Below are 576,716 nucleotides of genomic sequence, written 5' to 3' on the forward strand. Positions count from 1 at the left end.
CACATTATTTTTCTAGTCCTACCTATGAAACTACAGTTAAAACAGGTCTTTTTCGTATTTTTCTGCCTGTTTTAAATAGAATTTCTCCAGTCGAACAGAATTAATTGTCCAAGTGAAATAATTTTAAATTAGATTTAAAACTTGCTTTGCTACCTATCAGACATGGGCGCACGATCAAAAAATTTTGTTGCTGCACACTGAACTCTTTTTCTGAGCCACTGATAGCTTTAATAACAGGTAGTAAAGGTCGTTTTTCCCTCTTCTGTTGTAGGCACGGACATCACTGTTCTTCTCAAATTGTGATGGATTATTTACGACGAATTTCATTAGCGAATGTTTGTAGACATACACAGAAGTAACTGTGAACTTCGAATTACAAATTACTCCTGATATAAAAGAAAATGCATGTTATGCAGAACTGTAACTCCAGAATGAAACATTGCTCAACATTCTATATAAGTCGTCAATACGTCAATGTTTCACACACTTAATAAGCAATAGTGGTAAAGCGTAACAAAAATAAAGAAACTTGTATTGTAACCTGAGGTACGCAACATCATAATCTTCAACATTGGCATCGGTACTTGCGATATAGCTATGCAAACTACGAGCATGGATGAAAAGCATTACTTAGCAAAACGTCATTTTTCTACGATGAAGACCGTCCCATAGGAAGGGTGACTGATTTTGTATTTGCGTAACTAGTAATGCCATACCGCACGCCGCCAAGAAAAGTGACACAAGTCAAAAATCATAATTTTTAAAAAATTTTAGTTTAGTCACTGAAAAGTACTTATGAAATGCTCCAATGTGCCCAAAAACTATAATTTGAATTTACTGCCAAGAATACTTCTTGAAATATAAAGGAAGCTTACATATACTATTTCGATATAAGTTTTACAGAATTTATTCTTTAAGTCGTGATTCCTCACTTGCCGCATTTTTGAACTGTTACTATTTGTTGCCGATATCGACATGTGAACGGGTGCTTGAGTTAACTGGCTTGATATGTCGACTACCTTCCGTTTTACCTTTAACTGCGCTGGGGCCACAGGCTGTTGTACTAACCGAAACTTCAACAATATGTTTTCAGCTTCGGTCGTGAAAGGAGCAACGGAGCAACATGCGAACATTAAGTTTTGTTTGAAATTGGGTAAAAGTGCCACAGATACTTTTGAAATGATACGAACTGTTTATGGTAGTGAAGCAGTGAGACATAAGAAAGTTTTAGAATGGTACTGAAACGCAAGGTTTTAGTAGAGAAGATGATCCTCGTGTAGCAGCATCATCGACAGGTCGCGTTGACGAAAATCTTCAAAGACTCGCAGAAATCCTTCGAAATGATCACTGTGCATCTATGAGGTTGACTGAGGACCTCTCCGGAATTCCTGAAACCACTGTGCATCGAATTCCAAATGAAAATTCGGACACAAGGAATATCTACTTTCGCTTTGTGTCCCCCACCCTCAGTGAAGATCAAAAAGATTGCAGAGTGGAGCACTGCAGAGACCTGAAAAGATCAACCAGTGAGGAGGCAGACTTCATGTCTTGCATCTTAAGACACGATGAAACACAGTATTGTCGATACGAGCCACTTAGAATGGAAAGGTTCAGAATCGGCGAGAGCGGAAAGAATGCGTATGCATTAAAGCCGTGTCAAGACACTGCTCACTGTTTTCTTTGGTTAAAAGGCAGTTATCCGTAAAGAATTCACTCCAGAAGATCAAATGGTGAATTCAGATGACTATTTATGAGTTTTATATCGTTTGTGGGCGAGAAATGCTCGGCTTCGATCTGAATATGGAATCAAGGAATATGGTGTTTAGAAATGGAGAAAAGAATAGCAATCGAACGCGAAATCCGTCATTTTATTACTGTAGATCTAGATTTCAACTATTACATAGTCATCTTTAGTGTGCACTGAGAATGGTTTCCAAGAATTTTTCCTACACTTGTAGTTGTGTTTCGATTCATAAGGAGCCTTTTTTGAATAAAAAGCCATCTTAACTAAAATAACCACATCTTGTATTTTGTTTCGTAACAATCACCTTTCCTATGGGACGGACTGTGGAAGCCTTTATTTACCACCGATTTCGATCTTCAGATCATCTGCAGGTAGTGTAAAGTTATCAGTAACATATTACATGGCACTAACATAAAACACCATCCTACGTCACTGCCGTCGATAACAAAATACATTACGCAGCCAATTGTACAACATACAAACACTCTTAATACTCAGGGTAGGTAGAAAGTCTCCACACAAAAAGGTGGAACCAGATTGTAACTGCAGACGAGGAATAACAGTGTCAGTACATTTTACAGTTGGCTATGTTGTGTATTTTGCTATCGACGGCAGTGGCGCAGTATGCTTTTATGTTATTTGACATCATAGTTTTAATATTGCCATGTATGCAGTTATAAATAACTTCAAGATACTTGTAGATGATCCAAATATCCATAGCGCTTATAAATAAAGAATTATTTCTTAACAGCTCTTGGTGGTTTTGAAATATGACGATTTCAAATGCGTATGAGCTGTATGGTAGCGCCTATGCAAAATATAAAAGCATTATTGTTTCACCACCTTGTTCACCAAACAACTTCCCACAAATACAGTTATTCCGATTGATGGACACTACAAAACAAGTTGACGATGTAGCAAGAAATAGTGGTTATAACGATAAAAATTATGATAAATACCGAAAACTGTATTGTATTTACTCGCAGCCTTTCACGCAGTAACTATATTACGACAACTTATACTCGTAAACAAGAACATAATCACGAAAACGTAAAAAGGAAGGACAACATGTCTGAAATCCTGTATCTTCACTATGTTATGTAAGTTTTTAAGAAACGTAGTTGACCTTCTGCGAAGTAAGATTGCGTGACTGCTATTGCAGCTTACTGAAAAAAGCTACTTTTTTTTAACTGCACCAAAATACTACAGCACAAGTAAACTAGAAAAACCTGTATCCTCGCTCAGTTAAGTCCGTCCTGGTCGAAACACGTAATATGAATACATAATCGAGTACTCAGTAAAAAATCTTAATCTTCCATACTACGTAAGAAATGCGATTAATATGAACTGAATATTATCTTTCGCCCTAAGGAAAGAGTATGCATCGATCATATACAAATACATAACATTTTAAACATGTAAATTACGTTTTCACTGTGTTCTTCTTATAAAAGCTTTCATTTATTTAGTAAGGTCACTATGTTAACACACCAGTGAATTACGTGTTCCGACAGCATAAATTGCCGTCTTCAGAATTATAAAAGAAAAAATGCCGAGGTTCAGGCTTAAAGTAATGTAAAACACAGTAGGGCATACACAAAAACATACAATGAAACAAAATTACGTACTCATAAAACCAGGCAGTGGTAGTTAGTTACACCGTCGAATAATTTAAACCACTCTGTCACAAGAAGAACATACGTTTCGAATATGGAAAAATGGGCGCCACCGAGAAATACGATGAGAATGCTATGAATTTTAGTACACTAAAACATTATGACATAACTGATGAATTTAACTTTTTCGCTAACAAATATGCATCTGTAATAATTAATAAAGTAGTAACGTATGTATATAGAATTAATGTAAGAATGGAAAGGCTAACATTGGATGATAGAGCAAATAAGAAAATCTTTGAAGACCAAGGAGCTTTGAAAAAATTGCGTATAGCGTGTACCAATAAAATAGGTCCATTTAGTCTGAGACCCGAACGTTCATCTGGCGTTCCTTGGCGTAAGTACACTAGAAAGAATCGATTCAAGTTTGTAACCTATTCCAAGCCGGAGACAAGTGCAGACATTTCGAAAGTTAAATCATGGACCGATTTGGAGAATCAATGTCGTGCAAAAAATAAGATATTTCAACGTGTGAATCCGTTTTATATTGGTTTGCAAATTGCTGGAGATGAACCGGCGAAGAATGATGTGGTACAAAGTGAAGTGAAATATTTAACGTTTGTTATTAGAAATAGAGTGTATATGACCTTTTGTAAACGCAAGGGAACAGTAACATTCTGAATAAAGATTGTTGTTTACAGCTAATGTCTGCGTTGGCGTTTTTTTTATGGCAACTGGGACCATATAAGAAATTTCCCGGACGACCTACGCCTGGCCTTCCTTGTTCCTACCAGTCAAGAAAGAATTCTGTTCATATGTACGAATGAAGTCCTAAATCAAAACATAATAATAAGTTGGGAATATATCTTTAGACATACTCTCTATGGCCAAAAACGTCATAACGTGGTGAGTGTGAAGCTAAGCTACTCATTTGGTGATATGAAGAAGACACCTTGGCGAATTCAAACAAAACATAATACAATGGGGAATCAAATGAATGAGACAGATGGAGGAAAAATAAGAAAACCTCTAATTATTACAAAAGTTATCGCTATATTTGGTAACGTGTTAGAAACATAAAAGCAAAATTACCATTGTTTTACCAAAATAAAAAGTGAACGGTATGTCATTGTAATGCATATGAAACAATATCATTTGATGTAGGGAATATGTAAATGGAATCAGATATTCTCCTGGTAATATTTCTGGAAAAATCATTTTTGTTTTCATATTAATATCTTAAATGATTTACCTTAGTTAGTATATCTTCTCCGTGTAGCCATTTTCTGTCTTAAACGGGGTATTGTGATCTCTTGTCTCGATCGAGATCGTTCATTTACTTCAATAGAGTGTTTATGTTTTGATATCGGATTTGATGTCTGTAGATCATGCAAGTTGTCCATCGGAAAATACATTACTTCACTGCGAATAAAAGGTGGATCTGATTATCGGTTAGTTTTAGTAGTGTTAGGCACAACTTCAAAATAGGGAACCTAAACGTCATGCCATAAGATGACAGCTGACAAAGTAAGTGTATGTAAAATTATTGATATGCAAAGAAGGTAGAAATTTAAAGAAATATTGTGTTGTACTGTAAAGTGTATGAACAGAACGAACTTTTAATAGGTGAAAATTTAGATTAGAGAACTTGTGACGTTTTAGTCAGAAACAGCTGATCAGATATCGTTCGAGTGCTTGTTTCGATGATTGAATTCTAAGAACGGCTGATTTATGAGAATTATGTCACAACCCGTCGCGATGGCAGGAAATTGGGTGGAGGTGGGATATTGGTCTGCATGTATTTCTCTTTGTTTTGGCTTGGACCATTATATTTGATCAATTACGTAGAGAATTTAAGTGCGTATGAAAACATTTGAGGCAATGGTGTGCTTCTCAACCTGCGATACACTGGACTCGTTTTCGTAGGAGTTGGTTTCGTGAAGGATGGGAACAAATTCTGCCTTCATTGTGTTACAGCCTAGCGGAAAGTCTCGCTATCATGGCGAAGTTTATGTAGTATTCACAGCGGATAAAATGTTTTGAAGGTCTATATTATGGAAGTCGCAAATTCTTGCACTTTGCAGATATTCTTTTGTGTTAATTCCAACTCGAAAGTCATAAAGCCATACTTTTACAGTAAAGTGATTCTGTAAGAGTGTGCACAAAGTAAAACTAATAAGCTACTTGTTTCATTAGTGCGACGTATAGTGGGATTTGCATGTTTTCCACAAACTGTGTCAGTTGTCTAATGTGTATATATCTTCTACGTTGGTCATTTCCATTAATCGAAAGAGGAAAGTCATTTCCATTAATCGAAAGAGGGAAACCTGTTTGAGTTTGACCAAGGTATAAATATATATTTTTTATTTTGTTTTGCAGCTTTAGGTCATACAAATGTTACCACAACCTGTGTCGAATTCCTAACAAGTCATTATCAAAGGATTTGAATAGTGTGTTACACAGTAACTCGTCAAAGTACAATAAAAGAATTTCGTTTAGAAGACAAGTCTATGGAGAAATATACTTGTGCTTGTACGAGGAACATTAGTAATACTTTATCGGATTTTGAGTTCTGGAACTCTGTAAAATATATGATAATGAAGAGATAAGCTTAAATGTGAAGCATAAAGGGATTAATGAGACTGCGTGTTTACTTCGAGTAGTAATGTTCCTGGTATATTTCTACACGGACTTTGATGAACAAACGAAATTCTTTTATTGTACTTTGACCTATAAACCAAGACAGATAGGTCAATATCTATAAATTAATGTGCCGGACTTTACAGCTTAAGAAGAATTCCAAACTATCATTCAACACGGCATTTTCACTTTGTGAGAAACAAAAATCATAAATTCGGAGTGATGGTCGTATATCAACTTGGTTCTAATGTCAGATGTATGCTTTAATATCCTAACACTTCACCAACAGGCTTATAAATATGTTTTGCCCCATTCACAGCTGTAAATGTTTTGTACAATTTGAAAGGCGGAGAAAGAATTTTTGTAACTTTTCCGTTTTTAATAAGCGTTATATTCACCGTAACGCAATGGATTCCGCTTAAATCTGATTTTTTTCTCCCTTACTGGCTACCTTTTGACGACAGTGACGTTAGTAAGTAGTAATAATCAACTCAGCTAACAAAGAAGGGAATCAGAAATAGGTTGTCGATTTATAGAAGAAACTATCTGGGCATTTGCCTGAGTGGTTAGTGGAAACCTGAGAAGCTTCAGATAAAACGGCTGAAATCTGAAATTGGAAATCATTGGATTGACGTGGACTTAATCTCGGGTTCGGGTTCCGGTCGGCACCAAGTTTTAATCTGCCTGGAAGTTTCATTGCCTGTACACTATAGTGGACAAATATTTTGCCTTGCTTTTTTTTGGATGAAAACGGGCCCTATTTACCGAGGAACACAGACACATAAGTCACTGTACTTTTCCTGTGCTCATTTTCTAGAAGTGTGGCAAAATTTATGTCAGCTACACAAAAAGCAGTTATACAACTGAGCGCCCTACAATTTGTAGCCACTGAAAACTATGCAGCCACAAACAAACAGTTCTATCACGATAGCATCTGACTTGGGTTCACAGCCTCGATGAATTTTTTGAGTGACTAAACTTTCGCCTTTGACTTCACACGTTTACTGCAACTTCTGCAATTATTGTAATTTCTACTTTAAGCGATTATCAAGTGGTTTAGATTCTGAGCTACAGAAACTATGTACCTGAGTAAAGAAAAAAAAAGAATAAAATAAAATAGACTTTAACATGTGTGGCTTTTGGCTGCTTATCGCTGAGATTCAATAACTATAAATTTGGATAAAAGAAATAAAATTGATGTAGCAAGAATGACTCTTGTCGAAATTCTTACATCCACTTTATTTCTTTTGCCCATGTTGAAGATTGCCGAGTCTGAGAATCTAAACCACTCGTTAGTCACTTAAAGTTGAAATTGCAGTTGTGGCACTAATAAACGTATGCAGTCAGTGCCGAACAAGCTGTCATAAAAATATTTATGATCGTCACATTTAGGTGACTGGTTATTCTATCATATAATGTTTTATAACTGATTATTTGTTCATGTCACAGTTAGGACTTAATGTAGGCTATTTCCGATTGCGGCCATCATACGCCGTCTTTTCAAATTAGTTACAGTGTAACAGAACTTCGTCACCGTATGTTGTTGCCTCAGCATTAATATGTTTAAAAATTTCGATATTGAGACATCTAAAAAAGTTACGAACTGGTGCGGTATAATGTGACTAGTCTGAAAGGATCCGAAGATGGCATATGACGACTGAAATCAGAAACCGCCTAAATTAAATCGCGACTGTGACTAATAAATAATTTTTTATATTTTTGGAGTAGCTACTGCGCATAGACATTATGTTAGCAGTCCTAAAACAACTTGTAGATGTTAGAGAGAAAACAAAACATTGAAAATGTTTCTTTTGTAGTAATGGATTTTTGCGGAGTGGACCTTTGTTTCGCCGAGTGCCTGAGTTCCCGTCATCGCGGTGGCGACCGGTCGGTGTCGAGCGGTTGACTCACGGGTCCCTAGAAGAGCACTGCGCCAGCTTGTTACGGGCTGTTTGCCGTCGGAAAGTCTCCCGGCTGGTCAGCAGTCAAAGTGCCTGCGGGATGCGTTATCGCCCCCAGATCATCAGCCTTTGTGCTTCCGCTCCTGGGGACTTTCCACGAGCCTCAGGCAAGCATTTCGCCACCTCTGGTTCTGTTCGTTCTCAGTCATTCTTCTGCCGTTCTTAGAATAACGAAATCCGCTGGAACGTGCTTATCGCTGTTCCACGTCGCTAAACAGAGCGTAATCTTCAACGTGGCGCGCTTGTGCAGTCTAAGCAATTTTTCTCATCGTTACTGCCCTTCTCGAAGCTTTGCTGCTCATAACTGTTACCGCTGCTAGGCTGCGACCATTATCTCACACGTAGGAGTGATGTGTGAATCCAGGCCTTTCTAGGACCCGGAACTTTTCAGAATACCACATTTTGTGTGAAGTACTTCACATTCGTCACTGACACGTTGAACAACTCAAAATCCTATGATTTTGAATCGAGTCATCTAAATATTCTAATTCGTATTGTGATTGAGTTTATTTCGCTTTTAGTGTTTCCTGTTTTGTTGCCTCATTTGCTATGAAACCAATGCAAAACGAATGAAGCTCGTTCTTGATCTCAAAAAAAGAAATCATAATATTTTTCGTCAGTTTCATATTCGCTCAGCACCTGTTGTCTGCATTTTAATCATTAAATACAAAAATTCTAACAGAATGTATACCTTCCTCTGTTTTCGTAACCAAAACTTATAAACGTTCAGTATTTTTCCAGTCAAATATTTTTCTTCTATTCTGTACACTAGCCCCTGCAACTTGCGGCAGTTACATCGTTTTCTAATGCTATCGCTGACAAACGTCGCACTCTACAAGACGCGTGCGTGTAAAATTGGATAAATATGACAAAATATGACGTGCAACCGGTCTCTGTGAATCCACGTCATCTTACGAAGCCCGAATGAAATGAGACGAAGGTGCAACGAAAGGCGCAACTGGACAATAACACTGTTTACCCTGCTTTCTGTAAGAGTCATTTATTTCGAATTCTGTGATACCACAGACCAGGAGGAAGGCAGAGTTGAAAATATGTATATACTCATATTTCAGTCACTGTAGAAAGGCGAAACGCGGATAGGACAAAACATAAATGGCTTTTTTTCAGTAGGACTCAAACATAAAATAATTATATTAAGGATTATTTAACTTTTAATTCCTTTTGTGAATGGAATAAGACTCTATCCCAAGCAAACTGCCCATACCATGGAATGCTAGTAAGTCTCCTCTACTTTTGGCCGGATCCGCTCGGTTGTCAGTAATCTGTAGCATTCGTAAGTGTCACCCCCTTCTTCCCCACCCCTTCACACTTCCCACCCAACGAAACTGTAATTCTGTCTCGGTCCTGACAGGCTATTTTTTATGGTCTATGATGTAAAAATGTATATTAAATAGTAATTGTGGTACTGCGTTCAAGCCAATGGCAGGTACATAGCTACTCGATTTCTGGGCTACTGACTTGTCTTCAACACGAATTAAAAACTGAAATTGGGTGCACAACCTGCACTCGAACCTCTACATTTTCAGACTGAGTGCACGGCTCATGGAAGGACAGCGTAACAAGAGCGTTGGCCGCAGAAGTCAGCGATCCGGGTTCGAGTCTCGGTCTAGCCCACAGATTTAACATGTCTCAGATCTTCAAAACTGTGTAAATTTCCCTGTATAGAATTTCAAACACTTCGAGTGAGATTGGTAAAAGAACCTTCTAAAGGTAATCACGAATATGGTTTCCATTCATATTCAGCTCAACAGAGGGACACATCGCTAAAGGTAGCAACATCTCTGGTCTATTTTGGAGGAATCAAAGGGAATAGCGTAAATATAAAATTACTATCATTTATGATGTTAAAGGCAACTGCTTTGAGTAGTATTTACAGAAAGAACGAAAAATTGTGCTGCTAAATGATTCAGATGTCACGAAGGAAGAGAAAATGTTATTGACAAGTTTGAAATCACAAACTGAATTTCACAGGGTCCATTTTTGAGTCCATATAATTATGTGAAAGAGCTTCTACGTAACCTCCATCAGGAATAGTTGGTACTAGTTTGCAGAGGACATAAGTGTTATACAGTGAAGCGCCAAAGAAACTGGTGTAGACAATCTACTCAAAAACAAAGATATATAAACAGGCAGAATGCAGCGCTGCGGTCGGCAACGCATATATAAGACTAGTGTCTGGCGCAGTTGTTAAATCGGTTACTGCTGCTACAATGGCAGGTTATCAAGATTTAAGTGAATTTAAACGTGGTGTTTTAGTCAGCGCACGAGCGATGTGACACAGCATCTCCGAGGTAGCGGTGAAGTGGGGATTTTCCCGCACGGCCATCTCATGAGTGTACCGTGAATATCAGGAATCCAGTAAAAAGATCAAATCTCCGACATCGCTGCGGCCAGAAAAATAAACGGAACCAACGATGACTCAAGAGAATCGTTCAACGTGACAGAAGTGCAACCGTTTCCAAATTGCTGCAAATTTCAATTCTGGTCCATCACTAAGTGTCAGCGTGCGAACCATTCAATGAAACATCATCGATATGGGCTTTCAGAGCCGAAGGATCACTCGTGTACCGTTTAAGACTGCACGACACAAAGCTTTACGCCTCGCCAACACCGACATTGAACTGTTGATGACTGGAAACATATTGTCTGGTCCTACGAGTCTCGTTTCAAATTTTTACCGAGCGGATGGACGTGTACGGGTATGGAGACAACCTCATGAATCCATGGGCTCTGCATGTCAGCAGGGGACTCGTCAAGCTGGCGGAGGCTCTGTAATGGTGTGGGGCATGTGCAGTCAGAGTGACATGGACCCCTGATACGTCTAGACACGACTCTGACAGGTGACATGTACGTAAGCGTCCTTTCTGATCACCTGCATCCATTCACTTCTATTGTGCATTGCGACGGACTTGGGGAATTACAGCAGGACAATCGACGCCCCAAGATTTGCTACAGAGTGGCTCCAGGAACACTCTTCTGAGATTAAACACTTCCGCTGGCCATCAGACTCCCCCAACATGAACATTATTAAGCATTTCTGGGATGCCTTGCAACGTGTTGTTCGGAAGAAATCCTCCCCCCCCCCCCCCCCCCCCCCCCCCCCCGATACTCTTATGTATTTATGGACAACCCCGTAGGATTCATGGTGTCAGTTCCTTCCAGCTCTACTCCAGACATTAGTCGAGGCCATGCCACGTCGTGTTGCGGCACTTCTGCGTGTTCGTGGGTCCCCTACACGGCAGGTGTACCAGTTTATTTGGCTCTTTAGTGTAAATAATTCGGAACAGAATAATTTGTTAAAATATTGTTCATAGAATTATTAAGAGGCCATCTGAAAATCTGAACTGTAGCGAACATTACAAAACAGCGAAATTGCGAGGGTGTTTAATATCTTTTCACTCGTTAACGTCTCTTGGCAAAATTTTTCTGAAGTAATTCATTACGTAGGAAGAATGTACTTATTGAAAAAAAGCGAGCAGTGAGAGTAAAATGTGGTATTCTTGAAGGAAGCCTATTCAAGGACTTCGAATTCTAATTTCACCTTCACCATACTTATACTTGCTAATGATATTCGTCATAAATAATCCACCGCATTTTGAAAGCAATAGATATGTCTGTAATTATAACGATAGAAAAAAATAACCTTCGTTGTTCATTACTAAATCTGCCTTTGACTCAGCAAGGAGTTCAGTATGGAAACACAACAATCATTAATCATTTGTCCAGTAGCCTAAAACATGATAAGTAGTAAAGCCATTTTGAACGTGTTCTGAAGTTATTTATTACGGGGACCTGCTAATCTATATACTGATATTTAATTATACGTCTATATCATGTGCATTGTAGTAGACAAAATGAGCTTAACTCTTTTTCCAAAGTGTATTTCACTTGTCAAATGGGTAGTTACATATATTCATTTTTATTAGACGTAAAGCACTGTGCTACATTGTTATCAGTGAATGACCAACACCCAGCCATACATAAAAACAAACCTTGCATGCGTAAGTTCGTTCCACATCATTTCGATAACAGTCCTGCAAATTATCTACGGGATATGTAACAAAGTTACCGAATTACCATGCTAAGATACATTTTCTGTGTGAGGTTACAGCTACTCTCACTTCTTTGCTAACAGATTACTTTCATTCCTTCCAGTCGGGAACGTTTTATAATATGACCTTTGGAAACAATAGATGATAATGCTAATGCATCACCTTCTTTTACTGAATGGTTCAAATGGCTCTGAGCACTATGGAACTTAACACCTGAGGTCATCATCCCCTAGAACTTAGAACTACTTAAACCTAACTAACCTAAGGACATCACACACATCCATGCCCGAGGCAGGATTCGAAGCTGCGACCGTAGCGGTCGCTCGGTTCCGGACTGAAACACCTAGACCCACTCGGCCACACCGGCCGGCTTTTATGAATGACGTTGCCCGAGGCAGGATTCGAACCTGCGACCGTAGCGGCCGCTCGGTTCCAGTCTGAAGCACCTAGACACGCTCGGCCACACTGGCCGGCTTTTACTGAATGACGTCGCCTAAAACGACAGCAGAGTGATAGAAGTTTGAGGTTAGCCTAGTACATTAGTCCGCAAAATTGCATTGTTTCCCAAGAAGTCGGCTTATCGTCAAACCACTTTGTTATATATGATGAATGGATAGAGTCGTGGAAAGTACCTAAGCCAACTGCATTCGTTGTTCTCAGGCGTCTACTTACTGGGTTCGACGTTAATTAACTTCGGTGAATGGGCGAGGACCTGTGTACCTAACATGGCAAGGCCATTGGCATCGATGAACTTACTTGTCCGATTCGATGACGCTACATCACAAATTTAAAGAATGTACAACAGTCTGCAAAACTCTCGAAAAGTATGAGATAAATTATTTCATATAGAAGATTTGTGCAGAACTATCTGATAATTCAAATGTCGGAGCGTTGCCTTCGAAAGAAACTGATTTGAACTCCGCTCCATCACTTATTATACATCTGTTGAGCAAGGTTCAGTGCGGTTTATACTCTAGTGGGAAGTGAACCAAAATTCTTCCCGGAAGTTAGCTTTATTCAAATCATTTTCTAGTTAGAACATTTGAAGCATGGTAATATCTCCAAATGGTCAAATTTTAGACTGTAACGGAACACGCCTTAACACATAAGGGCTTAAAAATGTTGATCCTCATAGTAGAGGGTAAAGAGGGAATTTGTTGCACACAGTAAACAATAAAAGAGCGTTCCCATCAGGAAGTATTATGAAGAATTAAATGGATATCCACAAAATCGATAAGGAAAGGAATATGTGGAAAACACGCTGCAAGAAGAGAAATGGTAAGACACGTATTTAGATACCAGGAAATAAGTTCCATGGTAATAGAGGAAGCCGTGTGGGAAGTCAGAACTGGAATATATCTATCAAATAATTGAGGCTGTTGGCTGAATGTGCTGCTCTGAGCTCAGGAGGAAGTCGTGACGGAGCACATCAAACCAATCAGAAGACCGATGACGGAAAAAAGAAAGAAACAGAAGCTTTCATGTCGAACATTTTCACCGCAAAATGGCGGCGATCGTAAGTAGCAGTTTCAAACCGCTCTGTACTAACTCTTGAGTATTATAGATAACAATCAGCTAGTGATCCTAAATTATCGGAATTGTGAAACACAATAACACAAAAAGTCTCACTGATAAGTGGTGGTGTAGCAGTTCCATATCTGCTTTGCGTTTTTATTCCGACAGAAATGCTGGTTGTGGCCGTTGATGTGGACGTGAGTGTGAATGCTGTAAATAAGTCAGACGTTACAGAGAGGAACGTAATAGTCTGTTGTAGGAAACATAAAGTTACTGCATTTGACATTTATCAGTAAAGTTAAACATTCCGTTATGATGAAAGTATGTTATCTTTGCGCGATAAATTTCTACTTCTGAACGCGCATTATCAGAACGTCGACTGTGTAAACGTAGCTTTCACCGCTTGTTGTTAAAAGCAAAGTATTATAAAAACATGGAATAAAGGCATTCGGCCTCGTTACCTTCAGTTACACCGAGCAAAGTGTAGGTTTTGTACATATACTTGTAACTACCGGCGAAATGTCAAGTTACTCATTTCACGGAACGTAAAAATGCAATAACCTTTACCTACACAATTGCTGAGATAAAACTAGAGTAAATCGCTTCCTACAAAAACCTGGAAGAACAAATGTTTGGGGATATGAACTGGAACTGTCGTATAAAGTGTGTCATAGGTAAAGCAAACGTAAGACTTTTAGTTACTGGTAGGATGCCGCGAAACTGCAGTTTGATCGCGAAAGATATCGCTTACACATTTACGCTCCTCACTGGAATATTGCTCAAGTTTGTTGGTTACATATCACTGTGGCCTAACAGAGAACAATGAATGTAAAAACGAAAAAGAAGTAACAGTGGAAATGGTCATAGGCTTGTTTGGTGAATGAGTAAAAACAGTGCTGCAATGTCTGTCGGCATCCACTCCGAGGAAGATGCTGTAGAAATCGCGAAAACTGCTTAGAAATTTCCTAAAAGTTAGTTGTCATTACTTAAACTACTAATTTTTTTCAACAATTTGCAAACTCATGCATGCATTCCAATAAGAGCTCCAAAAGAGGCATATAGGACTTCTCAAGCTACCACTGCCAATAACACAAGAGGGAACAATAAGTAACCCCTAGCACTCACTTTAAAACGACTTGATTTCCGGGGAGGGTACAAATCGGAAAAATGGATAACATCGGCCAATTTTGCAACGCGAAAAAAATCAGTAGAGAAACACCAGGATTCTGTTGCATGAATGGAAAAATTCGATTACCACCACTGGAAACACCTCCGAAGGGATTTTTACATTACGTGACTGGGGAAACTCCAGAATCAAAACACTTTCTTCAGAATATAAGAGCGTACAACGCTTGCTTCCAAAAGACTTCTTTCAGTTCACCTCGATCAACACCAACAGAGATGAACCATTATGTTTTTTCCATCCAAAGACAAAGTTTCACAACATGGGGACATTATTACCACTACCCAACGAAGAAGACCATGACTGCAAGCATATTTTATCGGAAATGAAGAAACAGTAATTGATCAACGATGCACAAATACTAGTGTATTGAGACTAGAAGTAGTCCAAGGTGTACAGATGATCTTACACACATACAATCAATTGATTCCGCTATTCAAAACAGCACTGACCCTAATGATTTCTGATGACTATAAAGTTATAATTCGAGCCGACAAAAGACCACCTGGAGAACACGAACGTCGATTTCATTCACCTCAGCTAGACGAAGTCGCTATCTTAAATGTGAACAACAAAAACACAAGCCGTGACATAACTGTACAACGAAGAAGAGAAGGACTACAACGCATCGCAGAGACACACCGTTCACATGATGCCCTCCAATTTCCATTAAAGTGTCCTCGCGGAGAAGACGGATATCATTTTAATGTAAAACAAATCCAACCTGAAAGAGGCGTAAAAAACAAACAAAAGTCGCTTCCAAGGAGTTCTGTGCTTACCGCTTAATGATCAGAGGCAATGATTCATAGGACAGCCACATTTCCAACACTCTCCGTTTATTCCAACAATTCCTGGTATATATATATATATATATAAAATAGAAGCGTAACGGATGCTTTACATAAGGCTGAATTAGAACTAACTACGCACGGAAGAATACATCCACCTTCGAGACATAGTCATAAATGACGGAAGCATTGGCGACATTGGAAGAATGGTAATCTTAGCACTATCGTACATAGAAAGTCCGAGACACTTGCACGAATCCACTCGGGATCCCGTGACCTACGTAAGAAAATATGGAGGACCCGACCTCTTCATAACCTTCAGACACAACTCGTGACCAGAAATCAAAGAACAACTAAGATACGGACAAGCCCCCATGCATAGGCCTGGCATAATATCCCGAGTTTTCCGACAAACTTCAGGCGCTCAGTCCGGAACCGCGCGACTGCTACGGTCGCAGGTTCGAATCCTGCCTCGGGCATGGATGTGTGTGATGTCCTTAGGTTAGTAAGGTTTAAGTAGTTCTAAGTTCTAGGGGACTGATGACCACAGATGTTAAGTCCCATAGTGCTCAGAACCATTTGAACCATTTCCGACAAAAACAAGTAAGATTTATTGAAGTCATCACAAAATACTACATCTTTGGAACCGTTAGGTGCTGTATGTACACAATCGAATGGCAAAAACGAGGACTGCTTCACTCACACGATCTCATATGGCTGTACGACAGAGTTCATCCGACGGATGTCGAAAAAATCGTCCAAGCTGAATTTCCCAATTCACAATAAGATCCGGAACTGTACGATATAGTAGTGAAAAAACGTGATTCACGGACCATGCGGGCCATTAAACTCCCGTTCCCCATGTGTGAGTGATGGATAATGTAAAAAAAATGCCTAAAACAAACCGGAGCTGATAGCTATCCCAAATACAGAAGACGATCACCCAACAATGGTGGGTTCACAGTAAAAATACGAATACGGGGAGCAACGAACTGGAATGGACAGTACCATATCCCATACTACTTTCCAAAATATTCCAAGCGCACATAAACGTAGAATACTGCAATTTAATGGAATCCATCAAATATGTTTGTAAGCATGTGAACAATGGCAGTATTCTAAACAGCCAAAGACAGCGAACAACAAAACAGAAACGACGAGATCTTCATGTACCAAATGGGAACCTGAACCTACATCAACAGTAACAAAGCAGCGTGGCCGATTTTCGGGTTTCCCATACACGAACCACCTGTGCAACATCTAGCAGTACATTTGGAGAATGGACAGACAGTTTAGTTCACTAAAAAAACCGCCAGAAAAATTTGAAGCGAACCACCTCAGAACACAACATTAATAGCTTTCACCAGCTGTGCTAAACGGTTCCATTCGCGAAAACATTACCGTATGTCGACGTCCTACCTACTACGCGTGGAACACAACAAGAAAAAGGTTTTAGCGACGAAAATAAGGAATTCCAGCAATACATCATCCAGGAATCATGAAAACTGGCGCACTAGACCGAGTATATATACACCGTGCATCCGAACAACGCTGAATGTTTCGATCTCCTGATGTTGCTACGGGAAATACGGGGACCAAGAAGTTCCACAGTCTCAAGACTGTTGACTGCTACCTATGCTAGATGTACAGAGAAGCAAGCCAACGCTTAGGACTACTGGTAAACGACAACCACTGGGAATTAACACTACAAGAATACACACTCACAGCCTAAGCTGAACAAATGAGAGTCTTATTCGCCATAATTCTAACAACATGAACCCATCGAATCCAAAACAGCTATGGGACTCCTTCAAAGAGAGTTGAGTAATGACATACTGTACCAAATCCGACAAGCTCACCCTGAACTGACTATCGAATTCAACGACATCTTCAATGAAACACTCATTCGCCTAGAAGGTAAATGTTTAGCAATAAATAACCAGACCTTTGTACAACTTGGGATGCAAGCACTACGAAAAGCTGCTGTCATTGTACCAAACTTCGAAATTACAAAGGAAAAAACTACAACATCAACGAGCTTCTCCAAAATAGTCCAGTGCTCACAACAGACCACTCGTCATTGGCAATCAAAAAGAAATTTACAACGTTATCATGGACCAGATCGACAACAACACTGGTGGGATTATTTACTTGGATTCACCAGGCGGCACCGGGAAAACGTTTTTAAGAAACCTATTGCTGACGGAAATACGTGCTAAACAACACATCGCACTTTCATTGGCATCAGATGGCTCTGAGCACTATGGGACTTAACTTCTAAGGTCATCAGTCCCCTAGAACTTAGAACTACTTGAACCAAACTAACCTAAGGACATCATACACATCCATGCCCGAGGCAGGAATGTGAATGTTACACTTTATTTTTTCTGTTGGAAGGTTACATTTGGTGACCCTGCCAGGATTCCCATTCACTGTAATCTCCCAACAGTTTACTTCTGTAATCTCGCAATATAAATGTGACTAACCTCCCAATAAAAATGTGACTCATATATAACCTTTCAATAATTAACTGACTGTGAATATAAAATCGTAAATTTGGACGTCAGCAGTGCTGCGTCATGGCCACGAAAGATCATTCTGAATAAATTAAAAATTCTTACCTCAATGAAGACGCCAAATAATGCATATATATCTGCTCCTATAAGAAATTTTTCTAGCATAGCCCGGTGCAATGCTGGCCGCTAGGTTTGTCATCTATAGAAAGAAACAACTGATAATCGGGATGACCATGGATTGCAGAAATTAGTAAATTCTTTAAATTCAGATGAATGATTGTCAAAAAGTTAATTATATAAAAAATTATTATTAAAAGATTTTTTTTGAAAGATATACATGGGACTCAATATAACAATAGTACAAATTTTGTTGTAACAAACTACACATGCGCGCAGCTGCTTTTATTTTATACTACATCGCTCAGGCACTGTGATCGCTCCACACGACCGGCCCAGCCAACTCCGTACACCCGACTGCTAGCTACTACTTACTTCTACTACTGCTCTTACTGCAGCCAACACTGATCTCTGGTCTGAGATTCTCTTATAGCTTACATATCGCAGGCAGCGCGTGAGCAATCCATCGAAATTACATATGCTCGAATGCGCTGGCAATAAATTCCTTAGTCATGGACCTGTTACAACATTTACACTTGCACCAACACCGGCCTCTATATAACAGGGGACTTCAAAAGATAAGATACACGTTATTATCGCAGATCAAGTAACTTTTACTGAATGCTGCATTGCACTTCATAGTGACATTGATAAATTTCAGCATAGCTACCAGTTCTCTGTAAAGAACAGGTGGAAAGGACTAGTAATCTGTTCAGTTTCTCTACGACACAAATCGGCTCTCCGTCAAGGATCCATTCGGGAACCACTTTGTGAACTTCCTCATCACTGGAAAATCTCTTTCCCCCTGAGATGTTCTTTCAGCTTGCCGAATAGATGGAAATCGCATGGATGAGATCTGGACTTCACTACCAACATTACCCGCGTCTGTTCGGGCTTGGTCAGATTTTACTGCGGTTGAATGCAAGATTGCATTTGGTCCATATACTGCTAGAATTTCATGGTGAATCTGAAATGTAGACGTTTTGCCCACAAGATTCGCAATGTCCTGCATGCTAAACATTGCAGTAAGTTTCCAGTTGCCATGCCATTTCACTCGCTCCCTTAAGACAGAGTTTTATTTATACCAATATTAGCGATTTTTTGTCTTTTTTCAATTCCTGTTCTACCGTATCTTCCTTCGCCGTCGGCGTTGTCGTGGTTACCGTGAGACACCGTTATACCAAGAGGAAAGGCGCGTCGATCTTAGAGCATGAGATATGATGACCTTAAGCCATTGACAACACACAACGGTCACGGTAGCACCTGATTCCAGAATAGCTGCAGTAGTTAAGATCTACGAACTATCCCCTGTTGACCAGGTCCCCAAAACTTAACTCGTAACGAGATCCCTTCAAAGCAAATTGTCATAACGATCATCTATAAAGGCTTCGTACAACGAGAATAAATGTTACGGTTTATGGAATAATAACAGATACGACCAAACTGTCTTGTCTCTTCTGCTTTATTTAACATAACTTCGTTCACAGTTTCATTTCGCATTCACCACTCATTCACCGAAACCCTTTGATGAACAGTTTTGGTTGCTTAACACCAACAGTCAATGATAATGATACAGCTTTTCTCCTTTTTATATATTGAAGCCCGCTCTCCGTGATATAATAAAAAAAAACCGGGTCAATACCGCGTCCCTCGTGAGATGCGAATAGACTTATCCCGGAATTGACCGCCCTGTAGGTGTACTCAATTTAATGACCACATTTCACTGTCCGCTATTTCGCGTAACTGAATGTCCATTTGTTAGTCTGATTATACACTGTAGCTATTTAAAATTCGCCCCTATATTTTTCACAACGCACAATTAGCACTTCGTTACTTTTTTTTTTTTTTTTTTTTTTTTCTAAGAGTAAACGGAAAAAAAAGACGCCGTATCATCGGCTTAGTCGATATAAAGCAAAACACCTTAATATGCCCAATTCTACCTCTTCTTATAGGATCGGCTACCTTACTCATTAATTTATTTCATATTATTTCCAATAACGCTAAACAGGTATCGCCGTTATATTTTAATTGTATTCGAAAGCATGTTACTACTATTATGACCGATCAAATCGTAACAAATCGCGTGGCGTGCGTTTTTAACGATAACTTTACGCTATTCAAGTTCCGTTACAGCTGTCTTGACTCGTAATGTTACACTGTATTATACTGTATATATACCTTTCTACGCGTCCTAATCTCTCTCATTTTAATCTCATGATCCCTACCCGCGTTATACGATAGCATCAGCGGAGTGGTTGCACGTCTTCCTCGAATTCAAATTTTTCTGAATTTACGTAACATTGTTTCGCGAGAAGTATTTCGTCCTTCTTGAAGGCTTCCCATTTAAGTTCCCCAATCATATGTGATACATTTCATACAAGCCATATTGTCATGTTACGATCTTAACAGCGTATCTCCTAGTCTACTTCTTTGATAAGGACTCCAAACAATAGAATAATTCTCTCGAATTGGTCGCACTAGCTTCTTCTACGCAATTTTCCTTGTAGACGGACTGCGCTTCCCATAACCCTCCCAGAAAACCTGTGTTTCCCATTCGTTTTCTCTTTTCACACCACATCATTACCTGTAGTTGCATAATCAGCGAGAAAGGATCCAGAAGCTCAGCACTGATCTTTTAGGACGGTAAACTCTAATGCTTTTTACTAATCTTATAATCACATAATTTCGGCATATGTCTCCACGTTATGGGTGTCATCTTGCCTTATGTTGTATATGAAAAAACTACCATAGAGTGCCGAGAGGAAATATTATCCAAGTAGTTTTGCCTTCTGCTATTATGATCCAACGACGATACTTTTGTTATGCTTCACAGGTAAACAAGTGGACCTGTTTCTGAACTCTGAGCAAAGCATTCCAAGTACAACACATCAGCATGCGCATTTAGATGTATATTGTACCAATATGATGTGTCTTCTTTCTTATTCTATTAGCCTACTGTGCGAGGAAGAAATAACTATTCTCTCCTGTACGCACCCTAATCTCTCTTACCTTATTTCATGATCCCTACGCGAAACATTAGACGAGGCAGCGTTATGGTTGTATTGTCTTCTTTGAATATAGAGTCCCTAAACTTAGCCAACACGTTTTCGCGAAAACTACGCCATCCTTTTTCTTCCAAGGATTGCTATTTATGTTTTCCGGACATTTCCGGAACAGCTCTTTGAAAGTGATAGCACAAGCATCTCGTATGCAATTTCCATAGAAAGCTTCCAGCCATGGTTGCATTGATAAAATTCATCAGCTGGTATGTTTGGCAGTTACGTGCTATTACTTGAAAGTCGAGAGTACCAATAAATCTATTTTTTGCCAAAAAGCTTGCAGCCTGCTGCCGTAGTTTTAATGCTTAACACGCTCAAAGTGGCTATGGAACCTGACGTAAAGAAGGTGATTGACCACTAACTACAGTAATTTTGTTATTGGAAATGAAGTCCCATGCTGCTTGACAGAGCGTAGGGGAATGATACGGGAAACCCGCCTTACTAGGCAAGGTACTAATGGAGGTGGTTTGCCGTTGCCTTCCTCCGACCGTAGTGGGGATGAGTGATGATGATTAAGACGACACAACAACATCCAGTCATCTTTTTTTTTTTTTTGCAATCATACATACTTATTCAAATTATTAATAACGATACGTTTTTAAACATTTCTGTCTATTAAGCCATTATATTCCTACAGTTGGTTAACATTACTATCGTTTTATAGGTTTTCGTTTGTATATTCTTTTCTTTTGCATTTTTCTCTTATTGTTGTTCCTCGAATTCTTTCCATTTCTATTTGTCGTCTTTTTTGTGGATAAACCATTGCAGGACAGACATAATAATTTATATCTCGCGTCCACACATTGATTATGAGTTCAAATTTATGTATGTGATGCACTTTGTGATGCCACAGGCACATTGTGTATGCTGATTTGATGTCTTCCTCTAGTTAGCACTGTTAGGTGGGACAGCAGAGAGAAAAAATCAGCATGACAGATGGAGCAGAATTGGAGGAAATTTTTACATATACTAAAAATTATACATAAATTGAAGAAGAAAGAAAAATTATGTCATATTATATAAGAGAAGCAGAGAGGAAAGTGTGAGTAAACAATATAAATTTTATAAAGCACATAGTAATGGAAAACATTCAAAAAAATTATGAGAAGTTGGCAATTTTCACTAAGTAATGCTTGTATCCTAGACAATATAGTACAAGTAATGAAAAACACTGGTAGTACTATTGGGCATACTTTTGACTCTGATTTGGCTGTGAGCATGACAGATTTTTAGTGAGAAGCACTTTGTAGGACTGATTTCACTAAGGGAAACACTTCAGAATTCTATACTTCACTATTTGAGGCGAGAGGAGAAATACTTTATCTTTTTTGTTGCACTTATTCACTTTCACGGCGCACTTTCTTCTTGTGGTGAGTGTGGTGAGGTGGCTAGTGGCGATGCTGAGGGACACAGACTGGGGAGGACTCGGGCGATTGCTGTCTGCAGTGGAATCTGCAGGAAGTTTTTGAAGCTCTCTCGGTAGCGCATTTGCTGCTGGGCCATCTTGTTTTCCTCCCAGAGGTCCATCAGGAAGGTTGGTCTGCCTCCTCCCTACGATGGCGTGTGACGTCATGGCGAGGATCCAGAGAGTCGTCAGTCGCTTGGCTCGTGGAAATGGGTTGGAGTCTGGGGCGGTGATTGCTTCCACTGTGATGCTTCCCGGTGCCGTTCTGTCGATGTGGGCCACCATCTGCTGGCACGCTTCCCATATGTTGGTGGCATTCCCGCAGGTGAAATGGTGCTCGAGGGTGTCGGTCATGGCACATACGTCACACTTGTCACTTGCGACGACTTTTATCTTCGCCAGTCTTTCGTTATTTAGTACCATTCTGTTCACGATTTTGTACCATGCCTCCTTTGCATCTTTAGACAACACATTTTCCGAGACATTTACCCATATTTGTTTCCAGTTGTACACCGGAGTTCGTTTTCAATTTTGTTTTTCGCCGGCTTCCCCCTGAGGGCCCTGTATATTCTCTTGGCTGTTCTGTGGCCAGGGCTCGCCACGGCGTCCAGAGCGTAACTTTTGTTAACGTAGTGCAGCCTGACGTGTCGCATTCTGTAGGGGATGTGCCTCGTGTCGACCGACGCTTCTTCTGATGCGAGCTTGTATCCTGCAATCATCGTGGCTGTGACGCTGTCAGAGCTCTTGTCCTGGATGGCGAGCGTTCGTTTTAATAGAAGTGCTGCACATTTGGTCTTTATTCAACTAGACCTAGTCCCTACTCCTTCGTTGGCAGCGAGCATGTTGCTTGCGCCACTTTGAATATATTTCGACGCCACGGCAGGTAGTACACTACGCTCGTATGCGCTCGCGCTATTTCGGTCGGGATGCTTAGGATTTGCGCCAGGTGCCATGCTTTCGACAGGATCGTCGTGTTTATCAAGTCTATTTTCTGGTGGATTGTTAGTTTCCGGTTCGCTTGCTGTCTGGAGAATCCTCTTATGGTGTGTAGCACATCTCTCCAGTTTTATGCGGCTATTCTAAGTGGACAGGACTGTATAAATATTCCAAGAAGTATATGGCTTTCTGCTATTTTGTACCACTGCCTGTCTGGTTTGAGTCGTTGATTCCCTATCGGCAGTAGTACTGTTTTTCTGGGGTTGGTTTGGGCGCCTGACGCTTTTTGGAATAAGTTCATGATGGTTTCTACTCGCCCAGTACCTTCCTGATCTTCAGTAAAGATGCCTAGATCGTCAGCGTAGGCTATACATGCTACTGCTTTGTCTCCTACGGAGAATCCTCTGATGTCGTTTGTGAGTTTCCGCAGCAGCGGGTCCAGTGCTGTAGCGAAGAGAGCCATTGACAATGGACAGTCTTGCTTCACGGATCCGTCCAGTTTTATCTGTTGTTTTTTTTTTCAACTATTAACTGTCACTGTCAATCTCGCAGTACTTAGTATCTTCTGTACCATTGTGATAAACTTTGCCCAAGCCTGAGTCTGTTTAGTGTCTCTACGAGGTATCTGTGATCGACCCTATCGAAAGCCTTGTTTAGTCCACCGAAATTATGGCACCTGCGCTTCTGGTCGTGGCTGCCTGTGCTATTATGTCCCTGTAGGTGCATGTGGCGTCAAATATATTTTTCCTTGGTACCGCACACGTTTGCTACGGACTGATGACTTTCCTCATCGCCGATTTCAGGTTATTTGCGATGCATTTCGCTATTATTTTATAGTCGCCGTTGAGGAGCGTAATTGGGCGAAACTCTTCAATGCGGCGGGCGGCTTTCTTCTTAGGGATGAGGGTTATTGTCCCTTCTGTCCCCCCAGGTGGAATTTTCGCCCCATTGAGTATCTCGTTCACCATCTCCGTGAATTGCACTCCTGGTACGTCCCAGTACGCGAGGTAGAACTCGAGCGGGATGCCGTTGGCACCCGGTGCTCTTCCTCCAGCGCTGGTCTTCAGCTTTTATTTGACGTCATCCTCGTCGACATTTTCTGTCAGCAGCGCCCTGTCTGCGTCTGTCAGCACGCTTCTCGTCTGCTGCAGAATTTCAGCAGTTGCCGCGTCGTCTGTCGCTTCTCGACCGAACATGTCTCAGAAATGGTCTTCGATGTGTTTTGTTAATTCCGTTTTAGTCGTAAGCGCCTTTCCCTGCTTGTCCTGTAACTCACTTACGCACTTTCCTGCGGGTCTCTCCCTTTCCCTGTTTAGAAGGTGCATGGTGAGTGGCTCTTCTTCCACCTCGCCGTGTGTTTTGCTTCTGGTGAAGACATCTTTTGATGTTTTTTTTTATTTGCAGGAGTTTGGGCTTGGTTCTCCTTACTCGGGGCAGGTATTGCTGGTATTATGCTGGTGCGTCGAGTGCGTCTTTCAGGCACTGCTGATAGGACTCGGACGTGGTTCGCCTCCAGAATGACTTTTCCGCGCTGTATCTTATCAACAGGCTGCGCATTGTCGGTTTCGCTCGTGCCAGCCCCTACTCGGTCGTGCTGCTGTAGTGTGCGCGCTGCGCCAGACATTCTTGCCACGATTTCGCTATTTGCTTGCGCAGTTCCGCGTCCTGCAGATGTTCCGTATTTAGCGTCCACGTGCTTCCTGTGCCCACGGTCTTCCCTTTCTGGAGATGAAAGCTGCATTCGTAGCTGTAGTGGTCCGAAAAGATGACAGAATAGACTTCGGCGTGCGCTATATTTCCAGTTCCTGCTCTGCTGACATATATACGGTCCAGTCTGCTTTTACCATTTTTATGGTGGTATGTAAATTCGGTGTGCGTTGGATGGAGAAGGCGCCACAAATCTTCTATTTTCAGTCGTCGGTTTAGTTCTTGCAGTTCTGGGCATATGTTTGGTACGGGCGTTTGGTCTTCAGCTGCGGCGAGACAGTTAAAACATCCTCCAATGAGGATGCTGTTATTGTTCTGTATCGGCAGTTCGGCTATTCTTTCATTATAGAAGGTGCTTCTTGCTCGCTTGTTGTATGTGCCAGACGGTGCGTGTATGTTGATAAAGAGCGTCTCTTCTATGTTTAGCGCTATTCCTCGGCCGCTTGACAACATTTTAGTCCCGCCAAAGTCGATCCCGTTCCGTACAATTATTGTCGTTGCGCATTGGGATTCTTGGTCTATGTTTGTGATTGTCGCATATCCTAGTATTTGGTTTATTTTAGTCGTAACCACTTCTTGCAATAGTGCAACGTCCGTTCTTCTCTGGCGTCCCTGAGCTCACCGAGAATCGAAACCGGGTCCCCGTGCTCGGGACGGGAGAACGCTACCGCAAGACCACGAGCGCGGACAATTTTGTTGTTATTTCAGAAAATCTCATATCCTCTTGCTGAGTTTTGCGAAGCTGCGCGAACCTACTGGCAATACTTTTAGAATGACTAACATATCATTTATTATGTTACCTTCATATCAGTGTTTTGTTCGATGAAATTCTCGATGAAACAGGGTCAACTTTCGATAGCATAATTATCATATCTCTTGTAGCAGTAACATTAATAAATGGGACGATTATAAGGACAGTGCAGTCCAGTTATTTTCTAAGTGTTATGATTGTCACATATCTCTGTGCAATACCAATTCATTTTTTGGCTATCATTTTGCGACCATATTTTTGAGCACTGGAAATGGGTGGAAAGAAACCTTTGCGCCCTCCTAGCGGTGCAGATGGGCCATGGCGGAGTCTCGGGTCTCCTTTGTCGACAGAGAGCAGTCTGTGTATCTCATTAGGCCAATCACGTCTCCCTGATGTGTTGAACAACACTTGAGGGATCCAGGCTTTTGTGTGAACACTACCGGCACCAGTCCACATACTGCACAGCGAACACTGAACCTACCTTGCCATACTCTCGGAGTAAATTGAGCTGGCATTTTTGCCTCTCTGTATTAACTGCAAAGGTCTAGACACCGCGGGACATCTCAGCGTAGTGTAGGTGCGTCGATTCCCATTTGATCCAAAAATTTGCTTTTTGCTGTAAAATTGTGCTGTACCACATAAACATGATGCGCATGGGCTGAGCAGTCAAGGTAACACTGCTTCAGTCCAGTTCCAATCTCGTTACGGTAAAACGTGCGTCTTGTCCGTAAAAAGTGGGAAGCTGGCTGTCCTTCCCCAGAGTTTTCGAAAATTTTGTTACATTTCTCATCTCCCACATTGCCGATAGCTTGGAGTTGTCCCTCCAAGTTGAATTTTTGAATGGTTGGTAGTTGGGCAGGAGAAACAAAATTTGCGACATTTGGGGATGGACCGTTGGAGGAGTCAGAAGCTGACCACCATCTGGGACTCTCTGTCACACTTTGTTGATATGGAGGAGATGTAGGTTTTCATAATTCATAGTAATGCGGTCTGTAATCTGAGCAGCTCGCTTCTCATAGGTTTGGGTACGCAACCTGAGTTGTTGGTTTGATTCCAGTTTGTATTTTGTTGCTTTAATCTTGAATCTGTGAGCTATACAAATAAAGTTATCTTGGTACATCATTCTCCATGCAGTCTTCCTTTTATTTTGTACATCCTACAATTTTAGCATCACTTTTGTTGACATAATTTTGTAGCTCGATTATTCTTGTTCATCGATAACTTCTGATAAACCTTCGTGGAACTTGCGAATAATTAAAATTCTGTTAAAGGTTAGATCTGATATCTGTTTGGCGTTCGTTACCTTGTTCTGCAACTTCTGTGGTTAGACGATCAATTACAAAATAAAGGTAACCTAGTGTAAGACCAAGTTGTACTTTGCTGTGTCAGTGTTGCCGTTTGCTTACAGTGGTGAAGTTAAAAAATAGGTTATTGATTAATTCATGTTGTGATACCAACGACTATTGCACTCCACTCCAATACGCCACATGATGAGGACTCTTCAGGACGACCCTGCCTATTTTTGGTCTCTCTTAGAATCTTGACGTTGTGATGGCACAGTGAGACACACCTCTTGGGGTGAAAATAGTTATAGGGATTTTTTGTTCTATCTTGTACGTGAATGGGCATTGACCAGCAGCAGTAATACATGCTAGTGCCGTGCATGGGTATTGTGTGTTTTACACTAATCGTTTGTTGTGTGTACCCGCATTTTGTGTGAGATCTTTTTGTATTGTGTGCCACTAGAGGAAGTGATGGGACTGGGCTGGCAATGAGTGGTCTGTTGCCTTTAAAATTTTTTATTCGAAAGATTCTCAAAATTAATTTTACAACAAGTATATAGCAAATTTATATGGTTCAGTGTAAATTTGCATTATACATCGTAATGAATTTCACAGTTCAATTCTGAGGGGAGCCACAATTAAATGTCACAATTTAAAAAATAGTAATACACCACTGTTGTTGTTGTGGTCTTCAGTCCTAAGACTGGTTTGAAGCAGCTGTCCATGCTACTACATCCTGTGCAAGCTGCTTCATCTCCTAGTACGTACTGCAGCCTACATCCTTCTGAATCTGCTTAGTGTATTCATCTCTTGGTCTCCCTCAACGATTTTTACCCTCCACGCTGCCCTCCAATACTAAACTGGTGATTTCTTGATGCCTCAGAACGTGTCCTATCAACCGATCCCTTCTTCTAGTCAAGTTGTGCCACAAACTTCTCTTCTCCCCAATCCTATTCAATACTTCGTCATTCGTTATGTGATCTACCCATCTAATCTTCAGCATTCTTCTGTAGCACCACATTTCGAAAGCTTCTATTCTCTTCTTGTTCAAACTATTTATCGTCCATGTTTCACTTCCATACATGGCTACACTCCATACAAATACTTTCAGAAACGACTTTCTGACACTTAAATCTATACTCGATGTTAACAAATTTCTCTTCTTCAGAAACGCTTTCCTTGCCATTGCCAGTCAACATTTTATATCCTCTCTACTTCGACCACCATCAGTTATTTTGCTCCCAAAATAGCAAAACTCCTTTACTACTTTAAGTGTCTCATTTCCTAATCTAATTCCCGCAGCATCACCCGACTTAATTCGACTACATTCCATCATCCTCCTTTTGCTTTTGTTGATGTTCATCTTATATCCACCTTTCAAGACACTTTCCATTCCGTTCAACTGCTCTTCCAAGTCCTTTGCTGTCTCTGACAGAATTACAATGTCATCGGCGAACCTCAAAGTTTTTATTTCTTCCCCATGGATTTTAATACCTACTCCGAATTTTTCTTTTGTTTCCCTTGCTGATTGCTCAATATACAGATTGAATAACATTGGGGAGAGGCTACAACCCTGTCTCACTCCCTTCCCAACCACTGCTTCCCTTTCACGTCCCTCGACTCTTATAACTCCCATCTGGTTTCTGTAGAAATTGTAAATAGCCTTTCGCTTCCTGTTTTTTACCCGTGCCACCTTCAGAATTTGAAAGAGAGTGTTCCATTCAACATGGTCAAAAGCTTTCTCTAAGTCTACAAATGCTAGAAACGTAGGTTTGCCTTTTCTTAACCTAGCTTCTAAGATAAGTCGTAGGGTCAGTATTGCCTCGCGTGTTCCAATATTTCTACGAAATCCAAACTGATCTTCCCCGTGGTCGACTTCTACCAGTTTTCCCATTCGTCTGCAAAGAATTCGCGTTACTATTTGACAGCCGTGACTTATTAAACCGATAATTCGGTAATTTTCACATCTGTCAACACCTGCTTTCTTTGGGATTGGAATTATTACATTCTTCTTGAAGTCTGAGGGTATTTCGCCTGTCTCATACATTTTGCTCACCAGATGGTAGAGTTTTGTCAGGACTGGCTCTCCCAAGGCTGTCAGTAGTTCTAATGGAATGTTGTCTACACCGGGGGCCTTGTTTCGTCTTAGGTCTTTCAGTTCTTAATAACACACCACTGGTATGCCAAAATAATCTTAAGACACAAAAACAACAAATTCCATCAATAATTCCTCAAGTTCTTGAATTGTGAAAATTGCCCAACGGCAGCCAGGAAAAATAGCCGTACTAAAAACAGTTTGAAGTACATTTAAAGTATAAATGTGCAAGGAGCACAGGGCTGAACACAACGATGTTGTTGTTGTTGTGGTCTTCAGTCCTGAGACTGGTTTGATGCAGCTCTCCATGCTACTCTATCCTGTGCAAGCTTTTTCATCTCCCAGTACCTATTGCAACCTACATCCTTCTCAATCTGCTTAGTGTATTCATCTCTTGGTCTCCCTCTACGATTTTTACCCTCCACGCTGCCCTCCAATACTAAATTGGTGATCCCTTGATGCCTCAGAACATGTCCTACCAACCGATCCCTTCTTCTGGTCAAGTTGTGCCACAAACTTCTCTTCTCCCCAATTCTATTCAATACTTCCTCATTAGTTATGTGTTCTACCCATCTAATCTTCAGCATTCTTCTGTAGCACCACATTTCAAAAGCTTCTATTCTCTTCTTGTCCAAACTATTTATCGTCCATGTTTCACTTCCATACATGGCTACACTCCATACGAATACTTTCAGAAATGACTTCCTGACACTTAAATCTATACTCGATGTTACCAAATTTCTCTTCTTCAGAAACGCTTTCCTTGCCATTGCCAGCCTACATTTTATATCCTCTCTACTTCGACCATCATCAGTTATTTTGCTCCCCAAATAGCAAAACTCCTTTACTACTTTAAGTGCCTCATTTCCTAATCTAATTCCCTCAGCATCACCCGACATAATTAGACTACATTCCATTATCCTTGTTTTGCTTTTGTTGATGTTCATCTTATATCCTCCTTTCAAGACACTGTCCATTCCATTCAACTGCTCTTCCAAGTCCTTTGCTGTCTCTGACAGAATTACAATGTCATCGGCGAACCTCAAAGTTTTTATTTCTTCTCCATGAATTCTAATACCTACTCCGAATTTTTCTTTTGTTTCCTTTACTGCTTGCTCAATATACAGATTGAACAACATCGGGGAGAGGCTACAACCCTGTCTTACTCCCTTCCCAACCACTGCTTCCCTTTCATGTCCCTCGACTCTTATAACTGCCATCTGGTTTCTGTACAAATTGTAAATAGTCTTTCGCTCCCTGTATTTTACCCCTGCCACCTTTAGAATTTGAAAGAGAGTATTCCAGTCAACATTGTCAAAAGCTTTCTCTAAGTCTACAAATGCTAGAAACGTAGGTTTGCCTTTCCTTAATCTTTCTTCTAAGATAAGTCGTAAGGTCAGTATTGCCTCACGTGTTCCAGTGTTTCTACGGAATCCAAACTGATCTTCCCCGAGGTTGGCTTCTACTAGTTTTTCCATTCGTCTGTAAAGAATTCGTGTTAGTATTTTGCAGCTGTGACTTATTAAGCTGATAGTTCGGTAATTTTCACATCTGTCAACACCTGCTTTCTTTGGGATTGGAATTATTATATTCTTCTTGAAGTCTGAGGGTATTTCGCCTGTTTCATACGTCTTGCTCACCAGATGGTAGAGTTTTGTCAGGACTGGCTCTCCCAAGGCCGTCAGTAGTTCCAATGGAATATTGTCTACTCCGGGGGCCTTGTTTCGACTCAGGTCTTTCAGTGCTCTGTCAAACTCTTCACGCAGTATCATATCTCCCATTTCATCTTCATCTACATCCTCTTCCATTTCCATAATATTGTCCTCAAGTACATCGCCCTTGTATAGACCCTCTATATACTCCTTCCACCTTTCTGCTTTCCCTTCTTTGCTTAGAACTGGGTTTCCATCTGTGCTCTTGATATTCATACAAGTCGTTCTCTTATCTCCAAAGGCCTCTTTAATTTTCCTGTAGGCGGTATCTATCTTACCCCTAGTGAGATAGGCCTCTACATCCTTACATTTGTCCTCTAGCCATCCCTGCTTAGCCATTTTGCACTTCCTGTCGATCTCATTTTTGAGACGTTTGTATTCCTTTTTGCCTGTTTCACTTACTGCATTTTTATATTTTCTCCTTTCATCAATTAAATTCAGTATTTCTTCTGTTACCCAAGGACTTCTACTAGCCCTCGTCTTTTTACCTACTTGATGCTCTGCTGCCTTCACTACTTCATCCCTCAAAGCTACCCATTCTTCTTCTACTGTATTTATTTCCCCCATTCCTGTCAATTGCTCCCTTATGCTCTCCCTGAATCTCTGTACAACCTCTGGTTCTTTTAGTTTATCCAGGTCCCATCTCCTTAAATTCCCACCTTTTTGCAGTTTCTTCAGTTTTAATCTACAGGTCATAACCAATAGATTGTGGTCAGAGTCCACATCTGCCCCTGGAAATGTCTTACAATTTAAAACCTGGTTCCTAAATCTCTGTCTTACCATTATATAATCTATCTGATACCTTTTAGTATCTCCAGGGTTCTTCCATGTATACAACCTTCTTTCATGATTCTTAAACCAAGTGTTAGTTATGATTATGTTGTGCTCTGTGCAAAATTCTACAAGGCGGCTTCCTCTTTCATTTCTGTCCCCCAATCCATATTCACCTACTATGTTTCCTTCTCTCCCTTTTCCTACACTCGAATTCCAGTCACCCATGACTATTAAATTTTCGTCTCCCTTCACAATCTGAATAATTTCTTTTATTTCATCATACATTTCTTCAATTTCTTCGTCATCTGCAGAGCTAGTTGGCATATAAACTTGTACTACTGTAGTAGGTGTGGGCTTCGTATCTATCTTGGCCACAATAATGCGTTCACTATGCTGTTTGTAGTAGCTTACCCGCATTCCTATTTTCCTATTCATTATTAAACCTACTCCTGCATTACCCCTATTTGATTTTGTGTTTATAACCCTGTAGTCACCTGACCAGAAGTCTTGTTCCTCCTGCCACCGAACTTCACTAATTCCCACTATATCTAACTTCAACCTATCCATTTCCCTTTTTAAATTTTCTAACCTACCTGCCCGATTAAGGGATCTGACATTCCACGCTCCGATCCGTAGAACGCCAGTTTTCTTTCTCAACACAACGATATTTAACAATAATTCTAATTACTCTTACATGGAACTTAATTCAGAAATTGTGCACATGTCTGGCCACTCAAGTAATTTAAATCAACAGATCATCTGACAAGATGCACCAGATATTAGAACACCTCCTGGTACCACAAAAGGCCAATAAATTTTGAAACTCATTACATAACTTAAAATTTATATTCAGAGTGGGTTTAATGGAACACATTAATAAAAAGAAACAACGGTGCGACACAGTTAAATAAGAAGGAACCCGATCAAGACAGGCAGATTACGAAACAAAAATGCGATGTGGTGGTAACAAATGAAAATGAAAACTTCACAAGCCAAGATAGCTAAAAAAAGCACTTTATTGGATGACAGAGCTAAGCTGTCATCGTCGGATGTTATGCTTTAAAATTTTTACAACATACTGTCTCAGTTTTAAAGCATAAGATCCGATGACGAAAACATAGGTCTGTCGAAACAGGTCATCCAATAAATTGTTTTTTTAGCGATTTTGGCTGTTGAAGTTTTCTTCAGCTGTCATTCACACCAGATTGATAAGCAGCGCTTATGAAAGAAATTTAAACTGATATTTTGTGTTGGGAATGGTGTTTTGCAACACTGCTTCTGTAGTGGTTGAGTAACCAATTGCTGAAGCTGCTTCAGAGTTAGGGAAGAGTTATTTGGGGAAACAGATGGGACTGTAAAAACAACTATACATCTTTGATGAAGCCAGTTCTTGGGATAGTTCATAATAAAAAAGCAAAAAAATCTCAAGTTTAAATGTAATTCTTGAACAAAGTATAGTTTATATTAAGTACATAGTCTGTGGGTAGTATTTTTACTCATACTATACGACTGCAAAAGATTAGGGTAAAACTGTTTATCCATAATGATTTTAATTAGGGATGAGTCAAGTGCCGATTCCAATTCCATGAGTCCAAGAATCGCCGATTCTCTAGGAATCGACTAGTATCGGTATCGAACGAGTTCAGCGTCACGGGCATCAATTCTTTGTTGTTAAATCTTTATAATAGTGTTTTTCATTTTATCTTCACAGCAGTGCAGTCATACGAAAGTAGGTAAAGAAAGGAGCAGAATAGAAAACTATAGTCTGTCTCAGATGTCCTTACGTCTGACAATAAAGCATTTTTTCCACTGTAAAGAGTTTAACATTTAAGAACTCATTTATTATCAAGAAACACATGCCACCTGTTTAATACATTCAGTAACAATTTTATTTTCAGTAATCTTTCCTTAGGAATATTCAGAAATTTGACACGGTTACATTACAAAGCGATTACCTGAGGACAGTGTTTTTTTATACCGGCTTATCGCTACACAGCTATTCAACATGGTGTGTATATGTGTGTGTGTGTATGTATGTATGTATGTGTGTGTGTGTGTGTGTGTGTGTGTGTGTGTGTGTGATAGAGAGAGAGAGAGAGAGAATGAGTGGATGGGTAAGTGGGCAGAGAGAGAGAGAGAGAGAGAGAGAGAGAGAGAGAGAGAGAGTGAAGAGTGGAGCTGGTAAAACTGAAAACGACATTGTAAACGTTAAGCAGCTGTTAGTAACACGCGCCCTTCATTGGTACAGCAATTTGGAATGCTAGTAAAAAAAGGCGTCTCTCTCCTTTCCTTCCTTTCTTAGTAAAAAAGGCACTGAGTGACATACGTACGTTTAAATGTAATAATTTACTAGCTTCTAATATAGGGAGTTTCGTCCCATTCCCCATTTTACTTGGTTAATTGTACATTCTAGAAGTAAAAACTTTAAGGGGAGATTCAGGCAATTTTTATGCCTATTCCGCCAATGCTATTTTACCCCTTGAATAGGTACACTTTTCAAAAGAACTATAAGTGATAAAACAATGAAATTTTTGCAGCATACATATAATATATATGCCTCAGATTACAAGTAAAATGAACATAATACCTCTTATGGTTTTGTAGAAAAAATTTTATTCTTTCACTAGTAAAATTTAACTTTTTTTGTACATTAATTATTATAAAACAGTTTCTGATTGTTTGGTGGTTTTCAGTTTACTTGTAATAACTTATTACCATCTCCAGAACAAATTGACCGAATTTCACGTTTCTAACTCCATTAGTTTATCAAATAATGGTACCTGAAAGTAAAAAATGTAGTTTTGAGAAAAATCCATTTAAAGCTTAATACTGCAATTCTAATACAGCTATTGATGAGAAGTACTAACCACTAATATTTTCAAGCACCATATTGAGCATCATCTGAATGATACTGATCTTCTTTTCTTCTCTTGGACATTACACAAATGCCGTTCGTGGTCAAATATAACAGCGCAACGTGCAAGCTTGGCTAGCATTTGCGTTTATGTTCAAACATGAATCTATCGCGGTGTTTCCATGTATCGCGTAGTGGCCACGAACCCTAAAATCAAAGCAGTTGAGGCTCATACAGAAGGACACAGTTTTTCTTCCCACGTACCATTTGCGAATGGAAGCGGAAGATGGGAAATGATACTGGTACCCCGGAGCTCAGATACAGATGTAGGTGCATCAGCTGAAGCTTTCGGTGGCTCTGAAAGACTGGGCAATCACTGTTTCAGACGATTCTTTTTTTCAGAGCCTATACTGAATCTGACCGGAATCCAAAGAAGTATACACACGAGAGCAAAATGCAAGTTTAACAATTCTGCAGGAAACTGGCATCAGTCGTATTTGTCTTGAAACGTTGTGTGCGAATTAAATCATATTTAATTGTGTCCAGGTATGGTGCACACATCGTTGTTACTTACGTAGTTATAATTGTATTGTTTTGTGTTGTGTGTGACACATCAACATTAAATTTTGTTGCATCCATTGCTCCGTCGTTCAACAAAAAACACTATACAGAAAATTGCATTACCCATCCGCAATAAACATTTTGACAGAATAAGCAGGTTTTTGTCAGATTCTTCCACCTTTAGTGTTGTTGCTGGTGGCTGGAAATTTCTGTTTAGAGAATTTTTTTTGCGTTATAACGTTTTAAGTTGGACCTTAACATCACTGTTATGAATATCGACTGAAATACACAAATAACTGTAACTAGTCGCTTTTATTGCTCTATCATTACGATTTTCGGGCGATTTACCTCCGTCATCAGATGGTTTTATTTAAGTTAACGAGGCATGGACGATTTGTATATTTTCTGGGCAACCTGGTGCACTGTCTGGCAGCAAGAACAAAAAGCAATGTTAATACGTGGTTCGAAGACATGGGAACGCCTTAATTTTAAAGGTGAGTAGTAATACAGTCTTTTTACATAACACACACTTTTTATAAACTGAAATGATATAAATTTGTGTGGTACGAGCCAACGAGTGCAAATTAAATGCTCTTCTATATAACATAAATACAAGTCGTAAAATAGGTGGAGATCACTGATACATACTACCAACCAACCAACTGTGGCCACTAAACGGTATTTTTCTTTTTAGGCATGGACTGAAACAGTTTTTGTTCTCCGCAGCCAGGCAATGCAACTAGTTTCCCTGAAACAGAATTATGTGCAAATCGCGTATGTTCTGTCAATTCATATATCCACTTGATAGAGGTATAATTCATGGAAATGCGTAGTGGGAAGTTCAATAAAAGTAGCTCGTCACAAATATTTGTGTATTTCAAGCGATATTTTTCTAATGAGTCAGGTGTGGCACGTTCTGTTCGTTTCAAACATATGACCTCCAATGGCTAATGCAAATAGTGTACTTTTCTTAGTAGAATACATTCGCAGTGGTACACAATAATTTACGTTTCGTCGAGGTTAGGGAGTGTAGGCTTAATAGATACCGTATCGAAAACTCTTTTAGTTCCATCTTATTTGAAATACGCTATTTTTGCCTATTCATCTTCAGGGCAATGATTGCGTTATTCAGTTATTAGTGTAAGAATGTCTCTGGATTAAATATTAGTCTTTTTGACTTTTCTAACCTCTGTGGATTGTATCCGCTACTCAGTTTTTCTTTACAGGTAATTTTTCCGTGTTTCTATAGTGCAGCAAACTTAAAAACAATAAATTTAATGCAAACTGAGAAAAGGTTTCATGTATTGGACAACGTTTTATGTCCTGATACGACCGTCTGAATTCGTAAGTACCTCTGCTTCAGAAAATTTTCCTTATACTGCGATTGCTATTACGAATAGTTTAGCAGAATTCTAATCTTGTAGATCCAATGTCTGCAAACTAAACTTACAAATGTGTATATTTGTAATTAGTTATAGCATTATGACTGAAACTCCTGATACTGATACGTTGACGCTACAGTAAAAGAGAACGGATCGCGATGATAAACGAGGTTGTTGGTGAGTTATTGTGCAAAGAATCACTGCGGAGAGTGAGCCAGCTACTTCGGAACAGAACGTTATCAGCATCAAGTTTCCGGTACGCGAGAGCCGGTAATTTTCCGCAGAATCGTTTCCTGTCCTCTTAGTCAGGATGCAGGAGAACGTAAGCGCACTGTGGCGAAACTGCTTGGCGCAGAGCGCTGATAAAGTCGAGATGTTTGCTCCTTACTCATACAGCGAAAATTTCAAATCGTTGTAAGCAACTGTTTCAGCGAGGAAATAGTTATTCCTTATTCTTAAATACAGTTTTTTGTCCAGTGGGAACCGTTTGCATTTTTACGTGGGTATGCGTAGTAATACTTTACACTTACTCAGTGAAAGGATTTTCTTTCGCACTATACTCGTACATCGTATTACTTTTGGTGAAACTCGGTTTGAGGCGCCATGTCACGGATTGCGCGGCCCCTTCCTCCGGAGGTGCGAGTCTTCCCTCGGGGATGAGTGTGTTGTTCTTAGCATAAGTTAGTTTAAGTAGCGTATAAGTATAGGGACCGATGACCTCAGCAGTTTGGTCCCTTAGGAATTCACATACATCTGAACATTTTTGAAACTGTCCTCACTTTTCATATGGTATGAAACATTTGTTATATAAGTCCGTATTATGTTTGAATCCAATTAAATGCTTTCAATAATATGCGAATATGTTAAATTTCCCTGCGTGGCTGGAAACTGATTGTTCACGGTAATCGATGTTGTTTTAGTAGTTCAACCCGAAAACGAAGTACACTCCTGGAAATTGAAATACGAACACCGTGAATTCATTGTCCCAGGAAGGGGAAACTTTATTGACACATTCCTGGGGTCAGATACATCACATGATCACACTGACAGAACCACAGGCACATAGACACAGGCAACAGAGCATGCACAATGTCGGCACTAGTACAGTGTATATCCACCTTTCGCAGCAATGCAGGCTGCTATTCTCCCATGGAGACGATCGTAGAGATGCTGGATGTAGTCCTGTGGAACGGCTTGCCATGCCATTTCCACCTGGCGCCTCAGTTGGACCAGCGTTCGTGCTGGACGTGCAGACCGCGTGAGACGACGCTTCATCCAGTCCCAAACATGCTCAATGGGGGACAGATCCGGAGATCTTGCTGGCCAGGGTTGTTGACTTACACCTTCTAGAGCACGTTGGGTGGCACGGGATACATGCGGACGTGCATCGTCCTGTTGGAACAGCAAGTTCCCTTGCCGGTCTAGGAATGGTAGAACGTTGGGTTCGATGACGGTTTGGATGTACCGTGCACTATTCAGTGCCCCTCGACGATCACCAGTGGTGTACGGCCAGTGTAGGAGATCGCTCCCCACACCATGATGCCGGGTGTTGGCCCTGTGTGCCTCGGTCGTATGCAGTCCTGATTGTGGCGCTCACCTGCACGGCGCCAAACACGCATACGACCATCATTGGCACCAAGGCAGAAGCGACTCTCATCACTGTAGACGACACGTCTCCATTCGTCCCTCCATTCACGCCTGTCGCGACACCACTGGAGGCGGGCTGCACGATGTTGGGGCGTGAGCGGAAGACGGCCTAACGGTGTGCGGGACCGTAGCCCAGCTTCATGGAGACGGTTGCGAATGGTCCTCGCCGATACCCCAGGAGCAACAGTGTCCCTAATTTGCTGGGAAGTGGCGGTGCGGTCCTTACGGCACTGCGTAGGATCCTACGGTCTTGGCGTGCATCCGTGCGTCGCTGCGGTCCGGTCCCAGGTCGACGGGCACGTGCACCTTCCGCCGACCACTGGCGACAACATCGATGTACTGTGGAGACCTCACGCCCCACGTGTTGAGCAATTCGGCGGTACGTCCACCCGGCCTCCCGCATGCCCACTATACGCCCTCGCTCAAAGTCCGTCAACTGCACATACGGTTCACGTCCACGCTGTCGCGGCACGCTACCAGTGTTAAAGACTGCGATGGAGCTCCGTATGCCACGGCAAACTGGCTGACACTGACGGCGGCGGTGCACAAATGCTGCTCAGCTAGCGCCATTCGACGGCCAACACCGCGGTTCCTGGTGTGTCCGCTGTGCCGTGCGTGTGATCACTGCTTGTACAGCCCTCTCGCAGTGTCCGGAGCAAGTATGGTGGGTCTGACACACCGGTGTCAATGTGTTCTTTTTTCCATTTCCAGGAGTGTATTTCTGTCGGTTCTCCGTGTAAGAAACGCGTCCTATCTCCACAGATACTGGTCATGACTCTTTTTCCTTTATGTATGCTCCTCATTCGAGATACTCGAAAATAGATTGATATGTCCTTATTGCGACTCATATATTCGAAGACGTGGTCTTGAGCTGTCTTTCGGAGAGGAGTAGAATAAATTATTTGTGTCTTTGTATTGAAAAAATAGAGCAAACACACTCTGGTTTATATTTGAACATTTTCTGATTCTAAAGTGTTCAAACAAGGCAGAAAGAGTAAACAACATTCCTTCATAATTTCTAAAATCTTTGCGAGAAGTGGAGTCGCACCCAAGCGATTACTGAAGTTAATGTTTAGGCTGTATGAAGCTGGGAACATACCATCACATTTTCGGAAAAATATCTTCCATACAGTCACAAAGGTAGCGAGGACAGATAAATTTGAAAACTATCGCTAATAGGCTTAAAAGTTCATGCATCGATATTAGTGACAAGAATAATGTACAGCCGTTTGGAAAAGAAAACTGAAGGTCTCTCGGATGAGGAGCAGTTTGCCTTCGAAAACATAAAGACACCAGAGAGCCACTCCTGACATTGACCTTGATATTAGAAGCAACACTTAAGAAAAATCAGGGCACTTCCGCAAGATTTGTCTACCCAGAAAAAGCGTTCGGCTACGTAAAATGGTGTAAGATGTTTGCAATTCGTAGAAAAGTAGTTCTAAGGTGTAGGGTGAGACGGACAATATGTGCAGAAAGCAAGTAGGAACTATAAGAATGGGAGAGAGAAGTTCTCAGGTTAAAAAGGACGTAAGGTACGGATGCATTCTTTCTCCTCTGCAGTTTAAACTCTACATTGAGAAGGCAATGTTGTAAGTAAAAGAAAGGTTCAGGAGTGGGATTATAATTCAGGGTGAAAGGATATCAACGATAAGATTCACTGATGAAATAGCTGTCCTCAGTGAACGTGAGAAAGGTTACAGGTTCTACTGTCTGGTATTGGATATTGAGTGCAAAACAGGGATTCAGCGTAAACCGAAAAAAGACAAAACTTGTGAGGAGCAGCAGAAACGAAATCAGTGACGAACTTACAATAAAATTGAAGTAGAAGTAATTTAGGAATTCTGCTACCTTAGATGCAAAATAAGGCATGACGGAGGAAGCAAGGAGGATACAAAGCAGAAATAGCCTTCTAGTATCAAATATCGGCTTTAATCTGAGGAAGGAATTTCTGAAAATGAACGTTTGGCGCACAGTATAGCATGGGAGTAAATCATGGACTATGGGAAAATAAGGAAAGAAAAGAATCTAAGCGTTTGAGACATGTCAAGGGAAGATACTGAAAATTAAGTGAACTGATAAAAAAAAAATGGATTCTCGGCAGAATCGGTGAGTTATATATGTGAAAGAATAATCAGAAGACAACGTTGATCGTGTAGCACGTCCAGCACCCTCCTGTATGACCTAATGTTCTGTACCTTCCAGAAAAGGCATCTCTTCCGAAGAATAACTTGACCATAAAAATACCGGCGAGAGTACTACTGGTCGTCAAAGCACCGATAATTATAATGCACAAAAATGATCGAAAACAAACTGCGTAATCAAGTTAATCGCTTATATGTAGTTAGTCAATCTTGAAATTAATCAATCAATTAATTAATTTCCCTAAATATTAATTATTGAACGACAATATACGGTCGCCAGCACGTGTTTGAGCAAAAGGTATGAATTTTGGTACGTTTGTTTGAAACTGATATTACGTAAACATTACTGACATGTGTTTAGGCGACGACAGTGATTGCACACGTGGAAGCTCAAATGAAAGCTCCACGCTAGTGACATGAATGAAATTTAAATATCACTGCTGAACACTTCAGAACCAGTGACAACCAATTCTGATTAGCTACTCTCAATGTGTAACGCGGTATAGACTGAGCAACGTTATTCACAATAATGTTGACTGTCATCAGATGTTGCTAAGCTATATTTACTGTTCCGTAACAGATTTTGTAACAGTTAAGTTCAACATGATTTCACAAGATAGCAGGAATCAATTTAGGTTAATGCCGCAATTACAAGAGTCAACATCACACAATTTATTTTTAGTAGACATAAAATATAATCACTTCTATTAACCATAATGCCCTGCTCTGCATCAGCGAGACATCCGCGTTTTTGCACTCTCCTAAAGATAAGTTATTTAGATTGTAATAAAAATTACTTTAGTACAAATTACTCATTAAATACATGTATCAGTGCGTTTTTTAAGCCTTCTATTAAAGGTACCACTTTCTTTTCTGTATTAGTCCAGAAGAGACGAAACAATTGTAAGGTTGAGTTGTAGTGGGACATTTGTTTACGTTTTGGCACAGAATCACGCTTAATTGTTCTGTTTTGCTTTCCACAATTCAATTTGAGCATGTCCATTCACTGTTAAGTTCATATTTCCGGAAAATAGCGTAAATATTAATTTGTTTGATTTAAAATCTTTCGCACTAGTCTGTTGTTTACGTGCAGTTTGCGTCCAATAAAGATACATGCAATTGTGATTAACGTGGCCAGTGTGGCCGAGCAGTTCTAGGCGCTACAGTCTGGAACCGCGCGATCGCTACGGTCGCAGGTTCGAATCCTGACTCGGGCATGGATGTGTGTGATATCCTTAGGTTAGTTAGGTTTAAGTAGTTCTAAGTTCTAGGGGACTGATGACCTCAGATGTTAAGGTCCATAGTGCTCAGAGCCATTTGAACCATATTGTGATTAAGATAATTTAATGGATACTGCAGTTGAGTGAGTGCTAAGTTCTTATTGTAAGCGGAAATGAATATCTTTGTACGTTATATCATACACCTAAAGCACTAACCTGTTGCCCTAATTCGTGCCGCGCACGAATAATGAAAATTCGTGTGGTGCGAAGTGCGTTAAGTGATTTAATCCTATTTCCAAGCATGTACTCTGTCTTGCAATACGTGGTTAGTGTGGATGTTGCCGCAGGATAGTCAAAGAAGGAGTGGTATGTGTAGACTTTGGGTTGGAATTTCATTGGGGTGACTGTTGTAGGGAACTGAACCTGGAACTCAGCGACGGTCTTCCTTGAAACTGTAGGCTTTTTAAACAAGACAAGGGAATCACTGAGTAGGAGGAAAGATTTGTGCCCTTCCGGCTGAAATAGATCTGTCGAAATTTGAACTAGACAGATTGAAGGGGGAAAAAGATATTGAGAACCGCGTGAAGGTAACAAGTAATCTACATTTGAGCTACCAATAACGAATAAATTTGACTTGTTACCTGAAATAGGGGGGAGGAGCCTCATTCAGCTGCAGGTCACGGTAGGGTGCCGCAGACTTCTAGCAAAGAAACTCAATGTAGGTCGGTAGTGAAAGAGTGTAGGAAGAAAAGAGTCTTGCTGCCAGATAGTAGTCACAAGAGGGGTGTAGGCGGGATGGTGCAGGACACATTAGGGACAGGGTACCAGATCACACCTACTGTGAAGCCAAGTGCTAACTTCAGCCAGGTGGCAGAGGACATAGGGAATTTGTGCAAAGGTTTTGGCACCGGGGATCACATTATTATAGCTGACGGAACAGGGATCAGCCTGACTAAGAACAGTAATTACAACATGAGGGATGACCTGGATGAAATAGGAGAAGCAACTACACACGCTAATGTGAGTTTTGTGGAGGTGATTACTGGTGTCAGACGGACACTTTTTTTTAGTTTAGAATCAGGATTCAGGCACCCTGGTTTGAAAGAAGTGAAAATAACAGAAGAATCCCACAGAATGCTTAATCATCCACAGAAAAGTGAGGTTAGCTTATTTCATCAAAATGTTGGAGGGTTGGGTAATAAGGTAGAAGAGCATCTTGTCTGTCTGGAAAATAGAGCTCTGAAAGGATAAACATCCTGTTCCTGTCTGTGCACCACATAATCACAGGATTGGATACACTGTTGCAGCTTACACATGCGAAAATAACATAGGAAAAGAAGAAGTTGTTACTCACATTAAGACAGAGCACAAGTTCAAAAAAAAAATGAGGCAAGTAGATATTCTAGGGATCAGTAGATAGAAGCGTGTACTTGTGAATTAATTTTGAAAAATAGTTCACTTTCAACTGTAACTGTATATAGATTCCCACTAGGAAATTTTGAACTGTTTATGAGGAAAGTGGATTCCTTAGTGTGGTGTCTGTCAGACAGCTGCAAGCAGTTAATAATCTTTGGTGACTTCAATTTAAATTTTCTACATGATTCTGATAGGAAACAATTTTCCATGTGGCCTCGCTATCATTACGGTTCTTCATTAACTATCATCTGCTCTAGGAACATGACAGACTGACTACTTAACTGCAGCAGAGCAGATTGATTATCCGCGATAACTCCCCATTTATTTTCAGTTTAGTGATGAGATCGACAAGTATCTGCTAAGCTCAACGGCAGTCATAGATGTCATTGAAGCCAATACGGCAGCGGCACACGCTGTATGAAAGGCCAGAAAGTTGAGAGTGGAGTGACGTCAGGTAATCACAATGTCATATACTGTATCAGAAAATTTAAGACACTGCGGAAAACGTGCACATAAGACTCAAATATAACTTCAAGTAGGCTAACTGGGGAAAAAACCTGAGAAGGGTGTTTAATTGTCTAGGAGTTCTTTGCTGGGTGATTAACTTAACATAAAGCACATGAAGTGACAGTAATCATACGTATAGCAATGGAAGCGTCGATACCTATCACGGAAGATGTACGTTGTATCTGGACCGGAGTGCTGCGGAAATTAAGATGTGGAACAAGAAGAACCAAGAAGCTATACCAGTAGAGCATGACCAAGGAAGAAGTAATCTGAAAGGTCCATAGGAGAACGTTTTAAGGAAGAGCTATAGAAAACAAAAATGGAACGACAGAGACATCGTGGAGACTAACTTAGACATCTATTTATTTATACGAACAATCTTGTCTACGCTAAAAAAAATAAAATCATAGAGGTTACGAAAAATGTAATGAGAAGGCTATACAAACAATAAGGTTGTGTACCCATTTGCACAAGAAGAAATTAGAGAATAATTTTAGGACTGAAAAGGAAAACATCTCGAGGACCGGATGCGATCCCTGCCTTAGTAGTAAAAGCTAAAAGCCTTATGTGATCAATTCATATCTACCAGCGTGAACTGTAAAATGATGTCTCTTGTAAGGAAGGTCCCTTACACCGTGGAAGAACGCTGATTTGGTGAACATGGTGATTATTAGTTTAAAGGGCAAATCAATGATCCGATGATACCCAAATCCAACAGACCAGTTTGCCTTCTGAACCTTCTCGGAAAGATATTTGATAAACTATTATGCAAAAGAAAATATCATAGACTGCTACAGGGGATGTGCCTTCCCCAGTACAGTTTTATAAGAAGCAAGTCAACCGAAGACATACTTCATTAGGCGATCTCGCTAGCAACAGAGACATTCATTCTACATACACACCAGCGATGTTGACAGATATTACTGGCACTTTCAATAACCAATGGTGGTCGTCTTTCTTTGGTCGCTTAGGGCGTTGGTGTATCCAGAGGCGCTATACAGCAGCCTGAGAAACTATTGCCACGAGAGATCAACATCGTCAGCATGTCCAGGGTAGGAAATGACGAAGACCAAGCTAAAAGTCTGTCAACAGGGATCAGTGTGGGTTCCAGACTTTTCAGATATACGGGGGCGAGCTGAAAAGCAATGCCTCCGAACTTTTTATGTGAAAACTTTTAAAGTTTTTAAAATAAAAAGCGTTGTTAACATTCTACATATTTATTCTTCATGTCTACATATTTTATTTCTCAACATAGTCGCCCTGACGACGTACACATTTCCCCACCGAGAGACCAGTTTGTTGATACCCTTACTGTAGAATGATTGACTTTGTTGACTGAGCCACAACTTCATCTCTGATTGCACCGCGTCATCATTATCAAAGTGAAGTCTTCGAAAGTATTATTTAAGTTTTGAAAACAGATGAAAATCGGATGGGGGTAAGTCTGGACTGTATGGAGTATGATAGACGTCGGTGAACCTAAGGCGTTGAAATTTTTGCCACTCCGTCAGGCTGACTGGTACAGCAACCATATAAAGATTATTTTCAAGAAAAACAGTCTTGCTTCCAATAATTATTATTTTTAAGACATCATCAGATTTTCTACAAACAGAGAAGAAAGGGAAAAAATAGGAAACCAAGAGAATGGTTCTATCATGCGCAGCTCGAAATAAAAGTCTCCAACGAGCGTCTAGGATCCATTAGAAAGGAAACTTACGTTTGATGTTATGTTGTAAAATAGCGTACGTCAAGATCGCACTAAATGTTGGATTGTTGCAGATGTCGCAGCACTTGTGTGCGGTCTGGCATTGTGATGCTGAAGAAGAGGGCTCTCCGTGGGCGGAGATACTCTTCTGCTGTTAGAAATCCGATTACAGCATGCTGTTTCTCACGTATCGACATAGTTACGTCACACAATATCGTGTTACACGCCATAATTCGGAGCTGTCTAACAGAAAACGGTTGCAACTTGTCCAGCGAAACGTAAAAGTCGACCGATTAATATATGTGACATGTAATACCTGAACATTTAACAGATATTGAGAACTGAATAAAAAATTCAGGGGCATTACTTTTCAGCAGACTCCCGTAGAATTTGAGTGCGTACTATTGAACTTACGTGACAGCGGTAACGTAAGCGGACTGTTAGTAGTTGCAGTTAACATGTTGTTCGTCGTAAGCGCACTGTTAATATTTGCGGTTAACATATTGTTCGTCGTAAGCGGTGACTCTTGAAGAACTGTAGAAGACAAATTTAATGTAGTGCTGCGTGAGAAGGATGATGTCATGGTGTCGAAATGTCAAAGAGCACAAAACTACGTACCTCCTGCTGAAAGTGAACCTCGCAAGAAGTATTAAAATAACATTAAACGATGTAACGATTAGAAGAAGCGTAGAAAGGAGATATCTAGGGGTATTCCTTGATTAATGTCTTAATTTTGTACATCAGATAGCTGAGGTAGGCAGAAAAGTCACAAAAGTGATGCAGAAAATTGTAACTAACGAAAATAGGCAATTTTGACTTCACTTGAAAACAGTATATTACCAATCTATATTAGAGCTGTTGTTGGGCATGAGCGAGCGCTTTGGGTTCATAGACTCCAGCTTATGAAGCCAGCTTCATTAGTGAGAAGCGTTTAACGAGGAGTGCTACTAATATTAACGGGCGCCTACTGTACGCCACAAGCGATACACTGTTTGTAATTCTAGGAATATGCCCATTGCACTTGACGGTCAGTAAAAGGGGAGCCCTTTATCGGGTAAAGAGAGGCAATCAAATGCAAGTGCGCAGGACACTTGGAACTGAGGCCGACACAAAAAAGTAATATACGAGTAAGATAGCACATTACATTTCTGGCAAAATGAAAGTGGAATACACGAATTTCCCTGTATCATGAGGGAGTGACTATAAAAATGAGGTTTCTTCTCCTGTCGAGCGGACTGATACATTGAATGGCCGGTCAGGTCCCGTATGCTACGCATCTATACAAAATCAAAATGCAGATGAATGACAGTTGCGCCTGCGGCAGTTTGGGCCCTTCAAAGCACATGTTGTGGGAGTGTGCACTCTACGAAGACGCAGACAGTAATGGTCGTGAGCATTAAGAATGATGGAGTCCAAAGCAGCGCTTGAAGAACGAGTTAAACTGGCACGTCTTGGACGATACTGCAGCTGCAGTATGCAGGAAGTTCAAGAACGACTTCACGAGGCTTTCAGCTACACGTCAGCATGCTTCCGTCGCAGTGAGACACTATACTTTGTACGAAAGGCAACTGAGACCGTGATCATTCTATGAACAGCTTTCAAGACTTTCTATCGCGTTGATACAAGTGATGTTCAAATGTTCAAATGTGTGTGAAATCTTATGGGACTTAACTGCTAAGGTCATCAGTCCCTAAGCTTACACACTACTTAACCTAAATTATCCTAAGGACAAACACACACACCCATGCCCGAGGGAGGACTCGAACCTCCGCCGGGACCAGCCGATGTAAGTGATCACGGAAGTGTGGATTCTATGACGTTACGGTGGTGCGGAGTCGCTTGTTACAATGAAAACGCTGCTGACGTGCTGCCCTTTGTCCTAGGAATCCAGCAGACAATGGCTGTTGACCGGGATAGTATGAGAGCGGATCCAGTAGGCCTACCATCCACAGTTTATCTGCATTCTAATAAATGAACATCAGCATAATTTAATCTGTAGTACGAACAGTAGTATTAGTAGTAAGGTTAACGGGTTTATAGTAGTTTTGCAGTGGCAGAAACTAGTTGTATTAGCATTTTCGTAGTATTAGCGTTTTTATTTTTTATTGTAATGTTTATAAGTACCAGGAGTAAATAATTAACTTATCATTTTTATGACTACCACAAAAGTGTGAGTTGTATGACCGATGTTTCTTCGGAGATAGTAGGCTGTAAATGATAAGGAAAGTATGTGGCGCAAGTCCGTGACCCGGCTACTTGGCTGGCAAGAGTTTTTAGCTTACTTCCTGTTCCTAGCAGATACGTTCCCAGGTATCCAGCCACACCATTTTCTTGTGCATTATTTCGACTACAGACCTATTCCTCTTCGTCAGTTATTGCGTTCGATGACCACTGCCTGTAGTGGAACCAGAAAATGTTGTCCAAAGTGGTGATAGAACCTTTAAAAGTTGTGTTACCCAAATACCATGACGCAGTCCTGCAAAATGGGACTGTATCATTCGTTTCATTAGATTGAATACATATTTTATTTTTGATTCCTTTCTTTATTGCTCTATTCCTTTTAAGTTTAATTTTCTCTTGTATGTATCCACAACCTAGTGTAATATAAATTTTTAGTGCTCGGAAATTCTTTTTAAACGTATCTGTCAGAAGTGAAACGTGGACGATAAACTCTTCAGAGAAGAAGAAAGTAGAAACTTTCGAAATGTGTTGCTACAGAAGAAGACTGAAAATCAGACCGTTAGATCGGATAACTAATGAAGCAGTAGTGAATCGAATATTGGGAAATAGAAATTTATGGCTCAAATGGCTCTGAGCACTATGGGACTTAACATCTGAGGTCATCAGTCCCCTAGAACTTAGAACTACTTAAACCTAACTAACCTAAGGATATCACACACATCCATGCCCGAGGCAGGATTCGAACCTGCGACCGTAGCGGTCACGCGGTTCCAGACTGAAGCGCCTAGAACCGCACGGCCACACCGGCCGGCTAGAAATTTATGGCACAACTTGACTAAAAGAAGGAATTGGTTGATAGAACACGTCCTGACGCATCAAGGAATTGTCAGTTTAGTAATAGAGAGTAATTTGGGGGTAAAAAGTGTACTGGGAGACCAAGCATTTACTACAGTAATCAGGTTAAAATAGGTAGAGCCTGTTACAGTTACGTATAGGTGAAGAGGATAGACTAGCGAACGGAACTGCATCAGACCAATCTTCGTACCGTACACCACTAGAACAACGACGACGACGACAGCAAAACAGCTACTCTGACGGAGAAAAAAATCGCAACACCGAGAAGGAGTTGCGCGATATAAACCCGAAAGTTGGCGGGCGTGTTTCGACATCTGAAGAATGATTTCTTTTCAAATGTCGCAACAGTGGCACTAGTAGCGTCACAACGAGAATGCAGATCACGCCGTCACGGTCATGAGCGTTCGTTATCTTTGAGATATGACGGGGTGAGTTGATGTTAGGAAAGAGTGCCTTTTGGCGAAAAAGTCGCAGTTATCATTACCTCACTGAGTGTGAACGAGGTCGTATAATAGGGCTACGAGAAGCTGGATGTTGCTTCTGCGATACTGCAAAAGACTTTGCAGGAATATAGCCACTGTACATGATTTCTGGCAGCGGTGGTCACGAGAATGTACGTTAGCAAGATGACTGGGCTGTGGATAACCGTGTCGCATTACCAAGAGGGGCCGGCCGCGGTGGTCTAGCGGTTCTAGGTGCTTTAGTCCGGAACCGCGCGACTGCTACGGTCGCAGGTTCGAATCCTCCCTCGGGCATGGATGTGTGTGATGTCCTTAGGTTAGTTAGGTTTAAGTAGTTCTAAGATCTAGGGGATTGATGACCACAGATGTTAAGTCCCATAGTGCTCAGAGCCATTTACCAAGAGGGAAGTGTGGTAGGTCCGCTGTTGTTTTCTATCTACATAAATGATCTTTTGGATAGGATGGATAGCAATGTGCGGCTGTTTGCTGATGATGCTGTGTTGTACGGGAAGGTGTCGTCGTTGAGTGACTGTAGGAGGATACAAGATGACTTGGACAGGATTTGTGATTGGTGTAAAAAATGGCAGCTAACTCTACGTATAGATAAATGAAAAATTAATGCAGATGAATAGGAAAAAGAATCCCGTAATGTTTGAATACTCCATTAGTAGTGTAGCGCTTGACACAGTCACGTCGATTAAATATTTGCGCGTAACATTGCAGAGTGATATGAAGTGGGACAAGCATGTAATGTCAGTTGTGGGGAAGGCGGATAGTCGTCTTCGGTTCATTGGTAGAATTTTGGGAAGATTTGGTTCATCTGTAAAGAAGACCGCTTATAAAACACTAATACGACCTATTCTTGAGTACTGCTCGAGCGTTTGGGATCCCTATCAGGTCGGATTGAGGGAGGACATAGAAGCAATTCAGAGGCGGGCTGCTAGATTTGTTACTGGTAGGTTTTATCATGACGCGAGTGTTACGGAAATGCTTCAGGAACTCGGGTGGGAGTCTCTAGAGGAAAGGAGACGTTCTTTTCGTGAATCGCTACTCAGGAAATTTAGAGAACCAGCATTTGAGACTGACTGCAGTACAATTTTACTGCCGCCAACTTACGCGTACATTTCGCGGAAAGACCACAAAGATAAGAAAGATTAGGGCTCGTACAAAGGCATATAGGCAGTCATTTTTCTCTCGTTCTGTTTGGGAGTGGAACAGGGAGAGAAGATGCTAGTTGTGGTACGAGGTACCCTTCTCCACGCACCGTATGGTGGAATGCGGAGTATGTATGTAGATGTAGACCATCGTGTTCGGCGTATGACTCTCGCGCATCGTACTGCATCTTCAACAGCAATCCCAACAATAGTCGGCACCACAGTGACACAACGAACTGTTGCAAATCGATTAGTTCAAGGACAGCTCCGAGCCAGGTGCCCTGTAACGTGCATTCCACTGACCCCAAACGACCGCCATTTGCGACTTTAGTGGTGTCAAGTGAGAGCTGATTGGAGGGAAGGGTGTAGGTCTGTTGTGTTTTCTGACGAAAGCTGGTTCTGCCTCGGTGACAGTGATGGCCGTGTACTGTTTAGAAGGAGGCCACTCGATGCCTGTAACTAACATGCCTGCGTGCTAGACACACAGGACCTATGCCTGGAGTTATGGTCTGAGGTGCAGTTTAATATGACAGCAGGAGCATTCTTGTGGTTATCCTACGCGCCCTGAATGAACATTTGTGCGTTAGTGTGGTGCTTAGACATATTGTGCTGCCATTCATGGGGATGTTTTTCCATAGAATAACGCCTGCCCACATACCGCTGTTGGAACCAAACACGCTCAACTGAGTATCGACATGTTGGCTTGACCTGCTCGATCATCAGATCAGTCTCCAGTTGAGCACATGTGGGTCATCATCGGACGACAACTGCAGCGTTATCCACTACCTGCATTATTCGTCCCCTTATTGACCGACCAAATGTAACAGGCACGGAACTCGATCCCACATACTGACATCCGACAGCTATAGAATACAATGCATGCACGTCTGCATGCTTGCAATCAACATTCTGACAATTACACCGGTTATTAATGTCGAGCATTTACACATTTGCAATGGCTTACCTCGCGCTTACATTAACATTTGATCTTGCAGTGCTAATCACTTCAATATGTTACCTAGACAAACGTATTCCCGAAATTTCGTTACTCTACATTAATTAATTAGGTGTCACAATTTTTCCCGTCAGTGTATAAGGTACGGTTTCATTAAAAGAGCTCTTAGGGAACTGGAAGATGCAGTTTATTGTCTCATGGTTGGTTATTGCTAGCCGAAGAACGAATTTTTAATGAGAGGAAGAATGGACCGAAGGAAAGGAAAGGAAAAGTTTCAAATGTGAATCCCGTTGAACACTCAGGAGAACATCGCAAATTTCTATTTTTCCATGGATACTAATGTTCAGTTGGATATTTCGTTGTACGCTCAGGGTGCTTGGCTGATACGTCTTACGTAACTGATCAGCCAGACACAGTATCCAGACTTACTAATTTCGCCTCTGCTATATTTGTAGACGTAATTTAATACTACAAGTATCAGCAACTTCCTGGCAGATTAAAGATATGCACACACATATTCAAAGCACTTTCGCACCTTCTACGGCCTGCCTCGATAGCTCAGTTGCTAAGATTATTGCACGTGATCAGCAGTGTCGTGGTTTCTACTCCCGATCCAGAATATACTTTTAATCTGCCAGATAGTTTCGTTCTGTACATACTAGCTGATTTAGGATCTAGAAGGGGAGGGGGATGTTCTTCGTGTGAGAATGACTGGGAGATAGTGGACCTCTATCGAAGATTTTTATGGTATCTATTTTAAAGATTGTACCCATATTTACTTTGGAACATGCTAGTGATGAAGCTAATAACGCCACAGCTGAGCTCTTGAAATCCATGATCATTGTTCAAAATGAATACTTTCAGGCAAAGAAATACATTTCTTAAATACTTCTATCTACATCTGTGCAGGGCGAAATGGGTTGGTGATTGACGAAAGGCTAATAATTATAGCTATCAGGAGTATGATTTTAGGATGCCAACAGCAAGCCATAATGTTTGTTTTCCTCTGAGCAGCAGGTCATGTGTTTAAATGTGGACGCGTGGACGCAAAACGGTTAATCTATACTGGAAGACGTATTCCATGCAATGATGCAGTTACAACTGTGCAGAAAACATCAGGTCCTAAAGTTTGTGACATGTTTGTGGGAACACACTTCGACGAGGAGAGAAAACAACTAACACTCTGCTATGTGTACAATTTACGTACCACATACAAAAATATCAGCACTTACACCCGTTACAGCCTATATTTTGCAAACAACGGTGTATGGTGGACGGTTCTTTATGTACCACTGTAATTCTCCTGCTTTCGTGTTTCATTCGCGACTGCTGTGCGTGAAGAAAGACTGTCGGCAATACTCCTTACGAGCTAGAATTTCTCTGATGATACTGTCATGATTATTTCTCGAAGTACATACTATACGATTAAAAGTATCGGACACCTCTATGTTACATGGAACTGGCCACTAGTCATGAGAGGTTCAGTATAAAAAGAGGCAGTGAATACAGGGGATTCGAAATAAATTGAACAAAAAGGAAGTATTCCTGTAACTACAGAAATAACTTTATTTTAGAAATACACATATCTACTGAATGGTTAACACCCACAGATACTCAGTGTGGCCTCCATTTATGATACGGTAGATGTCTATCCGGTACAGCATTTCCAGCCGAATGCGTTCCAACGTTAACGTGCGGTTAACCACGCTGACAACCAAGTGGCTTAACTGCTGTAAGTCCTGCGGAAATGGGTTACGTAAACCATGCCCTTCACACGTCACCAAAAGAAAAAAAAAATGTTCGTGTAAGGTGAGGCGGCCTAGGGGGGCCACAACGTAAACAGCACATGATTTCACGACCAGTACAGCGGTGCAGAAGATGTTCACTGAGGTGACTACGTTCGGGGCTATGTGCTACTGCAAAATGTCAACTGAGGCAACAACCAGTTAGGTAGCATTCCAAGATGTGTTATGCCTGTGACGACAAATTCTGCGAAGAAGAAAGAACCAAAGGATCTGTGGTCCGTTATGGCTCGTAAAACATTAAGTTTCAGAGAATCACGTTCATGTTTCAGAGAGTCACGCGGGTTTTGTTACTTCTATTCTCAAATTATGCTTGTTCACTTTTCCGCTTACGTGAAATGGGGATTCGTCAAAAAACACATATTTCTGTTCAAAACCACCCGCCTCTATCCGTGCTTTAAATTGAATGGATAATTGTCTCCGTTTTGGTTTATCGGCTGATTTTAGCGCCTATATCATTTGAATTCTTTAAGTGTCGAATTGCGCACGCCACACCGTCGACTGCGACACATTCACTTCTCTGCTGGCACGGCGCGTGGATTTTCTGAGACTCTTTCGTAGATAGTACGAATATTTTCCACCATTTCATTTTCGATGGATACCGTCCTGTAGTTTTCTTCCTGCATATGCATCCTGTCTTCTCGAACTGCTTTTCCCATCTAGCAATGTTGCGATGGCGTGGTGCCGACGTTTTCATCGTATTCTATGACACAATACGCCTTTTCTTCCTCGGATGCCACCATTTTGAAAACAGCGACGACTTTCCATTGTTTCATTGTTGCCAATCTAAACTGTGGGAGTTACCCATTTAGTCTATTTGCGTATTTCTGAAATATAGCCATTAATGTAGTCACAGGAATGCTTTCTTTTTGCCCCTTCATTTTGTATACCTTGTACTGTATTGCCAGTAGAGAAGCAGTAAGAGCAGAATAGATCGGTCAGGGGAGTTTAATGACTTCGACGGTGGACTTATCGTTGGGTGTCACATGAGTAACAAATCCATCAGGGACATTTAAACTATTTTAAAATTGGCCAAGTCGACTGCTGGTAATATTAATGTGAAGTGGAAACGCGAAGGAACAACCAGAACTAAACCATGACCAGGCAGACATCGTATACTGACGGACAGGGACGATAGAGCATTGCGAGAGGTGGTTGTAAAAAATCGCGTGAAATCAACGGAAGGAATCATTCGTGAGCTCAAGAGTTCTACCAGCAGTCCAGCTAGCACATTGGCTGTGATTATGATTATTATTATTATTATTATTATTATTATTATGTAGTATTCTGCCTAGTGGCAGGTCCATGTCTTCGTACGGAGAATTTCTGATTCCACTGTTCCCTGTCTTCAGCTTCTTTCTTCAGTCTGTTGTATCTCCTTCCATCTTTCATGTCGTCCAGATGTTAAATTCTTCTTCTTCCTCTGAGTTTCCCTTCGATGACATCATGCAGGAGTCCCTCGTGTCTAAGTACATGTCCAATCCAGTCGGCCTTCCTCTGAAGAATTGTACGCAGAATACTTCTCTTCTCTCCTACTCTTCGAAGTACATCGTCATTTTTTATGCGATCTGTCCACTTGATCTTTTCCATTCTCCTCCAGCACCACTTTTCAAAGCTCTCTAAATATTTTTTCTCCTTCTTTCTCATGGTCCATGTCTCTGCTCCGTACAGTGCAATGCTCCAAATGTAGCACATTATCAGTTTTTTCCTCAATGTCAAACTCAACTTGCTGGTCAGCAGAGTCCTCTTCTTGTTGAAAGCAGCTTTGGCCATGGCGATTCTTGCTCGGATTTCGCTGGCTGTGCTTAGGGAGTTAAAAAGGATGGAGTACAGTGATCGAGCACGTCCATATAAGCCAGTCATTTCCGTAGCCAGTGCTAAGCGACACTTGAAAAGGAGCGAGGCCAGTGGGCGGTCGATGACTGATAACGAGTGATTTGGTTTGGCGAATCACGCTGTGCGCTGTGGCAGTCGGATGAAAGAATTTGGGTTTGGCGAATACATGGAGAACACTACCCGCCATCTTGTGTAGTACTAACAGTGAAGTACGGAGGAGACGGTGTGATGGTAGAGGGGTGTTTATCATATTTAGGGTGTGGTCCCTTTAGGGCGCCTAAGAAAACGATAAATACGAAAGGATATGAACAAATTTTACAGCCTTATGTTCTGCGTAGAGTAGAGAAATAGCGCGGAAACGATGATTGTATTAGCGCGAGAATGCACCCTATCATAAAGCATCACCTATGAGACAATGGTCCGTGGACAACAACATTCCTGAAATGGACTGACCTGTCCAGAGTCCCGACCTGAAACTAATGGAACACCTTTTGGATGAGTGGGAATGTTGTCCTCGCTCCAGACCTCTCATCCAGCAGAAAGTATTTTCCTCAAAAAAATGGTTCAAATGGCTCTGAGCACTATGGGACTTAACTTCTGAGGACATCAGTCCCCTAGAACTTAGAACTAGTTAAACCAAACTAACCAAAGGACATCACACACATCCATGCCCGAGGCAGGATTGGAACCTGCGACCGTAGCGGTCGCGTGGTTCCAGACTGTAGCGCCTAGAACCGCTCGTCCGCTCAGGCCGGCCGTATTTGCCTCAATAGCCACTCAGACGCCTCGTTGATGCTGTCCTCAGCAGAGTTCAAGCCTTCATAGAGGTTGCAAATGCTACCTGAGATGAGGAGTTTGGCACAGGAGAGGAACTCGTGGCTGGCCGCATCAAACCAGTCAGTAGACTGATGACATTTTTGTTTAATTTCACGTCCAGAATACGTTTGCCCTCATCGAGTTAGGCTCTTCAACAAATCTGAGGAGCTGCTTGCTCAAAGAAAGTCAGACGTAAAGAAATTCAACAGTCTTTTCCGATGCATGTAAACAGCGAGCACTAATCTGTGATGAATGATACTGACAATATGTGTGCGCGGGAAAAACTCCATACTGTATTTTGTATACTGGGCGGAATAATTACATGCGTTCTGCAGGAGAGCGTCTTGGTTTCGTGTTAACACCCGCTGTCACCTGTTACTGTGGTGAAGTAGTTTGTCGTGTTCATTACGTATTCTTCCGTGAAGGTAATTAGACACAGGTGACACAAACTGGCTTCTCTGCATTTCATTTTGATTTTATCTCTTTCTGCGTGTATAACGCGGAACGTTCTGCCTGTAAAACGCGGGAGAACGTTGAGCAATCCATTTGACATAAACCTGTTGTCTGCTATCGTATTTCTCCCCACTTGCGAAAGCTGACATTACAGGGCCACAACAGCGGTGTGCAACCATATGCTCATCCAGTATCTCCGTCCTGTGGGCTTGGGTAAGGAGAGCACTGCACGGACTCCGTAGCGCTATTGATATTAGTTTGTGATGTAATTTCAATGATCTGCGGACTTTCAGGCTATTGCTTGTGCAATTTCGACAAATGACTTGTGTTGAATGGAATTTCTTTAACTCATACCTTAGACCTGAATAATATTTCAGCAGAATTTCTATTTAACATAACATATACTTGTGAAAACTTCGTAACTTTGCTCATTTTCTGATTTGTTTCATACCACACTCACTAAACACTTGTGTGGATGTCTGTAGGCGAATCCAAGATACATATCCAATTCTCTGTCTCGTGGCACACGCCAAATAACTGTCTTGCATGTATTGGAAGGAAGGAGTACACATATTTCACAATAACATAATAGTCTACATAGGCGTCATTAAAGTGATCTGTCGGTGCTGATAAATAATTTAAGTAAGCCGTACTGCATAATTTTGATTACATCATAGTGATTATGCTATTGTAGGCGATAAACTCCGTCAAACTATCTCAATATAGGCGGTTACATGGACATAAAATGTTATATTTAATTTCATACGTGAAGAGTAAGTTGCCGCTGTTCACACTAGGCTGATTTTTTGCCATAAATGACTTTGTAATTTACGTTTTCGCAACCCATGGTGATTTCCGAAGGGAAGTTGCATTTCTCACGTCCCTGGGATGGTAACTGAGTGACTCAGCGTTGTCGCTGCAGTTTAACCCTGACTATAAGACGGACTGCGTGGAAAATTCCTTCGGCCCTTTCACCCCCCTTAACCGGTATCTCTTTTCGTCTGGCAGCAACAGCATTCTATTTGTCATCAATATTTGTCCTACCACGCAGATGTCTACGATGAGTTCTTCTCTCGTCCCACTGTGTAGATAAAACTATCGAGTCTGCAGTTTATTTCCACTTCGTTTCCCTCGTTGAGAATTTCGATTCCTTAAGGGTGATTTTGTGGGAACGCTATGTAATTGCAAATTACGTTGCTATGATAAACAGAAGTATTACGAAAGCTGATGCATAAGACTGAAATGTTTACTAGAGAAAAAGAAGAAGGAAACGAAGTTTGTTTTCGCGAAATCATTGTTATTACAGGCGGGTCACTATCACAGACTGGATTGAGGTGGGGAAGAAAATCGTCTTCAGCTTTGTCGAAGATATGGAACCGAAAGAAAGTGGTCTGCGGAAGCGACGATAAAATCTTAAGCATGGCTGGTGGTCGAGGATTAGAGCTTGACTCGTTCCAAATACAAGTACAGAGTTTTAAGCGCTGTGCCACTTCGCTTTCTGCGTGGCGCGGAAAATAATTTACCTTTAAAATGAACAAAGGACATTCACCAGAAAGCGGTAAATAACAAAATAAATCTTGGGAACGGATAAATTTGTAAATAAAATTAAAACGAATATTTCAGCAGTACACTTTTTATTCTTTTTCTATGCACTAGGACAGCCTGTCGTCCGTCGAAGCAGCCTTCAGTCCCTTGTCTGTTGGATGTACATTATTTTCGGAATACAGGTATGGTCCATCCTGTCAAAATGTTCAAATGTGTGTTAAATCTTATGGGACTTAACTGCTAAGGTCATCAGTCCCTAAGCTTACACACTACTTAACCTAAATTATCCGAAGGACAAACACACACACCCATGCCCGAGGGAGGACTCGAACCTCCGCCGGGACCAGCCGCACAGTCCACGACTGCCGCGCCTCAGACCGCTCGGCTAATCCCGCGCGGCCATGTCAAAATGATTTAGCCATTTTGATCTATAGTCCTGGATGCGATCGCGTTGTATTTGTAACTCTGCCCTCATATCTCTGTTTTTTTTTTAATTTTTTACTATCTTTTCTTATGTAACATGCGTTCTTCTTAAAGACCTAGTTTCTACCGTTTGCAGGCTTCTTTGCATTTGTTTTGTTAGAATCCGTACCTCATTGGCATACAGAAAATTGTGAATGCCCATGATTTTATAGTATTTCATCACAGTCTCTCTTCTCACATTACTTTTTTTCGCTCTTCTGCATAATGTGCAGTTCATTTAATAAAATCTTCCTATTTTATTCCCGATGTCCATTAAATGAAGTAACCCATTCTGCTGATTTATTAACAATATTGCAGAACATGTAATAGGTTCTAATCCTTTCAATGGTGTGGCTTTATTCTTGCTAGTCGAGATAATAATATTACGCACATTAGATGCAATTGGTGTAATTTATCAGTAGCTTTTGTAGGAATTTCCCACAGTCAGCAAATGAAGTGGACACTACATATTCATCATGATATAAGTTGTGTGCATAATTGCTAATTTATTCGATCAGTTTCCATAACACGAAATCTATATATAAATTAAAATTTATAGGATTATACTGCACCCTAGTTCTACAGCTAAATCCATTGTCACCTGTAAATCTTTCTATCCAGCAACGTGTTTTCCTGTGTTTCTGTAGATTCTTTTAATTGCCATTGTCAGTTGTGCCAATAGGTCTCTTTTTTCCAGAATGAGACATAATTTTTCTCGACTAATTTTATATTACACGCTTTACTGTAATCTGTGAATAGAAATTGGGTTTATCTTTAATAGCCTCGATATTATTCGATTATTTGGGTAAGAGTAAAGGCGGTATCTTTTCATGATTTTCCTGTGAGCAGCAAAGGCAAAACTATTTCATCTGGTGTGCAAAATGTATGACAGAGGAAAAATACCTTCAGACTTCAAGAAGTATGTAATAATTACAGTTTCAAAGAAAGCAGTTACTGACAGGTGTGAATGTTACCGAATTATCAGTTTAATCAGTCATGCTTGCAAAATACTAAGACGAATCATTTGTAGAAGAATGGGAAATCCGGTAAAAGCCGACCTCGGGGAAGAACAATTTGGATTCCACACGAGGCAATATTGACCCTACGACTTGTCTGAAGATTATGGAAAGGCAGACTAACGTTTATAGCATTTGTAGTCTTTGGGAACGCTTTTGACAATGTTAACATAAATACACTCTTTGAAATTCTGAAGTAGCAAGGGTAAAATTTGGGGAGAAAAATGCTGCTTACAACTGATACAGAAACAATACGGCAGTTATAAGAGTCGAGGGGTATGAAAGTGAAATGGCAGTTGAGAAGAGAGTGAGACAGGGTTGTAGCCAGTCCCCTATGTTATTCAATCTGTGTATTGAGCAAGCAGTACAGAAAACTAAAGGAAGATTTGGAGGAGGAATTAAAACTCAGGGAGAAGAAATAATAACTTTGAAGTTTGCCAATTACATTGTCATTCTTTCAGAGACAGCAAAGTAACTTGAAAGGACGACACAAGATGGACATTAACAAAAGTAAAACAACTGTAATAAAATGTAGCTGCATTAAATGAGGCGTTGCTGAGGGCGTTATGTTAGGAAACGTGACGCTGAAAGTAGTAGGTAAGCTTTGGTAATTGTGGGGTAAGAAGAAGAACGGTTGTAAAGTGTTGACTGGCAATGGCAAGAAAAGCGTTCCTGAAGAAGAGAAATTTGTTAGCAACGAATATAGATCTAAGTGTTAGGAACTATTTTACGGAGATATTTGAAGCGTATCCTTGTACGGAAGGGAAACATGGATGATAAACAGATTAGACAAGAAGAGAAAAGAAGTTTTTGAAATTCTGTGCTACGAGAGAATGCTGAAGATCAGATGGATAGATCATGTAACGAATGAGTAAATACTGAATAGAATTGGGGAGCAGAGAAATTTGTGGCACAACCTAACCAAAAAAGGGGATCGGTTGATAGGGCACAGTCCGAGACATCAAGAGATAACCAATATGCTATTGGAGGGAAGCGTATGTGAGTGTGTGTGTGTGTGTGTGTGTGTGTGTGTCGGAGACCAACAGGTGAATACAGCAAGCAGGTTCAGAGAGATGAAGGATGAAGAGGCTTGCATGGAGAGCTGTATCAAACCAGCCAGCTGCATCAAACCATTCTTTGGCCTGCAGACCACAACAATAACAGTGTTAAAATAAGTTAATTCCATCACAGTCCAAGCAAAGGCAAAGATTAGCAAAAGCTAATTATTCCACGTTCGCAGCAGCACGAACAACGGAGTTTGCTTATGAAAATTATACCAAATTCTTGCTAGGGGAGGCTACACCAGACGACTCACTGACGTTGATGCTCTTCAACGGCTGATTGGAGACGCCACGAAAGTAACTATTATAAAAGAATTCAGATCACTGAGTCTTATTTTTCGAAAAAAATGAATGATTGTTTCGTGTTATCGTTCAGACAGTCTCTTGCTGAATTTCGTCTTGGCAGTGCTTCGGTTGATAAATGTCATAAAATCACTCGAAACATGGAAATCTTCTGCATCATGCATAATGAATAAGGCACGCTTTGGCACGTTCACATTTCTTTCCTTATAGTCGCCGGAAAAGAATCTTGGATTATACTCATGAAACCGTGTCTGCGTGTAATTAGTTAATGCTAAGAAGCTGCATGAATGATAATACGCAGTGAACTGTGTTATGATTATCTATGACCGCATACTGTATTATTATTACCTATTAACCTGTAATTATTTCGCAAAGCAATATTAATCTTGTTTTATTGAATCCTTTCCATTACCCACGTGGAAAATAAAAAAGAATAAATGCTGGGATTTTAATCCACATCTCCTGTTCGTTAAGCAATCGCTCTGTCAACTCTTAAGTTGAAAGTAGTGAAGCGCTCATACGTGATGGCTACTGACATCGATTTTTTTTTCGAAGACTAGTATCTAGTGAGCTAACCTCCATATAAACGCGTTTAAAGTAATTGAACTTCATAATTTCTATGTAAGATCACCGTACCCGAATGGGAAGTCACTCCAGTATAAATTATCACATTGGATATCCCCAAATGTGGTGGCAGTATCGTACTGCAATGACTGTCAGTCTTACGTGGCGCGTTATGTCGTCGAACCGCTCATTCTGTAACAACTAATGGCAGTACACGATTCAAGGTCAGGCACCTGAACCACCTCGTTCTGGGTATCTTATCTGTGAACCATTAGTCATCGTCAAAAAAATTTTGTGACCGCGACATTGCATTTGTGGAGGAAGGAAATTTGAAGGCGTGGGAGACTTGGGCACGAAATGAGCGCACTGTTGAACAACGGATAAAACGATATCGTGATACTCTGTAGCTTTCAATGGGGGTATGGGAGCTAACGATGGCGGATAACAACACCAGTGCCCGATACTGGACTTGCAAACACATCACAGCTTTATACTTTTTTAAACACGGTGCAGCTGAAACATGCTAGTATTTCCTGTGTTGGTTGATATGGTTCGGCGCCGGCTTTGAGAGGCTTCACTACAAAGCAACCGTGTGGCCATCAGGGGGAAGCTCTGCGATTATCATCTACTCTACCGAGTAACATTTGCGAGGAAAACAGTGTCTTGATTGACGGAATTCAATATTTTCCAACAAATCAGTGTTTTCCCCGGCGAATGTCTATCGTATCTTGGGGCTGGTTGTGTTCTCATTGATAGAGATGGATGGCCGACTTGATGCTGCCCAGTATACTCGAATTATATGGAAAATATTTTGGTGTCATTAATGTGCTAAGTACTGAGGGATTAATCTGTTTCCATAAGTATCTTAGCCACCATTAAAAACGTAATGGACGAAACCGACCATCCGAGAAAAATGGCCTGAACATGCGCCAAAGATTCTAGATGACTTTTGAAACGTCTTTCTGACTGCTAGGGAGGAGATGGCAGAAAATGAGAGATTTATTACTCATTTTGGGCAGGGATCAGATGATAATTGACGCGAAAAAAATTTGGATGGGCTATTTAGAATAAGTAAACCACTTGCTGTACCTTCTGTGGACCGAAACAGTCTTTTCAAGAACCATTAACAATATGTTCTGTTAATTTCGCGTTTTCATTAGATTGTACAATAAGTTAATGCATTAAAAGAACAAAAAAATTTTTGGAAGTGGTATTCCACCCGAATCTTGCTGTCGTGCAGTTGCTTATCATTCTGGTGAAAATGTCACCGAGCTACGAAGTGCTGCGATGTTGTTCTATCTTAAACTCCACTTCAGACTTCAAGTGCCATTTCTACGCCAGAAATCATAGGAATAACCCGTAGCTGATTGTCTTGTACCTTTGTCGAATGGGCGTGCTTTGTTCTGAGTATCACATAACTTTCTCGGTTACACACGTAGTTACGACCTTAACTTTTATGAACAGTGCTATACATCCTGTTACGCAGTTGGCTCTGCATAACGGGGCGGGCAATTAAAATTTCAGCCACTACCAGATTTTTTGGTCTCAAGTGTACATCGTATGTCCTCTAACGTTTCCCACTGCTGTTGGGGATTTCAGTAAACAAACCAGTGACGAATTGTCAACTGCTTTGAAAATTTGTGCCGGCCGGTGTAGCCGAGAGGTTCTATGCGTTTGTCTGGATCCGTGCGACCGCCACAGTCGCAGGTTCGAAACCTGCCTCGGGGATGGGTGTGTGTGATGTCCTTAGGTTAGTTAGGTTTAAGTAGTTCTAAGTTCTAGGGGACTGATGACCTCAGCTGTTAAGTCCCATAGTGCTCAGAGCCATTTGAACCATTTTTTGAAAATTTGTCCCTCTTCCATTAGTTGAACTGGTAAGAGTCCGAGGCCGACGAAGAACACGAAATATTTGGTCAAAATAGGCCTTCGTGCGTGAATTATACTTCTGCAAGATTCTTCCAATAAATCTGAGCGTAGCTTCTGGCTTTCCCACGGCTAGATTTAAAGCCTTAAATAGTTCCAGGTAGAAACTCCAACATACCTGAGCATTCTGTCTGATTGAAGTGACTGATCACAGATCGCGTATCAAAATTTATCGACAAAAGAGGTACGTTACAAAACGCACTTTCGTTCGATACCTAAGTATTGCTCCTATCTGAGACTTACTAGGTAAGACTGATTAGAGGAAACTGAGAAGATACAAAAAGGAACAGAGCTTTTCGCCACGGATTAGTGTAGTAAGGGCGAGACCGTTACGGAGATGCTCGACAACCTTCAGTGAAAAACGCTACATTAGAAGCGTTGTGTGTTACGAAGTTGTTTAATGTTAAAATTCATAGAGTATTCTTCCCAAGGAAAGTTAGTAACACCCTGCTTTCTTCCACATATATTTCGCGGAAACGACTGCGGCGGGAATGGAAGAGGCGAGGGTGAGGGCAGGGATGGGGGAATCGAATGTACCGTCTGCTGCACCCCGTTTCGTGCCTCTGAGTGTAGCTGTAGCCGTCCAAACATTACTGTACCTGCTGTGGTTAGAGAGCCTGAGATATCCTCTGCATTCTAGCATACACTGTCTCGTTGACGAGGTGTATTTTCCATCGTACGTGGAGGCAAGTTCAGAGAGATAGTGTTGTGTTCACTGGTGAGTCGCGATCATGCCTGGAAACTGCTTCTCACCGTCATTTTATCAGTGCCGACCTTGGGATTCGCTGCAACACTCCCCAATATTTTGGAATGAACTGATTGGTGGCCCCATTGTGCTCGTCCGGTTCGGCATTGTTTTGAGAGCATACGCCACTGCGCATGTTTCCCAGACGATCTGTGATGGCTGCGGTCTCTATTTACGACTGCACGCAATTATATGCACGTCTATCGCGTGGAGACTATGGGCCTGAGTTCCGTGTTACGCACAATAATGCCAGACACAAAAGCTGTCTCAAACATTAGAATATCATGTGTGTAGAGTGGGCAGGCATCTTAGATTGTCAAATGATTGCATTACACCCCGTGTTGAAGTTCTGCGTGGCACAAGTGGTGGGAAACCTCATGTATTAAGTGCTTCCTATATATGGTTGCCCGACATCGGTGTAACTTTCAGGTACGAAAATATTCCCAGGCCATGTTTCAGGACACGCATTGTCCCTGTGATTCATGTTGATTCATATATCTCGAAATTCTCTTAACTACGCAAGAGTGTTACGGAGGTGAATGGCAGCTCATGGAGATAGACGCAATACAATGCCCATAATAAAGAGAATGAAACCGCTAGTACCCAAATCAGGTTTTACTGTTTAACATCTGGAGCACGTCAAAGAGTTTAAATATTTTGGGATAATACGTAGAAGCGCTACGAGATGGGGGATCACGTAAAATCTGTAGTAAGAAAGGGAATTTAAATTTGTTGGAGGGGTTGTGGGTAAGTGCAATGCGTATACAGGGTGTTGCAAAAAGGTACGGACAAACTTTAAGGAAACATTCCTCACACACAAAGAAAGAAAATATGTTATGTGGACATGTGTCCGGAAACGCTTACTTTCCATGTTAGAGCTCATTTTATTACTTCTCTTCAAATCACATTAATCATGGAATGGAAACACACAGCAACAGAACGTACCAGCGTGACTACAAACACTTTGTTACAGGAATTGTTCAAAATGTCCTCCGTTAGCAAGGATACATGCATCCACCCTCCGTCGCATGGAATCCCTGATGCGCTGATGCAGCCCTGGAGAATGGCGTATTGTATCACAGCCGTCCACAATACGAGCACGAAGAGTCTCTACATTTGGTATCGGGGTTGCGTAGACAAGAACTTTGTAATGCCCCCATAAATGAAAGTCAAGAGGGTTGAGGTCAGGAGAGCGTGGAGGCCATGGAATTGGTCCGCCTCTACCAATCCATCGGTCACCGAATATGTTGTTGCGAAGCGTACGAACACTTCGACTGAAATGTGCAGGAGCTCCATCGTGCATGAACCACATGTTGTGTCGTACTTGTAAAGGCACATGTTCTAGCAGCACAGGTAGAGTATCCCGTATGAAATCATGATAACGTGCTCCATTGAGCGTAGATGGACGAAACTAAATTGACCTCTAACATGGAAATTAAGCGTTTCTGGACACATGTCCACCTAACATCTTTTCTTTATTTGTGTGTGAGGAATGTTTCCTGAAAGTTTGGCCGTACTTTTTTGTTACGCCCTGTATAAAGGAAATCAAACATAAGATGTGCATTTTCAACTTCTGTAATGAATAGTCCATTAAATTTCGGGCATGGAGCAAATAAAATTTTCTCCAATGATATTTCGGCCGCGTATCGCCCGGCCATCCCCAGAGTGAGTCACAAGACTGACAACAAGATGCCAAGCGCGGCCTTATATGGTCCACCGTGGCGATACTGCGCATACGGGTCACAGATGCTGGTCGGCGGCAAAAAAATACGCTTACACATGCGCCTTGTCGTCGAAGTCTTCCATGAATAAATTAGCTACCAGAGGGGAGAGAGGGCTTCGAAGACAAGACGCTGGACTCATCAAGTTTTAAACCAACGGTCTTCTGGAGTACGTGGACGACATATTTGTGGTGTGGCCGCACGGGATGGATGAATTACATCGCTTTCTTGAGCATTTGATTTCTATCCATGCTAGTATCAATAAATTTATTATAGAAATAGAAAAAGACGGCTGCCTCCTCTTTTTGGATGTTGTCGTTCGCCGTAAAGTTGATGGAACATTAGGACATGCCGTACATCGGAAACGAACACACACAAATCTATATCTTCATGTCAGTAGCTGCCATCACCCTTCACAGACCATTGGTGTCCTTAAGACCTTAGTGCATAGAGTGCGCTGTATATCTGATAAAGATAATTTAAAGGTAGAGCTCACATACCTCAAGAGCATTTTTAAATCGAATAGATTTTCTCCGCAACAAATTCGTAGAGAATTCAATGCAAAACCTAGAATGTAGGTATGTGATCGGGCAGAAGATAGTAATTCCTTCAGATCTAGTGGGTTTTTGCCCTATGTGGGTGCTCTTTCCTCGAAGATAGGCCGTATTCTTGAGAAACACTGTGTTTAGGTGATCTTCCGGCCCCCCACGAAGATTGCAGCTTTACTCGGCTCTGTCAAGGACAATTTACAGCTTCTTAAAGCGGGTGTGTATCAGATTCCTTGCGGAAATTGTGAGAAGTCGTACAAAGGTCAAACAACACGCACCGTCCATGGGAGATGTGTCGAGCGTTGAAGATACACACGCTTATTACAGCCAGACAAGTTAGCTGTGGCCGAAGATTGTATTGATACAGGGCATTCCATGAATTACAGTGATGTGAAGATTTTAACATCCACCTCTTCCTTTTGGGAATCTGTCTTCAAGGAAGGTACAGAGATTGGATTAGCTAATAATTTAATAAACAGAGATAATACTTTTAATTTGGAAAAAGCATGGAATCCGGCTCTTAGGGTAATTAAACTGCAGAGAAGTCGTCATGGTGTCACCGCCGCCGATAATACATCGATGAGCGAATCGAATGTCTGTACGCCTTCGCCACAGGCGGCCCATGTGTAAGCGTATTTCTTTGCCGCCGACCAGTATCTGTGATCCGCATGCGCAGTACCGCCGCGGTGGCGCATATAAGGTCGCGCTTGGCATCTTGTCGTCAATCTTGTGACTCACTCTGAGGATGGCCGAACGATACGCGGCCGAAATATCAGTGGAGGAAATTTTATTTGCATGGCTGCATGCCCGAAATTTAATGGACCAAACATAAGGTGCTAATGCGACGAATTCTTAAGTACTGTTCCAGTGTTAGTTTCTGTCAGGAAACGAGAACAGGATCACGCTGGTAGTATAACAGGATATCGGTATAGATGATGAGAAAGTGTAACATATGCTAGAGGAGCTTAAGTGGAAATCTTTTAAAGAAATACGACGTTATTCTCGCCAAACGTTGTTAAGGAAGGATTGAAGGATGTTATTCGAGGGAAGTTATGCCACCATTGTGAATCTCCCTTAGCAGTCATGAAAATAAGATAAGAGAGTTTAGGCTTTAAACACAGTGTTCCTTCCTCTGTCACTGTGAACGGAATAGAACGGAAAACCTCTCTCCTGTTGGTACGAAATACCCTCCACAGTGCACGATACTGTGATTTTAGGAGTAGGCCTCCAACCGTAGATGTAGGCTAAAAAATTGCACGCTGCCAAGGAGCACGAGACTAACAAGTTCTTGGACAGGGTTCTCTTCATAGATGAGTGTGTTTAAGATCAAATTTTGGCTACTCACTAGAAGAGGGAAAAATGGATGAGCCATTGTTGAGGCGCCAGTGTGTTTCTTTGCCGGCGCATATGGACCTATGGTGTAGTGTTACTAGATATCATAAATGCATGACTCAACCGTTTCGCGTTAATGAGGATACTGGAAGAGTCAAGGGCTGACTAACTGAAGAATATTTCAACTGTCAGTAGGACATGGAACTAATTATCTTCCTATGTCTCCTGTATCACACTGCATAAGCTCACAAAATCCTCCATCGGGTGTTTGTGGATAAAATGGACAGGCAAAGGAGAATCACATAACTGAAGGAAGTACTTTAAAAATGTAGTAATTTGGTATTGACATGAAAAGCTTCGGTGTTTTCCATGCCAAGAGAGTAAAAATAAATTGCATACCAATGGAGAAACAAACAAAGATTTTGGGATTACTGTGTCCGTACGTGAATACAGTATCTATATTGTGGCAAAATGCTTACAAGGCCAATATTTTCTGTAACTCGTATTTTAAGCAGTATTTCTATTGGAACACGTTGCTTGTGTCTCTCGAAGACTATGTTTAAAATTTCATGTGATACAAGGGGCCGATGTTTGGGAAATATAGAAAAATTAGAAAGAATAGAAAGTGAATACCTCTCATGTGCCAACCTTTTCGTCTGAGAGAAGCATTTGCACCCACCGTCATCAATGGTTGATTGGATGTATTCCAGCCTCTGCGTCCCCCGTCAGTTTTTACTCTTGGTAGCTCCTCATGTTCCGTGAAAGTCCAGTTATTATTGGTTTTTGTGACTTGAGCTTACTGCAATTAAAGAGTATTTTTCACCAGACGTGCTTAGCTTCTGTTTGTAAAGCTCTTCTATGGAATTTCTGAAATATGGTACAGTGGACGCAGAGTGCCTCCACCTTTTATTTATTTTATTTATTTATTTATTTATTTATTTAACCTGGTAAGATTAGGGCCATCAGGCCCTCTCTTACATCTAACCAGGCATTCTACTTATTTTAGATTCATACGTTTTAGTAGGCATGTTAAACTACATCTAGTACAAAAAGTGAAATAAACAATTAGAAAGGTACACCTGGAAAAATACATACATATAGAGTTTATATTCGTAGATCATAAGTACCGTTATAATTAGACATTATTGAAGAGACAAATTTTAGATAGGAGTGCTGGCAGCAGGGAGTATGAGGGAGACTCATGGTGAAGGGAGGAGAAGAATAGACATGATGAAACATAATTAAGGAAATATAAAGGAAAAGAAGATTGCCTGGCCAATAGAGATAGATGAAGGGGAAGGCATCTCAGGAGCAAGATAGGAGACGCTAGCTTTGCTATTTGACAGATTTGGTATAAACAAATTAAGAACAATGTATCTTTATAAAATTGGCGCGCAGTTCACTAAAGTGTTTTTCCTCTTGTTACATCCCTTAGAGTCCTGTTCTCATTCCTTCGTTTTTCGCTTTTGTGAATTTGCAAGCACGTATTTATTTCTACCTGCACTAAGAACGAAAAAAAGCACAGGACTGCAGAACATTTAACAGGAGGCAAGAACACTATAAGTAAATAGCGCGCTAAGTCTTTAAAGATATAGAGTAAATCGGGCGGAGATGCCTACCGGGGTGAGATGCCTAAAGCTGGCATTTCCGCCGCCTCTCAACAGATCGCAACACCAACCTGCACGGCAATCGCTAGCTGTGTGTAGTATGGGGCGAGCTCCTTGTATCGCTATGGTAATTGTTTTTCCGCTTTGGAAGCAACAAATACTATAGTGCACAGCTATTTTCAAGAACGTACAAGCGTCTGAATAATGCAGTAGAGCCAAATGCTGCACATGTTGAGCGTAGAGGATACTTTGTGGTTTAAGTTGCCATCCGCCGTTGCCACACATCGGCCATGTTGTGCCAGTCACGGTAAGTGGCATCTCAGCCCGATAATCGGGAGAGACGCTACTGTTTTCTAGGGGTAAGATGCCGAATCGTATCCCTCAGGTACACAGACTTCCTTTTCGTAGGAAATGCCTCGCACGTACGTTAGAACATCAAACAGGGGTCAGTGGTTTGAAGAATCCCTACAAATGACTATGGCACATGTAAGGACTGGTGGAATGAGTTGTTTTAGAGCTTCCCAAGAATATGGGATCTCATATAGAACTCTGAAATGACGTCTGGTGAAGAAAGATGAAAGGAAGCATGGCATTAGCTCACAAAGTAAGCAGTATTCTATTAATTATAATGTTTTCTTTGATTACGGAGCAAAATGAGAATAATTTCTAACTGAAATATTAATTCACCTAAAAATTAATGATTGAATTATACTCTTTTAATTCATCAAACTTTTCTCAGTGATGAATAACTATCACGTTATAATTATTGTTATTATTTATAGTTAGCCTTGGTGAAGGGAATGAGAAACAATTGCTCACTTACATAAGACAGTTGCAAATGTGTGGATTTCCACCAACTGGAGAAACTCTTCCTAGGCTGGTATTCCAGTTTGCGGAAAGAAATGGAATTCCTCATAGATTTTCTAAAGAAAATCAAATGGCAGGTTGGTACTGGTTACAGTCCTTTCGGTAACGTTAGCTGGTAGCTATGAAGAAGCTACACGGTCTCTCTATTGATAGGGCTATGGGAATGAATAGAGAAGCTATTGCAGCATATTTTTCTTTAGTTCTGGATGTCTTAACAGCAAATTCTTTACTGGATAAGCCTGCGCGCCTGCACAGCACGGACGAAACTGGGTTTCAGATGAATCCTAGGCCAGACAAAGTGACAACAGAAAAAGGTTCTCCTTCTGTGTATCATGTAACTTCCCAAGAAAAAGCGGAAACCACGACGGTAATCATTGCTGCAATGCTGAAGGCAACTTCATCCCTCCAGCGTGCGTTTTCAGAGGTAAAAGAAAGAAGTCTGAATGGATGGACTTCCTAATGGTTCGATTGAATGTATGAATGAGAGATCAGGGTATGTCAACTCTGATGTACTCATTAATTGGATGAAAGACCACTTTATTCTCAGAAAACAACAAGGAAAAGTAGTTCTGCTTCTCGATGGGCACACCTCACATTCTACTGATCCAGATGTGCTTTATTTTGTAATAGAAAATGATGTGATCATGATCTGTTCAGCTCCGCATCCAACACACTACCTTCAGCCTCTTGACAGGTGTGTTTTCAAATAATTTAAACAAGCTTTTTACAGGGCAGTGCGAAACTGGACATTGTGTCGTCCTGGGCGTAGCACAGTTCCCAGTCTTCTTCAGCGAAGCCTGGAAGAAAGCTGCAGTTCCATCCAATGCTCAATCTGGATTTGAAGCTTCTGGCTTGTACTCATACAACCCGGAAAGAATTGCAGAGGAGGCATTTCAAATTTCTAATCTGGTTGCCACTGGTTTGGCAGACAAGAATAAAGGATATAACACTGACTGTAGAGGATGTGCTCTGGATGTTCTCCCACAGAAAGGCAATAGAAGACTTAAAGTTCAGGTTGTTAATGAGCCGATGAAAGGAACATCGTTTGAAGAAATTACTCCTATGCCTATCATGGATCCATAACCATCTAAGCACAGAAAGAAAACCGCTGAAGTTCTCACATAAGGGAGTCGAAAAGAAGCAGCAAGAGCTAGATCATAGCGAATTAAAAGCAAAAGATCAACTCCAGGTCGGTCTAAGTTTAGCAAAGCAAGTAACTCAGCAAATGACAGTGATAATTGTGCTAAGTGTGCCAAGAATTGCTATGATTAAAATGGACCACAGGTGGATTGGATTCAGTGTGTCATTTGCAATAAGAGGTTGCATGAAACCTGTACAGAGGAAGAAAACATGTGCAATAACTGTGCAAATGAATTCTGATTTCATTTGGATGCTTTCTTGTCATTTGCTTTTTCTTAAATGTATTTTTATATTTGTTTTGTATTCTATTCCTTGCAAACGTAATAAATTTGCTTTCGGAATTACTTATGTAGCTATGTTGTATCACAAATGCACAAAACTAGTGCTGAAATCTCCTTGCAATATAAGTGTCATCTCACCTCGATGCCTGGGGTGAGATGCCTAAACGACACCGTTCATAAAAAAATTAAATACGCATATAATTACTAATGGTTTCGTAACGCCAACTGGCCTTACATAGAAAAATCTCGTCAGTGAACAATATTTCAGTGCTGATCCTAAATCTCCAATTCTAACTCGCCTTTTGATCCTCCAAACCATAAGTATGGCATTTTCTCCCGATCTACTATATGGTTTCTAATTTGTAAAAAAAAAAAATCAAGAAGACAGTCATACGAGGGGCGTTCAGTAAGTAATTCAACACGATTTTTCCTGGTCAAATTTCGCTAAAAAATGCGAAATTCGTTGTGCCACATCGCGGAGTATTTCCGCTTCAGTCACCATAGTTTCATGAAATCCCGGTAGATGGCGACGCTCAGGCGAGTTCCAAACAGAAAGCTGTCATTGAGTTTCTTTTGGTGGAAGACCAGAGCATCGTAGATAGTCACAGCCGCTTGCAGAATGTCTACGGAGACATAGCAACGAACAAAAGCCTAGTGAGTCGTTAGGCGAGGCGTCTGTCATGATCGCAGCAAGGTCGCGCAAACCTATCCGATCACCCACATGCTGGGCGGCTGCCCACAGCTGTGACTTCTGCAAAGTTGGAACGTGCGGACACTCTCATTCGAGATGATCGACGGATCACAATCAAACACCTCGCTGTACAACTGGATGTTTGTTGGTAGTGGTACAATAGGTACAATACTCGTACACTAGTTGTGACGCTGTGTTCGTTGCCGCCTGACAGAAGACCATAAACAGCAACGAAGGACCATCTGTTCGATAATTACTTGCACGTTATGGGGAAGGTTATTGATGCAGCAACACATAGGCTGCGACACAGACCACTAGAGTGATACCACGCGCGCATGCAGGCCCTCCCAGTAAGCAGGCGTAAGGCCGTCGCCTTGAACGGAGATGATATTGAAAAATAGAGTTTTGTAGCCGAGAGAGTGGGGAATAATATGGTGTATTGGAATCCTGAATAAAACCAACTTGCTTTCAGACAACAAGAGTTGCACTACTTAATGAACAGCCCTCGTATAATGTATCCATATTGCCAGAATGACCAAAGAAGATGCTTTATGAATAAAACCGAAACAACACTGGTGAGAAACAATCTCTAGATGCAGTAAACTTAAGATGGAAAAACCAGTAATAATTGATTATAATAACTGCTGCGGAAGTTTACCATGCAAACAAACTTACGCATGGAAGTTATTCCTTGACTCTTCACATATCCCATCATCCTCTCCATTCTTCTTGTCAATTATTGCGTAAGACCACCTCATTTCTTATCTTATCAGACCGCCTAGTTTTCAACAGCCTTCTATACTTACGATTCTCTTCACGTCTGGTATTTCCACAGTCCACAATTCAACTCCATGCAATGGTGTGCTACAAATGCACATTGTCAGCAGTTTCCTCAAATTAAGGTCTATGTTTGCTACTAGTACAACTGTCGTGGCCTGGAATGCCCTTTTTGCGTGTACCAGTTTGCTTTTTTGTCCTCCGTTCTTCGTTCGTCATGTGTTATTCTGGTTCGAAGGTAGCAGAATTCCTTCACTTCGTCTACCTGGAGTTCACCAATTTTGATGATAAGTTTATCCATTTCTCATTTCTTCTTTCTTCGGTTTACTCTCAGTCCATAGCTCATTAGACTGATCGTTCCAGTCAACAGGTCCTGCAATTCTTCCTCGCTTTCAATGAAGACCGTAATTCACCAGTGAATCTTGACAGTGAGTTTCCCCGTCGCGCTGTTGCCGAATAAAAGCGAAACTGTCTTACACTGATCCGCGGTATTAAGAACTAGTGTGTTATTTATGTTTTCGATTTATATCATCTTTCCCATTTATTTAGCGCAGACCCTGTCGTTCGAGTGGTTTGATGCTGTCGTCAGTCATTTCCTAATTCGTCCCAATCTTTCAGTTTCTACGTCACTGCTACACCCTGTCCTAATCTTTTTATTTCCATGTAACTGCTACATCCAACGTCCTCTACAATCTATTTTCATATTCTAGGCTGTACGTACTCCTAATATTGACCCTCTGTACCTCTTCTTTCGGCACCAAGTTAACTACTGTTGGGTACCGTAGCATATGGCATATTAACTTGTCTTTTCTTCTGAAGTCTTCCTCAGACATCTTTCCTTACATTTTCCCTCCAGTACTTCATTATTGTACGTATTATCTGCTCTCTCAATTTTTAACATTCTTCGTTAGCACCACTTATAAATGCTTCTAGTTCCTTCTGCACCGGATTTCGAAAGGTTTACTTCACTTTCATACAATTCCATGCTCCAGGAGCACACTTTCAGGAACTTCCTCCTCATTTCCATATCAATATCTGGTTCCAATAGAGATCTATGACTGAAGAAAAGCAGGCCGGGGTGGCCGAGCGGTTCTAGTCGCTACACTCTGGAACCGCGCGACCGCCACGGTCGCAGGTTCGAATCCTGCCTCGGGCATGGATGTGTGTGATGTCCTTAGGTTAGTTAGGTTTAAGTAGTTCTAGGGGACTGATGACCTCAGAAGTTAAGTCCCATAGTGCTCAGAGCCATTTGAACTGAAGTAAACCTCCTTTCCGTGTGCCTTTTCATCATTTTTTTACTTCTTTCTTACTTTGGGCTTCTTGTACAATATTACTTTCCAGATCGAATAATCCTTTTATTTCTTCCCTTAATCTGTCGTTCTGAATTTTGGTGTTAAGCAACTCATTATCCTCCTTCATCACCTTCGTGTCTGCTTCGTCCTTCAGCGACATTCTGTGCTGAGTATGCTGTCGATCACTTTCACCAGGTCTCATATGCTTCCTTACCTGTACCCAGAAGAGCTATGTCGTTTGCTAATTTTAACATTCTTATCTGTTCTCTCTTCACTTTTATTCCTCTTCCGAAAATTTTTATCACTCTATCCTTCGCTTTTTCCGATGTATAAATTGTAAAATTGGACAACAGTCATGATAAGTTGCGGCTACGCTTTACAATTTTTTGAACATGAACTTGTCTTTCTTCACCTTCCACTGTAATCACGCTTATTCGTAGATGTAAATTTTTCGTCTGCCTCTGTACTGAAGCCCCAATCTTATAAGGCTTTTGAACATCTTACCTTATACAACTTTGTGAAACTTCATTGTAGATGGCGCAGGGTTTCTCTAGGTCCACAAGCTGATTCTTAATCATCCGTTTCACACATTTTTGACACCAGTTCAAATAACATTTTAGTTCCTACATCTCCCACAGAATTCAGCAAATAAAAAGTATATCATGTTTCCTATAACCCTATACTGCTCGATATCTTTACAAGGTTCTCCTATCCAGTTTGATTTAGCTGTTAACTTCATTTCCAAACAACTTATACTACCGCATCCTCACCTCATTCTTAAGTTTCTTACTTCTTCTTCTTCCTTGCACCAGCTCGAGTAATTCCTGAATCATTCATCTCTGTGTCTTCTGTGTCCTGTCTTTCCTTAATTACTTTCTTCTTAATTTCATTGCACTGTTCTTCTTCTAGTGAATTACTGTGTAAACTTTTACTTACACGATTGGTCACTGCCCCTGAGAATTTCCGCTCCCCCGTACTTTGTCCTCAATTTTAAATTTTTTGTTCATCGTGTCTTCCTTTTTCTTTAGTTCTCGATTTTCACCTAGTTTAATCTCTATTTGGTTAATTGACTAGTCCATACTCGCACCCGGATATTCTATGTCATTCTGAATTTTATTTCCAAAATCTTTCTTTAACTATAATATAGTCATGTCGGTATCTTTTTGTGAGTTCTGATGTTATGCAAGTAAGCCTTCATCACTTGTGATTTTGGGTGTTTGCTGCAACAACCTGGAACCTGTGACACAACTCTAGAAGCTTCTTTTCCCTATCAGTAATATGCCCCTAGTCCATGTCATCTTCTCACCCTACCTTCCATACCCTCCCGTCTCCTCGAGTTGCTTACAACTTTCAGATCTGGACCCCTATGCATACTTAGGCAGTCAGTGTATACCTTTAATCTCTCTAGTACCTCATCATCAGCTCTCGGTATTGCCACGTACAATGGTAGTTGATGATGACTTCGTTACAACCCATATGAGAGTAATTCGGTCGGCATGTTGCTCGTAATAGCTCTTCTTTTGTGGACAAGACAGTTGGCAGATTAAGGGCGAGTCCTTATTGTTGTGTCGGTAGCTGGGCCGACACCGTGAAGTTTAGATGGCTGAAAATGAACTCTAGACTAACGCTGTAGCCGATAGGGCACGCACGGCTAAAGCAGACGGGCGTGAAGTCTGGAACATGAGAACTTTTAAATGAATAAGAAGAAAAGTATGTAGATGCTTATTACTTATCTTTTTATTAGTCCTTGGAATACATCTCTCTTGAATACTCGTAAGCTATAGGCACTGATACAAATGGCGCCTTGCTAGTTCGTAGCCATTAACTTAGCTGATGGCTATTCTGTCTCTCGGCTAATGAGAGAGAAAGGCTTCGTACATCTGGTCGGTAGCTAGGTGCTCGTACAACTGGGCGGTAGCTAGGTTCTCGGACAACTGGGGCGAGTGCTCTCTCGTATCACGAGACCTGCCTTGGTGGTGGCGCTAGGTCTGCGATTACACAGTGGCGACACGCGGGTCCGACATGTACTAAATGGACCGCGGCCGATTTAAGCTACCACCTAGCAAGTGTGGTGTCTGGCGGTGACACCACATTCCTCCCCCGCAAATCGGCGAACGGTCGTGTGATAAGGCTTCCGCCCGCCGTGGGGAGGACCACATGTTGACGTATGCGATGAGGTGGGGAGCCTAACAACAGGCGAGGCTGTGCCACCCGCACCCGGCCATTCGGTCCGAGGGGAGCTAGGAAACGCCTGAAAAACTAGTCCAGGGTGCCCGTCAACATGCGGTGTATGCGCCCGTAAAGAGACAGGAGGGACCGAAGGATCAACCTCCATTGCGTCGGGGTAGCCGACGCGCGATGACGTCATGTGGTCCGGAGCGGGCGGGAGTTCCATGGCGGAGGACAGCTGGTCACGGGAAGCGATCGGCGGCGCGTGACCCTGGGAGGCGCTTGGCGGCTGCAACGAAGCGTCGAATGCGGGCGGCGCCGGCGGGAGAACAAGCGGCGGCAGCGGCGGCGGCTGCTGCTGCTGCAGCGGCGGCGGCGCGTCGCCATGGGGCAAAATGGAAGGCATCGTCGGTAACACCTGGGGATGAGGCGAGCCAGTAGATGGGTCCCCAGGGCGCTGACCGGACGGCACCGTCGCTGAAAGCAGACGGGGAGCGGCAGAACCCGAGCGACGACAGAGGCGCAGCTGATTGAGATGCCGACGCACCTCACCAGAGGCCCCCAAAACCAAATACATCGCGCGGCCGAGGCAGCGAAGAATGCGCCCTGCGAGCCAACGCCGTGAACCTCGATAGTGGCGATAAAATACAACGTCGCCTGGAGCAAAAGCAGGAGTCTGCCGCTGCACAGGAACCTGATGCGGCGGATGCAGCAAAGACATCAAGGTGCGATGAGGACGACCGTGGAGCAACTCAGCCGGCGAGCGACCATCTCGGGGCTGAGAGCGATACGAAGACAAAAAGAGCAACAATGCGTCCTCCCGAGAATGCGACTCTTTCAATTTCAACATCTGTGACTTGAAAGTCCGGACCAATCGTTCAGCGGCACCGTTGGACTGAGGCGAAAACGGCGCGGATGTCAGATGTTGAATACCATTGGCCTGGCAGAATGACTGAAATTCTGCGGACATGAATTGTGGGCCATTGTCGGAAACAATAGTCTGCGGAAGACCTTCAATGCAAAAGATAGCAGACAACGCTTGGATGGTGGCGGAGGACGTCGTGGAAGACATCCGGACAACAAAAGGAAAATTACTGAAGGCGTCGACCAGAACCAACCATCGAGCATTCCAGAATGGACCAGCAAAATCAATGTGCAAGCGTTGCCAAGGGGAAGTGGCTTTTGGCCACGCAAAGACTTTCCGCGGCGGTGCGGACTGTTGTTCGGCACACGCCGGGCACGAAGAACACATATTCGTAATCGCAGCATCGATTCCGAACCAAGTACAGTGCTGACGAGCAAGTTGTTTCGTTCGCACTATACCCCAATGTCCTTGGTGAAGAAGCCGTAAAACAGAGGACTGTAACGAACGTGGGACCACGACTCTGGACTGATCATTATCAGAACGCAACAACAAAACACCACGTCGAACAAAAAGTCTCTCCTTGTGAACAAAAAATCGGCGAACCAACGGATCCTCGATCCGAGACTTTGCCAAAGGCCATTGCGTAGCAACAAAACGTAAAACAGTAGCAAGGACAGGGTCAGCAGCTGTGGCTGTAGCGACACGACGAAAATCAATCGGAAACGATTCGACCACTTCATCGGTTTCCGAATCAATGAACATGCAAGCAAGTTCGGAAGAATCGAATGCTTTATCCTCAGCAACAGGCAAACGGGACAACGCATCGGCGTTTCCGTGCTTAGCAGTGGACCGATACAAGATATCGTAGCGGTACTGCGAGAGGAAAATAGACCAGCGAATGAATTTCTGCGCTGTACGTGGAGGTACAGGCTTGGTCGGATGAAAAAGCGATGTCAAAGGTTTGTGGTCTGTGATGATGGTAAAGTGACGACCATACAAGAAATCATGGAACTTAGTAACACCAAACACGAGAGCCAAAGCTTCTTTCTCTATCTGTGAATAATTTCGTTGCGCAGACGAGAGCAATTTGGACGCAAAGGCAATAGGGCGATCATGGGAGCCAACTTTGTGCGCAAGCACAGCACCGATCCCGAAATCCGATGCATCTACCATCAACAAAAGGGGTTTCTGGGGATCGTATGGCGTAAGGCAAGTATTAGAAAGCAACGCCGATTTCAACTGGCGAAAGGCGCGTTCGCATTCCGTCGTCCAGACGAACGGAACACCTTTACGGCGTAAGCGATGAAGCGGAGCTGAAATGGAAGAGGCATTGCGCACATATTTATTGTAATAATTAATTTTACCCAACACACTCTGTAGCTGTTTCACATTTTGAGGGGAAGGCAATTCTTGTATGGCACGGAGGTGCTCTGGACTCGGATGTATGCCTTGGGCATTAATGACATGTCCCAGGTATGGTAAGTCACGAGCAAAAAACACACATTTGTCCTTCCTCAAGCGAAGACCATTTTGCCGCAAGACCTGAAATAATGTTCGTAAATTCGCAAGATGATCTTCTTCTGTCTGTCCGGAGATCACTATATCGTCCAGATAGTTTGCTGCAGTAGGGACCGACGCACAAATAGTTTGTAAATATTGCTGAAACAAGGCAGGGGCGGATGCACACCCGAATGGCAGTCTTTTGAAGCGGTACAATCCAAGATGCGTGTTAACCACCAATACGCTCTGGGATTCGTCGTCCACCGGTATTTGCAAGTACGCATCGGCTAGGTCCAACTTTGAAAAATATTTTCCGGGGCACAGTTTAGCAAAAAGATCTTCCGGGCGGGGCAAAGGAAAAGTAGCAGTCACTAGCTGTGGATTCACTGTGGCCTTGAAGTCCACGCAAAGTCTCAATTTTCCGGAATGTTTTGGCAAAATTACGAAGGGTGAGGCCCAGAGAGAAGCTTGCACACGTTCAATTACACCCTGTGATTCGAGATCGTGTAACGTTCTTGCGACCTCATCACGCAATGCGTGGGGAACATTGCGCGCCCTGAAAAATTTCGGTTGCGCGTTTACCTTCAGTTCTAAATGTGCTTCATAGTTTTTAGCGCAACCGAAGCCCGGTGCAAAAATGTCTGCAAATTCGTCACACAGCCGAGAAACACTGTCTGTAGGCACAGTCTGATTCACTGATAGGACCTGATTTACAATAGACATGTTAAACAACTGAAATAAATCTAGACCAAACAAGTTCACTGGCGTAGAAGAACGAAGAACGTAAAATGACACAAGTTTTGTTTGTCCCTTGTATGTTGCAAGAAGGCTGCACTGTCCTAACACAGGAATTTTCTGTCCGGAATACGTAGTTAACTTAACATTTGCGGAACGCAACGGAGGTTTGCCCAGTTGTTTGTACGTGTCGTGATTGAGCAATGAAACTGCAGCTCCGGTATCGAGCTGGAATGGTATCACTTTGCCTTCAAAGTCTAAGTCCACAAAAAGTTTATTGTCCTGCTGACGACAAGAGCGACTGTTTTGTGCAATTTGAATAGACACTGGTACAGAATCACTTGCTAATTGACGTGATTTCCGGCGACGTCGACGCACAGTTTTTGTGGGACGAACACAGTTACTGTTAGAGAAAGTGTCACTGGACGAAGTGGAATTAACGACATGAATGTCCATAGGCGAAGGTCCACGAGCCTGAGTGTCCTGGGTTCGATTCCGGCGCGAAGCAAAGGGCCGGGAATGATTGTGATTGTCTGATCTGAGCTTGTTCTGGCAAACACTTTGAACATGTCCTTTCTTATTGCAGAAAAAGCAAATAGCTTGGCGTGACGGGCAATGTTCACGCGAATGTCTAGTAGCACACCGCGGGCATGATTTCACTGCATTTGTGTGCTGGCGCGGCACACCTGGCTTAGCACGCGGCGGTCGCTGTGTCGACGTGCGCAAGGCCCGGTTACCGGGCCGCGCAGCGCGTCCAGCGGGCCGGTTAATGTTACACACGGCTGGCGAAGTTTCAAAAGATTCCTGAGCACAGTCAAGTGTGTCCTGTCTATCCAATATGTCTATCACTTGTTGAAGGGAGGGATTAACTAGTTGCAAAATTTGCTCCCGTATGCGAACATCAGAAACGTTCTGTGCAATTGCATCACGCACCATTGTATCTGAATAAGAAAGACCACAGTCACATTCAAAGGCACAGTCCCTAGTAAGTCCTTGCAATGTTGCTACCCACTCCCTATTAGATTGACCGGCCGTACGTTTTGTACGAAAGAACGTATACCGTTTTGCAACCACATTAACTGTTTCTTTGAAATAGGCATCTAATGCAGACAAAATTTCCTCGTAGGACAAAGTTGCTACGTCGCATCGGGGAAACAATTTCACTATCACACAGTATGTGGACACACCGACACAAGAAAGCAAAAACGGCTGCCGCTCATTACCTTGAATTCTGTAGGCAGCAAGGTGGAAGTTGAACTGGCGAGACCACTCTTGCCACGTCTCATCGGCTGCCACGTATGGTCGAAAGGGAGGTGCAACAGCGTTTAGTGGCAGCGGTAGCGAAGAAGCGGCGGCGGCCGCATCGGTTTGAATGGTACGTTGACCCTGGACGAGCTGTCCAAGGGCATCCAGTAACGCCTGCGTCTGCTGATTCTGCAAGCGATAAAATTCGGACAGTACATCTGGAGAATGTGGCGAAGCCATGACACAATTAAATGTAAGCAATCAGAAAGAACACTTTAAATCGTCGCCAATGTTGCAAACGAATTAATACAAACTCTTTTGCTCGTCGCCAATAAATGTTGTGTCGGTAGCTGGGCCGACACCGTGAAGTTTAGATGGCTGAAAATGATCTCTAGACTAACGCTGTAGCCGATAGGGCACGCACGGCTAAAGCAGACGGGCGTGAAGTCTGGAACATGAGAACTTTTAAATGAATAAGAAGAAAAGTATGTAGATGCTTATTACTTATCTTTTTATTAGTCCTTGGAATACATCTCTCTTGAATACTCGTAAGCTATAGGCACTGATACAAATGGCGCCTTGCTAGTTCGTAGCCATTAACTTAGCTGATGGCTATTCTGTCTCTCGGCTAATGAGAGAGAAAGGCTTCGTACATCTGGTCGGTAGCTAGGTGCTCGTACAACTGGGCGGTAGCTAGGTTCTCGGACAACTGGGGCGAGTGCTCTCTCGTATCACGAGACCTGCCTTGGTGGTGGCGCTAGGTCTGCGATTACACAGTGGCGACACGCGGGTCCGACATGTACTAAATGGACCGCGGCCGATTTAAGCTACCACCTAGCAAGTGTGGTGTCTGGCGGTGACACCACACTTATATCAGAAGTCTTCGTGCACCATAGCAAATGGACTTCATCTAAAAGCTAAGCACTGGTTGGGTTCGAAATGGATGTCCAGGGTTAGTAGTGAAAAACTTCCCCATTAAACCACGGAACACATTGCAGACGAGTTCCTTTTCATCGTGTGTGAAAACTCGCCATTGTGGTGATATATCCTTCCAGAGAAGTTAATTGCCTCGCTGCTTACCACCGGTGTGTACTGACGTGCAACACGACCAACGTTTCTTCGAGTAACATGTGGCTGTGCTGCCGCGTGTGTCGTGGGATCTCCAGTGACATTCCGCTTCTGACGGTTATGTAATTGTTCACGTGACCTGCCCAGCACTGCGCTGAGTGAGTCATTTTCTGTACCGCGGTAACCTCATCATAATGAAGTTTGGTTCATAGGGTTCATGACTAGGCACTTGATTCTGCCAGGGGTTTTAACACTGTGTTTTAGTTCTCCTGTTTTATTCTGGATCACATGGTGGAATAGTGAACATACCTGCGATTGCAGTAGTTTTTAGACGGTTTCACACGCACGTTAAGGAAAATGCTAGGCTGATTCCCTCTCTTAGAAAATACGAAATACAAACAACTGAAATACGATAACTTCCAGAAGAAAATTTACGCGGTGGCGTGCACGACTTCCTTTGACAACCGTGACTACAGAAAGGGATCTGCTACAAAGTTAAAAATAAAAATTAAATAAATTTTCGAACTAATTAAAGCGGCAGACCCTAGATGACTGAATAATCGCTAGAAAAATCTTGCAAAAAACTCTTAATATTACTTTAATTACAAGAATTGTTTTGATATTATAACACCAATTATGAATTTATTATGGTACATGCGGAAATAACTGCCGAGTTTGCGATGGAGGACTGCTTAAGAGACATTATTTTATCAGCGACTGGTGACTGATCAGCTGCAAATATTTCAGGAAAGTGCCAAGTGCTTCTGCAAGTAGTTCAATGTGTTTGTCATTGCTATTTCTTGCAAACGACGCATACTGTTTACAAACAAAAGCACTTTTTGAAATCATATTCAAAACAGACCCTTATCAATGAAAAAAGAATACCTTCCTTACATCTCTTACTCAGAGCTTTGTCAGTGTCACGCGAAGTCCTGCTCGCGGCCGAAGACAGAACCCACGCGCTCTTTACGTTGTGTGGCGCTGTAGACAAATGTATCCGACATATTGCTCCACATACTTAGCTGGAAACGTCTCTTGGTGACCTGGCTTAATTCTCTGCATTACTGCACTATTAAATCAGTGTAAGTAAGGATCGCCAATCTCGCTTTGACTTTCGAGATAGCACGAGCATTGTTGTGATTTGTATGCCATTAATGTCCCATACCAATCTAACTACTTACAGAAAGAGAACCTCAACCGGAAACTACACTGCACAACACAATTAAAATATCGCTTTTTCGAAACCCCGTAATTGTCTCCCCCTGGGACGCAGAAGTGTGTAATTTGGTGCAAAGGTGCCTACGACCTTTCTGTGCAGTAGGGCAAAAGCGTGGTGCCCTGAACCGTTTCCATCGGACTCGGCGACGCTTCAGACAGAAAGGTGTCGACACATGCGACAAAAGGCCAGACCTCAGAAGCTCACGTGAGGTGTAAGGTGGGTTAATTATGTCATCCTGGCACCGAATTGCATCACAATACTACCCACCGCCACTGTGGACCGGTCACTCTGTGGGAAGGCCGTCACACCCCTCCCCCCCCCTCCCCACATTTCACCCCTTATTTTGACGTTTCTACGACAGAGGTCAGAGGTCAGAACCACGACACTCAGCGTTGAAATCACGTGGTTTTCTTATGAGTGGCCAAGGAAAACATTTCAGACATATCTCGCTATCGACACGAAAAGATCCAAGGAGGTTGCTCAAAGGGCGTCAGTGAAACCACCTCTCTTCCATGTGGTATTGATTCCCACACGTTTCACAGTCGAAAACGACAATTCGCAATGAGCAACAGGGAGATGTTCGTGATATCCTTTAACACAGCTGATATTGGACAATATGAAGATGCATCCCCACTGAACGTGATCACACCCCTTTGAAGTGTAGACCGACCACAATTTTGCTCTTATATACAGGGTGTTACAAAAAGGTACGGCCAAACGTTCAGGAAACATTCCTCACATACAAATAAAGAAAAGATGTTATGTGGACATGTGGCCGGAAACGCTTAATTTCCATGTTAGAGCTCATTTTAATTTCGTCAGTATGTACTGTACTTTCTCGATTCACCGCCAGTTGGTCCAATTGAAGGAAGGTAATGTCGACTTCGGTGCTTGTGTTGACATGCGACTCATTGCTCTACAGTACTAGCATCAAGCACATCAGTACGTAGCATCAACAGGTTAGTGTTCATCACGAACGTGGTTTTGCAGTCAGTGCAATGTTTACAAATGCAGAGTTGGCAGATGCCCATTTGATGTATGGATTAGCACGGGGCAATAGCCGTGGCGCGGTACGTTTGTATCGAGACAGATTTCCAGAACGAAGGTGTCCCGACAGGAAGACGTTCGAATCAATTGATCGGCGTCTTAGGGAGCACGGAACATTCCAGCCTATGACTCGCGCCTGGGGAAGACCTAGAACGACGAGGACACCTGCAATGGACGAGGTAATTCTTCGTGCAGTTGACGATAACCCTAATGTCAGCGTCAGAGAAGTTGCTGCTGTACAAGGTAACGTTGACCACGTCACTGTATGGAGAATGCTACGGGAGAACCAGTTGCTTCCGTACCATGTATAGCGTGTGCAGGCACTATCAGCAGCTGATTGGCCTCCACGGGTACACTTCTGCGAATCGTTCATCCAACAATGTGTCAATCCTCATTTCAGTGCAGATGTTTTCTTTACGGACGAGGCTTCATTCCAACGTGATCAAATTGTAAATTTTCACAATGAACATGTGTGGGCTGACGAGAATCCGCACGCAGTTGTGCAATCACGTCATCAACACAGATTTTCTCTGAACGTTTGGGCAGGCATTGTTGGTGATGTCTTGATTGGGCCCCACGTTCTTCCACCTACGCTCAATGGAGCACGTTATCATGATTTCATACGGGATACTCTACCTGTGCTGCTAGAACATGTGCCTTTACAAGTACGACACATGTGGTTCATGCACGATGGAGCTCCTGCACATTTCAGTCGAAGTGTTCGTATGCTTCTCAACACCAGATTCGGTGACCGATGGATTGGTAGAGGCGGACCAATTCCATGGCCTCCACGCTCTCCTGACATCAACCCTTTTGACTTTCATTTATGGGGGCATTTGAAAGCTGTTGTCCACGCAATCCCGGTACCAAATGTAGAGACTCTTCGTGCTCGTATTGTGGACGGCTGTGATACAATACGCCATTCTCCAGGGCTGCATCAGCGCATCAGGGATTCCATGCGATGGAGGGTGGATGCATGTATCCTCGCTAACGGAGGACATTTTGAACATTTCCTGTAACAAAGTGCCGGCCGATGTGGCCGTGCAGTTCTAGGTGCTTCAGTCTGGAACCGCAAGACCGCTACGGTCGCAGGTTCTAATCCTGCCTCGGGCATGGATGTGTGTGATGTCCCTAGGTTAGTTAGGTTTAAGTAGTTCTAAGTTCTAAGGGACTGATGACCACAGCTGTTAAGTCCCATAGTGCTCAAAGCCATTTGAGCTATTTTTTTTTGTAACTAAGTGTTTGAAGTCACGCTGGTACGTTCTGTTGCTGTGTGTTTCCATTCCATGATTAATGTGATTTGAAGAGAAGTAAGAAAATGAGCTCTAACATGGAAAGTAAGCGTTCCTGGACACATGTCCACATAACATATTTTCTTTTTTTTGTGTGTGAGGAATGTTTCCTGAAAGTTTGGCCGTACCTTTTTGTAACACTCTGCATAGGGTGGAAACACTAGGAACTCATTTGGCGAAATGTAAAGGTGATCCGAAGCAGCATAGGATGTTTATGCTTCTTAATCTCCTCCTGTTTCACACTATCATGCGACGTGATGACAGGGAGGTGGGGGCGGGGGTGGGATTTGGTGTGCGACATTGACGCATGCGTGAAAAAACCGGCAAAGTGTCCCTCTAAGATCCTCCAGTTCGGCAACCACATCTGGTATACAGGGTGGAACCACTAGGATCGTTTCAAAGCCATTCAACGAAATTTGAATTTGGTACCTGTTTCATGCCATCCTGTGACGAGATGTTGGGGAGGGGTGCGATGGTGGGTGGTTGGCATGCGACAGTGACACATGAGTGAGTAAAACGCAAAGGGTCCCTCTAAGACCCTCCAGTTTGGCAATGCCATTGGTGTCACTAGTGAACCTTTGTTGGGCACTTTAAAAATTCCCCTGTACAGCTGTACAGAGATAGTCTTTTACTGACTGCTAGGTGCTGGTGTGACAGACAGCCGTTTCGACACACTTCAGCTGAGTGGGACCATGTTGCTGAACCAGCGCCTGCTGGCAGTGGGGGGACAAGGCTGTTTATGTTGCATTCTGTTAGTGCAGGTTGCCTACATCAGGGGCAGGTATGCACTCAGGGGCATACCTATTGTTCTACTTTGATTGGCAGATCATTAACCTATTATTCTCCTTTGATTGGCAGGTCTTTAACCTATTGTTCTGCTAAAAGGCTCCTTGCTTTTGATTGACAGGTCATGAACCCATTGTTCCCCCATTCCCCCCCCCCCTTCCGCCCTTAGGAAACCACCAACCTGATCTCTCCCCCTCACTGCTACAGGTACATTTTCAGGTCTGAGTTATTGGAATCGCCCTCTCACTCTTATCAATTTGATTGACTACTTAATTAAATTGATCAATTAATGAACCTCTCCTATCCTTGTAAACCCCTTCCCCTACCACCCTCCCTCCTGGAAATTGGTGGGAAAAAGACTCAGTTGATCAATCATTTGGAGGGCATTGCATTGCAGTGTATGGAATACGGTTTAAACAACTTAGAAAATGTATAGGTTATTGTTTAATTATTTATGGCGGTGTGTGGAATATAGTTCGTTTTTTAGTTAAATAATATGTCTGGAAATCGATTGCAGTGTATGGAATATTGATTAAACAATTTAGGCAATTTGTGGAAAGACTTGGTTCCAAATCATGGGCAGCATTTCTGCCAGAAAGCGTAGCACTAGAGATCTGAAAAGCTAGTGGCACTGAGACAGAATGTGTTACAAATACTGGAGAAATATCTCACAGCTGCATGATGGAATTGCAAATACTGTCTTCATACTGCATTCCTTAGCTGAATCACTTTTTAAATTCACTGATGTTATTGCGAAGTAAAACCTGTGTAACCGCACTGTTGGTCTGATAATATACACTCCAGCGATAACCGTCTATATTCACTGTCACGGTATTTGTCTGGAAAACCCACTTCATTGAGAGTTATTGCCATACCTTGATTTATAAGGCTTGTGTAGTTTTTGACATGGATATTGTTGTGGATTGGCAAGAGAGCCAACCCACTATGAGAGGAAGCCGAAAGGCACGCGTTTTAGCTCACGCAGGCTGGCGTGAGGTCTGGAACAGGACAAGGAGGTTAGACTTTAGCAAAAAAGGACGTAGCTATTGGAATACTTAACTTTAATCCGTAAATGGCGAACATCGCTCTTGACGGTACATGTTTTACAGCATCAATAGTAACTGGTAATGGCGCTTTGCTAGGTCGTAGCAAATGACGTAGCTGAAGGCAATGCTAACTATCGTCTCGGCAAATGAGAGCGTATTTTGTCAGTGAACCATCGCTAGCAAAGTCGGCTGTACAACTGGGGCGAGTGCTAGGAAGTCTCTCTAGACCTGCCGTGTGGCGGCGCTCGGTCTGCAATCACTGATAGTGGCGACACGCGGGTCCGACGTATACTAACGGACCGCGGCCGATTTAAAGGCTACCACCTAGCAAGTGTGGTGTCTGGCGGTGACACCAAAGATGTCGTTACCGGTACTAATGAGCGCCTGTAGAACCAAGACTGCTTGTGAGAGTAACGTAGTCATTGTGATCGTCTTTTCAACATCTGGCGGCTTGTAAGATGGTTACGTTTCTCTTTCTAAGACACTGTGGTACCACTCGCAAGAGATACTTATGAGACATGTCCACTCATCACTGATTTTCGGTCAGTAGTGTTTTGTATTGTCAGCAATCAGTTACTGGCGAAGTACTATAATTAGTAGTAGGGGATTCGTGATAGGTTCACCTTGAACATCAGGCTTATAAGGTGTGTGTGTGTGTGTGTGTGTGTGTGTGTGTGTGTGTGTGTGTGTGTGTGTGTGTGCTTCGACATGTGCAAAGAAAATGGGGTCTTAAGGGAAGGTATGGACTTGACGAATACTGTGATAGCAAAGAGAATGTAAGATTTCTTTTACTAGGAAAAGTATGCCCAGTCATAAAAATGGTACAGATATTTCCAGAGCCAGAGCTGTGAGGAGGGAGTATTTCCGATACTTTTCTCATTGTCTAATGTCGTTCTATTGAGATCACGATTGTAGTATTTGGTTAGAAGTACAGTGACAAAATGGTTTCCTAGGACGTTTCTGTCTAAGGGTGCGTGGCGCGCGGCGGTGGTGGCCTGTGTGGGAATGATTCACGTTCCCCGCTAACGGCAGGAGCTGTCCAAATGGACAGACCGGTTGGAGTACAGGAATGTAGCTGACATAACAGTGTCGTCCTCTAGATGGCTGAATAGCGAACTAACACTCATTATGTGTTAGACAGTCTTCGTGATCGCATGTCTTCTCCATGGAAATTTGAGAAGATTCGATATGGACGTGTGTTGGCGCTCGACCATTATTCCCTCCCATGTAAATTGTCCGATTGACTGTTTCTGCACATTTCCCACCTTTATTTGGTTGAGAGGTCATCGACTGTTGTGTGCGTATCTAGCAAGTGAAAGACGGGTGGAAGACATGTTTGCTGGTTCTCTAGACATGAGAAACACCTTAGTTGACTTCGTAAATTATAAGAATGATTTGGAATCTGTTATATCACCGACATCGGTATTCTTGAGTGGAAATATCAGTTTCTTCTATTTTTTTCGAGTTTTCACGTAAAGATCTTCACAGACGGGATAAGTTTCTAGTTACTTGCTTGCTGAGTTGCTTTTGGGGAAGGAGACCAGACAGCGAGGTCATCGGTCTCATCGCATTAGGGAAGGATGGGGAAGTAAGTCGGCCGTGCCCTTTCAAAGGAACCATCCCGGCATTTGCTTGGAGCGATTTAGGGAAATCACGGAAAACCTAAATCAGGATGGCCGGACGCGGGATTGAACCGTCGTCCTCCCGAATGCGAGTCCAGTGTCTAACCACTGCGCCACCTCGCTCGGTTTCTAGTTACTCAGTGGTTTAAAGCACGCTGCACTTCGCTAAAGTTTCGGGTTTCTTGAGAAATAATTTCCAGTCTATATCTTCGGAATTATATTGTGCAAACGATATTGCTATGCAGCCGATATTTCTATGTGCTTAATTTCGAGAAGTATCACGTAAATGGTATAATATTATGGCAAACCATGTGAAAATACATATGTTCTTGTAATCCAACAGTCAGGAGATGGGAGTAGAAATCAAGCAAGCAGCTCGGGGCCAGAAACAGTGATGCCTTTGTGCCAAGGGGAACTGAACCAACCTTTGTACAATAGTCTTTGTGGTATATGTACGAGTGTCTTGTGGTCGCTACTGTTTGTCCTATCGTGAGGGACGTGTAGATTCAGCACATTGATAGCTGTAAGGGGAATGAAAGATTTTTTTACGTGGCAAATTATGAGCGCTACAGATATTGAGATTCGTTCTAGAACCACAGCTGTCAAGAGCAGAATTTCCAGTACATTGCTTGGTATCAGACTGGGGCAGCAACCCTCTATGCCTGGTTCCCAATATTCTTGTGAGCCTGGAGACGGCCGTAGAAAGCACAGCAGCGAGCACCCAGGTTGGGGTGGGAAACAGCATCTCAGTGGACACCTTTCTTCCGAGCTGCAGCTTGCCCATTATTTGTACACTGGTTCAGAGAGTCCAAGAAAGCTGCTGGCTTGTGACGATTTGGCTTGCGACTCCCCCTCGATGGGTGAATAGTGATCTAAAACCAAGTTCGTGATGGGTCGACATAGAGACTATGTATGCCATGTGTATAATCTGTGGAAATTTGAGAAGATTATATATGACGAGTGTCTGTGCTGAAAGTACAGGGCTATTACAAATGATTGAAGCGATTTCATAAATTCACTGTAGCTCCATTCATTGACATATGGTCACGACACACTACAGATACATAGAAAAACTCACAAAGTTTTGTTCGGCTGAAGCCGCACTTATGGTTTCTGCCGCCAGAGCGCTCGAGAGCGCAGTGAGACAAAATGGCGAAAGGAGCCGAGAAAGCGTATGTCGTGCTTGAAATGCACTCACATCAGTCAGTCATAACAGTGCAGCGACACTTCAGGACGAAGTTCAACAAAGATCCAGCAACTGCTAACTCCATTCGGCGATGGTATGCGCAGTTTAAAGCTTCTGGATGCCTCTGTAAGGGGAAATCAACGGGTCGGCCTACAGTGAGCGAAGAAACGGTTGAACGCGTGCGGGCAAGTTTCACGCATAGCCCGCGGAAGTCGACGAATAAAGCAAGCAGGGAGTTAAACGTACCACAGGATGGTGCTCCACCGCACTTCCATCATGATGTTCGGCATTTCTTAAACAGGAGATTGGAAAACCGATGGATCGGTCGTGGTGGAGATCATGATCAGCAATTCATGTCATGGCCTCCACGCTCTCCCGACTTAACCCCATCCGATTTCTTTCTGTGGGGTTATGTGAAAGATTCAGTGTTTAAACCTCCTCTACCAAGAAACGTGCCAGAACTGCGAGCTCGCATCAATGATGCTTTCGAACTCATTGATGAGGACATGCTGCGCCGAGTGTGGGAGGAACTTGATTATCGGCTTGATGTCTGCCGAATCACTAAAGGGGCACATATCGAACATTTGTGAATGCCTAAAAGAACTTTTTGAGTTTTTGTATGTGTGTGCAAAGCATTGTGAAAATATCTCAAATAATAAAGTTATTGTAGAGCTGTGAAATCGCTTCAATCATTTGTAATAACCCTATATTGATAGCGTTCAAACTCCTACCACTCAGGTACTCGTGGGGTGTGGGGTCGTCCATGGCTGGCTGGCCTCTCTCTGGCTGACATGCTCTTCTGTAGCTGTGGTCATGGACTGTGTTTACGGTGGCAGTTTCCTCCGTTGGCACTGCAGAGCAGCACAGTAAGTGCGTGGGATGTATTTGACCATCTGTAGACCACTTTTACGGGGTTTAACTGTCAGTGCAATAGGGCGATCTGTACAAAAGTTCTTCTGTTGCTGAAAGTCTCGTTTGCAGAAAAAAGTGGCGGACAGTGTTCCCACACCAGCAGCATCAGTAATTTGGTGGGTATATTCAGTAAGAGCCAATCAGAATACTCCATTCATTCACAAGACGTCCTTTGTGCTAGGGCATAGGAGCCTCTACAATCTGGTTCAAGCCGGCCGGTGTGGCGAAGCGGTTCTGGGTGCTACAGTCTGGAACCGCGCGACCGCTACGGTCGCAGGTTCGAATCCTGCCTCGGGCATGGATGTGTGTGATGTCCTTAGTTAGTTAGGTTTAAGTAGTTCTAGGGGACTGATGACCTCAGATGTTAAGTCCCATAGTGCTCAGAGCCATTTGAACCAACCAAAGTGCTTCAAACAAGATGGAGGGAAGGTATCTACGGAAAGTGCTGAGAAAGTAAGTGTTCTAAGAGAAGTTGAAGCAGACCATCTATCTCTGGTGGGGATTCTGTCACTCATCTGCCACTGTGGCATTAAGGCATCTCTAGACCAGTAGCTGTAGGATAATGAAAATTCCCGCCATTTTTCTCTTCTGTAGGACAATGCTTCGAAATCTGTTTGCATAGCTGTTCTGATTTCCCCTGTCTGTGCTTAGACAGTGCTCTCTTTCCAAACAACAAGAATGCTTTTATGATTAAGGGCCTTTTCACGAGCATGCACAGAGATGAAGGTCTTTTGTGGTGAGGACGTTTACCGTTTCTGAGATGTATGTTGATAGCCTGACGCCACGATTTCCACGAAGGGAACACATGATGCCTCGTTAGGACTGCAGGAAGTATGCAATTGGTGTTATTCTGGGCTATTTTAGTAAACAGATCCTGTTAACGAGAATTTAAATGCAGACAAGCTGAGAGAACACGAAAGCTCCTACAACAACGACAAAAGCGACCATTAACTATTTCTGTGACACTTTAAGATTTCTGGGAAGGGACTGAAATGTAATGGATGGGCTGTCCCATTAGGATCGCTAGGAAGAATGCGTCATGCGTTATTCTGGGGAGCATTGCAAAAGATTTCTATAGCGCACCCAAGACTTGGCTGTTATTTACATAGACGTGTGACGTCAATATAACACTGACAACCTTTTAGCTGTGCCTGCGAGGGTGAACTACTAAGCAAACATCTCGGTGGACCACAGGTAAAAAGGCTATGCGTCATCACGCCAGCAATGGTGTCTAGGTAGACACGTGTTTCGACATGTATTTCTGAGATGTTAAGTATGAAAGGCATGATGCCACCTCATGCTCATGGGACCCAAACTGACACCCGCGCGTGATTCGACAGCTGACAGCCGCATCGCGACGTCGCTCTGGGGGGCTGCGGTGCTTCCTGACACCTGGGAGCATGTGCGGTGCGGTTCTGAGCGGTCCAGTGGAGGGGGGACGGCAGGTGGTGCCTATAGATAGATATTCAACTGTGTAATTACGGGTGGTGTGTATTTCATGAAGGTATTCCTTGCGTGACTGGAATAAAAAGAAAGGCGATCGATTTAATTACGCCTCACAAGACCTTCATCTTTCCAAGCAGCAGAGTATGATGAGTAAGAGAAATCCAACCCCTGCAAACTAATTCTTTTTATAAATAAACGATTTACCCTTGAATTTTCCTTCGTGAGATCCTTTCTCTCCACCACAGAGCCGGCAATATCCAGGTAGAGGAGAGGAGGGGAGTGGAGAGGGGGAGAGGGAGGGGACAGAGTGGCAGGGGGGGGGGTACGGGATCCATTTCCTGAAAAATTCTTTAAATAAATGAATAAACTATATTCCATACACTGCCTTGAATCCCATAAATTGCTTAAATAAGCAATACTCCACACATTGCCTAAATTGCTTAAACAATATTTCATACACTGCAATCAATATCCGGACAAGTTCTTTAACTAAACAAATAAACTATATTCCATACACTGCCATAAATAATTAAACATTTCTATACATTGTCTTAATTGCTTAAATAATATTGCATACACTGCAATCGAATTCCCTCCAAATGACCAATCAACAGAGTCTTTTTCCCGCAAATTTCTGGGAGGGAGGGTGGAAGGGGAGGGAGTTTACCAGACTGAGAGAGGTTAATTAATTGATCAATTTAATTAAGTAGTGAATCAAATTGGTAAGAGTGAGAAGGCTATTCCAATAACTCAGACCTAAACGTATACCTGTAGCAGCGAGGGGGAGGAGGTGGGTTGGTGGTTTCCTGAGAGGTGGGGGGGACAGGACGGGAAAACAATAGGTTAAGGACCTGTCAATCAAAAGGAAGGATCCTTTTAGTGGAACAATAGGTTAAGGATCTGCCAATCAAAGGAGAACAATAGTTTTCCACCTGAGTGCATAGTTGCCCCTGATGTAGACAACCTGCACTAACAAAATACAGCAAAAATGTCCTTGTCCCCACACTCCTAAGCGGGGTTGAAAGTGATGTCTGTCACGCCTGTGTCTAGGCGTCAGCGAATGACTGTCACTGTACTGAAACCTTTTTAAAGTACCCAGGAAAAATGTGTGGTTAGGGTGTTGCCAGGTTAGTGGGGGGGGGGGGGGGGGAGGGCGGTCTTAGATCCTTTGCTGCTTTATTCATGCACATGCGAATGTTGTCACCTTCCTTGCCCCTGTGAATGCATCTCAGGAAAATGTGAAACAAGGGGCTGGAAAAGCAGAAACACCCTTCACTGATTCAGATTACGTTCAGATTTTGTCGAATATGTTTGAAAACTTCCTAGAACTAGAATGTGTCAGGAAGATCTGTGATTGATGAAGTCCCCTTCCTCCGGATAAAAGAAACCTACTTTGGCATCCACTTGTGCAACCAGGCATTAAGTGTTACATAGCCTCAAGATGCAGGTTTTTCCAGCAATCAGTGAACCTGTGTAATCTACCCCCTCCCTATTACTTGCAGCTATTGTTCAAAATAACCAAAGTCTTTTAAGAAAAGACTGTGACGAGCGATGACTACAATAAACTTTTTAGTTTATTTGGCTTTGCCATGCTGAGTTGACTCCATTTCTTCTTGCCTTGGGGTTTGATTCTTGAAGCTTCAATTCTCACATTTTAGGTCCTCATCGTTGAACTGAACTAAATAAATTTGAATATTGTTGTTGCAGAATTTTTGTTTTTCCGTAAGTATGTTTTGTCACATTTTAGTATATCATACAGTTTTTGATTTTTCACGTTAACAAAGCCGAAATTACATTGTTCGCACAAAAAATACAAAAGTACGTCAGATCACATCAGAGGCATGATTACGACTCTCTCACTCTGCGGAAATAAAATTATTCCAAAGTGTTTACAAGTTTTCTTTCAAATCAATTTTTACTACTTTGGTTCAAATGGCTCTGAGCACTATGGGACTTAACATCTGTGGTCATCAGTCCCCTAGAACTTAGAACTACTTAAACCTAACTAACCTAAGGACATCACACACATCCATGCCCGACGCAGGATTCGAACCTGCGACCGTAACGGTCGCGCGTTTCCAGACTGAAGCCATCCAAGTATCCGGACCGATCGCCGGATAGTTACGTTATTTAAGGAAACAGGAAGTGTTCAGCCACATGTGAAACGTCAACCACGACCTGCAACAAATGATGATGCCCAAGTTGGTGTTTTAGCTGCTGTCGCGGCTAATCCGCACATCAGTAGCAGACAAATTGCACGAGAATCAGGAATCTCAAAAACGTCGGTGTTGAGAATGCACTAGGAATTGCATGGCGACGACTTTGAACGTCGTGTACAGTTCTGCCACTGGGCACAAGAGAAATTACGTTACGGTGACAGGTTTTTTGCACGCGTTCTATTTAGCGACGAAGCGTCATTCAACAGCAGCGGTAACGTAAACTGGCATAATATGCAGTATTGGCCAACGGAAAATTCTCGATGGCTGCGACAAGTGGAACATCAGTGACCTTGGCGGGTTAATGTATGGTGCGGCATTATGGGAGGAAGGATAATTGGGCCCTATTTTATCGATGGCAATCTAAATGGTGCAATGTATGCTGATTTCCTACGTAATGTTCTACCGATCTTACTACAAGATGTTTCACTGCGTGACAGAATGGCGATGCACTTCCAACATGATGGATGTCCGGCACATAGCTCGCGTGCGGTTGAAGCGGTATTGAATAGCACATTTCATGACAGGTGGATGAAGCACCATGGCCCGCTCGTTCACCGGATATGACTTCCCCGGATTTCTTTCTGACAACATGCGTCAGCGCATTGTCAATGCATGTGCGAACATTACGGAAGGCGAATTACTCCCTGTTGAGAGGAATGTCGTTACATGTACTGCCCAATGCATTGAGGTTGACGGACATCATTCTGTGCATTTATTGCATTAATGTGGTATTTACAGGTAATCACGCTGTAACAGCATGCGTTATCGGAAATGATAAGTTCACTAAGGTACACGTATCACATTGGAACAACAGAAATAAAATGTTCAAACGTACCTAAGTTCTGTATTTTAATTTAAAAAACGTACCTCTTACCAACTGTTCGTCCAAAATTGTGAGCTATATGTTTGTGACTATTACAGCGCCATCTATCACAAAGCGAAAGAAGTGGTCCAACCAAAACATTCATATTTCTTTACGTACTACACGAATATGTAATAAAAATGGGAGTTCCTATTTAAAAAAACGCCGTTGATATCCGTTTGACCTATGGCAGCGCCATCTAGCGGGCCAACCATAGCGCCATCTGGTTTCCCCCTTGAAGCTAGATAAGTTTCGGTGTTTGTAGTTTTTTCGTTTGACGCTTATTTCGTGAGATATTTGGCCCGGTCACGATCAATGGACCACGCTATATACCTCCGTATGAACCCTAATTTCTCGTACCTTATATTTGTCGTCCTTATGTGCAATGTATGCTGGAGGCATTAGAACCGTTCTGCAGTCAGCTTCAAATGCCAGGTCTCACGGGTCTTTAAATTTTCTCACTAGTGTTCCTTGAAAGGAGTGTCGCCTTCTGTAAACGGATTCCCGTTTGAGTTACCGAAGCAAGTCCATAACATTTATCTGTTGTTCGAACCTACCGATAGCAAATCTAGCAGCCCGCCTATAAACTGGTTCGGTGTCTTCCTTTAATCCGACCTTGCTGAAGATCCTAAATATTCGAGCAGTACTCAAAAATAGGTCGAACTAGCGTCCTGTATGCGGTGTCCTTTACAGATGAACCACACTGTCCTAGAATTTTTCCAATAAACCGAAGTCGACCATTCATCTTTCCTACCGCAGTCATCACGTGTTCGTTCCATTTCATATCGGTTTGCGCCTAGATATTTAAACGTTGTGACTGTGCCAAGCAGGACACTACTAATGATGTATTCGAACATTGAGGGTTGTAACACCCCAAGAAACCCGAAAACCCAAATAAGAATGTCATGATAATTTAAAGCAGAGAACAGTGTTATCCTGACAGTTACGACTACTTAGACAATAATATAACACCTTAAACTTTTGATGAACACCAATTTCAATAATTACTGAGTATGTCATGATATAAAACTAGAAAGGTTATTTTTAATTAGCTATCAAACATCTCAGTAATAACTGCAAATCAGTAGGACGAAAGTTAAGTCCCAAGTAATATGTCGGTCAGAGATAACATTTATTATGAAATAGAATTGTAAACGCGGCGAAAAGGAAAGTCGATAGAGAACACCGTTTGTTATAGTACTACAAACAGAACGCTGACACCAGGCAGGCGACTTTGAAGTAAAATGTGTTTCCTGTACTGGAATGTACATGATGGATTACGAATATAGGTTATAGACACATGGTTGGCAATATATGGAAGTTTGGGTCTGGCGGTGAGTCGTACTCGGTATCCAATTAGTGAGGCGATCGCACGCGTTAAGTGGGAAATTCGGGTTCGAGTCCCGGTCCATCACAAATTTACATAGTAATCATTCCATTATGCAGCTGGTGGTTGTCAATATTCGCAATGGCGAATACATTTCATATAACTAGAAATTTTGTCTGAGTCATTTTGTATCCTCCTAAAGTCTCTCAACTTTGACGCCTTCGCGTTCATGACAGCATTACCAGCAATCAAGACTGCTGCCCACCCTGTTCACCAAATCATTTATTTATACAGAGAATAATAGCGGTCCTATCACACTTCCATAGGGCACTCCTGACGAAACCTTTGTCTCTGATGAACACTCACTGTCGGTGACAACATACTGTGCTGTATACCCTAAGAAGTCTTCGTGTCACTCACATTTCTGTGAACTATTCCATACGCTCGTACGTTCTTTAACAGCCTGCAGTGGGGCACCGAGTCAACGCTTTTCAAAAATCTGGAAATATGAAATCTGGCAGTTGCCCTTCATCCATAGTTCGCAGTATATCATGCGAGAAAAGGGAAAGCTGAGTTTCGCACGATCGATGCTATGTAAAACCATTCTGATTCGTAGACGTAAGATTCTCGGTCTCAAGAAAATTTATTATATTCGAACTGAGAATGTGCTCAAGGATTCTGCAGCAAACCGACGTCAGGGATATTGGTCAGTAATTTTGCGGGTCCGTTCTTTTGCCCTTCTTATAAGCAGTAGTCATCTGCGCTTTTTCTAGTCGCTTGGGATTAGGCCCTGGGCGGGAGATTCGTGATAAATGTAAGATAAGTAAGGGGTGAACTAGTTTGATTCCATCCGGACCTGGTGACTTTTTTGTTTTATCTCTTTCAGTAATGCTTTAGAGTACTCTTTGCAAAACCGAATTGGGATTCTATAGAGACCTTATTACTTATTTGTTTCAACTGTTTCAGCTGTTTCTCTACGCCAGGGACTCTCATTCCTATGTAGTCCATACGGGATTCTGTTCGATGCCTAACCCTTAGCCTCTAGAGCAGTCACGACGCTGAATGTGCGTCGAATTTTCGGACAGGCACATTTGTAACGTGCTCGACGAAGGTGCGCTGGTGTCAATAAGGTTGTTGCCTAACTGGTAGTTTTATTTCATGGACGTCTTAATGTTGCACACTCCCCCCCCCTTAATCACGCCGTACGACGGCGCGAAAGAGGAGTGATGAAAAAGCGTTTGATCCCTTTGCTGCTTCGGATCACGTTCAGATTTCCTCGAATGCTTTTAACAGCCCGTAGTGATTCCAATTGTAAAGCAGTGCAAAAATTGCGGTCGTTGTACACTGCATAGGGGTCAGATCACGTTCAATGGGGTAGCAGCGCCACGATGTTCTTAGAAAAGGTTTGAACGCGCAGGGGGTAGCAACAAAATCGAAAGTTGTCAAGAACTTGTCCTGTTGCTGATCGCACTGCGAACTACGGTTTTCGACAGCAAAATATGATGGAATCAACGTTCCAAGGAAAGAGATCGTTTCATTGACGCCATTTATGGCGTCACTTGAGGCCTTTTCGTGTCCATCCTGAGCGACGGTGTGTCTGAAATGTTTCCCTCGGCCACCCCTAAGAAAACCGCGTCATTTCAGCACTAGGTGTCGTCGTTCTGACCTCCATAACACAGGCGTCAAAAGATGGGGGGGCCGGCCGCGGTGGCCGTGCGGTTCTAGGCGCTGCAGTCCGGAACCGCAGGACTGCTACGGTCGCAGGTTTGAATCCTGCCTCGGGCATGGATGTGTGTGATGTCCTTAGGTTATTTAGGTTTAAGTAGTTCTAAGTTCTAGGGGACTGATGACCTAAGATGTTAAGTCCCATAGTGCTCAGACCCATTTTTTTGAAAAGATGGGGTGAAATGGGGGTAAGAGGGGGTGTGAAGACTTTCCTGCTGTGTGACACGTGCAAGGTACCAATTTTACGTTGTTAGCCACCTTACAGCTCACATGAACGTCTGAGCTCGGCCCTTTTTTTTTTCGCGTGTGTCGACACCTTACTGATTGATGCGTCACCGAGCCATAGTGTGAAGTAGCAGGGCGCCAAGCGTTTGAAACATCATAGAGAAAAGTTGCAGACATCTTTGAACCAAATTTCACATTTCTGCGTCGGGATTACAGAAAATTACGGGATTTCGAAAAAAGTGATCCTTTAATTTTGTTGCGCAGTGTATTTCGGAAGTGAGATGGGGCAAGATGAAATGCAGAACTCTTCCAGCCCCTACGATCTGGCCACCAATGAATGCGTTGTCCATACGTAATTTGTCAGGTCTGGCCACAACAGTCTTAAATCTCTCGTCAAGTTGAACAATTCTTTTCGATAATGTGATAACACAACTCCTTTCGATAGTACGCTAATAGAGCTATATATCCATCATGATGCCTGTCTGCGGCTCAGATGCTTATTGCTGTACAACTGGATTGCAATTTAGCATCACATGTTACGTTCCTAGGGACACCATTGATCTCATGTATTTCAATTTCTTTAGACGTCATTATGAAGGATTTGAAGCAGCGTAATAGGAATTATTGAAAAATTGAATTTGTCCAGTAGTGCTCCAATATGTATGCCAGCAAAAGGAGGCAGTTGGCCGGGTTTACTCGTAGATGCTGGGTGGAGAGGAACATAAGCGACGAGGAACAGAGGAGCGTTCGAGTACCGCAGTCAGAACACGTTGAGGCGCACGGACACACTTGCGATCCCAGCTATCAGCCGCTAGCGAGCGCGTTGTTCGAAAGTGTGCACACTGCTCGCGACGTACCGTCTGCCGTCAGTTTTTACTGCGAGGGCAAAGGAGCCCTCTGGGTCAGCGGGAACGGCACTGTTGCATGCTCGTAAGTGTCTATGTGGCTCAGGCGAGGCTCCTGGCGGCAGCTTTTTCCTCTACCGTTCACGAGAAGTTCGCGAGCATACTGCTGACAAAGTAATATGCGGCTCGCTTTTTTTTTTTATTAAGTCGAAACACTCTTACTGAGACACTAGCGAAAAGTTCGGAACTCATTACCTGTTATTTGACAACATATCACGGGATTCTGTGGAAGACTCGTTAGACAAAGTATGAAAAATTATAAGGATCCGAAATTGAGTGCTCCAATATACAGGGTGTTACAAAAAGGTACGGCCAAACTTTCAGGAAACATTCCTCACACACAAATAAAGAAAAGATGTTATGCGGACATGTGTCCGGAAACGCTTAATTTCCGTGTTAGAGCTCATTTTAGTTTCGTCAGTATGTACTGTACTTCCTCGATTCACCGCCAGTTGGCCCAATTGAAGGAAGGTAATGTTAACTTCGGTGCTTGTGTTGACATGCGACTCATTGTTCTACAGTACTAGCATCAAGCACATCAGTACGTAGTAGCATCAACAGGTTAGTGTTCATCACGAACGTGGTTTTGCAGTCAGTGCAATATTTACAAATGCGCGGTTGGCAGATGCTCATTTGATGTATGGATTAGCACGGGGCAAGAGCCGTGGCGCGGTACGTTTGTATCGAGACATATTTCCAGAACGAAGGTGTCCCGACAGGAAGACGTTCGAATCAATTGATCGGCGTCTTAGGGAGCACGGAACATTCCAGCCTATGACTCGCGCCTGGGGAAGACCTAGAACGACGAGGACACCTGCAATGGACGAGGCAATTCTTCGTGCAGTTGACGGTAACCCTAATGTCAGCGTCAGAGAAGTTGCTGCTGTACAAGGTAACGTTGACCACGTCACTGTATGGAGAGTGCTACGGGAGAACCAGTTGTTTCCGTACCATGTACAGCGTGTGCAGGCACTATCAGCAGCTGATTGGCCTCCACGGGTACACTTCTGCGAATGGTTCATCCAACAATGTGTCAATCCTCATTTCAGTGCAAATGTTCTCTTGACGGATGAGGCTTCATTCCAACGTGATCAAATTGTAAATTTTCACAATCAACATGTGTGGGCTGACGAGAATTCGCACGCAATTGTGCAATCACGTCATCAACACAGATTTTCTGTGAACGTTTGGGCAGGCATTGTTGGTGATGTCTTGATTGGGCCCCATGTTCTTCCACCTATGCTCAGTGGAGCACGTTATCATGATTTCATACGGGATACTCTACCTGTGCTGCTAGAACATGAACCTTTACAAGTACGACACAACATGTGGTTCATGAACGATGGAGCTCCTGCACATTTCAGTCGAAGTGTTCGTACGCTTCTCAACAACATATTCGGCAACCGATGGATTGCTAGAGGCGGACCAATTCCATGGGCTCCACGCTCTCCTGGCCTCAACCCTCTTGACTTTCATTTATGGGGGCATTTGAAAGCTCTTGTCTACGCAATCCCGGTACCAAATGTAGAGACTCTTCGTGCTCATATTGTGGACGGCTGTGATACAATACGCCATTCTCCAGGGCTGCATCAGCGCATCAGGGATTCCATGCGACGGAGGGTAGAGGCATGTATCCTCGCTAACGGAGGACATTTTGAACATTTCCAGTAACAAAGTGTTTGAAGTCACGCTGGTACGTTCTGTTGCTGTGTGTTTCCATTCCATGATTAATGTGATTTGAAGAGAAGTAATAAAATGAGCTCTAACATGGAAAGTAACCGTTTCCGGACACATGTATACATAACATATTCTCTTTCTTTGTGTGTTAGGAATGTTTCCTGAACGTTTGGCCGTACCTTTTTGTAACACCCGTATACGATGTAATGAGGATCGAAATTGTCCTGTTTAAGTTATTCAACCTTAAAGTTCTGGCAAAGACATTCTAGTGTAGAGAAAATATCTGGGGGGGTTTATAGGTATAATAAACGTGTTTTATTTTTCCCCCATGGACCACGGACCTTGCCGTCGGTGCCTGGCTGGCGTCCCTCAGCGATACAGATATTTGTACTGTTAAGTGCATCCACAATTGAGTGGGTATCTGTTGAAAGGCCAGAAACACATGTGGTTCCTGAAGAGGGGCAGCAGTCTTTTCGGTAGTTACAGGGGCAAAAGTCTGGGTCACTGACTGATATGGCCTTGTAACGCCAACCAAAACAGCCTAGCTGTGCTGGTACTGCAAACTGCTGAAAGCAAGGAGAAAGTACAGACGTAATTTTTACCGAGGGCATGCAGCTCTCTGGTTGGTTAAATGATGATGGCATCCTCTTGGGTAAAATGTTCCGAAGGTAAAAGAATTCCCACATTCAGGTCTCCGGCCGGGGACTGCTCAGGAGGATGTCGTCATCAAGAAAAAGAAACCTGGCGTTCTACGGATCGGAGCGTGGAATGTTAGAACCCTTAATAGGACAGATAAGGTAGAAAATTTAAAAAGGGAAATGGGTAGGTTGAAGTTAGATGTAGAGGGAATTAGTGATGTACGGCTCCAGCAGGAACAGGACTTCTAGTCAGGCGAATACAGGGTTATAAGTACAAAGTCACATAGGACTAATGCAGGAGCCGGTTTAATAATGAATAAGAAAATAGGAATGCAGATAAGCTGCTATGAACAGCTTAGTCAAGGCATTATCATAACCAAGGTAGACACGAAGCCCACACCTGTCACAGTACTACAAGTTTATATACCAGATAGTTCCGCAGATGATGAAGAGATTGAAGAAATGTATGACGAGATGAAAGAAATAATTCACATAGTTAAGGGAGACGAAAATTTAATTTTTTTGGGTGAGTCGAATTCGATGGTAGGAAAAGACAGTGAGGGAAAAACAGTCGGTGAATGTGGACTGGACTTGGGGGAGGGGGGGGGGGGCGAGGAAAGAAAGAGCAAGCTGCCTGGTCGAATTATGTACAGAGCATAATTTATTCATTGCTAACACTTGGTTTAAGAATCGTGAAAGAAGACTGTATACACGAAAGAGAACTGGAGACGCCGGAATGTTTCAAATTGCTTATGTAATGATTAGACAGAGATTTAGAAACCATGTGTTAATTTATAAGACGTTTATCGGGTTAGACGTGGACTCTGATCGCAGTTTATTGGATGTGAGATTAAAACTGAAGAAACTGCAAAAAGGTCGGAAATTAAGGAGATGGGACCTGGATAAGTTTAAAGAACCAGAGGCTGTTGCGAGTTTCAGAGGGAGCCACAAGCTACAGTTGATGAGAACAGGGGAAAATAATACAGTAGAAGAGGAATGGATAGCTTTAAGAGATGAAATAATGAAGGCAGCGTAGGATCAATAGTTAAAAAGGCAAGGCCTAATATAAATCCTTGAATTTATTTGATGAAAGGAGAAAATTTAAAAATGCAGCAAATGAAGCAGTCTAAAAAAATAGATCGATACGAAGTGCAGAATTGCTATGAAGGAATGGCTAGAGGACAAATGTAAGGATTTAGAAGCACATTTCACTAGGGGATAGACAGCTACCGCCTACATAAAATTAAAGACTTCTAGAGAAAAGAGAAACTGCTGATGAATATCAAGAGATCAGAGGGAAAACCAGTCCTAAGCAAGGAAGGGAAAAATGAAAGATGGAAGAAGTATACATAGAGTGATTTTTCCACCGTGTTTAAACTGTAGGGATTATGAGAGGAAACGGAACAAAAAAGTTCCATTGAATTTATCTCCGGAAATGAATGATATCCGTGCTAGAGACCATTTATTCAGTCATACATTGTTGCCAAGGCTGCCGTCTAACACGCGCTGTAACATGCAGCCACAGGTACACTATGTGTTGAAAATGGTTTCCATGTGCCTCAACACATGCGTGTACGCACCGTAGCATGTTCTGTGTCACACGTTCACGTCGGCCAAGCTGCATCCGAATTGTGTCAAAGGCAGCGTGTAAATACGCTGCTCTAGTGTCTCCACATCTGGAATCGGCTCTGCATACCGATGCTTTTGAGATGGTTCCGTATCCATAATTCCCAGGGGTTGAGATCTGGTGAACGAGCAGGCCATACAGCTGGACACCCTCGTCTAATCCACCGGCCAGGGAAAACACGATAGAGATGCGTTCGGACGTTAATGGCTAAGTGGCCTGGAGCGCCATCATGTGGCAGCCACATAATCCTTCGAATCATCAATGCCACTTCTTCCAGCAGGGGAGGTAAAGTCACCCGCAAGAAACGTCGATAGTTCCGGCGTGTTAAAGGACGTGGAAAGAGGACTGGTCCCAAAATACGGTCGCCAATTATCCCGGGCCACACATTCCGGCTGCACCGATGCTCACCATTCGCTGTCGTCATACTATGGGTGTTGTAAAGACATTGCTTTCCCCGAAAGTCGATAATATGTTTTTTCTTTCGTGCATTACCTTGTCATAGTACGTATGTATCATTTATTTCAACTATTCTTTATTTGTTAATACGTCACATTGTTTCGTCATTCATTTTGCTACTATTTTATATTTTATATTGTACGAATATGAATGTTCTGGTTCTATATGTTTTGTAAATCTTTGGTGAGGCTCGGAGAAGTATTGTGTCAGAGAGAGAGCGAACGACTATCGTTAGAGTGCTTGCGAGTTGTTGTGGTATCGTGGTTGGTTCGTGGGTGTAAAACGTTGCAAATTTCGGCGTGAAAGACGGTGATACGCGGAGGAACAATTAATTACAGTGCGTCCGCTGTGTTAATAGGAGATCGTGCATTATTAAGTGAACAGTAAAACCTGAAAAGTATATCGAGTGTTTGCGGTGGCGATTTTACAAACTGTGTGAACTTGTGACAATTAGCCATGAACCAGACACCATTGTCGTGTGGAGACACTAACTGTTAGAATTGCGTGAAAGTGGACCAAAACAAAATGTTAAGTAAAAGAAAAGTGCTGTGATTTGATCAGGAAACATTTATTATATCGTCCAAACTGTCTTAAAGACGACGACGTAATTGAATTGATGTTTAACGGACTATTATAGTGAAAAACACATGTGACTGTTTTCCTGTGGCAACATGGTAAAAGAACTGTGCGAAGTATTGGGATTAACCGGATATATATCGTAAATACTAAAGACATTGCATAATTCCGACCTACCCGCACCGCGTGATAAATAAACTTTCGTCGCGCGCGTAACAACGCGCACACTGAAACTATTATTATCGCGCCAGTGATGCCAGCTGATTCGACTACAACGGAGACGTGGACCACCGCCGTAACTGGAAGATTAATGAAACAGGAGGATCCGCATTACCTTCGCGCCACGAACCAGGATTAACTTCACACATCGTCCACGCGGACCACCGCTGACGTCATCGCACTGCCTGCAGCAACAGTTAAGACATTAAAAGAAAATTATTACGCTCTCTCTCATTTCGAAATTAAAGACAATTGCAGTTAAATTAACTATTTTAAAAATACTGTCACAAAATCTCAATTTGGTTTGGTTCCAATAAATATTCTTTCCATTATTTCGTGTTGTTGACAGTGTTGAAAACCCGCCAAATTAAATCTCAATTAATAATTTTCTTTCAAAATTCTTCTCAGACATTTTGCTGCTCACTATAATTTTATTTTGATGTTTGTTTGTTATTTCTTTTGGAGGGAGTATATATTTTATTTTTGTGTAGTAAAATTAGCTACCGTAAAATTACGTATATTACCAGCTGATGCTGTCCACCACTACTGCTTGAAAACTGCACCTATTTTCTCATTGGCTGTCAGCTTCAAAATAAAACTACGTATTTCGTGGGCATCTAGCAGATGCGCGATGTCTATGAAGGTCCCTACAATAATTTGTTTTTACTTTTGCAGGTTTACTGGAATTATATTGACTTTAATTGTTCATTTGGCCCCCTGTTAAAGTGATTTATCGCATCGATATAATAATTTTACTGAATTACCTAATTTTTTTTTCTTTTTCGTCCATGACTAACAGGGGTAATCAGATTCCTTGTATAGGTCATGTTTTATTATTTAAAAGTCTTTTTTTTAAGAAGGTAGAGAACCAGTTTCTTTACAATGTTCTGCATAATAACCGACAGATGACTGTTATAAAAGTTGAAGATACCACTCTGGGTAAAGGTGGCTTCATCTGAAAACAGTATGGGTGACACAAATTCCGGAATCGTGGTTGCCTGGTGAATAAACCAGTGACAAAACTGCTCCCGATGTGGAAAGTCTAGTAAACCCTGCACACGCTGTATGTGATAAGGGTAGTAACATTTGTTATGGAGAATGTTCCACATGGTCGTCTGGCCTAGGATGGGCCAACTGCCTGGTACTGACACGGCGGTCGCCCTCCACATTTTCCTCCAAGTCTGTACGTTTCGGGTACGTCCTTCATGATTTCCTGCTTCCTGAAGCAATCCTCTCTAAGACAAACGGCGAAACGCTGTTGAAAACATTGAATGCTGTGGTTGCTGTCAGCGGGATAGGTCTCCTGATACAACTTTACTGCCCGCCGCCCGTTGCCGTTTGCCTTTCTGTAAGTAAACACCAAGTCGGCAAGCTGTCGATTCGAATACGGAACCATTGTGTACAGCACCGTATCACATCAACTATAAGGTGAGTCAGCAAGAGAAAGTAATTGGACACAACATTACCAATTACTATGGCAGGAGAGGGCGCGAGGGCATGCCATATGAGGAATGGTACCATCTTCTAGGAGGCAACCATGCATGCTGTAGTAACTATTGCTGCATGGTACAGCGCGTGTTAGACCGCAGTCTCTGTGACAAAGTATGACTGAATAAGTGGTCTCTAGCATGGAAACCATGCATTTCCGAACATAAATTCATTAGACCTTTTTTGTTACACCGTGGAAAAGATCACTCTGTAGAGGATCTATGCATGGTGGCTAAACCTGAAGGCATATTATAAAAATTGAAGAGGACGTAGATGAAGATCAGATGGGAAATATTATGCAACGAGAAGAATTTGATGCAGCACGGTAAGATCTTAGTCGAAACAAGATCCCTGGAGTAGACGACATCGCGTCAGAACTACTGATAGCCTTGGGAGAGCCACTCATGACAAAACTCTTCCATATGGTGTGCAAGATTTGTGGGACAGGCAAAATATCCTCAGACTTCGAGAAGAAGTAATTTTTCGAATTCCACGGAAAGCAGTTCCTGGAAGATGTGAAAATTACAGAACTATCAGTTTAATAAATTATGGTTGGAAAATACTAACACATATTCCTTACAGTAGAATGGAAAAACTGGTAGAAGCCAACCTCGTGGAAGATCAGTTTGGATTTCAGAGAAATGTAGAAACGCAGGAGGCAATACTGACTCCCGATTTATCTTAGAAGACGGCTTACGGAAAGGCAAACCCAGGTTTATAGCATTTGTAGACTTAGAGAAATCTTTTGACAGTGCTAGTCGGCATACACTCTTTGAAATTCTGAGGGTAACAGGGGTAAAATACAGAGAGCGAAGGGCTATTTACAACTTGTACAGAAACCCGACAACAGTCATATAAGTGGAGGGATATGAAAGGGAAGCAGTGATCGAGAAGGGAGTGAGACAGCGTTGTAGCCCGTCATCGATGTTATTCAGTCTGTACACTGAGCAAGCAGTAAAGGAAATCAAAGAAAAATTTGAAGTAGAAATTAAATTTCAGGGAGAAGAAATAAAAACCTTGAGGTGTGCTGATGACATTGTACAGGTTCAAATGGCTTTGAGCACTATGGGACTTAACTTCTGTGGTCATCAGTCCCCTAGAACTTAGAACTATTTATACCTAACTATCCTAAGGACATCACACACATCCATGCCCGAGTCGGATTCGAACCTGCGACCGTAGCGATCGCGCGGTTCCAGACTATAGCGCCTTGAACTGCTCGGCCACCTTGGCCGGCCATTGTACAGGGCGACAGTTATTGAACTTAATGGAAAAATGTAAATTAGTTACAAACTATGCCGTGCATACACTTTATTCAGCATGTAAACTTCATGTTCGATATGCCTGCCATCATTTGCGATGATTGGACGGAGACGAATAGCGAAATTCTGCATGACCCGTTGAAGTGTCGGAACATCGATGCTTCCGATGACCTTCTGAATGGCTATTTTCATCTCAGCAATAGTTTTGGTGTTATTGTTGTACACCCCACAAAAAGGAGTCGCATATGTTCAGATCCGGAGAATATGGTGACCAATCGAAGCCCATATCAGTTGTCTTTGCGTACACCAGACGCAGAATGCGGTCCTCAAAGTACTCCTCCAGGACATCAAACACTCTCCTGCTTCGATGGGGTCGAGCTCTGTCTTGCATGAACCATATCTTGTTGCAATCGGGGTCACTTCGGATAATGGGGATGAAATCGTCTTCCAAACCCTTCACATACCGTTCGGTAGTCACCGCGCCATCAAGGAATACCGCACTGACTATTCCGTGACTGGACATTGCACACCACACAGTCACCCGTTGAGGGTGAAGAGACTTTTCGATCGCGAAATGCGGATTCTCAGTCCCCCAAATGCGCCGATTTCGCTAAATTTGGTTATTGACCAACCCATCCAAATGAAAGTGGGCTTCGTCGCTAAAACGAACTATACATGCACGTACTAATTCCCATCATGCCCCGCGGCCAACCGTGCAGTTTGAACGACCTAACGCAAACGGTTTAGAAATTATGACGATTTGTTTTGTATAATTCAATATTGCCACCTTCTAATTATGTCAGAGACAGCAAAAGAGTTTGTAAGAACAGTTTAGCGAAATGGACGTCTCGAAAGTAAGGTATAAGATAAATATCAACAAAAACAAGACAAGGGTAATGGAATGTAGTCGAATTAAACCAGGTGACGCTGTGGGAATTAGATTAGGAAACGAGAAACTTAACGTACTAGATGGGTTTTGCTATTTGGGCAGCAAAATAAATGATGATGCGCAAAGTAGAGACGATATAAAATGTAAATGGCAAGAAAAGCTTTTCTGAAGAAGAGAAAGTTGTTACTGTCGAATATAGACTTAATTGTAGGAATTCTTTTCTGAAAGGAATTGTCTGGAATGTAGCCATGTATGGAAGTGAAACATGGATGATAAACCGTTTAGACAAGAAGAGAATAGAAGCTTTTGAAATGTAGTGCTACAGAAGAATGCTGAGGATTAGATTGGTAGATCACATAACTGACTAAGAGCTAATGAATAGAGCTGGCGAGACAAGAAATTTGTGCTACAACTTGACTAAAAGAAGGGGTCGGTTTACAGAACACATTCGGAGGCATCAAGGAACCACCGACTTAATATTAGTGGGAAGCGTGGGGAGTAAAAATTATAGAGTGAATCCAAGAGATGAATACAGTGAGCAGATTCAGAAGGATGTCGGTTGCACAAGTTATTCGGTCATAAAGAGGCTTGCACAGGATAGAGTAGCATGGAGAGCTCATCAAACCAGTCTTTGGACTGGAGATCCCAATAAAACACAAATGTGTTTTGTGCATACCAAGATCAGCACGTTTATCTCAGCCTTTTGGATGTAAAATAAGACTTCTCGACATCATCAGTTAGTCAGAAAGTAACAGAAATAATTCAAATCTTATGTATTTTAGTGGATAGAGCACATGACATTTCGGGTAAACTTGCATTTTAAGTCCGCATGTACGTAATTAGGCTTACTATGTATTTTGGATCCGACTCAGTACATATTACCATATTTTTTTTGGATTCAGACTAGGACATATTTTTGAAATTACTTTAAAAGTCTTAACAGTTTACTGGAACACTAAGCTTTATTAATTCAGCTGTATTTTTCACAAGACACGAATTTTTTCGTAGTTGGTTTGTTTCAATTACATTCGTGTCTAGCAGTGTGGCATGAAAATGTAGCATCTGTAGCAGCACACTCCAGATGACTATTATTCCCATCTTTGGCTTTGGTGAAGCAGCAGCATTGATAGCACTCCCATGTTTAGCTCTTTTCACGTGCTCATTAACATCACCCTTTCCTTTATTTGCAATATCGGCCGTTGTGGCCGAGCTGTTCTAGGCGCTTCAGTCCGGAGCTGCGCTGCTGCTACGGTCGCAGATTCGAATAAAAAATGGTTCAAATGGCTCTGAGCACTACGGGACTTAAAATGTAAGGTCATCAGTCCCCTAGAACTTAGAACTACTTAAACCTAACTAGCCTAAGGACATCACACACATCCATGCCCGAGGCAGGATTCGAACCTGCCACCGTAGCGGTCGTGCGGTTCCAGACTGAAGCGCCTAGAACCGCTTGGCCACACTGGCCGGCAGATTCGAATCCTGCCTCGGGCATGGGTGTGTGTGATGTCCTTAGGTTAGTTAGGTTTAAGTAGTTCTACGTCTAGGGGCCAGATGACCTCGGATGTTAAGTCCCATAGCGCTTAGAGCCATTTGAACCATTTTTATTTGCAACGGAAAATTCCCCAGTAAATAGTGTGCAATGAGCACATTCATTGTACTGTTACTGCTACACGATTTCAAAAATTTATATTCCTGTTACAGGTTAACATTAAATGTACTCAGTTGCTATGCCTATTATAAACGATGAGACAAAAAAAAAACAAAAAAAAAAACGTATGGAGATAAAGCTATCAAAAACCTGTAGACGAATCATGCCACACATGAAAACAACACAAACACATTGCCCTTGTTGTTTTGCAGAATAACTAACAGTAACACAAAGGTTGTGGCGCAACCATCAGCCACGCCACCCCATCGACGTCAGCATTCCCACTAAAGTCGACTGAGGGAGAGACAGCCGTAAGTGAATATTTATTTATTTTTTTTTCTTTATTGATTTTCAATTCCCCCCGAAGGGGGTGGGCTGGCAGCAGCTTACTAAGCTGCTCCACAGCCTACAGACTTTTTTAAAAAAAAAGAAAGAAGAAAGAAACAAGAAAAAACAGGTGATAAAATGGTGATTTAAAGTGGAAAATGGCGTAAAAATGCGGAAAGTTAAAACAGAAAGCAAAAGGGGACGGCAATGTTGATAAAATACACAGGAATCAGACAAGTAACATAGTAGACACACAATTAAAAAACATGGCGACAGTCTGGTTTCTGTTCGCAAGTGATAAAAAGCACACCCAGCGACAGTATGATGGCTGTTCGCTACACTTCCCAAAAGACACAACACGGAGCACGCACTGGAAAAACACACTGTAAAACACTGCACGAAAAAGGCGGCACAAAGATGGCACTCCCAATCCAAGGCAGATGGGGGGGGGGACCTGGAGTAGGGGGAAAAACAAGGAGGGAGGAGAGGAAAAAAACGAAAAGGGGGGGGGGGAACCAAGGAGGGAGAGGACTAATAAAGGGGGAGAAGGGCAGACGCGAGATGGAATGAGAGGAGGCAGAGGAGGGAAATGTAAAAGGACTCGAGGGAGAGAAGGGGGCAAAGAGAGGGGAGGTGTGGAAGAAAGAGGATGGAAGGGGGAAGAGGGAGCCCGGGAAAAGGACAGAGGAAAGGAGGGGGAGTGAGGATCAGAGTTGATATGAGGGATAAATGGAGGGAGAGAGGGCATCATCCGGGAGTGGGAGTTGATGGAAGCCACCTTGGGAAAGGAGATGTAGGGTGTAGAGATGGAGGGTAGGGGGGACACAACGGTGAAGACGTGGCAGGGGCGGGGATCAGAGAGGAGAGGAGCAACCAGGGGGTGAGGGGGTTCAAGACGGCGGGAGGTGTAGAGGATGCGGATATGTTCGAGGAATAGGAGCAGATGGGGGAAAGGAATGAGATCATAGAGGATCCGCGTGGGGGATGGGAGGCGAATACAGAAGGCAAGGCGGAGTGCATGACGCTCAAGGATCTGGAGGGACTTATAGAATGTGGGGGGGGGGGGGGGCAGATATCCAGGCAGGACTGGTACAACATAGGATGGGACGGATTAAGAATTTGTAGGTGTGGAGGATGGTAGAGGGGTGCAACCCCCATGTCCGGTCAGAGAGGAGTTTGAGGAGTCGGAGGCGGTTGTGGACTTTGGATTGGATGGAGCGGAGATGAGGGATCCAGGTGAGGTGACGGTCAATGGTGAGGCCAAGGTAGGTGAGGGTGGGGGTAAGGCGGACAGGACGAGCACAGACAGTAAGGGAGAAATCCAGGAGCCGGAAGGAGCGAGTGGTACGACCTACGATGACGGCCTGGGTCTTGGAAGGGTTGAGTTTCAGGAGCCACTGGTTACACCATGCTGCAAAAAGGTCAAGGTGATTCTGGAGAAGGCGTTGGGACCGGTGAAGGGTAGGAGCGAGGGCGAGGAATGCGGTGACATCAGCATATTGAAATAGGTGTACTGGAGGGGGGGGGTTGGGGCATATCTGCCGTGTACAGGAGGTAGAGGAGAGGGGAGAGGACAGAGCCCTGGGGCACACCTGCAGAGGGGTAGAAGGTGTGGGAATTGGCACTATGGATGGTAACATAGGAGGGGCGGTGGGAGAGGAAGGAGGCCATCAGACGGATGTAGTTGATAGGAAGGGCGTAGGTTTGGAGCTTAAACAGGAGACCGGGATGCCGGACACGGTCGTAGGCCTTTTCGAGGTCAAGGGAGGCAAAAATGGCGGAGCGGCGGGAGTTAAGCTGGAGGAAGAGGAGATGAGTGAGGCGGAGGAGTTGGTCATCAGCAGAGAAGGAAGGTCGAAAGCCACATTGGGTGTTTGGGAGGAGGTGGTTTTGGTGGAGGTGGTGATGGATGCGCCGGGAAAGGATGGATTCCAAGAGCTTGCTGAACACCGATGTGAGACAGATAGGACGATAGGAAGAGGCATCAGATGGAGGCTTGTTGGGTTTGGAGAACATCAGGATACGGGAGGTTTTCCACATGTCGAGATAGAAGCCAGTGGCAAGGATGACATTGTAGAGGGTGGCAAGGATTGAAAGGAAGGAGGGAGGGCAGCGTTTGAGGTGGCGGTAGGTAACGGTGAATGTTTATAACATGCGAGATTAGAGGTTGCGACGACTGCCTCTTGTAGCAAAGAAGCTTATAGGAGACAACTAACGCCGTTTGGCGGCGGGGTCGAAGAGAAAGTAGTTTTTTCAGTTCCTCAATAACTGCAACTTCGTATTTCGTGCTAGAGCGAAGTGCCTTTACAGGAGCTGTTTTTAAAAGGATGAGGTCAGCCATCAGTCCACGTGCAAGTAGTTCAGTATGCCACCACAGCGTGGCGCACATGTGCCGAGCAGTACACGCTGCCACCTAGCGCAAGACTACGCAACTTTTTGGAATCGCACGTGAGCACCCAGCATTTACCCATGCTCTAAAACACAATCTACGAAGTAAAGATAATGTGGCTGGATGATACCCACAGCAGGTCCTTTAGCTCTCTAGTGAAAATGCAGTGCGTCTTTTTAGCGAACGTTGCCGTTTGATTTTCATTTTAAAGTTTTAAATGTCAATTTTTGTGTTTTTATGTTTACTTGTCAGTCTTTTTATTTCCTTTTTAAGCTTCAAACGAAGAAAACTACTCTGTACGTTTGTGATCATCTCTACATTGTATTTTACATTTTTACATCCATAAATATGTTTTGTCATTTCTTCAATAATTTTTGTAAATGCTCTAGGCTGAAGAGCCGGATTTTATAGCGCTGTCAGCCCACCCCTTGCCTATACGGGGCGAGTGGGATGAAATAATAATAAAGCAAAAAAGAGGGCTGATGTCTTTAGGATAGGATCTGTTTCTCCTCTCTCTTCCATCATAAGTTACTCGCTTGAATTAAAATGTCCAGCTTACACAAATACTTGTGTTGTTGTAAAGGTTTCCCGCGTCGAGGTCTACAGTAAAATATCGGATCTCATATGTCACATCTTAAGTAAACAGGACAAGGTGGAATATGTAGAAGATCTTGCGCGTACAGGTCTTTCCAGAAGTTTCTAGAGTTCTGTTTATTTCTAAACCGTTCCAGAATTTTCAGATAAAAAATTCCGAGCTGAGAGGCAGTGGAGCGAACATAAAAATATCAAGTAACGTTTCACCTCCACCTACGAAAGATATCTGCTGAGATAAAACTGCCAAATGCTGATGGGGACGCAACGTAAGTAAATAGCTTTATACATCGAGCACGGCTCACAGTCCTCATGGGCGTCGACCGAAATTTATAGCCTGTGAGAAGAAATAGACAGGTGTGTGAGATACGGAAGTCTGAATCGGTCTGCGGAGCATGCTCGCATATCGTAAGGCGTCAGCTCGAGATAAGAGGGAAATCCGGGTCAGACACAAATTTTGGTATGTTGTTTTTGGTAGTACAACTACCGTGAAGTTGAATTTCAGGAATAAATTTCAGAAATTTATCCGACAGTGCGCGGGGAGGGGTAGGGACGACTCCAAATTGTAAACCTGCTATTTTGACAACCAAACATGGACTATGCAATAATTTCTAAAACCGTAGTATTGTTAAAATGTTCAATGTGTGTGAACTCCTAAGGGATCAAACTGCTGAGGTCATAGCTCCCTAGACTTACACACTACTAAAACTAACTTATGCTAAGAACGACACAAACACCCATGCCCAAGGGAGGACTCGAACGACGGGAGGTTGTCTCACTGCATTCATCCACGTAATGCAGCAATTGGCTAGACGAGAGTTTAAGCGGAACCATGGAATTACTTCTATACAAGAGAGACATGAAAACAAACAAACTGATCAGATAACGGACTGAATGGCTAAATGAATGACAGTTACGCGAATGAAGTGGAGATAGGTGGGACTCTCCATCGAGAATAACGTAAACATCTCGTATCGCTTGCCTCGGCGCCGCCGATTTCAGTGGAGAGTTGCGTCAAGTTCCGGGCGGCACGCTATTCAAAAGCAATGGAACACAAAGTGTACAATGGGAGCCGTAACCTGTAAGTTTCTCCAAAAATAAAGTTGTGTAAATAATTCTGGTTACGTTAGCGGTTTAGGACGTGTGGATTTCATTAGTCCCTAAATTTTACTTAACATTGTATTTTTAGTTTTCACGTTCTCGATTGAAGACGATAGTTGTTACGGAGTGGTTATCTTAGAAGAACGATCAAGGAAAGACAAACCTACGTTTCTAGCATTTGTAGACTTAGAGAAAGCTTTTGACAATGTTGACTGGCATACTCTCTTTCAAATTCTAAAGGTGGCAGGGGTAAAATACAGGGAGCGAAAGGCTATTTACAATTTGTACAGAAAGCAGATGGCAGTTACAAGAGCCGAGGGTCATGAAAGGGAAGCAGTGGTTGGGAAGGGAGTGAGACAGGGTTGTATATTGAGCAAGCAGTAAAGGAAACAAAAGAAAAATTCGGAGTAGGTATTAAAATCCATGGAGAAGAAATAAAAACTTTGAGGTTCGCCGATGACATTGTAATTCTATCAGAGACAGCAAAGGACTTGGAAGAGCAGTTGAACGGAATGGGCAGTGTCTTGAAAGGAGGATATAAGATGAACATCAACAAAAACAAAACGAGGATAATGGAATGTAGCCGAATTAAGTCGGGTGATGCTGAGGGAATTAGATTAGGAATTGAGACACTTAAAGTAGTAAAGGAGTTTTGCTATTTGAGGAGCAAAATAACTGATGATGGTCGAAATAGAGAGGATATAAAATGTAGACTGGAAATGGCGAGGAAAGCGTTTCTGAAGAAGAGAAATTTGTTGACATCGAGTATAGATTTAAGTGTCAAGAAGTCGTTTCTGATAGTATTTGTATGGAGTGTAGCTATACATGGAAGTGAAACATGGACGATAAATAGTTTGGACAGGAAGAGAATAGAAACTTTCGAAATGTGGTGCTACAGAAGAATGCTGAAGATTAGATGGGTAGATCACATAAGTAATGAAGAATAGAATTTGGGAGAAGAGGAGTTTGTGGCACAACTTGACAAGAAGAAGGTACTGGTTGGTAGGACATGTTTTGAAGCATCAAGGGGCCACAAATTTAGCATTGGAGGGCAGCGTGGAGGGTAAAAAACGTAGAGGGAGACCAAGAGATGAATACACTAAGCAGATTCAGAAGGATGTAGGTTGCTGTAAGTACTGGGAGATGAAGAAGCTTGCACAGGATAGAGTAGTATGGAGAGCTGCATCAAACCAGTCTCAGGACTGAAGACCACAACAACAACAACAACATGTACATATTGTTAAACTTGCACTACCTCACATTCAACAAAGCGAACTGGAAAAACCCGGCAGTGGCGGACACTAACTCGGTCATGCGACCTGGTAGAGCTACGGTCCAGCTGAAACTCGGAAAGTAGTGCGCATTGTTAACTCACAGTGCAAGCACTGGGCGGGCAGCCGCGCCAGCTTGCTGTTAATTTCATTAAATTTACTGACGATGAGAAGGAAAAAAGACTGCCATTGCTGCCGGAAGAGGTGACGAATCGTGCAAGCAAAATGTTCTGCGTGATTAAGGCGATGGTGTGCAAATTATGGCTAGAGCGGCACGGTGTTGGGTCGAGTTTCTGCCACAATGGAGAAGAAAACGTACACACAACGTACATCCATTTACGAATGGAGAAATCTGTTACAAGGCAGCATCATAACCCAGCAAAGATAGCATTTGGGATTATAAAATAGGGAGGAATTTTGATTTCCCGGTATGTTGCATGTTTTACACCTCTCGTGAAAAACCCAACTTCCAGTCCTTCTCCCCCTTGTGGCTGGATATGTCAGTGATTTCGCCTTAATCACTTTTTTACTGCAGTTTTGTACAAAATGCCTAATAATCATTGTTGCAGAGGATTTATTTTCCTTCAAATTTTACACAAAATATTTGTAATTACCCTTTATACACGCTGAGAATGTGAAAGTGGACTCGAAACTGAAAATAGCATCCTCAGTCAAATATGTTCTTACACAGATCTACAGAAAATTTTCTTGAACGAACTCCACAATTTTCTGAGTGGACTTCGGGTTCACCCTGTGTACATAGAATGTGTGCTTTTAGCCGCTAGTTAATATAACTACCATATACATTTATCTTTTCATCTTAGAGTTCATTCTTAAAGTCCATTTCTACAAGAGATTAGTGTACGTACATGGAGACTGAAGCGTTTCCCTTTCAGCTCATGCTTCTGTCAGGCTATATAGTTTTTGAAAATACAGATTCATCAGTAGCATTTACAAAATGAAGTATTAAAACAAGGAAAAATAGTTATTTCTTGATTGAATTAGTTACTTGTTAAGGTCATATCGGATGTAATTTGTAATGCATTCTATACTGTAATTTTCATTTGATATTCGTTATGATCTGAAGAGGAAAGCTAATTGCTTTTGTAGCAGCTACAAAATTAGGCTGCAATTACTGTGTCACACATGTTCTATACTTTAATTTCAGTTCCTTTTTATGTTCATTGTTTATCAGAAGCCCATTTATCATCTTGACCGAAATCCACGTAACTAAGTGCATTACGGCAGTAATGTGTTTTAATGGTGTCAATAATATTTTAAAGCTAGAAACATTGGGAAAAAAGAGAGAAGATAAGTATCTTGTCTTATTTCTGATGAATAATAAACATAATTTTTACATCACTAGCGATTTAGATAAACATACTGCAGACACAGAAATAATTTGTTTGTATCTATGTAGACTTTACTACCCTGTCTTGGGTTCGGAGTTAATTCCGTGTTATGCTTTAGGTATACTTCAAGAACTATGAAATCTTTATAAATTAAAAAGGAATTTGGACTCATGTCTCATTACATGCTCTACAAACTATCCGATTTATCTAGTTTCAAATAAAGAAATATCTTGTTATGTTCATTGGTAGCACACCTATAATCTTCCAGAACTTGGAGAACTTAACGTTATTTGACAGTTATCACTGGATTCCTGTATTAAGTTGCGATAAGTATTGTGAGGCGGCGGCTTGTTACAGGAATCCACGACACATATTTTTCCTCTCATTTCCGTGTCATATTTGCATCCCAAACTCTCAATATTCATTCGCATTCTGATATAATTTGATTTACGGAATTTCCGTGTGGTTAAGCGCTTACTATATGAGTGGTTAGGTCGCAGCTCACGTTTTCTTATTGTATTGTCTTCTGTCAAACTCTTCACGCAGTATCATGTCTCCCATTTCATCTTCATCTACATCCTCTTCCATTTCATTGCCCACTGACAGCCTTGGGAGAGCCAGTCCTGACAAAACTCTACCATCTGGTGAGCAAGACGTATGAGACAGGCGAAATACCCTCAGACTTCAAGAAGAATATAATAATTCCAATCCCAAAAAAAGCAGGTGATGACAGATGTGAAAATTACCGAACTATCAGCTTAATAAGTCACGACTGCAAAATACTAACGCGAATTCTTTACAGACGAATGGAAAAATTGGTAGAAGCCGACCTGGTGGAAGATCAGTTTGGATTCCGTAGAAATATTGGAACACGTGAGGCAGTACTGACCCTACGACTTATCTTAGAAGATAGATTAAGGAAAGGCAAACATACGTTTATAGCATTTGTAGATTTAGAGAAAGCTTTTGACAATGTTGACTGGAGTATTATCTTTCAAATTCTGAAGGTGGCGGGGGTAAAATACAGGGAGCGAAAGGCTATTTACAATTTGTATAGTATGGCAGTTATAAGAATCGAGGGACATGAAAGGAAAGCAGTGGTTGGGAAGGGAGTGAGGCAGGGTTGTAGCCTCTCCTCGACGTTATTCAATTTGTATATTGAGCAAGCAGTAAAGGAAACAAAAGAAACATTCGGAGTAGGTATTAAAATCCATGGAGAAGAAATAAAAACCTTGAGGTTCGCCGATGACATTGTAATTCTGTCAGAGACAGCAAAGGACTTGGAAGAGCAGTTGAACGGAATGGACAGTGTCTTGAAAGGAGGATATAAGATGAACATCAACAAAAGCAAAACGAGGGTAATGGAATGTAGTCGAATTAAGTCGGGTGATGCTGAGGGAAATAGATTACGAAATGAGACACTTAAAGTAGTAAAGGAGTTTTGCTATTTGGGGAGCAAAATAACTGATGATGATCGAGGTAGAGAGGATATAAAATGTAGACTGGCAATGGCAAGGAAAGCGTTTCGGAAGAAGAGGAGTTTCTTAACATCATGTATAGATTTAAGTGTAAGGAAGTCGTTTCTGAAAGTATTTGTATGGAGTGTAGCTATGTATGGAAGTGAAACACCTACGATAAATAGTTTGGACAAGAAGAGAATAGAAGCTTTCGAAATGTGGTGGTACAGAAGAATCCTCAAGATTAGATAGGTAGATCACATAACTAATGAGGAGGTTTCACAAGCTGCGACATCGTCGCGAAAAAAAACAGCGACCCGCATATGTAATAAGTTTCCTTTCATTTGCGTCTATGGTCACAATCTTTTTTTTTTAACAGATTACCGGTTTCGGTCTTTCATGACCATCATCAGATCTGCAGCAAAAATGGGAAAAATATAAAAACACTCGCAGACTGTATACAGCTTAAGAACAATACATAGACCATAATGAAAAGTATTAGTGACAAAATTTACATTTGTGCGCTTTAAATATGAAGACGCATACCTGTTTCATAAAAACAAAGTCCTAATATACTGCAGCCATAGTGGCATCGTCAGATGCAGATCTGATGATGGTCATTAAAGACCGAAACCGGTAATCTGTTAAACAAAAAGATTGTGACCATAGACGCAAATTAAAGGAAAATTATTAATGAGGAGGTGTTGAATAGAAATGGGGAGAAGAGGAATTTGTGGCACATCTTGACTAGAAGAAGGGACTGGTTGGTAGGACATGTTCTGAGGCATCAAGGGATCACCAATTTAGTATTGGAGGGCAGTGTGGAAGGTAAAAATCGGAGAGGGAGACCAAGAGATGAATACACTAAGGAGATCCAGAAGGATGTAGGCTGCAGTAGGTACTGGGAGATGAAGAAGCTTGCACAGGATAGAGTAGCATGGAGAGCAGCATCAAACCAGTCTCAGGACTGAAGACCACAACAACAACAACAACAACAACATTGTCTTCTGCTCACAAGTAAATTTACTTCTCTGTCTTAGGAATTTCCTTTCATCGTGTCAGGCTCTGGGACAGCGGTTGTTCCATTTGTTTGGAGGAGAGCGTAAGTAAATAGAGTTCTCGCGGCTGAAAGGAAACAGTGATCACTTGAGCAGTAGGCCGTCCCCTAACACTTTTTTTTCACTTGCTGCTTCTTTCTTTATGATCTATGTTCTGATTGCTTATGGTGGGTCGTTATTTGTCTTATAACCTTTTAGGCGCTGCGATGGGACGTGTGGTCTGAGATGATGTGTAAGATCATGCCAGCTCCTACCTACCATCGCACCGTTGCCTATGTCCGCCACGTAGAGGCAGACTTTTGTATTTCTTTTCTTTTGGTTTCTTTATCTTTTCTGTTTTTTTCTTTGTTTTTCTTTTGTTTTAATTTTTCTTGTTGGTCATCTTTTGTTGTTTGTGTCTACAGCAAAGAGAAACATTTATAAAATTAACAGACTTTCTAACTTAAACTCTAACCGTATTTTTGAGAAGAATAAAAACAGAAGATCGGAAAGATGATAGTGGAAGAATGTCCCTTCACCAAGTGTGTATGACGGTGAGTGTCTTGTAATTGTCCCTGAAGCCACTGACGGTCAATCACAGACAGCTCTTCATCTAAATCTAACATTTACTCTAGATTTCCTATTAACTAAACTTTAACCTCAACAGTTGGCTTTACAAGATATTGTCAGTAGGTTGTTTTTCTACTTGGATAAAGAGCTGTAGAGATAAATGCTAGTTTTTAGCTGTTGTGTTGTATAGTTACGAATTTCTTCATTTTCATTTACGGTCGTGTCGGAACCAGTATCATCACCTGATTCCATGTCGGAATCAGTGCTGTTTTCCACCCTGTGGATTCCTCCCTGTCTTTGGATATGCACTTGTTGTCTGGCTCGGACATACTCTCTAAAGTTCCTTTGGGTATATCGTTAGTGAGCGTGTTTAGCGTGGTCCACTGGTCGTCATCTCTGAGCATTGCGTGTATGGTGTCTTGAATACTGTTGAGGTTTAAGTGTAAGTGTGTCTGGCTTTGGCGTATTGTCCGCACAAAAATACGATGTGTTCTGAGGAGCCTTCTTCCCCATATTTGCATGTTGGTGGCTACCTCAGGCGGTTTAAGAGCGTGGGAAGCGTACCACACTGCGACTGGGATCGATATGTTTGAGTTTTAGCCTGTCCCTTGCATCGGGAAAGAATTGGTGTAGTATGTGGTCCTTATCACTTGTGTTCCACTCACCTTGTCACGTATCTATCTTCCAGTTTTTAAATTAACATTTCGTGCCAATTGGTACTCCAGTGCTCTTTCGAACTTGGTCGTGCCTTCCCTCTTTAAGCCAGTACGTATCTTATCGTAATGTCTGTTGGGTGGGTTCCTCATATGGCGAGGGTCAGGTTTGTTGATAGGTTCAACATGTGAGCTCATGTGCTGGCGGCGAAGCTTATTACCGACTCGAAGAGAGCACAATGGTATGTCCTTGTAAGTGACAAGGGCAGTTGAAATAGTTCTGAACTTAGTTTTGCCAATTTGTGTAATATTTTTTCTGCTTTGTGACCAAGTGCATGTGTTCATGGAAATTTTGCTTTTCGTCTGTATGTACCCGAGATAGTGTGCAGTGTCTGTTCGTTTACTGTTGGTGTCCGCTGTTTAAACACTAGGGTTTCTCTGGAGAGACCCTTTCAGTGATTCTGTTGTTGTCACACCATTGTTTTATTGTTCTGAGTGTTCCATTTGCTCTTTGTTCTAGGTGGGACCAATTGTTAGCAGACACTACGGCCGAAAAGGTCGTCTGCGTATGCGACAATTCCATCTGTCGTTCCCTCCAGTAGCTCCAGGAGGGGTTCAGTAGTGACGTCCAAGAAGATAGGGCCACAGACCTACCCTTGAGGGTAGGTTTCTAGTTCGTTTCATTACTTTTTGGCCGTTCATCTGCCATTTGACCAATCTGTTGTTACAGTAGTCTAGTAGATTGTTGTATAATGTTTCGAGTATCTCCAGTTGTCTGAGTCTCTTGAACATTGCGGGCCACCAGAGATTATCAAATGCATCCGAAATGTCGATCACAATTGCCATTGCATGCGTAGCCCTGGTGTTAATGGAAATTTGTAACGCTTTGTTGATGGCATCATCGATCGAATTTCCCTCTCTGAAGCCGCTCTGTATGCATGCAAAAGCACGTAAGGCACGTCGTCGCGCAAGACAGACAATATACAAAACAATTGAAGACGTTGAAATAACAACATCTGCTGCCGACAAGAAAAAGAATACTATCAAATCTGTCGCTGCACACTCTCTACTGGATGGACCCGCAGTTTTTTGTGGTTGCAGACTGAACTTCAGCATCGACATCAATGATTCCTTCACCCATGGTAACGGATGGTTAACAGTCGCTATTGTACGAGGTGGTACAGGCGTGCCCAGTGTATCAGGATTGGAAAGCTTCGTCGATCGTGACGTCATAGCCTATCGAACATATCATGTGACTGAAAATGCAAATAAAGACTTCGGCAAATCAACATATATGTCACCCTCACCCTTTTCCCTGTATACACGTAGTAGATGTAAGATATCTGTTAATGAAACTGTATTTATATGGATTAAAGGTAAAGGTACTTGTGAATATGTTAAATTTATTGGAGATTGTACAATGTATTTTCACAAATAAAGTGATCTGTAGCGTAGCTTAAAAACGGACAAGGGTACATCTAGAATCTGTCGACATAGAGTATGCAACAGCATGTTACGTCAGCTCTGTGAGCGCTTGACCTTTGACCCCGCCGATAAGGCAGTCGGTCGGTTGGGGCAGAGCAGCGAGGAAGTCTCTGCGGCGCGGAATCAGGCTGGGACCGCTGGCGGCGTGCACGCGCGGTCGGATTGTGAGGTGCTAGCTGCGAGAGCTACAAAGTTCGTTGCCTACCGAACCTGGACACTGAAGATGAGTGATCAGTTAACTTGTTACAAAACCGCAACTGCTGCGGCATCTCTTCGTTCATTATCGCTTGTTGCTTCCTGCTAGCAGCAACGTGTGGTGTGTTGGAGTCTGCAAAATTTTGCTGCTGTCTTCCTGTGTGGTCTTTAACTATTAAATTGGTTGTTACTTATCAGTGAAGTGCACCAGCGGTATTTTCTGCCTTGTGGCCGTTAACGTCCCAGTTACCTGCCCTGGACGTTAGCGTAGTTTTCCGGCAGTGTGTTTTTCCTCGCTGTGTTGATGCTGTCCAGTACGGCGCGTAGTTCGATAGCCTTATAGTTGTTTGTCCATATTTTTTTCTTAAGAGTGGTTATTGTGCCTTGGCTGTTTTTAGACGCCAATTTTGAAGACGTAGTGCGGATGGTAACTTCGTCCTCGGCTGATATTTTCCATTGTCGTACTGTTGGTTGGGCGGAAGGGAATTGATTAGGTTGTTGGTCGCTCCGTCAGTCGTCCCTGGGTCGGGTTGCCATCCGATTACTTAACCTGACTCTTGGCCGCCTGTCTCGCCTTTGTTAGAGCTACCTCCTCAGGCCGACCCTTGGAACACTTCTGAGCACTGAAGTTCTGTTGGTTTTAGGTTGTGATTTTCATTTTAGTCTGATGTACTGTGCGAGGCTTTCAGCCATCTATTAATTTAGTTTGTTTTAATTTTAAGATAAGGCCTTCAGCTGACTTAAATTAAAGTTTGAAGATTGACTTGTTTAATAACTAAAATTTTGAAAGTTTGTTCTATCTGAAATTCTTGTTATCCAGGCCCTAAGTCCTGAGTTGGTCAATGTCCAATGTGTGGCCTTCAGCCGAGTATTTACGTGAAATTTTTTTTTAAGTAAGGCCTTCAGCTACATGTATTCTTTAAAGCAATTTTTATAACTTATGTTAGGGCCTTCAGCCGTTCTTGTTTTTGGTGTGGTTTTGGGCCTTCAGCCCAGGAGGTGTCGCAAGTTTTCTTAACTAGGCCTTCAGCCGTATTGTTTTAATTTGATCCTTTTAAGGCAATGTGTAATTAAGTGGTTCTTAGGAAAATAAAATTTGTGTGTTTTGTGCAACTAACAGTAGCTGATTACGGCCCCCTCCACAACCATAACCTGATCCGCTCTGTCCTGCGAAACCAGATTTCAGAGGGTTTTCTCTGATTCTGAAGCGAGCCAGGAATATTTTGGGCTTAGTCTTTGGTCTGGTTTTTGGTGGTGTTGCAGCTCAGTCTTGGTCTGACTTCACAGGTTTTTAGTGTTCGTTTGATTCGGATCTTCAAGTTTCACATCATACTCACCGGTCACGGAATATTTCCGGTGTTTCGTTCGCAGTGACGGAGGCGCCGAGCTCCATGTTGTTCAGACACAGCTCCAGTCCAAGCGCCAGCCGGCCACAGCACAGTCATAGTAAGACCACCAAAGCAATGCGCACCTGAGAATTCAGTAGACTCGAACAGTTTCAACCTGTGTTTCAAATGAACTTGTCGCCTCGTGCACTCTCTCACATCCTCCCGATGTTTCTTTTTCTGAAATGATGTGTATCTTAAGTGGCCAGCACATGGCGTTTACATTAACTCACCAGAAATTTATTTTCCCTGTGATGACTTTTCTGTTTTTCCTTTCCATTTGATAATTCTGTGATGTGCTCGCTCATTCACAACCTCTTCCTTTTTTTATTACTGTATTAAACTTACGTTGAGAGTCTGATGACCGCCAATACGTGACGCTTACAATACCGGGCACAGCTGTTTATTTTTCAAGCACCACCTTCTGGCGACTCTATTAAATAATTCATTATCTTCTGTTTGAAATCATTGCAATTTGCTAATCTCCAATTAGATTCGTGTTCACTTGCACTTCTCAAAGCTCCCATTTTATATCTTAATCTACGACTTCAATATTTTTTATTCTGGAGTCAATAGTTTGCACTTTCTTTTACATACTGTGTAACCAGATACTTCTACCCAGGAGAGGGGGGGGGGGCATTGTGGCAAAAAGACTTGTTACTTGACTGGAGTCCCCTGACGTCACGGTGAGGCTGCGTAGTGCAGAGCAGCAATGTGATTATACGGCAAATGCGCCGCACCACAGGCGATTTTGGCGTGTTACTTGTTCATTCGGTTTGGTTCAATACATAGTTGGAAAAATCAAATCAAGTGGAATGACAGATGTATCACACATTAGGGCCAAATAAATGATAATTAAGATGAAAAATAACTCTCTCGTTTGATAAAGATGCAGATTTTAATGTAGCCTGTTCCAGATTTCTGTTGCTGTCTAATACACGAAGATGCAATCCGTAGCCCCTTTCTCCTTATGACACATTTCTTCATAGCTTCCAACTTTGCTTCTTGATTCGGATACCTAATCCTTATAAATGTTCTTGTTCTTACGCAAAAAGCACTAACAGTGTCAAGAGCCTCAGGAAAGTTTTGTTTCAAAATAGAGCACAGAGACTTTACTGTTTTTTTGTTTGCGCAATCCATTTCCATGAAAAGCAGTGAATTCTCCTTCAAATACGCCACTTTTTGCTGCTGGAAAGTCTAACGATTTATCAATATTTTGCCACTTCAATGGAACATAGTCTGCAATGTATTTCACCGCATCTAGAAGAACATCCGAGGTTACTGAATCATCACACGCTGTTACCACATCTGTTAATAATTTTTCTTCGTCATTCGCAGCTTCTGGGATTTATCGTACTGACGATTCATCAACAACACACAGCTCACAGGCAATGAAACCTAGGGGCGCAGAATCTGAGTCGACGTTACACTGCGTTTAATTCTTCAGAGACCGGCGCGTTTTCAGAGAAAGAACTATCAGTTGCATTACCCGTTAGTAAAGGAGACGCACGCTGTTCCATACTTCAAATGGCACAGGGTTATTATAAAATATGCCTAACCTCATACTCCAGAAAAAAGATTCAAGCAATCTTGATTTGGCCTGGAAGTTAACATGTAGCTGACTTTCGTACTTTTTAGGCTTTTGACAAGACCAAAGAGAGATTTTATTGACTTAATGAAACTTTTTTGGAAAGTCATCAGTCTGGCTCTATCACCAGCTCACAATGCCGAACAAATGTCTAGGAATCTCTTTAATGTCTTCTCGCGAATTTGTGACATTCATTCTAAATCCACATGAACATTCATCGTTTGGAACTCTGGAGTTCAAGACATCAAGGATGTCGTTAACGAGTTGAATAACATTACTTTCAGCGTCTTTGTGAAGAACATACTTGAAAGCCTAAGCTGTTCGTCGTGAGAACAGGCGCGTCCGCGTCCAGTTACATTGAAGTACGGTTCAGTAATGCGGTGTGCTAATGTTAAGTCACTTTTTTATGTTTAAAAATTTTTTGTGTAGCAGTCTTAGTTATTTTGGAGCCATATAGTAGCGTAATGAAATGGTTCGCGGACAACTTTAACAAATGTGGTACATCGTAGAAAACCCATTCATTCCTGGTATAGGCTGCTGGATATACGAAATATTTCTTTCAAACTTGTATATTCTTTTCACACGTATTACATGTCACAGCTACAACATTTATTCCCGATTCAACTGCTTTAATGATACTCTGAAGCAAAATACGCCATAATTGTGTCAAAGTAATAATAAATTGGTTGCTTTCATTGCTTACACAACCTACGGATCATGCAAACTTGAACATCGGAATGTAGACAAACTAATATGTCCTCCGACAAATCGTAATATATGCGAACATCAGCATTCATTTCGCCAAATGTTAAAACTGCTCTTCTCTCTTGAATAGTAAAACTGTTTGTTTCAGCCTCAAATGAATACAGGATATTTTCGAAAGTACTCGGTCTGCATTTAAATGCCTTCGTCCATTACCGAAATTTTGCGCTGCACAGCAAGGATATTTTTAGCTTTCATCAATATGCATAAGCTATGCTTTTGGTGACAGAGCTTTTGAAATCAAGGCACGGACAGTGTCCTTTGAATTACACTTTACCTTTTTACTTTCGTTCAACAAACATTGTATTTGCCGCGGTTTAAAACATTTTGACAACACGTTGCTCACTATAGTTTGGTTTTTTCTGTCAGGTCAGATGACCTTCCCGTCCGCTTTATCGAAAGACCGTGACGAAGAAGATCTGTTTTACTTCATAAGGCTACATCATATCTCTTTAGCGCTGCTTTCTACTATGCATTTAGCTTTATTAAAAGTTCATGGCTTGTTGATTTGGTGGAGGGGACCGAACACTGAAGTCATCGGTCCTGTCGGATTAGGGAAGGAAGTCGGCCGTACCCTTTTCAGAGAAACCATCCCGGCGTTTGCCTGAAGCGATTTAGGGAAAGCACGGAAAACCTAAATCAGGATGGCCGGACGTGGGTTTGAACAGTCGCTCTCCCGAAATGCGAGTCCAGTGTGCTAACCACTGCGCCACCTCGCTCGATGTTAGAGGTTCAAACTCGGCCCTCAGTTCCTTAATTTCTAAATCCTTACACACTGTTTAACTGGGCTCGTTAGCTGTGGTCTGGTCGATATTTTTTTTTTTTTTCGTTGACAGTTTCTAAAGACGTCAAAGCTCGTTTTCACGAACTAACCACATTAATTTATCATTATTAATCAGTAAGTAATAGGCGAAAGCGATAAAATACACAGATCTTGCCAATTTTTTTAAAAAAGGAGGGGGAGGATGGATGCTCCCAGGGGCAAAGTGGGCAGAGGTCATTTTACGAAGCCTGACCACGAGGTCTCCTTAGCCAAACGGGAACGTATGGAAGGGGCAAATGGCCACAGGAGAATATTTAATTATTTGCTGACAAAAAATAAATCCGCCTTTTATATAGCTTGTCTCTGAAAAAAGGAAACAAACATAAAGTTACATTTCTGGGGCATGTATGTGCGGCGTCGATACTCCATGGACGTCACCACCCCATCTTCATGGCATATCTTTTCGTAAAGTCGTGTAGGTGCCGTTATCTCTTCAATTGCCTACGTGTGAATGTATCAAATTTATCACCCGTCATGACTAATCCAGCTAAGGTGGAAGATGCCACGAAGAAACTCGAAAAGTATTGGCTACACTTGGATTCTTCACAACAGCACAATGACGATTGTTTAAATATTTCCAAAAATCCAGCCGGCCAGGGTGGCCGAGCGGTTCTAGGCGCTACAGTCTGGAACCGCGCGACCGCTACGGTCGAGGTTCGAATCCTGCCTCGGGCATGGATGTGTGTGATGTCCTTAGGTTAGTTAGGTTTAAGTAGGGGACTGATGACCTTAGAAGTTAAGTCCCATAGTGCTCAGAGCCATTTGAACCATTTTTGATCCAAAAATCCGTGAGTCCTGTGGCATCACCTCCAAAAAAATAATGAGTTGTGTGACATCTGATCCATCTGACGTCATTGTGTTTCGTCCTCGGGTAATAATCAATGTTCAGGTAGAGGTGAGTACGTGAATCGAAATAAGCGAGCGACACCCGTAAAAAGAGAACCAAAATTTGACGCACAAAATACCATATATCTTCCGCCGTCCCACAATGTAGCCCGTGTTCGTATAATATCCTGTCCGTAACTCGTGGTGTAGTGGTTAGCGTTGCTGCCTCTGGATCACACGGTCTCGGGTTCGATTCCCGGCCAGGTCGGGGATTTTCTCCGCCCAGTGAGTGGCTGTTTGTGTTGTCCTCATCATTTCATCATAATCCGGGAAAATGACGAGACTGGACAGTGAAAAGATTGGGACTTTGTTCGGGCGCTGATAACCACGCTATTGAGCGCCCCACTAACCAAAATCATAATTATCACCATCATCATCATCATCATCATCATCATCGTCGTCTGTATCTTGAACATTGCAGTTCACACGTAAAGGTGAATAGGCGAGGTGGATCATATGAAGTCTCTCTCGATTAATCTGTTTCCTATTCACCGTCAGGTACCAGATCGAGCGTACGTCTGAACGTAGGGTTACTCGTTGACAATGCGCTTTGCTACCTTCCACTGCATGATAGGCTATATCAGTTCGACGACATTAGGCGACTGGCGGCGAAGTAAGGTGCGATAGATGTCATTGACCGTTGGTAAGTGATAGACAGGGAGAACGCCACGTAGGTAGCTATACTCCAGATAAAACCTCCCAAAGTAGGAAAATGGCATCGGTATCTCAGTGAGCGCCACCGGAAGGTGAAGGGAAGATGGTGCTGGTGCCAGCATCAGTAAGCCCGTGAGGCTGGTCGGGCACCGCTGCCGAAGTTTGAGGTGGATACCAACGTATAGAGACACTGGTCGATCACGAAAGCTGACAAGACCGAGTCCATCACGGTCTTTAGGAAGAGTGAGGGAGTCGTACCGAACCTTAAACATCATTCCAGCGCTGACAAACGACCCGAATGCGGACATAAAGCTCCGAGCTATGTATTTAGGCATCGGTAGCATTTGCGCTACATGCGGAATTCGTGATGTCTGATAGACATTAATAAATTTCGTTCGTTGATGAAGGTCCAAAGCACGAAGACCATGGTCCGTAAGTCCAGAACGGATATGTTGCAAGGGGCTCCGGTAATTAAGGGTCGTCGTGCGTGAGTTGTCTTCCGTGAAGTCGATACCAAGACAACGGATTTTATCTCACACTCTGAGTGGGGCAACTCTTGCAGATGTCATCCCGGTGCCAGCATTCAAGACCACCGATTTATGAACATTTAAACGGCTTCCTGAAGCTTCACCAATAAGTGGCTAACCAATCAATGACTGTGCGGACATAATGTTCGTCACGAAAAGTTAACATCAGATCACCTGCATGCGCAGTGCACTTGAAAATAATGCCACTAAGAGACAATCCCGTCAGGCGGTGTCGCAGACCGCACAACAAAAGTTCTAATGCTAGAGCGTACAGTGTCGTCGATAAGGGACATCCCTTTCTAACAGAGCGGCGAATCAGCAAGGCGTTCGACAGTCTACTATTGACAAGCATTTCAGATATTGCGTTACGTAGGAGACGGAGCACCACCTCGACGAAAGCGGCCGGGTAATGCGTGTTCTGAATGGCAGCGGTGAAGTACATATGACTGACACGATCAAATGCTTGACCGAAGTCTATCGCAGACAGCGCTCCTGGTACACGCCACACCTGAGCGAGGGCAATCAGGTACCTATTGTAGCACGGGGCGGCGTGGATGTAATGCGTCCCATCCATCGATGCCTAATCCATTATCAACTGACCTCTTCAGCCAGTCTCACTTAACCTCCTGTCGTTAAGACATTTGCGCAGCACGTGCAATGTTGTTTTAAATGGCTCTGAGCACTATGGGACTTAACTTCTGAGGTAATCAGTCCCCTAGAACTTACAACTACTTAAACCTAACTAACCTAAGGACATCACACAGCCCGAGGCAGGATTCGAACCTGCGACAGTAGCGATCGCGCGGTTTCAGACTGTAGCGCCTAGAACCGCTCGGCCAACCCGGCCGGCACGTGAAATGTGCTAGTATAAGAACTCAGTCGGAAATTGTACTATATTCTTACATTGAAATAGTTACTACATCTCGACAACATGAAAAAAGGTCGACTATTTACACGACAAATGAAGCTATATTATTCAGGAGCAAAAGCTAATAAACCTGAACAACGTAATTTATTTATTTCCTACACAATGTAATGAGTCAGTCATTGTTGTAGAGTAATCAGGTACTGCATGAAAAAAGCATTAAATTTATGTGAATTAATTTATTTTACGGTAGGTTTAGAATTATAACTAGTCTGAGTGTCATTTACATACTGACTTCTTATCTTCCCGCTTGCATCTCTGCCTTCTGTAATTTTTTCTTCATTCTACTTTGGAATGTTCATTGCCGTGGGTAGTAGCTTCTTTCTTGAAGATAACTTTAAAAGTTAGTTTCTCAAATCTCGTTCGTAATCTTCAGACCGAAAATGAACTGAACATATTCGTGCAGTTTTCATATTCATGCTGTTCCCACGTTTTCACCGAACTATCGTTTCATGGTGGAAGTGCTCGTCTTTGGGAAAACCATAATAAATAATGTTTGTCGTACTTCGAGCGATTTCAATGCATTGTACCATAGCACAATTGCAGTGACCATTTCGTGACTGACACGAAAGGAGGTATTTCCTTTGGATGCACCACGACTTCCGTGTTCTGTCGAATGCACAGCCACTAGAGTCCTCAAGGTGATGTAAAGGCGCACAAGGGAATTTTTTGTTCCTCAGTAGCTGGAATGGTCTATCTTCTTTTTCTACATGCCTTGCTTCTACCATAAAGATTGGGCGAGGCCTCTCTGAAAACCTGAGGGACATTGTTATATGTTTGCGTCATGCGCAACAGTTGAAGTTTATGAAGTAGCCTAATTGCTTCAGGGGCTAGACTGTCATTTTTGGCTGATATTGGGTGCTAGTCTACAATTAAATTTACATCTGCTTACCTAAGGAGTGGGCAACGGCCTTGCCGCAGTGGATACACCGGTTCCCGTGAGATCACCGAAGTTGAGCGCTGTCGGGCGTGGTCGGCACTTGGATGGGTGACCATCCAGGCCGCCGTGCGCTGTTGCCATTTTTCGGGGTGCACTCAGCCTCGTGATGCCAATTGAGGAGCTACTCGACCGGATAGTAGCGGCTTCGGTCAAGAATACCATCATAACGACCGGGAGAGCGGTGTGCTGACCCCACTCCCCTCCTATTGGCATTCCCCACAGGGGATGACACGGCGGTCGGATGGTCCCGGTAGGCCACTCGTGGTCTGAAGACATTCCTACTAATTTCATAATGTCCATTTATAGACTAATTTGCGACGAAGTATGCTAAACAATTTAATAACAGTTGTTAATAGATTCGTCAAGGCTTTTTTTGGCAGCTGCTTCTTTTTCACTCTCATTGCATCCCTAAGAATGAATTAATGGATGGAAAAGTCCCTAAAAGCTACATATTTTTATTAGAAAAATTCTTATTTCTAAGAACACATTTGTGATCAATCCGCAAAAACATATTTTGAATACCATTTAGAAAAAGGACTACAAAATTCATTTCTCCCTTGCAGTATGTATGTCTCTCTTATTCAGCATGCCTCAGAAATATCCAGTAAAAGAAAAGACATTGTTTTACAGTAAGGAATTTATTAGTAAGTTGCCGTAATAATAGGCAACACAGAGCTGTGATTAGTTTTCACTGTAAGCACACATTTCTCTGTAAGTGACAACTTTATTAAAGTGAAACATTGCTTACTATAAATATATACAGAATTTCGAAGAACGAGGACAACAAAGCACATATGATATTCAGTACCATATCCTCTGAACAAGTCATCCATACACAACGATAAATAATATAAAGACAAAAACGTATCATACATCATCGAACGTAATAATTTACAATCAGCCAGGTACTAACAACACAATTAAATACTGAAGTCCCGTAACCACTCTTCTAGAATATTTTATCGAAATTTCATCTCCGTATAGGGTACAGATTGTTACGTCTCTCACATAAATAATATAATAGCTAAGGCGTTAGCGATGTTTACGTTGGTATGTCATAGCAGTTGTGAGATAAAGCGTTCATTATGTTCGCTTTATAATATCCAGGTACTTTCCTTATTTTTACTTTTTACACCGAAAAAATATTCACAACGGAAGACTAGTCGTTTCATAATTGTTTAAAGAAGAAAGTAACATTTTAGTTCCTAGATGACTAAATTATTATTCCAGGCCTGCTGGGATGTCTACAGTCCGAAGGTTGTGACTGTATAGGAAGCTTCAAAAATCAGAGCACGTACACGTTTTTATCACAGAAAATTTTCGTATTATAGGAACATACCCTCATACAGCATTAGAGAGCATACATTTAATAGTGTCCTTAGAATAGTTTTTCATTCTGATGGTGGAGCCTCAAGAAATACCGTTTTGTGTGCTGTAGTTCGCAGGAAATATCAGTACATGTTTATGAATGATATAAAAACGATCTAAAGAAGATTTTGTTCGTGTTGTTTGAGGATATACTTTATAAGTGTTTGAACGTGTATCGGAATCGGATGGTTTCATGGAAACAGCTCAATATTTTAACCTGCACTTGTACTTCAGGGTGATAACCGGCTGCCTCGTTAAAATATTGTGCAGTTTATGCGGAAACAACTAACTTTACGGCCAAGCACCATTCGAGCACGGTGTATACGACCTCAATGCCCTCTCATGTCAAATGAAAACGCCGAATGAAAACGATAAGTGCTTTCTGGACGTTCTCAAGAATCCATTTCTCAGGCGCGTATGAAAATACTGACTAGCCAAGGACATAATTTGAGGTTTTCTTCGGCAATTGTTACACGTGAAGCTTTTTCATGTTGCTCTTACTTTTAGCAACGCATCCTGGAGGCAATATTACCTGGTTTCTATGTATCAATTCTGTGACTTGATATGATAAAAGTTCTTCCAGTTGCTGTTTGTTTCTGGATAGAACAACTTTTCGTTGGTCAAGTAAGCTAGAACGACACGAAGAACGAGAAAGAGGACTAAACATCCTGGTTTAATTATTGGATATTTGAGAGAGCCGCAAAATTAAGTACGTATTATGGCTATCATGCTAGCAAGATTTATAAAACTGTCATCTACAGAGGCAACGCTGTCTGACACACGTTAACTACACAAATTCTAACGCTAGAAGAAAAGTTTAGATTTATTTTCATGCATGATAGTCTCCAATCCTTTTTCATAGTGAAGTCCGGATCCAAATTATAATAATTATTACTAGTTATTGAATGGTGAGAATATAGAAGTACAATTTATCTCATTTTCTGCGGCTGACCTGATTACCAGAGACACAGTTTGTGGTTCTTGTAAGTTCGGTAAACAGAGTACAGTGCCTCTTTACTTTAAGAATGTAGTTGTGGTAAAAATTAATGCCAATTAAAAAGTAAAAAAAATTGATATAAAAAGCAGGAATATTATATTTTAACGTCGTTTTGACGTCGAGTTATTTCAGGGAGAGGAACCGGCCGTGTGCCTTTCAATGGAATGATACAATATTTGCCTTAAAAGATTTAGGGAAACCACGCCAAACATAAATGCGGATAAACGAACGTGGTTTCGAACCGTGGTCCTGCCGAATGAATGTCCAGCGTCTTACCACTATGCCACATTGCTCGTTTAGTGATAATTAATACCGGGTGATCAAAAAGTCAGTATAAATTTGAAAACTTAATAAACCACAGAATAATGTAGATAGAGAGGTAAAAATTGACACATATGCTTGGAATGACATGGGGTTTTATTAGAACAAAAAAAAAAGTTATCGAGCCTTTTTTCATCGAGGAAATGCGTGATTCTGGTTTTGTAACTGCTACCGTGACGGGTGAGGGGTACGCCGATATGTTACAAAATCGCATCATCCCCAACCTGGCTGATAAACACCTGCTGGAACGTACGATGTTTATGCAGGATGCCGCTCCACCCCATATTGCTACACGCATGAAAGATCTCTTGCGCGCGTCGTTTGGTGATGACCTTGTGCTCAGTCGCCACTTTCGTCATGCTTGGCCTCCCAGATCCCCAGACCTCAGTCCGTGCGATTATTGGCTTTGGGGTTACCTGAAGTCGCAAGTGTATCGTGATCGACCGACATCTCTAGGGATGCTGAAAGACAACACCCGACGCCAATGCCTCACCATAACTCCGGGCATGCTTTACAGTGCCGTTCACAGCATTATTCCTCGACTGCAGCTATTGTTGAGAGATGATAGTGGACATATTGAGCATTTCCTGTAAGGAACATTATCTTTGCTTCGTCTTACTTTATTTTGCTAATTATTGCTATTTTGACCAGATGAAGCGCCATCAATCGGACATTTTTTGAACTTTTGTATTTTTTTGGTTCTAATAAAACTCCATGTCATTCCAAGCATGTGTGTCAATTTGTACCTCTCTATCTACATTATTCCGTGATTTATTCAGTTTTCAAATTTATACTGACTTTTTGATCACCCGGTATATGAATGGATTCAAATGGTGTAGTGATGTAATGATGTTTATGCTAAACACGTACATTGCATATAACATGCATAGAAACACAGTAGGAACAAAGATTTAGATAGTCTTATGGCAGTGTATTCGTAAGCACTATCTATCGTGGGTTCTTTGTTCAGAATAAAATCTTAAAATGTGCTCTTTCTTTTTGAAGTCTCCTGTACTGTGAACAGGTTGCGCACCCCCGCGCAGGAAAATACGGAAAAATATCTATCAATTGTGTATCTTAGCACAGTATATCGGTTCAATAAGACCCCACAGATATTTAACGACTGAAAAATTATCTTGTCGCGATTTGGCTATGTACATTTTCGGACGGAAATGAGAATGGTAAAACTGCATCACGAAATGATATGTTTTCATATACCCGTGAATATTTTTCGTATTGTGCATTATATTGAAACCAGTCTCAGGTGTAAAGTGTCCACTTCGTCATTAAGAGCCCTTTCAGGCTACAGCCTGGGTCGAGACCTGGTCAATGGTCGCACCACGAACGAGTTGTCCTCCCAACTGGGTGGAACGGCAAGCAATGTCAGATGCCACGAGATCGACCTCTCGGGAAGACGAGAAACATACTTAAAGCACACTACATCTATGAGCCAAGTGTTCTTCTCAGAATTTGATATTTTGGTGGCCGCCATACCGTGCGAAACGGAGAGTCTGTCGAGACTGTACATCGAGTTCCGTTCAGAATACACAGCACAAGTGGCTGGGTGAACAGCCCTCCGAATATCTGTAAGTGCGGCACTGGGCTCTGTGGGAGGCCGTGGGGAAGTGAGACACCAGCTTTCTGTTAGCAGGCCGGGTGGCGCCTTCCAGACTGCCAGGGGAGCGACCTTCCGCCGAGGCAAGCTCCGCCGTCTGCCTCAGAAGAGCTGCTGGACCATGGAGACGACGCTGGCGTAGGTGCCCGTCAAGAAGGAGACGACGCCGACGAAGAAGATGAAGCCGTCCTTGATGACGAGTGGCCAGGAGATGCCGTACTCCCAGCGGTAGACCACGTCGATGACGGGCGGTATCAGCAGGGCCAAGGTGCACGACGAGACGGCTCCGATCAGCGAGATGAACACGCTCAGGTTGGGCACCACCTCGGCCAGCACGACTGCGAACAAGCAAACGTGGTGCCAAAACCTGCCACTTTAACTTCATAAACGCATCGACGAGGTAGTCATTACTCATGAAAGCGTTATTTATACCTACATACTCTGCTCTAAAAATCACTGTCTAGAGCAGTGTTCGTAAATATCTTGTACAAATCATCACATTTAAGAGGGGTAAGACGTCAAACGGGACGACTTGGAGCAGGAGAGGCGCCACAAGACATTTTAATTTCCACTGTCTTTACTTTTACAAATACATTCATAAAACTTTGTCAGCATGACCAGGATGTATTCAGGATTCAGACTGATAGTAGTGGAAGTTCAAAAACATAACAAAATAAATTTTGTTACATGCGAAATTTCATCATTTTTTTCACTTGCTATTGACTGCTATTGTTGCTATAGGTACACTTTTCTTCATAAGTAAGAGAGATTCTTCGATGAATTTTGCACAGAATACAAACCATACTTAGAGGTGCATGAAACTCTAGAATTTACTTAATTTACGTAAAAATTAACGAGCTGTTAAAATATAATTTTCCTGCTTTTTATATCAATTTTTTTACTTTTTAATTTGCATTAATTTTTACCACAACTACATTCTTAAAGTACCGAACTACATTTTAAACTTCATGTTTAGAAAAAACTCAAATTCTATAGTTAACTATCTCAATTTTTACCACAGCTTTTAATAGATTTGTAAAATTCTAGAGTTTCATACACCTGCAAGTATGGTTTACATGCTGTGCAAAATTCATCGAAGAATCTCTCTTATTTATGAAGAAAAGTGTACCCATAGCAACAAATGTAGCCAATAGTAAGTGATAAAATGGTGAAATTTCACATGTAAAAAAATGTACTTTGTTATGTTTTTGAGCTTCCACTGCTGTGAGTGTGACTCCTGAATCTTTCACGGTCGTACTGACAAAGTTTTATGAATTTGTTTATAAAAGTGTAGACAGTGGAAATTAGAATGTCCTGTGGTGCCTCTCCTGCTCCAGGTCGGCCCGTTTGACGTCCTACCCTTCTTAACTAATATCCATCGGAAGAGTGATACAATGTTCATAAAGATGTGTTTCTTTCTTTTAACAGAACCTTGTCAGGAATTATTTCAAGTTTGATGTTGAAGTTCAGGTTATAAATGTTTCACGATTGAAGACATTTTGTCTGTTGTGTCAGTGCTCGTGAAAGTGACTTACTCCTATTTTCTTTTTCCGTATTGATCATAACGACAGGTAACATTTTTATCAGGGTAGCTTGTTTCAGCTTATTGTTGTCCTCATCAGATCAACACCAAGAAAGAAAAATGTATGAATATCTCGTAATTGAATCAATTTAGCTATCTTATAGCACAGTAACAACGTCATGAAAACTTTTGTATTACAGTTTGAAACCGTTTACACGCAATTTAAAATGATCTCATACCTAGTCGGGTCTGCACATCAGTGCTCTCACATTGTATTTAGACACGAATTGGTCACTGCAGACGCCTAAGCCAACCACTATTTAATCGTTTACAAAGGCATCCTCTCCCTTCCGCCTGGCGGCGCAAATGTGTTGATGTGCAGGTAACATGTGTATATTAACCATTATATCATTATACCACTTTTTCATGTCTAGTACTTTGAATAACTGTGGTTCGATATCAAAACCACAAATCCAAAGATCCGGTGTATGATCCTCAGTGGGTCCTAGGTCTTTTTTCTCTCAGTTAACGCATGTTAATATCAAAAATTCCAAGTTGCACCATGGTTTGGAGACCACATTAAACTGTAGATCTCAGTACAACTGGCTGGCCGCGTCTGTTCAGAGAGACAAGGTCATGCCTCCTCCGTTAGGACTGTATCTAGTAAAGCACTGCAACATTAGAGTCAGTCTTCGGGTTAAGTACAGTTTCATCTTTTTTTATTGTAAATAAGCAACTTTATATGAAACATTCGTTCTAAAACAATATTACTCCGCCGTTACTACTAGTTTACAAGGGAGTATTCATTTTTGGAACTGAACAGGAAAGGAATCATTCTGAATTTGTGTACAAATGATTTTATACTGTATTTATGTTGATGTACTGTAGGACAGTTTCATTGGTGTAATTATGAAACATACGTGCTACATTGCACCAGCTCTGTGTTTCGACAAACGACTTTCACAAGGTAGTGACTGTGAGTCATTGAACATCGTTCCAGCAATGTTAAGAATCATCAACGTTATATGTAGTGTAAACACATTATGGAAAGAAGGTAAAGAAGTGCTCTTTCAGTGCATCCCATCCCATGTTGGAATTCAATATGAGGTGGCAGACAAACTATCGAAGAAAATTACTTCAATACATGAAGTCGCACGTCTTTATATGTACGTAATATCGTACAGATTATCATACGCAACTGATAGGAAATAAGAAATACAATAAAAAATTATTCCAGGATATCCACAGCAAGAAAAAGGGGCAATACTGCAACTAATCACATGTCATCATTACCTTGCAGAACACCCGTATCCAGTTATGTGTAGCCCTCGCCCAAATATATAATTGGTAAAAAAGGGCACTCTGTAATAAACTGTTATCATTTACTAACTTGTGAAGGATTACAACACTATAAAACTACATGCTATATTGAGAAGCCTGAAAAAAATGTTTATCTACCAATGTTAAGAGTTCCAAATAACTAAAGGAAACAAAGCCGTATTTTTCTGATGATGAAATTCTGTCTCTCGTTTTATGGAAATGTACTTTGAATAAAACTGATGTTATTCGTTGTTATTTACCTCAACAGTGCCAAATCGGACCTTCTTCGGAGGAACGTGCAATTCTAGGGAGCACAATGGTTAATAAATAGACTCACATTAGCGAGGAACGGAGTTTAAATTCCTGTCTGCGCAAATAGATTCAAATTTTTCCCACATCAGTATACCAGAATACTGTGAAAAGTCTCTTGAATAGGCGAAGGCCAATTTCATTCTAAATCATGTTGCAACTCAGCTATTTCTTTGCGTCTGTGCTGTTGAAAGAATGTGCACTGTGATATAACCAACCCTAAGAATGAAGATTAGGGTTTAACGTGCCGTCGACATTGACCTTATTAGAGATGGAGCGCGAGCATAGAATGTTTCAAGGACGGGAAGGAAATCGACCGAGTTCTTTCAACGGAACCATCCCGTCATTTGCCTAAAGCGATTTAGGGAAATCACGTAAAACCAAAATCTGGTTGGCCAGACACGGATTTGAACCGCCTTTCTTCCGAACATGCTAACCACAGCGCCACTGTGCTCAGTGTGGGTATTGATAATTTCATGTGTAAGACAGTAACGTCACACAAATTTATTTGTATGTAAATGTCGTATTTTGTGCATTCCTTCTTACATTCGATGTAAACAGAAACTTAATTGTAGCTTTTATAAAGTTATTTATAATATTTTCAATAAATACGATATTGCCGTTCCTGATGGTTGTCGATATTGGCAACTATGGATACATTTCATGTATTTTGATTAAATGTGTTAATCTTTACACATAGAATATATGTATAAGTTAATTTAAACACTGTCTTTGCAAGTGATAAATAATTAGATTACATGCCGGCAAATGTAATCGCTGTTCTTTCTCACCTTGCGAATGGAGCCATTGTAGACATGTTTTGTATTTAGCTGCAGTTTGTAGGTTGGTTGTTTTGGGGGAAGAGACCAAACAGCGAGGTCATCGGTCTCATCGGATTAGGGAAGGACAGGAAAGGAAGTTGGCCGTGCCCTTTCAAAGGAACCATCCCAGCAGTTGCCTGGAGCGATTTAGGGAAATCACGGAAAACCTACATCAGGATGGCCGGACGCGGGATTGAACCGTCGTCCTCCCGAATGCGAGTCCAGTGTGCTAACCACTGCGCCAACTCGCTCGGTGCAGTTTACAGCTCATGGTAGCAGACTGAAGTTATTTTTGTCAACGAGTTGTTTGAAGTGTTTAAGATAAGAAGTCAAAAGCGTAAACATTCATCATTTCATTGCTTGTAATCCGCTGTCTTTCACAATCCCCAGAAGTTTCAGATTTTTTCATACAGGAAAATCCAGGAACAACATTTGTACCTCAAAGACAACGTATCTAACCAGCCTAAGCACCAGATACACACAAAAAAAAACTATTTAATGTGACCGTTTCCGTATTTAAAATTCTGCAAATTGACACACTCTGTTAGATTTTTTAATGGTGATTTGACCTTGTATTGAAAGTCGCTTATTACATGTGTGGACATCATCCAGGATCCATTAACATGCAAAGAAATTAGTCATGGAAGAGTATTTTTCAGGTAGCCTAAAAGATGTTAAATAGATGTAAAATGTAATGGACTGGAAACTGAACTGGAAACTAATCAATATCAGTGAACAATATGACTGGCCAACAATGTGGACATAACTCACCTATAATAGTATCAGGCTAAATAACTTACCAATTTTCAGCTTTCTTCTTTAATCATTTAACCAGGGTAGACAACAGAGAGAAATTGTGTAAGTTGAGACTGTCGTTTTTCAAGGTCCAAACTTATTGAAAGAGGACGATTCAGGACTAAATAAGGGCATTGAAAATTTGATGGATAAACCTATCATCGAACAATTTTTGAGGGACATGACCAAGCTGATAGAAACAGTAAGACTGTGGGAAATGAGTTAGGAAATCAAATTGTTGAAACAAATAGCTGAATTGTTAAGAACAGTGAAATTTTGAAGAAGTCTGTGTTTACTGACTCGGCAGATTTAACAATTAGATATCTCACATCTTGAAGAGTAGCTTGTAACACCAATATCGATTGTAAGTAGGTTATACTATGTTTCTATGTGTATGTGACTGTGAAGTGGTTGTTCGTTACTAATTAAGGTCATTGATTTGTGACACGAAATTTAAAGTTTGGTATGTATGTATTGTAAAAGCTAAAGAATGTTTAAAATATTGGAAGCTGGTTCATGCTTAGGGAACTTGTATTGTAAAGTATAAAAGCTGTAGGGAACCCCCTCCACTACGGACGTGGCTTGGCGCATGGTAAAAGGTGCTTTTGTCGGTCGATCTGGGCGGCTACTTGGTGGGAACGCTATGCATTCAGTGGCTAGCTGTTGTACGGTAAACATCGAGGGTGCCAAGTGAGGCATTTGGAAGCCGTTTTATATGAAATTTGCCCCGTATGTGGTTTTGGCTATTGCATGGTCCTCTTGATATTATGAAATGGCTCTAAAACGAGAAAAATCCGTCGCCAAGAAGAAATTGTAAGGAGCTTTAAACATCAAGAGTGTGAGACCAGTTAGCTGCCACGTTGCTTGCCATCACTATTGCGCCACTGCTCCGCCAACTTCAGGAACACTAATATGTATTAAAGCATGGACCAGTATATTTGTGTTAGTGTTTTTTCAATAATAATTCAAGTGCTATAAACCTGTGTTTGAACCTTGGCGTTATCCTAATCATGAACCGATGCAGGATCCCATCCTAAATGTTCAGAAACAGAGTATCCTGTTTCTAACTAAATAGTGATTTGGTTTCGTATTAAATGTGCAAAAGTTCAGTGCCAAAGGGTGTAAATGTTTCTATCTAAAATACCTACTACTCAGGTGATGAAAAAGGCATGTAAATTGAACTTATATGAAACGTAAGTTTGTATTGATTGCTACCATGAACTATTTTCTGAGGTTAACTCAGATATGTATTTGAGTAGTTTGCTTTAAAGGAATAAAATATTAACTATTCCAAGTGGGGTTAGGAATCAATATTAGTGAACTGCACTTTCGTTCTGAAATAATCACAGAGTTTGCCTGGAGACACAGTAACAGTTTATGGGTGCACACCATATTTTTCTCTTCTAAGAAAGATAATTGCAATATTTGTTGTTATTAAAGAAATCTGAAGCATTTACATGAATGAGAGTATAAAAAATGTATGTGTAGTATTATTTAATTTCATTTGTGGTATGCATATGTTAGTTAGATCAGAACTCTTTTTCATGCCCAACTTCGGTCCAGCGTGTCCTGTAGTAACCTCTCAGTGCTGAGTTGATTAATGATTGCAATAGTAACTATTATTATTATAAGTGAAATACCATTTATCGTCCTATGATTACTGATTTGTGTAAATGATAGCTACTGCTACCCATAACTTAGTTAGCCCTGTAGTCGTGCGTATCCAGTGCACTATTCAAAGGGGGTGTTAATGAAAGTCACTTTAGCTACTCATATTCAGTTTCCTTGAACATAATATTTCAAATTATTGTGCCTAATTAGGCTAGCGACCGTTTGTTATTTCACTTGTATACGCTTCTCTACTTTCATTATCAAAGTAAATCCTGTTAAGTTTTCTATTGATTGCCATATACACGAAATTAATTTTCGATACCCTTTATCCATTAGGAAAAAACACGGTCAGACATCAAATTCCTGCCAGAGGGTAACGCTAGTTTGTGAGCGTAGTGCTATATTTGGTGCGAACTTGCAAGAGAGCGTTATAAGATGCCTTAGTGGGGTGAAAGACTGTGTCTCTTATGTACCCACACAGAAAAAAAAATCGCTGGATGTGAGGTCTGGTGACCTGGGAGGTCAAAAGTAATGAACAACATGCCCAGATTGCAACATGCAAAATGCTATAAACAAACAACACCACAGCTGTGTCAAAACTTTGAACCTTCCTCTATCTACTGACATGAGCAATATGATTCTATCTTTTATTGTTTGTCTGCACTAAACAGCTGAAATCTGATGTTTCCTTTTGAATCACTCCGTATGTAAACAAATGTGCGAAATGAGCGGTCTTGTTTATATAAAAAGATCTGTAAGGAGAATGATGAAAATTTAATGGTGTTGTCTTTATCTTGTAAAGTCAAACTATTTTATTACTTGAGTGTTATTGAATGTTATTATTATTATTATTATTACTGTACTTGGTTGAGAACTTTGGAAAATACAAAAACAGGTTCACACCTTTAGTAGAAACAAATATGGAAGACGCCTATTATGATGCAGATAAACGTTAGCATGTGAACCACAGGGAGACATACACACTTCGTGTTATGCGCGTGAAATGCACAGGGCCTCGAGCTGTAGCAGCAGTGTATTTGTACTTGTTTTCTGTGCTGCAACCTTCGTCTTTTATCCTATCTCTCAGTCTTATCTCTCTCTATCAACACTAATTTTGTCTGTTAGTTAGGAATCCTCAGATTTTGATGTATAACGAACCTTATGCTTTATTGTCACAAGACAGCAAACCATATAGGAAATTGTGTAAATGCAGGAAAATACATACTACAATTTCTGTTGAGAGACGCATTTACCACTGAGTAAATCAGTATTCTGGTATGTTCTGGGGCTTATTGAGATTTTATTACATCATAAAGACTGAAGATTTTTTATAATATATTGATGACATTTATTATTCTTTTTATATCTGAATGTTCAATATTTGTCTACGCTGTATGAAATGTTAGGAAGTGGGATGGGATCGGTCATACTACATTATTTTGACTTTTCTGTATAAAAATACAGACACTGTAGAATGAGCTTTTCACTCTGCAACGGACTGTGCGCTGATATGAAACTTCCTGGCAGTACTAAAACTGTGTGCCGAACTGAGATCAAACTCGGGGCCTTTGCCTTTTGTGGGTAAGTGCTCTACCATCTGAGCTACCCAAGCACGACTCACACCCCGTCCCCATAGCTTCAATTCTGCCAGTACCTCGTCTCCCACCTTCCAAACTTCACAGAAGCTCTCCTGCAAACCTTGCAGAATTAGCACTCCTTGAAGAAGGGATATTGCGGAGACATGGCTTAGCCGCAGCCTGGGAGATGTTTACAAAATGAGATTTTCACTCTGCAACGGAGTGTGCGTTTATATGAAACTTCCTGGCAGACTAAAACTGAGTGCCAGACCGAGACTCGAACTTGGGTCCTTTGACTTTCGCGGGCAGTTGCTGTACCATCTGAATTACCCTAGCACGACTTAATGTTTTTCTTTCAATAATGTTTTTCTTTCTTTTTCTGTTCAAATAAATGGACACTAAAGCTGTTGTGGACTGGCACGACAGCCAATCCACAACGACGGGTAGCCGAAAGGCACGCGTTTAAGCTCACGCAGGCTGGCGTGAGGTCTGGAACAGTTAAGGGAATTTATAGTAGCAAAGAACGTAAGTAACTACTGGAATACTTAACTTTAATTCATAATTGGTGAACATCGGTCTGACTGTACATGCATCACAAGATAAATAGCAAATGATAATGGCGCCTTGCTAGGTCGTAGCAAATGACGTAGCTGAAGGCTATGCTAACTATCGTCTCGGCAAATGAGAGCGTAATTTGTCAGTGAACCATCGCTGTACAACTGGGGCGGGTGCTAGGAAGTCTCTCTAGACCTGCCGTGTGGCGGCGCTCGGTCTGCAATCACTGACAGTGGCGACACGCAGGTCCGACATATACCAACGGACCGCGGCCGATTTAAAGGCTACCACCTAGTAAGTGTGGTGTCTGGCGGTGACACCACAAAAGCCATTAGTGTAGGCCACCATAATACAGGTAAGATTGACCGACAGTACTTAGGCTCAATTTTTGATAGTTAACATCTACTTCGATAATAATCAAAAATAAGAACTGAAATAATAGTAATGATCCTTTTACTTCACTCAACACTCGACGGAAAAAAGCAGTAATTTGAACGTCACATATACGTGTTATGCAGGCAAAATGGAAACGAGAAATTGCGGAAATCGGATGATAGTTGGGCAGTTAGGATATATCGATCCCATATAGTACTTGACCACATAGGTACGCTAAAAACATTTGTAACAGAGGCGTACAGGCAGTCATTCTCCCACTCGCTCCATCCGTAAATGGAACGGGAAGAAAGCTTGCAGTAAGTGAAATAAAAAAAAAACTTTCTGCCAAACAGTTGGCAGTGATTCTCTGGACAGAGTTTGGAAGCAGTACTCACAGGTGAGAGTGACGAGGGCGGTCCGGAAGGCCGTCTCGACGAGCGCCGGCCGCCTGAAGGGTCCCCAGCGGCTGACGATGCCGGGCCAGATGATCCTCGCCGGCACGTACATCTGCAGCGCGTACGAGAACAGGATGCCCAGCGCGATCACCACCTTGATCACCTGCGACAGGCTGTGAGTGGCCGGCAGTTAGGGGAAGATCCGCTAACCGTCTTATTCTACAAAGCACGCTGGACAAACAATAAGTCACCCAAAGGCGACATCACAATAGCACCGACGGGGAAGAGAGTCAACAAGTTCCTTCAGCTGAAGCTGCTCACAAACGATTAGATCCCGTAGAGCTTTCAAGTTGCCGAGATGTAGATAGCTGCGTTGCCCGTGCTATTCTAAATTTTCCCAGGGATCATAGGTCGCGTGTCAGTCGGGCTGGTGCTGGCTTCCCCTCCTGGGTGTTCTGCAGTAACCACAACCAACAGCGGGAACGCCTTGGGCTGCGGACCGGAGCCGCCATGCGGGGGAGCCGCCGGCGGTGGAGCACGCACCACCGGGCAAACACAGGACGAGTCGGACGACAGACCACCGACAACTGACAACAACCGATGAGCGACACAACAAGGAAGAGATACACAACGGAGGCTTGTGGAAACCACAACACCAAACACCAAACGTAAATCCACTCGGAACCAGAGCCAGGCAAATGTCAACAACGCGCAACGACCAGAACGCAGTACCGCCGAGATAGAAACGAAATCCAGAGCGAGTACCAGACTGGCTGGACTAGGCTTTTTTTTCTTTATTGTTATTTTTAAACCTACGCCGCTCTTGGGCCATAGAGAAACACAAAAGAGACAAATGAAGACAATTAGACAAAAACTTGGTGGACATATAAACGGAGACAAACACTTTTTAAAATTTATTGAGCCGTTCATGGGCATAGAGTTCAAGATAAAATTTGTTCAGGCACTTGGACACATACATGGACGAAAATTGTCACATGCGAATGTAGGTGCACAAAACGAATAACACTGAACCACTTAAGCACAAACGACGGCACACACAGAAACACGAGGCGTTGATCTCCGGCGCGCGAATGTTCACTAAGCGTGTACGAGTCCGCGGACCTGCCAAGAGAGGAGGAGTGGGGGGTGGGAGAGGGAGCGGGGAGAGCAGAGATGCCACGGGCAGGGGAAATAGGGGGGAGGGAGGAAGGGGGAGGGAAAGCCCGGGGGAAGATGGTGGAGTAAGGGGGATGGGGGGATAAGGAGAGAGAAGGGAGGGAGGGAGGGTACCCAAAAGAAAAGGCACAGGATGTGGGAGGGATCAAAGTTGGTAGGAGGGGTAGATGGACGGGAGGAGATCATCATCAGGGAGGGGGAGCTGGCGGAAGCCACCTTGGGAGAGGGTAAGGAGGGTGGAGAGATGGAGACCGGGTGGGACGTGGGAATACAGGCGCGGCAGTGGGCGGGGGTGGGAGAGGATGGGCGAGACAAGTGGGTGAGGAGGATCGAGTTTACGGGAGGTGTACAGGATCTGTATCCTTTCAAGGAAAAGGAGGAGGTGGGGGAATGGAATGAGATCGTACAGGATCCACGTGGGGGAGGGGAGACGGATGCGATAGATGAGGCGGAGAGCATGGTGTTCAAGGATTTGAAAGGATTTATAAAAGGTAGGGGGGGGGGGGCGGAGATCCAGGCCGGATGGGCATAACAAAGGATAGGGCGGATGAGGGATTTATAGGTGTGGAGTATAGTGGAGGGGTCCAGACCCCACGTATGGCCGGAAAGGAGCTTGAGGAGACGGAGTCGGGAGTGTGCCTTGGCTTGGATTGTCCGGAGACTGGGGGTCCAGGAGAGGCGACGGTCGAGGGTGACACCAAGATACTTAAGGGTGGGGGCGAGGGCGATAGGACGACCATAGATGGTGAGATAGAAATCAAGGAGTCGGAAGGAAGGGGTGGTTTTGCCTACAATGATCGCCTGGGTTCTGGAGGGATTGACCTTGAGCAACCACTGGTTGCACCAAGCGGTGAACTGGTCAAGATGGGATTGGAGAAGGTGTTGGGAGCGCTGCAGGGTGGGGGCAAGGGCAAGGAAGGCGGTGTCATCGGCAAACTGGAGAAGGTGGACGGGGGGTGATGGCGGCGGCATGTCCGCCGTATATAAAAGATACAGAAGAGGGGAGAGGACGGAGCCTTGGGGCACACCAGCGGAGGGGAAAAAAGGTGTAGGAATCTGTGTTATGGATGGTGACGTAGGAAGGACGGTGGGAGAGAAAGGAGCTGATCAGACGGACGTAGTTAATGGGAAGGGTGAAGGTTTGGAGCTTTAAGAGGAGACCGGAATGCCATACGCGATCATAGGCACATTCGAGGTCCAAGGAGAGGAAGATTGCGGAGCGACGGGAATTAAGCTGTTCGGAAAGGAGATGAGTGAGGTGAAGGAGAAGGTCGTCGGAAGAGAAGGATGGCCGAAAGCCACACTGGGTAGGGGGAAGGAGGCGGTGCTGGCGGAGATGGCGGGTGAGGATAGATTCCAGGACCTTGCTGAAGACCGAGGTAAGGCTGATGGGACGGTAGGAGGAGACGGCGGACGGCGGTTTACCAGGTTTAAGGAACATCAGGATACGGGAGGTTTTCCACAGGTCGGGCTAGTAACCGGTGGACAGGACTACATTGTAGAGTGGAGAGGAAAGAGACAGGAGCTTCACGAAGGTGATGGTAGGTGACACGATCGTGACCAGGAGCGGTGTTGCGTTTCGTGCGGAGTGTAGCAATGAGATCCTGTGTAGTGATAGGGGCATTGAGCTGGACTAGGGCAGAGCGGGTCCCTATATACGAAACCGGAGGGAACCGCCATTGGCCGCTGTCTGCACGTGGCTTAGCGGTGGCGCCCTCGCTGCGCGGAATAGACGCCGCGGAGGCGGAGCTCTCTATGGGCTGACCACGTCCATTGGTTCTGCCGCGTGTTCGGCTTCCGCGGCGGAAGGTACTAGATGTTCGTCAAACCAGGAACGTATACCTGCAGTTCTGAGAAGCTTGCTTTTGTCATCTTGGCAGACGGGAGTGTCCATAGTATACTAATCGTGAAGTTATCGTCTCCGAACTGCTCCTCTACTGTGTGCAATAAATAATGCTGTAAAATGTGTTCATATAATTCCGCGTTTAGCGTTTTCTTAAGCGCAATAGGTGGGCCACAGCCTTGCCACGAAAAACACACCCATACCGTAACACCACCTTCTCTGTACTTCACTGCTGACACCACACATGATCGCTGGTAATGTTCTCCAGGCATTCTGTACATCTAAACCCTTCCATGGGATTGCTGCCGGGTACAGGGTGAGTCATCACTCCAGATCACTCATTTCCAATCGTCTACTGTCCTGTAGCGTTGCTCTTTACATCACCTCAAGCGTCACTCAGCTCTGACTTTAGAAATGTGTGGCTTTTGAGTAACTGCGAGACCATTGTACCCAATTCTTTTTAACTTCCGACAAACATTAATTGCGGTAACTGGTAGTACTCTGAAAATCACGAGTGATTCTTTCCGCTGATTTCATGAGTTTTTTTGCAACCATCCTCTTTAATGATCGACAGTCCCTGTCCTATAGTACATGACGTCTGCCTGGTCTCGATTTAGCTCTGATCGTTCCTTCGCGTTGCCCTTCCACGATCACATCGCCAACACTGACTTGGGTAGCTTTAGAAGGCTGGTGCTGGCTTCCTCTCCTGACTGTTCGTCAAACCAGGAACGTATATCTGCAGTCCTGAGAAGCCTGCTGTTGTCATCTTGGCAGACGGGAGTGTCCATAGTATACTAATCGTGAAGATGTGGAAGAAATGGAACATTTGGTCATCGAGAATGCTGAAATAAACAACCTGGTTCATGGTTCCAGAATGAGATTTTTCACTCTGCAGCGGAGTGTGCGCTGATATGAAACTTCCTGGCAGATTAAAACTGTGTGCCGGACCGAGACTCGAACTCGGGACCTTTCCCGCGAGTTCGAGTCTCGGTCCGGCACACAGTTTTAATCTGCCAGGAAGTTTCAACCTGGTTCATATTCACGGTAATTTCAATGAGCGCTACAAACATCTCCAAAGCCTCACATAACCAATTCTAGCATGAACTACAACCTATACACACTGCTAATTAAACGCCCCATTGGGCTGCCGATGCACACGACGTCGTGTATTGCTCGAAACACCGCGCCTCGTTGGACGACAATATACACCTTCAGTCAGCTACTTTTCAGTTAGTGTCTTTGGGCCTATGAAAAGGTGCTGATTTACGTGCCACTTTGAGCATCTACATCTACATGACTACTCTACAATTCACTCTTAAGTACCTGGCAAAGTGTTGTTAGGACCATTTTAGGACTACTTTTCTATCGTTCCACCCTGACAGTGCGCGGAAAAATGAACACTTAAATCCTTCTGTACGAACTCTGATTTCTCTTATTTTATTACGATGATCATTTTCCTCAATTTTGTTTGGCGATATTATCCTGTTTCCACATTCAGACGAGGAACTCGGTGACTGAAATTTCGCTGCGACGAAAAACGCGTTTGGTATTATAATTGCCAAAATCAACTCGCATATATCCCTGACACTCACCCTACCTCCGCCCTGAAACCCCCCCCCCCTCCTCAGTATTCTACTACAGTACAAAACGAGATGCCCTTCTTTGGGCTTTTTCGAAGTCCTCCGTCAATCTTGTCTGGTAAGGATCTCACCCTGCACAGTAGTACTTTAGCAGAGAACGGAGAAGCGTACTGTTGGAAGTCTCTTTAGTAGCTCTGTTCCTTCCTCTGCGTGTTGTGCCAATAAAACGAAGTCTTTGCTTAGCCTTCCACACATTATCTACGCGATCGTCCCAATTTAAGTTGTTCGTCATTATTATTTCTAGGTATTTTGTTGAACTCATAGCCCTCAGACTTGTGTGATTTATCGTGCAATCTAAATTTAATGGATTTTTTTAGTACTCATACAGATGATCTCACTGTTTTCTTTAATCCGAATCAGTTGCCCATTTTACCATACAGATATCGTGTCTAAGTTATTCTGCAATTGTTTTTGACCTTGCCATAACTTTACTAAGGGGTAAATGACAGAATCATCCACAGAAAATGTAAGAGGGCTGCTCAGATTGTCTCCTAAATCGTTTATGTAGAACAGGAATAGGAGAGGGCCTATTACACATCCTTGGAGACCGCCAGATATCACTTCTTTTTAGCTCGATGACTTCCCGTTGATTAGTATTTACTGTGACCTACTTGGCAAGAAATCATAAATTCACTCGTACAACTGAAACGATATTTCATAGGCACGGAATCTGTTTAGAAGTTTCTTGTGAGGAAGGGATGGCAATGTCTCTTTACTACGTGCCCGTCTCCAAAAATTTCCATGGCATGCAGTTCCTGTCTAGATGCTCCATCGGAAACAGATCGAAATGGGCCTGTATTCAATGTCAACAGCAGTTCCTGTCAGGTTTGAAACCGACTATCATTCACAAGGCATCACTCTCTTTTCCCGTCGCTGTCGGCTAGGATCTTTTTGCGACCACCGTTCTTGCGCTGTGATACTTGGCTGTGAATGGTACACCGTTCTTTGTAGACGCTTTGGATAATCCACGTTGACACACAAGCAAATTGGAGAATTGCACCCTCGGTGTAGTCATGAACACGTCCAAACAGGATAAATCCTTTCTGCCATTTTGTTACGTCTCTAAGTTGACCTTCCTTACTGCGCTGATTCCTTTAAACCGACCGGCCCATACACACCACTTTACTGTCGCAACTTATTTCAGCGCTGTGGTGTCACGTAACAGCCTCGTACCAGTGCAAGATTATTTCCAACCCTCCAAAGCGACCACTATGCTGTTTGTGGAGGGTGATATTAAGATTTTATATGGTGATATACTCCTCATTGAAGGGAAACTGCCGGCTGGTGTGGTCGAGCGGTCCTAGGCGCTACAGTCTGGAACCGCGCGACCGTTACGGTCGCAGGTTCGAATCCTGCGTCGGGCATGGATGTGTGTGATGTCCTTAGGTTAGTTAGGTTTAAGTAGCTCTAAGTTCTAGGGGACTGATGACCTTAGCAGTTAAGTCCCATAGTGCTCAGAGCCATTTTTGAGGGGAAACTGGACAAAGCATTCCGTCGAGCCCTACGAAAATCGGCGCAGTGTTTCTCCTCCTTTTGATCTACTTCAAAAGGAAGGAAAGGAAGAATGATTGGGTTTAACGTTTCGTCGACATCAAGGTATTAGAGACGAAGTACAAGCTCGTGTGGCATCAAGGATGGGAAAGTAAATTTGCCGCGTCCTTTCAAAGGCTCCATCCCGGCATTTGCCTGGAGCAATTTAGGGAAATCACAAAAAACCTAAATCTGAATAGCCGGACGCGGGTTTGAACTGTCGTCCTCCCGAATCCGAGTCCAATGTGCTAACCACTACGCCACCTCGCTCGGTTTCTACTTCAGGTCGATGACGCTACAATAATGACTTGAGTAGTGAAGGTTCGGACATAAAAAATCTAACATCTAAGTCATGATTCTTATGTTGTTAATTTATCACTCAGCGCTCCACAGAGATTAACAAAAAACACAATCTGCTTTGTGTCTGAAAATACCACTAAGATTTTCCACACTGACTTGTGAGATGGCGTGTCGGTTCTAATCACGGATGCGCGACTTCATTTTAGATTCTGGTTCTCTCATGTTCTGCTCGGACATTAATAGAATCATCATCTCTGTGTGTTAGCACAACGACTATACAGCTCACAGTGTAGAACTACGATTGCGGGCAGCTCTACCGCTGCTTCCCTATGACCGACTGTTGGTCGTCAGCGATAATATACATTGGTCTTTCAACAGCTGGATATTATCTTACCCCAAATCGCGCACCTACCAACGAGAGACATTTCTTCAGCAACCCAATATCAGACATATCTCCGAGAACTGGCTTTATAAGGTCGACGATAGCTTCTGAGAGACTGTTTTGTGTTTAAATTCCTTTGACTCATGACGTCTATTGAAGATGGACCAAATGTCAGTTCCATTTGGACATAGTTCTTGCAAAGTTACAAGATAAGCAGACAGAATAATTTATACTCTACACTTCTGGATATATGATGGTAATGCCACACATAACATATGAAACTTGTCACGTCGTCTGGAACATACAAGTGATCAGTGAAACGTCATTCACACACGATTGGAGTAAGAGGATTTCTGAGAGGCAACTTTGACAACGTACGAAATCTGCTGAGAGAAGCACAAATGAAGAGGTGTCTAGTGACTCAGAAAATGGTTTCGATGATCCATAACTTCATTAAACTTTTAGTGAAACCTTTAACACCATTCTCCAAAAATGTGCTTTTTTGAAATATTAGGAACGTTTACAAATGGACTATTAAAGACCTAAAATTTTCAACGTCTGCACAGAGTACCAATTTTCACTAATTTTATCATAGAAATTTCGTAATATGCCTAACAGTACAACAAAAGTTTGTGAAAAAATTGTTTTAGTTTTTTCAACTTCAGACAAGCTGTTATGTAAAGAAACTTTTGAAGAAACGTATAAAACATAACCTTCAAGCTTCTATATAAACATCAGTATTAGCACCTAACTGAACTTTAGAATGAAAAAGAATTTTCTTTGAAAACTTTCATTTTTAAAATGACGAAAGATAAATGATACTTAGTTTTTGTAGGTGTTTCCTTAAACCTGGAACTAATGAGTCAATGAGACACGGAGTATTTCTAACACTTCTCTTATTCATGGAATGGTGAATATTTTCCAAAGCAATGCAAATGTTACCTAAAACTAATTCTCAGGAAAGAAACCTAACTATCGACATTGGTACGAAACATAATTCCTCTTCACCACTCCTCTCCTCAGTGACACTTGTTTCTGGACTCCTTAGTTATGTGAAGACAGAAATTGGAAGGCTACAGCCTGCCAATGCTTTATGTCTGACCACTGCCACTAATATAATAATAATAATAATAAAATCACACATTTGCTATACATGGATGACCTAAACTAACTGGCATCAACAAATCAACAACTCAACCGATTACTAAAGATAACAGAAGTATTCAGCAATGATATAAATATGGCTTTTGGAACAGACAAATGTAAGAAAAATAGCATAGTCAAGGGAAAACACACTAAACAGGAAGATTACATATTGGATAACCACAGCGACTGCATAGAAGCGATGGAAAAAACAGATGCCTATAAATATCTAGGATACAGACAAAAAATAGGAATAGATAAAACAAATATTAAAGAAGAACTAAAAGAAAAATATAGACAAAGACTGACAAAAATACTGAAAACAGAATTGACAGTAAGAAACAAGACAAAAGCTATAAATACTTATGGTATACTAATATTGACCTACTCATTTGGAGTAGTGAAATGTAGTAACACAGACCTAGAAGCACTCAATACACTTACACGATCACAATGCCACAAATATAGAATACATCACATTCAGCAACTGAAAGATTCACATTAAGCAGAAAGGAAGGAGGAAGGGGATTTATCGACATAAAAAACCTACATTATGGACAGGCAGACAATTTAAGAAAATTCTTTCTAGAACGAGCAGAAACTAGCAAAATACACAAAGCAATCACTCATATAAATACATCGTCTACACCACTGCAATTTCATAACCACTTCTACAACCCTTTAGATCACATAACATCAACAGATACGAAGAAAGCAAATTGGAAAAAGAAAACACTACATGGCAAGCACCCGTATCATCTAACACAGCCACACATCGATCAAGACGCATCCAACACATGGCTAAGAAAAGGCAATATATACAGTGAGACGGAAGGTTTCATGATTGCAGTACAGGATCAAACAATAAACACCAGATATTACAGTAAGCATATTATTAAAGATCCCAATACCACAACAGATAAATGCAGACTTTGCAAACAACAAATAGAAACAGTAGATCACATCACAAGCGGGTGTACAATACTAGCAAATACAGAATACCCCAGAAGACATGACAATGTAGCAAAAATAACACATCAACAGCTTGCCTTACAACATAAACTTATAAAACAACACGTTCCCACGTACAAGTATGCACCACAAAATGTACTGGAGAATGATGAATACAAATTATACTGGAACAGAACCATTATAACAGATAAAACAACACCACATAACAAACCTGACATCATACTCACCAATAAAAAGAAGAAATTAACACAACTAATCGAAATATCCATACCTAATACAACAAATATACAAAAGAAAACAGGAGAAAAAATTGAAAAATACATCCAACTGGCTGAGGAAGTCAAGGACATGTGGCATCAGGATAAAGTTGACATTATACCAATTATACTATCAACTACAGGAGTCATACCACACAATATCCACCAGTACATCAATGCAATACAGCTACATCCAAACTTATATATACAACTACAGAAATCCGTAATTATTGATACATGTTCAATTACCCGAAAGTTCCTAAATGCAATATAACATATACCGTACAGTTGAAAGGAAGTCACGCTTGATCAAGGTCCGCGTCACTTTCCATTTTTGACCAGACATAACGTTTGAGAAAAGAAAGAAAGAATAATAATAATAATTACATAGTTACTGGTGTGCTGTCAATTAGATGGTTTATTGTTGCAAAATGAAAAATGAAACAATTTCTGGTGTATTGCGGAAACTGGCTACAATTCGGAGAAAGCATTTTAAGAGGTATTTAAGCATGTGCGATCTACAGCATATGTCTCAGTTCTACTGTCATAGATGCGTGGTACAAAGTACCAGGTACGTATGTGATACGTGGACTTTGTGAGGAGCAGCACAACTGAACTCATTTTTTACGTTTTACCCCTCAGGGGATAATTACTCCGCAGGTTGGGAACCACTGTCTTAAACGGACCATGGCGGCGGTACGTAGCGCTGTGTAGCCGACTGACCAGTGGAGATTGCTCGAGAACGATCTGGATGCAAGCGTGAACCTATAGCAGTTGGTTCTCAAACACGTGTGTACTCACATTTGATCGGGCGGCAGGTTGAGGGTGATGGATCCCTTGACATCGTCTCCGTACTTCAGGTAGCCCAGGAAGCCAGTGATGACAAAGAGGGAGCAGACGACGCTCATGCCCACGTTGAGGACTCCCAGCGGGCTGGTGAACTGCTGGGGCTTTTTCATCTGCTCCTGCAGCGGAAGCACCTGCAGAAAATACAAGCCGTCCACACTATAATGTCGATAAAATCGCACTGTACGTCACTGTGGAAAATACCGATTTCGGAGTCCACGAATAGTTTTAGGCGCCACTACACTGGCTCGGTAAGTCAGTTTGAGGGTGGCGGAAAGGCAAAGACATACTATATCCAACAGGACCATCTGTACTAAACCATTATTGTGTTCAAACAAACTTTCGGGCTGATGATGGCTTTACTTGCAGACACAGGTACTATGCTTCACGTAAGCTGGGACAGATTTTCACTCCAAATGGTTGCACCGTGTATTCGCAAGTTCTTAGTGTACCAGAATCCCTTTTCACCCTACCTACTCTATTCGCGGATGATATACGCTGAAATTGTTTGACGACCACTTTTTGCATAAATCAGAATATCCAGAATATCTCTGATTTCAGTCGTGACCATTATCGAACGGACATGTACACTATCTGATCAAAACTATCCAGACATCTACCACTGGACATTAATATATTTTGTGTCCACCCTTCGCCTTTATGACGGCTTAAACTGTGGTGGGAACAATTTAAACGAGTTGCCTGAATGTCTGTGGATGAATGGATGCCCATTCTTCCACAAAAGCCGAAACTGGGAAAGTTAGTGATGTTGGACGCCGGAGTCTGGAGCGAAATCTACACTAATGGCCATTAAAATTGCTACACCATGATGAAATGCAGATGATAAACGGGTATTCATTGGACAAATATATTATACTATGACTGACATCTGATTACATTTTCACGCAAATTGGGTGCATAGATCCTGGGAAATCAGTACCCAGAACAACCACCTCTGGCCGTAATAACAGCCTTGATACGCCTGGCCATTGAGTCAAACAGAGCTTGGTACAGGTACAGGTACAGCTGCCCATGCAGCTTCAATACGATACCGCAGTTCATCAAGAGTAGTGACTGGCGTAGTGTGACGAGCCAGTTGCTCGGCCACCATTGACCAGACGTTTTCAATTGGTGAGAGATCTGGAGAATGTGCTGGCCAGGGCAGCAGTCTAACATTTTCTATATCCAGAAAGGCCCGTACAGGACCTACAACATGCGGTTCGTGCATTATCCTGCTGAAATGTAGGGTTTCGCAGAGATCGAATGAAGGGTAGAGGCACGGGTCGAAACACATCTGAAATGTAACGTCCACTGTTCGAAGTGCCCTCAATACGAACAAGAGGTGACCGAGACGTGTAACCAATGGCACCCCATACCATGAAGCCGGGTGATACGTCAGTATGGCGATGACGAATACACGCTTCCAATGTGCGTTCATCGCGATGTCGCCAAACACGGATGCGACCATCATGATGCTGTAAAGAGAACCTGGAGTCATCCGAAAGAATGACGTTTTGCCATTCTTGCACCCAGGTTAGTCGTTGAGTACACCATCGCAGCCGCTTCTGTCTGTGATACAGCGTCAAGGGTAACCGCAGCCATGGTCTCCGAGCTGATAGTTACAGCCATGCGGATATGATGCCTGTCATCTCACTGCTAGTGATACGAGGCCGTTGGGATCCAGCACGACGTTCCGTATTACCCTCCTGAACCCACCGATTCCATATTCTGCTAATAGTCATTGGATCTCGACCAACGCGAGCAGCAATGTCACGATACGATAAATCGCAGTCGCGATAGGCTACAATCCGACCTTTATCAAAGTCGGAAATGTGATGGTACGCATTTCTCGTCCTTACACGAGGCATCACAACAACGTTTCACCAGGCAACACCGGTCAACTGCTGTCTGTGTATGAGAAATCGGTTGGAAACTTTCCTCATGTCAGCACGTTGTAGGTGTCACCACCGGCGCCAACCTTGTGTGAAAGCTCTGAAAAGCTAATCATTTGCATATGACAGCATCTTCTTCCCGTCGGTTAAATTTCGCTTCTGTAACACGTCATCTTCGTGGTGTCGCAATTTTAATGGCCAGTAGTGTTTTATTCAGGTGACACTGAATGACTAATCCACGTGCGAAGTCACTAAGCTCTCCCGACCGATACATTTTGCCTTTCTGCTTCTCTACTGGCAACAAAATACTTTCCGCCTCGCTTTACACTCTACTTGTAACACATAGTGGTTAATTCCCCATTACATATGGGTACCCGTGTTCTTCTGGTCAGATACTGTATGCATCCTCTATGGCTCTCATGGAAATCCAACTGTGTAAGGGTCTCGAGAATTAATCAGACGAGGGATTCATAAGAGACCTCTTTCAAGGGCGGATTACGCTATTGGGATAAAAACAGATCGAGAACGAGGGGAAGCAGTGTTGGGGAAGAGCAAAGCGATGATGCATCGGAGTCATCGGAAAAGTATATGAAGACCAATAACACACAGAATACACGGACGAAGCGTATTAGACAACTATGCACGAAAATACTCACAGAGACAAAATAAGCCGTTTCGTACCACTGGTTGGTTTTACGAACCGTACGTATACAGCGAATGGTGTAATATAACAGATGCCAGTTGTCGTAAGACTCCCTTTTATTATTCCGTCAGTATTTGTGTCATTTATGTATCTGTCTATCTGAATTGTCATTGTGGCGTTCTATTAGGCTTTCTAGTTGTTCCACGCACTTGTCCCAATTATTGTTGCCGATAAAATAACAAGAAACAAAAACAACAAGAGAGGTATCAAGAAGTTTGTGTACGATAGTTATGGGAATGTGTAAAGGAAGTGGGGAAGATTAGGGGTTTACGTCCTGTCGAAGACACGATCATAAGATATGGCGCAGAAGCTCTTATAGCGCAGCAACAAGGAAGGAAATTGGCCATGTGCTTGTCAGAGGAACTATCCCAACATTCACCTTCATCGATTTGGGAAAACCGAAATCAGAGCATCAGTTCGAAAATTTGAAACCCACGTCTCGGTGCGCTAACCACTAGCCGGCGTAACCGCTGGAAATGTGTGAGAGATTCGTCTTAGAACGATCTGGGATTTTAAAAATTGTATCTCGTGTACAAGGTATGAGAATTTAGTTCAAGTTAGTTTGCAGTGAGGCTATGAGACATGTGTCTCGTAAAGTGAGACAAGAGATGGATCGTTAGAGCGTAATTATGATGGTAAAGTCACAGACAAACGTGAAGCTACACAAATATTTGCACAGCATCTGCAGCAGCGCTTGCGCTGTGAAGCAACGCAGTCTTGACAAGAGAGAATCTCAGCTGGAGTTATTTCTGAAATAAGCTGCATCACGTTCTCCCTTGTCAGCCAGAATCAAAAATTAAACATTTCAGTTTAGCAGTACGCCTGTCACTTAAAGTGACTCGCCTTTCTGTATTTTTCTTTACTGACCTGCTTCTACTCAAAATTTAGTGAAAAATCATGTAATCATTTTTTATGTACTTTGGTGTAGGGCAGGGATTCCCAACCTTTTCAGCTGGCGGACCCCCCTTCTTCAGTCGAGAATCCATAGCGGACCCCTAGTCAGTCAAGAGCACAGTAACTTTAAATTTCAGACCGAAACCCATGGGAACTGAAAGCTTCTTAATGCAAGTGCTATGTTCCCAATGACCTCCCCTCTCCCCTGAAGTATCAATAGTCTTTGGTTTAGAGATGAATGAAAACGAAATTAACGATCCAATTTGAATTCCCACTGTATCCAGACACTTACTAGTGGATTTACTCCTTTTGTTCAACACACTATAGCCTGATTAAAGTTACTTGGTAATTGAAATTTCACCTGATGGAGCTGTCTTCCTCCAAGAGCAATCAACGTCACGTCCAAACTGTTCGCTGTTGAAAAGCTGCCACTTATGATCTGTTTATTTCCACTATTTGGCTGCTGTTGTGCAAGGAGCATCCATATTTCGTAACAGTCGTGTGTGTGTGTGTGTGTGTGTGTGTGTGTGTGTGTGCTTTTTCGTGAAATCCGAAGAAATATGTTCAAATGTATGTAAAGTCTTCCTTTTGGTCGTCCTCCCTCCTCATTCATTTCAACTGGAAACTTCCCTTGTTGTGAAGGCGATGTAGAAACTGCAACCTTCTTCAATGATCTTGACTTCAGCCACCGATCCATGTTAGAAGTAATAAACTGGTCAAAATCGACTTATGAAATAGGTAGTGCACTGACAAAGCAAGTTTGACATTTAATGATGCCTGGGGCCGCATACGTGCCAGCGAGCGCTGTGATTGGTCGACAAAGCTCGCTCCGCGCATGCGTAAAAGGTTTCAGCGCATCTAGCGCCGTGAGCCGGCGCACAAACGACCCCCGTATTGTTGCTAAACAGTCGATCAGAGAAGCCGCATTCTCCGGCACTAAACTGTGTATACGTTCTCACTTAGGAACCGCAAAGGCTGCTTGGGAACACGACCTTAAGTAAAAGTACACGTTTTTCACACGAAAAAAATAGTGTTGAATTTGATTTTCACATTTTTATTCAATAAATTTACTCAGTATTTTACACGACAATTTCTCGGATGCCTCTAGACCAGTTTCCGTTTGGGGGTAAATCAATTCGTTGTCTCTTTTATTTTTTTATTTTAATTTGACCTTGGGACACATAATACATTCATACCTATCACTGCGAAATTACGACGTATTAGGCACATAAAATAAAACATAAAAACAGCACAAAATCCATTCTTGCAAGGTAAAAGACTCCACTAAACATATATACGTCTTTCTGTTGAACTCGCATAAATATCTATGCATAACAATGTCATTAGTTGCAAGTTGGGGGGGGGGAGGCCATAAAAGAATTTCATAACTTTAGTAACAGTTCATATAGCGTTCTGGTGAGTCACTGAGATGAGTCATTGAGGAACAGGTGATTAAGATTTAAACAATAGTGTCACAGTTTCAGTTAGCATTAGAACTCAGACGAAGGTGATGAACGCACTACCGAGAGTTCCCCTTGATTAAATCGTAGTCAGGCAATCGTCACTTTGAAAGTTCGGTTACACGTTGCCCTCGTATCACGGACAAATGGAGAGAATAGTAACGACGTTATCGTAGTGTCTGCCTTTAATGTGAAATGGAAGCTGTAACTGGTGGTTTCACTTTGTCTTTGCCCGCATCTTAGTTCTGCAAAATGAAGTCTGTTGCTGTAATTTTTCGGAAAACATTCTAATACGTCCCTTCCTCAAAGCGTCAATTCTTACAGTATCTCTCTGTTGTTCACCAAACTACACAGAAGCTGTCCTGATTAGCTGCAACCTGTGGGTTGGATGAATATTTCACTGTGCAGTGGAGTCTTGGTTTTAGGTTGTGAAAGCGTGTTTACTCAGCTGAAGAATGAAAATGTCATTCTGGCAACGGCTAACTCTTCCTACGGCTGTGGGATAATTACGTCACATCTGCACTACCGGTCTAAAGATTCCTGTCACCCATGATAAAGGCTACATACTTCATTTAAATGTAGAAATACATCGTACAAATTATACAGAACAAGAAAATAAATATAAATATTTTCTCTCTCTATCATTAAGTACAATATAAAATGGTTTAGATTTTAGCCTCACCAAAGTATCCACGCTTTGCCCGCAGAACAGCTGCACAAACTCTTGCTATTCTGGAGATAAAATATTGTAGCGTTTTTGGAGATATTACAGTCCAGCACGTCTGTAATTTAGTCTTAGCCAAATTCTTCAGTTCCCCACATTTCTCTTTTCTGTTACCATAACTTCTGGACAATTTAGAAGCATGTCTGGGATCACTGTCGTGCTGCAGAACAACTTTTGCCACATGGAATTGGATTTTTGATCAGTATCTTGTGATATCCTTCTGCCTTTAATGTTCCATTAAGTCTTACTAGACCACCGACTTTATCACCCAAAACACATACCCAACCCATGACCGACCCTCCACCATGCTTTAACGCTGACGTCACTCGCTGACTCTTCATACGTTCTCCACGAAGTTGACGAACAAACATTCGACGATTGCTTCCAAATATTTCAAACTTAGTTTCTGCCGTGAATAACATTTTGGACCATTACTGGCCGCTCCAGTTTTTACGTTGTTATGCCCACTGCAATCTTTGCCCCCCCCTTTTTTTTTGCATAGTAAAGGTTTCTATCTACTGTGCGCCCCTTGAAAATTGGTGCGGCGGCGCGGTTCCTTCCGTACCTTTACGACGAACCTGCACCTACCTGTGAACATTGTCTCAGCAGATCATCAGTAGGGAAGCCGAGCGAAACCTACTGTACTTCGACGTGAACCAGGCTGCAATTAAAGTCACTAATCTACGTTTCGGGAGAAAGTTTTCACACGAAATGGAAGCTTGGAAATTTTGTCCTTAATTCATATATTTTGAAACTTAGGTGAACAAGGATCACTGCCAAGCCCGTGCTAGTCTTAACACAGTCACTCACAATCCCTTTCACTCACGTTAGCAGGTTTATAGTCCAGTGAAACTGTCAGAAAAAAAGCCTGTACCTTGCAAAAGGTGGGGTAGAAGATTTTATTTTTTTAACTCGTTCATATTGTTGGAAAGGTTAGAAAACCAAGTTTTGCCAACAAAATTTCTCTTGGGAAAACTTTCTGCAGTCAAAAAACTTCGAAAATTTCAGACTTTTTTCAGTTTTTTCAAAATATCTCAGTTTCATTTACTCCTATCGCTTTGAGGTCTATTTTCTTTTTTAAAGAGCACAAAATTCTCTACAAATTTGATTTTTACCATTCTTTTCTACTCCCAATATCTAAGGCGCTACAGCGCGTCAAAAAATACCGATTTTTCAAATTTCGAGCAAAGTGGCAAATTACCTAATTTTTGAACACTGTTATTTCAGTTTCTATTTGTGTGGTATAAACATATTACTCATCATGTTATTCATTGGAATTTACCATCTCACTCTGCGGCAGGGCGAGGACAAACCATCATATTCAGTAACTACGAACACATTCACGTCGGATTGAGTGAAGTTTATTTGTGTTACAATATGCAATACGATTGCATGCAGGTGCCGTACATTTTCTACAGTTGCACTACGTCTTCAAGCCACAAGTGGCCCAGCGGGACCATCCGACCGCCGTATCATCCTCAGATGGGGATGCGGATAGGAGGGGCGTGTGGTCAGCACACCGCTCTCCCGGACGTTGTGATGATTTTCTTTGACCGGAGCCGCTACTATTCGGTCGAGTAGCTCCTCAATTGGCATCACGAGGCTGAGTGCACCCCGAAAATTTTCTACAGTTGATTGACGTTAATGATCAGTTATAAGAAAAAGTATGTAGGAATTGCTCTTTAGCGGACAAAAGCGTATTTATTCTTTGGCGGGCGGAAGGCAATTATCTCTAGTGATTGTTCACAGCGCGCTGACAGCTATTAGCACACAACAATAACAGTTTGGAGTCGCTTCCATTCAGTATATGTTGTGGTGCTGAAAATTAGTATGTCTTACATGAATTTGTGTTTCATTTGCGAAAAAACTGTGGTGAGTGGTGGATGCAATGTGAAAAAGAAAGGACTGAGCACACTTATCGATTGTAGTGCTAAACGCAGGGAGTCTGCTCACACCCGTTTTTTGAAAACGCTCAGTGAAGTGCTGGTGCATGAAGCATGCTACAAGAAGTACATTAATGAGAGAATGGTAGCAGCTAGCCTTCGTCATCCTCAGGAACCAACAGGCGTGCTATGTCGGTCGCAGGAAAAAGGTCAGTTCGAGTTCAAAGAGAAATGCTTCTTATGTGCAAAAGGGAATTCTGATGACTTTTTAACCAAGCAGTTAAGACTGCCATATGCCAAACGAAATTTTGATGGCGGTTACCTTATCCACAAAGTGACACTGGACTCGAAATGTTTGCTTCAAGTCAATAGCCCAAAGCTATGTTTCTTATCTGCAACGTCAATTTGGATCTCAATTTGCTATTGTATTTGATGGGTATCCATGTGAGGGAGACAAATGTAGCACAAAGAGTGCTGAGAGGATTCGTAGTTCCAAAAAACATTTTTCGGTTGACGTTGTGGTTGAATCAGAGATGGTGAACCAAATCCCTCAGGACAAGTTCTTGTACAACGAACGAAACAAGATTCGTTAGATCACACTTCTTAAAAAGAAATTTCTGGGGTGTAGCGTTGAAGTGCACCAGCCACAACAAGATGCTGACGTTATGATTGTAACATCTGTCATTTCAAGAACCAAAGATTTTGGAAGTGTTGTCATTGTAGGAGAAGATGTTGACCTGGTTGTGCTCATGACCGGTTTGGGGCAAGGCATTGAAAACTTATTTTTCTTAAAGCCAGGAAGAGGAAATGCAGAAAACAAGTGGTTTTCCACTGCATCTTACAAGTTTGACAGTGAATATATTCTGTTCACTCACGCCTTTAGCGGATATGATACAACATCCGCTTTTTTTGGTCGAGGAAAAATTAAGTGCTGCAATATTGTTGCGAAAAATGAACACCTAACCTCAGCGCTTTGCTCGTTCAATAAAACACATGCTACCCGTGAAGAAATAATAACAGCAACAAAACAGGTTACTATCGCATTGTCTAGTGGAGATGTCAGCAGTTCCCACACACTAGACCATTTGCGGTACCAGCTATTCGCCAAGTCTGCCACAAAAAGCAAACTGAATCTTGCACGGTTGCCACCTACACTAGATGCTGCACATCATCATTCGTTGCGGACTTACCAACAAGTCCAAAGTAGGATGGGAAACTGGAAACCTCCTGAGAAATGGGGCTGGAATCACAGTGACCACGGTCCAATACCCGTTATAATGAGCCAAGATCCAGCACCTGAAGCACTTCGTCACATTGTCTCATGCTCATGCAAGCTGAACTGTGGCGGAGCGTGCTCCTGCAGAAAAGCGGGTTTGAAATGTTCTTCAATTTGCAAGAAATGTAGTGGGGTCAACTGTGAAAACGTGCAAAAAATTTTATATGAAGACAGTGAAGAAGATGTTATGGAGGATGTTGAGGAAACCGCTGACGAAATCAACGAACTTGCTGAGGCTGACACGCTGTTTAAAGAAGAGGTCAATCTGGGATCAACTCTATGTACAGACCCTGAATCCGTAACTCAAGGTATTTCTGGTGACACTGAGGAACCTGTCCCATCAAAACGTTGGAAGCGATGCTCATATCTGTCTCAAGTGCGCTAATGTGCGATATTACAAGTATTACACACCCAGAACTGTCAACATTTTTTAGTAACTGTCAATGCATTTTAATTGTAATAAAGCTACTTATTTTTAATGTCAACTGTGTGGCTTTTATACACAAGAATAATTACCTACCTAATTAGGTTGCCTATTGCAGCTAATAATAGTTCAGACAATTTATTTTCTGTGCGTGTGTATGTGTGTGTGTGTGCGTATGTGTGTGTGTGTGTGTGTGTGTGTCTATGTCTCTTAATGATGTATTTTTATATTTATAGTTTTACAAATACCAGGGCTGAGGTGGACCATAGTGAACTTCAGGTAGTGATGTAAGAATCACAATAGTTGGGTGCCCAGGAATCCTCATGTTGCATACAGAGAAATTGAATACTTAAAAGTGTGGTGGTAAATTCCAACATATAACATGATGTATAATGTATTTATGCTACACAAACAGAAAGTGAAAAAATAGTGTTCAAAAATAAGGTATCTTGCCACTATACTCAAAATTTGAAAAATTGGTATTTTTTGAGGCGCTGTAGCGCCTTAGATATTGGGAGTAGAAAAAAATGGCAAGAATCAAATTTGTAGAGAATTTTGTGCTCTTTAAAAAAGAAAATAGACGTTAAAGCGATAGGAGCAAATGAAACTGAGATATTTTGAAAAAACGGAAAAAAGTCCGAAATTTTCCAAGCTTTTTGACTGCAGAAGGTTTTCCCAAGCGAAATTTTGTTGGCAAATCTCGGTTTTCTAATATTTCCAACCATATGAACGAGTTGAAAAAATAAACTCTTCTACCCCACCTTTTGCAAGGTATTTCTGCAATTTGACTGACCTATTATGGTGTTGCATTTTATTAAAACGTAATAGCTACAAAAATACGGATTGTTTCTGATTGAGAATGCTCAACAAATATTAAGTCTGTCGGTACCTAATGCACTCAAAGTTTTTAGCCACCGACCTGCTCAATACGCCACGCGGAATTAATGTCTTTTATCGTCACAAAATTCGCTTAAAAATTCCGAAATTTCTACACACCCATCGGAATAATTATGCCGTCACTTTACAACACTTTTGATGTATGAAACACTGCTAGATGCGTCAACTTATCATTTCCATCGGAACTACTACTACACACGTCCGAACTGTTTCATGGCTAGGCTCCGACTCCTCTCTAGACTACTCTAAGTCTTCTCTACCAGCAGAGAAAGGCGCACGAAGAATATTGCTTTGCCAGTGGTCAGTTTACTCAACAGCCAATAGCAAAACAACATTCTCCCGCGTCAGTCCGCGCTTTCCATCAATAACCAATCGCAAAATAGTAAACCTAACGACTGCACTTTTTACCGACGTAATTATCTAATATGCTGAAGTTTTGTTTATGCATAAAGTTATTTACTATTGTTATTTATACCTGAATTAACTTTCCCTTTATCATAAACTTACTTTACAAATCTGTTCTACAAAAATCCCCTTTGTCCACATCCATACTTCTTCGAAATGTTCCCACACTAAATCTCACTACATAACTCGTTAAATATTTATCTTCATATTAACTTTAAACCACACTCACGCATCATTCATACTGCTACAACACATTTATAACATTTTACATACACAAAAAGACATAATTAAACTTTATTAAAATACTAGAACAGTTTATGAAAAACGTTCTATTATTTTAATGCACTCTAATGGGCACAATCGAAACTAAATCACAGTCCTCTATCCAGTACTGTCCTCTATCGGCTGATACATAAACTACGTGCGCGTCCAGTCTCGCATCACCATCTGTCACTATCCGGCTCTGAGACACATCTCCCACTTAACCGCCTCGAAGGCAGGATCGGTATACGGCGCTACGCCTCACTTGTTCACATAGATGGAGTTGCACAGCTGAGGGAGAAATTGGAGCAGCTCGCGTGCTATTTACTTTCTCGTCAATTTCAGGTGCAGTAAGAGTCATCTGATGTTTACTCTATACACAAATGAACTCATATTCCTTGTATGGTGTTAGTTAGGGTCTTCCAGATCGCGGCATTGGCACCGGATTTCTTTTACCGCTTCAATGTATACATCACTGTAGACTGGGCTACGTCAACTTTTGTTGCTGTTGTCCCTACTACTTACTGACGCATAGCTACAACTACAATACGTTTTTCAATTCCAGTCTTCTCCTCCTCTCCAAGTATGAGGTGATATAGTGTGAACCTAGTCAGGTGTACAAACACGCTGGTAGATGCACACAATGGATAGTAAACCAATGCGAAATGGTTGCTACTCAGACAGGAATGAGGCTTATCTGAATAGAACCGTCTTAGGTAAAGGCACGTCGGTGTTTCGGTAATCTTCAGCGCCCCTCTATGCAAACAACCAGTCGAATACACAACACAGGCGCTGTGTCTTTACTGGCTTGTACGTGTTTTATTATCGGGACGGGGTTATGACGTTGTTGTTGTGGTCTTCAGTCCTGAGACTGGTTTGATGCAGCTCTCCATGCTACTCTATCCTGTGCAATCTTCTTCATCTCCCAGTACCTACAGCAGCCTACATCCTTCTGAATCTGCTTAATTTATTCATCTCTTGGTCTCCCTCTACGATTTTTACTCTCCGCGCGGCCGTCCAATACTAAATTGGTGATCCCTTGATGCCTCAGAACATGTCCTACCAACCGATCCCTTCTTCTAGTCAAGTTGTGCAACAAACTCTCTTCTCCCCAATCCTATTCAATACCTCCTCATTAGTTATGTGATCTACCCATCTAATCTTCAGCATTCTTCTGTAGCACCACATTTCGAAAGCTTCTATTCTCTTCTTGTCCAAACTATTTATCGTCCATGTTTCACGTCCATAAATGGCTACACTCCATACAAATACTTTCAGAAACGACTTCCTGACACTTAAAACTATACTCGATGTTAACAAATTTCTCTTCTTCAGAAACGCTTTCCTCGCCATTGCCAGTCTGCGTTTTACATCCTCTCTACTTCGACCATTATCAGTCATTTTGCTCCCCAAATAGCAAAACTCCTTTACTACTTTAAGTGTCTCATTTCCTAATCTAATTCCCTCAGCATCACCCGACTTAATACGACTACATTCCATTATCCTCGTTTTGCTTTTGTTGATGTTCATCTTATACCCTCCTTTTAAGAGACTGTCCATTCCGTTCAACTGCTCTTCCAAGTCCTTTGCTGTCTCTGACAGAATTACATTGTCATCGGTGAACCTCAAAGTTTTTATTTATTCTCCATGGATTTTAATACCTACTCCGAACTTTCCTTTCGTTTACTTTACTGCTTGCTCAATATACAGATTGAATAGCATCAGGGGGAGGCTACAACCCTGTCTCAATCCCTTCCCAACCACTGCTTCCCTTTCATGTCCCTCGACTCTTATAACTGACATCTGCTTTCTGTACAAATTGTAAATAGCCTTTCGCTCCCTATATTTTACCCCTGCCACGTTCAGAATTTCAAAGAGAGTATTCCAGCCAACATTGCCAAAAGCTTTCTCTAAGTCTACAAATGCTAGAAACGTAGGTTTGCCTTTCCTTAATCTTTCTTCTAAGACAAGTCGTAGGGTCAGTATTGCCTCACGTGTTCCAACATATCTGCGGAATCCAAACTGATCTTCCCCGAGGTCGGCTTCTATCAGTTTTTCCATTCGTCTGTAAAGAATTCGCGTTTGTATTTTGTAGCCGTGGCTTATTAAACTGATAGTTCGGCAGTTTTCACATCTGTCAACACCTGCTTACTTTGGGATTGGAATTATTATATTATTCTTGAAGTCTGAGGGTATTTCGCCTGTCTCGTACATCTTGCTCACCAGATGGTAGAGTTTTGTCAGGACTGGCTCACCCAAGGCTGTCAGTAGTTCTAATGGAATGTTGTCTACTCCGGGGCCTTGTTTCGACTCAGGTCTTTCAGTGCCCTGTCAAACTCTTCACGCAGTATCATATCTCCCATTTCATTTTCATCTACATCCTCTTCCGTTTCCATAATACTGTCCTCAAATACATCGCCCTTGTATAGACCCTCTACATACTCCTTCCACCTTTCTGCTTTCCCTTCTTTGCTTAGAACTGGGTTCCCATCAAAGCTCTTGATAGTCATGCAAGATAGAACATTCGAAACCTAATTCCTGATTTAAGTACAAATCCATAGTTGTGAAATGCGTTCGAAAACTTTTGCCCAGTAGTGTAATTACCGCTTTATGTTGCAGATCATCTGAACCTTATCAGGGACACCAGTGGGTGTTCTTTTAATCTCTTGGAACGAGCGAAATCGTTGCACTGTGTGCACTCTTACTTTGTAATGAAATGATCGTCAGCAGTGATCTGTCGCCGTATTGTTAGTCTGTAAAAACTTTTCTTTGGTCTTAAAGCTTGCAGGGGGGGAACAATTTAACAGGTTATGTCGTTACTTACGAGACCAATCCCTTCAAAGGCGTAGATGGCGGTGCCGATGAAGAGCGGCAGCTGCGACCAGCTGAAGACGGCGAGTTGCCGCTCCGAGGGGCTGGGCAGTTCGAGGGAGAGGCAGTACAGCGTGGCGATGAGGCCGGCCACGGTGAGCACGTTGGCCAGCAGCGACACCGGCACCAGGAACTTGAGCGACCGGATCCAGCAGCTCAGCAGGATCGGCACGAACGCCAGCGCCATGTGCAGGTGCGAGTCCAGGTACGCCCCGTACTGGTCCGCCACCTGTGCACGAAGCCTCTCGTCAAACTGGGCGCCTTACCTCTATCCATTGACCACAAGTAGTGCATGCAAACTTGTATACTTCGTTTGGGTTTGTGTTCAAAATCTGCTTTATGCGAACACTTATTATTTACCCAGACATGTTTCGACACCTATGTGCCATCTTCTGTGGGTCAGATTTAATTCCTGTGAGGTATAATACACTACTGGCCATTAAAATTGCTACACCACGAAGAGTGCTACAGACGCGAAATTTAACCGACAGGAAGAAGATGCTGTGATATGCAAATGATTAGCTTTTCAGAGCATTCACACAAGGTTCGCGCCGGTGGCGACACCTACAACGTGCTGATATGAGGAAAGTTTCCAACCGATTTCTCGTACACAAACAGCAGTTGACCGGCGTTGCCTGGTGAAACGTTGTTGTGATGCCTCATGTAAGGAGGAGAATTGCGAACCATCACGTTTCCGACTTTGATAAAGGTCGGATTGTGGCCTATCGCGGTTGCGGTTTATCGCATCGCGACATAGCTGCTCGCGTTGGTCGAGGTCCAATGTCTGTTAGCAGAGTATTGAATCGGTGGGTTCAGGAGGATAACACGGAATGCCGTGCTGGATCCCAACGGCCTCGTATCACTAGCAGTCGAGATGACAGGCATCTTATCCGCATGGCTGTAACGGATCGTGCAGCCACGTCTCGATCCCTGAGTCAACAGATGGGGACGTTTGCAAGACAACAACCATCTGCACGAACAGTTCGACGACGTTTGCAGCAGCATGGACTATCAGCTCGGAGACAGTGGCTGCGGTTACCCTTGACGCTGCATCACAGACAGGAGCGCCTGCGATGGTGTACTCTACGACGAACCTGGGTGCACAAATGACAAAACGTCATTTTTTCGGGTGAATCCAGGTTCTGTTTAAATCATTATCATGGTCGCATCCGTGTTTGGCGACATCGCGGTGAACGCACATTGGAAGCGTGTATTCGTCATCGCCATACTGGCGTATCACCCGACGTGATGATATGGGGTGCCATTGGTTACACGTCTCGGTCACCTCTTGTTCGCATTGATGGCACTTTTAACAGAGGACGTTGCGTTTCAGATGTGTTATGACCCGTGGCTCTACCCTTCATTCAGTCCCTGCGAAACCCTACATTTCAGCATGATAATGCACGACCGCATTTGCAGGTCCTGTACGGGCCTTTCTGGATGCAGAAAATGTTCGACTGCTGCCCTGGCCAGCACATTCTCCAGATCTCTCACCAATTGAAAACGTCTGGTCAATGGTGGCCGAGCAACTGCCTCGTTACACTACGCCAGTCACTACTGTTGATGAACTGTGGTATCGTGTTGAAGCTGCATGGACAGCTGTACCTGTACAAGCCATCCAAGCTCTGTTTGACTCTATGCCCAGTCGTATCAAGGCCGTTATTACGGCCAGAGGTGGTTTTTCTGGGTACTGATTTCTCAGGATCTATGCACCCAAATTGCGTGAAAATGTATTCACATTTCAGTTCTAGTATAATATATTTGTCCAATGAATACCCGTTTCTCATCTGCATTTCTACTTGGTGTAGCAATTTTAATGGCCAGTAGTGTATAAACTGATGTGACAAAAGTCATGGTATACCTCCTAATATCGTGTCGGACCTCCTTTTTCCCTACATGGTGCAGCAACCCGACCTGGTATGGACTCAAGAAATCGTCGGAAGCCCGCTGCAGAAATATTGAGCCACGCTGTCTCTATAGCTTTCCATGATTGCGACACTATTCGGAGTGCAGGATTTTGTGCACGAACTGTCCTCTCGATTGTATTCCACAAATGTTCGGTGGGACTCGTGTCGCGCGATCTTGATGGCCAAACCATGCGCTTGAATTGTCCAGCATGTTCTTCAAACCAATCGTAAACGTTTGTGGCCCACTGACAAGACATCTTTGTTTGGAAGCATGAAGTCCATGAATGGCTGCAGATGGCTCCCACGTAGCCGAACATAATCATTTCCAGACAACGATCGGTTCAGCTGGACAAGAGGACCCAGTCCATTCCATGTATATGGTCTTACTACCTGAAATCATGCTTCATCTGACCAGCCCACGGTTTTTCTGTAGCCTAGGATCCATCCAATATGGACAAGAACCCAGAAGAGGAGCAGCATGATGTCGTGCTGTTAGCAAAGTTATTCGCGTCGGTTGTCTGCTACCATGGCCTATTAACGCCAAATTTCGCCTCACCATCCTAACGGATACATTCATCGTACGTCCCACGTTGATTTCTGCGGTCATTTCACTCAGTGTTGTTGGTCTGTTAGCACTGCCAGCTCTACGCAAACGATGCTGTTCTCGATCGTTAAGTGAAGGCCGTTGGCCACTGCGTTGTCCGTGGTGAGAAGTATACCTGAAATTCGGTATTGTCACCACACTCTTGACACAGTGGCTCTCGAAATATTGAATTCCTTGAGATGGAATGTCCCACGTGTCTAGTTCCAACCACCACTCCGCGCTCCAAGTCCGTTCATTTTCGTCGTGCGGCCATAATCACGTCGGAAATCTTTTTAAATGAATCACTTGAGTGAAAATGACAGCTCCGCCAATGCACTGACTTTCGTCACCTCGCTGTGAAGTTTATAATCATTTGTCTATTGTAGACCTAAAATTATAACATGTGCATTTTATTTGGATTGTATATTTCATTGTTTCGATACAGTTGATGTTACTCTTATTTTTTTTATGTCTTAGCCAGTTGTTGCAGAAACAAATTTTTGTACCTCATGAAGAATTGTCCACAGAGTGTCATTCTAGTACTCTGTTATGAGAGAAGCAACGGAAATTCATCTTACTAGCAAAACTGGGGTGATTTTTTGATCGCACTCTGCAAGAATGACAGGGTGGTGTGGCCTCAGTGGAGTGGCTTTTATTTGGCACTGTTTTAAACATTCAAAATTTTTCTTGTGCTACTGCCCAGTTTGGTTGCATTGTATGTAAAAATCAGCTGTGGGCTATGTAGGGTAATGGAAAAGGGTGCCCAAGGGCCTTCAAAATTGGAAAATCTGTGAAAATAAAACTATCAGCTTGGTGAAATATTACTTCTGCATGACAACGTCATTCATTACCCAATATAGACAGTTTGTTTACCTCAGTCTTCTTAACTAATGCGTTTTAATGGCACATATCACATTAGTTGTGAGATGTAACTGGTCAGTGATCGCTAGACACGTACAGAGAGGCTAGTATGATCCGCGGCATTCCCTATTACTACAGAAATCGTACCAACCCAGTAGTCTTTCACTTTCGAGGAAAAATAACAGTCTTAGCAAGGACAATATCCTCCTCATCTTCAGTTCATTAAAGGTGAAAGTTGCCTCCTGTATTTGCCAGTTTCTGAGTATTACGTTTATTGCTTGTCTTCTACTCTTTGCTGTCATATCTGTATGATTATATCTGTATCATATCTGTATGATTATATGATAGCGGAACAAACACTGGTAGCAGTTACTTCTGTAAAATATCTGGGAGTATGCGTGCAGAACGATTTGAAGTGGAATGATCATATAAAATTAATTGTTGGTAAGGCGGGTACCAGGTTGAGATTCATTGGGAGAGTCCTTAGAAAATGTAGTCCATCAACAAAGGAGGTGGCTTACAAAACACTCGTTCGACCTATACTTGAGTATTGCTCATCAGTGTGGGATCCGTACCAGATCGGGTTGACGGAGGAGATAGAGAAGATCCAAAGAAGAGCGGCGCGTTTCGTCACAGGGTTATTTGGTAACCGTGATAGCGTTACGGAGATGTTTAGCAAACTCGAGTGGCAGACTCTGCAAGAGAGGCGCTCTGCATCGCGGTGTAGCTAGCTCGCCAGGTTTCGAGAGGGTGCGTTTCTGGATGACGTATCGAATATATTGCTTCCCCCTACTTATACATCCCGAGGAGATCACGAATGTAAAGTTAGAGAGATTAGAGCGCGCACGGAGGCTTTCAGACAGTCGTTCTTCCCGCGAACCATACGCGACTGGAACAGGAAAGGGAGGTAATGACAGTGGCACGTAAAGTGCCCTCCGCCACACACCGTTGGGTGGCATGCGGAGTATAAATGTAGATGTAGATGTAGATGTGCCCACTGATCGACTTACGTATGTTCACTGTTGCGTCTGCTACGCCAGTTTCTCTGTCTAAAGTCATTGGCGTTGGCCAATGAGAAACGACGACGCTGAGACACTCCACATGGCTTGTGAATTTTTGAACGTACTTTCTTATTCATGTCTGTTTGTTCGAGACTGTTATTGAATGAAGAAGGTGTGCTTTGGCTGTGTGTGATTTGGTGTGGTGATGAACGTGGCTGCATTGCATTATGTTGAGGAAGAGAGAGAGAGAGAGAGAGAGGTATGTATGAAAGAGTTACGCGTTTGTATTATTGAAGTTATAACCAAAATTATGTACAGCTTTTCTCCATGTATGTACTGTAGAACTCAAGGTAATATTTTATGCAACTAAATACTTGATGAGTCATATTGGAATAGGGAGTTTCTTACGCACTGATGTCAAATGAACAGCAGAGCGAAGTTTGTGGTTACGATTAATGTGGGGCGGATATCGCTCTGTTTACATACTGTATTTGATTTGTGGTCGAATATAGCAAGCCAATGTTCCATTCAGGAAAACGTTTTTGCCTCTTATGTCTTTCTCAAATTTACGTTATGAAGAAGGCCTTTGTTTATGCCGAAGGTACCACGTGAGTGATATAACATTAATCTTACTCCTGTTTGTAAAACATCTGTATTCTTGGGATCCAACAATAACTGCAAGGTTAAAGAGAATATAATAGCTTTACTTACGTTTCATTCCCTCCTCAGTTTAATTAAATGAGATATATCCGTGTGATGGCGGCACTGAGCAATCATGATGCATTGCACCAATGCCTCATGCAGAACTGATGAAGGAAATGATGTGGTACCTTTAATTTAATCAACAGTTCAATCAAAGCTACTACTGCTCCCATATCAGTTTCCAGGTAGTAAAGAATTCTTTCGTTTTAGTAAATTATTTTCGGGTCACGGAACGTGTCTGACTCTAGAACTTCTGGATAGCACTGCTTCGTCAGTCTGATAATATATTTTGTGATATAGTTACATTACCAGCTCGTAACCAACAAGTGTTGCAAATTCCTGGTTGAATTCACGATTTTGGTATACGCGGATGAGCCGAAACATTACGACCACCTGCTTAATAGCTTGTATGTGCTTCTTTGGAACGGAATACATCACTGAGTGAGGGATACGACAGCTTGTTGGTAGGTTTGTAGTGGTATGTGGCATTAGATGTCTACACACAGGTCATGTAATTCGCGTAAATAACGGGCAGCTGATCTACTTACAAGATGATGGCGCCCGAAAACTACTGAGTTGTGTTCCATAGGATTTACATCAGGCGAATGTGGTCGCCGAGACATCAAAGTGAGTTCACTATAATGCTCCTCAAACCACTGTAGCGCATTCCGGCTCCGAGATACGGACAGTTATACAGCTGAAAGATGAAATCGCCGTCGGGAAAGACATCAAGCATGAAGGGATGCAGGTGGTTCGCATCTGTCAGTGTGTCTTAGATTACTACCACAGATCTTATGCAAGCGAAGAAAAATGTCTCCCTTAGTATAATACTGTTCCCACCAGCCTGCATCGGTGGAACTCTGTACGTCTCGAGCCGCCATTCACCTCTATGACGGCGTTTGTGGAGACGACTATCGATCTAGCGTGGCAAAAATGTGATTCACTCGAAAAGCCGACACGTTTCCGCTAATTGTGTGTGTATAGTGGTTTTGTTTAGGAACTTTAGTAGTCTTCAACCGGTGTTCTTGGTGTTTTCTGGTGAAATAATTTCAGAAGAACCTTTTGGGAACTGTTTTCAGTTTCGTTACTGTGTCATTAGGCGTTTGACTCTCTTTCTGTATTATGCTTTTGTTATATTCTCATTTGTTGTTGATTAATACTGTTAATAATACCAGTTACTTCCCTTGTATAGTAGTAAGTCAGTGATCATTGCAGTCAGGTTTTTAACATCTTCTTATTGTAGTAGCGGAACTTAGATAAGTAGTTTTCTCGTTTCAATAAGTGTAAAATTTTACCATGAGTGAGAAGTGTGGGCTTTGCCGTAGGTTAGTGAGTAGCGGATTGCGGTGTGAGACTTGTTCGAAGTATTTTCACTGGGGGGAATGCAGTGGGGAAGCCAGTGGGCATTCTGGTGAAACCCTCTCCTGGAACTGCAGGTTATGTAGCAAGAGTAAGTTGATAGAGGAGCAGGAGCGTAAGATCTGTGCCCTTCAGGTGCAGTTGAAAAACGCACAGGAGGATCTAGATAGGATGAGGAGGGAGAAGGGGGGTGGGGAATGGGAGCTGGCTGTTGGCAAGAGATCTGCTAGGAGAAGAAGATTTTCAGATAGTTTTACTATTGGTGTTTGCAATAGATATGACCAACTGTCAGAGTCTAGTGGAGAGGAATCTCTAATAGCTGTAGATGTAGGAAGTACGCAGCAGACAGCAGTTGCGGTGGCTAGGACAGTTGCAAAGTCGAAGAGAAACAAGAAGGTTCAGCTGTTAGGTAGTTCTCATGGTAGAGGTGTAGGCCAGCAGTTGCAGGAAGTATTGGGGAGTGAGTACCAGGTCACCAGCATTGTGAAGCCTAATGCAGGATTGGCTCAGGTGACTGTTAACATAGGGGGGTTATGTAGGGATTTTACTAAAGAGGATCAGGTAGTGATTGTGGGTGGAGCTGGTAATAGTATTGATAGGGATGGGGAGTATGACATAGATGGTGACCTGGAAAAGATAGCCACTCAGACTGGCAACACGAATGTGCATTTCGTAGAACTGTTTCAGCGTCACGATCGGCCTCATCTTAATACAGCCGTCAGGCGTGATAACATGAGACTTGGGGGTGCGCTGATGACAGAAAGCATGAGTCACATTTCAGTGGTGTCGGTGGAGTCTATCAGCAGGACGGATTTCACTAGACATGGCCTGCACCTCAACTGGTATGGGAAGGGTAGGTTGGCAAAGCTTGTAGGTGGCAGCATATGCAGTAGTTGGTGTTAGAGCTGTAACTTTTTTAGATTGAAGTCAGCTGATAGGTATTCCTGCTTAAGGGAAGTCTCTCTTACAAAGGAACCACTTTTGACAAAGCTTAGGTATCCGAGTAATGAGGGAATTAGTAAATTTCATCAAAATATACAAGGTATTAGAGATAAAGTTAGTGAACTGCTTATAGATGTTGACTCTGAAATTGTTGGTATATCTGAACATTTCTTAAATAAGGAGATAATTCGGAGGCTTCCTTTACCAGGATACAGGTTGGCTGGCAGCTTTTCTAGGAGCTCTTTGCGGTGTGGGGGAGTAGTCATGTATGTGAAAAACGGCATCCCATTTGAGTCAATTGATGTTTCAAAGTACTGCACTGAAAAGGTGTTTGAATGTTGTGCAGGTGTGGTTAAATTTAATGGAGCTAAACTTCTAACTGTTGTTATTTATAGATCCCCAGACTCCGACTTCACAACATTTTTGCTAAAGCTAGAGGAGGTTCTTGGTTCACTTCATAGGAAATACAAAAAGTTAGTTATATGTGGTGACTTCAACATTAATTGTATAAGTCACTGTGCAAGGAAAAGATGCTGGTAGACCTCCTTAATTCATATAATCTTAAGCAAACTGTATTCTTTCCAACGAGAGTGCAAGGGAACAGTAGAACAACCATAGACAACATTTTTGTTCATTCCTCATTACTAGAAGGGCATTCTGTTAGCAAAATGGTGAATGGCCTTTCAGATCATGATGCACAAACTTTAAGTCTAAAAGATTTTTGTGCTGCAAGACATGTTAAATATAGTTATCAACTGTTTAGGAAAGCTGATCCAGTTGCTGTAGAGACCTTTGTAAACCTTATCAAGGAACAAGAGTGGCAAGATGTTTATAGCGCTGATACAGTAGATGATAAATATAATGCTTTTCTCAAGACTTTTCTCGTGCTCTTTCAAAGTTGCTTTCCGTTAGAACGTTCAAAACAGGGTACTAGCACAAACAGGCAGCCTGGGTGGCTGACTAGAGGGATAAGAATATCTTGTAGAACAAAGTGGCAATTAAATCAAAACGTTAGAAACAGGCAAAATCTAATTGCAGCAGCCCATTACAAACAGTATTGTAAGGTGCTTAAAAATGTTATCAGGAAGGCAAAAAGTATGTGGTATGCAGATAGAATAGCTAAGTCTCAGGATAAAATTAAAACCATATGGTCAGTCGTAAAGGAAGTGGCTGGTCTGCAGAGACAGGTCGAGGATATAGAATCAGTGCGTAGTGGGAATGTCCGTGTTACTGATAAGTCGCATATATGTACAGTATTTAATAATCACTTTCTGAATATACCAGGTGAACTAAATAGAAACCTAGTCCCAACAGGGGATCATATAGTGCTCGTAGAAAAAAGTGTTCCGAGACTGTTACCTGAAACGCTCCTCCATGATACTGACAAGAGGGAGATTGCGTTAATAATTAAATCACTAAAGAGCAAGAACTCTCATGGATATGACGGGGTATCTAGCAGAATACTGAAGTATTGTTCTATGTATGTTAGCCCAGTACTTACCCATATCTGTAACTTTTCCTTTAGGGGTGGTCGGTTTCCTGACCAATTAAGGTACTCGGTGGTGAAGCCACTTTATAAAAAGGCAGACAGGAATAATGTTGACAATTATAGACCTATTTATATGCCATCGGTGTTTGCTAAAGTTATCGAGAAGGTTGTATATACAAGGTTACTGGAGCATTTAAATTCACATAATTTGCTGTCAAATGTACAGTTTGGTTTTAGAAATGGTTTAACAACTGAAAATGCTATATTCTCTTTTCTCTGTGAGGTTTTGGACGGATTAAATAAAAGGTTGCGAACGCTAGGTGTTTTCTTTGATTTAACGAAGGCTTTTGACTGTGTTGACCACAAAATATTCCTGCAGAAGTTGGACCATTATGGAGTAAGGGGAGTAGCTTACAATTGGTTCGTCTCTTACTTTAAGAACAGAAAGCAGAAGGTAATTCTCCACAATATTGAGAGTGGTAGTGATGTTCAGTCGCAATGGGGCGCTGTTAAGTGGGGCGTTCCCCAAGGGTCGGTGCTGGGGCCACTGCTGTTTGTTATTTATGTAAATGATATGCCTTGTAGTATTACAGGTGATTAAAAAATATTTCTGTTTTCTGATGACACCAGCTTGGTAGTGAAGAATCTTGTGTGTAATATTGAAACAGTATCAAATATTGTAGTTCATGAAATAAGTTTGTGGCTTGTGGAAAATAATTTGATGCTAAATCACAGTAAGACTCAGTTTTTACAGTTTCTAACTCACAATTCAACAAGAACCGAATTTTGATCACACAGAATGGGCATATTATAAGCGAGACGGAACAGTTCAAGTTCCTAGGCGTTCGGATTGGTAGTAAGCTGTTGTGGAAAGCCCACGTCCAGGATCTTGTTCAGAAACTAAATGCTGCTTTATTTACCATTGGAACAGTATCTGAAATAAGTGACAGCTCAACACGAAAAGTAGTCTACTTCGCATATTTTCACACACTTATGTCGTATGGTATTATTTTTTGGGGTAATTCTTCTGATTCAAAAAGGGTATTTTTGGCTCAAAAACGGGCTGTTCGAGCTATATGTGGTGCAAGCTCGAGAACCTCTTGTCGACCCCTATTCAATAGTCTGGGAATTCTGACATTGCCCTCACAGTATATATTTTCTTTAATGTCGTTTGCTGTTTGCAATATTAGCCTATTCCCAAGAGTTAGCAGCTTTCACTCAGTTAATACTAGGCAGAAATCAAATCTGCATGTGGAATGCACTTCCTTTTGTGCAGAAAGGAGTGCAGTATTCTGCTGCATCCATTTTCAATAAGCTACCACAAGAACTCAAAAATCTTAGCAGTAGCCCAAACTCTTTTAAGTCTAAACTGAAGAGTTTCCTCATGGCTCACTCCTTCTATTCTGTCGAGGAGCTCCTGAAAGAGCTAAAAAATTAAGCAAATTCCAGTGTTACATTGTTGATTTTCTTTATTTAAACTTAAGACTTATCGCCTGAATATGTTTTTTATATTTCATTTTATCTGTTTCTACTACCGTGTTATAATTCCTTGTATTGACTCGTTCCATAACCAAGGAGACTTCTCCTTAATTTGGTCCCACGGAACAATAAATAAATAAATAAATAAACAGTCGAATACTGATGGTCCCGTGCACACTGAAATTGTAATTGACGATATCGTTGGATCAACATGTGAACTCGTAGGGGTGGTCTTCTGTGGAGCTACATGTTCAACAATGTCCCATGAACGATGTGCTTCGAGACACTTGTGCGTGCACCAGCCTTGTGCTCTTTCGGCAGAGATGCCACGGATCACCATCTATCCTGCTTTAGAGGGCGGACAGCTTCACTGTCCTTCTGCCTCTTTCCATAGACGCTTACGACGGTAGAAGGTGAATAGTCGACCAGCTTCGCCGTTTTCGAAACACTCGTTCACAGACTGTGCATAATAATAATCTGCCATTTGTCAAAGTCGCTTATCTCAACGGATTTCCCCGTGTGCAGTCCATATCTTCGCTAGGGTGATCCCCCGTCCGCGTCTGCTTCGCTTACGAACTTTTGTTACCGCGTGACGTGTCTGCAACGCCACCAGGCGGCCTTCAGCGTCGCCGTGGGAAATGGTCATAATGTTGTGGCTAATCAGTGTATGTCCTGCTCATTAAGTGAGTTGTAGGTGTTCTTGTGGGATGCAAACTTAATTTCAGTAAAGATAAAATTGATCAATGGTCCATAATAAATCATACCAGATGCCAAAGAACATCCGTTGTGCGAAGCATGCATGTCTGTGGCGAACCATACCTGGTGGCGCTCAGGTAGCGTAATAAATTTATTTTCTTTGGGGCTTTATTCCCTTTATAAAGAGGGTGTCTGTAATTAGTGCAATTTGAAGCGGGACTTCTGCGTCCATACTATTGGTAAAGGCTTTTGCGTTACTCAGTTATTCACAGATACCAGAGGAATGGAGAAAATTTGTTTGTTCGAGTATTACTCCCACGAAATAACTGGAAGAAAATTGCCATCTGTCAAGTGGTTTTCTTTTACGGTCTGCGAGAGTGTAAATTAATTATTGTTGTAGTGTCACACTAGCTAAGTGGGAAGTGATGATTTATTGTTGTTAAAAAGCACGAGAAAGCTGAGGAACTGTGCACCGAACGTATAAGCTTATATCAACAATGGAGTCAACTATAAAAACATGCGCGAAGGTCGTCGGACGTTCACAAGCGAAAAGAAACAGATTTCATTGAAAAACTCGATGAGATTGTTATCATAGCACATGCTGATGTTCTAAATATCATTACTGCTGGAGAAGATAAATAGGTTTTGACCAACCAGTGGTTTATGAATGGAATAGGTTTCCAGTTACTTGAGAAAGAGAGAAGACCATTTTAACGAGCATAGACAGCTGAGAAAAGGCAAGAGCAAAGAGAATATTCATATTCGAAGGAACATTGCATCGTAATCCTGAACAAAAGAGGCACTGCAATATCGTATTTATACGCCATCACCGGGCAAGTGGCCTTTAGTTAAAATGTCTCCCATGTACGAGAATATTCGTAATGAATATACGAGTGCAGGTTGTAGACACATGGTTGACGACATGGAAATTTGGATCTGGCCGTAGTGCGTGCTCAGATGGCCTAAACGTGAAGCGATCGCCCGCTATAAACGGGAAATTATGTACAAATTTTCATTGTTTTCATTCCAGTATACAGCTGATGGTTGTCTATACTCGTAACTGCGAATACATTTCCTGCGTTTCATAATGGCTGTAGTCGCCGCTGTACCTGTCCCTTCGGCCAAGTATGCATGTCCGAAGGAACTTTGCGTCGTAATTCCGAATAAAGCGAGTACTGCAATATCGTAATCACTACGTGTTATACATTAAAGCCTGCTGTCGCGTTTTTCTGTCTGCATGTGAAGGCTAATCTTGGGAGCTGCTATAGGGATTTTGATATTGTTTTAACTAACACACATATCGAAGATGTAGGTTTGTGTATATAATCTATTACCGCTACGCCAGACATGTCGTCCGGCCGTGGATACTTAAGCCACCCGTGCAAAGCCAGTACCAGTCGCTAGTATAATATAATGTAATGCACACTTCATGGTACGAAGCAGTGAATGGTCAGCGTGACGGACTGCCGTCCTAAGGGGGCCGGGTTCGATTCCCGGCTGGGTCGGGGATTTTCTCTGATCAGGGACTGGGTGTTGTGTTGTCATCATCATCATCATTTCATCCCCATCCGGCGCGCAGGTCGCCCAGTGTGACGTCGAATGTAATAAGACCTGCACCAAGGCGGCTGGACCTGCCCCGTAAGCGGCCTCCCGGCCAATGACGCCGAACGCTCATTCCCATTTTCCATGGTACTAAGCACAAGTGGAAAGCTACCGAACATCGTCACGTATTTTCTTACACGTCTTTATTTATCGACGTCCAGGCAACTGGCTCCGTTTGCATGACCTTCACATCGTATTTGCGATGTCAGGCTTAACTAATTGCATTCAAAGGAGCAAACCGATAGTGTAAGTTAGTGACTTCAATTAGAAAAGAGCAGCTAAAGTTTTTCGCAATTCGCTTGCCTATTACGCGGGATGAACTGGCTGCCATCCCACCGTATGAACCCGTCCGCCTTATGACTTTGTATTATTTGTGTTCCCGACGAGTGTTTAAATCTCAGAATATGTCTATTCAAAGTTCTCCTGTTTTATAGTTTCGGAAACAGCAAGTATCTTCCGCAGTAACGCTTTAGACGTCTGTGTCGCATCGTGCCAGTCTGGTCTGTTTAGCGGCAATTACATCAGTGCTGTTAGGAGCTCTGCTCCCGTTAACTGGCAGCAACGTCACTGCTGAGTGTGTGCGATGTAGGATGACATCTACACAAGTGGCGGTAAGGGTTCGTTCGTTGGTTCGTTCGTGCAGTGTATTACCAACAAAATTCGTTCCTTCCTTCTTTCTTGTAGTGTAACACCGACAAAATAATCTTCCTTGAAGAAATACGGCAACCAGGCTCTTTTTGTACAGCTTTGTTCATGTCAAGACGTATTTCTCGCTGTCACTAGTGCATCAGTGAACGTAAAAGTGTTTGTGGTACGCATACGAAGGTGAGAAAGAGCCACAAGTTACAGAAAGCAGATAGTCTCAGCAGTGAAAATGCATAGGATAAAAATGTTATACAGACGAAACTATAAATGTGTTATGCCAGTTGTAGAAGGACGAAAGCCCTTTTTTGGCAAAAATAAAGCTAAAAAAAAAGCGCTCAGGCGCTGGAATTCTTCTAGTAATTCAGTCGACATGGAAAAATTAACTCTGTCAAAATTCTTTTTCTTTGGTAATAATCAAAAGGAAGTAAAAGTGTGCAGTAGATCACTTTAGTTCCTCAGATGCTTTGTGATCAAGGGACCGTTTAGACATAGAAGTTTATTCACAGATTTTTTCATTGCTGTTGCCATGTCGTACAGTTTGGATCTCTATAGTTGCTGAGCCATCCTGGGAGAAGTTCTTGAACTATGGCAAAGGCTTTGGGCTACTTTCAATAGTGCTAGAATGGTGTGATCATTATTATTGAACATCAGACACTTACAACCGCGCCGGCCGTGGTGGCAGAGCGGTTATAGGCGCTTCAGCCCGGAACCGCGCTGCTGCTACGGTCGCAGGTTCGAACCCTGCCTCGGGCATGGGTGTGTGTGATGTTCTTAGGTTAGTTAGGTGTAAGTAGTTCTAAGTTCTAGGGGACTGATGACCTAAGATGTTAAGTCCCATAGTGCTCAGAGCCATTTGAACCATTTGAACTTACAACCGCTCTAAGTATGTTATCTCACCCGGCATAAGCCATATACCTTGTGTACCTGCACAGGACAGGAAAAAGTAAACCTGCAGTACGCGCCCGTGGAGCTGATTCATGAACACATGGACATGTCCCCTTTTCGAATGTCCTACCCTCTCACAAGCTGCGACGGAGGAGAGGCATCGGAAGTGAACGCGAGACATAATTTACTTGATACTCGTACGTGCGTTCCGAGTTCGTAGCGCCCGTACCGTTGGCCAGACTGTTTACTTCGCAGGTATGCTTCTGGCAGTGGCCTCTTTGGTTTGTTCGGCCATCGTGGAGTTGAGACTGGAGTCTGCAGAGGGAGCTGATGGAAAGCCAGTTTGTGATCAACACGGAAGGGACATTGGAGTGCTGGCGGCACGGGCGCGTGTTTGAGGGTGCATTAGGCCTTGGCTGAGCTTCGCGGGCAACGGTGCGCCCGGGTGGTGGTGGTGACTCTGGAATGGCTAATGGCTGTTCCAACGCCTCACCGGAGCTGCACGTTGCACGGCGCAACTGGGTTTCGATGTGGCAGTGTGTGTCGTCTCACGGAACTGCTTGCAGCATTGAGCCCGGCGAGCTGCTCTGGTGGCCACTACACTTCGCGGTGAGCTGCTCCATTTGACTGTTCCTGTTTGGAAGTTGTTCTTCAATTTTCGCCATTAGTGGTTACTGTCAGAGATCCCCTACCCGCAGTGTACTGTGTTCCTACACCACGGCGGCGTAGTTGTTAATTGATTTGGTTTGGTTGTGACGGTCTTCTCAGCTCCCTCCAGCGTGTCACATTCTACCGAACTTCCAGCTTGCTTGGTATTGTAATTTGCAACTTCTGTCACCGACATGATGGGGGATCTTCAAGGTAAAGTGCTCGCCGTTTCTGAGTGGGTCAGTGTAATCTTAGTGTATTTTGAGTTCTGAAAAACTGTTATCTGCCTTTAAGGACTGCTCTGTGCAACCACACTATTTTCAATTGTATACATTCGTTTAAAGGTGTAAGTCTCCCTTGAAAGCTGTTTAAGCTTGCCAAGTTGTTCTTAAATTCACATTTAGAGGTGCCGCAAGATGTTTTTTATTCTATTTTAATCCACTCTTTAAAGATGGTTGAGAGCAATTTTTATCCTGATTTTGGATAGCATTTTTGCACACCTTTTAAAGGAGGGTCAGTGTAAACTATACTCTTTGTAATCATTAGTTTAAGTGAAACCTTAATGTTCCTCTTGTGCTCGTGTTTTTGGTTGTGTTAGAGTTAAGTATAAATCTCGATCAGTTGCGACCAACTAACTCGCTAATTAGCAGAACAGCCTGTATGAATTCTTGTTTAGCCTGTTCGGATTGAGTCAACGTACTTTTGTAACATCGCTGATATTACTCCACTCGTAGTCCGCAGCGCGTGGTCGTGCGGTAGCGTTCTCGCTACCCGCGCCCGGGTTCCCGGGTTCGATTCCCGGCGGGGTCAGGGATTTTCTCTGCCTCGTGATGACTGGGTGTTGTGTGATGTCCTTAGGTTAGTTAGGTTTAAGTAGTTCTAAGTTCTGGGGGACTGATGACCATAGATGTTAAGTCCCATAGTGCTCAGAGCCATTTGAACCCATTTGAACTCCACTCGTAGCCCGGCGCCGAGGTCAATTAAGGGGACCGACACATGATCAACATGTCATATGTTGTTCTTAATATGGCGAGGAAGTTACCATCCATCTAAATTTCGAGTGAAGTTATGAATGTATGTGCATGTAATTTTCAAGCATCTGAACTTTTCCCAATTTATTGTACTGAAAATTATTAGATAAATTCTTTTTTAATCATGCTCTGTTTAAACACTGGATTGGAATCTATTCTGCTATTCAGATTACTTAGCCTGCCTGTAATATATTTTGCTTAATTGTTTCCAGTAAATTCTGCTTCAATTAAATCTGTGTTTAAACATTGGATTTGAAGCTGTTTGCTATTTATATTGCTGAGTCTGCTTGTTGTAAAATTAAATTTTGCTTCATTGTTTCAAGTTAAATCTTTGCTTTAGCTAAAGTATCTCTAAACTTTTGTTCTGGATCCCCCTTGTACTACTCAGTCACATGACTGAGCTTGTCTGTTAAACTGTATGTTGCTTAATTGTTCTATGGATGCTGCAGTGTATTGTGTACCGGCAAATAAAAACAAAAAAAAATGTATTTTCGCTATATCCTCGACTTGGATCTGGTTCCACTCCAGTAGCCCGTGTCCCGCTATACTACCATATCACAACTTAATAATTGATCCTGAGCATGTGCAGTTATAAATAAACTCGCAAATTAAGTCCTCATCTTCCCGTCCAGTTAGAATAAACAGCACAGAGAAACTAGAATCAATGTAACATAAACGACTCAGTGAACCTTTGGGATGTATAAGGTTGATGAATGGACCTGGACCGAGAAGTCTGTCGGGAATTGAATTAATACCGAAATAGATATAGAAGTGTCACTGTGGTACAGGGAAAGAGTCTTTGGTAGAACGCCCTGGGTTCTTCGTACAATCCCAGGCAATGCCTTTACTTTGTATAAAGTCATTAGCAATGGCGGTCGAAGACTTCTGGTATGAGGAACCACCATCGTGCTGCCAACGGTCTTGTCAAGAATGTGGAAGAGCGTAGAGAGGTTCGGGGTGCCCTTGGGGAGGGAAGCTGTCCCTAAAAGCTGGAAAAATGAGCAATGATCGATGACCTGAGGATACAATAGGTAATGGAAACCAATGTATTAAAGACACATAGTTTGTATCTATAGGGCATGGGGCTTGTAAATGAAAAAAGAAATGTCGTGATGATCTCTCCATTGGCAAAAGATGGAGTACTCCCCCGTTCGGATCTGCGGGAAGGGACTGTCAGAGGGACGAGGAGGCCATGAGAAATAGAATAAATAACTAACGAAAGAGTAACGTTCTACGAGTCGAAGCGTGGAATGTCAAAAGTTTTACTGTGATAAGCAACCTACAAAATCAGAAAAGGGTATGCAAAAGCTCAGTCTAGATGTAGTGGGGATCGGTGAAGTGAAACAGGAAGAAAAGTAATTCTAGTCAGAGAAATGTAATGTTGCATCAACAGCAGCAAAAGTGATGTAACGGGAGTAGGATTAATCTTGAATTGGAAGGCAAGGCAGAGAGTGAGTTACGTTGAACGTTTCAATGATGGGATTATTCTTATCAGAATCGACAGCAAACCTGCGTGAACAATACTAGTTCAAGTATACATGCCGATGTCCAAGCAAAAGATGAAAAGATACAGAAATTTTGTGGGGATATTGGGAACGGGAGATGAAAATCTAATGTTCATGGGAGTTGGAACGCTGTTGTAGGAGAGGGAATAGAAGGAGTTACGGGAGACTATGGACTCAGCAGCTGAAATGTGGCAGACGACAGAATCGAGTTCTTAGAATTAATTTTATCCAGTACAGGTAACAGTGAATAGTCTTGGAAGGCGTTTGCATTGGCGTAAATACCTTTGATACAGTGTATTCGTGCTGCTACGACAGTCACTTGTTAGCTTTGAAGATCAGCAGTCGCCTATTAGCCCGCTAGTGTGGTGCATCTCCAGGTAGGAACTGCGACGTAAATCCTGACGGGAAGGGCGAACTTTGACTGCCTCCGTTTAATCTGAATGTTGTGCGGTATATTGTGCTTTCGAAAGCGTCTTGATCACAGCACTTACATTAATCCATTACTGTGACGACTGCCCGTGTCGACGTTCACATAGGACAAATGCTTTCTCTTGTGATTTCACGATCAGCGCATTCAACGGAGTCCGTTGTGGATTTTGGAGAGGTTATTGTCTTCATCAAACATTTAAGCTGTGCTGTTGTGATTATAAATTACCTGGCCTTTCAGATAACGGAGAATCAGGTTTCTTTTCACGGTATATTTTGTAGTCATATTTGTTGTGGAAACGTTGGATTCACGTTTTCAATTGTTTTAGTATACGTGATATTGATCCAATTCTAATGTAGTTATCTTGGGTTTCAAGGGGACGTATCTCAATTGATGCTGGACCATCTTGTCAGACAATGCTACAGAAATTAATAATAGTATTTGATATGTTTCTTTTCTCTGTCATATCCGGTGGGGGAGGAAACCCTGTGGTCTGTTGAATTGTGTTTCTCCATGGAGTATAGTATTCTATGTGTGGACTTTGATTATTATACTGCATCAGAGCACAGCTGGAATTTCTACGACTTTACTATACTCCTCAGTGACCATTTTTCAACGAATCTTTCTACTTGTTCCATACCTTCACATGTGTTCATTCAAGAACTAAGTTCTCGAAACGAATCGCATTCATTTTAACTGTGTTTAAAGCTGTGTTGAAGTAGTCTGAACTGAGCCACGCTCTCAATTATATAAGACAAGAATTTTCAGCTATATAGGCATATATATGTTGCTAGGGAACTCCGAGACACGTGCCGATGTAGACGGAGTCATCGAGATAATTTCTGCTACCGCACAAACTAAGGGTTTTGTTTTCCGGATTATTGGGTAGTAAAAGGGTATTCTACCCGGTGGTTATAATTAAACTTTCCCTATTTAACACGTTGTAACTCGGAAACTAACTACCGTACGAATACCAAACTTGGTAGCATTAATGTCTGGAGTATGGGCTGCATAATTTCCATGCGTCACAGCACCACCGTCCAGCTCCAACTATGGCTAGCAGATTCCATGTTTCGTTATCGTGATCCATAGTCTCACGCACCTGACCAGTCGCAGTGCACTTCTTGAAGTGTCAACATGAGCTTGGACAAAAGGAGCAGGGCATTATTGGTGAAGCTCTGTTATCGAAACAACAGTAATGCTGCAGCTGCACTTCGAGAATATCGCCGACTGAAAGGATTACGGAGGGGCCCTCTTTCTCCACCTGCTGTGCGGAGCATGAAAAAGAAGTTCGAATCAACTGGAGAACTGGGCGTCGCTCCGGAAGAAGGCTAACGACCGGTTGCACCACAGGTAGTTGATGAAATCGCTGTTGCTGTGGCAGACGACGATGCGCGCAATTCCCGATCGTCAGGCAGTGCGCATTCTGTGTCACGATAGTTGAACATCCTGTGGTCCACTGTACGGAAGGTGCTTCAGATCATTCTCAAATGGTATCCGTACAACGTCCACATCGTACAGCAGCTTGCACCACAGAAAGCACAACGACGTGTTGACTTCGCTCTCCGTTTTCTCGCAAGGATTGAAGTAGACGAGGGTTGGCCCTGGACTGTCCAATGGACAGACGGAGGTCATTTTTCTCTGACGGGTAAGATGAACATACACAATTGCCGAGTGTGGGGATCTTCACCTCCAATCGCTGCGCACGAAGTTCCTCTGTATGGTGAACGTGTCACCGTATGATGTGGCTTCACGGCTACTTTCATCATTGGCCCATTCTCTTTTGAACAGGTTGGCGCTCAAGGCCCAAAGACGTGCAGTGTGACTGCGTTACTGCGATATGCTTCGTCAGTATGTCATAACCCCCCCTACAGGAAAGAAACGCATTGAGTTGAACAGTTTTCATGCAAGATGGGGCCCCGCTGCATATACCTCGTGAAGTTCACCTGCTTCTCCGAAACACATTAGGAAGCCATAGAATTATCAGCCGATCTTTACCAAATATTTGGCCGGCACGGTCACCTGATCTCACTGCCTGTGATTTCTGGTTTTGGGGCTACCTGAAGGACAGGGTTTACGAGGGGGACATTCATGTATGTGCTGATTTGAAGCGCGGTAAGGTAGCCAGCAAATCTACGGACATGGTTCGTTGTGCTGTGGAGTATGCAATCCTGCGCTTTCAGACTCTTCTGGACACTGATAGGCGCCATATTGAGCCACGTTTGTAGCAGTAATGATACCGGTACATAATGGTATGATGTACCGTAGCAGAAGATTAAAAGTGCTTCATTTGAATTGATTCTGCATTATTTTTCTTTCCCATGTCATTGACACTAATGCTCCCAAGTTTGGTCCTCGTACGGTAATTACACTCCTGGAAATTGAAATAAGAACACCGTGAATTCATAGTCCCAGGAAGGGGAAACTTTATTGACACATTCCTGGGGTCAGATACATCACATGATCACACTGACAGAACCAAAGGCACATAGACACAGGCAACAGAGCATGCACAATGTCGGCACTAGTACAGTGTATATCCACCTTTCGCAGCAATGCAGGCTGCTATTCTCCCATGGAGACGATCGTAGAGATGCTGGATGTAGTCCTGTGGAACGGCTTGCCATGCCATTTCCACCTGGCACCTCAGTTGGACCAGCGTTCGTGCTGGACGTGCAGACCGCGTGAGACGACGCTTCATCCAGTCCCAAACATGCTCAATGGGGGACAGATCCGGAGATCTTGCTGGCCAGGGTGGTTGACTTACACCTTCTAGAGCACGTTGGGTGGCACGGGATACATGCGGACGTGCATTGTCCTGTTGGAACAGCAAGTTCCCTTGCCGGTCTAGGAATGGTAGAACGATGGGTTCGATGACGGTTTGGATGTACCGTGCACTATTCAGTGTCCCCTCGACGATCACCAGTGGTGTACGGCCAGTGTAGGAGATCGCTCCCCACACCATGATGCCGGGTGTTGGCCCTGTGTGCCTCGGTCGTATGCAGTCCTGATTGTGGCGCTCACCTGCACGGCGCCAAACACGCATACGACCATCATTGGCACCAAGGCAGAAGCGACTCTCATCGCTGAAGACGATACGTCTCCATTCGTCTCTCCATTCATGCCTGTCGCGACACCACTGGAGGCGGGCTGCACGATGTTGGGGCGTGAGCGGAAGACGGCCTAACGGTGTGCGGGACCGTAGCCCAGCTTCATGGAGACGGTTGCGAATGGTCCTCGCCGACACCCCAGGAGCAACAGTGTCCCTAATTTGCTGGGAAGTGGCGGTGCGGTCCCCTACGGCACTGCGTAGGATCCTACGGTCTTGGCGTGCATCCGTGCGTCGCTGCGGTCCGGTCCCAGGTCGACGGGCACGTGCACCTTCCGCCGACCACTGGCGACAACATCGATGTACTGTGGAGACCTCACACCCCACGTGTTGAGCAATTCGGCGGTACGTCCACCCGGCCTCCCGCATGCCCACTATACGCCCTCGCTCAAAGTCCGTCAACTGCACATACGGTTCACGTCCACGCTGTCGCGGCATGCTACCAGTGTTAAAGACTGCGATGGAGCTCCGTATGCCACGGCAAACTGGCTGACACTGACGGCGGCGGTGCACAAATGCTGCGCAGCTAGCGCCATTCGACGGCCAACACCGCGGTTCCTGGTGTGTCCGCTGTGCCGTGCGTGTGATCATTGCTTGTACAGCCCTCTCGCAGTGTCCGGAGCAAGTATGGTGGGTCTGACACACCGGTGTCAATGTGTTCTTTTTTCCATTTCCAGGAGTGTAGTTTCCGTGTTATAACGCGTGAAATAGGGAAAGTTTAATTATAACCACCCGGTATGTATGGTATTGTTTGGCCGTGAGTCCCTTTCTGGGGAGTTCGGTTGCCTGGTGCAAGTGTCTGTGACACCAGTCTCGCGAGTTGTAGGTCGATAATGATGAAATGATGATGAGAACAATACAGACACTCACACACACACACACACACACACACACACACACACACACACACACACACACATTCCCAAGCGGAGAAAATCACCTACCTAGCTGGGAATCGAACCTGGGGCCCCGTGTTCGAGAGTCAGTGGGGCTAACCACAAGACCACGAGGTGCTGACTGTTGAGTGGGGAATGGCATGTATGACAAAATCATTTGTGTTGCACAGATTGTACCTATGAGACACGATATCCTTCGATATCTATACATACACAGTCTGTACATGCATGAGGTGTACAATGACGATACTAATTTCAGTTTTGCCTTTGTGAAACATGGTTACCCCCTTTCTTCTGTTATGTGTATGACAGTCCTTCCCACTCTGAAACTTAAGTAATTACAATCAGATTGCGCTTACTTGCGTGTCGGTCAGATTTAATATAAAAGGGTAACATGATGGTCTAAAATCAGGGTCGTAATTTAATGTAAATTCGCAGGCTAAAGTTCAGTGATGGAGGAGAGGCTTTCAAAATGGCTTACCCTTCCAATATTCTTCTCTGTTAACTTTCTGATTAACTGTAAGTACTTTTGTCCTACTTAACTGGATTTTTTGATTATTTTATGCACAATTCTTTTCGTAGTATTTTCAGTGGGTGTTCTGGTAGTATAATTTTTCTTGATGTTTTTCAGAAGTAACCTTGATTGTTTGTGAAAATTCTATAACATGCAAGTTTCAATTTTTCTATAATTTGCTTCTGGAAACTTGTGAGATTAATACATACAGTAACGAACATCACTGGGTACTGGACTAGTTACTTTCTGCAGAGGTGACAGTTCATAGGTGCTCATATATGAGTTGATCACTGGATGCACTTGCTCAGCCGGCAGGGGTGGCCAAGCGGTTCTAGGCGCTACAGTCTGGAACCGCGCGACCGCTGCGGTCGCAGGTTCGAACCCTGCCTCGGCCATGGATGTGTGTGATGTCCCCAGGTTAGTTAGGTTTAAGTAGTTCTAAGTTCTAGGGGACTGATGACCTCAGTAGTGAAGTCCCATAGTGCTCAGAGTCATTTGAACCAACTTGACCAGAAATTACATGAGGTCGCTTATGACTCTAATATGTGACACGCTTTCATGTGTTGCAGTTCTGAGATCGCTGATAATTCAGTTAAACTGAGAAATTTTGATACGCAGAGCTGCGTGGTAGACTGAGTTTGTCACATTAAAAAAGTATGGTTTTTGATAACGTACATTTTTTTTTGAAAAGGAGGAGACGTTATTTGTGAGTGCATGTAGTGAAACCTTTGAGAGATGTCAATATGCTAACATGCCTGTAACTCTCTCATGTGGAATACGGTGTTGATTTTTTGATACTGCAGAAATTAATAGCTACATGCAATATATTAATGAGTTGCTGAGGAGATGCAACTGTTGTGCCCGGCAATGGATGTAGTGTGGAAATTGTGGTAATTATCTTCAGTAATAACTGTAGTACATGTGAGTACTGTGAGCCATTACAAATTCATTATCTAGGTACTGAATTAGTTCAGCAGAGCTTAACTTTGACATTGAGCCTATAGGTCTGTATAGACTGGTTTTGTGTACTGCCACATTGATTATCGTATTGTGACACTTTTCTACGGTCAGTTGATGTTTTGTGAAGAGATCAGATGAAATGGAGAGACTGGTATATTTGCTCAGTACTTGCTAACACTGAATATATTGAGAGCAAAAGCTTTCATCTGTGTTTACAAATTTGTTTGGATGTATTTCGTTACAGGCGTGGTTTGTTGTCACAGATTCAGTTGTTGCTTCTAGCTTGAAAGTGTTATGAGTGTAATTTCGTCGTTCGGTGAATTATTCAAGTAAAGTATTACATATTCTGTGAATGAAATGGTGTGTGTAGTTGAGAATTGCATCTGTACTGTTTGTTTGAGAACACTCGTGAAATATTTCGTGAACAATTCGCAAATCCAGGATTGCTGCCAAAGTAGTATAAAAGCCAAAATTATAAAAACATAAAATAATAATAACCAAAATCAAACAACAAGTGAAAATATAATTCAGAAGTTGATAAAAATGACGTCTCTAACTCTAAGAGTAACCTTAAATTTTCAGTTCTAATTCGAGAACGGGTTGCAAACCTTTTGGGGACAATTACTGCTAGCCCGAAAATGTCATGCAGGTGGCTTTAGCAATAGAGAGGTTTTAAAGGTAAATCTTGTCATTCTGTGCATGAGTACTTTCACTTGAAACCTAATCTCGTTTCAAATGTTCGAGCATTAAGTGCAGCTGACATAGAAAACTCGGTTAAGCATTGAGAGTAGCTGTTTAAAAAGGTTGTGGATGGCGAAGATGACTGGAAACTGTATTTTATGAGTAATGAAGCATGGTTTCACGTTTCTGACCATACGAACAGCCTGACTAATCTCTACTGGCGTACCGAAAGCCATCAGATTCTTCATCAAATTGTTCTTCACAATTAAAAAAATATTCGATTTGTTATACGATTATCGACCGGATGTTATTTGAAACTGCAACCAGTACAGACGTTTATTTCGAGCTCTGTTCTCAGTTAAACGATTTGGAAAGGCAGTAATACTTTTTACAGCAGGATGGAGATATGTACCATACGCCTCGTTAACCAGTCTCATATCCACGGAGCTTTCACAGAAGAACGCGCAATACCCAAGTTCTGTGGCCGCCTCGTACGTCGGTCATGCTTGCTTGTGATTGTACCTATAGCGATAGTTAAAAGGAAAAGTATACAGAAGTCATTCTAAAAATATACTCCAAATGAAGGAAAACGTAAGCCGAAGTGTTGGAACAACCAATGCTACAGTTTCGCGTAAGGTTAGTTTGAATGTGATTTCACAAGCACAGAAAATCCATTTGGTCCTGGGTCACCGATTTCAAAAAATGTTTTATGATTCTAAATAGAATTGTTTTCCAGCGACTAAATTATGTACTGTAGGATGCAGTGCAGCTTGTGTCTTTGACATACTTGCACTTTGATTTGGATCTACTTGCCTGTTTGATGCTATCTGCAATGAAAACGAAGTACACACAGCAGAATCCTAACTGTGTGATGCACAGGAACACGTCCACGATCCACCTGAAACGAACAAGAGCAACTAAATGAAAAGCTTTTCCGGGGCTCGGTGAAAGCGACTGGCCCGTTGCCCCTTACCGTACAGACTACCCACATAACGTATTAGCGCCGCGGACAGCCGGTTAAGGCGTAGTGAGAAACCAGCTGCGGTCACATTATGCATGTGTATTGTGATATGATTCTCACCAATGTACCACTCTGTTCATTAAATATCGGTAGCAATCATCTCATCGACACTAGATTGGCTGTTCCTGATAGAAAACTTGTTATCTCTTTGAACTAAATATTAATGTATTAAAATATGGTCCAGGTGTAAAATTACATATCCTTTCGACTACTACATAGTACGGCTTCCTATTTCTTTGAATAATGACAATTTTGCGAATATTTTCCAACTTTTATGGGCAACAGCTGATATGAGCAATCCAATTTGTTTTAAATCAAAGCACTGCGCTTCTTGCAGCCAGACACTTTTTAGAAACAGTCTATTGTTGCAAAAGAACTATTTGTCTAAACTGGAGGTCAAAATACCTCGATTCACACAATTAGTTTCCCACATGAAACCCTAATTTAATTAATATGAATGAATTAAAATATCAATATGGCAACATTCATTGCTTTTCAGTCACGATGACTAGAAAAAATCTGATTTCAGAGCCAGAATCCACCGATCGAATGTTATCCTTTGCTATCCATGATTGAAACATACCACTAGATATGTATTTTGATAGTACTGTAATTTTTTTCAGATTTTAGGAATAAGTAATCCTGGCGTCCAGCGGGTTCAGCCTATACCTTACAAATAAGAGCTACGTGCTTAAACCGGTACGCAATGAGACACATCCATTTTCATTATCATCCGCTTAACCATACAGTAAATTCACTTTCAGCCTAAATTCTCGTTACTCAGAACGTCAGCTGAATCAAAAATCACGCCAACATTAAGACATAGCTTTAACAGTGACGTCATGACCCACTGATTAGGAAGAAGGTAGGTAATCTGAAATGAGGAGTGTGTCAGTCTAGGTACACTGTTTACGTGTGTGTCCGTCACTAAGTTACGTGAGACTAGTCAAGTGTTGGCAAAACTATTTTCAGCCGTCTTGAGGTTTCAGTCGGTGACTGTGTTAGAATGTTACCAGTTTTCCAAGGTATAAATAAACATATCATGAGTCAAAGTTTTCCCTTTTATTTACTCGTTAACATCACGGCAAAGAAATCACCTCAGAATCGGCAGATTCTGGCAAAGCCGTGAGGGATTAAGGAATAAGTATGATATCCACAAAAGTCATGGATTTTCGATTTATGTGTTACGTTAAGGCTCAGATTACATGCTAATAAGTAGCTCCACGGTATTGAGTGGTTTTTGACTGATGTCGATTTGAGAAGCAACTGACATGTAAAAAAATTCTCTATTTCTCATAACGCCACCAGAGACGATATTTTTCTCTCGAAAGTGTTGTATTTAATCATTTGATAACTTTATCAAACTTGTTAATATATCATTAATTTCTTTTTAAAAGGCGTATTAATATAATGCTTGTCGCAATTTAATCAGAATCGTTAATAGTTTTCCATATGTAGTGCCCCACGGGTAACAGATATTTATCGAAAATCACATTATACCATCATTGGATCTCGAGCAATGCGAGCATCAATGTCGCGATACGATAAACCGCAATCGCGATAGGCTACAATCCGACCTTTATCTAGGTCGGAAACGTGATGGAACGTATTTCTCCTCCTTACACAAGGCATCACAACAACGTTTCACCAGGCAACGCCGGTCAACTGACGTTTGTGTATGAGAAATCGGTTGGAAACTTTCGTCATGTCAGCACGTTGTAGGTGTCGTCACCGGCGCCAACCTTGTGTGAATGCTCTGAAAAGCTAATCATTTGCATATCACAGCATCTCCTTCCTGTCGGTTAAATTTCGCGTCTGTAGCACGTTATCTTCGTGGTGTAGCAACTGTAATGGCCAGTAGTGTACTTACACTTGTCACTGTTGTTCAGGAAGAATGGAATAAAATTCTCTAGCAAACCACACATGACCTCTATTTTCCCAGTCCGAGAGGACTGGAAGTTGTTTTGAATGCCAATGGTTTTCCTACAACGTATTAGGCATGGTAGTTTGTTGTGTTATGTCGGTGGCTGGTCGGAACGTGTCGGTATACTGACAGCCACGGTCCAAGTATAGCTCGCGGCCAGCATGGCGCCTGCTCTGTTGAGACAATGGCCAGCAGCGGTGTACTGCGCAACTCGGCGCGTTCCGCCAGACGACGATCTGGGTCGGTCACAATCAGCTGGTTCCCCTTCAGGCGCCGCGGTCGCTCCCGTGACAGGGGGCCAAGATATCTTACGCTGTAGCGGTCTAATGGCTTGTTTGAAATCGAGAAGCCTGCCGAGATGAAAATATTGTGCAGGCAACATTTTGAAAAGAAAAAGCACAAAACGAGAAATGTAGTCAAAGAGCCAGTTGATGTGGTTCTGTGTTTAAGGCAACTGAAGACTTCGTACAAGATGACCTAGACAAACTTTCTAGTTGGCGTGATGAATGGCTCGTGGACCTTAACGTTGAAAAATGTAAGTTATTGCGGTTGAGTGGGAAAAACAAACCCGTAATGTTGGGATACAGCATTAGTAGTGCCCTGCTTGACACAGCCATGTCGTTTAAATAGCTGGACCTAAAGTAGCGAAGCGATATGAAATGCTACGAGTTTGTGAGGATTGTGGTAGGGAAGGCGAATGGTCGACTTCTGTGTATTGGGAGCATTTTAGGAAAGTGCTGTTCATCTGTAAAGAAGACAGCATATAGGACGTTAGAGCCACCTATTCTTGAGTACTGCTCCAGTGTTTGGGATCCGCACCAGGTCGATCTGAAAGAAGATATCGAAGCAGTTCGGAGGCGAGGTAATAGATTTGTTACCGGTAGGTTGGATCAGCATGAAAGTGTTATAGATATGCTTCAGGAGCTCAGTTGGGAATCCCTAGAGGAATGTACCTATATGGATAGGGTGTCTGTTCTTTCGGACATGTCCGAAAGAATAGACACAATATCCATATAAGTATAAAGTTCTGGCGATACCGGCCATGACCTTCTTCTTCTGTGCGAGTGCACACATATTCCCCGAACTCTTACGGGACTTCGAAGAATGTCTCCCATGAGTAATGAGTGTGTTGGCGTGGGACACTACGAATGTAGTGTGTGGACATACAAGGTGAGAATGTGAGTCCCGCGGGAGGCGTGCGTGGGATAGTCCCTGCAGTCGCACTATCATCTGTGCCCTCGGTGGCTCAGCTGGATAGAGCGTCTGCCACGTAAGCAGGAGATCCCGGGTTCGAGTCCCGGTCAGGGCACACATTTTCACCTGTCCCCGTTGATCTCTATCAACGCCCGTGCGCAGCTGACGGTATTAATATAATTCTAATTCCCTAGAGGAAAGAAGACATTCATTAACCAATTAATTAAAATGGTCGCTTTCGCTATGGGCAAATGTGGCACCTCGTGCCAGTCTGTAAAAACTACACTAATCAATTATCTGCCAACGATGTTAATTACCGAGTTCGGCAGGGAACCGTTCACTCCTTGATATGTGATCTTTTGTCAGCAGACATAAGTTGTTTAGTATGCGTTGGTGAAGAGTTCACTCCTGCATTCTCAGTATAGCCCAGAAAACACAAGGAGTACTGTCTCGAAAGAGGAAACTATTTACTTCGGAATATGAATCCAATATCACTACCCCGGAAAATGTTGAAGTAACTCACAAAACACGGTTACCTCCTCTTGATTAGATACGATGCACAATAAATACTCAAGTTTGATAACTGTTGTTGTCGTGTACAGATTACCTGTAACTTCTACTTCTGACTGTGAGGCCATAGGGACTGATATCTGTCAGGGGTTTAATGCGGCATATATCTGTCACTGTCGCTTATTCTGCAAATGCGGGACGAGTAAAATTTATGTGTGTAACAGTGCCAACATTGGTCGAAGAGGGATTTTTTTGAAGTACGTGCTCACTCAAAACAGTAATTCAAGTGGTCTTTATAATCAACAAGATTTTTATGATATTATACAAGAGATAGCTGAAGTATTGTTTTGATAACTCTTTAAGGTGGATTATCAACAAAAGTAAAATTACACATGTTGCGTAACACGCAGATCTTTGCTTACTATAGCTGCTCGAATCTTTAAAACCACTTACGCGCGGCGGGCACACACACGCACACCTACACACACACACACACACACACACACACACACACACACACACACACAAATAAGTCTGTTATACACATAATTTGCCAGCGTTGGCAGCCTACTTATAAGGTCACTGCGTATGTTATCTGTTGGTTTACAATCTCTACATATGGCTGTAGTTTATGAAAACTGAAGCAGGTTATGTGCAAAGGATTTGGAAATGCAACTGCAAGGTATATGTACTAGTATTTGCTTGTGTAAACCATGCACCCTTAGGGCTAAGTTGGGATTCATAGATTAAATCGACTCTTTATCTACACTGCCTGCTCCCCTGTTATTCATTTCAGTTACAATGAAGTAAATAAAAAAATACGCATTATTGATGGAAAAGAAACATGCAGTACAGAAAGGTTGACGTGATGTTGTGTCTGTTGCTTGACCTTGTAAGTAGGCTGCCAACAGTGGAAAATTATGCATAATACACTATAAGAAACTTATTTGTGTGTGTGTGTTTGTGTGTGTGTGTGTGTGTGTGTGTGTGTGTGTGTGTGTGTGTGTGTGTGTGCCCGCGCGGAAGTTATTTTAAAGATTCGGACAGCTATAGTATATACAGACTGAGTGTTACGTAACATGTGATAGTATTGGTTTTGTTGATAATTTATTTCTGTACAGGATTGTTAGCAGGGAGTCTCTTAGCAATCTGTTTGCGAACCAAAAATGGACAATAGGAATATTAGTTTACAAAGCCTTCATATCTCTTCTCCCTGTGACGAATGTCAGACATAACTTTTTAAAGTGTTTTAAATTTGTATGAAAATTGTTGTTTCGTTCCATCTGTGCAGCGGTGGGTATTCCGCTATGAAATAGGGCACGATAAGACTGTGTACTGAACTGGAACTCGAAGCCTCAACCCTGATTTTCTTAAACAGTGTTCGTACCGACTGATTTAGTCCGCCTGATTGGCTGGGTGATAACGTGCTTGCCTCCTATCCACTGGGCCCGGATTCGATTCCCGGCCGGGTCGGAGATTTCCTCCGCTCGTGGACTGTGTGTTGTGTTGTCCTCATCATCATTTCAACCTCATCATCAACCGCGACTCGCCCAATGTGGCGCCGACTGAAATAAGACTCGCACTTGGCGGCCGAGCTTCCCTGGATGGGGCATCCCGGCCAACAATGCCATACGATCATTTCAATTCATTTTTTACCGACTGAGCTGTCCGCTGTTAAGTGAAAGTTTGGTTCTGGTAACTGCTCCCGTTCTAAGGGAAACCTATTTCTGCCCGATATCTTCCTTCCAGAAGTGTTTTGCAGAAAAGCTTTGTGAAGTTTCGAGAGCAGGAGAGAGGTACAGGCAGAAATGAAACTATCAGGGCGGGTCGTGTGTGTGTGTGTGTGTGTGTGTGTGTGTGTGTGTGTGTGTGTGTGTGTGGCTCAACCGATAAAGAGCACTCCCAGTGGAAGACAAGGTTCTGGATTTGAGTACCGGTTCAGCACACAGTTTTAAACCCCTAGGAAGGTTCAGTACATTCCAGACTGTCAACGGAAGTGGATTTTAACCCAATAGCGTCTATTGATTTGTTATCGATTTTCAGAACGAATTTCGTCATTGTAGAGATTGGCCTGCAGGTACCAGTCATAGACAGTCCACCAATCCCCCGCTGGAACCTTTGTAAGGCACAATGGGACAAATTCCAGTCTCGCGTGGAACAAACTGTGACCAGAATTCCTCCAGTTCCGATAACCTATGAACGGTTTACTAAACTGTTGTTGCGAGCAGTCCACGAAACTATCCCATGTGGAGCTAGAAGAGAATACAAACCAGGCCTTATCAAACAATGTGAATCTCTTCTTCAGCAATACAACAACACTGGAAATCCCCACACTGCAGACTCACTGACCAAGCTTGTTGACGTAGAAAGAAGAAAACGCTAGCATGAGCTAGTTGAGCAGCTTGACTTCACCCATTCCAGCCATAAAAGTTGGGGCCTTCTCAGAAACTTAGGGGGTGCTGTACATCCTAGCTCCAGACAGAGTGCTGTTAACCCTAATAAATAAGCTCAGTTATACTTGAAAACTCCAAGATCCACATCCCTACACAGCAGAAGAAGGGCCTTAAAAACTCATGGATGAAGCACTGAAGAACTGCGCAGAACAGTCAGACATTGTGAACACTATCCCTGAAGAAGAGGTGATAACTGCAATAAATGACATCAAATCAAGGAAAGCGGCCGGACCTGATGGAATCCTACCAGAGTTTCTAAGGAACCTAGCTCCTAGAGCACGCACATGGCTCTGCAAATTTTTCTCCGCAGTACTTGAGACTGGAAACATCCCAAACAAATGGAAGGAGTCGAAGATAATAGCTATCCTAAAGAGAGTGACCAACCTAATAGATGCAGCAATACCCATGGAGCAAGCTGGTTTCAGGTTGAAGAGAAGCTGCTGCGATCAAGTTCTAGCACTCACCACGCATATTGAACGCAGTTTTCAGAACAAGAAAAGACCTGTGTAGTATTTATAGATCTCTCAGCTTCATACGACACTGTAAGGCTTAAAGAATTACTGTATAAGCTTGCTACAGTAGTAAAATGTAAGAAGTCATTAAAGGTCTTTTATACGAGGGCTATCCACAAAGTCCATTACGTTTTCGTTTGTGTCCGTTAGGGGTGGGGCTAGCGCAGCCATCTTGGTGTCATGGCATTCCGCCGCTCAGTCGGCATCCTGCCGTGCTAGTGAGAGGTTCGTGCTGTACTCCGTTGAGTTACTGTGACAGTTTGAAATGTCAGCGTTAATAGAAAATGCCGCGAAGTGTGAAGTGTGTGCTGTAATAAGGTTTCTGACTGCAAGAAACTGTACACCGATAGAAATCTATCGGCAGCTTTGTGAAGTGTATGGGGCCAACATAATCACTGAAGGTGGAGTGCATCAATGGGTCATAAAATTTAAAAATGGCCGAACTAACGTTCACGACGAAGAGCAAAGTGACTGCCGAACTTGTCGAAAAAGTCGATGCCGTAGTCCGTGAAAACCGTAATTTCACAATAAGGGAACACTCTATGAGTTTTCCTCAAATTTCACGAAGTTTGTTGCGCGAAATCATTACCGAAAAGCTTGGTTACCACAAGTTTTGTGCAAGATGGATACCAAAAATCTTGACAGAGATTCACAAAAATCAGCGAATGGCTGCAGCGTTAACGTTTTTGGACGCTTACGAGAAAGATGGCGACTCATTACTCGGTCGCATCGTTACTGGTGATGAAACATGGGTTAAGCATGTGAACTGCGAGACAAAATTGCAGTCAATGCAGTGGGGGCACACAAATTCCCCCCAAAAACCCAAGAAATGCATGCAGACAATGTCGGCAAGGAAGGTGATGGCGACTGTCTTTTGGGACAGAAAAGGTGTGATTTTTGTGGATTTCCTGGAAATAGGCACTACAATAAACTCTCAAAGGTATTGCCAAACTCTGCACAACCTCAGAAGAGCAGTACAAAACAAATGCAGGGGAAAGTTGGTCTCAAAGATCTTGCTGATTCACGACAACGCCCGGGCCCACATGGCAAATGCCACTTGTGAAGTTCTCGAATCTTTTAAGTGGGAGTTGTTTCCTCATCCGCCGTACAGTCCCGACCTGGCACCGAGCGACTTCCACTTATTCCCAGCAATGAAGAAGTGGTTGGCTATGCAGCGTTTTGATGACGACGCACAGCTTCAAGAAGAGGTAACCACGTGGTTGAAGGCGCAGGCGGCCGAATTTTACGACGAAGGAATTTCCAAGCTCGTCCATCGCTACTATAAGTGCCTTAATTTAAATGGCAACTATGTAGAAAAGTAGTATTTAAGTGTGGCTTTCATCTGTATATAATAAAAAAATTTCCAATACTTTATTTATTTTTAATTCCAAAACATAATGTACTTTGTGGATAGCCCTCGTAATATGCTGTCCACAAGGAAGTACAGGAACATCGTCACGGAAAAACAAGCAAAGCCCAATCCTCAATAATGGACTGCCACAAGGCTATATGATAGCTCCTTTACTGATTAATTTGTACATCTCTGATATACCGGAACTTAAATCACGTAAGTTCTTATATGCCGATGATCTGGCTACTGCTTTGCATGGCGAGTCATTCGAACAATTGGAATCAGACCTAAATTCTGAGTTGATGCAGCTTCATAAATACTAAAGGACCTGGCATCTGAACCTTAATGTACCAAAAACAGTAAGCACAGTGATGCACCTGAATAATAAACAAGCAGACAGGAAGCTGCGCTTGAATACAGCAGGCCAGAATATAAGACATGAAAGAGCACCAAAAAACCTGGGTGTTAAACTGGACCGCAGCCTAACATTCAAAGAACACCTCCAAGATGTCAGCCAAAAACTCAGAGGCAGAGTCAAATTCACCCATAAACTCGCAGGCTCTACCTGGGGAAATAAAGCTACGACACTTCGCACTTCCTCCTTGGCTCTAATCTACAGCGTTGCAGAATACTCTGCGCCTCTATGGCGAACAGTTTGCACGTCAATAAAGTAAATGTTCTCCTAAATGACACCTTTCGAACAATAACTGAAACAGTGAGACCTACCCCAAAACCATGGTTCCCTGTGCTGGCAAACATTGAACCTCTCTCACTCCGTAGACAACACGCAATGCAAAGACAAATGAAAAAAATTTCTGCTGACACCACATTCCCTCTGCATGGCTCGACACGATTAAAGTCAAGAAATCTCTTCTGGAACCACTCCTCGAACAATCGGGACACCATAGCAGAATGGGAACACCCTTGGCAACAAGCAAATGTTAACAATGGACACCTCAGTAATAACCCGGCTGATAGTGTTCCTGGCCTCAACATCCCACGAAGAACCCGGGTGGCACTAAACAGAATGAGAACTGGTGTTGGACGATGAAACGAGCTGATGTGGCCAAGTGGGGCTACGTGGACGATCTTCACTGTGACTGCGGCGAAATACAGACGATGCAGCACATAGTCGAGTGTGAAATTCATGGTTTTCGGGACGGTTCATTAGAGGATTTGCACAGACTCACAGGTTGTGCCATTTCTTGGCTTTGTAATTTAAGTGTTTCTGTTTAATTGTTAATTTTTTTGACAGATTACTACATGTATGCACTATAGGTTTATAAGTACTGTAATATGTATAACTAAATTTATAATGAATAATGTTTTGTTACATTTGCATGTTAATTAAGTTTCCCAAGCTGAATGTGTACAGTGCTGTAAGGCATCTGGCATATCTGACGCAAAATAAATAATAATAAGAATGAATTTCTAAACTTGATTGTTCATTAGCATTTCAATCCATGTCATTTGCTTCGCGTTCGCGTGTATTAGACTTGCCTGAGACGTCAGTTCGAATATAATTCAGTTAGTCCGTGATCAGCCTCTTGCCTAACCCCTTCTCTCCCCCCCCCCCCCCCGGTTATTTTGGTCGGATGTAGCTGTGATATATATGTCATATTAGACGCCCTTCATATCGAGCAAAAAACCAGATTTTAAAAATGTATCAAAATGTATAAAACACTAGAAAATAAAACCAGAAGTCATCTACTAAGTAAACTCTCAGGCTGTGTATTCTCATGTAGAAACGTCGAGGAAGCGAACTCTAAAACTCGGTCAACACTTACAGTGGCTATCCCTATAATCGCATATTACATTTGTGTGCCATGCACATCAGTTTACCATCTTGATATGTTCGGTGTGTCTTATATTTTTTTGTTAGTTTACATGCATGGTTAATTTATTTTAAATAATGACAATTCATGTTACATATCAGATCTGTTGTCTTTTTGAAGCTTGATTTTGTCGATTTATATAGGGGTCGGAAGATGGTGCCAGAGGCACTGAAACTGGTAGTCCAACAAAATACGATTAATTAATAAAATTGGGGCTGTCAGTATTTATTTTTTTCAAGTCTTTGACTAGCCGCAGTCCCATTCCACTTATACAAGATAGAGCTATAGGAATGTTTTAGGAGGTTCCAGCACTATCAGTGCCAAATATTCCTAAATTAAGAGCCCTACACTTCTAAATGGAATGAAAGATGAAAAGAGATAGAAAGAAAAGAAATTTCCGCGCTTTAATGTAGGGAACATCCTTCTCTCTTGTACGCAACCGTGTAATGTTTTAGTTAGAGTGCCATGTTTTCTGACACAGTCTAGTCAATATGTCATTACTTAGACCTTCAGTAGTTGCATAGATTTCTTGATGTAAGTAATGTCAGCTAATTTATTAAGCCCATCCTAAGCGAAGATGTATGTATGTTCAAGTGCAGCACATATCCCAGTATTCATTATTACTGCAGATGATCTACAAAAGTGTGTGCTTAAAAGCAATAACCTTAGGACGCATTACATTTTACAAGAAACGGCGGAGAGCAAGGAACAAATTACGAATGATGACGACAGTTTTCGATTTCGGCGCTATTTCGTCTGTTATTTCGTGTTTCACTGGTTACCTAGAACTCCTGTCACATTGGCTACATGAAACAGATCCATTACCGACCGTTGTGTAACAATGGAAATTCGATCTGGTCAGCAATGCCCCTGTCCTTAACTTAAGCCGAGTATTTGTGTTTAAGCAAAAAGAATGTTCTGCTTCCATATTTATTGTGTCAAGTTATAAACGTAAATAATTAGTCCAAAAGGAGTGTAATATAATTGTATTAATAAATTGAGTTTAATTTTTTTGATGAACACTTTCGGGAAACGAGTCAACGATTCTCTTAAATACGTTATTTACACTTTTCTCTGTTGCTGAAAAGGAGACCGCACAGCAATTGGATTTTCGTGAGGTTGGGAACTCAGATACGAGGGCTGTCCTGAAAGTAAGTTACGATTGATCGCGAAATGAAAATCACAGAGAAAATCAGAAATGTTTCATTTGTAACAGTTAGCTACACCTTTCGGCTACTTCTCTACGTAGTCGACATTCTGACTCAGACATTCGTCGTAGCGTTGTACCAACTTTCCAATACCCTCTCATAGAAGGCAGCCGCCAGTGCTTTCCGCCAATTCTCTACGCTGGCCTAAAGCTCGTTGTCTGTGCCAAAATGTTGTCTTCATACCCAGCGGTTCGTTTGAGCAGAGGTGAAACTCTGTGGGAGACAATTACGGGCTGTATTGTGGGTAACCAAACATTTCCAATTGAAACGATGCAGGAACATCTTCATTGCCCCTGCAGAATGAGGCTGAGAATTGTCTTGAAGAAGAAACCGCACGACAGTTACGTAATGTTCGTTGCATAGCTTCAGGGGAAAATTCTCATCAGGCCCTCATACTTGGCGGGAGACACTATTTTCTATAACATCGTCACGCGCTAACTAAGAGCTCAGGAATGAAAAGAGCGACATAATTCTACCTAGAGCCATACTAGAGACACTGCCCAACACATCTTTGCAAAGCTTTATCGGATTTTCATAGTCGTTTCCATTTCGCGACCGATAGTAACTTACTTTCTGGACAGCCCTCGAATGAACCAACCAAAGTCGTTCGATGGACCTCTAAAAATTCTCGAGAAAATCGGCGTTGTAATTTTCCTAACGTCTTTAATTCACAGCCTAATCTGTGGACGGGACTTATGACTCAGTGGTAGGATGTTCTCCTACAACGTAGGCGGCCTGTGTTCAATTCTCGGGCGACGCAAGTTTTTAAACAACGGTGCTCGTTCTATGAGCATTTCCGTGAAGCGTTAAGTATTTGAAGATGAAAAAAAAACTAATCGGTATGTATTTTTTGTTTAAACCATCTTTATTAACAATATTTTATAAAAGATCGTTCATTAAGAATTTATATTTTTTGTGTGATAAGTATTCGAAATATGAAAACATGTATTTTACATAAAAGTCACAATTAGATACGTGTTAATTAGCATTTGTTTGAATAAGTTCTTTATTTAAGTGACTTAGGTATTAGGTCTCGGCGGAAAAAAATAATGGTCGAAACGGGACACGAACCAGCGCTTTCCAGCATCGAGCGTTACCGATTTTGTTTGTGTTTCATCTTCACATATTTCACGCTTGGCGGGAATGCCCTTAGAAATGTACCATTGTTAAAAGGAATTGCATAAGTCGGGAGTCGAAACCTGGCAACCGGAGACGGTCGTAGAACACGCATTGTTGAGAAACTTGCATCATCCATTAATCGAGCCTGGGACACCAACGTTGTAAGCGAGCTCTGTACCAAAGGGTCCAGCGATCTGTCGACGAAGTCGTCAAAGGATTACTGAAATAAAAACACTCAAAAATTTCAAAGTCGATTTTATCGAGATTTATGTGAGTTGCATCGAACTACTTTGGAGGATGTGTATGTGAGTTCTGAACTTCACTTATGATAAATGTGTCGATAGTAATATTACAGAAAGTATGTCTGCGTATGTGAGGAACGTTGGTGGACCTAACACGGAACCTTACGGAACTCCATTGATGATTTCTTCTCAGTTAGAAGAAATGTCTGTCAACCACACTTCTTAAAGTACGTACCCGAAATATGAAGTTAACAATTCGTTAGATGTGCCATTAATATCATATAGCAGCTAGGTATTGTTAACGAAATAAACGTATGGATTTCCTTCCGACTGTCCAGAGATAGGCGGAGGACGACTTACCTGGATAAGGCGGCGTACCTTCGGAGGCGCTGCGGCCCCGTCTGGAAGCACTGTTCCACCGTCTCAGCAAAGTGCGGCAGGCGCGTGGTTTTTGTCCGCACCGCCATCTCCTGCGACGCCGACAGCTGGAACACAAACAAGGCTCACACTGACACCAAACTACAGGTACATGGTATATAAATCCTGAGTCGCGCAGCCGAGAAACTCAAGCTGGCGTGCGTAGTCGTCATAATTATTTTGCACAAAGTATATGAAGACAGATCTCTAAATGAAGCCTATTGCTATGCCATCAGCATTTTACGTTTACTGTTCAAATGTGTGTGGAATGACCAAACTTCTGAGGTAACCGGTCCCTAGACTTAAACTAACTTAAACTGACGTATGCTAAGAACAACACTCGCACCCATGCCCGAGGGAGGATTCGAACCTCCGGCGGGAGGGGCCGCTCAATCCGTGACATGGCGCCTCAAACCACGCGGCCACTCCGCGCGGCTAATGCACAGTTGATCAAGGATCTAGGAACTATCGTATCAGATTACGACATCTTATCAACGTGAAATTCCAGATTCAGAAAGTTGATTTAGGAAAAGGACGCTCAAGTAGTGACAATATGTTTATAATAAAAATACATAAACTCGAAGACAATTTACTACACTTTCTGAGCTTATTGCACTTGGGGATAGCGGTGACCATCTTGTAAACGATTTATTTAATGCCTATTTCAACTACATCTCTTTTCAATGTTCTTTTCCTTTGTTATGGCCCTTTTTATAAAGTTTGCCACTGCTGGATCACGCCTTAGGCGAGCGTTTTCTATCCTGCTTCTACTGTACGTCTAGCTTGCTTAGCAAATAGTTGGAAATTTCTTAAGACTTCTCTCTTTTCGAAGGTTTGACGACCAATTTTACATTGCGAATATTTTAATCTTATATTTGTAATTTAAAGTAACCAACTTTTGCTATTATGTAGTGAACTCCATCCTTGAGTTCCACCAAAATCACGGCGCGGATACAGTTGCTTGATGAATGCCTCTCATATCCTGTTCAGCTGTACTATGGCGGGTTACTAAGTAAGGTATTCAAGTGCATATTGTTGTGTATGACAGTTAATTTGATTTTGTAATTTAGTTTCTTAGTATTTTACTATCCCCTTCTCTCTTTCTTTCTCAGTAGATGATCTGATGACGACTTGCTAAGAAGTTAAAAGCGACAATGGTTCCATTTGCGTGACCTGAGAAACTGTGTTTGTAGCGTAATATCGAGAAAACTTTATTGGCATTCGTGAAAACACCTTTGACATTTTGAAACAGTTTCTGTACGCTAGGCGCAGCACCTCGCGTCTACAACGCGACTTCGTAAACTGCTCTACGGCAACGCTTCTTCATAGCTCTACAGACGGCTTTTGTTATCCTCTATAGCCGTTTTGCACTTCGCAGTTGAAAGCTGTCAAAACCGCTTCCGGGCATCAGACATTTCCTTACGGTGACTCGACTTTAGGAATGTCTTAGCAGTAAAGAATAAACGTATTGAAGTATCACGCATGACACGGCATTTTCTCACGCATTTCAGTGTTCACGACATCATATCTCTTGAACTATGTTCAGTCAAATGGTTCAAATGGCTCTAAGCACTATGAGACTTAACATCTGAGGTCATCAGTCCCCTAGACTTAGAACTACGTAAACGTAAATAACCTAAGGACATCACACACATCCATGCCCGAGGCAGGATTCGAACCTGCGACCGTAGCAGCCACGTGGTTCCGGACTGAAGCGCCTAGAACCGCTCGGCCACAGCGGCCGGCTACGTGCCGTCCAATGATATGTTTGTGTAGATACAATCAGCAGCATTTGTGGATTCTGTCTGTGAAAAGTAATAAGTTTAAACTTGGTTTATGATGCGGTAGTTTTTGAAGAATCTCATTGTTTATGACGTCACATCCATTGAACTATAATAAGTGGGTAGCTCTTGCCACCCCCCCCCCCCACCCCCCATCGATTGTTGTCTGACATTAAGGGATATGTGTAAGTTTGATTGAAATCCAATGGTTTAAGAGAAGATGTGGAATATACACAGATACACACATACATCTATTTTTAAAATATGTATATACTATGCAGCTCAGACCTGGTGCTCCACATATATATCATTCCTCATTGATCAAACAAGAAAATACTTCAAAGCGAGGCACATGTAAAACTTTTAGTCTGAACTAAAACCAGAAATGAGTTACCACCACTCACTTGTACACATCTGGTCATTCGTTAAGGAACAAGAAATTGGTGTTAAGTAACTCAATAAAATTAGTAAAGATTGGAATTAATGATTTGGAAGAGAGAGAAATACTCTGCGACAGTGTACAAAATTGACAAACAGTCTTTATTCTTTCCGTTTGCGCTGTATCTCGGTTAGTACGGGCTCAAGTCTTGACAAATTTTGTTTTATTTTACTCTGCCTTTCCTGTCACCGCACTTACCCGTTACAGAAATCAGGGAAGTGTTGAGCGCCGCTGCCTGTGAATCGTGTAAACTGTGATCTGTGTATGAACACATTTTATCTGTTCGTATATTACATTTTCTGAGGCGGAAGGCGGGAAGCAGCCCAGCTTTGCATAACTGAGAGTGGGAGACCACCTAAAAACGGCACTCGGTTAGGTGGTGTACCAGTCGCGGTCGTTAATGCGCTGCAGGGATTCTATCCGCGTCTGGTTCCCCTCTCTGTCTCGCAGTCCAGCACACTGCGCGTTACGCTATATCGCTATACAAACACTTATACAGTGGACGGAAAGAGTTGAACTAAAAATTCCTGCGGCCCCAGGAGCAGCGCCTTTCAATTACCTGGATGTACTTTTCTGGAATTAGCATTTTTTAAGATAAAGATTTGCTCTTGGAACCTACTGACAAGTAACTGACATCAATCTGTTGCAGAACTGTCGAACATGCTTTGTGATCACGTATCATGGCATTTTTGAAGGAAAATAACCTCGTTTTTGTTGTAAGAAATCTTCTCAGTGATAATCAGCATGGTTTCCACAAACAGAAATCTTGCGAAACTCAACTCACTCTGTTCCTCCAAGAGATCCACAGTGTCTTAGACAACGGCGCTCAGGTTTATGCCGTCTTCCTTGACCTCAGGAAGGTATTTGATTTCGCCCTGCATTGCCTTTTAATAATAAAAAAAAAATACGGCCTGATATGTGATTAAATGGATTTTATCCATAGTGGATACTGTTGAACTCCGTGTCTGTTCCTTTGTAGGGTGTAGAAAAATTTCCGCTACCAGCCACAATAAAAGGTTATTTATTTGTCACACGACCGGTTTCGGGCTTTAGCCTATCCTCAGGTGTTTATATATACATGTACATGTTTATAGTGCTGGAGAACACTGTATAAATATATAAAAAAAATATTTGCTGATGATTAAACAGAAACAAGTAGGACAATTGTAAGTGGCAAGGCAAAAATATATCTATACTTACATAAAGATGTCACCACAGAGTAACTACGATAATGATAATTCATCTTTATATAAGTACAGATATATTTTTGCCTTGCCACTTACAGTTGTCCCACTTGTTTCTGTTTAGTCACCAGCAAATAAGTTTTTATATTTATACAGTGATCTCCAGCAATATAAACATGTACATGAATGTATATACACCTGAGGATGGACGCAAGCCCGAAACCGGTCGTATGACAAATAAATGACCTTTTATTGTGACTGGTAGAGGAAATTTTTCTACACCATATATGTGATTGGATACAAGACTTCCATACAGACAGACTCAACACGTCACCCTTAACAAAACAATATCGACAGATATAAACGTAATTTTCCGAGCACTGCAAGCATCTGTGACAGGACCAATACTGTTTAGAATGTATATAAATGAGCTTGTAGAAAGCGTCGGAAGCTCTTTCACTGACGATACGGTTATCTATAAGAAAGAAGCAACGCCAGAAGGCAGAATCGATTTGCAGAATGATCTGCAGAGAATTTATGAATGGTGCATATATTGTGCATACATAGGAAAAGAAATCCACTACTGCGGAACTGCACTATTGATGAGAATCTGTAAAATATCTAGGAGTAACTCTCCAGAGCGACCTGAAGTGGAATTGCCACACACAAAAAAACTGCTAAACGAAAGTTTGGTGTACTTTCGTAAAATGTAGTCTACGATACTAGACGTCTCACTGACCTAGGCACTTCACGCATTATCCAGTTGAGGCCAATATACTGGACGGTGTTTACTACTGGCATGCCTTGTGGCCGTTTTCCATCATGCAAACATCCCGCTGCCGCCGCAGCACATCGCGAGCATTCCAGTATCAACAACAGCTTCATTCAGTTTGTGTTCAACACTGCAGTAACACACAACGTGGAGGCATACAACAGTTCGACAGAGTCAGGATAGTGGCTTTACTTTCAGCAGGTCATCGCAGCACGATGTTGTCGATCGGTTACATGTCATGGACCACGCAATGGTCGTGCTTGTATGACAACACCAATGCGGGATCGCTTCCTCCCTGCCGGTTCGCAGGCGCTCAGCATCAACTGCCAGAAACATTAGAAATGACTTCTCCTGGACAACAGGGATTCGTGTCTCAGACCAAACATTGCGTAAAAGACTGAATTATGGCGGTATTCTATCCAGAGGACCAACGAGAAGTTTTGCTCTGAGCCAACGGAACCGAAGCAGTCGAAGGACCTGGGTTCATGCACGTCTACACTGGAACATAGAATGGAGTAACATCATGAGACCAGGATTGTTTTGCGACCGGACACTAGACCATTTAGTGTTTGGGCAAGCGCTAGACGACAGTGGGAATGTCGATACGTTCAGGAAGTCCATCCGTTTACGGGTGGCTATTTGACTGGTCTCCGGTGTCGCCAAGAGGTCCTACATACAACTGTAAAGCCCACAGGTGTGAAGTCGGTGATAGCTTCATTCTAGTCCACGACAGTGCAAGACCGCACTTTACTCTAGGAGTGCCTTGATGTCTTCAAAGCTGCATCATCCGGATGCACTGGCCAATATAGTCCCCAGACACAAATGCAATTGAGCATGCATGGGATCTGCTGAAGGTGGCCATTGCACCACGTCCGAACCCACCTGCAGCTTTGAGGACCTCTCTGAGGCTGCCATTGAGGTGTGGGGCCTCATACCCCAAGATAAACTTGATGGTCTCGACCAGAGCATGCCTCGCAGAGTGGAAAAACTCATCCGTGTGCAGGGAGGACACACTCGCTACTAAAGACTGATAATCATGATCGTCAGATAAAGATTTTCACTGTTTTCGTTTTCAAGATGTCCACTTAGGAGAGAGCCTGCTTTGCTTTGAAATGATATTCTGTAACTAACCAATATCTTTCTTGTTTTCAGAAGGAATTTTATTTATTTTGTTAATAAGGTACTTACAAAACCTCAATGGGGGTACTATAAGAAACATTGTAGTAAGCAGTTCGATATTCCAAACTTTTGTCGAGGTATGTAGGAAGAAAAGCAGATGCGAAACTGAGAATCACAAGAAGAATCTTAAGTAAATATGACTCAATCCCGAAGGAACTGGCTTACAGGGCTCTTGTTCGGCCAGTGCTTGAGTGTTGTTCATCAGTCTGGGACCTTTACGAGGTGGGACTGATAGAGAAGATCCAGCGAATAGCTGCAAGTTTCGTCATGGATTCGTATGGTCGGCGCGAGAGCGTTACGGAGATACTCAACGAACTACAGTGGCAGAAGTTACAAGAGAGGCGTTGTGCATCACGGAGAGAGTTACTGTTGAAATTTCGAGAGAGTGCTTTCCGGGAAGCGTCGGAAAACATATTAATTCCTCTCACACGCATCTTACAAAATGATGATGACTACAAAATTCGAGAAATTAGAGCTTCCCCGCGTCATTCTAGAATGGAACGGGGAAGGTGGGATCAGTTAATGGTACCAGAAATGCCCTCCGCCACACACTGCGGGGTGGCTTGCGGATTATGATGTAGATGTAGGTATAGATGTAGATTATCAGCTTTCTCATCTTATACTTGTCCCAGGAGGAATGGTTAATGTTCAGGGATATGACAGGAACGATCATTCGGAGCAAAATGTCTTGTAAACATGAGCTGTAAAAAGCACACGTTAAGAGCTGTGAGCCTTTGTTCAGTAGACGAGGTTTGTTTCACGGTACATGACATGAAAAAGTGCTCATAACTCTTAAGGCAGGCTTTTAGAGCCCATATTTACTTGACTTTCTTTGCTTCAAATGATTTTGTCACATTCCTGACGCCTTGGAAACCCTGTATACAGGGTCGACATGAATAGGGGTGTTGCAGGGCAGCCTTTGATGATAAATAATTGTTAAGGAAAGAATTATGTATATTGTGCCGTTTCCGAGTTAATTAACATTGAAGTTAGCCAGCCAGGCCATTGCGTGAGCATTCAAGAGGTCCGCCAGGTACAATTAGTATCAGTAGTTCTCATAGGGTAGAAAATAGCGCACGAGACTGCTCAGCCTTTGTCTTGGATCCGATCCTTACTACCGTCCCATATCCAATTTGTGTATCGCTTTCTTATCCGGCTGTAGGAAACCGAAGCAAGAACACCTTTGGTAATAACGTCTCTGGCAGGCAGCTTGAATTTGAAAGCGCAGCGGCGTGATTGGCCAACTTCAACGCCAATTAACTTGGAAACGGCGCAACGTATCGAACTTTTTCTTAACAATTATTTCTCAGTACAACCTATCCTGATACACCCTTACAAGCTTTTCAGAGTGTTCTGACCACCCTGTACTAGCCGTCGTGGCTGTAAATGTTGATACCTATTTTATTTACGCAGACATATTTGTATTGTCTTGTGATCTGTGTTTGGGTCATTTGTTAACGTTTCGTGCTGCAAGGAGCCGCAAAGCAGCAATTTACTCCATCAGAAAATAAGTGAAGTACGTTTAAGCATTGTTCTTCTTTCTTTTCTTTAGTTAAGAGCTATGATCATCATTTTTCTCCTTTAGCCGCGCGGGATTAGCCGAGCGGTCTTAGGCGCTGCAGTCATGGACTGTGCGGCAGGTCCCGGCGGAGGTTCGAGTCCTCCCTTGGGCATCGGTGTGTGTGTGTGTGTGTGTGTGTGTGTTTGTCCTTAGGATAATTTAGGTTAAGTAGAGTGTAACCTTAGGGACTGATGACCTTAGCAGTTAAGTCCCATAAGATTTAACACACATTTTTTTCTCCTTTAGTTTCTTCCTCCAAACATTTTCCCCTCCAGAACGATTTAGCAGGACCAAAAGGAGCATATTTATACAGAAAACAGCTACCACATTAACCTAATGTGCTGTAAAGAACTGATGAGACGCGGAAAAGATCTTCATCCAGTGTTTTCACTTATTTGTTAGCACCTCGGGGGTCCTTATTCTCTTAGTTAATGTGTGGTGGTCATATTTATCCGCAGCAGAGTATTTAGATCTGAACAGAGAGGATACCGTGAATCTGCTGAGACTGATTTTTGTTCTTGTTGATGAGGATGACTGCTGTGATGTTACAGTTACGAACTGCATCTATTGGTATGCACAAACCAATACGTATTTAGGAGACTCGGTATAATGTTTGAACATCGACTTCTTTCGAGTTTCTCAGCTTCCGTCCTAGAGTAAATAACATACAGCCTTTATCAGATTCGCCCCAAAAACTAAAAAAGAAAATGTATAAAGTATGACAATGCTTCTCTGTAGATGCAAATACAGAAATTAATGAACGTGAAATGCGAGTTGTAGGTCATGAACGGTGTGAAGTTTAGTGATAGGTTCAAACAGAGTATTATGACGACGTTCTGAGCTGGAAACTTGGCAAACACAGACTGCGATGCTCTCTTTGAACGATACACTTAAAACACTGACTTGGCGCTTTCATTTCAACTAAAAGTTTGGAGCTGTGGTGAAACCACATTCTCTGCTATTTGCCGGTTGTATCAGTTTAACAGTGTCATAGATAGGTTGAGGAAGGTGAAGGGTGCTGGTAAATGGGAGCTGGTAGTTGACAAGAAGGCAGTTAGGAGGAGGACGTATTCAGACAGCTTTACTTTGCGTATATGCAATAGATCTGACCAACTGTCGTAGTTGAGTGGAGAGGAGTCTCTTGTAGCTGTACGTGTAGGAAACATGCAGTAGTCCTCAGCAGTTAGGTGGCCCAAGTCAGCTGCAAAGTCTAACAGAATGAAGAAGGTTCTGCTGCCAGGTAGTTCACACGGCAGAGGTGTGGGCCAGCAGTTGTAGGAAGTGTTGTGGAGTGAGTACCAGGTCACCAGCATTGTGAAGCCTAGTGTAAGGTTGGGTCAGGTGACTGAGAACATAGGGGAGTTACGTACGAATTTTATGAAGCAGGATAAGGTAGTGATAGTGGGTGGAGCAGGGAATAGTCTTGATAGGGACGGGGAATGTGGTGTAGGTGGTGAACTGGTAAAGATAGCTACTCAAACTGCACTAATGAGCATCTCGTGCAACTGTTTCAGCGTCATGAACGGCCTCACCTTAAAGCGGCTGTTAAGTGCGTTAACATGGGGCTGGAGAGGCACTGGTGGCAGAGGGCATGGGCCACGTTGCAATGGTCCCAGTTGAGTCTATCAGTAGATCGGGTTTCACTAGGCATGACCCGTACCTCAATAGGTATGGGAAAGGGAGGCTAGGCTGGAAAAGCTTATAGATGTCAGTGCAGCGATTGGTGGTGGGATAACTCATGGAAAAATTCCTGTAGTAGTTGGTGTTAGAGCTGCACCTTTTTTAGGCTGAAGTCAGGCTGATAGGTATACCTGCTTAAACTCCCTCTAACTAAGGAATCACCTTCAGAGGACGTCATGTTTTCAAGTATAGAAGGAATTAGCATATTTCATCAAAATATAAGAGGAATTAGAGATAAAGTTAGTGAACTGCTTATAGATGTTGACTCTGAAATTATTGGTATATCGGAGAACCACTTAAAGAATATGACAATTCAGAGGTTTCCTTTACCAGTATACTGCTTAGCTGGCTGCTTTCAAGGAGTTCCTTGCGGAGTGGGGGAGTGGCCATGTACGTAAAAAACAGTATTCCATTTGAGTCCATTGACGTATAACGACACTGCACTGAATAGGTATTTTTGAATGTTGTGCAGGGACCGTTGAATTTAGCAAAGCTAAACTTCTAATTGTTGTTGTTTATAGGTCCCCTAACCCTGACATCAGAGCATTTCTGCTCAAGCTAGAGAGTGTTCTTGATTCACTTTATAGGAAGTACCAGAAATTAGATATATGTGATGACTTCAATATTAATTTTGTATATGATTGTGCAAGAAAAAGGATGTTGGTAGATCTGATGCAGACTGTTTTCTCCAACTAGGGTGCAGGGGAACATTAGACACTGACAATATCTTTATTCATTCTTCATTAATAGATGGGCATTCTGTTAGTAAAAGGGTGAATGGCCTTTCAGATCATGATGCACAAATTTTAATAGTAAAAGGCTTTTGTACTCAAAAAATGTCACATATAATTACGAACCATGTAGGAAAGTTAATCCAACGGCAATAGAGAATTTTTTAAACCCTCGTCAAGGAACAAGAATGGCAGGATGTTTATAGTGCCGATAACATAGACTGCAAATATAATGCTTTCCTTAACACATTTTTCTCATGCTCTTTGAGAGTTGCTTTCCGTTACAACGTTCTAAACAGGTACTAACAGTAAAAGGGTGGTTTCCGAGATTCATGTCTGAAATACTCCTCTGTGATACAGACAATGGGGAGACTGAGTCAATAATTAAATCACTAAAGACTAAGAACGCTGATGGATATGATGGAGCGCCTAGCAGAATATTGAAGTATTGTCCTGCACATGTTTGCCCAGAACTTAGCCATATTTGTAATTTTTCCGTTAGGAATGGTCAGTTTCCTGAACGATTAAAGGACTCAGTAGTAAAGCCGCTTTATAAAAAGGGAGAAAGGGATAACATAGACAATTTTAGACCTATTTCTATACCATCAGTGTTTGCTAAAGTTATTGAAAAGGCTGTGCATGTAAGGATAATTGATCATTTTATATAACATAATTTGTTATCAAATGTTCAGTTCGGCCTTAGAAGGCGTTTAACAACTGAAAACGTTATATTCTCTTTTCTATGTGAGGTACAGGTTGGCTTAAACAAAAGGTTTAGAAAGCTAGGCATACTTTTTGATTTATCTAAGGCGTTTGATTGTGTTAATCGCAGAATATTGCTCCAGAAGTTGGACCATTAGGGAATACGGGGAGTAACTCACAACTGGTTCAATTCTTACTTTAGCAACAGACAGCAAAAGGTAATTACTCACTATTGAGAATGGCTGTGATGTGGGGTCTTAGTGGGGTACAGTCAAATGGGGGGTGCCCCAGGGCTCAGTTTTGGGGCCACTCCTGTTTCTTATTTGTATAAATGATATGCCCTCTAGTACTACGGGTAACTCCAAAATATTTCTGTTTGCTGATGACACTAGCTTTGTAGTAAAGGATATTGTGTGCAACATTGGTTCAGTTTCAAATAGTGCAGTTCATGATATAAGTTCAAGGCTCATAGAAAATAAACTAGTGGTAAATCACAGTATGATTCAGTCTTTACTGTTTCTAACATACATTTAAACAAAACCTGACGTTTTAATTTCACAGAACGGCCATACGATTAGAGAAACTGAACAATTCAAATTTCTAGGTGTTCAGATAGATAGTATACTGTCATGGAAAGCCCACGTTCATGATCTTGTTCAAAGTTTTAATGCTGCCATTTTTACAGTTCGAATGATATCTGAAGTAAGTGATCGTTCGACACGAAAATTAATCTACTTTGCTTACTTTCATTCGCTTATGTCGTATGGTGTTGTATTTTGTGGTAACTCCTCCTATTGTAAACGGATATTTTTGGCTCATAAAAGGTCGTGCATTAAGTGGTGTAAGATCACGAACCTAGGTGTTCTGACATTGGCCTCGCAATACATATATTCTTTACTGTCGTTTCTTGTTAACAATATCAACTTATTCCCAAGAATAAGCAGTTTTCACTCAGTTAATACTCGGCAGAAATCAAACCTCTATTTGGATCGGACTTCCTTAACTCTTGTGCAGAAAGGTGTGCAGTATACTGCTGTATCCATTTCCAATAAGCCACCACTCGAATTCAAAAATCTTGGCAGTAATCCACGCGCTTTCAAATCTAAACTGAAGAGTTTCCTCTTGGGTCACTCCTTCTATTCTGTCAAAGAGTTCCTTGAAAAATTAAGCTGATCCTTGTTTTTTTTGTTGATTGCGTTTACTTAAACTTATGGACTGACTGTTTTGGGTTCATAAACATTTTATTTTTATCTCTTATTATTTTTATGTTGTACTTTCATGTACTGACACTTTCCATGACCTTTGAGATTTGCTTCTCAATTTGGTCCTACGAAACTTGACGTGTAAATAAAAAAAAATAGAGACCTCTGCTGTTTGCACGGAAAAGCGACGATTTGAAACTTTTAGTGTGTATGTGAGGCGTGGTCGTATGGCTCAACTTGTAACACCAAAGCTTAGACACTACATACCTTTTGTTGATTCATTTAGCTTTCTGTTTTGTTCAACATCCCATCCTTGAACTTCTGTAAGTAGTGTACGATTAATTCGATACTGTAATGAAGTGTAATCTCTGTAATATGTACAAAATGAGCAAATTATATGTTTTGTCTTTGTCATATAATCTCTTTGGTTATCTTTGAGGTTGAATAATTTTGTTTAAATATTTTTTTTAGAAATGTCAACATGTGCAAATGTTCTGTTTTATTTAATGTGTTTGGTTTGCCAGAGGCCGGGAACTAGCGTCTCAGAAACGTTGAACCTGGTCGGAGTGCCTCTGTCGTGAGTATTTATAGAAAGTGGCTGAAGGTCAGTGAAACCACGAGTACGCGGCTATTACGCGACTATGCTGCATGGCCACGCCTCATTGCGGAATGTGGAGGTCGCAGACCTGCCCGTTCTGTAAAGCAGGATAGGTGGCGATCCGAGGCATATCTGACGACCTAGTACAATGCTGGTTCAGGCACAAGTGTTTTGGAGCTCACCGTTCAGCTCATACAGTTACAAGTGCGCCAAAAAATGGTTCAAATGGCTCTGAGAACTATGGGACTTAACATCTGAGGTTATCAGTCCCCTAGACCTCAGAACTACTTAAACCTAACTAACCTAAGGACATCACATACATCCACGCCCGAAGCAGGATTCGAACCTGCGACCGTAGCGGCAGCGCGGTTCCAGACTGAAGCGCCTAGAACCGCTCAGCCACCACGACCGGCAAAGTGGACCACCGCGGCGGACGGCTCCTATGTGTTCCCATACTGACCCAACGACATCGTCAGTTGCGATCGAAGTAGGCCATGGGATCGTCGAGACTAGACAAAGAATCAGTGGAAACCTGTCGTCTGATCGGAAGAATCATCTTTCTTGTCACACCAGCCCGAAGACCGTGTCAAAATGCACCATCATCCAGATGAACGGCCACTCGAAGCATGCTGTACACTGTAGACGCTGGCCGGTTGTCGCAGTATTGTATGGGGGACGTTCACCACTGGCAGTCGAAGCCACCCATTACGGCTGCTGACTACGGACCATCCACATCAGTTCATATTTGATGTCTTCCACGACGGAGATGGTATCATCCAGCAGGATAACTGTCCACGTGACAAGGCGACAATTGTGCGACAGTGGCTTGAGAAGCATGATAGTGAACTCACTGTGACACATTGGCCAGCAAATTCACCTGATCTGAACTCTGTGGAAGACATCTAGGTCGCTAGCGGCACCAGCTCCGCACCCACAAAGCACCGGTCCGTAGTGCACAGGAAGTGCGTGATCTGTACGTCGATACCTGGTGCCACATACCTCCGGAAACCTACCAAGAACCTGTCGAATACAAACCACTCAGAGTCGCTGCTGGATTGCGTTCCAAAGGTGGACAAACAGTCTGTTAAGCAGGCAGTCATCAGTGCATGATGTCTATTTCTTGAACGTCCAAGCAGTGCAATGTGGTTTTATATGGCATTCATATTATTTGCTATGAACAAATTGTAATAAGTATAGTAATTGTTTCAGGTATTACATTGATCTGTTTTAGAACAATGGTGCACGTTTCATGCTGGTGTAGTGTGACCTTTTTGCAGAATTAACTTCGGTTGCGTAAACAGAGATATGGTGAAATTCAGCTCATTGCGTTCGTCCATGAGATCCATAGGTCAGGATTATCTCTGGAGTTTGCATGTTGCCTGGGATTGTTACGTCAGTTTCGTGTAACAAATTCAAAATGGTTCAAATGGCTCTGAGCACTATGGGACTTAACATCTATAGTCATCAGTCTCCTAGAACTTAGAACTACTTAAACCTAACTAACCTAAGGACATCACACAACAACCAGTCATCAAGAGGCAGAGAATTCGTGTAACACTGTTTGTGCACATCGTGTGCTAAAACCTGCTTTTACACCTTTGGTTATTAGATGCAGAAGAGGTTGTTAACTGAGGCACTGATATCCGTAAGGCCCAAAGCACAAAGTTCTGAGAAAAACAGATGATTGTGAAAACCACATTTATAGCCGAACCACTAGATTCAAATTTTTACCCTAGTCTCAACAGCTTATATTTCCTATAAAAACTAATGTACCCACTTTGTGTTATGAAATTTTAATTAATGTATAAGATAATTATTATTATTAATGTTAGTCCACAAAATTTTCATTTATAGGCTAGTGGCATAAGTGCATTTTCGACTGCTGCGTACTTTGTAACTAATGTGAAACTACAATCCGAACTTAAAGAACAGATACTAAACGCACAACACACGCAGTTATGACCTATCAGAACCCTTAATGGACCTCGTTATCACCATTTTCATTAAGCATATTTCCTGGCTTGAGGTTCAGATCAAACTGTCTTCACTTCAGGCATGAAATCTAGTAGTTTTGTTAGGTCTATGTCTTAGAAGCTGATCTAGTTGTTTTGTTAAATCTTTGTGTTGCAAGGTTGATATTTACCTTCCACATACGTAGACGCATATATCACTAGGGGTGAGATAGATAGTGCCTATAGGAAAATTAAAGAGACCCTTGGAGAAAAGAGAACCACTTGTATGAATATCAATAGCTCAGATGGAAAACCGGTACTAAGCAAAGAAGGGAAAGCAGAAAGAGGGAAGGAGTATATAGAGGGCCTGTCCAAGGGCGATGTACTTGACGGGAATATTATGGAAGTGGAAGAGGACATAAGTGAAGATGAAATGGGAGATATGATACTGCGTGAAGAATTTGACGGAACCGTGAAAGACCTAAGTTGAAACAAGGCCCCGGGAGTAGATAACAATCCATTAGAACTTCTGATAGCCTTGGGAGAGCCAACCCTGACAAAACTCTACCATTTGGTGACCAAGATGTATGAGACAGGCGAAATACCCTCATACTTCAGGAACAATACAATAATTCCAATCCCAAAGTAAGCAAGGGTTGACAGATGTGAAAATTACCGAACTGTCAGCTTAATAAGTCACGGCTGCAAAACACTTACACGAATTCCTTACAGACGGGTGGAAAGACTGGTAGAAGCCGACCTCGGGGAAGATCAGTTTGGATTCTGTAGAAATGCTGGAACACGCGCAGCAATACTGACCCTACGACTTACCTTAGAAGAAAGATTAAGGAAAGGCAAACCTAAGTTTCTAGCACTCGTAGACTTAGAGAAAGCTTTTGACAATGTTGAATGGAATACTCCGGCCGCGGTGGCCGAGCGGTTCTAGGCGCTTCAGTCCGGAACCGCGCGACTGCTACTGTCGCAGGTTCGAATCCTGCCTCGGCCATGGATGTGTGTGATGTCCTTAGGTTAGTTAGGTTTAAGTAGTTCTAAGTTCTAGGGGACTGATGACCTCAGATGTTAAGTCCCATAGTGCTCAGAGCCATTTGAACCATTTTTTTGAATGGAATACTGTCTTTCTAGTTCCGAAGGTGGCAGGGGTCGAATTCAGGGAGTGAAAGGCTATTTACGATTTGTACAGAAACCAGAGGGAAGTTACAAGAGTCGATGGTCATGAAAGGGAAGCAGTGGTTGGAAAGGGAGTGAGACGGGGTTGTAGCCTATCCCCGATGTTATTCACTCTGTATATTGAGCAAGCAGTAAAGGAAAGAAAAAAAAAATTCGGAGTAGGAATTAAAATCCATGGAGAAAAAATAAAAACTTATAGGTTAGCCGGTGACATCGTAATTCTGTCAGACTGGGAACGACTTGGAGGAGCAATTGAACGCAATTGACAGTGTCTTGAAAGGAGGATATAAGATGAATATGAATAAGAGCAAAACGAGGATAATGGAATGAGGTATAATTAAATCAGGTGACGCTGAGGAAATTAGATTAGGAAATGAGACACTTAAAGTAGTAGATGAGTTCTGCTATTTGGGGAGCAAAATAACTGATGACTGTCGAAGTAGAGAGGATATAAAGTGTAGACTGGCAATGACAAGAAAAGCGTTTCTCAAGAAGAGAAATTTGTTAACATCAAGTATAGATTTGTCAGGAAGTCTTTTGTAAAAGTATTTGTATGGATTGAAGCCATGTATGGATGTGAAACGTGGACGATAAGTACTTTAGACAAGAAGAGAATAGAAACTTTCGAAATGTGGTGCTACAGAAGAATGCTGAAAATTAGATGGGTAGATCACGTAACTAATGAGGAGGTACTTAGTAGAATTGGGGAGGAGTTTATGGCACAACTTGGCTAGAAGAAGGGATCGGTTGGTAGGACACGTTCTGAGGCATCAAGGCATCACCAATTTAGTGTTGAAGGGAAGCGTGGAGGGTAAAAATAGTAGAGGGAGACCAAGAGATGAATATACTAAGCAGATTCAGAAGGATGTAGAGTGCAGTAGGTACTGGGAGATGAAGAATCTTGCACAGGATTGAGTAGCATGGAGAGCTACACCAAACCAGTCTCTGGACTGAAGACCACAACAACATGAACGTCCAGCCGGCCGGAGTGGCCGTACGGTTACGGTGGGGCATCCCTTTAAGAGATTTCAGCTTTTATGAAGAAGTGGTAGCCAATGAGAGTTCCTACAGCAATAAAAATTTGTATTTTGGTTTCACATGGAAGTGAATATCAGAGAAATGGAAGAGGCAGCTATTTGAAATCGTCCACATATATAATGTTCTAGGCGCTACAGTCTGGAGCCGCATGACCGCTACGGTCGCAGGTTCGAATCTTGCCTCGGGCATGGATGTGTGTGATGTCCTTAGGTTAGTTAGGTTTAAGTAGTTGTAAGTTCTAGGGGACTGATGACCACAGCAGTTAAGTCCCATAGTGCTCAGAGCCATTTGAACCATTTTGAACCAACATGAACGTCCTTAATTTAAAATAAGTTTATCTCGCACCAAAAATTGGAGATTCTAATTACATCCGGTATTGCTGAGAATAGTCCAGATAGACGCAGTCCCTGATAGCAACCTGTTGAAGCAAACCTGACACCTAACGACGAACCGATTTCAAGGTCGGGAGTAGAAGACAGCGACTTCGACGTGGGTAGCGCGCTGTGACGTCAGCAGTAGACTGGCCGCGGGGGCCACTGAGCCACCGCGAAAGTGGAGGCCGCAGGTTGCACCGGCGCGGGTCACGGACAGCGCGTGCTGCTGGGACACGCACGCCGCCGCTCCGGCCTTCGCGCACTGCCACCGCTAGCGGTACGTGCGCGTGCGTTACATCCGTCGGCAGCGGGCAGCGGCCCTCGAGGTTGCCGCGTTAAGGTTGAACCGCGACGGACGGATAACGCACAGAGTAAAGCTGCTTAGAAACGGTCTAACGCTAAGAACTGTCTTGTGAGGGAATAGTACGCCAAACAGGTCACCAATTTTGCCCAACGTTCGCACGACTATAGTGCACATTAGTCGTAACAAATGCTGCCACGATGAGATTCTCATGTGTTTCCAAGAAATCGTGGTTCGAAGTTTTACGAGCCTGTTGAACACCATACGAGGGCGCCAGCGGTCGCGCAGCCCGCTAAGGCGGCAGCCTAGACGTCTGAGTACACTATGTTCAGGCCTCGTCATTTCCTTTTTTTTTGTTTTCCGTACATCTGTCGGTAAAAACGGAACCCTTACATTGTCACTTTGTTGCCCGTCTTTCTGTCTCTCCGACCGTCAAAAAAATTTTCTCATGAATGGGTAGACACGTAAAATTGAATTTTATGTCACAATTAAGGCTCACGTTCCCTTAGCGGTGTAAAAAATGGAAGGTTCTAAGTCAATGCAGTCAAAAGATATATCCATTTATCACATATATTTTGTTAATCGTAAACTCATTCATCAAAACCTATAGGATACTTCCCGTTGACCTACAATTATCAAATTTGGCAAGAAGCAATGTTTTAAATGGTGCAAATGACTCTGAGCACTGTGGGACTTAACATCTGAGGTCATCAGTCCCCGAGAACTTAGAGCTACTTAAACCTAACTAACCTAAGGACATCGCACACATCCATACCCGACGCAGGATTCGAACATGCGACCGTAGTAGTCGCGCGGTTCCGGACTGAAGCGCCTAGAACCGCTTGGCCACCGCGGCCGGCGTGCAACGTTTTACTACAAGTAAAAAAAAAATCAGAAAATAGTTAATTTGTAATTAGATCACGCAAAAAATATTTCCTTTGTCATTTGTTATCCGATGTCGGACTTGAAATTACAATAATCAGTACTTCAGCATACAAGTGACTGGTTCGCAAGGGTTAAAGTCAAACATCAGGCAGAGAATGACTTTATTATTCATATGACGCATTTCGGAATTTGTCCATCGCCATATTTCCAGGAGCGATTGATTACGTCGATAGGGCGTTTCAAGCGGTATGTGAAACAAACATTCGTATATTAGGGAGGGAGTAGGTATCCTGGAATAGTACGCACACAATAAGTCGGGTAGTGAAGCGATATGCTTAGGAAAATGTAGCGTATCTCGTGACTTACCGGTGATTTGCGTCATTTCGCTACACCGGTGTGTAGAGTGGGCTCCACGGAGGGCGTAAAACGTTTAGCGTAGATTTCCATGTTACTATTTAGCCTTTATAGTGGTCAGTATGAGTGATACGAGGGCATGCTAAAAAGTAATAACTCCAATTTTTAATGAGTACAAACGTAAAGAATTTTAAATAAATTTTTTATTAACGTTCTACATCTTTTTTCTTCGTGGTTACATGTTTATTTCCCAACCTAGTGACCCTAGCGACGAAAACATTTCTCCTAAGTACAGACCAGTTTGATGATACCGTCACTGTCGAGTGTTTGTCTGCGGAGCCACAACCTCTGCTTGCACTGCTTCATCACTAACAAAAGTCCTCGAAGGTGTTCAGTTTTGGAAACAGATGAAAATCGGATGGGGCCAAGTCGGGACAGCATGGAGGATGATGGATGACAGCGAACGCAGGGCGTCGGTTCATTGCAGGTGTCGCAACGTTCGTGTGTCGCAACGTTCGTGTGTGTCATTGTTATACTCGCGGAGTGGGTGCTCCATGTTTTTACGATCTCTTCGAATTCGAGCTTCAAGTTTTCTCAGGGATTAAAGCGCGCTGTTTCTTACGCACCGGCAGAATTATGTTACACATCACTATGTTACACGCTACAGTTCGGAGCCCTCTGTCGGTAGAGTGTTAGAACTTGCGTCAGCGAAGCTGCAAATTCGACCGAGTTATATGCATGACATGTAATACCTCAACCGATATCAAGAGCAGAATAAAAAATTCGGAAGTATCACTTTTCAGGACGCCCTCGTATACGGCAAACACAAATATTATTTTAACAAGCAAAAGCGTTAATTTTTCTCGAGTCTTTAAATTGTTTGAGAGGCAATCATAAAATGAAACAGTGTTCCCATGTAAGTATACGACAGCAGTGCCAATGTTGTTGTTGTTGTTGTTGTTGTGGTCTTCAGTCCTGAGACTGGTTTGATGCAGCTATCCATGCTACTCTATACTGTGCAAGCTTCTTCATCTCCTAGGACCTACTGCAGCTTACATCCTTCTGAATCTGCTTAGTGTATTCATCTCTTGGTCTCCCTCTACGATTTTTACCCTCCACGCTGCCCTCCAGTACTAAATTGGTGATCCCTTGATGCCTCAGAACATGTCCTACCAACCGATCCCTTCTTCTAGTCAAGTTGTCCGACAAGCTCCTCTTCTCCCCAATTCTATTCAATACCTCCTCATTAGTTATATGATCTACCCATCTAATCTTCAGCATTCTTCTGTAGCACCACATTTCGAAATCTTCTATTCTCTTCTTGTCTAAACTATTTATCGTGCACGTTTCACTTCCATACATGGCTACACTCCATACAAATACTTTCAGAAACGACTTCCTGACATTTAAATCTATACTCGATGTTACCAATTTTCTCTTCTTCAGAAACGCTTTCCTTGCCATTGCCAGTTTATAGTTTGTATCCTCTCTACTTCGACCATCATCAGTTATTTTGCTCCCCAAATAGCAAAACTCCTTTACTACTTGAAGTGTCTCATTTCCTAATCTAATTCCCTCAGTGCCAATGGCCAGGATAAATCGGAGCTGGAGTGTGTGATGTGGGACAGAGACAGGAAGCATATTGGAGGTGCTGCGAAACAACCTCCGCGTCTCTGCACAGAACGCATGACGCCCGCGCCTTTGTAACTGCAGTCAACTCTACAGGAAGTGAAAGGCAGAGTGCTCGTAGACGTGAGGACAAAGCACACGCAATGCGTTGTGCCGGCGGCAGGAGCGGCCGTTGCGTTGCGCCGCGCCGCCAGTCTGCGACCCAGTCTCCGCTCACAAGTAGCGCCACCAGACAGACGCTGCCATTTCTCTGCCGTGAAACTCTTTTACCGGCATGAACTGGTTCCGACTGGAGCTCTTCTTCCTGTGCACTGCGCGCTAGCCACAGATCCACTAAATACGTTCCACATCGACTATGTTGGCTCACCGCTAACCACTTCACGGACATATGTCGTTGCGAACAGGTTTAGGTCTCTTAAGGCCTGTAATAACACGCCACCACTTAGTTGTTGGAACACTCGAACTCACCCGCCCTTCTACAGCACATCGCCCTGACCTCACACCTGCACTCTCTCCACATCCTCTTCCAACCAGCTCCCCCGACCTAGCGACGGAGTACGCCCATAAACCCAACCATTCTTCCATATTTAACTGAATATTCTTTATTTATATCCATGCCAGTGCTCTAATTTTCCTCACGCTTCTACCATACCCTCCAACTGCTTCGTTCACCTTACATCCTTTACAGAACACTTATCACATATAGTTCATTTGTTTCTCACAATCAAAAATTCCTTTTTACATCCATTCCCACTACCCTATACACAAAAATTCATGCTCCACATCATCAACTACAGTGGTAAATAGCGTTGGGCGTAATTTCTGTGAAAACAACAAAAATTAGCATTATCTTTTGAGAAAAATTCGTGCATGCCATTGATATTTTAAACTGCAAACTTACTTCTTTCACATCTTTTATAGGCTCCTTAATAATCACACACATATTTCTAATCTATCTTTAGAAAATGTAGTCCATCAACAAAGGAGGTGGCTTACAAAACACTCGTTCGACCTATACTTGCTCATCAGTGTGGGATCCGTACCAGATCGGGTTGACGGAGGAGATAGAGAAGATCCAAAGAAGAGCGGCGCGTTTCGTCACAGGGTTATTTGGTAACCGTGATAGCGTTACGGAGATGTTTAACAAACTCAAGTGGCAGACTCTGCAAGAGAGGCGCTCTGCATCGCGGTGTAGCTTGCTCGCCAGGTTTCGAGAGGGTGCGTTTCTGGATGAGGTATCGAATATATTGCTTCCCCCTACTTATACCTCCCGAGGAGATCACGAATGTAAAATTAGAGAGATTCGAGCGCGCACGGAGGCTTTCCGACAGTCGTTCTTCCCGCGAACCATAGGCGACTGGAACAGGAAAGGGAGGTAATGACAGTGGCACGTAAAGTGCCCTCCGCCACACACCGTTGGGTGGCTTGGGGAGTATAAATGTAGATGTAGATGTACTATCAGTGACAGGAGAGGTCGATGCAATCCTGGGAGTCTGCTTCTTTAGAAGAGCCAATCAACTTATTACTTCGTTTGAAATACACCTCGCATAATGACAATGACATAAAGTTAACAGAGATTCTAATTCATATATTCGGTAACCGACTGTCGATCATCCCTTGCATTTCTCGCAAAACGTGTGGAGGGAGGATCAAAACGGGAGGGGGGGGGAGAGGGAGCTACTAAGTACCAATTGCAAGGTACCTTGCGGAGTACAAATTTAGATGTAAACTGAACAAAATGAAGAAGGGTATCGCTATATCCTTCCTAAAGAAACCGTCCCAGCTTTCATCTTAATCGCTGATGGACTGCTGTAGGAGGTCAATACCAAAGTGCCCTTCGTATCGTCAACTCCTGGTGAAGTTTTGAGACGTTGTTTGTTTATCAAGAAATACGAGGTACATTTAATTTTATCACATGTAGCGGATCCTCACAACTCTTTATCTTTTGGTCTAACTAATCAGCAAAAGCTATTCCTTGCAACTCAATAAAATTCTTGAGAAAAGCAATGTTGAAGATTTCCAAGGCTCTTTAATACTCTAAATCAAAGTGGTTTTCGTCTACATATCTCTGTGGTAGAATACTTGCCAGCCAGGGGCGAGTTTAGGATTCGATTCCCACAGCTGGAGTCTTTGTAAACAATGTCCTACGATAATTGACATGAAACGTAAAATACATAACAGTGAAAAGAATGTTAATTTGTAATGTTTTTTTTTTAAATTTTGTTGTGAAAACTTCATTTCTGTACGATTTCTAATCGAAGATAAGAAGAAGTGCATTTTTCATAAAAATGACAATTTGGATATGTATTACGTTATGATACCAAAACGTTGCTGTGTTCGATTATATTGTTTATTACAATAGGCCTCTTTCGACGTGATTTGCATCTTCAGGTTATATCGGGTGGTCTTGATATCCATTTGACATCGATGTCTCAATTGCTGTGGCACTACTGTGTCAGTTTGCTCCTTTGATGTTGGCGGAGCTATAGCAGGTATTAAACGTTTGCTGGATCAGTTAGTTGTGAAGTTGTCGGATTATGAAAGTTTACTTCATAGTGAAGTTACTTGACAGCTGTATTGAGAGTTGAGTCATCGATGTTATATACGTATAACATCACATAACAGAGGGTTAATCCATTTACAGATCCCTAAATCTGAAAATCAGGACACATGCGCTGCACCCAGGGGCATAGTGGTGCTTTGGAAAACAAAGACTGCACAAGGTCGGCGCTGAAGGCCCAAAAGAAGATGCTCGAATGACACCAAGGTGCGATGATCTCGAGAAGCTGCCGCGGAAAGGGGTTTGTGCTTGCGAAGACAAGACGTTGCCTTAGTCCAGATCATGACTTCAACAAATCCGATTAACAATGGCAGAGACGAAGGAGGTGTCCTGAGACTGATGGGGGAAGACTTGTCCATAGAGTTGTTGCGGTCGTCTATGCTTCAGTGCTTCATCTCTGCTGGTTGAGAAAGATGAAAATCGAGGAATCTGAGAGAAAGATTTACATTCTGTCGTCAGTATGAGCTGAACACTGCAAGAAATTACTTATTGCACATACGGAACTGGAAACTGTTACACCATGAATAACTTGATCGAACGCTGCCAAACAGATAGTCCAGTATTTCCATGGCTCTGAGGTATGTCGATTTAACATTTCGGCTTTATGTAAGCCTATTTTAAGTACAGAAAAACCCGTTTCTACATACGATGAATAGTGTTAGTACGTGTTGGCTGTTGGGTGTGTGTAATGTAACTGATTTTTCAGGTGAAGACCGCAACTCATCATGTCCAGAGGACACCATATTTTGCTATAAAGGTCGAATTAACAGCATGAGAGATGTTGCAATATCATACAGATACACTGCACATATTTGGCTGTAATATGACGACATCAGAACGAGTGGCGACGAGGTGGTCTCGGTACATCATCATCAGAGTGACGGGAAGAGAAGGGTCCTTCCAGAACGATTACAGCGCAGAACACCAAATTAAAAGAAGTACAAGGCCCATTTTATGATCCGGAACTAGAGAACGACAGTAGGGCTCCTAGTGGCGTGGTTGTGAACTTCTAATGCGGAAAAATATGACGAGAAAATCCGTATTCTTACTTTTCGAAACACAAGTAGTAGATGTTAGCATTTTTTATTTATATTTTATTGGTGGGATTCGTAGACAGGTGATAAATTTTGTACTTGACAACGTTTTTGTGTTCTTACAAAGCAATAATTCGAAAAATCTCTATGACAAACAAAGGTTAATGTCTCGTAGCGGGGTCACAGTCATGTAACATTTTGTAAATGACATTATGGTCGCCTTTGAGTGTACAGTTACTTATTTTTAAAACCCAATATAATAGTTTAGACCGTGTGGCCATTAACATGAGGAAATGACTGCACTTTAGCGCTTGTCAAAATCTAACAATCAGCTGACATGGCATTAGACTGAAACTGGTTTCATCGCATTCTGTGGCTGATTACGACCTTCTTTTGTGTACCGCACTCTTTGAATTGAATTATAAATATGTTGCTCGGGTTCTGCTTAATTTTTGCTTGCATCCGTAAAACAGTATTTTGCGGGGTAAATGATTCCATATTTGTTTCTAATTTATACAAAACAGGAGCTGGTTTCGTCACATGGTATTCAGTGGACTTACGCCTATTTGTTGCTGCTTACGAATCCATGTGCGAACTGCTCGATTTAGATGCATTGTAAGTATATTGATCGTATTCTTTGTTTTTTTTTTTCTTTTTCCAGTCCTATTTTCCTACATTTCTCCTTTAACGGAGGCCTCTGAAATTTTCAGTGGGGTGGATAATTCTATATTAAAAAACTAATACATCGATTTCTGTTGAAATGTATGGTTTGTAGTACCTACTAATAACATACGAGAACATTTTCGTAAGTTGTGTTGCATTTTAGCCTTTGCAAGGACTGCTGTAGTCACTAAGACGACAAGGCATACTCACCTACATCCATGCTCTTCAAATCACTGGAAATTTATGGCACTCACTGGCAAGAAGCAACACCATTCAAAACAGAATCACGCACGCATTCCTTGGCGAAATGTAATAAAGTAGAATACCATCTGCTAACCTGGAGGCCTTCATTAAATGCTAGAAAGTATGGAACACGTAAGCGAACAAAAATGAAGCATAATAAAAGCAATATGCTAACAATGAATTTAATCGAGAAATTCACACACAGATTCGTGAGCAGTAACAAATATACGTAAGTCCATAGAACATCACGCGACGAAACCAGTTCCTGTTTCATATGAAACGAAACAAATATGGAATCTCAAGTTTGTTTGCATGGCCGTGGTCTTCATTTTCAAAACGGTGAAATCATTTACTCTGTCCAATATCACAGATCAGAGTAGAAATCAAGCAGAATACGAGCAACAAACTGTATTTACAGTGCAATTCAAGGAGTGAAATACACACAAGAAATCGTAATCAGAAACACGATGCGCTGAAATTATCTTCTTTATACTACGAGACAAAAACTAACGTGGAATATTTTAAATCATCCAATAAGAAAACAAGATTATGAAGGAATGATAAACTTGCAATTCTCCAAATGGGCTGACAGCGACCCAAAGTCGTGTTGACGGAAGTCCCAATATGAGTTTAATCCCCTTGAACTACACGACAAGAAGACCGCACGATTGTTCGAATGACTGTGACGAGTGACAAGAGCTGAAATCCGAACAGAGGTTACAGGCAGTCACCACTAACAGAAGGAAAGAGATTGTTTGAAGATGGATTAACGAGTTGCCATGCAGCGTGTACCGCTGACCACTGTCCCCATGCTAGAGGCGACTGAGACATGTAGGTGTAGAGCGAGAGTCATCTGGAGCATTGATTGGCATTGTGAGCTGTACAGCTATCAGTTTCGTTTCTCTGTGGCGCTCAGGCAGACGCCCAAGTCTCCGTAGACCACCTGGTGAAAAGTCATAGGCAGCGGCGATTCCAGAGACCAATACTTCTGCAAATCCTGCAGTCGAGGTGTGGGTAGCTATTCGACGTGGCAACAGGTCTGATTTGGCAAACTCTGAAGGGAGGCACAGTGCTCGTCACTATGTCGCAAGAATGATACAGTTTTTGTTCAAAAAGTTCAAATGTGTGTGAAATCTTGTGGGACTTAACTGCTAAGGTCATCAGTCTCAAAGCTTACACACCACTTAACCTAAATTATCCTAAGGAGAAACACACACACCCATGCCCGAGGGAGGACTCGAACCTCCGCCGGGACCAGCCGCACAGTCCACGACAGCAGCGCCTGAGACCGCTCGGCTAATCCCGCGCGGCACAGTTTTTGTGATACACTACGTGAGCAGGTGGGAAAAATTCCACATTCCAACAGGACAATGCGACGCTCCACATTTGAGTGATCTGCCCGGTCTCCTCACCTGCCATCCTCAGAGCATGTCTGGGATGAAATGGAAAGACATACATTGGTATCAGTCTTCACCCAGCAATCAGCTCATACTGACGCTGTTGATGGACGCCACTTCAGAAACAGAATGAAAGCTTAAATAATGAATAATCTTTATGTGATGAATATCTCCACACAATTTGATAACTAGCTGACTGATTCATCATAGTGCAGCGCTTTCCGTATCCGTCAGTGTACACTGAGGTGACGAAAGTCATAGGATAGCGATATGCACACACACAAGTGTCGGTAGAGTAGCGTACGCAAGATACAAAAGGGCAGTGCATTGGTGGAGCTGTCATTTCCACCCAGGTGAGTCATATGAAAAGGTTTCCGACGTGATTATGGCTGCACGATTGGAATTAACATATTTCTAACGCGAAATGATAGCTGGTGCTGGACGCATGGGACATTTCATTTTCGATATCATTACGGAATTCAATATTTCGTGGTCCACAGTGTCAAGAGCGTGTCAAGTTTACCAAATTTCAGGCATTACCTCCCACCAGAGACAACGCAGCCTCCGACGGCCTTCACTTAACGACCGTGAGCAGGGGCGTTTGGACGGAATTGTCAGTACACACAAGAAACCCTGCTTGAAATAACCGCAGAAATCAGGGTGGGACGTACGACGAACTTATCCGTTAGGACAGTGCGGCGAAATTTAACGTTAATGGCGCTATGGCAGCAGAAGACCGACGCGAGTGCCTTTGCCAACAGGAAACCTGCAGCGCCTCTCCTGGGCTCGATACCAGATTGGTTGGACCCTAGACGATTGGAAAACTTTGGCCTAGACAGATGTTCTGATTTCTGTTGGTAAGAGCTGATGGTAGGGTTCATGTATGGCGCAGACCTCACGAAGCCATGGACCCAAGTTGTCAAATAGACACTGTGCAAGCTGGTGGTGGCTCCATAATGGTGAGGACTATGTTTACATGGAACTGACTGGGTCCTCCGGTCCAACTGAACCAATCACTGACTGGAAATGTTTATGTTTGGCTATGGACCCTAGACGACTGGAAAACTTATGCTGAGACAGATGTCCTGATTTCTGATGGTAAGTGCTGATGGTAGGGTTCATGTGTGGCGCTGACCTCACGAAGCCATGGACCCAAGTTGTCAAATAGACACTGTGCAAGCTGGTGGTGGCTCCATAATGGTGTGGAACTGACTGGGTCCTCCGGTCCAACTGAACCGATCACTGACTGGAAATGTCTATGTTTGGCTGTGGACCCTAGACGACTGGAAAACTTATGCCTAGACAGACGTCCTGATTTCTGATGGTAAGAGCTGATGTTCGGGTTCATGTGTGGCGCAGACCTCACGAAGCCATGGACCTAAGTTGTCAAATAGACACTGTGCAAGCTCGTGGTGGCTCCATAATGGTGTGGAACTGACTGGGTCCTCCGGTGCAACTGAACCGATCACTGACTGGAAATGTCTATGTTTGGCTACTTAGATGCCATTTGTCCTCAAACAAAGATGGAATTTTTATAGATGACAATGCGCCATGTCACCAGGCCACAGTTGTTCGCGACTGGTTTGAAGAATATTCTGGACGTTTCGAGCAAATGATTTGGCCACCCAGATTGCCTGACATGGATCCCACAGAATATTTATGAGACATAGGTGTAACATCAGTTCGTGCACAAAATACTGCACCGGCAACACTTTCGCAATTATTGGCGACTGTAGAGGCAGCGTGGCTCAGTGTTTCTGCAGGAGACTTCCAACGACTTGTTGAGTCCATATCATGTCGAGCTGTAGCACTACGCTGGGCAAAAGGAGGTCCGACGCTATATTTGGGAGGAATCCCGTGACTTTCGTCACCTCAGAGTAATTTGCAGTATCAGCGCATATGACTAGTCACATGTTGTTGAGATCGGCATGCACGAGCAACATAAATGGATCAGGTGATTGTGCAGAGAAGAACAATGTGGCCTGCGTTTGCTTTGACGTGGACAGAACTAGAGGCAGCTTGAATCAGCAGTCGCCAGCTGTCGCGTTACATCAGCGCGTGCGGCGCGTGACCTTCGCCAAGGAACGTTTTGTTACGCACAGCCCAACGCAAGCCAGTGTGAAAAATTGCTGCCAGTTGCTTAACCGCTCGAGTAATCTGAAGCGCAATGCTGTTATGCCGTTTCAGCGATTCTGAAGCTGTAACGGTATTTACGAACGAACTGTACGCGTAACATGTTCCTCTTGACGTTCAGTAAGGCAACAGATCGTTTTCTTTCTATCGAGTAATGAGGGCAAGACCGTAACCACTAGTCCTCAATGGATTTACAGCTCACTTACCGTTCAATCTGTTGCCATACTGGAGCGTATTATAGCACAGTTCTCTGTTATTGATATGCGAGAAGCATACTCCATATCTGGATTTGCAAGGATAGGGCGAAAGAATCGAAGGAAGTGATTTTTAGTCCTGCATGTGTTCCTCTGCAATGCCTAAATAAACGATGTGCACGTCTTATTTTCATATTTTTGACTTTACCACTCACTTATTCGCTTGCTTGTGTGATGTCTCTTCCATGGTAGCTTCTTGATATATTTAATATATGAATGTTAGTTATCCTTGATAAGTCACCAGAATAAGATTTTCACGCTGCAGCGGAGTGTGCGCTGATATGAAACTTCCTGCAGATTAAAACTGTGTGCCGGACCGAGACTCAAACTCGGGACCTTTGCCTTTCGCGGGCAAGTGCTCTACCATCTGAGCTACCCAAGCACGACTCACGCCCCGTCCTCACAGCTTTACTTCTGCAAAGGTCTCGAGTTCGAGTCTCGGTCCGGCACACAGTTTTAATCCGGCAGGAGGTTTCATCCATGATAAGTATTTATATTTGACTGCATCAGCGTTAGTCACGTGTTAGAGATTCTTGACATAGGTACATACATATTCTCCATTTGATTTAGTTTACTACAGCATGGGTTTGGAGATATGAGTTAGAATATTATTTGTAGCATTAATTAAAGTTACGCAATTTGTGCGTCTTTATAGAAAAAAAGCATGATATTTACACGTTCTATATCGACGTATGCAGGGTGTAAATGATAACTGTTTGCAACGCACAACACTGGTGTAGGGGAAATCGATACGAATAATTTGATACAGGACACTTGTCTACCAAGCCGGAAAACAGCATCAAATTTGCCCACAAAAGCCACCTAAGCTACAGCACACAAGATTTCCAATATCCTCTCACTTTCTTATGCCACCGATTTAGTCGATTATTTCATTAACACTATTAATTTAACATTTACCATGTGGGTAATAGAAGACAAAAGACTTCTGAAGTCATTACGCAAAAAATAATTGCTTTACATTTCGATCTAAACTTAAACCTTACTACCAGTATTTTAGTAGTAAGAAAACCAGACAAACGAAGCCCATTTAATTGTTAATCTTAAGCTGCTAAAATTCGCAAACGTTAATTTTACATTTTTTATCTGCAAGAACAAGGGGTTTTCAGCATTCGTGGACGATTTTAAACAAAATCTGAGACTGTTTTTCAGCTTGATAGACGACAAGTGTTTTATATTAATTTGTTCGTCTCAACTTCACCTACGCGATACATTATAAACGATTATCGTTTACAATTTGTATACTCTGCAGACAACTGAAGCGCATGTTAGGTTTCGGTATGGAGCGCAGGAAGAATGACTGCCTAATGCCTCTGTTGCGTGCTGTAACTAGTGTAATCTTGTCTACGCGGTCCTTGCGGGAATATTACGTAGAGGCATCAACTTCTAAATAAGTTCCTTAGCGGTACTAATATTCTTGTAATAAGTTTTCAAAAATTATTCCACGATTCTTAATAACGTCTCATCGTCTTGCGTTCCCGAAATTAAAGGTCTTAGGTGGGACACACAATTATAAGACGTATAGTTTGTATAAATATCTCGTAAGCATGCTATAATTCGGAATAAGTCTTTTATTTTGACACTAAAATTGTTTGATGGAACTGGAGAAATACTGGAAGTTCAGGACTTGTGAGGAACGGAAATGAATCATGCCTGGGTAGCATTTGAACTCTGCGCGTTCTGAATTGGAGTGCAGTGTGCTAATAAGTACGTAGGCTCGATCGCTGGCTAAACTGCAAAAATTCGTCATAGATCGCGGATCAGAGATATGGGCAACAGTCCTTCGGTCTTCCGTAGACTTTCTGATTATTGACTGACGAAACGATTCCGTATCTTCTTATTACGCGATTGCCGTTTTGTCTCTTCAAAAGTCGGAGACTTTATGTTCTGGGAGTATCTGCGCCGAAAGATTTAATATTTGAAGACCGCATTGAATCTAACCATGGAGAACGCAGGTGTCAGGGTCAAATTTGCTGCAAAAATTTTAAGGAATTGTAGTTTTACAACGAGTAAGTCACTTACAAAACGCTCGTTCTTCAATTTAAAAACATTTTTTTTCGATCCAGGATCATAATGAATAATGAGCTAAGGACATGTCCAAACAAAAGAAACCACGCGGAATCCGCAGACGTGATACATATTATGTCGATTTAAGGTGGAGAGGGAAGAAATTAAACGAAATGAACTAATGATATCAAACGCTTCGGGACTTTACCCGGAACCAGCGGCGACGAATAAAAATCTGTACCGAAGCGGCACTCGAACCCGAGATCTCCTGCTTGCTAGGCAGTTGCTTTAACTGCAGTGTCATCCGGCACAGTGTTTATCGCAAATGCGCGGACTACCTCGGCACTCTCCCATGACGATTCACTTTCCCACCTTGCGCCACCTATCCACAGTCGCCGTCCATATCTGAAAGGACACACACCATGCATTCATATAACTGATTCGCCTAGATGAGAAATAAATCCACAACGTTCAGTGCGGATGCACTTTAAGTACGACATCCAGCGAGAATCTAAAATTAGGTAGCATGGAGGACGAGGACAGGGGCTGTGGGTATGTGGCGCTCGGTACGAAGGTGAAGTAGCCGGGAAGCGTGCTGAGACACTCCGCGCATAAACACTATGTCCTGGTGGCGCAGTGATTAACACCACTGCCTAGTAAGTGGGAGATTCTGGGTTCGAGTCCCCGTCCTCGAACCATTTTCACTTGTCACCACCGGCCGCTGTGGCCGAGCGGTTCTAGGCGCTTCAGTCAGGATCCGCGCTGCTGCTACGGTCGCAGGTACGAATCCTGCCTCGGCCATGGATGTGTATGCTGTCCTTAGGTTAGTTAGGTTTAAGTAGTTCTAAGTCTAGGGGACTGATGATCTCAGATGTTAAGTCCCATAGTGCTTAGAGCCATTTGAACCACTCGTCGCCGTTGATTCCACATGAAGTTCCAATGCAGCTGATATCATCAGTGCATTTCCTTTCCTTTCCTTTCTCACCGCCGCCACCTTAAATCTACATAATCTGCGTCAAAGTATCACGAAATTCTACGACCTAAGATTATTAAATAAACATATTGCTTATTTCAGCATCCATTCCATCCAATGACCACTGCATTAGAAATTAGATCATACACAGTGGCCAAAATGAAACTTTCCCGGAAAACATATCATGCAGTCTGAGATAGACAATTGAAATTACATTATCATGATGCAAGCTGGGTTAGGCCGGCTGGAGTGGCCGAGCGCTTCCAGGCGCTACAGTCTGGAACCGCGCGACCGCTACGGTTTAAGTAGTTCTAAGTTCTAGGGGACTGATGACCTCAGAAGTTAAGTCCCATAGTGCTCAGAGCCATTTTTTGTAAGCTGGGTTATCTATCTTTAGGGACATGAAATGTTTTCTGAGCCAGTTTTACACGGCCGAGGCAAATTAATGTGATCACCTGTCAAAACCTTGATTAACCACCTCTGGCAGTGCCGTCCGCTGCGAGACGTGCAGGTGGAGAGTCAGTGAGATTGTGGAAGTTTTGCCAAGCCATGCTAACTCCAGTGCAGTGGTTCAAATGGTTCAAAGGGCTCTGAGCACTATGGGATTTATCATCTGAGGTCATCAGTCCCCTAGAACTTAGAACTACTTAAACCTAACCAACGAAGGACATCACACATATCCATGTCCGAGGCAGGATTCGAACCTGCAACTGTAGCGGTCGCGTGGTTCGACTGAAGCGCCTAGAACCACTCGGGCACTCCGGCTGGCCCGAGGCAGGATTCGAACCTGGGACTGTAGCGGTCGCGCGGTTCCAGACTGAAGCGCCTAGAACCACTCGGCCACTCCAGCCGGCCCAGTGCAGTGGTCAGCTGCGGTAGGTTTCCCAGCTGAGGATCCACAGTACGAACAGCTCGATCGAGGTGGTCTCACAAATTCTCGATTTGGTTTAAAGACGAGGAGTTTTGTGGCCAAGGTAGCATGATAAACTCATCCTCGCGCTCTTCGAACCACGCACATACACTGGGAGCAGTGTGATATGTTGTCCAGCTGGCAGAAGCCACTGTGCCGAGAAAAAACAAACTGCATGTAGAGGTGGATAGATGCATACTTGTGTTGATCCATTGTGGCTTCCGAAATGACGAAATCACCAACGGAATGCCACGGAAACATTCCCCAGGTCTTAACGTTCCCTCCTCCGGCCTGGACCCTTCCGACGACTGTTGCACGGTGTTTGCTTTCAGAAGTTTCACGCAGATGGAGCATAAAACGTGATTCACCTGAAAAAGACTATCTGTCGTCACTCATTGGAGGCCTAGTTGCGGTATTAGTTTGCAAATTCGAGCTTTCGTCTCCGATGAACAGCAATCAGCACAGGTGCATGAACCAGGCGCCTGCTGTGGTGGCCCATACGCAATAATGTTTGCTGAACGGTCGTTGAGGAGACACTGTTGATAGCCCCTTGATTCACCTGGGCGATCAGTTGCTCGACAGTCGCACATCTATCCGCCCGTATACGTCTCCGCAACTGCCATTCACTCGTGTCGTCAATGGCACGTGATTTACCAGAGTTGCCTCGGCGCCAGTTTCGGATAGCGCCATTTTGCCATTCACGGTATAGTTTAACCACAGCGGCGCACGAACAGTTAACAGATTTAGCCGTTTCGAGAATGCTTCCATCCTTGGCCCAAAAGCCAATGATCATACCATTTTGGACCGCTCCGTTTGCGCATTACAACAACGGCTGCACTGTTTTCCGTGTCTCATCGCATCGCAGCACTGAGGAGGGAGAACCCTTGACTTGAGACTGATGTCCTAGTGCGGGAGCGCTTCGCCTTCCTCGTGGTGGTGTGGTGACAGTAGTGACGTGGTGGGGAGAGCTTGACGGTGTTCAAGGTGTAGATTTTTTCTTTTTTAACCCAAAGACGACAGAGGAGAGAGAGAGAGAGAGAGGAAGAGTAGGAAAACGAAAGGCGTTATGTGACCGGCTTGGTAGTGGGTTTTATTTATTTATTTATTTTGAAAAAGAGAGCCGGCCGGAGTGGCCGAGCGGTTCTAGGTGCTTCAGTCTGGAACCGAGCCACCGCTATGGTCGCAGTTTCGAATCCTGGCTCGGGCATGGATGTGTGTGATGTACTTAGATTAGTTAGGTTTAATTAGTTCTAAGTTATAGGGGACTGATGACCTCAGATGTTAAGTCCAATAGTGCTCAGAGCCATTTGAACCATTTTTTTGAAAAAGAGAAAAGGACAGTGGAAGAGACACTAGGAGAAGCGAGAAAACGAAAGGCTCAGTTGACAATCCGGATAAACGACGAGAAGAAAGGAAGTAGAAGAGAGAGTGAGAGAATAGGGAAACGAAAAGCCGTAGTGAGTCGCCGTCGACGATATGACTGTGGGGCAGACGTATGTATCTTGAAGGGTGGCGATGGAGAGAGTTGGGGAAGGGAGTGGTGTTGGAATATGGTCCTGGGAGGGGGAGTACTATTTATGGGAGTGTAGGAGGAAAGAAGGAAAAGGGGGAGGGGAACGCCCAAAGGGGAATCGGCCAATGGGAGGGGATGTAGAAATGGGCAAGGAGGGGGGAGGGGACGACGAGCTCAGAGGGCTTAGTGGAAAAGGTGGTCAGGCCAACGGATGGTGGCCAGTCGATGGAGGTGTGTGCCAAGGGAAAGGATTAAAGGATTATTGGAGTGACAGGAATGTTGGTAAAAGGAAATGGCGGAGGAGCGAATACGAATTTTAGGGAGGAGGAAGCCGGCAAGGTGGTGAAGGTCATTGGTAGGGAAACGGAAGGGGAGGTGGAGGGCAAGCTGGAGACCACGGTTCTGGACGGTTTGTAAACGATAGAGATGGGTGGGGACGGCATTGTCCCACATGACAGAAGCATACTCTAGGATGGGGCGGATCAGAGACGTGTAGAGTAGGATAGCAAGAGGCTTTGGAAGGGAAGAGGTAGGGTTAATGAGGGGGTAGAGCTTGCCAAGCCGTCCTAAGGCCTACCGCCGCATGTCCTCAATGTAAGGACACCAGGTGAGTGTCCTGTCCAGGGGTTTGGCTGTTCTAGCCCAGGGAGCAGGGGTATCGAGGACAGTGGTGGGAGGGGGGGGGGGGTAATTTACGGGCCATCTGCGCCGACAGATGATAAGGGCCTTGGTCTTTACAGAATTGAACGCCAAACGCCATTTCCTGGCGTATTCGACGAGGGAGTCAAGGGAATGCTGGAGCCATTGGCGGAGGAGTACCTTACTCCGGGAGCGTGCAAAGACCGTAGTGTCATCCGCGTAGAGGGCGAGATGCACCCGACGTTGAGTGGGCATGTTGGCGGTGAAGAGGCAGTAAAGGACCGGTCCGAGCACGCTGCCTTGTGGAACACCTGCCCGGATTCGACGCCTGGTGGAGGTACCGCCCGGAATCCTGACGTGCAACGTGCGACCTTCTAAGTAGGTGGCAATGAGGCGGACATGGGACACGGAGAAGCCGTGCCCGAATAGCTTAAAAAGCAGCCCCTCATGCCAGACCGAGTCGAATGCCCGGGAGACGTCGAGGAGGACGGCCACGAAACTGTTTTTTCGCATCCATCCGGACACGCTTTATATACCCCCCTCCTCCCCTCCACTGCTCTCTGTGAGTTGTCATTGCAAGCTGACGTCGTAAATAGGTGGCGGTCACATTAGTGAGACTTGACCTTGCATTTTGCCCAGCCGTAAAAAAGTGACCGACATTTCTTTCCCGCGTTCCATTCGCAAATTGAGTAAAAATGAGGGAAAATATACTGGTACACTATGTACCCTACGCTACAGGCTGTACGACACTGGTGGTTAAGTGGGAGAGGTGGGCAGTTCCGCCGGCCGCGGTGGTCTCGCGGTTCTAGGCGCGCAGTCCGGCACCGTGCGACTGCTATGGTCGCAGGTTCGAATCCTGCCTCGGGCATGGATGTGTGTGATGTCCTTAGGTTAGTTAGGTTTAAGTAGTTCTAAATTCTAGGGGACTGATGACTACAGCTGTTAAGTCCCACAGTGCTCAGAGCCATTTGAACCATTTTTTGGGCAGTTCTGTGGGCACTCATAAGAGGTGAGCTCCGGAGCTGTGTTCTCGCTCGAGATGGAGCTGTGTACTGTCCTTGACAGCCAGATACCTGTCGTCAAGTAAACTGCGGTACTACAGATTCGGTCATGCGCGGTTAAAGGAGGCGTAATTCGGCCGAGTGCTCATCGAAGGAAGACTACCGGCATGTAGGGAAAACATGGAAAATCCGAATGGCCTGATGAAGATTTGAACCGCATTCCTTTCGAACGCAAGTCCTGTGTCTTAACACAGCGCGGCATCCCTCGGCCATAATAATGATTCAAGTTTACACATTTGCTTTCTGCTTTCCGTTTTAGACATTTGTTAACTTTTATCAACAGTCAGAACCGGCTTTCATTCACAGTGAGATAATGGGTTTCAGTGAGGACACTTCTATGCTCTCATCTCACCAAACCTATAACAAACAACTGCACTCTTGGTTTTAGTTACTTTTCATGATCATCTTTGTGATATACCTGAGCTACCCCAATAGAACTCAAAATACTTTGACTGGTCACCCAGACAAGACGATATTTGAATTAATATGAATGATTTAAAACATTAATGTGAGTACAAAGATTAGTTTTCATACACACTGCCTAGACAAAATGCAATTCTAGGCTCTGTTTCTGCCAATAAAATGCTGTCATTTAATATGAATGACCATGGCATTTCAATTAAGTTTCTTTCTGCTAATGTTGTCACTTTTTTGTGTTTCTAGCACTACCAACTTCTAGTCAGTCTGGTTCAATCAATATGATCACGATATGTATCCATAAGGAATCGACAGTTTGTCAGACACACCGTTTTGTGTTGTTAATTATGGAGACAACTTGGCTTCAGGCTAAATTAAAAATATACAGAACATGGAATGATTTTGGATCTTGTCATGACGACAGTGAGCTCGTTCGAGGTTCGAACTCGAACATAATGAGACAAAGAAGTTTCATCAGATGAAGGTGGACAGTGAAAGGTAGAGATTCGTTAAGGGGGGGGGAGCGATCTTGGTTACTAGTTGAACAGCACATGGTGTGTATTTAACAGAGCCTCAAGTTCGAAATAGTTAATTTTTCAGTTGTTTGGCCATATTATCCGTAGTTAATTTATAATTCCTGAGGGTATATTCGTTCCGTCGTTACAACTACAAGATAATGCGTGTTCTTTTTCTTCACTAGATCCATTTCGCTTTTCTTTCTCATGTAATTTTTCAATAGTTTTATGAATTGTCTGGTTTCCAATATTTATTTGGTCATTGAGCAAGTGTTTGTTTTGTGTTAATGAAAAAAAGAGCTTTACCCATCCTAGACCCTCTCCCACCCAATCCTCCCCCCTCTCAATTTCATTTCACTTCTCGCTCCTCACCATTTCCTCCTATTCACACTCCATCACACTAGTATACACTTATGTCCACTCATCATTGCTTCTCTCCCCCCTACCTAAAAAAGAGGCACTCCATCACTATTCCTTGTTCAGTCTTGTACAGCAAATAAATATATAGCAACATAATGAAATAGAATAACACACATACAATTAACTAAAAAAGAGGTCAAAGACAGACTAGTGGCAGTGTCATGCTGATAATGCTACAATACACGCTTAGAAGGGTAAAAATAAACAGTAAATAGTGGTGTGCAAAAAGTGTGATGTGTAAAACGTAAGAAATGCATAGTTCAGCAGAACAACGAAAAATTAGACCACAGGTATCAATGTCTAATGCAGAAAGACACCAAAGATATGCCAGCAGACTGCATTCTCGATGTAGGCGAGAAACGAAGCAGAAAGCAGTAAAAACGAATATATTGTTAACTGTTTTTTTAATCTTAAAAACAAATCAGATTGTAAATATCTTTAATTACAGGCCGTTGATGATGCTCTACCTAAATAAAGCGAGACCCGTCTGGTGAAAAAAAAACCAGGCGTTTCCTTGTAGTTGCAACGAGAGAACGGAAATACCCTCAGGAATCGAAACAGTAGGTTCAGCCATGTTATAATTACAATAGAACGGCAGTTTTTTTCTTTTATTTCATTGTTCACATAAACAATAAATTAATGTCGGGAATTCAGATCATTCGCACGTTAACACGAGACCACAAGGATAAACTGTGAACGAAAAAAAATGTTACCGACGACAGTTCTGGATTTGATAATCCGCCTATGCAAGCATATCTTGTTACTGAATTGATTAATTTAAAAAAAGAGAAACATTGGAATATACCGCATAGTGACTGTTTCATGTAGGTGAAACCGATCGAGATGCATTGAAATTAATGGGATGGTGCTAAAAGTAAATGAAATTAAGTTATTAATAAAAAAAAGTTATTTTCGTGCAGTTCTATTCTTTTTCACGTACTGTTCACGCAGCGAATAACCGACTTAACAACCAGTGATAAAAGTGACTTCAACAAAATGACAGCCACAGTTTGGTACGTCAACTCTCGAAATACACTGCAAATGGAAAAGTCCACCGACATAAGCGGCTTTGACAAAGGCCAATCTGCTGTGGTCCGATGCCTGGGAACGAGGAAATCGAAAACGGTGAAGCAGGTTGGTTTTTCGCGTTCTACTGTCGTGAGCGTCTGTGCCAAGTGGTTAAAGGACGACAAGATGTTGAAAGTCCACGTCTCATCTCAGAACGGTGTACATCGGAGGCCTGCCCGTTCTGCACAGCAGGATAGGCTGCGATCTGTGGCATAGCTGACGACAGAGTACAGTGCTGCTGCAGGCTCAACTTTTTCGGGGCACGCCGTTCAGGGCACGATGTTGAATATGGGGCTCCGTAGCAGAAGATCCTACACGTCACCGTGTTGACCCAATCTTATCGTCACATGCGATCGCACTGGGTACATGACCATAAAGGACTTGACCCTGAGTACTTGGAAATGTGTCGCCCGGACGGATGAATCAGGCTTCTTGTTGCACGAGGTTGACAGTCGTGTCCGGTGTCCCTATATGCCGTCATCCAGGCGAACAGTTGTTCGGAACGTGCTCTGCGCTACGGACGAGGATTGAGGTGTTGGAGGGTCATGAGGTGTGGCATTGATCAGGAGGTTTTGGCATCTGTGGTTGTAGTGAAAGCACGACAGATGTGAACTGTTGAACATTAGCACGAACCACCTACGTCCCTTCATGCTTGATGTCTTTCCTGGAGGCGACGAAATCTTCCGGCATGTTGACGGCCGTGTCACAAGACTAGAATCGTACTGCGGTAGTTTGAGGAGCAAGGTAGTTAACTCACGTCTTGCCCATTAGATTCACCTTATCTGAACTCGATGGAACACGTCTGATACGCAACAGGGCACAAGTTCTACACTCACTAGCCACCAGTCCCCAATTTACGGGAATTGCGTGACCTGTGCGTAGTTGTCTGGAGCCACATACCTCCAGGATGTTACTGACAATTTGTTGAATCCATGCCACACAATATGGTTTTTTTTTTTTTTTTTGTTTGAGTAATCAGTCTTCAGACTTATTTGTTGCGGCCCGCTACGAAAAATCCTCTCCTGTGCCAACCTCTTCATCTCAGAGTAGCACTTGTAACCTATGTCCTCAATTGTTTGCTGGGTGTATTGTAATCTCTGTCTTCCTCTACAGCTCCCTGTAATACCATGGAAGCTATTCCCTGCTGTCTTAACAGAGATCCTACCATCCTGTCCGTTCTTCTTATCAGGGTTTTCCATAGATTTCTTTTCTCGCCGATTAAGTGGAAAACCTCGTTATTCTTTACCGTATCAGTCAACCTAATTTTCCAAATTTTTCTGCAATACCGCATTTCAAATGCCTCTGTTCTTTTCTGTTCCGGTTTTCCCATAGTCCATGTCTCACTGCTATACACTGCTGTGCTCCAAATGTACATTCCCAGAAATTTCTTCCTCAAATAAAGAATTATATTTCGTACTAGTAGACTTCTCTTGGCAAGGAATACCATTTTTACCACTGCTTGCCTGTTTTTTATGTCCTTCCTGCTCCGTCCGTCAATATTATTTTGCTGCCTAGGTACCAGAATACCTTAACTTGATCTACTTGTTGATAACCAATTATGACGTTAAGTTCCGCGTTGTTCTCGTTTCTGCTACTTCTCATTACTTTCGTCGTTCTTCGATTTACTCTGTCAGTATTCTCTCCTCAATAGATTGTTCATTCCATTCAAAAAGTCCTGTAATTCTTCTTCCCTTGCACTACGGATAGTAATATCGGCAGCGAATCGTATCATTTATATCCTTTCAACTTGAATTTTAGTTTCACTCTTGAACCTTTCTTTGGTTCAAATGGCTCTGAGCACTATGCGACTTAACTTCTGAGGTCATCAGTCGCCTAGAACTTAGAACTAATTAAACCTAACTAACCTAAGGACATCACACACATCCACGCCCGAGGCAGGATTCGAACCTGCGACTGTAGCGGTCGCTCGGTTCCAGACTGTAGCTCCTAGAACCGCACGGCCACTCTGGCCGCTGAACCTTTCTTTATTTCCGTCATTGCTTCTTTGCTGTATGGAGTGGTCAGCAGGGGCGAAAGAGTACATCCTTGTCTTACACTCTTTTTAATCCGGTTACTTCGTTCTTGGTTTTTCGGTCTTACTGTTCCCGCTTATTCTTGTAAGTACTGCATATTACCTGTCTTTCCGTAAACCTTTCACCCATTTTTTTTTCAGGATTTCCATCACCTTGCACCATCTGACATTGCCGAACGTTTTTTTCTGGTCGTAAGATCCTATGATTGTGTCTTCTGTTGTCAACGGCAACGTCAGAATTGCCTCTCTGGTGTCTTTACCTTTCCTAAAGCCAAACTGGTTGTCATCTAACAGACCCTCAATTTTCTTTTCAATTTTTCTGAATATTATCCTCGTTAGCAACTTGGTTGAATGAGATGTCAATTTGATAATGCGATAATTCTCGCAGTTGTGAGTTCTTGCAATCTTGGGAATTGTGTGGATGAAGTATCGACATGAATAAGAATTTTGTTGCCACTTGGCGCAGTGATTTTAGAAATTTCGATGGAATGTTATCTATCCCTTCTGCCTTATGTTCAAATGGTTCAAATGGCTATGAGCACTATGGGACTTAACTTCTGAGGTCATCAGTCCTCTAGAACTTGGAACTACTTAAACCTAACTAACATAGGACAACACACACATCCATGCTCGAGGCAGGATTCGAACCTGCGACCGTAGCGGTCGCGCGGTTCCAGCCTGTAGCGCCTAGAATCGCTTGACCACTCCGGCCGGCTGCCTTATGTGATTGTCTTCTTAAGCGCTATTAAAGTCCGATTCTAATACTGAATCCACTATCTTTTCTATACTGTTTCCTTTTCCTTCTTCTAACACAGGTTTCCGCCCCCCCCCCCCCTCCCTCGTAGAGGCACTCATTGTACTCTCTCCTCTGCATTTATTAATGGAATTCCCACTTGGTTCTCTGTGTTACCGCCCCTTGCTTTTAATTTCACCGAAGGTTGTTTTGACTTTTCTATACGTCGAGTCAGTGCTTGCGGCAATCATTTTCTTTTGTATTTCTTCACATTTTTACTGCAGCCATTTCGCCGTATCTTCGCTGCTGTATAGCTTTCGAAAGGTGGACCAAGACGGTGTTAAGCAGGTGATCATGATGTTTTGTATCAGAAGTGTAACAGCTAAGCAGAGTACACAATCTCGAAGCCAGCTGTTGTATGCCGTCACGTAGATACGCAACAGATACGTCACCAGATCGCTGAATGAACGCAGCTACGCCTTTACGGCGCACCTACCTCACCGCTCGATGCTTAGGACACTATGCACGTGGCAGCCTGAAACGGATGGTACATCAATTACTGTCTCGCCCTAAACGAGCCGGAGCATAGTCAGTATGACGATGAGGCCGGAAACTGAAGCAGGCAACACCTAGCGAGTGCGCAGGCGGGCTCCTGCGACTGCGCCGTGCCGGCTGCCGCTCGGTGTGTGTCCTTTCTGGGCGCCAGCACGCAGGATACGGCCGCCTGGCGTCACATCCGGTGGCGGAGGCACAGAGCTCAGCCGCGCGCAATTTCTGCGTTCTCGGTGTTCCGGCCCCTTTTTCCTGACAAAACTGTAAGTAACCGCGGCGGGCCCCTACTGAATACAAGATTTTAGAATCTGGAGGAAGGAAGTTAGAGTTTAACGTCCCGCCGATACCGTGGTCGTGGAGCACGAGTTCGGATTACGAGAGGATAGAGAAATAAATCGGCCGTGCCCTTTCCAAAGGGCAACGGCCTTGCCGCAGTGGATACACCGGTTCCCGTGAGATCACCGAAGTTAAGCGCTGTCGGGCGTGGCCGGCATTTGGTTGGGTGACCATCCAGGCCGCCATGTGCTGTTGCCATTTTTCGGGGTGCACTCAGCCTCGTGATGCCAATTGAGGAGCTACTCGACCGAATAGTAGCGGCTCTGGTCAAAGAAAACCATCATAACGACCGGGAGAGCGGTGTGCTGACCACTCGCCCCTCCTATCCGCATCCTCAACCGAGGATGACACGGCGGTCGGGTGATCCCGATGGGCCAATTGTGGCCTGAAGACGGAGTGCTGCTTTCCAAAGGAACCATCTCGACGTCTGCCTGAAGAATCGTTCGTACGAGAATTTGGAAGTCTTCCGTGGATAAGCGTAATCAGCCTTTAGTACGCTGAAAACCACAAGAAGCAATGTATTGCAGTATCGTCGACCGCACACGGGGCGTCGCGTACAGCTCATATTTCCACAGAAGACATTTAAATAGGCCGCCGCGAGCCACTGCTATAGACGGCTTGTCATACACAGCGAAGACGCGCTACGTACGCCAGCAGAGGATGTCCAATTCGCATCCCACCACTGCCTGCAACTGTGACTGGACCGCGTGTCTTTTTAAACCGCCGCACCCGGAGCTCCGCCTCTCCTCTGCTGTGGCAATGTGGCGCTGACTTCCACTCCTCTCTCATTTTATCCGGTACGCTTAGCCTCCCCCGCCCGCATCCTCTACCAACTTACAAAATTCCCGAGCCTAGTCTTCCGTCGGGAACACCTCCGAATATCCTGTTACCCGTAAACTCGACACTGTGCACCCCCTAGTATCCCACCTGCTCACTGATCCTGGTAATCTGACGCGCCTCTAGCAACGCATTTCCCCCAACAATACTCCTCCACACCCTCAACGTCCTCTCCCAACGAAACTTTAATCGTCTTTCCTTACCTAACTACGAAATCCGGCATGGTATATACCCGGCCCACCAGATCCAGAAGATCCCTGCCACCCATCCCTTGTCAGGGCTCCCTTCCTCTCCAATTCTCTCCACCCACTTCCAAGTCTTGGTTCGGAACTACATGCCTCTCCACTCTTCCCCCATCCCTCCTCCAAACATTCATCCACACAAATCCCCGCCTACGCACTACCTTTAAATGCTACGTTCCCGTGATACCCTTATGCTTGGCAATCTACATCGACTCTTCTCGGTATCTGTTTTCATGAGTCAACACACAGGCCCTTCAGTTTTACTTTATGCAACTTCCTATCTGGTTCCATTTATTCGTATGTGACACTCATTTGCCATTCATCTTTGTCTATATTTTAATTAATCACCAAATCAATCTTCTATATTTGAACTTTTGAAACTGACTATCTGTCTTTTTATTGTACAAATCTTTTATTTTTGTCAGCCGCCATGTCCAGCATTTATATTATGTTTTTTACAATTTTAATCTCACGTCGGGGAAGGGCATCAAATTATATCTGTTGACAGTCCACCCCCCTGCCCATATGGGGTGACGGGCGGGGGGGGGGGGGGGGGATGAAATAACAACAGAGGAAAAAAAAAACTCTGCCTCCGATTATCCTCAGAATACTCTCAGGTGACGCAGAGCTTACGGCTGCTACTGAATATTGAAATACATTACTAGTGGAACAGAGAGAGAGAGACTCAAGGATACAAAGTACGCTTTACACTGAGTATACTGCAAATAAGTGCATTTATGTTTTAATCGTTTCATAATGTTTGCATTTTCTAGGGAGTTCATCCACCCTGTTGCACTGACGGACACAACATACATTTCTGGCGACAAGTTTGTGATTACTGATGACTTCGATCCACGGAAGAAGATTCTTCATCTCTGCATACTGAACTAATCAGCATTTTTTTCAATGTCTGTGGAACTAATTGAAATTTTTCTCTTGTAAGAGCATCCAGGTGAGGATCGTGTCGAAAATTCTTCATTTTTTCACTGTTCTTACAGCGTTCCTAAATTTGTTATATCTAATCTTGAAGTGATTTAAATTTTGTATGCAATGGGAACTTTTGAAGACTAACCACTCACTGCACTTGTTCAGTTTTAGAGCCAACGAATCCAATCATTACTAGCGAGTGTAGCCAGACTGGTAGAAGTGCAACAGCTGCAGGCCTCTTTGTAAAGGAGGGCATGAGGCACCGAGCCATTTACGCTACAAATTCAAGTGCTCCAAAGTTCTGTGTCAAGTATTATGTCACACATGATCGCAAACACTGCTTCTTATGCCTAGCGAAATGCCGACACTGTCACAAGTCAGGACACAGGCAGCAAGTGTTCTGCTAAAGAAGCGCAAAACAAACTCTGTTCTCCTTCAAACTAGATTTCAGCAAATGGAGATTAATATCATCTCACATTCTGAATCTTTACCCGCTGCTCCTGGCAATACTCACAGGAACACAACTGAAATCAACTCTCTTCAAATGCACAATCAGCAAAAGACTCTGTACCTCGCGAAACGGGTAAAAGCAGTCCCCTGAAAACCAGAACTGACAGTTATATTCAGAAAACAAACCGCAAACTATTCTTATCTTTAGCGATTTGCGATCAGTCTTTACCATTTCATTTAGATACTAGTGCTTCAATCACATCTATTAATCAGACTACTTATGAGCAGCTGGGACGCCCTTAGCTGCAAAAATCAAGTCTGCGCCTCACAACCTACAACGGTGGAAGTATCTCTGTTCTTGGGACACACACTCTGCAAACAAACTATCGAGGTACGACTGCACCACAACGCTTTACAGTACTTCAATAGCGGTCGAGTCCCAAAATTTTTTGTCACGGATGCGCTTGATTTGTCTGTATTAGGTACTCAGGACCATGTCCTTGCTATTAATACGAAAATTTCCCATGCTATCATTCATTAGCTGTGTGAAAAATTTGGATGGGACATGCAAAGAATATTCAAACGTGCATTACGTTCAGAGACAATGCTCAACCGAAATGTTACCGTGCACGTCCGTTGCCTCACGCCATTCGCGATGAAGTCGCTTCTCAACTCAACAGATTAGATCAGACTGGTAATTTGAAACCCATTTATGCCTGTCAGCGGGCATCAAGGTTACCACAAGAAAATTTAAAGGGAAAGTCAGACTTCGTGCCGACTTTAAAGCAAGAACTATCATTCAGACGGCTATTGATTCTTTCCCGCTCTCATGTTGTGAGGAGCTTACGAATCGCCTTGTAGGTAGACGATTCTTCTCTAAAAGTCATTTAGCCGATGCTCTCCTTCAACTTCCACCCGGTAAGGAAGCGAAAAAAAATCTGGTGTTCAGTACACAAGTCGGCTTCTATATATACCAGCGCCTACCCTTTGGAAGCACATCTGCTTCTACTGCGTTATTTCAGCGCTTTCTTGAACATGTGACGACGAAAGTTCCGCTGTGCTCCAATTATTTGGATGATGTCATTGTGCCCAGACACCAGAACAGCGTCTCTAAAAACTGGTGTGTCTTTTCCAAGTTTTAACCGACGTAGGGCTTAAGCATAATTTACAGACGTGTTTGTTTATCTATGCTGAAACTGAATATGAGGGACATCGCATTGACGCCCACAGCGTTTGTCTCTATACTAAGCATGTAGACGCCCTTCGAAGATTGCCCTCTCCTCAAAATGTACGAGAGTTACAGGCAGTTCTAGGAAAACCGACCTTCTACCCCAAATTTATTCCGAACGCACTCCTTTGCCGTTCCTCTCCAATGGACTGCAGAATTTCAAAATTTGACAAATTCATTGCCTAGTCACCCATGCCTTATTCATTCTGATCGACAAACACCAGTAGTGTTTGCAGTGGATACATCACATGTAGGGGCAGTTTTATCTCCCACGGTTCGCAACACTGAACGCCTCGTAGTATTCTCGTCTAAGACGATGACCGCTACCTAAGTCAACTACAGTTAGCTGGAGGCAGAAGCGTTAATCATTATCTATAGTATCACGAAATTTCGTCACCATCTGCAAGGTAAATATGGCGAATAAGGTGAATTTCGTGATGATTTCATAAAAGATCTCGTTTCCTTCCCCATCCTGCCATCAATGAGAGCTTGAACTCATCCTCTGATCTTCCTTCCATTCATATACATCTAGATGGATACTTTGAAAATCACATTTACGTGCCTGGCAGAGGGTTCACTGAACAACCTTCACAATTCTCTATTATTCCAATCTCGTATAGCGCGCGGAAAGAATGAACACCTATATCTTTCCGTACGAGCTCCGATTTCCCTTATTTTATCGTGGTGATCGTTCCGCCCTATGTAGGTCGGTGTCAAGAAAATATTTTCGCATTCGGAGGAGAAAGTTGGTGATTGGAATTTCGTGAGAAGATTCCGTCTCAACGAAAAACGCCTTTATTTTAATGATTTCCAGCCCAAATCCTGTATCATTTCTGTGACACTCTCTCCCATATTTCGCGATAATACAAAACGTGCTGCCTTTCTTTGTACTTTTTCGATGTACTCCGTCAGTCCTACCTGGTAAGGATCCCACACCGCCCAGCAGTATTCTAAAAGAAGACGGATAAGCGTAGTGTAGGCAGTCTCCTTAGTAGGTCTGTTACATTTTCTAAGTGTCCTGCCAATAAAACGCAGCCTTTGGTTAGCCTTCCCCACAACATTTTCTATGTGTTCTTTCCAATTTAAGTCGTTCGTAATTGTAATACCTAGGTACTTACAAGGGAACATCCCCATCGCACCCCCCTCAGATTTAGTTATAAGCTGGCACAGTGGATAGGCCTTGAAAAACTGAACACAGATTAATCGAGAAAACAGGAAGAAGTTGTGTGGATGAAAAAAATAAGCAAAATATACAAACTGAGTAGTCCTTGCGCAAGATAGGCAACATCAAGGATAGGGTGAGCTCAGGAGCGCCGTGATCCCGTGGTTAGCGTGAGCGTCTGCGGAACGAGAGGTCCTGGGTTCAAGTCTTCCCTCGAGTGAAAAGTTTAATTTTTTATTTTCAGAAAATTATTATCTGTCCGTCCGTCTGTCCGATGCGAGGCAACTGCGTCGTAGTATGATGACGCTACACCTAAACAAACATCGAAACACATGACGTCAGTCGACTACAGCGCACGGAAGAGAGAGTATTCCTGCTAACGAGGCTCCCTGGCTGGCAGTTGACTGTTTGCTACTTTGGACGAGAGTGCATTAAATACGTGAGATGCATTCCGTGGGCAATATGAATCCAGCAAATATAGCTCGCGACTTCAATAACAATGTCAATGAATATTTTCCGAACAGTGAGGCATCAGAAAGTTCCTTAAGGGATCGAACGATTGTCGAACATTTGTATGATTATTTCCTACATTTGTTGATAAACAGTACGTGTGGTGATGATTGTCTGAAAGTAGAAAATTAAACTACTCCCTCGAGGGAAGACTTGAACCAAGGACCTCTCGTTTCGCAGCTGCTCACGCTAACCACGTGTCCACGGTGCTCCTGAGCTCAACTATCCTTGATGTTGCTTATCTTGCGCATGGAATACTAAGTTTGTATATTTTGCTTATTTTTTCATAGTTCCACACAACTTCTTCCTGTTTTCTCGATTGATCTGTGTTCAGTTTTTCAAGGCCTATCCACTGTGCCAACTTATAACTAAATCTCAGGAGGGTGCGATGGCGAGGTTCCCTTGTTAGTTGAATTTACGGCTTTTAGATTCGACTGACCTATCGTGTAAGCGAATTTTAACGAGTTCCTTTTAGCACTCATGTGGATGACCTCACACTTTTCGTTATTTAGGGTCAACTGCCACTTTTCGCACCATTCAGATATTTTTTCTAAATCGTTTTGCAGTTTGTTTTGATCTTCTGATGACTTTATTAGTCGATAAACGACAGTGTCATGTGCAAACAACCGAACACGGCTGCTCAGATTGTCTCCCAAATCGTTTGTATAGATAAGGAACAGCAAAGGGCCTATAACACTACCTTGAGGAGCGCTTGAAATCACTTCTGTTTTACTCGATGACTTTCTGTCAATTGCTATGAACTGTGAGCTCTCTGACAGGAAATCGCAAATCCAGTCACATTACTGAGATGATATTCCATAAGCACGCAATTTTACTACGAGCCGCTTGTGTGGTACAGTGTCAAAAGCCTTCCGGGAATGCAGGAATACGGAATCGATCTGAAATCCCTTGTCAATAGCACTCAGCACTTCATGTGAATAAAGAGCTAGTTGTATTTCACAGGAACGATGTTTTCTAAATCCATGTTGACTGTGTGTCAATAGACCGTTTCCTTCGAGGTAATTCGTAACGTTCTAACACAATATGTGTTCCAGAATCCTGCTGCATATCGACGTTAACGATATGGGCCTGTAATTTAGTGAATTACTCCTACTACCTTTCTTTAATACTGGTGTGACCTGTGCAACTTTCCAGTCTTTGGGTACGGATCTTTCGTCGAGCGAACGGTTGTACATGATTGTTAAGTATGGAGCTAATGCATCATAAACGACGAAAATGAATAAAAAGTCGTAACAGTTACTCTACATATCTAAAAGACAAGCCGAAACAAAGAATATGCACTTAATAAATAACTGCTATCGTGAATTTCTGCGTAACTGTTTACGTACCAGCAGGTGCTGGCTGTGCACACAGATGACGCCGAGGAAGATGGTGGCCACCGTGCCCAGGGCCAAGCCGGCGTTCTTGAAGGCGTCGCCCATGGCGAACATGCCGGAGCCGACGTTGCCCTTCAGCAGGTGGATCATCGTCTCGAGGTACCTGTAGCACCACACACGGACACAACTTTAGCGACGTGTACCACTGGGCGCCAATTACGTGACGTTCATATGACGCTACTTTCTTCACAGAAATGAATGAAATAAACAACAAGAACGAGCAATTATTCTCTGTTTACCTGCATCCACAGTCCTGCAGTATTTCAGAATGGACAACATTTTCCGGCTGTTATTGAATGAATTTAATTATGATCGCGACTTCGGCCGTTGTACCATTCTCAAGTAACAGCTCACTGTAAAAGGCGTCAATGCATATTTATTCATGATAATTTATTGAAACCCTCAGCTGCTGATAGGTATTGTTGATATACCTCGATGGTGACAGCAGAAAATGTGCGCCCCGACCGGGACTCGAACCCGGGACCTCCTGCTTACATGGCAGACGCTCTATGCATCTGAGCCACCGGGGGCACAGACGAATACCGCGACTACGTGAATGCGCACAGGTTGCCCAAACTCTTACGGGAATCATCACCTTAGTGTGCGCGATTAATGAGTGAATGGGCAAATATCTATTAGGAACATTACGTATGTAGATTGTGCACAGTTGGGAATGTGGGTCTGACGGGAGGCGTGCAAAAGATTAGTCCCTGCAGTCGCGGCATTCATCTGTGTCATCGGTGGCTAAGATGGATAGAGCGTCTGCCCTGTAAGCAGGAGATCTCGGGTCCGAGTCCCGGTCGGGGCACAAATTTTCAGCTGCCCCATCGAGGTATATCAACAACACCTGTCAGCAGCTGAGGGTTTCAATTAATTATCGTTTATTTCTAGAGGAGCTGCACGGTCATCAATCGTATCTGCTCTTTCGAGAACAGTAACTATCTTCGCATATTTATTCCTCTTGAGAGGACAGTGTCCTGTGTTAATCACGTTTACATATATCAAATGTCAAAGTAGTCCAATACTCAGTAAATGAGCGCAGGGAAGCAGACGTAGGAATCCTGCATCGCTGCTCATGGCAGAGACCTTGCGGAGGTGGTCTGCCGTTGCCTTCCTCCGACCTGTTACGAAGTATCAACAGCGTATGTGTGTAGTATGGATGAGTTTGACGAGTGCTTGTACAGTCTAATGTTGGCTTTGCGTCGTTACGGTTGAAGGGGAGTGAGTGCGTGAAATCTGGTGTCGGCACAGACACCGCAATGGGGCTGGCAATTCTTCATGCAGTTGACGACGATACCAGTGTCTGTACAAGACATGCAGCTGCAACACCGAATGTTGTGTGAGTGTTACACGAGGAGCAGCTGCACTGCACCATTTACAGCGTGTGCAGGCACAATCAGCAGCTGATTTTCCTGCACAGGTACTCGTCTGCGAATGGCTTACTCGACAAAGTGTCCACCCTAAATTTACTGGAACGGTTCTGTTCACAGATGAGGCGTCGATTCAAAGAGATCAGTTTGCAAATTTTCAAAGTCGGCATGTATGGATAGACTCAGTACTCAAGCAGCTGTAGAAGCAATTCATCAACAGAGATTTTATGTCGATGTTTGGGACGGCGTTGTTGATGACTGGTGGGGCCTCCGTTGCTCCACTCTGGGTCGACAGATGAAGTTATCATAATTTCGTAGAGAATGTTCTACCTGATCTGTTAGTAGATGTGCCTTTAGCTGTGCGACAAAACCTGATCTTGTTGCACGATGGAGCATCACCTCATTTTAGAATTAATGTCTGTCGGCTTCTAAACAACGGATTCGGCGACAGATGGGTAGGCGGAGATAGACCAATTGCCTGGCCTCCATGCTCTCCGGACCTAAACCCTGTGGACTTTTATTTGTGGGGGTGTTCGAAAGCTCTTGTGTATGGAACCCCAATATAAGGTGCTCAGAGTCTCCGTGTTCATATTATGGAAGACTGTGAAAACATACACAATACTCCAGAGGCATATTGAGCAAGCAGTAAAGGAAACAAAAGAAAAATTCGGAGTAGGTATTAAAATCCATGGGTTCGCGGATGACATTGTAATTCTGTCAGACATCAAAGGACTTGGAAGAGCAGTTGAACGGAATGGACAGTGTCTTGAAAGGAGGATATAAGATGAACATCAACAAAATCAAAACGAGGATAATGGAATGTAGTCGAATTAAGTCGGGTGGTGCTGAGGGAATTAGATTAGGAAATTAGACACTTAAAGTAGTAAAGGAGTTTTGCTATTTGGGGTGCAAAATAACTGATGATGATCGAAGTAGAGAAGATACAAAATGTAGACTGGCAATGGCAAGGAAAGCGTTTCTGAAGAAGAGAAATTTGTTAACATCGACTGTAGATGCGTCAGGAAGTCGTTGCTGAAAGTATTTGAATGGACTGTTGCCATGTATGGAAGTGAAACATGGACGATAAATGGTTTGGACAAGAAGAGAATAGAAGCTTTCGAAATGTGGTGCTACAGAAGAATGCTGAAGATTAGATGGGTAGATCACGTAAATAATGAGGAGGTATTGAACAGAATTGGTGAGAAGAGGAGTTTGTGGCACAACTTGACAAGAAGAAGGGACCGGTTGGTAGGATATGTTCTGAGGCATCAAGGGATCACTAATGTAGCATTAGAGGGCAGCATGGAGGGTAAAAATCGTAGAGGGAGACCAAGAGGTGAATACACTAAGCAGATTCAAAAGGATGTAAGTTGCAGTAAGTACTGGGAGATGAAGAAACTTGCACAGGATAGGGTAGCATGGAGAGCTGCATCAAACCAGTCTCAGGACTGAAGACCACCACAACAACAACATCACCGCAACCAAGACTCATTACGAAGGCGGGTTGATGCATGTTGTATGAATGCCCAAGGAGGGCATGTTGAACATTTCCTGTGAGAAAGAGGTGCACGTGATATGCTGTATCATTCTGTTCGTGTTTCCCATGATTAATGAGTTGGAGAAATGAGTTGTAACATGGAATCAAAGCGTTTCGAGACCCATGTTCATATAACGCAATTTCTTCGTCTATGTGTGAGGAATATGTCCTACAAGTGTGGATGTACATTTTTTTACACCCTATATAGTGTGACCACAGTATGGGATGAAGATCATGCTAAGTTACGGAAACATAAATTTAACGGCTGTATTTGTAAAGCAACTACCAAACGAAGCAGTACAAATGGTAGATTCCAGACGTTAACTTTCTTCATTCGTCGATAATAGTTTTTTCTGCTGCCGTGAAATGGGATTCGCCCTATTTTCCTTACTTGTAATATTGTTGATAGCTGGTACTCCATTAGATATGTATGCTTGGAAATGACACACTTTAGAAACTGCAATCGAAGATGCGAAATACGTGTATTGATAGTCATAAGCGATTTTTATCATATTCGAAAATTTTATGAAGTCTTTGGATCCTTGTTTCATCACATAGCTCTAAAACGTACTGTTTACAGATGAGTCTCGTTTGGAGCTGTTTTATACCGATAGTCACTTACGTGATAGACCTTACACTAACTAGCAATCCCCACACTATACTAGGTGACTGAGCTGCCCCTACTTGATGCAATCCACAACGCCTTCAAGTACAACGCAAAAGATTTTCATATTTTCTCTGTCTCGTTACGTGCAAACTATTAGTCCTACAGAAAAAACGAACAAGATCTCTTTGTAGAAAATGTACTTATATTTTGTACTGCGATACGTTTTCGCTAAAGGCCGCAGTTTCCGAATTATTAAAGAAAACGTACAACAGTCACCTTCCAACGCGATTATTTTGAGTAACTTAAAACCTTTGGTCTCCAGTGTAAAATTTAACTACATTAAATTTCGTAGAAAAAGCTCCTATCCATTTTTTCTGTAGGACTAATATTTGGCCGCAGTGAGCGAGAAAACACGACAATCTCGCACATGGTTTTTGAAGACATTGTGGGTTGCTTAAAACACATTAGTAGGGGCAGCTGAATCACCATACATATGTGCGTCTACAGGGTTTTTTAACTTGAGAGCCAACTAAGTATCTCGAATAAGACGCGTCGTATGACAAAAATGTTTTAGTGAAAAGTTAGTATAAGTAAAGGAGACATCTGTCTGTGCTACAATTGGCCATCTCCTAACACCCCTCCTGGGCGGGCAGGCTCAACTTAGTGTTTTCAAATGAGACCTGTGCTCCCATTTTTATTTCATATTCCGATTCTACGCCAAAAAATACATACGGTTAACTGAGACCATTGTTTTCAATTTGTGGTGTATGGCGCTGAAATCGACAAATATCAAGTGTGCCTACTTTTGCAATTAAAAGCTGAAGCATTTCATTCTACATTTCATATACAATGTAAGTTAACCTTTATGTTCCAACAGTTGAGTTCGATGTTCAAACATTAGTTGAGTGTTGCAAATGTGATTGTCCAGTACGAATAATACGGATAGACATTGACATTTCTGGCAAATAAGTTACTTGAATGGTAATGTAGCTTTCTTTTCCTTATGGGGTTGGTTGTGGTGAGTCCCCAAACCATCGGAATGCTTGATTTCGGTGGCCATCCTCGAACGCAGCCATCGGGATGACTGATTGCGGTGTTTGTTTCCATCCAACCGCCATAACTCTCGCGCTGGCCACTATACGTCTACCGGCGGTACAAAAACCGGAAGCAATGTAATAAGATAAAATGTCCATGAAGTGATAGTGACAGGCGCGGCTGCCATGGATAATCCATGAAACCATGCACTATAATGGTGCGAGGCAAGGGACGCCATAGAAAGCCGAGCATCCAGATGGAAACAGAAAACTATTACGTGCACGTCTTTGTTCCTGGATCACGCTAATCGTATGCTGTAACTAAACATTGGAGCGGCTAACCATATTCTACTGCACAATCAAATTTGCAACACTAAAGTAAATTTCGAGCATAAATACCAACAGGTAAACACAAACCAATACCTTAATATCGTAAATGAAATTTTGAATCAAATGCGTCGGTTCTTAGTTGCAAAAGTAGGTTCACTTGGTTATTTTGATTACAGCGCCAGGTACCACGAATGGAAAACAATTGTTTCAGTTAACGGTGTGTAGTTTTTGCAGCGTAGACTCTGAATACGCAATAAAAATGGGGTGGGAGGGGTCCCATTAGAAAATACAAAGCTGACGTCGCCCACCTAGGAGGGGTGGTTAGGAGGTGCCCACTTGTAGCACTGACGGATGTCCCCCTTTACTAATATTAACTTCTCACCCAGAGTATTTTTGTAACACGATGCGTCATTGTTTTAGAAATATTGAGTTGTCACAAGTTAAAATAAACAGGGCGTATCTTCTAAGAGTCGTCAGGCAAATTTTCTCTGTTTTTTCGGCAGATATTTGCAAAATCGTTTTTGCAGTTTTTACCTGGAGTCAACTCAAACAAATACTGCTTGCACGTCTTTTATGCGACGCCCAATGTGGACGGGAAGCGTTGTTTTTTTTTTTTTGCCTCTCAAACAAAATTATTTTTAAAGTGGAATTTTACGTGCCCATTCTATAGAGCGGTCCCCAATTTTCTTCTTATCGCTATGCATTAACATGGAGAGTAAAACGCGAGGAATGTCCAGTACTCCAGCACCGCCCAGGCTACCACCACGCAGCAGTGCTACTCAGCCGCTGCTGGAGTAATAATTATTCTACACGTTTTACTATTCCTATTAACAGGTATCACTGAAAAGAAAGTACCACTAGACTAATGTGGAGCCGCTCTATCGAATAGGCACGTAAAATTCCTCTTTAAAAATCATTTTGTCTGTAACGGAAACAAACCGCTGCTTACGGTCGACATTGGGCACATCACGACAGACGTGATGGGCAGTGTTCGTTTGGGCTGACTCCAGGTACAAACCGCAAAAACGAATTTGCAGATATCTGGCAAAACACCAGAGAAAAATACACCTGACGACTATTAGGAGGCGTTCACTTTTTTCCAAGTCGCTTTGAATGCTTCGCAGCTCCAGTGACCTCTTCTTCTCCATAATCTCCTATAAAGGCTCAAAAGTATAATATAAATTGAGATTAACTCTGACATGAATACTGTACCATCAAATCTCAAGACGAAAGTGAGTGCTTTTATTACATAAACATGGAAAGGAAATTTACTTTACCAGATGTCTTTCACTCTTGAATGATTTTAGTTGATTTTCCATTACACGATTACTTAGCCCAGTATCTGCTATTTAGCGGTTGGTGCGATGACTGAAAGGAAAGTAGTCTTCCGCGGTGACAGACTGTCGGAAGACCGAATTCGTTGTTTCTCTGTGGCGACTTCCGTTCCGATGCCCGTTTGGTCACTGAGCAACTGAATAGATGATTTCGATCCGCATACTGACTTTAAGTAAGATAAAAATTCTTGGATTTTTCAGTCAGATTTCTTTTCTTAATTTTACTTTCGAACTGATTGAACGCTTCTCTCATGTTCATCTTGGCGAGAATAGGAGCTCTGAGGGCAGATCAAGGCCATGTACTCCAGTAAAGATGCCAGAGTACCCATTCATTACCTTGGGTTCGGTCTCCAGGCGGTCCTGGGGGTTGTTCTTTAAGTTATCGCTTCTTTCATGTTTAGCAATGATTTGTATAAGAGAAAACTGTCAAATTGTGCCACGTTTGAGTCAGTTCAGTGCTGTTGTTGTTGTGGTTTTCAGTCCTGAGACTGGTTTGATGCAGCTCACCATGCTACTCTATCCTGTGCAAGCTTCTTCATCTCCCAGTACCTACTGCAACCTACATCCTTCTGAATCTGCTTAGTGTATTCATCTCTTGGTCTCCCTCTACGATTTTTACCCTCCACGCTGCCCTCCAATGCTAAATTTGTGATCCCTTGATGCCTCAAAACATGTCCTACCAACCGATCCCTTCTTCTAGTCAAGTTGTACCACAAACTTCTCTTCTCCCCAATTCTATTCAATACCTCCTCGTTAGTTACGTGATCTACCCACCTTATCTTCAGCATTCTTCAGTAGCACCACATTTCGAAAGCTTCTATTCTCTTCTTGTCCAAACTAGTTATCGTCCATGTTTCACTTCCATACATGGCTACACTCCATACAAATACTTTCAGAAACGACTTCCTGACACTTAAATCTATACTCGATGTTAACAAATTTCTCTTCTTCAGAAACGCTTTCCTTGCCATTGCCAGTCTACATTTTATATCCTCTCTACTTCGACCATCATCGGTTATTTTACTCCCTAAATAGGAAAACTCCTTTACTACTTTAAGTGTCTAATTTCCTAATCTAATTCCCTCAGCATCACCCGACTTAATTTGACTACATTCCATTACCCTCGTTTTGCTTTTGTTGATGTTCACCTTATATCCTCCTTTCAAGACACTGTCCATTCCGTTCAACTGCTCTTCCAAGTCCTTTGCTGTCTCTGACAGAATTACAATGTCATCGGCGAACCTCAAAGTTTTTACTTCTTCTCCATGAATTTTAATACCTACTCCGAATTTTTCTTTTGTTTCCTTTACTGCTTGCTCAATATACAGATTGAATAACATCGGGGAGAGGCTACAACCCTGTCTCACTCCCTTCCCAACCACTGCTTCCCTTTCATGCCCCTCGACTCTTATAACTGCCATCTGGTTTCTGTACAAATTGTAAATAGCCTTTCGCTCCCTGTATTTTACCCCTGCCACCTTCAGAATTTGAAAGAGAGTATTCCAGTTAACATTGTCAAAAGCTTTCTCTAAGTCTACAAATGCTAGAAACGTAGGTTTGCCTTTTCTTAATCTTTTTTCTAAGATAAGTCATAAGATCAGTATTGCCTCACGTGTTCCAACATTTCTACGGAATCCAAACTAATCTTCCCCGAGGTCGGCTTCTACCAGTTTTTCCATTCGTCTGTAAAGAATTCACGTTAGTATTTTGCAGCTGTGACTTATTAAACTGGTAGTTCGGTAATTTTCACATCTTTCAACACCTGCTTTCTTTGGGATACGTGTATATAAAACAGCAGTCTGGTATTTCAGTTGTGGAGTGCGAAATTAGCAACGGGGTGCAGGGTGACTGGTACCTGTGAGTGTGGACACGACTACTTACGATACGGTCTGAGAACAGAGGCGGTACTCACGATGTGGGGTGCGAAGCGACGATGTGGTCCCCGTCGGCCTCCGTGAGCGCCGCCTGCGACTCGCCGATGCGCGTCGCGTCGCCTCCCAGCGTCTTGAGGTCATCCACGCTATTGCTGCAACACACCGATGTCACTCTGATAAATGTTTGGTGGAATCTCGCAAGAAGAGATCAAGAAGTCAAGGCTCTAGAGTAGGGAGCTGAGTTGTGACACAGTTGTCCCATGTGAAGGGAAAAGTATTCAGTTGGGATGTCTGCCTTACCACAAAGAGTAGTTAATCGTGCACTGACAGGAAGTTTTGTTGACCGAAATGATGTGCTGACACACTCTAAAGTGATTAAATTTCATAGCAATAATGTTACTGGATCACGGTTCAAGATAAGTTATTACGAAGTTTCGGGAAAACGAAAATCTCCTCTATAAAAACGAACATGAGTTGTGAAACGCCTTTCTCTATTCCTGAAATCTAGAGCGCCGTAGACAACGGCGCCAAGGTTGATTATGTGTACCTTGACTTTTGAAAAGCAATAGATGCACTGTCAAATGGTTCAAATGGCTCTGAGCACTATGGGACTTAACATCTGAGGTCATCAGTCCCCTAGAACTTAGAACTACCTAAACCTAACTAACCTAAGGACGTCACACACATCCATGCCCGAGGCAGGATTCGAACCTGCGACCGTAGCAGTAGCGCGGTTCCGGACTGAAGCGTCTAGAACCGCACGGCCACCACCGTGGCGGGCGATGCACTGTCACTTAGCGGACAATATACGAGATTACCGAGTATTACACCAGGTATGTGACAAGATTTAGAAATTCGTTGCACATAGAACGCAATATGTTATTATTAACGGGATGAAGTCGACAGGCGTAGTTGTAACTTCTGGAGTGTCCCGGGGAAGTGTTATGGAACCATCTGTGTTTGCAACAAGTGTAAATGATCTACTATACTGTATAACGTTGGATGCTCTATGAAGATTTCTGCAAACGATATTGCCGTCTATAGGAATGCTCCAATGCCAGAAGGCCTTAGCAAAATGGAGAGTAATCTGCGTAGGAATCAGTGATCAGTACATGACATGGTAGTTGATCGTGAACGTAAATAAATGTAACATGTTCAGCGTAAATAGGCGAAGAGATCCATTGATGAAAAATCACTGGAAACGGTAACAGTAACCGTCCGGAGCGGTCTAAAGCTGAATGTGCATATAAGACAAATGACAGGAAAAGCAGATGACGGGCTGAGATTCATTGGAAGAATCTCAAGGAAATGTAAGTCATCCACGAAAGAAATGGCTCACGACTCATGTATTCGATAGATTCTTAAGTTTTGTTCAATACTGTGGGACCCTTACCAAGTAGATAGAGAAGATCCAACGAAGAGCGGCACGTTTTGTCACCGAATCGTTTAGCAAGCGCGAGAGTGATACGGGGACGTTCGACAGACTGCAGTGGCAGACGCTATAAGAGAGGTGTTCTATATCACGGAGAATGTTACTATTGAAACACAGAGAGCGTACATTCGAAGAAGAGGTGAGCAACATGCTGCTTCCTGTGACATGTGTCTCGTGAAATGAACACGACGAATTAATCAGGGAAATGAGAGCTCGAAAGGAAACTCGTCGGCAGTCTTTCTGTCCACGAAAGATTCGCGAGTGGAACAGAAAAGCGGAGAAGCGATAGTGGCCAACAGAGGTACCCTCGGCCACACGTCCCAAGGTGGCTTGCAGAGTATGGAGGTGGATGATGTAGATGTCTGTGCTCGCATCGTCTGGTATGAAAGAGGAATGGAATTCGTTCTGGAGTAGCAACCCACTCATATTCCAGTGAGAATCAGTGACAGATTCGACTCAATCTGCCACTCATGGCTTTTCATACCCAAGTTAGACCGAATTCATGATAACTCTCTAACAGTTCACTCTGCACGAACGTGTTTTATAACAATAATCTTTAGGACATCGTGACTATTTTGAATTTTCGCTTGAGGCATTCGTATAGTTTTCTGTCTTGAGCGTGACAGTTTAATTTATTTCTCTGTTACCCACCAATGTTTCAGCACATTATGTACTATCTTTATTGGGTTCTTTATTTTTCTGCCTGTTACAGGATACAGGGTAACCTCTAGACAATCTTTGAATTAGTCTACGATTCATGTTCCGGTAGTGACATCCCAATATTAAACTAAGTTCGCCCTCGTCGGCTGCTCTTGACCATATCAGTTCACAGCCGGATTCATTTGGGATCTAATATATTTCTTTTCTTGCAATAAACACCCCTCTATTGGTGGATTGTAATGTATCTTTGCGATATACAATGCGTGACAAAAAAAGTGAAGTAAGCCAAGGTCGGTTGCCAATGAAACTTCGTGCATCGGCGGGAATGTAAGTGACAGCGTCACACCTCGAGCGCTCACAGTGAAGGATACAGAGATGCCACGTACTCATGTGAGCTAGCGTTATCATCTCATAAAGTCTGAATGGCGCATAAGCGTGTGCGTCCATTTGGCCCGCTGATGTAATCGTGCAGTATCCAGATTTGTGAGGTATTTGGATGTGACAGTGGCTCCATGTCGGACTGCAAGGGAATATGATGACAGGCATACTCGTCAATGTTGTGGTCGACCACAACTGACGACCAGAAGGGAGGATCGCCGTATTGTTCACCAAGAACGTCGTTGCCCCTTCACATCTGCGCCAGCCACGCGAGAACAATTAATGCTCTCCCTGCAAAATTATGTGTCATCCCATACCACTGATCGTAGAGTAGCACCAGCCAGACTAGGGGATTACTGTCCGATGTGTAGGCTGCCGTGACTGGAAAGGATGGACTACTGATGAATAACGTCGCATTGTGTTCAGCAATTGTTTGATGTTCTGCGCTGCCACCGGATGATCACCGCGGGCGAGTATGACGTCCGTCTGTGTAGCGGCTCAGTCGTGTAACTCCTGGCGTTATGGAGGAGGAGCCATCAGGTATGACTTCAGATCGTGGATGGAAGTGACTGAAGAACTCCGATGCCACAACGGTATGTCAAGGACATTATTTGTCCTGTCTCTTATGCTACATTATCGTGGTATCATTTTCCAGCAGGATAATGCTCGTCCACACATCGCATTTGTCCCTGTGAACCATCTTCGTGATGTTGAGGTACTGCCACCTCTGGATCAAACCCCGATAGATCATGTGTGGCACCAGCTCAGATGTCAACCCATCTGAGTGGCAGTATCCAGAATGCCTAAGACTATTTAAAAGAGTTGTGGCCACCTTGCCTCAGGAGAGGATATGACGGATTTCTGACCCCCTTTCCAACCCAATCAGCACATGCATCCACGCCAGAAGGGGTGCAACGCCATACTGATGTGCGTACTCTACTGCAATCTTTTTTGAATCCATTTTATATCACTGAAATACATTTCGTACCCTCTCAACATGTGAAGTTTGATTTCTTATTCTCCTTCCCTTCTGGGTACCTGTCAGGAAACGTACGTGTTACGTTTTACTGAAAACTAGCCGAGCACCTGGCGTTGTATGTATTCTATCAGTCCGTATCCTGCTTCCCCGTGTCTGTTTACATCCCCCACCCTCCTCTCTGTCGGTCTCATGCTTCCACTCTTTCTGCCCACCTCCTCCACCCCTCACTGTCAGTCCACCTCCTCATTGCCCTCTCTCTGTCCGTCGTCTCTCCACCTGCTTCTCACCCCTCTGCCCCTCTATCTAAGTGCTCCCTCGCTGCCTAGCACTTCCTCCTCACTTCTGTGTTCATCTACCTCTGCACCTCTGCGTCCTTATCAGTCCCTTTATTTCTTCCTCTCCTCTGTGTCCATCTCCTCCTTCCCCTCTCTCTATCCATCTCCTCCCCCACCTCTCTCAGTAGATCTCCTCCTCCTGTCTGTCTCTTTTCATCTCATCTTCCATTTCTTCCTGTATCTCTATCTGTCTCCTCCTACCACCCTCTCTCATTCAAGCTCCTCCTTCCCCTCTATATGACCACCTTCTCCATTCCCCTCTCTATCTACCTCCTCCTTGCCCTCTCTTTATCCATCTGCTACTGCCCCCTCTCTCTGTCGACCTGCTCCTCCTAACTTCCTCTGTTCATCTGCTCCACACCCTTCTGCTCTCTATCCATCTCGTCGTTCCCACTCTGCTCATCACGTCCTTCCCCTGTGAGTCCATCTCCTCCTACCCCCTCTATCTGCTAATCACCCTATTAATCTCCTTCTCTCCCCTCTGTCTGACCATCTCCTATTCCACCCTCTCTGTCCATCTATTCCTCCATCTGTTCATCTTCTCTTCCCTTTCTGTGTCCATTTCCTCACCCCTTTATTACCTTCTACCACACTCTCAGTTAATCTCCTCCTCCCCTCTCTTTACCCTACTTCTTCATTTTCCTTAATACATCTTCTCTTCCCTTTCTTCGCTTTTTGATCTCCTCCTCCATATGCCTATCGCCTCCTCTGTCCTGCCTGCTTCCTCCTCTCTGTCCATCTCTTCCTCCCTCCCTTCTCTCTCCACTTCATCATCCCCATCCGAGTAGGAGGTTGGGGTGATAATACTTGATGCAGAAGTTTTAGTGAATGAAGAGTGAAAATGTAGTAAGCGATAAGCTTTTTCTCTTTCATCATTTTACGGAGGTTGTCAGCGAGAAAAATTTCGTAAAGGTTTGAAATTATGTGGAAAGTTTGTTGCAAGTCACTAAGTGCTCTCATTCTGAAATACTGAATGAGTAAAGTATGAGTATTCGCAGATCGTAGATTCCCCCCCCCCCCCCCGCCCCCCTCCCCGACGTATTCCTTTCATACGTGCGAGTTTCTTACCCCCATAGCGCTTCCAGACAGTATGTGATATGTGTGACAAGTTACTGACGGTACTACGAGATTCTATGGCTCATACATTTTCTACGCTTTACAAGGCCGTTCCTAATTCGACTAGTGTATTCTTGATTAAATCCTTTACACCACTTACAACGGTGTTCGGACAATGGGTTGGAGCATTATGTAGCGAACGCAGTCTGCCTATTGAGGTACTGGTTTTTCATGCAACGCCGGGAACGGCACTTGGTTCGTACACTTAACGCCCTGTAAGTACACAAGGGAATGTGAGATACGAGAACGCAGAGGAAGATGAGGTTTTCGAAACAGCTGGAGATTTCCTTATCGTCTGTCGTCTCGGAGGTTCTGGAACGCCTGGTCAAGAGCCACCCGCTACCGCGGCGACAATCTGTACACCATTAGCGCTATGTGGTGCTCGAGACAAGTTATGCGACGTTTGCTACATAGACTTCCTAGCAAACGTTATGTTGGGAAGGCCTGTATCATTTCTGTCCGTGCTGCGAATATACTGGGTTGGCGCAGAGGTTCGTAGCGTTTTTCCATAAGTTTAATAAACACAACAGATACACATAACAGTGACTTTAGTCGTCAATGATATATTCTCCTTCACTATTTACAACAGTTTGCCAACGTCGGGATAACTTTTCATTGCGCAACTGTAGAAATCAAGTGGTTTTGAGACGAAGAACTTGTCGAGCCATGTTCGGCGTGCGTTTTCATCCGGAAAAGTTCTTGAAGGTTGTTCTACAGAGAGCGGGAAAGGTGAAAATCTGAGGGCGCAAGATCAGGTGAATAAGGAGGGTGCAGAATGACTTCCCACCCCAACTCCTGTGTAATGTTTTTCGCCAGCCTAGAAGAACGTGCGCGGGCCTTATCGCGGTGTAGCATCACTTGTCACAGTCTTCCTGGTCGTTGTTCTTGAAACTGCGTCTGCAAGACGTCTCAGATGTTGACAGTAAATGTTAGCTGTGACTGTTACACCACGGTGAATCAATTCGTAGTATACCACACCGTCACTGTTCTGCCACATGCATAACATTCTCATTTGTGGATGTGCGTAGGACTTTGTAGGGGGAGTTGCTGCTTTGTTTCGACTCAACCATTCCTTTCGCTTTCTTATGTTAGCATAAAGACACCGTTTCACGTCGCCAGTAACGATACAGGATAGCAATGGTCGGTGCTGTTCTTGACCTAATTAGTGGTGGTGGTTAGTGTTTAACGTCCCGTCGACAACGAGGTCATTAGAGACGGAGCGCAAGCTCGGGTTAGGGAAGGATTGGGAAGGAAATCGGCCGTGCCCTTTCAAAGGAACGATCTCGGCATTCGCCTGAAACGATTTAGGGAAATCACGGAAAACCTAAATCAGGATGGCCGGAGACGGGATTGAACCGTCGTCCTCCCGAATGCGAGTCCAGTGTGCTAACCACTGCGCCACCTCGCTCGGTTTGACCTAATTGATGACGACCAAGGAGAGGTGCACGATGGTGGAACGATCACAGTTTATCAAATCTGCCAGTTGTCGAATACACCGACTTGGATCATTCTGGATTAGTGCGCTTAAACTATCTTCATCAAAAGGCGCAGGTCTTCCTGAACGCGGAGAGTCACTAACGTCAAAACGATCCCCCTTAAAACGAAAAAACCGCGCGGGATTGGCCGAGCGGTCTCAGGCGCTGCAGTCATGGACTGTGCGGCTAGTTCCGGCGGAAGTTCGAGTCCTCCCTCGGGCATGAGAGTGTGTGTTTCTCCTTAGGATAATTTAGGTTAAGTAGTGCGTAAGCTTAGGGACTGATGAACTTAGCAGTTAAGTCCCATACGATTTCACACACATCTGAACATTTTTTTAAAACGAGAAAAACATTTCCCTGTCGTGCTCTGTGCAATGGCATTGTCTCCATATACGGCGAAAATGTTCCTGGCTCCCTCCGCTGCTGTCACCTCTCTACTGAAAAACAGAAGAATGTGTCGGAAATGTTCCGGTTTCTTCACTTGGCAATCCATTTTCTAGTGTCAATAGCTGCAGTCACTGTCTTCAAATGACAAAACGGCAGTATGTAAACTCAAACAGCAACAGTGAACTAAAACTAAAAAATGACAATCGACAAACAAAACCATAGCAACCGGAATATCAACATGCAAAACAGAAAAGCCACGAACTTATGCACCAACCTAATATTATCCTGCTAAAGAATGGTCACCGGCATCGCTTCGACCCGCTAACCAGATTTACAATAGATATTTCTTCTATAGCACTAGCCCCTTTAACAATCATTCTGCTTTCAAAAGATCGCAAATCCGACCACTGCATTGGAAATGAGCACCTGCGAACACTCACTACACCATCTCCAACTTGGTACCTGTCTCCACTTAGAGATTGCTCAGTTATCAAGTTCCCCCTATTTCTTAAGAAAAACGGAAAACAAACGTGGACACTTCAATTGGCCATTTGCTGGTGACACTCGTCGTACTTGCTGTAAGGTGTTGGTTCCTGCCGAACCTCCGACAAGTTTTCTTTTCCAAAACGTATTAGGAAACACGGACAAACCTGTCAAAATCACTCGCCTTTGAAGACGGCGTAGTCGGTTCAGATCACCACCCATTGAGCCAGATTACGGGCAGGCCATTCCTTTGTCTCCAGGCTGAAGAATAGCCCAGTCTCCGGAAAACCGACGATGACGTTCGCAATAGCGACCACCACTAGCCGATGTCCGAGGGGCAGAACGATATGTTAAAAGTTCACACAACAGCGGAGGGAGATGGCTCGGTGTGGAAATACCTCAGCGATCTTATTATGTCTCCAAAGCCCATACGACGTCAGTGCATTGTAGCCTATATGACATCCCTTGTCTTCATCTTTCTGCATATTAAATGGTTTAAATGGCTCTGAGCACTATGGGACTCAACATCTGAGGTCATAAGTCCCCTAGAACCTAGAACTACTTAAACCTAACTAACCTAAGGACATCACACACATCCATGCCCGAGGCAGGATTCGAACCTGTGACCGTAGCGGTCGCGCGGTCCCAGACTGAAGTGCCTAGGACCGCTCGGCCACACCGGCCGGCTTTCTGCATATTACACAGCGACACTATTGCCGTAATGGAATTTTCGAAAGTACAGCATCGACACCAGACAGCTCCTGGCAGTGATTCCCTTTACGAATCATTCAAGTCAATCTGCATAATCTGAATTTGTTACGTATGTAATAGAATGACCGCGTTCCTAGCCTCTGGTGTCATGTCTTACTCTATTTACCCTGGTCCAGGAGAGATGAAATGATTAACGTAATACTATTTAAAATCATAGTTCCCTGTCTTGCAACGAAATGAAATCAGCGCCTCTCTGAATTCTTGTTTCGTGTTGTTCTTTTGCCATATAATGCTGATTTTAGAGTGACTGCCCCCACATGACAAGTTATATTCTATGTGATCTGAGGCTTTCCCGGCGAAAGTGCTGTATCCAAGGTTCTCGGGTGTCCAGCCGGATCCGATCGTCGAAGTTCCACGATATATCGGTGAATAACCGTTCCGCCATCATCAGGTGGTGCTGATGGAATCATGAACTGCGTCTACCATCGGGCGTGGCTGCAGCTTCCCCCCCCCCCCCCCTCCCTACCTCCCACAACGCGGCGCTCCGCCGAACGTCCGCGCCGGGGTACGACTCGGGATCCCGCAGCCATAAATACCACGGACACAGCGCAGACAGATCATTCCATCAGCACCACCTGATGATGGCGGAACGGTTATTCACCGAAATATCGTGGAACTTCGACGATCGGATCCGGCTGGACACCCGAGAACCTTGGATACAAGTTATATTCTATTTGGAAATCAGTAGGTCAACATTTGGAGAAGGAACTTATACCCGTGGCGCACTTTCCACCGCAGTGGGCAGCTGTTAACGTCATTTCTTTGGTGTTTTCGACAGATCCTGAGGCTGCAAATTCACGCAGTCCACCCCGGTGGATACTCCCTACTGGAGTGAGCATTTGCAGCCTCAGGAGTGATTGAAAACGCCAAAGAAGCGACCATTAACATCTGTCCGCTCAGTGGACGTTTGCACCACGGTGTTAATTTGTGTTCGCAATATTAGCAGTGGTAGCGTAGTTGTGTGTGGCAATGTAACTGAAAAATCTGGCAATTTTGAATCAGCTCAGGAGTGTCGGGAAACAAAGCAATATCGAATCGTTCGGAGCATGTTTCAAAACATTCTTTCGTAGTTATAGCAAAAATGACAGGCTTCCTTTTGAGTGCTTTCTTCTGAAGGGGAAGGCTTTCTTTTCTTAATCGCTTTGATACAACACTGTGAGCGTTCGTAGATGGATTGACATGTTCCTTTTTTTAACACGCATAGGTTAATTACACGAGTGATGTAATTGAATATTGCAGATAGACTAGGACAGAAATGTTCACCGAACACAAGGCATTCATAGGTGCACTGCATCTGAAAAAAAAAGGAAAAATATATGTAGCTAAGATATGTTTACGAAGCAGATCTTCTCCCTAGTGAATTTGTTAGTAGTTTCGTCTGTGATCGTTAACTGAAAAGATTCACAATTTACAATGGAAGAAGTAGATTTGAAAGTGCTGTGTTACGAGTTGGAGTGGTGGGTATGTTTCGCGCTTGCCATCCTCAAGAATCAAGGAGTTGAGCAAGCGGTCCTTGAGTGAAACACGCGACATCGCGACATGGTAGGATGTCTTCAAGGACCTGACGCTGCTTAAGTTACAGGCTGCTATTAGCCTGAGAGAATTCCAAGCTCTGGGAACACTGCCCTCCTATTGCCCCCTCCTTCTCACAACTTGCGTCTCGTGCCAGTCCTTACATTAAGCTCTTGGTGCCGCTGACATGCCTGATGACCCTAATGTTCAGCTGCCAGAGTAGTGAAACAGCAGAGATTCTCAGTAAGTCCTACATCGAGTGACTGAGGCCCTCCGATTATCCGTAGTGTAGTCTACGCACAATGTACACAGCACCCCTTGGAGATATCACACTAGGACCGTGTGTAACATCATCTGTGATTTGATAATGGCCTCAATTCGGCGCGGAAGAGATAGACCGCATGTTACCTTAAGCATGCTACGCCCGATTAAAGCCACTCATTGATAATTAGATGCTAAAAACAGCTACCAAATCGGAGGGATGTTTTTAGTTTTCACTCGGATGGACATTTCGTACGGGATTAAAATCGGGTAAATATTAGGGCTAGGATTTTAATAACATGTCAAAATTTGTTCCAGAACTTTAGGGTGAATTTTCCAACAATTTATGTACGAATTCAGGTATTGTAGCGTAGCAAAATTTATTTTGGTTGTACATATTAAGTAATATTTACACCTTTTTATGGTAATAGATCATGCTTTGGCAAAATTTTTCAATACTAAGGTCATATTTCGGCCAACTTCTATCAAAAATGCAAAAATTTGTCGTATCTATAAGGAAAAAAGAATAAAAACATGAAAACGTTGTTCACTCGACAGTGTTTCAGGTGATATTCTCACAAACAAACACAACAATTACTAAAAAAATATACTTGTCAGGACTACAGTAGCTGAGCAGCGTAACACACTGACGTTAAGACGCAGCTGTGCAGGGTCGGCGAAACGCTCTCGAAGGCAACAACGACGGCTTCAGGCGTAATAAACACCACACACTATTCAATTTGAATGATAGTCCGGTTCGACATGCCGAAAGTAAACTGCTCCAACTGCATGAAATTGCGAGGTTTTGTTCGTGATTTTTGAGAGAAGTTCTTTAGCACTGATGGGGAAATATTTTTTTGTAAACTATGTGGAGTTAGAGTTAGTGCAGAAAAGCATATTAATGTGCAGCAGCACTAACTATGCCAAACAAAGCAGGCGTGGAAAGAACTGCTGAAAATGACAGCAGATAAACGCTGTTATTTAAGCAGACAGGTCCATCCTCAACCGTGCAATCATTCTTAACGACCTTGCGTGAGATGATGGGTATTGCAACATCCCACTGAAGAAACTGAAGATCCCACGCTACGCTGGAGAAGTGCACAGCACATCCAGTTCTACATTGAGAAAGAACTATTTATTTCTGTGCTACTAGGAGTTGCTTAAGGGGAGATTTACTATCTTTGGCCCGAAAAAAGCTTGTTCTGTGAGACTTTTTTCTCGGTATGTGTTATAGATATTAATATCAAATTTGGTCAAAATGTTTATTGATATCTCCTGTACAAACTGGAATTTTTTCGACCGGAAATGTCGAAGAGCAAAGGCGGAAGTGTCGTCGGAACGAAACATAATTTCGATGTAGACCTCCACGCGCAGTATGTCACAGGTCAGCCGACTCGTCTGAAATCAAAATTGAGTTGACGTTAGGGAAGTATATAAGATTCTTTAGGAGTTGTACCTCGCTTAACTTATCTGGACCATAGGAAACAAAATGGCGGCCACTTGAAGAAAATAGGGTTTTTTCATCGATTTTTCGACTTCGTCGGCCAAGTAAAAATATTTATAGTTGATGGATCGGAATAAAAGTGGTACAGCTCCCAGACAATTTAGTTAGATTCGTCGGAAGCAAAGAATCATGCCAATCTGTTCAGTAGATTTGAAGTTACCATACAGCGCGATAAAAAAAAACGTCATTTCGAGAAAAACGCGTTTGAAGTTTTGACTACATATAAATGCAATATTATGCAACGTACGTTCAATCTGCTATTCCGAGTCCATAAAATAGTCCTTCCTCTTCCTCATAGAAAGCGTTCTGCTCCATCTAGGCCATCCTGCGCTGCTCCAGAGCCGCTCGTACGGCCGGTGACAAGCGGTTTTCGGCCGCTTGAATCCGGTGGTCGTCCGAATGCTTGGCGAACTGCGTCGAATATAGTCCCAGGGTGACGTCCATCGTTGTCATGGTCTTCAGAACTGCTGAATACCCTTCGTTGAAGCTGCTCACTGCCAGGAAAGTCGCAGTCTCCAGTCTTCGCACCAGAATGCAAATGCTTGGGAGCTAACTTCCAAACACACGCGTTCAAACTTTCGTTTGAATTTTATGTGTTTTCTCCCAAGCACCGGTACAATAACTCGTCCTCCGAAAGAAAAAAACTGGTGCGTGAGTAAGGCCGATTTCAGGCAGGTGCATTTTTTTGTTCGACCGCGAATAACATACATTTCTGTTCCGTTTTCGGAAAAACCGTTTCAGGGGTGGATTCTAAACACTTTTATGGATCCAAAAATGCAATTTAAAAAAATCGACTTTTTGAACCAAAACATAGTAAACCTCCCCTTCACAAAATATGACTTAGTCTTAATGATCAGAAAGGTCTGGGTGTCCATAGATGAAACCATCGATGTAGATGGGCGTTACGTTGCCAACGTTTTTCCTGATGCCCTAAAGGTTGACGCGCCTGGAGAAACGCTCCTCCCAACGTGAGACACTCTCGAGAGACTAAACAACTCGACATTTGCCATTTTGCGTCACAACTTTATGAAGCTACTGTTGCGGTATGGTGTGTAAAAAGACAACCTTTTGCTCCCGGTAACAGACTGTGCTTCATACATCGCTAAAGCAGACAAGGGGCTTCAGATTCCCTACCCCAATATGGTGTACGTCACTTGCCTTGTATAGGGATTACAAAGAGCTGCGGAAAAAAGTGCGCTCAAGTTATCCAGATGTGGAAAAATTAAATTCCCGTGGCAAGGAAATCTATGTGAAAGCTCCGCTGTGAGTCCAGAAATTCAAAGAACCAATTTCTTCACTGCCCCTCCCTCCTCAGTCCGTTCTTACGGCCGGCCGCGGTGGTCTCGCGGTTCTAGGCGCGCAGTCCGGAACCGCGCGACTGCTACGGTCGCAGGTTCGAATCCTGCCTCGGGCATGGATGTGTGTGATGTCATTAGGTTAGTTAGGTTTAAGTAGTTCTAAGTTCTAGGGGACTGATGACCACAGCTGTTAAGTCCCATAGTGCTCAGAGCCATTTGAACCATTTTGAACCGTTCTTACGCGATGAGGTTCTAGGTTTAATTCTGCTAAGTATTGCTGCACCAACTATACTAAAATAAAGAGAATATTTTGTGAAGTTGATAGCGATGGACACAGAGCTATGAAAACTGTGAAAGACGTATTTACAGATACTTTGTCTGGACACTTGCCATTTATCAACGCCAAATTTCCAGTGGTATCAAAAGCCATCACACGACTGGAAGCTGGTGACACTCAGCTATGTGAGACCCTTGATATTGTACAACATGTGCATAGTGAGCTGTGTCGAACTCGCGGTCATGTGGCTGACAAAGTGAACAACAAATTGCGAAGTTTTCTCCAGCGGGATCCTGGATATTCTACAATGTGCCAAACTAGTGACAGTCTTCTCTGGGAATGCCACAACATTTGAAGACAATGAATCAACGCTGACCTGCATTCAACTCGCCGCCTTTCAAACACGCTCGTGTGAAGTCCTGTGATGAGGAGAGGAGATTTTCCGGGCACAAAATCATCCTCAGTCACAACCGTAGATCTTTAAAAATGGAAAATCTGAAAATGCACATTGTGATTCAATGCAGCTCTGCAGAAACTGAAGATTGGCAGGACGTGTTAACTGATTTGTAAAACTTTACACAAATGGTGTGCAGTAGTAAAAACAGTTTTATTCAAATGGTTCAAATGGCTCTGAGCACTATGGGACTCAACTGCTGTGGTCATCAGTCCCCTAGAACCTAGAACTACTTAAACCTAACTAACCTAAGGACATCACATACACCCATGCCCGAGGCAGGATTCGAACCTGCGACCGTAGCAACAGCGCGACTCCGGACTGGAGCGCCTAGAACCGCACGGCCACCGCGGTCGGCCATAGTTTTATTCCTTCCACAGGTGTTATTGTTCTCACCGTACTTCTTTCTTTCAGACTCATACAGACATCCCAAAAATAAATATTAATAAGTTTCAAGCACTGCAAGAAAGTAATTATTATACTTACTTTGTTCAGGAGTGAATTTTTTATTACATGGCATATAAAAAACATTCAACAAGAATGTTTTTAAATAAACGTACAATAAGTCATATTTTATTTTTTGTCATATTATATAAATTTTAGGTCATAAATTCCGGTATCTTTCACTGTTTTTTTAGGTGATTAAAATCCTATCCCTAGGTATTATTGAGTCAATCTAAGTTTGATGGGATACCTAAATCTTTGTCAAACTAGGGACATAGGCATACAGTCCTATGAATACAGCTGTTGACATCTTAGAACACGGAAATTTCCACAGAATAATCATGATGAAAATGAAGAGGAAAAAATAGCAATTACTGAACGAGAAGCCAAATAAATATTCTTCCACGATAACCCGAGCTGATGTCCCCAAGTATTAGTCCGAAAATCAGCCCCAAAACATCATATAATAACCATGTAGGGATTCACGGTCGGTGTTTACTTCAGTTAAAACTTCCAGGCGGATGGGCCGTTGCGATATACACTGAGCCAAAACGCTGTGGCCACTGGCCTCCGCGACAAAGAATTCTATTTGATGGCGTCGCGGATACGTGGCACGACAAGGAAAGTGTGTAAACAGAGCAGGGAAGCATTCTTTCGACGATACGGCATGCAAACTGGGAAATTCACTCAGATAAGCGACAGTAAAGAAGGGCAAAGTTTCGTGGTCAGTTGCTCTGGAACGAGCATCTCAGAAACGACGAAACTGGTCGGCTGTGAGCACATGTGGAAAGTGACTTCAGGACGGTGAAACCACGAGTAGGCTGCAAGGAACTGGACGTGTACGGTTCATCACGGACCGTGGGGGTCGGAAGCTTTCCCACTCTGACGATCTGTGGAACAGCTGACACCCGAGTACAAGCCGGAGAAGGCTCATGTCTTTCGGACGATGGTTCGACGTACATTATTGTACACGAGGCTCCGCAGCGGAAAAGCATTTCGTGTCGATATGTTGTCCAAATAAAATGATAAATTACGGTATAGTGGCCACGGGATCAATGTCACTGGATCGTGTAACAACAGAAACATGTCGTATGATCGAAATACAGCGGATGCAATATGCAGATTGTTAATAGCAAGAAACGTATCCTGAATAAGAGAAGCTTCTTGATATCGAATGTAAATTTAAATACCAGGGCGTCTTTCCTGAATATCTTTGTATGAAATATAATCTTGCAGGGAAAGGAAACTTGAACAATAAACAATTTAGCCAAGAAGAAAACAAGAGAAGATGGTGGTGCTACAGAGCGCTGTTGAAGATGAAATGGGGAGGTCGGGGAACTAATGAAGAGGTACTGAATAGAAATGGAGAAATAAGATATTTACAGCACAACCTGATTGAAAGGAGTAATCGGTTGACAGTACATATCCTGAAGCGTTCAGGAATAGTTAATTTAATGTGCCAAGATTTGGTGGTAAAAATTGTAGATGGAGACCAAGGCTTTAGTACAGTAAGAGAGTTTAAATGGATGTAAGTAGGTTGCGGTAGATATGCACAAGATAGACTAGCGTGGAATGCTACATCAAACCAATTTTCGGACTGCAAACCACAACTACTACTTTCTGAATTTCAAAGTGCGCATTCCAGTCGACAATGTCAAAAGTTTTCTCTAAAACTATAAATACCATAAAAATAGATTTGCTTTTCTCCAATGTATCTTCTAAGTTAAGTCGTAGGGTCGGTATTGCCTCGCGCGTTCATACATTTATACGACGGCCAAACTGATTTCTCCGGTTTTTACCATTTCGTTCTTTCCCAAATAATTCGGGTTTGTATTTGGCAGCCATGACTTATTAAACTGATACACCAGTAATGGTCATAACTATTTTAATAAAACAACACCGTCCTCACATGCAAATTTTTTCCTGCTTTATTAACTACGTACATTTAAATGAAGTGCAAAATACGTTGTCGAGGGACACGAAAGGGAAGCAGTGGTTGAGAAGGGAATGAGACAGGGTCGCATCCTGTCTCCGATGTTACTCAATCTGTATATTAAGCAAGCAGTAATGGAAACAAAAGAAAAATTCGCAGTAAGAATTAAAATCCATGGAGAAGAAATGAAAACTTTGAGGTTTTCCGACGACATTGTAATTCTGTCAGAGACAGCAAAGGATCCGGGATGAGCAGCTGAACGGAAACGACACTGTTTTGAAAGAAGGATATATGATCAACATCAACAAAACAAAATGAGGATAATGGAATGTAGTCGAATTAAATCAGGTGATGCTGAGGGAATTAGATTTGGAAATGAGACGCTTAAAGTAGTAAATGAGTTTTGCTATTTGGGGAGCAAAATAACTGATGACTGTCGAAGTAGGTAGGATATAAAATGTAGACTGGCTATGGCAAGGTTCAAATGGCTCTGAGCACTATGGGACTTAACTTCTGAGGTCATCAGTCCCTTAGAACTTAGAACTACTTGAACCTAACTAACCTAAGGACATCATACACATCCATGCCCGAGGCAGGATTCGAACCTGCGACCGTTGCGGTCGTGCGGTTCCAGACTGTAGCGCCTAGAACCGCTCGTCAACTCCGGCCGGCGGCTATGGCAAAGAAAACGTTTCTCAAGAAGAGAAATTTGTTAACATCGAGTATAGATTTAAGTGTCATGAAGTCTTTTCTGAAAGTATTTGTATGGAGTGTAGCCACGTATGGAAGTGAAATATGGACGATAACTAGTTTAGACAAGAAGAGAATAGAAAGCTTCCGAAATGTGATGCTACAGAAGAATGCTGAAGATTACATAGCTAGATCACGTTAACTAATGACGACGTACTGAACAGAATTGGGGAGAAGAGGAATTTGTGGCACAACTTGACTAGATGAAGGGATCGGTTGGTAGGACACGTTCTAAGGTAGCAAGGGATCATCAATTTAGTATTGGAGGGAAGCGCAGAGGGTAAAAATAGTAAATTGAGACCAAGAGGTGAATACACTTAGCAGATTCAGAATGATTCTAAAAATAACCCCAAAAAATTTTGGTCGTATGTAAAATCTATGAACGCAACAAATACACTACTGGCCATTAAAATTGCTACACCACGAAGATGACGTGCTACAGACGCGAAATTTAACCGACAGGAAGAAGATGCTGCGATATGCAAATGATTAGCTTTTCAGAGCATTCACACAAGGTTGGCGCCGGTGGCGACACCTATAACTTGCTGACATGGGTAACGTTTCCAACCGATTTCTTATACACAAACAGCAGTTGAGCGGCGTTGCCTGGTGTAATGTTGTTGTGATGCCTCGTGTAAGGAGGAGAAATGCGTATCATCACGTTTCCGACTTTCATAAAGGTCGGATTGTATCCTATCACGATTCCGGTTTATCGTATCGCGACATTGCTGCTCGCGTTGGTCAAGATCCAATGACTGTTAGCAGAATATGGAATCAGTGGATTCATGAGCGTAATACGGAACGCCGTGCTGGATCAAAACGGCCTCGTATCACTAGCAGTCGAGATGACAGACATCTTATCCGCATGGATGTAACGGATCGTGCAGCCAAGTCTCGATCCCTGAGTCAGCAGATGGGGACGTTTGCAAGACAACAACCATCTGCACGAACAATTCGACGTCGTTTACAGCAGCATGGACTATCAGCTTGGAGACCATGGCTGCCGTTACCCTTGACGCTGAATCACAGACGGAAGCGCCTGCTATGGTGTACTCAACGACGAACCTGGATGCACGAATAGCAAAACGTCATTTTTTCAGATGAATCCAGGTTCCGTTTACAGCATCATGATGGTCGCAACCGTGTTTGGCGATATCGCGGTGAACGCGCTCTGAAAGCGTTTATTCGTCATCGCCGTACTGGCGTATGGTATGGGGTGCCATTGGTTACACGTCTCGGTCACCTCTTGTTCGCGTTGACGGCACTTTGAACAGTGGACGTTACATTTCAGATGTGTTACGACCCGTGGCTCTACCCTTCATTCGATCCCTGCGAAACCCTTCATTTCAGCAGGATAATGCACGACTGCAAGTTTCAGGTCCTGTACGGGTCTTTCTGGATACAGAAAATGTTCGACTGCTGCCCTAGCCAGCACATACTCCAAATCTCTCACCAATAGAAAACGTCTGGTCAATGGTGGCCGAGCAACTGGCTGGTCACAATACGCCAGTGGTATCGTGTTGAAGCTGCATGAGCAGCTGTACTTGTACACGCCATCCAAGCCCTGTTTGACTCAATGCCCAGGCGTATCATGGTCGTTATTACGGCCAGAGGTGGTTGTTCTGGGTACTGATTTCTCAGGATATGCACCAAAATTGCGTGAAAGTGTAATGACATGTCAGTTCTAGTATAATATATCTGTCCAATGAATACCCGTTTATCATCTGCATTTCTTCTTGGTGTAGCAATTTTAATGGCCAGTAGTGTAATTCAATACCTTCTCTTGCTGACAATACGGGTAATGTAACGGATGATGATAAACAGAAGCCCGAAATTCTAAACCTATCTTTCAAAAACTCGTTTACGGTAGAAGACTGCAGGGCCATTCCCCCGTTCAATTGTCGAACAAACGCAAGGATGGATGGCATTGTGTTTAGTGTATCTGAGATTGTAAAACAGTTAAGATCGTTAGACTCTAGGAAGGCATCTGGCCCAGACGGTATCCCCGTAAGATTTTATGTTGACTATGCTACAAATATAGCACCATTCTTATCGATCATCTATCAGAGATCATTGGAACAGCGGAAGGGTCCACGGGACTGGAAGAATGCCCAGGTCATAGCAATCTATAAAAAGGGTAGAAAATCGGATGCACATAATTACCGGCCAATTTCACTGACATCGATTTGTTGTAGAATCATGGAACATATTTTGTGTTCAGATATAATGACCTTTCTAGACTCTGAGAATCTCATCTGCAGAAACCAGCACGGTTTTAGGAAACAGCGGTCATGCGAGACACAGCTGGTCCTCTTTGCGCATGATATACGACAGGCTCTAGATACCGACTCCCAGGTTGATGCCATATTTCTCGATTTTCGAAAGGCGTTCGACACAGTTCCGCACTGTCGCTTGCTCCAAAAAGTGCACGCTTACGGTCTATCTGATGACATATGCGGTTGGATAGCAAGTTTTCTAACAGACAGAGAGCAGTACGTCGTCCTGAATGGGGCGACTTCAATAGAAACAAGCGTAACTTCAGGTGTGCCCCAGGGCAGCGTAATAGGTCCACTGCTTTTTACGTTTTACATGAAAGATCTGGTTGATGGTATTGACAGCGGCATTAGACTGTTTGCCGATGATGCTGTAGTGTACAGGAAAGTAATATCACACGAAAGTTGTAAACGAATCAATGTGGATTTGCAGAAAATAAATGCGTGGTGTAATGACTGGCAGTTATCTCTCAATATTAGTAAGTGTAACCTACTGCGTATAACAAGACGAAAATCCCCATTAATGTACGAGTACAAAATAAATGCCCTGTCTTTGGAAACGGTAACATCCGTCAAGTATCTGCGTGTGACTGTTCGAAATGGTCTCAAATGGAATGATCAGATTACACAAGTAACGGGCAAGGCGAACTCTAGATTACGGTTTATTGGTAGAATCCTGAAGCGATGCAGTCCTTCAACAAAGAAAATTGCTTACAATACGTTAGTTAGTCCAGTATTATTGTTCGTCTGTATGGGACCCTTACCAGTTGGGTCAGACTCAAGAGATTGAGAGATCCAAAGAAGAGCGGCAAGATTCGTGACTGGTACATTTAGCCATCGCGAGATCGTTAAATATCTCATAGAAACTTTGAAGTGGGGGACACTTGGAGACAGACGACGCGCTAAACGCAAGGGGCTGCTCACTAAATTCCGAAACCCGATCTTCGCCGAGGATGTAGAGCATATATTACTACCACAAACTTTCAGATCGCTCAATGATCACCATTCAAAGATAAGGGAAATTAGAGCTCGTACTGAGGAGTTAAGACAGTCGTTTTTCCCTCGCGCGATCCGCGAGTAGAACAGCGGGGAATGATCAGATTACACAAGTAACGGGCAAGGCGAACTCTAGATTACGGTTTATTGGTAGAATCCTGAAGCGATGCAGTCCTTCAACAAAGAAAATTACTTACAATACGTTAGTTAGTCCAGTATTATTGTTCGTCTGTATGGGACCCTTACCAGTTGGGTCAGACTCAAGAGATTGAGAGATCCAAAGAAGAGCGGCAAGATTCGTGACTGGTACATTTAGCCATCGCGAGATCGTTAAATATCTCATAGAAACTTTGAAGTGGGGGACACTTGGAGACAGACGACGCGCTAAACGCAAGGGGCTGCTCACTAAATTCCGAAACCCGATCTTCGCCGAGGATGTAGAGCATATATTACTACCACAAACTTTCAGATCGCTCAATGATCACCATTCAAAGATAAGGGAAATTAGAGCTCGTACTGAGGAGTTAAGACAGTCGTTTTTCCCTCGCGCGATCCGCGAGTAGAACAGCGGGGAGAGGGGGGAGGGGGGGGGGGGTTGGTGAAATTTGACTTAAGCGCGAATTGTGCCCTCCGCCACACACCGCTTGGTGGCTACCGGAGTATATATGTAGATGTAGATGTAGAAGGATGTAGGTTCCAGGAGTTATTCGGAGATGGCCGGCCGCGGTGGTCTAGCGGTTCTGGCGCTGCAGTCCGGAACCGCGGGACTGCTACGGTCGCAGGTTCGAATCCTGCCTCGGGCATGGGTGTGTGTGATGTCCTTACGTTAGTTAGGTTTAAGTAGTTCTAAGTTCTAGGGGACTTATGACCTAAGATGTTGACTCCCATAGTGCTCAGAGCCGTTTGAGCCGTTTATTCGGAGATGAAGAGGCATGCACAGGATAGAGTAGCAAGGGGAGCAGCATCAAACCAGTTTCTGGACTGAAGACCACAACAACAACAAAGTGTTGTGTACATTATTGTGATTATGTGAAATTAGTAATTTCCTGTGTGCAAAATAACCAATGAATGAAAATGTAAAGAACTGTAGTAGACGCTCTGGCCAAGTCAGGGAATATCGCTACGTAAACCAAAAATGTTATTGTTGTCGCCGGGCGCAGGAGCGCTCGCGGTCGGGCAGTGTCTGTCAGGTAGTAACGAGAGTCGGTTAGTAGCGAGGGGACAGGTCGGACGCGAAGGAGAATTCTGCTGCGACAGGACGCCAGATCCCAAGTACGGCATGGAGACATAATGTGAAGTAACTGGTCAAAGCGCAAAGCATCAAGGTTAACTAGTGTTTAAGAAGAGCGCTTGGGGGCCAAAGTTAATTGTGGTGACGAGCCTGTGGCGAAAATTGTCGTGGTGCAATGGACCTTGCCGCACCAACCGCACCAATATGAAGTAAGACCCGACCAGTTTATCATTTAGAACTGTAAAAGGCTTGCCAGTGTTAGATGCGTATCGTCCAATAACAATATACTTTAGCAACTTATATATGTGAAGGTGTGTAACCCTCAGTAACAACTACCTGGTAGGATCCCCTCCGTAGCCATAATGAACCGAGTGTGTCATTAATGAACTGAAAGTAAATGATAAAAAGAGTAAAGTTTATCGAATTTATTAATAGTTTAAAGAAATTAGTTGCCGGCCGGTGTGACCGAGCGGTTCTAGGCGCTTCAGGCTGGAACCGCGCTACCGCTACGGTCGCAGGTTCGAATCCTGCCTCGGGCATGGATGTGTGTGATGTCCTTAGGTTAGTTAGGTTTAAGTAGTTCAAAGTTCTAGGGGACTGATGACCTCAGATGTTAAGAGCCAACGTGCTTAGAGCCATTTGAACCATTTGAAAAGTTAGTTGTTTTTTTTTTTTTTTTTTTACTTGCCAGTTAAGTGCTGATTATTGACAAATAACTTGACGAATCAGGATATTTAACAGTACTTCATGTTCAGACAATTTTGTATGAGAAGTACTTTACGCAACAATAAGTCATAGAAGCGAAAACCGTAATCATTTTAAAAACAAGTGATTATTGTTGAACAGTCAATTTAAATACTAAAATTCTTTTCGAAAAGTTTACCTTTTGCAAAACAGTTTAATAGCAGTTGTCATCATAGTGAGAAACGCAGTTCAGTTTTTACGTAACTAGGAAAGAGCTAATCATTAATTTCATGAAGTAGTTGCAAGTTTGCTTTTGTTCATGACGAAAATTTTTGTGGGTGATCAATGTGTTTTTATAATGAGCGCGAGTCTGTGCCTTTGCGGCTGTCCGCGCCTGCCTAACATGCTACAACAGTAACGTGATTTAATGTCGAAGTCAAGAGTTTTAATTGACGTTCGTTCACGGTAATTTCCAAACAGAGTCAAATTAATTCATCATTTCAGACCGAAATTTCACTAGCTAGTTTCCGTGCTATGTTGTACATTTTTTATTCCTGCCGATCGTTATTGCGCAAAGTAAATCGTACAATAACGATCAAGTTGTGACAGCAACTGACTTCTTCCGGGTAATACTGTCACTTCGGATTCGATGCCTTGTCCCAAATTAATATCAAACAATTAGCAACAAGGCAATTCTTTCATTAGTCTACCACCCGGAGAGGAGGAGAGGGTTGTTATATTCTCAGGACTTGAGTTCATTGCTATTGGGATTAGAACATTCTTTTTAAAGCCTGAAGATATTTCGTCAGTCTGTGCTACATGTCATTTTTGTCAGTGTTGGTTCCCATAAGGACATTAATAATTCTAAGAGAATGTCGTCTGCTGCAGCTGGTTTCAACTTTTTCAGTGCTCTGTCAGTTTTTTCAAATAGTATCGCTTCCTCTAAATAGTCTTCATCAACTTCATCTTCCCTTTCCCCAATATTGTCTTAAAGTTTCTTTCCTTTACGCAGCCAGTCTACACGTACCTTCCACCTTCAGCCTTCCCTTCTTTATCTTGTACTGTTTTTCCATCTAAATTCGTTATATTCATACAGCTAATTCTCTCTCCTCTAAATGTTTCTTTAATGTTTCGATTCGCGTCATCTATCTTTCCATAGTCAAGCGGACTTTACATTTTTCGTCTAGCCGTTACATATTGAATAAAATAAAAATTCAGTTCGAGTCTCTCGTCCGTAAAACAAACCTTTGACCATTGCCACGTCTCTGCTTTTGAGACTCGATGTTCCCCGTTGGTCTGATCTGGAATGAATCCTATACGCTACTACAGTACTCCAGCATGCGCGGTAAAAATGTTTTGTAGTCAATTTCTCTGTTTATTAAAAAACATTAGATTCTAAGCGTACTGCCAATGAATCGAAACCCGTTATTAGCTTTACCTACGACTGAGACAGTGATCATTCCGTGTCACACCTTTCAATTATTTGTATGGCCAGAATGTTCCTAGTTGTGCGTCACTTAATAGTGCTGCTACATTTTTAAGATTCGTAAAGTGCTAAAGTTTATATTTATCTACAGTTTAGTTGCCAGTCTGACATTTCCACTAATATTATCCGCTTAGCCAATGTATAATGCGATTAATAATGGATCAGTCAGAGGAATATTCTTTTTAAGTACAAGTTCACTTATTTTACGTGGTAGTAGACATATAGGTCAATATACTTCTTCATATATTTCCTTTCAGTGAGTAAAATTCGACTCTTATATTCGATCTTTGGAAGTTTTTGAAATAACAATTTATTTTTGGGTTCGTTTCCTGACTGGTTTTAGTCCTTCCTGTTCTACTCCAACCTCTTCATCTTACATTAGGATTTATGAAAACCGTTCACGTTTATTTAGTAATTGTATTTCAATTTTGGTCTTTCCCTATAGCTTTTGGCCACTAAGCCTACTCCTCTAGTACTCCTTTCAGTCCGTGACGTCTTAATAGATATCATTCCAGCCCTTCTTCTAGTCAGTGGTTCAAAAATGGTTCAAATGGCTCTGAGCACTATGGGACTTAACTTCTCAGGTCATCAGTCCCCTAGAACTTAGAACTACTTAAACCTAACTAACCTAAGGACATCACACACATCTATGCCCGAGGCAGGATTCGAACCTGCGACCGTAGCGGTTGCGCGGTTCCAGACTGTAGCGCGTAGAACCGCTCGGCCACCCGGCCGGCATTTTGGTGTAAAATTGTTTATAAAATCAGTAACAAATCCTAGAAACATGATGTGGCACACAGTTCGGTAGATACCGAAGACAACTATTAAATGGCCATGTTTACAGACACAAAAAGTTATAAATAAATTACTGAGCATCTCAAAAAATAACGCCAAAACAGAGTTCTCCACAGATACACTGCAGAACAGCGTCAGCATCAGTGAGTTGTTCCATTATCCCTATTTGTTTGTGTTAATTTAATGAGAATTTAGTAAGTTAATATTTGTAAGATGAGTATTTGAGAAGTTTCGTACTGTAGTGGGAAACTCACTAAAGATATGAACTTGACTAGTTTTTGCCGTTCCATTTATGGTGTACGAAATCTAAATAAAATTCAGTCGTTCTGCGATTTTTAGCGTTTAATAACATAACAAACTGAAAATTATCTAAAAGTGTATGAGAAGCACACTGGAAATACTTAATTTAAAGAGTGTAAAATATATAACCATAACAATGGTGATCTAGTTGTAACTCGCTCACTTGACTTTGTGGTTGGTCACTTGACAGTTTTTCAGTAGGCAGAGCATGTTTCATGGTCTTTTTAATGTTCGTGTCTTAGTGGATAAGCTGGTTTGGTAAGGTTTGTGCGGCAGGTGATCTGCATGATTTTGTTAATTAAGTCATAGAATTATATCTATATTCGCCTATTCGAGACTTAGGAATATTTCTGTGTAACTATTTGGGAGTTAGAAAATACTTGAACAGAGAGTCCAAGTGTAGCTATCAGTGACTGAACTTTTGATATACAGTCTTAAATGAAATTAACGAACTCAATTTAGTTTGCGTGGTTTGTTGCATTGCCTGCGAACACTCTGCTTGCTCTGCTAAGCCAGTCATATTATTGATTTATGGTTCAAATGGCTTTGAGCACTATGGGACTCAACTGCTTAGGTCATTAGTCCCCTAGAACTTAGAACTAGTTAAACCTAACTAACCTAAGGACATCACACACATCCATGCCCGAGGCAGGATTCGAACCTGCGACCGTAGCGGTCTCGCGGTTCCGGACTGTAGCGCCCAGAACCGCACGGCCACTTCGGCCGACTATTATTGATTTACTGTGTTTAAGTATCAGCTTGTGTAAGACCACCATTCGAAGTAACTTTGTGATTGAGCTGAACAAACTGATAGTGAACTTTAATCCTGTGGTTAGGCTACATCATTATCCTGAGAAGTTTTCCCCTTAATATCTCCTTCATTGTGTTGATCCAATCGTTAATGTGACTCAGCGGATTAGTCCTATTTCCCTTTTTGGGTATTGGTGTGACCTGAGCAATTTTCCAGTGTTTAGGTACGGATCCTTCTGTGAGCGAGCCGTTGTATGTAATCGCTAAATATGGAGCTATTGTATCAGCATACTCAGAAAGGAACCTGACTGGTATATCTGCACCGGAGGCCTTGCCTTTATTAAGTGATTTAAGCTGCTTTGCTACACCGAGGATATCTACTCCTATGTTTATCATTTTGGCAGTTGTTCTTGATTGGAATTCAGGAATGTTTACTTCGTCTTCTTTGGTGAAGGAATTTCGGAAAACCGTGTTTAATAACTCTGCTTTAGTGGCACTTCCATCAGTGACTTCACCGTTGTTATAGAGCAGTGAAGGTATTGATTGTGTCTTGCCACTGGTGTGCTTTATATATAACCAGAATATCTTTGGGTTTTGTGCCAGATTCCGAGACAGAGTTTCGTTGTGGAAATTATTAAAAGCATCTCGCATTGAGCTAAGCGCTTTATTTCGAACTTCTGCAAAACTTTGCCAATCTTCGGGATTTTGCATTCTTTTAAATTTGGCTTGTTTTTTTTTCGTTGCTTCTGCAACTGTGTACCAAGGGGGATCAGTACCATCACTTATTAATTTATGTGGTAAATATCTCTCAACTGCCGTCGATACTACCTCTTTGAAATCATTCCACGTCTTTTCTACGCTTACGTGATCAGATCGGAAGGAGTAAAAACTGTCTCTTAAAAAGGCATTAAGAGCATTTTTATCAGCTTTGTTTAAGTAGATGTACTTTGCGTTCCTTTTTTATGGTTGTAGGTGTTACGATATTCAGCCTAGCAGCAACTGCCTTGTAGCCGCTTATCCCTGTATTCATCACGATACTCCCTATTTGTCAAAGATTATTTGTTGGTACGAGGTCAAGTATGCTTTCGCAACCATTTACGCTTCGAGTGGGCTCATGAACCAATTGTTCAAAACAATTTTCTGTGAAAGCACTCTAGCAAACTGAGCAACGCGTAATCTAATATGTTTCTGTTCAGGCTTATAAGTGACTTATTGTTTGTTTGTTGTGGTCTTCAGTCCTGAGACTGGTTTGATGTAGCTCTCCACGCTACTCTACCCTGTGCAAGCTTCTTGTACATCCTTCTGAATCTGCTTAATGTATTCGTCTCTTGGTCTCCCTCTACGATTTTTACCTTCCACGCTGCCCTCCAATGCTAAATGTGTCATCCCTTGATGCCTCAGAACATGTCCTACCAACTGGTCCCTTCTTCTTGTCAAGTTGCCCCAAAAAACTCTTCTTCTCCCCAATTCTGTTCAATACCTCCTCATTAGCTATGTGCTCTACCCATCTAATCTTCAGCATTCTTCTGTTGCACCACATTTCGAAAGCTTCTATTCTCTTCTCGTCCAAACTATTTATCGTCCATGTTTCACTTCCATACAGACTGCACTCCATACAAATACTATCAGAAACTACTCCTTGACACTTAAATCTATACTCGATGTTAACAAATTTCTCTTCTTCAGACACGCTTTCCTTGCCATTGCCAGTCTACATTTTATATCCTCTCCACTCCGAACTTCATCAGTTATTTTGCTCCCCAAATAGCAAAACTCCTTTACTACTTTAAGTGCCTCATTTCCTAATCTAATTCCGTCAGCATCACCCGACTTAATTCGACTACACTCCATTATTCTCGTTTTGCTTTTGTTGATGTTGATCTTATATCCTTCTTTCAAAATACTGTCCTTTCCGTTCAGCTGCTCTTCCCAGGTCCTTTGCTGTCTCTGACAGAATTACGTCATCGGCGAACCTCAAAGTTTTTATTTCTTCTCCATGGATTTTAATACCTACTCCGAATTTTTCTTTTGTTTCCTTTACTGCTTGCTCAATATACAGATTGAATAACGTCGGGGAGAGGCTACAATCCTGTCTCATTCCCTTCCCAACCGCTGCTTCGCTTTCATGACCCTCAGCCCTTATAACTGCCATCTGGTTTCTGTAGAAATTGTAAATAGCCTTTCGCTCCCTGTATTTTATTACCCCTGCCACCTTTAGAATTTGAAAGAGAGTATTCCAGTCAACGTTGTCAAAAGCTTTCTCTAAGTCTACAAATGCTAGAACGTAGGTTTGCCTTTCCTTAATCTATTTTCTAAGATAAGTCGTAGGGTCAGTATTGCCTCACGTGTTCCAACATTTCTACTGAATCCACACTGATCTTCCCCGAGGTTGGCTTCTACCAGTTTTTCCATTCGTCTGTAAAGAATTCAAATGGTTCAAATGGCTCTGAGCACTATGGGACTTAACTTCTGAGGTCATCAGTCCCCTAGAACTTAGAACTACTTAAACCTAACTAACCTAAGGACATCACAAACATCCATGCCCGAGGCAGGATTCGAACCTGCGACCGTAGCAGTCGTGCGGTTCCGGACTGAGCGCCTCAACCGCGAGACCACCGCGGCCGGCCTGTAAAGAATTCGTTTAGTATTTTGCAGCTGTGACTTATTAAACTGATAGTTCGGTAATTTTCACAGCTGTCAACACCTGCTTTCTTTTGGATTGGAATTATATTGCAGGGATTAGAAGTGCAGTGAAGCTTGTAGGCATATGTTAGAGAGAAGCAACGGAGCAATTCGTCACTTACCCGACGCTGGCATCCTTGGGAGGCAACTCGTCGTTCTTGATGACGATGTCGAGGGCGTAGTTGTCGATGCCCTGCACGGTGGGGTTGTTCTTGGCCACCATGCTGCGCTTCCTGCAACAGACGGAGCAGTGGGTCAGGGCCTCCAGCGTCGAGATCGCGAGTGACGGTCGCGGGGGCATTCGCATTCCGCACGCGTCCGCGCCTGGGGTGTTTGTCCAGCGGCTGCCCAAGGGCGTCTCGCCGTGTCACCGCGGCACGCCTCACAGGCCTCCCTCGGGCCTAGGCGTCGCATTTTATCAGCACAGTCCCGTAGGTAATAGTCAGTAAGTACTACGTAGTAATACTTACGTTCTGGATTAACGGGATGAATAAGAATCGTATGGTATTGTTGTCTGGAGGAATCAAGGAGGTCATGCACCGGTGTGCGGACATTTGCCACGCCGGACATTTGCCACGATTTTACCTACTCCAAAGGGTTGGGTCCCTCGTCTCCCCATCCTCCTCCTCATCACTTCACGCAGTAAAGGTACGTACTGAGTCTTTCCGCTACTTTACTTAACATAGAACCAGAATTTCTTTGGATTTTCTGCCTTATTTCTAGAGAGACCTTCGTTTTAGAAACTATTAAATGCATCTCGCATTGAAATCCGCATCGAATTTCGAGCCGCAGTAGAACTTCGCCAATCTTGAAGATTTTGCGTTCGTCTAAATTATACGTGCCTTTTTCGGTGCTCCTGCAGCAGCTTTCTGTCGTGTTTTGTGTACCATGGGGGATCAGTTCCGTCTCTTATTAATTTATTTGGTATGAATCTCTCGAGTGCTGTTGATACTATTTCTTTGAACTTAAGCCACATATGGTCTCCACTTACATAGCTTGGAAGGATTGGAGACCGTCTCTCTAGAGAGACGTCAACTAACTTTTTAGCTGCTTTTATGAATAGATATATTTCGCGTTTAGTTTTGGTGAATTTCTTTGTTACAGAATTGAGCCTCGTTACGACTGTAATCCCTGGGTCCGTCGTGATGCTCAGGATTACTTGTGGCTAAGAGGTCAAGTGTGTTTTCGTAACTATTTACAATTTGAATGGCCTCGTGAACTAACTGTTCAAAATAATTTTTAAAAAAGCATTTAGAACAATTACGGAACTTGTTTCCTATCTACAATAGGGTCTGAAAATGTATTTTTTTCAACATACGGAAGATAGATTGAAGTCACTGCCAACTATAATTGTATGAGTAGCGTACCTATTTGTGATGAGACTCAAGTTTTCTTCGAACTCATCAGCAACTGTTTCATCGGTGACCGGGAGTCGGTAAAAGGAGCCATTTATTAATTTATTCCAGTTTTCGAATATAACCTGTGCCCATACTAAGTCACAGGAACTACCTGCTTCAATGTCGCTTGTGAGCTGAAACGCACATTATATTATTTTTCCTTAAGTTGTGCTTCTTGTTTCCGTTGCAGTGAAGATAATTACAACTACGGCTTTTCCCTCCAAAACCTAGGATGCTTTCTCTGTGACCCTGTAAATACCAGAGCTAAACAATATAGAACAACAACGTACGTTACAAACATAGCGTTCTGTATTACTCAATTTCTTTATTTCTAACATTTTAAAATTGTACGTCGACTTTAGATGACATGTCAATCATAGATGTTCTTATCTCTATATAGTGAACGTATTTTCAGTCATGTTTTGAACATTGTCCCGCTACACTTTATTAACTAATGTTTCGCCGCAAGGGATATCTGATTTTACAGAGTAAATTAATATGGAGTATGTCGTTCTTCTTTTCAAACATTCACATCCCCATTTCTTCTTTCCTTATTGTCTTTTGGGCAAGCAGTTGTAGTAATTAAAGTAGGCACAAGCGCAGTGATAAAAAATAAATGATCAGCGTACATTCGCATTCTCTTATCATCGTTCCTTTCTTGTTGCTCCCATGCCGATGGACTGTTTCTATCGCAATCAGTAAGCGTGAAAGGAAGCTACGCTACAGACAGAGGAATCTATATTTATACTTGCAGAACTAATTACATACTGACATAATTGTCGATATTGCTTCCGTTTCCCAAAATTTATAAATATTTAGATTTCGCAAAAGAAGCTCTGTATTTCGCCAAGATGTCGAAGAAGAATGCCCCTTACGTACTGGTTGTATCGAGTAAGATGTGGAGACGGCGGTTTGAAAACGGACAGAAGTAGTACGAGGAAGAGCGCCTTTACCTGTGGGATCGCTACCTGGCGAAGGGGCAAGTGTGGCAAATGTCCGGCGTGGCAAATGTCCGGCATTCCATTCACCCCACTAATCGTAAACGATTTTCCTTCTTTCGAACACAATTGCCGCTTTCTACGCGGTTCATGACATTTCTGACTTAAATGTACGTTTTAAGTGTGGATGGCGATATATATATATAGGGTGGTCCATTGATAGTGACCGGGCCAAATATCTCACGAAATAAGCATCAAACGAAAACACTACAAAGAACGAGACTCGTCTAGCTTGAAGGGGGAAACCAGATGGCGCTATGGTTGGCCCGATGGATGGCGCTGCCATAGGTCAAACGGATATCAGCTGCGTTTTTTTAAAAATAGGAACCCACATTTTTTATTACATATTCGTGTAGTACGTAAAGAAATATAAATGTTTTAGTTGGACCACCTTTTTCGCTTTGTGACAGACGGTACTGTAATAGTCACAAACATACGGCTCACAATTTTAGACGAACAGTTGGAAACAGGTAGGTTTTTTAAATTGAAATACAGATAGTACGTTTATCAGCAAGTTAGGTTCCATTTTTAGTGAGTATCGCTCGTTGAGAAATGTGTTAGAATAATACCGGCTACGGCTATCGAAACGTCTGAAGACAATTTTCGGCTAGTTATCTTAAGACTTTTTCACGGCACGTTTCCAGACAACGTCCCACAACGGCATGATATTCACTATAACGTTTGATGGCATAAGAAAACAAGCAGGAAGAAAAGTTATACAGTTATAGGGTTATCTTGACAAAGGTTTCAAATACTGCGAACTGAAAGAATGGTTACTTGCTATCTGTGCATCCCAAGGGGAGTCATGATCTTTACGCAAAGCCTGAGGAAGTTTCAGGTGTGCTCTGTAGCAAGTTTGTGCAAGGCTCACGTATTGCTGGTACGACAAATATGAAAGATAAGCTCTTCACGTGAACGGTTTCTTTCGCCTAACAGGTTCCTGTAGCGAGCTGTCTCGCAACGGAGTTGCAGCCACCTGGTGCTCTTTCAATACGCTTTCCTTGTCATCCTACGACGTCCAGTAACTCAAATAACTTTTACGGTGATCCGCTCTGAAGTGCTGCAATATTCTCAGACATCTGCGATCCATCTAGAATGGTGATGACAAAATTCAAAATTCTCGGCTGTGATGCTGTAATGAACGGATGTCTCTCGAAGAGGATAATACTGCGTTACGCATTCGGGAGGACGACGGTTCAATCCCGCGTCCAGCCATCCTGATTTAGGTTTTCCGTGATTTCCCTAAATCACTCCAGGCAAATGCCGGGATGGTTCCTCTGAAAGGGCACGGCCGACTTCCTTCCCTAATCCGATGAGACCGATGACCACGCTGTCTGGTCTCCTTCCCCAAACAACCAACCAACCAATACTGCGTTATTGTACTTTAATAAGTACTAGTTTAAACTGACTTTGGCGTGCACCTTGCTGTTGAGCCAACACTGATGGTCACCAGGTAACGCATATATTACAAGGTCTCTTAACTGCCTTTCTGAGCCAAACATAGTGATTGTTGGCTACGTCACCTCTACACAACATGCACTGTAGTCTGTGAATTATATGTCCACCACCCACACCATTATGACACGATGACATGGGACAAGTCTACCATTACAAACTGTTGAGATGTAAATAAAGCTTTCACTGTCATCAAGTTTCTTATGATTTACTCTGCCCGCCAACCTCCACCAAAGAATGCCCACACCCCACAGGTAATTTCAACTTAATTTATTGAATCAACACTTACACAAATACAATACATACATATATTTTATGTATGTATGCTCCACATCTCCTCCTAAGCCCCTGTATTGATTTCAACCCTACTTTGTACTCATATTACTTACATTCTGAAAAAAAATATTGTGCCTGTAAGCACCACATTTCATTGTGGTGGAGGTGGGAGTGATAACAGGATGACATAGAAGATGGACAGAGAGAGTGTGGAAGGAGAGTGGGGAAGGAGAGTGGGGAAGGAGAGTGGGGAAGAGTAGATGTACTGATGAGATGAGATGGGGGTGAGGGTGATAACAGGATTGCATAGGAGATAGAGAGACAGAGAGACAGACAGACAGACAGCGAGACAGGGAGACAGACAGACAGAGAGACAAACAGAGAGAGAGAGAGAGAAAGAAAGAGACAGAGAGAAAGAGAGAGAGAGAGAGAGAAAGAGACAGAGAGAGAGAGAGAGAGAGAGAGTGGGAAGGAGGAGATAGGCAGAGAAGGGGGAGTAGTCTCACATACTTTCGCTACATCATTTGTGTGAAGTGTTACTATCATTCAATTTGCACGACGGTGGAAAGGTCCTCTTAAATCTTACAAGAATTTGCAACGTTTCTCTACTAATCTACAAGCTGAAAATAAGCTGAACTTTGCATGCATGTCAGAAAGAACTTTACTTCGTAATTCGGAATGGCACAGGCTCTGAAATATCGTATATATATGTCGTCACCGGGCAAAGACTTTCAAGTAAAATGTCTCCCCTGCATGTCAATATACATAACGGGTGTACGAGTACAGGATGTAGGCACATGGTTGACGACACATGGAAGTTTGGGTCCGACTGCGAGTCGTGCACGGATAGCCGAATGGAAAGGCGACCGCTCGTGATAAGCGAGAAATCCGGGGTCGAGTCCCGTTCAGGCACAAATTTTCACTGTCGTCATTCCATTGTGTAGTTCACATTCGGAAGTGCACGTATTTCATGACGGCTGTAGTCGTCGCAGTGCCTGTTCCTTCGGATATGCTTGCGTGTAGGAAGAAACTTAACACTGCAACTCGGAATAACGCAGGTACTGCAATATCGTAAATATCGTATCTTTCATCTTTATTTCCTGCCACTTTGGAAGGAGGCAAGTTTGATGATACGATTTTGCTGGATGTATTCCAATCTATGTCTTCCTCCATAATTTTTACGCTCGACAGCTCCCTCTAGTACCATGTACGAGGCGCGATTTTTTAAGTACTGTTTCGAAATTAAAAAAAGACGTGCCAAGATATCTCAATAATTTTATTTTTACATGAAAGCCTGTACCTTAATCTACGCACTGACGCCATTACAGTCTGATCCTTCCTTGTTTACGTTGTGTACTGAGTGTTTAAGATGCTTCCGATAATCGTGAGTCCCGCCGACTGTGAAGTACGGGCTGTTATAAGATTTCTTAGAGCTAAGGGCCCAAAAGCGATCGATATTCATCGCGAGATCTGTGCAGTTTACGGAGAAAACATTATGAGTGATGGTATGGTAAGAAAGTGGATAAGAGGATTTAAAGATGGCCGCACAAATGTGCATGATGAACAACGGAGTGGACGTCCTTCGGTCGTTAATGAAAGTTTGGTGCAGGAAGTGGACAATAAGATGAGAGAAAACATATGGTTTACGATTTCCTCCTTGCTAGATAACTTTCCTAATGTTTCTCGTAGTGTTTTGTATGGCATTGTGACCGAGCACTTGAATTACCGAAAATTGTGGGCATGTTGGGTACCGGAAATGTTGATGTATGTGCACAAAACCAAACGTTTAGACAGTGCATTGACTTTCCTTGAGCGGTACCACAACGACGGTGATCATTTCGTAAGCCAAATTGTTACGGGCGATGAAACATGGGTGGCCTACGTCACACCAGAACCAAGGAAACAGTCCATGGAAGTTGAGCAAGGGCATTGTTTTGCTGCAAGTCAATGCCCGTCCGCATGTGGCAAATCAGACCAAAGATCTCATCACATGTTTTCTACGGGAAACTCTACATTATCCTCCGTTCAATCCCGATCTTGCGCCCAGTGACTACCATCTGTTCCTGCACTTGAAGAAACACCTGGGCGGTCAGCTTCTTCAGGACGATGACGAAGTCAAAACAATGGTGATGCAGTGGTTAGCAAATCAAGCGGCAGACTTCGATGAGGAGGGTACTCAAAAACTGGTACAACGTTATGACAAGTGCCTCAATATTGACGGAAATTATGTAGAAAAGTAGATTAAGCTACAGGCTTTCATGTAAAAATAAAATTATTGAGATATCTTAGCACGACGTTTTTTAATTTCAAAACAGTGCTTACTTAAAAAAAAAAAAAAAAAAAAACCACGCCTCGTATGTTATTCGGTGATGTCTTAACCGATTTCCCACCAACTTGTCTCTTCTTCTTGTCAGTGCTTTCCATATATTCCTTTCCTCGCCGATTCTCCGGAGAACCTCCCCATTCCTTACCTATTCAGTCTACCTAATTTTCAACAATTCTGTAGCACCACATTTCAACGCTTCAATTCTGTTCTGTGCTGGTTTTGCCGCAGTCAGTGCTTCGCTACTACAGAACGCTGTGCTCCAAATGTATGTTTTCAGAAATTTATTTCTCAAATTAATGCCTGTGTCTGATACTAGTAGACTTCTTCTGGCCGTCCGTCACGGGTTAGTTTGCTGCCTAAGTAGCAAAATTCCTTAACTTCTACTTCATGATCGCCAATCCTGATGTTAAGTTTCTCGCTGAATAAGTGATTCGTTGGCACCTTCCCAAATGATTTTAGAAATTCTGATGGAATGTTATCTATCCCCATAGCCTTATTCGGTCTTGAGTTTTCCAAATATTTTCTAAATTCTGATTCTAATACTGGATCCCCTTACTCTTCTATATTGACTCCTATTTTTTCTTCTATTACGTCATCAGACAAGTCTTCACCCTCATAGAGGCCTTCAATATTCTTTACACCTATCCGCTCTCTCCTCTGCATTTAACAGTGGCATTTCTATTGCGCTACTGAGATCGCTAATTTAGCAGCGATGAAGAGTAAGCAGAAGTTCAAGATTCTAGACAGGAAGAAACAAGGGCAAAGAGGTGAGATACGGAAGTACTAAAGAGTGAAGAGATTCGCTTGAAGTTCTCTGATTCTGAGGATACTGCGATAAGGAAAAGCTCAGGGGGCAGTTCGACTGAAGAGGAATGGTCGTCTCTAAAAAGAGCACTCAGAGAAATGGAAAGAAAAAACTAGGCACAAAGAAGGCAACTCTGAGACCCGCCAGGGTAGCCGAGATCGCTAACGCGCTGCTTCCTGGACTCGGCTAAGCGCGCCGGCTCCGGATCGAATCCGCCCGGCGGATTAACGACGAGGGATGTGTGCCAGCCAGCTTGGATGTGGTTTTTAGGCGGTTTTCCACATCCTGCTGGGTGAATACCGGGCTGGTCCCCACGTCCCGCCTCAGTTACACGGCTCGCAGACATCTGAACATATTCGCACTATTCCATGGATTACACAAGACACAGAGAGCTGGGGTACACTAATTCCGTCCTGGGAGGAACGGGGTGGCTGCAGGAGGGGCATCCTGCCACCCCTAAAACTAACCTTGCCAAATCCGTTTTAACCGCGCCGACCCTGCGATCGCTGCGGGACTATGGCGTAAGCGAAAGAAAGAAAGAAGGCAACTGTGAATAAACCAAGGGTAACAGAAGAAATAATTTAATTGATCGACGAAAGAAGGAAGTAAAAAGATGTTCCTGGAAGTAAGGGAATACAGAAATACAATCGCTTAGGAATGAAATAAATAGGAAGAGCACGGGAGCTAAGGCAAAATAGCTGCATGGAAAATGTGAAGAAATCGAGAAAAATTATCAAACTAAAACTTGTAAACGAGTTTTCAAAAGTAAGTAACAATTTTTAAAGTGCTCGCATTAGTGTTTAGCTTTACTTTTATGTAACGCTGAAAATGTAGCTCATGTATGTGCTATAAATAATGTCGCATAGGTTTCAATAAATGAAGTACGACTGTTTGTTTATTAAGGGATTTTTTACAGTTCTTGAACAAGAAAAATAGATTTTTTAAATTTTTATTCGTACTCTGAGAGTCTGTTTGTAGGATAAATGTTTAAATCCTATTGGCAAGCCACGCGGGATTAGCCAAGGGGTCTACGGCGCTGCAGTCATGGACTGTGAGGTTGATCCCGGTGGAGTTTCGAGTCCTCCCTCGGGCATGGATGTGTGTGTGTGTTTGTCCTTAGGATAATTTAGGTTAAGTAGTGTGTAAGCTTAGGGACTGATGACCTTCGCAGTTAAGTCCCATAAGATTTCACACACATTTGAACATTTTGAACCGATTGGCAATTGTTCACAGTATTGAATAGCTTCTCAAAACTACTAACACAAGACTGTAAAGCAGATGTTCAACAATCATTAAATATCCATAATAAGATTATAGCAGTTTACTGTTGTCCAGAAAATCAATAAATCTCGTCTTGTCACGTGTATCGTTAATGTAAAGCTGGGCACTCACGGCTTAAATATTTGTAAAATTCAGTGTTAAAACAAGATGAGATAAACTGAGTTCTTATAATATCACAGAAAAGTGGAAAAGTGTGTCGGACTAGGAATTAAGTTCTCAGTCGGTCGTAGGATCACTTATCGCTTCATCCGCCTCTTGCAGTGATCTGCATATGTGAAAAATACGAAGTTTCCGGGATTCGGAGTCCACGTTAGGCTGTAGCCCCCATATAACTATGTAACTGATGTCAGAGGTAAGCTAAGGGCGTGGTGCGAAATGACGTATATATAGAAACAGATACTACCGTCAAATTCAATTTATTCTATAGTAAATTTGTGTAAGTACTTGAAAGTTACTTTCATAAAAAATTATCCAGAGGATACCCGAAGGGGAAAAAAAGTAAGCCATGGATAAGAAAGAGAATCAAAATCTTGTGTAAGAGGAAGATGGAAATTTGTGTGAAAGCCAGATTAAGTCAAGGTCCGAACATTACTTACATGCTACGAAAAATAATCTAATATTTTAAGGAAAGTCACAGGCTGACGAAAATAAATAATACAGGTAATAAAATTAAACCTATATGAGGCCTTGTCAAACGGGAGACAGGACAGCCAGTCAGTGTACAAGATGCCATAACAATTAAACTAAATGACAATGCTGTGACTGATAATTCACAATATGCAAGTACTTTTAAAAATGACCCTCTAAATGTAACAGCAAGTGCAGGATTATACGGTTCAGCTGAAGAAGCAAGAGAATATATTTAAAATATCATTTCACGGAACATTAAGCGACTAGAAGTAGCACCAACATCCTCCAGTGAAATTAATACAATACTAAAAATTCTACGAAACAAAAGTTCGTGTGGGTTGGTGGAATTTCAAACATAATACGGAAAAGTTGTTCCAACTTAGTAAGTAATGTCCTTAATGATACATGCAATGCATCAATTGCGCAGGGAATTTTTCCAGACAGGTTGAAATAAACAATTGTTAAACAACTTCGTACGAAAGGTGACAAGACGGACTTAAGCAATTAGCGTCCAGTTTCCTTACTAACAACTTTTTCCGAAATATTTGAAAATGTAATGTACCATAGAGCAGTCGCACACGTAAATGGACGCAATGTACTTAGTGTACCACGGTTTGGGTTCCGGAAGGGCTGCTCGACTGAGTGTGCTGTTTATACATTCACTCATCAAACAATATAAGCCTTAAATAGATATACACCTCCATTTGGTATTTGTTGTGATATTTTCAAGGCGTTTGACTGTGTAGATCATATTACTCTTTTAGAAAAACTCAAGTTTTATGGCACTGATGAAATTATACCCAGCTAGTCTGAGCCCTACTGAACAAACAGGATGCGTAATGTTGTGCTCAGTAATTCAGACTGTTCCGGCGTAACGTCAAGCGCTGACACGACGATCAAGGACGGTAAGGCAGAGGGGGCTGTGAGATGTCAGCCAGTAGTAGCTGGAAGACCCCTCTCTAGGACGACGCCGAGACGGGAGCGGCATCTAGGCCAAGAGAATAAAAGCGCGACTCCGCCTGGCCGCAGCCCGAGTTGAAGTCTAGGCAGTCTACGAATGCTACAGCCTTGTATTGTTTCACTTGTATTAAGAATTGTATACTGAAGAAACTTCTTATTTGTCTGTCTCCCATTGCTTGCGATACCTCGTTGTAATTTCGCAAAGTTAAGTATTTTCATTTATCTTAGTGTAATAAAAATTCAAAAATACGATTTGCTTCAATTTTTGTCTAGCGATCCGAGAAAGCATGTTTCCTAGGCACCCTACATTAGACGAATGGGCAGAACACAACACAGACAACTCCGGAAAGGCAGAAAATTTTAGTGACTGGGGAAAAATCACTAAGGGAACTTCCTGACAGATTAAAACTGTGTTCCGGACCTTTGCCTTTCGCGGGCAAGTGCTCTACCATCTGAGCTACCCAAGCACGACTCACGCCCCCTCCTCACAGCTTTACTTCTGCCAGTACCTCGTCTCCTACCTTCCAAACTTTACAGAAGCTCTCCTGCGAACCTTACAGAACTACACAGCCTAGGCTGTGGCTAAGCCATGTCTCCGCACTATCCTTTCTTTTAGGAGTGCTAGTTCTGCAAGGTTCGCAGGAGAGCTTCTGTAAAGTTTGGAAGTTTGGAGACGAGGTACTGGCAGAAGTAAAGCTGTGAGGACGGGGCGTGAGTCGTGCTTGGATAGCTCAGAGGGTAGAGCACTTGCCCGCGAAAGGCAAAGGTGCCCAGTTCGAGTCTCGGTCCGGCACACAGTTTTAACCTGCCAGGAAGTTTCATATCAGCGCACACTCCGCTGCAGAGTGAAAATCTCATTCTGGAGCACTAAGGGACTATTACAGGGCACGCTTTTCGTCCAGTCGTTTTCCTTATATATGTGAATGACCTTCCACTTAACATTATCCAACAAGCAAAATTGGTACTTTATGCAGACGATATTAGGTGTGTAATAAATCCCATTAGGGAAAAAGCTACAGTGGAGTTGGTAAATGATATTTTCCAATTAATTATCAAGCGGTTCTCTGAAATGGATTCTCCGTAAATTATGAAAAAAACACTACATTCAGTTCTGTACAACAAATAGTCGTACCAACAACTGATGTGCCGCATGAGTGGGAGTCAGTAAATTGGATAGAATGCTCCAAATTTTTGGGGGTACATACTGATGAAAACCTGAACTGGAAGAAGCATATTACTGAGCTTCTCAAACAATTAAGTTCAGCCAAAAAAAATGGCTCTGAGCACTATGGGACTTAACATCTTAGGCGATCAGTCCCCTAGAACTTACAACTACTTAAACCTAACTAACGTAAGGACATCACACACATCCATGCCCGAGGCAGGATTCGAACCTACGACCGTAGCAGTCCCGCGGTTCCGGACTGCAGCGCCTAGAACCGCACGGCCACCGCGGCCGGCAAAGTTCAGCCACTTTTGCTCTTCGTGTATTGACAATCTTGGAAACAAAAGCATCAACCTCCTGACTTATGTTGCACATTCCCACTCAATAACGTCTGACAGAATAATTTTCTGTGGTAACTCATCACTAAGAAAGAAAAAACAGTAAGAATAATATGTATTTACCCACGGACGCCGTGTAGACACCTCTTCAAGGAACTAGGCATTTTAACTGCGCTGTCACAGTACATATATCCGCCAATGAAATTCTTCATAAATAATCCATCACCGTTTGAAGAGAACGATGTCCACACATACAACACGAGAGCGAAAAATGACCTTTATTACTAACGGCTAAAGCTGTCAGTGGCTCAGAACCGAGTAAAATGTACAGCAACAAAATATTTGATCATTTGCCCTACAACAGTTTCGAAGTAACTTTTGAATCTAATTTAAAGTCGTTTGCCCTAGACAATTTCTACTCCAATGAGGAATTTCTACTTGAAAAGCAGTAACCAGTAGACAACAAAAGATCAAGTTAGGTAAATAGGACTAAAAGTAATAATTAATGTGTTCATTAATGTTAACAAAAATGGTTCAAATGGCTCTGATCACTATGGGACTCAACTGCTGAGGTCATTAGTCCCCTAATGTTAACAATAATGACTCGTTCCACATCATTTCGACAAAAGAATGGTTCAGATGAACTATGGGACATGCAACTACTAAATCTGAGAAAGACAAGAAAGAGCATACCTTCCTCGAAACATCGAATCGTAGTAAGGGACGGTAGTGTTGAAACTTTGGGTTGCAGACAGCCTTTCCTTTCTTTTATAATCTTGCTGGCACATTAAAACTGCGTGCCAGCACCCGAAATCGAGCGCGAAACCTTATCTATATCTGGCCATTCTCTTACCGGCTGATCGATCCATGAAAGATTAACAACTTTTCTTCCGCCAGGATGTCTTTCTTACACTAGTGGCCATTAAGACTGCTACACCAAGAAGAAATGCAGACGATAAACGGGTATTCATTGGATAAATATATTATACTAAAACTGACATGTCGTTACATTTTCACGCAATTTGGGTGCATAGATCCTGAGAAATCAGTACCTAGAACAACCACCTCTGGCCGTAATAACGGCCTTGATACGCCTGGGCATTGAGTCAAACAGAACTTGGATGGCGTATGCAGGTACAGCTGCCCATGCAGCCTCAACACGATACCACAGTTCATCAAGAGTAGTGACTGGTGTATTGTGACGAGCCAGTTGCTCGGCCACCATTCACCAGACGTTTTCAGTTCGTGAGGGATCTGGAGAATGTGCTGGCCAGGGCAGCAGTCGAACATTTTCTGTATCCAGAAGTCGGAAACGTGATGGTACACATTTCTCCTCCTCACACGAGGCATCACAACAACGTTTCACAATGCAACGCCGGTCAACTGCTGTTTGTGTATGAGAAATCGGTTGGAAACTTTCCTCATGTCAGCGCGTTGCAGGTGTCGCCACCGGCGCCAACTTTGTGTGAATGCTCTGAAAAGTTAATCATTTGCATATCATAGCATCTTCTTCCCATCGGTTAAATTTCGCGTTTGTAGCACGTCATCTTCGTGGTGTAGCAATTTTAATGGGCTGTAGTGTATTTCCCAGACAGCACAGTTCTCCTGCATACTTTGCAGGGCTAGCCCTCCTGGAAGAAAGGATGTATCGGACAAATGGTTTAGCGGTGTAGTAGCTGATCGTGTCCACATTTGATCTATCACTCGGCAATAGATTATGCACTGTTTTGAAACTTTCTCACACATCAAAACAGAGTGCCTGACTGGCATTCGAACCAAGAACCTCGATTTTTCCTCTTTATAACCTCTGCAGGTCTGATACCAGAAAGTATCATTTATGTTAGTGTCGTGTGTACTTTTTAGTATTACGGTCGCAAGCTGTGCTGGGTACATGGTGTAAAACTCCTCACGTGTACCAGTTATACACGGCACAAAAAATGCGCGGAATATCACATTAGTAGTGAGTCGGAGTCACTCTGAAAGCCACACTCAGAAGGACACACAATGATGACCCTCAGCGCTCTGCCAGGGAAGAACCTCTGACGTCCACGACCAGAAAGCTGTGGTTGGTTGGAGTCTGGGCACAGTGCGGAAACAAGAAGAGGAGCTCCTTATTAATAAACAAGGCAGGACCGAGCCACCGCAGGCGAGTGGAAAATCCGACCCCAGCGTTATGTCAGGTCTTCCGTGGCGGCGAGTAGAGTGTGTGCGGAATCTGGAATACGCCGGTGGCCAATCGCTTATGAGGCCAACGTGTCAGGCCGCAAGCAAGGTGTTCTGAGAACTGCTTCAGTAAAAGTCGGATTTCTTAGAATCATTTGACTTCCATATTGGTGATGGAGTTACCTTGCAGTAGGTTCGGTTACCGCATGCGCTATGCGTCGCAACGTATATCTGTAATACTAGATCAGAGTAGTGTAGATTAAATCATCTGTATCGTAAGATCTCGAATGAGGGGCAAACCTGGACCCCCTGTGATGCTGTATTCACTTGAATGAAGCGAATTTCGCCAGAAATGAGATACATTGGACTTCAGATCCAAATAGATGATAACCGAAAAGAAACCGGCGCAGTCATAACTACATCATGAAACGTATTCTGAAAATTGCAAATATGATAACACTAAAGTTATACAATTTATTGGAAACAAATGAAAATTTGTACTGGACCGGGAATCGAAGCAGGATTTTCCACTTAAAGCTAACGGTTACAGGGAGTTATTTAGTTTTTTGGTCAGGTTTCCTTGGTGTGCGTGCCTGTCTGAAGTAACACTGCAATGAACTTCACGGACTTTTTCAGATACAAAGACTGCACTATTGTATTTCATGTCAAAGGCAAGGCAACCTGACGAGAAAACTAAATCAGTCCCTCCTTTGCGGCAGTCACACAATTGGGGTTATCGAAGTTAGGATCTTTCTGTGAGGCGTGCTCGGGTAACCGCAGCTGTTAAAGCGACCACTGACAAAAGCGGAAAATCCGTGTTCGATTCCCTGCCCGGCACAAATTTTCATTTGTTTCCAGTAGACTGTAGAGCTGTGGTGGTAACGTATATGCAGATTGCAAATACATTTCGCGATTTAATACAGCTGTAAATCGGGACATTGCATCGAACTTTACAGACACGGTCAAATACAGCACTGCACTAATGTATAATCACAGCAGCTGCTATATCACTAACTTTGAAGGAATCTTATTCCCTTACACCAGTGAAAAGAAGAAAAAATACACTGCCCGATAGAAAAATTCAAGCGGCCAGAAAGGGAAGAGGAAACGAAAAGAAAATTCAGACGTTGAGAGGCTTTGTGATACACTCCTGGAAATTGAAATAAGAACACCGTGAATTCATTGTCCCAGGAAGGGGAAACTTTATTGACACATTCCTGGGGTCAGATACATCACATGGTCACACTGACAGAACCACAGGCACATAGACACAGGCAACAGAGCATGCACAATGTCGGCACTAGTACAGTGTATATCCACCTTTCGCAGCAATGCAGGCTGCTATTCTCCCATGGAGACTATCGTAGAGATGCTGGATGTAGTCCTGTGGAACGGCTTGCCATGCCATTTCCACCTGGCGCCTCAGTTGGACCAGCGTTCGTGCTGGACGTGCAGACCGCGTGAGACGACGCTTCATCCAGTCCCAAACATGCTCAATGGGGGACAGATCCGGAGATCTTGCTGGCCAGGGTAGTTGACTTACACCTTCTAGAGCACGTTGGGTGGCACGGGATACATGCGGACGTGCATTGTCCTGTTGGAACAGCAAGTTCCCTTGCCGGTCTAGGAATGGTAAAACGATGGGTTCGATGACGGTTTGGATGTACCGTGCACTATTCAGTGTCCCCTCGACGATCACCAGTGGTGTACGGCCAGTGTAGGAGATCGCTCCCCACACCATGATGCCGGGTGTTGGCCCTGTGTGCCTCGGTCGTATGCAGTCCTGATTGTGGCGCTCACCTGCACGGCGCCAAACACGCATACGACCATCATTGGCACCAAGGCAGAAGCGACTCTCATCGCTGAAGACGACACGTCTCCATTCGTCCCTCCATTCACGCCTGTCGCGACACCACTGGAGGCGGGCTGCACGATGTTGGGGCGTGAGCGGAAGACGGCCTAACGGTGTGCGGGACCCGTAGCCCAGCTTCATGGAGACGGTTGCGAATGGTCCTCGCCGATACCCCAGAGGCAACAGTGTCCCTAATTTGCTGGGAAGTGGCGGTGCGGTCCCCTACGGCACTGCGTAGGATCCTACGGTCTTGGCGTGCATCCGTGCGTCGCTGCGGTCCGGTCCCAGGTCGACGGGCACGTGCACCTTCCGCCGACCACTGGCGACAACATCGATGTACTGTGGAGACCTCACGCCCCACGTGTTGAGCAATTCGGCGGTACGTCCACCCGGCCTCCCGCATGCCCACTATACGCCCTCGCTCAAAGTCCGTCAACTGCACATACGGTTCACGTCCACGCTGTCGCGGCATGCTACCAGTGTTAAAGACTGCGATGGAGCTCCGTATGCCACGGCAAACTGGCTGACACTGACGGCGGCGGTGCACAAATGCTGCGCAGCTAGCGCCATTCGACGGCCAACACCGCGGTTCCTGGTGTGTCCGCTGTGCCGTGCGTGTGATCATTGCTTGTACAGCCCTCTCGCAGTGTCCGGAGCAAGTATGGTGGGTCTGACACACCGGTGTCAATGTGTTCTTTTTTCCATTTCCAGGAGTGTATTATTTGAATGATTACAAAATCGAGACAAATTTATAGAGAATTTGGCTGTATGAACCCATATATCAGTATGACATTACACCGCCTCTGGACTGGATGTATGCAGTGCTTCAGCTGGGATGGATATCATAAAGTCGTTGTATAGTCACCTGAGGCAAACTGGCCCCAACTGTTGTAACTGGTTCCTGATATCCTGGTTGGGACGGAGTCGAAACTCGAGATGGTTCCACATATGTTCTATCGGAGGTACACCTGTGGATCTTCCTGTCCACAGAAGTACATCAACATCACGCCGACAGCTCATAGACACACGTGCCGTTTGTGAACGAGCGTTGTCCTGTTGAAAAATGGCAACACGATACTGTCAGGTGAGAGGTAACACGTGAGAACACAGGATGTCCGTGGCGTACTGTTATGCCGTAAGAGTTCCCTCAGTCACTACCAGACATGCATATCCGATACCTCCCCACAGCCCGACACTAAGAGTAGCACCGATGAACCTTTTCCCAGTTCGTTACCATACTCGCCGACAACGGTCTTCCAGCTTGATATCCTGATCATCCAGGATAGTGTAGAATAACGATTCATCGCTGAACAGAATGCGACACCATTCTTTCCGGTCACAGGACACTTCAAACGCTGAGAGTATATTACTTGTTCTCGTACGCAGGCGCAGATCTGTAGGGGTGACGATGTGTCTGGTGCGCAAAACTGCGGTTCTCCTTTATGGTGGTCAAATGATTCAAATGACTCTGAGCACTGTGGGACTTAACATCTGAGGTCATCAGTCCCCTATAACTTAGAACTACTTGAACCTAACTGACCTAAGGACATCACACACATCCATGCCCGAGGCAGGATATGAACCTGCGACCGTAGATATCGCGCGGTTCCAGACGAAGCGCCTAGAGCCGCTCGGCCACATCGGCCGGCTTATGGTGGTCAGATATTTCCGACCGCTACTCTGACGACGAGTAAGCATGCGCTCACTTTGCCATGAAGTCCAGCATCAGACGAATGTCAGATCCGAATGCCCCACAAGCATGGATGTTGGACTATTCGACCAGTCGGCCAAATGGCTATCCACAATGAGGTCCCTTTCGAATACTCTCAGGGACTCGTAACGTTGCCTCACACGAGTACGCGGCTTCTCCGTGTTTTTCACAATGATTACTCAACATGTCCACTGTTCACGCCTCTGGTACACCCAACAGGCCTGATAACAACACTGAAAACGAACAGCACTAATGCACGCTGGTGGCTGTTCTACCAATCACGGAGAACTGCAGTTCTTACCAGTTCATTCCCGCCGATGGTGCGTACGTGTAAGAAGTTATACTGAAATCCGACCGTGTCTTCTGCGTCATTGTTTTTCGTCATGTACCGTAGGAAATTAGTATCTACTGCTGTATTTCGCAAGCTATCTTGTGCTGAGTGCCGCAAGATACGTAAAAGGTGCGAAGCAGAAACGAGTGACTAAGCCACCATATGAGGTCGGATTCCCGTGATTTTGATATGTGAAACACAATATGTTGCTACAATTTTAAGAGTAATCTTCTCCGTGATGCATAACAATTTTCTTTCAGGGTGCTTCACTAGCCGGTCCAGTTCATCCAATTTCATTGCTATGGAGCACGTCTGGGACGCGATAGAGCGAAGTGCTAGCTCCTTTGGACATAGTTGCGACCAAACTCCATGCACTGCGGATGGCAATTTGTCAGAATGTCTCCACAACGCTATCAGTTTCTCTTTGATACCACATCAATCGCATCGAACGATTGTCAGGGAAGGAGTCATGAGTTTGATCGCCGATAATTGCTTGATAAGTCGAAAATGTGCTGGATTAGGATGCAGTTTCGTATGTCTGTATTGATATACCCCGCATAATGGCTGCAATAATCAAGAGAGGCCTTTATCCATCGTAGATGTTATATGGCACTGCACTTTCTACATCGTAAGCATCGTACCGATGTCGCATTGCACTATTGGCCTCCAACATTGTTTGATTCTAGATACGAGATTTTATGTGTGAGGGTTTGTTGAAGACTCCGTTTATGTGCTTCCCCTCCCAAAAACCTCGGTTGTAGTGAGAGGCCGCATAGTAGCAGCATTGAATCCAGGAGCTCGTAAAAGTGTGGGATTACTTGATTATGGTGTGCTTGTTTGTCGTGTGTTCGTTGGAGAGCACATTACACATTTGTGAAAGGTAAATTAAAACTTCGATCCGAAACATAATTACGAAAAGTACGCCATGGTTGTGTGTGCAAGTATGTAAGAGTTATATCCTTGTAAAATCGGCAAGTTTTTCGAAAAAAAATGAAAAACTGTAGACCTATGCGTAAGTCATAATTTACACCAAGTTTCTACCTTCATTTATGTAGAAGTTATAATCTTGTGAAATGTATAGTCAAGTGAATCTTTTTGAAATACCCTGCACCTTTTTGTTTCATAACATGCGTATATTCAAGGGATCGACTGCGCCTAAGCCATACTCAAGTTTTCAGTCAGAACAACTTTGTGTGTGTCAGAGTATTCAGGTGCAATATGGTTCTTGTTCTGATGGAATACCTGATAATGACTTAGTGGTCGAAATTACTATACGAATATATGTGGCAGAAACTTCCATTCAGTAAAATCTGTGAAGATGATTGCGTATGCCCAGTGGGAGAGAGGGATGTTCGACAAAATAATGCGTGTAGTACCTTCCGCTCTCAACGTACGTCACACACCCTGTGAAGTCAAAGGTTACAAATAGTATATGGCATCTCTTCGACGGCTATATTGTCTCTTGCAGGATGCACTAAAAGATCAAGACAACATTTGTAATAGTGGCTGGCCTTTTAGTTACTGGAAATGTTATTTTAATATTATGAAAAAATAGAAACACCTTTGTGACTCCTAATCCTGGACAACACCACTGTGTAGCTATCAGTAAATATATGCTGCGGTTACTTCGTGACCATTTGAGCACATAATTAGTGCCTTCCTTCCGATAGCCTTGAACCTCGAGGCCTCTAACGCATTCTCCTCGCTCCTTTCGCAATGAATGAACTAGTCGATAATGGAGGTAGGCCATTTTCATCAGTCTCCGTGGTTTACATATACAGAGAAATGGGATACCTGACGTACTGAGCAGCGATGAGATGCGTTTGAAGTTCTCTGAGGCTATAGATACTGCGATAATGAATACCACATTAATCAGTTCAGTTGAAGGCGAATGGACGTATCTAAAGGGCAATCACAGAAGGTGGACAGGCTAACAGAGGTACAAAGAAGATAACTGCGAAGAAATCTCGAGTAAAAGAAGAAATACTTAAACTGATCAGTGAAAGAAGAAAGTACAAAAGTGTTCAGAGAAATTCAGGAATACAGAAATATGTTATTAAGAAAGGAAATAAACAGGAAGTGCAGGAAAACCAAGACAAAAAGGCAGGAAGAAAAATGTGACGAAATCGAAATAGAAACTGATAACAGAAGGACTAGTTTAGCATATAGATCAGTCAAAACAACATTCGGTGAAACTAAAAGCAATGGCGATAACATTAAGGAGTTCCACTGTTAAGCTCAGCGAAGGGAGAGCATAGATGCAAAGAGTACACTGAAGTACTCTGCGAGCGGCTGGCCCCAGCGGAGGTTCGAGTCCTCCCTGAGGCATGGGTGTGTGTGTGTTTGTCGTTACGATAATTTAGGTTAAGTAGTGTGTAAGCTTAGGGACTGATGACCTTATCAGTTAAGTCCTATAAGATTTCACACACATTTGAACATTTTGCTCTGCGTGGGGGAAATTGGAAAGATCTTATTGGACCGAACTGCTGAGGTCATCGGTCCCCAAGCTTACACATTACTTAATCTGACTCAGACTAACTTACGCTAATGACAACACACACACCACACACACACACACACACACACACACACACACACACACACACACACACATGCCCGAGGGAAGACTCGAACCTCCGACGGGGGGAGCCGCGCGAACCGCGACAGGACGCCCAAGACCGCGCGGCTATCCCGCGTCTGCGAGCGGGAAGATTTATCTGTCGATATGATTGAGGAAGAAATCACAACCAATGTGGAAAACATATGGAATCCAGTATTACAGTCAGAGTTTAAGAACGCTTTGGACCATTTGCGAACAAATAAGGCAGAAAGGATATATAACATTGAACAGCAATTGCTGAAATCGAGGGAAGTGGCAATCAAGTGACTATTCAGGTTAGTGTGTAGAATGTATAAGTCTGGAGATATACTATTAGACTTGCAAAAAAATATAATTCACGCGACACCAAAGGGCTAACAAGGGCAGATACGTGCGAGAACGATGGCACAATCAGCTTAACAGGTTATGCATCCAAGTTGCTAACAAGAATAATTTACCGGTGAATGAAAAAGAAAAGTGACCATGTGTTAGACGACGATCAGTTTGACTTTAGGAAAGGTAAAGTTATAAGAGTGACAATTCTGATGTTGCGGTAGTTAATGGAGACAAGACTGAACAAAAACGTTAGAGAATGTAATACGGTGTAAGATGTTCGGAATTCTGAGAAAAATGGGAGTAAACTATAGGGAAAGACGGGTAGTATACAGTATGTACAAGAAACAAGAGGGAACAATAAGACTGGAAGATCAAGAACGAAGTTCTCGCACTATAAAGGGTGTAAGGCAGGGATGTAATCACTCCCCCGTACTGTTCAATTTACACGTCGAAGAACATATGACGGAAATACAAGAAAGGTTCTAGAGTAGGACTAAAATTCAGAATGAAAGGATATCAATGACTAGATTCGCCGAGAGCATTGTTGTCCCCAAAGAAACTGGAAGAATAATTACAAAACGTGTTGAATGGACTGAACAGTCTAACGCATACAGAATATGAATTGGGAGTAGACCGAAGAAAGACGAAAGTAATGAGGATAACTGACATGAGGTTAGCGAAGTAGAAGAAGTTAAGGAATTCTGCTATGTTGGAAGCAAAAGCACGTAAGAATGACGGAGCAAGAAGGACATAAAAATCACATCAGCACTGGCGAAAAGGGCATTCTTGGTCAAGAGAAGTCTACTAGTATCAGACATAGATCTTAATTTGGGAAAGAAATTTCTGAGAAAGTACGTTTGGAGCACAACATTGTATGGTAGTGAGACGTGGTCTGTGGGAAAACCGGAAAAGAAGAGAATCGAAACGTTAGAGATGTGGTGCTATAGAAGGATGTCGAAAATTAAGTTGACTGACGAGACAAGGTATGAAGAGATTCTCCGCGAAATCGGCTGAGAAAGGAACATGTGGAAAATAGTAAAAAGGGACAGGATGACAGGATATGGTTTAAGACGTCAGGGAATGACTAACAAAGGGCTATAGAGACCATTAGAGGGTAAAATCCGTAGTGAAAGAGAGAAATTGGAGCATTTTTAAAAACAGTTTGGGACGTAAGGTGCAAATGCTAGTCTGAGATGAAGTGGTTTGGCACAGGAGAGGAATTCGTGGCATGATACACCGAACAAATGAGAAGACTGATGGATAAAAAAGAAAAAATCCTGTTTATTTCGCTCACCTGTGACTGTTATTCTCATTTTGGGAAATGGGGATGGACAATTAGAGACTAATTCGTACAACCTATTATAATGCTTGTGCCTCGATCTCTGCTAGCTATATCCTTCAATTGTTACCCATTTCCGTATTGAGAAATTGACATCGAGCGGTAAACATAACGGTAACTACTACATTTTGTACAATGCACCACGGATGTTCTTCCTCTGCTTCGTTCTGGCTTTCGTCGTGGTATTCTTGTTTCATGATGTCTGCTCATGTCCTATGAATTGCTGAATGAAAAGTGTAAGATTTTGGAAAAGTCTGATAGTCCTCCTTGTTGAATGTTGATACGATTTCAAAATACAGCAGTTACATTGCCGACATTTTTGTTTGAATGATCTTTAACTAGCTTCTCTGATAGGCCCCAGTCTCTGTATTTCTGGTTGACCATTTTAAATAACCTTTCCGTCGTTTCATTCCAAGTTGGGTGGGTTCGATCGCTGTTGCTGGCCACAGTGGCTTTGTCTAACGAAGCAGGAAGTCGGTTACAGTCTGTGTGAGCCCGCCCTTTTGCGTCAGGCGTTCGCTCACCGTCGAGGACAGCAAGCGCAGAACCGGACCAGAACTATGTTTAACTTTATTAACTGTTCGGTTTAACATAGCTCCTAAACCCATTTTTTTCTTTCTAGAAGGTGTTTAGAGGGGAGAAATTACTGGAACGGGCAACTGGAAAATTATTATTATTATTACTATTATTATTGTTATTATTATTATTATTATTTTGTGGATGTATCAGCTACATAGTGATGAAAACATTACAAAGAACAGGGAATAAGATTACATGAAACTCGTCGAATTACTGTATTTCCAAGCATCCATCCAGTCGTTTGAGTTCCGCTGTTTTCATAAGATGGCGAATTTATTTTTTTCACTTTTGTAGCCATGTCTCCTTCCTGTCGCCAGTCATTTAACCTACATTTACTACCGACTGATGGTTTGTGGGTGTGGAGCTGACTATCGATGACGTACCAAATGTGTTCCATCGGGTTCACTTCAGGCGAATTTAGTAGTCAAGAAATGTTTTCTAAAAATATAGAATATGACTTCGACGGCCTGCAGAAATAAATCTGGAGAATGGTACGACAGCGGAGGAAAGAGTTAAATGAAATTTTGGAAGTGAACGACGCAAATGGCAAGTCATGGACTGGTTAATTAACGGAGTTCTATAATAGTAGAAACTTATCAGAAAACGGAAAGAAATCCGAGATCGCCATACAGATAAATGTGAATGTAACTGTTTCACATGCAGAGGTAAAAGAAGCTCTAAGTCTGCAAAAAAGTACCAAGTTTTCAGAGAAAGATAGGATTCCCAATGAATTACTGAAATACGGAGGAAATCCGCTAACTGATAATTAACCAACTTAGTTAAAAATGTGATAACTTCCAATTAAATTCCAAATGAATTGAGAGCTAGTGTTACTACTCTCATTTACGAAAATGGAGGCAAGAAGGACCAAACTCATAACAAAAGTAATATGAAATAATATAAAAACAATCACAACCCGTGCAGAGGAGTAGTTCGGTTACAGTTTTGGTAGGTTGTGCACAGATGTAGTATTCATTCTTAGACAGATTGTAGAGAAGTCCGTTGAATACAACATACTAGCTTATCATTGTTCCATTAAATTACAGAACGCTTTCGATAGGATTCAGTGAACAGATGTGGTAAAAATTCTCTACGATCGAGGCATTTCTTCCAGCTTAATAAAAGCAATTGCAGACATTTATTTCAACAACTACATTTTGGAGAAAATTGGTTCTAGGTTAACCAGCTGTATACTAGTTAATAGTGATACTAGACAGGGTGACTATTGGAGCTTAGTAATTTTTAACGTAGTTATGGACGAGGTGATAAAGAACTGGTTATGGAATGGGGGACGAGGAAATAAAAATCATTTGTTATGCTGGGGGTGCAGTTCTGCTAGAAAACATTGAAGACAATCTGCATAACCTTTTACATATATTTAATGTCACAGCCATAAACCTAAATACAGTATTATCCACTCAAAAAATCAAATAAAGACCATATCTGTGGAACCAGTTGCAGACTGGAAGTAGAGAGAAGAATTGCTTAACGGGTAACGACATTTAAATACCTCGGTATTGAATTGACCCTACGTGGAAATGCCGAAAAGGAGGAAAAGATGCAAAGGCGAGATTATATAAAACGATAGTGACGTTAATTGCGACATACAGAGGTTGAGACAAGTCCTGAAGCATCAAAAACCAGAAGACTTTTGGAAATCGCGGAAATGAAAATTGTGTGGAGAGTTGCAGGGAAGACATTGAGAGATAGGGAAGTGAAAGCTTTAGGGAAAAAAATGTAAAGTGAACGCCGTTAATGAGAGGGCACATAAGAGGAAGGACGAATAGAACGAGTACATAGACAGGATGCGAGGTAGTGAAAATCGTAAGAAATAAATCACCAGCTGGTGAAAGAATTATAGCCCTTCCAAGGAATAGATGGAGTGACAACTCTCAGGGTAGACTGAGGAGTACTGTAGGGCACAGGCTTTAACCTATGAAGAAAGGAAGAAGAAGAAACCCAAATTACTTAACTGTCATGCTCCTGAAACCACTGCAAGATTCTGGCCTTGCGTCACGTACAGTTATCCCACTGCAACGTGACGTCGCCGGCGGGGAAGACCTCAAGCATGATGAAATGTAGCTGGTCTGCAATGACGTTCACCTAGTTAACAGCTGTCACGTTGCCTTTTATGACTACCTCATGTGCCATAGATGCCGAAATGAATGTCACTCATGACGTAACACTGCCTCCACAGGCTTGCGTTCTTGGTGCGGCGCACGACTGGAGCAGACATCCGTCTGGAATAGGACAAGTGAGACAAGATCTAAAAAATCAAGAACTGGAAGACTTTTGGAAACCACGGACACGACCAGGGGACTGGTATAACAAGAAACCTGATTCATTGACCCAGGCGATACTTTTCCATTTTTCCACGATCCATTCTCGATGATTCTGTGCCCACTGAAGCCGCGGTTGACGATGTCGTTGTGTCAACATGAGAACATGTGGGAGTCGCCTGCTGTGGGGCCCTACGTTCAACAATGTGGACTGGACGGTGAGCTCCGAAAAACTCGCGCCTGCACCAGCGCTACACTCTGCCGTCAGATCTCCAAACGGGCGCCATCCAACCTGCTTTTCGGAGGACGCCACGTTCTGGGCGTCGAACGCCTTGTGTCCTACTCGTGGTTTCACTGTCCTTGAACCACTTTCCATGGTGCTCGACAGCAGCACGCGAACAGCCGACCAGCTTCGCCGTTCTCGAGACGCTCCCACTAAGGCACCGATCCGTAACAATTTCCCCTGTGTCTACGCCGCTGACATCAGTGAAGCTCCCCAGCTGCGGTCCGTACCGCGATATTCGCCAGTGCTACGATTATATACATTCCTGACCGCGCCACTTGCTCGCAGCGCCCCTAGGCGTTATTCAGCCTCGTGGTGGGTAGTTCCCATCGTGTTTCGGCTCATGAGTGTCTGTGTTTGGCGAACTAACTCGCTACATGTTAAGCATGTCAAAGAAATATTCGAAAAACTTGTGTCTGAAGGAACATAATCACGGTTCTGCTTAATTTTTTAACGTTTACATGAGAAATTTTGATTATTTCATTAATATAATTTTTTATTGGTGATTGGCTTTTATGAATCCCACAGAAATTAACATAGACACGCTTAAGCGTACGTGCACGAACGCGACACGCACAATGAAATGGTAAAATACGGTTATGCACGACAGTGCGGCGACAACACATTGGAAGAAACCGCTGTTAGAGATTCTTCGACACACAAGCTGCACTACTGGCAATTAATATTGCTACACCAAGAAGAAATGCAGTTGATACACGGGTATTCATTGGACAAATATATTATACTAGAACTGACATGTGATTACATTTTCACGTAATTTGGGTGCATAGATCCTGAGAAATTAGTACCCAGAAAAACCACCTCTGGCCGTAATAATGGCCTTGATACGCCTGGGCATTGAGTCAAACAGAGCTTGGGTGGCGTGTACAGGTACAGCTGCCCATGCAGCTTCAACACGATACCACAGTTCATCAAGAGTAGCGAGTAGCGTATTGTGACGAGCCAGTTGCTCGACCACTATTGACCAGGCGTTTTCAGTTGGGGAGAGATCTGGAGAATGTACTGGCCAGGGCAGCAGTCGAACATTTTCTGTATCCAGAAAGGCCCGTACAGGACCTGCAACATGCCGTCGTGCATTATCCTGCTGAAATGTAGGGTTTCGCAGGGATCGATGAAGGGTAGAGCCACGGGTCGTAACACATCTGAAATGTAACGTCCACTGTTCAAAGTGCCGTCAATGCGAACAAGAGGTGACCGAGACGTGTAACCCAATGGCACCCCATACCATCACGCCGGGTGATACGGCAGTATGACGATGACGAATACACGCTTCCCATGTGCGTTCACCACGATGTCGCCAAACACAGATGCGACCATCATGATGCTGTAAACAGAACCTAGATTCATCCGAAAAAATGACGTTTTGCCATTCGTGCACCCAGGTTCGTCGTTGAGAACACCATCGCAGGCGCTCCTGTCTGTGATGCAGCGTCAAGGATAACCACAGCCATGGTCTCCGAGCTGATAGTCCATGCTGCTGCAAACGTCATCGAACTGTTCGTGAAAATGGTTGTTGTCTTGCAAACGTTCCCATCTGTTGACTCAGAGATCGAGACGTGGCTCCACGATCCGTTACGGCAATACGGATAAGATGTGTGCCATCTCGACTGCTAGTGATACGAGGCCCTTGGGATCCAGCACGGCGTTCCGTATTACCGTCCTGAACCCACCGATTCCATATTCTGCTTTGAGTCATTGGATCTCGACCAACGCGAGCAGCAATGTCGCGATACGATAAACCGTAATCGCGATAGGCTATAATCCGACCTTTATCAAACTCAGAAACGTGATGGTACGCATTTCTCCTCCTTACACGAGGCATCACAACGACGTTTCACCAGGCAACGCCGGTCAACTGCTGTTTGTGTATGGGAATTCGGTTGGAAACTTTCCTCAGTCAGCACGTTGTAGGTGTCGCTACCGGCGCCAACCTTATGTGAATGCTCTGAAAAGCTAATCATTTGCATATCACAGCATCTTCTTCCCGTCGGTTAAATTTCGCGTCTGTAGCAAGTCATCTTCGTGGTGTAGCAATTTTAATGGCCAGTAGTGTATAATTTTTTTATTGGTGATTGATTTTGCCGAATCCCACAGAAGTTAACATAGACACACTTAACCGTACGTCCACGAACGCGACACGCACAATGAAATGGTAAAAAACGGTTATATACGACAGTGCGGTGAGAACACATTGCCGGCCGGTGTGGCCGTGCGGTTCTAAGCGCGTCAGTTTGGAACCGCGTGACCGCTGCGGTCGCAGGTTCAATCCTGCCTCGGGCATGTATGTGTGTGATGTCCTTAGGTTAGTTAGGTTTAAGTAGTTCTAAGTTCTAGGGGACTGATGACCTCAGTAGTTAAGTCCCATAGTGCTCAGAGTCATTTGAACCATTTGAGAACACATGGCAAGAAACCGCTGTTAGAGATTCTTCGACACACAAGCTATATGAGCAATAATTTGGCGCGTTAAAAATTACCAAACGATGTCCAAATGTGGGTATTCCATTACGCTGCATACATTTGGAAGTGAGACATAATAATTACAAACTTTTAATTTTGCTGACTGGTCGATTTCACCTTATGAACGTGGTAGTGGCACATGCGACGGAAGTTGTGAAATGGTTGAAAGGGTCTGAGCACTATAGGACTTGACTTCTGAGGTCATCAGTCCCCTAGAAATTAGAACTACTTAAACCTAACCAACCTAACCACATCAATGTCCGAGACAGGATTCGAACCTGCGACCGCAGCGGTCGCGCGGTTCCAGACTGTAGCGCCTAGAACCGCCCGTCACTCCGGCCGGCGGAAGTTGTGAAACGACCAAAACTGCACGCAGAAGTGCCATTGTTTAAGAGTCCACAAGTGGTGTGAAAACAACCACTCAACATTAACTTATTCAACTGGAAATATCTAAGGTCAGGGACTGTCTTAAGAGATTTACAAAACCACACACATGCCTTCTTTTAAGTCACTGCTTGTTTATCACAAACATCGACTCCGTACACTCCGGGAAGCTACGGCGCTCCGTAAAACAGAGCTGACTGCTTCAACTCCCATGAATGATTTTATATATTATTCGAATATTTTTTAAATGTGAATTTCCTTTGTCATTGTGTACATACCAGGACTGTGTGTGTGTCTGATTCCAGATGTGATTTATACTCGTACATTGAAAACATCTGAGACTACTGAGCCGTGCGCGGATCGCGTTCTTGCCGTTTATTGCTTGACAGCTTGTCTTTGCTGTGCCGCCTTCTCGTTTCTTATTCGATTTACTGGCGTCAGAGTGGCAGCAGCAGCGCGTGTCGATTAGTGCACTGTCGTACTATCTCTGGAGCGACCGCTCGTATTTTCCGGGTCGTCGTCTAGGAGTTCAGTTGCGTTGGAGCGCCAGGGAAGTCCGGACTGCCAATACTCGCCGACCGCTTGCGACACACATGCACTGTCCGACGGAAGGAGACCAGAGCGGGAACGAGCGTTGGTTGGTCGTTCGGTCGGTCGTCTCATCGGACGACGTATATTTGGTCGCCGACCACTTCGGGTTCTCTGTGTGTGTCGACTTGTCATTCGTCCTGGTTGTTCCACAGTGATGGCTTTTGCGATTGTTCGAGTTCTTGTGGAAGCGTTTTCGTGGAACTGTGTCTAGCTTGAGCAATTTCGACTGAGTGCGTACTGGAGTAGGCAGTCGGTCGGTTGGGACAGTGCAGCGATGACGTCTCCGCGGTGAGGGTATTAGCGTAGTGTTCCGCAGTGTGTTTTTCCTCGCCGTGGTGATGCTGTCCGTACCGCGTGTAGTTTGACAGCCTTTGGTGTTGCTCATATTGTTGAAGGGGTAATATTGTCGTGGCTGTTCTTAGACGCCAATTTTGAAGACGGAGTGCTGCTGGTATCTTTGTCATCGGTTGATATTTTCCGTTGTCGTGCCGTTGGTCGCGCAGAAGGAAATTGATTAGGTTGTTGGTCGGTCCTTCAGCCGTCCCTGCGTCGGGTTGCCATCTGATTACTTATTCTTATTCTTGGATGCCCATCTCACCTAACCTTACGTTAGAGTTGCTTCCTCAGGCCGACCCTTGGAACACTTCTGAGCACCAGTGTTCTGTTGTTTTTAGGTTGTGATTTTGTCTCAAGTACTGTGCCAGGACTTCAGCCGCGATTTTTTTTACAATCGTATTGACCAACTAGGATCATGTTAACAACTTCAGTTCCTCTTCTTCCTTTGTTGTTGTTCCCTATTTTTTCCAGTATTCCCTCATTTTCTCCCCATGAAGTCTCTTCCTTTCTTCTGTCCATGTTGTTCCCGATTTTTTATTTCTTCTGCTTTGAAAGCCTTCCAAATTTAGTATTTGGTTTTTAAAGCGGTTTCTTTCTGCTATTTCTGATTCCTTGATGTTGTTTCTTTCAAGATCTTATCTTACTTCTGTAATCCATGCTATTGTCGATTTATTCTTCCAGAAATATAGAGTATTTGTTTTGTTTGTTTCCATCCATTCGGTAGAGATGTCCAAAAAAGGTTAATCTTCGTTTGGCTATTACTTCAGATATTTTCTCTATATTTTTGTAGATCTCCTCATTACTTCTTATTTTCCAACCATCTGCAGTTTTCATTGCACCCATTATTTTTCTAATAATCCTTCTTTCCAGTACCTCTAGTTTGTCAATCTTATAGTTCATCGCTAGGCATTCAGATCCATATAAACATTCTGGTCGTCAGCCGCTTATTAAATTAGTTTGCTTTAATTTTAAGACAAGGCCTTCAGACGTCTCAAGTTAAAACTTTGAAGATTCTTGTTTCAACTAATTTTTGATTACAAAGAAAAGAAGGGGAATTTTGCTCTATTGCAAATCATTTTTATTCAGGCCTTAATCCCTCAGTTCTTCTATGTCCAGTGTGTGGCCTTCAGTCGAGTTATTATGTAAAATTTTTTGTAACTAAGGCCTTCAGCCGTGTGTATTCCTTAAAGCAATTTTAATAATTTGGATTCGGGCCTTCAGCCGTTTTGTTTTTGAATCCTTTTAATGGCATGTATGATTAAGTGTTTTTAGGAAAATAAAGTTTGTGTGTTTTGTGCAACTGACAGTAACTGGTTTTGGCCCCTTTTCACAACCATAACCTGATCCACTCTGTCCTGCGAAACCAAATTTCAACTACTACTAAGCTGTCTGTATCCCTACGTCGTCACAACTGCTCTTTAGAAGGAAAATATAGTCAGTACTGTACGCTGACAAGATTTCTTTCCTGAAAATGTTTGTTGCTTGTAGGAGACTAAATTCAGATGAAATATAAAAGCTTAAGAGTTGTAGGCCCCGGTAAAAGTAATGGTAGGTGGGCCAACACCATACTGTGGAATGGCCCCATAGTCCGAGACGCTTGTGTGCGCAAATCACGGTACGTTGCAAATTAATTGTGTTTTGTATTTGCACGGTAGAACAGAATAAAATCTTCAAGTGTTGACTGCCCCTGTATTTTTATTGATGATGAGATGGTTGACAGCAAAACATTTAATATTCTGCGTAGTTTTTGGACACTTTTGTACTGTTTCCGAACTGTTCATTCAGTCTGACAAAAAGAATCACGTTTTTTAATTTTTTTTACCGTTTTAGACATCTCCATTTTATAAGAGATACTTGGGCGCTAAAGATGTGGCGGTCGTGGGCCAAAACCAGCATTTTATCATCATCCCCTTGAAAACGAGACTAAGATGACAGAGTTTAGTTCGTCACCTTCATATTTTCTGCTTTATTCAGTGGCTCACAGTATACATCAAATTCGTAGCCGACGTCGTGGCATCTGGGAGGTTCTTCAGATATAGACACCAGTGCTAGGCCTGTAGTAGACATTCGCAACCACGAGGACGCCAAAAAAGATAAATAGAAAACAGAAAGATATGCGGGCTTAGTGAAGTATGCGGAAAGGACGTGGGCGTTTCGCACGCTCGGGGCTTCTTCAGGCTGGCATACCGGCGCCAACACGCGGCGACCGCGTGCTCGACCTCCATCTCGGCGAACGGCTACTTCTCCGGCTCCAGCATCTGGTACTAACCGGTTGCGTGACTGGAGGCACGCCCAGTGCCTTCAAACTTGAGTCTCTCCGTCTGGAGGTGGTCAGCGCACTGACTGCGGATCGTACTGCCAGGGGAAGGCAGGGAACAAGGTAGATACCGAGGGAGGATTCGCCCGTATCGTAGCGTTAATAGTACACCTGCTTCGAGGTGATACAGATGCAGTGAAAATATCTTCTCAAACAGCTAAATTCTTAATTTTAGCTATTCGCATAATTACTTGCTTCGCGAACGAATTAAATCAACGTCTTACTCATTAATGTCATACAACGAAATTTTCTTATTTGGTTTTTATCAACAAAACTCTGCCGCTCACTGTAACAGTTTGTTTCTGTTGTTGTGATGCTGCTGAAGGAAGGGAGGATGATTAGTTTGACGTCCCGTCGACAGCGTGGTCGTTAGAGATCGAGCAAGTTCGGGTTAAGGAAGGATGGGGAAGTAAATCGATCTTGGGCTTTCAAAGGAATGATCCTGGTATTTGCCTTAAGCGATTTAGGGAAGTCACGGAAGATCTAAATCAGGAGACCGGACGCGGATTTGAACCGTCAAAGTCTTCAGAAATGTGTGCGAATTTGTAAGGGACCAAACTGCTGAGGTCATCGGCCCTAGACTTACACACTACTTAAACTTAAGAATAACACACACACACACACACACACACACACACACACACTCATGCCTAAGGGAGGACTCGAACCTACGGCGGGAGGGGCCGCGCAATCCGTGACATGGTGCCCTAGACCATGCGACTACGCGACCACTCCGTGCGTCGATTTGAACCGTCTTCCCAGGGAATATGAGTCTATGCTAATCACTGCACAGTCTCGTTCCGTTGTTGTTGTGGTTTTTGTTAACATTCGTTGTTGTCATTATGGCCTTTAGTCCGACTGGTTTGATGCACCTTCCCACGCTATTCTATTTTGTGCAAGCCCCGTCATCTCTGCATGACGATCGCAACCTAAATCTACTTGATATCACATGCGGCAGTGACCCCTCGGTGTGGCTCTACAATTGTTACCCCAAAACTCTTCCCTCCGTTACTAAACTAAGTGATCCTTTTTGGTCATGGACTGTGCGGCTGGTCCCGGCGGAGGTTCGAGTCCTCCCTCGGGCATGGGTGTGTGTGTTTGTCCTTTAGATTAAGTAGTGTGTAAGCTTAGGGACTGCTGACCTTAGCAGTTAAGTCTCATAATATTTCACACACATTTGAACATTTTTGATCCTTCTTGCCTCAGGATGTGACCTATCAACCGCTTCTTTCTTTTATTCAAATTGTGCCAGACAGTTTGGGCAGTTATCCGGTCTACCACCCAAATCTTCAGCAATGTTGTGTATTACCACGTTCTAGAAACTCCTGTTCTGTTCTTGTATGAACCTTTATTGTCCATGTTTCAATTCTCTACAAGGCTACACTACAGAAAAATACCTAATGATAAGACTACCTAACATTTAAATTCATATTCGAAGTGAACAAATTTCTCGTTTTACTGAAACACACCTTCCTTGCTTTTCCTTAATTTACATAGACTTAAGGGGCGAGCGAAAATTTGTACAACGTTCGGGAATCAAACCCAGGCCTCCTGCTTACCAGGCAGGTGCGTTAGACTCTGAGCCACCTTGGCACAGCAGTTCAGAAAAACACAGGGATTACCCTAGCACGCCCCCTCCTCGTTTCAAATCCTCACTGCCGCCACAGTACACTGTAAATGCCAAGGTGGCTTAGTGGCTAACACACCTGCCTAATAAGGAGGAGATCAGGGTTCGATTTGTGGCCTTGGTAGAAATTTTCACTCGGCGCTTCAGTTTATATACACAAAATCATATCTGTATGAGACAAGTAAAGTCTCTGAAGTTGTGTCATTTCATTAGCTAAGTACCTGCACCTGTGTTTCAGGCAATATCCCCCATTTACGTTCGATGCCGAGGTGCTATTCCAGAACATGGAGAGCCTCAGCAATTCCGTTCGTGTGTAAGGGGCAATTTACAGTAGACTGGGGTGGCAGTGGAAATTTGGATCGAGGATGGAGACGTGCCAGTGTAGTCCGTGAGGTTGTGTGAACCTCTGTCCCAAGACAGCTTAGTCGCTAACGCACCTGCCTAGTAAGCACGAGACCCGGGTTTGATTCCCGGCTTTGGTACGAATTTTCACTCGCCAGTTCAGTCTTATACAAATAATTATATCTCTTTGAGACCGGTAAAGTCTCTGAAGTTGTCATTTCACTTGTACCTGTCTCGCTGTTGCCAGTCTAGATTTTTTTGTCCTCTCTACTTCGGCCGTCATCAGTTTTTTACTGGCGTAATAGTAAAACTCATATACTATTTTTAGTTTCTCATTTCCTAATCTAATTTCCTCAGTATCACATTAACTACGTTATAGTCCAATACCCTTGTCTTTCTTTTGTTGATATTCACCTTAAAACATAAAGATACTATCTGATCCCTTCAACTGATCTTGCCGGCCGGGGTGGCCGAGCGGTTCTAGGCGCTACAGTCTGAAACCGCGTTACCGCTACGGTCGCAGGTTCGAATCCTGCCTCAGGCATGGATGTGTGTGATGTCCTTAGGTTAGTTAGGTTTAAGAAGTTCTAAGTTCTAGGGCCCTGATGACCTCAGCAGTCAAGTCCCTTAGTGCTCAGAGCCATTTTTTTTCAACTGATCTTGCACGTCCTTTGCTGTCTTTGATAGAATTACAGTGCCATCGTCAAACCTCAAGGCTTGTACTGTGTAAGGTCACCTATTGCAATTTGTTTAAGGTTTATGTTGCGCTCCCACGCTGACTTTCAGATCAGTCCATTTTCAGTATTTTCTGTCTGTTCTGTTTATCCAACTTGACAAATGTTCCAGACTCAAGAACTGGACGAACGATGATTTTGCAAGGGAATTCTTCTGCATGTGAATTACACATTCTTAGGAAATCTCCAGTAAATGGAATTGCCATTTGCATTAACCACGGCTAGATTTGTATCATCGTGCAACCTTAAATCACTCCAGGCAAATACACATACCTCATACCAGTGACTGATTTCCTATCTCATAGTCTACATCTACATCTACATCCATACTCCGCACGCCACCTGACGGTGTGTAGCGGAGGGTACTTTGAGTACCTCTATCGGTTCTCCCTTCTATTCCAGTCTAGTATTGTTCGTGGAAAGAAAGATTGTCGGTATGCCTCTGTGTGGGCTCTAATCTCTCTGATTTTATCCTCATGGTCTCTTGCGAGATATACGTAGGAGGGAGCAATATACTGCTTGACTCCTCGATGAAGGAATGTTCTCGAAACTTCAACAAAAGCCCATACCGAGCTACTGAGCGTCTCCCTTGTAGAGTCTTCCACTGGAGTTTATCTATCATCTCCGTAACGCTTTCGCGATTACTAAATGATCCTGTAATGAATCGCGCTGCTCTCCATTGGATCTTCTCTCTCTCTTCCATCAACCCTATCTGGTACGGATCCCACACTGGTGAGCAATATTCAAGCAGTGGGCGAACAAGTGTACTGTCACCTACTTCCTTTGTTTTCGGATTGCATTTCCTTAGGATTCTTTCAATGAATCTCAGTCTGGCATCTGCTTTACCGACGATTTATTTTATATGGTCATTCCATTTGAGATCACTCCTAATGCCTACTCCCAGAAAATGTATGGAATTAACTGCTTCCAGTTGCTGACCTGCTATATTGTAGCTAAATGATAAAGGATCTTTCTTTCTCTGTTTTCCCAGCACATTACACTTGTCTACATTGAGATTCAATTGCCATTCCCTGCACCATGCGTTAATTCGTTGCAGATCGTCCTGCATTTCAGTACAATTTTCCATTGTTACAACCTCTCGATATACCACAGCATCGTCCGCAAAAACCCTCAGTGAACTTCCACAAGGTCATTTATGTATATTGTGAATACCAAGGTCCTACGCCACTCCCCTGCGGCACACCTGAAATCATTCTTACTTCGGAAGACTTCTCTCCATTGAGAATAAAGCAATAAACAAACGAGGAGAACGAGACACCGCTGCAGTGCACTGTCTTACATTTATTTATTTTTAGAATCAGATGCTAACCTTTACACATCGAGCGGATCATGTGCCAGTCCCTACATATGTCGTAACAAATTCGTACCGATCCCACCTCTCTGGGAACAAGTGCTTCGTCTGTGAACTGCCACATACGGCTAGAGACATCCTCCATCATGATAGATTCATGCACTGCGAACAGTGGTGCCCCTACACTACCTGACGCATGGCACAGGCTACGTTTGCTTCTGATGGTGTCTCTCCGTTACGAATGGCGCACTGAAATCATTTTCAATATGATCGCATATTTTCCAGATATTTCGTATGCATGTTGAGATATGTGAGAGAGGCTTTCTGGACGTCAAGAGACACAGCATCATCCCGAGAGTAGTTGGCGAGGTGGCACAGTAGCTAGACTCTAGGCTCACATTTGGCAGAACGGCTACTCAGGTTCCCGTTTGGTTATCCTAAATTAGATTTACCGTGGTTTCCACAGATCATTCGGGGAAAGTGTCGAAACCGTTGCCTTGAAACGCATGGGGCTCAATTGCTTTGCGATACATCCCTGTTCTGAGCTTGTAATAATTCCTTATGACCTCGTCGTAGACGGAAAATAAAATACTCATCTTCCTTCTATGATTTAATCGTTGGTGGTTCTTACTCGGCAGTATTTGGTATGTATTACGTTGTAATATAATTTTTTAAAAGATGATCTAGACTTTAATACCATCGCCATTTGGCTGTTCTGTTATTTCCGTTTCATCACCATTACAACTTCGACTCTGTAGCCATTTTCAAGTGATTCATTATTATCCTGTGGTAATTAGTCACGCTGCATGCCGAGTACATGTCAACAAGATCATGCTGCAGCATGCACCACTCAAGGATTACGGCTTGGACCTGTTTCATCTGACTGACTGCTGCTCACCTGGCTGTAGAGTCCGTTCAGAACATCATGGCCCGTAGATGCGCAGACAGCAGGGAACACATTGAGAGAGTGGCAGTGGCGGAGGCCGTGGGCAGGCGGTGTAGGGGAAATGCCGAGCGCTGGAGGGGAAGTGCTGTTCCAGACTGAAGCCTACACTTAACATTTTTTGTAAATATTAAGTGGGCCCCGCCACACTCACACTTACATGGTGACCGTTCACAAAGATTTGTCACCTCAGCTTTGGTTAGCATCTAAAAAAAGAGTTCTGCCGAAAATGTAGTGATTATTTTCATGTGGCTTGTTAATCGCTTGTAACTTCCAGAGACATGTCATGAGTGGCGAATTTTGAGCAAAAGCTGCACACTTCTCCTTTTGCTATGTTATAATATGCTTCTTTTGCCCAAACATATCGGAATTTACACAGTCTCATCTCACTAACATCTTGTGCACACGTAGTTGTAAGACAATTCTGAAACCTAGGTTTATTAAGTTTATTAAGTGTGGAACTGAGGAAAAGTAAGGTCAGTAGCTTACGAAAAAGCACATTCTCGGTACAAAATAAATGTCTAACGTCTTCACTTGTGTTGTTCCAAAACACTAACCATTTCTAGTTTCACCAGCTATCGATTGCCCTTAAAATTATATTCGTTCATCGAAAACGTCTGTAGTTTGTGCAATAACACGATAGATAATGAAGTTCTCCGTCATTGCTGCAGCCGGAAAAAGATCTTGCAAGAACAGGACCAACGACGACTGGAGAGAATCGTTCAATGTGACAGATGTGCAACCCTTCCATAAATTGCTGCAGATTTCAATGTTGGGCCATTAACAAGTGTCGGCGTGCGAACCATTCAACGAAACATCATCGATATGTGCTGTCAGAGCCGAAGCCTCACTCTTCTATCATTGATGACTGCACAACACAAATCTTAACCCCTCGTCTGGGTCCGTCAACACCGACATTGGACTGTTGATGACTGGAAAATGTTGCCTGGGCGAACGAGTCTCGTTTCAAATTGTGTCGAGCGGATAGACGTGTACAGGTATTGAGACAACCTCATGAATCCATGGCCCCTGCATGTCAGCAGGGAACTGTTCAAGCGGGTGGAGGCTCTGTAATGGTGTGGGGCGTGTGTAGATGGTCTGATATATGACCCCTGATACGTCTATATACCACTCTGATAGGTGACACGTACTTACGCATCCTGTCTGATCACCTACATCCATTCATGTCTATTGTGCATTCCGACGGACTTGGGCAATTCTAGCGGGACAGTAAGACACCCAACACGTCGAGAATTGCTACAGAGTGGCTCCAGGAATACTCCTATGAGTTTAAACACTTCCGCTGACCACCAAACTCCCCAGACATGGGTCGCGTGGGGTAGCCGTGCGGTCTAGGGCGTCTTATCACGGTTCGCGCGGCTGCCCCCGTCGGAGGTTCGAGTCCTCTCTCGGCCATAGGTGTGTGTGTGTGTGTGTGTGTGTGTGTGTGTGTGTGTGTGTGCGTCCTTAGCGTAAGTTAGTTTAAGTTAGATTAAGTTGTGCGTAAGCCTAGGGAACGATGAACTCAGCAGTTTGGTCCCATAGTCCTTACCACAAATTTGCAATTTTTCCCCAGACATGAACATTATTGAGCATATCTGGGATGCCTTGCAACGTGCTGTTCAGAAGAGATCTCCACCACCTCGTACTCTTACGGATTTATGGACAACCCTGGAGGTTTCATGGTGTTAATTCCCACCAGCACTACTTCAGACATTAGTCCAGTCCATGACACGTCGTGTTGCGGCACTTCTGCATGTTCGCGGTGGGCCTACACGTCATTAGGCAGGTGTACCAGTTCCTTTGGCTCTTCAGTAGACCTCTACAGCCGGTCGTAATTGTTAAAGTTTTGCCGGTGGAGGATTCTGTGCACGCACAGACCTCTCGATTATTGTGGTGTGCGTACTGTATTATGACAGAAAAATTAATAAGGAAGTCTCTTTGTCGTACTGTTGCACCAACTTTGTCATGTGTGCTTTGCACGCGTGGGTTCGAATCCCATCCTCGTCGCCAATGTGGTGTGTGTACTGTAAGACCTTCCATACACACACCATCAGATTATTTGACTTGTCGCTCTAACGAAGTAGGCGAGTGTCAGCAATATGTCTCGTGGTCTTATTGTGGCGTGTTTATCTTCTGCCGTTAGGTCAGACGATAGAAATGCCTCTTGCACGCTTAGAATAGCAGATTGACGGTGACCAACTTTAAGCAGAACTTGATTAATTTTCACACACATTTATTAAAATAATAACAAGCATAAAATTACTTATCTTTTGGATGCTATTTAAAATTGACAATCTGAAGTTCCTTCGGTTTTGGTACGTTAATCTTATTCTCACGTATCTCTGATACTTGACAAAGTGTCTATACATTTATCTTCATGGCTATGTACAGGAATATGGTAATCTTATTAGGCACAGACTGAAACTTGACTATAGACTGGTACAGACTGGTGCAGGCAAATGCAGACTGACTAATCGGAGATCTGTACACTCGTTATAATACCTCGTGCGTTCAGGTATCACTGCACGAGTGTGATCCACGAGGAGAGAAGGTCCTACGTTAGCAGCAATCTCATTGACTGCGTTACACATTAATAAGCGGATCGGTGGAAGCAGAATTTGGTCCGTCTCTAAGGCAGCGCCATCTCGTAGTGCGGAGACGGACGAGCGCTGCGCCTGCGCTGTTGTGCTTAGAGGGGCGCGCTCTAGTGGGAAAGTTGTGTACGCTTTGACAGCGCAGAACTATGTACACAACAATTATGTCCCGTAAATGTTCGTTGGGACTCACACTGGGCAGTCTCGTGGCCACCATGAATGCTTTTCAAACCAATCGCGAACAACTGTGACCTAGTAATACGGCGCACTGTGATCCATAAAAATTCCATCGTTATTTGGGAATATGACGTCCATGAATGACTGCAAATGCTCTCCAATTAATCGAACATGCAGAGGATGCAGTCCATTCCATGTAAACACAGCCCAAACTATTATTTGGCCACCATTGGCTTCCACAGTGCCTTGTTAACAAACTTGGGTCCATGGCCTCGCGGGGTCTGCGCCACACACGAACCCTAACATCAGCTCTTACCAATTGAAATCGAGACTCATCTGAACAAGCCACGGTTTTCCAGTCGTTAGGGAACAGCCTCTATGGTCATGAGCCAAGGAGAGGCGCTGCTGGCGATGTTGCGCTCCAGCTGGCATAGCGCAGTAGCACCAAATTTCGTCCTAACGTCGTCATTAAGTCCCACATTGATTTCTGCGGTTATTTCACGCAGGAAACACCGTTGCTCTCGGTTGTTAAGTGAAACCCTTTGGTCACGGCGTTGTCTGTGGTGAGAGATAATGCCTGAAATGTGGTATTCTCGGCACACTCTTGACACTGTGGACCTAGGAACACTGAGTTCCGTTACCACTTCGGAAATAGAATATCCCATACGTCTAGCTTCGACTACCCTCCTGCATCCAGACTGTTAGTTCCCGTCGTGGAGCCATAATCACGTCCGAAACCTTTTCACATGAATCACCTGAGTACAAGTGACAGCTCCGCCAATCCACTGCACTTTTATACCTCGTGAATGCGATACTACCGCCATTTGTAAATGTGCATTTCGCTGTCCATGACTTTTCTCAACTCAGTGTAAACTGACCAACGGAAGAGGAGATTTCGATGGATCGAAAAAAGCAAGTATGACAGTGAGTAGCTGTGCAACGGAACAAGCCAGGCTGCCTCCCACTGTGTAGCCTACTTAACCTGTGGTCCATACTTCCGTGAAAACAGAAGTTAGGCAGAGGTAAAGATCGCTTTAAATCTTGTCCATAATCAAAACTTATGTCTTTGGTAAAGTTCCTAACTGTAATAATTAAGTAACTCATCATCAGGAAGGAACCTGTACGGAACGAAGTACATCACACTAACACAGCAGTAAACAATGACTACCTCATACATTACGCGTCAGACATTACTGTCAGCAAAACAAATGACTCCTGGACAAAGCGTTCCTACGTCTATTGGCCTCTACCAGATCAGGACTAGGAGCTTAAACTTGGCACACTGTACTACGTCTTTGGTAAAAGCTTGCAAGCTGTCTGACAACGAGTATGTAAATTATAAACAGTTGAAAATGCTTTCTCAGTACAATAAACCAAAACCAAATTGTAGGTTATTATTGCTCTAAGATATTAACATTCTGTATCTTCTATGTAAGTTGGAACTATCCTCCATTTTTATAAAAGATGCCATCAAAGTAGTTCAGTATACCATAAAATATTTCGACAAATGCCTTTTATATAGGGTTATTAGAAAAGATGGACAGAATTTAATTAATTTGCAATTCACTACTTATAAATGGGACTAGAGTAGTCTAGGGCGTTGATGGTTGCGTAAATGGCCCCTAGGGTACACGAGTAAAAAGGCAATTATGAGTAAGATGGCTACAATGCAGCAGAAGGTTTTTTGCATTCTTGAATTTGTAAGAAGTGAGCCGGCAGCTACAATGCAGCGGACATTTCATCTCCGACTTGGCACTGAACCACCAACAAGGAAAAGTGTAAGTTGTTGGTTTAAGCAAATTGAGCAAACTGGAGGCTTCTTCAAAGGAAACTTCTGACGACCGGGATCTCTTGGTCTTATGCCCTGTGACTATTTCTTATGGGACTATGTTAAGGATGCCGTTTACGTCACACCTCTAACAACGACTCTGACCGAACCGCGGTACCGCGTCACTGCTGCGATGAACTTCGTAACACAAGACAGGCTTCTTCACTTGTAGGTCGAGTTTGGATAACTCGGATGTTTGCTATGCAGGAAAGGCGAGACGCATTGAACATTTATAACCTTGCTTAAAGACTAAAAATAAATTGAAATTTCCCCCTTTCATAGGTTTGAGACTGTTCATGCACAATTTATACGTCATGGAATACAAATCAATTAAATTTGGTCCATCTTTTTGAACAACGCAGTATAAGGTCTATTAAAACGATGATTGTTCTATTTTTGAGTAAATGTAAAATGGTCTGAATGGACTGTTATTTTTATTGCCTTTTCGATTATATTGCAATTTCGGCTTTACAGTCTGTGGTAATTGGTCACAAAGACTGCCTCCGTAACCAAAAGTCGGTCTCGATTCCCAGTATGTCCTCAGATTTTTTCAAAGATAAGGGACGTCTGGAATGCGGCCCACTCAGCCTCGAGAGGCCAAATGAGGAGCAGCTTGAATAAAGATGCAGCGACACCATCAATTTATCTGCCGGTAACAACGTCTGTGGAGACAGACACCATGCTAATGACATAGACCACGCTCATAGGTCACTCCTGGTAGAGTCCACGCAGGGAACGGTGGCACTGATCAGTTTTCGTTCAAAACGCTGGGCGAGTTCATTCGTTTGTTTGGAAGGGGAGGCCGACAGTGTCTGCTACCTTTTGGCCGGTAGGCGATGACAGAACCGAGGCGCACGCCCTGCAATGTTTCTCAACCGATTTTACAGAAACTGTTCTGTAAAAATATTCATTTGTCATTTACTTGTAGCTTTATACGTCAGGTTCATTATGATGTGGCCATCATTTCGTTAACTGTCATATTTATCGCGATATTTATGTGGAAGTAATACTCTGTGCGACATTCCAAACAGTCTCAAAAAAAAAAAAAAAAAAAAAGGTTCCAATGGCTCTGAGCACTATGGGACTTAGCTTCTGACGTCATCAGTCCCCTAGAACTTAGAACTACTTAAACTTAACTAACCTAAGGAAATCACACACATCCATGCCCGAGGCAGGATTCGAAACTGCGACCGTAGCGATCGCGCGGTTCCAGACTGAAGCGCCTAGAACAGTCTGCAATGAAAAATAGAGGTCGCTATCATTTTGCGTTTGGTGCATATTGCATAATACGTTATGTATGTGAAATATCGTTAACATATTGAATCTTTCTTTAGACTCGGGCTCCTGTCACCAGTTTCAAGAAAATTAATCTGACATACCTCACACATTTGCGATCACACCGTGCCAGCGAAAAAAAAGTACAGTGAAATATCCACAACATTCCTCATATTTCATATCGAAATGAAATTTTGGAAAATGTTAGCATGCAAAGAGGGGAGTATTTTGTCAAGCTGGCTTGAAGAACATGCAAGGCGTATCACGCTGAATGTGTAAAATCTAAACTGGTAACATTGCTTTTCAAAGTTGTAAACCAAAATCAAATTGCGACTATTTAGTTCGTCTAGAAAGATTCTGTATTCCACAACAGCCACAGTAGTGCTGTAATTATTCGACAAAATAACATTTTGTAAACATTTGTCTCAGTTCTTCGGCACTGGAGAGGAGCTGTAGTGCTGATGCGTTGGTGGGCGGTTACTTCACAAGCCGGCCGGCGGTCGGGCAGACAGGGAGTAACCGATGGCGCCCTTGACAGTGCCTGCCGGCCGCTGGGCGTGACGTCACGCGCTCACGTGGGTCGGAAATGCGCCGGCGCAGGCAGACAGATAGCGATCCCGCCGGCTGAGGTCATCTGATACGCGCCGGCCGGCTGCCAGCAGCACGCGGGGATGTCCGCGCTCCTGCGGCTGTCCTCCGTCGCGTCTGCGGATTTAAATACCCTGCAGGCCACGCGGCGCAGTCGAACCCCAAGGACGCAAGTAACGACACGACATTTTAACAGGCTGCCCGAGATGCAACTCGCGCATAAACACAACACTTTATCGACACCTACGTAACAATTCTGTGTGTTTGTGCTTTTTTACTACGGTGTACGTTTCAGATAACAACGCATCCAGGTTAAATATGAAAACTGACGTAACTGTTGACGAGCACTGACGAAAGCGGAAACATCACGATAGACATTGTGGAAACAGTCTTCCAGGATTTCTTGAACTATTCTTTGTTCGAATATAATAAATTTCAGTGAGACGGAAAAGCTTCTGTCCACGAATCAGAACGATTCAGGAAACAACGCTCGTGCGAAACTAAGCTCCCCTTTTCTCACATGTTATCTTGCGAACAATGGATGAAGGGCGACAGATTCCGTATTCCTAGATTTTCGACAAGCATTTGACTTGGTACCCCGTTACACAGATTATGGAATAGGCTCGTAGATATGTGGATGGCCCATAGACGTCTTGAGTTACAGAACCTAGTACGTTGCTCTCGAAGACGAGTTTTCAGGTGTGTCCCACTCAAGTGTGATAGGACTACGGTTACATATATATAGCAAGCCGCGGTGGCCGAGCGGTTCTAGGCGATTCAGTCCGGAACCGCGCGACTGCTACGGTCACAGGTTCGAATCCTGCTTCGGGCATGGATGTGTGTGATGTCCTTAGGTTAGTCAGGTTTAAGTAGTTCTAAGTTCTAGGGGACTGATGACCTCAGATGTTAAGTCCCATAGTGCTCAGAGCCATTTTTTGTAGCGCCAAAAACAGATGTCATAGACAAATGTGTTTTTTAGATGTGTCTTACGATCGTGATCCTTCTTCTTGTCACTATTTTCCATGTGTTCCTTTCTCCACAGAACCTCCTCATTTCTTATCTAATCATATCACCATTCACCATATTTTCAACACCCTTCCACGGTATCACATTTTCTTCTTTTCCGGTTTTCCACAGTTCGTGATTTGCGTTCATATAATGCTGGAGTTCCGTGCGTTCGATCTCCTCTTCGTTGCTATTGTGTCCTTCATGCGGTTAGTTAAGCCAATAGAAGGTAAAGTGTGGTTCATCTGTAAAGGAGATGGCATATAGCACGCTGGTGTGATTCATTCTTGAGTAGTGCTCGAGTGTTTGGTATCCGCACTGTGTCGGAATAAAGGAAGGCATCGAAGAAATTCAGAGGCGGGCCGCTACAGTTGTTAGTATGTTCGAATAACACGCAAGTATTACGGAGATGCTTCGTGAACTCAGATGAGAATTCTTGGAGCGAAGCCGACGTTCTCTACGAGGAACAGTATTGAGAAAATGTAGAGAACCGACATTTGAAGCTGACTACTGAATGATTGTACTGTCGTCAACGTACATTTCGCGTAAGGATCACAATTATCTCAAGGACAAACACACACACACCCATGCCCAAGGGAGGACTCGAACCTCCGCCGGGACCAGCCGCACAGTCCATGACTGCAGCGCCTAAGACCGCTCGGCTAATCCCGCGCTACCAGTCGTTTTCCTTTGCTCTATTTGCGAGTGGAACAGGAAAGAAGACGACTAGTTGTGGTATAGGGTATCCTCTACCACGCGCCTTTGGGGTGATTTACTAAGTATGTACGTAGATGCAGATTTCTGGCACGTCATTACCAGTTTTCTCAACAGTTACCATGTTAATACAATTTGCAAGGATCTTTCTCGGAAGTCTGTATTCGACACGGGCAGTGGCGTAACTGCGATAGACAACGCTTGGGGCCTAGCCTCACCTTGAATGGGTCAATAAAGTTAAATCGCAATGTACCCGTTTTTACTAACAGCTGAATTGTTAAGCTAGAGTAACTGTTAAGTCTGGAACTCTTTGGTCACTTCTTCGACGAGAAGTCACAAACTTCCCGTTTCAAACCAACCAAAACTTCAAAACGTACAAGTTGTTATAAAAATGCAATGAGGCAGTTAAGAATAATTATGCAATAACTGCACACAGTCTAAAAACTCATTTTTTGTAACAATAATGACACGTCGTTTTCATGGTTTCATTAACGATTTGGGCGCAGATAACCTCGGCGCTGAGCGCCCATAAGTTCCAAAAACACACACACACACACACATTAACGATTAATGCGAAAAAAGGACATTTGCTAGTAGGAACTGAGTTCTGAGGGTTCCATATAAAATAAGTTACGTATACAGATAGTTTCTCTATAGATTTTGAAAAGCGAGTTTCCGAGAATTAAAATATGTAACGTAAATGACTGTGTCTTGAGTTATAAACTAAAATTTTTTACGCCGACAAGGAACCATAGACCTTAGTATTTGACATAAATTTCAATTCGATACCCTTACCCATTCCTGAGAAAAAGTGGTTTTAACAGATGGACAACAAAGGATCCTATAGGGACTCCATTTTCACCGACTGAGGTATGGAACCTTTAAAATGAAATAGTGCTCTTTATACTTTTGTTTCATTGGACCCATTACATAACTAAAGTGAAACCGCCTAGTAGCACTAAACAACAAACAGATGCCCCAGTAGCAGGCAGTAGTAAGTCTTACGGAACTTTTTCTCAACACAGTCCAATCAGAATCTCATGATATCCATTCACACACCTCCCACTTTAGTGCCCTCCATCTTTCATCATCTTAGTCTTCTTCTTTTCTCTTCCTTCCCACTCCTTGTTTCTTTTTCTTTTTCCCTTCCTCATTTTTTCGCCCGCCACAAAAATGCGCACACAGTGAAACGGCGCACAGAGTACGTGCTCCAGCTGCCATATCCTAGTTACATCGTTGGCCACTGATGAGTTTTCTTGAATATTGACTAGAGATGGGCTAAGTCGTTCATCCTTGGGAACTAGTTCGCTGGTGATCGCTCTTTTTTGCGAACCGTTCATTTTTACTCGTTCAGCGTGCTTGGCATAGGTGACGGAAAATGGAAGGTGACAAGAGGGGGCACTTGCCTGCCCCTGGAGTACAGAGTTTTTATTGGTAACAGAATCCTCACACACTTCTAATTTTCGTGATTCTGGAAAACACCTCGTTTAGCCAACTGTAGCGTTATGTGACTGATCGCAGTGAAATAATATACGGTGGCGCACGAAAAACCGGCCCCGAGTACAGACTGCTCGCCATTTACGCACGATTTGTTGACCGCTACGAGAAGGAATAGATAAACATGTAATAATTAGGCAGTGAAGAAATAACAAATAAGCTAATGCAAACAACTTCGAAACACCAGATGATGATTGGTAAGCGACAATGAGCAGTCTAGTACTCGGGACCGATTTTTCGTGTGCCACCCTGTACCACTGAAATAATATTGTAGGAGGTATCATATTCTCTTTACAAAATGTGACACCATACACTAGATTACGAAGCGCGGGTTTCATTCGGTTCTAAGTCGGTCTGCCTTCCGTAACAATGAACATGCAGTTTTACCTTGGATCTAAAAAAGACGGGAAATGGCCACTCGTGTGCACCGTACCGACGTCCTTTGCATGTCTCATAACAAAGAATCTTGCCTATTTACAAATATTTCTTATGTTGTTTATCGAAATATTGAAGTAAGCTGATACTCCGTTTTGTTGCCTGAAAAGATGTATGTGTTACACACCGCGTAATTTTATGTAATTTACGTAATTATAAAATACGTTTTAATTACCGGTTCTGGACGCTGAATAGAATACGAAAAGAACCAGAAGTTCAGAGTTCAAAAAAAGGTTTGAAACAGTTCTAGAATGGGCGTGCGATGCGAGCGAAACGAACAACTTTATACTGAACTGACTATGAGCAGTCGGCAGAGGAACTGCGAGGAGTGGCCACGCGATGAAGAACGAGTCCGGCCGAGCGAGACCGAGACGAGACAGACGGGAACGGGACCGAGGCTGGAACGAGACCGGCCGACGTGTCGTTGCGGGAACGAGACCGACCGTTTCCCGTTCCCGGGAACTATAAGTAGAAAGCCGCGACCGAGGTGAACTATAAAAGACCGTGAACTATGAAAGACCGTTCCTTAGAATTCGTTCCTCCCTCGTTCCGTTCATCTTGGTGAACCGTTCCTTCGGACCCGTTAGTTCGCGAACGACCCATCTCTAATACTGACGCCTGCGGAACATCGCTGCACTGGGACTGAAACATGTAATGCCGAAGGCAAAAATGTCGCGGCCAGGCAAATGTGAGTACTTCAGTGTTCGCTGAGGGCAACGGTACTTGGCAGACTTACATAAGGCTGCGGTATCATTGAGGCTGTTCGTTAGGAAAGTAGGTCACCATCGGTAGCCAGTGGATATCCATTACACACTGAATACCTCAACATTTTTCCAAGCACTGCAGGCTTTTAGTGAAGTCTGCGTGTATACTTCGCGAGCCACCTACAGTATATGACGGAGGGTACTACCGTCACCTTTCCTCTTTCCTGTTCCATTTGCTACTGGTGAGCTGGAGTAACGATTACCGATGTGACCTCCCAGTTCACTGATTTTCACAAACGTTATCTCACTCTTCCTGGGGCGTGCGATCTTGAAATTTTGACAGTAAACCACTATTTGAACGACAAAAGCCTCTCTTGTGGCGTCAGTCACTATAATTTGATAAGCATACTCGTAATGATCTTTTGATCTTCTCTGTCGCCGTTACCAGGTAGATGACAGTGCGGGACTGTTTTCCAATGCATCCGGCAATCCTTAAACACGGTAGAAACCTGGGCGCAGTTATTTATGCCCCTCTACAAGCTGAGTTTGAGAAGATCGTTGTTTGGCCGACCGTGGTGGCCGAGTGGTTCTAGGCGTTTCACTCCGGAACCACGCGACTGCTACGGTCGCAGGTTCGAGTCCTGCCTCGGGCATGGATGTGTGTGGTGTTCTTAGGTTAGTTAGGTTTAAGTAGTTCTAAGTTCTAGGGGACTGATGACTTCAGATGTTAAATCCCATAGTGCTCAGACCCATTTGAACCATCGCTATTTGTGGAATGTGTATTGTTTCCTACAGAGGTGATTATCGTTCACTCGAGTACGTCGGTGGGTTTCCTTTTATAGGTTTCAAAAATTAGCCTTTTTTTTTTAGTCTGATACGTTTAGAGTTAATTGCCAAGCCTTACAGCGTGCTGATTTTTGTTTTGTCTGACAGAACGTTAACAGAACTTCCGTTAAAAGTAATCGGACGGAGTCCTGACTTGTAGACGTCGGAGTCTGCACTGGCAGTCCACGGCACGGTAACCACTGTATCGCTTGTGACGTCATTCCGTGGGTCCCGGCCGAGACTTTCTCTCGGCCCAGCGGGTCCCGCTTTTTGCAGACCAGCTCACGAAATGCGCAGCGGCCAAACGCTTCGTCACGGGCCGACTTGTAGTTTTACCTCAGACTCGCTCAACACGGTAGATACTTCACGGCTCCAATACGGAACTGTACACAGAATGGAGACAACATAATTCGCTAGGAAACGTTGATAAGCCTGACTCACACAGCTAATCGACGTTCCGATAAGGTTGAACATTCCCGCGGATTATCTTTCACACGTGGAATGTTGTTTCCACGATTCCCGACAAAATTACAGCACATCTTTGCTGTACGGATCACGCTAGTGCGGGCAGCTTTTGCTGTTGTTGCCCTAATTACCAAAAAATCTGAAGAAATGCTTTCTGTTTATGTTCTTCCACCATCACCAGGAATGACATAAGAGATTTCGGATATTATCACAGATGGCCTTCATCTGGATCACGCTGCATACAGCTGTAACGCTGCCTGTAAACTATTCGAGTGACGACAAGGTCTCATTTGCGGGAATAATTACTCAGAAACAAATATACTCGCTATTTTACTAGGTGGTACAGCAACTCACGATCTTAATTTATGAAAGCTGCGTGTAAAGGTAGAAGAGATATTCTGCAGGAGTATTACTACGTTAATGGCCACGATTAGCGCCATTAACATCCTCGAAAATGGGTTACGCAATATGCTAACCAAGCTCTCCTTTATTTATCCGAACTGTTCACAACTCGTCCACTCAGTGTGCTTAACACTGATACATCAAGGTAATGCTGGTGAGTACCCTTTCCAGGAGCTGCTAACTTGTGATGGGTAGCTGACGTTCGAAACAAGAGTTAAGGGTCCGAGTAGCGTTAGTCACCTAATTTTCACATGACCTTGCCTGACGTCGATTTCTCAAATGCTAACTCCAACACCGGGTAAAACTTAAGCACAACTCTGCGAGGATTTTCAAAGTATAGGCACTTCTTACATAAATATTTATGATGCTAAGCAACAAGACATGCTCTGGTGGAGCTGGGGGGGGGGGGGGGGGTGGGAAGCAATAGGGTGAACCTAGTGTGGGTCGCTGGCCACTCAGGGACCTGTGGCAACGAACAAGCCGATAGATTGCCTAGGATGGGGACAACAACTCCATTTATTGTACTGGAACCTTTCCTGACAATCACCAAGGCTATGATCAAATTAGAACTACGGAACTGGCTTAGGAAATAGCACGTAGGATATTGGACCAAGTTCCATAAACAAAAATATGGTAAGGTAATGATGCCCAAGCCATGTTTTAAAAGAAGCTCTGTAATCCTGGGATTGAAAAGGAAAGAGATCAAACTCATGACTGGACTAATGAGCGGCAATGGTAATTTCAAAAAACACTGTGAGCATAACGGAAGAGGACCCCAAATTTAGTATCTTTGATGGGGGTGAAGAAACTTCATCACAACTAATCTTCGAATGCATGGCATTGGAGAGTAAAAGATACAGAATCTTCGGGACAACTATACCTGAAGAAATTGTGTCTAACAAAAACCTGGTAGAGGGACTCCTTTCACTATTTAAGGGCTTTACTAGATATACAGGGAGCTATACCGCACAATAAACCTAGTTTCGGTGCGGGCAGTGGTCGGACAGACCTAAGCCGTTTTAGCTCCCCTATTAAAATCAATCAGTCAATCAATCAGGCAACAAGACTAGACATGTGTTACATTAAATCATATTATTCACGATTCGGTAAGCCAGAAATGATTTTTTTAGTAAAATGTGTGAAACACTACATAGCAGTTCAGCCTGGGTTAAGCTGTCTGAATAAGTAAAATGGCGGATCTATTAATAGAATACCATCCGATATCATCGTCACGATATCAATGTAATAATACGAAACTGAAGCAGAGTCTTAAACGCAAAATATGCTTTGAAACACCTCCTAATTAAAACATAATTCTGTAAATTCTGTAGCAGTTGATATGGAACTGAAGGTGTAGCTGAAAGAAATGTGAAAGTACACACACCATGATCACTCATTGTTTTCTGAATTCTGGTATTGTTTAGAAAGCAGCAAAGTTAAACATCATATTCGTTGGCTGTTAGCTTGCAATGTAGAGCCGGCAAAAGAATGTTCCTGACATTAGCATTGGGCTTGGCTTTGCTCCTTGGTGGATCTACCTCATCCAATCATGTATCGCTACTTTCTGTACACCTCTAAGGCAAAGTTGCAGTGTTGTCGCATGTCTATAGACGACTGTTTTCAGCTGCTACCGTTTGCGCTTCGCAGCTGAAAGCTGGCAACAGCGCTGCCACTTGTCAGGGACCGTCTTTCAACGACTCTGGGCTACACTTGAGATTAGTATGTCATCACACCTAATAGTAGAAATGAATAACAGTATATGAAAGGTGAACACGGTCAGTGTTCCGTTCTACCTAAGTTTTTCCCGAATATTCATCTGCATATACATCTACATCCTTACTCCGCAAACCACCTGAGGGTGTGTGGCGGAGGGTACCTTGAGTACTTCTATCGGTTCTTCCTTCTATTCCAGTCTCATATTGTTTGTGGAAGAAAGATTGTTGGTATGCCTCTGTGTGGGCTCTAATCTCTCTGATTTTATCCTCATGGTCTATTCGCCGGATATACGTAGCAGGGAGCAATATACTGCTTGACTTCTCGGTGAAAGTATGTTCTCGAAACTTCAACAGCAGCCCGTACCGAGCTACTGCACAGTCTTCCACTGGAGTTTATCTATCATCTCCATAACGCTTTCGCGATTACTAAATGATCCTGTAACGAAACACGCTGCTCTCCATTGGATCTTCTCTATCTCTTCTATCACCCCTATCTGGTACGGATCCCACACCGGTGAGCAGTATTCAAGCAGTAGGCGAACAAGTATACTTTAACCTACTTCTTTTGTTTTCGGACTGCATTTCCTTAGGATTCTTCCAATGAATCTCAGTCTGGCATCTGCTTTACCGACGATCAACTTAATATGATCATTCCATTTTAAATCACTCCTAATGCCTACTCCCAGATAATTTATAGAATTAACTGCTTCCAGTTGCTGATATGGTATATTGTAGCTAAATGATGAAGGATGTTTCTTTTTTTGTATTCGCAGCACATTACACTTGTCTACATTGAGATTCAATTGGCATTTCCTGCACCATACTTCAATTCGCTGCAGATTCTCCTGCATTTCAGTACAATTTTCCATGTTGCAGAGATTGCTTTGCCGTCCACGGTTATTACACACCGGATTAGCAACCATGGCCCGCCTTTTGTAATGTCTAGATGACCTTCATAAGGTGCAGTGAATTCAGTGTATTGTCTTCGAATAAAAGTGTCATTTCTGTTTGTTTCTTTCAGTTATCTTCTATATTATACCGGAGCAGTTCTTTCTGTTAATGGTCAAAGTTTCATCGAGCTATGTTTCTTATTAGTTTTACATACCAGTGTATTTTGTTTACTAGGGGACGATGTGGAACTATATTGATGACTTTCGGAAAGACTAAAAACACGTGAACAATATGAGCTTTATGTACAGGACGTCGTTCTATTTATCTATTGGATTTAAATTATCCTGGATTCATAAGGTTATCAAAACTTTACCTGTTGTTATCGAAGTAACTCCCTTCTTCTTTCAAATAGTGCACCAGTACTTCTGTCACACTGTCTTCCACATTCTTATTTTTTATTTCTTCCTGCTCATTTGCTAATCTTACCCTGTTTCTTTCGCTTCCCCTGGCCAGTCGTCTTCTTCTCAGTATTTTGCAGGTTTGTAAGTAAGTAAGGCAGGACGCGTTCTGCACGTCCGTATTGGTTTCCCCGTTCCCCGAGGACCGCCCAGTCGCACCCAGTGTGTGTCTGACCCGCCAACAAGTGGGCGAGCGGCTGCCTGCAGGCTGCTGCAGAGGAGCGCCTCGCGGCGGTCACGTGCCTACTGAGACACGTGACCGGCCCCTGGGGTCGCGTCCTGCCCCAGGTTTGTTTCCCGTGCGCCGCGGTAGTTCCCCGACCGCTCCAACCTGCCAATTAATTCTGACTGCTTCAGCGGCAGACAGGTTTTGCAACTGGCGGGAGATCTCACGCAGTATGAAGACAGCAAAACAAACGTTCAAAACGACGGAAATCGGAGCAGATAAAGGGAATGAGCAGATATCATTAGCGGCGTTTATGAAGATACTACTATAACCTATACAATATTTTCTTTCTTTAAAGTCAGTACCGCCATTACACTGTTGTTTATTTACAGTTTTACATTTGCACTTACACAATCATGATTTCGGCTTCAAAGTGCCATTACCAAGTGTTTTCTGAAAACAGATTAGACAGTAACAGTGAAATTTCGGCTTCAAAGTGCCATTACCAAGTGTTTTCTGAAAACAGATTAGACAGTAACAGTGAAATACATAACAGGTGATATAACCATATAAGAATCCATATTTATAATGCTTACTTAAGTGTTATACATTGCCTAAGATGGCATACTGTCGTATTAAAATACATTATTAGACACAGTGTCTAAGAGTCGATATTTCTGGCAGAGCCTACTGCTTTGTTTCATCACTGAGTATACCATCTTGACTGAGTGACAGTTGGCTAAGCGTCAAATTGTCTTGGTCAAAGAAATTCCTGTTACAAGCAGGTGACTTTTTCGTTTAAGATTGGGCGGTAGTTGTTGACATCAGACGTATCCCCTTTTTTATGCAGTGGTTAAACTATGGCATTCTTCAGTCTATCTGGGAAAGTACCCTGCTTCAGAGAGCTATTACTTATGTGGCTAAGAATCCCACTTATCTCTTGGGAACAAGCTTTTATTATCCTACTGGAAAAGCCATCAATTCCATGTGAGCTTTTATTCTTGAGAGAGTTTATTATCTTCCTAATTTCAGAAGGAGAGGTGCGTGGAATTTGAATTGTATCAAATTGTGTGGGTAGGGCCTCTTCAATTAACTGCCTTGCTTCCTCTAATGAACATTTGGATCCTATTTTCTCTACACCATTTAAAAAATGATTATTCAAAATGTATTCGACTTCCGGCTTGTACTGCGAAGATGTAACAACTACCAAAGAAAATAAATTGCTCCTAACCTTTCCTATCCTAACGGACACTGAGTCCAAACATTAAAAGAAAAAGTCACCTGTTTGTAACAGGAATTTCTTTGACCAAGACAATTTGACACTTAGCCAACTGTCACTCACAAGGGGAGGCCGCCAATTGTGAAATTCAGATTCGATTCATACTGCGCATAATAAAAGCCCATGGCCAGAGGTGTAATGTGGCAAAGCACCAAGATGCACTTCTCAGCCGTTGTCGAGAAAATCGACAGTTAAAAGAAACCGTTGCGATGAAATACTCTCAACGATTAATAATTTTCCACAGCGTTGTGGTGCAGCGGTAAGCGCTCGGGTTCGTAATCCGAAGGTCGCCGGTTCGAATCTCGCGCCATGCAGACTTTTTTTTAGTATTTGTTTTTTGTAATTCATATATATATAATTCCCGGCAATCAGTTGCAACAATTATGCATATAATAAGTTGTTGAATGTCGTTTGTCGTGGAAAAACTGGCGACTTCGAACATCATTATGTTTTCCGCAAACAAAGTTGTATTTCACAAATTTTATTAATTGTCTTCATAATGTTAACCACGTATAGTTAACGGAAGACGTAGAAACGATATTCCGAAACGAATACGTATAGCGTAAGTGAAACGTTCGAATTAGAATAGAAATCCCACGAACACAAATCTGCTGTGGCAGGTATGAAATATAAACTCCGTTACTCGCTCGTTACACTTGAAGGACAGATGTTGAATGGGCCGAAACGAGCCGCCGCATAACAGCGTAGTTGCCTGCAACTTCGAAAGAAGGTAGATGCGGTCCCTAGCGCAACTTATAACATCGTCGAAAATCAGTGCGGACGGGAGAGCTTTGGTACACCCTGTTAAACAAACGAAAAAATGGAGGCCGTACAATTGGAGAGCGATCCGCCTTCACCAACATGCATAAGCAATTCACACACACACATATATATATATATTTGAATTACAAAAAACTAATAATAAAAAAAAAGTTGCATGGCGCGGGATTCGATCCTGCGACCTTCAGATTACGAACTCGAGCGCTTACCGCTGCGCAAAACGCTCTGGGAAAGTCATTAATCGTAGAGAGTATTTCACCCACAACGGTTTCTTTTAACTGTCGATTTTCTCGACAACGGCTGAGAAGTGCATCTTGGTGCTTTGCCACATTACTCCTCTGGCCATGAGCTTTTATTATGCGCAGTATGAATCGAATCTGAATTTCACAATTGGCGGCCTCCCCTTGTCAGTCAAGATGGGATACTCAAAGATGAAACAAAGCAGTAGGCTCTGCCAGAAATATCTACTCTTAAACAATGTGTCTAATACGACAGTATGCCATCTTAGGCAATGTATAACACTAGTAAGTAAGCATTATAAATATGAATTCTTATATGGTTATATCACTTGTTATGTATTTCACTGTTATTCTCTAATCTGCTTTCAGAAAACACTTGATAATGGCACTTCGACGCCGAAATCGTGATTGTGTAAGTGTAAATGTAAAACTGTCAATAAACAACAATCTAATGGCGGTACTGATTTTAAAGAAATATATTATGGCTGTGTCCCCGCATTATGAAAAATTATTAAGTATTTTCTTTCTTTCTTTCCATTGCAATAGCGCAGGTTTGTGTTTCTTTCTACAGGATGTTTCACAACTCATTTTACACACTTCTACAGGTTGTAGGGGGACTTAGTAGCTCAAGTTTTACATGGCACTCAAGTCCGGAAATACATTAAATGTATTCGCAATAGCTAAGGATAACCATCAGCTGTACAATGGAATGACGACAATGGAAATTTGTGCCGGACCGAGGCCCGAACCCAGATTTCCCGGTTATCGCGAGCGGTCGCCTTACCATTTGGCTATCCGTGGATGACTCACGGCCATAGTCAAACTTGGATATGTTGTCAACCATGCGTCATGCGCGTCCAAAGGAACAGGCACTGCGGCGACTACAGCAACTTTGCATAGTAATCAGAGGAACACAGGACCTGCAGTATCGTATTTCTCTGCTGATACTGGGCAAGCGACTTTCAAGTACAGCGTCTGACCTGTACAGGAATATACATAATGGATGTACGAGTACAGGTCGCAGACGCATGGCTGACGACATATGGAAGTTTGGGTCTCTCCGTGAGACGTGCACGGATAGCCAAATGGTGAAGCGACCGCTCGCGATAAGCGGGAAATCCGGGGTCGAGCCCCGATCCGGCACAAATTTCCATTGTCGCCATTCAGTTCCACAGCTAAAGGTTGTCGTTATGCCCAGTTGCGAATAAATTTAATGTATTTCAAAAATGGCTCTGACACTATGGAACTTAACTTCTGAGGTCATCAGTCCCCTAGAACTTAGAACTACTTAAACCTAACTAACCTACGGACATCACACACATCCTAGTCCGAGGCAGGATTCGAACCTGCGACCGTAGCGATCGCGCGGTTCCAGACTGTAGCGCCTAGAACCGCTCGGCCATTCCGGCCGGCCATTTAATGTATTTCATAACAGCTGCAATCGCAGCAGTGCCTATTCATTTGAACATGCGTGCATGTCCAAAGGAACTTCGCAATGTAATCAGAATAACACAGGCACAACCATACTGCATGTCCGGAAACGACATCCAACGAGGCTACAGCTCATCAAAGACATAGGCACCGACGCCTATAAATGTATGTATATAGAGGGTGCTCCAGAGACGACGTTACTACCTTTCTAAAATTATGTATCAGTCTGACGTAAGGGTTCGTACACCGGAAACGAGAGTCGAAAGTGATAAGCAGAAACCGTTCTGATACCTCTGACAGTGGAATACATGTATTGGTACTGTTGTTGCTCAGATTATAGGGTAGCCAACTTTCAAAGGTGGTAGTATGGACCAAAAAAAAGGAAAAATATCAAGTAAACACGGGCTATAAAATCCATACATCAGGAGCTATGACCACTTGTTCATCTTCGCTACTGTGAAACTAATCTTCTCTATTGAACACGAGCTCATAGTTCTTAAAGTATGCGTTTTAGAGTCGTCATTTTTTCCTTGTTTTGATCCGTACTACCACCTCTGGAAGTTGCGTACCCTACAATCATAATAACAACAGTGCCAGTACAGATATTCCACTGTCAGAATTATCAGAACTTCGCTTATAACTTTCGACGCTTTCATTTCCACAACAGGGACTCTTACTTCAAATGGATGCATTTACCCTTCTCCATCATCTTAGAAAGATTGTAACATTATCACGGAATCACCCCGTATAAAAATAAATTTAGAGGCGCTGAGGCCTATAACTTTGACTCTCTGTAGCGTCGCTGGTTGACGTTTCCGGACATGGAATACCGCGTAAAACTTGATCTACTAAGTCCCCAGTACAACCTCTAGAAGTGTGTTACATAACTGTGAAACACCCTGCATATAGTTCTATAAATGCGACAAAAATTATTATTTCTCATTCTGTGCTGTTGTCTGCTTACTCATGAATACACACGGTGTCCATAAAATGTGATATTAAAGTAAAATTATAATTAAGAGAGATACGAGCTTTGAAAGGTATCGATAGGTCACTGCGTGAAGCGGTAACAAAGGAGTCTGGAGAAAAGTGTGGTGACTGATTACTGTCGCTCGTAAACGAGGAATTGGCATGTTTAGAGAAGCAGCTACACAGACTGCGTTTTCGTTGACGGCGGCCACCAAACACCCCGTATTTAAACACAACCGAGAATCTGTGGGACGATTTCGGTCAGGCTGGTCTCACCATGGATCCTCACCCGAGAAACTAACACAGTTGCGCCAATGCACTGGAGTCGACGTGGCTCCACAACCCTATCGGTATCTTCCGACTCTCTTTCTGGAAGTTCGCGCTGTAAAAGATGGTTATCCAGGATATTGACAGGTGGTCACATTAACGTGACTGGACCGTGTATTTAACGAGAGCTGAGTTTGAGTAATACGATACCGTACCAAACAACAGAAATCTTACAGATACTTCACGCTGCCACTGCCTTCCAATCTTTAATTTTACGTGAAAGTGGTTCAGTAATTCTGAAAATTATTGACACACTGCAGTTCGATCGTAACCAGAGAAATAACTTATCTGTCTAATCATATAAATTAAACTGTGATTTCAATTTTTAAGTGTTTTTATTTGTGTGTGTGTGTGTGTGTGTGTGTGTGTGTGTGTGTGTGTGTGTGTGTGTGTGTGTGTGTGCGCTGTCAATAATCTTATACAAGAGAAAATATTAGGCTAGCACTGCACATGTTCAACAGAAGGTTTATTCTAGGACTGAACTGTTTTAGTGAAACTATAGCAAGAAAAGATGTAGCATATTGAAAGATTCATATCACGTAACATTCAGTGGTATTTTAATGTGATTTAGTTGGGCGGCTTTTAACCATATTATCTGGCACCGATGTTCTTCAGGCAATCACTCAGTTTCAACAAAGGCACATTCTCTTTGTATATACTACCTCAGCGCCCACTGCTTCGCTCGTGTAGGCTGTTTGGTCTTATAGAGTTTTTAAATATATTTGTGATGTCTGTCCTCTCGGTCGGGTCCAAAAGAACAGACACCACCTGTATATAATTAAGGCGAGGATGGCCAATAATCTGTACAGAGTGGATGCACACCAGGCAAGAACTCTTACGGGAATCGCTCAATTGCATCGAGTAATGGGGGTAATGGGTAAGGGGCACTACGTTACTGATGTATGGATAAATTAAATGTTTGGGTCTGACGGGAGGCGCACTGGGGTAGTCCATGCAGTTGAGCTGTCCGCTGTGTCTGGATGGCTCAGTGGTCAGTGTAGCTGCCTAGTAAACAGGGGACACGGGTTCGAATCCTAGTGCAGCACAGATTTGAAACCTTCCCCATTGATTTAAATCAGCGACATTCGCAGCCAGTGTTTGTAATTCGTTTACGTCTTAACAGATTTCTTTTGTTTATCTTCAACGAATTTTTCTGTTGCTGACAAACTTCAAGATCTTCTAAGCTTTTCACGCCAATTAAGCCCATAGAAGCATGGTCCTTTCCGAACTCATTTCTGACTAAAAAGCAATTCTGATAGCTGGAGTCAGAGGTCTTTGTTATACGTAACTTTTGCGTTATTTTGGCGGAATTTCCACAGAAACTACTATTTCCAAACACTTGTTTTCTTAGAAGACCAATACTAGTTATCATGGATTTTGCTTTAAAATGTTTTAATATACAGGTAGCGAAATATTTTCATAAAAATGTTTCTCTCCTATTTGACCCTCGTAGGGTCTGAATTTCTAAAAACCAATGAAGCATGTACTTTTTTTATTTCCAACCGAGAAGTAAAATTAAAATCTTCATAGATTTAGCTTCAAAAATACTTTCATGATGTAATATTCCATAAAACATTTCATCCCCTATTTCAGCTCCTTGAAAAAAAAAAACACTGAAATACGTATATTTTATTTGTAATTGAAAAGTCATATACCAATTATCAAAATGTAGCTTTAAAACTACTTTAGTAGTCCTTTATTAACGATTTATTTTTTTAAAAAATTCACCCACTGTTTTATCCCCACTGGGGTAAAATTTCCAAAAATTCTGAAAAACATAGTTATTTATTTCTGACAGAGAAACCAAATACCAGTTTTCGTAGTTCTAGCTTCAAAATTGACTTATAGCGACATTTTTTTTTAATTTATCACCTATTTCACCTCCTTCGGGGTGGCATTTCGAAAAATTTCTTCTTAAAGCAAGCCTCTAGCGTATGATCACCACCCTCTCCAAATTTAAAGATTGTATCTTTGATGGTTTGGACTGGGCGATGAAAAATCAGTCAGTCGGGACATTGCCCTTTATACGTATAGATAGGTAATAAAACCGTTTTAGTTTGGGGCATAATTCTTTTACTTGAACTTGAGTCACGCAAAGATAGCACAGCTAACATATTTCGCCTTTTATTTTAAAAGAAGTCCTCTTGTGTTAAGAGAAAAGAATACCTTAGTAAATGACGACCGTATAGGGTAGATACTTCTGTTCCGAAATTATTGAGATATCGATACTCATAGTATTGATACCAAATTCGGTATCGATTGTAGTGTTGGTGTTTGACAAAAAATGTAGTACTCTCCTATGTAGATAACATGCATGTCTTTTGTATCTTCTGTGTTAATAATATATGTGTAAGTCGTACGTCCTTTTATCTGTGTTTGCGACATTTATTTCTCACCTGAAGGTGGCCCATGAAGCCGGAAGCCCGTTAATGACCGAATAAATATAATTTTTCAGACGATTGGGAAGCGATTCCTTTTTAATACTGTAATTATTTTCTGCAAAGCATCGACTTACAATTCAATTAATTTTGTTGTTGTCATTACCACTTACCAATATTTATCAGTTTTGCTCACTTACGGAATGCTTTCAAAGTTGGTAGTTGCCTTGATAGTTTTGCCTTCTTATGCTCCCAAAATCTCTTAGTTCGCTATGCTTTTGGTTGCGTTATTCTGATCATTTCTTTTTAGTCTTCACTTTGAACCTTCCCCGTGAATCTGTTCTTTGTTGCTAGTGTTCCAAAGGCTAGACGATTCTTCTGTAATGTTCGTGTCTCGCAGATCCTCCCTAGTTTCTTCTAACCAACTGATTTTGATCTTCTATGATTAAATAATGTTCAGTAATCTTTCAGTAATCGATCCAACAAATGTTCGATTGAGTTCCCTTCCGGGAAGCGTGCAAGCCATTCCATTCCGGTGATCCTAGCATCCTGAAGTAGCGTGTTCACGAGAATACGCAAGTTATCATCCATCTTTCTTTAATGTCAATATGGTTTGTCCAAGATATTTGGAAGACCATACGTGTAAACTCGTCCCATGTTCAATCTTCAGTGAAAATTTTCTGCTGTTTTGATGGTGATTATTTATGTAATAGTTTTGGTTCTAATATCTGAAAGAGTGCCTTTTCCTTTATAGTGTTTGTAACTATGTTATCAGTAATCTGTGTAACTCATTTTACTAGCACAATTAACAGTTAACTGTAAAATGAATTTGTATGGATTCCTTGTTACGCGTAAGAGAAAGCTCGTAGGTCCCACTGTCACCAGACTGAATAAAACCGTAAATAAATAATGGATGGTTAACAAAATTACGAGTGTACGGATAATCTTTTTCTGGATAGTGTTCATGGGGTAAAAATCGAAGGAAAATGACGCAATGTACAGAATTCTTTATCACATGCTGTGCAGTGATGATTGCTGGCCTTATCACAGCACGGGCAGAACTTGTAGGAAAATGACAACAGGACTCTCGTGTGGCGTGTCTGCAATCTTATCCTCTTGAGGAAGTCCTTGTTATCTCTTCCTGATTATGCAGATCACTTGCGACATCGGAAAGAAAATTGTTTCACGTTCACCAAGGCCGTCCACAATTTCCAGTTTTATAAAACATGGAGAAGAAATGGTCTCTTCACTACCAAGTACGGGCCATTCAGAATTTAATCAACAAAGAAGGCCGTGGAAGGAAACTTACGCCCTGTAATGGAGTGTGTTCTGAAGTCTACCTTCCCAAAAGACTTATGGAGTCGGGCGGCCATGGGCTCTAACCTCGTTTTCTTTCACAGTCTGGTGATCAGTTCCAATAAGAAACGGGAGTTTAAAGGAAGTTTTGTTTAACGCTCAGTTCTTAAACTTATTATTTTTCGCCATGGTTAAATACACACTCCAAAAAAAAGTTTTGCATCACTCCGGTTCCCAGAACTCCTGAAGATGGACGTTGGCTGTGGATATTGTGACACAGACTCAGTCCCTTACACAGTTCAGAGATGGCACTAAACCCGCCCAAAGGTGTAAACAACCATGCATGAGCAGCACCTTTTAGACGGAGGGGGTCTGACAGCCGATCGGTTCCAGTCATTCCACCAGGAAGGAGGTACACGGCTCGTGTTGTCTGTAGTTCAACCATGCCTTGACGGTCAGTACCGCGGTTCAATCGCGTCCGCATTGTTACTTTGTTCCAGGAAGGGCTCTCAACAAGGGAAGTGTCCAGGCGTCTCGGAGTGAACCAAAGCGATGTTTTTCGGACATGGGGGAGATGCAGAGAGACAGGAACTGTCGATGACATGCCTCGCTCAAGCCGCCCAACGGCTGCTACTGCAATGGGTGACTGCTATCTACGGATTATGGCTCGGAGGAACCCTGACAGCAATGCCACCATGTTGAGTAGTGCTTTTCGTGCAGCCACAGGACGTCGTGTTACGACTCAAACTGTGCGCAATAGGCTGCATGATGCGCAACTTCACTCCTGATGCCCATGGCGACGTCCATCTTTGTAACCACGACACCATGCAGCGCATTACAGATGGGCTCAACAACATGCCGAATGGACCGCTCAGGATTGGCATCACATTCTCTTCACCACTGAGTGCCGCATATTCCTTCAACCAGACAATCGTTCGAGACATGTTTGGAGGCAACCCAGTTAGATTAAACGCCTTAGACGCACTGTCCAGGGAGTGCAGCAAGGTGGAGGTTCCCTGCTGTTTTAGGGTGGCATTATGTGCGGCCGACGTACGCCGCTGGTCGTCATGGAAGGCGCCACAATAGTTGTACTTTACATGAATGCCAGCCTCCGACCGATAGTGCAACCAACATATTGGCGAGGCATTCGTCTTCATGGACTACAATTCGCGTCCCCATCGTGCACATCTTGTGAATGACTTCCTTCACGATAACGGCATCGCTCGATTAAAGTGGCTAGCATGTTCTCCAGACAAGAACCCTATCGAATATGCCTGGTATAGATCGAAAACGGCTGTTTATGCACGACGTGACCCACCAACCACTCTGAGAGATCCACGCCGAATCGCCGTTGGGGAGTGGGACAATCTGGACCAACAGTGCATTGATGAACTTGTGGACAGTATGCCACGACGAATACAGGGATGCATCAATGCAAGAGGACGTGCTGCTGGGTATTAGAGGTACCGGTGTGTACAGCAATCTGGACGACCACCTCTGAAGGTCTCGCTGTGTGGTGGTACGACATGCAATGTGTGGTTTTCATGAGCAATAAAAAGGGTGGAAATGATGTTTACTTTGATCTCTACAGGTTCCGGAACTCTCTGAACCGAAGTGATGCAAAACTATTTTGATGTGTGTATTTAAGTATTAGAGTCGGGCAAGCATAAGTGGTCACTGAGGCGATATTGATATAACTACTGTGTCATTTTTGCATCAGAATTTAGTGAAGCTCTATTAATTACGATGGGAGTTCAAAAAGTAATTTACACAGTATTATGGTATGCCAAGTAACTTTTATTGAATGCTACGCTACACATCAAAGTAACACAAATACGTGATCTTATTGTTCAACAAGGTCGCCGAATCTCCGTACACAACGGTCAGAAAGTTCTTCAAAACATTCAGTTCATCGGTCATAGAAACCCACTCCTTGGTTACGGAGTCATTCAAGAACCACTTTGAATGTGTCCTCACTGTCCGAAAAATCTCCTTCCCTCCGATGTTCTTTCAGCTAATCGAGAAGCTGGAAATCGCATCGTGCAAGATATTCCTTCCTTCTCGATCAGCATCATCCACATATTTGCGTACTTGGTAAATTTTTAGCATCATTTCACTATGGCTGGACGCAATATTGGTTTTGGTCTACATAGCGTCAGCGTTTCACGTTGAATCTGTGTGAAATTTAGACGTTTTGAGCAGAAAAATCGTATTGTTACGCATACTTAAAGTGTGGAGTGCGTTTCGAATTGCTGCACCAATTCACTCGCAACTTGCGACGCGCCTGTTGTCCGTACCGCAGCCAAACTGTGTTGCAGGATATGTTGAAACTGTACTCTCTTCTGATAAGGCGCCACACTTGTTGTGCAATGGTCTTAGCGTGGGACGACATGCGTAACTTACTTTCTGAGTCCGTATCCGAGTGGTCCACTCATTTAAGTACCAGGTTATGGATCCAGAGCACTAGATTTGGGTTCCTGGTCGGTACTAGAATTTTGATCTGCTACTTTTCATTTATGGATACATTTCTGATTGTGAAGATTTTCCTGTTAAATTTTGGTTCAGTGTTCACGTTAAACTGTATTTCAGCCTGGAACTGTCTGCAGAAGTGAGTTCAAAGACAGGGGGAAGACAAGAATATACCACGCCCGGTAGAACCATGCCCGGTAAAACAGCGTAGTGTTCAAGCTAACCTTAGCTATATGGCAGCTAGATGTTTTATTGAGATTGTACCACCGCCGTCACTTTCGATTCAAGCCGCTCACGCCAGTGTATGTACTTTAGTGTAGTTGGGGAAGCTGCTGCTGTATTGAGATGTTTACATTCGATTCCTGACCTCGGCGAGAGTGTAGGTGACTCGATGGACAGTTTAATACAGAGATCCTATTTCGAAATTTTTGCAGCTCCAGCGTTCCAGGGGATACCTGTATTGAAATACACACTACAGAATAAATGTATTCAGTTTGTTCTTTGTATTCAAACTAAACGTATCATCATTACTCTTGTAAAAACTAGTGTTAAAAACAGTTTGTGCTTTATCTAGACAGGAGGACTACTAGAGAGAGAGAAAGACGATCCCTAAATTATCACCATACTTGCTATACGCGACCTTCTTGATGAAGGTCTGTCAACCGTCTCTCAAACTATGGTTTTAATTTCTCCTCCATCGCTTGAAGCCTGACGTAAATGGTTGGGGTGGATACAGCTTGCGATGCTCAGGCAATGACGCACCACGACCGGAGAAAGTCCACGCCATTTGAGTTGCGAAGTGAGAGGTAATGTGCGTTTGTCTCGATACGAACTCTAATCTGCCTTACGTCACTGGCAAGATGTTGACATTAGATTTGTCATTATGCAGGAGACTTAATTAGATTTTTTTCAAATAAACATGTAATGAATTGCCCCTACAATGTATCACGGAATCTTCCAAAGTTTAAGATTCCCTAAGCGTCAATGTTACGCTTTCGTGTATCTGCGCTGACCTGCTAGTCCTAGCCAGAATTCACAGATTTCGTTCTATACCCGCTGCCAAGTTCTTCTGATAAGGATTCCTTGGGCAGTACCATGAAGTGTCTTGTATGCAATTTCCTTTACAAGTGCACTTTCCCGTAAGTTTCCCCTTCCCTACAATTAGCTTCACGTGTTCCTTCCCTTTCTTATTTGTTCTAATAGCCCTAAATATTTAAACGATGTGACGGGGTTCATAATATTACCACTGGGCTTCTAACTGGATGCTCTTCCTCTTTTGTATGAGCGTTATATTGCACATGTTAGCGTTTAAACATAGTTGAAATTTAGTACACTACGCGAAACTAAGTCGTTCTGGATTTTCTTACAACCATCCATCGACGATATTTTCCCATACAACGGTTGGAAATTTAATAGTGGCAACTATTTATTTACAGCTCGTACAAAATAGATACGTGTTTCAAAGTTTTACTGACCTTCAAAGTAGTAACCATCATTCTGTACAGCCCGTTGCCAGCGAGGTGGAAGTAGTAAGACACTCTTAGCAGTGCCAGTTGTGTTGACAGTTCGAGCGGCGCGGTCTATTGCCCGACGAATTTGCAGCAGTTCTGAAGCGAATGCCGTGAAGTGTTTCCTTCAGTTTAGAAATCGAGTTGAACTCACGAGGGCTAAAGTCAGGGAAGTGCAGTAAGTGGTATAGCACTTCGCAGCCTCATCATTCAAACAAATCAGTAACAGCTTGCACTTTACGTGTTTGAGCATTGTCCTGCGGAATGATGGTCAGGTCCTGCAGAAAGTGTCATCACTTCTGTCTCTAAGCTGGTCGTAGGTTGTGTTCCAAAAATGAACAGCATAGAGACAGACGTGATGACGCTTTCTGCAGGACCTGACCATCATTTCGCAGGACAATGCTGAAGCACGTACACTGCAAGCTGTTGCTGATATGTTTGACTGATGGAGCTGCTGCCACCTACTGCACTCCCCTGATATAAACCCTCGTCAGTTCAACTCGATTTCTAAACTGAAGGAAACACTTCACGGCATTCGCTTCAGAACTGCTACACCGAGCGAGGTGGTGCAGTGGGTAGCACACGGGACTAACATTTTGGAGGGCGACGGTTCAATCCTGCGTCCGGCCATCCTGATTAAGATTTTCTGTGATTTCCCTAAATCGCTCCAGGCAAATGCCGGGATGGTTCCTTTCAAAGGACACGGCCGACTTCCTTCCCCATCCTTCCATACTCCGATAAGACCGATGAGCTCACTGTCTGGTCTCCTCCCCCAAAACGACCCCAACCCCAACTGCTAAAAACTCGTCGGGCAATAGACCGCGCCCTGGCACTGCTAAGAGTATCCTCCGACAACCACATCGCTGGCAACGGGCTATACTCAATGCTGGTGACTACTTTGATGGTCAGTAAAACTTTGAAACACGTATCTATTTTGTACGAGCTGTAAATAAGTAGTTTCCACTATTAAAGTTCCAACCCTCATATAAACGGCACAATTACCAAAGCTACTGACCCTGTCTGATACATCATTTACGGGTATTGAGGTGATTATCATTCCTATTACCCTAATCTTGGCCACAAACGAGTTACTTTTCCTTGTATTGAAGATTCGTCCCTTAGGACAATGTAAACAAAATTAAGTAAAAGGCTAAAAATGGCTCTGAGCACTATGCGACTTAACTTCTGAGGTCATCAGTCGCCTATAACTTAGAACTAATTAAACCTAACTAACCTAAGGACATCACACACGTCCATGCCCGAGGCAGGATTCGAACCTGCGACCGGAGCGGTCACTCGGCTCCAGACTGTAGCGCCTAAAACCGCACGGCCACTCCGGCCGGCCAAAGTAAAAGGCTCTTCGACCTAGCCAGTATTTGTGATAATACTCTCTACGTACACACTGTACATATTTTAGTTATCAGATGACAAATGGAACTTTTCGTCTGTGTCTGTTATATGAAAAAAATTGTGTGGAACAGAATGAGCTGTGTTCCTTACAAGTGGTTTACCTGAATTCGTTTGCTTGAGAGAAGCTTCTCCATCATCACCATCTTCACTTCAAGCATTACGCTGTTTTTTTTTCTTCTTTTGCCTGTTACAGTACCCATCGTTTCCTCACTCTTCCTTGACTTCTTCTCCCAACTGGCTTAAATCTTCTTATCTGGAGAGGTAATCATTCTCTGGGGGGGGGGGGGGGGGAGGGGGGCCTGGGGGCGAATAGTACGCCAGGGGTGAACTCTGTGGGGTGGAGGCCGGTTCCAGAATGTCCACAAGGTAGTTTTCTGCCATAAATGTGTGTTGCGAGCTTTCTTTTCCGAAAAGTGATTGTAGATATTGTGAATCAAGAACAATAATCTGTTTCGTCATACATTCTAGTATGAATAATTCGAACACTATAGATACTAAGAAACATCACGTTTACCAGTTGCTACTAGTGTACAGAAATGTTTTATCACACGCATCTACTGAAAATTAGAAAACCGAGGAATCAAACTGCACATACTGTGGCGGCCAAGAAACGAAGCGCACTTAGTTCGATAATATAAAACTAGGGATTACATGGTGGTCCACATGAAACTTGGCCAGAAAATGCTTATAAATTTACTTTTATGTTTATCAGTGCACTTTCCGCTATCTCAGGTTGTGTTTCGCACCTGTGTCTGCTCCATTTCTTATGTTTTCCTTGTAGCTTAGTTTGCGTTGTCACTAAATCCTGAAAATACTTTTCAGAATAGTTCTGTTTTGTCCACACAGCAGTATCAACAGATGATTGTTGTGACTAAACATTCCGGCAGCGAATGAGGAATCGCATTCACGGCCCGTCAGGGCCAACAGATTTTGTCTTCGTTCATGTTGTACTCTTACACTTCCGTGTCGTCAGACTGTTCTTAGTCCATCTGAACCTTTTTTCCCGTTTCCTTTAAGTTACTTGTGAAGTGTCATTACTGAAATATTTCAACTGCTATGTTAATTAATTTATTATAGAAATCGGTTTTCCGGAATCATATAAATGCCCATATACAAATTTGGCGTTAAACCCACTTCTTTGACACTAAGCATTTCTGTCTTATGAAGTAAGGCAATTATGTTGTTAAGCGACATTCCTTTCTCTAGAGTACCGCTTTGTTACGAAAGAAACAGATCTACGAAAAATACAAAGCTTTTAAAATTCCGAAGTTCCCCTCCAGACATATAGACCCGTTTAAAAAGAACAATGACGTATTCATCTCAGTGACTAAAGTATATCTACGACTAAAATTAATAACCGCAGCGATCTGTGGTGGGAAGGCAGTGATCCGGGAGTCACTGTGAAAGCGTTTCGCAAGAAACTGCTCTGCATTCACTTTCGATAGAGGCCAGGAGACTGCCCGATTGCCTTGACGCAGACCGAAACCAGAAGCTAGCCACTTTTAGCTTTATCTCTTCTAAAAACAAACGGCCGACGAAGCCGGATATATAGGATGTGTACAGCTAAAAATGAGAATATATGAAAACTAGAATGATAAATGAAAAGCACCAGTTTGCTTTTGTTGTAGAACAAAAGCAAACTGGTGCTTTTCATTTATTATTATAATGTTGTTCTACCAAGAACCGACGGAAGATTCTGTTAATATGAAAACTAGAATGCAATAATTGCTCTACTTCAAAAGGTAAGATACAGTCTATACGTGAACTACAAACATATTTACAAGATATTTACTAAAAGCAGCTTTACCATCAAGAGACAAAACATCGACTTAGTCAAGAAAATGAACAACCCGGCTTCAGAAGCTGCAATTCATGCGGAGAATTTGTAAGAAATTCAATCGATTCAAAAGATTATATCTTCTGTATCACCGAAGCTAGAAACACAGGGTGAACTTAAACTGATGCGTAGGACTATAAAGATTTTACTTTCAAAAAGGTTTTACAAGTGTTTATCTTTTACTTGCGTGCACATACAACCGTAGGATAATTTTACCAATTACATGAAGTTAACTGATTCTTCTGTCGCTTCTTGGTAGAACAACCTAATAATAAAGGAAAAACACAATATTACTCATGTTCTGCAGGATTAATTTATTCCGGTTAATCAATTTTCGGCTTAAAGGCCATGATCAATCTTTAAATGACTGTCATCCTCAAAAAAGTTACAGTATTTTTAAACAAAGAAATGTCAACTTTGACACTGCGGTGGTCATGTAATTAAAAAGGTAAAATTTTGAACAATAAATAAACATAAAGGAAGCAGAACAGGAAAAAATAGCAACACTAAGCTCGAAAAAACAGTGCTTTTATAACAGCTTAAATTAAATTAACAATGCCAATAAAATAAAATAAAATTTCTACTTGACAACACTACTTCAAGAGGTATTATACACAGAAAGTAATATGTAAACCAAATAAAAGAGAAAATCAACAGTTTTAACAATAGAGCATATGGAGTACATAGGCAATCACAATAAAATTAAAAGAAATGAATAAATACAGGAAAATGGAGGAACAGGAAGGAACAGACAGAGTCGGAAGTAATGTAAAACTGAGAGGACTAAGTGAAGTTCTGAAGAGAAGGTTTATTAAACAGTGTTTAGTCAATTACCAGCCAACAGTGGTGATGCAGAATTCCTTGACCTGACTGTGATGAGTTTTATATTGGTCAGTCAGGCACAGACATAGCAACTGGAATGGCTGGACGTGAACGCAGCTGGAGATTGCGGAATTATGAATTCACGTTTGCTGAGCATGTTCTGATGTGGGCCACAGCTACCAGCCTTAGTCCTACCTTCCTCACTTACTAAACAAAGGCCAAAAAGTTAAAGTTTGAAGCCCTGAAAATCAACAAACATCTATCCCACAGTCCTGATTCAGTCTTAAATGACCAAACACAACCTAATACTTCCCCCTCTTCTAAACTTCACATAATGCTCTCTTTTCCATTATTTATATGTCTGTCTGTTCCTTTCAGTTCCTCCAATTTTCTGTATTTATTCATTTCTTATTATTTTATTCTGATTGTCTAGTACTCCATACATTCCGTTGTTACAATAGTTAATTCTCTCACATACTTCGAAGCCGTATCCCCTTCCGTGTGTAACACCTCTTGTAGTAGTCTCGTCGTGAAATAACTTTATTTTAGTTTTATTGGGATTGTTAATTTAATTTATAAAGTTACATAGGCTCTGTTTTTCTCGTTTGGTGTTATTGTTTTCCCTGATTTGTTCCCTTTGTATTTCTTTATTGTTCAATTTTTTACCTTTCTAACTGCATTACGACCGTACTGTCAAAGATGACATTTGATGTTTGTTTGAGCCTCAATCTAGATGAGTAACATCTTTTCCAATATCGTTTACAAGCATTGTAACTTCTTTGACGGCGACAGTCAGTTAATGTCTGATGATATCCTTCTACTTGTAAGCCGAAACCAGTTAATTTGAATAAATTAATCCTGCAGAACATACCAAATACAGCGTTTTTCGTTTATAATTAAGCTATGAACAAGAGCGTTCATTTATCTTTCACAAAGCCTCTATGTGCCCTCCATCGGATTCACAAACATCCAAAAGGTAGTCAAACTCGTTCCATACTTTTGCGGGCATCTGTGGAGTTATTGCGTTCATTCCTGTTGTTAGGCGGCGTCGCAGATCAGCCAGAATTTTGGAACTTGAGGTTATCACAACCTTCCCCCTTGGGAATATCACATACCGTGATATCAGCTGACGTTAGAGGCTAGTGGTGCAGTGAGAGATCTGTACGCCCCTTACGGACGGTCCATCTCTGAAAATCGCACGGTGGAGTTGTAACTTAATTGCCCGTCTTGAAACGGAGAACGCAAAACGCAGCTTGTTGCTGTATTTCCACCATCTGGACTCGACGCGAAGTGGCTACAGAACGAGCGAGCGAGCGTGAAAGTGAGCGAGCGAGCAAGTGAGCTCCCTGCACCAGGGAGAACTCTGCCTGCACCACATGAACCGGCAGCCAAGGTGAACTTGTAGTTTCAATGCGCAACTCAAAATTCGCTCCCAAGTTTCTATTTTCATTCATGCAGAGCATATGATCTTGTGAACCGGGTTGAGTCTTTTTGAAAGATCGTGTATTATGGGATGATTACACTAGCTGAAGCCTTTTGTGTTCTGTCTCGTCTCTGGCTGGTTCTTCTTACTTTGTTTTCGTAGCGTCTCTCCTTAGACACCACACTGAATTTATCAGCGATACAATAAATTGGGTGTCGAGACAGTGCGACCTTGCGACCTGAATAGTTACGAAACGTGCAGAAGCAGGTTACAATATTTAAACACAATAATGAAGGCAAGTGAATTTATTTTTCAGTAGTTCACATTCTATTAACCACATCGAAATTTTCTTATGCAATACTGAGTAACCTGCGTTGGCCTGGTATTTACTTATTCCGATCTGCTATTAGTCTTCTCCTTCCCCTTCTCTCTGTCCATCTCCACCTCCTCCTCTCTCTCTCTCTCTGTCCACCTCCTCCTTCCCCTACTATCTTTCCATCTCCTTCTACCCCTCTTGTTGTCCATATGCTCTCTTTCCTACTCTCTGTCCACCTCTTCCTTCCCCTACTATCCATCTCCTTCTACCCCTTTCGTTGTCCATCTGCTCTTTCCCACTCTCTCTCTCTCTCTCTCTCTCTCTCTCTCTCTCTCTCTCTCTCTCTCTCTCTGTGTGTGTGTGTGTGTGTGTGTGTGTGTGTGTGTGTGTGTGTGTGTGTGTGTCCACCTCTTCTTTCCCCTACTATCCATCTCCTTCTACCCCTTTCATTGTCCATCTGCTCCTTCCTACTCTCTCTCTCTCTCTCTCTCTCTCTGTCCACCCCTTCCTTCCCCTGCTATCCATCTCCTTCTACACCTGTCGTTGTCCATCTGCTCCTTCCTACTCTCTCTCTCTCTCTCTCTCTCTCTCTCTCTCTCTCTCTGTGTGTGTGTGTCCACTTCTTCTTTCCCCTACTATCCATCTCTCTGTGTGTGTCCACCTCTTCTTTCCCCTACTATCCATCTCCTTCTACCCCTTTCGTTGTCCATCTGCTCCTTCCTTCTCTCTCTCTCTCTCTCTCTCTCTCTCTCTCTCGCTCTGTGTGTGTGTGTGTGTGTGTGTGTGTGTGTGTGTGTGTGTGTGTGTGTGCAGCTACTCCTCCTTCGTGGTGGTCGGACGTCTGTGACCGGAACCTTGACGGCGAGAATGCCTGTCCTCACTTTCCCATGCAGATCAACATCGGACCACTGTCAAGTCCGATTGGCCCACGAATCTGGATTCTGCACGATTCGATCGGCAAGCCAAATGAAGACTCACAATGAGGTCCCTTCCAGACTCTGTCAGTTACTGATTACACTGTCTCACACGGGTACTCACCACCTCCGTCTCTCTCTCTCTCTCTCTGCGATCACTCAACATACGACGCAGTTCTCACTCTTATGTACCCAACCACGCCTGGTAACAATACTAATGCGCTTTGGAGGCCGCTCTACCTGTCTAGTGAATTGCAAATAATCATTTACATAGCCGCCGATGGGTTGTGCGTGCCCGAAGCTATAATGACATTCGACAATATCATCTGGGTGCTTCACATTTTTTCCGTCAGGCAGTTCATTACACTTGTCGACGGTGCAGTAGTTCCGTAGGAGATATTCGTACTTGTTTAGAAGACAAGGTTTGAATGCGATACGGATAATTTTTTGAAATTTGTGTTAAGTTCCTGTGGGACCAAACTGCTGAGGTCATCGATCCCTTGGTTTACACACTACTTAATCCTACTTAAACTGAATTAGGCTACGGACAACACCCATGCCTGAGGGAGGACTCGAACCTCCGACAGGGGGAGCCCCGCGAACCGTGGCAAGGCGCCCTAGACCGCGCGGTGTAGCCGGCTATGCGATACGATTCTGTGTGTTTCTGAGAGACAAACTAACAGCAATTCATGCTGAATCAGCAGTATATGCGGAATATAAATTACGAAGATTCTGCCTGTTGCGTGATTTCGAGGACAGTGAGCAAGGAATGTACAACAGACAAAATAAAATCTTCATGATGAAAAAAGAAACGCCGCGCGCCGTCACAGTTTTCTGGAATGAACGTGTTAATTATCATAACAATTCTGAGTCCAAATCCCAACTTCACGCACAAGCGTGGTTTTCCTGTACAAATTACAGACTTAAAACACCTTACGAATACAGGCAACGCCCACAAACTAATAGTTCCAGACAGATAACGTATTCATTACACGAAACTGTGAGAAGCTGCAGTGTTTCTTCTCTTTTTTTATATAATTGCTTGATGTTTACTCTGAATGTTCGCATGTACGACTTTTTGTCGGCTTGAAAAATCCTTCAGCTACCAAATTTTAAATTACGACACTTTGTTGCTAGGCTGCGGGAAACAAAAAGGCCCGTCGGCAGCGACAGTTTTCGTGAGAAAAAGCTTCGTCACGAGTAATCTTGGTTAATAACTTCAGCCACCACTCTTCTATTTGCATTTTTTGCATCAGCGCGAGTGGGACAAGTTTTAAGGCAAACTTCCTATCTCGTCTCTTCTGACCTCTAAAACCATTGTTCTCAACGACACAAATGTCATACATTTACGATGCTATATCTGCCTCTTTACGTGCTTTTTTTCCAGCCGTATAGTCGTCCCCATCGCGTCGTTGTCTTCGTCGTCTGACGTCTGCGTTAAGGAGTATTGATTCACGACTTTTGCGCAAAACAAAAATCATCATATGGTAATTTATTACATTAGGATCACCAGATTACAGCAGTATTCATATTACCGGTTTCATAATTTATTTCCATCTCCAGACATGATGAGTATTGAACAGGCTTTTTCATCGAGATAAATAAACTCTACTTACATGCGTTATGAACATGATAAAGTGCTATAAGATATGTCAATGAAATATACATTAGGACCTATGTTGTCACATGCTAAAGAGACAAATTAAAATATTGTTGTATGCTCTTCGTGCAGAGTTTATTGAAGACAGAGACACTTTTAGTTTACATACCACGACGAAAATATTTAAGGATTTATCATGACATCTGAAGGAAGCAATAAATAGCCCAAACCGGCAAGGCGAATATTGTAGTAATTAGGCTATCTTCATGTAATTAATTTGTGGTAAGGACTATGGAACCAAACAGCTGAGGTCATCGGCCCCTAGGCTTACGCACTACTTCATCTGACTTAAACTAACTAAGGAGAACACACACACCCGTGCCCGAGGGAGGACTCCAACCTCCGACGGGGGGAACCAAGTGAACCGTGACCAGACGCCTTCGAACGCACGGCTACCCGGGTTTAATTATTGTATAAATAATTGTAAAATCGCATGTTTCCATTTAACAATATCAGTTCTTACAAAAATAGTTACTGAGTCAGTAAAGGTTTTCTGAATTGAGGAAATTATAGATAAAATATTGGTTTTAGCCAAACTTTTCTCAATTTGTACCTAACCACTCTTCGCATCGTGTTCTTATCCGATCGACAAATAGTTGCGTCAAATGCATTCGTCTTAGGAGGAGGTGACTCAGAGTTAACGTTCTGGAAAATATAAGCAGTAACGTTCAGGTCACATTGTACGTTTTTTTGTTTGCAAAGATGATAAGGACGAAAGAATTATCGAGAGTATTTCGTAAGAATGATCGATAACGAAACAAGAGGAACGGTCGAACTTACGATATTTGACAGACGCACTAGCCATAAAACAATATCACTTAGCGGAGGTCAGTAATTGTTGACGTGATCACACGCTGCAATAATGTCCCCTGCAAATCGTAGTATTAAATTAATCACGAGGGACATCTTTTCCTATAGAATGCCATTCTACATAACATCTATCAGAGAGCCTCTACGAAATCCCTTACTGATGAAGAGCGATGCGTGACATGAGTTCAGAGGCAACACTGTAGCATGCCCCAAGGTTTTCCTGGCTTTCGACAGAAGGACATCTACCATCGCCTCCATTCGTAGTAATTTCACGTACGAGCTTACAGAAGTGGTACAGAATGTAGTCAAGTTGTTGTAGTAGGGGGATTCAGCGAAGTACAATTTAGAATACAGTTGTACTTGGGTAATATGGTTTAGAGTGCTGGAGCAAGTGTTATACACTGCGCAATAAAATTAAAGGATTCCATTTTCAAAAGCCCGTAATTGTCTGCCATTCTGGTCTTTAAGTTTGAAATTTCGCTCAAAGCTGCCAACATCCTTCCTCTGTAGTTTCTGTAATACCAATCTGCGCAAATGGAATAGGACTGTGGCTGGTCGAAGACATGAGAAAAACAGATACCAACAGCCACAATTCTATTTCATATACCTGAACGTGGCGCCAAATGAGGCGCCGAAACTGGTAGCAAAATAAAATTATTAAATAAAATTACAGCTGTTGATATTTATTTTCCTTAGTTTCTTTGTAGTGGTGCAAAAGCGCGGTGCGAGGCGGCGCCAACCTCGGACTCACAGACGCTTCAAATATTAAGGTGTCGAGTCGAGACATGAGAAAGAAAGGCCACTGCTCTAAAGTTCATGTGACCTGTAAGGTGGATTAATGATGCCACATTGGCACCAAATTTCACCACAACGCTGCCCATAGTCAGTGGACGTGTAAGACGATGGGAATGTCGTCACATCCACTCTTGTCCACATTTCACGCCTTCTTTTGATGCCTCTCTAAGACCTTCTCTAAGACCTCAATACGCAACACCTTCTGTGCCACCCACGCAACTTTGTAGAGCACTTTAAAAATGTACGTATTGGAAATTTCGACACCAATTAAGCGCCTGAAGGTAGGCAAATCCCATGTAACGAATCGCGAAGGCGTTGCCTAACGCTCAGGTGATAGAGGTGCCACAAGGCTCAATCGGTGTCGAAATGTCTGACAGTTATACAGTGAAGTGTCAAAGAAACTGCCTCATCTCGTGTGACGTCGCCGCGAGCACGCAGAAGTACCGCAACGCTACGTGGCATGGACTCGACTAATGTCTGAAGTAGTGTTGGAGGGAACTGACACCGTGAATCCTATAGGGCTGCCCATAAATCCTTAAGAGTACGAGGGGGCGGAGGTTTCTTCTGTACAGCACTTTGCAAGGCATCCAAGACGTGCTCAATAATGTTCATGTCCCGGAAGTTTGGTGACTACCAGGAATGTTTAAACTCAGTGTGTTCCTGGAACAGTTCTAAATGTGTGGGTGTCACATTGTCCTGCTGGAATTGCCCACGTCAATGGGAATACACAATGGATATGAACGGAAACAGGTGATCCGAAAGGATTCTTACGTAAGAGTCACCTGTCACAGTCAGGATTCCCATATCACTCCAACTGCACACGCCCCACACCATTACAGAGCCTCCACCAGCTTGAACAGTTCCCTGTTGACTTGCAGGGTCCATGGATTCATGAGGTTGTCTCCATAACCGTACATGTCCATCCGCTCGATGCAATTTGAGATGAGACCCGTTCGACCAGGCAACTAGTTCCCAGTCATTAATAGTTCAATGTCGGTGTTGACGGGCCCAGGCGAGGCGTAAAGCTTTGTGTCGTGCAGTCATCAAAAGTACACGAGTGGGCCTTCTGCTCCGAAAGCCCATATCGACGATGTTTCGTTAAATGGTTCGCATGCTGACACTTGCTGATGGCTCAGCATAGAAATCTGCAGCAATTTACGGAAGGACTGCACTTCTGTCACGTTGAACTATTCTATTCAGTCGTAGTTGGTCCCGTTCTTGTAGGATCTTTTTCCGGCCGCAGCGATGTCGGAGATTTGACGTTTTGCCGGATTCCTGATATTCACGGTACACTCGTGAAATTGTCGTACGGGAAAATCGCCACTTCATCGCTATCTTGGAGATACTGTGTCCCATCGCTCGTGAGCCGACTACAACACCACGTTCAAAGTCTCTTAAATCTGGACAACCTGCCATTGTAGCAGCAGTAACCGATCTAACAACTGCGCCAGAACGCCGCCCGCAGCGCCATATTCTGCCTGTTTACATATATCTGTATTTGAATACGCATGCCTGTACCAGTTTCTTTGATGCTTCAGTGTAATTGTAAAATGCTCTACAAAAATACATGGGCGTCACCGAGGATGTTGCCGAACTTGGCGGTCTTAGAGGAACACTTGCCGTTTTATTCATGCACATTTTAATGCTATAACCGCCATTCCTCCTTTCCCCCACATCCCACCCTTGTGATCACGCCACAGGAGGGCGCGAAACAGGAGCGCTGAAGAAGCATAAACATTCTTTGTTGCTTCAGTTTACGTTGAAATTTCGTCGAATGGTTTTGAACGGTGCCTAATAGCCCCACTCAGCATACCAGAGCAAAAATTGCGGTCGAACTTCATTCCAAAGGGATCACATCACTTTCAGTGGCGTTGCAGCCCTTAGAGTAGGGTTGAAATGCCCAGTGGGTGGCAACAGTGTCGAATGTTATCATGAACGACGTCCTCTTGCTCATCACAGAGCAAACTGTCGTTTTCGAGCGCGGAATGTGTGCGAATCAGCGCCCCAAGGGAAGAGGTGGTTTCACTGACGCCCTTTACGCCACCCCCTGCGGCCTTTTCTCGTCGATTCTGAACGGCGCTCTGTCTTAAATGTTTTTGTCGGCCACCCATAAGGAAACCACACGACTTCAGCACTGGGTGTCACGATTCTGTCTCCATTTCAGAGACGTCAAATGAAGGCGTGACATGTGTACCAGAGTGGTTATGGAGACATTCCCATCGTCCGACACGTTCCGCTGAAATTTCGAGCCAATGGGACATCACTAACCTACCTTACAGCTCACACGAACTTAGGAGTTGTGGTCTTTCTTTTGAATGTGTTGGCACTGTGCTGTCTGAAGCGTCTTTGTGTCCGAGGGTGACGTCACAGGGCGCCAAGCTTTTGCTCCACTACAGAAGAAGGTTATTGTGGTGTCACCGCCAGACACCACACTTGCTGGGTGGTAGCCTTTAAATCGGCCGCGGTCCGCTAGTATACGTCGGACCCGCATGTCGTCACTATCAGTGATTGCAGACCGAGCGCCGCCACACGGCAGGTCTAGATAGACGTCCTAGCACTCGCCCCAGTTGTACAGCCGACTTTGCTAGCGATGGTTCACTGACAAATTACGTTCTCATTTGCCGAGACGATATTTAGCATAGCCTTCAGCTACGTCATTTGCTACGACCTAGCAAGGCGCCATTATCATTTGCTATTTATCTTGTGATGCATGTATCGTCAGACCGATGTTCACCATTTATGGATTAAAGTTAAGTATTCCCGCAGCTACGTACGTTCTTTGCTACTATAACAGCCTGCGTGAGCTTAAACGCGTGCCTTTCGGCTTCCTCTCATAGTCACAACAGTTATAGATAGCTTTGAGTCACGTTTAAAACTTATACATCAGAACCGAAACAAGTACGGTATTTCAGAAAAGTGATCTTTTGATTATGTTGAGCAGTGGGGGCGGAATAAGGAAGCTGTTTAACCCAAGATGTGGGTTAGAATTGTGTTATATCACGACACAGTTAACGTCGATGCATGTAAATATGTAGTAGCAATTGCCTGCACCACTATGGAAGCATAAATAGACAGTCATCTCATAAAAGTATAAGAGGTGTTGAGATAGGAAGTGGAACTATCAGTTAACTAATTGGTGATGAAGCAAATAAGCTTCAGTTTCCTGGTAGTGTAGTGACAAACTGTAGTTTTCTACAGTGAGATCACTCACAAAACAACTACGTGTCTCGTTAACATCGCTTAAAAGTGTGGATCTGCATGACATCGGAACAAGAGATTATATATAAAATATGTACAAGGTGTGACCGGTAGAAGTGCAGATATTTTTGTTGGTGACTGAAAACAGTGTACTCCACATCATTATACACTCCTGGAAATGGAAAAAAGAACACATTGACACCGGTGTGTCAGACCCACCATACTTGCTCCGGACACTGCGAGAGGGCTGTACAAGCAATGATCACACGCACGGCACAGTGGACACACCAGGAACCGCGGTGTTGGCCTCGAATGGCGCTAGCTGCGCAGCATTTGTGCACCGCCGCCGTCAGTGTCAGCCAGTTTGCCGTGGCATACGGAACTCCATTGCAGTCTTTAACACTGGTAGCATGCCGCGACAGCGTGGACGTGAACCGTATGTGCAGTTGACGGACTTTGAGCGAGGGCGTATAGTGGGCATGCGGGAGGCCGGGTGGACGTACCGCTGAATTGCTCAACACGTGGGGCGTGAGGTCTCCACAGTACATCGATGTTGTCGCCAGTGGTCGGCGGAAGGTGCACGTGCCCGCCGACCTGGGACCGGACCGCAGCGACGCACGGATGCACGCCAAGACCGTAGGATCGTACGCAGTGCCGTAGGGGACCGCACCGCCACTTCCCAGCAAATTAGGGACGCTGTTGCTCCTGGGGTATCGGCGAGGACCATTCGCAATCGTCTCCATGAAGCTGGGCTACGGTCCCGCACACCGTTAGGCCGTCTTCCGCTCACGCCCCAACATCGTGCAGCCCGCCTCCAGTGGTGTCGCGACAGGCGTGAATGGAGGGATGAATGGAGACGTGTCGTCTTCAGCGATGAGAGTCGCTTCTGCCTTGGTGCCAATGATGGTCGTATGCGTGTTTGGCGCCGTGCAGGTGAGCGCCACAATCAGGACTGCATACGACCGAGGCACACAGGGCCAACACCCGGCATCATGGTGTGGGGAGCGATCTCCTACACTGGCCGTACACCACTGGTGATCGTCGAGGGGCACTGAATAGTGCACGGTACATCCAAACCGTCATCGAACCTATCGTTCTACCATTCCTAGACCGGCAAGGGAACTTGCTGTTCCAACAGGACAATGCACGTCCGCATGTATCCCGTGCCACCCAACGTGCTCTAGAAGGTGTAAGTCAACTACCCTGGCCAGCAAGATCTCCGGATCTGTCCCCCATTGAGCATGTTTGGGACTGGATGAAGCGTCGTCTCACGCGGTCTGCACGTCCAGCACGAACGCTGGTCCAACTGAGGCGCCAGGTGGAAATGGCATGGCAAGCCGTTCCACAGGACTACATGCAGCATCTCTACGATCGTCTCCATGGGAGAATAGCAGCCTGCATTGCTGCGAAAGGTGGATATACACTGTACTAGTGCCGACATTGTGCATGCTCTGTTGCCTGTGTCTATGTGCCTGTGGTTCTGTCAGTGTGATCATGTGATGTATCTGACCCCAGGAATGTGTCAATAAAGTTTCCCCTTCCTGGGACAATGAATTCACGGTGTTCTTATTTCAATTTCCAGGAGTGTATAAGTATTTACTTTAATTGAGACTAATATTCTAGCAATTAGGAATAATATGTTTTTAGGTTAGTTAATACCTCGAAGCACATGTGGCGAGAGCAAGACATTAAAGTTAATTTTCATTTGTGTAGCAGGTCGGGTGTTGAAGAGTGGACACATGGATGCAAAACAGTGAGCCTACATTGACAGGCCTAGTTCACATAGTGATATAGTTACGACTGTGCAGAAAACGCGTCATAAAGTTTGTGACGTGTAAGTGGGAACACTTTTCGATGCAGAGAGAAAACAACCAACACACTGATGTTAAGGCACGACATATATAAATACCTGTATGTATTTCCGTTACACCATGTGAGGAGAAGAATTGCATGAATGGTATATCGTGCCGGACAAGAGACAGCAACAGTAATATTAAAATATGTTAACTGCAAGATTTCTAAAGACGATGTGTATCTGTCGGGAACTTGGTCAGACATTTGCAAGAGTCCTATTTCAAACCAGAAACTGTGAATATCCCTGAAAAATTCATGAAGATAGAATACTAAGAGTTCGCATATGATCTCGGAAGCTGTTGTTCTTCCTCCACCATAACACTGAAAGGATTGGCAAAAAATTCCTAAAATTTAGTACAACATAAAGTAACTTCTTCCACACCAGCAGGTCATAAATGTAAGTGAAGAAATATGGATAGAAATCCTTAGGCTCTTACCCAGAATCAGAATGCTTTCATTCCCGTCTGGAAAACAGTGTTTGGTCGACGTAAATACGATTGAAGAATGTGCTACGAACCATTAGATGTGCAAATATGTCCCGCAAGAGAGCTTTCGTTTACTGTGGGACTGCGAATGCTCCCTTGTTTATGTGCTCTTTATGAATAAACTGCTAGTGTCGAGTTTTTGGCACACCGCCATAAGTAATGGACGCGTCTTTCACGGACTCACCGAGCCTCGGCAATGGCAAAGGTGCCTGGCCAGTCCCGTGCTCTGTGTCGGCTGGTGACCGTACTGGGGGCCTCATTAGGAGTCCCTGGGCGTTCCTGGGGCGGCTTTAGCGGACCCACTCGTGCTATTGTCTCTGCTGGCCTCTCCAGTCAAGTCTTACTGCCGCTAGGCTAGCCCTTGTGGCTTTACTGATACTTCCAAAACTAATGACCGAGCGAAGTTTGGCCAACTCCTACAGGAACCCATCGCACTGCGTACCTCTAGACTGTGCGTTTACAGTATTTGTAATGAAATGCTCTGTTACCTGGATGCAGGAATAGTGAATGAAATGGAAGAAGACAAAAAAATCGTAAATTGAGCTCTCTTCCGTGTGCCGATTACTGGGCCACCCAAAAGCGAAGCTTTTTGGCATAGCTGGTGGTCAAGGATTTAAGAGTATGCCAGTGGAAAAGAGGAAATTCGTACCCTCCCTGTTGTGGAAGGTGCTTGAACGGTCGTGGATTGAGGTCTTTAACGCTTTCCACTTTCGTTGTCTTGCAAAGTAGATTCCGCGATGCGCCGGCGCTTTGGTCAGAGGGAATGGGAATGTTACGCGTTACTACGCAGATGTGGTGGTGGTTAGTGTTTAACGTCCCGTCGACAACGAGGTCATTAGAGACGGAGCGCAAGCTCAGGTTAGGGAAGGATTGGGAAGGAAATCGGCCGTGCCCTTTCAAAGGAACCATCTCGGCATTCGCCTGAAACGATTTAGGGAAATCACGGAAAACCTAAATCAGGATGGCCGGAGACGGGATTGAACCGTCGTCCTCCCGAATGCGAGTTCAGTGTGCTAACCACTGCGCCACCTCGCTCGGTACTACGCAGAAGTCTCTCTTTCAACTGCTTATGCGAGTATGATTACCACAAACCTGTTAGGCAACAAGATGATGGACTAAACTGTAACTATAAATTTCATAAAAAGCTTCAAAGGTTAATGAGCCGAACTCTTAACTCTACCTTATTTCGAGAGTGTTTTGGCACACTTTTGATTGTCTGGGTATCGAGGCTGGTTTGTCTCCACTGAGAGTTTTCAGAAACGAGCAGAATGCTCTACAACTGATCTGAAGACTTGCCAAGCGATGTCACCTGTTAACTTACATCAGCAGACTTACAAGAAAACCAGCCGACAATCAAATTTTGTTTTTCTATTGTTTATTACTTTTTAAAATTTTCATGGTACCTGAGGTTCAGAACTCAAATATCAATCAGCCAAAGCAGTTCGCCTGAATTCAAAAAAATTCTCGAGAACATCGACTCTCAAATTTTCCGGCCATCACATACAAATCAAAATAAGCTCAATACTTTGACTAGCAGCGTGGCTCCGTTGTAGAGCACTCGGTTGCCACGTGTGACTGGGAGAGGCGGCATTGGCTTCGTTTCTCACGGATTCAAATTTTTGAACAAAGAAGCATGTTCTATGATCATATCCGTGAAAATGGATTTTTTAAATATAAACAATATGATTAACGATCTACACTCCTGGAAATGGAAAAAAGAACACATTGACACCGGTGTGTCAGACCCACCATACTTGCTCCGGACACTGCGAGAGGGCTCTACAAGCAATGATCACACGCACGGCACAGCGGACACACCAGGAACCGCAGTGTTGGCCGTCGAATGGCGCTAGCTGCGCAGCATTTGTGCACCGCTGCCGTCAGTGTCAGCCAGTTTGCCGTGGCATACGGAGCTCCATCGCAGTCTTTAACACTGGTAGCATGCCGCGACAGCGTGGACGTGAACCGTATGTGCAGTTGACGGACTTTGAGCGAGGGCGTATAGTGGGCATGCGGGAGGCCGGGTGGACGTACCGCCGAATTGCTCAACACGTGGGGCGTGAGGTCTCCACAGTACATCGATGTTGTTGCCAGTGGTCGGCGGAAGGTGCACGTGCCCGTCGACCTGGGACTGGACCGCAGCGACGCACGGATGCACGCCAAGACCGTAGGATCCACGCAGTGCCGTAGGGGACCGCACCACCACTTCCCAGCAAATTAGGGACAGTGTTGCTCCTGGGGTATCGGCGAGGACCATTCGCAACCGTCTCCATGAAGCTGGGCTACGGTCTCGCACACCGTTACGCCGTCTTCCGCTCACGCCCCAACATCGTGCAGCCCGCCTCCAGTGATGTCGCGACAGGCGTGAATGGAAGGATGAATGGAGACGTGTCGTCTTCAGCGATGAGAGTCGCTTCTGCCTTGGTGCCAATGATGGTCGTATGCGTGTTTGGCGCCGTGCAGGTGAGCGCCACAATCAGGACTGCATACGACCGAGGCACACGGGGCCAACACCCGGCATCATGGTGTGGGGAGCGATCTCCTACACCGGCCGTACACCACTGGTGATCGTCGAGGGGACACTGAATAGTGCACAGTACATCCAAACCGTCATCGAACCCATCGTTCTACCATTCCTAGACCGGCAAGGGAACTTGCTGTTCCAACAGGACAATGCACGTCCGCATGTATCCCGTGCCACCCAACGTGCTCTAGAAGGTGTAAGTCAACTACCCTGGCCAGCAAGATCTCCGGATCTGTCCCCCATTGAGCATGTTTGGGACTGGATGAAGCGTCGTCTCACGCGGTCTGCACGTCCAGCACGAACGCTGGTCCAACTGAGGCGCCAGGTGGAAATGGCATGGCAAGCCGTTCCACAGGACTACATCCAGCATCTCTACGATCGTCTCCATGGGAGAATAGCAGCCTGCATTGCTGCGAAAGGTGGATATACACTGTACTAGTGCCGACATTGTGCATGCTCTGTTGCCTGTGTCTATGTGCCTGTGGTTCTGTCAGTGTGATCATGTGATGTATCTGACCCCAGGAATGTGTCAATAAAGTTTCCCCTTCCTGGGACAATGAATTCACGGTGTTCTTATTTCAATTTCCAGGAGTGTATTACAAAAGAAGGGTAAATAAGAATTTACATTTGCAATGAAATTTGGATTTTTGTGTGGTATACGTAATTGTAAATAAGAAGACGTGCATTTTACATAAAATTACAATTAAATATGTGTTAATTACAATGTATTTAATGAATTTTATGTTTAAATGTAGATATTCAAAATGATCGTGTTGTGGATTGGCAAGAGAGCCAACCCACTATGAGAGGAAGCCGAAAGGCACGCGTTTTAGCTCACGCAGGCTGGCGTGAGGTCTGGAACAGGTCAAGGAAATGAGACTAGCTGTGGAATACTTAACTTTAATCCATAAATGGTGAACATCGCTCTTGACGGTACATGTTTTACAGCATCAATAGTAACTGGTAATGGCGCCTTGCTAGGTCGTAGCAAATGACGTAGCTGAAGGCTGTGCTAACTATCGTCTCGGCAAATGAGAGCGTATTTTGTCAGTGAACCATCGCTAGCAAAGTCGGCTGTACAACTGGGGCGAGTGCTAGGAAGTGTCTCTAGACCTGCCGTGTGGCGGCGCTCGGTCTGCAATCACTGATAGTGGCGACACGCGGGTCCGACGTATACTAACGGACCGCGGCCGATTTAAAGGCTACCACCTAGCAAGTGTGGTGTCTGGCGGTGACACCACAGGTCGGAAAAAAGGAAAAAAAAACGAAACGAGACTTGATCTAGTTATTATAACTTTTTTCCATCTTTATGTAGTTTTCGCTTTACGCTTTGTTTAAAAGTTCGACTGCGTCGGGAATCGAACATACGCCAGCTTGGAGGCAGCCGAGCACACCACTATAGAGTCTTATTGCTCACCGACAAATCGTCGTCACTTACAGTATTAAATATTGTCGTTATTTTTGAGAGTTGCTTTGAGGGATTTATACTTGAGTTTGACCTTCGCATACCGTAATTATAAAAAAAAATTACAAAAATCTTATTAACCTGTGGTCTCCTTTTCCGTCGATCGGAGTCTGGTACAGCGAATAGAGGTCAGTGTGTGAGTGTGCGTTCGCTTTGCATTCCTCGTGGATGCTCAAGGTCGTCGAAGAGATAGCTTGACTTTGCCGCCAGCAAGGTGAAGGCTCTACGCTGAGCCCGCCTACCTTAGACAGAGAAGTAGTGGCCTGTTTAATATCGTGTGGGCAATAACCGTAGGTGGCATTCTTTCAAAACCCCAAGTACCCATATTAGTATAATCCTAAGTACTTACAGTACTTGTTTGTTTCTTCTACAATTTGTACACTGTCACATCCACAGTCTCTATGTAAATTAAATGGATTTACAAGGAAGCTTTGTGCATTTGTTATAAACCTGGAAAAATAGAATGGAAAATATTTGTGATGTCAATATCGGGAGTGACCTCCTTGCAATACATAGTTGCAAATCATCTTGGAAGATAGCGAACTGATTTATGATTAAAACGTTTTCTCTCACTGTGGGATTGATATTGTTCCTCAGAGTGATCGTATTCCTGATGAGAAATAGTACTTAAACTTCTTTTTCAATGTTTCTATTTATTTCATGGAATTTCGTTCGTAAAACATTATATATTCCGAAAAATGTTATTCGATTCAACATTATCAGTTTGTTTTGTTCTCGATATCCTCATCCAGTTATTAATTATGTTTAACAACTTTTTTTTCTCGAGTGTAGTAGTTTTCAGCGTCTTCTGGACCGATCGGTACTAACAGATCAGCCAAAATATCAGATACTATCTGAAAACAAACTTTTAATTGACACTGACGTCAAAGGAGAGCGAATACACTTTTCAGATACAGCATATCGGACTGAGCCGAATTATATGCTCTGTCAGTCGTTTCTTTGCAAAAGTTGCTGCAGCGGTGTAAAAACTTTGAAAGAATAGGCAACAACAGGGGATGAGGGTGCTATATGAGACTTCCTGACAGTCTATCTGCTCGACCGGGACGCGTACTGGGATCCTTGCTTCTCATGTGGAATTTCCTAGAGTCGCCACCAGCGCTGCTAGTTGACGCTGTCTCCTAACATAGCTTGCGGTCAGCACGAATGACTGCTGTTGTTTTTGCACCCTAAAGCAAAACAAAAAAGAACTGACTGGCTGATCCTGACCGTTACCTATCCGCTAGGAAAACCATCTTGGGAACGGTGGCAGGAGTCGAGGACATGGCGTCAGTGACACTCCCAAGCAAATCCTTGTCACGTCCAACAAAATTCACCTCCTAACAGCAATAAAATGAAACCCTCTGTCGAATCACGTCTTTTATCAAATGGAGTTCTATGGTGATGAATGATGTGACAAATGCTAGAAAGGGCATTGTGTCACAGGGGGCTTGATCCCTGTGTCCTGTATATCGTGAGCCGTCGCCTTGACCATTTATTTAAATCAGTTATTCTGTTTTAGCACTCCAAACGCCTGACTAGCTTCCATTGTCACTCAAGTTTCCTCCTGTTACTTCCGACCACTACAACCAGAGGTTCTCCCACAAGGTATGTGGGGGAAAGCACTACCACAAAAACCCGACATAAATTGCTGCTGTCACTGAAATCAAGTCCATCTCCACCAGTTTCAGAAAGTACATTGCGATAAAAACTGGATGCAATGGACGCTTCGTACTTCGCTAAAGGCCATGACAAAGAAAGCTGCACTTCTTCAACGAGCCAAACCACATAACAACCTGATGGTAGCCTGCTGCAGGAGAGTGGTTTCGAACGAGTAACGAACAAGCCTCTTTTCGAACGATGCAAGGCGTCTAGTACACAGACAGCCTAATAAGGCGTTTACCTCACAGTGAGTGGAGGCTGTATTTCAGGCCTTGGTGTTTCCGTGATATTTTGGAGATGTATGTAGGGACTAACTCGACTCTCTCATTTAGGCTACAGTGACACTAACCAGGATGTTTACTTCAACATTCTCGACGATCAGGTGTTCACCATCCTTCTGCATCGTTGCAATGAGTATGGTGTTAACATTCCCGTCTTCCAAGAGGAGAGCAGCCCTCAGAACGAAATTTGGGTTCGTGTCATGATCTTCCACTAGTTATCATTAGTTCGTGTTTGCCAAGGTACTGGTGGATAGCAGTAGTAGCACATTACTTTTAGCAATAAAATTCACTGCAGTCGGGTACGAACCTGAACCGTTTTCGAATTTTTATCTCCGTTAGCCTTTGAAATGATTCTGGGTCTAAGGCTTCTTCAAAACATGTCGGATGATCATATAGGCGAGGGCTTCAATAATTCTCTCCATTCTTATTACACGGGTCAGAGGTTTTGTCTAAAGAAAAGCGAAGTGTAAGGTCATAGCACACAAATGGCTGATTCAAGTCTTCTGAGTCGATACAGTCAGAAATGGTAAAGCGTTCTGGTGTAGGAAAAACAAAAGGTTATCAAATGGTTCAAATGGCTCTCAGCACTATGGGACTTAACATCTGAGGTCATCAGTCACCTAGAACTTAGAACTACTTAAACCTAACTAACCTAAGGACATCACACACATCCATGCCCCAGGCAGGATTCGAACCTGCGACCGTAGCAGTAGCGCGGTTCCGGACTGAAGCGCCTAGAACCGCTCGGCACCGCGGCTGGCAACAAAATGTTACCAAAACTATTTCGCAGTTACATAGCAGAAGGTTAAAGCAAAACTTCACGTCTTTAAGGTCGACGTAACTGTGTCCACTCAGTTCTCCAAAAATGAAGCAGTCGCCGCCATATTCGCCTAAGAACAGTACTCGGCATAGAAGAAGAAGGAGAACAAGAAGAAGAAGTAACAACAAGAACTTTCACACTGCAGAGGAAACTACGTGGCAATCAGAACTGGCATTGCAAATGCGATCGCTTGCTGGGTAGCGTAGCATTGAGTTCGTCGTTAGGACTCGGATATGAAGTTGTTCCTTCCACTTCTGAAGCCGTAACAGTTGAAGGAAAATGCAATCGTTACGTTATTTAGTCACAAACGCATAAGAGCGTCTTGCACCGTACTTCACAAAGTTTGACTTCCACCATGTTTCTTGAAGAGCTTCATAAATTGAGAAACAGAGGCAAACACGTCTATTATTCATCTCGTCACACCCGTTCCTCTCCAGCGAATTTCAGTTGACGGGAAATATAACGCGGACAAAAGACCTGCTGAGGTCTTTTACAATCTCAGTTTCTAGGTTTGTTACTTGTTATGCGCAAGCCATGGACAAGTAAGGCAACTTTCATGTGCGTTTCCTTAAAACCATGTAGATGACAGCTTATCTCGGAAAAAGTGCTCTTTATTCTCCGAACAGCCTCACATGCTAAAGGGCAGCGTGCAGAACGCCCGTAATTACGTTGTAGTAACGTTCGTCGGAACGTCGTCAGTGTACACGCGAGAAGAATATGACAAGCACGCGAAGTTATTCCGTCTGAAAACAACTGGAGTGTCATTTCTCATGATCGAGTCTCACAACCATGTAGAATTTTTTAAAGTACATCATGTTCGCGAGCGGTTCTAGGCGCTTCAGTCGGAAACCGCGCTGCTGCTACGGCCGCAGCTTCGAATCCTGCCTCGGGCGTGGATGTGTGTGATGTCCTTAGGTTAGTTAGGTTTACGTAGTTCTAAGTCTAGGGGACTGATGACCTCAGGTGTTAAGTCCAATAGTGCTTGGAGCCATCTGAACCATCATATTCGCCGTTGACTGTAGAAATTATTTATTTCACAGTTGTAATTTCGACTTGTATACTCCTTCGTTTTTGTATATTCTTTTAGCTTCTGTAGCACCACTTGGAAACGGCCCAGAAGCCGAAGTCGCAACTGTGAAATAAGTAATTAGTACAGTCAACGGTGAATATGATGACCTTAAAGAAATAGTGGAGTAGGTTTGCAGTTAAGTGCATCAGTATCGGTCTGTGTGTAGGAAGGTACGGAGTTAAATCCCCACTCAGTTCTAAAACTTTAGAAATTTATTGTCTCTTTCAACTCCGTCCGTAATCTGTATACGTGAAATGAACGCTGTGGTTCGGATTCCAAGATAGTCTTAGTTCAGTGGTCGGAGGAAGGCAACGGTACAGCCGTATGACATCGTTGGCTGGGCTGGGAAACCCTCAAGTGGTGGGTTCAGCCGCGTAGTAGCAATAGGTTTCCTCCTGCCCCGTACAACAAACTTTTTCCTTGCGGATATGTGAGAGTTGTGTCTTGTATGTGTTTTTGGAGTGTGTGTGAGTGGAATAGATGCGTGTACACTGTGGCATTGCGTTTATCTTGTATGATGATGACGATGATGATGATGATGATGATGATAGAAGAGAGATGGGTGAAACCCGTTGGCGGCCTATGGCCGACTCCTCTCGAATGGCATCAAGGAGCGTCCCCATCCGACTGACGGATCACCATCAACTGTGTCACAGGTTACTTAGGATGGTAAGGCAAGGATATACCTCCTGATATAGGACTACGCTTAGTAAGGCTATGCGATGTTGAGATGAACCTTCACGTCCAATATGGTGATGGCTTTTTTAAACAAAACAGAGCGTTTTGAGAACCAACACTTCTGTTGTATATTGAATGTGGTATTATCCACTCATTAACAATAACAAAAAATTAACTTTGTATTATTTTGCTGCTAACACTGTAGTCAATCTTACTGTTAATTTCATATGGGTTCTCAAGACCAAATTCTATGCTGGTTGGAACGTCACTGATGTCACCAGTCATATTTGTAGACAGAGTCTAAAAGTCGTATTCGCTGAAATTAGGGATCTGACGGTGGTTTCTATGTCAAATATCGGAGATTCACTCATCAGGCGGCCCGAGCGAAACGCAGGTGTCTAGAACAGTGTGAGGAAAAGTGAGGTGGCTGCTACGATTAATAGAACTGTGAAACGAACAGTCATGGCCAGGACTAGCTGATCTTAGTCCTCGATGGTAAATATGTATTGAGATAAGTATTTTGATTGTTTGAACACTTCAGTAAATAAGCACACCGGACAAAAAATTATTCACTGTGAGGAGACATGACACTAATAGCATATAACATCGCCTCTACCATTGACAATGGCCTCACGTTGACGAAGAAGTATACAATTTCCTTCAGCTTACAACTGACTGATGAGAAGATCCAGTAGGGGCGTCAGGTTGCGAGGACGTTGGTTACTACAACTCACTCGCTGTTTCGAATAGTCACAGACATTTTCATTGGAATTAAGGTCGTGTGATTTAGTGGCCCTATCGCGGTGCGATAGCTGCGTGAGTGTTCCTCAAACTAGGAACGTAGGCGCGCAGCCCTATGAGGAGGGCTGCTCTCCTTTTGGAAGACGGGAATGTTAACACCATACTCATTGCAACGATGCAGAAGGATAGTGAACACTTGATCGTCGAGAATGTTGAAGTAAACATCCTGGTTAGTGTCACTGTAGCCTAAATGAGAGAGCCGAGTTAGTCCCTATATACATCTCCAAAATATCACGGAAACACCAAGGCCTCCTGAAATACAGCCTCCACTCACTGTGAGTTAAACGCCTTATTAGGCTGTCTGTGTACTAGACGCCTTGCATCGTTCGAAAAGAGGCTTGTTCGTTACTCGTTCGAAACCACTCTCCTGCAGCAGGCTACTATCAGGTTGTTATGTGGTTTGGCTCGTTGAAGAAGTGCAGCTTTCTTTGTCATGGCCTTTAGCGAGGTACGAAGCGTCCATTGCATCCAGTTTTTATCGCAATGTACTTTCTGAAACTGGTGGAGATAGACTTGATTTCAGTGACAGCAGCAATTTATGTCGGGTTTGAAACGGATTGCATTCATAAGGGGTGAAACTCGTCATCGGTCCTTGTCGGTTACAATCTTTTATGATCTCGCCACGTTATTTTATTTAACCTGACCTGATTAGGGCCATCAGGCCCTCTCTTACATCTGCACAGGATTTTACACATACAGTTCCTTTTTTACATCATGGTTACCTAAGAAATGATAGTTCTAATATATCAAATAGAATTAAAATGATTAGAGTGTCTGAAGTGGGGATGTGCGTAAACCTGATTATGAACTAATAAGGCTAATACTAACTCTGCTTAACTACTGCAGATTCTGCCACTAACAGTGATATAATAATAATCATAATCATAACGATAATTTATAGTGGCAGATATCAACAGAATTTATAGGTGTACAAAATAGATGTTTTCTGAACACCCACTAATATGAAATTCTATTAAAATGTCATCACCACACGTATTAAGACGGGACGGTCAAATCGTGTTCATAGGACGCGGTCGGCAGCTGACGGATCCACAACCGCACCTGTTCTTGCACTTGCTCGTCCGACTGAAACAGGCGTCCACGCATTTCTTTCCTCACGTCACCAAATATATGAAAAACGTACGGTGAATGATCCGAGCTGTTTGGAGGATGTTGCAGCGTTTCCCAACCAAATCGCTGGTAATTTTCGTCCGATTGCCAGTTTGGGGGACGGCGTTATCGTTCAAGCGGATGGTTCTGACTTCACGGCGCACGCAGTTTGTGCGAAGTGTTCCCACAGTGCCGCGCGTTGATTGTGGTTCCACGTACGCGGAAGGAGGCCATCGTGACCTCACAGCTTTGGATTTCTTTGGCGCGGGGGGGGGGGGGGGGGGGGGGTAGTAGGGACGTGGGATGTTTCCACTGTTAGCTTTGCCAGTTGTTTACGGGTTATCGCAGTGCTTTCTGACGGAATCTTCCTGCTGCATGATAACGCCCACACTGCCAATCGGACGAAGGCTACGCTTCAGCGATTTGGTTAGGAAACGCAGCAACGTCCTCCGTGCAGCCCGGATCTTTCACCGCGTGATTTTCACATCTTTGCTAATCCGAAGCAAGAAAGGAGCGGACGTCGATTTCAGTCGAACGAGGAAGTGTAGGAGCGGGTGCGGTTATGGATCCGTCAGCAGCCAACCCCGGTCTACGAAAAAGGAATTGGTCATCTCGTCTCAAGTGGTATAAATGTCTTAATGCGTGTGGTGATTACCACGTCCCCGTTGTAGCGGGTATTGTCCTCATTTGACTACCCCTCATAGTATGTGCGAGTCAAACCATTCCTTGTAGAAACTTTGGACAGTCCGCACTGATACAACAAGAACAAATCGGGTAGCTTCATTCCCAGTGTGGTCACTAGCTCGTCCAACTACGACAGCTCCTTTCTGGCATTCTGTCACTTCTCCATGTGGATCCATCTCACTGCGCTGGTTCCATGCAACTGACTGGCGCACACACACCACTTCACTGATGTGACTTAGCTTAGCGCTGGCGGATCATATGACCGTGTGTGTACCAGTCCTACATCGTCTGCAGCGCTCCAAAGCGTCCTTTTAAGAGCGTGACCGTATTTTGTCCTGTGAGCTTACATACTTCACAAAACAGAAGAACAGCGATGTGTACTCGGAAGAACGTGTATAATACATACTGACGTTCTAATTCAGGGAGATAGCCTACAACTGGTGTTGGCGTAAAAAGTTGCCGCGATGGAAATCATTACAACCTTTGATTTAGATTACAAAAAATGTATATAACCAATAAATTTTAATGGAAAAATTAGGAATCCACATTGTTTCCTTAAGCCCAAGTCGTGCAAAACCAGCTTCCTTTATTCTTTGGTTGGTTCCAGAAGGCAATCGATAGCGGTGTTCACGTTGATGCCTTTAGTACAATTTCCCAAGAAGCAACCGTGTGGCCTATGAACATGATTAAATACAGTGACTTCTGTTTCCCGCTCTAATCCCGTTCCGAGAGTGCAGAGAATACCGGATTGTTGACGAAACCTCATAATGGCTTGGGAGTGCAAGATCTTAGTACCACAGGGGCTGTCCCCATCGTCGCAAAAGGAACCATTCCACACAGAACAGTCGTAAAAAGCTTCTGCGGTGGCGTGGCGTATAGTCTCCTTTCACTCGCTAGGCGCTTTCTCTCGCTTCAATGGGCATCGAGCTTGACATTATGCAAAAAAGTTACGACACGGACACAACGCAAAGAAAAGATGAAGAAGTAAAAGGAATCATACTCGACACCTGTAACAGTTGTATGTTGAACCCTGCCCGCTTTCACGCAGTATCAAAGACTGTACTGGAGCTGCTACTTATTTGACGTTACATAAGTCTCACACTCTGCATATAAATATGATCCACAAGACTATAGTGCATGGCGGAGAGTATTTCTCGGTAGTATTAGAGATTTTCTTATTCCATTCGCGTATTGAGCGAGGAAAAATTTCCGTTTGCTACGAGAGGTATCATGTTCTTTCTCATGTTACTCCTTGTTGGTGATCTGGAGGTACACAGGGCGTGAAATTTAGTTTACACAGCTCTTAACTCTGGCAGCAAGAATGTCTCTAACCCGGTTGGGCGTCGAGCCGAGTTGAGCTTATATTACAGATACGCGCACGTCATTCCATGCTGCTTCAAGTCGATGGTAGCATCCATCAATCATAGAGGATGGCAAGTGCTGACCTGTCAGTCTCTCCTTACTCCATGACCACATACCAGCTCTTGGCGGATAGAGGTGTGCAACCCGTGAGAAGATATCTTCAGTAGATGATAGATCTGCCGAAAGCGCTGGTGGCGGAAACAGTTGAACACCTTTTCTATTGAGGTAGGTCGGAACAGCACAGAAAGTAAGGGGTTTTGCTTTGTCTTGTTGAAAGATAATGTCGTGCAGAACGCCTCGAAGGTAGGATACAGCCGCCAAGTTTAACATGTCAATAGTGTAACTTCTGCTATCCAAATCACCGACTCTGCGAATCAGTGGTGATCTTGTGGCATACCCATCAGTACTCCATACCATGACGTCAGATGCTTGGGCTGGTGTGATGATGACGAAAGCAATCTGGAAACAACGTTCCCCCCTGTGTTTCCTCATATCCTTCTTATGCTGTCCTAAGAACGGAACTCGTCTGAAAAGATACCGCGACCAGCATTCTAATACGAAATCTTAACGAGAAACCTGCTGCATAATCCCTCTATTGTGTGCATACACTGCCTGACAGAAACAGTGGAGCACCCAGAAAGGGAGGAGGAAACAAACTGAGACTTCACGGATTGAGGGCGTTGTGATATTATTTCAATGATCACAAAATAGTGAAATTAAAGAGAACTTCGCAGTAAGAGCCTGCTTATCAATGTGCCGTTGCACCTTATCTGGCCTGAATACTTGAACTTAATCGTTTGGAAACGCTGTCATGAAGCTGTTGTATCCTCCTCTGAAGAAAACTGGCCTATAACTGTTGTAACTGGTCCTTTGCATCCTGGACGCTGGCAATGGGACGAAGTGACATCCGAGCTGACACCATTCATTCTGCTGGGAGCACATCTGGTAAAGTTGCTGGCCACAGGAGGACCTTGTGCAGATATTTAGTTCACAGAGACACGTGCCATATGAGGACGCTCATTATTCTATACGAAAATGGTGCCCGAAACTTTGAAATCAGGTGTAACACATGAGGACTGTTGTGCTGTCAGAATTCACTCATTCAGTACTAGCTGTGACCTGAAGTCATACCCGATGGTTCCCCACACCATGATGCCAGGACTGACACTAGCCCCTGCTGGCTAAGTGCGAAATCAGAGGGATGCCAAGGGGGTTGCCTATACTGCCGGCGGTTGGGGATCGGTGGATATTCTTCCTCTACAGAGCCTTTTTTAAAGTGGCCAACAAAGGGACGCAAGTGAACCGAGGGTATTGCCGAATTCTTGGGCCTTAGAGGAACCTTTTTGCATTTTTTTTCACGCATGTATAAATTTTTCGTTCCTTCTGTGCATTCGCCACAGGAGAGCGCGAGGAAGTAGGGATGAAAAAGCATGAATATCCTTTTCGGCTTTGGTCACCCTCAAATTTCGTCGAATGATTTTTAATGGCCCCTAGTGATTCACCGTGTATACCAGTGAAAAACTGCAGTCACACAGCGCTCCAAAGAGGTGTGATCGCGTTCAGTGGGGCTGCAGCCCAGTGATGTCTTTAGAGGATCATTGAAGCATTGGGGGGCGGGGGGCTGTCATCAACCTTTGGGCTCTCGAGAAAGTCTTCTTGTTGCACATCGCATAACAAACTGTCATCTTCGATTGCGAAATGTGTGAAAATGAACGCCCCAGTGGAGGAGGTGGTTTTATTCGCCCCATTTTGTGACACATCCAGAGGCATTTTCGCGTAGATTCTAAACAGCTGCGTGTCTGAAATGTTTTCAGCCATCCACAAGAAAACCGCATGATTTCACCGTTGGGGGCAGCGGCTCTGACCGCCGCCGCAGAGGTGTGAAGAGAAGTGGTGAGATGAAGTTAAAATGTTCTGTGTTGTTAGGCTGTGGCATATTTCTTCAAAGAATCGACGTTTCGACCCCTCTGCTGGAATCTTCTGGAGGATCTTGTGGTTTCCACTGTTGATTGGGCACTGCCCTGCAGACTCCCATAAGGGGTGAGATGTTGGTAAGAGGTGGTGTGACGACCTTCCCAGGGTCTAACACGTCCACGATGGCGTTGCGCAGAATTGTGGTGAAATGTGATGCCAATGTGACGTTATTAACCTACCTTACACTGCACATGAAATTCTGAGCTTTAGCTTTCTGTGTTTATTGCACTTTGTAGCTGCAGATGCAGAATTCTGCTCATACAAAGCAGATTGACAGTGCTCAAAACGAGATGCATCTGACCAACTCTAGACAGTATGATGTGTCAAATATATGGCTATTAATCTCATTTCACGCACGAGTATCTGAATTATGGCTAGTTTCAGAGGTAACTTAGTGGAGTGTTACATAGTGCTAGATTTGTATTAAAAACAGTAGTTCCGCTACTGTGACCTTTCGGGGCTGTTTTCTTGAAACTTTATTTTAAGGCTTTTTTCTTCGTCAGAAGTACCGGTACGTGGTACCGGCGCGTACCGTCACAAATCAAACACTGTATGAGTACGCTGGTGAGCCAAAACATTATGACCATTGCCCACTTCCTGGTGGTGTTGCGGCACGTGACGTAGTAAGAAAAGACTGTAAGCGTAAGATAGACAAATGGGCAATCATTACATCGAAGATATGGGCCGCAAATGCGGAAATCCACTGATATAAGCGGTTCTGACAAAGGGCACGTTGCTGTGGCCCAGCAGCTGGAAACGAAAAGCTCTGAAACGGCGAAGCTGGTGGCCTGTTGGTGTACTACTGTCGTGACCACCTGTGGGAAGTGGTTGAAGGTTGGTGAAATAACGATTAGGCCGTATGGTATTGGACGACCACCTCTCGTCACAAAACGTAGAGGTCGGGGAATTCCCCACTATGTAATCCAAGATAGGCAACGATCTGCGGCAGATCTGATGACAGAGTATGATGTTGGTGCAGGCAAGAGTGTTTCGGAGCACACCGTTCAAAGGCCGTTCCTGAACATGGAGTTCCACATCAACGACCCCTACGTGTCCTGTGTTTATCCGACGACATCGTCAGTTACGATTACAGTGAGCATCACTGAGTTTTCACAGTGGATCAATAGAAACGTGTCGCCTGACGAATGAATCGCATTTATTGTTACTCTAGGTGGATGATTGTGTTCTTACACGCCGTCAGGTGAATCACAGCACAAAACATGCACCGCGTCACAGATGCAGACCAGTGAGGACAGAATTATGATGTGAGATGCACTGAGTTGGGCTTCTATGGGATCTGTGGTGGTAATCGAATGCTTCATGACGCCAATGAACTACGTGAACATCGTTGTGGACCACCTGTATTGCTTCATGCTTAAAGTCTTTCCCTACGGCGATGGCATCTTCTAGCAGGATAACTGCCCATGTTACAAGGTCACAATCGTGTTACTGTGATTTGAGGTGCTTTATAGTGGACTCACATTGATGTCTTGCTCAGCACATGTGTCTGATCTGTAGCCACTGGAACACATGTTGGGCACCAGCTGCTTGCCCGTGAATCACCACCCCGTAATTTGCGAGGACTGATTGACCTGTACGTAGACATCTGGTGTCACATACTTCTGGAACCCTGCCAAGGACTTTTAGAAGGCATGCTAAGTAGAATCTCTGTTGTAAAGTGTTTGAAAAGTGCAACAAGACGCTATTAAACAGGTGGTCATAATGTTTTGACTCATCGGTGTGTGTGTGTGTACAATGAACACTGTGGGCCATATAATCCTCGTGTAGCATAGCTCTGAAACTAACTACAGTTTGAGACTTGAGATGCATAGGCAAACATTTAACAGTCGCTATGTATAGTGGGCGCTGCTGTTATCTGTAAGAAGGCTGCGACGCCAAATCCTATAGCGAATCACAGGATGACTTGCAGAGTCATTTGACTCTAAATGCAAATAAATGTAAGTGATTGCGTAGACGAAGGCATTGATTACTCAACTGACGATAAATCGCTGCACGTAATGACAACGGTAAAATAAGAGTAACTGTATGCAGCAACTTAGAGAAATTATCATGCAAAGCTAGTTGTAGGAAAAGCAGATGCTAGGAGGAGATGTACTGGAAAAATATTATGCCAAAGTAATTTTTCTACTAAATAAATGCCTTACAAAACGCTTGTGCGACCGATTCTTGATTAATCTGAGGTCGTTACGTAGCGTAAATGGAATACTCCGGTAAGATCCATCCAACGACGGCATGTTTCATTACGGGACCGTCTAGTAACCGCGAAAGTCTAACGGAGACGTGCAACACATACCAGAGACAGACTCAACTAGAGATGTGTTATGCATCTCGGAGACGTTTACTGTTGAAGTACCGAGAGCGTTCGTTCCAGGAAAGAATCTGGCACTGTATTACTTCCTCCAACGTATGTCTTGCAAAATGACTACTACTAGAAAATTAGGGACGTTAGAGATCTTACAGAGTCAACTTATTCTTCCGTTCATTCTTGGCAGAACAACGTGATTATAAATGAAAAGCACAATTTTGTGTATGTTCTACAGCTTTATTTTGTTAACCGGTTTCCGGATTACAAGAACTTCGTCAGACTTTAAACTCCTATTGTCGTCAGGGAAGGCACAATGTTAGTGAACAGCTCTGAAAAAGATGTTATCAAGAATAAGGCACGAACCCAGAGTAAATGTCATCCTTGAGAGTGCATTGCCACGACTCTGTCAAGGCTGACATTTACTCTGTGCCACCCTTGATGAATAACATCATTTACAAAGTGAAGGACTGAAGGATGCCTCAGGATACATGGTAGAAACGTGCAGCACTGCCTAGTGTCTACTGCTACGTAAGAGACAGAAGGGCGACCAACATTTCAAGGGAGATTGTCATCATCTAACCAGGACTTTGACGAAGGTTTAAGGATAAATTTCAGCTGTACAGATACATCACATTTCCTTGGAATAGGCTATAAATATAGAAAACTGTCATAATTTGCATAGTTTTACTCAGTTATTTCATACGCTGCGAAATGTTTTGTTGTGGCAGTCACTTGATAAATAACGTAGCGAATGTGTTTCAAAAATGGTTCAAATGGCTCTGAGCACTATGGGACTCAACTGCTGTGGTCATAAGTCCCCTAGAACTTAGAACTACTTAAACCTAACTAACCTAAGGACAGCACACAACACCCAGCCATCACGAGGCAGAGAAAATCCCTGATCCCGCCGGGAATCGAACCCGGGAACCCGGGCGTGGGAAGCGAGAACGCTGCCGCACGACCACGAGATGCGGGCAATGTGTTTCAATATGAACGTCTCTATAAACCGATTTTCAGAGTTCTCGTTACTTCTGTGTGCTATATAAGCATACGACATAGTTGCTGATTAGCGCGAGGAGAGCACATCTGTGGGTTGACAGTACTGACTGCGAAACAAATGCACACTCCCCCTCTTACGACCCCTCTAGACGCGTAGGCTATGTCATACTTTCTCTGCTCCTCGCATTCGCTTGAGCCAAACCGTCCTATTTCCGTAGAACCACAAACAGATAAAGACTGTATGTTGACAGCAGTACCGATTATTGGTTCAAATGGCTCTGAGCACTATGGGAATTAACATCTGAGGTCATCAGTCCCCTAGTCTAAGAACTACTTAAACCTAACCAACCTAAGGACATCACACACATCCATGCCGGAGGCAGGATTCGAACCTGCGACCGTAGCAGCAGCGCGGTTCCGGGTTGAAGCACCTAGAACCGCTCGACCACATCGACCGGCTACCGAATATTTTACGAAAACTTATCGAGATCTGTCGGTCTGGAACCGCGCGATCGCTAGGTTCGCAGGTTCGAATCCTGCCTCGGGCATGGATGTGTGTGATGTCCTTAGGTTAGTTAGGTTTAACTAGTTCTAAGTTCTAGGGGACTGATGACCTCAGATGTTAAGTCCCATAGTGCTCAGAGCCATCTGAACCATTTTTTGTCGGTCGGGGAATTTGAACTATCGATAGTGCATCACGGAATTCATGTTCCTAACAGTGATCACTGTCGAGCTGTGCGGGAAGAATAGGCGGCCCAAAGGGAGCGAGAGGAATAAAGAAAGACTGCTATAATACGGGAGAGTTGGTCACCCTGACGGACAGTTGGGAATGAGCGGCCATATTGGCTCAACTATCAACAGGTATTCGTTTTTGGACTAATTTCTTTAGGAACATTTCTTCTAGTTTTGACCAATACTACCTCTTTGAGAAATATGCGACATCTTTGTAAAGAACCTGTATCGAATATTGTAAATATGTGAATGCTGTGGTACAGCAACAAGAAGTACTTGCGTGTTTTGTTTTTGTTTTCATTTCGATAAACATCCCTGAAGATCAAGTTATAAAAGACTTCGCAATCGGTTTCAAATAAACAACGAACATAGCTGAGTAGAAAATTTTTATTACAGTGGAGTTTGATCTCCGAAACAAAAGAAATGGTACCGAAAGTATCCTCCCCCACTCACCGTAAGGTGGCTTGTGGAGTATACATGTAGATGCTTATATCACCACGGTAGAAATAATATTTCGGGATATCACTTGCACTGGCCATTGGCGTAACATCGGCAAGAAGCACGATAATGCGGCCGGATCCTGGATGCCCAGCGCTTGGACACTCCCTCAACGAAGTCGAACAGGGACATTGGTTTTCACGTGTCACCATCTCAATGGTATCGTTAGTACCACGACTTTGGAAACCTGCCGCTAGAGACAACGGCCGACAGCAGTGACATATTGACACAGATCAGTGAAAGAAGGATAGGCGCCCCACACTGTGGTAACAAATCACCAATTCAGTGCCGGACAGCACCCAATGAGAAGCCATATGTCGAGAACAACCTCCTCTATAATAGTGTACAGTGTGTACCGTCATATCTGTACTTCACACTGAGCAAAAGCGGCACAGGGAGTACCATGGATGCAAAGCTATTGGACGTTCAAAGTACGGAAAAAGTCTCCATGATTGATCGCCCGCGAAACGTACTAATACGCACCGCTGGCAGAGTATGAGTACATCGAAAACCACACGAGGCGGTGCGTCCTACACGTGAACTGGGCAACGTCCAGGTAGGCGAGGAGGGTGTTCAGACTGGATGAAATGGTGAATCTGTCACACTCCCTCCGTGGCGAATTGTAGAAGGTGCATCCCCATACGTTAGCCCCAGGCAACAAAATACATTCAGCAAGACAATGCACCACTTCAGCAGTTCCTAACTGTCAAAGATGGTTTTAGGAACACTCCGCGGCCCTGAGGGAGCTTGCGTGGGCCTACAGGTCTCGTGACTTCAGCACTACAGAGCACGATTCCAGTACGCTCGAACGAGATGTCTGCATCTTAGGGCCAGCTCTGACCGACTGACGTGAGTTGTGTGCGGCGTTTGAGTGGTATCGGTCACTACGGCAGCCGAACGCTTCCGGTATCTTTTGTATTCTGTGCCCGAGGCCTCGCAGCCGGTGCCGGATCTGTAATTCAGTTGTTCAATAATGTAATTCTGAAATCTGATGCTATGTTAGCAAATAGTTTTGTAAGCTAGACACGTAAAAGTTGATAATTATAATAGCGACAACCTTGAGTCTGCAATACTACGTTTACCTCCGAAAAAGAGCTACAAAACCGCAATTCAAGGATTTTTCACGCTAAGTGGCGGTAGCCTTCGTCATACTTTGCTAAATATCGCTGTTCTTTGTTTGCTGTTGAATTTTTCTTTCACAGTGACAAGCTGATTTCTTTACATAAGATAGTAACGCATATTTGTGTTTTCACAACTAACGCACTCGGCGCTGAACGTATTGGGAAATCTCTGTTGATCCATCAAGGATAGGGACAATGAAATTCGCCAACAGCCGTGTAATTGAGATGTTATTTTATTTTATTTTGACTACCAGTTTCGGCATTCCGCTATGCAATATTCAGGCCCCATGTGCAATTCTCAAAAATAAACGATGTTTTCGTAGAGTGCCATATATTCCTGGATGTAGTGAATTCAGAAGCGTTTCCCAAATGCTTCAATCGAAGACTTGATAGCGGAGTTATCAAATCTCCGAATGAAGCACTTGGGAAACGGTTCTGAATTCACAACATCCAGGAATATATGGCACTGTATGACATAATCGTCTATTTTTGAGATATGTATGTGACGCCTGAAGATGGCACAGTGGAATGCCGAAACTGGTAGTCAGAATAAAATAAAATAACATTTCAATTAAACGGCTGTTGACGAATTTCATTGATAAATATTCGGAAATGGTAAAAAATTACGCAGTCTGCCGCGTCATTCACCCGTAAGTGAAGGAAATGATACAGAAATCTTTCTTCAGTGCTATGGATTATAATCGAGATGTATATTTTCTCCTTAAAAACATGAACTGGTCATTTCATCCGTCAACAAAACACTGTAAATAGAGGCCAATACATCTGTTGACCGCTCATTATGACTGTCTTACAATTATCTAGATGTCATTTTCATTGGAAATCAGTATTCAAATAGATTCCGCTAAAATACATAAGAAATATAGAGTTTGTAATTATTGTCGAATCATTGGGTGCTATATAGTAAGTCACATTAATTTCTTTCAGACCAATTCACATTTGAAGCAGTTTCATTTACAGTGTTATGTGTTCAACTGTTTCATAAACGTACTGATTCGCACGTCCAAATAAAGTTCAGTAATACTCACTGCTTCTTGTCTCTCTGGACTATTGACATTAGACGAAAGAGGAATGGCATATATCTACATTCCTTAAAAAGTTTCTAAAATCATTCCCACGTGTGACTTATCAATCTGTTTCCGAAGAAAAAGCTAAAAAACATTTATAGCTATGAAAGAATATGTTAGTAAATACTAATATACCACTATTGTAGTCCACAACTTATTGATTTATACCAGCACCTAAGTGCTCATGTTGTACGAAGATATTACAAGACTTTTACTACAACGACTTCTATCGTGTTTTATCGATGGCTTTCGCGAAACGAAACGAGTTGTGCCAGTTTTATGGTAGTTTTGAAGTCTGTGTACATACCGTGGATCGGGACTGCATATTTAACTCTGACAATGTTGTGTGTACTGTTATCCAAAGCGTTTCAATAGCCTGGACGTCATTTTGAAAACAGAAGGCAGTGATTCCTATTTGAGACTGGATCTGTACAATTTACAGATGAAAAAACGCTGTGACTCGAGGCGAAAGTTATCCAAAGCGTTTCAATAACCTGGACGTCATTTTGAAAACAGATGGTAGTGATTTCTATTTGAGACTGGATCTGTACAATTTACAGATGAAAAAACGCTGTGACTCGAGGCGAAAGTCCAAACACGACAGCCTTTGTGACAAATGGGCCTAAAAATACTGCAGGCGCAATAACAGTGTATCGTGGCGACAGGTTTGCAGGTTACGCGTCACAACGACTCTCGGCAGACCCGGCGCCGTAACGCAGGACGCGGGCGAATACCTTGCAGTAGCGGCGGCGGGGACGGAGTCTCGGTGCGGAGGTGCGAAAGCTGCGGTGTCGGCTGGCGACTGAATCGGAAGGCCGCAGGTTGTAGGCACCGCGGCCGCCTGTACTGAGACTGGGTCGTGAGAGGCGTTAAGGGGGGAGGGGGGGGGACTCAGGTGGGAGGGGGGGGGGGAGGGCATGGGCCCACAGGTGCGGGCGTCGCCTCGCTGGACGTGGCGGCGCGACGCCGTGCCCGGCACCTGCGCCAGGAAAGCCTTCCACAGGGGTTCATTCTGGGACCAAATCTGTCACAAAGCCTATCGTACAGGAGGTCACTGAACGATAGGAAGGAGGTAGTCATTATATTACTCGTAGACTTTAAGGTATTCTACAATTTAATATGAAAATCTTTGTAATAATCGTGTTCATAGGAGAAATGTGTAATCCTGAAACTTCCTGGCAGATTAAAACTGTGTGCCCGACCGAGACTCGAACTCGGGACCTTTGCCTTTCGCGGGCAAGTGCTCTACCAACTGAGCTACCGAAGCACGACTCACGTCCGGTACCCACAGCTTTACTTCTGCCAGTATCTCGTCTCCTACCTTCCAAACTTTACAGAAGCTCTTCTGCGAACCATGCAGAACTAGCACTCCTGAAAGAAAGGATATAGCGGAGACATGGCTTAGCCACAGCCTGGGGGATGTTTCCAGAATGAGATTTTCACTCTGCAGCGGAGTGTGCGCTGATCTGCCAGGAAGTTTCATATCAGCGCACACTCCGCTGCAGAGTGAAAATCTCATTCTGGAAACATCCCCCAGGCTGTGGCTAAGCCATGTCTCCGCTATATCCTTTCTTTCAGGAGTGCTAGTTCTGCATGGTTCGCAGAAGAGCTTCTGTAAAGTTTGGAAGGTAGGAGACGAGATACTGGCAGAAGTAAAGCTGTGGGTACCGGACGTGAGTCGTGCTTCGGTAGCTCAGTTGGTAGAGCACTTGCCCGCGAAAGGCAAAGGTCCCGAGTTCGAGTCTCGGTCGGGCACACAGTTTTAATCTGCCAGGAAGTTTCATATCAGCGCACACTCCGCTGCAGAGTGAAAATCTCATTCTGGAAACATCCCCCAGGCTGTGGCTAAGCCATGTCTCCGCTATATCCTTTCTTTCAGGAGTGCTAGTTCTGCATGGTTCGCAGAAGAGCTTCTGTAAAGTTTGGAAGGTAGGAGACGAGATACTGGCAGAAGTAAAGCTGTGGGTACCGGACGTGAGTCGTGCTTCGGTAGCTCAGTTGGCCCAGTCTCGCCGCGTCAGCCGTGCTGTGCGGACGTGTGCTGAGTTTCGTGCGCCGCGGTCTGCTGTGCTTTGGCGTGGTAAGTCGCAGTGCGGTTTGCATCGTTGCAGAACTTCTACGCATATTGAAATTTGAAATATGAATCCGTGATGGCCCACTTGAACAGACAAGATACTTTGAAATTCTCGTTTGATCGTAATTACGCCCGACCTAAACTACACGAAATCGAAGATTGGTTGGAATACGAAGTGAAAGTTGATTCAGAGGATGTCATTGGAATGCATCTTTCGATAGTGAGCAGCGTTGTATTTGTGAAATTGAGGAATGCTAACTTATGTGACAAAATAGTTGAGTCTTGCGGAGGAAGTATGAAATTTAAGCATTGTGATGGAAACGTAGGCGAAGTCACCGTAACACATGCAGGGTTTGGAATACGAACTATCAGGATATTCGAACTACCATTCGAAGTACCGGCGGAACAAATAAACGCAGTGATAGCGCCGTACGGTAAAGTTCTCAGCAATGTTGCCGAACGGTGGTCCAACGCGCGCAAATTCCAAGTTCTCAACGGAGTGAGGCAATTAAAGGTCGATTTGCACAAACATGTACCGTCATACATCAGCGTCTGTGGATACCGAGGTATCGTTATATACGACGGCCAGCCGAGGACGTGCGCGGCGTGCAACTCTCCCGGCCACGTCCGCGCGGAGTGTTTACAGCGGCGAGTGGCGCAGCTGCCGGCTGGCGAGGCGCCGCGACCGCCGGCTATGACTGCGCTGCCAGCGACTTACGCTACGGCTGCCCGCGGCCAAGTCTTGACCCCAAGCCCTGATGTGAATTCGGAGAACCATCCCACCCGAATAGAAGCCCAGATTGCCACCACTGACACAACAGAAGCTAGACCACCCGAACCTAAGGAAATCGTGACAGCTGTAACGGTTTCAACACAACAGCCACCGAAAGATATTGGGAGCCACAGCAAATTATCCGATTCCTCCGCTGTTGAGAATGACATGCAAGAACCATCCCGGAATGAGCAACCTCATAGTGAACCGATTTCTCTATTGACACCATCATCCACCAAGAGCACGGTCGACAATTTAGCTCGAAACACCACCCGCTTAGAAGATTCGAAGAATGCTGAGGAAGACAACATCAGACAGCAGCCGGTGAAACCTAAACGGCAAACACGAAAACAGAGCCCTGAAGAGATTCAAGAACTGGAGAAAAAACTCTCCCGTACCAAAAAAATTCTTAAAACAGATCGAAGCGGAAAGCAAGGCGTGGTAGACATCGGAAAACCAGACATCCCCAACCCGAATGAGGACGTACAGATGAACCTCGCCCCTCCAATTGAAGAACCAATGGACACTGTTGACCGCTGCGGAACTGATACGGGGACAGCATGGTCTGACGACACTGAATGCGCTTAGTTGGACTACCGAATGACGCAGGCGTATAAAATCGCCACGCTCAATGTAAACAGAATAGTTTCGGACGTAAAGTTACAATCTGTGAAGGACCACTTATATGCCGCCGACATTGACATAGCGATGTTACAAGAGGTAGTTACAACCAAAATAGCGGATGTGTACGGATATGAGGCGATCTTAAACATAGGCAATGAATGTGGAACAGGAATACTGTTCAAACACGGCATACCATGTACAGCAAAAGCAATACTTGAATCTGGACGAGGCATAACTGCACAAATATATGATCTGCTTCTTGTTAATATATATGCTCCCTCTGGATCCAGCGGAAAACGAGCAAGGGGCAACCTGTTCCGGGACGAAATTGTCCCATTAATAACGGATCCTCGGCTGCACATAATTTTGGGTGGAGATTTTAACTGCGTATTGCGTCCAGAAGATCAAATCCCGAACTTCAACTTTTGTGAGGAGCTGTTGCTGTTAATTAACGGGCTCGATATGATAGATGCTTGGTGCCACCTTCGCCCGCACACCCGAGGATACACGTACGTATCAAGTACTTCGGCAAGCAGACTAGACAGGCTGTATGTAACGAAAGGTTTTATCCATAATGTAACTGACTGTGAAATTTGGCCTCTTAACTTCTCGGATCACTGCGCATTTCATATAACCGCGAAGCATACTAAACAAAAAACATTCCTGGGAAGGGGCGTATGGCAGCTAAACGTGTCACTTTTGGAGGACGCAGTACTGAAACAGGAGGTCCATGCTACATGGCAGCGTTGTCTTCGGATGCAATCCAGATATCCTACACGCATCATGTGGTGGCTACAGTCTGCGAAACCGCAGATAAAAAAATGCATCGCACGATATGGTCGCATGAAAGCGTACTGGCGAAAACGCACCTTGGAGTATCACTTTCTTTGCCTCCGCGAACTATATGATGACCCCATGGGATTAGTAGCAAACAGCTCTAGAATAAAACGCACCAAAGCAAGAATAACGGCGTTGGTACGACAATCACTAGAGGGGAAAAAAGTTCGATCGCGTCCTCCGATTGAACTGACGCAGGAGAATACGTCCGTATATCACGTGATACGGGAAGCCAAGAGAGGTAAACAAAAGTTAATCCACACTCTCAGTGATGAACAGGGGAACGAATACGATCAACAAGTCACAGTTAAAAACTACGTGGTGCAACATTATACAGATTTTTACTCCGCATCGGCGACTGACGCGACGGCAAGTGAGCCGCTTTTATCCAACATTCAATCCACGGTCCATCCGACTGACAACGCCGACCTTGTAGCCCACATAACTGAGGAAGAAGTATGTGCCATAATCAAAGACTCGCCTACAAAGAAATCTGCTGGTTTAGATGGCCTACCCATAGAATTTTATGCTTGTTTTTGGCACATCATAGGACCGGAATTCACCAAAATATGCAATGAATTATTGGGAGACGTGCAGATGCCATCTCAGTTTACCGAAGGAATGATTGTACTGATCCCCAAAAAACCACGTAGCGCTACGCTGAAGGATTTTCGACCACTAACACTCCTCAATTCCGACTATAAAATCTTCACCCGACTCATAAACTGTAGACTGAAGACGGTACTGCCGAAAGTACTTGGCCCTTATCAAATGAGTGCTGTCCCAGGGAGATCAATGTCGAATGCATTATGTGAATATAGAGACATAATATATTTGTCGTGGCTATGCAAATGCAATGTTGGTCTCATGTTTTTAGACTTCGATAAGGCTTTTGACCGCATCAACCACCACTTTCTACTAACTGTAATGCAACGGATGGGATTCAGTGCTCATTTTATTCAGATCATACGCAAATGTATAGTCGGCACTTCCTCTCGAATCAAAATTAATGGTCAGCTAAGTTCACCAGTCCCGATCAAGCAATCAGTGAGACAAGGCTGCCCCCTTTCTATGGCACTATACGCAATCGCCGTAGAACCGTTACTGTTAAACCTGCATCACAGGTTACAAGGTCTACAGGTGCTGGGTACAAAAACCGTGTGTCACGCTTATGCTGATGACGTCAGTGTAGTAGTTAACACGCACTCAGAAATGGAAGTCGTTCAACAAATAATCCACGCTTACGCCACTTCTTCCGGAGCCAAACTCAATGAACAAAAATCGAAAATTTTACCTGTCGGACCCCATATGGAGACCATTCCAAGAACATGGCTACAAAGAACAGAGAAGACGAACCACTTAGGTATGATTCTAATGGCCAACCCAAGAGAGATGACAGTAGCCAACTGGGACCATAAACTGCATATATTCAGGGCTACTCTCCGTGAACACAAAACTAGAACGCTCAATCGGATACAGAGAGCTCTATTGATTAACAGCTATGCGCTAAGCAAAATATATCACATCGCAGCAGTGTTACCAGTACCCAAGGATACAGCGCAAAAGCTTTTAGCTGCAGCGTATTGGTTCATATGGAGCGGAAACATCTTTAAAGTCGCTATGCCAACCATAGTGTTAACCCGCGCCGCTGGTGGTTTGGGCGTCAAAGACATCAAAAATCAATGCACTGCCGTATATATGGACCGAATCCGCAAAATACTGCAGTCACCCCATCCGACAATTACGAAAACGTTATTCAACAGGTTAGCCCCAACGAGCAAAACGGCCCCAGTCGATGTTGGTCGCATCAGCGCTCAACTCGATCACGTCCGGACTTATTACCTGGAAATGAGCTATATTCAAGACACTTCACAGCTGCTTAACACCAGAAGGACCTATTACCACCTCACGAGACACCATAGGCAAAACCCAATTGAAGCGAAATATCCAGCGGTCAACTGGAGTAACGTCTGGAAAAACATTAACAATCCCATCCTCCACTCCAAAGTAGTGTCCACGTGGTATGACATTGTGAACGAGAAGGTCCCCACAGGTGAAAAGTTGCACAATATCAAAATGAAGCAGAGTCCGTACTGCGATCATTGCCATACTGTAGATACCTTGGCACACATTCTCATCTGCCGCGACCAATACCACATATGGAACTGGACTAGAAAAAAACTCGCAATAATTACTAGAACCACAGACTCTGCTATAACACTTAAAGATGTACTTCAACCAGACTGGCATTTCTTTCCTGCAACAAAGCACAATAGCTATGTTTGGATTATCGGCCAGTTTGCATATTTTGCAGTTACGAATACACATGCGAGTATAGACGAGTACATACAGTATATAATGGAAGAGCACCACAACCTTAAAACGAGTCGGAAATACAAAGCTTTGTTTCAAAATTTCTTACTTCACACTTTGCCATAATGAAGCGGTAATTTTTTTTTTTTTTTTTTTTTTTTTTTTTTTTTTTTTTTTTTTTTTTGGGTTGGTGCACAACACTACAGCGAGTTGATACTACTTGTGCTTCATTATAATTAATTTGGCATTTATTTATTTATTTTTATAGTACAGCAGGTGAAAGTGCCTCAGGAAAACTAATTTTGCCAGAAGCCGTAACATAAAACACATCAGAAGTGCTTGATTGATTTCGTGTTCTTCTGTTTCAAGGGTATTGGACAGATTGTCACGGCAAGAAGATGTATTCAGTTCCTTTATATATTATTTAAAAAGAATAATGAAAAAATAAATAAAAAAGTAGGTTAAGTTAGGGTGAAAGTGGCGGTGGCAACAGAAATTTTTTTTTTTTTTTTTTTTTTTTTTTTTTTTTTTTTTTTTTTTTTTAGATTAGATAGGAGTTTGGGGGTGATATGGATGATAGGGGCCAACGCCTGAAGTGGAAGAGGTCCAGGAAAATAAAAATAAAAGCGCTGTGGAAACGCGCTACCCCGAAAAAAAAAAAAAAAAAAAAAAAAAAAAAAAAAAAAAAAAAAAAAAAAAAAAAAAGTTGGACGGATGGTAGGTTGTTATACCTAAAAAAAAAAAATGGTTAGCGTGAGCAGCAGCGGAATGAGAGGTCCTTGGTTCAAGTCTACCCTCGACTGGAAATTTTAATTTTTTATTTTCGCAAAGTAAAAAAGAAAAAAAAAATTGCTGACGTCGTTTGGTACCTCGTGGTCACTGACCCTCTTTCAGGCTTGGAAAAAAAAAAAAAAAAAAAAAAAAAAAAAAAAAAAAGTTGGTAGAGCACTTGCCCGCGAAAGGCAAAGGTCCCGAGTTCGAGTCTCGGTCGGGCACACAGTTTTAATCTGCCAGGAAGTTTCATATCAGCGCACACTCCGCTGCAGAGTGAAAATCTCATTCTGGAAACATCCCCCAGGCTGTGGCTAAGCCATGTCTCCGCTATATCCTTTCTTTCAGGAGTGCTAGTTCTGCATGGTTCGCAGAAGAGCTTCTGTAAAGTTTGGAAGGTAGGAGACGAGATACTGGCAGAAGTAAAGCTGTGGGTACCGGACGTGAGTCGTGCTTCGGTAGCTCAGTTGGTAGAGCACTTGCCCGCGAAAGGCAAAGGTCCCGAGTTCGAGTCTCGGTCGGGCACACAGTTTTAATCTGCCAGGAAGTTTCATATCAGCGCACACTCCGCTGCAGAGTGAAAATCTCATTCTGGAAACATCCCCCAGGCTGTGGCTAAGCCATGTCTCCGCTATATCCTTTCTTTCAGGAGTGCTAGTTCTGCATGGTTCGCAGAAGAGCTTCTGTAAAGTTTGGAAGGTAGGAGACGAGATACTGGCAGAAGTAAAGCTGTGGGTACCGGACGTGAGTCGTGCTTCGGTAGCTCAGTTGGTAGAGCACTTGCCCGCGAAAGGCAAAGGTCCCGAGTTCGAGTCTCGGTCGGGCACACAGTTTTAATCTGCCAGGAAGTTTCATATCAGCGCACACTCCGCTGCAGAGTGAAAATCTCATTCTGGAAACATCCCCCAGGCTGTGGCTAAGCCATGTCTCCGCTATATCCTTTCTTTCAGGAGTGCTAGTTCTGCATGGTTCGCAGAAGAGCTTCTGTAAAGTTTGGAAGGTAGGAGACGAGATACTGGCAGAAGTAAAGCTGTGGGTACCGGACGTGAGTCGTGCTTCGGTAGCTCAGTTGGTAGAGCACTTGCCCGCGAAAGGCAAAGGTCCCGAGTTCGAGTCTCGGTCGGGCACACAGTTTTAATCTGCCAGGAAGTTTCATATCAGCGCACACTCCGCTGCAGAGTGAAAATCTCATTCTGGAAACATCCCCCAGGCTGTGGCTAAGCCATGTCTCCGCTATATCCTTTCTTTCAGGAGTGCTAGTTCTGCATGGTTCGCAGAAGAGCTTCTGTAAAGTTTGGAAGGTAGGAGACGAGATACTGGCAGAAGTAAAGCTGTGGGTACCGGACGTGAGTCGTGCTTCGGTAGCTCAGTTGGTAGAGCACTTGCCCGCGAAAGGCAAAGGTCCCGAGTTCGAGTCTCGGTCGGGCACACAGTTTTAATCTGCCAGGAAGTTTCATATCAGCGCACACTCCGCTGCAGAGTGAAAATCTCATTCTGGATGTGTAATCCTGTCACCCTGTAACCTTCCCTTCTGTAATTGGCTATGCAAATGTCCGTGAGCGGGTGAGCCTAATCGGGTCAGAATATTAAAATATTTGTTTCGAAACTAATAATGACTAGCGGAGAAAATGTGCAACAATTACTCTTACAAATAACTTCCTCCACCTTCTCCTTACGCAAATTTTGAGTGATTGTTTTAAAACAGTGCAAACCACACACAACAAAGACAACGGCAAAGACAGCGAAGTGTATTGCGAAATTTTGACAAATTATTTCTAAATTCAGTCACCAAACCTGTTGGACAAACTTTGTTCATTAACCAATTTGTTATCAGTACAGTAATTATCACATAACTTATCTGAAATCAACAGAAGTGCTTTACTAAAAAACAAACAGAAAATTTCTTATGATTTTCAGTTAATGAAGAAAATCGAATGCAATAATCTGAAAGAACATGCAGATAATCGCTAAAAACAGTTAAAATTCAGCTCTCTCCGTTAGTCAAAATAGCGTAACTTAGAAATAAAATTTACTTGCACAAACAAAACTCATCAGTTTCACAAATAAGAATATCACTGTTACAATTAATTTGCGCCTTTTGCGTGAAACAATAATACTCAGTGTAACTCAGTTGCGGCGCCGAAATACGAACCCTTTAATAAAACCAGTCATGAGATAAAAGAAGTCTGACAAAAAATAATTTTAGTTTGCCAGTAAAATAGCTATTATACTACTGATAGCCCCCTATGAACCATGTACCTTGCCGTCGATGGGGTGGCTTGCGTGCCACAGCGGTACGCTCAGTCCGGAACTGCGCGACTGTTACGGTCGCAGGTTCGAATCCTGCCTCGGGCATGGATGTGTGTGATGTCCTTAGGTTAGTTAGGTTTAATTAGTTCTAAGTTTTAGGCGACTGATGACCTCAGAAGTTAAGTCGCATAGTGCTCAGAGCCATTTGAACTGTGGTGTCACCGCCAGACACCACACTTGCTAGGTGGTAGCCTTTAAATCGGCCGCGGTCCGGTAGTATACGTCGGACCAGCGTGTCGCCACTATCAGTGATTGCAGACCGAACACCGCCGCACGGCAGGTCTAGAGAGACTTCCTAGCACTCGCCCCAGTTGTACAGCCGACTTTGCTAGCGATGGTTCACTGACAAATTATGCTCTTATTTGCCGAGACGATAGTTAGCATAGCCTTCAGCTACGTCATTTGCTACGACCTAGCAAGGCGCCAATATCATTTGCTATTTATCTTGTGATGCATGTACCGTCAGACCGATGTTCACCAATCATAGATTAAAGTTAAGTATTCCAGAAGCTCCGTACTTTTTTTACTAGACTCAATTCCTTTAACTGTTCCAGACCTCACGCCAGCCTGCGTGAGCTTAAACGTGTGCCTTTCGGCTATCTCATAGTGGCTTGGCTGTCTTGCCAAGTCACAACATGAACCACTTGAACCACAGCGGTACAGATAGCCACATCTACATCTACATCTACATGACTACTCTGCAATTCACATTTAAGTGCTTGGCAGAGGGTTCATCGAACCACAATCATACTATCTCTCTACCATTCCACTCCCGAACAGCGCGCGGGAATAAAGGAACACCTAAACCTTTCTGTTCGACCTCTGATTTCTCTTATTTTATCGGAAGAGAAGGTTGGTGACTGAAATAGATCTCGCCGCGACGAAAAACGTCTTTGGTTTAATGACTTCCATCCCAACTGGCATATCATATCTGCCACACTCTCTCCCCTATTACGTGATAATACAAAACGAGCTGCCCTTTTTTGCACCCTTTCGATGTCCTCCGTCAATCCCACCTGATAAGGATCCGACACCGCGCAGCAATATTCTAACAAAGGACGAACGAGTGTAGTGTAAGCTGTCTCTTTAGTGGACTTGTTGCATCTTCTAAGTGTCCTGCCAATGAAACGCAACCTTTGGCTCGCTTTCCCCACAATATTATCTATGTGGTCTTTTCAACTGAAGTTGTTCGTAATTTTAACACCCAAGTACTTAGTTGAATTGACAGCCTTGAGAATTGGACTATTTATCGAGTAATCGAATTCCAACAGATTTCTTTTGGAACTCATGTGGATCACCTCACAATTTTCGTTATTTAGCGTCAACTGCCACCTGCCGCACCATACAGCAATCTTTTCTAAATCGCTTTGCAACTGATACTGGTCTTCGGATGTCCTTACTAGACGGTAAATTACAGCATCATCTGCGGACAACCTAAGAGAACTGCTCAGATTGTCACCCAGGTCATTTATATTGATCAGGAACAGCAGAGGTCCCAGGACGCTTCCCTGAGGAACACCTGATATCATTTCAGTTTTACTCGATGATTTGCCGTCCATTACTACGAACTGCGACCTTCCTGACAGGAAATCACGAATCCAGTCGCACAACTGAGACGATACCCCATTGGCCCGCAGCTTGATTAGAAGTCGCTTGTGAGAAACGGTGTCAAAAGCTTTCCGGAAATCTAGAAATATGAAATCAACTTGAGATCCCCTGTTGATAGCGGCCATTACTTCGTGCGAATAAAGAGCTAGCTGTGTTGCACAAGAACGATGTTTTTTGAAACCATGCTGATTACGTATCAATAGATCGTTCCCTTACCGAGAACCACAACGGAGGGGTATCAGTTGAGAGGTCAGACAAACGTGAGGTTTAAGAAGACGAGTAGCAGCCTTTCCATTAGTTGCAGGGGTTACAGTCGGGGTGATTGACTGACCTGGCCTAGTAACATCAACCAAAATGGCCGTGCTGTGCTGGTACTGCGAACAGCTGAAAGCAAGGGGAAACTATAGCCGTTTTTTTCCCGAGGACATGCAGCTCTACTGTAAGGTCAAATGATGATGGCGTTCTCTTGGATAAAATATTCCGGAGGTAAAATAGTCCGCCATTCGGATCTCCGGGCGGTGAACACTCAGGAGTATGTAGTTATCAGGAGAAACAAAACTAGCATTCTACGGATCGGAGCGTGGAGTGTTAGATACCTTAGTCGGTCAAAAACATTAGAAAATTTAAAAAGGGAAATGGATAGGGGGAAGTTAGATATAGTGGGGATTAGTGAAGTCGGTGGCAGGAGGAACAGGCTTTCTGGTCAAGTGAACACAGGGTTATAAATACAAAGTCAAATAGGGGTAAGGCAGTAGTGGCTTTAATAATGGATAAGAAAATAGGATTGCGGGTAAGCTACTATGAATAGCATAGTGAACGCATTATCGTAAACAAGACAGGCATGAAGCTCTGCCTACCTCAACAGTACAAGTTTACATGCCAGCTAGCTCCGTAGAAGATGAAGAGATTGAAGATATTATTCAGACAGATAAAGGAGGCGAAACTTTAATACTCATGAGGGAGTGGAATTCGACAGCAGGAAAAGGAAGATAGGGAAATGGTTCAAATGGCTCTGAGCACTATGGGACTCAACATCTGAGGTCATCAGTCCTCTAGAACTTAGAGCTACTTAAACCTAACTAACCTAAGGACATCACACACATCCATGCCCGAGGCAGGATTCGAACCTGCGACCGCAGCAGTCACGCGGTTCCGGACTGAAGTGCCTAGAACCGCACGGCCACCGCGGCCGGCAAGATAGGGAAAAACAATAGGTCAATGTGGACTGGGGGAAAGGAATGAAAGAGGAAGCCGCCTGGTAGAGTTTTGCACAGAGCATAATTTAATCATCGCTAACACTTGGTTTAAGAATCATAAAAGAAGATTGCATACGTGGAAGAGACCTAGAGTCACCGGAAGGTTTCAAATTGATTATATAATGATTAGACAGAGATTTAGGAACCAGATTTTAAATTTTAAGGCATTCCCAGGGGCAGATGTGGACGCTGACCACAATTTATTGGTTATGAACTGTATGTTAAAACTGAAGAAATTGGAAAAAGGCAGAAACTTAAAGATATGGGACTTGAATAAGTTAAGAGAACCAGAGTTGTTCAGAGCGTCAGAGGAAACGAAGACAGTAGAAGACGAATGGGTAGCTTTAAGAGATGAAATAGTAATTGCAGCAGAGGATCAAATAGGTAAAAAGACAAAGCATAGTAGGAGTCCTTGGATAACACAGGAGGTATTGAATTTAACTGATGAAAGGAGAAAATTTAAACATGCAGCAAATGAAGAAGGCGAAAGGGAATACAAACGCCTAAAAAATAACATTGGCAAGAAGTGGAAAATTGCTAATCAGGAATTTCTAGTGGACAAATGTAAGGTTTTATAATCATATTTTACTAGGGGAAAGGTAGATACTGCCGACTGGAAAATTAAAGAAGCTTTTGGGGAAAAGAGAAGAGGCTGTGTGAATGTCAAGAGCACAAATAGTAAATCAATTCTAAGTAAAGAAGGAAAAGCTGAGCGGTGGGAGGAGTATATAGAGGGTCTATACAACCGAGATTAACTTGGAAGCAAAATTATATGAAGGGAAGTGCTCGTAGATGAATATGAGATGGGAGATATGATATTGCGAAAAGAATTTTAGAAAGCTCTGAAAGACCTAAGTCGAAACAAGGACTCGGGAATTAACTACATTCCGTCAGAACTACTGATAGCCTTGGGAGAGCCAGCCATGACACAAGTCTTCCATCTGGTGTGAAAGATGTATGAGGCAGGCGAAATAGCCTCAGGCTTCAAAAAGAATGTGGTAATTCCAATTACAAAGCAAGCAGTTGCTGACAGGTGTGAAAATTACCGAAGTATCAGTTTAGTAAGTCATGGTTGCAAGATACTAACAACAATTCTTTACAGAAGATTGGAAAAGCTGGTAGAAGCCGACCTCGGGGAAGATCAGTTTGGATTCCGGAGAAATATAGGAGCACCGAAAGCAATACTGACCTGACGTCTTATCTTAGAAGATAGTTTAACGAAAGATATACCTACATTTATAGCATTTGTGGAATTAGAGAAAGGTATTGACAATGTTGACTGGAATACTCTCTTTGAAATTCTAAAGGTGGAAGGTATAAAATACAAGGAGGGAAAGGATATTTCCGACTTGTACAGAAACCAGACGGCAGTGATAAGAGTCAAGGGGCGTGAGAGGGACCAGTAGTTGAGAAGCGAGTGAGATAGGGTTCCAGCAAATCCCCAATGTACAGTGAACAAGAAGTAAAGGAAAACAAAGAAAAATTTGGAGTAAGAATTAAAATTCAGGGAGAAGAAAAGAAGCTGGGCAGAGTGGTCAAGCGATTCTAGGCGCTATAGTCTGGAACTGCGCGACCGCTACGGTCGCAGGTTCGAATCCTGCCTCGGGCATGGATGTGTGTGATGTCCTTAGGTTAGAGAGGTTTAAGTAGTTCTAAGTTCTAGGGGACTTATGACCTCAGATGTTAAGTTCCCATAGTGCTCAGAGCCATTTGAACCATTTTTGAAGAAAAGAATCTTTGAGGTTTGCGGATGACACTGTAACTCGGGCAGAGACGAGAAAGAACTTGGAAAGCAATTAAACGGAATAGACACTGTTTTGGAAAGAGGATATAAGATGAACATCAACAAAAGCAAACAAGGATAATGGAATGCAGTCGAATTAAATCAGGTGACGCTAAGGGAATCAGATTAGGAAATGGGACACTTAAATTAGTAGACGAGTTTTCCTATTTGGGCAGAAAAATAACTGCTGATGGCCAAAGCAGAGGCGATATAAAACGTAGACTGGCAATGGCAAGAAAAGCATATTTGAAGAAGAGAAATTTGTTAAAATCGAATATAGATTTAAGTGTTAGGAAGTCTTTTCTGAAGGTATTTGCCTGGAGTGTAGCCATGTATGGAAGTGAAACACGGACGATAAACAGTCTAGATAAAACGAGAATGAAAGATTTTGAAATGTGGTGCAACAGAAGAATGCTGAAGATAAGATGGGTCGATGAAGTAAGTTATGAGAACGTTCTGAACAGAATTGGAGTGACTTGAGATTTGTGGCACAACTTGACCAAAAGAAGGCGTCGGTTGATAGGTGACGTTCTGAGACATCAAGGGATCACCAGTTTAGTATTTGAGGTCATTGCGGTGGGGAGGGGGGGAGGGTGGGGGGGGGAGAAAAATCTTAGAGGGAGACCAAGAGATGAATACAGTAAGCAGATTCAGAAAGATGTAGGTTGCAGTAGTTATTCAGAGATGTAGAGGCTCGCACACGATAGAGCAGCATGGTGAGTATCATGGAGAGCTGCCGCAAACCAATTGTCGGACTGAAGACCACAACAACAGCTATTAATAGCACTTTATTTCAAAGTATGGTGATTTTAACTGTCTCTGAATTTTATACTACACAAACAGCCTGACTGATTGCAGTTGTGTTCCAACGAAACAAAACTCGAATAATTTTGTACAATATTTGTTTGTTTAATCAACAGATATTCATGACACCCGCTTCTATTACTGTAGGAAAGGTGGAAGATACTAGCCTCGGTTGTAGTGACTGTGGCTGATGACAGGATCGACGATTTGGAATTTTACGCAACTAGCTTTATTACTCAGTTCTCGTGAAAACCGCTGGGTATGAATTACAAAAGCTCTAGGCTAATCTGATGTGAACAGTCTTACAAGTTGTAGACGCTGTTGGGCGTCCTGATGTTATTTGGAGCGTAATTCATCTGCCTACCTACATCGCTCCATTTGTCCTTCTGACCAACTTCTCGTCTTGCACGCGATGTACACACGCATTCCATGACGTGGCTGGCACTCGAGTACCGAGCACAGGCGCTGTGAAAAGTCACGTTAACGCCTAGGGTCGTTGCTAGAATTACTCTGTTACAAAATTACAAAAGTCCTTTAAATCGTTTCACCAAATATATACCAAATACAAAAATCCGGACGAGTACGAGTTGAGCTCGTGCTCTGAGGGTTCCGTACAAATATAATTATGTATATAGATAATAATACTAATAATAATAATTCCGCGTAGCCGGCCGGTGAGGCCGAGCGGTTCTAGGCGCTTTAGTCTGGAACCGTGCGCCCGCTATGGTCGCAGGTTCGAATCCTGCCTCGGGCATGGATGTGTGTGATGTCCTTAGGGTAGTTAGGTTTAAGTAGTTCTAAGTTCTAGGGGACTGATGACCTCAGATGTTAAGTCCCATAGTGCTCAGAGCCATTTGAACCATTTTGAATTCCGCGTAGTGTAGTGGCCTGTTGCAAGTCCGTCTATTGGACGCCACTTCGGTGCGTTGCGTGTCCGTAATATAAACTAGTTACCGACAGGAGAAAGGGGACCTACAGTTTAGCGTGGAATCCTAACCTCATGACGTTACTGGCGACACTTCACATCGTTTAGAGGTGAAGGCTAGGTTAAAACGAAGGCTTAAAATGATCCGTGGCCCGACCGAAATTCGGTCCAGGGCAAGACTTTGCAACTAAACCACCAAGCCCAACATGTATACAGATAGTTCATAGATAGATTTTCATCGGTGAGTTCGCGGAAATCAAAATATGTGACATATGTGGCACTATCTGTTGACCGCATTGATCTACAATCTTAAATTATTTACACCGCCAAGAGACCTTAGTGTAATTTCAACTTGATACGTGTACCCGTTCCCGAAGAAAATGGGTCTTGACAGACAGACAGACGGTTGGGCAACAAGGTGATCCTTTAAGGATCCTGCTTTTACCAAATGTCGCATAGAATCCTATATATATAGATAGATAGTCACAGGAAAGACTTTGAAGGTACAGAAAACAAACGTTGTTGCTAGTACAAAATTAGATGATAGTCAAGAAGAATATTAAAAATGTCATCAGCGTTATAATTTTAAAATGCTCTAGTGCTGAAGCCTGTCACTGAGTGTGTATACAATCATCATTCTCTTACTACCAGTATCAGTAGTCAGACTCGAAACATACTGAAGTGTTAAAACACTACTGGCCATTAAAATTCTTCCACCACAAAGATGACGTGCTACAGACGCGAAATTTAACCGACAAGAACAAGATGCTGCGTTATGCAAATGATTAGCTTTTCAGAGCATTCACACAAGGTTGGCGCCGGTGGCGACACCTACAACATGCTGATATCAGGAAAGTTCCCACCAATTTCTCATACATAAACAGCAGTTGACCGGCGTTGCCTGGTGAAACGTTGGTGTGATGTCTCGTGTAAGGAGGAGAAATGCGTACTATCACTTTTCCGACTTTGATAAAGGTCGGATTGTAGCCTATGGCGATTGCGGTTTATCGTATCGCGACATTGCTGCTTGCGTTGGTCGAGATCCAATGACTGTTAGCAGAATATGGAATCGGTGGGTTCAGGAGGGTAATACGGAACGCCGTGCTGGATCCCAACGGCCTCGTATCATTAGCAGTCGACATGATAGGTATCTTATCCGCATGGCTGTAACGGATCGTGCAGCCACGTCTTGATCCCTGAGTCAACACATGGGGACGTTTGCAAGACAACAACCATCTGCACGAACAGTTCGACGACGTTTGCAGTAGCATGGACTATAAGCTCGGAGACAATGGCTGCGGCTACCTTTGACGCTGCATCACAGACAGGAGCGCCTGCGATGGTGTACTCAACGACGTACCTGGGTGCACGAATGGCAAAACGTAATTTTTTCGGATGAATCCAGTTTCTGTTTACAGCGTCATGATGGTCGCATCCGTGTTTGGCGACACCGCGGTGAACGCACATTGGAAGCGTGTATTCGTCATCGCCATGCTGGCGTATCACCCGGCGTGATGGTATGGGGTGCCATTGGTTACACGTCTCGGTCACCTCTTGTTCGCATTGACGGCACTTTGAACAGTGGACGTTACATTTCAGATGTGTTACGACCCCTGGCTCTACCCTTCATTCGATCCCTGCGAAACCCTACATTTCAGCAGGATAATGCACGACAGCATGTTACAGGTCCTGTACCTTTCTGGATACAGAAAATGTTCGACTGCAGCCCTGGCCAGCACATTCTCCAGATCTCTCACCAACTGAAAACGTCTGGTCAATGGTGGCTGAGCAACTGGCTCATCACAATACGCCAGTCACTACTCTTGATGAACTGTGGTATCGTGTTGGAGGTACATGGGCAGCTGTACCTGTACACGCCATTCAAGCTCTGTTTGACTCAATGCCCAGGTATATCAAGGCCGTTATTACGGCCAGAGGTGGTTGTTCTGGGTACTGATTTCTCAGGATCTATGCACCCAAATTGCGTGAAAATGTAATAGCATGTCAGTTCTAGTATAATATATTTGTCCAATGAATACCCGTTTATCATCTGCATTTCTTCTTGGTGTAGCAATTTTAATGGCCAGTAGTGTATTTCATTATGGTTGACATTTCGAGCCGGCCGAAGTGGCCGTGTGGTTCTAGGCGCTGCAGTCTGGAACCGCGAGACCGCTACGGTCGCAGGGCTGAATCCTGCCTCGGGCATGGATGTGTGTGATGTCCTTAGGTTAGTTAGGTTTAACTAGTTCTAAGTTCTAGGGGACTAATGACCTCAGAAGTTGAGTCCCATAGTGCTCAGAGCCATTTGAACCATTTGACATTTCGAATTTGAGGAGAGACATGACTGTTGGTTCCATTCTTGCTGTAATACCAGTAGTGAAAATAGCCACTTTTATTGGTGCAGAGAGAAGCACCATGGTGACTTTGATGACACCTTACAACAACATCCCAGGAGGCACCATCTTACCGTAGCTCTGTCCGTGGAGGCGGGCCGGTTAGTGTGCTTCGAGGAAGCTGAGAGTTATATCGGCGATAGCGTAGGTACTGCCACGTCTAACCTAGCCGGTCAGGTGTCAGCAGAGGAGACGGACAACGTGTCCTTCGACCAATCTATCCTATACATCCTGTTCCCCACGCACTCCTCAGTTATCGTTCTTTTCCCTCCTCTAATTACCTTGCACACCACTGCCTTGTGGTTAGTCTCGGCAGGGATGAAGGCTAATGGAGAAAACACTGAAAGGAAATCTGGAGTAGGGCCACAGAGGCGGCTGGAAGGCATACTCCCGGTAGCTCCTGCAACCGACGTCATACAAAACGTACTGGCTTGCCTTTCCTCTAGACACTATCATTTAGGTCGAGAGGGAGATCGTGATGATTGGGCGATTCACGTGTCTTTATGTTTATCGCTCAGACAGGCAGCATCCTGGAGAGGACACTTCACCGACGTCAAAGAACATCGGCACAGCAAAGGAAAAAGCAGTTACGGTCATAAGCTCTGTCGGATTGCCGTTAGACTCGAGCGCAGCTACTGCCCGCCGCAAGCTAGGCAGTTCCCAGCCAACAAGGTGCTGCCCCGCCACTACCCGCTTGCTTCATAGTTTGTGCGGAGCTTAGAAGTAATCATCGACAAGCGGGTCCATATAATACACCTACTAAAAATAAAAAGGAAATAATAAAGAAATCACCATTTAGTATTGCCATCTCGAATGTTAGAACCATGTGTCCAAGGCACATTGACGATACCCAAGCGGTTGACTGCACTGGTAAGAGTAGCCGTGAGTCATTATATATTGAAGGAGCTTTAACGGTAGAGTTGGATCCGATAATGACGTGGCCGAATTGCCTGAGTTATCATGAAGTGGAAAAAGTGAATGGAAATGGCCAGAGACTGGTGGAAGTCTGCTGTTTTTATGGACTACGCGTTAGAAACTCAACGTGTCCTGCCAACACCCCCGCTCGCATCACTGGCATCAACTTGATTTTGCCATAGCTAGGTGTGCAGATCTCAAAAATGTCCTAGTGGCACGAAGCTGTCATAGTGCTGATACTCTCTGGTGGTGTGCACAATGAGGCTCACCCCTAAGAAATGTCACCACGCCAAACCGAGAGGTCATCCCCAGATCAACACATATCATGTTCATGACTCAAAATGAAAGCAGAGATTTGCCACTAATTTTGAAAGTGCTTCACCAGGAAAGGTACCTGTAGAAAGGAATATTGGCAACAAAAGAGCACAACTTTCTAGTGTCATCTACAGTTTAACAGTATTGACCTATGGGGTAAAAGAATATATGAGTAAGGACGGTATGAGAAAAATTTGGAAGAAATGGAGACAGTCACTGAGGCTAAACGGAAAGCCTTCTTGCTTACAAAACAAACTCGAGTGGAAGATCTCAGAATGACATGTGAGAAGCAAAGAACAGGGCACAGAAAACATCCAGGAGGTGTGCACATAACTACTGAGTGAATTTAAGTGCAAATATACAAACACAGGCCTATTCTGGGGATAATAAGGCGATGTATGATAGTATTAAGAAAGAAACTAGTCCAACCGTTAGAAAAACAACTTCTCTGAGGTCCAAGATAGGCGAAGTCATCGCTGATGAAGGCAAGCAAATGGAACGCTGGGTTGAACTCTACCTCGAGTTGTACGTAGCTGAGAATAATGTTAGCAGGGTGCCGCTGACGCCTTCAAATAGATGCCGATTATGGAAGAACTAGTAGATGCAGTGCCTATTATGAAGGAACTCGGTAGAACAATAGAGTTCCTTGCAAAGCGAAAGGCTCAAGATGAAGATGGGATCCCTGCAGAAGTTATAATGTATAATGAGTCTGTCACACACACCACTATTAACAGGGAATGCTTCCGAAAAAAAAGAAAAAGCAGAAGACAAGACTGAAGGGGAGACCGGCTCCTGCACGGAGTCCCTCACGTTTCACGTGCCCAAATTGCATCAGGGATTGCCACTACTGATTGGGACTTTTAAGCCACAGCAGATGTTATAGACTCTGAACCAAGTATGCTACACCATCATCCTTCGAGGGTGGACGGATGCCACTTCACGTCAAAGAATGAAGAACATTATCTGTCAAGCACAACAGTGGCCAAAAGTCGAAAGTGACGTAAAGAGACAGGATGACTTTGAAGCGATTGTGGCCGGAAAGCACAAGGCATCAGCATCCTTCAAGACGTGAGGGATGAACATAAATTCAAAGGACGCTGCACCATCAAACACTAGGCGTCGCCAACTACTAACTGCATACTTCGCATGAAATGCCGAGCCTGATGTCGTGAACGTATGGATTAGACGCAGTAACAATGAGAGAATGCCATCTGGTCTGATGAATCGTTCACATTGTTCCAGAAGATCAGTTTAATTGTCTCTGTCCTGCTGTGAAGCATGGCACCAGATTAATTATGCTGTGGAACGCGATGTCGGCCCGTGGTCTGGGCCAGGTTCTTGTCCAGGAAGAGGTAATTGTAGTATTCAGGCACCAGAGCTACAAAATATTGTGAAAAAACTGTGTACCAGTACGATAAACCTCCCATCACACTTTTGGAACTACGAAGTAAACCTCATGTCACATCCCCGATCCCCTTATATGAATATAATTGAACTTTTGTGCTGTATTTTGGAGGACAAGTTACGTTTACGATATGCAGCAATAATGCTTTCTGCTGTAGCAGCCTTTTCCAGGAAGAACAGGTATGTACCCCTTTATCTGTTGCGCGCTACTCTATATCCCAATCCACAAACAAGGTGCAGTTAATGCAGAATCCGGTCCACTAGCAGACTAATAGCGATTTTTTATTTCTCTTTCACCGGTGTTGGTGTCTTTTGCTCAGCCTCTGTGATACCTCTTATCAACCATCATGACGATAGCGGATCTGCTGCTAGATGTATTAACTTTTAGAAGCTCTAAAAATCCAGCTGGAAATTTTGTTGTTTGTAATTCCTGGAACTGTATAAGTTAAATCCTGAAGATAAGGAAACCAATAACTAGATAAATGAATGTTTTTCACAAAAAGCTTCTACAACAAGAACTGCATATCTAGAAAAACAAAACTAAAACACTATACCACAGTAGAAAGGTCAGAATGTTTACATGTATGTGAATGTTTAAAGATGAACTATAAGGTAGACAGAATAGAGGTACTTGAAAGATGGCTTATTAGAAAAAGTGGGTGCAATACGAACTACAAATGATTGGAAAATGAGAAGTAACGGGGAGATCTTTGAAAATGTTGAAAATATCAGAAGTGGTGGCATGTTGTTGTTGTTGTTATCTTCAGTCCGAAGACTGGTTTGATCTAGCACCCCATGCCACACTCAATTCCGAATAACTACTGCAATCTACATTCTTCTGAATCCGCTTACTGTATTCATCTCTTGGTCTTCCTCTACGACTTTTACCGACCACACTTCCCTCCAATACTAAACTGGTAATCCCTTGATGTCTCATAATGCGTCCTACTAATCAGTCCCTTATTCTAGTCAGTTTGCGCCACAATTTTTTTTATCTCCAATACTATTTTTCAGTAACTCCTCATTAAGTACGAGACCTACCCATGTAACCTGCAGCATTCTTCTATATCGCCGCACTTCAAAAGCTGCTATTCTCTTCTTGTCTAATCTTTTTATCATCCATGTTTCACTTCCATACATGGGTACAATCTACAAATTACTTCCAGAAAGGACTTCCTAACCCTTAAATCAATACTCGATGTTAACAAATTTCTCTTTTTCTCTGAAACACTTTTCTTGCCATTGACAGTCTACATTTTATGCCCTCCCTACTTCAACAATCATCAGTTATTTTGCTTCCCAAATAACAAAACTCATTTACTACTTTAACTCTCTCGTTTCCTAATCCAGTTCCCTCACCATCACCTCATACAATTCGACTACATTCCATCATTTATGTTTGCTTTTGTTGATGTTTATGTTGTGTGCTCCTTTCAAGACACTGTCCATTCCGTTCAACAGCTCTTCCAAGTTCTTTCCTGTCTTGACAGAATTACAGCGTCATCGGCAAACTTTGAAGTTTTTATTTCTTTTCCCTGAACTTTAATTCCTACTCTAATTTTTCTTTGGTTTCCTCGACTGCTTGCTCAATGTACAGATTCAATAACATCGGGGATAGGTTCCACCATTGTCTCACTCCCTTCTTACCACTACTTCCCTTTCATTTCCGTCTGGTTTCTGTTCAAGTTGTAAATATTTTTCTGTTCCCTGTGTTTTACCCAACCAAACCCCCTCCCACCCCCCCTCCCCTCCCCCCAGGCAACAATGTGAAACGCTTCCTCTAATTCAACAAATTCTGTAAACGTAGTTTTGCCTTTCCTTAACCTACCTTGTAAGGTAAGTCGTAGGGTCAGTATTGTCTCGCGTGTTCCTAAATTTCTCCGGAATCCAAATTGATCTTCCCCGAGAATGGCCTCTACCAGTATTTCCATACTTCTGCAAAGAATTCGTGATAGTATTTTGCAAGCATGACTGATGCTTCGGTAATATTCACACCAGTAATGACATAGCGAAGATAAATCTTCTTTGAACAGATGTAACGGATAAATGAAAGTAGGCTAACAAAACAAATATCCCTCTGTTCCTGGGAATAGAAATAGTCAGTAACACGAATTAGAGAAATAAAAAAAAACTGGAAAGAAGTAACATCAAATATTCGGAAAGAATGCAGAACAGTCTTTTTTTGGCATACTAAATGCAGGTTTTCAAGACAGAAGAAATAAAAAATCGGAAACAACATGGACAGAAGAAAGGGAAGGAGAACACTGAAGATGAATTAGCACGGGAGAAATGCTAAACAACAAAGAAGGAAGCGGAAATGGAGTCGCTACGAAGGTAAAAAAGATAGAGTGAGAGTCTGCGAAATTCCATGATATAAAGGAACACCATAAATGAACAAAATGTAGTTCACGATTGGTCGTGGGAAGTGTGTCGTTTCGTTGAGGCTTATCTGTTTGGGAAATGTACAGCTTTCGCCTTAATCTGTTGTGCAATGCCGGCACTTATCGATAGTCGCATCAAGAGACAGTGACCCATCTTCGGACTGGCAGGTTCTCTCCGTGGTGGTCGGCGGCGAGAGAGGTGTGGTTGTTGCCTGGAGTGGGGCAAGCCGGAAGCTGGGCGGGCACGGTGTGACTGGTGGATCGAGGGAATTGCCGGGCAACAAGGTGGTGTGCATGGAGGTCTGCTAAAACTGTTTTACTGCAGAAGTAGCAGTGCTTGATCGGAAAACGTGAAAGCTTCATGCTATGGCGATGTAAGCAAGTACGTAGCCGACGTTTGAAATAAGGTGTGAATGCACTGTGAAGTTTACTGAAGTATACTCTTGGAACTGTTCACTGCTGTTGTCAACGCGTATCTCTTGAGAAATAACAAGCACTATGTGGCTCGGAGACAAAGTGCTGAATTTACGACTGGTCAGTCCTTTGCTATGTGTCAATCGTGTTTTAAAACGAATATTAGAGGCATCCTTACAAGGCGCCAAAGTAACAGACTGGTGTCTTTTCTATAGTATTGGTAGCTCTCTGACGTTGCTAACCTGATTACGGGAGCTTGCGTTTTCTTTGTCAAGGCAATGAAATTGGGTTTCCACTGTATAACATATACCTTTTGCACGTTAATGAAACCAGTGTCTATGTCCTTTGTACATGGAGCCACAGTCTGCCGATGAACTGCATGTAATGTTGCTTCTGTAAAAGGAGGACATACTCTATACACGTTCTACAGAGGCAGCGGTTTTGGCGAATTGCAACAGAAAGGAAGCATCATTTTGTATTCAATATAGATTTTCGTATTTCTGTAAATGGTTTTCATGTAGGCGGTTCTAAAGTGCATCGAAAGACCAGTGGGTTCCACGTTTATGCTTTGTTCGGCAGAAGGAGATAAATCAAGTTCATTGTATTACGATTTTATAAAAGTAATAATTTTGGATTTACTAATTGTTGTATTTAAAGATTCTTCTCTTAACATCCTGTTGTGTTGATCAAAATATTATTGTGGAAGTTAAAGGTTGGAGACTGTTTTTGGATAAAATTTTGCTGCAGAAATTAAATTTTTAGTAACTTTGTGCTGTTAGTCGTTCTGATATTAACGTGCAGTCGTTACGTTGTATTAAGTATGCTATTTACACCTGAGGTCCCTGTTGTGCAGTCTGAGAAATATGACTGTGTTGTATACTCGATCAATAGCCTCCAAGAGCACGCATTCGGAGTCCAGGTCCCTGCTTCCATAACACTGTGGTAATTTTAGTGTGTCACAAAGCAAACTCGTAACATCTCACTCACACATACGAGGAGACGCATCTCGGGGGAACTCAGCTGTGGCCGGCCGGAGTGACCGAGCGGTTAAAGGCGCTACAGTCTGGAACCGCACGACCGCTACGGTCGCAGGTTCGAATCCTGCCTCGGGCATGGATGTTTGTGATGTCCTTAGGTTAGTTAGGTTTAACTAGTTCTAAGTTCTAGGGGACTAATGACCACAGCAGTTGAGTCCCATAGTGCTCAGAGCCATTTGAACCATTTTTGAACTCAGCTGTAATAATATGCATCGAAAAGAAAAAAGAAATCAGTGCAGTAGATTCAACAGTTTCACCAGATAAGACTGGGTGCCGTACTTACGCGACTGTCATTTTTTCCAAATTCCACGTTTGAAGCAGGCTGATGTGGCCAAGCGGTTCTAGGCTCTTCAGTTCGGAACCGCGCTGCTGTTACGGTCGCAGGTTCGAATCCTGCCTCGGGCATGGATGTGTGTGATGTTCTTAGGTTAGTTAGGTTTAAGTAGATCTAAGTCTAGAGGATTGATGACCTCAGATGTTAAGTCCCGTAGCGCTTAGAGCCATTTGAACCATTAGCACCTCGTTTGAAAAATGCGGGTGCAACTTATATCGGAGATGAAATTCATTGTTTTCAAGTTGTCTAAAAACTTACACAGAACGTTAAAACTGCTAACGTTTGTTCATTGGATTTTCAGTTTAGTTTTTTTTAAATCTTATGGGACTTAACTGCTAAGGTTATCGGTCCCTAAGCTTACACACTACTTAACCTAAATTATCCTAAGGACAAACACACACACCCATGCGCGAAGGAGGACTCCAACCTCCGCCGGGACCAGACGCACAGTCCCTGACTGCAGCGCCTTAGACCGCAGCTTTTTCTTTATCCGCCATTAGTACGCTAACTGTTGACTTTCGCGAACGAAAGGATGCGCACAGAAAGACAGTGGGTTACCTTCGCAGCGGGGCCCAGCGCGAGTCGGTTTGATCCAGCGCAGAAAATATCCACTTGTTACCCAATGAGGCACACACAATAACAGCCGGTTAGCGACGTCGAATGGTGTGCGAGCGAGCCTTAATGAACGAAACATTCTTTGCCCGCTTTCGGTGCGCCGGTTGGCAACGAGCTGCGCTGACGGTATCGAGGCGCGAAGCTGCAGTTCTTTTTCATACGATTTTACGGAAACTATTCTACGCAAATTGAAAGTGGAGAGGGGAATAAAGGAAAGTAAAGTAAAGGGATTACTGATGCTGAGGTCCTTCTCTGGTCCCTGCTGCCTGATGACGATGTGGATGGGGACACTGAAGATCAGCACCCATTAAGGAACAATCTCGACAGTCACGCTAATGATGAGGCAGTTTACCCCTTTTCTGAAGAGGAGGTGGCTGCCCACATCATATCTCTGAAGAGAGGGAAAGCCCCCGAGCCAGACGGCATTGTGGCGTAGGTTGTGCATTTCTTAGTCCCTCAGCTGGTAACACCACTTACCCACCTATTCAATGAATGCCTCAGGCAGGAAATATTCCCAAAAATCTGGGAAGTCGCTAACGTGGTAATTACTGAAAAAGGCCTTGACAAAGACCCAGCTGAAGCTAAATCCTATAGACCCATTTGTTTATTAGACGTGTTTGGAAAACTCCTAGAGAAACTGCTAGCTGACAGACTGGCTGCACACCCAGTGCTGTGCAGGATGAGGAGCAGGCAGTTCGGCTTCAGGCCTGGGCGATCGGCAACTGATGCAGTCGCCCTGGCGGCTGAGGTCTGCGGCTCAGCCCTGTACAAGTAAGTTGTTGGCATCATGGTGGGCATCAGTGGCGCCTTCGACAACTTGTGGTGGCCTTCGCTCTTATCCTGCTTGCGGGAGAAAATGTGTCTAGGGCCGCTATATGGTTGCCTGAGGAGCTATTGTGAGGATCGGGAGGTCTGGCTTTCGTACCCTAGCGGTAAAGTTGGAAAAACCATTACGAAAGGATGCCCCCCAGGGTTCCGTATTAGGTCCCCTATTCTGGGACATCCACATGGAGCAATTTCTGGACAACCTGCAACAGAGCGAAGAGCTGCTAGAGGTGATGGCCTACGCTGATGACCTCCTCCTGTTGATTGGCGGCTGGAGCCGCGAAAACATTGAGCCGAAAATAGAGAGGTGATGGAAAAATTGCAACCTTGGTGCCGAAATACCAAGATGTCAATTTCACCAACAACATCAACTTACCTTCTGCTAAAAGGACAGCTAATGAGAAATCCTACCGTGAGAATTGAGGGCTCACCAGTCCTTAGGCGACGGGAGACACGCTACTTGGGAATTATCTTCGATGAAATGTGGAACTTCGGGAGGCACATTGAATCCGTGACCGAAAGACACTACAAGTACTTAACAACCTCATCTGTATAGGTCATAAGAGATTTCACCTTCCCCCTCATCTGATAAAATTGTACTACAGTAGCATGCTAACGTCAGTGTTGCGGCTCGGGAGTCTGGGCACACATGCTCACGACGGTGTTGCCCGCCATTACAGTGAGAAGAGTACAGAGAAACATGTGGTTAAGGTCCGTGGGGGCTTACAGGACATGTCCAAGGGGGGCCCTGTTAGTGATAATGGGGCTCTGTCCTCTAGACATTAAAATCAGGGAAAAAGCCGCATGGTATTGGGCTAAGGAAGATGATGATATGTCGTAGAAGACATTTTGGGCGTTCGGGTCAGGGACAAGTGTGAGATAAGAAAAGAGGTGAAGAACTATGGCAGGGGTAGAAGAACTTTCCAACTCTTACCAAATATGAAGGGTAGGCTAGGTATGAGGTATTTTGAGCCAACCCAGGGTTTGATCCATTTTCTCACTGGTCATGGGCCCTATCCGACATATTTATGCCGGTTTGGGAAGAGAGCTACGCACGCGTGTGACTCTGGCGCATCGGAGGGTACTCCCGACCGTGTGGTTTACGAGTGCCCCCTTTTCGATGATGTAGCAGCTACATTACGACAGAAACTACCAAAAAATGACACATACGACTTGCTGAGACAAGGGAGACATTCCAAACCATGAATAATCTGGCTAATGAGGTATCACGAAAAGTTCTGACAGCATACTTGAGGGACATTCGTGATCAACAGCAAACTACCGAACGTGTCCTGGTACCCTAATCCTGTACTGCCTGTACGTGGACAGGTCGACTTGTAAGTTGGAATCCGCCACGTACACGGCTAGGGGGAGTGGGGTAAATTAACTTCACAACAACGGCACGCACGGGACTTGACGTAGCTTAGTTCGTAGTTAGTAGGATTTAGAAATAGAAACCGGAATAGGAACCTGCAGCGATTAGTAATTTTGGCCTGCCTAGTGTCTGGGGCACGCTCATCGCGATTAGCTCGATGAGCAAGGCATTGCAGTAGGTTTATATCCACACTGACACACCTGTGACGCTGCAGGCAGTGGAGATTAGCTATAAGTAGGCATTAGTGTGTATAGCTTAACATAGCACTTAAGTTTGCCCATTAACCTGAACCGTCTGTAGTTCACAAGAAAAAATGTAATTAGCTGCAAATAACAACATTGTAACACTTAGGACCCACTAATCATTACGGTGGTGGGTTACATTTGTATAATTATAATGTACTGTGAAAAACATTTTTTTTTTTAAAAAAAAAGGGGATTACTGATGTGAGCTGCATTGGGACATTGCGCGGAATCAGCGTCGGCAAGCGAAAATGTGCACCGGACCGAGATTTGAGCCCGGGATTTATTTATTTATTTATATTCATTTATTTACGTCCTGAATCCTTGAGGTACATATACCATACCTTAGATGTTGGACAAAATGACATTACATTAATATACTGTTACATTGATTGTAAACATTACATTTATAAATTGTTACATTGTTATATTGCTATATTGTTACATTACATTTTTATATTGTTACAACCTAAATTAACTTACTTTTCAAGATATTGTGTTACTGAGCAAAAACAGTTTTCCAAGAGATATGAAGTTACAGATTTTTTAAAGCTATGGATTTTGTTTATGGCCTTTAGGTTACTTGGCAGCTTATTAAACAAATGTGAACCTGAATGATATACACCTTTCTTGCACAGTGTGGTATAACAATGATGTCTGTGTATGTCACTATTTGCCCTTGGATGGTGTTCATGTACAGATTTATTTTGAATAAATACATTTCCATTTTTTAGCATGCTTTCTTTAGGAACATTACAACTTCTAGTATATAGATACATGGTAGGAGTAGAATCCCCAGTTCTTTAAAGAATGGTTTGCATGATTTTCGGCTGTTAGCATTTTTCATTATCCTCACAATCTTTTTTTGTTTCCGGAATGTGGTTATGCTATGAGGAGAATTTCCCCAGAATATGATGCCATATCTCAATAGGGAGTGTATGCAAGCGAAATCACCGCTCTAGCTGTTTCAGAACTTGTGTTGTTCCATATAATCCTTATCGCATAAGTCATTTTCGATAGTTTAGAATTTAATGATGTGATGTGGGAATTCCATTTAAGATTGTCTTGTAAGTAGATTCCAAGAAATTTTGTTTCACTGACACTGTTAATTCTTTGGTTTTCCATGGACGTGTTTGGTTTTAATGGGGTTTTATTTTCTTGTGTATGGAAGTGTAAGACGACTGTTTTTTGAGGGTTTATCAGTAATTTATTCTTCATAAACCACTCTGTAACATTTTCACTTGTGACTTTAGCATTTAAACTTAGAGCCATTTCATTTTCACCTTCACTTAATATGCTTGTGTCATCTGCAAATAGCACTGGTTCGGAGTGTTGAACGTGTAGGGGGAAGTCGTTTATGAAAATTAAGAAGAGAAAGGGACCTAAAATTGAGCCTTGTGGTACACCGTGGGTTAATGTGGAAGGTTTCGATTAATAAGTTTGGAGTTCGTTTTTTCCCATGTGTTTTACCTCTGTTATCTGAGAGCGATTTTCTAGGTAGGATTTCAGCCACTCGTGTGGCAGGCCTCTTACACCATACCACTCTACCTTTCTTAGGAGAATATCATGGTCTATTAGATCAAATGCTTTTGTTAAATCCAGGAAAATCCCCGAAACATTTTTGTGATTATCCACTGAATTTGAAATACGATTTATGAGGCTAAAAGTGGCTGTTTCAGTACTGCACTGAGGGAATCTCTTGCTTATTTGGCAGGTGCGTTAACTACTGGGTCATCCAGGACACAGTCCTATCGCCACTGTGCGGACTACCTCGGCACGCCTCATGGCCGACCCACACTGCTGCCGAGCGCAACCTGTCGGAGGTTCCTGTCCGTTTCCTCCATGCTCGCTCCTCTGAGATTCCCGCAGGAGGTTAGACGTACCATATGCCTCTGCACTGAAGAAGGTGGATCCAGTGCCCATCTAGACCAATCAGTGATGTTAATGCGCGGTGTCTGTTCTTTCAGACGTGTCTAAAAGAACACACACTACTTATTCGTATCACAGAAACAATTATGAGAAAAAAAAACGATTTTTACGTTACTTATAACTTTATATGTCAGGTTCATGTTGAAGTGTCCATTTCATTAATGACCGTAATTATTGCAATATTTCACAAACAAGTAAGGGGCTTTGGAGGCCTGGGTTCGATTCCCAGCTGGTTCGGAAATTTTATCTGCCTGAGGACTGGGTGTTGTTGTGTTCTCATCATCATTCTATCATCATCGACGTGCAAGTCGCGGAAGAGGCGCCAGATAGAAAGACTTGCAGTAGGTGGCCGAACAACCACTGATGGGTTCGCTTAGCCAAAAGTGCCATACGGTCATTTCATTTCATTATTAAAGATACGTTGGGTTACAAGATTCTTCCGAAATTTCAACAGAATTGGGGATTTATTTTCATGTTTCGTGAAATTTTTTTCTTCAGGGAAGTGTCATCAGTGATGAGTTTTCAGTAATGCATACATTTGTCAAGTTCCCACGTTAAATTTTGCTTCTTTTGCCAATAGACAACAGATATTGATAAACTTCATGATTATAGGCTTAAATGGAAAGGTAGTTTATTATTAAGGAACACATTGAGGGAACAAATATTTTTTAAGTAATTGTTTCTCTAAAATCGCAAGAACAACGCTGTACGTTAGTTCTTATTCACATACCGTCCGATCACACAATCATTCGGTCCTGCATTTCTGGCACTGTTCTGATGTTTCACCTGCTGCAACAGCTTACATTATAACATCGTTAATACTGAAGCTTTAATTGGATGTATTTGTGAGAAGCCAGCAATAGGGGATAAGAGCGAGGCAAGTCTCTGAAACAAGAACAATGTGGAAGAAATGTCGACTGAAAACAGTACCGCTATCAAAGTTGAAATGTATTAACAACGTCTCGTATTTTATTCTGTTTTTAATACTGAGATCCGAGTACTCAAAACATTTAGCTGGTGTTCTCTTCAACTGTCCGTTCACTTCTTCATAATCAAACTTAATTGTCAAGAGTGGAATGTTTGTCCCTGTATCTTACAACAGTAGTTTACTGAGACCAAAAAGTGCGCGTCCTGGGCGAATTTTATATATCTTGGCTTTCTGCTCTAATCCTTTTGCAGTTTTCGCTTTTTGTACTGTTAGTCAAGAAGTTTGGTTTCTATCTCTCTATAACAACAGGGTACGACTGTTGGGATTTTTTGCTGGAATAATATTCAGATATGCAATTAGGCCGTTTGCTCCATAAAGTTAGTTATAGGGATTAAACCTTAAAAAGTTCAAGTAAATTAATTAGAGTTAAATTCTTCATTTGTGTGGCCACATTGTCCGTAGTTCCTTTACAACTCCTGAGGGTATTTTCGTTTTGTCGTTGCAACTACAAGAAAATGTGTGTTTTTCTTCATCAGACGCTTTTCGCTTTACCGAGGTACAGAATCATCCATGTTGGTGTCTCGCCTACATCCGGAAATGCCGTCTGCTAGCACATATTTGGCGTTTTTCTCCATTAGACACTGAAACTTGTAGTCTAACAGAAAACAGTGTGCTGTGTAAAACATGACAAATGCATAGTTCTGCAGAGAAACTAAAAATTAGACTACAAGTTTCATTTTCTAATGAAGAAAGACACCAAAGATATGCTAGCAGACGGCATTTTCCGAGGTCGACGAGAAACCAAGCGGAAATCACCACCACTGACCATGCTTTGTCTCAACAAAAGCGAAACGCGTCTGGTGAAAAAAAAAAGACACGCATTTCCTTTTAGTTGCAATGACAGAATGAATATACACTCAGTAATTAGTTACTTTTACGCTGAGCAGATAAGAACATTCCTCTAACATCTCACATTGTCTACTGTTCCTACAACTAGCTAGTTTTTGCAGTTTTCACAACAGCATATTATGCTAGTGATGTCCTTAAAAAACTTCATTATTTCACTGAAAAAAATCTGTAGTAACTCGTATATCGAAACAGATAAGTTCTACATGCTAACTATATGGTGAAATACCCCTCTCTTTGGTATCATTTGCCAAAATCTCGTTTCGATATCTGAAATGATTTAGGAAATATTAGGGATGTTATAAATATTTTGTTCTCGCGCACGTGCGATGGAAAGTGGACACGCTACATAAAATAATTTTTCTCGAGATTGGAGGCAAATATTGACCCGATCTCAAGTTTATAGAAAAATTCAAAATGTTAACTACATTTCATGCTCATGAATATATGGTCTAACGTGCATCAAACGCAAATTTATAGTGACGCCTATTTTTCACTGCAACGTTTTTCGAATTTCATACTGCATGTTACGTACATGCGAACTATCACAATATCTACGACCAACAACGAAATGATGGGCACTTCAGCATGAAGGTTACATATAAAGCTGTAATTAACGTGAAAATCATGTTTTTACCAAATACTTACTGTGTAACTGTGTGAGAAAGACTGCAGAGCTAACGGAGCGGGCGCGACGTTCTATGCGTAATGGGCCAGCTGCACCTGGGCTAGAAGTCGCGACCGTAGGCCTATACAGCTGCGCCGGACAGCGCAAAGAGTCGACACACAAACTGCCTGTTTTCTTTCTTGTCTAACCTAACGTTATTAAGTGTGAGTGTGGTAATCAGTTTACTATCCAAGCGGAAGCTGCAGTGATGGTAATTGTACCTGTCGATAAATAGATGCAAATCATTGCTGTGACTTTGCTGACAAACGTTTTTGTAGACAGTAGAACGCTGACTAATGTTCGTTAACGAAGGAGGTGACACGAACATGTGGTAGGAAAAAACTGCCTTTCTGAACGGAATGTTCATAGGTGGTGTATAAGCAGACTACAGTAAAGATTGCCAATTCTACTCAAAAAACTTTGAGGGGACCTAACCGGAATCTTGTACGAAGATACATAACAGACTAAGAACGGAAACCGCTATTATGCGGTTCTGTGTCAGTTACAGTGGAAATTATTCTTATAACACTGAGATATTTATTTTCTGCAAATATCCTGTTCAGGGTTCTATCAAAAAAGTTTTTAAACTGTTTTCAGTCCGGGGATTTTAAAATTTTCGATTACACTGATTATCTGATTATTCCAAGAAAATAAATTCCCATTTATTAAAAACAACTGTCTGTCACAATCTGTGTACACAGCTGAAACTGTGTATACAGCTGTTTGTTGCAATTAAGCGGCAACCTATCCTTTGTAAGCTACGAGCTATGTTAATCACTGTTCTATATGCTGAGTCATTTAGTTTATATTAAATCATCTGTCATATTATTGCCAGCTTGCGTCATACAAATAACAGATTGTCGCTTAAGAGTAACAAAACACAGAACACACATTTTAACCGGTTTCGGATGTTTGATTGGTTTTGATTACCTTTCACATGTGCCCTGTCAGCCGATTTCGGCGTGTGTTCGTTATCGTTTCATAACTAAAAGCTTCATCCTGCAGTTTAAAATGATCACTCGCCGAAGTCCATTGATACTGTAAAACTGGATTATGAAACAGAGGAAACATTAATTTTAAAAATGTTGTACTGGCGGAGGTGACAAAATATTTTTAATTGTAAATATGTTTACTGTGCACAGCGAGATACGTTTTTTGTGCTAAGTGTGTTCTGTCAAGGAGCATCCACCTGAAGAAATCTTTCAATCCGATGAAGAATTTACAAAAAACCTAAAAAGCTGTAAATTTTTCCAGTCTTACCAGCTTTGTGCATTTTGAGGAAAATCTCCAGTATGAATAGTTAATTCATCTGCGAAGTGTGAGCTGTTGTGAAACTTCATGGCCGATAGACTGTGTGCCATTTTGGATTCCACGTCGGTACCTTGCCTTTCAAGTGCTCTTCCATACTGAGCTAGTCAAGTACGACCCACGACCCTTCCTCGCCGCTTTACTTCATCAGGACCTTACTACTGACTAAAGGAAAGCTTTGCGGACTAGTCATGAGTCGTACCTGGATAGATCTGTAAGTAAGGCGTTTGCTCGCTAAAGAGAAGGTTCGAAGTTCTTGTCTGGGTCCGACACACAGCTACAATTTATTCTTCGGAACGAATCTGGTTCCCTAAGTTTCATCACTTAGTATGTCAAATGAGGCTTTCAAATATTTTTAAACAATTATTTTCGATCTTTCACGGGAAAGTACGTATGCGCCTGTTTTCTTTGTAATTTTCCGCGATGTTTCCTGAAACGAACTCCGCTCGATTATTCAGTATTCATGTCATGTTCTTTTGACGATTCGTCGATGGAAGTAGGTTGGATCAGAATGAAAGAACTCATTGCGACAAGCGGGAATAAAAGTTTTCTTGGAAATTCTACAGGGGGAAACAGACATAAGAACGTAAACGCAAACGATTGTGAAATAACCTTGGGTGCTGCGCAGTTTCCAGGAATTACATCATGTGTAATTTATGGCATAAACGCGTCTGTTACCAACGGGAATGGTGCATCTCATTGTCTACTGTCATTTACGTAATTGTCTTCTGAAGAATATGGGAACTTCAGTAAAAAAGCACGCTTCGACATCATTTGTTGTCATTCGAGGTCAACGAAGAGCGGTATAATAAACATTATCGAACATTACTGCACTAGATCAACAAAAACAATGCGGTAGATAATACGCTTGTACCAGAGTCAAATATTCCATTGACACATACATCGTTGGGGCGCAACCTCTTTTGCATGTAGTACAGTGCTCAAATTTATAATAAATATGGTCTTAATAAAAATGTCGTACTAAACATACTTTGGGAAAATATCGGATAAGATATGCGTTTTCCAACAGTGCATGTTGGAAGGTGTATAGTATATTTTAATTAGGCTGTTGACGTGTAGTTATTTCCATAGCTGATTTGAAAAGCTTTTATTCCAACAACGAATGATTCCGAATTCACTGCCAGACAGTTACAATGGACGTAGTGTTTCTTGTTTAACAGAAAAGTTCACTTAGTACTACTCGTACACTGATTTTGAAATGGATTTATCCTAGCAAAATCAGTTTTTCGACTGATTTGAGGGTGTTCACACCTTTTCCTATCTCTTGCTACTCTTTTCATCTCTGTGTAACTGCTAGACCCGATGTTCTTTGTAAGCAGTTTTACATGCTCTGGTTTTTCCCCCACTCCTGCGACCCCCTCCTCCTCCCCCCCCCCCCCCCCAACCCACCTTCCACTTCTTCAGGCGCCAAGATAGCTATTCCTGAAAGCCGTAGCGTAAACTGTTGATCAGAATAATATACAGAAGAATAGAAAGAAATTTTGAAAACGTATTGGATTAAACTCTTTGAAATTCTGAGGGTATCTTGAGTAATATACGGAGAGCGAAAGGTTATATAAACTTGTACACAAACCAGACAGCAGTTATAAGAGTCGAAAGGAATGAAAAGGAAACAATAGTTGACAAGATAGTGAGTAGGTAATCTGTACTGTAAAGCAAAGCAAAGAAAAATTTAGAGAAGGAATTGAAGTTTAGGGAAAAGAAATAAAAACTTGGTGGTTGCCGATGACATTGTAATTCTGTCGGGTGCGATCAAGGATTTAGAAGACCAGTTGAACTGAATGGACAGCGTCTTGACAAGAGGATATAAGATGAACATCAACAAAAGCAAGAAACATAGGGTCATCGAATGTTGTCAAATTTTAGGTGAGGCTGAGTGAATTACATTAGGAAATGATACACTAAAGGTAGTAAGTAAGTTTCGCTATTTCTGTAGAAAAATAACTGATGATGGCCGAAGTACAGAGGATATGAAATGCAGACTGGCTATAGCAAGGAAAGCACTCCTGAAAAAGAGAAATTTGTTAACATGGAATATAGTCGTAAGTGTTGTGTTAGGAAGTTTTTTCCCCAAGATGTTTGGATTCCAGCCTTGTACGGACGTGAAACATACACGATAAGCAGCTCAGAAAAGAAGAGAATAGACGCTTTGGAAATGTGGTGCTATAGAAGATTGCTGACGCTTGGGGTAGGTAGCTCGCGTAATTAATGATGACGGACTCATTCTAAATGGGAAAAGGAAATTTATGGCATAAATTGACTAAAAGATGGGATATAATGATAGCAGACATTCTCACGCAACAAGGACTTGTCTGTTTGGCATTGCAAGAAAATGTGTATGTGAGGGAAAGAAGGTCACATCAACAACTTGACATGCATCATCTTAGTAACAGGAAGGCAGGAAGGCAGAATGAAGAAAAAAGTCAGAATACTTTCCTAGCACTTGTGGACCTAGCAAAAGCCTTTGACAGTGAAAGTGGAATAATGTGTGTTTAATTATTAGAAGGCTGGGGCTAAGGTACAGGGACACACGAATCACCTACGGAATGTACAAAACTCAAGTACGTGTAATGAAGGTAGAAGCTCAAGATTGACTTAGTTGTGTTAAAAGGTTTGCTGTTCAACTTGTTCGTTAAAGGAAAAATAAAAGAAAATTTTGGAAAGCGTATATAAATGGAAAGGAAAGAGATATCAAGTTAAGATTCACGGACAACTTAACCCTTCCTGGCTGGATGTAAGTTCTTTTGGGGGGAGCATGTTGATCACGTAATATGGCTTAAGGAAAAACAAAAAATAAGGGGAGAGAGACTAACAGAATGAAGAATAATGATCGCTTAACTTCGAAACAGGGAAAGACATAGCAGCGGAAAAAATTAAAGAATTCTGCTGTCTAGGAAGAAAGTTTACACAGGATGGGCGAAGCAAAGATGTCAGATGTAGACTGACATTGGGAAGGAAGCTTTCATCAATAGACGACCTCCACTGGTATCAGCTAATGATATGCAAAAGAGGAAAAATTCCTGGTACTGATCTGCAGCACAGTATTGTGTGTGGAAGTGGAATGAGGACAATTGTTAATCCTAAGAAGAAGAAACTGGAAGTTTTGAAAATGTCGTGCTGTCGGAAGAGTTTTAAAAATTTAGTGGACAGACACTGTACCAAATGAAGAAGTACTAAATGGAATAGGCGAGGAAAGAAGTCTATGGAACACCCATAGCAGAAGGTACGATATTGCAGTGGCTGTGTTATTCTCATTACGATGTAAAGTTCCTGTGGACATGGATGCGGGAACGTTGCATCGTAATCAGAATAACACAGGCACTGCAACATCGCATTTATCTGCCGATATCGAGCAAGCGACTTTCATATGGTTCAAATGGCTCGGGGCACTATGGGACTTAACATCTGAGGTCATCAGTCCCCTAGAACTTAGAACTACTTAAACCTAACTAACCTAAGGACATCACACACATCCATGCCCGAGGCAGGATTCGAACATGCGACCGTAGCGGTCGCGCGGTTGAAGACTGAAGCGCCTAGAACCGCTCGGTCACAGCGGCCGGCGAAGGGACTTTCAAATAAAATGTCTGACCTGTACGGGAATATACATAATGGATGTAAGAGTACAGGCCGTAGAAACGTGGTTGACAACATATGGAATTTTGGGTCTGGCAGTGAGTCGAGCGCGGATTGCCAAATAGTAAGGTGACCGCTCTCTATAGGCGGGAAATCCGGGTTCGAGTCCCGGTTCGCCACATATTTTCACTGTCGTCACTCCATTCTACAGCTGAAGCTTGTCCTTATTTGCAGTTGAGAATTCATTTAATGTACGTATCATAAGAAGTCACACTTCCACGACGGCTTGCAGAAATTGCAAACCGGGAGATAAGCAATAATGGAGAAAAAAGAGTAAGGACAGGCAAAATAGATTATGGAGGAGTGTTGTACGCTGTAGCTGCGGAGAGATGAAAAGAGTAGTCAAAGTGAGGAAGAATGTATTGCAGCGCCAGACCAATCTAAAGACTGATGAAGCAGAAGCAGCGATAAGGGAATTAAAGAGTAGCGTCTGGTCGCTTCAAGCGTCTAAAATGGATATGAGTTTTGTGACCTCTCGGGCATTCTCGGTGCGTTTGATTAACAGCGTGCTTCCGAGTGTTGTGCCGAGTTGTTATGTCCAGTTATACAGAAAACGGTAACAAAAATTCGCTAAAGCACACGGAAGCAAACTGTTAAAGACATGAGTTTGTTTGGAGATAGTGGTAACTCTTCACGTGTAGGCTTTCAAGGCCGGCGTCTTTATTAATTTAAATTTCCCGGCTAAGAGGTCGTGGTCGAACAGTAGAATTTCTTCCTACTGACGTTTCGTTTCCAACTGCAGGCAACATCTTCCGAGGTGAGCCAACGACTGGCTCCCCTCGGAAGCTTGCCCGCAGTTGGCAACGAAACGGCAGGAGGACGAAATTCTATGGCTCGCCCACGGCTTCTTAGCCCGGAAGTTTTAATTAACGACTGGTAACTCTTGTTGTACGAATAAATAATTACAAGTCAGCAGATCAACACACGAGACGCGTTTGACATGAGACTCTGCTACATCAATCCTTGTTCTTAATTTTTGCTTTGTAAGCAGAGTGATTCTCGGGATTCAAAAGAAACTCTACAACAAAAAGAGAAGCACCAACTAAGGAATTATGCCGATGGGACGGAAATCGGTAGACTATGTTCAGTTAAAGATAAACAAAGGATTACAATTTCAGAAACTTTGGATGATACACATTACTGTCCATCAAAATTGCTGAACCACGAAGATGACGTGCTACAGACGCGAAATTTAACCGACAGGAAGAAAATGCTGTCATATGCAAATGATTAGCTTTTCAGAGCATTCACACAGGGTTGGCGCCGGTGGCGACACCTACAACGTGCTGAGATGAGGAAAGTTTCCAAGCAAAGAATGGTTCAAATGGCTCTGAGCACTATGGGACTCAACTGCTGTGGTCATAAGTCCCCTAGCACTTAGAACTACTTAAACCTAACTAACCTAAGGACATCACACACATCCATGCCCGAGGCAGGATTCGAACCTGCGACCGTAGCGGTCGTGCGGTTCCAGACTGTAGCGCCTTTAACCGCTCGGCCACTCCGGCCGGCAGTTTCCAACCGATTTCTCATACACAAACAGCAGTTGACCGGCGTTGCCTGGTGAAACGTTGATCTGATGCCTCGTGTAAGGAGGAGAAGTGTGTACCGTCACGTTTCCGACTTTGATAAAGGTAGGATTGTAGCCTATCGCGATTGCGGTTTATCGTAACGCGACATTGCTGCTTGCGTTGGTCGAGATCCAATGACTGTCAGCAGAATATGGAATCGGTGGGTTCAGTAGGGTAATACGGAACGCCGCCCTGGATCCCAACGGCCTCTTATCACTAGCAGTCGAGATGACAGACTTCTTATCCGCATTGCCGTAACGGATCGTGCACCCACGTCTCGATCCCTGAGTCAACAGATGGGGACGTTTTCAAGACAACAACCATCTGCACGAACAGTTCGACGACGTTTGCAGCAGCATGGACTCTCAGCTCGGTGACCATGGCTGCGGTAACCCTTGACGCTGCATCTCAGACAGGAGCGCCTGCGATGGTGTACTCAGCGACGAATCTGGGTGCATGAATAGCAAAACGTCATTTTTTGGGATGAATCCAGGTTCTGTTTACAGCATCATGATGGTCGCATCCGTGTTGTGCGTCATCGCGGTGAACGCACATTGGAAGCGTGTATTCGTCATCGCCATACTGGGGTATCCCCAGGCGTGATGGTATGGGACGCCATTGATTACACCTCTCGGTCACCTCTTGTTCGCATTGATGGCACTTTTGACAGTGGACGTTACATTTCAGATGTGTTACGACCCCTGGCTCTACCCTTCATTCGATCCCTGCGAAGCCCTACATTTCAGCAGGATAATGCACGACCGCATGTTGCAGGTCCTGTACGGGCCTTTCTGGATACAGAAAATGTTCGACTGCTGCCCTGGCCAGCACATTCTCCAGATCTCTCACCAATTGAAAACGTCTGGTCAATGGTGGCCGAGCAACTGGCTCGTCACAATACGCCAGTCACTGCTCTTGATGAACTGTGGTATCGTGTTGAAGGTGCATGGGCAGCTGTACCTGTACACGCCATCCAAGCTCTGTTTGACTCAATGCCCAGGCGTATCAAGGCCGTTATTACGGCCAGAGGTGGTCGTTCTGGGTACTGATTTCTCCGGATCTATGCACCCAAATTGCGTGAAAATGTTATCACATGTGAGTTCTAGTATAATATATTTGTCCAATGAATACCCGTTTATCGTCTGCATTTCTTCTTGGTGTAGCAGTTTTAATGTGACAGTAGTGTATTCAAGAGAAAGAGCTTCACAACTCGAGCAAGTCAATAACGTGTTGGTCCACATCTGGTCCTTATTCAAGCACTCCAGGGCGCCTCCAGATACTTCGGCCAGGAATTTCATAGGCTGGAGTAGAGTTGTCTACAGTGGTGAATCCCGCTCCGAACTGAGCCCCGATGACCAGTGAAGACGTGTCTGGAAACGTCCTGGACAGCGGTCAGACAGCAAGCTGACTGTCGCCAAACGTACGGCACGACAACCAGGAGTGATGATGGTTGAGGGTCTGAGGTGGCATTTCATTTCATTGCAAGACCCCTTTGGGGGTCATCCGCAGCCCCCTTACAGCACCGCGCTGCATCGACGCCCCGTTTTGTGCCCTTCATGGCAACCCATCCTGGGCCTACATTTCAACATGATAATGCCCGCGCACACACGGCGACAGTTTCTTCTGCATGTCTTAGTGCTTCGCCAGCAAGATCAAAGGATCTCCCCCAAACTGAGCACGTTTGGAGCATTGTGGGTAGGGCCTTCCAACCAGCCCGGGGTTTTCACGATCTAATGCACCAGTTGGACAAAATTTGGCACGATATCACCCAGGAGGAAGTCCACCAACTCTCTTGATCAATGCCAAGCCGAACAACTGCTTGCATAAGGGCCGGAGGCAGACCAAAGCGTTATTGACTTTTTCAATTTGTGAATCTCTTTCTGTTGAATAAATCATCCAGTGTTTCCGAAATTTGTTTGTCTGCCCATGTACATCACATCTAAAGATTTCCTTCCGATTCGAACAATTCCTTCGAGGTTGCGTGGGTGTTTTTTTTTCTCTCTCTCTTGGAGTGTATGACACCGTGGTTCAGGTTTTAGTCCAATATGAATAAATTGTTGCTTGGTGCATGGTGATAGCAAAAAGCGGTTTGTAGTAGAAAAACTTCAGCATACTACTGATTTCTTTTGTATATTAAGAGATTACATAGATACGGCATATGCTTAAACTACGAGATATGTAGTCACATTACAGTACACATATCACTTTTAAAACTGCTTTAAACCGTCTAATGGGTTTATATATCTCCGTTTGTTCATTTCCATCCGCCTCTGTAGCTCAATGGTCATCGTATCTGGCTGATATGCGGAGGACCTGGGTTCGATTTCCAGTGCTGCGAGGTATTTTCCTTGGCTGGAAGACTGAAAGGCGGTGGACTCAGCTTCGTAATGCCAATCGAGGAGCTACTTGAATTACAAGTAGAGGCTCCAAGGTCACGTGAGGCGACAACGGCCGGGAGAGAGGTGTACTTACCTCGCTAAACGTCCTTCCGAAACGGATCTGTTTCACGCCATTGGGAGAGGATGACATGGCAGTCCGTCGGTGGCGACAGACTCATCTGGGCTAGGACGCAGAGTTTTCATTGACGGCAACGTTTGTTCATCTCGAGCTATCATACGTTAACGACACAGTTCGCAATTTTATTGCGTATGAAAGAGAGTTATGCAGCTCAGTGTTAACAATCCCATTGGAGACAAGCATACCTATTAATTCCTGGCAGATCATAACTGTGTGATGGGCAGAGACTCGAGCTCGGAACCTTTGGCCGAAGCGAGGAATGGTTTCACCGACTCGACTCGCCATCGTAACTTTACTTCCGCCAAACCTCTCAGAAGTTCTGTTGCGCGCGTAGCAAGACTAACACTTCTGCAAGAGAGGAAATAAAATTTCTTTCTTCCCGGAGTGCTAGTGTCGCTACGCGCGAAAGAGAACTTCTGTGAAGCTTGGCGGAAGTAAAACCGTGTCTACAGTAGAGAAGCGTTAAAAGCAGAACAGGTCATTCAGGGGAGCTTACTGGCATCAAACGTGTGCTAGCCATAGGAAATCACCTGGATAACAAATCTATCTGGGACATTTCAACCCTGGCAATGGTGCCCAAATCGACTGTAGATTTAGTTGAGAGGTGGAGATACGAAAGAACAATCGCACATGTACTAAGACAAAGCTGATCTCATATACTGACAGGAAGGGATCTTCGAGGATTGCGGAGAGGTGGTTGTAAAAAATCGTATGAAATCAGCGGCAGGAATCATTCGTGAGTGCTTCACCAGTCCAGCCAGCAGATTTACTGTGCGTAGAATGGGGCACAGTGCTCTAGCAGCTCTGTAAGTCACACATTTTAGTAGTCAGCGCTAAGCGGCGACTGAGGTGGTGTAAGAAGCGACGCCACGGGACGGTAGGTGACCGGTAACAGGTGATTTGGAGTGATGAATCACGTCATACCCTGTGGCAATCCAGCTGAATGCTTTGGGTTCAGCGAATGCGTGGCGAACGTTACCTGCCATCACATGTCGTGCCAACAGTAAGCATGGAAAAGGCGGTGTTACGATATGGGTGTGTTTTTCGCGGTTAGGGTGTGGTCCCCTTATAGCGCTTACGAAAACGCTAAACACACACTTCAAAAAAAGTTATGCACCACCTGGATTCTGAGAGCTCCGGAACCTGTACAGGAAGGTGGAATAAACATCAATGTAAAAATCATTTCCGCCCTTTTTATTGCTCCTGAAAACCACTCATTGCATGTTGTACCACCATACACCGAGACCTTAAGAGGTGGTGGTCCAGATTGCTGTACACGCCGGTACCTCTAATACCCAGTAGCACGTCCTCTTGCATTGATGAATGCCTCTGTTTGTCGTGTCATACTATCCACAAGTTCATCAAGTCACTGTTGGTCCAGATTGTCCCACTCCTCAATGGCGATTCGGCGTAGATCCCGCAGAGTTGTTGGTGGGTGACATCGTCCATAGACAGCCCTTTTCAAACTATCCCAGGCATGTTCGATACGGTTCATGTCTGGAGAACATGCTGGCCACTCTAGTCGAGCGACGTCGTTTTCCTGAAGGAAGTCATTCAAAATATGTGCACGATGGGGGCGCGAACTGTCGTCCGTGAAGACGAATGCATCGCCAATATGCTGTCTATATGGTTGCACTATCGGTTGGAGGATGGCATTCACGTATCGTACAGCTGTTACGGCACCTTCCATGACCACCAGCGGCGTACGTAGGCCCCACATAATGCCACCCCAAAACAGCAGGGAGCCTCCAACTAGCTGCACTCGCTGCACAGTGTGTCTAAGGCGTTCAGACTGATCGGGTTGCCTCCAAACACGTCTCCGACGATTGTCTGGTTGAAGGCATATGCGACACTCATCGGTGAAGAGAGTGTGATGCGAATCCCGAGGGGTCCATTCGCCATGCAGTTGGGCCCATCTGTATCGCGTTGCGTGGTGTCGTGGTTGCAAGGACTATCCTCGCCACGGACGTCGGGAGTGAAGTAGCGCATCATGTAGCCTATTGCGCACGGTTTGAGTCGTAACACTAAGTCCTGTGGCTGCTCGAAAAGCATTATTCAACATGGTGGCGTTAGTGGCAGGGTTCCTCCGAGCAACAGTCCGTAGGGAGCGGTTCCCATTGCAATAGTGGCCCTTGGGCGGCCTGAGCGAGGTATATCATCGACAGTTCCTATCTCTCTGTATGTCCTCCATGTCCGAACAACATCACTTTGGTTGACTCAGAGACGCCTGGAAACTTCCCGTGTTGAGAGCACTTCCTGGCACAAAGTAATAATGCGGACGCGATCGAACCGCTGTATTATCCGTCTAGGCATGAATGAAATACGGGCAACATAAGTCGTGTACCTCCTTCCTGGTGGAATGTCTGGAACCGATCGGCTGTCAGACCCCTTCCGTCTAATAGGCGCTGCTCATGCATGGTTGTTTACATCTTTGGGCGGGTTTCGTGACATCTCTGAACTGTCAAAAGGACTGTGTCTGTGATACAGTATCCACAGTCAACGTTTATCTTATGCAAATGCCGGCCGCTGTGACCGAGCGGTTCTAGGCGCTTCAGACCGGAACCGCACTGCTGCTTCGGTCTCAGGTTCGAATCCTGCCTCGGGCATGGATGTGTGTGATGTCCTTAGGTTAGTTAGGTTTAAGTAGTCCTAAGATCTAGGGGACTGATGACCTCAGATGATAAGTCCCATAGTGCTCAGAGCCATTTGAACCATTGTTATGCAAAACTTTTTTGATGTGTGCATGAAAAGATGTCATCACATTCTACGGCATTGCATACAGCAAAGTATCAGTTCGGAAACGATAATTACTAGGATCAGCATGGCTGTGCATCCTGTCGTAAAGCAGCGTCTGTGAGGCAGTGGCTTGTGGACGGAACATTCCTGAAATAGATCGGTCTCTCCATAATTTAGTCCTGAAACTTTGGGACAAGTTATAGTGTCCACTTCGCTCCAGACGCAGCGTCCAACATCATTACTCTCCCTGATTTCGACTCTTGAGGACGAACGGCCCGCCATTCCCCCATGTACATTCGAAAGTGCCCCCAGCAGAGTACTGGCCGTCCTAAATGCCAAGGGTGCACACATACCATATTAGTGTCCACTAACAGGTGTTCGGAGATTTTTCATCAGATGCTTGCTGTAGGTAAGAGTATGAGGACTCCGCTCGTAAGGCAAAGTTTACTGATTCGAGTCTCGGTTCAGCTCAGGGTTTTAATCCGCGAGAAAATTTCATATCAGCGCACACTACACTGCATATTGAAAATTAAGTCTGACACATTAACGGTGTTTCTTCTCCTCTCGTCAACTGAGCGCCTACTCGCAGCGATACGTGCGAAAAATCAGAACACACACCAAGATGCATGTGGCTACTCCGAGCTACAACGAATCTGCAAATCAATATGAACTCACGAGTAAATTACTGGAGACCGCAAGTGGTTAGCAGGGAGGACCCTTCTGTCACTACATCTCTAAACATTCTGCGTGGTGTCTGTTTGTTCTATATCGTGTCTCCCTACCACTTTCGCGCAACGACGCTCTCAGCGTGTTTTTTAGGGAATTGACTAGTTTGAACCTGGGACCTGTTGCTGGTAAGGAGACGCCAGAACACACATGACATGTAGAATTCAGAAGAGTTCAGTGAGACTAGCGATGATAGAACCAAATACTTAATGATTTCAGCGTCAGCTCCACTGCACTCCCTGTACAAGAATCTTAACACTAACTAAATTTAGTGGAAGGGGTTCAAGGCTTTCCTATTTTTAGTTAGCTGGTAAAATAACGTCGAAAAAGCAGTTAAGTTTACCACTGGAAATTTTATTCTGCTCACAAAACATCGTTTATAAATTGCACTATTGATAAGAGGAAATGTTTTAATACAGGATGGTAAAAACCAACTGCGTTCAACAAAAATGTGAACGAATATTCCCTGAATGGGTTTCCAAGTTCTACAATGGATCGAAGGATGACCTATGCCATATCACATCTATAATATAGGTTTAAATTCAGTTTCACAAGAGAGAAAACTATCAAAATGGTCTACAGTGACCCTCAATTATCTTTAATTACTTATCTAACTTGTCGTAAATTACAGTGGCTGATGTGGCTTCTCAATAACTATATAACAGAAAAATCATCGCGTTTCAGATTTTTACTTCAAGTGGCAAATGTGAACACCATGAGCTTTAATTGACGATCGACACTAGCATTACGTAAAGTGGATGTAACAGATGAGACTTCTGCAGTTATGAGTGAAGCCTTATGCTCTCAAAAATTCGGCATCGCGTGCGTTCATTACCTTGTCGGTGTTCGTCAGGGGGCGGCTGCCGGCGCAGCTCCGTCCAGCTAGCCCTCTCCGAAGCAACTCATAACTTCTCCTTGCTACAATTTACCGAAGTAGGTTTAAAAAAAACTATCTGGCTGTGTTTTCATCTGACCAATCAGGGTCTCAATGTTAACCTTAAGCTCCGCCTACAAAAATTCTGTCTATTCAATGAGAAACGTTATACTTTTCGTGGTGGGGCAATGTTTTTAAAGTTTGCAACGTAACAGAGACGCGAGAAAGTCTCACGCTAAAAACTTGCGGGTGGTGTGGTCGTAGCGGTTAGCTGGCGACGTGGGTGTCCGTCCCTTATCGTAGGGACTTCTCGCTTAACACGGTTCTGCTCTCGGCTTCTGTTCTCGTTTCTCCCCTCGGAACTGCGTCTGTCTCACGGTGGGAAGGTATGACATGCATTTAGGCATTCTTGTGTTAGTCTGTGGTATTCCATTTGCTCACTCGTTACTCGTATTACTTTGGTTAATTTAATGTCACGATTTATTCGGAGCTATGTGACATACTACTGGATTTGCTTATCATGTCAGGGTTTTCATGGAAGGTGTTGGATTTGCCTGACACCTTACACATCGAATTCAACAAATCGGCACATCACCTGACTGGCGTTTTTTTAGAGCTGGTAGCAGCGTGTAGAACGACAGACGAGCGCAGGATGAGCAATAGAAGCGTTATCGTCGCATTTGATCGCTAATGTCCTTCGCAGAGGCCACTTCGAGGTTGTGCACGCTCTGGGATTTCCCCGTGCCACCGTTTCCAGGGTGTGCCGCGAGTACAGCGATCCGAGGTGAACCGAAGCCGCAGGAGTCAAATACAGCAGGAAACATCGTTCTGATGGCACGAGCTGCCGTCGATTATCGCGGCTTGCAAAATATGACGACACTGATGGCAAGCTCTTCACATTGCAGCTTGCTAGCCACTCAGCCATTTTTGCGGAGCAGGAGGATAACGTTAATTACATGTGTAAGTAGGCTATTTAGGTTTTTATATTGGTAACGCCATGTAGCGCTCTGTATGAAAATCACTGGCTGTGCTGTGGGCAGTCTGTGGCTGGGTGGCATTGTTGTAATATTAGCTTTTGTAGTGTTGGGCTGTTGGCTGTTAACAGCGCGTAGCGTTAGGCAGTTGGAGGTGAGCCGCCAGCAGTGCTGGATGTGGGGAGAGAGATGGCGGAGTTTTGAAATTTGTAAGACTGGATGTCATGAACTGCTATATATATTATGACTATTAAGGTAAATACATTGTTTGTTCCATATTAAAATCTTTCATTTGCTATCTATGCCTATCAGTAGTTAGTGCCTTCCGTAGTTTGAATCTTTTATTTAGCTGGCAGTAGTGGCGCTCGCTGTATTGCAGTAGTTCGAGTAACGAAGATTTTTGTGAGGTAAGTGATTTGTGAAAGGTATAGGTTAATGTTAGTCAGGGCCATTCTTTTGTAGGGATTATTGAAAGTCAGATTGCGTTGCGCTAAAAATACTGTTTGTCAGTTTAAGCACAGTCTTGTATAAATGTTCAAAAGGGGACGTTTCACATGGTTAGAAATTTGGCCGAAAATGTAAGAAACGGAATTTAACTTTTAATTTAGAGAAAACGAAATATTTGGTTACAGAAGGAGCGTGTCGTGACCTGACGTTAGATTACGGAGTAGTAAGGTCTGTGGATTCTTATACATATTTGGGAGTCATTATTAAGAAAGATGGGTCCAGAAAGAGCGAAATTAAGTAATTCATTCACCAGGCAAGAGAAACAATTAAACTGTTAAATGGAGTTTTGTAGAGTACACATATCGGATCACAAACGCATATTAGGATATTTAAAACTCATGTAGAAAGTAAAGCAAATTATGGAGAAGAAACTTGGGAAATAAATGATAATCAAATCGAAACCCTTAGCCGCCGACAGCTGTTATTGATATACATCGATGGGGACAGCTGAAAACCTGTGCCCCGACCGGGACATGAACCCAAGATCTCCTGCGTATATGGCAGACGCTCTATCCATCTGAGCCACCGAGGGCAGTGGGGATAGTGTGACTGCAGGGCCTTATCCCTTGCACGCTTCCCGTGAGACCTACATTCCCAACTGTCCACAACCTACATTCGTAGTGTTCCTAATAGATATTTGCCCATTCATTGATGTATAACGACACCACCCGTCGGCAGCTACGGTTTTAGATTTAATTATCATTTAATTATAGAGAAGCTGCACGGTCATCAATGGTATCTGTTCTTTCGGGAACAGGTACCATCTTCTTATAGTTAAAGGCTACTCGGCCATTGGCCTTCTTCTGTGCGAATGCGCACGCTTTGCCCGAACTCTTACGGGACTCGTCAGCTGAGTCTGCCGCAAGTAATGAGTGAATGGGGAAATATCTATTACGAAGACTACGAATGTAGGCTGTGGACAGTTGGGAATGTGGGTCTCACGGGAAGTGTGCAAGGGATAAGTCCCTGCAGTTGCACTGTTTTTGTGTCGTCGGTGGCTCAGATGGATAGAGCGTCTGCCATGTAAGCAGGAGATCCCGGGTTCGAGTCCCGGTCGGGGCACACATTTTCAGCTGTCCCCATTGATGTATACCAACAACACCTGTCGGCAGCTAAGGGTTTCGATTTAATTATTATTTAATTCTACAGAACCTGCACGGTCATCAATGGTATCTATTCTTTCGGGAACAGATACCATCTTCATACTTGGGAAATACTTGAAAGAATGAAGGGGAGCTTATTGTCAATGAAGATGGGATTTTGGAGGTGTTGCTGTAGACTGACAGTACAGAATAACATTATCATGCTTGTAACTCGGTGTAAGAAACCCAATGGCATTTAAAAGAAGTTCCAGTCGTCTCGAAATGGATAAATACCCGTCCTGTATGGTTTTCAGGGGAATCTTATACCATTCTTCCTGCAAAACCGTGGCAAGTTCTAGAAAAAGATGATTCAGGTGGATGACTATCACGCGTGCCTCATTCCAAAGCAGACCACAAAGGCTCAATAATATTGGGACCTGGTGTCTGTAGTGACCAGAGGATATGCGACAATTAATCCTGGTTCTCAAAAAACCAGTTCTGGACGATGAGAGCTGTGTGGACAAGTGCGCTGTCACATTGGAACCCTGCATCACCATTCGGGAACAAACACTGTAGCATGGGATGGACGTGATCAGACAAAATAGTCACATAATTCTTAGCAGTAATGCGACGCTGCAGAGTAACAAGGGGACTCACAGAACACCACAGTATGGCTGCCCAAATCATTACCGAATCTCCGCCAAGTTCCACTCATGGGATGTAGACTAGTCCAGACATTGAAAACCATGTGAAACAAGACTCATCCAACCAAATGACATTGCTCTGTTGCTACATAGTCCAGATTTTTTGATTTCGGCACCACGTTTACCTGTCGTGTGCATTTGAATTCTGTAGCTCATAACTGCGTACTATCAGAATTACGGCCGAGGTTTTCAACCTCATAACTGCGTACTATCAGAATTACGGCCGAGATTTTCAAGGGGGATCGATTGCTAGCGCTTGATAACTTGCGAGGGGGTTTGGAATTCCAACTCGTTTTACAATTGCCAGCTCCCTTAGTAAATTTTTGGTGCTGACAGAGTTCATAAATGCGATATTATACTTTTTCGGCTCCTGTTCTCTTATTTTGCGCCACACTCTTCTTCAGCGACCGTTCAACACGATCACTCAATGCACACTTTCGTCCGTGTAGTAACTTAGCGAATGATCTTTTTCCTCTTTCCCGTAAGTGGTATAAGTCTTCGATAAGGCGCCTCTTGAAACTGCAAACGCCGGCCGGTGTGGCCAAGCGGTTCTAGGTGCTTCAGTTTGGAACCGTGCGACCGCTACGGTCGCAGGTTCGAATCCTGCCTCGGGCATGGATGTGTGTGATGTCCTTAGGTTAGTTAGGTTTAAGTAGTTCTAAGTTCTAGGGGACTGATGACCTCAGATGTTAAATCCCATAGTGCTCAGAGCCATTTGAACCATTTTGAAACAGCAAACTCTTCCTCTACCACGGTTACGGAAACATCCACCAGCAACTTGCCCACATTCGAATACAATCAGCCGCGACATAATGCACTCAGAACTACACTGAACACTGCTTTGACCACGACTGACGCTTGCAACGTATTGAGGACATTGTACAGATGCCTCTCGAGGTCAAATACATCAGCGCAACCTACTGGCTTGGCTAGCATCTACATTTATGTAGAAATATGCATTTCTTGTGATATTTCCTTGTTTGCGCCGAACTCCTGTAAGTGTACAAAACTGCTACATAATAGCAGTACGAGAATGTAGTTAAAGTAAAAGGTGAGGCTGACATATTAGTACTCATTTTACCTCTTTTTCGCGTAAAATGACATGTGTTGTCGAACAAGATTCCAAAACACGTTAGACAGATGTGAATCCCCCACCCCTCGTCCCTCACCTTTAACATCCTGCCAATAGCAGAGCTGTGGTTGTCAGTCAGCTGTACAGTACTTCGCTCTTTGGCATTAGGCGGCTGCAATGGAGTGGAGCGAGTGACAAACCAACCTAACTCGCTAATGTTAAGAGCTGGACATTCTGAAGTTTACGACTCTGTACTATCGGAATTAAGGCCAAGATTTCCGCCGGGATCGATTGCTGACGCTGATACCTTGCAAGTGCTCTTTTTTTTTCCTGCTTAAAATGTGAGGTCAAGATGGTCGTGTTCGCTTGTGAGGCGTGGCGGTAACCGGTTCATGCCGGATTTGTGATGGAGGAATTAATACGGGATAACATGAAGTTTTCATTTTTTCCCGCAGGTGGACAACCCTGTATAATCGTTTCCTTACCTACAGCATCTCGCAAGCTATCTGTACCTCGTAATACCTTTCAACCTCTCTCCATATAAAATGTTAACTTAGAAGTTACAGATTTAATAAGACCAAAGGAAATTATTTAGCTGCGGGTGAAGAACTTACGGACGGGTGAACAAGGGAAGGTTAAGCGCCGTGATCGTGTGTCCTTTTCCAATCCCATGTACCCATATGATTATTTTCTAGAGCTTTCAGCGTTTTGACCTGAAATATAATAGATAATACAATTTTCTGAGTTACGAAATGAATTTTTTACTCCGCAGCAGAGTATGCACTGCACTGATATGAAACTCGCTGCCGGATTAAAATTGTATGCTGGACTGAGACTTAAAATCGGGAGCTTTGCCTTTTGCGGGCAATTGCTCTACCAACTGAGCTACCCAAGTACGACTCACCAACCCTACTCATAGCTTTACTTCAGCCAGTACCTGATCTCCTATCTTCGAAACTTCACTGAAGTTCTCCTCGAAACATTCGGTGCTAGCACTCCTGGAAGAAGGATATGGCGGAGACATGGTTTAACCACAGGCTGGTGGATGTTTCCAGACTGTATTTCTCACTATCCAGTGGAGTGTGCGCTGATATGAAATCTTTCTGGCAGGTTAAAATCGTGTGCCGGACAGAGACCCGAATTCGGGACTTTTGCCTTCCACAGGCAGGTGCTGTTTCGGTAGAGCACGTGTCTGCGATATGCGAATGTCCAGAGTTTGAGCCTTGGTCCGGCACACAGTTTTACTTCTGAATTACAGTTAATGATTAACCAGAATTACTTGTAATTAAGGTCACTTTATTAGACAACGATTGCAATCTGACAATAATTTGGACCATATTCACAATTGTCATTATCTCAACAAAACTACTTTTACTCTGGTTACTTTGGGACTGGAATGGTCCCCATGAAAATTACTGAATCTTGAAGGGAGCACCTTTTAGGACCATTACCGTTCCTTTTCATGCTCAACACTTGACCCACAAGAGTCCCGCAACTTCGTTCCCAGTTTCATATTACGTTACTGTAACTCGCATTCTCTAGTGTATTTCTTTTATCGCACTACCACTACTTACCACTTGTCAACATTTGCCTCACTCTTGATAGTGACAATATTCAATACGACTGCTTCAGTCAAGATTCTCTTTACTTCCTCTCTCGCCACAGTTCTGGATTTAACCGTCTGCTCCTACTCTGTGACTGCTTCAAAAACCCACGGTCGAAAATCACGCGTTGTCGGCGCGACAGTGTCCTCCGAATATGTCTCCCAAAGAACTTGGTACCCCTATCGTTATGGTACCTTTGCAGTCCGCAGGTAAACACGTGCTCCCGATTGCTGTTCGAATAGTTAGAGGAACACTCCATAGATGTACTGAGCGAGATGGCGGAGTGCTAAGACAGTAGACGTGTATTCAGGAAGGCAGTGGTTCAAATCCCCGTCCAGTCATCAAGGACTTCTGTTATTTCCCTAATCACTTAAGCCGAATGGCAGAACGGTGTCTTTGCAAAGAGCACGGTCAGTTTCCTTCCACAATTAACGCTTATGCTCTGTCTCTAACGACTTCGTAGTCGACGACGCATTAATCTTGGTACCTCACTTGCTTCTTTGGACATAGCTCCCACCCATCTCCGTGAGTTGTGCTTTGCGTTTGAGCATTCGTGACTCTAAAAGGGATCCCAACGGTCTCGTTGTCACGGTGTCACTGCTGTCGCGAGAACGAAAACAGTAGGTGCCTGTAATTCAGTTGCTCATAAATACAGGAATTACGGGGCTTGCACAGGTTCGATAACATTCCTACCAATAAGATATGTAGCCAGCTACAGATTGTACCGTTTCGTGATCTTAGAAATGTCCGTGCTGTCCTCATCGAGCTCTGTACTACCCAGATGACAGTGCAAAGAATTTGGAAGAGTGTCGCTCTCGAACTTAAAGAAGCCGAACTCGCAAAGGGAAACAGAAGCAATTGACACATTATTCATCGGGAAACCGAAGCTATTGATATGAACTACTGCCAATAGTGCACTGACTTTTCTCTATCCTTTGAAAAGTGCCCACAGTTTTTGTACAGCTACTAAACCGAGTGAAGATATGCCAGGTGATGTTTGCTATGTGGAAAATGTTAATACCATCCCTCTTTCCTATCATCGCACGAAAGGCGTAACAACAGATATCGGCATAAGTAATAGTGAAGTAGAATACCAACTGCAACCGTTTAACAGAGGAAAGTGATGTGAGCAAGATAAGACACATGTGAAACTTTCTGCCAGATTAGAACTATGTACCGGACCGAGACGGGAACTTTGCCTTCCACGGGCAAGTGCTCTATCATGTGAGCTAACCAAGCATGACTCAGGACCCATCTTCACTGCCTCAGTTCTGCCAGTACCTCGTCTTCTACTTTCCAAATTTCACAGAAGCTCTCGACTGCAGAGTGAAAATCTCCTTCTGGAAACATACCCCAGGTTGTGGCTAAGCCATGTCTCCACAATATCCTTTCTTCCAGGAGTGCTAGTTCTGCAAGGTTCGCAGGAGAGCTTCTGTGAAGTTTGGAAAGTAGGAGACGAGGTACTGGCCGATTGAGCCTGTGAAGACGGGTCGTGAGTCATGCTTGGGTAGCTCAGATGGTAGAGCACTTTCCCGCCAAAGGCAAAGGTCCCGATTTCGAGTCGCCGTTCGGCAAACACTTTTAATCTGCCAGAAAGTTTCATATCATCGCACACTCCGAGGCAGAGTGAAAATCTCATTCTTCAGATGCATGTAATTCAATACTGATTATGCCAAGTAACTTGCTCCCCATCTGCCAGTAGATGATCGTAGAACGCTGAAGAAATGTAAGTTCCCAAGCGACTGGAAAAATACCGTAAACGTAAGCTGCGTGCACAGGTGCTGTCTGGCCCATTGGTACCGTTCGACAGCCGTATCCTCCTCTGTTGATGGCGTCACTGGATGCGATATGGAGTGGTGTGGGGCCAGCGTCCCCGTCTCCGGGCTGTTGCCAGTTTTCGTGATCTGGAGCCGCTACTACTCGCTCAACGAGCTCTTCAATTGGCATCATCAATCGGGGTGCACCTCGTTCCAGTCCTTCTACCCAGGAAAAAAAATCCCTGGCAGTACAGGGAATCGAACCCAGATCAGCCGTGCTGACCACTCAGGGAAGGAGACTGATGGAAAAAACGTTGATCGTTCCCGTTTCCGGACAGATAAACATAATTATACGGACCTGTATCGTGGACGTTAATCTATTGTAGGACTGTGGAACGTATGTTTTGCTCGCATAGCAGCATTTTCAAGAACGAAAATCCCCTGTGTAGAAGTCAACACAGATTCCCCAAGTAAAGATCTTGTGAAATTAGCGTGGCTGTTCGTCCACGGGATCCAGAGAACTACAGAACATGAAGACAGAGTCGAGCCGCGCGGGGTTAGCCGATCGGTCTAAGGCATTGCAGTCATGGACTGTGCGGCTGGTCCCGGCGGAGGTTCGAGTCCTCCCTCGGGCATGGGTGTGTGTGTTTGTCCTTAGGATAATTTAGGTTAAGTAGTGCGTAAGCTTAGGGACTGATGACCTTAGCAGTTAAGTCCCATAAGATTTCACACACATTTGAACTTTTTTTTTTTTTTTTTTTGACAGAGTCGATGCAATGTTGCTTGAATGTCAGTAGGCATTAGAGCAGTTTCACATTGCCGTCCAGTAAACAAAATATATGCATGCCGAATGTCGAATCTGTGATTGTACTCCTTGTACTCCCTAGCTGACAAAAACAAACATGCCGTTCTCAATGTGGCGAAATCTTCAAATGTGAAAGTAACTTCGGAGGCACTCCAAGGGAGTGTTATAACGTCGTACGCGATGTATGTAAATATTCTGGTGGATAATGTCTGAAGCTCCGTCAAGCTGTTCATTGAGGATGTTCTTATACATAGGAACGTTGCAACGATGCAACGACAGGAAACTGTAGTAAAATACAGGAAGACGCACAGACGACCGATTCTCGATACGTGGATTGAAAGTTGACATTCAACATAAATAAATTTAACATATTTCGGATAAATAGGCGGAAATATTTATTACTGGTAGAATATACTATGGCCAACCATTCTAGCAGTATCTATTCCGAAGTACTTATAGTGGATATAGTATGCTCCAGGAGGAATGGTCAGTATTCAGGAATATTAATGGAAAACTCATCTGACAATGAATCAAATACTTCATATGAACGTATGCGTTACTTCGAAAGGTTTTCAAGCTAGAACACATCTAATGCACGTTTGTTTTTGAGCTAGTGAATCGTACTGTGAGTGTTACCATCCAAACTCTTTGACGTTTTATTCTTCTCCAAACTACCTCGTTCCTACCGACCTCTCTGCTCGGGATGCCTTTCCGCCTCTAAACTAGTCGGGGTGTCTTTCTTCAACTGAACTAACCTTCCGAACGCCCAGTTGTCCACGGTGTGTTGTGAGTGAAGCAGTTAGGTGCGACTGAGAGTGTGCCAGAGAGAAGCATCGGTTAGCCATGTTTGTACACATGCTGGCTAAAATATCACACATCTGTGTTAATTAAGGGTATGCAGAAGTGATGTATTTTTACGGCTTCTGCTGCTGTCGAAGCCTGAGGACGTGTGGTTCAAGAGTCTCCGCAGAAACAGCTGCACATAATTGAAACTGTGCAACATGGTCCTACTACCAGCACAAGGCGACTTTGCACAGGTATTAGTGCCCCAGGAATATGTGTATGGCGAACATCACATGCGGGTAAACCTGTACCCGTATTTCGCTTACAGCGTGTCGACAATCATCAACAGCATACCTAATAATCATCGATGGCCGCAGGAAAGTTGACACGCTATAGTTGAAGCCCATTTACAAGTTTGTTTTTCGATCACTGTTTGGCGAGGCGTGATCGGTAACATGTCGGTAGGTCCAGTCGTTTTAAAAAAAAGTATGTGGGTCCAGAATAATTGGGTTCTTTTGGAAAATCTGTTTGTCGAACACCTGAGAACGTTCCTTTGTCACGCTGACTGGAATGTCCTTTCAATAGGACGGAGCCCGTTCACATTATACCGCACACGTGCAGGAACATCTCAGCCGTACTTACGCTAATCACTGCAATTAATTGGCCACCAAGATCGTCAGTCGAGTCGTTACGCCATTACATTTTTGTTTTGAAGTTGGATGAAATCTGAGGTGTACAAATGGAAGGTGAATACGCGAGATGAACTTTTTTTTTTTTTTTTGCTGTAACATACTGATGTACGGTGTAAATTGTCACAATTGTGTTCGCTTATCTGTAGTCGAAAACGCTAGTGCAAGTCCCATCATTGAATCCGAGTCAGACCCAATGAGAAAAATTTTTTAATGCATCACTGTGACTGCTGTCAGATTCTATCCTACACTTTTACATAATATGGAGGAAATTTTTAGCATCATATATTTATTAAGATATAGATATGTGATGTCATCTCTCTATCATATCTAGCCCTTACATTAAAGCTCCACAACTTCTGCTACAAATTCCAATTACATTAATAGAAAATGGTTTAAGTCTGTTTGATATATTGGTTCGATTTCCTAAGACCCGTGGAATAACGTTGTTTGTGGGAAGAAATCCTAATTTGGCAATATTGTGGAGAACAGTGTCCTGAATTTAAAAAAAAAAATTACTCCATGTAATATTTATATTATCTTTGTTAGAGTAAGTGTTAACAATCTCCATATAGTTTACAGATAAATAATTAAAAATGCAGCAGACAGATTATACTTTCATTATAATTTCTTCTCATTCTCGACTTTCCAGAAGTTTTACTTGGACAACAGTCAAGTCTCATGCGTCCTTACTGCGCAAGAAAACAAGTTGCATAACACTATTAAAAAATAACAAGTTGTCTTGTAAGCTGCCTGATATTTTACATAATGTAGAAGTGACTGGCACATCGTACGGCAGAACATATTGTGAATACTGTTTGTCGGCATTTATTACATTTAGAGAATCTTTCACAGGGTCAAACACACCATCCATTCCACAGTTATAAATCGTGACTTCTAGTCTGTTGTATGATATTCTTTATCCAAGGAAGTTGTAAAAGTCTCTCGCAGATGCACACCAGGGCACTGTGTTCTCTACTGGGCTTGTGATCGGACATAAAATTGTTGTAATTATTTATTCCACAATCGGAACTCGTCTACATTAAACAGTCTTATTGTTACTAATAACAAGATTACTGTCTCCTTGGTAGCCATACACAGAAGTCATGGTTTGATGTCAGGTTGTCACACATCTTCATTCTGTTAAAAATCCCAAAGAAATTTTGCGTTATATCCACCATCGACAGGAAGTGCAAAATGGCTGAGCAGGGATGGCTAGAGGACAATTGTTATGGCATATCTCACTGGGGGTAAGATAAATACTGCCTACAGGAAAATTAGAAAGGCCTTTGGAGAAAAGAGAACCACTTGTATGAATATCAAGAGCTCAGATGGAAACCCAGTTCTAAGCAAAGAAGAGAAAGCAGAAAGGTGGAAGGAATATATAGAGGGTCTATACAAGGGCGATGTAGTTGAGGACAATATTATGGGAATGGAAGAGGATGTAGATGAAGATGAAATGGGAGATGATACTGCGTGAAGAGTTTGACAGAGAACTGAAAGACTTAAGTCGAAACAAGGCCCCGAGGGTAGACAACATTCCATTAGAACTATTGATAGCCTTGGAGAGCCAGCCCTGACAAAACTGTACCGTCTGGTGAGCAAGATATATGAGACAGGCGAAACATCCTCAGATTTCAAGAAGAATATAATAATTCCAATCCCAAAGAAAGCAGGTGTTGACAGATGTGAAAATTACCGAACTATCAGTTTAATAAGTCACGGCTGCAAAATACTAACGCGAATTATTTACAGACGAATGGAAAAACTGATAGAAGCCGACCTCGGGGAAGATCAGTTTGGATTCCGTACAAGTGTTGGAACACGTGAGGCAATACTTACTCTACGACTTATCTTAGAAGATAGATTAAGGAAAGGCAAACCTACGTTTCTAGCATTTGTAGGCTTAGAGAAAGCGTTTGACAATGTTGACTGGAACACTCTCTTTCAAATTCTAAAGGTGGCAGGGGTAAAATACAGGGAGCGAAAGGCTATTTACAATTTGTACAGAAACCAGATGGCAGTTATAAAAGTCGAGGGGCATGAAAGAGAAGCAGTGGTTGGGAAGCGAGTGAGACGGGGTTGTAGCCTATCCCCGATGTTATTCAAGCAGTGAAGGAAACAAAAGAAAAATTCGGAGTAGGAATTAAAATCCATGGAGAAGAAATAAAAACTTTTGTGTTCACCGATGACAATGTAATTCTGTCAGAGACAGCAAAGGACTTGGAAGAGCAGTTGAACGGAATGGACAGTGTCTTGAAGGGAGGATATAAGATGAACATCAACAAAAGCAAAACGAGGATAATGGAATGTAGTCGAATTGAGTCGGGTGATGCTGAGGGAATTAGATTAGGAAATGAGACACTTAAAGTAGTAAAGGAGTTTTGCTATTTGGGGAGCAAAATAACTGATGATGGCCGAAGTAGAGAGGATATAAAATGTAGACTGGCAATGGCAAAGAAAGCGTTTCTGAAGAAGAGAAATTTGTTAACATCGAGTATAGATTTAAGTGTCAGGAAGTCGTTTCTGAAAGTATTTGTATGGGTGTAGCCATGTATTGAAGTGAAACATGGACGATAAATAGTTTGGACAAGAAGAGAATAGAAGCTTTCGAAATGTGGTGCTACAGAAGATTAGATGGATAGATCACATAATTAATGAGGAGGTATTGAATAGAATTAGGGAGAAGAGACATTTGTGGTACAACTTGACTAGAAGAAGTAATCGGTTGGTAGGACATGTTCTAAGGCATCAAGGGATCTCCAATTTAGTATTGGAGGGCTGCGTATAGGGGAAAAATCGTAGAGGGAGACCAAGAGATGAATACACCAAGCAGATTCAGAAGGATGTAGGTTGCAGTAGGTACTGGGAGATGAAGAAGCTTGCACAGGATAGAGTAGCATGTAGAGCTGCATCAAACCAGTCTCTGGACTGAATACCACAACGACAACACATCCACGTCCATAAAGTGATAGTCGTCCACACGAAGGTGTTGCAATAGTTTAGACAGGTGGTCGATTAGAACATCTATTTTCACATCTGCATATTCCATTTTATATGGTATAGCCACAGGATTTTTACGTTTGCTCAAAATGGTTCCCAGTTCTTACTTGCCATTTCTTACAGCATGCATCTTGCTGTCACAATATTGCTCCCACGTAGGAGAAATGGTAGTTTCATCTTGACATAATGTCTCTAGAATGTTTCGCCTTTGCTGTGTTGAAGTACACATATGTGGTGTCATCTCCCTCTTATATCTGATGCTGATATTGAAGTCTCACAACTTACGTTTTAAATGCTGATTATGTCTTCTGTACACTGTATCTATAAATCAGTGAAATATTGCTAAAACAAGAGCTGTAAAGGGTGCTGGCATGTATGTATAGGCTACAATTTATATAATTGTGGTCATCAAAGTTTAATCATTACCAAAATTTTAAGAATTTGCCCTTCTGTTATCTGTCTCAATATAAAATGTTGATGTGTGATGTGTATTTATAAAAAAGGCTACAATCTTTGGGTGTATTCACATGCATAGGGAGTTGTGCGCCGTAAACGAAAGGTGATAGGTGTGCTTCTACATCTAAAAGATTATGTGTATTCAAATTTGTAAGTCACTCTGGTGATTCGATCTTTTGTGCTGCCATTTGTGAACAGGGGGTGTTTTCCAAAAGGATAACGGTCGCCCACATACCGCTGTTGTGACAGAACATGCTCTACAGTGTCGACATGTTGCTTCAGCCTGATCGATCACCAGATCTGTCTCCATTCAATCACATGTGCGACATCATCGGGCGGGAAGTCCAGCGTCATTCACGATCAGCAATACTGTACACGCAAGAAGGGCATTCCTGGTCACGACAATTGTACTAATAGCAATCATAGACCTAAATTTGAGGAAGAAATTTCTGAGAATGTGCATTTCTAGCACAGCATTGCACGGAGTTGAATTGTGGACTGTGGGAATACCAGAGGTGAAGAGAATCGAAAGCATAGAATGCTGTTGAAAACTAGGCGGTCTGATAAGATAAGAAATGAGGTGTTCTGCAGTAATTGAGAAGAAGAATGGACGGGATGATAGGATATGTGAAGAGTCAAGGAATAGCTTCCATGCATAAGTTTGTTTGCATGGTAAACTTCAGCACCAGTTATTATAATCAATTTTTACTGGTTTTTCCACCTTAAGTTTACTGCATCTACAGATCGTTTATCAACAGCTTTGTTTCGGTTTTATTCATAAAGCATCTTGTATGGTCATTCTGGAAATGTCGATACATTATACGAGGGCCGTTCAATAAGTAATGCAACTCTTGTTATCTGAAAGCAGGTAGGTTGTATTCGATATTCCAATACACCATATTATTCCCCACTCTCTCAGCCTGTGATCAAAATTTTCATATGTAGAGATAACGAATTTAATAATCGCCAATTTAATATGTCGAAGAGTAAAATATTTTGTTATTGAGTGTTGGAAGTAATTGACATGATTGTTGTGTATTACTTGAGCCCTGAAAGCACAGTGATAAATTATATGTAAAATGAAAAAGGGAATAGCTGTTTTGTCTTTCTAGAATAGATCCCAAACTTTCACTTTTATTAATTCATGCATTCTAGTTACGTGTCAGCAGCATTTCTAATTATTTTTGTTATGATCCGCACATAATATTAGCTGCTGTATAGGTCCAAATTCATATCATAGAATGTCTGTTTAACATCCTGGGCTTTAGAAGACTGTTCAGATGTTTTGTCCATTTGCGTGCTAAGTGGTAAGCTATGTTGGCACACGTCAGTACACTGTATGACCGGCCACGTTCTACAGGCACGAAACTCCATCCCACAAACTGACATCTGGCACCTGTATAAGGCAATGCATGCGCATTCACTTACTTGCATTCAACATTCTGACTGTTACACCGGTTGTTAATGTACCAGCATTTCACATTTCTAGTGGATTATCTCACACATACATAAACCCGTGATCTTGCAGTGCTAATCATTTAAATACGTTACCTAGGGAAATGTATTCCCGAAATTTCGTTACTCTACATTAATCATTTTTGGAGCTGCGATTTTTTCCGTCATTGTATACATATGCAGGCTGTTAGGGGTAGAGGTACAGATATTGTAGCAGGCCGCTGTGGCCGAGCGGTTCTAGGCGCTTCAGTCTGGAACCGCGCTGCTGCTACGGTCGCAGGTTCGAATCCTGCCTCGGGCATGGATGTGTGTGAAGCCCTTAGGTTAGTTAGGTTTAAGTAGCTCTAAGTCTTGGGGACTGATGACCTCAGATGTTAAGTCTCATAGTCCTCAGAGCCATTTGAACCATTTTGAACAGATATTGTAGTCATTGAAAACTTGATAAGTACCCACGTCTGTGCGTTAGTTGCTTTTCCTCTAATCTAACAGTCTTCCCGCAAACACATCACATAATTTAGTACCTGATGTTTCCTGCACCGTCGTTACTGCACCGCGAAGTGAATTGTTCCTGTCAGTGTAGACATTAATGGCTTGCTTCTGCCCTGCATACTTGGAGCTTCTAACCAAACTAAAAAACTTACTATTTGTAATAGCTATAATTATTAGTCTGGGAAGGAAGTAAATACTGATCTAATGTTGTTCAGTACATTATCCATAGTCATCAGTAGAAATATCTGCACCTATACCATTATATTGCTAACTTTACCATAGGATTTGTGACTGTATCTCTACTGCAGTGCAGTGCAGTGCAAAATATCTAAAACGTATACTTATCTTCCATATCTCTAATGGCTGAGGTATCATGTAAACTAAAAAGTGTATTGCTATATTTCACACTAGTAACGCATTGTATTACCGGAACCATTAGAAGATGCAACAGATCTACTAAAGCAGTTGCATACACTACACCTGCAAGTAACTGAGAGTATTCGAGGATTTTAGTTTTGCTTTTAATTTCCCGCATTTTTAAGGAGATCCAACAGGGAATGGAACTTTACAATTTTTTTCGCATGACCTTCAGTGAAGTAAACACCCTCAAATCCATTTTCGGGAAGTACACCAATGTGTGATCACTCTCCATTAACATTTACAGTAAATTGCTAAAATGATTTTAATAATATAACAGCTGGAAGTTAAAATGCACACTTACCGGACCACAGCTTCATGCACCATACTGATGGGAAACTTTAGCCCAGTTTCTGGAGGTGCTGTACTGGAACAAGCAGCGATTGTCAGAACCTGCAGAATATAACCATACGTTATTTAGGACTGTCAGTGTGCAAACGCAGGGAAGTGGATGCACACAACCTAGAATCATAGATCACTATTACATTAGTCAAAAGTAGCTCTGTATATTATTAAAAAAAGTTGATAAAGAAACGAAAAGTTATTACCTTACTTCCCTAGATATGGAACAGAGGTATAGACTATCTTTTTACTATTCCTGTCGTAAAGGCAAGGCACGCCTCGTACAGCAAACATTACGCCCAAATGTAACTAATTCCTCTCCGCGTGCAAAAGGGAGGGGGACTATTATTATGCGTTCTATTTTTTCTCTTTTATAATACGTAATAATGAACATAACGTACCTAAGCGTTGGGGTCTTAACTTCTTACGAACTCGAGAATGAACTCACAAATTGCGATTATGGTTCAGTATCAGTAAAATGATTCAAAAAAAAAAAAAAATGAAAAGTTGTGCTGCACCAGAACACGAACCCGGATTTCCTGCTTGTCGTAAGCGGTTGCCTTAACCACTTCAGCTGTCAAAGTACTCTTCCAGGAGAGGACAAATCTCCATTTTTTCCTGGTTTCTGAACGTTCCCTTGTGCTCTTACTGTATTTATGCGGTTCCTGCAAAGGTTTAGACGCTGTTTCCGCTCATCATATTGCCTTCCCATTGCATGAAATACTGCAGTGCAGCATCTGTGTTGTACTAACCCAAGCCACGTTCCTTCCTTAAAAAACTCTGCTTTACGGCGCCTATTAGTAAAACCCGATGCAACATATTCATTAATTACGCTGGCGCTATATACGGTGCCAGCAATGTCTCTACTATTCGGTAGTTTTATGACATCTTCGATTATGATGGCCTCCTTCGTGAGAAATGCTCTACCCATTTCACATCAGGTTCGAGGGTTAATGATAGCACTGTATCCTGCTATGCAGTCAACTCTGATATCCGTTGTTTTAACAATACTGACCTTATGCGAAAGGATCCTTTATCTGGGGCCTTATCATCCGTGGAACCATCTTTCTCATTGAAAGCACCTTATTTTGTGACCGAAGGTAGTACTGTCACGTTTCTGGGGATGTCCATCATTTCTTCTTCAGCCCTGAATTCTCCTTTGTCTTTTGTCCGACTGGTTCGTAAGGGCGTTTTCGATATGGTCTTTGAGACTTTAGTAGATGAAGACTTTTCCTGTTGGTCTTCAGTTGCGGTTTAGGATTTTTCAAGCGCATTAAGATTCAGCGTTACAGAAAGTGAGGTATTCCCCAAAAATTCAAAGAATCGGGATTTACTGACACAATGGTCTAATGCACGATACTTATCTGTATGACGGAACGTGCTTCTCCAAGTAGACTTTAAATTGCCGCACCCCGCTTTTACAGGGAATTTATACGCACTAGACCATGTTCAAGTGACGTTGCTCAGGATTTTTCCATATGGGGATACAGCTGTATTAATCTGGTTGTCTGTTACTTCAAATTGGAGTACCAATAATCATATAGTTCTTATGCGAAGGTCTGCATGAGTAATGGAGACATCTGCAACATTTATATCACAGTGGTTGAACTTCATTATTCCACCACAAGTTTCAGCTATTTCTTACATAACTGGGACTAACCAGTTTTACGAATATAGCACTGTTGACAATCGAAACGTGGAACCCGATAAAATACTGAATTCCTGCCTTAAATACTTCTTCTAACCTTAGTTCAATCCCAAAAGACTTCGGTCAGGTAAACTGGGTATCCCTTCTGGTCGGCTGCAACGTCATTGCATCGTATTCATTTTCAGTCACACTAAATACAGCTTAAAGCTGCAGCAAATGCGGGGACTTACCACACGGAGTAAAGTCGATGCAGGGAATGGCTCGGCACAACGGCACACTACTACTGCCGCTGGCGGACTACCATTCGGCTACGTGTGTTAAACAGCTGTACGAGTAAGGTGTCTGTACTTATGATGAAGCGCTGTTGACGTAAGACAAAAGAAGCTTGCGAATTTGAACCTCCCTGTTAATTGATGCGATATAAGACTGTAATTATTACGGTAATTATAACTGACTCATGTAGGGTCTATATAATATGTATATTGGTAGAACTTAGATCAAAAATGTAAACCTGTTATTATCCTCAGGGTATCCAACAAATGACTCTCAAATTTAAAATTATCAACTCATGAACACAGCAAACGGTATGTTTAGTGTGAAAACTGTAAGAATTTTCTATAGATTTAGAAAAAGGAGTTACAGAACCTGCTAACAGCTGCCTGTGTGCAGAGCAGCTCGTATCAGCACGCATAAATGACCTCGTCCTCAGGAAGCAGTCTTTGCATTTACGTCATAATCTTTCCCAAATGTCTACCGCTCGCAGTGCAGAGGTGGCGCAAAATAGGAATGAAGTTTGCCATCACGTCTTCCAGTGTCTAAACGAATTCATTGCGACACTCTTGAACAAACGCTTCAGAGTTAGTATTCGGTGTGTCTTTCGATGAGTTCTTCTGTTGGTGTCAGGAGTTGACCAAATTATGTCATAGAGATGTCTCGAAGTCACGGAACTTCCGTATGCTACCAGAGCTTATGTCCATCGTTGTGATGGAAGAACGATGGTAGCGATCTTAATTTCGTTAGAATAAGATGTAGTAGACCTGTTTCACTCACGATTCACTTTTGTATCCCTGTTAGTAGTAAAACTTTCTAATCGCCCACCAGTTCCACAAGAAATGTGATTTATAAAATAGGGAAGTAACTTTATAAAATATGTGAAGCAGAGCTACAGCGAGATAAAGCATATAATGATATTAATTACTCTCCGTATTATTTATGTCGAAATTTCGTGTAAACTTAACGAAAATGTTTTTAAAACCCCTACTTTCTACAGCCCACCATGAGCGCTGGAACGCCCCATAAGTGGTGCTAGGGACCAGGTTGACTAACACTCCTTTATGTTGTGGATAACTCAGCAAATTTCTGTGTTGTATTTCAGCATCAAAGGCCCGTTTACGTGTACCGCTAAGAGTACGGACGCTGCCAGATTTACAGTTGTTAAACATTCTGATCCCAACGAATTCTCTGATGACACAATGGATGCTTGGAATAATATTTTCGTTTCGTCAAACATCATCATGTGCTTACGAGCGAAAAAATGCTCCTATCGGAGTACAAAGAGGCAAATACACTACTAGCCATTAAAATTGCTACACCACGAAGATGACGTGTTACAGACGCGAAATTTAACCGACAGGAAGAAGATGCTGTGATATGCAAATCATTAGCTTTTCAGAGCATTCATACAAGGTTGGCGCCGTTGGCGACACCTACAACGTGCTGACACGAGGAAAGTTTCCAACCGATTTCTCATACACAAACAGCAGTTGACCAGCGTTGCCTGGTGAAACGTTGTTATGATGCCTCGTGTAAGGAGGAGAAATGCGTACCATCACGTTCCCGACTTTGATAAACGTCGGATTGTAGCCTATCGTGATTCCGGTTTATCGTATCGCGACATTGCTGCTCGCGTTGGTCGAGATCCAATGGCTGTTAGCAGAATATGGAATCGGTGGCTTCAGGAGCGTAATACGGAACGCCATGCCGGATCCCAACGGCCTCGTATCACTAGCAGTCGAGATGACAGGCATCTTATCCGCATGGCTGTAACGGATCGTGCAGCCACATCTCGATCCCTGAGTCAGCAGATGGGGACGTTTGCAAGACAACAACCATCTGCACGAACAGTTGGACGACGTTTGCAGCAGCATGGACAATCAGCTCGGAGACCATGGCTGCGGTTACCCTTGACGCTGCATCACAGACAGGAGCGCCTGTGATGGTGTACTCAACGACGAACCTGGGTGCACGAATGGCAAAACGTCATTTTTTCGGATGAATCCAGGTTCTGTTTACAGTATCATGATGGTCGCATCCGTGTTTGGTGACATCGCGGTGGACGCACATTGGAAGCGTGTATTCGTCATCGCCATACTGGCGTATCACCCGAAGTGATGGTATGGGGTGCCATTGGTTACACGTCTCGGTCACCGCTTGTTCGCATTGACGGCACTTTGAACAGTGGACGCTACATTTCAGATGTGTTACGACACGTGGCTCTACCCTTCATTCGATCCCTGCGAAACCCTACATTTATCTTTCTGGATACAGAAAATGTTCGACTGCAGCCCTGGCCAGCACATTCTCCAGATCTCTCACCAATTGAAAACGTCTGGTCAATGGTGCCCGGGCAACTGGCTCGTCACAGTACACCAGTCACTACTCTTGATGAACTGTGGTATCGTGTTGAAGCTGCATGGGCAGCTGTACCTCTACACGCCATCCAAGCTCTGTTTGCCTCAATGCCCAGGCGCATCAAGGCCGTTATTACGGTCATAGGTGGTTGTTCTGGGTACTGATTTCTCAGGACCTATGCACCCAAATTGTGTGAAAATGTAATCACATGTCAGTTATAGTATAAAATATTTGTCCAATGAATACCCGTTTATCATCTGCATTTCTTCTTGATGTAGCAATTTTAATGGCGAGTAGTGTATGTTCCCCTTTATTAAAAGACTCTGACTGAAAATAGGGTACCAATTTCCTCATTCTATCTTCCACTGCACCTTTAGAAATTTTCGCAATAATATTGGCATGCTAACATATCCGCGCTGCTTTTAACACGCAGCTCACCTCTCACTCGTACAAGCTGCTCTAACTGAAACTCGCTCACACCTACTAATCAATCGGTGTAACTCTCTCGTGTGTAACCACTCCCAACAGCCCACTCTCACTAATTCATTCAGCCCATCTTATTGTCATGATCTCTTTGTGGCTCTCAGACTTTCACTGTATCCTTTCTCACACACAGAATAGACTTCGTTCTGTCCTGATACTACTGTCTCCTCTCACTGTTACTGTATTGCCGGCCGTGTGGCCGAGCGGTTCTATGCGCTTCAGTCTGGAACCGCGTGACCGCTACGGTCGCAGGTTCGAATCCTGCCTCGGGCATGGATGTGTGTGATGTCCTTAGGTTAGTTAGGTTTAAGTAGTTCTAAGTTCTAGGGGACTAATGACCTCAGAAGCTAAGTCCCATAGTGCTCAGAGCCATCTGAACCATTTTGAACCTTCAGGGATATGGTGGAGGAAGAACGACCGCTTCCAAGTTCGTATGCGAACTCTTAGTATTCTATCTTCATGAATTTTTCAGGAATATTCATAGCTTCTGGTTTGAAATAGGACTCTTGCAAATGTCTGATCAGTTTCCCGACAGATATACATCGTCTTTAGAAATCTTCCTACTGCTGCTCTCTCTTCCCACTGTCACTATGTCTCTCTCCCTCAATGTCATTGTCGTAGACTCTGTCATTATCACTAGCTCTCACCCACTTCCACTTTCACCTTCTCTTTATTACTCTCTCAACTGGCACTGCCTCCCTCTCTCTTTTCCTAGCACTCTTCTTGGACTGGCTACTATGCTTCAGTGCCATTGTGTGCCTTCTTCCTCCCCAACTGCCACTGTCGTCCTCTTTCTATACCACAAAAGCTGTACACTATTTTCCAGTATTAATTACTTCTCTTTCTCTTTCGCGCTACCACTGTCTCCTTCTCTCTCAGCGCGAAAAGCTCGAATAGGTTTGCAAGCCAAAATTTTTAAAGGTGCTGAAGAAGGCAGAATGAGGCAGCTGGTACTCCATTTTTCCATCAGTCTTTTAATAAAGAGGAGTGTATTCGCCGTTTTTGTGCTCTAATAGCTGGCCGTTGTGGACGAGCTGTTCTAGGTACTTCAGTCTGGAGCGGCGCTTCCGCTACGGTCACGGGTTCGAATCCTGCCTCGGGCATGGATGTGTGTGATGTCGTTAGGTTAGTTAGGTTTAAGTAGTTCTAAGTTCTACGGGACTGATGACCTCAGAAGTTAAGTCCCATAGTGCTCAGAGCCATTTGAACGATTTTTTGTGCCTTAATACGAACATTTTCCGCTGGTTGTCTTCTCTCTCTGCCACAGCAGGTCATGTCATTCATATGAAAAGAACTTGATGGGTCAGTAAAAGTTTAATAGTTTATTCGTGTGAAATTGAAATAACGCAAAAGTAATTTTACACGCGATTTTACGTCCACAAAACTTTTGCACGTGTTTCAGTACTACAACGTGGAGTTCCCAGGACCATTCTCATGATAACGTTGATACTATACGTCATGTGTGTCCGTGCTACGTCGCTTTATAAACTACGTTTTCGCCTCACACTGCATTTTACATGAGTATTTTACCTGCACAAGTGGGATAATTTTGTACCTGTGTATCTGGGGAGCGGGTAAAGATACCTAGAAAATCCTCAAGATTGTTCGAGACCGTACTCTTAGAAATATATCGCAAAATTTACAGCCATTTACTGTCCATAGCCTGGGTTTGATCCGATGCAAACCGCGAAAAAAATGGTGAAAACGCATTTTTGGGGTATATTCAGGAACCGCATTTGTATTTACGCAAATGCATCATTCATTCATTCACTCATTCTTGCATTCAAAGGTATATCCGTCAGCCTAATTAAATCATGGGCTTATCGAGGGTATACCCGTCATAAATCAATTTATTTAATTTTTACGTGCATATTTTACGTGCACGAGTGGGGTAAATTTGAACATCTGTGTCCGAGAAAGGGAGGCAGGTATCAAGAAAATTATCAAGGTTGTTCGAGATGGAATCTTTCGAATATATTGTAAACATTTGAGCCATTTGCCGTGCAGAGTTGTCTCGGAATCCTCGGCTGGGTTTTGGTCAGCTGATGACGGCAAAAATATAGTAAGAAAACCCCTTTTTTTGCGTCTTTCGAGGTTTGTTGTTGTGGTCTTCAGTCCTGAGATTGGTTTGACGCAGCTCTCCATGCTACCCTATCCTGTGCAAGCTTCTTCATCTCCCAGTACTTACTGCAACCCACATCCTTCTGAATCGGCTTAGTATATTCATCTCTTGGTCTCCCTCTACGATTTTTACCCTCCACGCTGCCCTCCAATGCTAAATTTGTGATCCCTTGATGCCTCAGAACATGTCCTACTTACCGGTCCCTTCTTTTTGTCAAGTTGTGCCACACACTCCTCTTCTCCCCAATTCTATTCATTACTTCATCATTAGTTATGTGATCTACACATCTAATCTTCAGCATTCTTCTGTAGTACCATATTTCGAAAGCATCTATTCTCTTCTTGTCCAAACTATTTGTCGTCCATGTTTCACTTCCATACATGGCTACACTCATACAAATACTTTCAGAAACGACTTCCTGACACTTAAATCAATACTTGATGTTAACAAATTTCTCTTCTTCAGAGACGCTTTCCTTGGCATTGCCAGTCTACATTTTATATCCTCTCTACATCGACTATCATCAATTATTTTGCTCCCCAAATAGCAAAACTCCTTTACTACTTTAAGTGCCTCATTTCCTAATCTAATTCCCTCAGCATTCCCCGACTTAATTCGACTACTTTGCTTATGTTGATGTTCATCTTATATCCTCCTTTCAAGACTCTGTCCATTCCGTTCTTTCGAGGTACCGCGCATGAACTAATGGTGCCTCCATAAGTCTCATCAAGTCCATTGGAGACCACATCAAATGCAAAAAGAACCAACTAATTTGCTCCATTCGCCTAAGTAGGAGGAAGTGTGTAACATTCGTACCTTGACCCTGTACTGTAGAATAGTGACACCAGAACGGTCCTTTTGCTGGGTATACACATGGACCCTAGCGCCACGGCTATCCAAACCGCTTGACCCTACGTTTTTAGCACCTTAGAGCCAACATATCCCGAGGTATGAACCGGAAAATCCTGTTTTCATGCACGGCGTTTTCTAACATATTGGTAAGCCTGCTGTTGCAAGTATACCGATTCATGAGGCTGTGTTCGGCAACAGCAGATTTGTAGAAATCGCAATGTATAGTGCGGCGTCGGTGTTCTGTGCAGTGTTCTGCAATCGTTCGTATTGACTGACCAATGTAAGAGTTACCACATTCACAAGTAATTTTATAAATTCCGGGAACACCAGAACTATCTTTTACTGGGCGTAACGTCTCTTTAATTTTCTTGGGTGATAGGAAATGGCTTAAATACCATGTCTGCCCACGACTCTGTTTTATTAGTTGTAGCACCGAAGAAAGGAAGGAATGCTGATCACCTTCTACGATTGTTTGTTTATTAGAGATGGCTAGTTTAATACTTCACTCACTATAGCCGTTCTTCCGAATGGCATGTAGATGCAAAAAGTCGCATGTGTAGAAACCTATAAGCCGGTTCGCAAGAATGACAATGCAGATTTCTCTCACTGACGTCAACCTCTCGTAGCAGTATGGACAGTATACAGGGTCAAGCGCACAGTTCGCCTTTGACCAGTGACGTCTTGTTTTGCTTCTTGAGTTTACGATGTGAAACATGTAAGCCACCTGTTGTTAAATATTATCTGTCGTCTTCATACTAAGTGGTGAAAAATATGCTGTTTATTCCAAATATGACGGCATGAGTGTAAGCAGACGAATGGAATCCCAACATGTTCTATTCGCTGATGATGATTTTTCTGAAGGAATCTGTAGGAATAAACATGGTTTCCATGAACAGCGATCAAGGTAAATCTATTTTGTTGTCTTTATTCATGATATATAGAATGCAGTACGTGGTGTAGCTGTTGTTGATATCCGTGTTTGTTGAATTCCAGACAGCAGTGAATACACATCCGTACCATGTATTTTGTTAGTAAAAAAATACATGCTAAAGGAAAACCGGAAAAGATATGCGACTGGGCTGATCAGTTCCTTGCAAAAAGTGTACTGGGACCCATCGTCAGGAATAAAGTAATGGCCGACTTATTTCATGCTACTGTAGTTGCGCCACTACACTTCACTATTTAGAAGTTGTAAGGTAACCATACTGCCAAACTTTAACGGGATGTAAAGGTTGTCTTGATGATCAAATTGAGCATGCAAACCCAGAGCGTCGAAAGTTAGTGTCGCTGTGGGCCCAATATATTTCGAACGTAATCATCAACAAATAGGTAAGGGAAGTACTAATACTTTTTATGCACTGAGTCTTTGCACAAACTTCGCAAGTCAGCGCTAGCATAGTCAGACTGTTTAACCATCGTCAAAGTGAGACAGGTTAAACTGTTGCATTTCGGTACTACGCACTGAAAACCCGACTAAGAATATTCAGTTGCCTCAGAATTGGAAACCACGGAATAATCGTGTTCAACAGGGGCGTGATTTGGTTTGGACAGTGTAAAGAAGCTGTGATCTGCTGACTTGAATTAGGCAACAACATACATCACTCCTTTTAGTTTTGTAAAGAGCGATCAGACCTCTTCCTTTTTGTTTCCCGAGTTTGAAAAACACAACACATGTTTTTCTAATGGTGTTAGAGGTGTGTCTGGAAACATTAAGAACTGAATGATCCATATTGCCATTCACTTTTTCATACCGAGAGAGTTCTGTTTAACGAAAATATCTTTTGTGGTGTCTCACTGTTTAGAGGCACAAAACGCATGGGTGTTTTCAGCTCGTTACTAAATGCAAATAAGTAGGAGGCCGAGTTGATAGGACCTGAAGGAGTCCAAGTTGCAGTAATATGCGGTACGGCACACTGTTAGAGAGAAGGCTTATTATTCAAGAAACACATCGTACAATGAAAATTACTTATCTTCAGTAGTTTGTAGGACTGCAGCTGCGGCTATGAACTGACAATCTCGTAACAAGGAATACCATTAACTAATACAACATATTCTCAGGGACTAAGCCTGATGGGCCCTCCTCAGAGAATCAATGCAAACATTACAGAACTGGCTGAGGGCCGATTATGAAAGTGCGTCTGCTTACGTTGAAATCCAGCTAAGAGGTGAACGAGGCACACTCCAGTTCCGTCGAGCTGCACAGCCCGCTAGAGTGCGCTGTGCTCTGCAGACGACGGGCTGCCAACCTTGCTTTGGCGCGGCGTTTTAGTAGTATCTGTGGCAATGATACTACAGGGTATAAATGTGATAACTTGTCTAATGTGTCTGTACCAGTGCAGTCCTTTGACTTGCACATTTTAATGAGGCAAACAAAGTAAAAATCAGCATTTCAGTTCCATGTGGTTAATATTTGAGACATGGCTAATCCTTCTGGGTAATCATATCTCATCCATCTAAGTAGAGATGGTATGAAGTAATGTCCAAATGACATTTATAATGCAACAATTGCGCTTAGAATCGTAAGGAGTGATATGAAAGTGATTGCAGAAGCAGTGCTTACTCTCTGTGCCTTTTATTCTGTTGTAATTTCATGCATGGCATTGTGCCGTCCAGGGTGGGTGAGTGCTAGGGAATGAGGGACCGTCAGAGGGGTCGCCCCACTGGGATATAAGCGGCAGTCTCCCTTCACAAGCTGGACAGTGAACTCACGACCGGGGGAAATCAGGAAGAGGGGCTTTGTGCAGGCAGATGGACAGTCACCATGCTGGCGCCTTGCTGCAACCGACAGGGCATACGGCAAAATGGCTGGACGCAGGTCAGGTGGTGCCGCAGTGGATACACCGGTTCCCGTGAGATCACCCAAGTTAAGCGCTGTCGGACGTGGCCGGCACTTGGATGGGTGACCATCCAGCCGCCATGCGCTGTTGCCATTTTTCGGGTTGCACTCAGCCTCGTGATGCCAACTGAGCAGCTGCTCGACCGAGCAGTAGCGGCTCCGGTTAAACAAAATCATTATAACGACCGGGAGAGCGGTGTGCTGACCACACGCCCCTCCTATCCGCATCCTCAGCTGAGGATGACACGGTGGTCGGATGGTCACGATGGGCCACTTGTGGCCTGAAGACGGAGTGCAGTTCAGTTGGACGAAATGGTGTGAGTGATTTCAGAGAAATGTTGTTCTGTGTGTGCAAAAGTGTAGGCTCCGGCCACAGATAACATATTTAGATAGCGTACCTGAAACGCTGCCGACTGTGACTATTACGGTGCAGATGGCGCACCAACCCGACGCTGGGAAAGCAGGACGTCTGTGTTCCATTTTGTTATCCCGCAATGGCGAAAGCACACCCGTGGGAAAAGTACAGTCTGTCACAGGTAGACGGCCTGTGAAGTATGTCCTGGGTTGCACTTTTTAGACAGAGAAGGGTGGTAAAAAAGAGGTGATTGGGAGAGGCGTTTTCACGGAGCTGCGTTACAAAATAATGCCGTTGGTAGTATATCGGGTGAATGGCTAGGAAATTTTAGCGCACGTGAGATTTCGAACCTGCAGACTCGGAGACAGACGAACTAAGAGGAGCACATCCCGAACCGGCAGAGATTGACTCCTCCCCCACAAGTTACACCACTACGGTTCGACGCAAACTATCGATGGTTATGGTAAGATTAAATTGCTGCACCAGCATGATAGGGACAGACAGGCGCAATAACTTGTTAGTTCAGATGGAAGCGGTGATCTCTCTGAGGGTCGCTCTACGCCACTAAGGTATATTTGTCTTCATTTGGTGTCAACCTCACGCCCTGACATCGCTAAGTACCTATCATATAGAAAAAAAGTAAAAATGATAGTGAATTCGTCACCCCTATCCATCTAAGAAACTTGACAACTAGTTACCGTAATTAATGTGACCATCTATGTACTATTTCAATTGAAACTGTTACTAACGAATGTTTAATTCTTCCAAGATTTAATGCATCATTTCTGGAACAAATTCTGAATTCATTTTACTCAATAATTTTACTTCATCGTCATTGAACTCCTTGTCCATAGGAGTAATAGAAAGATCAGTGAGACGTACTCAAGAGACACCCTAAGGCACTGTGAACGTAGTCGCAGGAGGTCGGGTTCTACAGCACTGATCTTGCATTGTTATCACTGGACCACATTACGCGTCGCAGCAAGTTTATCGGATGTTATATTGTTTTATATACGACGGGAGCATATGTTTGCCTGTACTATTTTCCTTGCACATGACGAGGGCAATTTACTTTTGCGGGTATATTATCATCCATATCCATAACTTGCTTATCAACATTTACCAGCCGTTCTGAAGATGCCTTGAATTAGGCGAAACGCGCGCCGCTAATGACTAAATAGGCTATAATTTCAATAACTGTTTTCTTCCCTACAACGAAGGGATTCCTCTGGAGAGGGCACCCAATTCTTGGTCCCTGAAAACCGGCAGCGGCACTTCAGTGCTTGCTGGAGCGACAGTCTGGGTAAATGACTGGCGTGGCCTTCTAACCCCAGCCAACATGGTCTTGTGTTGGTGCTGCCAACGGCTCAAGCAAGAGGAAATTACGGCCGTTATTTTTACAGGGGGAATGCAGCGTTATAAAAGGTCTTTCCCTTAAGGCTGAAGCCAGCCGTTGTGGCCGTGCGGTTCTAGGCGCTTCAGTCTAGAACCGCGTTACCGCTACGGTCGCAGGTTCGAATCCTGCCTCGGGCATGGATGTGTGTGGTGTCCTTAGTTTAGCTAGGTTTAAGTAGTTCTAAGTTCAAGGGACTGATGACCACAGATGTTAAGTCCCATAGTGCTCAGATCTTAAGACTGATACTTTTTAAAATTTGAGAAAAAAAGACATTCAAGGTAAATTGCGCCTTATTTTAAAGCTTAGACATTGCAGTTATGTTCTGAACAAAACATAATTCAAATATCCACCACAGCCCTGAACACACTGATGCACACAATTGCTCCAATAGTTAATCACTCTTTCCAGCATTAGTGGCATTACGTCTGTGATAGCCTGATAAATGTTCGCCGCCAAACATTCCAAATATTGTGACATGGCAGCGTAGATCTGGGCATTGATATAACACCAAAGAATAAAATCCAAGGGGGTTAAGTGACACTATCGTTGCAGCCAATTGACAGATCTTCGTTTGTCATAATCCAGTCGCCTAATTTGTCCTCCAGCAAACTGAGCATAGGATCAGCTGTGTGGCACATAGCGCCATCCTGCTTAATCCACACGTTTTCGGTCTCGAGTACTGGCCACAAAAATTCGCGTAATATGGATCTGCAGCGGTTGCTAATGACTGCAACGGTTCGTCTGTCATAGCCGAAAGAAATAAGGTGCAATGACAATGGCATGCTATAAACCACAGCACTCATTAAGTTTTCTTGAATGCAGTAGTACCCCATGGACCACTTGTGGGTTCTTCTCGCTCCAATAACGACAATTTTGCATACTGATGAAGCCACTAAGACAGAAATGCCGCATGAGAAGATGATTTTTCTATCGAAATCAAAATCAGCTTCCAACTGCTCTGTTACCCAATCAGCGAACTCACGACGCAGTCTGTGTTCGTTTGGCCAGGTTACAGAAAACCTAGGTGCTCTGTGCAAAGATTTTGATGGTGAGGACCATGTTCTTACAGTAGGAGGAGCAGGGAACAGCCTGGTTAGCAATTAGTACTATAGTATTAGGTGTGACCTGGATGTAATAGGAGCAGCAACAGCTCACACAAGTGTGGGGTTTGTGGGTGTTTTGCAGCGCCATGACCAGCCCTGGGTTAATACGGCTGTCAACGTGTTAACAGAGCTGGGAGGGGGGGGGGGGGGTGTTACTGTTGGCAGAAACTGAATCTCATATCTGCGCTGTGCCTTTTGATGCAGTTTGGAGGTGGGGTTACACTAGTCATGGCCTGCACCTGAATAGGAGGGGAAAGAATAGATTAGTTGATCTTCTTGCAGAAAATGTAAGGGGGACCACATGCACACAAGACAAAATGCCTGTGATTACTGGAGTCAGGTTACAGTCAGAGAGTATTGAAAGAGATTAAAACAGAACAGTGCCATAATGTCTGTAGCAGTATCCAAAGAAATAAAATTTGTGTGTTTCATCGGAACTTTAAAGGATTGAAAAATAAGATAGATGAGCTTCTTGTATGCCTAGAAAATAGGGTAAATTCTGAAGGCATAGATGTTTTGTGTCTCCCTGAACACCATGTAACCGCAGGGATGGAGAAGTTAAATTTAAGGGATTACAGATTAGCATCTTATTCATGTAGAATCAAGATGGAAAAAGGAGGAGTAGCTACTTATATAAAAACTGGACACAAAGTCAAAAACATTGAAACAAATAGTTTGTGGAGATCAGATTCCTTGAAGTATGTGCTAGTGAGCTGCTACTGCAATATGTTTCTATTGTAATTGTAACAATCTACAGATACCCTCAAGGTAACTTCCAGCTATTCATGAAAAACCTAGAGGCATTATTGAGCTACAGACAAAAAGAAGCAGTTAGTGGTTTGTGGTGATTTTAATGTAGATTTCTTAAAATATACGGATAGGAAAAATGAGGTAGAATCTTTGTTTGGTTGTATCAATCTAGTATCTGTTGTAAATTTTCCAACTCGTGTGCAGCAGGATAGTAGATCACTTATCGATAACATTTTCGTAGACAGTGCTCAGTCAGAAACAATTAATGTGTACCCAGTTGTTTATGAGCTATTTGATCATGATGCACAGGTAATGGAAATAACACATATAGCACCTTAAAGGCTTCAGGCAGGTTCATAAAAGGCAGGGAGGCTTATTCATGCGAACAGGGTGCAGCGTTTTAAGAGCAGCGTAGAAGAGGTAGAAGGGGAGGAGGTATACACAGAAAATGATGCTGATGCCAAATTGAGTTTATTCCACAGTAAATTTGTCTCAATATTTGTGGGCTGCTTTCCTGAAAGTTTATCCAAAAAACCCATTACAAAGTCAAATAAGCCATGTATTACTAAGGGAATTAAGATATCGTGTAAGAGAGAGAGGGAAATATATGGACAGGCCAGAATAAGTCAGGATCCGCTGTTACTTGCTTACTACAAAAGACACTGCAATATTTTAAGGAAAGTCATTAAGAAGTCGAGAAGCTTATGTGTTCTGCCAGAAATTAATAATGCGGATAATAAGATTAAAACTATATGGAATATTGTCAAACGGGGGACGGGGCAGCCTGACAGTGCACACCATACCATAGCAACAAAGCTAAATGATGATGTTGTTAGTGATAATTCACAAGTTGCAAGTATTTTTAACAATCACTTTCTGAATGTACTCGCAAAAATAGGGTTAAAGGGTTCAGTTGAAGAAGCAAAAAAATGTTAAAAATTTCATTCCCCAGGACTTTAAGCCTTTAGAAATAGCACCAACATCCCCCACTGAAATTATGGGAATCATAAATATACTGAAAAACAAGAGCTCATGTGGTGTTGATGGAATCTCTGACAGAATTTTGAAGTGCTGTTCTAATTTAATAAGTGGAGCCCTTAATAATATATGTAATGCTTCGCTGGCACAGGGAATTTTTCCAGACTGGTTGAAATATGCAATTGTCAAACATCTTCATAAGAAAGGGGACAAGAGTGACTTAAATAATTATAGACCAATCTCATTGCTGACTTTATTTTCTAAAATATTCGAAAAAGTTATGTATTCAAGAGTAGTCTCACATTTAAGTGAAAATAATTTACTCAGCATGTCACAGTTCAGATTCCGGAAGGGTTACTTGACTGAGAATGCTATCTACACATTTACCCATCAAATAGTACAAGCCCTAAATAACAAATTATCGCCAGTTGGTATTTTTTGTGATCTTTCCAAGGCATTTGACTGTGTGGATCATGTCACACTCTTAGAATAACTCAGGTTTTATGGAATTGAAGGCTATACACACAGCTGGTTTGAATCATACTTAACGAACAGAAAGCAAAAAGTTGTGCTGAGTAACACAAATAATGTTGGGAGGGTAGTAAATTCTAGTGAATGGGGAGTTATCACAAAGGGAGTCCCACAGGGTTCAATTTTGGGTCCTCTGCTGTTCCTTATTCATGTGAATGACCTCTCACTGTCCGCCTCCGGTAGCTGAGTGGTCAGCGCGACAGACTGTCAATCCTAAGGGCCCTGGTTCGATTCCCGGCTGTGTCGGAGATTTTCTCCGCTCAGGGACTGGGTATTGTGTTGTCATAATCATTATCGTTTCATCCCTATCGACGAGCAAGTCGCCGAAGTGGCGTCAAATTGAAAGACGTGCACCTGGCGAACTGTCTACCCGACGGAGGCCCTAGTCACACGACATTTTGTTATTTTACCTCTCACTTAACGTTCAGCAAGGAGAAATAGTACTTTTTGCAGATGGCACGACTGTTATAATAAATCCCATTGCAGAAAAAACAGCTGAAGATATTGTTAAGGATGTCTTTCAAAGAATTATCAAGTGATTCTCAGAAAATGGACTCTTCCTTAATTTTGAAAAAACTCACTATATCCCATTCTGTACACCGAATAGAGTCATACCGACAATTGATGTAGTATATGAACAGGGCTCAGTTAACAGGGTAAATTTCTCCAAATTTTTGGGTGTTCACATTGATGATACTTCAACTGGAAGAAGCATATTACTGAGCTTCTCAAACAATTAAGTTCAGCTTCTTTCGCTTTTCGTACAATCGCTAGTCTTGGTAATAAACAGATCAGCCTCCTAACGTACTTTGCATATTTCCACTCAATAATGTCTTATGGAATAGTTTTCTGCGGTAACTGACCACTTACACACAAAGTACTGATTGCACAAAAGAGAGCAGTGAGAATAATTAGTGGCGTTCACCCAAGGACGTCATGTAGGCACCTATTCAAGGAGTTTGGTATTTTAACTGCACCATCAGGGTACATATATTCGCTAATGAATTTCTTTATAAATAATCCATCTCGATTCGCGAAGGACAGTGATGTTCATGCGTACAACACTAGAGGAAAAACTGATCTTTCAAATGGCTCAAATGGCTCTGAGCACTATGGGAGTTAACATCTGAGGTCATCAGTCCCCTAGAACTTACAAGTACTTAAATCTAAGGACATCACACACATCCATGCCCGAGGCAGGATTCGAACCTGCGACCGTAACGGTCGCATGGTTCCAGACTGTAGCGCCTAGAACCACTCGGCCACATCGACCGGCAAAATGATCTTTCCTATCCGTTATTGAAGCTGTCAGTTGCTCAAAAAGGAGTACATTATTCAGCAAAAAAAAATCTTTGACCATTTATCAATAACATAAAGTATCTGGCAGGCAACATCAAGTTTTAAATCTAGCTTAAAATCATTTATTTTGGACAACTCCTTCTACTCCATGGACGAGTTTCTGTTTCAGAACTGGTAAAAAAAAATTGCACCTCTAAATGTAGTTGCATGTGTAGATCTAAAAATTTCAGTAATATTAATATTATCACTATTCATGTGTGTGTATATATCTTGTAATCTGATTTGTTCCACATCTTATCGATAAAATAATCGTGAAAATGGTCTACGGAAATGACATAACTAATCTAAACTAACTAATACTAAATTTGGCTTCGGCTCCGATTCACTAGAACTTCGTATGGATGCAAACGCAAATCCTTTCACAAGATTCACCAAGATGATAGCTGCAACCGTTGAGATCGTCTTGAAACTGATACATTCGGCTCTTTCTCAATACTGGCCGCAGCTGTTGCGATATTGTACTCAAATCGCGCTTTACGTTGTCTTCTTGGTGGATGTTGGTCGTGTAGTCATATCCCGCTTAGACGTGGGATATAGCCTGATCAGAGAAACTGTGATGGAGACCCAACACTCTGGTGAACAACTACGAGCACCCACAACTGAACTACCACTTTGGCAAAAAATTTTAATTATTTCTAAACGTCCAAGAAGCTTGAGATGCTGCGTGATAAAACTGCAAATTGTACTTCATATTTTCACACCTGGAAGCGCACCAAGAATGTGTTACAAACTGGAAATTACAATTTTAAAAAGTAACACTCTGAATGAAAGACTGTTTAGTAGGCGTATGGCTTAATGATGGGGGCATCACAGATGGTAAAATAGTCTCCATTTAGACCTCTGCTGCTTAGGAAAAACAAAACTAGCATTCTATGGGTAGGAGCGTCGAATGTCAGACTCCTTAATCATTAAATGAGTTAAAAAGTTGGAAAAATGTATTGGATAATTTGAAGTCGGATGAAACAGCAATTAGAGAAGTGCAGTAAACAGGATCATGTGGATTCAGTTTGCCGCTCTTACGCAGAAACTTGCACAATATAATGTAGTGCCGAGAGATGTGTCAAACCAGTCTCGGGACAGAGAACTAAAAAAACTGCAACAACAGCATTATAACCAGCAGACCGTCACAGTATACTGTTGGAAGAGGATCTTCTTTAGCGTAAACGGACGTTCAGTTATAGTGTCGTACTCAAGAAGCGAAATTCATCATTTTTAAATCTCGCGCCTCATCAGTGGTGCAATCCTAGTAGTTACTAAAGTTGCCAAATTTCAGCTCACCTAATTTTTTGGAGTTTAGTATGTTCCACAAATCGATTTCCCCGTGTTGTAAGAGTGTTTGTTTGTAAATAAAGGCGGCCTTTCCCACCGTTATGTTATCACGTTTCAGATAAAAGGTGTATCACTCAACCAGATTTTGTTCTAACAAGGCAGCCAATTACGGAAAACATTTCACATGACCATTGTCCTTCTTATCATCGGGCAACACACAGCCATACATCTTAATAATACTGGCAGGTAAGGACACAAGGGCATTCCCCGACATAGTTGCGTGTTTGAGGAAGAAGAATCGTGTGGGCTATTTATGAGGCTTCCTGTGGCAACATTTGTATGGAGTCGGTACCTGTCACGTCACAGCAATGATGATTGATGTCGTAGAGGACTGACTCTAGTTTATTTTGAGGCGTATACAATTGACGGAAAGCTCTAAAGTACTAATTACACCATGTGAATAGGTAGCAGATGAAAAGAAGGTAACTGAATTCAGTGATCACTGAAGACAACGCGTCAGTGCGGCAGACAAAAAAAAACGTGGGCTCTGTGATGGTACAGTGAGTTATGGAATCGTTTGCGGCGGTGGGAACGTTGCCGACAGTCGCCATGTGGCCAAAAAATTTAGCATGCAATGGAGTTCGCCTGGAAATTACCAAATGGGATCCAATTCCGGAAATAAACCGAAAGGTGATAGTGGCACTAATGAACGACGAAATGAGAGAAGTGCACTTGGAGTAGAAATAGAGCCAGTAGTACAAACAGTAGTACCAGAAAGATCCTTCAACAACGGGACCAACGTCAACTGAAAAGAATCGTTCAACGTGACAGAATGCAACCCTTCCGCAAATTGTTGCTGATTTCAGTGCTGGGTCATCAAGTGTCAGCGTGCGAACCATCAACGTAACATCGATATGGGTTTTCGGAGCCGAAAGCCCACTCGTATACCCTTGATGACTGCACTATACAAAGCTTTACGCCTCGCCTGTGCCCATCTACACCGACATTGCACTGTCGATTATTGGAAACATGTTGTCTGGTCGGACGATCTCGTTTCAGATTGTATCTAGCGGATGGACGTGTACGGGTATTGAGACAACCTCACGAATCTATGGACCCTGCATTTAAGAAGGGGACTGTTCAAGCTGGTGGAGACTGTATAATGCGCAGGGCGTGTCCAGTTGGAACGACTTGGGACCCCTGATACGTCTAGATACGATTCTGACATGTGACGCGTACGAAAGCATCCTGTCTGATCACCTGCAACCCTCCATGTCCAGTATGCATTGGGCAATTCCAGCAGAACAATGCGACACCCTACACATCCAGAATTGCTACAGAGTGGTTCAACGAACACTCTTCTGAGTGTAAACACTTCTGCTGGTCACCAAACTCCCGAGACGTGAACATTATTGAGCATATATGGGATCTCTTGCAACGTGCTGTTCAGAAGAGATCTCCACCCCCTCGTACTCTTACGGATTTATGGACAGCCTTGCAGGATTCCTGGTGTCAATTCCCTTCAGTACTAGGTCAGACATTAATCGAGTCCATGCCACGTCGTATTGCAGTACTTTTGCGTCCTCGCGTGGGCCCTACACGATATTAGGCAGTTGTACCACTTCCTTTGGCTCTTCGGTGTAGTTGAGCAATTGGGACACGGTGTTATCTCATGTCATACTGCTCGTTGTTAGCTTTCCAGACCTTGTGAATGTTGTGTGTTGTGGTAAGAACTTAACTATTACCACAAGCAGTGAAAAGAATAGTGTTGAACTTTTAAGCTATGGATTAAGTATGAAACTTCAAACACCAGAATGAATGAAACTGGAGGCGCAATCTGACCCGTCGTCCACACACACACACACACACACACACACACACACACACACACTTAAGTTAAGCGCAGCTGAACTGGGATTTGCATAGCTACGGTTTGAACATTGTGCAATAAGTAATAAGTCATTAAAACACTGACCGAAAACTAAAAATGTTTCTGCTTGCTGCTTATTGTGCCCAGCAGTGCGTCCCATTAGACATGTAATCATTGATCCTGAACGTTAAAGAATAACTGAACCATGAAAATCAACGCCCGGGTTCCCGGGTTCGATTCCCGGCGGGGTCAGGGATTTTCTCTGCCTCGTGATGGCTGGGTGTTGTGTGATGTCCTTAGGTTAGTTAGGTTTAAGTAGTTCTAAGTTCTAGGGGACTGATGACCATAGATGTTAAGTCCCATAGTGCTCAGAGCCATTTGAACCATGAAAATCAACACGTAATTTATGAATACCATTTCCATCGGATATCCCAGTGAGGTGCCAGATCACTCCGTAGCACATTTACTAAGCGCCGTTCGGCGTAACAGCAGTCGTCGACTTCTCTTTCTGCATCTAAAACCAAATTTCGCGCAACTGCGAAACTTAATTCAGTGAGTGGCATCTGATGCATCAGAATATTCATGGCCGTGATTAGAACCAACAAGATAAAGTATTGTGACGGACTAGCAGCAAGCCTTTGTATCACGAACAAGCAACAAATAATGATATGGATTAGAGCGAAATAAGTCAGAAAGGAAGTGCGTACACGACGGAATTGATTTAGAAGTCCACGTGGATCCTCAAAGCAATACAGGCATGCGTGAATTTCTCAATGAGCAATTGGAATACTAAGTTCTTAGTACATAATTTTAAATGAGACAACAACTATTTTACATGTACGTCTACTTGTAGATATATACTCCGCAAGCCTACGTACGACGCTTTTCGGAGGGTACCTTGTACCACTACTACTCATTCCCTTTCCTCTTCCTCTCTCAAATAGAGCGAAGGAAAAACTACTGTCTGTATGCCTCCGTAGGAGCCCTAATTTCTCTAAACTTATCTTCGTGGTCCTTACGCGAAGTGTACGATGACGGCAGTAGAATCATTCCGCAGTCAGCTACAAGTGCCAGTTCTCCAAATTTTCTTAGGATTCCGCGATAGTATCATCATCTTCAATTCAGGGATTCTCATTGGTGTTCACAAAGTTTCTCCTTAATACTCACGTGCTGATCCAACCAATCGGCAATAAAAACCTTTAAATCGATGGCCTTCCTGCCATATGTGGGTAGCCTCTCATCAAAAATAGGACGCATTCTCGGCAGACATAAAGTAAAAGTGATTTTTCGTCCTCCACCCAAGACAGCTGCACTCGTGGGCTCCGTCAAAGATGATTTGCTGCTCCGAAAATCTGGAGTTTACAAAATTCCATGTGAATGTGGCCTTTCTTACATCGGACAAACAACTCGTACTGTCCAAGAAAGATGTACTGAACACCAGAGGTACACACGACTTTTACAACCTAACAAGTCGGCAGTGGCATAGCACTGTATTGGTAATGGTCACAGTATGTTGTATAACAACGTCGAAATTTTGGCAACTACATCATCCTTTTGGGACTCGATAGTGCAGGAGGCAACTGAAATTCTCTTGACGACGATTTAATTAATAGAGATAGTGGTTTCAATCTTGATAAATCATGGACTCCGGCACTTGCTGTAATAAACTCGCAAAGACGTCGTCACAGTGCAGCTAACAACGATATATCGATATGCCAACACAGATCAACTGCGGAGTCATAGATACAACTCGCGCATTATGCACGTCTCTGCCGCCGACCAACGTCTCTGGCGCATTTGCATCTGTGGCCGAATGTGCAGTAGCGCGGTACACGAGTATAAAGGAACGAAGCGAGCACTGGAGCGGCAGTGTCCCCCCCCCCCCCCCCAAATTCTATAAGTCCCTCCAGATCCTTGAGCGTCATGCACTCCGCCTCGCCTTCCGTATACGCCTCCCGTCCCCCACGCGAATCCTCCATGATCTCATTCTTTTCCCCCATCTGCTCCTATTCCTCGAACATATCCGCATCCTCTACACCTCCCGCCGCCTTGAACCCCCTCACCCCCTCGTTGCTCCTCTCCTCGCCCATCCCCGCCCCCTGCCACGTCTTCCGTTTCGCCAAGAGGAGGAATACAGCAGTAAGCCTGAACGCACAGTAATCACGAGAGAATGGAAAATTTAGTTAGCAGTCCTGATATAACGTAGCCAATTCGCAGAAACTTCGTCACGACAAGTAACTGAAATGATCTCACCCAATTTCTTCATCATTGAAGAATCTCCAGACATGCTCAGGTCGACAGCAGACAAGACAAACGTCCACCCAAAGCAGATCTTTCACGAGGACCAGGCCAGAACATTTAACGACACAGAACCGGATTGGCGGTACAACGTTCAAACGAGGAACAACTCGCGGCTTCCAAACGACGAAAGTTTCCTGTTGGCTAGTAGACAAACCGACCTACCACAATGCGAAAGTGCCTCGGTGGACAAGCATAGAAGGTGATCAAAGAGCTTATTTCGATCAGTCGAAGCTGATAATAGCAGGGATACGTGAGGAATATTAAGGATTACTGTCGCGATCTACTCAAATCAAAATATAGTGGGAGAAAATAAAATTGCAAAATGAACAGGCAATTACCATCTGGAGCCGCTGTTTCTCAGCTAAGCAACTCAACTGGTTTCACGAGACTGTGTGCACCTCGTTAAAGTCCTCCCATGAAGGAAAAACCCTAGCAGCATCGGGATTTGAACATAAGTCCTCTGACGGGCTGCCAGACACTCACTTCCAAGCTGCGGAATTCTTTTTGTGTTCCTTTTTTCTAGTAATAGTACTAACAGTAGCAATAGGTATCAAGTGGTATAATTATTATACATTAATTTATTTACATCAATATGTGGACTGTATGACCTATTTCTACAGTCTGAAATTGTGCAGGTTTCAAATTCCTAAGAGAATTAGATGTAAGATGTAGAGAAAAACGGCCAATACACAATATGTGCAAAAACCAAGAGGCGAAAAATAAAAATGTAAGACCAAAAACAAAGTACTGCAATTACCAAGGATATGACACAAGGATGCTGTCTTTATCCTCCAATTTTCAGTCGATACATCGAAGAAAGAGTGACTGAAGTAAGAGAGGTTCAGGAATGAGATTAAAAGTCAGGGTGAAACAGCCGGCCGCTGTGACCGAGCGGCTCTAGGCGCTTCAGTCTGGAACCGCGCGACCGCTACGGTCGCAGGTTCGCGTCCTGCCTCGGCCATGGATGTGTGTGATGTCCTCAGGTTAGTTAGGTTTAAGTAGTTCTAAGTTATAGGGGACTGATGACCTCAGATGTTATGTCCCATAGTGCTCAGAGCCATTTGAACCATTTCAGGGTGAAACAGTATCAATGATAAGATACGCTGATAACTTTCTCCTCAGTGAAAGCAAGGAAGAATTATAAGACGTACTGAAAGGAGTGAACAGTCTAATGAGTGTGGAATATGATCTGAGAGCAATAACTAATGAGGAGTAGCAGAAAACAGATTAGTGAGAAACTGACCATCGAAATTAGGGACAACAAAGTAGACAAAGCGAAAGAATTTTGCTACTTTGGAAGCAAAATGACGCTTGATGGACGAAGCAAAGAGGACATAAAAAGCAGGCTAGCACGTGCAAAGAGAATTTCCCGGCCAAGAAAACCCTACTGATTTCAAATGCCGGCCTTAAATTTGAGAAACAAACTACTGAGAACGTATGTTTAGAGCTCAGCATTGTATGTTAGTGAGTCGTGGACAGTGAAAAAACTGGAGCAGAGGAGATCACAAGCGCGTGAAAATTAGCTGTACTGATGATAAATGAGAAGGTTCTCTGCAGAACCTACAAGGAAAAGAATTTGTTGAGAACACCGACAGGTGGACGAGACAGGATGATACGAGATGTGTTAAGGTATCAGGGGACAACTTCTATGGTATTAGAGTTAGCTGTAGAGTATAAAAACTTCAGTGGAAAACGGAGATGGAATACACCTAGCTAACAATTGAGGACACTGGGTGCGAGAGCTTCTTTGAGAACGAGAGGTTGGCGTAGGAGAGGAACTCGTGGTGGGCCGCATCAAACCAGGCAGAGGCCTGATTCCCCGCCCCCGTTCACAAAAAACAGCCTATTTTAGCTATCCAGATAACAGACGTAATTATGGAGACTAAAAAAATACGATAACATACCAGCTACTAACTTTCTCCACACTCTTATGGAAAGTGCCTACTGGTAAACGCAGGCCTGGTGTCATTAATCTGTATAACGGTACTCTGCGGGCAGGCGTGTCAATTAGCATCATATTAATTAAAATCGGGGATAAATAGACTTTATTTTGGAAGAATTAAAAAGGGGAAAGTAATACGAAACTTTAATAACTGCACATTATTTTTAAGAAGCAATATAAAGAAAAGTAATAAAAAGAAAAGTATCAAAGACCAAGCGGGACAGAAAGATATAGGGGCGCGTTTGTTTTTTAATACATATAAAAGAACATGTAACACATTATTGAGCTCTCTACCTTCAGTTATCGCGATCGGGCTAGTCGATGAAAAAGGGGTACGCGACTTCGAAATTCGTTAAGGAGATTATTTAAAGACTCTTCATGCACGGTTAAAATACATTACGTGTGACGAAGTGATCAGAAACGTTTATTGTCGGGTGAAGTGACAATGATTCCGACAACATAATTCGAACTGTGTGTTAGCTGGGAAAAATACTATTGGGAAACTATTATGGTTGTGGAACCCACGAAAGTTGTACGCAACGGAAAGCTATAGTTCACGTAATTCTGCATTTTATGAAATTGTGAAACCCGTGTGCGCGGAACATTAAGAGAATCTTATCCTTGGACAGTTGCGGGGGCAAGGTTACTAAATAATAAGGTTGGGCAGTAAGCGCTCTGCTCTGCCATTGGCTGGCCTAGTGACGTGAGCGTGGAAGCAAGCGCTCACAAGCAGACGACACGGCATGCGCGTTTACTTCAAGTTTTTGGCGGAAGATTTTGTTTATACCAGAAATGAGACGTCTAAACTGCTTTTCTGCTGCTAAAATATTATAGTTAAAACTGATGAGTTGTATTCTTCGCAGCTTATGCCTCACACATCGGTAAAATGGCAGATCACAACCACACTGACACACACTTGAAATTCGAAACCTCGGCTCAAATAAATAAGAAACTATTCATTTAATCGCATTGAAATGAATTTACTTAAGAGCTCGAAGTTGCACACACTTGTTTGTAAGAACAGCATTCCTTCTTTCTAAAGCCGCTATAGTATTCATCAAAGTAACTTTATCTGTCTCAAAAAAAAAAAAACTGTCATCTGTACATGTGCTCTTATTATGATGTTTCTTATTTGGTGACAGCTTTTCCAGAGTTTCCAGAGATTTCTCATGTAGTTCTCGTTTCTTATACCGTTTGGTTCTGTCTTCTGTTGCGGGTGACACATTGACAGTCGCACTACTGCACGGCAAATTGCGCGAAGGAACTGCATCTGGCTTGAGCATTCTTTTTCGGGGCAAATTAAGCAATTCAGACTGTAAATCCCTTAAGTAATCTGTTTCTGCGAAATGGCGAGAACATATTCTTGCATGCGCAACATTTACACTGTCTTTCCCTCAACATTTCAACAACCATAGTTTTTGTAATGTTTCATTACGCGGGAAACTGTGATACATTACGTCAGTTCCCTTTGTGCTCCAGTTGTAGGAAAAACAGCCCGTTACAGCACAGCCTGGCATTGTAAAAATTAATTTTCTCACTCACTTGTAGATTCTCCAATAAGAATTTCACAGGACGAACCATAAACTATAGAGCTGGCGAACACAATGTTGATTCCGCTGTCCACTATCGCTAACTATTTCAGTTCCGAATCAAATATCAATTACAGCAAAAACCGTTAACACTCCCGAATTCCGAATGTTTCCGCTGTTGACTGAGTACGTCAGAAGAAAGAACTCAATCAAAATAATCCTTCAAACACAAAACTACACAAGAAAAACAATCACACACAATTCGAACTGTGTACTGTTTGGCACAGCTGCTTCCACCGTGACGTCATGCGCACAATTGAGAAAACACGTTGCTTTCTGCGCATAGCTTTCTGCGCCCCCCTGTGCGGGGGTAACTGATACAAACAACGCGCCAGCATAAAAATAGTTTGCTTATTAACTTATTTTAATTAACGGGGACCTAAATTACTAAAAATAGTGCATACACCGTTAAATTGAACCCTGCGTGTGAAAGATAATCACATCGAACATCCCGAGAGCGAAGAATAGACATTTAAGTGCCGAATTAAGAGCCTGGGTCGTGTCGATATTTGGACATTATATGACACGCGTTATTCAGAACACGATATCGACCATTCTAATACTGAAAAGAAGGATAGGATCATCACCTGCAATCCCGATTCATATTTCGTATTTAGTTAGTGAAAAGAAAAGTGTTAATAAACAAACTACATTTCAATTTTATCCACGATTTTGGCTCCATTACGTAATCTTGACTACATGATAAACAATATCTGTGGAAGTTGTATACAACGTATCGTCATAATATTTAGCCAACCAATATTGTGGGACACCAAAAATGTAAATGCATGAAATTGTTCTTACAGCGGATGTATAACGTGTGAGTGCGACGAACTATATTGAGAAACTGAACATCCATTACGTACTTGCATGTTTATCTGCGAAAATGGTCCTTGTCGGTACATCAGCATAGAGTTCGAATAGAATCGCTGGAACATTGCAAACCATTCAGATTAATCGAACATCTAAATACGCATAATGCTGGTATCACCACGGTGTGTTCTTTCTCCTCACCCCCTTGGCAGTAATTGAATTAAGAGTCAGCCGGGAATAACATTTAAATCAATTGACCACCACTGAGCTAGCGTCACGAATTTTCAAACGTCCACTGCCATGTATGAAGGCGAGTGACACCACGAGTGCTAACGTGGATCGAGGGGTTCGTCGTGAACGTATTGAATGACATTGAGCGGTCACATCTGTCTGATCCATGTCTGTCAAATCAAGAGATTTACCGCCGAGCATAATACAGACTGCAGAACCCTCCTTCCTCCTTACTTTTCTTCGGGACAAACTTCCGTACTGACACTGAATTTTTGGACAAATATGTAATCGTTATAAGATTACATAGTAATTTATCAGGAAACCTCACGAAATGCTCCAAAACCATTCCAGATATGTGTTAGTTTATTTAGACTTTCGCTATGAAAATATCTCCGGTTTCCAGTCGGTTGTCTGTGTTCAGATACAGTGACGCTTCGACAAGTATCACTCTAATTATCTTCTGGCGAAATGTCGATGTACTGCGAGTGCCAGAAGATTACGAGTGTGACAATCATGGAGTTTCAATAACGCCAACCGACTGGTAACGTGAGAGATTTCGTTGCTATCCTAAAGGTGTTTCTGCACCATTATGCATGACAACATAGTCTAGGTCTGGGAATACATGATAATACAGGTACGATAAGAATAGTGAGCAGTTTCTAAACAACATTCTCTGGGTTTCGCATAAAAGGCTAGTAACAAAGCGTAAGTCAATAAAATGTCAGCATTCACGATCCCCAGCAAAACAAGTCAAACAGATTCTGAGAAAGAAAAAGGTTATGGCCACTGCGCTACTGGATCGAAAGGGCGTCTTGCTCATTGATTTTATTCCTAGAGAAGAGATAATAAATCCAACAGCGTACTGTCTGACTATTTCACCGATTGCACCGCGCCCTTTAAAACAAAAAGGTGTCGACTGTTTGTTGTCAGTGGCTCGCCTGCACTCTGCTGTTTTTACAGAGGTGTTGCTTCGGCGTTTCAGCGGGAAGTTTATTAACATTCGCCTCGTAGCCTGGACTTGGCCATGAGTGATTACCATCCCTTCCCTAAATTGAAGGGGTTTTAGGGTCGAAAGCACTACGGAAATGACAACTCACAGAAATAGGATGATAGTGTCTGGTTCAACAACTGAGTCTGCAGAAGGCACAGTAAAACTTGTGGAGCACTAAGATGAATTTTTAAATATGAACGGCGACTACGTAGAAAAATAGCTTAGTTTCTTTCAATATCTACATAAATAAAAATGTAAAAATTTGTTTTGTAAATAAAAACCGCCTTTCGTTGCTGAAAAGTCTTTTATTTCTTCCAGACGTGTTTCGCCCTTTACTTTAAGGCATCTTCAGTGGACTCCAGAATGATAGTGTTGTGGAGCACCATTGGTCTTCTGTCACTAGTTGTAGATTTTTACCGAAAACTGTAATTCAAAGTCGTAACTACTGTGAATTCACTTTTTGTCTCATCCTGTTTGGTTTGTTTACGTACATGTTGCCTTAATGTGTTGTGATTGGTTTTTTTAGTTGATTAATCTTTCTTCTATGAACTGTTTCTACCCGTTGTATAGCAGTTTTTGTGTGACTTTCTACCTTGTTTACCAGATGGGAGAAAACTGCCATATTATTTATGGCGTTTGCAAGTTGCAAACGTGTCTTATATAACTCGTAATTTAGCTCTTGTTTTATAGAGTATAGGGATTTGATTTCGAATTACAACCACGTTTTCTGGGCAGAATAATTAGAAGCAACAACAAGAAAACACCTCCCACCCCTTTAAGAAAAATACCACGTATAGCAAACCAATATAGAAAAGAAAATCCCGTTGAATGATCAGGAACACGTGACAAACAACTTGGTGTAAACACTAACAGATAAAAATAATAGAGTAACACTCCAACAGAGGATTGTTATGATAATAATAATACCGCCCAATCCCTTTCCACTCACTTGTCTCTGATCCCCTCCACAAGACAAACCTCAAATCAACTGAAGACCAGAACTTTCAAACACCCTCTGACAGCTGATAGATTCATATTCAACTTTCTACAACTCTCCCTGAATAACCACCAACACACCCACACAATACTCTCACCTACAACACACACTGCGCACCCACGCACCCACACCCACAACCACCCAACACACACAAATACTAATCCATATGTATACTCTCTCTCACTCTCTCTCTCTCTCTCTCTCTCTCTCTCTCTCTCTCTCTCACACACACACACACACACACACACACACTCAGTCAAACACGCACAAGAGGGATATAACGGAACAGAAGTGAATATACGTTAGTTGTAAGCATATACTTCGTTAGGTCGGCAACATGTACGTAAACAAAGCAAACTGGTTGAGACAGAAAGTGAACGACTTTAAATTACACTTTTAAATAAATTATCTGCAACAAGAGACAGAAGGCTAATAGTGCTCTATGGCAATTAGGACAAACAATATGAAAATTGTGAAGAAAAGAGTTCGTAACATGAAAACGTGCTTATGTTTCGTTAGTGAAGTTATAGTGCGACCTCCAGCGTTTCACCAGATGAGAGGAAACACAGATGCCGACCAAAAACGCGAGAACTGTAAGTAATCACTTATTTACGTAAAAACAAGACGTGTAGTGTTTCATAATCCACAAATATAGCATATGAGAACAAAACTTTACGACTAGATCAAAATGAAAATACCTCAAAGTTAAAGGTGAAACTCGTCTGGAAGAAATGCAGCAATAAAAGACGGTTTTTATTTACGAAACGAATGTCTGAGCTTGCTGCGGAGAGAGAGAGGGGGAGGGGGGGGGGGGAGAAGATGGAAAGAGGGGTGGGAGGAAATAGACATAGAAAAGGGTGAAGAGGAGATGGACACAGAGAGCGGCAGGATAAGATGGAAGGAGACAGTGGGAAGAAAAGGTGGGCAGGGAAATGGGTGAGGAGGAGATGAACTGAGAGAGGGGTGAGAAAGGGGGCAGGAGGAGATAGAGAGAGGGAGAGGAGGTGATGAAATGAGAGAAGGGGAGGAGGTAATGAACTGATAGGGGGGGGAAGGAGGAGATAGACAAAGAAAGAGGAGGAGAGCAGAACGGAGACAGGGGATGAGAGATTAGGGCGTATATCCAATACCGGTACACATGAAAAACTGAGTCACAGCAAAACGTGGCCGGGCACAGATAGTCTTGAATAAATGGGTCTCGTGAAGCAAACGTTCTTTACTTTTAGAATGACCCTCATAGTATACGTTTAAAGGGAAATATGCTGAATTCTGGAAATTCAGAATCTTTAATATTCATAGGCTACAAAGGGGGGGGGGGGAGGGGGAATGCTTAAAGAGCAGAATTGTATAATTTAGAATTCCCTACAAATCTCTTTGGTGAAACACTGTTAACAGACAAATGTTTTCTTATTTTCATCCAAAGGAAAAGCCTTAAGTCATAATTTAGTTCATTTTAAGTAACGTTTATGTGAATTTTGGCAAAAAAAGCATCTTAGAATACCTATGACAACATGTACAAGAGCTTAATTTTCAAAAATATACTGAAATGAAAATTTGTTAATTTTATTACTTACGTTCTAGGTTTTACTTTCTGGCGACACAATGTTCGTACAGTGTATTCATAACTTATCTTTACAACTCAACAATTTAATAACTTTAAAACAATACTAGATATTAATATTAACAAATAGTTTTCAACATGTGATATGATAACTCGTAAAGTTTTATCACCATTCAAGTCGCACAAAATTGAACTTGAAAACCTTATAAAATGTGGACGCCACAAAAGACAGTTCAGTGTTTGGGCTGGTTCATACGGACGATGTCTTTATCCATGTGCAACGAAACTTTCGAACACGGTATGGAGGGCAACCATCATCCCGACCAACTATTCGGGCTTGGCATACGTCTTTTATGGAAACAGGTAGTGATCTCCATAAAAAGGGGGCGGATCGCCCATCTGTTTCAGACGCCAACGTGGACAAGGAAGAGCAGGCATTTGCAAGAAGTCCGACAAATCGGTGCCTACGGTGACTAGAGCGTTGGAAATGACACGATCAACAGCGTACAATGTCTTACATAAGAGATTATGACTGTATCCCTGCAAGGTGCAACTGCTTCAAGCATTAAAACCTACAGACAAACCTCTGCGCGAATAGTTTGCGGGAGAAGTGCTAGGCAAGACTGACTCAAACAATGAGTTTTATGAATAGATTCTCTCCGATGAAGCAACGTTCGATGTATCTAGCAAACTGAATAGTCATAACGTTCCTATATGGGGGTTCATGGCATCATTACGTTACTCATGAAATGAAGAGACAGTCCCAAGGTCAATGTTTGGTACGGACTGATGCACGATTGCATCATTGGTCCACTCTTTTTCATCGAGTCTGCCGTCAACGGTGGTATTTGCATGGACATGCTACAAAAGTTCGCTGTGTCACAGTTGGAACAGCTGCAACCTTATGTCTATTCAAGGAGGATGGGGCACCATCCCACTGCTCCCCTGACCTCTTACCGCCAGGATTCTTCCTGGGGGCTTTTGTAAACGACCTGATGTACCAAACCAAGATTACAGAACTACGTGATTTGAAGGCACGCATTCACAATGAATTTAATATATCACCGTGGAGAGAAATGGAATTCCAACTAGACATTATCCGTGCCACTAAGGGTATGCACATTTATGTGTATAAATGAGGAAACAAAGACAATGCTTTGTGAGTGATCACATGTTGAAAACTATTTGTTAATATCTAGTATAGTTTAAAAGGTATTAAAGTCTTAAGTTGTAAAACTAATTTATGGACACACCGGTCTCTGAAATTCTTGTTGTTTTTCATTACAAAATGAGCCTATCATGTCTTCCTGTTTATTCTGTCATCAGTATTTTGATAACGATGGAGTCACTTGTGATTTTCGTTACAGCTCGCTTTTTCTTACAAACAGTTCTTTATTAGTTAAAACTGCGAGGTTCATTAGACTCCGTTCTTCTCCCCAACAATATTTATTGCGTTTTGTGTGGCACTGAACATACAACTCCAAAGAATTCCTGATAAACGCTGTTCAACGTGAACAGATAGCAATGCTAAGGTTCACAGGAAACATAGCCCTTCTGCTCGAATAGAAAGAAGACTAAGAAAAGTACTAAAAGCAATGGACAGTACACCTGGTACAAAGGATAAACAAAGCAAATACTAAGGCGGTAGAAGGGAGAATAATGACTTTATTATGATAACTGGAAACGACGCAGTAGTAGGAATAGTGAAAGATTGCTCCTATGAAGGAAACACAGTTACACAGGTTAGTGAAACATTTCAGAAGCAGTCTATCTCAGGCGAAGGAAAAGAGCTCTACTATCATCTCGTAATGATACGTAAATGAGAGAGATTTCCTTGAAAGTGTACGTCTGAATAACAGCTTTGAAAGGCGGGGAAAATCAAGAAGAAAAAGCTTCAAACTTTGAAGTATGACGCTGTTGGTGAATGTTGAAAATTAAAACGACATGTAAAGCACACAAAGAAGAACTGCTAAAAAAATGAGGAAAGAAATCTTATGGTAGATCGTGATGAGAAGATGGGATGAGTCGGTGGGATAACCGCTACAGCATCCAGGTGTAGTTAGATAACGACTAGAAAACGCAAAACAGGTTGTAGAGGATATCAGAGTTTGTAGTTACGTACGGGTGAACATATTACGAGACAAAAAGGAGAAGGACAAAATCAGTAACTGAATATATGAACAAAAACGTTGTTCACTTATAAGCTACTGACGGTTCGTGTCCTTTCCTTGTGTTTTAATCTACTGTTCCGAGCTTCAACCTGTCTCACCTCATTATGGTTTGAGCGCTACTTGTACTCTGCAGTCTAGATATTGTTTTCTGGATTTCTGTTCAGTAATGAACCTGTAAAGTTGATAGTGAAGATGTCATCATTATCTCACAAATAATATCAATTCTCTTTCAGAGCAAAACAAATACATTATCGTCCCATTAACTGCATCGTGATGTTACTCATGGAAAAGGGAATGGTCATCGTTTAGTGATGCTCACGATAACATTGTTCGTAGCGAATCTGATAAAGAAGTTAACGCTGTATCACATGAGATCACCAGAGTCGCACAGGCTGCAGGTGTAAACACAGTAGTAGAGAACTTTCTTGAGTGCAATTTTCTGACAGTCGTGTATTTTTCACGCATTCTGCGAGTAACTGCTAATTTTTTCACGCATGTTTGCTCTTGGATATAAACTTTATATCTCATTTTCAGGCACGTGGACATAATTTTCCCCTTAGAGACATTAATTTTGATGCAAATTTACTTCCTTTAGAGCATGTGCTAAAAACAGCATTAATCAAGGGTGACTGAGGCCAGTCTCGAATGTGTTCAGAACGTAATTTAACCGGCTTTGTAACTATGGCAAAAGCTTTCTTTGGTATTGTAAAATACTACGTTGTAGTAAAACTTTAATGAAACAATTTTCAGCTGGGAATTCAGTTATGTAACTGATTTAATGGTATTTTGAAAACTTTGTTTGTTAAAACATTACACATGACTGGGTGGCAGAGATCACACGAGTTCCGTTTTAGGACGGGTTTTGTACAAATTTCAGTGGAGATGAGTTCAGCGTTACATAGCTTTTGTGATATTGAAATGTGTTTCGAACATGCAATGTATAATTCAGTGAGGAGTAAGGAACGTGTAACTGGAGAACTAAAGTTTGGTTCTTATTTGAAGCAATAAACTAAAAACTGGAGTTGGGATGTTGATAATCAAGAATGCACCCAGGCAACAGTTAATTTCAACCACCGACGATAAGTAACTTTTACCAAAAGAACAATTTTAACTGAGTGTTACCATCGAATATTATTTACTCTCGGTGCCTGTCATCCGCTTGTTCCGATTCGATCACCCGAAAATATCAGTTTTTAGCTGCTTGCAAAATTTGAAACTCCGACTTGTAATTGGATAGTAGCATCAGAATTCCCGTATGATTTGCGCCATTAAACATAGGAATAGACAGGGGGTGGACAAAAATATGGAAACAATTAACTCCGACTTAACGCACTCAGAACTACGCAGAACACTGTTCTTAGGACTACTGACACTTGCAAGGTGTTCATGTTAGTGCACAGGCGCGGTTCGTGGTCAAATACAACACTGCAATCTGCAGGCTTGGTTAGCATCTGCATTTACGTTCAGGCATGCGTTTCTCTCGATGTTTATGTATTTTTATCCAACCCCTGTGAGTTTCCTGTGCTTCTTCCATAGTGTATACACGACAAATAGGAAGAAGCCTGTAGTATCACACGATAAGTGGTAACGTCATGTAAATACACTACTGGCCATTAAAATTGCTACACCACGAAGATGACGTGCTACAGACGCGAAATATAACCGACAGGAAGAAGATGCTGTGATATGCAAATGATTTGCTTTTCAGAGCATTCACACAAGGTTGGCGCCGGTGGTGACACCTACAACGTCCTGACTTGAGGAAAGTTTCCAACCGATTTCTCATACACAAACAGCAGATGATCGGCGTTGCCTGGTGAAACGTTGTTGTGATGCCTCTTGTAAGGAGGAGAAATGCGTACCATCACGCTTCCGACTTTGGTAAAGGTCGGATTGTAGCCTATCGCGATTGCGGTTTATCGTATCGCGACATTACTGCTCGCGTTGGTCGAGACCCAATGACTGTTAGCACAATATGGAATCGGTGGGTTCAGGAGGGTAATACGGAACGCCGTGCTGGATTCCAACGACCTCGTATCACTAGCAGTCGAGATGACAGGCATCTTATCCGCATTGCTGTAACGGATCGTGCATCCACGTCTCGCTCCCTGAGTCAACAGATGGGGACGTTTGCAAGACAACAACCCTCTGGACGAACAGTTCGACGACGATTGAAGCAGCATGGACTATCAACTCGGAGACCATGGCTGCGGTTACCCTTGACGCTGCATCACAGAGGAGCGCCTGCGATGGTGTACTCAACGACGGACCTGGGTGCACGAATGGCAAAACGTCATTTTTTCGGATGAATCCAGGTACTGTTTACAGCATCATGATAGTCGCATCCGTGTTTGGCGACATCGCGGTGAACGCACATTGGAAGCATGTATTCGTCATCGCCATGCTGGCGTGTCACCCGGCGTGATGGTATGGGGTGCCATTGGTTACACGTCTCGGCCACCTCTTGTTCGCATTGACGGCACCTGGAACAGTGGACGTTGCATTTCAGATATGTTACGACTCGTGGCTCTACCCTTCATTCGATCCCTGCGAAACCCTACATTTCAGCAGGATAATGCACGACCGCATGTTGCAGGTCCTGTACAGGCCCTTCTGGATACAGAAAGTGTTCGACTGCTGCCCTGGCCAGCACTTTCTCTAGATCTCTCACCAATTGAAAACGTCCGATCGATGGTGGCCGAGCAACTGGCTCGTCAAAATACGCCAGTCACTACTCTTGATAAACTGTGGTATCGTGTTGAAGCTGCATGGGCAGCTGTACCTGTACACGCCATTCAAGCTCTGTTTGACTCAATGCCCAGGCGTATCAAGGCCGTTATTACGGCCAGAGGTGGTTGTTCTGGGTGCTGATTTCTCAGGATCTATGCACCCAAATTGCGTGAAAATGTAATCACATGTCAGTTCTAGTATAATATATTTGTGCATTTCTTCTTGGTGTAGCAATTTTAATGGCCAGTGGTGAACCTATATATAATACTATGCAGCGATGAAAAATGAAACGAACATAAGAATATTTAGCTGTAAAGGTGAATGGAAGACTTATTACAAGGAAGAATTATTGAAAGGAATGTAGTGTGTGGTGCCTGCACAAAGGAAGTCAGAATATAAGACTATCACAAACCACTACTTCAGTGATTATAATCCTGAAATCTGGCTCTCACAGAATATGTAGTAATGGTATGATAAAATCTTTTATATTTTCTAAGTTGTTAATGGTACTTTTAGAAATAGATAGGACAGAGAGAAAGAGAACTAAAACTTGTTCTATATTCTCTGCTTCCTTTTTTATAAAACGGAGCTTGAAAGATACCTGTTGGTCGGCTCTTTAATTTCCTAACAGTATATTCGACGTTTTTGTTAACTGCGATATTTATTTTCCTATAATGTTTGAGATCTAGCGCTAAGCAGTACCAGTATGTATCGAGACAAGATTCTCCGCATTCTCTTGTTTGAGTCACTCTGGCACACTAGTTTTTGGCGAATCGGTTTTGATATCTAAGAAGAGAAAGCGTTCGCGGGTTGCAAACCATGCGGCTTCGTTCTTTGAAGTGAGTTTGTCCTTGAGGACAGTCGTAGTGTGGTTCCAGCTGTAACTTGGAGAACTACTTTCGAGGTCATGCACTGCTCTGATGGAAGTCACCTTTGTTTAATGGAGAGCAACGGTGTTGAGCAGACGTTACAATGTACGAGAAGTCTGGCAAGATCAAGCCGATTTACATTCAGCGTTGAAGTATAGTTTTGTGTCTGAGATTATATGGTTATGTTTACTTGTATCGTTCCCATGGAATACGTGCAAATAGATTGCAAATTACAGGTTCCAAAATCGTAAGCGCTGTAAACTGGTTATTACATCATTGACAAATATTCAGTTCCGTACAATTACAAACTCATAGATGTTAACTGTTCATGGAGTGTAAGATTACTTCTTTTGCCGATGATTCTGCGTTATGTATTCAGATGAGATTGTCTTTCTTTTTAGTGACGAGTGTAGGTTAGATCTTCCCTATGACGTTGTAAAAGTGTATCAGTTGTCTTTAAAACTGGATACACTGATCGTTGAAATCACGTTTTGTGTGAACTCATTTCCCACAAATATTTTATCCTTTATACTTGCTTTATTTAAATGTTCCACGAATTATATACGCTGAAGCTAAAAAGTAACTGGTACGGGCATGCGAATTCAAATACAGATATATGTAAACAGGCAGAATACCACGATGAGGTAGGCAACGCCTATAAAAGACAATTGTCTGGCGCAGTTGTTAGATCGGTTACTGCTACTACAATGGCAGGTTATCAAGATCTAAGTGAATTTGAACGTGGTGCTATAGTCGGCGCACGACCAATAACCCACAGCATCTCCTAGGTAGCGATGAAGAGGGGATTTTCCCGTACGACCATTACGAGCATACCGTGAATATCAGGAAACCGGTAAAACATCAAATCACTGACATCACTGCGGCCCGGAAAAAGATCCTGCAACAACGGGACCAACGACGATTGAAGAGAACTGTACAACGTGGAAGATGTGCAAACATTCCGCAAATTGCTGTAGATTTCAGTGCTGAGCCATCAGAAAGTATCAGCGTGCGAACCATTCAACGAAATATCGTCGATATGGCCTTTCGGATCCGAAGGCCCAATCGTGTACCCCTGATGACTGCACGACTCAAAGCTTTACGCCTCGCCTGCACCCGTCAAAACCGACATAGAGCTATTGATGACTGACATGTTCGCCGGTCGGATGAGTCTCGTTTCAAACTGTATCGATCAGGTGGACGTGTACGGGCATGGAGACAACCTCGTGAAGCCATGGACCCTGCATGTCAGTAGGGGACTTTTCAAGCTGGTGGAGGCTTTATAACAGTGTGGGGCGTGTGCAGTTGGAGTGATATGGACCCCTGACACGTCTAGATACGACTCTGACACGTGACACGTACGTAAGTATCCTTTCTGATCACCTGCATACATTAATGTCCATTGTGCATTCCGACGGGCAATTCTAGCAGAACAATGAGACATCCCACACGTCCAGAATTGCTGCAGAGTGGCTCCAGGAACACTCTTCTGAGTTTAAACACTTCTGCCGGCCACCAAACTCCCCAGACATGAACATTATTGAGCATAAACGGGATGCCTTGCAACGTGCTGTTCAAGAGAGATCTCCACCCCTTCATACTCTTACGGATTTATGGACAGCCCTGCGGGATTCATGGTGTCAGTTCCCTCCAGCGCTACGTCAGACATTAGTCGAGTCGATTCCATGTCGGTTTCGGCATTTCTGCATGCTCGCGGTGTCCGACAGGGTATTAGGCAGTGTACCAGTTTCTTTGGCTCTTCAGTGTATGTGGTGCCCGTTGGTTCGGACACGTTCAAAAGAAAAGACACTCTTTTGATTCTGCAGCTACTATGAATCAAGACACAAATAAACTAAAACATGAATGCCAGTGACAATTGATTTAAATCAATTCTGCCTGATAGGAATTTGGACCCAGATGTTCTGTTTACGAAGCAGTTGCTTTGACCACTGCACCATTCTGACACTGTGGTCATTGCACCTGCGCAGACTACCCTAGCACTCCTCCCCTCAGACCCAAATTCTCAACTTATCCACACACTACTGATGTAGTGTTTCTAGCTCATTATCCTCGTTATTCGCAGTGTCTCGCCGATTCCCGTAAGAGTTCGAACTTGGTGTCCATCTGCACTCACAGGGTCACTGGCCGTCCTCGCCCGAATTATGAATGTGGTATCTGTTCTTTTGAGCATGTACGAAAGAACAGACACCACTTATGTCACGTTTCTTAAATTCCCTCTCTAAGTGTGATTCCTGCGTAATTGGCAAAGACTTTGAACATATACTTATAGAATGTGGTAATTAGTCACATGTGAAATAGATAATTTGAAAGATTCTTTTTATAGAAAGATGTGGAACGAGTCAATTTACAGGATATGTATGCATGTCTAGTGTTAAAATTAGTGAATAATTTTCGGTCCCACTCCTACAACTACACTTAAAAAACAACTTAGGTTCTAGTTTTTTACACATTACCAGCTTTTAAACAGAACTTCGCCCATGGAATAGGAGTTGTCCAGAAGAACTGACCATAAGTTACATTTGAGACTTGCCTTGCTACCTGTCAGAAATTTAATGTTATTAGGCAAATAACCAAAAATTGTTATTGCTGCATACTGAACTCCATTCTGAGCCGTATACACTTTTAATAATTTGTAATAAATGTCATTTTTTCCTCTAATTTTGAAGGTGTGGTTATCACTATTACTCTTAAATTTTGATGGAATATTTATGACGAATTTAGTTAGCGAATTGGTACAGTTGAAGTGTCTAGCTTCTTCAAGAGGTACCTAAATGATTGTCACGGGTGGACAACGCATATTGTTGTTACTGCTGTCTTTTGTGAAATCTGTATTTTCTTCTTAAGTGACGAGTTACTCCAGAAAATTATTCCATAAGATATTATAGAGTGGAAATACGTGAAATATGTCCAGAGGTTGATTCGCTTGTTACCAAGACTAACAATTATATGAAGAGCAAAAGTAGCTGAACTTAACTATCTGAGAAACTCCAAAATTTGCTTCTTCCATTTGAAGTTGCCATCAACGTACATACCAAAAACTGTGGGGCATTCTACCCTACTAACTAACTCCTGTTCACGTGCTACATCAGTTGTCGGAATGAGTATTTCTTGCACAGAACTGAATATACTGCGTATTCTCAAAATTAAGGGACAGGGCATTTTCAGAGAACCACTCAGTAATACCTTCTGTTGCTTTCTCTCTAATAGGATTTATTATAACACTACTTATCATCTGCAAAAAGGTACCAAATTGCTTGTTGAACGTTAAGTGGGAGGTCATTCACATATGTAAGAAATGGGAATGTACCCTACATTGAACCCTTTGGGACTACCTTTAAGACTTTTCCCCAGTCACCAAAAATTTTCCACCTCCCCATCATTGTTTGAATTATTCAGAACAACTTTTCGCATCCTGTTTGTTAAGTATGATTCAAACCAGTTGTGAGAAAAGCCATTGATTCCATTGTTTTAGCTTACTCTTAAAATAACATATTCAATTCTCACTCATAAAACTCATTGCTTTGTATTAACCTGCCTCAGAGCTATAAGGTGCTACATTGTTTATTTTCATTAATTGTGCATCATACTCAGATAGTCCATTAGCAAGTGGCTACACATTAATTGTTTCAACTTGATCGTTGTCTGTTAATATGTTATGGATTGGAGTCCTGCTGTCTTCCTGCAGACAAGCTGGAAGATAAATTACTGAAATTAGATCGAAACATCAAAATAGTCGTTCCAGTTCATTTTTCCTGTGTATCTCTTTTATGAAATCTACATTGAAATCTCACAAACGAATAACTGTTTCTTTTTGTCTGACAGGTAGCTCAATAATGCATAAAGTTTTTCAGAGGGGAACCTATAACTCTTACAATTGCCAGAGAAGTGTTTTGCAGTAAAATCGCACAAGAACATACCTCCAGGTTCTAATCAACACGAAAAATGATTGTTCCAATATTTCGGAGTTTGTATCCATTTCTTACATATGTTGCAACTCCACTTTTTTCCACGTTTCCACAAAAATGATTCCAGTCTGTAATACCTGATATTTAACTTCTCCGTCGTGCAACAACAATTAAACTGTACAATATCTTTAAAAACAAGGACTGTTTTTCTCTTAGAGTAGCTCTTAGTTCATTGAACAGGTCCTTTGTAAGATGTTTTTGTTATTTCATCCGTCTTCGTAAAAGGAAACTTTAAAATTTAGGGATATTTTGTTATGTGTCATTATGTGTATATGTAATTGGTTTTTATTTTAAAATTTCGTTGCTTTTATTGTAATGGTACAATGAGATTAATGCATGTTCTGCTTTACTAATTTAGTTCAGTTGCGTTTTATATTTTGCAACGAACTCACTTCAAGGTGCTGTTTGTATCGTAATGTGAAATAATTGCTTTTAGTGGAATGTGCTCTACCTAAAACCAAAGAGTACAAGGTAAAAAATTAGGATGCTCTCATGGGCACTTAAGAATCTGGGCAGCTCGTGGGTAGCCTCGTAGTGCACTCGCAACACGTGCGTACCACGTGGGCATCACTTGTGCCTTTCACGCGCACGCGTTGGAATCGGCGGCCAGGACACCTGTTGCCAGCTGAGTTCCAGTCGCGCACTCACGCCTGCCGCCATTCCAGGATATCGTGACTGGAGTCCCTTCATGATCTGCCCCCTATCCTGGTGATCTTAGCATTGTGTGTATGTGTGTGTGTGTGTGTGTGTGTGTGAGAGAGAGAGAGAGACAGAGAGAGAGAGAGAGAGAGAGAAAGAGAGAGAGAGAGAGAGAGAGAGAGAGAGAGACGCACAGAGAGAGAGAGAGAGAGAGAGAGAGAGAGAGAGAGAGAGAGAGAGTTGTTACTGTACTTCTATGACCTGACTTCAAGGACGCTTCATTAAATTATATTTTGTTTAGTAACTAAATTAAAAATTAATATCATCATCATCATCATCATTTAAGACTGACTATGCCTTTCAGCGTTCAGTCTGGAGCATAGTCCCCCTTATAAAATTCCTGCGTGATGCCCTATTCAGTGCTAACATTGGTGCCCCTTCTGATGTTAAGCCTATTACTTCAAAATCTTTCTTAACCGAATCCAGGTACCTTCTCCTTGGTCTACCCGGACTCCTCCTACCCTCTACTGCTGAACCCATGAGTCTCTTGGGTAACCTTGCTTCTCCCATGCGTGTAACATCATCTAAGCCTCTTCGCCCTGACTGCTACATCTATAGAGTTCATTACCAGTTTTTCTTTGATTTCCTCATTGTGGACACCCTCCTGCCATTATTCCCATCTAATAGTATCTGCAATCATCCTAGCTACTTTCATATCCGTAACCTCAACCTTATTGATAAGGTAACCTGAATCCACCCAGCTTTCGCTCCCATACAACAAAGCTGGTCGAAAGATTGAACGGTGCACAGATAACTTAGTCTTGGTACTGACTTCCTTCTTGCAGAAGAGAGTAGATCGTAGCTGGGTGCTCACTGCATTAGCTTTGCTACACCTCGCTTCCAGTTCTTTCACTATGTTGCCATCCTGTGAGAATATGCATCCTAAGTACTTGAAACCGTCCACCTGTTCTAACTTTGTTCCTCCTATTTGGCACTCAATCCCTTTATATCTCTTTCCCACTGACATTATTTTCGTTTTGGAGATGCTAATCTTCATACCATAGTCCTTACATTTCTGATCTAGCTCTGAAATATTACTTTGCAAACTTTCAATCGAATCTGCCAATACAACTAAATCATCCTCATATGCGAGCCTGCTTATTTTGTGTTCACATATCTTAATCTCACACAGCCAGTCTATTAAAAATTAATAATGACAAAATTTCCATGATGGTTTTCAGTCAGTATTTCTGGAAACTTTTAATTTTTATTTAACTCCTCTGAATTTATTATTGTTAGTTTTTACTAAGACTTCGGCGACATATTGTACGAAAGAAGACTGCATGAGCGGAAGGACACCTCTGCTAGGAGGTAATTGTCGGTTAGAACCAGGTAGGTAATGGCAACTAACGGATCTCTTCGTTCAGCACTTGTTTGTAAAGGTGGTCTTGTTCTTTGTAGGGGCGTGCATTCAGGGCTGGAAAAGGAGTAGTTCCAACCACAACAGTACATTATTTCCTTGCCGGAACCGAATCTACACTTCGAAATGGATACTATCCACAGACTACGTTGCACTGTCGCTTCTTATTGTTCACGTTCTTCACTTACGTCTCCTTCATTAACGTTTACTAATCTGGGCATCAACTGACAACTTGATTTACGCTTGTAAGTAGGATGGAGTACGAAACTTCCGAAAAAACGAAAGCGACGAAGATTGGGGTTTCACGACCCGTCGACAACGAGGTCGTTAGAGACGGAGCACATGCTGAGATTGTTTCAAAGATGAGGAGCGAAACCAGTCATTTTGTTCCAAAGGAATCATCCCTGTATTTGCCTAGAGCGATGTTCGGAAAACCATAAAAGCAAAATTTGGATGGCCGGATGCGGTTTGAGCCGTTGTTCTCCCAAATCCAAGTCCACCATGCTTATCAGTGCACCACCTCGCTTGGTCGAAGCTTCTGGTGCTAGAGGGAATGAAACGGCGTTTCTTGGGCTCGATTTGAAAATCGTAATGGTAAACTGTTGTGTATCACCACAATCTGCCATCTTTGCCTTTTAGTATTATACTGTCGTTTCAGTTACTACGGTACCGAAACCGGCTCTTATATGCTAGATCTGCTTGCAAGTCGCTAGTGAAGAAGAAGTTCTTACTGTTAGGCAAGCTAAATGTAACTTTTACAAGCGCAAGTTAGTAAAAGGCAACACAAAACGGAGTAATTTAAGCGACAAATTTCCCCAGCTGCGCCGTTTCTTTTTTATGGAGCTACGAAGTAAACTGTTACGTTTACAAGTGTCCGTGCAGAGTGACGACCAGCGCAATAATCTGAAAGCGGGTTTTACTTCACCTGCCAAGGTTAGGTTCCTCTCGTATGTTTAGTGAAACATCTTTCGTGAGTCAACATTACAATGTGTTTAGTACGCAATGATAATAATAACAATAATAATATAAACAGTAATCAGTTTATGGTATTTCAGAGTCACTGAAGCGCTAAAGAAACTGGTATAGACATGCGTACTCAAATACAAAAATATGTAAACAGGCAGAATACGGGGCTGCGGTCGGCAACGCCTATACAAGACGAAAAGAGTCTGGCGCAATTGTTACATAGGTTAATGTTGCTACAATGGTAGGTTATCTAGATTTAAGTGATTTTGGACGTGGTGCTATAGTTGGTGCACTAGCGATGGGACATGGTATCTACGAGGTAGCGATGAAGTGGGGATTTTACGGTAAGATCATTTCACGAGTATACCGTGAATATCAGGAATCCGGTAAAACATCAAATCTCCGACATCGCTGTGGCCGGAAAAAGATCCTTCAAGAACGGGAACAAATGGTTCAAATGGCTCTGAGCACTATGGGACTTAAGTTCTGAGGTCATCAGTCCCCTAGAACTTAGAACTACTTAAACCTAACCAACCTAAGGACATCACACACATCCATGCCCGAGGCAGGATTCAAACCTGCGACCGTAGCGGTCGCGCGGTTCCAGACTGTAGCGCCTAGAACCGCTCGGTCACCCCAGCCGGCCAAGAACGGGACCAACGACGACTGAAGAGAATCGTTCAACGTGACAGAAGTGCAACCGTTCCGCAAATTGTTGCAGATTTCAATGCTGGGCCATCAAAAAGTATGAACGTGCGAACCATTCAGCGAAACATCATCGATATGGGCTTTCGGAGCCGAAGGCCCACTCGTGTACCCTTGATGACTGCGCGACACAAAGTTTTACGTCTCGTCTGGGACTGTCAACACCGACGTAGGACTGTTGATGATTGGAAGCATGTTGCCTGGTCGGACGAGTCTCTTTTCAAATTGTGTCGAGCGCATGGACGTGCACATGTATGGAGACAACCTCGTTAATCTGTGGACCCTGCATGTCAGCAGGGGACTGTTAAGGCTGGTGGAGGCTCTATAATGGTGTGGGGCCTGTCTAGTTTGAGTCATATGGGACTCCTGATACGTCTAGATACTACTCTGACACGTGACACGTACGTAAGCATCCTGTCTGATCACCTGCCTCCATCCGTGTCCATTGTGCATTCCGAAGGAGTTGGGCAATTCCAGCAGGACCGTGCGACACCCCACACGTCCAGAATTGCTACAGAGTGGCTCCAGGAACGCTCTTCTGAATTTAAACACTTCCCCCTGGCCACCAAACTCCCCAGACAGGAACTTTATTGAGCATATCTGCGATACCTTACAAGGTGCTGTACAGAAGGGATTTTACGGATTTATGGACAGCCCTGAAGGATCACGGTGTCAGTTCCCTCCAGCGCTACTTCAGACATTAGTCGAGTCCAGGCCACGTCGTGTTGCGGTAATTCTGCGTGCTAACGGGGGCCCTATACGATATTAGGCAGGTGTACCAGTTTCTTTCGCTGTTCAGTGTATTTTAATCAGTTCCCCCAAAACATTCTTGTCGATTGTGAATAATTATATCTAACAGCACAGAAGGAAGCAAGTGTGAAGAAGTTGGCTGGTCAGATGATAGCCGATAAATAACAGAATAAAATCAGCAGATGACGTGGAAGGAAGGGTTGAGTAAAGCACGGACGTTGTAGTCGCATCGGCAATGAAGACCAGTACTACTCAGGGAGGTCGTTTCTGCCCCTTAACGGCATGTGAAGGAACTGTGGGCTGCATTCCGCCCACACGAGAGGCGGCAGCGCTGATGCAAGGAAGGAGCCACCCAGCAGCCGGCAAACTGATATGGCGGCTTTGAATAGCAGATCAGGCGCACAGGTGTTCTGCGCGGGACCCTGGACCCCCTGGAGTAGCCTGCAGTACCGCCCTACGACACCTCAGTGGTGGTCTTCACTCAGAGACACCGGTTCGAGACCCGGAACCACCCGGTCAAGCAGAGGCATGTAGACCACCGGCTAGGTGAAGCTGGAACTGCTCGGTCCCATACTGGACCGACGGCTGGCATGGAGACTGTCTTAGCGTCGGCTGCAGTTGCAAGCCCCAGAACCAGTCGAAGAACAAATACAAGTACTGCTAAGGGCTGAAAGACGAATATTTATAGTCGAGTATGTGAGGTAGCGGGCGAGTTGTGGCGCCCTGGAAATATTATATGTTCGGAACTGGGGCGGCCGCACCGGACGCTCGTCAAAGCCACGGCCTAGCAGCAAACACGTGGTGGCAAACGTTACGAGAGGGGTAGACCCAGCGCATGGTCCAGCCGCGTGGCTGGGAATTCCGCTGTGACGAGGACGGTGCTTTGTGTCGATGAAGGAGATGTCTATGCCGGGAGTGCCAAAAATGGCGGACTTTGTGAAACCTTCATGGCAGACATTTCACAAAATGGTTCAAATGGCTCTGAGCACTACGGGGCTTAACTTCTGAGGTCATCAGTCGCCTAGAACTTAGAGCTACTGAAACCAAACTAACCTAAGGACATCACACACATCCATGCCCGAGGCAGGAGTCAAACCTGCGACTGTAACGGTCGCGCGATTCCAGACTGTAGCGCCTAGAACCGCTCGGCCACCCCGACCGGCAGGCATTTCACAGTTCGTATAGAAATTAAAAGTAGTCAGATGAATCATGATACCTCAAAAAGAAACAAGTATATTACCATTATTTGCACGACGATTCTGATGGTGTAATCAGATTTTCAGTATATTCATTAGTTTAAAGTTTAGTATCCGACGATAAATTAGACAAGTAACACCCGGCACCGAATTTCCAAAATCTAATCAGTTCATCCGATTTCGTCGATCTACATGTCTTTAGAAAGCTATTAGTGTAAACCTGAATTAGTATGAATTACAGGCATGTAACTTAAACAGTACATGAGTTATTGGAGGTCAAAGTGGCCGATTACTATCGATCGCGTCAGGCCATAAGTACTCCACAGTTACACGAAAAAACGGTAGCAGCATGCTTATAAATATATTGATTCTTGTATGTCTCTGTTAATAGCCGATATACCCTATTCATGAAGAAACTGGTCAATTATTTTCTGTGTTTTAGAAAGCACAGAGACACTAGGCTCCTGGCCTACCTTTTGCTTCTTTTCTTTTGATATATGTTTATTTAATTGTTTATGTATTTAATAATGTGTGTTAGAGCGTATTTATGGTCCAGCCGTAGGAATATTTATTTAATTTCAAGTATTTAAATGTAAATCCAATATTTCGAATATGTTTCATTATGTCTGTGTGACTGTGCGTTGGCACGAAGACAAGGCGCGAGCGCTCTAGCCAACCGCAGCGCTCGTGAATAGGGAGACTGGATGGAAGCGGGTTTCCGGAGAGGACACGGAGGCAGTTCTGGCAGTGCGGCAGTTCTGGACAGTCGCACAGGACACGGGAAGGCTGGACGCGACGGCGCGACGAAGGCACATTCGCGGAGAGACTTGGGGAGTGTGGAGCGGTTTGCGCGCGGTCGCGAGAGATAGAAATACTTCGGAGCGCCGATTTGTGAACTTGTGAGATTTCCGTGGCTTCTACAGTGAAGACGTAGTGTGCATTTAGAAGCGAATACCTCGCGATCTGTGTTTTTGTTCATAACTAATGACGTGCTGTAGGAATCTATTGTTTCCCTGTTATTCAACTTGTATTTTATTTAATTGCTCGACCATCGACACCAATAAGTGTTTCGCAGAAATATACCGCATTCTCAAAAGTACTTCCGCTAACGTACTCATCATTTAAAGTCGTTAAAACAGTACCTGCAGATTTTATTTAATTGCAGTCTTTCATTTATAAATTTATATGTTACATTCATAATTCGCAATTGCCGAGTGATAGGAACCTTGGACCATTCGATTCATGTATCGTATACTGTAGACTCAGCTGTATTTGGCCTGTAATGCGGCAACTACGTATCCCAGCCCCTAGACAACGAAACCAGCCAAAACTTTAATATTGCAGCGTTGAGTCGGAGGGTGCGTAGTTTATAGAATCCCCGCAAGTATCTATAGCCAGCTATGTCGTGACAGAAGTGCACCTCTGGTGCTGTAAGTGGCTACAGAAATCCAGCGTTGCGGCATGCTATTGCAGCATGCTGTGTCAGCAGTATTGTAGTTCCTGGGAGGGGGATTTCGTAGGCGGTTAGCTTACACGTCCCAGATGGCTTTGCGAAGCCTGGTCTGCTGTCGTTGCCGCAACAACAGTGTTGACAATGTGATAAAGATACGTGTTCACTGTTGACATAAGGATAACAGCTGGTATACGCCTAGACGGAAGCTGTGCCGATGATGATAGATAAATCTTGTCTCATTTTGAACGCCGAATGGTTTGAGGCAAGAAGCCAGCTACTGCAGTATCATGTTTTAAGCAGCTACTGTTTCCCATCTCCGCCTCTAAAACAGAAAGCGGAAATGAAATACGAACACAAAGAGAGTAAAGTCTACATGTAAGTTGTACTTTGGCAAATATCTGTATAACGCTAAATCATCTGATAAATATCTAAGAAGTCGGTAATGGACATTATAGCGCTTGTGTCACCCGGGACTAAACTATTTCGTACAATAAAAGAATTTCGTTTAACAAGGTCGCTATGTTTCTCTAAGGCTGTATGCCTTCTCTGTAAAAGTTTACGTGATTCACGGGAAAGTGACAACACAGTTACACTGTTATGATAAGTCACGCCCGTGGCGCCAAGAAAGACATCTGGCAATAGATACAGAATAAAAAATAAGTTGCCAATGTGTAACCTCTAGAAACGCTGAAAACAGAAGTATGCAAACATAATGAATATTCGAACATATCTGCGTTTAGTTTTAAGATTTCCTAGTGATCAGAATTCAGTGTATCATTACACACTTGGTGCATCACAGTTGGTCGGCCGCTGTGACCGAGCGGATCTAGGCGCTTCAGTCTGGAACCGTGCGACCGCTACGGTTACAGGTTCGAATCCTGCCTCGGGCATGGATGTGTGTGGTGTCATTAGGTTAGTTAGGTTTAAGTAGTTCTAAGTTCTATGGGACTGATGACCTCAGATGTTAAGTCCCACAGTGCTCAGAGCCATTTGAACCATTTTTTCTGTAACAGTTGCCTCGGCGCCGGTTTTCGATAGCACCACTTTGCCAAGCACGGTACACTTTAAACGCGGCGCTATGCGAACAGTTTTGCTCCATAGTTACACGTCTGTTTGCTCGTGCACATCTGCGCAGCCTTCGTTCGCTGCTGTCATCTATGGCCTGTGATGCATCGAGTTGCCTCGATGCGTTTTTGGATAGGGCCATTTTACCATTGCATGTTGACGTCGAACATAGGCAGTAGTCACATTAACTTGACTGAACCGTGTAATTCTCTATTGTTTCTATTGTTTCACTCTCTGAAGGCGCGTGAGAAAAATGAACACTTACATCTTCCGTATTATCTCCGATTTCTTTTATTTTTGTTAAGATGATCGTTTCTCCCTATGCTGGATGGCATCAGTGAAATATTTTTGTATTCGGCGAAGAAAGTTGGTGACTGAAATTTCGTGAAGAGACCTGTCGTATCGAAAGACGCCTCTGTTTGATTGATCGTCGTCCCCTATTTCACGATAATACAAAACGAGTTGCCCCTCGAGTTTTTCGTTGTTCTCCGTCAGTCCCATCTGGTAACAAAAAAATGGTTCAAATGACTCTGAGCACTATGGGACTTAACTTCTGTGGTCATCAGTCCCCTAGAACTTAGAACTACTTAAACCTAACTAACCTGTTCGCGAAGAACAGTGATGTTCATACGTACAACACTAGAGGAAAAACTGATCATTCAAATGACTCAAATGGCTCTGTACACTATGGGACTTAACATCTGAGGTCATCAGTCCCCTAGAACTTACAAGTACTTAAATCTAAGCGGTCGCGCGGTTCCAGACTGAAGCGCCTAGAACCGCTCGGCCACACCGGCCGGCGATATCTTTTAGTACTTACGCGTATGATCTCACACATTTCCTTATTTAGAGTCGATTGTCAATTTCCGCACCACACAGACATAGTGTCTAAGTCATTTTGCAAGTGGTTTTGGTACACTGATAACTGTACTAGACAGGAAAATGCAGCTGAAGCCAGTCATTGACAATTACATCCCACAGAGCTTTCAGATTACAGAGGTATTAATTGCTACGTTTCACTCGCGTTTCTAAATAGTTGCAGACATTTTCTACGAGATAAGATCGAATGATCTAGCATGCCAGTCGAGGTGTGATATGGTGAGCAATCATCGGGGATGTCGTTATTTTGGAAGACAGAAGAAGTCCAGCGTCTTTATTCTGAAGGAGTAGTACAGAGGACAACACTTGATGGTCGAGGACGTTGAAATAAACAGCCTGGTTCATGCTAACGATAACTTGAATGAGTGAGCCCAAGTCGCGCCATAAAAGACACCCCCAATACAACCACAGAACCATCTCAGAGATGAGCTCAACTCTTCAGACACTGCTGGTTAAACGCCTCACTGTGACGTCGGTTCTCCCGACTCTTTGCATTAGGGAAAACAGCGACTCGCCGGGCCTCAGGTCTCGCTACCTGTCCACTGTCCAATTTCTATGTTATCTGACCCGTTGAAGACGTGTAAGCCTTCTGCAACTCTGTGAGCAATGAGCTTCTGCCAGGTACCTGACTGCAAATGTCCACTGCGTGCAGATTCCATCGCAACTCTTGTCGGCTTTGAAACCAACGTAAACGTTATTACAAGAAGGTGAGTCAAGTTTATCTTTTATAGCCGCATGGTGGTCAAGGGCAACACAAAATGGAGATACTTAAGTGGCGAGTTTCCCCAGCTGCGCCTTTTGTTTTTATGTCGCTGTGAAGTAAACGTTTACAATAGCTCATGTAAACTAACGTCCAGCACACTATTTTGGGCGCCACCCAGTTCGTGACACTCGCCTGCAGTCCCTATTGGTCAGGATCTACCTGCAACCACTGTTCGTGCGCCGTGTTAGATAGCTTCGAGGGAGACACCATTCCTTGCAGACGCCTTGGACAGGCAGTGGTGATATACAAAGCTGGCAATTCAGTTCACGGTGTGGCCATAGGGACGTCTGAACACGATAGTGCCTCCTTTCCAATGTGTCGCATCTCCATATCGATCCATCATACTGCGTTGATTGCATGCACACACATCATTTCACTGCCCTCACTAACAACATTGGTGGTGGGTCACATGGCCTGGTGGCATTTCTACACCATCCATTGCGCTCCAATGCGGCCAGTGTGCTCTGTTAAGAGGAGACTCCGCCCTAAATCTTCAATTCCTAATGGCTGTTCACACCTTTAGAGTGTTTGCTCTTACATTCCAAAACAATGATTTAGCTCAACGCCAATTACAAGTATGTCTAAAAAATATTTGGAATCTGGACTGCTTAAGGGGCCTTGGCTGATTCCCCCCAGTTCACTGGGAGTCTTAATCACGTGTGACGCTTCGGATACGAGCAGGAAGCACTTTATCGGTGATATAATGCTGCATGGTCTGTGGCTATCTGGCTGTTACATTTCGGTTCTATGGGACTTTTAAATAGTTCAACATCTCGGTCACGATTAGCAAGAGTTTTTGTCGAATGTCTGATGATGCCTAGAACAGGCGAAACGCGTCACGCGTGAAGATTAGAGAAACCCATCTTGTGCAACCAAGACCGTTTTTTTTTCTGTACCTAAAGATCTATTAGGTTGCTGTAAGAGTGCCACCGAGGTAGTTATGGAGTGGAGTGATTTATAATATTAAAAGTTCAGAACTCAAAGTTGGGCGTATTGCTACATCTTTACCTCTTAGACAAGATATTGAAATTTGGTTTAAATCGGCAACGTAGTAGAAGTTAAATTTATGGGTGGATTCTCCCCTTAAGGAGGTGACTTTTGTATGGTAGAGTGTATGTGAAGCTGAAGTCCGTGCTCTGCTGTTGTAGTAATCAAACACGCCTGTGAAGCTGTTCGAACTTTCATAAAATGTACGACTCTCATAAGTGTGGATATGGTACTCGTATATGATAAACGCTGGCACACTGTTAGAGCAGAAGTACGCTTGTATACTGAAACATACCATAACCGTGTCAAGCCCTCAAATCCGCCTTTATAACCATTATGAAACGTATCAAGTATCTGGAACTGTGACGAATTCAATACGCCAAAGAAAAAGAGCAGTGAATGGTGCACGACAGGCAACTGACGTTTTAGCAGCGGCGGCATGCAATCCATTTGCTACTGCGAAGACGGTTTTAATGTGCTAGCGGAATGAGCCAAAGCAGTTGACTGAGAAAACTGCATTCCAAAGTATTTCAACTTTTCCGTATCTTGCTGCACCAACAGCCTCATAGCAATGGCTTTGAGTCCTATACAGCTCTCTCAGTAGTATCTACGAAAACGGCAAAGCGTAGAGGAGTTTCTATGCAAGATTTTGTTTACGGATGAAGCATCGTTACAAACAATGCGTACACAAAATACCACACTGGCGCAGCTGAAAATCCGCACTGGTGGAAATGGATAAACTGCGAACTCTGTCTATTAACGTGTGATACATCCTTTTCAAGAATCTCGTCATTGGTACTAGTCTTATTGATGGAGTTAAAGATTCTACCACAGTTACTAGAAGACTGCCCATTGGATATAAAGCAATCACTGGATATCCCGTACACTCCGCTCAGATTACAGACCACCTTCACAGAACATCTGGTGATCGTTGGATCGGGGACCAGACCGCAAAATACTCCAAACGGTCACCTGACTTAACATCTCTGGACTTTTGACTGTAGGGAAAATGAACATAAAAGGTCTAAACGGCAGCACCGAAGACCTTATCTGCCTTGTCCTGCGATAAGTTGACATTAAATTCAAGGTGCCGTATTGAGACCGGAAACGCTCTGTCGCGTGTATCAGTGCTCAGGTTAAACATTTTGAGCACTTGATAATTAAAATCGCAGTAATAAACACAGTAACTGCACCTTAGTTGTGTGTCTGCATACATTGTGTATAGCAGGACATGCATCTCTGGGCCATCTGACCTTAAAGGCGAGGCAGTGGTTTGCAGTGCAGTTAATGTTGTTATTATTTCATGTTTTATTCTGGCTTTCTCCTCGCGTGCAAATGTAATGGGAAAAGGAGAAAACGAGACTGATACAATAAATACTCTTTGCCAGATGCCGTACGACAGTTTGTGGAATGCAGATGTGTAGGGCGCGGGCGTAACCTACAGGTAGTTCAAATACTCTAGGCAAAATAGAGGGCTATGACTTGCACGTCGGCCATCACGAGATCTTAAACAGATATTTGTATGAACATCCAGCTACATAAGTACTCAGTTATCCACTTCTAGAGCTCGGTATTGGTTCAGACTACCCTCTGTAAACGGAGCGCTCACAAATTACTGTGGATTTGTCTCGTTACTTGAGCTAACTTCTCTCTTGTTCTCATTTCTTTACGCAAGATGAATAGAACAGCCGGTAGGATCATTTTACTTTCTTACTGAAATGCTGATTCTTTAATCTTTCCTAATAGCGTTTCACCGAACAGTCGTCTTTTTCCAATGATTATTATACAAGACGCCTGAAAATCTCATAACGCTCCCATTACTGCCTGCACAGACAGCTTACGAATCCAGCTGTAAAAATTACCTTTTTTTTGCATCTCCTGCATCTTCTTAGGGCTCTAAGCGTCTGATATTTATCCGTCAGCAGTTAGTGGAAAAGTCCTGCGCATGAACCGCTTTGCAGGTGCACGGTAAATTAGAGAATTTCCCTGTTGAATCGAAGCTCACCATTTATCGCATATGCAACTGAATTTGTGTGTTCATTCTATTTGATATACAAAATATCTTATTTATCTTGACCACTCAAAATACCATCTTGGAGAGAGGAAAAATAATGTATTAGCCAACTATTGTTTAGCTACCGGGCAGACACTGACAAGCACGACTGCCTATCTTGTAACTTTGTTCGTTAAGAAAGTATGCACCCAGCATTTTTCATTCGGTAATCAGCTTCGTCTCCTCAAGACCTTGAAACTATTATGCTTATAGCTGTTTATTTGCAACCATTAGGTGAGACTGTGCAAATCTTTGGTATTTTGACTTACAGTGTCTAAAGCTGGGTACGCTTTGTGTAACCTCTGAAGCCTACGGATTTGATCTTCTAGATGTGATTGCCGTATAACTCTATAAACGTTATGCGTGATCTTTATAGTTAAATTTCCAGCACGGAACATTTATATAGCTTTTTCATTGTATAAGATCAATGTGTGTCTTAACCAAACCAAAGTTTACATACCTATGAGGTATGACAACTGATCACTGAATGTAAACTGCACCTATCCCCCGCTATGGGTATATAAAAGCACAATGCTCTGAATAAAAAGTACGCTTGGCCTAACGATTAATTTCACAGACACGCAAGTCAGACATATACTGTAACTGAAAGTCATCTGCATCTGTTTAGAATGAATAAACAGTCACTGTTCCCTAAACGCACTAAACAGTGTTTGGATCTGGCCTTAAGAATGGTATGGCGCACCGGTGCAACAACGGAAACGTAGCTAAACTCTGCAGTTTATGTCTACCCTGATTATAACCAACAGCAACAACGAGAGCTGGAAGAAATCACGCTGTTTTTCATATTATATAAATAAATTTCGCTAGGTACAATCCGAGTAAGCAAAGCGCCGTGAAACCATTCATTAATAATTGGATCACGCGAACTGCAATGTGTAGTCAGACAATAGTACATAAAAACTTTTGAGTAAACAAGGCCTCCGTAAGGGATAACTTGAAAACTATTGTGATTTAGGTATGTATTAACCATGGACGACCAACACGAACAAAATTAGAAAATATTATCATATCTACATTGATGATGATTGTTATTAACCGTTTTACCGTGATCTGGATATAAGACAGAACGCTTTTAAAAGACATTCTCTTACATTGGGCACTTTAAAAGAAAAGTGTAAAGAGTTATTTGATGTTTTCCTGAGTTCCTGCAGATTATGAAGTGATTCAACCGATAAAGTTTTAACAGTCAAAACACAATAACAGAATAATGAAAAGGCTTAAGCTGAAAACGCTCCCTAAACACGGCATACCGTTTCCTGCATTATTAGCTCATACGAATGCGTAGCCAGATGTGACCTCATTGGATATTTTCCAAGCTACAGCAAATGCATTCCGAAACCAAGCCTCCACACCAGTACGTCCAAGACAACGCGAGTTCGAGTCTCGGTCGGGCACACAGTTTTAATCTGCCAGGAAGTTTCATCATCTATGCCTGTTCGCCCTGACTGCTACATCTATAGAGTTCATTCCCAGTTTTTCTTTGATTTCCTCAGTGTGGGCCGGCCGCGGTGGCCGAGCGGTTCTAGGCACTTCAGTCCGGAACCGCAAGACTGCTACGGTCGCAGGTTCGAATCCTGCCTCGGGCATTGATGTGTGTGATGTCTTTAAGTTAGTTAGGTTTAAGTAGTTCTTAGTTCTAGGGGACTGATGACCTCAGACGTTAAGTCCCATAGTGCTCAGAGCCATTTGAACCATTTTGAACCTCATTGTGGACACCCTCCTGCCACTGTTCCCATCTACTAGTACCTGCAGTCATCCTAGCTACTTTCTTATCCGTAACCTCAACCTTATTGATAAGGTAACCTGAATCCACCCAACTTTCGCTCCCATACAACAAAGTTGGTCGAAATATTGTACGGTGCACAGATAACTTAGTCTTGGTAATGACTTCCTTCTTGCAGAAGAGAGTAGATCAGAGCTGAGCGCTGACTGCATTAGCTTTGCTACACCTCGCTTCCAGTTCTTTCACTATGTTGCCATCTTGTGAGAATATGCATCCTAAGTACTTGAAACCGTCCACCTGTTCTAACTTTGTTCCTCCTATTTGGCACTCAATCCGTTTATATTTCTTTCCCACTGACATTACTTTCGTTTTGGAGATGCTAATCTTCATACCATAGTGCTTACATTTCTGATCTAGCTCTGAAATATTACTTTGCAAACTTTCAATCGAATCTGCAATCACAACTAAGTCATCCGCATATGCGAGACTGCTTATTTTGTGTTCACATATCTTAATCTCACCCAGCGATTCTGTTGTTTTCAACATATGATCCATAAATAATATGAACAACAGTGGAGACAGGTTGCAGCCTTGTCTTACCCCTGAAACTACTCTGAACCATGAACTCAATTTACCGTCAACTCTAACTTCTTCCTGACTGTCTATGTAAAGACCTTTAATTGCTTGCAAAAGTTTGCCTCCTATTCCAGAATCTCGTAGAACAGACAATAACTTCCTCCTAGGAACCCGGTCATATGTCTTTTCTAGATCTATAAAGCATAGATACAATTCCCTGTTCCACTCCTAACACATCTCCATTATTTGCCGTAAGCCAAAGATCTGGTCCTGACAACCTCTAAGAGGCCTAAACCCACACTGATTTTCATCCAATTTGTCCTCAACTAATACTCGCACTTTCCTTTCGACAATATCTGAGAAGATTTTACCCACAACGCTGATTAAAGAGATACCTCTGTAGTTGTTACAATCTTTTCTGTTTTCATGTTTAAAGATTGGTGTGATTACTGCTTTCGTCCAGTCTGATGGAACCTGTCCCGGCTCCCACGCCATTTCAATTATCCTGTGTAGCCATTTAAGACCTGACATTCCATTGTATTTGATGAGTTCCGACTTAATTTCATCCACCCCAGCTGCTTTATTGCACTGCAATCTACTGACCATTTTCTCCACTTCCTCAAATGTGATCCTATTTCCATCATCATTCCTATCCCATTGTACATCGAAATCTGAAACATTAGTGATCGTATTTTCACCTACATTGAGCAACTCTTCAAAATATTCCCTCCATCTGCCAAAGGCATCAACAGGATTCACCAGCAGTTTTCCTGACCTGTCCAAAATACTTGTCATTTCCTTCTTACCTCCCTCTCGAAGACTGCTAATTACACTCCAGAATGGTTTTCCAGCAACTTGACCCAAAGTCTCCAAACTGTTTCCAAAGTCTTCCCAAGATTTCTTCTTGATGCTGCGATTATCTGTTTGGCTTTGTTTCTTTCTTCAAAATAACTTTCTCTGTCTACCTGAGTTCTAGTATGTAGCCATTTTTGATACGCCTTCTTTTTCCTTTTACAGACTGCCTTGACTGTGTCATTCCACCAAGCTGTTTGCTTCATTCTACCTTTACACACTACTCTTTCAAGACATTCTTTAGCCACTTCTAGTACTGTGTCCCTGTACTTTGTCCATTCCTTTTCCAATGACTGTAATTGACTACATTCAACTAACTGGTACCTTTCTGAGATCACTGCTATGTACTTGTGCCTGATTTCCTTATCGTGAAGTTTCTCCACTCATATCCTCCTACATATGGACCTGACCTCCAGCACTTTCGGCCTCACAATACCAATTTCATTGCAGATTAAATAGTGATCAGTGTCATCAAAGAATCCCCTGAATACACGTCTGTCCCTCACAGCCTTCCTGAATTCCTGATCTGTTATTATACAGGGTGAGTCACCTAACGTTACCGCTGGATATATTTCGTAAATCACATCAAATACTGACGAACCGATTCCACAGACCGAACGTGAGGAGAGGGGCTAGTGTAATTATTTAATACAAACCATACAAAAATGCACGGAAGTATGTTTTTTAACACAAACCTACGACTTTTTTAAATGGAACCCCGTTAGTTTTGTTAGCACATCTGAACGTATAAACAAATACGTAATCAGTGCCGTTTGTTGCATTGTAAAATGTTAATTACATTCGGAGATATTGTAACCTAAAGTTGGCGCTTGAGTACCACTCCTCCGCTGTTTACGAAATGTATCCAGCGGTAGCGTTAGGTGACTCACCCTGTATAGTCAATGACAGGTCTGGTTCCCCTGCCTTCCCAGGTATACCGGTGAATGTTCGTATGTTTAAAAAAGGAGTTTGTGATTAATAAGCCCATACTGGCACAGAAATCCAAGAGTTGTTTCCCGTTCCTTTTGGCCTCCATATTCTCTCCAAATTTACCCATAACCTTTTCATACCCTTCTGTTCGATTTCCAATCCTGGCATTAAAATCACCCATGAGCAGAACACTGTCCTTGTCCTTAACTCTAACAACTACATCATTGAGTGCGTCATAAAAACTATCCATCTTATGTTGATCTGTCCCTTCACAATGCGAATGTACTGACACAATCCTAATTTTCTTGCTAGACGCTGTCAAATCTATCCACACCAGTCGTTCGTTTACATACCTTATTGCAACTACGCTGGGTTCCATTTCTTTCCTGATGTAAAGCCCTACACCCTATGGTGCAATTCCTGCTTTGACTCCTAACAGGTAGACCTTGCATTCTCCCACTTCCTCTTCTATCTCACCCCTCACCCGAATGTTACTAACAACTAAAACTTCCAACTCCATCTTACTTACAACATTTTCAGAAAAACTGAATGATTTATTCAAAAGCAGGAGCTACACAAATTGAGCAACACAATAAAGCATTGATTCACTTCTGCCCCTTATGCAAGCAGTTACTGTAAACCTAGGAAGGGCAATAAAACAATTTCGTTGACGTACCGCCGTGCTGTAACGGTGCTACGGATGACAACCAAGGAGGTGCTGCTATGAAAAGAAGTGACACCCCAGACCAGCACTCCTGGTTGTGGGGCCGTATGGCGGGCGGAGCCAGATTGGTATCCCATTGCTGTCTGTGGCGACTCCAATTACATCTTCGCTGCTCATCGGGGCTTATCTCCAAGCGGGACTCATCGCTGAAGACAATCCCACTCCAGTCAATGAGATTCCGGGACGAGGACGTGTCTTCGGTTGTCACTCGCGGCACTTTAACAGCACAGCGCTACGTCAACGATATTCTACGCCGCGTTTTGTTGTTCTTCATGGAAAGCCATCTTGGTCTAATATTTCAGCAAGATAATGGCCGTCCGCAGATGGCGAGAGTTTCTACTGCTTGTCTTCGTGCTTGCGAAACCCTGCCTTGGACAATGAGGTCGTCGGATCCTTCCCCAAGTGAGAAAGTTTGGAGGGACCTCCAACGAGCTCGGGATTTCGACGATCTAAAACGTCAGTTGAACACAATTTACCACAATATCCCCCAGCAGAACATTCAATAAGTCTACAATGCCAAGCCGAATAACTGCTTCCATAAGGCCCAGAAGTGGCCCAATGTGTTACTGACTTTCCCAGTTTGAGAAATTCTTTCTCTTGAACAAATTTTTAATTTTTTTCTGAAATTGTAATCATTTGTTGTCTTTACATATACAGCACATCTAGCGATAACAGTTCCAGTCCGACAATTCCTTCGTGGTGCACCGTTCTTTTTTTTCTATATTATTATATTGTTTCCATTATTTGCACTGGGTGCTGGTACAGGGGAATCAGATTCAATTTTGTGCTGCAGTTTTAATAAGGTCACGAAACTTCTTGGCAGATTAAAACTGTGTGCCGGACCGAGACTCGAACTCGGGACCTTCGTCTTTCGCGGGCAAGTGGTAGAGCACTTGCCCACGAAAGGCTAAGGTCCCGAGTTCGGGTCTCGGTCCGGCACACAGTTTTAATCTGACAGGAAGTTTCATATCAGCGCACACTCTGCTGCAGAGTGAAGATGTCATTCTGGAAACATCCCCTAGGCTGTGGCTAAGCCATGTCTCCGCAATATCCTTTCTTCCAGGAGTGCTAGTTCTGCAAGTTTCACAGGAGAGCTTTTGTAAAGTTTGGAAGGTAGGAGACGAGGTACTAGCAGAATTGAAGCTGTGAGGACGGGTCGTGAGTCGTGCATGGGTAGCTCAGGTGGTAGAGCACTTGCATGCGAAAGGCAAAGGTTCCAAGTTCGAGTCTCGGTCAGGCACACAGTTTTAATCTGCCAGGAAGTTTCATATGAACGCACACTCCACTGCAGAGTGAAAATCTCATCCTGTTAATACGTCATGTTTGCGGAATGGTACATGCAACATGGTTTTGAACAGAAGAGAAAAAAGTGGATTATCGAACTAAAATTTAGGGTGCTGTTTTAAAAGGCGATTTGTTGTTTATATCTTCATAACGAAAAAAGTTACAAAAAAGACAATGGTAGTGGTTAATGCACCGGTAGTAGCTAAACAGTATTTGCTTTATAGTTATCATTTTGTTTCTAGTCATTAGGTTACTTGGTATGGTAAAATTGGACGGAGCACCCTGTTTATTCATTACCAGTCCACTGATAAATACTTCTCATTATTATGTTATTTCGATCGTATTCACTGGCTCTGATGATGGCAGTAGCCAAAACCTCGTAATAAATGAAATCACATTAAACTATCTAAACGTCATCCTTTTCGATGTATATGCAATGTAAAGTTTTGGTCTTTGTCGTTGTGTATAGCAATTTCTTTTCCCTAAATTAGTTTCAGTTAAAATAGGCCAACTATAACAGATTTCTAATTACGAAAACACGGCAAAGATATGCAGTGAAATTAAACTGAGTTCTGAAGTTCGATTTTACTAATGTCATGGGACATGTTAAAATACTTCACTACAATTTCTTGCTATTCAGACAGCTGAAGTGAAATATTTTGGTTAACGTTAAAACAAAGTCAGACATACTAGGAAGTTTATTTCGGATGTTTAGTTACTAACTCCCACATTTCTCAAACAGTATAAACTTAACTTCAAAGCAAAGAGTTGTTGTTCCTGGCAGTGACCCACTATAAAATTTGTATGGATACAAATAAATTTAATAATTGAGTTAAACGTTATATTTTTGATTTACTCACAGTTGGTCGTCGAGCTGAACGTCCTGAGGAACAAAGCATCGCAGTGCTTTTAACTGACGCTCTGATTATTTGAGACATGATTCTACATGAAAGCAAAAGTAAGGGGCAAGGCCTACTTTGTTATATCCTTATGTGCGAGTACTAAACCAGTCCCACCGAACGGGGTGGTGCAAGAGTAAGACGGGAGGCAGGTAGTTCAAATCCTCGACCGGTCGCTGAGATGTTTGTTGCTCCGTGATTTCCCTAAATCAGAGCATGGTCTCCATCTCTAATGACCCAATTTTCTTTCACGTTTCTCTCAAATTCCCAGCCTTGAATCAGATTAAATTTTTACACAATCTGTAAGGCGATCGCCAGGTCTGATACTCGAAACAGCCGTTTACTATGATCATAAATAACTTCTGCAGTTCCGGCTATACGCGATTTTGCGACCGCGTCGAATAAAGGATTGGCGCACACGACCTACGGTCGCCAACACCTGTGTGTGATCTCGCTCACCTTGAACACAGCTGCGCAGAGGCGCCGCCTTAGGTAGCTCCACCCTAAGGCCGTGTCGCGAAAGTCTTGCAGCACGTGAATTAATCACCGCCTCCAACGAAGTAAACTGGAATCGTCTGTCCAAATCTTTTCAACTGTTATGTTCTCGAATTGATCTTTGTACGACAATAGAGCAATGGGCAGTGATTTTACTTTAGAAAAATGCAAAAAGGGAACTAGGAGGGCGTTTCTACGGAACCGAATCTATGAATAGGCGAGTTGGTTCCAGATGACGTGCTGCATGTAAAGGGTATCCCCCCAAAAGATTCGTCTGGTAAACTCATTAGTTGTTCGAAGAAAATTCCAGTATACGTGCAGTGACATAGAAGTCAATATGAGCAAGGTCTGCTCATGGTAAGTTTCATACGATGCCTCGTTCTGATTCTTCAACTAAAATGTTCTCCCAACGAAATAATTTTGCAGCAGGCCAGAGTGTGTATTTTACAGAGTGTGCATGGTTCGATGCAAATTTCTTTCGGACATGCAGTCCGTGTGCGGGAATCACTTAATTCGTACACGAACACTATGGGACGTAGACGCTAAGCCATACCGAAGTTTGTATGTGACCGTGTGTCGTACAGGGACAGTCAAAGCGAGCCGGCACGGTAACTCAGCGTGTTCATCTTCATCTACATCTACATCCATACTCCGCAAGCCACCTGACGGTGTGTGGCGGAGGGTATCTTGAGTATATCGGTTCTCCCTTCTATTCCAGTCTCGTATTGTTCGTGGAAAGAAGGATTGTCGGTATGCCTCTGTGTGGGCCCTAAGTAACATGAGAGCAATGATAATTAAATCGAAACCCTTAGCTGCCGCCCGGGTTCCCGGGTTCGATTCCCAGCGGGGTCAGGGATTTTCTCTGCCTCGTGATGGCTGGGTGTTGTGTGCTGTCCTTAGGTTAGTTAGGTTTAATTAGTTCTAAGTTCTAGGCGACTGATGACCTCAGCAGTTGAGTCGCATAGTGCTCAGAGCCATTTTGAACCTTAGCTGCCGGCCGGCCGGAGTGGCCGAGCGGTTCTAGGCGCTACAGTCTGGAACTGCGCGACCGCTACGGTCGCAGGTTCGAATCCTGCCTCGGACATGGATGTGTGTGATGTCCTTAGGTTAGTTAGGTTTAAGTAGTTCTAAGTTCTAGGGGACTGATGACCTTAGAAGTTAAGTCCCATAGTGCTCAGAGCCATTTGAACCATTTGAACCTTAGCTGCCGACAGGTGTTGTTGATATACATCAATTGGGACAGCTGAAAATGAGTGCGCCGACCGGGACTCAAACCCTGGATCACCTGCTTACATGACAGACGCTATATCCATCTGAGCCACCGAGGGCAGATGGTTAGCTGCCCTCTGCAATAAAAAAAACTAAGTTAATTGATCAACGACCAACTGGAACGGATGTCTTACGACGTCCGTCACGAGCAGATGCAACGAACGAAAACGAACAAAATAAGATTAAAAAAAAGAAAGAAAGCGATGAAGGCGACCGTTCGCATATTGCGGGAGATCCGCGTTCGAGCCCCGGTCCGGCACAAATTTTCATATGATACTAGTAAATTATATAGCCGGTGTACAATCGTATTCGGAAGTTGCGAATGCATTTGAAAGGCAATTTTATCTGTGCAGTCTACGGACAGGCTTAGCATTATTCTGGTACACTACTCGTTCTCGAGTTATTCACTGAGAGAGACAGTAGAACACGAAGAATAACTAGTATTTCTCCATCTGAGTGCATCTATACTCTGGAATTGCATCGTAGAGGGAGCTTTTTACATTTTTTTATACACTCCTGGAAATTGAAATAAGAACACCGTGAATTCATTGTCCCAGAAAGGGGAAACTTTATTGATACATTCCTGGGGTCAGATACATCACATGATCACACTGACAGAACCACAGGCACATAGACACAGGCAACAGAGCATGCACAATGTCGGCACTAGTACAGTGTATATCCACCTTTCGCAGCAATGCAGGCTGCTATTCTCCCATGGAGACGATCGTAGAGATGCTGGATGTAGTCCTGTGGAACGGCTTGCCATGCCATTTCCACCTGGCGCCTCAGTTGGACCAGCGTTCGTGCTGGACGTGCAGACCGCGTGAGACGACGCTTCATCCAGTCCCAAACATGCTCAATGGGGGACAGATCCGGAGATCTTGCTGGCCAGGGTAGTTAACGTACACCTTCTAGAGCACGTTGGGTGGCACGGGATACATGCGGACGTGCATTGTCCTGTTGGTTCAGCAAGTTCCCTTGCCGGTCTAGGAATGGTAGAACGATGGGTTCGATGACGGTTTGGATGTACCGTGCACTATTCAGTGTCCCCTCGACGATCACCAGTGGTGTACGGCCAGTGTAGGAGATCGCTCCCCACACCATGATGCCGGGTGTTGGCCCTGTGTGCCTCGGTCGTATGCAGTCTTGATTGTGGCGCTCACCTGCACGGCGCCTAACACGCATACGACCATCATTGGCACCAAGGCAGAAGCGACTCTCATCGCTGAAGACGACACGTCTCCATTCGTCCCTCCATTCACGCCTGTCGCGACACCACTGGAGGCGGGCTGCACGATGTTGGGGCGTGAGCGGAAGACGGCCTAACGGTGTGCGGGACCGTAGCCCAGCTTCATGGAGACGGTTGCGAATGGTCCTCGCCGATACCCCAGGAGCAACAGTGTCCCTAATTTGCTGGGAAGTGGCAGTGCGGTCCCCTACGGCACTGCGTAGGATCCTACGGTCTTGGCGTGCATCCGTGCGTCGCTGCGGTCCGGTCCCAGGTCGACGGGCACGTGCACCTTCCGCCGACCACTGGCGACAACATCGATGTACTGTGGAGACCTCACGCCCCACGTGTTGAGCAATTCGGCGGTACGTCCACCCGGCCTCTCGCATGCCCACTATACGCCCTCGCTCAAAGTCCGTCAACTGCACATACGGTTCACGTCCACGCTGTCGCGGCATGCTACCAGTGTTAAAGACTGCGATGGAGCTCCGTATGCCACGGCAAACTGGCTGACACTGACGGCGGCGGTGCACAAATGCTGCGCAGCTAGCGCCATTCGACGGCCAACACCGCGGTTCCTGGTGTGTCCGCTGTGCCGTGCGTGTGATCATTGCTTGTACAGCCCTCTAGCAGTGTCCGGAGCAAGTATGGTGGGTCTGACACACCGGTGTCAATGTGTTCGTTTTTCCATTTCCAGGAGTGTATCTTCAGTTAATGAAGTTAGTGAAGTGATGTTAGTGTCCCTTTGATAAACCCTGTCCTTCAGCTAACCTCACAGCCAGAAATCACACGGGATCAAATCTGGTGATCTTGGTGGCCACGCACTTTGGAAGGATTGGCCAGTGATTCACTTTCTCCTAATGTGTATATAAACGAGTGACCTCATGAGCGGTGCCTCGATACTCGAGAAGAGCAACAGCACTTTTGCTGTTCTTGTGACAGAACAGCTTTATTTGTACAGACCTGCTCACATTGTCCAAATCACTGTAGACTGCCTGCATCTGCAATGACAACTGATGCTGGTGTTTCAACTGTACGTTGCCGTACCAGTACCGGCGTCTAGCGGCATGTTATGACACTAACACTACTAACAACGCAAATCCTGCAGCGCACAGTCTGCACATCATGCCTATAAAGTTGGGTACCCATACGGCAAATACACACATCAAAAAAAGTTTTGCATCACTAGGTTCCGAGAGTTCCGGAACCTGTACAGAAAATTAGAATAGATATCAACATAATCATCATTTCCGCCCTTTTTATTGCTCATGCAAACCACACATTGCATGTTGTACCACCATGCAGCGAGACCTTCAGAGGTGGTGGTCCACACCGCTGTACACACCAGGACCTCTAATACCCAGCAGCACGTCCTCTTGCTTTGATGCATGCCTCTATTTGTCGTATCATACTATCCACAAATTCATCAAGGCACTGTTAGTCCAAATTAACCCTATATTAATGGCGATTCGGCGTAGATCTCTGAGTGGTTGGTAGGTCACGTCGTCCATAAACAGCCCTTATCAATCTATCCCAGGCATGTGCGATAGAGTTCATGCCTGGATAACATGCTGGCCACTCTAGTCGAGCGATGTCGATATCCTAAAGGAAGTCATTCACAAGATGTGCACGATGGGGGCGCGAATTGTCGTCCATGAAGACGAATACCTCACCAATACGCTGCCGATATGGTTGCACTCTCGGTCGGAGGATGGCATTCACGTATCGCACAGCCGTACGGCGCCTTCCATGACCACCAGCGGCGTACGTGGACCCCACATAATGCCACCCCAAAACAGCAGGGAACCTAGGCCTTGCTGCACTCGCTGGACAGTGTGTCTCAGACGTTTAACCTTACTGGGTTGCCTCCAAACACGTCTCCAACGACTGTCTGGTTGAATGAATATGCGACACTCATTGGTGAAGAAAACCTGATGCCAATCCTGAGCGGTCCATTCGGCATGTTGCTGAGCCCATCTCTACTGCGCTGCATGGTGTAGTGGTTGCAAAGATAGACGCCGCCATGGACGTCGGAAGTAAAGTTGCGCATCATGCAGACTATTGCCCACCGTTTGAGTCGTAACACGACGTACTGTGGCTACACGAAAAGCATTATTCAACATGGTGGCGTTACTGTCAGGGTTCCTCCGAGCCATGATCCGTAGGGAGCGGTCACCCACTGCAGTAGTGGCCGTTGGGCAGCCTGAGCGAGGCACCTCATCGACAGTTCGTGTCTCTCTGTCTCCTCCATGTTCAAACAACATTGCTTTGGTTCACTCCAAGCGCCAGGATATTTCCCTTGTTGAGAGCCCTTCCTGGATCAAAGTAACAATGCGGACGCGATCGAACCGCGGTTCTGACCGTCTAGGCATGGTTGAACTACAGACAACACGAGCCGTGTGCCTCCTTCCTGGTGGAATGACTGGAGCCGATCAGCTGTCGAACCCCTTCCTTCTAATAGGCGCTGCTCATGCATGGTTGTTTTCATCTTTGGGCAGGTTTAGTGACATCTCTGAACAGTCACAGGAACCGTGTCTGTGATAGAATATCCACAGTCAACGTCTATCTTCAGGAGTTCTAGGAACTGGGGTGATGCAAAGCTTTTTTTGATGTGTGTAGTTCTCGGTCCACACTTGCTGAAGTAGCGATAGTTTAATTATAACCACTCCATACATTCCATCCATCAAGACCCATCAGCAAGACTCGTGAACGATAAAGACTAATGTCTTGAAAATATGATTATTAATAAACTGGGACAGGGTGAGCCATTTGTAGGAGACACGATATTATAAGCAACAGGAACATGGGCCGACGTTAGCACATAGTGACAAATTTAACTGTCACTAAATGATTTCGTGACGGAAGCCTCTGTGCACGTAGCTCCATGGTATGTGTGTGTGTGTGTGTGTGTGTAGGGGGTGGGGGGGGGGGGGGGTAAAAATGTAAATGTCGTGTGACTAGGGCCTCCCGTCAGGTAGACAGTTCGCCGGGTGCAAGTCTTTAGATTGACGCCACTTCGGCGACTTGCCTGTCGATGGGGAGGAAATGATGATGATTAGGACAACACAACACCCAGTCCCTGAGCGGAGAAAATATCCGACCGAGCCGGGAACCGAACCCGGCTCCTGAGGCTTGATATTCGACGGACTGTGTGTGTGTGTGCGTGTGTGCGTCTGTGTGTGTGTGTGTGTGTGTGTGTGTGTGTGTGTGTGTGTCGGCCTTACCTTAAGCAATTCAGGGAAACAACGTGCTGAAAGGAAATGCCACCGAATTTTTATGTCAAAAATCTTAAAGGTTTTTAAATAAATCAAATGTTATTAACAGTCTACATTCAATAAAGCTCTTCTGGGTTTGTGACCGCATTGTCAACTATAAAATTCCGACGTTTCGGCGACTATTGTAAGACGCCTTCCTCTGGGTGTGTTGGTAACACATTCGCCGATTTACACGAATGACAAGCAATAGAGAATACTCGAATGGAAAACGCCTATGACAAGACACTATCCAAATAACAATAAAAAAGCACCTAATAATCGTCCTCCTCACCCTCATATCCAATGACAGCACTTCTCCGTAATAAATGAGTAATTAAAGTAGCGCCCATTTAGCAGTTAGCAACACACCCTGAGGAAAGCGTCTTGCAAAAGTCGCCGAAACGTCGGAATTTTATAGTTGGCAATGCGGTCAGGAACCCAGAAGAACTTTATTGACTGTGACAACTGCCATGGAAGCCTACGTTTATATTTAACATTCTACATGCTTATTTTTCACATCTACATATCTGCAGCCCTCTGCCGCTAAAATCGAAGCGTATAACATGGCGGTGTGTAATGTAACTATGACGATGCGTGAGGAACAGTGTGTTGTTTTCGAGCTTCGAATTCGAAGATTTCATCCACACTTGGAGCTCCCTCTCCTTCAGGTTGACAACGTCAGACCACACACGAGCGCTGCGACATCTGCCTTGGGTTCTGTCATCTTCATCCGCCATACAGTCCCGACTTGGCCCCATCCGATTTTCATCTTTTACCAAAACTTAAAGAATGCCTTGAAGACTTCCCTTTGACAGAGATGAAGTTGCGCAAGCACAGGTAATGTTTTGACTCCGTCAATAAATTCAAACATTCTACAGTGACGGTATCAACAAAGTGGTCTCTCGTTAGGAGAAATGTGTTCCGCAAAGGTGACTATGTTGAGAAACTGATATGAAGAATACAGATTTGGAATGTTAATAAAGTCTTTTTTATTTAAAAAGCTCGAAGACTTTTCACGTAAAAAAATTCGGAGGACGGGAACTGGAAACTCCGTCCATCCGAATTCGCTCGCTCGATAGCAACAGAAATTACCCACAAAGCGATGTGTTCCAAAGAGCGTTGGCATTGACTTGAGACTGGTACTTCAGTACAAAGTGTCCCCAGATTTGAGTAAATAGGGTGCTGTGATTCGAAAGCCATTTCAGAAGTCACTGACCACAATCGTCACTCCTCAGGCAGCGATAACTGAGCGTAAAGTGTTAGTGGTTGCTTTGAGGAGCCGGTCTCTGTGGCCGAGCGGTTCTAGGAGCTTCAGTCGGGAACCGCGCTGCTGCTACGGTTGCAGGTTCGAATCCTGCCTCGGGCATGGATGTGTGTGATGTCCTTAGGTTAATTAGGTTTAAGTAGTTCTAAGTCTAGGGGACTGATGACCTCCGATGTTAAGTCCCATAGTGCTTAGAGCCATTTGAACCATTTGCTTTGAGTATCGCATTGACCAACTATCGGAATTCGTTTGTAATGTGCGATCACTTTCAAGATTGCACATTATCGGAAACATTATTAAGAGATGATGATACCCTCTCAAGTGCTGTATTTGTCTACTTACTATGTCCTCTTAAGTTGTTTCTCTGAATTATCGTTACACAATGGCGGACGTCATCGAGAAAGCTCGTTGCATGACTCATACGTGTCTGAGATTGTAAGCCCTTATATTTCCGGGACCGGAGTCTGCTAACAAAAAGATATCTGGATACAGAGCCGTGCCATGTTGTAAAGTAACTGTCACTAAATGGATCAAATCATCATTTCAGCCACGGCTGTTGTTCCCTTCCTCTGGTATGCTAAAGGACAAATTACATGTGAATATATGAATGGAAAAGTATTAATCCCTTAGGAAACTTTTGCACGCCCTTCATAGTGTTGTGTTCCTTGTCTGGCACGCTAAGTATTTGTTATTTGTCATGGCATGGAGTCTGTAAATGTTGGTATGTATGCGGAGGCCTGTTTATATCATCGTTGTTCTTACGGACTTGCTGCAACTCTCTTTAGTGCTATTTTAACTCTAGTCTTGTGCCTTAACATATATCCTACAGTCCACTCTTCTTTCAGTGTTTTCCACATATTCGTCGTTCTATTTCGGAAGGACCTCCTCATCTTAACTTTATTAGTCCAGTTAGTTTTCAGCACCTTCTGCAGCATCTCACATAAAAATCTTCGATTCTCTTCGTCTCCGTATTTCCCACAAACCGCGGTTCAGCTCCATACGCTGCTGCGCTCCGGATGGTAAATTACGAGACATTTCTCTCTCAAATTAATTATTACCTTTTCTTGACGCCCCTGGAAGCCTTTTGTCGAAGAATGCTTGCTTCACCCGCCATAGTCTGATCTTTGTTTTCTTTGCTTTGTCCGTTATGCGTGTTTTAATTCAAAGGTAGCAGAAATTCTGTACTTCTCCTACAGTTTTTTTGACAGTTTCGATACTAAGTTTGGCGATATCCTATTTCTGATTCTCAGTATTTACGTCTTTCTTTCGCTTCCTCTCCACTCTTATTTTTGGGCTGGTACACTGTACATTCCGTTCAATTTTCCTTGTAAATTTTTTTCACTTTCGCAGAAGATGGAAGTCTTGCACACGTTGTTTTAGTGGGCAAGGTATAGTGTCCGTGCCGGCAGGCAACTTGTTTCCCTTGCGGCGAGCAAGAGCACCTGCATACAGCAATCTTCCGCCGCACAATTTACAAATTCAGTGTCAGACTGTTTCACAGGACGTGCATATTGCCTCTGCTGCGCCTGTGCAGACCTACGAGTTGGTAACCCATCGTGAGTGCCAAAGCAATCAATCATCAGTGATTAACATGCAGTCTAACAAACTTTTTGTACGTCTGCGTGTGGCGAACCAGTATGTGAGATTCCAATTAGACACTGAAGCAACTGTTACACCGCTAAATCGATCAATTTATGAACGCTTAGGTAGCCCGCATCTCCAGCAACGGAATGCAACACTATCTGCCGTTAATGGAGAGAACATTCTTGTTTTAGGTGGGAGTAGTTTACTTACAATTTTTCGTGCTGCAACGGAAGCAGTTCATTTTCGTATCTCGTGTTCAAAACATTTTAGGGATGGATACTTTTGCTTTGTCTGGGTTGACCATTCAAGGGACGTGTAAGCAAGTCAGTTCGGCTGTACTGCTTGCTAGCGTCAAATAAGTACAGTTCTTTATTTGATGGGAGACCGAGCAAGGTATCTGGGTTGGAGCCCCATTTGACTTTAAAAGGCAATGCTCAGCCTAAATATTTTCGAGCTCTGGTTCTCCCACATGCTCTACGGGACCGGGTACTTAAAACTGTGTCTGACAAGCAGTGGGCATACCGCATGTTTGCTTTTTCGACCGAGCGGTCTAAGGCGCTGCAGTCATGGACTGTGCGGCTGGTCCAGGCGGAGGTTCGAATACTCGCTCGGGCATGGGTGTGTGTGTTTGTCCTTAGGTTAATTTAGGTTAAGTAGTGTGTAAGCTTAGGGACTGATGACCTTAGCAGTTAAGTCCCACAAGATTTCACACACATTTGAACATTTTCTGAAAATTTGTTTTTTCGAAGTCATCATGTGGTCTACGACTATGTCCAGACTTCAAACCTACAGACAACCCACAGCCCACAGACTGCTGTGTGCCTTAATACTGTCCAATTACCGGTGTGAAATGATGTATCTATCGTCCACTAAGCATTCCAGTGCCGACCTACTGTAGCGACTGCCGATAAATTTAGATACCCATTTCGATTCATAGGAGACTCTTGGTTCCACGTTGATTCTCAGGAGAAGCGTGTGTCGAAAGAGTTTCTTCTCGCTTTTTTCTGGGTGGCGAGTGCGACACTAGTGGAACCTGCAGTGAGTGTGGCTCTCGACTTCGTTCACCGTGGGTGGCCGCGTAGCCTCAAATGGATCTGCACCCTGTGGTACACGCTAATTTGTGCACCGACGTGCTATCACGATGCAGATGGACGTCATATCCTCCATTCAGACAATGACGAGGCCCATGTTATGGTTCCTGAGTACCTCCAATGGGAAATGCTTAAGCTATCATAGCAAGTCATTGGGGCGTTGTCCAGACCAAACAGTTAGCCCGGAGCCATTATTATGATAATTTCCTTGATAGTCCAGAAATCTCAACTAGCAACAATAAAATGTTACTGCTTAAGGGGAAGTTTACTATCTTTTGGTTCAAAAAATCGTTTTTTTAATTGCATTTTTGGATCCATAAAAGTGTTTAGAATCCACCCCTGAAACGGTTCTTCCGAATACGGAACGAAAATGTTTGTTATTCGCGGTTGAACAAAAAAATGTACCTGCCTGAAATCGGCCTTTTTCACTCATCAGTTTTTTTTTCTTTCGGAGAACGAGTTATTGTAACGGTGCTTTGGAGGAAACACACAAAATTCAAATGAAAGTTTGAACGCATGTGTTTGGAAGGTAGCCCCCAAGTATTTGCATTCTGGTGCGAAGACTGTGAGGATGGCGACTATCCTAGGAGTGAGCAGCTTCAACGAAGGGTATTCAGCGATTCTGAAGACCACGACAACGATGGACGTCACCCTGGGACTCTACTCGACGCAGTTCGCCAAGCATTCAGACGACCACCGGATTCAAGCAGCCGAAAACCGCTTGTCACCGGCCGTACGAGCGGCTCTGGAGCAGCGCAGGATGGCCCATATCGAGCAGAACGCCCTCTGTGAGGAAGAGGAAGGACTAGTTTATGAATCCGGAATAGCAGATTGAGTGTACGTTGCATAATATTGCATTTACATGTAGTCAAAACTTCAAACGCGTCTTTCTCGAAATGACTTTTTTTTATCGCGCGGTATGGTAATTCAAATCTACTGAACCGAATGGCATGATCCTTTGTTTCCGACGAAGCTAACTACTTTGTCTAGGAGTTGTACCACTTTTACTCCGATCCATCAACTATAAAGATTTTTACTTGGCCGACGAAGTCGAAAAATCGATAAAAAAAACCCTATTTTTTTCAAATGGTCGCCATTTTGTTTCCTATGGTCCAAGTAAATTAAGCGAGGTGCAACTCTTAAAGAATCTTATATAATTCGCTGACGTAAACTCAATTTTGATTTCAAACGAGCCGGCTGACCTGTGACATACCGCGCGTGGAGATCTACATCGAAATTTTGTTTCGTTCCGACGCCACTTCCGCCTTAGCTCTTCGACATTTCCGGTCGAAAAAATTCCAGTTTGTAGAGAAAACATCAATAAACATTTAGACTAAATTTGACATTGATATATGTAACACATCCCGAGGAAAAAATTCTCAAAGGACATGCTTTTTTTCGGGCCAAAGATAGTAAACCTCCCCTTAAGTATGCCTGTCGCAGGGCAGGTTGAGCGGACAAATAATTTCAAATGCGAACATTTTACGTTAGGCTTTACCGTGACTGTTATTGACACTAAATGAAACAATAAGTTTACTGTTACCAGTCAACGTTTATTTATCTCCACGACGCGTTTCAAAGGTTTAAACCTTTGGATTTACATTTGTTAGTATGACATTTGTGTGAGTGTTGTGTTACGATTTTTGGAGGAACGTGTGGCACTCTCTAGTGGGGAAACAAAACACTATATCAGAGCGTGCTTCTGTGTTTCTTTTGACGAAAAATTAAAAGTGTATCTAACGGTAAACATAAAATAAGTAAAGTAAAGCACCTCCTGTGGTCACAGGTTCTTTTCACTGTCGTAACACATCACATGTATACTGTCATATTTTGTAAACAAATATGGCGTCGGAAACTATTGGGTGCATGGACCGTACAGCAGAAGAGAAAACATTATCACAAAATACAAAGAATATACGTCCTAAGAACATTATTACAGAATAATTTTTAAAGCATTTGAAGTTATTGTTTTGAGGTGTCGAATACATTTGTTGTAATAAATACTTCAGGTGGTATATAAATCCAATTTTGACACGCTAAAGTATCTTAAACTTCATACTCGTTTATACAATCACGTGACGTGTTAAAAACTTTAAGCAAAATAATCATATTGGTTACAGTGATTGTATAAAAGAGTATGAAGTTGAAGCTATTTTAACTTGTCAAAATCGGATTTACACTACTGGCCATTAAAATTGCTTCACCAAGAAGAAATTCAGATGATAAACGGGTATTCATTGAACAAATATATTATACTAGAACTGACATGTGATTACATTTCCACGCAATCTGCGTGTATAGATCCTGAGAAATCTGTATCCAGAACAACCACCTCTGGCCGTAATAACGGCCTTGATACGCCTGGGCATTGAGTCAAACAGAGCTTGGATGGCGTGTACAGGTACAGCTGCCCATGCAACTTCACCACGATACCCCGGTTCATCAAGAGTAGTGACTGCCGTATTGTGACGATCCCTTTGCTCGGCCACCATTGACCAGACGTTTTCAATTAGTGAGAGATCTAGAGAATGTGCTGGCCAGGGCAGCAGTCGAACATTTTCTGTATCCAGAAAGGCCCGTACAGGACCTGCAACATATGGTCGTACTTTATCCTGCTGAAATGTAGGGTTTCGCGGGGATCGAATGAAGGGTAGTGCCACGGGACGTAACACATCTGAAATGTAACGTCCACTGTTCAAAGTGCCGTCAATGCGAACAACAGTTGACCGAGACGTGTAACCAATGGCGCCCCATACCATCACGCGGGGGTGATACGCCAGTATGGCGATGACGAATACACGCTTCCAATGTGCGTTCACCGCGATGTCGCCAAACACGGATGCGACCATCATGATGCTGTAAACAGAACCTGGATTCATCCGAAAAAATGACGTTTTGCCATTCGTCGTTGAGTACACCATCGCAGGCGCTCCTGTCTGTGATGCAGCGTCACGGGTAAACGCAGCCATGGTCTCCGAGCTGATGGTCCGTGATGCTGCATACGTCGTCGAACTGTTCGTGCAGATGGTTGTTGTCTTGCAAACGTCCCCGTCTGTTGACTCAGGGATCGAGACGTGGCTGAACGATCCGTTACAGCCACGCGGATAATATGCCTGTCATCTCGACTGCTAGTGATACGAGGCCGTTGGGATCCAGCACGGCGTTCCTTATTACCCTCGAGAACCCACCGATTCCATATTCTGCTAACAGTCATTGGATCTCGACCAACGCGAGCAGCAGTGTCGCGATACGATAAACCGCAATCGCGATAGGCTACAATCAGACCTTTATCAAAGTCTGAAACGTGATGGTACGCATTTCTGCTCCTTACATGAGGCATCACAACAACGTTTCACCAGGCAACGTCGGTCAACTGCTGCTTTGTGTATGAGAAATCGGTTGGAAACTTTCCTCGTGTCAGCACGTTGTAGGTGTCGCCACCGGCGCCAACCTTGTGTGAATGCTGTGAAACGCTAATCATTTGCATATCACAGCATGTTCTTCCTGTCGGTTAAATTTCGTGTTTGTAGCACGTCATCTTCGTGGTGTAGCAATTTTAATGGCCAGTAGTGTATATACCACCTGAAGTATTTATTCCATCAAATGTATTCGACACCTCCAAATCCTTTAAAATTTTTTCTGTAATAATGTTGTTAGGACGTATATTCTTTGTAGTTTGTGATAATGTTTTCTCTTCTGCTATACGATCATTGCACCCAATAGTTTCCGGCGCCATATTTGTTTACAAAATATGACAGTATACATGTGATGTGTTACGGCAGTGAAAGGAACATGTGACCACTGGAGGTACTTTATTTTACTTATTGTATTTTTACCGTTAATACCGTTAATAATTTTTACCGTTAATAATGTTTTGTGAAAGGAAACCTGTAACCATGCTCTGAAATAGTGTTTTGCTTCACTACTAGACAGTGCCACGAGTTCCTTCAAAAAATCGTAACACAACACACACACACACGAATGTCATACTAACAAATGTAAATCCACCTGACAATGGAGGTTTAAACCTCTGAAACGCGTCGTGGAGATAAATAAACAGTGACTGGTAACAGTAAACTTGTTGTTTCGTTTAATGACAAATAATCGTTAAGAAAATATTCGATACGTTGTGCCATTTCCTAGTTAATTAGCATTTAAGTTAGCCAATCAGACAGTCGTTTGGGCAAATTCAAGTGGTCCGCCTGAGACGGGATCGCCAAACGTATTCTTCGTTTGGTTTTCTAAAACAGAACGAGAGAGCGATACAAAAATCGGACATGTCACGCTAGTAAGGATCGAACCCGAGCCAAAGGACGAGTAGTCTCATGCGCATCGTGTACGGTATGACAACAACTGACACTAGTTGGATCCGGCAGCCTGCTTTAAATTGCACGTGCAACGGCCTGATTGGCTATCTGCAATGCTACTTAACTCGACAACGACTCAACATATCGAGTATTTTTCTTAACAATTATTTGTCAACATAACCTACCCTGCAACACCCTTACAAGCTTTCCAGTGTTCCTGTAACACCCTTAAAAGGTTTTCAGAGTATATACTACGGCTGACACGGTATAAAATCTGTTGATTTTGGGTGGTTTTGTTAAGTTTTCTGTGTGAGCCAACATTTAGAACACATCGAGGAAACAAGGAGATAACTAAAAAACTACAATAAACACGCAGATAACTGATCTATTTCGCTGTAAATATTAAGGGAAACGTGGAGACTATGTCTCTCTCTCTCTCTCTCTCTCTCTCTCCCTCTGTGTGTGTGTGTGTGTGTGTGTGTGTGTGTGTGTGTGTGTTTATTTGGAGAGAGTCTGTAAGAAGTGACAGAAGGACGACAAAGTTTCGATGATGCCATTGAGCCGATGTGGCTCGCATGTTGAGCTCGATCATGTTGTCCTTTCTTCACGGTTTTGCCTCTTAACCGGTTTTGGTCTTGAAATCGACAAGGGAAGGAGTGAGGAGGGAGCGCTTGGATGGTGGGCAGGCAGCGTGTTCGTGGTAGCGAGCGTGTAAAGAGTGTACCAACATGGCGGCCGTCAAGAGCCGCACGTGGAAACTAGCCTGCTTTCCGGACCGAGTTGGGGCGTGTCGCGTTAGTTGGCCGCCTTATGCTGGAGGACGGGCAGTTCTGCACGACTCGGCGGGGATTGCTGACTCAACCCAAAGTGGTCTTTCGCTGTTACCAGCCGCGGACGTAAAGCTGTAAATCGGGATACTGACTGTTTCCGTCCACAACAGCTAGCTGGTATTTTATTGCTGCTCGCGTGCGTCTTTGGCAGTTCTGACTGTTTGAATCCAATTGGCGATTACGCTCGCTTGTTATCTGTTCCGCGTCAGGCTTGAAACTTCGGTGGTCCGCTACTGACTCAACGCCTCAGTGTTGGTGCTAAGTCACTTTTGTAAAGTTTGAGTTCCAAGTTGTTATCAGTTATCAAACCGTGGTTTGTACCCTGTCTTACTTAAGGGGAAGATTTCACATTATAGGCTAGCCTATTTTAGTTGATCTGTGATCAGAAATTTGTTATAATCTCTGAGCCGTACAGTTGTTTCTCCTTACTTACCTTTAAGTTGTCTCCTCTGCCTAAAAGTTGCATTTGCATATTTATTGTTATTCTCTCTGTTTTTAAAATAAGTGAAGAAAGTTATCATTTACTCATACGCACAGCAGTTTTCTCCATATTTGCGGATATATATATATATATATATATATATATATATATATATATATATATATATATATATTTGCAGGCTGCTTCATTGTTAGCAAGTTCTTGTTGTAGGCAACAGGTGTGACACTTCGTCACTTCGTTACAGGTTCATACATGCAGCGAATCATCCATTTTATCATACGTATACAGGGTGGTCCATTGATAGTAACCGGCCAAATATCTCACGAAATAAGCGTCAAACGAAAAAACTACAAGGAGTGAAACTCGTCTAGCTTGAAGGGGGAAACCAGATGGAGCTATGGTTGGCCGGCTACATGGCGCTGCCATAGGTCAAACGGATATCAACTGCGTTTTTTTTTTAAATAGGAACCCCCATTTCTTATTACATATTCGTGTAGTACGTAAACAAACATGAATGTTTTAGTTGGACCACTTTTTTCGCTTTGTGATTGATGGCGCTGTAGTAGTCCCAAACATATAAGTACATGGTATCACGTAACATTCCGCCAGTGCGGACGGTATTTGCTTCGTGATACATTACCCGTGTTAAAATGGACCGTTTACCAATTGCAGAAAAGGTCGATATCGTGTTGATGTATGGCTATTGCGATCAAGATGCCCAACGGGTGTGTGCTATGTATGCTGCTCGGTATCCTGGACGACATCATCCAAGTGCCCAGACCGTTCGCCGTATAGTTACGTTATTTAAGGAAACAGGAAGTGTTCAGCCACATGTGAAACGTCAACCACGACCTGCAACAAATGACGATGCCCTAGTAGGTGTTTTAGCTACTGTCGCGGCTAATCCGCACATCAGTAGCAGACAAACTGCGCGAGAATCGGGCATCTCAAAAACGTCGGTGTTGAGAATGCTACATCAACATCGATTGCACCCGTACCATATTTCTACGCACCAGGAATTGCATGGCGACGACTGTGAACCTCGTGTACAGTTCTGCCACTGGGCACAAGAGAAATTACAGGACGATTACAGATTTTTTGCACGCGTTCTGTTTAGCGACCAAGCGTCATTCACCAATAGCGGTAACGTAAACCGTCATAATATGCACTATTAGGCAACGGAAAGTCCACCATAGCTGCGACAAGTGGAACATCAGCGACCTTGGCGGGTTAATGTATGGCGCGGCATTATGGGAGGAAGGATAATTGGCCCCCATTTTATCGATGACAATCTAAATGGTGCAATGTATGCTGATTTCCTTTGTAATGTTCTACCGATGTTATTACAAGATGTTTCACTGCATGACAGAATGGCGATGTATTTCCAAGATGATGGATGTCCGGCACATAGCTAGCGTGCGGTTGAAGCGGTATTGAATAGCATATTTCATGACAGGTGGATCGGTCGTCGAAGCAGCATACCACGGCACGCACGTTCACCGGATCTGACGTTCCCGGATTTCTTTCTGTGGGAAAAGTAGAAGGATATTCTCTAGCGTGATCCACCGACAACGCTTGACAACATGCGTTAGCGCATTGTCAATGCATGTGCGACCATTACGGAAGGCGAACTACTCGCTGTTGAGAGGAATGTCGTTATACGTATTGCCAAATGCATTGAGGTTGACGGATATCATTTTGAGCATTTATTTCATTAATGTGGTATTTACAAGTGATCACGCTGTAACAGCATGCGTTCTCAGAAATGATAAGTTCACAAAGGTAAATGTATCACATTGGTACAACCGAAATAAAATGTTCAAACGTACCTACATTCCGTATTTTAATTTAAAAAAACCTACCTGCTACCCACTGTTCGTCTAAAATTGTGAGCCATATGTTTGTGACTATTAGATCGCCATCTGTCACAAAGCGAAAAAAGTGGTCCGACTAAAACATTCATATTTCTTTACGTACTATACGAATATGTAATAAAAATGGGGGTAAACGCAGTTGATATCCGTTTGACCTACGGAAACGCCATCTAGCGGGCCAACCATAGCGCTACCTGGTTTCCCCCTTCAAGCTAGATAAGTTTCGTACTTTGTAGTTTTTTCGTTTGACGCTTATTTCGTGAGATATTTGGCCCGGTCACGATCAATAGACCACCCTGTTTATGGTGTGTCACTTAGTTACAGGTTCACCCATGCAGCGAATCATCCTTATTACCATCCGTATATAAACCGACTGGTACTGTTTGTGTATTATAGAGTTCAACTGTAATTGTGTTTGTGAACGTTCTGCCTCGGCGTTTGTGTGGGGGTGCCAGCTGGGCTGTCCGTTGTCCCCTGCGCGGGTGTGGACCGGTGCTTGTAGCGCACGGTGCGGCCCTCGTGTACCCGGGTTGGCCGTTGAATGAATGCTTGTGGATGCACCGTTAAGTGTAGCCTTACTAATTTATGTTATTCACTTGTGTTATTTTCTTATTGTAGTGTTAAGGTTTTGCTTGTGTATTAACTGCTGTTGCTACTGTAATTTTGATGTTCGGCGGGTGCCCGATTTTGTTTTCACTTTGATCAATAGGAAACGGTTACCTAGTTCCTGATCATTGCATGTATGTCACTGTTTTAGTAGAAACTATTGCTTGATTGTTTTTTCTTCTCTCTTAAAGCTTGCCGTTGTTAATACAAGAATTTTACTATACTTGAATTATAGTTTATCACTTCACAATAATTGTTATTAAAACGTCTTGGTAAATGTATGAAACGTCCCCTTAGAAAAATTGAAAAATGACAGTGCTGGAAAACCTCTTACGTTATTTGATTTTCAAACAGCTGAGCAGAACTGAACGTACTCAGACATTTCTCTCTTTACTTATTTTGATCAACAAAAGTGGCCACTATTCAAGTTCCAACCCTCTTATAGGAAAATATCGTCGATGGATGGTTGTAAGAAAATCCAGAACGACTTAGTTTCGCGTGGTGTGCTAAATTTCAACTATGTTTAAACGCCAATACGTGCAATATAACGCTCATACAAAAGAGGAAGAGCATCCCGTTAGAAGCTCAGTGGTAATATTATGAACTACGTCACATCTTTTGAAACGTCCCCTTAGAAAAATTATACATGACTGTGCTTAAACTGACACACAATATTTTTAGCTCAACGCAGTCTGACTTTCAATAATCACTACAAAATAATGGCCCTGACTAACAATAACCAATACCTTTCATGAATCACTTACCTCACAAAAATCTTCATTACTCGAACTACTGCAATACAGCGAGCGCCAATACTGCCAGCTAAATAAAGGATTCTAACTACTGAAGGCACTAACTACTGATAGGCATAGTTAACAAATGAAAGATTTGATAGAGAACAAACAATGTATTTACATTAGTAATGTTCAAAAGTGATCATATATATATATATATATATATATATATATATATATATATATATCAGTTCATGATATCCAGTATTACAAATTTACTATTTCTGATGGACACACGTCCAGATCGTCCGCTCTCAAAACTCCGCCATCTCTCTTCCCACATCCACCACTGCTGGCGGCTCACCTCCAACTGTGCAACGCTACGCGCTGTTCACATCCAACTGCCCAACGCTACAATACCAATATTCCAACAACGCAAACCAGTCACAGACTGCACACAGCACAGTCAGTGATTTTCATACAGAGTGCTACGTGGCGTTACCAATATAAAAACCTAAACAGCCTACTTACAAATGATGTTCAGTTAAGCCATCTTGGCCAGTCCTTCCACGATTCCTGTTTCTCTGGCACAAGCACTGCTGCTTTGTGGTGAGTTGTTAATTACTATTGAAAGTTGCATGTTTTGATTTGCACGCCTCTCTAGAAAAGCGGTACCACAACAGTATCAGCCACAGCTGTTGGTTCCTTTCGTTGGCTCGTGAAGTGGTTAAGATGAAGTTGAATTCACTGACAGCAGTAATTCGTGTGGGTCACCCAAGCGCTAAAGGCCTTGACAGAGTACGTTGTCCTCGACGGCGAGTGTTCATCAGAGGCGAGGACACCATCAGGGAAGTGGGTAGGACCGCTTTTTTTCTCCATCTTCAGTACATAAATGACCTGACGGACTAGTTGACCAGCAATAGGCGGCCGTTTGCTGGTGATACTGTAGTGTAGGGAAAAGTGTCTCGCCTGGTGACTGTAGTAGGATACAAAATGACGTAGACAAAATTTCTAGTTGGTGTGGTGAATGGCAGCTAGCTCTAAATGTATAAAAATGTTATTTAATGCAGGTGAGTAGGAAAAATAATCCCACAATGTTTGGATACAGCATTCGTAGTTTACTGCTTGGGAGAATTTCAGGAAAGTGTGGTTTATGGTCTAAAGAACACCGCGTATACAACACTGTTATGACTAGTTCTTGGGTACTGTTAGAGTGTTTGGGATTTCCACCAGGTCGGATTATAGTACATCGAAGCAATTTAGAAGCGGATTGATAGATTTGCTGCCGGCACGTTCGATCAACACGCGAGATGGCTCATGAACTCAAGTGGGAATCCCTGGAGAGAAGATGATTTTCTTTGCTCGCAACGCTTCTGAGAAAATTTAGAGAACCAGCATCTGAAGCTGACTGCAGAACGATTCTAATGTCACCACCTCGCTTTTCGCGTAACCATCTTGAAGATAAGGTAAGAGAATACAGGGCTCTTACGGAGGCACACAGACAGTCGCTTTCCCCTTACCCTCTTTGCGAGTGGAACACGAAAGGAAATTATTAGTAGTGGTACAGGGTACCCTCCGCCACGCACCGTGCGGAGTATGTATGCAGATGTCGATGTCGAGGAGCCAGACGAAGTGTGCCCCACGACATGGTGTGGGGAGTCTCTACAAATCTTGTCAAGCCAGATTCCCTAGGGGAGTAAACCCTTACAGGAACATCAGGCAGGTTGGAAGGCAGTAAAGTGGCAGCCCCACCAGCCGATTATGTTGAGGTTTACTATCTTTGGCCCGAAAAAAGCATGTTCTTTGAGAATTTTTTTCTCGGTATGTGTTACAGATATCAATGTCAAATTTGGTCAAAATGTTTATTGATATTTCCTCTACAAACTGGAACTCTTTCCAGCGAAAATGTAGAAGAGCAAAGGCGGAAGTGCCATCGGAAAGAAACAAAATTTCGATGTGAACCTCCACGCGCGGTATGTCACAGGTCTGGCAGCTCGTCTGAAATCAAAATTGAGTTGACGTTAGTTGATGTTAGCGAAGAATATAAGACTCTTTAGGAGTTGTACCTCGCTTAAGTTATTTGGACCATAGGAAACAAAATGGCGACCATTTGAAAAAATGAGGTTTTTTAAATTGATTTTTCGACTTTGTCGGCCAAGTAAAAATATTTATAGTTGATGGATCGGAATAAAAGTGGTGCAACTCCTAAACAGTTTAGTTAGCTTCGTCGAAATCATACGGCGCGATTTAAAAAAAAAAAAAAAATCATTTCGAGAAAAACGCGTGTGAAGTTTTGAATACATACAAATGCAATATTATGCAACGTACGTTCAATATGATATTCCAGGTCCATAAACCTTCCTCTTCTGCACAGAGGACGTTCTGCTCGATCTGGGCTATCCTGCGCTGCTTCAGAGTCGCTCGTACGGCCGGTGACAAGCGGTTTTCGGCCGCTTGAATCCGGTGCTCGTCCGAATGCTTGGCGAACTGCGTCGAGTAGAGTCCCAGGGTGACGTCCACCTTTGTCATGGTCTTCAGAATTGCTAAATACCCCTCGTTGAAGCTGCTCACTACCAGGAAAATCGCAATCTCCACCGTCTTCGCACCAGAATGCAAAAGCTTGGGGGCTAACTTCCAAAGATAGGCGTTCAAACTTTCATTTGAATTTTGTGTGTTTCCTCCAAAGCACCGGTACAATAACTCATCCTCCGAAAGAAAAAAACTGGTGCGTGAAAAAGGCCGATTTCAGGCAGGTGAATCTTTTTGTTCAACCGCGTAACAAACATATCCGTTCTGTATTCGGAAAAACCGTTCCAGGGGTGGATTCTAAACACATTTATGGATCCAAAAATGCAATTCAAAAAATCATTTTTTTGAACCAAAAGATAGTAAACCTCCCCTTGTACTTGCGTAGCCCCTGTAAACCAACCAGACGAAATTACTCGCAAGCTACGAAAGAGAAAAAGCCGCACAGAAACCCATGTGACTGGAAAGCGAAAAAGGAGAAGGACTTTGTCATAGGGGAAAATATAAACTAAATGACATGGAACGTCAGATGAATATTCACAAAGGCAGGAATTTACAAGAAATACTAGATGTGAGGAGATGTTATCTAGTATTATTTAAGCCAACAAAAAAAATGAAAGTGACCAGTCATCTAGGAAATTATAGCATACTACACTGGGGTAAAACAACGTAGAAGAGTGCAAACTGCATCTGTTATAATAATCAGTAAAAAAAATGGAAGAACAGACTATAATCTGAACACGCATAAATGAACGACCATGCAATATAAAATACAAGATCTCTATAGCCTTGTATGTCCCTGAGGAAGGAAGAAAGAAAGAAACAAATGTTTTATGAATGCCTACAGAAAACACAAGATAAGATAAAAAACGGCTATATTGTAATTGGTGGAGTCTTCAATGCAATAACAGGAAGGTAGAGTACAGGTAACATGCTGGAGAGATAACGGTCAATAGCAATGGATCCATGTTTAGAGATTCTGCAAATTTTAATAATTTCAGGGTCTCGAAGTCTTTCTACTAACTCAAATTTACAACTAAGTCCACACATTGTCCGCCAGACGTTATAGAACTAAAATTGGCTATTTCCTATCAAATAAACAGTTATTCTGTTTCAGCACGTGCGTGTATGCTGTAGTGACGGTATGACATAAATATGCATCGTATCCTACTTTTAGCAAGAGCTGCCTTAAAGCAAAGATGGTACAAAGTACACAAAAACTCCTCAGAGCAACAAATTGTTACTATAATATACTTATTAAAACACGAGTCCATCAAGATAAAATGCTAAAGACGAGTAGACAAAACAATGAGTGGGCTCCTAGAAGAGGCACCACTGAACATTAATCGGAACAAATTAAGAACACAATAGAAACTGCAGCCTGTGAAGCATTATGTAAAACAAAACAAAGGGAAAAGGGGAAAAGACACGTGTTTTGGACAAAGGAATTGGAGAAGCATTTGAAATAAAGAGAAAACTACATAAAATACCCGCAACATCAAATCAGGTGAATGCGTAAATATACAAGAAGCAAACAGCGTAGGCGAAAAAGTTGAGCAGGAAGGTGGATCAAGATGGGTGGCATAACTTCGTTGCTAGGTTTGAAAATGATGTCCATGGGAGACAAGCATTTGTGAGTAAAACAGTAAGACACCTGTGTAATATGGAAAAGACTGTACCAGATATTAATGTAGCTGATAAATAACGAAGATTGGCTGCATTATTGCAAAAAAGTTTGGACCGATAAATGAATACACTCTTCAGAAAACAAGATCTTAGTGCAAATTGGTAGACTTAAATTTTTAGCGATCGTGTTAAGGTTGAGAGGTAACCTCGATCAGAGAGACAAAACTGTTAAGTTCAGTTACCTAAATGGTTCCATTAGATCGCTCCAATCCGAGTAACAACAAAAACATATCTTAAATTTCATAAAGATATGCTTGTACCAACATTGCTGTATGGGAGTGAAGCTTGAATAATGAAAAAAGATGAAAAAGGTTACAAGCCAACGAAATGAAATTCCAAAGGAAGATAGCAGGACGCACAAAATTAAATTATAAAACAAATATAGATATTAGAAAGGAGTGAGTAATTTTGAAAGACTCAATTAATTTCCAAAATATCTGAGATCTTACCGTCTCGAGATAAGGATTTCCCTACAAGCTACTAGTTTCACGTTGTATACGGCAATTCAGCTACAACTACAAACATAAATTTTCTTATTGAAATCTAAACGAGTAGTTAAGTAATAGAATATCTGTAGAGATCTGTTCCACATTAAATAAGGATCTCACAAAATGCCACTAGTACATCGTCGTATCTTTAGTAGTGTACCCATCTTCATCGACTGCAGTTGTATAAATCTAAATAATTAGCAACCAGCTGCATAAAAGAAATTTAATTTCTTAACCGGATTCAGTTACTTAGTGGCCTTATTCAGAACGTTGTACCTATCGCATTATTTGCGAGTGTCAACAATAAGTTGCAGGCAGCACACTTCTGTTGTCACGCGGTTCATAGTGCCTGTACGAGAAAGAAAAAAGAAATGTTATAATATTTTTGTGCCTGAAATCCGTTAGGAAATTATATCTCTTTTATGCAACTTGTTGCTGCTTATTTCGTTATTTACCGTAGTATCTGGTAGATAGACTAGAACTACCAATTTTGCTGCTGAAATTTAAATGTTGTTTCAAAAGTACGCAGCTGACTACCACAACATCTGGGAAGATCATGTATCCACGTGATGAGGGTTGCACAACATGCCATATGTATTACGTTCCGTCCCGTAGTTCAGGTCTAACGTCAATTTCTGCTACTGATATTTTGACAAGTAATTAAGTACCCGACTAAGCAGTAGATTATCTATGGCGACCTTGTCTCGTTGATATAAGGACCAGATAAGACACGTAGGATTTAGTCGGAGGAACGGGCACACCGACCCATTCACCGAATATCCTCTCGCTCCAAGATCTCCTTCACGTGTGATGCGGTCGCACATTGTCCTGCACAAAAATGGAATAAGGTCCCAATGCTCTGAAAAGACGTACATGTGAAAGCAGTAGACAAAGCGGCTTCTGGAAAAGAAGCGAAAACTTATTTGGGATTTAGAAGCACTTTCAGGTATCTGTTTAATAAGGGAACAAAACTATTTTCATGCGTAATTTCGCTGAACAGGGTGCCTGTAAGTTGACAGGAGTTTCGTGAGTTAAAACGTGCACCCTACGGATATATTATAGGATGGATGAGCAAAATCGCGTACCTCCAGGTGGCAAGCTGTCACTCTCGCCGTATCATCACGCGTAAATTCTTTTTAACCTGAGACGCAGTGCGTGGAACAGAAAAAGGGGCGGAGGGACCGAACGTGTGTGTGTGTGTGTGTGTGTGTGTGTGTGTGTGTGTGTGGTTGGTGGGTGGGTGGGTGGAATAGGAGGAGAGAGAGACAGCGAGAGAGAGAGAGAGATAGAGAGAGACCGATGTGGAAAAATTCACGAATCGGCTGGTCAGTTGAATGTTTCAAAATAATTTGTCTGTTATCATTGTAATTTATCGAAGTGCTGAAAGCAGACGGATAAATATGAGCCCGCAAACTTCGTACAGTCTACTATAAATCTATCCGTGATTGTCTTTTTGCCAGAGTCGTCTCTGTTCGATTCAAATGATAATAGAGAGCCCCTGTAATTCCAACAATCCGTTGTATTCCGCAACATCCCTGTTCTTGAAACCCATGGTCTTCTGCGGCGTCTATATCAGCATATCTCCGACCTTTCAAATTTCTACCCATGGCAGTTTCAACCAGCTCCCTCTCTCTCAGATTCTAATTCCCGAGGTCTGCCCGTAATTTCTGCTGAAGCCTATCCTATCAGTCCCATCCCAATTGGGGAATGAAGACCTTCGCATCTCGTAATTCCTATACCCCCCATCCTCTCTGTCTTTACTAGTGAAATGACTTAATATAATTCTCTCAGTTTTCAAGCGCTTACGTTGAGTTTCAACTCTCGAAATTTTGAGGTTGTCACCACCATCATCTTCGTGAGTAAAAACTACTGACAAGGTGTCCTCACTCTCATAAGTGACCTGTATATGTAGTGTGGAGAGTGTTGTGCCCAGAGGATAGTATAGGAGCACACAAAGGTTTTCTTTTCACTCTAATGATAGTGACTGATTTTAGAATCACATGAAGGATTGGCACTCTGGAGACCGCCATAAGCAATTTCCGCAATTTTCTGCAATTTTTGTTGTTCTTGGACATGAGGTTGCGTTCTGCGCAGCATTTGTAAATATTTTGCGTTCTACACACTGGTGCTCAAAACTTACCGACGATAGTAAGTTTCGGATGATGTGTCACTGCCAAGTAACATACTTCGATGAAACTTTAAGCAGATCCAGAAATGGCTGTTACAGTACAGAAAAGAAGGCAACTGTAAAAAATACGCAATGAGACGAACAGAGATAACGTTTTTATTCAAAGATAATAATTACATTGAATTCACCATGATGTCCCCTGGACATTACAAAAAGCGGGACATGGTTCTCAATAGTGAGAGCGATCACCACGGACGTGCTCCGATGCTGGCACGAATTCTTGTGGCAGGGCGTGCCGTTCCTCCCCCAACTCGTCTGCCAGCTGCTGGATGGTCGTTGGTGGACGTGGACGTGCTGCAACAAGTCTCGCCAACGCATCTCAAACGTGTTCGATGGCATTTAGCCGGAGGAAAGGGATTGGCCAATCCATTCACCGAATGTCCTCTCTTACCAAGACCTCCTTCATCTGCGATGTGTGATGCGGTCGAGCATTGTCATCCATATAAGTGGTGTAATGGCCGAATGCCCTGAAGCAGTAGACAAAGCGGCTATTGGAAGAGATGATTTTGGCCCGAGCGACAGCTTATTGTGATTTAGTTTTAACAAATTCCCTGTCCTGCGCTCATAGGCAGCACAGCGCTCCTGCTACACGCGGCGCTCGGGGACCACAGCACAGCTACAACACTTGAGGATGGGGTTATAGCAGACCGAAACGGTCATTTGAAAATAAATAAATTTACAACTGAAGCGGTATTTTCAACCTCTGAGACAAAGTGGAGTATTTTATTTTATTTAATCGTATGGCTAGGGCTCCCCGTCGGGCAGGCCGTTCGCCGGGTGCCGGTCTTTCAATTTGACGCCTCTTAGGCGACCTACAGTGGATGAGGATGATAGGGTGATGATGAGGACAGCACAACACGCAATCCCTTGGCGGAGAAAATTCCCCGACCCCGCCGGGAATCGAACCCGGGCCCAGAGGATTGACAATATGTCACGCTGACCATTCAGCTACCGGGGGCGGACAAAGTGGAATAAAGTACTTTAAAACAGATTAGGGCGTTGGGCAACATGTTCCATGCGCTGCTTTCCGAAAACCTAATTCGCGTCTGGACGTATCTTCAAATCAGTCACCAGTTTTAAATCCTGAAGAAAGTGGGCCGTAAACGCTGTCGAAAAATCGAGATTTATAAGCCAAATGATGGAGCTTGAAACACGAAAATATTTTGAAAATGAAAGTACAGTGTTTTGGATGATTATGGTATAACGTTTCTCTCCCCTGCTGTTTAACAATGCACTGTTTCTATCCTTCCGCTGGGGTCTTCTTTGAGTCTTTTGGGATCCGCAGGTAGTTGAAATCCACTGTTGTGTCATACTTAGATTAAAATAATTTTGTGACTGACAACTTGAATCGAGTAGAAGGGGCCGTTCTCAAGCCGTGTTGGCTGTTTTGAAGATAAACATTCCCTTAGCTCATGTTGGTAGGCATTAGTTGTTGGTTAGCCGCTGATAGTAGCCAGTATAAGGTGGGAGAATTAAATCAAAAATATTATTCTTAGTGTGCAGTCAGCAATGGCGACCTACTAACATTTCTCCTTATTCAGTAAAGGTGCTGGATCATAACTTTTTACCAACGATGAAACACCTCCGCGCACCAAAAGCCGTCAAGAACAAATCCACAGAGGTGGCAAAACACCGATTTATTCATTAAGAAGAAGAAGAAGAAGAAGAAGAAGAAGAAGAGGAAGAGGAAGAGGAAGAGGAGGAGGAGGAGGAAGAGAAAAATGACACTTCCCCACGATCCTGGAAACCTCACGATCACAACAACGAGCACGATAAATGTCAGACATGCTAAAGGATTTTATTCTTATTTTTGGATACCAACTACACTGACGGAAATGGATAGTTTGATACCATGAAGCATCAGTCGGATATTTAACAAACTTTGTGGAGATGTTCGTGATATAACGGATATAGTGTGATTAAACTTTCATTCCAATCAGAACTTAATGTCCATCATCATCATCATCATCAGTATAAGTTTTGGCCCCAGTTGGCACGAAAACACTCTTCTATTCGTGACGGCGCGAAAGCTAACAGCCTCTGAATATCATGTTGAGGAATCCCAGACATGATCTACAGGTGACAAATCAAGGGAATGGGCGGATTAGTCAAGGATTCATACAGTCCCCCAAGGTGTTTGAGGTGTGAACTGCAATGTGGGATCCTGCATCATCCTACTGGAATATTCCATTTGGTACCCTCGTTATGACATGTGTGGCAACAAGGTTTCCTATTTTAAGAATAGAAATAATCAGTCGTCAGCTGCACAAATGTTTATTAAATTAACTTCTTGGCTAGTTTCTAAAATTAATTAGCTATCCTCAGAAGATCATAAAATTAAGCTTACATCGGAAAGCAATCGTCAAGCAAACTCTGGACGATAGAGTCCTACAAAAAATGAGTGTAAAATAAGAATTTAGTGATTACCGGGGTTGGATCACAATTAACAGCAGACTAATAACATTAAGTGCACAAAAATAAACAGATTATAAACAAACTTTTGTTAAATTTTTATAATACTGTTAAGCAGTTAAAAAGTAAGGTAAAATGCGAAGTTATGGTGACCAAAAGCCATCTACAGAAAACTGACTGCGACTGATAATATCGCCCAAGCGACGTCCTGTCATCCTTATAGGCATAAAATTTCTTTCTTTCGTGCTGTGGTTGACCGGATGCTTGAGATCCCTTTGCAACCTTCCGCTGTTGTCACGGAACTTGAATAATCTTAGGTATATTGTTGTCAGTAACGGCTACCAGGTCAATCTCGTGCAAAAGCTTTATACGGAAATAACTAATAAGAACTCTAGTACATCTTTACTGAATAAAGATGCCCCTGCTGCAAAGAATAATTTTTCCATTCCGTTCTTTCCTATTGGATTGGGAAGTTATTTAAAAAATACGACCTCAATATGGCATTCAGCAGTAATAATCTCACTAAGCATCACACGTAAGGGAGAGACCTCCTATTGATAAATATCTAATATCTGGCACAGACAAAATTCAGTGCCGCGTATGCCCAGGCTTTTATGTAGGACAAACAGGCAGGGCATTTAACACGGTTCCTTGAACATTTCTTGAACAATGACGGCGAGAATGCTTGTAAGTCAACGTTCGCAGAACATCTTAAAGCTGAAAAGCACTTCCACCCACCGCTTTCGTAACTTAATATGGAAATCTTGCACATAGTGGATAAAAGGTCCAAACCGAATATTTTAGAAGAGATAGAAATCATTCCCGTCCGGGCTCCAAAGATCTGCTAAATGATCAGTTCTCGCTTAGAAACAGGTTGTTTGTTGATTGTACTCCTTCTCCTTACAAATAATTTGTAACCACCCTATTTGCTTAAACAATGGTTAATATCACATAGCAGAAACGACCATTTGTACCTATCGATTCAGATGACTTGTAACCTCCCTATTTTCTTAATACTTTTTACCGTATGTTAAGAACGACGATTTGCATTTGTTGTTTGCCCCTTGTTTCCTAAACTTTATTATCTAGTCAAGATATGTTTTAACAGCGATAGCTAGTCAGAGTCGCGGGGCACCTATTTGTGTAGCGGTTAGTGTGCCTAACACATTTTTGTACGTTACACCATTATCTTGATAAGGTTGTAAGTTGCTAATGTCGAAGTGCTGCGCTACAAATAGTATCTATAAGTGATAAAGGTAGAGATCCTAAACGAAAAGACAGCTTGTAAACACGCACTGGGAGCTCGCGTTCTACATCGAGTCGGGTCTCTCAACCGGGGCGGGTCCACTTACGTCGTTGAAAAGTCGTATCCAGCGGCCGGCCTATACGTCAAGGTACTGGGAAGTTCAGTATAGCGCCGCTTCTCCATCAGCCCTCGGCGCCACCATCAGCTGATTATTAAATAAACCTGATCATTGTATCCATTCTTCAGCCCTTTTTACAAGCTAAGCCTTTTTCAGTGTAAAATTTATACGCTTGTTTAACACGTAACATAAAGTCTTAATGGTAGTTCTTTTACTTAAGAGCTGGCCGCTGTGAACGAGCGGTTCTAGGCGCTTCAGTCCGGAACCGCGCTGATGCTACGGTCGCAGGTTCGAATCCTGCCTCGAGCATGGATGTTTGTGATGTCTTTAGGTTAGTTAGGTTTAAGTAGCTCTAAGTCTAGGGGACTGATGACCTCAGATGTTAAGTCCCATAGTGCTTAGAGCCTTTTGAACCATTTTCCTTAAGACATGTTCAGTTTCGTTTGACTTATGTTATAGACACGAACGCCCTCATTGTGCTTAGTCTTCGTAACTTTTAGGCAGACTAGCGCTCGGTGCTTCTTATATAAGTGAAATCTTTTCTAGTCAAACTATCAGTCTGTTGGTGCTAATCATCATATGTCTCGCGTTTTTTTTAGTATTTTACTTACGATGTGAAGTTCTTTGGTCACCATATCTTCGCATATTTTTGTTACTTTTCAACTGTTTCACAGTACTATGGCACCGAGCGAGGCGGCGCAGTGGTTAGCACACTGAACTCGCATTCGGAAGGACGACGGTTCAATCTCGCGTCCGGCCATCCTGATTTAGGTTTTCCGTGATTTCCCTAAATCACTCTAGGCAAATGCCGGGATGGTTCCTTTGAAAGGGCACGGCCGACGTCCTTCCCCATCCTTCCCTAATTCGATGAGACCGATGACCACGCTGTCTGGTCTCCTCCCCCAAACAACCCAACCCACAGTACTGTGTAAACACTTAAACGAAGATACGTTTATAATCTGTTTAGTACTGTACACCTATTTTTATCAATACGCTGTTATTTGTCACCCAACCCTGGTAATCACTAAATTAACATTATGTACCCATCGTTTGTGGGACTGTATAGTCCATAATTGACGATTGCTTTCCCATGTAAGCTTAATTGTGTGATCTTCTGAAGATGCCAAATTAATTTACCGAAACCAGTCAAGAATTTAACAAAAATTTCTGTAGCTGACGATTGATTATTTCTGTTCTTAAAATGTGCTTCGCAGCTGCTGATTGACAGACATGAGTAAACCATATCCAGCAGATGCCCAAAATATCAGTCCAGGAGTTTCAGAGGTATGTATGTCGAGACGGCTGCTCCCTGAGACTAGGCCGTCTACGTACACGTTGGTACCGATCAAATCGCCAGGAACAGAAACGAGTCTGATTGCTAACCATCACAGTATGCCGTATAACGTTCCACTGACTCTGGTTTTCAACTTTAAAGTCTACATCTACATCTACATGACTACCCTGCAATTCACATTTAAGTGCTTGGCAGAGGGTTCATCGAACCACAATCATACTATCTCTCTACCATTCCACCCCCGAACAGCGCGCGGGAAAAACGAACACCTAAAGCTTTCTGTTCGAGCTCTGATTTCTCTTATTTTATTTTGATGATCATTCTTACCCATGTAGGTTGGGCTCAACAAAATATTTTCGCATTCGGAAGAGAAAGTTGGTGACTGAAATTTCGTAAATAGATCTCGCCGCGACGAAAAACGACTTTGCTTTAATGACTTCCATCCCAACTCGCGTATCATATTTGCCACACTCTCTCCCCCAACCCGTGATAATACAAAACGAGCTGCCCTTTCTTGCACCCTTTCGATGTTGTTTGTGGCATGGTGTCAGCGATAAACGACGGAGCGCATAGCAACTCGAGATCACAATACGGATTCCACTAATCAGTTCTCGACGGTTCGTGATGATGGTTCAAATGGCTCTAAGCACTACGGGCTTAATGTCTGAGGTCATCAGTCCCCTAGACTAAGAACTACTTAAACCTAAATAACCTAAGGACATCACACACATCCATGCCCGAGGCAGGATTCGAACCTGCGACCGCGGTTCCGGACGGAAGCGCCTAGAACCACTCGCCCACAGCGGCCGGCCAGGTTCGTGATGCCAAACTGCCCGTAGTCCCTGCCCCGATGTCAGATGGTGTTATCTGTCTACTCACTATAACCTGTCGCGGAACCAAACGATCTTCTCTAGGTTTAGCCCTTCAGATCGGAGCCATGCCTATTACTCTTTCATTCAATTGCTCTGAGACCAACTCGTCGCCAACCGTTCTGCAGTCATTGTTCCACATCCAGCTGTCTGCACGATATGGTGGTATAGTGATCCTTTCCCCCTTATCCCAATAATTCGACCTTTACCATGTCCTCTTAGCTTGATGTTTTGTGATCTCCTTCTGTAAAGTTCAGAAACTTTAAACTCACCCAGCAAGAATGTTGCAATCACACCATTTGAAACGTCCCTTAGAAAAACTATGAAAGACGGTGCTGGTAAACCTCTTACGTTATTTGATTTTCAAACGGCTGAGGAGAACTGAACGTACTCAGACATTTCTCTCTTTACTTATTCTGATCATCACTAAACTGACACACAAAATTTTTCTTAGCGCAACGCAATCTGACTTTCAATAATCCCTACAAAAGAATGGCCCTGACTAACAATAACCTTTATCTTTCATGAATCACTTACCTCACAAAAATCTTCGTTATTCGAACTACTGCAATACTGCTAGCTAAATGAAAGATTCTAACTACTGAAGGCACTGACTACATAGTTAGCAAATGAAAGATTTTGATAGAGAACAAACAATGTATTTACCTTAATAGTGTTCTGTTCATGACATTCAGTCTTATAAATTTCCTTTTTCTGGCGGACGCACGTCCAGATCGTCCGCTTTCAAAACTCTGCCATCTCTCTCCCCACATCCACCACCGCTGGCGGCTCACCTCCAACTGAACAACGCTACGTGCTGTTCTCATCTAACTGCCCAACACTAAAATAGTGAATATTCGAACAATGCCAACCAGCCACATACTGCACACAGCACAGTCAGTGATTTTCATACAGAGCGCTACGTGGCGTTACCAGCATAAAAACCTAAACAGCCTACTTACACATTCTTCTTCTATACGAATATCTGCACTGTACGGAAAATAAGCTGCCATAACGATGAATTTTTAAGATATATAAAATTTTTATACATTCCCCAGAAAGGTGATGCGAAAAATGGCAGTTGACCCTAAATTATGAAACACGTAAGTACTAAAAGCAATCCGTTAAATTTAAGTTACATGATAACTTACACAAATCTCGAGGCTGTCAATTCAACTAAATTCCTGGGATTTACAGTTACGAACAACTCAAATTCAACGATCACATAGATATTGTTGTGGGGAAGGCAAACCAAAGACTGCGTTTTATTGGCAGAAAACTTAGAAGATCCAACTGGTATACTAAAGAGATTGCCTGCACTACGCTTTTCCGTTCTCTGCTTGAGTACTGCTGTGTATTATATGAGCCTTATCACACTGAACTGACGGAGGACATATAAAAAGTTGGAAGGAGGAGGTAGCTCGTTTTGTACTATCGCGAAATAGGGGAGGCGGTAAGAGATGTGATACGCGACTTGGGGTGACAGTTGTTAAAATAAAGGCGTTTTTCGTTGTGGCGAGATATTTTCTCGAAATTTCAATCTCAAACGTTCTCCTCCGTATTCGAAAATATTTTGTTGACTCCCACCTACATAGGAAGAAATGATCATCGTAATGAAATAAGAGAAGTCAGAGCTGTCACGGAAAGATTTAAGTGCTGGTTTTTCCCTCGCGCTGTTTGAGTGTGGAACGTAGAGAAATAGTCTGAAAGTGGTTTGATGAACCTTCTACCAGGCACTTATGCGTGAATTGCAGAGTAGGCATGAAGATGTAAAAATACTGGAGTAGCAGTTTGGCGGCGTTCGGTGAAGATGTTAATGGTGTAACACATTTCCATCAATGTATTAGCTACCTCTCCCTTATTAGGTCAACGTCCGAAATATTTACTCATACGATATCCTATGTAGACGATACACTACCGTCGTCGTCACCGACAAAAATGCACGTCAGCAATATTCCGGTACGTGTCTCACAAAAATTTCACCATATTTTATTTGTATTTCATGGGACCGAAATATTGATCCACTCCATCAGTAAGGAATATAAATAAAAACTCAATTAATAATCACACAAAATGTTTCATTAAGTTTTATGAGAAGGTTTTTTGATGGGCGCAAGTATGAGTTGCAGAGCGGAACATGGAGAGAATTGATAAGCTGCATGAGCTACTGGTAGTTAATTAGAAAACAAGAGCAGCTGCAGTTATTCGTAGAAGAGTCCCAAGACAGTTAAATATGCGGCTACAGTTGAGAACTTTTTGCCATCAGCCACGCTCAGCTACGGTTCGTAGAACATCCGTCTAAACAGAGCACATTACAGTTCGTTATCAAATTCTTTTTTAAATTTGAGGGCGTAGGTTAAACGAGTCAGCTGATTAGCAGAATTCCTGTCGAAGTCTTATAAGCTCACCTGACACAACGTTAATCATCCCCAGAGAGATCACTACGATCATCGTATAATATCGGGTTATTCCGCCCCTAGACTTCAGAACCGCGTGGGTTCGGTTAGGAAGTGAATCTACAAGATGGTGAAGGTACGTCGCACACCGATTAAGCCACTCGCTGAAGATTTGATCCCGAAATCCCACCAGACTCCACGGATGCTCATGTGGGCGCTTTACCATGTGTTCCAACATGTCCCACAGATTTCTGTGGGGTCCAGGTCGGGTGATACTGCAGGCCAGTCGAAATCTAATAGGGTGGGAGAGAGTTCTGAAAACCAGTCTCATGTTCTTCCAGTTCGATGAACTTCGCTGTTGTCGTCTTTAATTACTTGTACGAGAGATAGCCTCTTGCGAGGTGACCGTCTCCAAATGTTAATTGCACGCAGTTCCTGTCGCAATGTTCTTTCGCTAACGGGGTGAGATGGACCTTCATTCACTTCCTGCAGTAATTCCTTTCGGGTTTGGGAGCGATTCTGATTCACAAGCCGTGAAACGCGTCTCCGGTCAATCCCTGTCGAGATCTTTTTCCGACAACACTTCTGACGTCTTGTTTTGAGTGCCCACGTGTGTTACGCCACTGCTTGTAGACACGCGTAACAGACCGCCGCGAAACACCAAAAAATCCAGCAACTTCACGCATCGTATGACACAGGCACGGCAAAACACGACTGCCACTCGGCCGTGTCCTTGCAGTTACCCATGTTTACGTGTGGAACAACCGCTTGAAACATGAATGTCTCACCGATTGCTACTCCCTTTTGCTCACGTAGAGGCAGTAAACACGCCGTTGAGCACGTGACTCGGTCGCTTTAGCACCTGTAAAGGCCTATCGAATTACCTGTGAGTGTGTACCGGGGTGACCTTTTTTTTCGTAAGCTTACATACGAGAAAATGACCTCAAAATAAATGAGACCTTTATCTGGCTACGCTTTTGAACTGACAAACCTTTTACCAAATGAGAAGTCTAGAAATATCGGCCTGCAAGGGTGAACGCACTAATTCATCCTTTTGCGGTGGTGCTAGAATCGGAGAGCACAGTCATACATGAATTTCACCCCTCGACTGACTGCTACTGGTAAGAGATACCGAGCAACGTACTGCTTAACCTACATTAGTACTCCTCCAACGTGCTTAGCAGACAATTATATTTAAATGTGTCTTCGCTTTTAAAGTGCGAACGTTTCTTCTTTTTTTCTCGTGAGAAATGCGTCTTGTTCGATACACGCTGTTAATTTCGTAAAAATTAGTAAATAAAAAGTTAGAGACTTACCAAGAGCGTATGCCAGCCTCTGAATTGTGTCGTGGACGCCTTTTCTGCAGGTCTAAAGAAAAACGAGTTGAGGATCCCGGAGCACAGGTTTCAGCACAGTTACGCACTTGTCATCGAATGTACACGCAAAGCAGTTCTCCGGAGACGATCGCACACAGATCGATTAAGTAGTGTTATCTCTCATTCTGTTCAGATCGTTACTTTTGAGTGTTTGTCTCTGCGATAAGATTTAGCGGGAAGATTTTATACCGGTGGTCCTCCACCAAGTGACGACAATCTTCACCTCGCGGTTGGTGATGGGAGTGAAATGCTGTCAGCCGATTGCCGTTATACAGTTCAGAAAGACTCCAGTGTTCTAGAATCTCTGTTAATCTTCTTTCGACAAAAAAATATATGTGAAACTACATTTCAACTAAAGCTTTCATCTTAATGTTTTCCATGTGACGGGGTGGTGTTACTTGATTGCCGGAAGTCACTCAGTGCGACATCGCAATGTCATCTAAGTTACGGCACGACGTGCGTTTTCTCCAGTGGGATTTGAACTGCAAAAGATGTGGCGGGAACTCTCGCGAGTGTGGTGACCACGGAGAGCAGGAAAAACTGACGAGAAGTGATAATAAAACGGCCAAGTACACGTGCCGGAAACCTTGATAAAGGCGCAGCCAAAGATGTAACTGAAATATTTGGTGACAAAATAGTTTTGCCAACTACTGGAACTGACTCCTCGCCGTTTCCTGTCGCCGCACCTCCACTTCTGCCTTCCTGAAATACTAAGGTTCTCGATATCTATTCTTTACGTTTTCCAACATTTCTGTGTCTCCTTACCTAAAATAAAATTTATATACATTATTGTATGCTAATTAGAATTTTAAAATAATTTTCAGGTACCTACACTCCTGGAAATTGAAATAAGAACACCGTGAATTCATTGTCCCAGGGAGGGGAAACTTTATTGACACATTCCTGGGGTCAGATACATCACATGATCACACTGACAGAACCACAGGCACATAGACACAGGCAACAGAGCATGCACAATGTCGGCACTAGTACAGTGTATATCCACCTTTCGCAGCAATGCAGGCTGCTATTCTCCCATGGAGACGATCGTAGAGATGCTGGATGTAGTCCTGTGGAACGGCTTGCCATGCCATTTCCACCTGGCGCCTCAGTTGGACCAGCGTTCGTGCTGGACGTGCAAACCGCGTGAGACGACGCTTCATCCAGTCCCAAACATGCTCAATGGGGGACAGATCCGGAGATCTTGCTGGCCAGGGTAGTTTGACTTACACCTTCTAGAGCACGTTGGGTGGCACGGGATACATGCGGACGTGCATTGTCCTGTTGGAACAGCAAGTTCCCTTGCCGGTCTAGGAATGGTAGAACGATGGGTTCTATGACGGTTTGGATGTACCGTGCACTATTCAGTGTCCCCTCGACGATCACCAGTGGTGTACGGCCAGTGTAGGAGATCGCTCCCCACACCATGATGCCGGGTGTTGGCCCTGTGTGCCTCGGTCGTATGCAGTCCTGATTGTGGCGCTCACCTGCACGGCGCCAAACACGCATACGACCATCATTGGCACCAAGGCAGAAGCGACTCTCATCGCTGAAGACGACACGTCTCCATTCGTCCCTCCATTCACGCCTGTCGCGACACCACTGGAGGCGGGCTGCACGATGTTGGGGCGTGAGCGGAAGACGGCCTAACGGTGTGCGGGACCGTAGCCCAGCTTCATGGAGACGGTTGCGAATGGTACTCGCCGATACCCCAGGAGCAACAGTGTCCCTAATTTGCTGGGAAGTGGCGGTGCGGTCCCCTACGGCACTGCGTAGGATCCTACGGTCTTGGCGTGCAACCGTGCGTCGCTGCGGTCCGGTCCCAGGTCGACGGGCACGTGCACCTTCCGCCGACCACTGGCGACAACATCGATGTACTGTGGAGACCTCACGCCCCACGTGTTGAGCAATTCGGCGGTACGTCCACCCGGCCTCCCGCATGCCCACTATACGCCCTCGCTCAAAGTCCGTCAACTGCACATACGGTTCACGTCCACGCTGTCGCGGCATGCTACCAGTGTTAAAGACTGCGATGGAGCTCCGTATGCCACGGCAAACTGGCTGACACTGACGGCGGCGGCGCACAAATGCTGCGCAGCTTGCGCCATTCGACGGCCAACACCGCGGTTCCTGGTGTGTCCGCTGTGCCGTGCGTGTGATCATTGCTTGTACAGCCCTCTCGCAGTGTCCGGAGCAAGTATGGTGGGTCTGACACACCGGTGTCAATGTGTTCTTTTTTCCATTTCCAGGAGTGTATGATCAGGAAACCCATTCCGTTCACTTCACTTCGAGTTTATAAGTGGTCGTTCTTCGACTGCACGCGTTATTCGTGGTAATGAGTGTGGCTGTATGGGAGACGCTCAGAAAAGACTTGAAAGACATCATGCTTACGCCAGTGACTGTTAAACGTTTTATTTCCACTATTGCAATTTCAGCCTTAGGCCATTATCAAGTGCAAATGTTTTTCCATTAAGCCATGTCTGCTTTATACAAGCTGACACATTTATATGTCGTTGTCATTTGCTGTTATATACAACGACATATAAATGTGTCAGCTTGTATAAAGTAGACATGGCTTAAAGTAAAAACATCTGCACTTGATAATGGCCTAAGGCCGAAATTGCAATAGTGGAAATAAAAAGTTTAACAGTGACTGGCGTAAACATAATGTCTTTCAAGAAATTTCACATGGCTGTGAATCCCAGTTATATAAAGCTCAGAAAAGAGTTCGAGAAACAACCGACAACTCAAGGCTGATTGGAAATCAGTCAGAAGTATGAGATTAAGAATAGTTTCCCTCATTGTGTCCCCCTGCTAAGGTGGGTGGTAACGTGCTCGCCTCCCATGCAAGCGGGCCCGGTTTCGATTCTCGGCCGGGTTGGTTTTTTCCACTCGGCGATTGGGTGTTGTGTTGTCCTCATCCCCGGCGCGCAAGTCGCCCAGTGTAGCGTCGTCGACTGAAATAAGACTTTCCCTTGGCGGCCGAACGTCCCCGATTGGGGCCTCCCGGCCAATGATGCCATATGCTCATTTTCCATTTCCCTCATTGTGCAGGAGCTATTGATGGGAAAACGCGTCATGATTACAAAACCATGCAGATCAGCAAGTGAACTTTTCAACTATAAAAGTTCTTTTCGATTGTCCCAGTAGCTGTCGCAGATTGCTGTTTCACATACGTTGATGTAGGAGGCTAGAGTCGTGAATGAGATTCAAATTTGTTCAAAGTAACTGATGTAGGAAAAAAAGTCTACGCACAGACATTAAACATGCCACAATCGAAAATTCTTTCAAAGCACTCTACGGGTACACCACTTCCATGCTCCCTGATTGAAAACCTCTAAGACCCTACCAGCAAAAAAACCTGAGCATTTTTTGTCGAATGCGCAATGGAATTTTACCAAATAAATGTCGGATTTTGCACCTGCCAGTAGATGTGGATGTTGAATTTGTTACAGTATAGTTAAAATATGTTGTGTACTTCACAGTTAGGTGAAAATGGTTGACGGTTATAATTCCGAAGACACTGTGACATGTCCTTTGACAAGTATGCCTGCATGTGGAACCAGAGGAAATATAAGTGGAAAATTTGTCGGAGATCACTTTGAAAACTACTACTGTTCTAATCATGGGTGGATGCCTTGAGAAAACAGCTGCACACAGTAAATCTTAAAAGGTTGTCCAAACTGGAATTTTTAGAGGAACTTGATTATAAATAAAATAAGTTAATAAATAAAACTCTTTACATGTTTATGGTACTTACCGTCTGTATTTGCTTCTTCCGGTTCCATTTTGTCCCAACCTCACCAACAAGTTCCATGGTTATTGCTTACCACGACACGATCGTCGTACTTCCGTTTTTGTTGTCTGGGTACCTAATATCATAAAAACATAATAACACTTCCCGAATTAAGAGATCCGTGTCTACGCACTCTACTATACACATCGTAAGTGCATACTGGTCGGGAGCGAACGACAGAGTCCTGCGGTAAAAGGTGCTCGTGTGGCCACTCATACACACTATGTGATCAAAATATCCGGACACCTGGCTGAAAATGACTTACAAGTTCGTGGCGTCCTTCATCGCTAATAATGGAATTCAGTATGGTGTTGGCCAACCCTTACCTTGATGACAGCTTCCACTCTCGCAGACACACGTTCAATCAGGTGTTGGGAGGTTTCTTGGAGAATGGCAGCCCATTCTTCACGGAGTGCTGCACTGTGGAGAGATATCGATGTCGGTCAGTGAGGCCTGGCACGAAGTCGGCTTTCCGAAACATCCCAGAGGTTTTCTACAGGATTCAGGTCAGGACTCTGTGCAGCTCAATCCATTACATGGATGCTATTGTCGTGTAACCACTCCGCCACAGGCCGTGCACTATTAACAAGTGCTCGATCGTGTTGAAAGATGCAATCGCCATCCCCGAATTGCTCTTCAACAGTAGGAAGCAAGAAGGTCCTTAAAAAATCAATGTAGGCTGTGCCGTGATTTCACGCAAAACAAAAAGGATGCAAGGCCCCTCCATGAAAAACACGACCACACCATAACACCACCACCTCAGAATTTTACTGTCGGCACTACACACGTTCGCAGATGACGTTCACCGGGCATTCGCTATACCCACACCCTGCCATCGGATCACCACATTAAGTACCGTGATTCGTCACTCCACACAACGTTTTTTCACTGTTCAGTGGTCCAATGTTTACGCTCGTTAAACCAAGCTAGGCGTCGTTTGGCATTTACCGGGGTGATGTGTGGCTTATGAGTAGCCGTTCGACCATGAAATCCAAATTTTCTCACCTTCCGCCTAACTGTCACAGGATCCACTGCAACAGTGGATCCTGATGCAGTTTGGAATTCCTGAGTGATGGTCTGGATAGATGTCTGCCTATCACACATTACGACACTCTTCAACTCTAGGTGGTCTCTGTCAGTCAACAGACGAGGCCGGCCTGTACGCTTTTGTCCTGTACGTGTCCCTTCACGTTTCCACTTCACTCTCACATCGGAAACAGTGGACCTTGGTATATTTAGGGTAGTGGAAATCTCGCATACAGACATATGACACAAGTGACACCCAATCACCTGACCGCGATAGAAGTCCGTGAGTTCTGCGGAGCGTCCCATTCTGCTCTCTCACAATGTCTAATGACTACTGAGAGCGCTGATGTGGAGTACCTGGCAATAGGTGGCAGCACAATGCACCTAATATGAAAAACGTATATTTTTGATCACATAATGTAGGTTGGAATTCCAGCTACTTAGGTATAAAATTAAATCCGGGAGTGCTCCAGGGAAGCGTTATAAGGCCAATACTGTTCGCTACATCCCAAACAGTCCAACAACGAGCCACTTTCACATCTGAATGTATCACGGATCTGGATATTGCACTATTCCTACCAGCTGGCCAAGTGGAGACTCACAGCTATGCCCCTTTCAATCTTTGACAGTTGCTGACAATGCTGTCTGACACGCGTGTGCGGCATACCCGCGTCTTTCACAGTGATCACACGGCATCTGTCGCCGGTCACGCCCCTTATATATCCTACAGGGCCTGGTGGCAACACGAAACACAAACATGACTAATAAACTCTGCTAGCCGTTCAACCTGTCTACAACTGCAAGTCTCATTATTTATAGTCGCCGGCCGAAGTGGCCGTGCGGTTAAAGGCGCTGCAGTCTGGAACCGCAAGACCGCTATGGTCGCAGGTTCGAATCCTGCCTCGGGCATGGATGTTTGTGATGTCCTTAGGTTAGTTAGGTTTAACTAGTTCTAAGTTCTAGGGGACTAATGACCTCAGCAGTTGAGTCCCATAGTGCTCAGAGCCATTTGAACCAGCCATTTATAGTCCCGCCAATGCTGTATACGTGAACGAACTTTCATTGTTTCCTGGGTGTTTCACTTCGCTTGTCAGCCTGTGCATATAATAAATACGTTTAAGTGTGGTTCGTCCATACGTGCCACTAGAACTGCATTATGCATCCCGGACCGCCTTGGGGGTTATATGGTATGATAGTCCTCCGCCCGCTATCTATGAGAAAGATTTCGTTTCGGATATGCGGGAGTTCGAAGATATGGGTGCCAAAGGAGGACATCGTTCGGATGGGTATCTAATGCGAAATCGGCGAAGCAGCCAGGAATCGAATGCGAAAGTCGCCGAGACTGGCCAGAATGGTTCTTCGAATTGCTTAAGACAATAAGCAGTGTATTGAGTGGAATTTTAGTGTGTTCAGTGACATTAACGTTAGCAGAACGCTGAGACGTAAAACAGGAGGTCATGTTAACCGGTGTTGAACTGGAAAGAAGTAAACACAAGGTATAGCGAATTAATGAAACAGAAGAGGAGCGAAAAATCACTTTCACCTTCACAAAGGAGCAAAATGAACAGACTGAGACGAAACTTAACAGATGAACAACGAGTTAAAATTAAAGAAGACGACCGAGTGATACTCAGCAAGCAGACAAAGAAACTATTGAAGAACAAAGACTACGAAATAAACAAAGTAGAATCAAAAATTGATGTTACTCATTACCGTCCCATTTACTAATTTTATTATTAAATAATAATGTTCATTAATACATACGATGATAAAGGCTACCATCCGTTTTTGAGTGGATTAAAAATGGTAACTACATCTCGTAAAGCATTTATGCATTTCGCTGATGAATGCTGAAACTATGTAGGGTTACAAAGAATGAAGTTCATGAAAGACAACGAGCTCAGGAGTATGAACAAGACATGTACGAAAAGTGCAAAGCACAAGAACCAGAGATTACGGTTCCGCAGATGAAGCATTTCGTTGTGATTTCTTTAAAGAGTACCACAATCACAAACGTGTTATCATGGTAAAATGTACCAAACATTTCTGTTGTCCGGCACCAAACTGATAAAGGTATTACTGAAAACTTAAGAGGCTTTAGTGTATTTTTGACCATTTGAGATTATTTTTGAGGTTAAAATACCAACATTTTTGCGATTATTTTTGAATGTTCTCGAGTCATTTGGAATGATCCCAGACAACAAATGAAAATACGGACCAACTGAAGCGCTTCTGTTTCGGCTAGCAAGTGAATAAATTTGTAGTTGTATAGGAAACGATGTGAAATACACAGTACACCTCTGGCAGAAACGGTGTCTCTAACCGACCGGATGTGAAGTCGAACTAAGCTTTGGGGAAGGACAATCAAACAATTTAAAATCAGTGATGGTAAAATAGTCCACATTAAAACTGAGTGAAAGTCCAAATCCGCAACAGCTGTTTATTGTTCTTTTTCACTGTATGATGACAGATTCCATACCCTGGAGGTATATCCTTAGGTCATATCTGCATACAGAATCAATCTACATAAGTAAAAGCACTAGTAGCCATGATAACCTGCCCAACAAAGCAGACATAAAGCGATGTACTCATAAAACTAATACTTCATATGCCACGAATTCCAAGGTACAAGTGCGCGTAAAAACATGTCAGTTTGGTTTCTATCGCTAGATGTCGTGATCTTGAAATCGCGAAGGCGCGTGCTTGGCTTCACAGTATTCAGGATTAGGGCTAGCGCTATAATGTGTAGTTCCATCTGACGCATGCCAGGACATGAAACCTGTCACCACACAGTGAAAACGCAATAAACAGCTATTGCGGATTTGGACTTTCCCTCAGTTTCAATCCAGATATTTTACAATCTCTGATTTTAAATTGTTTGGTTGTCCTTCACATTATGTACAAGTTTTTTAGCTGTGTTTGCCCGAAACATAAGGTTATTTGTAAGCTTTGTTGACGTGACAGATACACAGGTCTGTCATCCCATGCTGCTTTATCCCAGAGTTCATAAAACGTAGTTGTTGGTGATTGTTGGCGTCCCTAGGCAACACATACAAGTTGTTTTTAATGGAGAACGTGCCAACAGTCGAACGCCATTTGTGTCTAGATAGGTCGGGACATCAACATCTTGCGTTCTCTTTGTTGTGACTAGTCGAAACTACAACCGTCCGACCACAGCTGCCTGTTCTTTGATTACTCGGTGGGACAGCACATGAGATTAGAACACATGTAATATTAGCACACTTTATTACATAAATGAATAAAATATTTACTTAACTTTCACACTCTTACTTGCCGCAGGAGTACTGGACGATTTAAAGCTGTCATGGAATAGCACAGCATCATTTCATGTACTAATCAACAAACAGTTCTCTTGTAGTCCAATGCTCAACCTTGACAAAAGTTTATGTCCAACTGAAACTTCATGAACACTGTTCTATTTGCTGCTGTTGGCTACTGAAACTGAGGTCTTTATCTGGACAGAGCTGATGCTAGCTCGACGCTATATTGACCTCAGTGTGAGGGCGCTGTTATGCTGAGAGGGGTGGTGTGGTCTTTATGAGCGCCTCCCGTACGTCATTGCGGATTCACCGAGTCCTCGTTAACGTCTGTGGTCTCGATTAGCGCTGCCAGCTTTGGTGTGGCATTGCGACCTCTGTACTATACGACCGTCTTGTTGAAAGATAATGAACACAGACCTTGAATATAGTGCTCAGTCCCTGGCACGTGCTGGTAGAAGTTTCTCCATCTTACACGAGGCACAACACAATCTTCTGACAGACAACCAGCATTCAAATGGGTTTTATAAATGAGAAACCAGTTGCGTAATCTTTCCTTATATACAGAATGTAGATGGTGTTGCTGTTACCTGCTTTGTGCGGCTGCACCTAAACAATAATGAAATAATAATCTTTTCGTATCCAAACATGTAGTACTCTTAATGCCAGTTTGCTGTTCGTTGTGTGCTACCTTCATGATGTTGCAATTTTAATGACCAGTGGTAAATATTGATGGCCTGGTCGGTATCGTGGGAAACCTCTGTGATGATCTAGGCAATTTCAGAAAGTCTGCAGAAGACCGACATATAGTGCAGGGACTGGCAGTTGACTTTAAACGAACTGCCATAAACAGGTGGAAAACATTATTACTATTTGGTTATACCTTCGATGTAAATCACTGGAAACTGTTACAGCCGTAATAAAATGAGTTGTGGGATAATTATTGGCAGTAAGCTAAGGAAGTGTGACTCATCCACTAAGGAAGTTGATTCTGTTCGACAGATTCTTGAGTACTGCTCACGAGTCTGCGATCCTTGCCAGGTGACATTAATAAAGGAGTTAGAGATGATCCAAAGAAGAGTGGCACGCTTTGTAAGTGCTACACTACTTCGGAAGTGCTCGTTGATCTCCTGAGGTAGACAGACGCTGCAATAGAGGAATTTTGTATCGCGGAGAGCTTTTGTGCAGTGCAGTGCAGTGCAGTGCAGTGCAGTGAAAGCTCCTTTCGGTGACTAACCACAGAATTGCGTAAAGCATTACTGAGTGAAAAGCAACGTATGCTAATCTACAGACTTTTTTTTCTCGAAGAGACTTGCAATCATACAAAGGAAAAAAAAAATCAACTGAACAGACTTGTTTAAGAGACTACAGAGACTTTTAGTTTTGTAATGTAGTTTGTCCTCATCATGAATATCTAAATTTGTAAGGGTCTCCCTTTTATCACGTACTACCTTCATTTTTTTATTAGTACTATTTGAATTTGCTCAACTCCGGCCCACGTGAAACAACTGTTTTATGACATCATAGTCATTTCCTTTTCTTGGCTTCCCATACTTCTTGATTCCTGCTATCTGCTGTTTTCTTCCTTTTAACTCCTCACTCATCTCTCCTTTTGTATTCCCCTCCTCAAACCGTTTTCTATATCTTTGTCTTTGTTATTCCCAACTCCTTTAGGTTTTGGTTGACCTCTATAAACCGTGAAATTTATTTATCCATTCTTTTTAAGCGGCCATAAAAATTAATCTTCCGCTTTCTCATTGTATCTACTAAATTCTCAGTTTCTTCATACACCTCCTTCCTGCATCTCAATTCCCAAATCCTATTTCCATACCTCGGGCCCATTTTTTTTCGAAATATTCTCCTTTCTTTCATCTACAAAGTATTTAATTGTTTGACTGTTTAAGGCGAGTCATTCTAAGGCATAAAGACACTCAGCTTCAATCACTGCCTTGTAGTACCTCAATTTTGTACTAAAAAACTTAGATTCTTTGTTAACATTTTTCTGGCAATCTTTATGTAAGCAGTTTTGTCCAGAGCATTTAGCTGTATTATTTCTTCCACGTATTTAAATTCTGAAACTTTCTTTGTTTTTCCATTCTTTGATTCCATATGTTTTGGTGCACCTTTACCGTTCTTTTCAAACGAAATTTATAATCCTGATTTTTCTGCTACATCTTGGAGAACGTTGATCTGTTTCGTCCCATCGCGTTGGTTCACTGCTAAGATTGCTAAATCATTGGCAAAAGCTGAGCAGTCACTCTCAATGTTCTCTGTCTTTCAAAGTTTCGCTTTACTTATCCCTCTTGTTCTTTCTTAATTCTCGTACTAGTTTCTCCAAAACACAGTTCAATAATAATGGAAACAGGCCATCCCTCTGCCCCACGTCTGTTTTAATTTCGGAAGGTTTTGATACTTCGTCTGAAAATTTAAATTTGAAAATTGTGCTATACAAAGTTTGCTTAATAGTTGCGATTATTTTATTGTCAGTCCAAATTTCTTCTAGCAACGGCCTTGCCGCAGTGGATTCACCGGTTCCCGTCAGATCATCGAAGTTAAGCGCTGTAGGGCGTGGCCGGCACTTGGATGGGTGACCATCCAGGCCGCCATGCGCTGTTGCCATTTTTCGGGGTGCACTCAGCCTCGTGATGCCAATTGAGGAGCTACTCGACCGAATGGTAGCGGCTCCGGTCAAAGAAAACCATCATAACGACAAGGAGAGCGGTGTGCCGACCACAAGCCCCTCTTATCTGTATCCTCAGCAGAGGATGACACGGCGGTCGGATGGTCCCGATGGGCCACTTGTGGCCTGAAGGCGAAGTGCAAAATTCTTCTAGGACACTGAATAGTGTATCTCAATAGACAGAATCACAGGCTTTTTTTAAAATCAGTAATGGGTAGATAAACACTGGCAGCTTAGGTTTAACACCCGTTTGACAAATGATCTTCCTCTCGTAAATCCTCCTTCGTGTTCTCCTCATTGTTTCTCCATTCTGCTTTCTATTCTGCTTTGCAAAGAGGTTACATGCAGATCCCAGTCAATATTTATATTAAAAGCTTCACAGCTATGTCTGTTGTTGTTGTTGTTGTGGTCTTCAGTCCTGAGACTGGTTTGATGCAGCTCTCCATGCTACTCTATCCTGTGCAAGCTTCTTCATCTCCCAGTACCTACTGCAACCCACATCCTTCTGAATCTGCTTAGTGTATTCATCTCTTGGTCTCCCCCTACGATTTTTACCCTCCACACTGCCCTCCAATACTAAATTGGTGATCCCTTGATGCCTCAGAACATGTCCTACCAACCGATCCCTTCTACTGGTCAAGTTGTGCCGCAAGCTTCTCTTCTCCCCAATCCTATTCAATACTTCCTCATTAGTTATGTGATCTACCCATCTAATCTTCAGCATTCTTCTGTAGCACCACATTTCGAAAGCTTCTATTCTCTTCTTGTCCAAACTATTTACCCCTCCATGTTTCACTTCCATACATGGCTACACTCCATACAAATACTTTCAGAAATGACTTCCTGACACTTAAATCTATACTCGAAGTTAACAAATTTTCTTCTTCAGAAACGCTTTCCTTGCCATTGCCAGTCTACATTTTATATCCTCTCTATTTCGACCATCATCAGTTATTTTGCTCCCCAAATAGCAAAACTCCTTTACTATTTTAAGTGTCTTATTTCCTAATCTAATATTCTCAACATCACCCGACTTAATTCGACTACATTCCATTATACTCGTTTTGCTTTTGTTGATGTTCATCTTATATCCTCCCTTCAAGACACTGTCCATTCCGTTCAACTGCTCTTCCAAGTCCTTTGCTGTCTCTGACAGAATTACAATGTCATCGGCGAGCCTCAAAGTTTTTATTTCTTCTCCATGGATTTTAATACCTACTCCGAATTTTTCTTTTGTTTCCTTTACTGCTTGCTCAATATACAGATTGAATAACACCGGGGAGAGGCTACAACCCTGTCTTACTCCCTTCCCAACCACTGCTTCCCTTTCATGTCCCTCGACTCTTATAACTGCCATCTGGTTTCTGTACAAATTGTAAATAGCCTTTCGCTCCCTGTATTTTACCCCTGCCACCTTTAGAATTTGAAAGAGAGTATTCCAATCAACATTGTCAAAAGCTTTCTCTACGTCTACAAATGCTAGAAACGTAGGTTTCCCTTTCCTTAATCTTTCTTCTAAGATAAGTCGTAAGGTCAGTATTGCCTCACGTGTTCCAGTATTTCTACGGAATCCAAACTGATCTTCCCCGACGTCCGCTTCTACTAGTTTTTCCATTCGTCTGTACAGAATTCGTGTTAGTATTTTGCAGCTGTGGCTTATTAAACTGATTGTTCGGTAATTTTCACATCTGTCAACACCTGCTTTCTTTGGGATTGGTATTATTATATTCTTCTTGAAGTCTGAGGGTACTTCGCCTGTTTCATACATCTTGCTCACCAGATGGTAGAGTTTTGTCAGGATTGGCTCTCCCAAGACTGTCAGTAGTTCTAATGGAATGTTGTCTACTCCCGGGGCCTTGTTTCGACTCAGGTCTTTCAGTGCTCTGTCAAACTCTTCACGCAGTATCTTATCTCCCATTTCATCTTCATCTACATCCTCTTCCATTTCCATAATATTGTCCTCAAGTACATCGCCCTTGTATAGTCGCTCTATATACTCCTTCCACCTTTCTGCCTTCCCTTCTTTGCTTAGAACTGGGTTGCCATCTGAGCTCTTGATATTCATACAAGTGGTTCTCTTCTCTCCAAAGGTCTCTTTAATTTTCCTGTAGGCAGTATCTATCTTACCCCTAGTGAGATAAGCCTCTAAATCCTTACATTTGTCCTCTAGCCGTGCCTGCTTAGCCATTTTGCACTTCCTGTCGATCTCGTTTTTGAGACGTCTGTATTCCTTTTTGCCTGCTTCATTTACTGCATTTTTATATTTTCTCCTTTCATCAATTAAATTCAATATTTCTTCTGTTGCTCAAGGATTTCTACTAGCCCTCGTCTTTTTACCTACTTGATCCTCTGCTGCCTTCACTATTTCATCCCTCAAAGCTACCCATTCTTCTTCTATTGTGTTTCTTTCCCCCGTTCCTGTCAATTGTTCCCTTACGCTCTCCCTGAAACTCTGTACAACCTCTGGTTCTTTCAGTTTATCCAGGTCCCATCTCCTTAAATTCCCACCTTTTTGCAGTTTCTTCAGTTTTAATCTAGAGGTCATATCCAATACATTGTGGTCAGAGTCCACATCTGCCCCTGGAAATGTCTTACAATTTAAAACCTGGTTCCTAAATCTCTGTCTTACCATTATATAATCTATCTGATACCTTTTAGTATCTCCAGGGTTCTTCCATGTATACAACCTTCTATCATGATTCTTAAACCAAGTGTTAGCTATGATTAAGTTGTGCTCTGTGCAAAATTCTACGAGGCGGCTTCCTCTTTCATTTCTTAGCCCCAATCCATATTCACCTACTATGTTTCCTTCTCTCCCTTTTCCTACACTCGAATTCCAGTCACCCATGACTATTAAATTTTCGTCTCCCTTCACTATCTGAATAATTTCTTTTATTTCATCATACATTTCTTCAATTTCTTCGTCATCTGCAGAGCTAGTTGGCATATAAACTTGTACTACTGTAGTAGGTGTGGGCTTTGTATCTATCTTGGCCACAATAATGCGTTCACTATGCTGTTTGTAGTAGCTTACCCGCATTCCTATTTTCCTATTCATTATTAAACCTACTCCTGCATTACCCCTATTTGACTTTGTGTTTATAACCCTGTAGTCATCTGACCAGAAGTCTTGTTCCTCCTGCCACCGAACTTCACTAATTCCCACTATATCTAACTTTAACCTATCCATTTCCCTTTTTAAATTTTCTAACCTACCTGCTCGATTAAGGGATCTGACATTCCACGCTCCGATCCGTAGAACGCCAGTTTTCTTTCTCCTGATAACGACATCCTCTTGAGTAGTCCCCGCCCGGAGATCCGAGAGCTGATCAGTATTATTCAGAATTCTCTTAAACTAGTAACATTATTTGGGACTGGTAATACATTTTTTTGTTAGCAATGTATTGCTTAGGGTAATTATAGGGGAAAGCAAGAAGAAAAAATTTGTTTCTGGTTTGTTGGTATAAATGAAAATGTGTAACGTCATCTGTCATAAGTCAGCTGTGGCAAGATTATGAAACAAGTAGAGTATATGTAATCACCTTCATAGATTTAATGAACAACTGCTTATAGCACATTAATCTCATAAATAATTTCTCCTGCAAAAAATGTATAAAAATGGATTATTAAGCTGAAAAGAGAAATGCATTTTATGCTGAAAAGTAGTGAACTTCGAATTAACAGGTAGTGAAATGTGTATAAAAAATGTGTTCCATAGCTGTCCTTTCCAAAACCTTCAGTCATTATACTATGCAATATAACACCTGCTGTCAAAACGAACTGCAACAAATACTTAAATAACTACATAGCATAAACATAACTTCAACATTATCCTCATCTGCAAAGAAAACTTCATTATCCATATCATCATATCTCCATTATCACCATCACCTGTAAAGAAAAACTTCATTATTCATAGTAGCATATTCTTCATCATTACTCTTCATCAGTATTCATTATCATCTGCACTGATAAAACTTTTTGTAAATTACAGAATGACCAAATGGTCACACAAAACAAGACAATTCCAGATCCACCATTAATTACCACAGAGAATAGAAATACTAATTTTGGCTCGGATCAAATTATGGCACTATTGCTGCAACGAGTTAACCAAATTATTGAAAAACAAGACAACCAGAGTGAAGATAACAAACAATTGAAAGAAAAACTTGACAATAATGACGAAAATCTCAAACAACTTAGTGAACAGGGCAGACAGTTATATGAAAAATTAGATAACAATTCCAGACAGCTTAGTGAACAAATTAGAGACGTTGCCGCGCAATGTCATGACACTAAGGAACAGTTGCGCGAGGAAATTGAGGCTTGTTCAAAAAAAAGTAGCGAAGAAATTAGGTCTGTTGCTCAAGAATTAAGGGAAATGCAAACAGCCGCAACAGAAACACTTAGAGCGGAAATTAGTGCAGTCGCTAAACAATGCTCTGAAAAAGCTACACAATTACGCGACAAGTTTAAAGCAATGACAGCAGAACTTTCGCGCACAATGGATGAAAAGATGGACGCGAAATTCGAACAGCAGAACACTCAAATTGACGAGCGATTTAGTCACCACATACAAAACAGTGATACGCGTTTCCGAAAATTTATTCAGGATCAAAATAAAGTAAAACGTCAAGTCATGGAAACAATCACTGCTCAGAGACAAGAAGACAAACGTAAAATGTTCGCGAAAGCGAAAACATATGTAGACAACAATATTGCTACAGTGTCCGACGAAATTAATTCCATCAAACAGTCGAACACAGAATTACGTGACGAAATTTCCGATCTTAAATCGAAAACAGACACATACACAACCGATTTTCAAATAGTGACCGACAGACGAACAATTAGAACTAGCACATGATTCAGATGTCGTCAAAGCTGACGTTAAAAAACTGAACGAAACTACACGTAAATTGCAAAAACAGATTAATGCCTCAGACACTAAAACCGATGATCAGGTAAAAATACTGACTGAAAAATGTGATGAATTGACCAGTCGTATTAACGTTATTGAAAGTAATAATGACAACAAATCAGACGATACTTCACCGGTTTCATTCAGTCAAACACCGGAATTCCAAAATTTGCAACAGATAGTCAATGAGATCGATTCAGCTAATAATTCATTACGGAGAAATTTGTCAAATTTACAGCAAGAAGTAACTGACATAAAAAATATTTCAGTTAATAACTCAACACAGCAGACGCCACTTTGCGAACATTTGTCAGACTCGCGCAGCGCGTATAATTTGGGCAATCTACAAAGAGTACGGGACTTAGATTCAGAACGGACACAGACAAATAGATTCTCTTACAATACAGAACCTGTTCCGTCATACAGAGATGATAATTTCGATTACAAACATTTTCTATCAGTGAGGAAATTTAAAGTGTTTAGGAATGACAGAACACAGATTCACCCATTGGATTGGATACAGCAATTTAGCTTTGCTTTTCCACCGACTTGGCCTGTTACGCATAAACTTGAATTTATTTGCAGCTTTTTGGAAGGCGAACCGGCAACTCGTATGAGACCGATCGCGAGGCAATGCTACTCAGTAGAGGAATTTCAGAATGCTTTTCTGTCTGCGTATTGGTCGAAAACGACACAGCGCGGAATTAAAGATCAGTTAATTAGTTTGCCGAATTACGAGAACTCAAATTTTCCCAGTGTGACGCAATTTTTTGAGCACATGGTGCAACAAAACCAATACCTGAGTGAACCGTACAGTGAATCTGCACTTATACAATTATGCATTTCCAAATTACCACGGTCATTACGAGTGTCACTTCTAACGGGCCAGCAAAAAGAAAACATTTCAGCATTTAGAGATCTTTTACAGCTCTTGGAAGTACAACAATCTGATTATTCTTTTGTAAACAAAAATTTTTCATATAATAACCAAGGCCAACAAACTTACAGTAATTACGATCAGTCACGTAATTTCAATAGTAGAGGTGCAAAAAAATCACTTCATTACTCATTATACAACTATTCCTTATTTCTAGCATATTTCATCACTAAAACTAAGATGTGTAGTTCTGTCTGACAGCCTGTATCAATCGCCTTGTATTCTGAAAGAAAAAATTAGTTAAGACTGCTATTCTACGATGAGTATAGTATATTCTTGTTAATGCTTGTTAATCCTGATCCATTTACTCTTCCTCATAAAGTTATTGCATCTTCTTTCGATCCTTCCGTAGGTGAAATTCCCATTTCTGCTTAATTTATTTCCTTTACACGTTATTTCTTTCTGAAAATGATGAACAAAGATTAATGTCTTGCATTTAAATCATATACCCACTAAATAATGACTGGTTAATGGTGACACAGTTAAGCATACAGCATAACATGACAGAGAACGTAATATATCAAAGACATTGACAGTGTTCAGATGCAAAAATGTACACAGAATATCACAATGCAGCAGCAAAAAATGTAAAACAGTCACGATCTTGAGATGTCATAAGGCAAAAAATGTCAAGGTCAACTGGTGTGTGTTATATCTTAACTATTTCACAGTGCATACAAACAAAACATGAAAACAATTGTACATACATAAAAAATGGAAAAATGTGCACGGTCTGATGTGTAACGACAAGAAAAGCGACCTGCTAACCTTACCTTTCCGGGCACTTGCCAAGAAAAAATACTATAATCATCAATAATTGTTCACATAAATATCTGGTTCAAATGGTTCAAATGGCTCTGAGCACTATGGGACTTAACTACTGAGGTCATCAGTCCCCTAGAACTTAGAACTACTTAAACCTAACTAACCTAAGGACATCACACACATCCATGCCCGAGGCAGGATTCGAACCTGCGACCGTAGCGGTCACGCGGTTCCAAACCGACGCGCTTAGAACCGCACGGCCACACCGGCCGGCTCATAAATATCTGGAAAATGTATTACAGTGTGATAAATCCTAAAGTATGTTCATTCAATAAATGGTTTAACATTGGAGATATGGTGATTGCCTTTCGATTCTTTGGTTCTCAAAGTTTCGACGTGTACAACATTGGGGTGAGGAATACTGCGAATCCGATATGGACCTGCGTATAAAAGTTCAAATTTACTGCACTTACCTTTTAATTTGCTGGATAAATAGTGTGTACGTACTAATATCTTCTGTCCAATGTGAAAGTCTCGGCGTGTACAAACCTGTTTTTGTTGTCTTCTCCGGCGCTCTGCGGCACGTTTGATGTTGTTCAGCGCAATGTCAATTATTTCGTGGTGTCTTAGTCGACGACAGGTAGGGAAGTTTACTAACTCTTTAATTTTGTTTGGTGGTTCAACGTTTTTCAGTATAACAGACGGAGATAGCATAGTGGATTCGTTTGGAATGGAATTATTTACGTCTTGGAATGAGAATATGTGTGTGTCCCAATCAAAATGTCTTTTGTGGCAGTATATTCTACACAGTTTACCAATTTCTTTCATTAATCTTTCACAGGGGTTCGAAGAAGCATGGTACTTGGATATATAGATCTGAGAAATTTTTCTAGCTCGTAACATACGTGTCAATGTAGCAGAACGAAATTGTGATCCATTGTCAGAAATTACTTTCATCACATGCCCTACATGAAATAGAAAATGTTTTACAAATGCTTTCGAAACAGTTTTAGCTGTAGCTTTGCGTAACGGAGTGAAAGTAACAAATTTTGAAGTGAGCTCAACAGCGACAAACATGTAGCAAAAACCTCTGTTAGTTCTCGGAATTGGACCAAAAATGTCTACATCGGCCATATGTTTTAATTTAACAGGTACAATGGGATATAAAGGAGGAATATGTGAAGTGGAGTCTGACTTAGCTTTCTGGCAAATTTTATATGAGGCTAAAACTCGTCGTATACGTTTTTCCATGTTGCTAAAATAACAGTTCTGTCTCAGTATAAGAAAACATTTTCTTGCTCCGTAATGTGCGTAACTTAAATGAGTGTACCAGATTAATTTGTTAACCAGTTCGTTAGGAATGCATAATAACCAATTGCTGCTGTCAGGATGAGAGCGGCGAAACAAAATGTCATTGCGTACAGTGTAATGGTTTCTAATCGTAACATTATTCTTATCTTGCCAGAGGTGTTTAATTTCTTTCCACACGTTGTCTTTATTTTGCTCTTTTGCTATGTCCTGTAATGACGACGAAATAAAATTTTCAAATGCAACTTGCTGAATGTACATGACACTGAAATTTGCTTTGCAGAAGTTAGTTGCTACGTCTTACTGATTGTTGCTGAGGGAACGCGATAGTGCGTCTGCTATAACATTTTGTGTGCCGGGAATGTGGACAATCGTAAAATTAAATTCTTGTAAATAAAGTTTCCATCTGCTTCACCTGTCGTGAGTGAATTTAGCCGAAAGTAAGAATTGTATCGCTCTGTGGTCTGTGTAAACGGTCGTGTGTCTGCCATAAAGAAAGTGCCGAAATCTCGTAAAAGCCCATACAACACATAATGTTTCCAATTCTGTAACGGAGTAATTTCGTTCAGCAGGTGACAAAATGCGGCTTGCAAATGCGATGTTTTTGATTACTGTAGAGCCATCTTCTTCAATTTCCTGAAAAATGTGTACGCCTAAAGCGGTGTTGGAACTGTCGGTGGCAATGGAAAAATTTCTGGTAAGATCTGGGTCCGATAAAAGTGGAGCATTCAACAAGGCTTCTTTGAAGTTCACAAATTCGGAATGTGCTTGCTTATCCCAAGACCAAATAGTGTTTTTACCTGTTATTTGACATAATCTAGGCGTAGTGTAATCTCCCCACAGAAATTTTAAATGACAGAAATAATAAATGAATGGTAGCCAAGCGTAACCTCCCTGCATGAAATGTACTGACTATGACAATTAAATGTTTGACTCGCAATCTGACACAACGTGCAAGCTCCCACAAAAATAATGAGAGACAATTTAATGCTAATGAAACTTCAGTCACAATGTAAATTCAATTAGACCGAAATATCAGTCTTTGGCCCTGTGCAAAAAAAATCAGAATTAATTTCTTACCTCATTGAAACTGCTTGTCAAATTTCTGCTCTCATTGTTGGCCACGGCTTGGAGGAAATGCATCGCAAGTAATATTTTTTTTTTTTTTTTGAAATTTAACTGAAACTTTTCGTTAATGGAAATGGAAGGAAATCGTTCGTTCAATTAAATAGTTCTTTTGTTAAAAAAATTGCTTTGAAATCAAAATTATTATTGGGGCACTTGATGAAAATTAATTACAATAAATAAACTTTACATTATCTGATGTGCGCAATGCAGCTTGGTTACCTTAATTAACAATATACCTCATTCAGCATCTTGACCAGAGACCCATGTCGACGCCTGCGACTGCGTCCCGCTCGCGACCGTACTCGACTACTACTGCTAACAGACTGCCATTCGCAACTGAACTCGACTACTGCTACCGACAGAGTGCAACAGACAACTGCACTGCCGACAGACTACCCACAGACTACTGCTCGTAACACTCGCGCGGTCAAGCGCAGACTAGTCACGATAAATAGCTCTCTGGTCAAAGATTCTGTAATGCCTCGCACACGCTGCATACGTGTTTCATAACCCTCCACCGGGGGGGCAAAAATTTGGTGGCGATGGTGAGTCATTTGGACTCGCCATGAGCACCAAATTTTTTTTAACTAATTAATTATTACAATTACAGCAAAAGTACAAAACATGAATTAAACTTGATTCTCATGCACTGAGTACAAAACATTTCAGACAAAGACAAGATATGAGTATAAAACATATTCGCAGATCAGAAAAATGTATATACAAATTATTTGATGGATAATAACGTGCACACGCACTGAAAAATTCTTTAGCATTTTCAGAACAGATAAATAGAATGGCAAAAAATCATGTTGACAAGTGACATCAGTGCACATGCACTGCAGTTCAGAACATATTAGCAAATGACGAAATGTATATACAATGAGTAACATATGACAGAAGTGCAAACGCACTGAAGTGTTGAACATATCAGGAAATCATAAAAGGTATACAGAATGAGTACAAATCATATTGAAAAATGAGAAAAGTGCACAGGCACTGCAGTTCAGTAGATAACATATTAACACATAACATAAGTGCACATGCACTGAAAAACTTTTGAACATTTTCATAACAAATAAACGCAAAGGTAAAAAATCATTTTGACAACTGACATGACTGTACATGAAGTGAAGTTGAGAATATATCAGCAAATCACAAAATGTATTAATAAACGGCAAAAAAAATACACACGCACTGTATATGACTTTTTCATTTTACAAGAATTAGGGAAGGAATAGGAAGGATTGCATCATGGTTGTAGCACTTAGGTTGCACGAAGCTGCACTAAAAGTCCATATCTTTCCACAGAAGTACAACACCAAGTGAGACAATTTGCAGTTCTTTTCCCAGAAATATTTATCAGCGTATCCAAGACACTGAAATGTCGTAGTAATATTTCCTGTTATCATTTTGGCAGTACATCAGGTACACCAAACAGTGGGACTATAATAACGTCTTCATCGCTCACGGTGGTGGACAGCATGTCGTGTCAACACCACGCTCTTACAAGGCACACCAACGTAGAATTAGTGCAAAAACCAAATATAGTGCTTCATGATCATGAGGACGGACAGGACAAATGGATATTGCAGTAATTCAGGGTAGTTAGCTCATAAGGTGAAGGACATTAAGTCACATAATAGGCTTCATTGACAATTAACTCACGACAGATTAAGCAGGTGGAAACTTTATTTACAGGAATTTAATTTTACAATAGTTCACATTCCTGGCACACAAAATGTTATAGCAGACGCACTATCGCGTTCCCTCAGCAACAATCAGTAAGACGTAGCAACTAACTTCTGCAAAGCAAATTTCAGTGTCATGTACATTCAGCAAGTTGCATTTGAAAATTTTATTTCGTCGTCATTACAGGACATAGCAAAAGAGCAAAATAAAGACAACGTGTGGAAAGAAATTAAACACCTCTGGCAAGATAAGAATAATGTTACGATTAGAAACCATTACACTGTACGCAATGACATTTTGTTTCGCCGCTCTCATCCTGACAGCAACAATTGGTTATTATGCATTCCTAACGAACTGATTAACAAATTATCTGGTACACTCATTTAAGTTACGCACATTACGGAGCAAGAAAATGTTTTCTTATACTGAGACAGAACTGTTATTTTAGCAACATGGAAAAACGTACACGACGAGTTTTAGCCTCATGTAAAATTTGCCAGAAAGCTAAGTCAGACACCACTTCACATATTCCTCCTTTATATCCCATTGTACCTGTTAAATTAAAACATATGGCCGCTGTAGACATTTTTGGTCCAATTCCGAGAACTAACAGAGGTTTTTGCTACATATTTGTCGCTGTTGAGCTCACTTCAAAATTTGTTACTTTCACTCCGTTACGCAAAGCTACAGCTAAAACTGTTTCGAAAGCATTTGTAAAACATTTTCTATTTCATGTAGGGCATGTGATGAAAGTAATTTCTGACAATGGATCACAATTTCGTTCTGCTACATGGACACGTATGTTACGAGCTAGAAAAATTTCTCAGATCTATATATCCAAGTACCACGCTTCTTCGAACCCCTGTGAAAGATTAATGAAAGAAATTGGTAAACTGTGTAGAATATACTGCCACAAAAGACATATTGATTGGGACACACACATATTCTCATTCCAAGATGTAATTAATTCGATTCCAAATGAGTCCACTTTGCTATCTCCGTCTGATATACTGAAAAACGTTGAACCACCAAACAAAATTAAAGACTTAGTAAACTTCCCTACCTGTCGTCGACTAAGACACCACGAAATAATTGACATTGCGCTGAACAACATCAAACGTGCCGCAGAGCGCCGGAGAAGACAACAAAAACAGGTTTGTACACGCCGAGACTTTCACATTGGACAGAAGATATTAGTACGTACACACTATTTATCCAGCAAATTAAAAGGTAAGTGCAGTAAATTTGAACTTCTATACGCAGGTCCATATCGGATTCGCAGCATCCCTCACCCCAATGTTGTACATGTCGAAACTTTGAGAACCAGAAAATCGAAAGGCAATCACCATATCTCAAACATTAAACCGTTTATTGAATGAAACCACTTTATGATGTAATATGCTATGATGCCATTTACTAATCTTTATGACCACTTATGCAATTATATTCACATGACTAATTATTGATGATTATCGTATTTTTCTTGGCAAGTGCCCGGCAAGGTAAGGTTAGCAGGTCGCTTTTCTTGTCGTTACATATCTGACCGTGCATATTTTCCAGATGAATTTACACATTTTATGAGCACTTATGCAATTATAATTACATGACTAATTACTGATGATTATCGTATTTTTCTTGGCAAGTGCCCGGCAAGGTAAGGTTAGCAGGTCGCTCTTTTTGTCGTTATATATCAGACTGTGCACATTTTTTTCCAGAGACACTTACGTATTTTATGACTAATTATGCAATGTTATCTAATGACATGTTAATTTCATTACATTTTTTCTCCATTAAAGGCTTTAATTATCGCCTCTATTAACTACACTACATACAAGCTGAACACAACGAACATCACATTTTTTCTTTCTTATATATATATATATATATATATATATATATATATATATATATATATATATATATATATATACGATTATTTCATGTTTTGCTCGTATGCATTATGAAATGGTGAAGACATAGCAAACACCAGTCGACTTTGACATTTTTTGCCTTATGACATCTCAAGATCGTGACTGTTTTAAATTTTTTGCTGCTGCATTCTGATTGTACATTTTTTGCCTTTGAACACTGTCTATGCTTTTGACATATTACGTTTTCTGTCATGTTATGCTGTATGCTTAATTGTGCCACCATTAACCAGTCATTATTTAGTGGGTATATGATTTAAATGCAAGACATTAATCTTTGTTCATCATTTTCAGAAAAAATAACGTGTAAAGGAAATAAATTACACAGAAATGGGAACTTCACCTACGGAATGATCGAAAGAAGATGCAATAACTTTATGATGAAGAGTAAATGGATCAGGATTAACAAGCATTAACAAGAATATACTATACACATCGTAGAATAGCAGTCTTAACTAATTTTTTCTTTCAGAATACAAGGTGATTGATGCAGGCTGTCAGACAGAACTACACATCTTAGTTTTAAGTGATGAAATATGCTATAGATAAGGAATAGTTATGTAATGAGTAATGAAGTGATTTTTTTTGCAGATGATAATGAATACTGATGAAGAGTAATGATGAAGAATATGCTACTATGAATAATGAAGTTTTTCTTTACAGATGATGATAATAATGAAGTTATGATGATGTGGATAATGAAGTTTTCTTTGCAGATGAGGATAATGTTGAAGTTATATTTAGGCTATGTAGTTATTTAAGTATTTGTTGCAGTTCGTTTTGACAGCAGGTGTTATATTGCACAGTCAAATGACTGAAGGTTTTGGAAAGGACAGCTATGGAACACATTTTTTATACACATTTCACTACCTGCTAATTCAAAGTTCACTTCTTTTCAGCATAAAATGCATTTCTCTTTTCAGCTTAATAATCCATTTTTATATATTTTTTGCAGGAGAAATTATTTATGAGATTAATGTGCTATAAGCAGTTGTTCATTAAATCTATGAAGGTGATTACATATACTCTACTTGTTTCATAATCTTGCCACAGCTGACTTATGACAGCTGACGTTACGCATTTTCATTTATACCAACAAACCAGAAACAAATTTTTTTTCTTCTTGTTTTCCCCTATAATTACCCAAAGCAATGCATTGCTAACTATCTAGCACACAAACAAACAAAAATGTATTACCAGTCCCAAATAATGTTACTAGTTTAAGAGAGTTCTGAGTAATGCTGATCAGCTCTGAATAGTATGTCACTTCAGTAATGACTTCTTAATGATACAAAAAATATATATAAAATAATGCTTTGTAACTGGCTAATAACTGCCACTGTTTATTGTAATGAGACTACTTACAATGCCCATGATTATTAATGCTATGACTGTAATTAACTGATTTTTAATAATGACTTCTTAATGATCTGAATAATACTGAATGATGAACAATGTTTTATACTATTCAATACTTGCTGGCCACTGAGTGCCAATAATTAATATCACTAAATGAATTATGACTTTTCATATTTTGCTAACTGGCCACTGAGTGCCAATAATTGTCACTAAATGAATTATGTTATTAATTATGCCATTAATTAGCTCCTGTTTTCAATGATGATTTTTCATGTTCTATAACTGGCCACTGAGTGCCAATAATTAATGTCACTAAATGAATTATGTTATTAATTATGCCATTAATTAGCTCCTGTTTTCAATATGCCTTTTCATGTTTTGGTACCTGGCCAATGAGTGCCAATAATTTGTATAACTCAGTGTATTATGTTAATGCTAGGCCAATAATTGACTTTTTTTTCTTTCAATGAAGACTTCTGATGAACATTATTCTGTCATACTAAATATGTTTTGTAACTGGCCAAAGACTGCCGCTGTTTATTGTAATACGATTACCCATGATGCCAATAATTTAATTTTATGGACATTATTCTGTAATACTAAATACATGGTACAGAAATGTTCAATAACTGGGCTATGAATGCCGCAGACTACTAATGGAATTACTAATCAAGACTAGTCTGTGACTTAATGTCATTCACCTTCTGACCTAACTACCTGGAATTACTGTAATATCCGTTCGTCTTGTCCATCCTCATGATCATGGAGCACTATATTTGGTTTTTGCACTAATTCTACGTTGGTGTGCCATGTAAGAGCGTGGTGTTGACACGACATGCTGTCCACCACCGTGAGCGATGAAGACGTTATTATGGTCCCACTGTTTGGTGTACCTGATGTACCGCCAAAACGATAACATGGAAGATTACTACGACATTTCAGTGTCTTGGATACGCTGATAAATACTTCTGGGAAAAGAACTGGAAATTGTCTCACTTGCTGTTGTACTTCTATGGAAAGATATGGACTTTTAGTGCAGCTTAGTGCAACCTAAGTGCTACAACCATGATGCAATCCTTCCTATTCCTTCCCTAATTCTTGTAAAATGAAAAAGTCATATACAGTGCGTGTGTATTTTTTGCCGTTTATTAATACATTTTGTGATTTGCTGATTTATTCTCAACTTCACTTCATGTACAGTCATGTCAGTTGTCAAAATGATTTTTTACCTTTGCATTTATTTGTTATGAAAATGTTCAAAAGTTTTTCAGTGCATGTGCACTTATGTTATGTGTTAATATGTTTTCTACTGAACTGCAGTGCCTGTGCACTTTTCTCATTTTTCAATATGATTTGTACTCATTCTGTATACCTTTTATGATTTCCTGATATGTTCAACACTTCAGTGCGTTTGCACTTCTGTCATATGTTACTCATTGTATATACACTCCTGGAAATGGAAAAAAGAACACATTGACACCGGAGTGTCAGACCCACCATACTTGCTCCGGACACTGCGAGAGGGCTGTACAAGCAATGATCACACGCACGGCACAGCGGACACACCAGGAACCGCGGTGCTGGCCGTCGAATGGCGCTAGCTGCGCAGCATTTGTGCACCGCCGCCGTCAGTGTCAGCCAGTTTGCCGTGGCATATGGAGCTCCATCGCAGTCTTTAACACTGGTAGCATGCCGCGACAGCGTGGACGTGAACCGTATGTGCAGTTGACGGACTTTGAGCGAGGGTGTATAGTGGGCATGCGAGAGGCCGGGTGGACGTACCGCCGAATTGCTCAACACGTGGGGCGTGAGGTCCCCACAGTACATCGATGTTGTCGCCAGTGGTCGGCGGAAGGTGCACGTGCCCGTCGACCTGGGACCGGACCGCAGCGACGCACGGATGCACGCCAAGACCGTAGGATCCTACGCAGTTCGTAGGGGACCGCACCGCCACTTCCCAGCAAATTAGGGACACTGTTGCTCCTGGGGTATCGGCGAGGACCATTCGCAACCGTCTCCATGAAGCTGGGCTACGGTCCCGCACACCGTTAGGCCGTCTTCCGCTCACGCCCCAACATCGTGCAGCCCGCCTCCAGTGGTGTCGCGACAGGCGTGAATGGAGGGACGAATGGAGACGTGTCGTCTTCAGCGATGAGAGTCGCTTCTGCCTTGGTGCCAATGATGGTCGTATGCGTGTTTGGCACCGTGCAGGTGAGCGCCACAATCAGGACTGCATACGACCGAGGCACACAGGGCCAACACCCGGCATCATGGTGTGGGGAGCGATCTCCTACACTGGCCGTACACCACTGGTGGTCGTCGAGGGGACACTGAATAGTGCACGGTACATCCAAACCGTCATCGAACCCATCGTTCTACCATTCCTAGACCGGCAAGGGAACTTGCTGTTCCAACAGGACAATGCACGTCCGCATGTATCCCGTGCCACCCAACGTGCTCTAGAAGGTGTAAGTCAACTACCCTGGCCAGCAAGATCTCCGGATCTGTCCCCCATTGAGCATGTTTGGGACTGGATGAAGCGTCGTCTCACGCGGTCTGCACGTCCAGCACGGACGCTGGTCCAGCTGAGGCGCCAGGTGGAAATGGCATGGCAAGCCGTTCCACAGGACTACATCCAGCATCTCTACGATCGTCTCCATGGGAGAATAGCAGCCTGCATTGCTGCGAAAGGTGGATATACACTGTACTAGTGCCGACATTGTGCATGCTCTGTTGCCTGTGTCTATGTGCCTGTGGTTCTGTCAGTGTGATCATGTGATGTATCTGACCCCAGGAATGTGTCAATAAAGTTTCCCCTTCCTGGGACAATGAATTCACAGTGTTCTTATTTCAATTTCCAGGAGTGTACATTTCGTCATTTGCTAATATGTTCTGAACTGCAGTGCATGTGCACTCATGTCACTTGTCAACATGATTTTTTGCCATTCTATTTATCTGTTCTGAAAATGCTAAAGAATTTTTCAGTGCGTGTGCACGTTATTATCCATCAAATAATTTGTATATACATTTTTCTGATCTGCGAATATGTTTTATACTCATATCTTGTCTTTGTCTGAAATGTTTTGTACTCAGTGCATGAGCATCAAGTTTAATTCATGTTTTGTACTTTTGCTGTAATTGTAATAATTAATTAGTTAAAAATAAATTGGTGCTCATGGCGAGTCCAAATGACTCACCATCGCCACCAAATTTTTGCCCCCCCCAGTGGAGGGTTATGAAACACGTATGCAGCGTGTGCGAGGCATTACAGAATCTTTGACCAGAGAGCTATTTATCGTGACTAGTCTGCGCTTGACCGCGCGAGTGTTACGAGCAGCAGTCTGTGGGTAGTCTGTCGGCAGTGCAGTTGTCTGTTGCACTCTGTCGGTAGCAGTAGTCGAGTTCAGTT

General features: G+C 43.0%; 2 protein-coding genes, 3 non-coding genes and 3 pseudogenes across 5 annotated transcripts; 5 read left to right on the forward strand and 3 right to left on the reverse strand.

Annotated features, from left to right (window-relative positions):
• Positions 1–25,134: 25,134 nt before the first annotated feature.
• On the reverse strand, positions 25,135–25,713 carry LOC124795621. Its single transcript, XM_047259692.1, has one exon. The coding sequence runs from the start codon at positions 25,711–25,713 to the stop codon at positions 25,135–25,137; it is 579 nt and encodes a 192-aa protein (XP_047115648.1).
• A 104,743-nt stretch (positions 25,714–130,456) lies between these two features.
• LOC124797072 lies at positions 130,457–130,574 on the forward strand (annotated as a pseudogene).
• Positions 130,575–133,880: 3,306 nt separating this feature from the next.
• On the reverse strand, positions 133,881–391,195 carry LOC124795344 (proton-coupled amino acid transporter 1). Its single transcript, XM_047259332.1, has 10 exons — positions 391,107–391,195; positions 289,198–289,308; positions 261,468–261,581; positions 253,296–253,446; positions 205,506–205,630; positions 192,590–192,674; positions 167,808–168,083; positions 154,120–154,298; positions 144,076–144,248; positions 133,881–135,133 (listed from the first exon to the last, which is right to left on the reverse strand). Exons 2-10 carry the CDS (start codon positions 289,296–289,298, stop codon positions 134,898–134,900), a joined length of 1,440 nt encoding a protein of 479 aa, XP_047115288.1. The 5' UTR covers positions 289,299–289,308; positions 391,107–391,195; the 3' UTR covers positions 133,881–134,897.
• Positions 195,956–196,030, forward strand: Trnat-cgu. Its single transcript has one exon. It is a non-coding gene; the product is annotated as a tRNA-Thr (tRNA).
• LOC124796847 lies at positions 246,671–246,788 on the forward strand (annotated as a pseudogene).
• Trnat-ugu lies at positions 253,800–253,874 on the reverse strand. The gene has a single exon. It is a non-coding gene; the product is annotated as a tRNA-Thr (tRNA).
• A 47,791-nt stretch (positions 391,196–438,986) lies between the features above and the next one.
• On the forward strand, positions 438,987–439,061 carry Trnat-ugu. Its single transcript has one exon. It is a non-coding gene; the product is annotated as a tRNA-Thr (tRNA).
• A 120,026-nt stretch (positions 439,062–559,087) lies between these two features.
• Positions 559,088–559,205, forward strand: LOC124797056 (annotated as a pseudogene).
• Positions 559,206–576,716: the final 17,511 nt, after the last annotated feature.

This window comes from Schistocerca piceifrons, chromosome 4 (genome assembly GCF_021461385.2).
Source record: "Schistocerca piceifrons isolate TAMUIC-IGC-003096 chromosome 4, iqSchPice1.1, whole genome shotgun sequence".
NCBI lineage: Eukaryota > Metazoa > Arthropoda > Insecta > Orthoptera > Acrididae > Schistocerca > Schistocerca piceifrons.

Coding starts and splice junctions, on each gene's coding strand:
- LOC124795621 (XM_047259692.1), bottom strand. CDS start 25,713: ATGTTGTCAAGCGGCCGAGGAATAGCGCTAAACATAGAAGAGACGCTC.
- LOC124795344 (XM_047259332.1), bottom strand. CDS start 289,298: ATGGTGGCCAAGAACAACCCCACCGTGCAGGGCATCGACAACTACGCC. Junction 205,631..253,295: donor TGCACAGCCAGCACCTGCTG/GTACGTAAACAG, acceptor TTTGTGTTCCAG/CTGTCGGCGTCGCAGGAGAT. Junction 144,249..154,119: donor AACCTGCCGCCCGATCAAAT/GTGAGTACACAC, acceptor GGCCACTCACAG/CCTGTCGCAGGTGATCAAGG.